Source organism: Drosophila bipectinata, chromosome 2R, assembly GCF_030179905.1.
Source record: "Drosophila bipectinata strain 14024-0381.07 chromosome 2R, DbipHiC1v2, whole genome shotgun sequence".
Taxonomy (NCBI): Eukaryota; Metazoa; Arthropoda; class Insecta; order Diptera; family Drosophilidae; genus Drosophila; species Drosophila bipectinata.
Window position 1 is genome coordinate 12,857,428 of NC_091737.1, and position 450,068 is coordinate 13,307,495.

The 450,068-nt window shown below is 42.7% G+C and overlaps 48 protein-coding genes and 2 long non-coding RNA genes across 85 annotated transcripts; 24 read left to right on the forward strand and 26 right to left on the reverse strand.

Annotated features, from left to right (window-relative positions):
- Positions 1-3,817: 3,817 nt before the first annotated feature.
- Camta (Calmodulin-binding transcription activator) lies at positions 3,818-43,082 on the reverse strand. Of its 5 annotated transcripts, none has more exons than XM_070278020.1 (20): positions 42,919-43,082; positions 39,977-40,620; positions 39,397-39,916; positions 15,982-16,073; positions 13,324-13,391; positions 13,083-13,218; positions 11,875-11,946; positions 11,666-11,810; positions 11,500-11,555; positions 10,153-11,418; positions 9,013-10,062; positions 8,339-8,949; positions 8,168-8,281; positions 8,004-8,113; positions 7,786-7,908; positions 7,013-7,080; positions 6,172-6,950; positions 6,034-6,108; positions 5,704-5,817; positions 3,818-5,639 (listed from the first exon to the last, which is right to left on the reverse strand). In XM_070278020.1, the coding sequence occupies exons 1-20, from the start codon at positions 42,968-42,970 to the stop codon at positions 5,564-5,566; spliced, it is 6,171 nt and encodes a 2,056-aa protein (XP_070134121.1). In that variant the 5' UTR covers positions 42,971-43,082; the 3' UTR covers positions 3,818-5,563. The 5 variants fall into 5 exon arrangements, with proteins under 5 accessions (XP_070134121.1, XP_017106159.2, XP_017106162.2 ...); XM_017250670.3 differs by having other exon boundaries at positions 42,647-43,079; XM_017250673.3 differs by lacking the exon at positions 7,786-7,908 and having other exon boundaries at positions 42,647-43,080.
- On the forward strand, positions 36,362-37,011 carry LOC108131409 (uncharacterized). Its single transcript, XM_017250280.2, has 3 exons — positions 36,362-36,556; positions 36,612-36,779; positions 36,841-37,011. Exons 1-3 carry the CDS (start codon positions 36,362-36,364, stop codon positions 37,009-37,011), a joined length of 534 nt encoding a protein of 177 aa, XP_017105769.2.
- A 2,828-nt stretch (positions 43,083-45,910) lies between the features above and the next one.
- On the forward strand, positions 45,911-46,563 carry LOC138925977 (uncharacterized). The gene is made up of 2 exons (XR_011442248.1): positions 45,911-46,210; positions 46,276-46,563. It is a non-coding gene; the product is annotated as an uncharacterized lncRNA (long non-coding RNA).
- Positions 46,564-46,895: 332 nt separating this feature from the next.
- ced-6 (PTB domain-containing adapter protein ced-6) lies at positions 46,896-53,286 on the forward strand. Of its 2 annotated transcripts, XM_070277905.1 has the most exons (8): positions 46,896-47,056; positions 47,116-47,411; positions 51,027-51,344; positions 51,412-51,848; positions 51,910-52,151; positions 52,213-52,626; positions 52,686-52,813; positions 52,878-53,286. In XM_070277905.1, the coding sequence occupies exons 3-8, from the start codon at positions 51,075-51,077 to the stop codon at positions 52,935-52,937; spliced, it is 1,551 nt and encodes a 516-aa protein (XP_070134006.1). In that variant the 5' UTR covers positions 46,896-47,056; positions 47,116-47,411; positions 51,027-51,074; the 3' UTR covers positions 52,938-53,286. The 2 variants fall into 2 exon arrangements, with proteins under 2 accessions (XP_070134006.1, XP_017105968.2); XM_017250479.3 differs by lacking the exons at positions 46,896-47,056; positions 47,116-47,411 and adding an exon at positions 48,119-48,298.
- A 120-nt stretch (positions 53,287-53,406) lies between these two features.
- Pdk (pyruvate dehydrogenase kinase) lies at positions 53,407-60,270 on the reverse strand. 2 transcript variants are annotated; one of them, XM_017250480.3, is made up of 6 exons: positions 59,449-60,270; positions 55,624-55,831; positions 55,377-55,567; positions 54,747-55,321; positions 54,590-54,688; positions 53,407-53,606 (listed from the first exon to the last, which is right to left on the reverse strand). In XM_017250480.3, the coding sequence occupies exons 1-6, from the start codon at positions 59,570-59,572 to the stop codon at positions 53,532-53,534; spliced, it is 1,272 nt and encodes a 423-aa protein (XP_017105969.1). In that variant the 5' UTR covers positions 59,573-60,270; the 3' UTR covers positions 53,407-53,531. The 2 variants fall into 2 exon arrangements, with proteins under 2 accessions (XP_017105969.1, XP_017105970.1); XM_017250481.3 differs by lacking the exon at positions 53,407-53,606 and adding an exon at positions 53,671-53,736 and having other exon boundaries at positions 59,449-60,269.
- Positions 60,271-60,536: 266 nt separating this feature from the next.
- prel (preli-like) lies at positions 60,537-62,628 on the reverse strand. Its single transcript, XM_017250483.3, has 3 exons — positions 62,242-62,628; positions 61,768-62,159; positions 60,537-61,360 (listed from the first exon to the last, which is right to left on the reverse strand). The coding sequence occupies exons 2-3, from the start codon at positions 62,080-62,082 to the stop codon at positions 60,962-60,964; spliced, it is 714 nt and encodes a 237-aa protein (XP_017105972.2). The 5' UTR covers positions 62,083-62,159; positions 62,242-62,628; the 3' UTR covers positions 60,537-60,961.
- A 69-nt stretch (positions 62,629-62,697) lies between these two features.
- On the forward strand, positions 62,698-63,236 carry LOC108131561 (transmembrane protein 14 homolog). Its single transcript, XM_017250484.3, has 2 exons — positions 62,698-62,856; positions 62,922-63,236. The coding sequence occupies exons 1-2, from the start codon at positions 62,781-62,783 to the stop codon at positions 63,185-63,187; spliced, it is 342 nt and encodes a 113-aa protein (XP_017105973.2). The 5' UTR covers positions 62,698-62,780; the 3' UTR covers positions 63,188-63,236.
- Positions 63,237-63,483: 247 nt separating this feature from the next.
- On the reverse strand, positions 63,484-108,781 carry sona (sol narae). 8 transcript variants are annotated; one of them, XM_043210363.2, is made up of 16 exons: positions 108,627-108,781; positions 106,938-108,537; positions 101,474-101,577; positions 96,475-96,909; positions 89,451-89,546; positions 79,535-79,664; positions 78,709-78,971; positions 77,906-78,010; positions 70,937-71,079; positions 69,824-69,879; positions 68,413-68,539; positions 67,884-68,048; positions 67,594-67,825; positions 67,450-67,529; positions 65,492-67,149; positions 63,484-64,298 (listed from the first exon to the last, which is right to left on the reverse strand). In XM_043210363.2, exons 3-15 carry the CDS (start codon positions 101,540-101,542, stop codon positions 65,742-65,744), a joined length of 3,309 nt encoding a protein of 1,102 aa, XP_043066298.1. In that variant the 5' UTR covers positions 101,543-101,577; positions 106,938-108,537; positions 108,627-108,781; the 3' UTR covers positions 63,484-64,298; positions 65,492-65,741. The 8 variants fall into 8 exon arrangements, with proteins under 8 accessions (XP_043066298.1, XP_070134100.1, XP_070134099.1 ...); XM_070277999.1 differs by having other exon boundaries at positions 63,513-64,298; positions 65,492-66,510; XM_070277998.1 differs by having other exon boundaries at positions 63,513-64,298; positions 65,492-66,513.
- Positions 108,782-109,689: 908 nt separating this feature from the next.
- Positions 109,690-112,703, forward strand: LOC108131498 (uncharacterized). 2 transcript variants are annotated; one of them, XM_070278927.1, is made up of 3 exons: positions 109,690-109,750; positions 109,819-109,956; positions 111,281-112,703. In XM_070278927.1, exons 1-3 carry the CDS (start codon positions 109,705-109,707, stop codon positions 111,904-111,906), a joined length of 810 nt encoding a protein of 269 aa, XP_070135028.1. In that variant the 5' UTR covers positions 109,690-109,704; the 3' UTR covers positions 111,907-112,703. The 2 variants fall into 2 exon arrangements, with proteins under 2 accessions (XP_070135028.1, XP_017105886.3); XM_017250397.3 differs by lacking the exons at positions 109,690-109,750; positions 109,819-109,956 and adding an exon at positions 111,069-111,190.
- A 1,283-nt stretch (positions 112,704-113,986) lies between these two features.
- LOC108131718 (uncharacterized) lies at positions 113,987-116,279 on the reverse strand. Its single transcript, XM_017250746.3, has 4 exons — positions 116,111-116,279; positions 115,901-116,056; positions 114,288-114,452; positions 113,987-114,230 (listed from the first exon to the last, which is right to left on the reverse strand). The coding sequence occupies exons 1-4, from the start codon at positions 116,267-116,269 to the stop codon at positions 114,075-114,077; spliced, it is 636 nt and encodes a 211-aa protein (XP_017106235.3). The 5' UTR covers positions 116,270-116,279; the 3' UTR covers positions 113,987-114,074.
- LOC108131716 (receptor expression-enhancing protein 2) lies at positions 114,574-115,927 on the forward strand. The gene has a single exon (XM_017250745.3). The coding sequence runs from the start codon at positions 114,759-114,761 to the stop codon at positions 115,668-115,670; it is 912 nt and encodes a 303-aa protein (XP_017106234.2). The 5' UTR covers positions 114,574-114,758; the 3' UTR covers positions 115,671-115,927.
- Positions 116,280-116,285: 6 nt separating the features above from the next.
- Ssrp (structure specific recognition protein) lies at positions 116,286-118,951 on the reverse strand. The gene is made up of 3 exons (XM_017250743.3): positions 118,759-118,951; positions 117,104-118,678; positions 116,286-117,044 (listed from the first exon to the last, which is right to left on the reverse strand). The coding sequence occupies exons 1-3, from the start codon at positions 118,810-118,812 to the stop codon at positions 116,490-116,492; spliced, it is 2,184 nt and encodes a 727-aa protein (XP_017106232.2). The 5' UTR covers positions 118,813-118,951; the 3' UTR covers positions 116,286-116,489.
- A 64-nt stretch (positions 118,952-119,015) lies between these two features.
- LOC108131715 (gastrulation defective protein 1 homolog) lies at positions 119,016-121,158 on the forward strand. The gene has a single exon (XM_017250744.3). The coding sequence runs from the start codon at positions 119,128-119,130 to the stop codon at positions 121,081-121,083; it is 1,956 nt and encodes a 651-aa protein (XP_017106233.2). The 5' UTR covers positions 119,016-119,127; the 3' UTR covers positions 121,084-121,158.
- Positions 121,117-121,855, reverse strand: Nxt1 (NTF2-related export protein 1). The gene is made up of 3 exons (XM_017250747.3): positions 121,715-121,855; positions 121,560-121,646; positions 121,117-121,497 (listed from the first exon to the last, which is right to left on the reverse strand). Exons 1-3 carry the CDS (start codon positions 121,721-121,723, stop codon positions 121,186-121,188), a joined length of 408 nt encoding a protein of 135 aa, XP_017106236.1. The 5' UTR covers positions 121,724-121,855; the 3' UTR covers positions 121,117-121,185.
- Positions 121,856-121,935: 80 nt separating this feature from the next.
- On the reverse strand, positions 121,936-128,420 carry pippin. The gene is made up of 5 exons (XM_017250338.3): positions 128,156-128,420; positions 125,374-125,536; positions 124,641-124,773; positions 124,375-124,583; positions 121,936-123,297 (listed from the first exon to the last, which is right to left on the reverse strand). The coding sequence occupies exons 1-5, from the start codon at positions 128,167-128,169 to the stop codon at positions 122,215-122,217; spliced, it is 1,602 nt and encodes a 533-aa protein (XP_017105827.2). The 5' UTR covers positions 128,170-128,420; the 3' UTR covers positions 121,936-122,214.
- Positions 128,421-132,805: 4,385 nt separating this feature from the next.
- Positions 132,806-149,513, forward strand: GlyT (Glycine transporter). Its single transcript, XM_017250847.3, has 9 exons — positions 132,806-133,063; positions 141,596-141,884; positions 141,955-142,233; positions 146,275-146,428; positions 146,491-146,758; positions 146,815-146,918; positions 146,975-147,341; positions 147,405-147,614; positions 147,675-149,513. The coding sequence occupies exons 2-9, from the start codon at positions 141,617-141,619 to the stop codon at positions 149,511-149,513; spliced, it is 3,489 nt and encodes a 1,162-aa protein (XP_017106336.2). The 5' UTR covers positions 132,806-133,063; positions 141,596-141,616.
- LOC108131790 (uncharacterized) lies at positions 135,385-137,564 on the reverse strand. The gene is made up of 5 exons (XM_017250848.3): positions 137,080-137,564; positions 136,772-137,003; positions 136,409-136,485; positions 135,999-136,316; positions 135,385-135,934 (listed from the first exon to the last, which is right to left on the reverse strand). The coding sequence occupies exons 1-5, from the start codon at positions 137,372-137,374 to the stop codon at positions 135,723-135,725; spliced, it is 1,134 nt and encodes a 377-aa protein (XP_017106337.2). The 5' UTR covers positions 137,375-137,564; the 3' UTR covers positions 135,385-135,722.
- A 3,270-nt stretch (positions 149,514-152,783) lies between the features above and the next one.
- LOC108131515 (dynein light chain roadblock-type 1) lies at positions 152,784-153,672 on the forward strand. Its single transcript, XM_070278837.1, has 3 exons — positions 152,784-152,908; positions 152,979-153,104; positions 153,159-153,672. The coding sequence occupies exons 2-3, from the start codon at positions 153,084-153,086 to the stop codon at positions 153,498-153,500; spliced, it is 363 nt and encodes a 120-aa protein (XP_070134938.1). The 5' UTR covers positions 152,784-152,908; positions 152,979-153,083; the 3' UTR covers positions 153,501-153,672.
- Positions 153,672-154,155, forward strand: LOC108131418 (uncharacterized). The gene is made up of 2 exons (XM_017250289.3): positions 153,672-153,873; positions 153,924-154,155. The coding sequence occupies exons 1-2, from the start codon at positions 153,672-153,674 to the stop codon at positions 154,103-154,105; spliced, it is 384 nt and encodes a 127-aa protein (XP_017105778.3). The 3' UTR covers positions 154,106-154,155.
- A 28-nt stretch (positions 154,156-154,183) lies between these two features.
- On the reverse strand, positions 154,184-156,032 carry shu (shutdown). Its single transcript, XM_017250779.3, has 3 exons — positions 155,824-156,032; positions 155,004-155,757; positions 154,184-154,948 (listed from the first exon to the last, which is right to left on the reverse strand). Exons 1-3 carry the CDS (start codon positions 155,880-155,882, stop codon positions 154,403-154,405), a joined length of 1,359 nt encoding a protein of 452 aa, XP_017106268.1. The 5' UTR covers positions 155,883-156,032; the 3' UTR covers positions 154,184-154,402.
- Positions 156,033-156,115: 83 nt separating this feature from the next.
- Snap29 (Synaptosomal-associated protein 29kDa) lies at positions 156,116-157,586 on the reverse strand. Its single transcript, XM_017250780.3, has 2 exons — positions 157,213-157,586; positions 156,116-157,143 (listed from the first exon to the last, which is right to left on the reverse strand). The coding sequence occupies exons 1-2, from the start codon at positions 157,469-157,471 to the stop codon at positions 156,557-156,559; spliced, it is 846 nt and encodes a 281-aa protein (XP_017106269.2). The 5' UTR covers positions 157,472-157,586; the 3' UTR covers positions 156,116-156,556.
- A 44-nt stretch (positions 157,587-157,630) lies between these two features.
- Positions 157,631-159,678, forward strand: LOC108131740 (thioredoxin-related transmembrane protein 1). 2 transcript variants are annotated; one of them, XM_017250781.3, is made up of 4 exons: positions 157,631-157,963; positions 158,158-158,319; positions 158,380-158,554; positions 158,734-159,678. In XM_017250781.3, exons 1-4 carry the CDS (start codon positions 157,791-157,793, stop codon positions 159,211-159,213), a joined length of 990 nt encoding a protein of 329 aa, XP_017106270.1. In that variant the 5' UTR covers positions 157,631-157,790; the 3' UTR covers positions 159,214-159,678. The 2 variants fall into 2 exon arrangements, with proteins under 2 accessions (XP_017106270.1, XP_017106271.1); XM_017250782.3 differs by having other exon boundaries at positions 157,635-157,963; positions 158,755-159,678.
- Positions 159,679-159,723: 45 nt separating this feature from the next.
- On the reverse strand, positions 159,724-163,325 carry ytr (U4/U6.U5 small nuclear ribonucleoprotein 27 kDa protein yantar). Its single transcript, XM_017250867.3, has 3 exons — positions 163,161-163,325; positions 162,830-163,100; positions 159,724-161,244 (listed from the first exon to the last, which is right to left on the reverse strand). Exons 2-3 carry the CDS (start codon positions 163,048-163,050, stop codon positions 160,929-160,931), a joined length of 537 nt encoding a protein of 178 aa, XP_017106356.1. The 5' UTR covers positions 163,051-163,100; positions 163,161-163,325; the 3' UTR covers positions 159,724-160,928.
- eIF6 (eukaryotic translation initiation factor 6) lies at positions 161,622-162,678 on the reverse strand. Its single transcript, XM_017250865.3, has one exon. The coding sequence runs from the start codon at positions 162,468-162,470 to the stop codon at positions 161,733-161,735; it is 738 nt and encodes a 245-aa protein (XP_017106354.1). The 5' UTR covers positions 162,471-162,678; the 3' UTR covers positions 161,622-161,732.
- Positions 163,326-163,571: 246 nt separating the features above from the next.
- On the forward strand, positions 163,572-165,425 carry gbb (glass bottom boat). Its single transcript, XM_017250771.3, has one exon. The coding sequence runs from the start codon at positions 163,772-163,774 to the stop codon at positions 165,134-165,136; it is 1,365 nt and encodes a 454-aa protein (XP_017106260.2). The 5' UTR covers positions 163,572-163,771; the 3' UTR covers positions 165,137-165,425.
- A 34-nt stretch (positions 165,426-165,459) lies between these two features.
- bgcn (benign gonial cell neoplasm) lies at positions 165,460-170,754 on the reverse strand. 2 transcript variants are annotated; one of them, XM_017250770.3, is made up of 5 exons: positions 169,179-170,754; positions 167,632-167,985; positions 166,607-167,572; positions 165,870-166,557; positions 165,460-165,804 (listed from the first exon to the last, which is right to left on the reverse strand). In XM_017250770.3, exons 1-5 carry the CDS (start codon positions 170,674-170,676, stop codon positions 165,669-165,671), a joined length of 3,642 nt encoding a protein of 1,213 aa, XP_017106259.2. In that variant the 5' UTR covers positions 170,677-170,754; the 3' UTR covers positions 165,460-165,668. The 2 variants fall into 2 exon arrangements, with proteins under 2 accessions (XP_017106259.2, XP_070134191.1); XM_070278090.1 differs by lacking the exon at positions 169,179-170,754 and adding an exon at positions 168,101-168,216.
- Positions 168,033-169,039, reverse strand: Pym (partner of Y14 and mago). Its single transcript, XM_017250772.3, has one exon. It carries the CDS (start codon positions 168,983-168,985, stop codon positions 168,380-168,382), a length of 606 nt encoding a protein of 201 aa, XP_017106261.2. The 5' UTR covers positions 168,986-169,039; the 3' UTR covers positions 168,033-168,379.
- Positions 170,755-170,898: 144 nt separating the features above from the next.
- On the reverse strand, positions 170,899-174,055 carry TBPH (TAR DNA-binding protein-43 homolog). 4 transcript variants are annotated; one of them, XM_017250881.3, is made up of 7 exons: positions 173,972-174,055; positions 172,814-173,089; positions 172,440-172,750; positions 172,181-172,385; positions 171,500-172,125; positions 171,312-171,440; positions 170,899-171,251 (listed from the first exon to the last, which is right to left on the reverse strand). In XM_017250881.3, exons 2-7 carry the CDS (start codon positions 173,052-173,054, stop codon positions 171,180-171,182), a joined length of 1,584 nt encoding a protein of 527 aa, XP_017106370.1. In that variant the 5' UTR covers positions 173,055-173,089; positions 173,972-174,055; the 3' UTR covers positions 170,899-171,179. The 4 variants fall into 4 exon arrangements, with proteins under 4 accessions (XP_017106370.1, XP_017106369.1, XP_070134193.1 ...); XM_017250880.3 differs by having other exon boundaries at positions 173,811-174,043; XM_070278092.1 differs by having other exon boundaries at positions 173,702-174,043.
- A 174-nt stretch (positions 174,056-174,229) lies between these two features.
- DUBAI (Deubiquitinating apoptotic inhibitor) lies at positions 174,230-178,546 on the reverse strand. The gene is made up of 4 exons (XM_017250791.3): positions 177,033-178,546; positions 176,632-176,963; positions 175,780-176,572; positions 174,230-175,719 (listed from the first exon to the last, which is right to left on the reverse strand). Exons 1-4 carry the CDS (start codon positions 177,828-177,830, stop codon positions 175,141-175,143), a joined length of 2,502 nt encoding a protein of 833 aa, XP_017106280.2. The 5' UTR covers positions 177,831-178,546; the 3' UTR covers positions 174,230-175,140.
- Positions 178,547-178,617: 71 nt separating this feature from the next.
- Positions 178,618-179,624, forward strand: Tmem18 (transmembrane protein 18). 2 transcript variants are annotated; one of them, XR_011442286.1, is made up of 5 exons: positions 178,618-178,822; positions 178,880-178,997; positions 179,075-179,223; positions 179,281-179,466; positions 179,521-179,624. XR_011442286.1 is itself a non-coding variant. In XM_017250792.3 (4 exons), the coding sequence occupies exons 1-4, from the start codon at positions 178,763-178,765 to the stop codon at positions 179,410-179,412; spliced, it is 459 nt and encodes a 152-aa protein (XP_017106281.1). In that variant the 5' UTR covers positions 178,618-178,762; the 3' UTR covers positions 179,413-179,510. The 2 variants fall into 2 exon arrangements, 1 of the variants encoding a protein (XP_017106281.1); XM_017250792.3 differs by lacking the exon at positions 179,521-179,624 and having other exon boundaries at positions 179,281-179,510.
- Positions 179,625-179,792: 168 nt separating this feature from the next.
- Dyb (Dystrobrevin) lies at positions 179,793-194,765 on the forward strand. Of its 5 annotated transcripts, none has more exons than XM_017250691.3 (8): positions 179,793-180,563; positions 189,636-189,983; positions 190,042-190,127; positions 190,184-190,989; positions 191,047-191,653; positions 191,938-192,156; positions 192,406-192,480; positions 192,804-193,222. In XM_017250691.3, the coding sequence occupies exons 2-8, from the start codon at positions 189,649-189,651 to the stop codon at positions 193,163-193,165; spliced, it is 2,490 nt and encodes an 829-aa protein (XP_017106180.2). In that variant the 5' UTR covers positions 179,793-180,563; positions 189,636-189,648; the 3' UTR covers positions 193,166-193,222. The 5 variants fall into 5 exon arrangements, with proteins under 5 accessions (XP_017106180.2, XP_070134192.1, XP_017106176.2 ...); XM_070278091.1 differs by lacking the exons at positions 191,938-192,156; positions 192,406-192,480; positions 192,804-193,222 and adding exons at positions 180,624-180,802; positions 193,549-193,592; positions 193,872-194,765 and having other exon boundaries at positions 179,796-180,563; XM_017250687.3 differs by lacking the exons at positions 191,938-192,156; positions 192,406-192,480; positions 192,804-193,222 and adding exons at positions 193,549-193,592; positions 193,872-194,765 and having other exon boundaries at positions 179,797-180,563.
- A 377-nt stretch (positions 194,766-195,142) lies between these two features.
- Lac (septate junction protein lachesin) lies at positions 195,143-206,269 on the forward strand. Its single transcript, XM_017250722.3, has 2 exons — positions 195,143-196,091; positions 204,963-206,269. The coding sequence occupies exons 1-2, from the start codon at positions 195,554-195,556 to the stop codon at positions 205,502-205,504; spliced, it is 1,080 nt and encodes a 359-aa protein (XP_017106211.2). The 5' UTR covers positions 195,143-195,553; the 3' UTR covers positions 205,505-206,269.
- dgt5 (dim gamma-tubulin 5) lies at positions 206,263-208,780 on the reverse strand. The gene is made up of 5 exons (XM_017250720.3): positions 208,595-208,780; positions 208,263-208,540; positions 206,981-208,205; positions 206,723-206,910; positions 206,263-206,655 (listed from the first exon to the last, which is right to left on the reverse strand). The coding sequence occupies exons 1-5, from the start codon at positions 208,687-208,689 to the stop codon at positions 206,357-206,359; spliced, it is 2,085 nt and encodes a 694-aa protein (XP_017106209.2). The 5' UTR covers positions 208,690-208,780; the 3' UTR covers positions 206,263-206,356.
- A 223-nt stretch (positions 208,781-209,003) lies between these two features.
- Positions 209,004-212,124, forward strand: LOC108131764 (uncharacterized). Its single transcript, XM_017250813.3, has 3 exons — positions 209,004-209,200; positions 209,257-210,251; positions 210,314-212,124. Exons 1-3 carry the CDS (start codon positions 209,104-209,106, stop codon positions 211,988-211,990), a joined length of 2,769 nt encoding a protein of 922 aa, XP_017106302.2. The 5' UTR covers positions 209,004-209,103; the 3' UTR covers positions 211,991-212,124.
- A 353-nt stretch (positions 212,125-212,477) lies between these two features.
- Nepl10 (Neprilysin-like 10) lies at positions 212,478-214,485 on the forward strand. Its single transcript, XM_017250815.3, has one exon. The coding sequence runs from the start codon at positions 212,539-212,541 to the stop codon at positions 214,366-214,368; it is 1,830 nt and encodes a 609-aa protein (XP_017106304.2). The 5' UTR covers positions 212,478-212,538; the 3' UTR covers positions 214,369-214,485.
- Positions 214,486-214,968: 483 nt separating this feature from the next.
- On the forward strand, positions 214,969-230,522 carry Dh44-R2 (Diuretic hormone 44 receptor 2). 3 transcript variants are annotated; one of them, XM_070278155.1, is made up of 12 exons: positions 214,969-215,427; positions 220,721-221,178; positions 222,684-222,801; positions 228,281-228,482; positions 228,546-228,642; positions 228,704-228,797; positions 228,863-229,023; positions 229,081-229,191; positions 229,261-229,446; positions 229,514-229,638; positions 229,866-229,916; positions 230,407-230,503. In XM_070278155.1, exons 2-12 carry the CDS (start codon positions 220,942-220,944, stop codon positions 230,501-230,503), a joined length of 1,479 nt encoding a protein of 492 aa, XP_070134256.1. In that variant the 5' UTR covers positions 214,969-215,427; positions 220,721-220,941. The 3 variants fall into 3 exon arrangements, with proteins under 3 accessions (XP_070134256.1, XP_017106142.2, XP_017106141.2); XM_017250653.3 differs by lacking the exon at positions 230,407-230,503 and adding an exon at positions 230,171-230,331 and having other exon boundaries at positions 214,970-215,427; XM_017250652.3 differs by lacking the exon at positions 229,866-229,916 and having other exon boundaries at positions 214,970-215,427; positions 230,407-230,522.
- On the reverse strand, positions 230,493-231,002 carry LOC108131659 (uncharacterized). Its single transcript, XM_017250655.3, has 2 exons — positions 230,881-231,002; positions 230,493-230,824 (listed from the first exon to the last, which is right to left on the reverse strand). The coding sequence occupies exons 1-2, from the start codon at positions 230,923-230,925 to the stop codon at positions 230,534-230,536; spliced, it is 336 nt and encodes a 111-aa protein (XP_017106144.2). The 5' UTR covers positions 230,926-231,002; the 3' UTR covers positions 230,493-230,533.
- Positions 231,003-247,338, reverse strand: fdl (fused lobes). Of its 2 annotated transcripts, none has more exons than XM_017250650.3 (6): positions 246,764-247,338; positions 234,152-234,334; positions 233,574-234,091; positions 232,772-233,507; positions 232,394-232,712; positions 231,003-232,332 (listed from the first exon to the last, which is right to left on the reverse strand). In XM_017250650.3, the coding sequence occupies exons 2-6, from the start codon at positions 234,313-234,315 to the stop codon at positions 232,078-232,080; spliced, it is 1,992 nt and encodes a 663-aa protein (XP_017106139.1). In that variant the 5' UTR covers positions 234,316-234,334; positions 246,764-247,338; the 3' UTR covers positions 231,003-232,077. The 2 variants fall into 2 exon arrangements, with proteins under 2 accessions (XP_017106139.1, XP_017106138.1); XM_017250649.3 differs by lacking the exon at positions 246,764-247,338 and adding an exon at positions 234,753-234,971.
- On the forward strand, positions 238,729-239,103 carry LOC138926036 (uncharacterized). Its single transcript, XM_070278328.1, has one exon. It carries the CDS (start codon positions 238,729-238,731, stop codon positions 239,101-239,103), a length of 375 nt encoding a protein of 124 aa, XP_070134429.1.
- s-cup (stanley-cup) lies at positions 239,014-243,757 on the forward strand. Its single transcript, XM_017250651.3, has 3 exons — positions 239,014-239,099; positions 241,043-241,193; positions 242,230-243,757. Exons 2-3 carry the CDS (start codon positions 241,047-241,049, stop codon positions 243,361-243,363), a joined length of 1,281 nt encoding a protein of 426 aa, XP_017106140.3. The 5' UTR covers positions 239,014-239,099; positions 241,043-241,046; the 3' UTR covers positions 243,364-243,757.
- A 130-nt stretch (positions 247,339-247,468) lies between the features above and the next one.
- On the reverse strand, positions 247,469-250,805 carry achi (achintya). 5 transcript variants are annotated; one of them, XM_017250873.3, is made up of 9 exons: positions 250,550-250,805; positions 249,931-250,081; positions 249,327-249,865; positions 249,122-249,270; positions 248,627-249,025; positions 248,436-248,537; positions 248,249-248,376; positions 248,019-248,189; positions 247,469-247,960 (listed from the first exon to the last, which is right to left on the reverse strand). In XM_017250873.3, exons 2-9 carry the CDS (start codon positions 250,043-250,045, stop codon positions 247,845-247,847), a joined length of 1,719 nt encoding a protein of 572 aa, XP_017106362.2. In that variant the 5' UTR covers positions 250,046-250,081; positions 250,550-250,805; the 3' UTR covers positions 247,469-247,844. The 5 variants fall into 5 exon arrangements, with proteins under 5 accessions (XP_017106362.2, XP_017106363.2, XP_070134790.1 ...); XM_017250874.3 differs by lacking the exon at positions 250,550-250,805 and adding an exon at positions 250,138-250,275; XM_070278689.1 differs by lacking the exon at positions 250,550-250,805 and having other exon boundaries at positions 248,249-248,270; positions 248,331-248,376; positions 249,931-250,229.
- Positions 250,806-252,719: 1,914 nt separating this feature from the next.
- On the forward strand, positions 252,720-254,573 carry LOC108131778 (uncharacterized). Its single transcript, XM_017250831.3, has one exon. The coding sequence runs from the start codon at positions 252,770-252,772 to the stop codon at positions 254,561-254,563; it is 1,794 nt and encodes a 597-aa protein (XP_017106320.2). The 5' UTR covers positions 252,720-252,769; the 3' UTR covers positions 254,564-254,573.
- A 15-nt stretch (positions 254,574-254,588) lies between these two features.
- Positions 254,589-256,207, reverse strand: LOC108131779 (uncharacterized). The gene is made up of 3 exons (XM_017250832.3): positions 255,154-256,207; positions 254,955-255,088; positions 254,589-254,902 (listed from the first exon to the last, which is right to left on the reverse strand). The coding sequence occupies exons 1-3, from the start codon at positions 256,122-256,124 to the stop codon at positions 254,709-254,711; spliced, it is 1,299 nt and encodes a 432-aa protein (XP_017106321.2). The 5' UTR covers positions 256,125-256,207; the 3' UTR covers positions 254,589-254,708.
- Positions 256,208-256,320: 113 nt separating this feature from the next.
- Positions 256,321-257,141, reverse strand: Polr2E (DNA-directed RNA polymerases I, II, and III subunit Rpb5). Its single transcript, XM_017250391.3, has one exon. It carries the CDS (start codon positions 257,056-257,058, stop codon positions 256,426-256,428), a length of 633 nt encoding a protein of 210 aa, XP_017105880.1. The 5' UTR covers positions 257,059-257,141; the 3' UTR covers positions 256,321-256,425.
- Positions 257,142-258,489: 1,348 nt separating this feature from the next.
- On the reverse strand, positions 258,490-259,406 carry LOC108131535 (uncharacterized). Its single transcript, XR_011442418.1, has 2 exons — positions 258,813-259,406; positions 258,490-258,761 (listed from the first exon to the last, which is right to left on the reverse strand). It is a non-coding gene; the product is annotated as an uncharacterized lncRNA (long non-coding RNA).
- Positions 259,407-263,168: 3,762 nt separating this feature from the next.
- polyph (polyphemus) lies at positions 263,169-264,950 on the forward strand. 4 transcript variants are annotated; one of them, XM_017250424.3, is made up of 6 exons: positions 263,169-263,320; positions 263,376-263,441; positions 263,496-263,646; positions 263,711-264,190; positions 264,247-264,425; positions 264,478-264,950. In XM_017250424.3, the coding sequence occupies exons 1-6, from the start codon at positions 263,256-263,258 to the stop codon at positions 264,911-264,913; spliced, it is 1,377 nt and encodes a 458-aa protein (XP_017105913.2). In that variant the 5' UTR covers positions 263,169-263,255; the 3' UTR covers positions 264,914-264,950. The 4 variants fall into 4 exon arrangements, with proteins under 4 accessions (XP_017105913.2, XP_070134656.1, XP_070134657.1 ...); XM_070278555.1 differs by having other exon boundaries at positions 264,488-264,656; XM_070278556.1 differs by having other exon boundaries at positions 264,247-264,429; positions 264,488-264,626.
- A 4,306-nt stretch (positions 264,951-269,256) lies between these two features.
- On the forward strand, positions 269,257-269,791 carry Obp47a (Odorant-binding protein 47a). Its single transcript, XM_017250437.2, has 2 exons — positions 269,257-269,310; positions 269,369-269,791. The coding sequence occupies exons 1-2, from the start codon at positions 269,257-269,259 to the stop codon at positions 269,789-269,791; spliced, it is 477 nt and encodes a 158-aa protein (XP_017105926.2).
- A 27,011-nt stretch (positions 269,792-296,802) lies between these two features.
- On the reverse strand, positions 296,803-298,351 carry Spn47C (Serpin 47C). Its single transcript, XM_070278785.1, has 3 exons — positions 297,327-298,351; positions 297,132-297,276; positions 296,803-297,077 (listed from the first exon to the last, which is right to left on the reverse strand). The coding sequence occupies exons 1-3, from the start codon at positions 298,206-298,208 to the stop codon at positions 296,953-296,955; spliced, it is 1,152 nt and encodes a 383-aa protein (XP_070134886.1). The 5' UTR covers positions 298,209-298,351; the 3' UTR covers positions 296,803-296,952.
- A 30,994-nt stretch (positions 298,352-329,345) lies between these two features.
- Positions 329,346-442,544, reverse strand: luna. 2 transcript variants are annotated; one of them, XM_070279196.1, is made up of 5 exons: positions 441,971-442,544; positions 435,091-435,701; positions 336,890-338,129; positions 336,686-336,832; positions 329,346-330,880 (listed from the first exon to the last, which is right to left on the reverse strand). In XM_070279196.1, exons 2-5 carry the CDS (start codon positions 435,238-435,240, stop codon positions 330,705-330,707), a joined length of 1,713 nt encoding a protein of 570 aa, XP_070135297.1. In that variant the 5' UTR covers positions 435,241-435,701; positions 441,971-442,544; the 3' UTR covers positions 329,346-330,704. The 2 variants fall into 2 exon arrangements, with proteins under 2 accessions (XP_070135297.1, XP_017105930.2); XM_017250441.3 differs by having other exon boundaries at positions 441,455-442,544.
- On the forward strand, positions 421,410-421,790 carry LOC108131544 (uncharacterized). Its single transcript, XM_070279084.1, has one exon. The coding sequence runs from the start codon at positions 421,499-421,501 to the stop codon at positions 421,640-421,642; it is 144 nt and encodes a 47-aa protein (XP_070135185.1). The 5' UTR covers positions 421,410-421,498; the 3' UTR covers positions 421,643-421,790.
- Positions 442,545-450,068: the final 7,524 nt, after the last annotated feature.

Sequence of the window (450,068 nt, forward strand, 5' to 3'; positions counted from 1 at the left end):
ATGATTTAAGCCGTTTAAACGGCCGAAACGGTCTCCTCTTTGGATGAAACTGATCAAATCTTTCAGCTTCATGGCTGCATTCGGTGATTTGTCAGTGTGTCGAACAAAACACAAATCATGTTCATCAAAGTGTGGCCACAAATGTTATTTATATTTTTTTGTTAGTGGCGTTTGGGTTGTTGTGGTTTGTGGTGTTTATTCCGCAAATTTATAACTCGTTGTGTTGACTTCAACTTCAACTACGATTGCTGCAGTTTGCAGTTTTCGCTTTTACAAATTGTTTTTGAACATTTGTTCAAAGTGATTTATTGTCGGTTATTTACAGTCCGCCTCTTGACCAGTTGGGAAATTTGTTCATTTTTTATTTTCCACGCGCCTAGTGCTGCTTAGTGCCCAGTGCCATGCGCCTCCTCAATGCCAACACCACTACTGCCGGTAAACGGTAGCCAAATGCCTCGCGAAAGAAGGAGGAACCGGGTGCAAGGCAGGGTACAAGTTTGGGCCAGCATCTAATGCATTTCTCGGATACGAGTGTCGTCTTAATTGATATGTCATTTATGCTAATTCCTGCCCAGGCACCCGCCTCCGGCTCTTTACCCTACTGCCTGGATCCAACCGGGCCAAAAGAATTCGCTATCTGGTAAACGGGCTACAAGATGTGTTTAGTGCAGTTGGAGTAGTAACAGTCGATGGCAGCCTATTAAATGCAATTAAGTTAATTTAAACAGTTTTGTGTGGAAAGCGCTGACAGCTAACAATACACACAGGTGCCCGCGGCTCAGGCTTGAAAACAATTGAACATCTATTGTTGTTTACTGGATTTTAGTCAGCCTCTGACAAGAGTCTCTGACTCACATGGATGATGCGCTAGTTGTTAATCCCAATAATGGTTGACGTCAATTATCGACACAATCGATACAGCAAGGTAGAAACCTCAATCCGCCACTAGTGTGACCCAGATTGCAGACGGAACAGACTTTGGCCCAAGTACCGATTAAATGGTTTATTGTGTGCCAAGACTTTTAAATTTTCAGATAATTGTTTTATGGCCGATCTGAAGTCTCTTTATGGCAGCCAATCGATTGTTGATTAGCACCGGCAACAGCGTCAATAGTAGAAACAACCGTGTCGGTGGCAACATTGTTGTGCCACCACGCTCTGGAGGATTAGTGGGTGTCGCAGCGGGAGGGGATGTAACTTATAGACACTAATCTGCCATTAAAGGCTATATTAAGAATCCAAAAACTATTAAATACAGGTGTTTTTTTAATAGTAAGATTTTACTTAAAAAAATTCTTAAAATTATAAAAAAGTAGTATTTTTTAACTTTTTTTATAATAAAAAAAAATATATTCAAAATTTAAGCGCTTTGATAGAACAAGTTTTAAGTTACACAAAGATTTTAAAGTCAAAAACTCCTTTTGTATTTTTCAAGTTTTTTGCCTAAGTCTTTTGTTTTACTTCTAATTTTATTGTTTTTTGTAATTGAAATATATATCACATAACGGTAGCCTAATTAGGTGAAATGGGATTAGAAACCGAAAAATAACAGCCCATTGAAAAATTTATTGAATGAGTTGATACGCGGCTTACGCCACTCCAATGGCAGGCACACTCAATGGCCATAAAATAACATATAAAACAGCCAAAAATAAATAAAAACAAATAGAAAACAAAGCACTGGCATATAGTAATCATGAATAGCCCCCAAAATTCCAACTAAACAACGAGTTTACTTTACCGAAATACCCAAAATACAATAAAAATGGGGAGAACTGCCTTCGGTTTACTATAGATTTTATTGTTGTGGCTGGATGGCTGGCTGGCTGGCTTGTTGGAAAGCACCCGGAGGCAACAGAGAGGGGCAACGCTTGGTTTCACATTTCCACCAAAGGGGGCAGAATCAGCTTCCGCTGAATGTCAAGCAACGCCAGTGAAGCGATGTGGCCCGAGGAGTGAGAAAATCATTCGTATTCGGAAAGTATGTTTTGTTTTTTTTTTTTGTTGTGTTTTTTGGACTAAACTGTGATTGGCCATAAACAAGTGTAAATTGAGCTGGAAAAGCGGAAAGGCTCTGGCAACGCATCCGATTTCATCTGTTGCTTTGCAAAAGGTCGAGTGCAAGCCGATTTATTAACAAGACACTGGCGAATGGTCTGGCATTTTGCATTGTGCTCGTAATTACGAAACAACGCAACAACCGAGAGATACAGATGTAGTATCTACGCCCCATTAGCTCATCCTCGAGCCCCTCACACCCTTGGTGGCAAGTGTTAATTGAGCTGCACCAGCTTCTTTCCCAAAAAAAAAAAAACAAGAGAAATGGGAAAAAGGAAAAGAAAACTCTGTTAAAAAGGAAATGCCCAATGACCCAAACCAGCTGCCAGAGTGCCAGTAACTAAGAGCCGTTTTCATTTTCTCCTTACCTGCAGATACGCAGATACTTTCTTCGGGGCTAGATAGGGTTAGGCCGGCAATAAGGACAATCCATTGATAATGAGTGGCGCCAGCTGGTCGTCTGTGTCGGCTTACTTAGACAAATTGATTACTAATTGGTTTGTCAGGTCGGCAGGAGCAAAGGAACCAAGGACTCCATGACCCAAGGATAAAGCGATCCACTTAAAGTGTTGAATTAAACTTTATTGGATTTAATTACAATTTTACAGAAACTGGAAAGTCGTTTTACAATATATATATATATATTCTATTCCCTCTTTGTGTTTATGTGTGAGTGTATCTGTGTCTGTACATATATAATACGATTTATTTTGTTATTTTTTTAACACTTTTTTAGTTGCGGATATATGTAGGTGTGTATAGTTCATGCTAAGTATCTCATACAAGTAAGGTATAATGTTTAAAAAGATTACACTCTAGTTATTCTTGGCTTAAACGTTTAGTTAACAGTTTTTTTTTATTCATATCCATTCCTATTTGCTCGTCTACTAAGCTGAAATTTCGGAAAACAAACCATCCAGATACCAGTTTGGATTTGTTGGGAAATACATAGTTAATTGATTGGTTAGCTAGTTGAATTCGAGGAATAAGAATATAAGAATAGTTTGCTCGGTACATGCGCCGCACTTTAGAAGTTTTGATTAGGACGAAGATACATAGGTGTAAATTATCTAACAGATATGTGAGTACCAAATATCCAATTATTTTTAGCTACATTAGATTGTGTGTCGTATAAAGTTTCATCGTAAAGTTAGATATCAACAATTTTGGTGTTAGATTTTAGGTTCGGTTCAGAAAAGAAAAGACCGTTCGAACAAAACTAGGCCCGGGGTAAATGCCCTACTATATAGCATTCGATATTGATACTTTAATAGTTTTAGTTGTTTTTGTTGTTACTGCTTGGTATATATTTATATAATTTTTGTTTAGATTTAAGTTTAGTTTTAGTGCCAATTGGCTTAAGGTACTTAAGTTTTCATTGCCTTCTGGCCTCCCCACTATCTAAAAAGACTTTTTTTTATATTTTATTTACTCTTCAAAACACACTCAGGTTTGCTTCTACATATTGAGGTTTACAAATGGTGTGAGTGTGTGTGTGTTTGGTCTGGCGAGCCAGAGTGTCTGGTGTGTTTGTGTTTGATAAGTGCAAATATTGCATTTAATTGGATTTAGTTCTCGGCTAAGACCCTGCCTAAACAGTTATTATTAATTTCGTTTTCTAACAAAATTGATTGCAATTCATTAAGTCAGTTGAGTAGTGAGTTCGTATTAAGTCTTCATTTCGAATCAGTTGATCAGATTTATACATACATATAGTTAAGTTAAGAGCAAAATGCAATCAAAGTAGTTTCGTAGAGTAATAATAGTGCGAATTAAGTATAATAGTTCGTAGTTAAATAGTTAACAATGTGATAGATCCTAAATCTCACCCATCACCATCCTCAACAGCTGCGATACTGCGATTCTCATTGCGGCAAACACTCGTCGAGTAAAAATCAACTCACAGCCCATTTGCACATCGAACTTCCGCAGCAATTCGCAGTTTTCACACACTCGCACTTGAACTTTGCACTTGGGATTTTTTTTGTGAGTTTTTGTTTGGTTGTGGTTGTTTTTCTTATTTTTTTTTTTTATTAAATATTATACTTGTTAGGGCCTGCTGGAGGTAAGTGTTCGATTTGGTGTATGTACATGCGTAGTCCAACTCGGTCATCTGTGTAGTTTGCTAATTCGAACTTGAACGCTTCTTTAAAAATGGATTTCTATCAGTATCAGTTATCAGTATCGGCTCTTTCTATATATTATATATTTATTGCATTCTCTTTTTGTAAGTATATATGTTCTTGTTGGTATGTTATGAAAGCTAACAATGTGGACGGACAAAAATAATTTACAAAAATTCATTTATTGTTACATTTAGTTTAAAAACTTTTCTCTCATGTTTTGGCTGTGTCTTCAAGCAGTTAAGATCAGAATATTTGGAAAAATGCTGACAGAATTCCAAAGCAGATCTTGGCAAGTTTTGTTATGGTTTCTGGTTTATTGATCTTTGTTATTCTCCCAAAGAACGTGAAAAGGCTTCTTTTGATTTCTTCTATCGCTTTAGCTAGGCTTACACTAGGTAGTCGTCAGATAAGGTTACACTTAGTATACATAAATAGCATTAAGTACTTGCATTAGGGAAATTAGAATAGAGTTTTCTTTGTTTGAAACATGATATATATGTATGCTTTTAGATTGGTAGCTGCTGCGCACTCCCCACGAATCTGATTTTAGAAATCAACAACAACATTTTGGACTTTAAGTGGAGTCTTATAGCTTAAACCTAGTTACAGAGCAGTTAGCAACTATTTAGGATTAGGATTTAGGATAATGCTTTTAGGGTGTTTCTTTTTTTCCGCTTTTGTTACTTTTCGTCATTTACTTTAAAGACAAGCTTAGTCGCATCGCAGAGCTTGGGCTAATACGTTAAAATAGACTAGAATTTAGTTAGTTATCATCGAGTTAGGCAATATTTATATACAAATGTAACTATATAGAGGCATACACATGCTTAATATTGGTTTAAATTTTATATATACATATATATATATAATATGTATATATTGCAGGCTACATTTTTTCACTACAATTGGAGTTAAAAAGTTCTTTTTTTTTGCGAAGGCTTCAGTAATAAGTTCTTTCGAGTTGACAAATGGAAAAATTGTGTTCTCTCCCTGGAGTCTGATCTTCAGTTAAGATTAGGTTTTAAGTAGTACCTTATTCAAAAATCCACTAACCTAAGCTACATATGTTCGAAAACAGTGTGTGTTGTTTTTTTTGTATTTCTATCCATAGTTTTTGTAAAATTCGTTAGGAAAATGAATCGAAAGTGCAGGTAGTAACTACTAAAAAATTCATTATATACTTAGTATGTGTACGTGTGTGTGTTTTTTTTAGAGAGTTTTTTGAAACAAAGTTTCACTACGGAGGTGCTGGGGATTGTTTTTTCCAAAGCGGAACAAATACGAAAGTAGAAAGTTTCACTCGGTTGTTTAAAGCTATTTATAAATTCTTATGGAACAGTGCAGCTCGTTCCTATGTTAAAAGTTCACTCAGTTGACCCTCACTGATTGGATTGCATTTGGTGTAGATTGTTGATGGTGTTTGCATTGGTATTGCCGCTGCCCGGAGCAGTAATGCTGAAAAAATATTAATTTTTAATATATTTTTTAAATAAAGAAAGATGTGTATGTTTAAAGTTACCTATTTTCTTGGCAAACCAACATTTCCTGTTGCCCTTGAAACTGCAAGTTTTGAAGGTATTCCGCCCTGCGTTGGTGCACCAGCTTCTCTTTTTCGGCTCGTTCTTTCTGCAGTCTAAGATTTAAAAATTATTGTTATTTAATTGGAATCTTTAGCTTCAAGAAACTTAAAAGTGAACTGAAAAAAAACTAAATCCTTATAAGGCCTTACCAAAGTCGTCAAATTGCCATCCCAAATGCTTGCGTGCAATTACACATTACCCATGAGTTAGCTTATATTCAACCTTAGCCTAGTTTAGTTTTTATTTTTATTTCATTTTTTGATACTTACTTGATGCGTGATTGTCTCATGAACTGTTGGATTTTTCTGGCAGCTTGATTCTGGGTAGACTGTGAATAGGTTCGCCTGAAAAATATTTAAAATCAAACATTTAAAGAAAGCTAATAATCATCAGAGTTAGAAACTTACTTCAAAGGACCCGAAGGACTCGTTTCCTTGGGCGTGCTGGGCTGGGAGCCCATCTCGTGCTGTTGCTGCTGATCCTGCTTGTAGTGATCGTAAAAGCTGGACAGGCACTGCGAGTTGCTGCTCACACTGCCATGGTCACTGCCCTCGCCCATGCCCAATCCCTGGCTGCTCTTCTTGAAGCGCTTGTTCCGACGATAGGAGCGGTAGCCGTGCTGGATGACCAGGGCGGCGTTGGTCATTTGGCGATAGTAGGCGTACTGCTTGTACCGCCTGTAGTAGTTCTGGATCACAATGGCGGCTGTGCGCTCCTTGTTCTGCTCCTCGAGCTTCTGGCGACCCTTGTACGAGCGGTACGCCTTTTGGATGCACTTGGCCGCCTCGTACAGCTCCCGCTGCTCTGTGTCCGTTAGCGTAAGCTTGGAGAAATCCGCCTCGAAGGGGTACTGCGAGATGCTGGAGGCGTGGAGGAACTCCGTTAGTTGCTTGGTGGAAGGCGGCGGACTGGGAGAGCTAACTGAGGGGTCAGTGCCCAGAATGGAGTAACTGGCCGGCGACTGCAGAGGTCCAGAGCTAGCCGGACTCAGGCTGGAACAGGGTGTGCTGACGTCGTGATAACGATAGCTATGGTCATGGAAGTCGAAGCTAAAGTCGCTGTCGAAATGGGTATTGGGCAAGGAGTCCAGCAAAGGATCCATAAAGCTGTCCGTCAAAGCCGAAGACTCGGAAGTCAGAGGTTCTGTCAAAGGACTGCCCAGGACCATCATTTCATCGGCTTCGTTCTAGAAGATAATGGAGAGAATATTAATTAATTTTTATTTAATGTTTTAGATTAAATACAAACCTTAATGTGCTCTGGCATGGCTGCTATTATATGCTCAGCTAAAGTCAAAACTTTGGCATCCGAATCCCCTGAAATAGCCAGCAAGGACACTCAGTTAAACATTAGTTTCAAAAGGGTATGATTTTAGACAAATACATGACAAACAAGGCTACGTAATTAAGTTGGACACTTTACAGTTTTGTATAAAAAGTTGATGGGTTTGTTCCTTAAAGTTCAACTAGCCTTAGGATCTGATTGAACTGAAAGTCACAAGACTAAGTTGTGTGAATGCAACGCCACAGAACCATTTAATATTATTTTGTTTGTATTATACACCGACAAGCATTAGTGTTTCATCTAGCTATGTACATCGTTAATATATTTACATTCCTGGTTAATTATGCGGCGAGTGTTTGTTAGTTTAAACTTTAAAGTTAGTACGAGTAATTGGTTAAATGTAGACACCGAAAATGGCGCACATTTTCTGGGCGCCAAACAACCAGCAACTATTATTAATATAATACATTGATTAAACGAGCTTCCCCACCATCCCAATCCCCCCCAACCCGTCATAAAACCAATCACATGAGTACGCATTACAACAACAAACAGAAATTAGCAACAACAACATCAACAACATCGATAGCCAGCCGTATGGGTTAGTTAGTAGTAGTACTTATGTTTTTGTTTTTGTATATTATTTTATCTACAGTACAGTTTACGGGTGAGGATTTTGTTTTTGGGTTTCATGATATTCAATAGGCGGCCGGTTGTGGTTGGCCTTCGTCACTGACCTACAACGGCATCGGGCAGGACCAAATCATTGCCAATGGTCACATCGGTGGCGCTCGTCGAGTTGTCATCGCAATCGATGTCTTTGTCGTGCACGGGACTCGATTCGCCCGTGGATACCTCGCCTAGGTTTGAATTTACCGAGAATATTTTTGAGCATATTGCTGGGAACTAATTGGCAAAGATAGGGTACATGCACGGGATGGATACCCAGACTTACAGAGAGCAAAGTCCATTTTGCGGAGCGGCGACAGGAGGCAGTTGGTCCCAGTTAGCGAGTCTAGAGGTGAGTCCACGCCCAGGGCATATGTGTCATGGCTTTCAAAGTTGCTTCAAGGTTGAAAAGATTAAAATATAATAAAAATAATTAATAATAGCTTATACCTATGCAATCTGGCTAAAGGTTTTCCCGACTTGGTGCGTATATCCATATTGATTCCACTGTCAATCGAGGAGCGCTTGGAGTAGCGACTGCTATTGTTGGGAGGACTCTGGTTGCTGTGATTAAAACATATATTTATTTATGGATATTAGTCTATAAGGTTTAAGACCCACCTATGAACAGCTACAGGTCTTAGGAAAACTCCATCATGTTTTCGCTGCAGTTCCAAATCAAAGCTACTGAAACTGGAGGGAGGTTGCTCCTCCACCGTCACCCCTTCAGTTTCCACACCCATGTTCATGGAGAGGTTTGCCAAACCACCTCGAAGTGGTGTCTTGCGACAGCGTTCCTTCTCCAGACGATACATCTGGGCCAGCAGGTGTTTGTGACCCCGCATACTGGCCAAATCCAAAGGCGTCTGCTGGGACTGGGTCTTGATCTTCAGAGCGTTGTGGTTCCATTTGTAGAGCAGCAGAGAGCACTCCACATGCCCTCGGACACAGGCCCAGGCCAGGGGTGTGAAGCCGTAGACATCCTGGCTGAGGGCGTCTAGTTCGGTTTCCAAAATGATATGTGGATTCTCCGCCCGCCAATTGAGCATGGCTCCCACCAGTTTGGCGTAGCCCAAGGCGGCGGCCAGGTGCAGGAGACTCATGCCACGCAGGCCCACCGACCAAGATGCCCCAGTGCTGGGCAGGCTCCAGGCGTGTTTGGTCAGTTTGTGGCAATAGGCCACCAGTTTCTCCTCGAAGTTCGGCTCCAGATACAGAGCAGTGTGATCGGTCTGGATACAAGACAACTATATAAGTACAAGATTAGATTCCCATAGATTCTCTTCTCTACTTACTGTTAGGTCCTGCTCGGTCTTGACCTGCAGCTTCTCGTCAATGGTGGACAGGCGGTTCAGGAGAGTAAACTTATAGAGACAATCATTGGAGCTGCTGGCATCGAAGGGAGCATCCGCCAGCAGGGAAAGCTTATACTCGAACATCACCGAATTAGAGACTAGGAATCCCCCGCAGGCTACTTGGAGCGTCACAAAGCCCGCCTCGTGGGCAGGACAATAGCAACGCAGGACTCCCTCTTGGACCAGTTGCGTGGGCACTGGTTGGGCATCAAAGAGCACTGTGTAAGCAGCGCCATGACTACTAGACCAGGGACCTGCCACAAGGACCTTTACGCCGCCCTCTGTGTACGACCATTCCGGACTAAAGTCGCAAATGGTGAGCGCCTTGCGAGGCTGCTGGTGCGGATGATGGTGTTGCTGGGACGGCGTCGCCTCTCCCAAATAAGAGCCCTGCTCCAGGGCCGTGTTGTTCAGAGCCTGCTTGTCATCCAAGTCGAGTTCGGGAAATTCCACGAGCATGTCGAAAGCATCCAGATTGGCAAACACATCGTTCGTCTCATCTTCCTCGGCTTTGTTCGTCGACTCAGTTCTCAGGACTGCTTTGGTTTCGGTTTCTTGGTGATTGTTTTTGGCTTTGGCAACAGTGGTTGCAACTGCCACTGACGCTGCTGCTGCAACTGCTTCTCCTCCCACCGCGTTGCCCGGCATATTGGCTATCAAAGTTCGCTGAATGTCCTCGTGGGACAAATCCAAAGTCTCATTGAAGAAGCTCAGGGTCTCCGGCTGGGGTTCATCCTCGCTGCCACTGCTGCTACTGTTGCTGTTGCTGTTGCAGTTGCTATTGCTGATGTTCTGATTGTTGCCACCGAAGCTGCTGCTCTCGTCACTGGCGCTAATTTGGCTGCTATTATCACTGGAAGCACTGAAAGTTGCACAACCATTTTGGTTCAGGGTCTGACTCCTGTTGAGGGCCAGGGGATCTGCGGCCTGATTGTTGATGTTGCTGTGGCTGGAGATGATGCTGCTGCTGCTGTTGCTGCTGCCCACATCCTGCCATCGAATAAGTTTTGGAATTTAATCAACATAAACATATACAGAATAATTATTGCAGTCTATTTTGTGGTTTCCCACGACACTCACCTCAGAGAGCGCATTGGCGCTCATTAAATTATCACAAGTTGCTGCCGTCGAAGTCGTTGTTGTAAGTTGTTGCTGTTGCTGTTGCTGCTGCTGCTGATTGCCATCGATAATCGATTGTAAGGAACTCGAAGTGGATGAAGTGCCCGAAGTGGATGTGGAGGAGACTGTAAGGGAGGTGGTGGCATTGCAATTGCTATTGCCAGCGGAAGACGTTGCTGCTGGGGGCTGACTGTTGCTGCTGCTGCTGCGATGTTCGGGGGACATGCACATGGCCTCCACCTGGGGTTGGGGTAGTTGCTGCTGCTGGAGAGGCGGGGGCTGACCACTACTTGGGGTGACTGTTGTCTGTTGCAATTTATAATAATGTTGTTGCTGCTGCTGCTGGCTGCTATTGCTGCTGGAAGCATTGAGTTGCTGCTGTTGATTGTACATAAAGTTATTGTTGCCGGGGTCGTTATTATTTACGACATTTAATTCGTTGTTTGTTTGAGCTGTTAATTGCTTGCTGGCATTGCTGTTGCTGTTGCTGTTGCTGCTACTGTTATTGTTGCTGCTGGAGTTTGTGATTTTGTTTGCGGTCATGTGGCTTTGGTTTTCAATTACTTCAGTGTCCATAACATTTGAGGCTACTGCTGCTGCCGCCGCCGCTGCTGCAGGATCTCGTCCTGTCGCCGTAATTGTTGTATTGGCTATTTGTAGCCTGTGCTGCTGATTGAGATGCACGGAGCTCTGACTCTGACTGGCTACGAATCTCTGCAGGCTCAGGTGTTGCTGTTGCTGCTGATGGTATTGTTGCTGCTGCTGCTGCTGTTGCATCACCAGATTGCTCCTGGCCGCCAACATCTGACTGTTTCCCCGATACTGCTGCTGATAGCTTCCATCCTGCTGCTGCTGCTGTTGCGGCGGAATGATCTGGAACTTGATGGCCGACTCCTGTGCCAGCTGTTGCGTGGCATTGTGAAACTGTCCATGGGGATTCTCCACCAGCTGCCGGGGTCTCTCCGCCCAGCGGGAGTACAACTTGCTGGCCACCACCACGTTGGGTGCATTACCATTGCCGTTGAAGCCTTCGCCTAGACGCTTCTCCTGGACCGAGGACTTGAGCATGGCGCCGGAACGCCGCATCACAGGATGTGAGCAGGTCTTGCCATCCGCACAGCCAGCATCCCCACAGCCGCAGTCCAGTTGCTTCACGAGAGCAGCCTGTCGGGACAATCGTTGCTTCTCCATCAGCTGGCAGACAATGGATTCCACGGTCTCGGCAGTCTGGGAGGGAATTATTACAGGATTTAAGATAATAAGATAATAACCATGAAAGGCTTACTATAGTTTGTTTCATTTACTCACCGATATTTCTATATCATTGCCTGAATCGGAATCATCATCTGAATTAACAGTGGAAACTAAAAAAAAAATCAAACAATAAAATATATAGTGTAATAACTTTAAAAGTTATAAAGACTCTTAAGGACTAATAGTACCGGGTATCTACATCCGCAAACTCAAAACTTACGCATTGGTTTCAGTTGACTGACTAGCTCCTCCTTGGTCCACTCCTTCTTGTCGCCCCAGAGCGTAATGCTTGGAGCTATTACGGCCATTTTATTATCATCCGGATATGGGACATTCAGATAGTGCACCAAAACAATGTCAGGATTCTGATGGCGAACCAAGATTAGTGGGCATACAAAAAAAAATAAAATCATAATGATGGAATCTTACCTGCAACAGCCAGTAACATCTGCGATGAAATGTCGGCAATATGGCTGAGTGTACATAACAGCCGTAGATGCACTGAAAGAGTCGGAGGCGGGGTCAGATTCAGATATCGAAGGGAAATTCAATTTATCAATCGAGGGGAACACAAACAAGGGCATAAAATCGGGCTAGAACTGCTACTTTGTGGGGGTTTGGGGCACGCAGTATGCTTCCCGCCGGGACGACGGGAGAAAATCCATTTAATTGGAAAACATAAAAACGAGGAGCTATCCGTGGCGCTCAAATTAAATTACCGACCGCCCACGCTAGGGGGCGCCACTCGAGCATCGAGCAAGTGCCAAGAATCAGGACCCTCGTGCCCCCAAACTAACCATCATCCTGAAACGGAAACGGAAGAGCTAAGGAAAAGGGTTTCCCTGACTTGTAAAACATTTCGTTGCGCATTTTTCTTTCTTAAGTTGAGTTCTATCATTTCTTTTCTTTTATTGAGAATTTTTCCGCTTTTTTTTTTTCGTAGCCCGCTGATAAATTTGTTGGCTCTCTCGTTGGCCGCGATATGCCGCTGACTTTTTCTGTTTCGCCTTGGCATTTCTTGGATTTTTTTTGTGTTGTTTTTAGCTCGGAGGTCTATCTGCCTCGTTTGGGCCCAGTTATCATGTAAGAAGACGGCACCCCGCCAGCCAACTGCCAACTGCATAAATCTTAGCGCCGGCCACGTTTACTTGCGATTGTATTAAAATAAAAATTAAAATAAAAGCAAACAATCCGAGAGAGAGAGGGTAGAACCAAAAAAAAATTGGCGTGAAATTGCCAAATGTTTTTATGTTTCTGTAATGGTGGGCCGAGGGCTGAGGACTGGGATATACAGACTTCAGACATTATAAATAAGCTTAACCCTTGGCAGGGCTTATTTCATTAGCAGGCTAACGGCGACGTAGCACACATCCTTGAGCAAACAAGGACCAAAGGGGAGAACACTGTCTACTTCCGGCGGGAAATCATAATTCACCGAAACGAAAAAAAAACCCCATACGGTCAAGAGATAGATAGAAGCACGGAACCCCCAGGAAGTCATTCAATTTGAAGTTTATTTTTTTCCCCTTTTTTGAAAAAAACTTTGAGAAATGATGGCATTGGCTGGAGAACGCTTAAGGCTAATTTCCTAATTGTTTAGTTTGAAAAGGGTTATAGAAAATAAGTGCCAGACTCACCTCCGTTCCTTGGACTTTTAGTTTCATGTGATCCTCTCGAGTTGTCTTGCCATCCTTGCGCTTTTTCCAGCAATAGCCATCGCGTCGGTAGCGCACCTTCTTCCTTGAATAAAGTAATAAGGATCCACTCTTGGGTCTAAAAATATTTATCAAAAACAAAGACATAAATCACAAGTTAAGAAGATAATGGATTTAGTTAATCTGGAATATTTTTAGGCCACTTTTCAGTAAAGTGACTCACCTGGTTCGAACTTCTTTGGATTGCCATTCGCCGTGTTTATCAAAGCTGATAAGAATCGCTGCGATTTCCTGGAAGACATAAACAAAAACCTATATTAGACATACATGGTCGTCCTACTATATTTGCCAACCAAGTACATTTTATTTAGATTTTAAATAAAAGATAGCAAACGGCCTTCCCAGCTCGCGCTTATCAAAGCCGCTGCGACACAGGAAAATTTACTTTCCAAAATTCGAATAATTCTGTGCCCTGCTCACCGGCTACCGGCTCACCCGCTAACTTGGCTAACTGACCTTAACTAACGTGCTAACAATTTCCGGACTTAATGGGCAAAAATGCTTCACCGCTGCCCGGTCACGGAACTCGCGGCATTTCCTCCATGAGAGCCCAGGTCAGGGGAGGGGACTTCTGCGCCATAAAACAAAGGAAAACATTTTAGAAATTTCATTTGACCGCAAAGCGGACACTGCCACAGGATGTAGGGTTAAGGGGCAGGGAGGCCAGTGTGTTAACCACAATTTACAGGTGTCGCCGCCAGTTGACACTTAACCAGGCTGGAGGTCAAAGGCGGCACAGAGACGCATCCCCGAGTGCAATTTGTGTGCATATTTGAAATGTCCTGCCACCAAGGAGTTGCTGCCACATCCTTTGTATCCCGAATCTAACTGAAGAAGCAAATTCAAATGCAAATCACACAACAGCCAGCGAAAGTTGTGAGAGATTTTTGGCCATTTTAGACATTTCATTGCATGTTTTGCCGATAAAGTTATCAATTTGTTTGCTTCCTTGGCGCTGCATGAATAATGCAAAGTGGCCATCCATCTAGTCATCTTGCCACTCACATCACTGACATCCTCAGCTGTGCAGCCATATATGGTGTATGTGAGGACCCGGAACACGGATATCGCAGCAGCAGTTGCGAGTGTCATAAAAATTGTATGCCAAGGAATCCAAGGAATCCAAGGAAGGAGCAAATCACAGGCGCGTGTTTGTCAAGTGGCGAACGTTTGCATTTTGCCCAAAATTGCCCCTGACTTGGCCCTTTTGCCATCGCATAGCGCCAAAGACATATGGAATGATAGAAAATATATATAGAGATGGATGGCTTATTTTGCTTATTTATGCATGGCTCGAGCGGGCAACTCTTTCCACTCTTTTATGATGAATTCCGGGCACATACGCCGTAGAGCGAGGCATTAAAAATTAATGCCCACCTCAGCGTATTCCCATCTTGTGGGTATGGGCGTGGTCGCAAGACAAAATCTTCCTTCAACACTTTCACCAAATCAGTTACGAGCCGATGCATCCATCAGGATTCAAAGATTTTTCTCAAATATGTGAGAATAGCAACCCTATTCGCAGAGAACTAATTTAGTTCTTGCCACTTAATCATTTCCAGTCAAGTGGTCCTTGTAAGGTCGGAAGTCGGAGGTCACCCAGAAAACGAATGGGGCGCACAAAATAAACATAAAATTGCGACTCATTATCAATTTAACTTTTTGATTTTTAAGCTGCGCCTTTTTGTAACCACATACGGCTGGTTGGTTGGTCGTTGCTATTATTTTGCAGTTGCTTTATGAGCAGGGTCGAGAGTCCTGTTCGTCCTGGCCATACTGGGGCATCCCGCCCCAGGCCACTGTCTCTGCTTAAATGCCAAATTAAAACCATGTGGTTTAAGCGACAGTCCGAGGTTCGAGTGGGCTCTGGCCCTTTTTCTGGCCCGTTTTTCCTGTAAGCAGACTAAAATAAGCGTGCGTAATTTTATTTATGCCCCGTACACGGCTACATTTTGTAATTTTTGCATACTGGAGCTGGTCTGGCAGCAGGAGATGGGGATCTATAGGTGGTAGTCATGCCCCAGGACTCCCCGGAGTTGGAGTTGGTCATGTCCAGAGAGCTCTTTTTTCGAGGAAAACTTTATTTTAATTAACTATGAAATGCTCTTCCTGGACACTAGAGATATTTAAGGATAATATTACTTGATTTTTATTTTTTTTTAAACTTGTATGTTTACTTTTAAAGAGTTCCACTCTCAACTCTACAACTGGCCAAATGAATATTTGCGGTTGCGCTTAATTCACAAGTAAAATAACAACCAGCCAAGCTCATTGCAACGAATTGTCTCCATTCTTTAGCTTTTTTTTCTCATTTTCAGTTTGGGAAAACTTTTATTGCAATCCAAACAGAAATTGTACACCGCGGAAGCAAAGTTTTTGGCGGCGCGTGGTCAGGTTTCCCAACCAGATCCCAGGACCTACACAGCCTCGTTCTAACCGTGTTTCTGTATTATAGTTTAAGGCACAATAAAAAACGTCGCGAAGTGTTTTCTAATAGACTGGCGACCATCTCATTAATCTCCATACTGGAAAAAAAAAGTACATAGTAGTAAGTTGGACAGGGGGCAGGAAGAGCCGTCGTTGAAGGCTGTCAAAGTGTCCTGGCCCGCGAATGGCAGGCTCATCCGCCTGTGGACTGCTGTCCAAGAGCTCCAAGTCCTTTGGCCTTCGGGGTGCCGCCCTTTGGCTTTCACTTGGCCACCCCATTTCGACAATTTTATGTGCAATCAAATGCAAATAGAAACACAAATACAAATACAGGCAGTCAAAGCAAATACAAATACAAATACATAGAGAAGTAGAACTTAGAACTAAAACTGACCTCATTTGTATTCCAACGATGACGCTGTGATGGAAAACTGTCGGCTCTTGGCAGGCTCTCCAAATTGTCGGGCAGCTTGATGGGTTCGCCATCTGTAAAATCGGAAAGGAAAAAAGGTTAAAACCAAGGACCAAAGACACCAAGGAGTGCACTGAAAGCGCAAGTCGCCACTTGACTCTTTATAAATCAATTTTTGCATATCTTGCTCACAGTTTCAGGCCCACCAACAGGTGCAACTGTCGGACATTCATAAATGCGACAAAAATGTAAATCAGTTTAGAGCAGTGGCGATGATTTATAGTTGGGCCACAGAGTTAAGTGGAGACGTTACCCAGGAAAGAAATCCTATAATGTCAACATTTATAAACGAGTTTTTGCATTTATCCCATTTATCAAATTCCAAGATAGCCCGAACCACCAACTTAACTGAACTAAACTAAAAAACAGCATTAGCTGGCAGCTGACAGCTGGCAGAATGCGTGGCAAACTTTGTCGATTTTGAGTCATTGAATAATTACCCACACTTAATGGTGCTTGCAACGTAAATCGAACCAACTTTCGGTTTATTAAAATGCCACGCAACTCGCGAGGGTAAATAAACTTTGCGGCCAAAGTGTAATTTAGCAAAAATGTGTAATAAAAGCCATAGGACGACACACATCTACGCGACATCTAGCTGCCCCTGATCGTACCCTCCAAAAAGTCGTATATCAAAAGGGCCAATAGGTTGCACTCGAAGAGACATAAAAAGTATTTGTACACAATTTATATAAAGTGCTTGGAGTGGCCCGGAGCGTAGTCACTTTGTGGGTATTGCCTGCCAGTTCAGGCCGCGTAACCAAAATGTGTTGCCAAATTGCAAATGCCAGACGCTGGAGGTAGAGGGTTGTGAGGTGCAACCCTAGGAGGGACAGTGCGTTGGGTTATCCTTCTGCCACCCAGAAGAGGTGAGCACTTACCACACTTACAAAGAATTCTATCTTAAAAATTTTAAATTTTAAAATATATAAACAATTCTTTTAAGATTCAATACCTCTAGAAAAAACAAGACCTTCACGCACTGTATTTCTTGGCCAAGATAGTCCCCTTCTTGCCAGTTCTCGAACTCACAATGATGACGTTGATGTAGTTACTTTTTCAGGGCGTTGTTATACTGGCAGTTGAGGTTGTTTATGCGATTTTTATATGGCCCACGTTTTGGCAAAGGACACACTCCTGGTCTGAGGAGGTAGGGACGGCTTGGGGGCTTTGGAATCGGCGACAAATTGTTTGCTTTGATCGCACGTCTTCAGTTTTACGGCCAAACTAATTTGTCATCGCTGCCTTGAATGGAACTTTTAGCAACTTATGGGTTGTATTTTCCTCACCATCCCAGCCAAGTTGAAAAATGTTGAAGCGATAATTGTCAAAAATGTCGAAACAATCAGACTACCTGGCCCCCATCAGAGTCTCAGAGCCTTGCACCTATTTATAATGCAGTTGCTGCCATTGTTGTCAAAAGTGAGAGCGGGCTGGAGGGGCGAAGAGCATAACTCTGTTTGATTAATACAAATAAAAAGTTTTTTTAACTGCTCTTTGCATATTTTATGGCCAAGAGCTTCAAAAACTGACGTTGCCCGCCATCATAATAGACTGCCCTGCGGGAGGGTGGACGGGTTTTGGCCAAAAAAAAAAAATCCAGTCAGAGTAACAGTCACAGCAGCCGTGACTGCCAAAAAAGAAGGTGAACCGCAGGTGAGGGTCTTTTTACGAAAAACGCGAAAAGCGTTAAGGGAGTCGAGTTGTAGAGACCTCCGGGTCCCATGTCGCCAATGTCGATGGCGACGTCAACGTGGTTTTGCCGAAGTTTTTACCTTTTCTTTTCGGCGTTTTTTGTTTTTGTATTTTCAGGCATTATTTCAAGCGGTGGAAAAAACTTTAACCTGCCAGAAGGACTGGTTAACCTGCCTCATCTCACCATCATAATTTTCAGTGCCGACGCTTAATTGTGACAAATGCGCTTTGGTTACACAAGATTGTCTCATAATTCGACTGAGAATTTAAGGAGGAGACTCTTGCAAATGGCTCTAGGGATGGACAGTGGATGGGGATGAGGATGGCCATGTCCCGTGGATTGACACGGCAAATAGCACAAAAGAGTTGATATAAATAATAAATTTTCGTTTTATGATTTCGTGCAAAGGCCTGTCCAGGTGGAGGCTGGATGGAGCTGCCAATTTGTGCAGCCTGCCAAATTGTGGCTAATAAATATCTCACCAAAAAATACCATGGCTGGTACACGGCTGGTAGGCTGAAGGTTGGTTGGGAGGTTTGGGTCTGGGTCTGGGAGGTATATCCTATAAAACATACAAAAGAAAAATTGTTTTGCACTTTCGTGACCGACGTCGCCGAAAAGTCAGCGAGTGTGAAATTACTTTTGTTAAGAGTCACACACAGATAGAACTCTTGGCCACAATTAAAAGCCATTAAAGTGTCTACCAAATAGCTGAAAAATAGCAACAAACTAGAACTAGACAGAAGAGTTGGCTACGCAATTCTTTATCGCTTTATACATGGCCGGGAAACGGGAAAATAAATATCATTCTAGATGGATTTTGTAGATAAACCACGATGACGTCTCGGACATGAAAAGGCGGGGCGCAAAACAAAGGCCAATAATAAATAGATATGGTCTAGAGAGGGAGGAGGCCAGTAAAGACGTCATAGTTGGTAATACACAAGGAACCAGATAAAGTAAAAGTTTTCATGATAATAATAGTAAATATTTGTTAGATAGGCAGGGCTAGAAATAAAATTCTTTAAAAATCTATCTCTTTTAATAATTCTCAAGAACTTGTCTCAGTGAGGGGAAAAGCTTTTTGCATTTCTGTCAGTCGTATGCCAGAAGATATAAAATTCAAAACCTGCTAAGCAACTCCTCCATAACTGACAGATGTGCGGATGATTTATAATGTAAGCAAACTAAAAACAAACAAAACTCAGAGCCACACACATTGCGGTTGATAAAAATCACATTTTGGCAAAGGCAAGGCAAAGTGCCCTCCTTCCTAAAGCTGTTGGAGCTGCATTTTTTCCTCAACTGTGGCATTACAAGGAAACATTTCTCATTTCTCATCCAGTTTTGCATATTCCGGGGCCCGGCAAGAACAGCAATTAAAAGACACATAACAGCAAATATGCATGTCAGGCGCGACGGGGCCAAACAATAATTAGCCCAAAAGCAGCCCAACAAAATGCAATTTTACCTCAAATGAGGAATATTTGCAAGGAGTCATAGGAAACGGGGAAATATACAGAAAATGGAAAAACAAAACCCAGAACTGAGCACAACAGCGATTAACATAAAAATGCAACAAATGGGGCTGAAAAGCGGGGCGGCGCAAGGGCCCAAAAAGTCATAAAAGTCCTATTAATGAATGAAATCTAAACAGCAAATGGCAAAAACAAAGCGAAAGCCAAACAAAACTTTTGCGAAAATGTTATAAATTATTTACAAGTTATGACGAGGTCAGAGGGGGTCTATTCTGTCAGAGCCATAAAAGTCGAGGAAAAAATGCAATTACCTTGGGATTTCATTACTCTTCTAAGCTTTCAATGCACTTGCCAAAATGGCATTATATCATATAGGGTTATACTTGAGAAAACAAATACCCCCCAAGGTATAGACCACGAAAAAGCATAAATTTAAATCACTTGCAAGAGTTGACTCCCCGTATTTAAATGTCTGACAAGAAGGCAAAAGGATATAAAGGATAACACACACTGGCCGTTAAGCCGACTGCAAATTATATTAATACGGGGGCTCTTCATATATATATATATTTTTTTTTTTGGGGGGATTCATTCTATTTTTTCACGACTTGTTTGGCTTGCATGCAAGCCCTGTATAAGTTTCCCCTTTCAGAATATTAAAAATATTTTTTTTCTTTCTATATAGTGGAGTGGAGTGGCTAAACGAAAGCTGTAATTTATTTTAATGCCAGGTATTTATCATGATACACATACGTTTCGCAGGTAACATAAAAACCAGGAATATATTTTCGGTATTTTGTTTTTACATAAATTGTAAATTAAACATTTAAAGTGCCATGAAATTGTCTAAATAGGTAGCCTAAAAACACATGGCCAGGGCCTACGATAATGCCCGGCAATGGTTCATTAAAAATACATAAAATCGGAGCACTGTGTTATCCCACACTCCAGATCCGCTTCTGGATCCAGGGGCTCTACTAAAACTAATATTTATCTAACAAAATTAATATGGTTTGTAAGCCAAATAGAGACAGAGTCTGGGTGGGGGGGGGGGCTGGTAAAAACTGTTTGTCTAACCAAAAACAAACGACCGAATGTAGCACAATTTTCGGCAATGCAATGCATCGTTTCTACCGGCCGGAGCGATAAGCCAAATAAATAACGCAGCCTGGAGGTGGTAAGGATGGCAGGTCTAGGCTGGCAGGCAGGCAGGCCAGGTAGGCAGCATCATGCCACAACGTTGCATGCATTGTTCAATAAATCTATTTGGCCTCTAATCGAAGCACACACACGCATACACAAAGAGAGAGAGATATAGGCAAATGGCACCTGGAAAAGGCAACAAATTGCCATTGGATAGGCAAAAGACCGGAAGCAACAACAACATATTAATCCAAATTAGCATCAAAGTGATTTAATTGCTTGGAATTTCAGCGTTGGCAAACACTTTTCGACATTTCAGCCAAAGGGCATGGTAGGACATGGCAGGACACTTGTAAACAAGCCCCCAAAAAGGCTATACCAACCCACCTGGCTGCATTTTGTCAACGATTTGGCCATCGATCAGGCTAACAAACAGGATGCATATATAAACTCCATCTGCTGCAATTTAAAGTCCTTTTGCTGCCATCTTCAAATGGCTCTCTCTCTACCAAAGCCCTTGGCACGATTTATGTGGCTTTTAGTAATATGAGCAAATATATTACGTGACGGATCAGTTGAGGGCCTTTATCCTGGACGAAGGACGAGGACGAACTAATTGAATTGCCGCTGAAAACGAACAAACTCGAAATTAATAGGCGCACATCAAACGGCCAAAAAAAATGAGGCATCTGGCAGCGAAATTAAAGGCCGAAACCTATAAAGACAGGACATTAGGAAATGGAAAAAAAAAAAAAAAGGATAACCAATGTGAAGTCAACTGTATGGCAGTATGTGTGTGTGGTTTCGAAGCTTGAGCAATATTTATTGACTACGTGATCTTCTGACCAAAATCCGAATCCGAATGTGAGCGAGAGTTTTGAATTTTTTATTGCGCCCCAGAATGGCCAGCACCGGCACACCATCAAAAGTGTCCTTCTCGGCACACACATTCATGCATACATACATATATGTGTGTCCTGACAGCTGCCAACTTCTGGCTTTCTTTTGGGTGGTCCTCGTTACTTTTTTTTTGTCGTTGGTTACTCCTTTTTGGCATGCAAAAGGCGGACAGCAAAGTGGCTTATTAAAAATTTTGTCAACTTGCGAGTTTGGCCAACCAAACTCCTCCAGTAACTCCTCGTTTTACGACTTTTTCACACTCCCCAGGCTTATGCATATATATTAGCCGAAAGATGCTTAAGGATTACAGATTTTCAGGCATTTAAAACTGGAAAACTGGACTTTTAGCTGCCTCGTATCATAACTAATATTAAATGTGTTAAAGAAGTCAAGTTTTTAAGGAGCTGCTGTTTGCCATACTCCAAGCATAAAAACCACATCTAGTAGACACCCTCACTTGTTGGTTTTTCATAACCCAAAAAAGTATGCTACGAAAAAAGAAAGCGCATAATGAACCTGTTCAAAAAACAGCGTTTGTGTGCGTGTCAGTGTGTGAAATGTTTACTTGCACCCGAGTGCAGCCACGCCTCCACTCCGCCCCCAAAGGACCTATTGTTCGCCTTCGGCTTCGCACACATAAAAAACACTTAAAACGCCGTTAAGTTAAAATAATAAAGTTAAGCGGCCGCCGGGCAGCAACAAAATCTAATGTGACAATGGCAACAAGGAGCAAGAAGCAGAGCATTTGCAACAATTGCTGACATATTTCACAATGTGCAACAAAAGACAAGGAAGAGCGGACAGGGGACAGGGTACAGGACAGGTGAGGAGGTGACAAAAAACTAAGCCAGCACAAAGCACGAGGCAGTAGCAACCAGGAATGAATTCGAAAAAAAAAGACGCCAAATGTTGGGCATATTTTACATTGTTGTTCCTCACAAATACACCAACAATCACATACACACACACGCACAATAAACACACAGATACACGCAAGGCATGAGAAGGAGTGCACTATAGGAAATTTGACCACTTTTTCTGGCCAAAAACCATTTTTTGAAAGTTAAAGGATTTAAATAATTTTAACTGCATATCATTCACAATAGATTAATTTTTAATGTTGCATACCAGAAATTTTCATAGATGGCGCCACTGCGAAGAAAACAGCTGTTAAAAACAGCTGTTGATGTTAACATTTACATGAGCTTAGAATTTACGATTTTTTGGTGCGATTTTAAAAACACGAATACTTAAAATTTTATGGACAAAATAAAAAGTTTTGAAATGAATACTTTTTTAAGTGGTTTGTATTGTGTGTTTGTGTATGTGAAGTGTCCAAAAAACTTGTGTTGTCCTTTTAATAAAGTGAAAATGTAAGCAGTCTAGCATAAGAAATTTTTAGAAATAAATCACATTTTTAAAAAGAGATTTAAACCAAGTCTGGCGGAGTCGGACAATGTAATTTAGTCCATGTTGTAGATTGTTTAATTTTCTCCAAATGAGTGAAATATGAATATGCATAAAAATGCACTTTCGAAGAAATTCATAATTTAAGGAGGCAACCTCAACACCTTGAATGTGAATCTGTTAGCTGTGAGACTAGTGCAAAACCGAACAGTTAGAATGTTATTTTTAAATAGGGGGCGGTGCCACGCCCACAATTTTTTCATTTATGAGTTCTTTTGACCATATTAACTCAAATCAAAAATCAAAATTTAAATATCTTGCTTAGTTTTTGAGTTAGAATGTGTTTCTTAAAAAGTGGGCGGTGCCACGCCCACATTTTTTAAAAATATTGAATCTATTGACCATGTGAACTCAAATCAAAAATCAGAACTTAAATATCTTGTTTCGTTCTTGAGATATTATTTTTGGCCAGAAAAAGTGGTCATATTTCCTATAGTGGAGTGGAAGCCTTTCCTTTGGGCCTCCGGTCGGTCGGTGGCGGCCTCTTCAGCGGCCTTTTGTTTCAATTGTCTGTAGTTTAGGTTTTAGGCGTGTGAGCCTCGTTATAGGTGTATAACGGTAACTGGTAACGGTTGAGTGTATCAGTGTGTGTGTGTGTTTATGCGAATCCTTGGTGTCCTTTGCAAAACAATAAACGACTGTCAACATATGCGCGAGCCACCCGTGCACGCGTCTCTGGAATGGCGTGCGAATTATTGCCCAGGAAGATATGAAATAAAATTTAATGAAATGTTCAGAAAATGCTAAAATCCATGTTCTTGGTCCCCCAAGACCCTTTATTTTCGCAAAAAGGGGTTTTTAACTTACGCGAAAAACGAAAACAAAGTTTAAAGTTATGACTATTTAAAAGTCATGTCCAAAGGGACCTGCTTTAAATAAAATCTAGTTCAAGAGAAGACACAGAAACTGATTTAAGGAGTATGATATAATGGCAGATTTCCAATCTTAATTTTAAAAACACATATTTAGTTATTAAGTTTTCTAAAAAAAAGACACCAAAAACACAAGCTAGACACTTATAATTCTTATAAACACACATCGTATGAAAAGACACAACATCCATAGATCACTTGAAAAATTTTACTATTTAGACAGATCATGCAACACCAATAACAGAATAGATCAGTGGCTACTAAAATAGAAAAACTAATCCACAGTTAGTTAAACTAACTACGTTTTTAAATAAACTTCAAGTTAGTAAGTCCAACTAAAGTTTACCTAAAAGAATGTCCTTTTCCTACTTCAATAGCCACTAAGATTATAGTCTTGATACCAACTTCTTGTCGCTCCTTTATAAGGACTCCTTCTAAGAACTTGCCACGCCTCCTGTGAGGCAGGACCCTTCTCCGTAGCATACTTACTGACACTGAGCGGCATTAGGGCACTCTGCAGGTGGCTGAAGATCTGTCGGTGGTGGTGGTGGTGCGGCCCACCCAAGCTCCCACCACTGAAGTACAAGTGGTTCTGGTGCAGCGACAGCTGCTGGTGGTGGTGATGGTGATGATGATGGTGGTGCTGGGCCTGTTGCTGCTGATGGTGGTGCTGCTGGAGGTGGTGGTGCTGCTGTTGTTGCTGCTGCTGCACCACCGAGTGTTGCTGATGGGCCATCAGTTGTTGTTGCTGTTGCTGCTGGTGCTGCTGGAGGTGATGTTGCTGCTGATGGCCCAGTAGCTGCTGTTGCTGTTGCTGGGAGAGCGATTGCTGTGTCTGTTGTTGCTGCTGCTGCTGCTGTTGTTGCAAGTTGTAGCCGTTGTGCTGCTGCGTGGATGTGGCTGCTGCCGTCGGAAGTGCAACCACTGCTGCTGCCGCCGCCGCTGTAGCTGCTGCCGCTGCTGCTGTGGCCGTTGCTGCCGCCGTGGCAGTTGCTGTGGCTAGAATGTGATGATGGGTGGTGGTTGAGGATCGATGCTGGCTCTGAACGGTATTCAGGCTGTGAATGGAGGCGTGCACCGCCGACTGATAGATAATACCGTTGTTTGACATTGCCGTCATCGATTGGTGGTGCGCGTAGGCCGCCATCGTCGGCTGCACCGCCATGGAAGGTTGCACCGCTGCTGTGGCAGCCACCGGAGCCAGTGGCAGCGACCTATAGCCCGCCATTTGTGCTCTTCACTAAACTGATTACTGATCACTAATCACTGGTACTATTTTTAATTATTTTATGTCCGTAGATAGCGTCTCTTCGCTTTGGGATACGTGAGTTGACTGAGTGGAGCGCCACCGGTTCGGATTATTTCCTACAATTTTCTTTTTTTCGTTAAATTTGTAAGTTGAACATTATAATTTTTTTTCTCAGCCATAAATTAGTGCAGGGGTAGGAGTAGATTTTAGGCTTAGGTCGGGTTGATAATGTCACTCCGTGCCGCTGATAAGGTCCGATGCTTATCTTGACATCGCCATCTCCAATCTCGGGCGTGTGTCAACAAAAATCTCGAAAACGAACCGCTCATATTCGGTACAGAAATTTCACAAATTTCCTGGACAACCCCCCAACTACTAACTATTATACTAACTTGGCAAATGATTAAATATTTATACATGTAACGTTAGTGTGATTATAAGTTTTTAGTTCTCTGGGTATTACATTTGTTTGCCTAAACCTTGGACCAAGGTTCAATCCTCGCCGAGCTGCCCAGGCTAGACCGAATAACATATATATTTGTCCGAGTTATCAAGTGACAGCTGCCAGAAGTGGAACTAGAATCTGATAAGCTCTGGTCTCGTGTCCCTAAACAATGTACAAGAATTTCGTGAATCACAATTCGCCGGAGACCCAGCAGCCGACTCTTAACTTATCTCATACTTCCTTATAAAAATATTAATATTTAGATGGCATAATTATTAATGTTTATACTTAAAAAAAAACACCAATCAACAACATCAATCAACCAATAAATCACTACATAAACAACGAAATGAGTAAACACAAACAACTATGAGGGTGAAATACATTTAATAGAGTCCTGATGAAGATCGCCGGAGTCCTGAGTACACCAATTTAAAGTCACACAACATCGAGAGGAAGCACAACAACAACAACAACAACGAGTAAATGAACGACAAACAAACAACAAATAGAGTCGAAGGGGCTTGCGGAAAATGTAAACAAATTACATAAACAAATTGAGGCAAATTGCAAGAATCCGCGAATCAACAAACAGTCTCGGCGAGCTCCTCTTCCGATTTAAGTCCAGAGCTCTGGACACTCTGTGGTGACAGTTAATGTGGATGCACGGACAAATATTGGCACATATCGGCATCCCGGGCCATATCCACACGTTAACGGATCGAGGATACGTAAAACGTAACGAATATAATATCGAGAGATATATTGTTTCTATGGCGGAGGCCCAAGAGAAAGCCACGTCCGACACGCTTGGCCAAGGTCTGAAAACTGAAAGCGGAAGGCTGCCAGCGGCTGGCAAGGACTTTCGGCTCGGAAGGATTTTGCCGACAGGAAAACCGAAGCGTGCTATTCGGGCCGTGTTTATGGCATTTGGGCCCGGATTCGTCGGTTGCCAGCCGCTTTAGGCCTAAGCAAGTGCGAGCGAGACACCAAACCGGGAAGATGATGGATATGCAAGGGGGATGGTGTGGGTGGGGTGTGCCGGTAAGGAACTGGAAATAGTGGGTGCCTCTATAGATGACCATAGACTTTAAATAATGTCCATCTCATACATTTAAGAACAAGTTTTTTGCAAGAAACCTAAGCAACTAATCTCTAAAATCCGTATTCTTGGCCATAAATTATCTAGAAACTAGCCACATTAGCCCAGTTTCTAGAAAGTGGCTCTGAAGAAACTGTGTGGGTTGGTCGACAACAGCACCTACACTCACACACACTGAGCCGATTCTATTGCACAACAGCTACTAAATTTTAGGGGTTGTTCCCGACCGTTAGAGACCTGCGCAATAGATTAACCCCCTGCCACCACCCAACGCCCACCTAAGCCGGAGAGGCTCGTCATCGGCTCCACTTGGTCCTACCCCAAAAAAAGACCCGGGGACAACCAAAACAATAACAAAATCCAAGAGACCAAGGGCCGGTGCTGGTGCCAGAGCCGGAGCCGGGGGAAGGTGCCACGGAATTTGCACGTGCCTGGAAAGCCTTTGGACACCTTGCGAGCACAGTTTTTGCTGGAATTTTTAATCAAAACTAAAGCGCAGCTATGCAACATAAAAGCCGACTGCCACACATGCCATATCCATTTAATATATGTATATATTTTGAAAAATTAATAAATAAGTTAACTGAAACATATTAGGGAAAAATGTGGGTTATTGATTAGAAATTCCGCTCAAGAATTTACCCAAAAATGAAAGTGATTAATATCCTAGATTTGAGTTAATGGAATTCCTCTGCAGAATATGCATTGGCTTTAGTAGTTTACTCTTAAAAATTATTTCACATATTAAATAGATCCTAATGAGCTGATAGTGTACTAATTCAAAAGCTCATTTTTAGGAAAAATAAATTAAAATCATGCATTCTTCTTTGCTTTATTTGAGTTTTGACATCAAAAGCAGGACCATGTTATTGGTGCTTATCTTTGGACTTGTAATAGTAACCTCTGTATCTGTGGAGGCCAACTATAAAAGCCTTTTTTGTAACATATACGATAAGGAATACGGCGAATTTTTAAATTGTAAAATAAAGGCCATAAGCAGGTATAGGAAGACGATAAACGTCTACTACAAACAGTTAAAACAGGCCCATAATGTGGTGGTAAGTTATTCAAAAGAATTATAATTATTATTGGTTTAAAAATTAATTTCAATAGATTCGTATAGAATTTCTTAAAAGAGGAAATAGCTGGCAACCTTTTCTCTATAATGTCTCGGTAAATTTATGCGATTTATTGGAAAGAAACAGAAATTTAGTTGCCAGCCTCGCCTATGCCTATGTGAAGCCGTATCTTACTCTTAATATTTCCTGTCCCTTGAAGGTAAATCAGTTTCCACTGGAAAATTATTAAAATATTTACAATTTTAAATGTTCAGAAGAATGATTCGATAAAATGCAATAACTATGACGTTAGTATGGAACAAATACGTAATCGTTTTCCAGTTGAGACCGGGGAATATGCTGTGAGGGTAACATTGTCCGACAATAATGTTCCCAAGGTTTCTTTAAACGCCTCTGCGGTGTATTCCAACTACAGGGAACACTAGGTCTTTATTTCCGGATTTAAATAAATTCAATATTATATATCAAGTTAATTTTATGGAAAATGTTTACAACTGTCGTTATGGGTAATTAGAAATCTATTCAAAAGTGATTAGTAGCTAATTCCACAGATCAATTATGGGAAATAAATAAAAACCAAGCCGTGAATATCTTTGGGTTTAGTTTCACAATCTTTGGGATTACAAAGCCATGTTATTGTTTCTCATTTTTGGATTGGTTTTCATGTCCTCAGTGATCATAGAGGGAAAGTTTAGAAATCTATTTTGTACCCTTTATGACAAAGAATATGGAGAATTCATAAATTGCAGAATAAAGGCGATAAATCGGTACAGGAACTCAATTAACATATTCTACAGGCAGATATATCCCGCCGAAGATGCCGTAGTAAGTTTTTCATTATTGGGATTATAAAATATACAATTATTTTTTACAGCTTCGTTTGGAATTTTTTAAAAGAGGCAATGGCTGGCGACCTTTTCTATATAACTTTACATTTAATTTATGCGACTTGTTACAAAGGAAGACCAACTTTCTGTCCAGACTTGCCTACTCTTATGTGAAGCCATTTCTAATTCTTAATTATACCTGTCCCTTTAAGGTAAATATGTACTCTTTAAAGAATAAACATAATTTTTACAATTTAACATTTTTAGACCAATGATTGGGTAAAATGTGACAAATTCGAGCTTGATTTAGAGCAGATACGGAATCGTTTTCCCATCGACACCGGGGAATATGCCGCTCAGATTACATTTTACTACAAAAATGTTCGAAAAATTACAATTAATGGTTCGATGGAATACTCGAACTATAGAGAACCCTAAGATATTCTTTGAATCCAATATATAAGACCATGTTGTATTATAATTAAAAACCCAATTAGAATGAGCCAATTATAAACAGATTATCCAGTTCATCTAACTGGAAAGTAAACAAAATAAAGGAATAAAATGCATCTGTCATAAAAAATATAAATTATTATGAAAATGAAAAATTCTATTTCTGCCAACCTTAATTTTAATCAATTTGAATGAACTAATATATAATTAAAAAGAGATTTTGAAATATTTATGATTCTAATAATCCGATAAGTCAAGTTTATAAAATTCCAACAAGGCAAAGGCCAATGTGGACTCCAGTTTTAAAGCCAACAGCCATGAACTTAGTATTCTTTTTCGGAGTATTTCTTTTAGCTAGCCAATCGATAGTAGATGGAAAGTTCAAGAGTCTTCACTGTACTATTCTAGATGAAAACTATGGAGAATTTCGGATCTGCAAAATAAAAGCTATAAATCGCTTCAGAAACTCCATCAATGTCCTCTACCGCCATATAAAGCCCCTCAAGGAGGCCACAGTAAGTTTTTTAGTTGATTTCCAAATTAAAAGACTCATCATGACCGTCATAGGTTCGTATGGAAATATTCAAGAGAGCAAATGGCTGGCACCCTTTTCTGTATAATGTCTCGGTGAATTTGTGCGATTTGTTGCAACGAAACAAAAGCTATCTCATGAGAATAGCCTATGAATACGTTAAACCTTATTTGACTATCACCGACGCCTGCCCTTGGAAGGTAATCAATATTTCCAAATATATCATATTTTAATAAGTTTCATTCATAGCTGAATGCCACTGTAAAATGCGAGAAATTCGAGCTGGATTTGGATTTGTTGCATGCTCGTTTTCCCTTCGAATCGGGAGAATATGCTGCACAATTTACATTCTACCACAAAAAGATTCCAAGGGTGTCCGTTAATGGATCAGCAGAGTACGTCAACTATAAAGAAAACTAACTAATAATTTATTTGTTACATTTTCTTCAATATATTGATATATTTTATGGATAGTTTTCTATGCCCACAACGGTTGCTATATCTTTAGCAATAGGCATCTGATTCATAAGAGAAATACCATAATCGATTTGTAGATTAATTCTCCACAAATCTGCATCAAAATCTAAGAGCAACATTTTTTTTTTTGATATTTTGTGAAATTTTTCGGGTAGTCTCCTTCAAAAACGTGGAAAATGCAGGGAGCATTATTTGGTCCACAGCGATAGCTACATTTTTGGCACTAGGCATCCAATTCATGAGCGGAATACCTTAATAAGCGGAATAAAATTACAATTAATGGTTCGATTAAAATCTCGAACTATGAGAACCCTAAGGAGTGCCAATAATACATTTCAAATTATTTTTTATAAAAGTATATTTTTATTCTGTTCTTCGAGTCCAGTATACGAGACCATGTTGTATTATAATTGAAAACCTAATTAGTAGTAGACAAGATATTAATGAGCCAATTATAAAAAGATTATCCAGTTCATCTAACTGGAAAGTAAACAAAATAAAGGAATAAAATGCATCTGTCATGGGTATAAAATATATAAATTATTCTAAATAATCAAAAATGAAAAATTCTATTTCTGTGAACCTTAATTTTAATCAATTTGAATGATTTAATATATAATTAAAAAGAGATTTTGAAATATTTATGATTCTAATAACCCGATAAATAAAGTTAATAAAATTCAAACAAGGCAAACCCCAATATGGACTTTAGTTTTAAAGCCAAAAGCCATGAACCTAGTATTGTTTTTCGGAGTATTTCTTTTAAGCCAATCGGTAACAGAGGGAAAATTTAAGAGTCTTCACTGTACTATTCTAGAACAAAACTATGGAGATTTTCCAATCTGCAAAATAAAAGCGATAAATCGCTATCGTAACTCCATTAATGTCCTGTACCGGCAGATAAAACCCGTCATGGAGGTCACAGTAAGTTTTCACTTGACTTTCAAATTAAAAGAATGTCGTGACAGTCATAGAGTTATCCTGACAGGTTCGTATGGAAATATTCAAGAGAGCAAATGGCTGGCACCCTTTTCTATATAATGTCTCGGTGAACTTGTGCGATTTGTTGCAACGTAACAGGAGCTATCTCATGAGAATGGCCTATGAATACATTAAACCTTATTTGACTATCACCGACGCCTGCCCCTGGAAGGTAATCAATATTTCGAGATATATAATATTTTAATAAGTTTCTTTTTTAGCTGAATGCCACTGTAAAATGTGAGAAATTCGAGCTCGATTTGGATTTGTTGCACGCTCGTTTTCCCTTTGAATCGGGAGAATATGCTATACAGTTTACATTCTACCACAAAAATATTCCAAGATTGTCTGTGAATGGATCCGCAGAGTACGTCAACTATAGAGAAAACTAACTAATAGTTTATTTGTTATATTTTTTTCTATATAAAGATATATTTTATGGATTGTTCTCTGTGCCTCTGTGCCTAAAGATGGCTATATCTTTGGCATTAGTTTCTTGAAGGGAATATCAATCGATTAATCGATTTGTAGATTAATTCTCCACAAATCTGCATCAAAAACGTAGAACATAATTTTTTTTGGATATTTTGTGAAATTTTCTGGGTAGTCCCCTTTAAAAACGTGGAAAATGGATGGGGGCATTATTTGGTCCACAGCGATAGCTATATCTTTGGCAATAGGCATCCGATTCTTGAGCGGAATACCTTAATCGATTTGTAGATTAATTCTCCACAAATCTGCATCAAAATCTAAAAACATAATTTTTTTTGGATATTTTGTGAAATTTTCTGGGTAGTCCCCTTCAAAAACGTGGAAAATGGATGGGGGCATTATTTGGTCCACAGCGATAGCTATATCTTTGGCATTAGGCCTCCGATTCTTGAGCGGAATACCTTAATCGATTTGTAGATTAATTCTCCACAAATCTGCATCAAAAACGTAGAACATAATTTTTTTTTGATATTTTGTGAAATTTTCTGGGTAGTCCCCTTCAAAAACGTGGAAAATGAATGGGGGCATTATTTGGTCCACAGCGATAGCTATATCTTTGGCAATAGGCATCCGATTCCTGAGCGGAATACCTTAATCAATTTGTAGATCGATTTTCCACAAATCTGCATCAAAATCTAAGAACATAATTTTTTTTGGATATTTTGTGAAATTTTCTGAGACCCCTTCAAAAACGTTGGAAATGGATGGGGGCATTATTTGGCCCACAGCTATAGCTATATCTTTGGCAATAGGCATCCGATTGTTGAGCGGAATACCTTAATCGATTTGTAGATTGATTTTCCACAAACCTGCATCAAAATCTAAGAACATAATTTTTTTTTGATATTTTGTGAAATTTTCTGGGTGAGACCCCTTCAAAAACGTGACAAATGAATAAAGGTCCTAGTTGGCCCACAGCGATAGCTTTATCTTTGGCAATAGGCATCCGAATCTTGAGCGGAATACCTTAATCGATTTGTAGATAATTTCTCCACAAATCTGCATTAAAATCAGAGAGCATATTTTTTTATAGATTTTTTTGGGAAATTTTCTGGAACTATGGCGATCCTTGCCATCAATTATTTGATTCGAAAGCGAATTAGCTTAAATTTTAAGCCATTTTGTTGTTCGTTTCGTTATAATCTGCATTAAAAAGGTTGTTGACACAAAGCATTTTTTTGGGTTGAGTTTTTTGCTTCATTGATTTAAAATTGTTCGCGATAAACATTTAAGATTCGCTGAAGAAACATCGATTGAGCAATTTGGTGCCCACTTACCTAAACGATATAATGTTTTCATTAAAAGGTGAGTCCCATGGTGCCCGATCTATAAAAGGCACCTTTGCTTTGGTTTGCGGCTCAAATTGCAACACCGACTTGAAGCAATGTTACTGAAGATAATTTTTGAAATTTTACTAATTTCCTCAGTGGCTGTAGAGGGAAAGTTCAAGAGCCTTGTTTGTACCTCTGTGGACAAGGACTATGGTGAATTTAAAACTTGCAAAATAAAAGTGCTAAATCGATACAGGAACTCCCTCAATCTACACTACGTGCACTATCTTCCTATCGAAACTGCAATTGTAAGTATTTCATTGAATTGTGAGGTCTTTTCTATTAAATAAACTTCAACAGGTTCGAGTGGAGTTTTTCAAAAGAGCCAATGGCTGGCGACCTTTTCTGTACAACTTCACTCTCAATCTATGCGAATTTCTGAAAAAGCCAAACAACTTGGTGGCCAAAATTGCCTACTCCTACTTTAAACCATATGCTACTTTACATTATTCCTGTCCTTTCAAGGTAAATTATTTTCTATAGTAAGGAGTTATAAATAATAGAACTCAAAATTTTCAGAGAAACGATTGGGGGAGACTGGATAACTTTACTTTAAATCTGGAGGAGATACGTGATCGTTTTCCCATTGACACAGGGGAATATGCTGCCCAGGTTTCCTTTTACTACCAAAATGTTCTAAAAACTTCTGTTAATGGTTCGGCGGAATACTTGAACTACAGGGAAACCTAGTAATCAAATTTGTAAATACTTTATTATACAAATATATATATGAGCGTAATTTTTAAACAAAATGGAAAAGTCATTGAAGCACAAAAAGTTTGCCAATAATACTCTGATCCTATTTTAGGCCATCAAGCATTATTATTTTTGTCTGGGTTTATTGCACAGGTCATTTTAAATTGTTCGTAATACACATCAACATTTCCTGATAATACATGTATTTTGCAATTTATTGAGAAATTACCGAAATTATATAATATTGTCCACTAAAGGTTTATTTTGGTGAACACAAAAGTTGGCCATCTATATAAACTTTATAATATAAAGCTATTCCCCATTTAGTATTAATAGCTTCGACAACTAGTTGCAAAAATGTTATGCAAGATCATTTTTGGACTTTTACTAATATATTCAGTGGCTGTGAAGGGAAAGTTCAAGAACCTTGTTTGTACCTCATTTGACAAGGACTATGGACAATTTGTAAATTGCAGAATAAAGGCAATAAATCGATACAAGAACTCCATTAATATACACTATGTGCACCTTCTTGATACCGGAAATGCAATGGTAAGTTTTCCAATAACTTGTAAAATAATGTGAATAAAATAAATCTCAACAGGTTCGTGTGGAATTTTTCAAAAGAGCCAATGGCTGGAGACCTTTTCTATACAATTTTACAATCAATCTATGCGATTTTCTGAAAAAGCCAAATCATTTGGTGGCCAAAATTTCCTACTCCTATTTCAAACCTTTTACTACTTTTCATTTTTCTTGTCCTTTAAAGGTAAATCCGCTTCTAGAAATAGAAATAAATAATTTTAGAACTGTTACACTTTCAGAAAAACGATTGGGGAAAAATCGAAAACTTTACTTTAGATCTGGAGGAGATACGTGACCGTTTTCCCATTCCAACTGGGGAATATGCTGCTCAGGTTTCATTTTACTACAAAAATGTTCTAAAAACTTCTATTAATGGTTCGGCGGAATACCTGAACTATATGGAAACCAAGTAACCAGCTCTTAAAATTATGCCAGCGGAATATATTAATTACAGAGACCACTGACCAATAATACATGTTTCACTTACTGTTTTGAATTCGCTTCAACCATTAAACATTTTTTGCAATTATAGATGTAAATCTTGTTTATAATTTCTCAATTATTTTAAGGTTCATTTGTTTGGAAAATAAAATACACATCACATCCTCACCTTTATTTACGATTTTGATTTCAAAGCCAATGCCATGGCACCTGTGATAATTTTTGGTCTGTTGCTGGGAACGTTTGTGGGAGTGGAAGGCAAGTTTAAGAGTCTTCACTGTACTGTTCATGATAAGGACTATGCGGAAATACCAGTTTGCCAATTAAATCCAATTAATAAATTCAGAAACTCAGTAGATGTCTTGTACAAACAGAAAAAGGCCACTAATGAAGCCATGGTATGCTTTCTGTAAAAAATATTCTAAAAATCTAAAACATAATCATGAAATGTTAAAATCCTGACAGATTCGAATGGAAACATTTAAAAAAGGCAAGGTATGGCTACCATATATATACAACAGCACCCTTAAAATGTGCGATTTATTGAAAAAGAACAAAAACTTTGTCTTTACTCGGGCCTTTTCTTTTGTAAAGCCATATCTAACAATAACAAATTTTTGTCCCTGGAAGGTAACTATTTTTTATGAATTTTATATATGATTTTAATATTTTTTCCAACTAGGAAAATAGCACAATTAAGTGTACGAACTTTGAACTCGACCTGGATGGATTACGCAATCGTTTTCCCTTAGAGAAAGGAGAGTATGCCGTGGAAATCACAATTCTGTATGAAAATATTCGAAGAGTATCTATTAATGGTTCAGTCAACTACTCCGACTACAAAGATGTTTGGAAGAAAACGAAAAACTAAACCTGAGACTAAAATATATTATATGAACATGAATTATATTATTTTTAAAATTAGATTTAAATGCGCTGATAGTGCGCTGAATATTTTTTAATTTGTAAACCCTCCATAGATAAATATAACATTAAATAGTAATTTGTAACCCAGTTTAGTACATTTCTACATTCATTTTCAAATCAGCTGCCATGTTGGCCGTGTTTGTTGGCGGAATTCTATTGGTAACATCCATGGAAGTGGAGGCCAAGTTTAGTAGCTTCCATTGTGAAGTGATTGACAAAGACTTTGGAGAATTTCCCATTTGTACCATAAAGGAAATCAATCGTTTTAGGAACTCGATTAATTTCTTGTACCGACAGAAACAAGCAGCCAAGAAGGTTACGGTGGGTTGGCATTAGAACTTATTTATAGAATATTATTATTTATTTATTATTTTTGAATAAATATTTTCAGGTTCGTTTTGAAGTCTTCAAAAAGAGTGTAGGGTTCTGGCGACCTTTTATTTACAATATTACAATCGACTTGTGTGAGTTTTTGGGAAAAGAGAACAACGCTGTAATGAAACTGGCTTTCAAAAACTTGAAGCCTTACCTGACTCTCAAGAACTCTTGTCCCTTTAAGGTAAATATATATATATATACATATATTAGATACTGATTTTATACTATTTATTTATTTATATTTAGCCGAATGACACTGTAAAATGTGAAAACTTAGAGATGGATTTTCAAAAGATTACATCCCGTTTCCCCTTAGAGTCGGGGGAATACGGTCTTCAAGTTAGTTATTTCCAACAAAAGACTTTGAGGCTTTCCATCAACGGATCAGCCAAGTTTATCAAAAATGGAGATAAATAGATGCTAAATACTGAAAAAAATAATTAAATAAAGAATGTCTGGTATAATTTCAATGATTATAACTACTCTAAACTATAATTCAACCAGGGAAATAAATTAGAAACAAGTTAGTGTGTTGCCAACCAATTTATAGTATGGACTTGTTGCTTCATTGGTCAAAAATGATTCGCGATAAACATTCAATAGTCACCAAAGAAAAATCCCCCATTGTGCAATTTAACGTCCAATTACCAAAATGACCTAATGTTTTCATTATAAGGTTCATTTAAGTGGATCCGTGGTTGCCGAATTCAATAAAATCCCCATTAGTTTGACTTCTGGCTTTATAAGAACTATGGTAGCCTTTTGGATAATATTTCTAGTTCTACTATCCTCTCTAAATGTGGAGACGAAATTCAAGAGTCTTCACTGTACCAACTACGATGAATCGCTGGGGACAATATTGCAATGCCGAATCAAGGCCATCAACCGGTACAGGAACTCTATAAGTATTTGGTTCCGACAGAAACAGACCGTTAATAATATTCATGTGAGTTTATCTCTCATAAGGACATTCAGAGTCCTATAAAATATATCCTTTTCAGATGCGAGTGGAGTTTTTTAAAAGAGCCAATGGCTGGCGACCTTTTCTCTACAATATTTCCTTTAATCTTTGTGACTTTTTGTCAAAAAGGAATAATATGATTATTGGACTGGCCTATGAATATGTGAAGCCCTTTATTCCGGTAGCCAATTACACGTGTCCTTTTAAGGTTGGTGATTGAAGCTCCTAACTATGTATAATACGTATTCTAACTAATTAATTCTTTTTAGAAAAATCACCTCCTCAAGTGTACAGATCTAGAATTCGATATTGAAAAATTCCGTATTCGTTTCCCCATCGAAACAGGAGAGTATGCTGCCCAAATGAGTTGGATAGTCCGCAAGAAAGTGACTTTAACACTAAATGGATCAATGGAATATCACAATTACAGAGAACACTAAGCTCTAGTTTGATTCTAAAGGGTATTTTCACTTCAATTAAAAATCTCGCTTAAATGATTATTCGCAAAAAAAAGATGTGTGATTAGAGTTCTAAATTGAAATGCGGCATACTGACAAAAGTAAATCAGGGCATGGCAAACAAGTCCTGAAAGTAGCCAAAAAAAAAACAGGACTTTGACACAATAATCAAACGAAGTGTCCTTTGTGTGTGGATGCAACAAAAAACTGAAGGAAAAAAGCATAGCCCGATAGCTATAGCAGGTGGTGGGCGTGGCAGCGTCAAATTAGGCAGTAGTGTTATCTAATTAGCCGCCTACAAGATAACACCTTATGCCCCTGCCACAACCACTCGTTGGCTCTGGTGTGTGTGTGTGTGAAGTGGTGCCAGGCGCCGGCCATCATATTTCGCAATTTAACTCACACGAAAAGATTGTTGTTGCCCCTTTTTCTTTATCCTTTTTTTTTTGGTAAATTTTTTCACAAACTCTGGACTAGCTTTGGCACTGGATTTTTTTCCTTTTCCACTTTTTTTTAGAGGCGCTCAAGTTTCATAACAACGGAAATGCAAAAGTTTTTGTGCAAAACAAAGCACCAACTTTTTTATTTCTCTTGGCAATTATGTGCTCAAAGAAAGAGACGGGACGTGGAATGAGAAAGAGATACATAGCTGGATAGCCCAGTCAAATAATGATAATGAAGCACACGAGGCTCGGCCAAAAGGATTTTTCAAGAAAAGTCTACAAAAAAAAGTTGAAAATAAATCGTAACACGCTTTTCCAACAATTTTTTCGCGACTCAACACATGACGGGAGTTGCATGCAAAAGTATCTCATAGATAGATCCACATGTGTGGGGGTAATTTGTTTAATTTGCTTACCTTTCGGGTGGAAGAGGGGGCAAAAAAAAAAAAATACTGATAGAAGACCTCACCGAAAGGTAAATTTTCGTGGCTTTTCCAGTTTTTCTACTCAGATTTGTTTCTTTTTCTTTTTTTTTTTTTTGAAGGTTGGCCGCCTTTTAGCTAATGGCCATAAAGGATAATGGAAACAACAACAACAACTACAATAACATTAAAAGAGAAACTAAAGTCAAACTAAATTAAAATATTTTAAATTCAAAAGCTAGCAAAAGTTTTATCAATAAAATGCTAGCGAGGTAGTCTAGCTAGCTTTTTTTTTGGTTGATTTGGGTTTGGAATTTGTTTAACTGCAAATCAGATAGAGATCTCTTACAAATGTCTGCATTACCGAGTGTAAGCCCAGTTAAGGGTGTGTTGGCCGGCAATTGAAACATCAGCAATACTTGAGCAATATGCAATATGTCGAAAGGAATTCAACACCCCCATAAGGAGTCGAAGGATGTTGCCTTTTCTGGCTTAAAAATCACTTAAGACTAGTGTCTCTATCCGTTTTGGCCCGTCAGCAGAACACACGGCTGGCCAAGACGACACTCATGTATCGAGTGCAATAATCAACACGGTCTCTCCCCACCAACTTTGGTAGTCTTTTTTCTGTGGACCTCAGCAGATATTTTGGCTTTGGCCCGAGGGTGCACATTGTCAGCTTGGCTAATCTTTGCTTGGATCTCAAAAAAAAAAAAAAAGCCAACAAAAGAACGGTGTGCTTTATTTCTTAAATCTAAACCTTAAATATAAGTCAATATGTAGTCCTAGTTTAGCTTAAAATTACTTCTTAACAACGTGCTTACAAGCTAATTCCTTAATTCCCAAAGTTGCAACTCTCAATTGCCACAAATTGGCATCATTCTGGCCAAGTCTTGAGCACTTTACGCCCAAACGAACTGATTTTGTTGGCCACTTTTCTTTCTGGAAAAATCATTGAGCCATTCTGGCCACTCACGGAAACTTTACGATAACTTGTTACTCAGCACACACAACACTAATGAAGCCCCCTATACCGATTGTTTATTTTGGCCTGGCCAAAAGCAAAACACCGGCCACCAGGGAGTGTGAAAATCAATGGACGATGGGAGCAATAGCATTCACAGCTGAGTGCAGCAGCCGTGCCCTCGGGGGGCGTTGAAGACGCTTCTCGATTTAATTGAATAATTGCTAGTCATGCCACGTCCTGCCACGTCCAAGGCCTGGACGAAATCAGCGAATCTTTAGCCATCTCCATTGAAGCTGAAACGAGCCTTTCAACCTCAAAAAGTGACGGAACAAAAGCCGGGAAATCTTACGCCAGGAGACTGCGTCAGGACTTTGTTTCCAGGGCTCCGATGCAAATGCAACCTGCAACCTGCAACCTGCAACCTGCAAACTGCAACCTGCAACCTGCAGCATCAGCGATACACCTGCTGGAACTACCCTTTGGCTATTTATGCGCCGCATTTGATATTCGGGTCTACAAAATCCTCGAGACTTACCGTTCCCAAGTGGCACATTCGTTTGCGTTGTTGTCGATTGTGGCGCCTGCTGTTGTTGCTGTTGCTGCTGCTCCGTTGTCACCGCGCTGGACAATTTATTTGATGTTGTGGTGGCCGCTCCTACTGATGTGGCTGTGGTGCTGGCCGCTGCCTCGACTTTGTTGCCTCCAGCTCCGTTGATGGCCAATGTGGTGACACTCTTGCCCAACCTTAGAATCGTTGTGCCCGCTGATGACGATGGCGTGGCAGCAACCGCAGATGCCGCCGCCGCTTTAAGCTTGTGCAGCGACCCGGGTACGCCCTTGGCCGTCTTCGTGGTGCGTGTCACGCTTAGGATGCTCGCTGTGGAGAGCTGGGAGCTATTGGCCGGCGGCGAGGTGGCCATGGAAGTGCTACTTGAAGCTGTGGTCGAGTTTCGAATAACCAGTATGGATTGGGATTTCTCCAGACGTTTCAGAGTTTGCAGCACAAAGGGGGATTTGGTGTCGCCATTGCTCTCGGAACTGAGACTCCGCGTGGCCTAAAATAATTAACAAAATTAGTTTATAGTTTTTTAAGAATTAAAGTAACAGTTCCTTACATGTTTAAGCATAAAAGGCCGCTCCGCCAGCTTGGTTTGCGTGCCGCTGGCCTGCTTGGATCGCTCCTGGGCCTTCAACACGCTCTCCAGCTGGCTGGCATTGATGGGCGTCTGCAACAGGATCGTGTTGCTGCTGCTGGCCTCCTTGTTGTTACCGCTGGCCACAATGGAGATGGTAGAGTTGCTGCCGCTACCGTTGCTAATGGAGTTCGAGGTGCTGCTCTGGCCGGGATTCGAACTCTGGACAATTGTTTTGCGTGCCACAGTGGTGGTTGTGGGCAGTTGGTTAAGCGTAATGGCCGTGGACGAGTGGTTTTTGTTGTCCTGCTGTTGTTGCTGCTGCTGCTGCTGCTGCTGTTCGCTGAGCAGGCTAAGTATATCCTGCTTATTCTGGATGATAATTTGTCCATTTTCGTTGCGTGTTCCCCGCAATAGAATGATATTGCTGGCGGACTGATGTTGCTGCTGCTGCTGGAGTTGCTGCTTCTGCTGTGGCTGTTGCATGGCCCCGATCTTGAGCTTGGCCGCTCGCAGAGTCGTCGTTGTCTTGGTGTCTCTAGCTGCTGTCTTGATGGAATCAACTTCATTGCTTAGCTTGCCGCTGCTCAGTGATCTGATTAGAACATTTTTGGAATTGACTTGACCTGAAAAACAAAAAAAAAGAGTTATCAGTAATTTCCAATAAATATCCTGAAAGTCCACAAGTTTTCGAATAAAAACTGACAAGCTGACAAGCCGACAAGCCCATTGTATGCAAATTCAATGGAAAGTTCATAAGCACGACAAGATTTATGACTCCATCTCGATCGAGAGCATCGAGAACTGGCGGCATTAGAAGCGCCCCGTGCCATTGTTGGCCGGAAAAAGGGGCGGCAAGCATTACGTATCCGCCGCGTACGCCGGGACGGGTCATTCCACTGGACACCAGTGGAGGGGAGAATCCAGCGCTAAATCAAGCGAAAGACGACATGTTTATGGCAGGGACGAAGGACTACTTAGCCGAGGAGACCCCCTCAACACAAAAACGCAATAAAAGTGCAACAAACAAACAGCGAGTTACCAGCCAAGAAAGGAGGAGAAAGTACAGTGGATGGCTAAAGCAAAGGATATCCTGGAGAAGGGTTAGGGGTATCCTCTGTCCTGCATGCGTTGCCAAATATAGACTCTCAAGGCTGAAGGCGACACGGAACGTAAAGTGCGCGCCGGAAACATTTCAAAATGTAGCCTAAACACTTGTCCGGCTCTTCTGGTTGCACACCCCTTGAGGGGGGTCAAGGGGCCAACACCACCCCCAAAATGTGACTACAACTGTGTCCATGTGTCCATGTGTGTGTTTGTTTTTCGCAAAAACGTGCGGGTCATAATTAGCCGTTGACGCCGCCTTCAGCTAAAGCGGGGGGGAGGGGACAGAGGCAGCGCCACATGCGACCCATCTGACCCCAAGTGGACGAGTGTCTGTGACCCTTGGCCCTCCCCCCGTGGCCATGTCTCTGTGTGCGAAAAGGTCGCCTGCCGCCAGAATCGGACTAGGATCAGAATAGATTTGGACGGTCGGCAGTATGGCAGGATGGCCATCCATTCGGGCGCACATACTTCATTGTAATGTATGGCGGAGCAGCCACAACAACCTATGTGGGGCTCAAGAGAGGGGGGTGGGGAGAGAGGGGGGGCTGGCCCGAGAGCTGTCCGCGTAACACATAAAACACTCTTGGCCAGGGCGGGCTGAAGCTTCGCATATTTTTGCGTTCGTCGCGGCTTTTGATGTGCAACGGCCAAGGTACAGTGGGGCAAGAACGAAAATAAATGGAAATAAATTTAAATAATAGAAATATTTCAAAAATTATATCTATTATTGGCCTTAAGTTATAACTCATACTTGTGAGAAAAGATCTTAAAAAGTTCCTGCCACATATATCCTTTATTTTAGCCCACTGTATCCTACCACGTGGTCTCGACAATTGCCCACCCAGGGGGGAGGAGAAGCTGGCGGGGTTGGCGGTAAAAACTTTACGGATAGCTGTACAAATTGCAAGTCTATTGAATTTTTATTAGAAGCATAAATCAAAAAGAGCGTTAGATAGAGCGTGAGGAGTGCCGGGGAAGGAGTTCGATAAATATGTCAATAGATTCTGGACATAGATTGCCAACCAAGGGTTAAGAAAGAGGCCGAATCAACCAGGAGTCTGTGAAGGTTTAAGGAAACCACAAATAGAAAATATAAAAAAAATAACAAATAATATTTGATTAAGCTTATCAATAGACTAGAGGTACTGTCTGATTAGTTTTTAATGAGTTTCTGAGATAAGACATCTATTTTAGTTCCAATAGTGGGGTGTTTTTTTTTTTATAGCTGGGGTGGTAAACAATTGATTCAAAACAGCTGATTTTGTGTATAGGAATTTTTATGTGAAAACCCAGTGAAAACCCATGGGTTAAGGGCCCAAAGACACGTCAAAACAAAACAAGAAAACGAAACAAAACAAAACTAATTGGAAAACCAATATGCTGGGAAATCGAATCGGGCCACTCGTAATCGTTATCTATCATTGCGTTGGAATCGGGAGATACGGGGAATATGCCACAGATATTGGGGGAGGCGACAGATATTTCAAAGGAATCCCCTTTTCGAGGGGGTGGGGGGACTGGGGTGGCTCATTCTGTGACACTTACTTTGGAGTTTCTGGCTGGAAGTAGAAGAAGAAGATTGCGAAAAGCTGGAACAAACATCGGGCACATTTTCCATGTGGCGCAGCTTTTGCGACAATTTTAGAATGCACTATCCTCTGGCTGTGGCACATTTATTGAGATGCATTTCCATTTTTGCACACCAGCTCACACACACGCACACCCACGGGGGCACCGAAGACACACACACACACCAGCAGCAGAACGCAGCAGAATTCTCGGATATCGAAAAAAGGTAAACAAAACTTTTTCCACACCTTCGTGTGCAATTCCGCGTGCTATTCGTTGCCTCTGCCGCGGCTCATGCATTAAATGCAATAGAAAATCAATAATATCACCGTTTTGCACGCGAAATTATTAAAAAAAACCCATTGCGAAAATGTTTTTAGTTGTCAACAGAATCTGGAAAATAAATAGTTATCGATATATGCCCAGATAGAAATGAGAGTGTAGTGGTGGTAGAAGTCAGCTGGGAGAATGTGAGAATACAGTCCACATACTCTAATTGGTTTTATTAAAATTATACAGTTTATCTAAAAGAAATTCTGGTTTTAAACAGATTTTTAAAAAGATTATTTCTTTTTTAAATCCAGTAAAAAAAATTATTAATCTTTGAAAATAAAATATCGATATATTGCCGATATAATACAAGAAAGCACACAATCCATTTGGGGAGTAAGATTTAGGATGCAAAAGCTTGTTAAATTCTTAAAAACTCGTATTAATGGTAAAAAATCTGAAAAATATATAGTTATCGATATATAAGGAGATGAAAACAGAGTCCTCACAATCCACACTTGCGGAGCGCCACCTAGGCTCAATAAATGTTGCATACGAGACTTGCAGCACTGGTTATTTAAAATTTTCCCGCCAAAAGACAAATATTTGAAAAATATTTTAAACAGAAAACCTTATTTTTACGTTTATGTTGTATAACTATGCGACTAAAAACTGAATTTTTTCTGGCTATTCTCTAAATTGATTAAGCAAAATGTAACTTAAAAAGCTCAAATAAAAATAGACTTTTATATTCAGACTCCAAGTATAGAAAGCTTGCAAAGTTGGAGAAGATGTTATAATCCGCTTTTGAAGCCATTTTATTATCTATTTATTGTTTATATGTAAGCCCTTGTCTTTCCGTTTCCTTGATAAGTACCGAACTTTCGCCAAACTTTCCTTGAATTTACCTTCCAGTCCACACCACACCGCCCCGGCCAGGCCAGGCCGCAATTTCAGCGGAAGTCCCCGGCTCTATCAACGGTCGGTCGGTCGGCGATGGAGCGAACACCAGAATAATTGCTGTGTGCCAGTGCCAGTGCCAGTCGGTGCCAGTATGTAATCGTCAACAACAAAACTAACAACAATTGCAACAACATCAACACACACATATAGATAACTGGCTATAGCTGCTGGGTTGTTATTTTATTGTCGCTTTTGTTGCACATTGAAAATAATACACAAAATAATTGAATTACTCGAAAAGTGTGCATGTCCCGTATGCGTGTGTCTGTGTGTTTTTTATTGGGGGGCGTTCAGGGCTTGCTGATAAGCTCTGATCAACAGCTTAAACGAGATAAGCGCTGCTCATTTGCATTTACAGTGGGTACACTGGGTAACTGAAAAACAGCATCTTTATGAATACTAAAGGTCTTTTTAAAAGTCTAACTATCATACTATTTTTTAATGCTTTCTTTTAATAAATTTTCATTTTCTTTCCGTGTGTTTTGGGTTTTTTTTTGTTTTTTTTGTAACGACATGTGATAAGGAGCGTGAATTGGAAACGTGACTCGAGCCGGGCCGGGCATCAGCACGTAAATTATGCTGATGACTTGTCGTCGCACCCAGGCTCAGAAAAGCTCAGCACTGAAAACTGAAAAGCCAGCTCAATACTGTTGCGATGATTGCGCTTGAAAAATACCAGCACGTTCCTACCTGAGGAGGAAAAGCAACACCACCAACACCAACAACACCAACAACCTGCAACCAAGCAAGAAACAACAAGAATAACCAGCTACGGCTGCCATTTGATCGCAGCACACAAATATTTACAATACCATTTAATGACATTTTGCCATATAATACCAAATAACAAAAAAAAAAACATTTATTTGGTTAATTGGGCCTTTGAACTCGAATATGCGCGATTGCGATGATGAAAACGCCACAAAGATAAAGTCATGCGACGAAACTTGATTTAAGACAAAGCTCGACGTCTGCCCCCAGACCAACCCCTCCTGCCCGCCTCCTCATCGTATCCGCAGTCAACGCCCCTTGGGTCGTGATAACAATTATAAAAAAAAAAATAATAAAAACCATATACCAATCAAAATGCAATTGCGAATTTTTAAAGGCCATTATTACTTGCAAATAAGGGGGGCGGCATCAAACGCCCCCCCACAAGACATTTGGCTGCAACGCACTGGTCACCCTGTGGCCCCCAGAGTCGGGAAAAATCTCTCAATGAAATTGAATGGCCAGGCTTTCCTTTGGCCGGCGGAAAGTCAACTGGTAATCAAGTTGGAGCGGGAGAGAAACGGGCCAACTGCAGCCAACAGCGGCCTCTAACTGTAAACGGTCATTGAGCGGAGATCCAAAGGCCAGGACAACGAGCCACAGCCTCCAGAGCGGGCGATCTCAGAGAGCGGGTGTATGGGATCGGGATGTCACAGTGGGCTTGATTCGATAACCACTCCAATAAATTCTATATTTTATGGTTCAATTTTAATCCCTTGGGCTTTATTCGGAGAGGTGACTCTTACAAGAAACCTGTTTAGACTCGATTCAGACAATGCAAATTAGGGTTTTTTTTCTGAATCAGTTTATGCCAATTGGATACAATTTTTTAAAACGTAATAGGAGTCGGCAGTACAAATGGGTATACAAAAGCTGAAATATGAATTGGGGCCATTAAGTGTTATAGGTGATTGGATAACAGAAGAATTCGACTGCACTCGAATACCAGAAAGTATTTAAAGTATTTATGATTTCACGCCAATTTAATTTTCTAAGCGGATTTCTGTTCCACAGTACCTGCATCCAAACTGCAACTCTAACACACACATATACGCTCTCACCTGTACTTGAACTGCACACAACCACATCTTCGACTTAAGCCGGTTTTTGTGTAAAATGGGGGGAGGGGAGGGTCTCGGGGGGGCAACAGTCAAAATGTGGCAAAATGGTAAAGGAAAATGTGTACTGGAAAAATGCAAGGCATGCAACAAAACAATAGACCAACCAGCAAACAGCAGCAACAGCAACAACAACAAACGACATTGTCAGCAATAATCGAAATCCTGGTACATTATACGATCGACTGGAGGAACCAGTTTGATTGCAATTCAAGCCACCAAACAGCACCAGAAATTACGTATCACAAAAATAAATATATTTATCGTATCTGCTGGTGGAGCTGGTGGCCTCCTCGTCTTTTTCTGTGACCGAATGAAGCAACAACAACACTAAAATAATGTTGTCTTTCAACCAGGCTTTGTTTTAACGTCAGTCTAAGATTACAAAAACATACATATAGGCAACCCATCTGCATGGGTGAGTGAGTGAGAAATGCCCACCTGTTGCTGTAATAATTTAATTTCCTAAAACGATTTCGTTAGAATCTCGAGACAGTGCCGTATGTTCTGGCAATTGTGCAAAAATCACTTTTCTGGCAAATTGTAAAACAATTGAAAAGCAACAGGTAAACAAGCAGAAATACCCACACACTCACACACACATACATAGAGAAACAACCACAATCACACCTGAGCACTCATTCCAAGCCGAGTGAGTCCGCAGCTCCAACCGCAAAAGAGAAAACTACAGGGGATCACCTGCTTTGAAAATTGGAAGTCTTATGGGTTTAATAAAGGTGTTTTTGAGTGCATTTGCACCTGAAGATTAAATATTTATTGTTATTTGAAGTTAAGAATTCCATAATGGCTGCCTAGGCTATCCCCAGAAGTAGGCAACACTTAGTGTTCTCCAGCCTTCTCTCACAAGGACGAAGAGAGACTTATAACCCTGACTAGTTATCTGTGTAGCTCTCTCTGCAGGGTATTCAGGTAGTTCACCTGGTCGTCACCTGTTCCATAACAAGTTTTACATCTGTAGGCGACCAGGGCTGCGCAAACGCGCTTGAGAGTTAATGGCAGCCGAACTGATTACAACTGGAGCCGACTTTACAGCCCTGGAATGCAGAGCCTCTCCGGCCGAGCCGTGTTTTGGTTTCAGTCTCTTGGGGCTCTCTTGATCGTTCACTAAAGCAGCGGACCGTGAAGGTGCCGAGGATACTCCATTTGACCGCATTGTTTCTGCTGCTGCTGCTGTTGGATGTTGCTGTTGGATGTTTTTTATTTCGATTTGAAATATTTGCGCAGGTTGCCAAAATAGTGCCTAGTGCGTGAGTGAGAAGGCAAGACTGTAATAAAAACTTATCGGTTGTTTTTTTTTTAAAGCCGAGAAACGTCCGCAAAACCGCTGCCGTTGCCGCCCCCCCCTTCTTTGCTGCCATCCCAGCCCCACCTACCTACCCCAGCATCCGAGCGTTATTGTTATTGCTTTGTTCGCCTTGCGTCGCGTGTAACTAAAAAAATAAAAAAAAAAAAATAAAAAAAGCTAAAGAAAAACTAAACTGTGCCGTCGTCGCATCAATTGCACTAATTTCTTCAATCAGCGGACAAGGCAAGCGTAAAGAAAAGCGAGATTTCAGGCGGCGAGTGAAACTAGCGAAAATTGTTTAACTGGCTGCAAAGTAAGTGAGCCTATTACCAGCAACTAAATCTAAATCTAAATCTAAATCTTAAACTAAATCCGCGCTTTGAATCTTAAACGATTGTTTGTCTTACACGTCATTTTCTGCAAAGTCATTAACGAAAGGCAGGTCAAGAGAGAGAGAGAGAGCGACTGCTGAGTGGGAGGTATGTATGGAGGGGGGGCCGAGAGACCCACCGTACAGCCTCAGAGCCAGAGATCAAGACAATGTCTTTGTTTGGCTGGAAATTTGTTTAATGGCTTTTGGAAAATTAAAATTACAAATCACCAGTGCTCGGGCTCTCTTTACTCTCTCTTGGCCTAACTGGCTCTCACCCCACCGATAATCTCACAACGGCAATCTTTACAATTGCTTATCAAATAAAATCCGGTCTTTGTCAACTAAAGCAGTAGGTGACGAAGGCGCATCATAATCTTACAAGATTTTATAGTAAAAATATTAAAATTGATATATTAAATAGTTAGTACTTATATTTTTATTTACCATTGTAGGAGATTTTTAATTATATACATGGTATATATGGTGGTATTTATTCCGCCCACTCGGGAGTGTGATTCGTCCCCATCGTGGGGAGATCTCTCTCGCTCTCTGGCTCCCTTGCTCTCTTGCTCTCCGTATCGCGTGTGGGTATGAGTGTATGAGTGCGAGTGCAAGTGAATTAAACGAAAAGACTTGAAAAAGTTGGAGCTGGGCTCCAACATTTCGCTGCTGTCTCGCGTCCGCATTAGTTCGTTTTGCTTTTGGCGCCGTGGCGCTCCAGGAATAGCGGTGAATTGTGAATCGTGTTATTGTTGTTGTTGTTGGAGCCGTTGCTGCTGTAACTCCTGCCGTAACCTACCGAGCTCCAAGAGACTTTGCTTATAACGGTATGCGTGTGCGAAAAAGTCAAGAGAAAAAAAAAAATAAAAGCAAAAGTAAAAAGCAATTAAATTAATCATTGAAATTAACATTTGTGTGCCAGTGTGCCTAATGGCATCTTATAATGGTGTTTATTATTCGCATGTCCCTCTTGCTCTTGCAACACTCTCAACACACACACACGAACGGACAATACACTCGAAAAAAAAAAAACAGTCACGCACAAAAGCAAACCAGCACGCAAGGTCCGCGTGTCCCCCAGCCTCTCTCAGCTTCTGCTAATTATGAAAGTTAAAAAAAAATAAAATAAAAAACAGATACCAACAAACCCGCTCTCGGACTTGGCTTTGTTTGTTTGTTTTTGTTAGCCTTGTGCAATGGTGTTGGCCAAACACCTGTTGAATGCCGCCCGATGAAAGTGTCTGGGCCAGCAAGAAAGAAAGAAAATGCTCATAAACACATGGCAACATAGCTAGGTACCCCCCATCCCTCCCTCATAAAACCCCACCGTCAGCAAAAAGGGCATAAATGGAGAAATGAAAATGGCTCACAATAATTTCACAGTCAGTGCACACCGCAGGCCCAATTGAATTTGGGTACAAACCGCCTTCGCAGCTCCCCAGCTATCCAACTCCCCCAACTCCATCCTCCTCCTCCTCCTCCTGGAGGTGGTGGTGGGAGCAAGCATGTTCGGGCATATTCTAGTACCGCATTTACATATCTAATGTACTTTACGACGTTGTCTAATCTCAGGCTCTGGCAATCACAGTAATCAGTGCTGGCACTTTGGCTTCCTTTCAATATCTTTCTATGGGTTTTATATAGTTATAGTATTGAGGAAGTTGGGAAAGGTTATCCATAAAATTATTGATGTTTTTTCATAAAAAATGTATTCCAAGAAAGTTTAGCCTAAGAAGATTTCTTAATTTCTACATAGGTCTTTTTATAGAACCTCTTTTTTAGAACTTTTGTAAAAGATCTTTCAAAAATTTAAAACATTCTTTTAAAAATATAAATTTTAAAAGTTTTCTTTAAATTTTTGTTCTTTTTTAAGGACTTTAGATTAGAAATATCTTACCAAATACCGACACCTATTTTGTAGGGTTCTTAAGAAAGAGATAATATAATTTTAAAGGTTCTATTATCTTTCTTTTAAAGATTTTTCAATAAAAACCTCTACAAAAAATCATAAAAAATCAAGGAAATAATAGAGGCTGACCTCCTCTAGCTCCTCTAGCCTCCAATTCCCTCCAAGTGATAACCATTGTAAAATAATGTCAAGTTGCTCGGGACTACTAATTGAAGCGATTTATATATCCAGATCTGGCACGCAGTCTGCATTCCAAATGATGCGGATGCGGGAAGGACTGCGGGGGCGGTATCTCATATATGTATATGTATCTACAAGTGCGAGTACAACTTCCGCGACATCTCTATATGTGCGTAGATAAATCCCATGTACTGGGTATACATAATCATATGCATATTTGCGGTTTAGTCGCCGACATTATCTTTTGTTTGTCGTTTGGAAACAATGAGTGTACAGTTGTTTGAGTAATTGCGCACAATTGCCGCTGGAACACAGGGTGCTCTCTCAGCGTGGAACCCATCGGATTTTTTTTTTTTATTATTTTGGAGCTTAGCTTGGAAAGCTATCGTTGTGCTATTTTTTCGAATTTTTTTTTTATTTTATAACCCGACTGCGCCTTGGCTCTGGCTGGCGTCATCAGCGTCGGTTGCCGTTTTTGGCCAATTTAGCTTTCGCTTTTGTACGATTGCCTAACGATTGGCAACACGGTCGGTCTCCCCCTTTTGGCCAACACCAAAATAAATCAAAACTTAAAAAACACACACATGCGAGGTGCGGGCAAACAAACGAAAAAATTGTAAGCTTCATTAATTTTTTTGCAAGATTTTTCTTAATTATGAGACGGCACGAAATGTGAGAATTGCACTGGGAGATCCGATCAGACAAAAGATCCGATCCGATCCAAGGTGTGATCTCAGCTTGGCTTAGCGACTTTGTTCTAATTTTGGTTTCTGGCTTTTATTTCTGAGAAACTGTTGGCTTATTGTCTTGGCGGCTGGGACCCCACAATGACGTTGTTTCAGTGCAATTTTATTACAGCCATACAGTGCGTTTCGCAATTGTATAGGCCTAGATTTAAATCTATATATACATAGCTCACTTGTTTTTAAAATGAATTCTCTTTATTTTATAATGAAGGTCGTGTGGGTTAATAATAAATCGAGAGATCATTCAAAAGAGATAAAATCGAAACCGTAAAGAGACGATCACGAGAAGATAATAATTCAAGGCTATAAATAATCGTCAAAAACTTCCTGGAATTGATTTTAATTTTAATAGAAAAAAAAAAGAATATAATGTCCAAGTCCAAGTGCACTGGAACGACAGCTGATAGAGGCAACAGGTTTGTCAGTGACGCAGATGTCTATGGGATTGGCTTTCATGGATCACACTAGCCCCCCCAACCCCATACCATCCCATCGCAGCCTCCCTTCTCTGAACACGATTTGCAATTAGCCAAAAGAATACATTCAGATTCAGGTGGTTGTATAACGATAATTAGCAGTACGGGCAGTATAGCAGCCAGTGCAAATAGCGTATGCGCATTATATTTATAGTCGGGGGATTGAAGATTGAAGAGGAAAGCCCCGACGACAGCCAAAGTTCAATTCGCATCTCATTTATCAATTTTTGTCGTTATTTTCCAGCTGACGCAGTACACCCACTAAAGCTCTAAAACGGCGCCGACCACGACAATGCCTTATCAGCCAGCCAACAACGGCGGAGGGAGCATCGGCGGCAGCAAGACGGCGGCCAAGATGGCCCAGCTTAAGTTCTGGAACAAGCAGAACAGCAACAAGCAGCAGCAGGACAAGGACAAGGACACGGCCGACGGTGGAGCCAACAATAGCAACACCAGCGGCAACAGCAACGGCGATGCCAAGAGTGACACCAAGAACGGCAAGCGGAATTGGTTGCATACGCCGGAGCAGCTCATCAACGGCCACGCGGTCTATCTAGTCAAGGTGAGTGGAGTGGATGCCACCTGTGACGGCCTCAAAATATGCTAATGATTCGGTTTCCTCGTTGCAGTTCTTTGGTAACCTGAGTGTGGACCAGCCCAAGGGCATTGAGGTGGTCAAGGAGGCCATTCGAAAGCTGCAGTTTGCCCAGCAAATGAAGAAGGCGGAGACGGGCACCCAGGAGAAGTTCAAGAAGCTCGAGATCACCATCAGCATCAAGGGTGTGGCCATTCAGGAGCCGCGTACCCACAAGATTCTCCACCAGTTTCCGCTGTACAACATCTCGTATTGTGCGGACGAGAAGGGTGTGAAGAAGTTCTTCAGTTTCATTGCCAAGTCGGTCAAGTCCAAAGACGGTAGTGATTCCCTAACAAATGGTCATGCGAACGGAAACGGAGATGGTAGCCCCAAAACGGAGGAAAGCCACGAGTGTTTTGTGTTCATTTCCAACAAACTAGCCTCCGATATAACGCTGACCATTGGTCAAGCCTTTGATTTGGCCTACAGGTGAGGGATACTTCCATCATAATGGAGTTTATATAACTAATGGGTTTTGTTTTTTTTTTAGGAAATATATGGAAAGCACTGAGAAGACAAATCTAAACAAGGCGCAACAGCAAATCAGTCTACTGCAGCAGACTGTGAATGCCTACAAGGAGCGATTGCGCGAAGTATCCAACAAATTGCCAAAGTCCGAGCTGGATGCCCTGCTCATTAATCTGGGCATCAAGGACATCCTGGAAGCGCCCAGAACTGAGCTACCAAATGGTGTCGAGCCGGCCAGTGAGGCCCTGAGCAATGGCAAGCTGGGTAGGATTCAAAAACCATACTCCAGATGAGGATGAAACTAATCCAACTATTCCCTTTTTAGATGATGACAAGTTGCTTATTGATACCAACTCCACTACGGCATCCACCCACTCCTCGTCGCCCAGTTCCTTCTTGCCAATAGTCCCGCCGAGGAACAATCTTTCCAGCCAGATCAGCATTGGCGGCAAGGGCCAGAAGATGGATGAGCTGCTGCTGAACTCCGATTCGGATAGTGATTTTGATCCACGGGCCGATGAGATCCAGGATAATGTTAGCAATGGCCGGAATGCGATCAGTAACGATCTGTTTGGCTTCGAGCCGGCCAAGAGCTTTGGCCAGCAGCTATTCTTCAACAACAACGACAACAAGTTGCAGAACAACAACACGAACAACACCAGCTTACTGATCAACAGCAACAACAGTAGCATCAATAGCAGTGGCTTCTCCAACGAGATAAACATTACCCCGCCATTGTGTAGGTTTTTATTATTTAAAATTAAAAGTTTCTTAAATTAATAATATTTATAATTTTAGTGGCCCCACCGCCGAAGATAGCTGCTCCCAGGCGCCTGACCCCAGCAACGGGCAATGGCTTGAATGGCAACACGGATCTATTCGGATCAGATCCTTTTGATATGAACAATGGACCCACTATTTTTAAGGTGTGCTCCTTAAAACCATAAACTATAACCTTTAACTAATCCTAATATTTATTTTTTTTTTTAGCAAAATCAGCTAAACCTTGATGATTTCTCGCTGGAGAGTCTGGATCCTCTGCGCAAGTAGAGGAGAGGTGCTACCAACGCCATTTTCATGTTTAATTCTCGAATGAATCTTTCCGAAAATCCCGGATACCGGATCCCGGATGAATGTCTCTCCTCCGATTATCCTTCTCCAAAATCTAATTGCAATTTGATTTATTTAATGTGTATTATTGTTTATATATTGTATTGTATTGTATTTATTATTGAATTTCGTCGATTTTATATTGCATATTATAATGAAATGAATCGATTACTGTATAGAGCCGATACTGGAGGAGAATCAAAGCATAATGAACAATATTTAATGTTATCGATGCAATATAGAAAAATATTATTATTGTGTATGTAATAAATAAAATGTAGTATCTAAAGAAATATCCCCTTATACATATATTTATTCTTAACAATTTGTTTTTTATTTCATTTTTCTATCAATTTTTTTTTCTTTAAATAACAAGATAACTAGACATTACTGCCATGAATACACATTTTGAGTTGCTTCTGTTGCTGCTGTTGCACTTTGGGAATGTTTGCCTAGAGCTAGTGATATATATAGATAGGTATATCCAACGGTCCTGTTTCATTAACCTGAGTTGCATTTTCGAGATGGCTTCCTTTAGGCGTCCTGGACAAAATCGCTATATCGTTTCGGAGTGGTGGCCGACAGCTGCCGCGCATTCATATCCGAGCTCTAGAAGATCAAAGATTTTTGTAAGCATTATGGTTATAGCCTAGTGAGTGAAAGGAAACCCAACATCTGACTTGGAGTCTTATAAATTCTTTAAATAACCATATAAATAACGCCAACGATTGGAAAAATTCTGAAAGAAATCATCAGTTTAGAGAATAAATAAGAAAGAGTAAAGAAATAGAAAATAAAGCCAACGGATCACAGAGTGTTACCATAAAATGAACTATTAGTTGGGATAGATTAGATGTGTTATACATACATATAATAAAAGAACTAAGGATCTAAGGATCAAGGCAGGTTGTGGTAAAGCAAACTATCTGAAGTCCTAAAAAGTATTCTTTAATGTTTGATTTATAAAATAAAAACAGTGTATATTGGTGTGTATAATTTCAACAGTTTATTTGTTTAAAAACTTTCATCACTTAACCAATAAAATTAAATAGTGCGTTTAAAAAAGATAAAATGTATACAGACATTGCATGGAGTTCCACATAACGCTAATTTCGTAAATCTTTCTCAAGAGTATGTATCTGTATCTGTATCTGTATTGTATATATGTTTATATAAATATGTATTTATGTTTCGCAACTATGTTCTAAAAACGTAATTTTAAAGCCAAGGGCTCTGCGCCACTCGCTTCCCGCAAAAAAAAAACAGAACTTAAGCCCGCTCCGATTTTCAGCGAAAATGTTTTCTGGAATGTCACATGTTAAATGACCATTTGCTTTGAAGGATAACAGGATTTTGTGGGGATATTTAACATTAACATTACAATAAAACATTAAACAATAAATAAACACTTTTCACTTGACTGGGTTGCGGGTGCGGGATGTGGGTTTCTTGCTGGGATTGGATTGAATTGAATTGAATTTGGTGGTGCAGGGTGGCGCAAACTCTTTACACAGCCAGGCGGATTGATGTTTGGCATTTTCGCACGTTTACTGGCTGACGGCGCTCGTCTTCTTTTTTTTAGCGTATTTTACCTGATTGGACCAGTCGCCCGTGGGCACGGTGGCGCGATAGAACTTTGAGCTTGTCTTGTTGAAAATGGGCAACAGTTCGTTGGCCTCATCGGACAGTGCCTACAATTGGAGCAAGAGATTTGATTAATCTTTTAAAAGCTATGCTGTAAAATCTTACCTTCAGGTAAATGATGGCATCTGTTCCGAATCCCTCGCAGGAAAGCAGCACAATATCACCGTGGAAATAGCGCGCATATAGCCGAGAGATCGGCAGTCCATAGCCATAGCCCGCCAAAGGAACCGTGTGCAGATCCGACTTCGAGGGCTGGGGCGCTGTGCTGTACATGTACTTGAAGAGTTGGTCCGTCTGGGAGCGGGGAATGCCGCCGCCCTGGTCTGAGATCTTGACACAAATGTCCTCCTTGCCCTTGCAAATGGCCACCTTCAACGGCGGCAGCGTGTCATTATTGTCATGGCCGTGGTGCTCCACCACCGCTCGCATCGAGTTCTTGAAGAGTTCGAAGAGCATGTAGTATAGATGCGAGGGCACGTAAACTGTGCGGATAGGAAGGTTGTCGGCTGGCTCGCTGCTGTGCTGCTGGATCTCCAGCGCCGGACTGCTCAAGTAGTACTGATCGCACAGGAATCGAGCATTCTCATACGCATCTCTCACCACATCCGACAGATCGCAGGCGGGGTCCAGGCAGCCAATGTGACGTCCACCAGAATGGGGATTACCGCCAAAGAGTAGGGCTATCAATAGACTATGGTTAGTAAAGCCTTTCTAAGGACCTTTGTCCCCACATACTGTGCTGGTTGATCAGCATTCGAATGCTGATGCGTGACATGTAGAGGCGGTCGAGAAAGTACTGAATGGAGCTCTCGGTGGGTGCATCCACCTGGCCGCCCTCGTTCTCCTTCATTTCGATGACACCCTGGGCCATGGTCTGCACCACATCGTTGTGCCGATTCCTGATGAGATCCAAGTCTTGCACAAACCTAGTTAGGGGAGGAGACGATTAGAATATGATATAGTTTATAGTTAAGAGACTTACTTTTGGAGATTGTCGTGTGTGGGTTCAGCTTTTTCGTACTCCAGAACATCCTCGAAACTTTTCACATACCAGCCACTGACTTCCGTCACCGATCTTGTGTGGAGGAGGTTGTCGGGCAGGAGGGCGATCTCCTTCATGATATTCGCCAGTCGAACGGGTAGCTCTTTTCGCAGAAATATAAAAGATTTCTTTTCGCAGGCATTTTGACCTGAAAATAGATGAAAAACAAACTATTAAATCAAAGTTTAGATTATTCAAAAGTTATTTTTCTTTAGTCAAGCTTATCAATGCCCTTAAACATTCAACGATCATGAGCTCACGAGTGAACAACTCATGGCAAAAAAAAAATAAACAAAGTTTGGGGGACAAAAGAAAACAATTCTAAAACCCACATAAATTCAATTGGATTAATTATCAAGAGTACCACCGAGAAGTACACAGCATAGTGTACTATGTATCTTTATTTTCGAGTCATAAACAAGCTAAGTTCAAAGCTCTTTGGGCAAATGTGAAATAAATCAACCGCAGAAAACTTTGCCCCCGTCAAGCTTTACTGTATCTGTATCTGTATCTGTGCCTCTGTATTTGTATCTGTATCTGTGTTTTGTTGTTTTGTATTTGGTTTCGATTCTCTCAGTGTCGGTATTTGAGGTTTGTGTGTTTGTTTGTCGACAGCCAACACAGTTTCGTAACAAAAACACAAAAAATGAAAAGCGAGTAGCTTCACGATAGTGATAACAACAGACCCAACTGACTTATCGATGGGGCCTTGACCGGCTCCCCAAGACACGCCTCTCTTTCTCGCAATTCTGTTTTGCGAAAATTTAATGGCTATAATAATAATTAAAGGCAGGGAATTCTAATTCGAATTCCAGACACAACGCAAATAAAAGATATAGTATAGACGTGGCTATATAGCATAAATTAGAGGGGGAACCGCTTTTATTTCATCCGCTCATTTATGAGTCAATTGTAACGAATTTCAAAACAAAACAAAACAGAATCAATAAAACGAGTTATAAAAACACGAAAACAAAATTTTCGTAAACACGGAAAGAGAGGCGATAACCTGAAGACAAAGCCAAAGATTCCATTTGTTGGAAGAACCTGCCAGAAGGTGATCGAATCTGCGAGAGAGGCAGAAAGAGAGAGAGCGGCAGGTGGAAAGAATAAGTTTATACACACGCCCCACAACACCCACTTCCCCCCCTCAAGACGTCTCGCCCTAGTGGGTGACCTCAAAACAAAGCTTTTAATGCTTTGTTTTTGTTTACTTGTTTGCCATTTTGGACCCTCTCCAGACCCGCTATCTCTCTGGGGCCTCTCACTTGTTATGATTGTAGTTGGAAGAAAGCTCCAGACCCCAGTCCCCAGACCCCAGACCCGATCGGGTTGTCTACCCCCGGATCCGTCTGGCAAAAGAGCCGAGACTTTGATGCATTGCCATTTTGATAACTATCACACTCGCTTTCATCGGGCGATAAATAAAAGGCATTAACTGGATTAATCATAAGTACTATATGCGCTTAGATAGCTGGCACATGGAGGAATCGAGTGCCTCGACAGATTGAAAGCTTATGTTCTGCCAACTACTATATTTTAAATCCCAACTGTTGCGTGTTCTAACCCTCCTCTAAGTGAAAAGTTATCACGATTTCAATTCTAGACTTCAATTGTTGCCTCATTATCAGTTCGAGGGGGGCTATTTGGTCGCCAATGGCGCATTTAAATAATTTACATAAATTGGCACGCAATCGGGCGCGGAAAAGGTTCAAAGAAATGGCATTACGATGGTGCAACATATAGACCCACTAACGTCATGCCAACACCCACCCACCAAACCATGACCATCCCCTTTTTATTTATTTATATTTTGTTTCTTGAATCACAGCTGTTCCGGAGAGCTGGTCAGGAGAGCTGGTCAGGAGAACTAGTCCGGAGAGCTGGTCCGTAGTCTATGGTATGTATATTTGACTCACATTCGCCCTGTGACAAAAATACGGCGCGTGTGACTACGTCTTTATTATCGCCGGGGCCTCACTCTTTTTTCCTGAATTTCTACAAAATTCTACATTTGTTTTTTGTTTATTTTTTTCGACTAACTGCTGACGTCCGTTGATTTTTCTCCTTAAAGAGGTTCCAAAGTTCAGGCCCCAATCGTGGGTGGAATGAGGTGACAGCATCCTGGACTTTGCCCGAAATGGTCACTGCGATCTGATCCATAAGTATCTTTCCATTATAGTATATTTTTCAAAACAAAAATATACAAAATTGGCACATGATCCGCGTGGGCCAGTCGATGTGGGGCCTCTAAATAAACAATCGGAGAATACTTGACCTATAGGCCCTGTGATTCAGTCACCCAGGCGTGAATTTTAGAACCTTTTTCCAAATGAATCCGACTTTGTCTGGTCACTTAACTGACTGGTCGCTAATCGATACTTAGCCTGAATCACCAGTATACTCGGGGGCTTGATAATTCACTAACAATGGCCCCCCAAAAACTAATAACAACAACCTGGACACTATAGATATAAACATAATTACTTCAAGTTTATGGGCCACCAAAACACAATTAAGTCTTGGGGTACAGTTGGCGACAAAAACAAAATCCAAAATGTTACCTTATCTGGTACCGACATCAAAGTTCAAGTATACCCCAGGTACATATTAGTTATTTATTTGGTCACTTCGATTGGGGGGGGGGGGGCCTATAAAAGCTTGTAAACTAATTCCATTGCTGGTACTTGGTACTGGTACATCATAAAACATACACATAGTATGTATAGGGACCTGTTTAAAAATAGCCCAACAAAAGCAGCTTTTAAAGGGGGGGGGGGGGGGGGGGGGCCGGGATGTTGTTTAGTTCTAATTTTAGAAGATAATAGCTCTCAGCCTCCGGAGCGGCTGTCCTTAACCCCTCTGGTATTTTCCAGCCCAACCACTTGGCCTGACTTTTATTCCAGCTCACGTCAGTTGCCATTCTTTCAACAAAAAATGGCTAAGAAATTTTTACACTCGACTGCAAACAGAGGCGGGATTATACACAGAGAGAAAATAGGGTTTTAAAATATATATTTTTCATAAAAAACCAAACAATATTTTAGTAAATTTTTTGTAGTGCCCTAGAAGTTTCTGGCGTGTTGGCCACAATATTGAGGCAGGTTAAAGGCCTGGATTTAGGGATACAAAAGTGGGTGGTTAGCGGTGGGCTTGACATTGAAACGTCATTGAAGGCCACGTGCCGATTTCCGTCTTTATTGGATGTGTGGGCGCTAAAAACGCTATCCCATCCTCGTATTTCATTGCCACACATGTTTATGAATTCAAAAATGAGCACATCGTAAACAAGTCGAGAGTTAGTTGTTCTAACTTCCGTTTTTTTGTATTTTTTTTGTTGCAACAGTTTGCTGTCAGTGGGTGGGAAGGGACGTCGCGGCAGGCGGCAGGCGGCAGTGGAGGAAAAGCCAAGCTAAGCTGAACTTAACTGAGCATTCAATTGTTTATACTGCAACTGTATGTGTGTATCAATTTTCGTCTCATTCCAGCTCAATCAACAGTTTGCCGGACACAAAATAATATAAATGCTTAATTGGCATTTCAATGAAACGAAATTGTGTATTAGATAACGGCAATTTTGCGCAGTTTAGCATATAAAGAGATCAGGTTTAAGGTTTAAGTAAGCTTAAGCCTTAAATATATATATACTAGAATTTTTCTTTATTTTAAAAGCCAACTAACTAACCTTAGATAAGGTCTTTAGATAATATTGGATACTTTCTACAAAGACCTCTATACTAACTAATTAATTGGAGTGCTACTTACCAAAGTCCATGAACTGTTTTATCGACAAGGGCGATGGATTGAAGCCCGAGTAGAAATCGAGCATTTTGGCCAGGCTCGTCATCGATGAGGAGGCGGCCGACAGGCGTACTGGGAACAGGCGCATATTATGGCGTTTTCTGATTCGCGGGCGGTATTACTTTTGGGGGGATTTGTTGATTACGTTTGCCGGTAGGTCTTCTGGCTTATCTTAACAGCTTTGTTTGCCACTTTTTTGGGCCAACTCGGGTGTGTATGTTTGTGAGAATGCCGGTGTCCTTTTTCTCACCTTCTCTAAGACTCTCTCTCTCTTTCTCTCTGTGGTTCCTTTCGCAGGACGTTGACCGGGCGGCAGCTCTCACTTTCTTTAAGACGCGGTTGGGATGGGGGTGGGGGGTAGACAACAGCTGGAGCTCAATAAATCAATGGAGCTTTAACTTGAGGCCCGTAAAAGGCCTTACAAAATCGTCGAAAATATATAAATTTATATAAAAATCGATGTTAGCTCTGCTCCACTTGGCTAATGGTTATGCGGAGGGCGGGAGCGGGTGCGGATGCGGATGCGAGGGAGGCTGAGGTGGAGGCGGCCTGCTGCTGCTTCTGCTGTCGTAGATTCTTCTGCTGATCCGCCATAAAAGTAACTGTGTGCGGTGCCGAGATATTTGTACGGTGTATTGGGAAAACTTTTTGTGCGCCACGCGTATTTTCTATTGTTTCCAATTAGATGCAGTTTTTTTTTATTGTTGTTGTTCTCTTCTCGTTAGTCTTAATAGTAGCGCGGTCGAATGCCGACTTGCTTGTGGTTCTGAGAGAACTGGTGGAGCTCTAGTTCTCTGTGGAGCACTCTGGAACCTCCAAAACGAAACAGCTGTACGAACGCCGCCGATAGTATCGATAAAGTGCATCGATGAAAGCTTTCGATGCCTCAATGTTGGATAACTTTAGGTGTATTCCAAAAGATTGGCAGCACTGGTCGTAAGCTTAACGGCCCTGTCCACTTTATAAGTTGAAGATTGGCGCGCAATGATTTAAAAATTCACTTACATAACCATTTGTCCCTTTAACAAGTTAAAAGTTAAAACAAATTATAATCCAATTAAAACTTAAATGTATTTTTTTTAGATTATAATAATCTACGCATGAACGCTTATTTTTAGAAAAAATATACAACAGTTTACATAGAAATTCCAAAAATTTACACACGTCTTGCTTTTGGCCTAACAGAATGGTACATAATATTATAATGAAACTTACTAAAAGTGAAATGATAGACTTTTTTTTTGGATGCAGGAAATGTGTTCAGCAAATAGTGCCTCCGTTCTGACCTACAGGTTGGCTCGCGCACACACGGAATGAAATGCAGCAAAGTATTTAGTTTGTGGTTTTGGAATACATGCTAATTATGAGCGTCGATGTTCCCACCTTCGTCTCCGTTGTCGTTTTCCACAACGCTACAGAACCGCCTAACCTATGGCTGTCGTTCCATACAAAAGCATTCCATAGAGCTGGTAGTTCATCAGTTCCTAACAGAAAATAGCTGTGCAATTTTAGAAGCGTGGCACTTGAAGAACTCGTAGCCCACTTTGGCGGCGCTCTTCAACGTTCCGGAGCTGTTGTGAGTGACAGACGACGACGACGAAGTTGTGGCGACTGTTGCCCCCGCCAGTTCACTGGCCGACGATGCGATGGCGATCGATGGCTGGGGATGCGCAACAAGCTGGCTGTGTGGGAACATCCGGCGCAGCACATGGTTGAATCCGCTGGATGCCTTGTTTCCGTTGGCTTTAAATCGCTCGATTCCAAAAGCGCGGATTGCACGTGAGAAGCCAAACACCTGGGAACTGATGTAGGCCCGCCGCACGGCCAGTGTTTTACCATCCTTCTGTTCACTATAGATGACGATCTCGTCTACTTTCTGAAATAAAAAGAAGTGCGATTTATTAATAGGAAAAGTGCAAGTGAAATACTTCTCACAGAACAACCTGGTGCTTCCCATAGAACAATAAATTAAGGAAACTATCACCATATCTTATCTCTGCTTTATGGGGGGTTTGATTTTGATAAAACCTGACTAATAAACATAATACGGCAGTTGTTTTGCTCAACTTGCATACAATAACCCATATAACCTGTTTTTGCTCGATTGAATTCACGGAAACTTCAAGAACGAGCCTTCTTTTCATTATATGGATTATAAATACATATGTATATACATATTCTGCGGTTAATTAAAAAACAATTAACAAGTTCTACGAGCACCACAGATGTATATGCTATAAGCTTTCTGTTCCCCACAGTACCACTTGACCAAAGTCCACTTACCATTATCTTCTTCATGCCTAGATTACGGGTGAATGTGGTGAAGGTCTTTTTGACCGGGTCCAGCACCGAATCCTCAACAATCTTGACCGGCACATTGTTGTAGAAACGAGCACCCCACTTTGGCACAGGATTCGTCTTGGATAGAAGACGGCGGGAGTAGAGTTTACCGTCCCGTACCTCCCTCAGGATGGTGTCTTCGGTGAGAACGTGGGTACTGGAGGGATTCGGGTATCGATTCCAATAAGCAACCACCACGTTCATCCAACTGTAGTCAAACACCGTCTCCGTGCGGCAGGTGGATGAAGTCACGACCATGTTGACGGTTCTTCGCCGATAGAGAATGTGCCTCGCCGAAAATAAAAGTGAAAGCCTTAGCCCGTCGTGACCCTGAGCTGAAAAGAAGAGCGGTCGTGCCGATAATCAATTGCAATCGCATGTTCCGATTTATAAATAGCCCGCGGAGGGTTTCCCTACCAGCCGTTCGCTTTTCGCAGGCAGTTGGTCGGTCGGTGGTGCCTCAGACCTCCAGAGTGCAATGTGTGGGACCAATTCGCTGGCGCACGTTGATTCAGCTTGATATTGTTGTTGTCTCGTGCCCCTGCCCCTGATTTGGGCGCCTACTTTTCTGCACTGAGAATTTTGTAATTGCGTCACACACGACAGGGTGCTCCGGGATCTCCTGCTCGCCGGTTATCCTCCTCTTGCCAATATCCTCTTGCTTCTCATCTGAAGTCGACCGCGACAGTTAATGCCCTCGTCTCCGGCTGGCCCACAGTTTCATTGCACTATGTTTACTCAATTTAAGCCAATTTGAAATCCAATTTACGCTGGACAAAGGCCATCCGGAAACAGCTGTAGTATGGTGCTGAGTAGTGCTGCAAAACGTTGGCCGGTTGGCAGCGCCAAAAAAGTACTGCAGTACCAAAAAGTTGGCAGTACCGGGCCCCTATATCTGGCAACGCTGTTACTACCAAAACATAGGTTACAAAGTCTGCTAGCAATATATTAACAAAATGTCGGTGGATTGGTTTGGATATGTTTACGCCGCTACGGTGGCTGCCGGCGGTATTATGGGCTACGCCAAAGCAGGTAAGGGAGTTAGCAAGAATTCTGTATTTGAACCGCAACCGTTACTATTGTGCAACCAATTTTAGGCTCAATTCCGTCGTTGGCTGCTGGCTTGTCTTTTGGAGCCCTGCTGGGCTATGGAGCACATCTGAACTCCCAGGAACAACCACGACCATTGCTTCAACTCGGAACATCCCTGTTCTTGGCCGGACTGATGGGTGCCCGTTGGAATCGCTCTGGAAAGCTAATGCCCGCCGGCGTGGTCTGCATGCTCTCTATTGCAGCTCTTGTCAAGAACGTGATGACCTACAATCGCCACTTGCCGCTGCCCACAAACACAAAGGGTTCATAAACGTTCCATTTTGAAGATTAAACAATGCTGGACTTGCCAGGAGATTTTATTTCTTGTTTTTATACACGCCACTTGCTATTTTGGGCTTTTATTTAAATATTGGTTTGGGTTCTGGACCTATAGAACACTTTTAAAGCGCTGTGTCACTTCCAAGCTAGCGATAAGATATGTACTTTTGGTTGGCTGACGAATAAATTTTTATCATATACTTTATCATATATTTAAATACTTGTCATGTTAAAATAACTTCAATGAGGCATTTTATACCCCCACAATTATGAACAAATATATACTTTTTAATGTTTATTCTTAAACTTTAATTTTGTTTTTTTTTTTTTGTTTGATAAATGTACAGTTTCATTTATTATACGATGTTCAGTTAACTACAACTAAAACTTAGCTATTACATTTTTTTTTTTGTATAAAAAAGAGCATTATGCTAGGTAAACGTAGAGTAATGAATTTTTTGTTTTCGTTTAATTTAGAAATCTAACAATTTTAATACAATAATGAAATGAAAATTTAAGTTTTCTTGTAGGCAAAAGTGCGGCAAGGTTAGTTCTCGAACATGTCTCAACCTTTCTAGCAATTTTCTAACAGAAAATGATAAATATTTTGTTAAGTAAAAAGTACAAATTATTTATGTTTATCACATTGGAAAGTGGGGGGTGATTGGTAATTTTCCTTCCGATTAATTTGTGGCTCCGATAATAATTTAGGTAGTCTGCCGAAGGGGGTTTTTTTTTTAGAATGAAGTTATTACAGAATAATATGTACTATTTTACAAGAATTTGCATTAAATTAAATTACATAAAATCATTACATAATATATGCATGTACTGAACAGAACAACAAACATTCGGGATGCACTTGGGAAGGTGGCATCGCGTCCCTTTGCTGTTTGAGTTGATTTCAACAGACAATATTTTAAATTAGTTGCGGCTAGAACTAACAACAAATCAATAGGGTTTCATACAGATTATAATAGTAATAAATTCTAGCTAAAAACACTTTTTAACTGCAAACATTTGCGTTCCAATTTCGATGGCAGTGCCAGTTCCGGACGATCTCCATATTTCTCACTAGAACGGAAACAGCTTCCAGTTAACCACTGTGGAGAAAATGTGGAAAATGGGGAAAATAAAAAGAAAATTAGTTAAATTTTAAAATATGATGTGGTTTTTTGGGGCGTGCAAAAACAATGAGATAGTTCAGGGGCCAGGGCGATTATTATTTTTTTTTGAATGGAATCTAGAGGTATTTTTGCAGACGCCGGCCATTTTGAAGTGTGTGCATGAGTGTGGTATGTGCGTGTGTTCCATTCCATGCGTTCCAATTGCCAAAATACTTTGTATTTCTTTTTTCACTTATTTTCACCATTTGCTGCTTATTTTTGTTGTTTAGTATGCAGAATGCGTTTATTTCAATCCATGCCATTTCTTGTAGATCAAATGATACTTATTCGCTATAGTTTTAAATATTTCATATAGTTTCTATAATGTTTGCCTTCAAACGGTGTGTATGCATGTGTGAGAGTAGAGTGTATGGTGGTGTGTAGTTTTATGCTGGTATGTGTGTGCATGTTTCAATGCCAATTTTATTTCGATTTATTTTTGTTTTTTTTATGTGTGTGGTGGCGTGTGTTTCGATGCAATTTGGAAAAAAAGAGGAGCAAGAGATTAATCGCCTAAATATTTAGGTAATCAGCGATGAGATTTTGATCGACGATTTTTTTTTTTTTAAAGAGAGTGGAATGAGAGATATTTTTCTTAAAGCATGCTTTATGAGGTCTGCGGATGTGTGAGATGTCCTGAATGACAGAGAGAGCTAGGTATTTAATTCGGTTTACTAAAATGATATACTATAAATATTATTCTAGAATCTAGAACATGCCAAATTAATAGGGAATTAAGAATCAAAAACTACGATTCGGCTACAAAATTAAAAAAATGTGATCGATGCAATTCAATGCCATATGCCAGAATGCTTAAAATACGAGGTTGTTCCACATTAGGATTAAATGATGGCCCATTACGTATGCGTACTGTTGGCAGTAATATAAATGATGAGTAGCACTTGCATTTCACTGGACCGCAACAACCGGAGTTATATGTTTGTTGGTAATTAAAGAGGGCAGGCAGCAAAAAAAATTATAAGAATAAACTTTATTACTAAAATTAACGCGTTTCCATGCTCAAAACTACGCAAATACTTTATTTTTGTAGTATACTTTAAGGCAAAGCTTTAGATTACTTCTAGGGGAGTTAAGAACCCGATTGAATGCTGGATTTATTTGGGGCTTACCGCACGCAAGGATAACGATTTCGGTATCGATTTCGGTTTCGGTTTCGATCGGTTTGGCATTTGACAAGTGTATGGATGCGTGTTGCTTTTGTTTTGTGTGTGTGATTGGTTTTGATATTTTGTTGTTTGTTCTGTTCTGGAGAGCAGCTTTTTTTGTAATTGATCTGTATGGGGTTATCCTGGCTAGCATTATGTAGTAGCTTACGGACGTAGGGTTCTTAATCGCATCTCGCATTTTGTTTTTTTTTTTCTACATGACTCGTGTGCGGCGTATTAGTTTTTGTGTTTTGATTTTGGGTTTCTTGCTCTGCGATGTCGTTGTCGTTGTTGTCGCCTGTTCCGTGGTACTGGGCGAACTACTACTGTCCAACACCTTTGGCTGGTTGTTTGTTGTGTCGCCAATGTAGTTTGTCACGTAAGCCGGCGATACTGTTTGCCGATGTTGCTGATTACTATTGCTACTACTATTAGTTTTGTGAGCCTTAATACTACTCCGGTTTGGCGTACGTTTTAAAAAGGAGCTGCCGCCATCAGTGCTGGATCCTTGCCACTGCTGTTGCTGTTGCACATTGCTGCCTGTTGCCGTGCTAATGGACGATGAGACAGATGTTGTTGTGGTTGTGGCTGTCACCGCTCCATCATGCAGTGCTTGCAGTTTTTTAAAATACGCATCAAGAAAGGATGTAGTTGTTATCGGTTTATTGGTTGGCTTGGCACTTGGCCCGATGGTTGGTGATGCTTGTTGATGTTGTTGTTGTTGTTGTTGTGTTGCAGTTGTTTTGCCAGCAATTGTCGTTGACGGTACAATGGTCGCTATGGTGGATGGTGTGTTGAACTTACGTTTTTGCCGCTCAATTGCTTCATTGCTCTGAATGCCGGCAGTCGCCTCGTTCTCCTCATCGGGCAGCAGTTGCTGCTCCTGTTGCTCGTGTTGCTGTTGCTGCTGTCTCTGGTTCTCGTCCTTGTTGTTCTGTTGCTGTTGCTGTTTTGACCCATTGCTCGTGCTGACGCTGCTGCTGCTGCTGGTAACACTATAATTTTTAAGGCGTTTTTGTACCAAAGGTATTTCAACTATCGACTGTTGTTGTTGTGACTGCTGTTGCTGTTGTTCTGGTTGCAATTTGGTTTCATGTTGTTGTGTCTGTAGCATGTGTAGATAGTATTCGATTTGTTTGCGTAGTTCGTGTGTGTAATATTGTAAGAGGTTTGGTGTTTGTGTAGTTGTTGTAGTTGTTGATGTTGTTGTTGGTATTATTGTTGGTGTTGCGTAAGGATCACCATTGCGGCGACTGCTAACGCTGCTGCTGGTGCGCGTCTGGACCAAAACACCGTTATCCCTTTGGGCTTGCTGCTCCGCCAGGATGCGATGCAGATAGCCAAAGGACTTGGACTTAGGCCGAGCCGTAGTCGTGGTCGTGGTCGTTGTTGTTGTTGTGGTCGTCGTTGACGTCGCAGCCGCAGCAGCAGAGCTCTGATCAATCCTGTTGTCCTGACGATTGCCATCGTGCTCCTCGCTACTAGTGTTGCCCTCATCCTGCTCCTCCTCATCACTCTCGTTCTCATTCTCATTATCATCCTCCTGGGAATCGGTCTCCTCGCTACTATTCTCAACATCCTCCGTAGCCTCGGAGCTTGCATCTTTCTTGTTGTCAATTTTACTATTTTTTTTTTAATTTTTTTAATTGTGTTTTTTATTTATGGTGTGGGTATAGTTGTAGTTGTTGTTGTTGGTGGTGTTTTCGAATTGGTGTATAAAGGTGTAAAAGTTTGTATATTAAAAATTTTTATATTCTGTGTGTATATTTGTGTGTTTGGGAAACCCAATAGTTGTGTGCGTGTTTTGTTTTTGGTTTTTTTTTTTTTGTTAATATAGAACTCTTAGCTTACACAACAAAACTACTTGATAAACAGTCAATTGCTAAATAAAAAAAAAGGATTACCAAGGCTACTGTACTCACTTGTAGACTAAACGATAGTTGTGTCCATAATCAGGAATGATGTTCGAGGGCAGTGGTGTGCACCGACCATCCAGACAATGCTGATTATTGATTAGAGAAGAAGATTATAGTTTATCCATTTTAGAAAGAATTTCTTCTACTTACATAACCATTACCACAGGCCGAACCTTCTGCCGCTGGTCTGTAGGCCACACAGTATCCTGTCTGGGCATCGAAGCAGAACAGTTGGGCGCACACTCGCTCGTCCTTGAAGCAGGCATATGTTCCTCGATCTCTGCGGCACTGGGCATCCAGGGAGAGCAGAGTGCCCGGCAGTGAACGACCCAGGGCGCTGTCCTCATGCGGGGCATTGTGCAGGCAGGTGGCAGTATCTCCGCTGGAAATACCATAGTCATATAAATCACTCTATTTAATGGTAACTTTTTTAAGCTTACTTGAGGAAATGATGGAAACTCTGTACTGTACAGGCAGACCATCTAAATCCCCGCTCCGTGTGACGCAGATCGGACATTATATATCCATCCTCCCAACGGCAACGCTGGGCTCCTGGTCCGCCCAAGTAGCTGGGTGGTGGCGACCCGTCATGCACCGCTCCCAACCTGAGAAAATGCGAAATAATCAAAAAAAAAAACCAAGAGCATGAGACACATTTTGATTGAGCGGGAAAAAATGTTAATTGATTAATTGCACGCCGAATGATGTCAAACGGAAATGCAAACGAGTTTCAGTGACCAGTTTTTAGCAACGGAAATTATTCATGTTTTTTTTTCATCCAAATGAAATCCCCAATCGGGGATTTGGGCGTGAACTAGTAGAGCACTTGAAGTGGCTCACAAGAAAAAAAAAGGTTAGATGCCGGAACGGGCAATGAAAGTGCCAGTGTTTCAATAAAATATGAGTTTAGTTTATGATTGCCATTAAGGATCAATATAAATTTTAATACAGGTTTTGGTGGCTACTTACAGATGTCCCACTTCGTGAGCGGCCACAATGATGCCGCTGAAGCCACCGGTATCTTCGATGATGGCCACGCTGTTCACCTTCTCCAGTCGCTTGTTCACCACGCATGCGCCACCGACGTAAGCGAAGCCTTTTCCAAAAGAAAACACACGACCAAAAATTTGGGCAATTAGTTACTTGTTTTTCTCCGAGTTACATTTTCTTTTCATTTTTCATTATAAGTTTTTAGTTTTTTTCTTTTATTTTCTTTTGTTTCTTGTCCAACAGGAAGTTGACAATTTTTTTTTCCATGTCGCCATCACAGTTGCAGTTATTAGGTAAAAAACAAAAATAGTATCTGATGGTTTATTGCATCTGAGTAATTTCTTTTGTCTTTATTTTTTACATAATAACTGCAAGCTGTTGAAAGATGGGGGTCGCATTTTTTATGTGAGAGAGCCATTAGTTAGTGATGTATTTAAATGTGTATTTAGTTACAATTACCATTAGTTATTTTTTGGTTAGTCCATAGACCATACAGCACACCAAGGATTATTTATTGTTTTATTAGTAGTTATACCACAACCAGCTTATAGTAGGAATTTTGAATAATCTCTGAAAACAACTTTATAAACAGGAAGCTCACGATGTATACTTTTTTTTTGTATTTTTTTTGCATCCAACAATATGTTTATCTTATCCCAAGTGAGCAAAACATTTGCTTAAACTTCGTTATTATATACGTTTTGTATTGCTTAACCGCTGAAACTGAACAAAAGTGTTATAATAGATTCCTGATAGAGACAACACATGTTTTCGCATATTTTACATTTCGCAACAGAACGGAAATAAACATTTGATAGGGCAATGTTCACATAACCCAACATGTAAACAAAACATGCAGATGATAGCATCATTTCGTCATGGAAAGATATTTACACAAACGAAAATAGTAGAAGAAAGATGAGATACTTTTGGAGAAAAGTTCTCAGGAAGAGCAGTGAAGAAACTGTACAGTTTGAGGAGCACTGCCAAGATGGCGCATGCACAGCCGTTTCCTCTTCCGGCTGCTGTACAAAGCCACGTGTCACACACAAACACAGATATATAATATAATTATATATGTTCAGATCAGATCTTTGAAAGGAAAGAGAGAGGTGGAACAGCAGCAGCAGCATTAACAGCATAGAGAGAGATAGAAAAGAGGATAAAAATAGAGACAAAGAGACGTGCATGAAATTCAATTAAATTTGCTTAATTTTGTTGATGATGGAGCGACGCATTTTGGGTTCGGCGGTGACCGCCTTTAATGTTATTTATTTTTAACGCGTTTGCTTAACTTCTGTGTTTCGTTTTTTTTTCTGTGATTTTTTTTGCATTTATCTGTACAAATGTTGGCTAACAAATTGCCAGCCAATGGTTTTGGGGTCTTTACCTGCGGTACCGCGATTACATTCACCATAAGCGGAGGTGCGACGGCACATATCGAGTCTGCGGGCGAAAATTGTTCAAAAATGCGTAGAAATTTAGATTTTATTTGGATTTTGGGGTTTTTTTGCTTCATTTAATCAATTATCTCCTCTGGATCGAAGTTTGATCGATAGTTGGTTATTTTTGAAGCCAATTTGTTGGCCTCCCCAATTGAGCATTGGAGCAGTTTAAGATTTGAAAGTCAGAAAGGAAGGAGCTCTACCTTATAAACTACGAACCACTAAAAGATTATTCAAAGGGCGCATGTCTAAAATCATAGCTAATAAACCATTCAACTTTTAAGCTTCACTTAGACTATATTTTTCCACAAGGATCCTCCATTAGAGTAGGCTTTAAACCACAATTAAATACTAGATCTTGATGTAAGTAAATGCTTGAACCAATGAAACCTTAAAGCAGATACAAAATACTAACCAAATCAACCGGTTTTATGTTTTATGGCCACCCGATCCGCCACTCAAATTAGTTTAACGCTTTGAAATCACTTATTTTTTTGTATCTTTTTCTAAAATGTTTGTAAATCTAGTGTTTTGTGAGTTTATTTGTGTGTATGTTTGTGTCTGTGAGGCGTGTAATTGTGGTAGTAATTTATTAAGACCCACACGCAAATTTTAGTCAAAAATTTACTTGGATATTAAGGTGTTTCGCGGAGCTTGAAGGGGGAGGTGCAAAACCAAAAACTGACTAAGATAATGTTAAACACCCGCAATGACATTTGTTCTAACATAATTGTGTAACCATATGCGTACTGAGCGTGTGTGTGTGTTTTTATGGGGTATTTATGAGTCTATGTCTAGGAGATTCTTGGTATTTCTTTGAAATCTTTTTACCCGCTGTGCCCTTGGTGCAACGACCTCCTTTACGCCTGCGACACATATCATACCTAGACGCGAGTAAACATTACAATATAATTGAGAAATCTTTCAAAAGACATAGTTTGGAGATAGGTAGGATAGAGGAAGAAGAAAGTGGACTGCTCTGGAAAATCGGCTGTCGATTCTGCAAAGAGAATACAAAACACAAGGCGATAACTTGGCCAAGTCCATGGCCCACTCACTTGGTAATGGCCACGGCAATATCGTAGACGGGCAGGCGACGTTCTCGGAACAGATACTTTCCCATGTCCGTGAGGGCAGCGGCGGAATCAATGGCATCACGGCCCACACGATTGCGTTCCAAGTATGGGGTGGCATCGCGTCCCTAAAAATGAGAAAAAAGGTTAAAAGATTATTGGAGATTTTTAAATAATAAACTTTAGTATATATCAACCACCCCTCCAGACCTTTGTGGTCTGACATTTGGATTCTCGTAAAATCCATTTGAATACTTAATCGAAATTCCATTCTCCCAAAAATCAATTTTAAAATACAATTGAACCTTGTGACCCACATTAGAATTCAGTATGCCAGCAACAGGTAGTGAAAATTGCAAAATACCATCCATCCATACAACCCCCAAGGAAGCTCTCGTTGCAGCTCGATGATGATGATTTTGATGATGCAACGCTTTTGGCATTTGACTGGATGAGCCAAAGCGAATGGTAAGAGCTTCGAGTGAAATATTTATGGCCCAGTCGATGGTGAAAATGAAGTTGGAAACCAAAGCCGAAACGGAAATCAAGTGAACGTGAAAAACGTGCTGCAAATGCAACATCAACTGCAACTGCAACTGCCACTGCAACAGCAACGATAAGGCCAATGTTGTTAATGATAATTACAGGTGGAGATGATCAAACTGCTCAAGATGATGATGATGATGATGTTGCTTGACAAAGTCAAAGTCGTGTGGGTTTCCTTTGAATTTTTGGTTTCTTTTGAGTGTTAGGCTAGGCCACAGCACAAAACCAGTTGCAGTTGCAATTGTGCGTTGCATAATTGGAGCTAAAACCGAAGCTGAAGCTGCAGTGGCAATTTCATCAGCTATGTATGCCCGAACATCCGAGGGCAAGTTGCAGCAATCGTAAATTAATGTACAGGTATGTATGTATACCGACGTATGCATCGTGACTGGAGGGGCGTTTCCAGATTGGCTGAAGTGACAGTAACATAAATTAAAATAACACAATTGTCAATCACTTTGAGCCCTAGGCAAATCAATATGTTAATACGGCTCAACAACTAATCTTTGTCTGTGGCCCGAACCAGTTGCAGTTGCAGTTGCACTTCCAGTTCCCCAGTTGGATCTCGGATCTCCGGTCTCTCTGGCATCCACAGTGCAGGTGATAAAACCAAAGTTAAGTGACAAACCGCACTCGGTTGACACATTTGATTTGCAGCCATTTGCCAACTGCAAAACAATCTTGGAGATACTCCGGCACTAAGCTTGGTTGTAGCTCGGCTTTGCCAGACCGGAGTCGAAGTCTTTTGATAAATTACCAACCAGTCGGACAGACAGCAGATGTCTAGGAAATGAACATAGTCTGACAAACTGATCTATAAACACATACACCAGAGCACAGAGCAGATTTTGAAATTCGTATGAATACTTTTAGTGCCAAATGAGACGCTCGATTGGGTGTATCTTTCAGATAGTTTGAGGGGCTCTATCCAGCATTAACAGTCAGCACTCGATGTCTAATCATTTCGGTTTCGTTTCTATCTCACTATTCGACGATCTGACATATTGATCATTTGCAAGTGCGGGCACGTCTTAGAAACAAGCTACAAAAGCTCAAATTCGATTTTGTTTTTACTTGTTGGTAATTTTTGAAAGACAAAACTATCAAGAATTTTAAATGTTCCGTCTGTGGCCTTGGGTGTCGAGTGGGAAAGGCAAACGCATGACGCTCTGGCTTCAAATCGGAATTTACAAAATTACAAATAATTATTATGGAATTGCATTTTGAGTGGTTTATTAGAGCCGTTTCTGTCTCAAACTGAAGAGTCTTGGAAGACTCAAGTTGTTGGTTGAGGGGGAGATTCTCTAGGTCTAGGTTTTACGGTTTGGTAAATTTTAAAGAAAAACACCTAGAAAATTTGTAACCATTTCACAAAGACTATATAGTTGCCTTTATTGGGCCTTATAGTGGAATTTCACAAAATTTTAAAATTTTAAAGAGCGTTCCCCGTAAAATTTGAAAAAACACATAATTTGTTTTAAGATTTTTATACAGATTAGTGGACAATCAAATTACAAATCATTTGAGGTATTCCGCAAAAGAATCGGATAATTTTTGGCCAAGTTATGACCTTCTCTGTGGGCTGCATGGGGCCTCCATGCATTTTTCTACATTTTGAAAGGGATCGTCCAAAAAATTTGACAAAAAATCTAAAAAAATTATGTGTCCACAAATCTGTGGAGAATTAATCTACGATTCGTTTATTGTACTCCGCTAAAGAATCGGATAAGTTTCGGCAAAGATATGACCTTCGCTGTGGGCCGCATGGGGCCTCCATGCAGTTTCCCATATTTTGAAGGGGATCATCCAGAAAATTTGAGAAAAAAATTTGAAAAAAAATATGTTCTCACATTTTGATGTAGATTTGTGGAGAATCAAATTACAAATCATTTGAGGTATTCCGCTTAAGGATCAGATGACAGATTGAATGGATACAGCCTTTGCGGGGCCTTATAGTGGCATTTCCATACATTTTCAAAACTCTGAAGGGGACTCCAGTAACAGTTTCCAGATTTCCACATTACCCACGATGGCCTGGGAAAGACAAATTTTTGGACCACCATCCAAGACAGCCAGAAAAAAATAATGGCTCCCATACAATCTCCTCCTCGGATGCAGGCTGGAAAGTTGCTGGACCATGGATGACCTGGCACATCTTTGATTACAGATTGCGCAATTCAAGTGGTCTTTGCCGCCATAGTGGTTACCCTACGAGCGGCCAAGCATTTGTCAAATAATCGGGAAAAAAGCTATGAAAAAAATATAAAAAACTTATCTCTGAAACTGTCAGTAGGACCTAAAATGTAACCAACCAAGAAACTAGCGACAGTCACCCAAAACCGGGACCGGTTTGCCTTTCCCCCAAAAAGAGTACGAAATAAAACGAATATTAAAAAAAAAAATTACAAAATTAAAGCTTTGCGACAGTTTTGCAATTGCCTTTTGTGCGTAATTAAAAGCAAAATGTTATATTTTAATTTAATTTCCCAACCCCAACTGGGTCTCCTTTTCCCGAGCCGGGCTTATACATAAATCTTGTGGTATAAAGAAAAAAAAAATAAATAAAAACTGTCAATTGAATTGGCTGTAATTTCTAGGATTTCGCAAGGCTCACTAAACTATCTAACAGGGTGGTGGACAACTGGAGCCGCTCACACCCACTTCTACACACTCAACAAAAACAAAAAAAAATAGCCACACACACCCACTAAAAGCCACCTCCTTCCAATGACATATAGTACGTACGTTTTGACTTTCGGCGCCCACACAGCGGCTTAGTTGGGCGGCTTGGGCGACTTGGCCGACAGGCGACCGATTGTGCCACCACCCACAGAGCCGCCAAAGTTTTAGGTCAAGATATGGGGAATACTTTTTCTTTTCAAACAAATACTCTACAAAATGAAGTTGAAAGGGATATACTACTTTTACTTTAAACTACTCCTTTATTTTTGTTTAACTTTAGTATATATTTTAGTCAATAATTCAGCTCTTAAATTACTCGGCAACTCCACATCCCGTTAGGGTATACATATAAGTACTCCTTTTGATTGGTAACCACTTTTCCGGCACTTTTCCAACATGGCCCATGGCAACCATTTATTTGTTTATTTGCTTGTCTCTGTTCCCTGAGACCCGATCCCCGAGCTTTACGTTTCCATTTGCATTATTGCAATTTATTTGTTTGTCTGGCACTTGCATTTTTGGCTACCGGCACTCTATATATACCAATATCTGGCATGGATATGGATATGGATATGGGTCGAGGGGTTTTCGAGAAATGTGCCCTGGGGCCAACACCTGGCCTGCCCTATTCCGAGCTTCGTTAGTCGAGGAATTTGTTATGACAACTTGCAAATATGAGAACTGGGCAACAAAAAATCAACAAAAATATATATACATATGCCTATATATTTTTTTGTCGGTATCTTGGGTGTGCCGGTCGTGCATTATTTGGCATTTCTGTGGCACTTTAGATTAAGTTGCCAAGATAAGAGCCTTTGGAGAATGTTGCTCGGGGAATACTCAGTCTCCCGATCTGGGATATGGAAGTTGGAGTCCATTTCTTTGCTCCACCCAGGCGGATCAATTAATCAAATGGAGCTCAGCGGTGGAATTCCTTGGACTGATAGCACAATGAGTGCAGGTGATCATAACAAGCCGTAGATACAGATTTATAAAGCCAACACTATATATCAGATCGGCTGCAGATCTGATTTGGCGTGGGGGTAGCTTAAGTCGGCTACCGACTTACTGGCTGAACCTTTATCTGTGACATTTAATTAACATTTTAATTAATTGCGGGCAACTTTCCGTTAGAAGTTAAACAACCTCGGCCCCGTAATCACCACACACCGCCCCTTCCTAGTCCACATCAAGTACAAGTGTTGAACGCACTGGCGCTGCGCTTGCGCCACACACATATTTCAATGCAGCCAAATGGCGGCAACGTTGCGTATACGCAATTTATTAGGTGCGTATCGAGTGGCAGGCATCAAAGCTCGACGGGTAGTTACTCAGTTTTGGGTTTCACTGCAGGAGCTTAAGACAATTTAAGGCTTTCCATTTTTTTTTTACTAAAATAATTTAAAATATTTATTAAGGCTTTAGTTCAGACGTCTTGGTCTTCATTTAATAACAAATTATTGATTTAAGAGAAGACTTATCTTGGCCAGCTTATATACCCTTTGGTTACCCCTTTATACTAAAAAAAATCATTTAATATTCCTCTGGCAAAATGTAATTTGAGCGCCTGCCACTCGATTAGAATTTTTGATTTAGCCAAGTTTCGCTTTTAAAAGTTGGCAACTCTCGTAACTGGGTTGGCACTTGATCGGAGCTCATTGTTCTGCCTCCGGAAAGCAGAAAAACAGAAAAAAAAATGCCATTAACCAGGCTTGATTTGCAGTTGCTCTTGGCTGTTCTTAACGCCTTCGGGCCTGGCTGGCTTACGCAGTTTATGGCTTATTAATGTTGCAGCGTTTTGTTGTCATTTTGTTGCGGCTTATTTATTTATTTCGTATTTCGTATTTCGTATACCGATGGTTTTTGGTTTTTGTGGTGTCGCTTGAAGTAAGAATCAATTAATTGAACAACTCTCATAGATCTCGGGGCCCCAAAGTTGTTGCCTAAGTAATTCTCTTAGTTATTTGTCAATGGGTGATTAATTTATGTGACTTGGAAGTTTTGTGCATTTGCTGGCTTTTTGTTTTATGAAGTGGAACGATTGGCAATTGGAAAAGGCACTCGGTGTTTTGTTACTGGCATTTGGGGTCAAGTTGTTTGGCTTTTGCCTTTTTTTGAAAAGTTAACACTCATATTTTATGGGCAAAGCATGTAAATTGCTACTGTACTTGGGACCAAATCATTTATCAAACGAATCTCTTCCGATAAAGTGACGCAAAAATTCAATAAATTCGTTCGACAATCTTGTCGCAATGTTTGGCAAACCAGATCCGTTGACTTATCGGATATGTATATCCAATAATTTGTTGCCCCATTCGCATTCTGAGTAATTACCCGACTTCCATATATTTTTATTCCGTCGCATTTCGCACTTTGGTTCACTTTGGAGCCTGAATTCATTCCGACATTAATTAGCGGCACAGCAAATGTTTAGCGACGGATGCTAAGATACATTATGTATCCACCAGATACGCACTCATAGAAGAGGAAGTGGCCCGAATGTATACCTCCCTCCCTCCATGTGTGTGTGAAATTGGGCACAAAATGGAAAATAAAAACATGCAAGCCAAAAAAAAATCTGATCTGAGTCAACTTTTGGCTAGAAAGCTGAGAGCTGCAGTTAGCGTGGCCCATTAGATTATGTAACCACGGCCAACACGCAGTTGCCTCCGCTGCGGCTGTTGCATTATTTATGCGGTCTGAAAATAATTTTTTCTTTTTTTTGTTATTTTTTTTCTGCGGCAACCGTAGTTTTGGAGAGTTAAAGCCAATTGACGTACTTAGGGTAACCCGTCGACATCGCAGTTGTCTCGCTTGTTGTCGTGTGGGCAGCCGCCGCTTGATGCAACTTGTGGCAGCAACGTCTGAGTGCTGCAGGTGCCCCCCAGCTCCGGCTATGGCATCGGCATCGGTTGTGCCAATTTTCCACTTTCGTGTGCTGCACACTCACCACTCTCTCCCCCGACAAATGGCTTCCTGATCTGACGCCAAACTGATTTGTGTGAGAAAGTCTAAACGGAGGGAAATGGTAGCACAGACACGACTCTATAATATTGTCAAAGTGTTTTATGGCTTTTTGGTTATGCAATCAAATTAGTGGAATGGTAATAAGTGAGAGATGTTAACAAACATCAAAGAGTTACCTCACGACATGAAACTAAGAAAATGTAAGGCAATAATGTCTAACTTATAGACTTTAGAATCCTGGCTAGTAACCCAGTTTCCATTTCAGGATAAGCAAGCATTGCCAGAAGGTTAAAGCCAAAACTTGTGGCCAACTCGATTCGCGTGCCCATAAAATATTTTGCCTGCTAATTTCTGGAAACAAAAAAACTTGTTAAAATTTGTTTGGCCCGGCTTTGTGTTACGGCCAAGCAAATAACCAAATTGATTGTTCACATTTTTTCTAACGAATCGAAGCGCATGCGTTGCATGTTTTTCTGCCTGTTTTTCTATTTCTGATTTTTGCCATGTTTTTTTTTCTATCTTGGCCAGATTCCCAGATCGTGACAGTTCATTTCTGTTGCGAGTCGGTTTCGCTGGCGGCTAGTTGGGAGCAAAGGAGTCGTAAAGTTGGCCCAATTGGCAAGATCCATTTGCGGCCATGGGGTTAAAGTTGAGCTACCAAATGGATTACTCAATTAGCCAAATGAAAGTCCAATTGCTGTGATTGTGTAACTAGCTGGGGGCACTTTAAGCCAATAAAATGTATATTATGGTACTTACTCGGGAGATAATAATGCCGGCAATACTGATGCGTATTCTGGGTCCCTTCAGCAGACGGTATCTCAGATCAACTCCGTTCCAGAATGAAATAAAGTATCTCTTGACCTGCAAGCAAGATATAATTCAAGTTAATCGCATTGTCTCGGTTTGAAAGCACGTATTTTCGTATCTAGCAGATACATTCATCACTGACATAGACTTTCATCTAAGCCGCAGAGTGAGAATCTGAGTTCTTGGTATTCTTTGGGGCTAGAACGCACCCAGTTGGAGAATTCTTATAAATCTTCAGTGTGAGTGATGTGCATAGTAATTATACAAATAGTCTGGGGATTGGCTTTAAAAAGAAGTGAATTCTAAAAGCAAAGTAAACGAATTTAATTGCACTATCTCTCCATAGTAGAATTTATTGATTTACGCGGACTTTTAGTCCTCTGGACTATCTGTCCCCTTTGGGGATTTTTCTCTGAATTTTAAAGCCAGACCTATCTATCAATTCGAACATATGTATGACTGGCGGGTCGCATAATATCTACACATGTTGCCAGCCAGAAACCAAACAAAAAACAACTTTTACAAAATCCTCAGACTCTAAAATCCCCTCCGGGTTGGGTTGGTTTGGGTTTTCTGTATTGGATATTGGGTGCGACGGTAACGCGTTCGAAAATCGCACACACGCAGAGACAATCACAGCTGTCTGCCGTAAAATCGCCGAAACAACTTCATTTCGGGCTCTTAATTTCTTTTTTCCATTTTTTATTTGACCATTTTTAGTTTCAATTGGTCGGCATGTCACGCACACGTACCTGCAAATTATCGCCGCCATGTAACCGATAGCCATCGTAGTCGACAATAACCAAGACCTCTGGATAGATGATGTACGGGGCCTGGCGCCGGGATCGGGTCCGGGATTCGGATGGCTGCGGCTCTGACTCCAGGGCGCCCTCGTCCTCGTCGTTGAGGTCCTCGAAGTCGGGACTGTTGGGAGTGCTGCGGCGACTGCGGCGCTGGCGACGCTGCAGACGCTCCAACTTTTCACTGGCCAGCAAATCATCAGGTTCCATGAAGGCTAAAGTCAAGATAATACGAGAAAAAAAACCATGATATAACCGGAAACTACGAATTAAACTTAAATTAAGCAAAAATCGAATATCGGAATGTCTTTATTATGATATAAGAAGCTGGGCAAGCCAGGTAGCCGCACATTTAACTGTATTCGGTATAATTTTTTGGAAAGGAATACAATATTTTGGGAATACTTTGCGGGTGAGAAATACCAGGCATAAAATAAATAATTTTATAGTGATTATCCGAGGAATTTTGGCGCCACCACAAGCCCTAAAAATGCAAAAGGTAAATGCATCCGGCGAAGGGCGAATTGTTACATTGAACTCTTTGGCTTTTACGATGGTTTTGTGTTGAATTTTTGTATTTTTTTTTGCGTTCGAGCATTGAGCAGGAAATGCTATCGGCATCACGTCGATCTCGGGTATGAGATTTATGAACCATGGCTTAGACCGGGGTTTTCTATGGGGGCTAAGCTCCTCTCTGGGTCAATGCGCCCATTAAGAACGTAGCCTGCTTCTCGCAGGGGGAAGCCAAGTACTCCAAGTATCATCATCTATCACTTACCAAAGTCACTCAGTTGATCTTCGGCTGCGGATGCCTCGCGTTTGTAAATGATGTGATGCGACTCCTCGGGATTGGGACTGAGCTCGTGAGGCAAGGGCTTAATCACCAGATCGTGACCAATGCTACCCTCCTGGAAATAGAAGAATGAAACAACATATTAGAAAAGGTTAATCCCTGTAACGATTTATTGCCAACTAAAAAGGCATACGACTAACTTTAATAACATTAAATTTCCATCGACATTTGTCAAACCACTGACACCGTCAACTCCATTTCGGGCCGGACCACCGACTGCCCCACCACCGGTCACTATTAAAATAATTTATTGAATTTGTACTTAGCTCAGCATTCTTGGCCCGCTGGCCATATGAATATGAGCTGCGTTTGAATGACGCTGGCCAAGTCATAAAAATTAGCTGCAATTTGCATAGTTGCACATTTTATGCAAATAATCCAAGATCTAGATAAGAATTTGTTTCCACACTATTTTCAGTTCTCTGCGCGTTTTTATCGCCTCTGTAATTGCAATAATTAGCGGAGTATAACAGAGCCGACAGACATGGACATTAAGTTAAGACCTTGAGAAAGGTTAGCCACTAAATTGTTGGCTAAACATTTAGATATTCGTACCTAAATGCTTTCAAATCAATTTACCCAAGATTTAACGTTAGTTTTAATTGGCTTTTTGTTTTGTTTATCAATCATCGATTGGCTACCCGAACACCCACTTGCCACCAGGCGTGATCTGGACTAATTAAATCTCGGCAATAATGCTATAATTAAAACATAAACAGTGAGCAAAGGTAGTCGGACACCAGAGCTACTGGCCACCAGCTGAGATCATGCAAAGCGGAATACAAAGGAAATAAAAAGGAATTGTAATGGGTAATGGGGTTTATTTTAGACAGAAAGTGAGTCACTTGGGGCTGGGTATTGTTTTTTTTTAAATTTCAGAAACCATTCCCAGGAGCGTAAAACGAATTTCAAATCGCAAAACAAACGACTTAAACAACGAACTTGATTTTGCTCTCAATATATTTGAGTTGATATTAAGCCAGAAAAAAATAAGAAAACGCCAAAGTTCAATGTCCCTGCACACGCGACTTGGCTTAAATGTCAACACAGCCAACACAAGCCGGGCCATAAGCAAATTGCAGCCAGCAAGTAAGCCAAAAGCAAGCCAACAAATTGCCACTGATGACATGGCCCAGACGATGCCAGCCAGGCCGGCAGGCACTTGAAATGCAACTCGAATGCTATTGGAAATTTTTCGGCCTCTCGCCGGCAGCATCGCACTCGACCACTTGAATTATGATAAATATTTGAGCCGGCGACATTTAAATGACTCTCGGCACACGGTGCGTATGATGAATGTGCGCGATAAAAGTTTGGCATTCACATTGAATTAAAGTTGGCAGCCGCTGCCAAAAAGCAAAAAATCTGCCAACACCTAAGCCAACAACTTTATTAAAGTGCATATGGGATTTCTTCACTTTGGTAGTCTGTGTAGTTAGTAAAAAAAATACACTGTTTTAACTTAAAAATCGCATTAATTCTTTATTGGGCAACATGAATTTATTTTTCATGTTTGTTTCGATTCGCTATGGATTTATTTTTATTAGCCATTAGGCAGATCTATTAATTTACGCGGCTAGCTGTAATTTTTCTCGGCTTGTGCCAGTTACCAACGTAGTGCTAGTAAAAAATTTTTCATGTTGCGTTTTTCCGCATTTCCACCAAACACTACAAGAGTACAAATACTAGAGTAAGCCAACAAAACAAAAATACAAGCCAAGGCGATTTTGGGTGTGTGCTGCTTTATTTTTTCTTAGAGTTTATGTTTTTTTTTTAGCTGTTAGAGTTCTGTGGCATGTGTATGATGTAACTGCCCAGATAGGCTGTAATTTTCCAAACGCCTTGCCTTGAACGCAATTTATGTGAAAAGAGGCAATTAATAAATTAGCCAAGTACAATTTATTGGCCTGTTGAAAGTGTGGCTAAGTAATAGTCTCTTAAAGTAATATATATTTGCCTTTGATCTAATTTTCTTTAAATATTTCCTGGCAATGTTTCATCATCATTGCTGATCCTAAGAAATTAAGAGTCAAATGTTTACGATAATCATGCCCCTTATAATTTTCAGCCTGTCGACAAGAGCTGCTTCGGGCCAATTACAAGTTACAAATGAAGGAGGGGTAATGCAGTTGCGAGGTGGAAAACAGCAAATTGCTTTCAAATCACGCAGCTTACACACTAAAGATACATTTGCTCTGGCAGTATCAGCTTTCAGCTGGATGTTTGGCTCTCGCCATCGGCTTGGCCCAAAATAAAGTTGTCCGAGTTGTCTTGTTTATGTAATCACCCACAACACGATTGTTATATCCACAGGAGGAGAGCTGATTTGGAATTACGTTTACGGCTCGGTTCGGTTTCTTTCAAATAGCCAGCCAGAAAGCCAGCCGGCTAGGCAATACTAATGGAAGTCGGCAGGCAGCCTTTCACACATTTCGGACAAGTGCGAGTATCTGTCAGATACAGAAACAAAAAAAAAAAAAAGTATCGAACTGAGAGGCACCTGCAGATACGCCCAGATGAGATTGCAATCAACGGACAATGAGCTTGATTGATTTGTGATGATATTTTCTTTTTCTCTTATTCAATTAAATGTAAATCATTATTTTTTAATGTATCTCCAACAATGATCGCAGATAATCCGCCATCCGCATCAGCCATCAGTTGCATAATGTGACACGCCACAAACGAGTTCACTGAACTAAAAATTTACTTACAATCAAAATTAACACCTATTCGTATTTGTTTTTCGAATTTTTTTTTTGGGTTCAGCCCAGAGCATCAAAGCGTTCGAATGTGCAAATAGCAAAAATTGGCAGACACCTAGCCACAATACCAACAAAATAAAGCAATAAAATCTGACCAAAAAAAAATCACTTTGCGGTTTGTAATTTTGGGAAATTAGCATAATTTGTGCAAATTCATGACACGAACATGACACGGCCCGGAGTCAGCGGAAGGAGTTGCCGAGTCGCGATCATCATAATAGTCATGACTATTGCTGCTCCGGCTACTTGCCACTTGCCATTGGCCAAAAATCGAAATGACGTCAGATTGTTGGTTGTTAATTGAAATAGAAGTTGCCATCGAACAAAGGAAAATTTTCAAGTCCGATTTAAATATAAATGAAGCATAATTCAAGAGATTTATTTACGAATTTTTTTTGGTAAGATGGCATTTATTCGAAAAATCTCGCACATTCAAAAAAGCTGTTAACCTGTCGATCACAAAACCTTGATTGGTTGAAATAGTTATTGCTTGTCCGCTAGTCATCAATGAATATGCGTTAAGGTGTGTGCCTGATTTGTGTTATAAATACATATTTCTGTTTTTTTTTTTCGGTTATCATCTTGGTCAAGGTTAAATCTAATCGGCTCTTAAGATCGCTTTTCAATGCGAGTGCATGTTGTCGTAAACTACTACAGCCCGGCATCGACAATAAGAACAAGAACGGATACCCATATACCTTGTCGGAAAGAGACGGGTATGTTTCGATAGAGAGAGATGGGGAGATACCTGGCACGGCTGAGCCGTGTTAACAGTTTGTTTACATAAAGCAGCTCGTTAAAAATATTCCGAACCCACCTTCAGGCAGCCCGCTCTCGAGCTAGTCTTAGATATTTTGTCGCTGTATCTGTATCTGTGGCCATAGCTTTGGCTGGTCAATGAATATTTATAAAAGAATAAAAAATCAGCAGCAGTGGCCACCGCCCATGGTCACTCGGAGTGGCCGAAGCCAAAGAACCTGGCCCACACATAGGTTCTAGCTCCAACAGCAATCAAAAGCAATCAAAATTAATTTGCTCACAAAATGTATCTGCCACTAGAACGCACTCTCATGTGTTTTTTTGCGAGTTTCTTTATTTTGTTTTTGTTATGATGTTTTTCGTGGTTTCTGGTGCGTTGGTGCAACAAGTTCAATACGGAGTGTGCTTTCAAGTTGCCGCTCCAATAACTCCGTTCGGAAATATTGTATCTGCGAGTGGTAGGTAGCCAGGCAGGCGTATGGCCACTGGCCAGGCCTAATGAAGTTCGAGTTACATGTCAAAGTCAAGTGGAGTCGACATCAATCGGGTTTGATTGACTGATCGGAGGTTATCCTTGCACTTAGAAGTGTCTCTTAGAAGTGAAGGCCTCTCAAGGTTGTCCGACTGGGTGTGTGTGTGTGCGATGGCAGTGGGCTATTGCGGTTCTATAACAAAAATAGTTGACCATATCTTGCATAAAATCCATCATAAGATCAATCATATCTAGATTTTCTACTCGGTTGCATGATTAATGGCATACCCCTTTCATTTACCATCGTTTAATCCGCTTAATTGAAATTGAATCCCCTGTGAGAGAGATCAGCACCATGGCATAATCAAATCGAATCACCATCAACGGCTATCCACCGAATTTTCGGATAGATCTTGGCCCGTGCCGGGCTCTGCTTTAAGTCCCCATGGAGCGGTTTTTGACGTAACCGATATGGCCGTTTATTAAAATGCAATATGCTGCCTAAAAGTCGGAACGGCACCCGCCTGAAACCTTGTTGCTTGCCACACCATCAGGTTGCACCAATTAAAAAACATTTTTCTTGAGGAAATTGCAGCCACTACCCATAAAAATGCATGAAAAAAATGTGAATTTTGATTAAATAATACAGGCAGTAGGCTATAATTGAAAAACGGTATTTAATCCTTTGTATTTCGGGTTATGTGCCGTTAATAGAGCAGAGATCGTGGCTGATAACTTGGCACAGTGTACATGGGTTCGTGTCACGCTGCCATCTCTGGCAGAGGCGTTGTTCCCGATCTGCATATGAGCTGCTAACTGATCTTGTCGGCTTGGCGTCTGGCACTTATGAATATTGTGGTAACACGCTCGTTGTTATGTCGACTCGATTTAGTTTCACTTAAATTTTAAGATACAATTTTTTCTCCTACCAGCCATGTTCCTTGCGGCTATCGAATAACCATATTCAAAACTCGAAACTCGAAAGACTTAAGCAACAAACTCGTCAGTTGGGGGTTGTGTCGTCTACTCTATTTTATAAAAAATGAATGCAGATAAATATCCAGGGCGGAGCGCGGTTCCAATTTGCAAAAAACTATTTCGCTATTTTGCATTCATTGCACAATGACCATAAGCCGGATCAAGTGGCTGGCTGGAAAGTTTCGGGCTTAATCAGTTGGCCGAAATGTGGAAAACGAATATAGCCATCAAATTGTATAACATTTGTAAATGTCGCCGCCGCATAAATTGCAATTCTCTAGTTGCAGTAGTCCCCATCCACATCTTCAACGCCTGAATGTCAATTGGATAGACTTTGGCTCATAAATTGTGCAATTTAAACGCTTGAATGATGCTGCTCCGGGCCAATGCAAATGCAAAAATCAAATCAGTGGTCAGCCAGCTACTATATGCGTTGAGAACTCAAGAATCCAGCCAAGAAGAGCAACTATCGCAGACACATTGAACTCTTTGTAAATATCAAGGCTAGCAATTAGTTGGGAAGGTGAGAAGACTTTGTTGGAAGAAGCTCTCTCGGGGCGAATAAAAACTTGTTTCTTGTTCTCAGCTTTTGGCACTTTGGACATGAATGTTGCTTAATGATGATGCTGCGATTGCCGTCTAATAGAGTTGGCCAAAAAGGCAGAGAGCCGTGTCCAAATGTCGCCTTCTGCTACCTAATATTACTGTTTACTTTTTTTTTGTTTTTCTTTGCTAAATGGCAGCGCACATATTGATATTTCCAAAGTTGTCAAATGTCAAGAGGGGCTTTGAAAAAAAAGGGCAATTGCATTAACTGGCGGGTGTGACTGATAAAGTTCAACGGAAGTCGATGAACAAACCACTAAATGAGGTAAATGGAAGCTCTTAAATATGATTTATCAAACTGATGATATTTGATGACTGATGACTTTTACCTGAACAACAATCATTTTTTTATTTTTGAAAAGTCATTAATAGAGAGATGCATATCACGAGTGCTGCCTAATTGCTGGCTTACATAATTCGTGAAAGGTGGCTGGAAATGCATTTCATGACTTTCGTGGATTGGTTTTCAGGGCCAGACTTTTTGTGGCACCGTGTAATTAGCAGTTGGGAGAGGAGTCATGCATCAGATGTATTATTCATATGTGCATCAGCCTGTGCATCCAATTCATCAACGACCGCACGCATCGCTTCATCACATCGAGTGACTGACGTAGCCGGCAATTAGCATTTATCAAGCTTGGTTACACGGCCCCCGAAAAACTGGACACTTTTGTTTATTCAAGTGCACAAACAAATGACCGTAAACATTCAAGTCGGTGAAGAAAAAACGTAAACTTATCATTACAATTTATTTTGTATGTTGGCTGGCTGGCTGGTGGTTCCCTTGAGCTCGTTTCATTTTGATTAATTTCCAGGAGGTCCATCATCAAGCCCCGCATGTAATTGGCTAAAACAATTAGCCATTTATTTTGTGGAACTCCTCGCTATATAAACACACCATTTGTAGTGTAATTGACCATGAAATTAATATTCGCATGTAAATGTTTCACTTCAAATGCGGACCTATGATTCAATGTCAACATTGATTGGGTCAAAAATTGGATACATTACCTCGACTGGCAGTGGGTGGCAGACACACACACTCAATGGACACTCAAGCAGTGCTTCAAGTTCGGGTCAGTTAAGGGCATTCGATGGGGCCTTCAACTTCTGACATGTACATATTAAATCCGATTGGATTTCTGTGTTTGGTTTCCCACACAGCCATCAGCCATCAAAATGATGATTAACATTGGCTTTGGGATGCATCATTATTAATAAATATAGCTGCAGATTGTATGGGAATTGTTTCAATGGAATTTGAAAAAGAATCAGATTCAGTTTTCTAGGTTTTCTTGTTTGAAATCCCTCCCCAACGTCTTTGAATGCCATTCCCAAGAAAACTTGAATACCTGATCGAATAGTGCGTGTAACTGGGCTCTTGGGCAAGCTGTAATTAAATTAAATCACCGCCAAACACAACATGAGTTTGAAATTTCCTTTGAAAAGGTTTTGCAACTGAAAGCAAGTTCGTGTCTTAAGTCTTTCGTTTAGTGGGCTGGACAAAATGAAGTTGCAAGAAAAAATGGCTTTTATTTTAAGTAACTTCTGTAACCTGTACCGAAGTATTTAAAATATTTCTTGTTGTGCATTTTGTTGGAGGCCACAATTATGGTCGAAAACGGTTTTGGGGGGATACTAATTAAATGGCCATATTGGCGTTAAAGACAGAGGTTGTTAGAGAGGCGGGGACCTGCAACTTAATTTGTCGGCATTGTTTGAATAGTGAACCAAACAGAAACAAACTAACGATCAAAATTTATGGACAGAAATCTTACGCAACTGTCTTGGCCATCTTCTGGCGACTTCTTGTTAATTACAAGTTTTGGCAGCAGCATCTTGATAGCAGCTGGTTTAGATGTTTGAGAGCCGCGTCCGTTTAAGGTCAAGACAAAGCCGGAAGACGGCCTGGCATCGCCATCGCCTCACATCGACACACAGCTGGGCTTCCATTCAATTGCGAAACAATTCGCCGGCTTTTGCACCTCGAAATGTCAGCCAGCACAAACATTTTTCATGCTCCCATGTGTTTGGGCCACTCGGCACGGGGTACGTATGTTATTTTCTACATAATATTTATGAATTTTTCTGTTTGTCAGTCATCAGCTGCAGCTCTCGGCGCACTTGGCCATAACAAGTCGGTCAAGTCGGACCGGGCCAGACATTGCTGTTTGACCTTTTATTGGCTCTATGTAATTATTATCAAAAATACATTTTTTTCCTCTCCAACTTTTGTTTAACAAATTAAATTTAAGCAGACGTCGTTGCCAAAAAACCAAAATCCAAGGGGGCCAAAGCGACTTTTGTCTATGACCGTTGCTTATTGACCTTATTGTCTGCCAATATTTGTTGGCCATTTTATTAAATCGCCATCGCTGCTTATTTGTTTGGCTGTTCGGTTTTGGTTTGCTGATTATTAATTTATTTGAATTGTGACAGTTGGTTGTGCAATTCTCCATGCAGGCAGCTCTCAAAGGTTTCTTTCTTCTGGTTCTCATTCCCATAACTATAACTAGAGTTTTCAGATCAGAAATTTCCATTCCTCCGACACAATGGCCGGTAATTAAGGCAGAGACTTGAGAGACTTCCTTTATGCCAAAACTTGTTCCCGTATATTGAGTTCCATTTCCGCCCGGGTAATGTTAATTGCCAATTGTCTTAATATTAAACGTCATCAGAATTTATCTGATGCTAGTTAATAGCAAAAAAGATTGGATATTAAACCATAAACCAAAGAATGATTGCAACCTTCGGAATTCGCGGAGAGGAAGTACTATCTAATTGCAAAAGGGTGGGGTAAACAAAGTATTCTGTTTAAGACTGTGGTTAGGCTTTAAATTAATCCAAGCGATAAATAGTTTCCTTCTTGGTTGTGGCCTCCAGTTATCTGGAATTTTACTTAAAAACTTATCTAAGCGTTTCTGTTGTATAAACAACATGAACATTTATGGTCTAAAGCTATATATCTTGGTATTATCACCAATACGCCATCACAATTTTCACTCCTGTCAAATTGGTCCAAGGTGGTGAGAGGTAATAAGGGGATATTAGTTTTAAAAGGCTAACAAATATGAAATAATCAAAAATTACTCCAAATGTAGCACATTTTTTCTGGGGTATCCACCATTCGACCCTGGGTTTGTATGGATTTATTCTAAACTGGCAATTTACATTTACAGCTGCCGATTGCCTGAACGTTTTTGCGGCGATAAATTAAAGCTTAATCAGCAGAAATTGTCTAAATCCGCAAATTATCCGCCATCGTTCTGAATATCGCCCGAGCAACGGGCGTTTAATTGTATTGCCACAAATTGAAATGTGCGACATGGCCGGCATGTTCGACTCCAAAACTGACCATAACAATGGCCGTCTGTCATAACAAGAACTCTGGCTAAGAACCAGAACAAACAGAAAAACAAAAATAAAACAGAAATTGTTATGGAAACAGATTCTGATTCAAAATCAGTATCTGAGACAGCTAAAACTACAACTCAAAAAACAAGAAAGGAAAGCTTAGTTTGAGCGGAGCCGATGTTGATATACCCTTGCTAAATGGACAGCAATAAGATATAGTCGGATATAACAAGACAAAAAAAATTAAAAAAAAAAAAAAAAAGTTAACAAAAAAATATTAAAAACAAATATTACAACAACATATATTACAACAACATTAAAATTAAAGTTGTAACAACAAAAACAAAAAAGAAAAAAAAACATTTCCAAAAAAAATTTATTATTTTTCTGGGTTTTCGGGCCTGCTTAAGTGCAACCTATGAGAATCGAGGAGGAGGGCACTATTTTTTAATTAATTATTAAAAAAAAATTTATTAAATTTTTACCAAATAAAAGCATATTTTGGAGTGTTATTATATGCAAAATAACGGTAAAATTGTACTCTTCTTTACTATTTAGGTTGCAGGCCCCCTTATAAGTAGGCAATGGAAATATGAGTGTTTACATTTTGAACTTTAACTTTAAAACTGATGGACTAGTTTTCGTACAAACAGACATACAGAAGGTGATTCTGATCAAGAATCTATATATTTTTCAGTTTCGGAGACTTCTCCTTCACTGCGTTGCACATTTTTCGCAGAATTAAGAAAAATACTTTACCCTCTGCAAGGGTATAAGAAGCCATAATGGTTAGCGCTAATTGAAATTCTTGGGGTCCGTTCATTGATTGCTCTACTGAGGTGACCTTGTCGGCCGATTGGGGCGGTGGTGTGGGTGGGTGGGTCTAATGGATTTATAAATCACTTACCATTATCAAATCGCCGGTTTTTTCATGACGCCGCATTAAAATGGCAGCCATATTCTGCTCATCCTGAAAGACTTCGCCCACTTGGTTTTTGTGATGCTGAAAATAATACAAGAAAATGAGGTTTTAAATTATGAATTCAGTGTTTAAGATTAGTATTAGCTAAAAGCAAGTTATTATAAAATTGCATATAAAACTAAGAGTAATATTTTAAGACAGAAATTAAAAAACATATACCAATAACAGGTTAAAGAGTAACAAACAAATGTTATTCTTTTAAAATTAAGGTTTATATCTTAAAGTTGTAGAATAAATAAGAGATACCTAAGATTTGACATTATTTTATAGAATTTGCTGTATATTTTGTTTTGTTGAAAACTAATTTGTATAAAATGGCAATTAAAAACCCATTCAACATTTTTACGGGTCTAAATTCCAAACATTCCGCGAGATGTAAAACAAATACATGGCTAAAGCCGCAGCTGGCCATAACTAAAAATTTAAAGCAATTTTCGTTTGGTTTTTTTTTTGTATTTTTTGTCGTATAACAAATGTATATTTTTCGTTGGCACTGCAGCAGCCGACAGCTGAGCAAGACAAAACGCGTGGTTAGCGGCTAAATTTAATTAAATGCAGCTTTGTTTGGCTGGAAAAAAAGGGGGCTGGGGTGGCTACAGGGGGCTGGAGGACTCGGACACTTAGTGAGGAGGTAGCGTGGGGTTGCACTGGCCGACGTAGCGGTAAACTGAGCTTTGATTTATGCTCGCGGTCGGTAAATGTGACGCCTCAGCTTGCACGTCACTCATACGCCGTGTGTGCCGCGGCAGACATTAGACTGACCATGAAAACCCCACTGCTGGCCGCTGACCAGGCTTAAAGCCCAAGCTTCTGACATTTGGCCAACTGATCTAGTTTTCGTGGTAGTGCTTAATCTTTTTTTCCTCTGCTTCCAATCCTGTGACATAGACATTCGTTTTATGCGAGCTTTTCAATTCAAGGCGATTTCTTAACAAATACCCTGGGGATATTAGTCTCGAATTTGCATAAATTTTTAATTTTAGAGGCTTATCTTTGGTCCCGCTTCGGTCAAACTAATTAATTTAATTGCCCTCTGCGTAACCTGACCATTCAATTCGATTCAATTCAATTCCAATTGAGTTCTGCAATAAATATCGAAATAAATGTAATCTGACACTTGACATCAGCATCCAGTATTTGGCATTGGACCGCGTCCGTACTTCTCAAAAAGACTAGTTTGTGGCCGGCACTCTATCAAATTACAAGCATAAATCATAACTGCCCCCTCCAAAAATCGAGAATAGTATCTACAGTTACTAATCGCCGTACGCCCGATTGAAGCCATAAATGGCCGTTTGCATTTGCGATCCAAGTAAGTCAAGTGCCAAAATTCAACTTAAAATTAGAGTCAGAGCCATTGGCCTTTTGGTTTGATAGAAGCTGTCGAGAGGTTATCTAGGTATCTATCTTAATGTAAAATATATAACCATAAGTAGGATTTATGTATGAAGATTTTTGATAAGCAGGAATATAATTGATTACTATAAGAATACTTATATATAAAATTGAGAATTGAGATCAATTTCACTTTATCTGTAAAGTGCTATATTCATCGCCTTCCCTGACATTTTCAAGAACTGAGCAATTATTTATCTTTTCGATCGAATTACTGGGCTGTCCAGAATGACCACGCCCCAAGGCGTTTGCCGAGAGTGACCGCCAAAGCGTGTGGACACGCAAAGGCAACAAAAATCACAAAAAAATATAAAAAATCACAAAAATTTTCATGTGCAGCAGGCATTTATGGCTTAATTTGTTGTTGCTGTCGCTGTATGTAGTTGTAATTGTCGTTGGATTTGCCGTTGTTGCTATGATTTTTTTGTTAGCTAGTTGGACACGACGACCTTGTGGAAAAATAAGTTCAAAGCAACAAGTGGCAAGTGGCGACCCCCACGCCACCACACACAGGCTAAAGATACAGCTACACCGGGCCTCACGTATTTCGGCTGCCATGAATCCGAATCTGAATCTAAATCCAAATCCGAATTGGATTCCGAATCCAAGCCTGAGTTGTCAACGCTTAGCACCAAGACGTGGCTAAGAGTTTTGGCCATATAGTATGTATTTATGAACTGTCAGTTGGCCACTTACTGCACTCATTGCTCAGACTTGCTCTTGACTCCACTTTGCATGGACCAATTTCCTTTGTCTGTATCTGTGTTGACAATTGCTGTTCTCATTTTTTTTTTTTCATTTTTCGACTTATTTTTGTTCTTCTGGCCAAGAGTTGCAATTTTAATTAGTTGACTTGCAAATTGTAAATTGTTAGCTGTCGCGCATTTTATTTCTACTTTTTCAATACGTTTCTGCATCCATATAGGTATTTTTTTTGTTTTGTTTTTATTTATGGCGCCGTAAATTTTTTAATTACAAATGGCTACAAGACATAATGTAGATCTTTTTTGTGATTAGGCTTTGGCTGGCATTTTTTTTGTATTAGGTAAGCTGTGCCAGTTTGGTTTGATGGCTGCCCTAAAGGGCCCACCGATATTTTTTCCTTCAGAAGAAAATATTGTTCAAACTTGGCTTAAAGCGGTCTGAGATGAAAGATTGCTTTATTTTTTGGTTAGCGAAAGGTGAGAGAAAGGATAGCCTTTCTCAAAAATAGGAGTGTGGGTGTCTATCTGATAAAGAATTGACAAACTGGCTTGGTGACCAATTAATACTCTTCCGTTGCACCAAAAAAAAATTCCTCTTGTAAAAATTCCACTTCCTTTTTCAAATACTTCATTGCTCGGCCACCTAAATACGAGAAAATGAAAGTAAAAGCCAAAAAAAAGTTAACAACTTCCTGGCTGATACCTTTTTCTCGCCACTTTTCTTTGGCCGTCTTTCTTTTGGCAATTTTGTTATGCAAATTAAGCCGAAAAGTTGAAAGAAGAAAGACACAAATGACCCGGAGCAGCGAACTTGGCAAAGTGAAAATTAGCCTTTGAACTCTTTCTGTTGTTTAGTGTCGAAGCGAGAAGAAGGTTAAAGCATTAGTCTCAGGCCCTTAACCTGCCCCGAAAATGATAATTTTCCATTGTTCGAAACGAAACGAAAGTCCGTGGAAGTTAAGATTTTTCCATTTGTCTGTTTGCCAGGCCCACACTCTTCTTTTTCTTTCTTTTTTATATTTGGCTATATAGTTTTTTTTTCTTTTTCGGAGTGAGTACGCACCATAAATCCATGAGCCATTTAGCCAAAAGTTAACCTACAATTAACGCATTAGACGACGTGTGGGCGTCTTCTCACTGTGGGTTCGTTCCATTTGTTGGTTTGTTTATTCGCCGATTTGTTTGGCGTCGTTACGCATACGCCGCATTGGCCGCCGTGGCCACCGCTTTTGGGCTGCCAGCATAATAATAAGTTTGGATTTAGCGGTGCGTGTGTGTCGGTTGATTTGCTTTGGCAGTTAGCTTGTTTATTACGCACCATTATGCATTGTATATGAGAAACAAACTGGATTTCTTGTTTGCAGTTCGGCGTTTGATTTCCATACAATGCCAAGGCTATAGCTGCCCATTATTTGTCTATTATTCGGGCAATTATGTGACCCATTGAGTGGCTGGTTAGCGGAACTGAGACCCAACTGGAATATCTCTATCCATCGCAATGATCCTTTACATTTTTTTGCTGCGATTTCGTTTGATCCACCGATAAGGCAGTCGCCAGTTCCTCATTTTTTGAACCTTAATGGTGGCAGCAAAAAGGGAATGAACAAGCTCGGCTTGTTAAACATGCCACAACAATAACTGCAACATGAGCATAACAACAAAAGCAACAACTTGAGAAACTGTCAGGCCATGGCAGCCACTTGGCTATATTATGCAACCGATTTGCAGCCGCAAAGCAAAAAATGTGAGGCCGAGGGAGAGAAATGCAGCCTGAACTGCTTTCTAAGCCGCAAACTTTTCCTGCTGCCCCCTCAGTGTAGATATTTTTTTATGCGGAATTGCAACTTGCATCGCCCGCGCTTTTTTCAGAAAAGAAAAAAGATAACTCTTGAAAGAAAGAGAAAGAAATGGACACAGTGAGCTAATTTCAAATTCATTCAGCTGCCAAATCGACCAACTCATTAATCATGCTTTTCCACCAGCTCTACTAGCCGACAACACCAAGTTGGCATCGTTTTGCAATGACAAGATACAATTTTGCGTCTTGTGAAATGAGTGCAGCGGGCAGTTGTGTGGCATGCACCAAATGCTTTTTCATTACGGCAATCGAACAGCTAGTTTTTTCTTCATTTTTTAATTATGCACTTCGCGTTGGCACCCATCAAAAATGCATTTTGAAAACTTAATTAGCAGTAAGCTTTCAGTTTCAATCAATCGACGGGGAGAGAGAGAGCCATGCTCGCCTAAGTTCGTTGCCTAAGTCTTTCGTTTTGTGCTTTTTCAGGCCGGCAGGTTGCCAAGCCTTCACCGAAGGGGATTGTTCTTCTCGAGACAGTCATGATCCACGAACAATTGGTCACAGTCTACTGTCTGGAGATGTTTATCAAACAGCAATACCTTGGCTAAACAAATTAGTAATGGAAAAGTAATTTCCTAAATATACAATGTTTACCTTAAGCCAAGAGTTAAAACTAACAAACTTATACTCTTTTATTTACTTTATATAAACATGGAAAACATGATTTATTAAAAATTGTTTCGCCAACCTTTCGGCGCCGACAACTTCTGGTACATAATCCCATTTACTTGATTTAGCGCGCCCCTTTTTGGCAGTTTCCAGTTTCTAGCCAGGCGAGAGACCTGCACAACTTTTGTTTTATTTCGCTTTATTTCTGGTATATTTGCGGCTGCAGTGACCTTTGAATGGGGGCCTATCGCATTTTATCGATTGAATGCGGCAGTGGGAGTGCCGAACAACGCCTAGTGTTTGCCTTTTAATTTCTTGGTATGCCACAAGGAGTCCACAAGGTGGAAAAAAGACTGAAAGTGTTGGGTGTGCGGTGTGCTCGTGCAGCAAGGTTTCCACCTTCATTGTTCCGCAGAAAGAAAATTTCACCGCACGAATTAAATTCGCGAACAAATAATTGCACTTTATAAAGTTGCAATTATTTATTTTTCGTTTTTTAATTTAATTTTAAATTCCAATCACACGGCTCCACACAAAAGACACAATAATTTCCCGCAGTTTTTTGTTATAAAAACCAGGTCAATTCTTTGTACCAGATATCAATGGAAAATTATTTTTCGGTACTTTTGCGGTTGCCGAAACAATAAAGCACCAAAAAAAAAAAACGATCCAGAATGTCAGAAATTAGAATAAATATTTTTCTTGGCATTTTTTTTTTGTTCCTTTGACTGCCGTTGGAAGGTCTCTGACAAAGTGCCGCCATTACCAAAAAAAAAAATGAAGAAAAAGACAAAAAAAAAACGGACATAGAAAACATTGAAATTGTTGTAGTTATGTGGTCTATATCTTGAGGCCATTTGTTTGTGGCATGAGTCCAAAAAACACCGAAAACACAAAATAATTGCCAAGTCACAGAAATTCAAAGGGGGAAAATGCCTTGCGTGGGTTACTTAATCTTGAACAGAAAATACTGGAAAAATATGTATGCTACGACAGCAGCTTATTTCATTTTAATTAAAAGTAAAGCCAAATCCCCAAAGAAATGAAAGAAAAACCATTAAAATCTTTCCGCATTTCGTACTGTCGGGGCTTAAAACTTAAATTATCACACATAAATCACAGAAATAAGAAAAAAAAATCAGGTAACAGAAAAAACTTCACTGTTGGTAAAGTCCGAAGACATAAGAGTTCGAGTCAGCGGGTTCATTTCTTTTTTGGGCTGCCGTCTGACATGACATTTCACTTTCATTTCCGAAGTGCTGTGCCTTGCATTCAAAATTATGTTGTGTGTTTGCTGGTCCTCCCCCGAACAGAGCCTCCCTTTCCCATGGCTAGGCTCCAAGCCACCGGAGTAATAATCGCCGAAAATAAAACTTGTAATTTAAAGTGCGATCAATTGATTGTAGTTCATAGGAAATAACACACCCACAGCAGCAACAGCAGCGGCAAAAACCACATGAATAATAGCAAAATGGGAAAATTAAATTATATATACAAACAAGACATGAACGCCAAAAAGGTGATCGACGCCAAAAGAAAGTGAACTTTATTTTGAATTAAAAAAGAGTCACGTACCAACTTCAATGTTTTATGGACTATTTCGCAAGCTGTGGGCGTATTTATTGATATAAAGCTTCCATTTAAGTTCTTTATTTTTATTTGTAAGATTATTTCCTTACGTCCTTGACTTTCAGCTGTGCTTTGTTGATTTTCTCTCACAATTAAAAGCTCAAATAACAAACGAATGTAATTACACCTGAGTCTGTGTTTCGTATACAAATGCCAGGTCTAATCTCTTTATCATACGGCCAATTAATTTTGATTAGTTACAAATACAAGCTAAGCACAACCATGCTAACGTATTACATACCGAAACGGACACAAAAACAAAGTATATAAAAGCCTAAAACGAATTGCGGCTAAAGGCTGAAACAAAATATCAGCCTACCTCAAGCGGAAGTATGGCGAATCAACAAATCAGAAAACGTACAAAAGCCAACAAACGCAACAAAAACATCGGCGGTAATTTTTATTATTGTTTTATCAAGTTACATCATCAATGAAAGTGCAACAAACGAAAAACGTATAAGGGAAATGTCTGCATCAAATCAAACATTTAGGGCAGGAAAATAAATGATAGAAATTGGGAAAGGCCATCTATGAAATTATTGCCAAAGATGGGCTTAAAGACACTTTTGGTCTTAAGTGAAGATATTTTATAATTGAAAGTTAGGCCATCTGTTATGACACAAAATAGGTTAAAGGAGGCTAATAGTTTTTTAACTTTGGTTCAAGAGAATAGCTTAACTGTGACTATAAAATGGATTATTATTTTTAATTTTTTTTAACGTTCTAACTTGAAATATAAACTCTAGAGACTCACCTCTTCTTGGGCAATCTCCTGCAGGTCTAGGCCGTGGGTGGCATTTGGCTCGCTGCCCACGCTCCACATGCGCAGCTCATGAGGCGCTCCCTTGAAGAGTCCTTGGGTGGCGCGGAGGCTCAGATTCAGGTTCTGGCCAAAGGCACTGAAGGATACATTGTGTGACTTGATGTCACTAACAGACGGCCCATACAGGTGATTGCCACCCGAGCCCATGGCCTGGTGCTTCAGTTCGCTGTAATAGGCATTCTTGCTGAGATCCTTTTTCACGTGATGCGGCGGCAGGGTTCTCGCTGGGCTGTCGCCGATGCTGCGCCTCCGGCGATTATGGTTGTCGTGGTGCAGTAGCTGGACCAGCTCATAGTGGGGCACCGCGTCGTGGGTGTCCACGTGGAAGACTGACTGCAGCTGCTCCGGCGACATCTGTTTGTGCAACTGTAACGAGTGGGGGAAAAACACATTCAGGTTAGCAATCATTCGAGTGTGTATTGAACATGCCCTGGGCAATGGAAACAAATTGTAGCAATTGGTAGATGGATAATTGAAAAATTATCAATAATTCAATGCAATAATCAAGTGTTTGCGGGTCGCTCTCTCGCCAGCTATCTTTCTATTGAAAAGTGGGTTCGTGTTTGCATTGGACCCAGTCAAGAGCTATCTGGAGATTAACGACTAAGCCAAAGACATAGCCGGCTGGCTGGGTTTGGTTCGGCCATTGAGTTTTGAGTATCTTCGCTAACTGGGTCAGGGTCAAGACGGTGTTTGATAGATTTATTGTGTGTGTAGACATGCATGTATTTAAGTATTTCCGAAATCGAATGAAACGAATCGAGCAAGAAGCACAAACAAAAATCAAATATCGAAAAACAATCTTATCTGACTTGCGTGTAAACTTATTTTTTGTATTCGCCATAATTGCGAATTTCAATTAAAATAAAATTAAATACATAATGTTATTAATGGTCTTTTAATCTGTGTCCTATTGTCGGTGCTTATAAATAGTTGTATTCTATTAATTGGGAATTTCAAAATTAGTTTTTCATTGTGATTGGGTCATTCTCTAAATTCATTCATTAAATAAAGCTGATTTCGATTTTAAAAGTTTTTTTTTCAAATATTTTGTCATTTCAGATGACGTTCTACATCAATCAATCTTGATGTTTTTTTTGGGTTTTTCTATTACATTTCCGTTTTATTTATCCGTTTGCCAAATCTGCATCTCACTTGCAACTCCAATCAGTTAAAACTAAGATCTGTTACAAGGTCAAAACAAGAGTAGAATTTCCTTAAACAACGGCCAAGACGCAAGCGCAAAAACAAAAGACTCAGACAACGAACTTGCTGGCAAGCGCTCGACTGGCAATTTAGGCAAATTTCTTGCATTCATTTTGCCCAAAAAGGCCTAAAATGAGTCAGAAATGGTATTGCAGCAAATGACGACAAGACTGGACTAACATAAAAAAATTTACAAAAAAATAAGGAAAGAGATAACCAAGAAACCGGCAAGGTAAACAAGATTGGTGCTTTCGGCCAGCTTAAGACTTAAGATTCACATTTAACTGTAAAAACCAAGTCCGTAAGGTGCTAATAATGATGATGCCACTGCTGGGCATAGCTGTAAGCCAGCTGTAAGGCTTAATCATTCTTTTATAACCGAAGTGCAAGCGGAAAGTCGGCATGGGCAGGTGAACAAACGCAAGAAGAAAACCAGACAACGCACACCGACTCGAACGGGCACAATGCCAAAGAGTTTTTACTTTCATTTGAAACGTGTTTTGACCACAGACAACACTCGCTCACATGGCCAGGAGCCAGCCAGCTGTTTCTGTTTCTTTTTCTGTTGCTTTTGCTTTTGCTTGTGCCGTCGTTGGGGTCGCACATTGAGCAAGTTTTGCCATCGTCGCCCCATTGAAAGTGAAACTGACGCTTGAGAAAGGAAAACAGACACATAAAGCTACTCTTTCGATGAGGCGTTGAGTTTGCCACTCGAGTGCAATTGTGGCGTCGACTCGACTCGACTTGAGAGTGTGCATCGCCGGTCTGTAGGGCTCTTGGACATTTTCCAGCATTTGGAAAGTTTCTGCACCTGCACAAAATTATAAATATTCTTGTTATTCTCTATGCAAATCCCACCTAGTGGGTTAACCAGGCCACACCCAAACACCAATCAACACTTAACTCTCCGGCCCTTGTGACCAATTAAAGGCAATTAAACCCGAATGAGTGAGAGAGCGGGCTAAAAAGATCGATAAGCAAGTACAAATTATGCAAAAAGGCGGCATCCAGTGAACAAGATCAACGAAGGTGATTAGGCTACCAGGGCTGGGAAGCCTTTTAAAAAACAAGTAATCCCAATAGACTTGGCTTTAGCTAAGATTATTATAGAGTCTTACTATGTGACAGATATCAGAAGTACCTGAAAAACCAAAAATTGTCAACCAGTTTGTACTACAAGTACGTGTAGTAGGCCTGCAGTTGAAGCCATTTGTCCAAAGCTCAAGTTTGATTTTATTTTCGGTTTTCGCCGAGTGCAATGACGGATATTGTGAAATTTGCGCTTTTTGTAATTTGTATGGCTAGATGGCTGTTTCTGTTTGTTGGCTATTTGGCTGACTGGCTGCTGGTTGCTGGTGCTCGGGCAATTACTGAAATTGTGCGAGATTACTCATACGCCCGGTGTATAAAGCTATAACCGGCGTGGCGATGGCAGTGGCGATGTCGATGTCTATAGCGATGGCGATGCTTATGCCGATGCCGATGCCGACCAAGTGCAATCAGAGTCAAGTCAAAGTAAAAGGTGTAGCCGCCATATTAACGCAAAAAGTGTGCTTCAAATTGGCTCTGGTTGAGGCCAATACACTGTTTATGGCACAGAGTCAGTCAATACTAAAACAAAATTATATTATGTACTGGTGGTTGGGCAATTGTTTTCCACTCTTCTCAGCCGGTCAAAGTCAACAGCGAACGGCAGACGTTCGGAAGAGTGTCACTCGACCTTTCGCGCCGCCATACAAAGAAATTATTCACTCGAAAAGCCATGAACGCGGCAGATAGTCGCTCGAGGACCGACGATTTTGGGTCTAAAAGCATTACGGATTGTTAACTACTCGCCGGATAGTAAATTGCGAACGCTGTCGCACTTTTCCCTCCCATTTCCTTGGGTGTGTTGACCTTGTCGCCTCGGCTGACAAGCGGCGGAAATTAGCAACCGCTTCTGTCGGCATTAAATTTTCAGGTTTTTTTTCCTTTAACATTTTGGAATTTTTGTGTTTATGCCTGCGATTAGCAAAGTGTGAAAAGTTCAGGGTGTTACGACATGGGCTGTGTCTAATGCGAATGGCAATTTGGGTGATTTGTTTCTTTGGTTAGAAGCTGATTTGTGCGAAATATCAAATAGGAGTTATAACATTGAAGATTCATGATCTAAAAACAGCTCTTTGTTTCCTCATTTTAATGGTTTATGCATCGATTGCATAATCTTTTGATTATCCAACAATTACTCATGCCACTGACATTCGCTCCGATTTTTCCGAAATCCCACAACACTCACGCATTCCCCCCACACACACACAGCGGGGAGAACGTGACCCGAGAACCCGAGCTCAAAAAATGATTAAAAAACAACAAATAAAATAAAAGAAACCATGACAAAGACAACAATCGTGCCACAACGAAACTGTTCTTGATTTCACAATTAAAGGCTTAATTTATTTGGCCGGCTATTGATAGGCCAGCAAACATTTGGCCAGTCCGAGAGGAACGGGATATCTCATATTTTTTTCTCCATTTCTGACAGCACATAAAACATGAAACAAAATATAGAAAAAAAATCAACCATCGGGCTGCTGTTTCTACTGAAGCTGACTCATGCATTTGCATCGATATTCTTGGTGTACTTTTGCATGTCTGGTTTTTGTTTAAGTTTATTTTTTTACATCATTTTTTTTTTTGTTTCATGCTCGGCTGGGATTTGAAGGGCCTCGTCAAAGTTGTTACTATATCTTTTGCTGTTTCTGTTGGTTTTTGTTATTGTTATTGTTGGTGTAGCGTGTCAACTTTAATTGCAGTGGAAAACGGAGACGAAGTCGTTTATGGGGCATCATGATGCAAGCGCCATTTAAGCGAGCAAGGCAAGGCTATGTCTCCAGGTCGATGTCTCCAAACAGCACGAACTTGCTCCAAAAACTAACCAACAAAAAAAGGAGTGTATTATGCCCTAAAAATGTTTTTAACTAGACTTGCAAAATCAAAAAATATCGTTCTGTGCAGGAAGTCACAAAAAATCATCATAAAAATCAAGATAAAAATCGACATAAAAACCGCCTTGGACTAGCTTTAATTATGAAGTTTTCTTTTGATTCAAAGCCAAGTCATAACCTCCAGCTCGACGGAAAACGACGGCAATGAAAGAGAAAGACTCAAAGCGAAAGAAAGAGAGGGCAAGCTGTCCGACAAGCACAAAAGATAGAGACGGAATGAAAATTTACCTGAAATAATTACAAGAACTTTTTACGTTTGACCTTGGCCATAATTTTGCTGGCTTGAGCTTTTTCTTCAAAACAAACAAAAGCTAACGTAAGCTGGTCTGTCTTTTCAATGAGTTTCTTTGATACTGACAAGCACACATACAGATACACTGATAATACACACAGATACTCTGGTACTCTGGCTATAACAATGCCGTTTTATTTCTAACATCGACTCTCTTCGAGCTTGTGCTCTGTTTTGTAATTTAATTAATATACAAAAAATGTTTTTGTTATTTCTTGAAATGCTAATTACGCACAATGCGAATGACAATGAAACCGCTGACTGGCGGCCGTTTGTTGTTGGGTTTTTTTGTTTCATTGTTGCCTTAACGGTTAACTGTTGACTGTAAGTGCCCCCCAAAGGTTATGTATATTTATCGCATTGAATTGATTGATGAGTTCTTGGAGCTCGATCGAACGTGATCCGAGCCATTTGGCATTGACTAGCCGACTGTCTCATGGATACTTACATCTGGCAGGGCTTGGCATACTGTGCTGGCCAAGAGTAGCGCTGTAATTAGGCCCAAAGTAGAGGACATTTTAGTGTGCCAAGGGATCCTTAAAAATGATAAAACTGTAAAGAAAAGAAAAATAAAGTTATTAAAAAGAGTTATTAGAGTCTAAAGCCTAGTTCGTCATGCTCAAATGGTCTGTAATGTTGGCTACGCAAGCTACTAGCATCATCGGCTGTTAACAGTCAGTTGTTGCAACTTTATCGCTAGTTGTTGCCTCAATTAATATTTGCTTTTATTTTTGTAGAAAGAAAAACCTAGTTTTCTGGCCCGCTGGCCGAGTAATTAATTATTGCATAAGGCCAAGAAGCAGCCTCGAGTCAAAACAACAATCTTGTCCGGCCCTGCTGTTGCCTGTGTTGCAGTTGCAGTTTCAGTTGCTGTTGCACATCCGCCCCGACATCGAATGCGGCTAATTGTCAATAATGATGCAGCGATGCGTGGCAAGAGGTAAACAGCATCCATCCCATCCACCGACTAAGCCAGCAACATGGCCAAACCTTTTGACAAACCAACCAAGAAAACAAACAGAACAGACCAGCAACAACGGCTACGACAGCAATTGCAACTGCAACTGCAACAACAGCAACAACAACTAGGGAAACTTTAGCAGCTGCAATTTCATTTTGCAACATCTCAGCGGCATTTACGACAAATTGCATGACATTTTATTTCCCCGCTTGTGTCCCCGAAGGTTTTTGCACAATTTGCATGCAACATGCTGCAAGATCTGCCATGGCCCAGTTTAAGTTGAGGAAAGTCTCTCAGCTTGGAATCAATCATCATCCATCCATATGCGTTTCGGCCTTCTCCTAACGAAATGTTTACCGAGCGCGCTATCGAGCCAAAAATGGGCGTAAAATTGCCCAAGGGCATGACTCTAAATTGCATGTCTCACGTTTTCGTTTGGCAATTTCCAATCATCCGTGTGTGTGTTGAAAGTGAAATTTCCTAAACACTAAGTCTATAATGAATTGGTAAACAAATTTCAAGGAAAAAGAATTTTTTGTCCTTTATCAAACAAAAGACTTAGGAAACGAACTTGGGGAAAACAACTTCTTGGTGTAAAGTTTCTTGGCCAAAGGCCAAATGACTTAGGCCGAGTTGTAATAACCCTCATACGTTCATTAAAAACTAAAAACAAAAAGCCAAGAAAAAGAAATCCATCATGTTAACAGTGCAATTTGGCAACCTTCAAGGTAAGACTTTCACCCAAAAACGAAAACGAATTAAAAGCATTGAATGAGTGTTGAATGAAACCTCGACTGCAAGCCAAATTATCAGGAAATTCAAATGCAACAGCACAAGTTGGAGTCGTGAAGAAGCTGACCAAGTTTGAGGCTAAAACGTGATGAAAATAATGTTGTTTATATTCAGATTCATATTTTACAATAGACACTAAATAAGTCGAATGAAACAGTTATGAGGCAAGCGAGCGCGAAACTGGAAACACCATAGAAGCCAAAGACGAGAGATGGCAACGCCATTCAGTCTCGATTGAGTCGATTTGCATAATTAAGGTCGATTAGGGTCGAATCGTTTGCCATATGTGTATGTGTCTGGCTGCATAAATCTGAATCTGAGCCAGCTCAAGGTTATGGCTATGGCAAAACTGTTTTTTGATTTATATTCAAGCTTGCATAATTCCCGTTCATATTTTTATATAATTAACCCAACCAAAAAACAACATAAAAAACATTAAAAATTCAAAATAAATAAAAAAAAGATACGCATCATCAAATGTCAACCAATTTCAAACAGAAGCTGACTTTCTGGCCCACAAGTGTGGAAATGGAATTGTGCCGAAAAAAGCGGCAAAAAATCAAGCAAAAACAACGACCGCAGTGAAGACAGAAAAGCAAGTTGCATTGTCAGCTTCCGCATAATTATGCCGACTTGGACCCCAACACTTTGCCCATATATTTTACTTTTTTTGTGTTGTGTGGGGCTTTGGCTTTTTGCTTTTACCATAAAGTCAGCGTCTGTTTCGGTTTATGGGAATTTTTTGTGTGTGTTGCTGGCTGCTTTTAACTTTTGCTTTCTTAATGAATTTGCTGACACAACTATCTGAGCCGGAGTCTGTTGTAAGCCCGTTGCCTTAGCCGACTATGTACGTATTCGTATTCGATCTGTTTTTGGGGGGCGTCAGCGTTTTACATTAAATTGACATTGACAGCAGCTGCTGTCCCTACTGCCTGCTTGCTCCCTCTTCCGCCCTGTCTCTCTTGGCCCCTTTTCATGGATTTGGCCATCTCTCTACGGACTGTCAGACAGCTGTTTTTTTCAGTTTCGGCTTCCACCGCTTCTGTGCGCCGATAATCATCAAGGCAAGGTGTCAGCACCTGTGCCAGTAGCTTGATGAGCTCTGCATTTGGCTTGATAATGAACCCATTTCCCCACTTATTGCTTAGCTGTCTTGGCCGTCTGTCTGGCGATGGCATTGGCAGCAGACAGAACAGACACAGTCATCGTCTTCCTTTCCCAGTCTGTCTGTCGGTCTGTCTGGCTGATTGTCTCTCTTTTTGGCCAAATCTGGAGCACACACATAAATCGGCTCAAAGGTGACATAACAAAGTTCAACTGTGAACGTTTTGCACAAGAGATAATAAATTTTTCTTGATATTTCACCGACAATTCCAAGTTGCAAGTTGCAGACAACGATCAACTGGTGGCGGAGGCGGTGGCGGTGGAGGCGGAGATTACGTAAAATGTCTGTGACCTGAACTTTTTGCATTTGCTTAACGTTTTCAGAGACTCTTTGGCCAAATGTATGGGTGTCTGTGGAAAAGGGCGAGCGAATCTTTCGGCCATTGTTTTATCATTATAATACAATGACTGTGGTTTGGGAACTTGCACCTTGAGCCAGGCGGCTGTTGAAAACCTGCCAGCCAGCGTTGAGCAGAAGAAACAGCTGTGCAAATTTTCCATCAGTGTTAATAGAGCATCGGGTTATGAAAATAGCCAAGATTAAATAATAATAGTATTCAAGCGGTTGTCTTTTGGGCCTAATTTGAATTCTAAGTTCGCTGACATAAGCCGTCAAAGATATTAGCTTTTGGCTGGTTTCAGGGCCTCGGCTTAAGGCCCGGGTAATGTTTGCTTGAAACATCTGTTTTGTAGAAAATTATTCATTTATGTATATTAGATTGTTAGCCAAGAAACACCGACAGAACAGAAGACATGGACAACCATACCGTGCGTATACGTAATATGATTTAGAAAGATACATGCGATTTATCGAAAAAACCAGTTTGAAGACCAAACACCAAACAACCATCTTTTTTGGTTCCCATCCCCCCTCCAAAAAATATTAATTAAAATGCCATTATAAAATGCGCAAATATTGAAAAATTGCAGGCACAGAAAACGAGACACCACTGCGTATACGTAATGTGGAAGACTAATTTAAAGATGAGCTCGCAATGACAAGCAACATGTGGCTGATAGTTAAGGCAAACGCAAAACAGAGAAGGAAAATAATAGAGAAAACATAAGGTACAAGCAAAATATTTGTTTAAAGAACGGAAAAAACACAAAAAGTGAGGCTTGGCTTGATCGTGTTTTTGGAATTTGGTTTTAGCCACTGCTACTGCTATTCCTTGCAATTATTTCTGCTCTTGTTATAATTTTTCAGCTGTTGTTACAACATGCAACCAAAAACAACAACAACAACAGCTTACACTGATTGCGTGCTGCGTCGGCGTAGGAGTTGGCAGTCGCAGTCGCCGTCGACGTTGGCGTAGTTGCGGTCGAAGCCGGCGATTGTCGGAAAAGCCATAAACCGCATGAAAATGAAAGTGAAATTGTAATTGAAATTGAAGAAGACGTCGACTAAAATATTTGACTTCAACTTTGCTTCAAATTGATTTTATTTCCATTTGGCTAGCCATGATTATTTGGGATTATTGCCTGTTCAAATGCAATCTTGTGAATAAACTTAATAAATCATTTGTTTTTAGGCAGTTTTTTAATAGTATTTTAATATTAATCAGTGAGTACATTGACTGTCCCCCTTAACTATTCGATGAATGCTAAAACATATACACAAATAGAAAAAACAACTAAGTAAATTGAGTGGTTAGGCGACTGAAATAACACGAATTAAATATAAAAACAAACAGGTTACTCGAGTTTCGTCTTCGCCGATGTCAATGAAAAGGCTGAACGGGCCCGGCCAAAAGATATACTATGATATTGGAAAAAAAAATAAATAAACACACAAACAGCGACCAGACGATTTAAACATGAATTGAAACTGAAAATCTGATGAATGATGGTCGGATGTCGGAATGGCACTAGAGAGTATTTATGGGATATCCAATGAAAGGCCCCCAGAAGGGCTATAGACTGGGCTGTGTTACATGATTTCCAAAGAATATCAATAGCATAGAAAGTTGCAAATCGTTGAACAAAGGCAGATCTGATACAATCCGATTCGATACAATCCGATCCGATCCGAAAGCTTCAAAGCTCTCGCCCTGGCCCGCTCGCTCTTTCTCTAGCCCTCTCTTTCTTTTTGTTGAAATCAAAAAACTGCAATAATTGCAGTAACAATAAAAAAAAAACAGCAACAACAGGGTAAATACTGTAAGGAGAGCAAAGCGTGGCGAGCAATAATAACTGTAGCAATATTACAAAATCGCATTGGTCCGAGACTCGTAAAGCCTCAACTACACCAACAACAACAACACGTTTCAACTCAACACAACAACAATGAGATAATAAGGCCCACAAAACACCAACAACAAGTCGGCACGAAAAGTTGTTTCAACGAAACAAAATATAAAACAAAAACCAGCTCGACTCAACTTCAACAGGGAAACAAGCCCATTTTGTGGGCTCAACTCGGGCAAGACAAAAGTATTTTTTTTTCCTCCTTCTTTATAGCCAACATACCCAAGATCCTGCTCTAGAAATCTTGTTCCCAGCAGAGCCCTAGAGTTTCCATCAACTTGGCCAAAATGTCTACCAAAATCTCACATTTTCTCTTACTTGATTCACCAATTAGCAAGTTCACAACTAAAACTTGCTTATGAAGTAATAATTATAACCAAAAAATAAACAAAAAAAAACTTTAAAAAAAACTTGTCTGCAAATTAGTAAAAGCCAACTCTACAACTTTTTGTTATGTGAGGTAATAATTAAAAACCAAAGATCAAACAAAATTAAGGCTTGTAGTTGTTGTGTTTTAAGGTTTATAGCTCTCCCTGACATGTGCCACAAAAAATCTAAAGATATTCCAAAAGATTCAAGTAATCTTTTCAAAAAACTAACCAGTATTCTTCTGTCAAAAGTTGTCAAAAAATCTCAAAAAATCAAAAAAGATATTTAAAAAGATTCAAGACTTCTTTCAAAAATTAATGTCCCTATTCTTTTAATATTTCACCTTTTTTTTTTTTTTCATTTCAAAAACTCTACTTACTTTCTGCTACTATTTCAGTAGCAATTCAAAATTTTGTTGAAATTTTTTAGTTTTTTTTTGAAAAGCACTTTTTTTATGCGTTCACAAAAACACTTGTTGATCAGATTTGGAATAAATTTTAGAATTTTTTTTTCAAGAACAGTTTTATGAAAATTTCTACAATATATTTTTGTTGTTCCGTTTTTTTCAGAATTCTTTTGAGAAAACACAGGCCCTAAGATGGGGGTTTACGGATCCGGAATCGGGGAATCGTGGTCGAATCGGTGGCCGTAACTGGAGCCGTATTTCCAGAGCCGGGACACACGGAGCACGCACGAACCACGAGCGGAACAGAACGCAACGGAAAGAAAGACGAGCAGCGATTAAGCTGGAGGCGGTCAGTGAGCAAAGATTAAATACGGCGTGAAATTTGCTTGGCAGTGAATTTTTTTCTTCTTATTCGCTTATTCTTTGTTATTTTATTTTATCATTCTTATTTAATTTTTTTTCTTGACTTTTTTTTTGTAAACGAAATTTATTTTTCACTCAATTTTGTTTCATGGGGCAGCGCATTGCTTTTATTATTACTTCCCCGCCTTCTGGGTGGGCGGGATGCAGCGGGGTCGATTGGGGCGGGGGGGAGGCGAGGGCTCAGCGCTCAGAACACAAAAAAACATAAACAATAAAGAGCGCAGCAGCGACGCCGACTGCTACTGCTACTGCGACTTCGACTTTGACTGCAACGGTGACTGCGGCGACAACGTTAACAATTCGAATTGGCAAGTGGAAGCGGGATGGGCAGATCGGAGTTAACTGAAATGGCAGATTCACTTTTTTTTTTTTGAATAACTTTTTTTATTTCATTTTTTTTTTATTTTTTGCACGATTCGATTACGAAAAACGGGCTAAAGAGTGAGCGAGAGATTGCGAATTGAGCTTGTTTTCGAGCTGCCTGGGGATTTTGTTGGGGAATTGCACTTTTGAGATACTTTTGACGTCACTGCACTGGGATAGAATTATTCGCTCTTTAATGGATTTTCGACTTGATTGGAAGTTAATTTGAAGGCTTTTAGCCGAGCATTATCCGAAACGATCGTAACCGATTTTTGAATTTGATTTTGAGTCTGTGTGTGGCTAGGTCGTTGAATAATTTTTTTGTGGCCGTCTACGGAAACAGGTCGGCGCACACTAAAGTTAACGTTCGCTGGCCAGCTCGGCGGAGTCCAAAATTGATCCAAAGCTGGCGGGCTGGCGGTGGAAACGAGACGGCCAAGCCAACTGAGAGCGGAGCTTTGGGCCCCAACCGAACCCCCGATCGTTGGCTGCTAGACGATCTGAGCCAAAGCCAAAGTCAAAAGCCTTGAAAGCTCTCGGATGAAAGCGAAAACCGACAAGAAACACTTGCATTTTTCTTACCATGGCTCAAGCTTATGCTTTGAGCCAGCTTTTGTGAGCCCTCTCAGCGCTCAATTATGTGCAGCTCACTATCTCACACTCACACTCACACTCCACGTTGAATGACTTTTTGAGTCAACTACGGAATCCGGATTGATTAATGTTGTAAAAATCGGACTTAATTAATCTCTGAGCACTGGGGAATCTTCACATTGAAAGCGTAACTCTGAAACATTTGACATTGTTAAATTGGCGAATCGAATGTAAAATTAATTAAGTGCCTGCCATTTGGGCATTGACATCGCTGACACTTACAGGCAGGAAAACGAAGCTAGAACACCAGGTTCCTAGTCGTGAGGCATCTCTAACGGCAGATGCAGCTTGATAGATTGATCTAAAAAGTCAGTCATTAGTCAAGGTGAGATCCCATGTCCCAGCTTCCTCTCAAAAAAAAAACTAATCCTAAGTTCATCGACTGCTGTGATGCTGTCGATTATTTATGTTCTCATTGATAAAAATCGCATTTAACTCCCACGTGGATTTATGCTCGTAAAAAATATTAAGATCAAAATATTAAGATCGATCCGTACAAAGTGGGACAATTAAAAAGGTAATTGTCACACATTGAGAGATCGATGTGAAGATCTCAATGAGTCGAGTGGCTCACTGAACCTTCTACGTAAGCCCGGCAGCTGTCCCAGCAGGATAATCGATATTTTTTTGGGTGAAATGGCAATGAACCGATGATCACTGGATGGATGGATGAGTCACTGGGTCCACACGAGGGAGTTCGTCCGGAGACAGCCTCCCACACCGCCAAATCGAGATCATTTGCATGCTGGAATCAACCCGAAGCGAACCATGGAAGTCACACATCTCGGCTCTGGTATCTCGAGTGTAACATTTCAGGCGACATTTAACTCGGAGCTTAACTTGTCGATACCCATCTATTAATGAGCTGTGAATTCCACACCCGCCTCCCACTACCACCCTAATCAGCCGGGTCTAATCGCCAATCTTAAGCGTTGCCCAAACTGGTTTCGTTTTGGCAATTGAACTCATTACTTTTATGCGGATTTCGTGTTAATTACTTTGCATTTGTTTACATTATCTTAAATTTGCTGTGTTTATTGGCCAAGTATCTGACTTTCTCACAGCCCGCCAGGCTCGAATCCATTAAATATTATTTGACACATTTTCCTCTTGACAGCTTCGGGGTATTCTGTTCAGAATTGTTGAACCCTAAACGAGTTCTACAAAAGGATGAGTCGTCGTCGCGTGAGACACATTTTTCTTCGTCGACAAAAATAATGAATTGTCTTTGAATAATTTCTGTATTGTTTACTGTGATAAATTAAAGAAAAATTCATTTTTTAATTAACAAAAGGGTTACATGAAAAATCAACAACAGAAATTTGAACCGAGGAGGAAATCTGGAGGTCATTGGTATCACCCAAGATGTCATTTAATCAAAATATTTTTTATTGTTAACTGTTCACACAAATAGGCGTACATTTATCCATGTCAAACCAAAGGGTCAATGTCAATCTGCCCGCATCCATAACCCCTACAAAAAAACCAAAACCCAAAGAAAAAGGTGGAGGAGAGGTGGAGAAAGATGAAGAGTTGGCCAACCGCAGATTTGGTATGTATCTTCGATAAAGAGGTTAACAGATCACCGGGTGCAGCTTGTAATCCCAGCTTCTCCCACTCCTCCATTAAAAAAAACATATACCAGACCTTAACGAGGCGTCAACGAACACAAATGATACATAAAAAGCATAAAAAAACGAAACAAAACCCATTTAAAAATCCATCCCAGCTGTGTTCGATATATATTTATGGAGCTCTTCCCCCAACACAAAATTTCTACAAAAATATACAAAGAAAAGCTATAAAAACTTTGCATAATTTTCAACATTTCACGCTAGTTTGGCTCTTTGGTTTGGAAACCTCCAAATCCGCCAACGAAAACTTTACGAAATTGTCAAACAAAACGTTTGCTTTGCTATTCAAATGATGTAATAATCCCGGCAGCTAAACAAACTAATCAGGTTCACAGAATATAAAGCACTTGAATAAAATTATGAATTTCGAACAAGTGGAGCGGATAAACAGAGTCCCGATTTGAACTGAAGAAAAATGTTCATAAATTTTAGGGCAGACACGCCGAACAAGTTGAACAAAATTGCAGTTGAAATCGATTATATTATTATTTCCATTATGTCAGGTCGACAACAACTGTTGGCGACTACCAACTGCACAGTTTGTGGCCAAAAAGGCACCGCCGTTAATTCAATCTGGCCCATAAACTGGGTCTCTTTCTCCCCTCTCCTCCGGTTCATATAGGCATCTCTTTACCCCTTTTCTGGTTTATTTGGGGTTTGTTAGTCGGGCAAACAAATCTATAAATATGCATAAAGTTGGCTTAAAGACAGGCGCACACACTCGTTTAGCTATGCTATTTGGCTCCTGGTCTTGCGAAAGCCACGGGCAAAGCCCCAGGCACTTAGCCTGGTTCGAACCAGTACCATTCCGCTACTACCACTGCAACTGATGGCCAAGTGCTGGTTGCAGCTTTTGATTGCTTTCTGACTCAAGGAAGTGACAAGGAATTATTTGATTGTTTTCGCGATTTGGAATGTAAGCACAATCATAATAAACTATTTTTAATGGGAAGCCATTGAGAATTGTTTGGTTGTGTTGCCAAAACGTTTGGCCTAAAATACTTAAAACAAACAAAGTAGCTATGGATTTAAAATCAACACATCTTACAATGTGTAAGGCTTACATCGTACAGCTACTAATCATTTTAAAAAAGTCGGTATCTCCAACAAAAGATTTTTCGCTTGGTAAAATTTTATTTTCAAAAAAATAAAGTAAATAAAATTTTGAACATTTTTATTATTCAACCTTTGAAGAAACAATGCTGCGTTATGTATATATTTATTACGGTATCCTTTCTCCAGGCTGGTTTACAATGCGGGCCTGCACCCAGCGCCAAAATGACTTAATTGTCATGTGGCTCAAATATTGGATAGTGTACGCTCTGCTACAGGCCTTAATGTGTATAACAGACTCTATTTACGGCGAAAGGATTCTCTACACCATTGTGAAGCTGGTCCTATCCGTGTGCCTGTGGTTTAGCGTACCGTATAGCACCGACTATATGTACACTCAAATCGGACAGCATTTCTGGGATATACTTAGACCCATCATCATATTTGGATATCAGTTAGCAAAATTTCTACTCCGGCTTATTGCCTTCTTCTTGCAATTGACTCTCGCAAGTGCTCCTAATGATTCTGACGGAAGAGGAGATCAAAAACGCGAGCCTCTTGTGGATGGCCAACAACTCCAGCTAGAGCTTAGCAAGCTGCCGACTGGTATAGAGGGGGATGAAGCTGAGATGCGCCACAATGTAGAACCAATGGTCCGCCAGATCGTGCCCGGATCCTCAACTGACCAAGTCAATGCTTTGGAAACGCCGGACCAAGATTCAATGAAGAGCATCGTCGAGTATCTGAACAACAAACTTGAATATTCCCAATCATCGGAGCAATGCATATCTCTCACCGAAGAGATTACTAACTAATGTTAGTAATCTGGACCAAAAAACAAGACATTAAATATCTGGAATCTGATCTGGGATTAACCGATACCCCGCGGTTGATTCATTTTATGGGATTTCACACAGAAGCAGCCGTCAAACGGACAACATTAATCGTTAATTAGAAAAGTTCATTGCCAGAAAGGGGTACACGTTAATTGATTCATGAATCGGCGCCAGAAATCGATGATCACCGATTATCGGTAGCAATTTGTTGGCCAATGGCCCACATTGTTATTACAAATTGGCGGACAAAGTTGTGTGCCGATAATAAGTTAAAAACAAATCTGAACGCTTACACTTGTCCCGGTTCATCTTCCTGCCCTCGGACATCTGGAAGGTGCAACTGATTAATTACAGACGAGCGGCGACGGCAAGTAGACTGCACAAACAAAAGACTGAAGCAACGAACTCGAAAGGACGCGTGTTGTGGATTTTTCAATAATGATTTTGCACTGTTCGGAATGTTGTGCTGACTACAATCTTAATGCAATTAGCACACTATTAATCTTGATCAAAAACCGAAATTCAACAACTTTGGAATAACAACCACAATGTAAATGACGCATTCGTCACCCCGTCGTAAAACAATTTGTTTCAATTTTATATATCGATGACTTTTCGTGTTAATTTTCATCATCATCCCCACAGGGGTCGAATCAAAGTTCTAGAAACGTTAAGCCGATTTATTGTTGAGATAAATACTCTGTGAATTTCCTGTATTTTATAAGATTATGCGTTTATAAATTAAATAAAGTGTTAATTTATTGTAACAGAAGGAATTATTGCTCTTTTTTTATGAGAACGATTAAATTGTAATTTATTGAATAAAATATATAAAATAAATCTCGGATTTGGAGAAAAATTTATGGGTTAAATATAAAAAGATCCTATGGTTTCAGGATCCAATCTGACTTCTCAGGACTCGGTCCAGTTCAGTCCAAATAATTGACAGTTCCAGGTAATTTGGTCAGCTGCTTTTGCACCCACACCGTAGTGTCATTAACTTCTATCCAAAGTTCCTTCGCCTTTGGCCGGACTTTTCTCGCACTCCCCAGATTGAATGCTTGGGGCGAGCATCATTTAAATTTGGGTTAATCAGCGATAAAGCGCGCATTGCCATCGACTTGCATTGAGAACAACAACATGGCCAACAATAACAACACCAACAATGTTCAAAACAGAGTGCGAAATAAATATTTTACATTTACATATTTTGTAAAAACAAAAGAAACAAAACTTAAGAAAATAAAACAAAAAATAACAATAATAATAATGTGCAATTAATAAATCGGCTTTGTCTCGCAACGCTAATTGTTTGCCATTAATTTGCATAACAAAATTAATTGGCGGCATTTATGCAAATCCTAAAATCTTACAAAAAATCACTTCCTAGGCGATGCGCCTGCCAAAAGATGACACCCCAGTGGAGCTCAATTCGGAGCCAAAGCCACTTGAATCGAAGTTCAAGTTTTTGCAATTGACCCACAAATTAATTATGCATGCAAACTGTTGGTAATTGTGGCTTTTTGCCTTTTTTTTTGTAGCCTTTTACAATCGCCTTACGCGTCTACGTAATGTTCCCCTTGGCTCTCTATTATTTTCCGCGTTATTTCCGTCAACATTTCATTTATCAGACACAATTACAATTGATTTGGGGTTTCGGTTTCAATTGCTCAAATATTTTTGTGAATGGTATGGGAACCTTTTCTGTCTTTGAATCGAATGCTGATGGCTATTTGAATACCTATCCGAAATGTCATGAGCGTTCAGGCAACTGGGCAGGGTCATAACTATTGCCTTTTTCTGGGTCTTTGTGTGAAAGAAATTTCGGGTCGAAAATCGATCCAAATCAGAAGCCTAATGGTTCCTAACCTTGGAGCTGTCAGCAGTTGACCTCAGGTGCTTTCATTTTATTTCAATAAAGCAATTCCCACGTGTTAGAACCGTCAATTTATTAATACGAAACAATAAACATTAATAACATTACGTTTTGGAAACATTTTATTACAATTACAAAGGGTTAATCAATTCGGAAAGCTCTTTTACAGCCAGTTAACAAATTTATGGCAAATTTATTAATTGGTTTATTGCACCGCAAACGATGTTTTATTACAAATATGCGAATAATATTTAATTTGGTTATTGCTTTGTTAACGATACTCGGTTATGGAAAAGTATACCTTAACCAAGGCCCGTTCTTTTCCCTCAAAGCTAAAAGTGCTGAAGAGAGCATAGTCCCCAGAGGGTAAAGGCATCAGGTCCAGGACCTTTACTGGAAAGCGGAAGCGCTCTAGGATCATTTCTTGCTGAAATTTTAAATTATAATAATTGTTAAACTTATAAAGAGTTATTTAAAAACTTACAGGCAATGGACATCTATTGACATTGGTACGATTCGCGAAACTATTGAGGATGATGTTCACAAAAGGATGATTCCGCTTCTCCAAATACTCGCAAACATCCGACTGGCAGACATTGTAAAGGAAGGGCTTATAACCACTGGCCTTCTTCAGCAATTGTAGACGCATCTATTAAAGAAACATATAGTGGAAAATATTTCAGTTATTATATATATATATATATATTCAGTTATTCATGAACTAGGTAGGCATAGGTTTTGATGGCAAGATCTTCTCTGTTCTCTGAAGGATTTCCTTTTAGTTTGCCGTGTGTACATCGTTTGATGAGTACAAAATTTGTAATAGACATATGAAATAAATTTAGTATTAGTGTAACATCAAATCATTTCCCGTCACACAACTAGGCGACACCCGCTCTTGGTTTGAAGACTCGCTTTGTTCGTTTTTTGGCCAGGAGGAAGTTTTGCTATCTGAATGCAGATGGAGATGTGTATCTTCAGTTGTGTGACTCGTTTCCTGTTCTTTATTTACGGAACTTTGGGTCCGGCGTATCACACCTACAAGACCCTCAACACCGGGGATGATGCGTTCCTGGCCTGGGCCAAGTACTGGATAGTCTACGCTTTCCTCATCACCATCGAAGTCCTGGCGGATACTTTCTTCTCGTGGCTGCCGCTCTATACGCCCACCAAGCTGCTCCTGGTTCTGTGGATTGTCCTTTCCGCTCCGGCAGCCAATGTCTGGATGTTTGACGCAATCCTTCGCCCGGTGCTATCTACGCGACAGGACCAAATTGATAACTTCCTGAACCGCGGAAAGGATAAGATCCTGGGAGACATCGTCCATTTGATGACATTACTGGTGATGCGCGGTCGAGGCGTTGTGGTGCCATTCATCGCCCAGATGTGGAATAGGGGGAGCACAATGAAGTCCACGGAAGATGATCTGGCCGCAACAAATGGGGAGGATAACGAATCGCATGAGGGATCAGAGGAAACATCGGCCAAAAATCTATCCATCTGTTCCAGTCCCTTGGTCAGCTCGACTTTCGCCAATGATGACAGTGATGTCTTCCAGCTTTCCGTCTCTAAGGCCTCCACACATCTCCACCACCAATCTAGCCTCTCGCTCCACGACCTGCCGAGGAAAAAACTCGTTCGTCCCATACCCTGTCAGTCGCCAATGCAGCGCAGAGTCTCGCGCAAAGTGGGCAAGAGGCTCACAGAAGAAGCCCACCATCCCTCAGGATCAAACCTCGCCCTTCCGAAAGAGGAGCTCTTCGACGATGTTGAGGATCTGCTGGCCAAATCCCAGAACGAGACTCCCAGCCAGGATGTTCATGTACAGCATCAGCACTTCCATCGCCGGCGCTTGACAGCTCCATAATCCACCCACCCGCTTTGGGGACACACCCCTGGCCATCTTTTGTTCATTACTTGTTGGTCATGAAAATTCAAAATGGAGAAACGTTCTTGCTTTAGCCTCCTGACCCGTTTTAAATTCCATCATTGCACATAAATTGTTTACAAGTCGTTTGTGGTTGTGATTCATCCAGAAATACCACACTTTTGAATCCGCCATTTAAGTTAAAGAATTTTAATAAAGAGAGAACTTACCGAAACTGGTCGCTTGGGCCACCTAAATATGTTGACCCTCAAACTCATTTCGACTACATCCCTCTTTACGGCGTACAGGCGGCAGAGGGTGAAGTTTGTGAAGGTTTCGTCTATACTGAAGCATTCGACGTTCGTGAACTTGGATACCCCCTGGACCTGGAGTGAGTACTAGAGTTAGCGCTGGATTCCGCATCCGATGCCTGCTCTTACCTGCAGAAAATGCCAGAGTGCAAAGCAGAGGAGCAAACGCCCCAGCGTAGCCATAACTAGAGTTACTGAAGCCCGCTTAATGACTGGAAAATGGATCATCATTTGGACCGAGCCAGAGATCAAGTCATCCGTATAAAATAGCCGATACGAATCAATCATTATGGGCAATCATGAATTCAGTTAATTATATGCATTTTGCTTGTGTAGTATGTTTTTAATTAAACAAAATCGTATTGTTCTGTATCCAACAGGCGAGACTTAACTAAAACTAAGCAAAGATAACCTAGATTAGGGTAGTGTGTGAGTTTGTGTTTGTTTGTGAGTGGGTGGTGTAGGTGTGTTTATGGGATGTATATGGAATTATATTCTGGAGCGGATCCTAATCACTGCCCTCATCATCATCATCCTCCTCCTCATCTTCATCGCTGGCATTGCTCGCCTCCTCGCTGTCCTCCGCTTCACTTTCACTCTTCTTGGACTTGCTCTTCTCGTCGTCGCTGGACTTGCTCTTCTTCTTGGCAGGCTCTTTGTCCTTGGACTTGGCCTTGTCCTCATCGGTGCTGGAATCGTCATCGGATATGTACTCCTTGCTCTTGAAACCGCTGCCTGAGCTGTTGGCCTTTTTGGTTGGCGATGCATCCGATTTACGTTTCTTGCTGGCTTTGGCTCCCTTTTCGTTGTCACTGCCACCTCCCGAGGGTTTGTAGTTACGCATCTCCTCCTGGTACCGCAGCTTGTCCTTGGCCGCCGCCTCTTCCCACTTGGACTTGTCCTTCAGCTCCTTCCACATCTCGCCACCCTTTTTGGCGATCTCAGTCACCTTTATTCCAGGATTATCCTTTTTGATTTTTTCGCGCGTGTCGTTCAGCCACAACATGAAAGCGGTAGTGGCGCGCTTCGGCTTATCGGACTCCTTCTTCTTGGTTGCTTTTTTCTAAAAAAAAAAAATATAATTTTACAATAATGGAAAATATAAGTAGGACCTCCACTTACAGTTCGCTCCGTCTCCTTGTGCTTCTTCTCTTTCTTCTCCTTCTTCTCCGCCTTCTTTTCCTTGTGCTTCTTCTTGGCACCGTCACTATCGCCTCCACCGCCACTGGCATCGCTGTCATCCTCCGAGTCGCTCTCCACATTGCTGTCATACTCCTCCGCCACATCCGACTCATTTTCGTTGGGCTTGAAATCCTCATCGGTGGACTCTTCATCCGAGTCATCGCCATCATCGTCCTCTTCCTTCTCCCTGGCCTCCGCCTTGAGGCGAGCCAAGTAGGCATCGGGCTCGTTCTCGTTGTCCGAATCGCCAAAGTCCACGTCCTTGTAGCCACTCTTGTCCTTGCCCATGTTGCTTACATGCAACTTCTTCTGTGTAATGAAGTCGAAGAGTTTGGCGTACTCCTCCTTCTCGATGGAGGAGAAGATGTGGACGGTGCCGTTCTTGAGGGTCACCTCAAAATCGAAGGACCGCGTAGAGCCGCCGCTGCGGGCAAAGTTCACTGAGCTGATCTCCTCGAAGCGAATGTGTAGGGGCGGCTTGTGGATGTAAATGAAACCTCTTTCCAAGGGATACAGATAACCTGCGGCGGCCTTGAAGGAGCAGCCCACTGCCGCTGTACCAGAGTGCCCAATAAAGTTTCCAGGCCCTGTGATCTTCCGTCCGATTAGCACCTTCATCACCTTGCCCATCACCTCGTACACCGGGCCCGACAGTTCTTTTTCCAGTTTGCCCTCGTACTTGTCCCTCAACTCCTCTTCTGAGAATGGCAACTCGATGGTGGTTTCCTCATCCGGAGCAAAGAGCAACACCAAATAGTGATAACGCGTCTGACCCTGCTTGATGGGCGGATCCAGGGACAGCACAAAGAACATCTGGCGACTGTCTTTGTGGGGCAACATGAAGAGTCGCAGCACCGAATCCATGGGAATCTTGTAGTCGAACGTTTTGCCGTGCAACTGGAAGAATGTCGAGAAGATCTTGATGTCGTAGCGACCACGCGGTGTAAGGATCTGGATCTCCCTGAAGATGGCAATCGATTCGCCGGACGCCGAGATGACCGACGCTTTGTTCATCACGTTCTGATGGAACTTGTCCACCGGATCTTCATCCGCAGACTCCACGGCGGGAATGTGAAAGCGCATCTCAAGCAAGCCCACAGGCGCATCGTCATTCTGATGAAATTCTAAGGTCACCTCATTCTTGCCAGTGACGCACTGCGACACATGAGATAGGGGTACCTCGAAAATGGTCTTCGATTCCTTATCGAAGCTCAGGACAGAGCCCATGAAGCGGGCTGTGCCCCAGTTCCAACCCTTGACGCACATCTCCTTCTCAACCATGTCCTGCGAGTAAGCATCCTTGATGAACTTGCCCAGCTTCTCGTTCTCGCTGTCGCGGAATCCTGTGAAACGGTGCAACACTCCGCTTTTGGTGAACACGCGCAGGCCCCAAGTGCCCACAAACTTTTGCGAGTTGATTAGATCGATGTCATCGGCAGCAATCTGTTCCACCTTGCCGGTCTTTGTGTTCTTGAAGATGATGTGCTGTTCTGTCAGCTTGAGACGCCCAGAGCACTATTTCCGAGAAAGGGAGAGGGAAACACCGGAGTCAGACAAGAGTGTCCAAAATATTTAAGACGTTTGCAGCAACTTACCAAGACGCCGCGGACTTCTGAATTGATGTCGTTGTACTCCAGAGAGTCTGTCATGTTGCTGTGCGGTTTAATTCCAAATAAAACTAGTTAAATAATAAATTACAGCTCTTTGCCAAATGATATTAAATTCGCATCAAATCGAGAAATGCCAAAACGCCGACAACGAATAACAACACTGCGCGCCAATTTAAGGTTAGAAATATCGGCCTGGATCACCCTGTGGGCATTCTGTTGCTTTGCAGCTGTTCGTGGTTCCGGCGAACTAGTTCCCGGTTCGATAAATCTTTGTTTACTTCCACAGCCGCATTGGAAAATAAGTTATATTTTTGTTTATATTGAATAAAGTTACTAAGAGTAGTTTTCCTAGCCATGCAGCGTGGTAAGATCTCCTTCGGGAAGATCCAACTGAATGTCAACAAGGCGCCGGCATTACCAAAAGAAAATGCGGAAGGGGAGGCGAAGCAATCCTCTGAAGAAAGTGGCAGCAGCGGAGGATTCAAGAAAATGGACAAGCAGCAGATGATTCGCCAGATTGAGGACGTAGCTGAAGATCTTGAGAGCCAGCACTTAAAAGAAGTAATGGGCATCAGTGGATTTGGCCGGAAGGCCGCAAAAACATTTGACATCAGCGAGCAAATCGCCAAGGCGCGAGTCACACGGCCAGGACTTGAAAAGAAGGAAGAATCTGACACAAAAACAGAGGAAAAGGAGGATGATGAGGATGTTATCGGACCCTTACCACCTGCAGCAGCCGATGAGAAAGAAAAACCCACAACAGAAACCACCAAAAAGGAGAACGACTCTTCCGATGAGGATGACTCCTCTGACGAGGATTCCGATGACGAAAAAACTCTCGCCAAGCGGATACCCTACACCCACGAGGTAAAGATGCAGCACGGATCGAGAGCTGTGTTGGCACTCGCCGGAGATCCGTCGGGCGCCCGTTTGGTCTCCGGCTCCATTGACTACGACATGTGTTTCTGGGACTTTGCCGGCATGGACTCTGGTATGCGGAGCTTCAGACAACTGCAGCCCTGCGAGAATCATCCGATTCGTTCCCTCCAATACTCAGTTACTGGTGACATGATTCTGGTCATCTCAGGAAATGCTCAAGCGAAGATTCTGGATCGCGATGGATTTGAGAAACTGGAGTGCTGCAAGGGTGATCAGTATATATCGGACATGTCGCGCACAAAGGGTCATGTGGCGCAGCTAACCTCCGGCTGCTGGCATCCCTTTAATCGGGAGCAATTCCTCACGGCAGCCCTGGATGGTACTCTTCGCATCTGGGAAGGATTAAAGGCCAAGGAGCAGTTGCAAGTCATTAAGACTAGAGCCCAGGGCGGTCTGAGAACAAACGCCTCCTCTTGCAACTACAACAGGGACGCCACACTGATAGCAGCTGGTTGTGTGGATGGTTCCATACAGACGTGGGACACGCGGAAGATGTTCGTTAGCACCACCCATTGCGTTCGTGGAGCCCATCAGAAGGGCTCGGAGATCACATCCATAGTGTTCTCGTACATGGGCCAGCAACTGGCAACCAGAAGCAACGACGAGACCATGAAGCTGTGGGACCTGCGCCAGTTCAAGCAACCACTGTACACCTGGACGAATCTGTTCTCTCGCTACGACACCACAGACTGCTGCTTCAGTCCGGATGATAGGATGCTGGTCACTGGCGAATCGCTGCCCAAAGGTCAGACCGAGGCAAATCTTTATTTCTACAGCACCAAGAGCTTCGAGGAGGTTCAGCGCATCCCCGTTTCCAACTCACACATCATAAAGACCCTCTGGCATCCGAAACTCAACCAGCTCTTCGTCAGCAGCGGAAACGGAATCATTAAGTGCTACTACGACGAGCAGCGCAGCATCCGTGGCGCCAAGTTGTGCATTGTGAAGACGCATCGCAAGCGGCAGCAGATGGAAATGGTGCAGGTGTCTCAGATCATTACTCCGCATTCCCTGCATCTCTTCCGGGATGAGAAGACGCGCTCCTCGCGCAAGAAGATGGAGAAGGCTCGCATGGATCCCGTCAAATCGAAACGACCAGATTTACCCATCACCAGTGGTCAGGGTGGACGAGTCGCCAGCTCGGGTGGCACTCTCTCTTCATATGTCATCCGGAATCTGGGCTTGAGTAAGCGTGTTGATGACGACCAGGATCCCAGGGAGGCCATTCTAAAGTTTGCCAAGGACGCAGCCGAAAATCCATACTGGATAGCTCCTGCCTACAAGCAAACCCAACCGAAAGCTATCTTCTCCGAGGAGGTTGCCTCAGATGAGCCGGCCTCCAAGAAGCCCAAGTCCGAGGGGAGTAAATAAATAAACTTTGAACTGCTTAGCTATGTAAATAAATTCGGTTTGATAATCGAGCCTAGCTTAACTTTATTATAACAACGTATGGAGTGTTCTTTGGGCGGAAACTCAGACTACTGCCTCCTGTAAGCGATAGCAATCGGATGCAATCTTCCACTTGTCGTTCTCAGCGGTGACGATGAAGGACTGCTGAAAGTTGCGAATAGTCTGGTCCACGAACTTGACAGTGCCGCTGGCCATTACGAGGTAGGTCAGTTGATTAGCCACAGCAGAGTCCAGTATAGGCTGTGCGTCTAGGGTACTCATCTGGTGGCTAGAGGCTGGCAGCTCCAAGAAATAGCGCTCAATCATTTCACGTCCTGTGGCCCCATTTCCGTTCCAGCTGAAGATTGCATTGTCGATGTACAGACGCCCCATTTGCTACAAAGAAACTTCTGGTTATTTCGTATTCGGTTGAAAGTCCTCGAGAGTCTCAGACTTACGTGCCGGCGATTGTCCACGGAGGCATAGTACAGGCGGGTGAAATCCTCCGCTGTACGGGCGCAGCTCTCGATTTTGCCCTTGAGTTCCTGTTTGAGATCATAAATCATGCTTACAATGACAGTAAACTTATAAATTCATAAAACTTCATGCTTACCGCGTTCATTTTCGTCTTTAGTTGTAATTAGTATGACCGTATGACCAACACCTATCGTTTATCGAAAATATACCAAATATAAAAATATACCATTTTTCTAAATTAAGTGGTAATACTAAATTTTTCAAAAATGTAAAATATTTGAATACTTTTTAAAGGAAGAGAGAAGACATTAAACCTTTTTTTTAATAAAACCTAGAAATAAAACAACCAGTAAGCAATATATTTAACAGATTTTTATTTCTAATTATATTTCAAGTTACAAGTAGATAAATTTTAAAGCATAGTGATCACAATTTGAAAGATTTAACTTAGCACTTGAAGATTCCCTGTCGAAGTGGCCAACCTGGAGGGCACTGGAAAATCGATCGAGTTTAGAAACTACGAGGCACTGCGGCTAGATCTATGAGTACGTCTAAGACTACCTAGAAACTACAAAATCTATGGATATATCTGGAAACGTAACAGCCCGGTCTAAAAGCTAAGCATCCACCATTGGATTAGGCATCTGCAGTCGTTCCATTGGCTTTGATGGGCTGGAGAGGATGCAGTTTCACCGTCTTGTAGCCTCGGTCCCGTCGGAACCACAGCCAGTTGTCGCCGTTGAAGTAATCCTCGATGTGCTCCAGACTGCGACCCTTGGTCTCCGGCTGGAACAGGCACATAAAAATGGTCAGCAGGATGCTCGATACCCCAAAGACCAAGAACACTCCACGCATTTTGAGGCAAGCCTGCAAGGCGGGGAATTTCTTTGCGAAGATGAACAGGGCCACGTTCATGGAAGCAAACACACCTCCGGCGGTTCTGCCTCGAATCCTGGCCGGGAACAGCTCTCCGATCATGATGCCCGGCATTACCATTAGAGCGGTGTTGAAGACAATGTAACCCAAAAGGCACACACCGGCCACAAGAACATCGTAGTCCATTTTGGGCTGACCCACTCGGGCGTACATAAAGGCACTCAAGGCCAGACAAAAGACCCCAGAACCGATGCCCGAGATCATCATGATCCTGCGTCGACGGACAAAGATGAGGATAGCGCAGAATATCATACAGCAGACTACTCTGACTGCTGCTGTCCAAATCGCTGCTTTTTTGTTGTCAAAGTCCGCTCCGAATTCCGAGATTATATCGATGGCATAGAAGATCACAATGAAGGTGCCGGAGAACATCTGCAGCAGCGAGAAGACTATCACAATGACAAGGGGCTTCATAGCAACCCGTTGGCAGCAGAGGCGGAAGATGTTCTCGTTAGTCCGCGTAGTGGCCCGCTCCTTGGCCAGCCGCTGTTTCATGTCGTTGGCCTCCTTCTGGGCAGAGATCTCGCTGCCCCGCAGGAAGGTCAAGGCCTTGAGGGCTCTACTCTCGTAGCCATTGCGCAGCAGCCACGCAGGAGTTTCCGGAATGAGGTAGATGGACACAACGGCAGCCAGAGGTAGGATGTTGGCACACCACGCCACATTGCGCCAGTACATCATGGAGCCAAGGGAATAGATTAGCATAATGCCTGTGGAATATGCCACGTAAGGAGCTCCTATCAGCAAACTCCTCAAATTGGGTTCCGCTGTCTCAGCGATGTAGACCTGAAGGAGAAACGAGAATTTAAGTTAGCTATAATGTCTTTAGAAGAGTTAAACTAATTTAAACCTGATCTAAACATAATTATTCAGTTCCTAAATCAAATAGACCCTGAGTCTCACCTCAAGAACTTTCCCCAACAAAACAATTTCATTAATTTGGGGGCCACAACTACACAAACCTCTTAATTATAATCTCGAAATCTCGAATACGTGGATGATAAATAGCCTGGTGTCCCCAAAATTTCCTGGCTTTCTCAACAATAGAACGAGCCACTTCTAATCATACTAATAACATCAATAATGCCGGGGGATATCACTTTCCGATGTTTCCTAACCCTGAACCCCTGGACCAGAAGAACTTTCGCCAAAAGCAAACAATTTGATAAATTTGGGGGTCACAAAAGCATCAACATCTTAATCTGTGGGAACTCTTGGATGGTAATCATAAAATCGTAAATCATCATGCCACTGGGCTACGCAGTCAGCAAACCATTAATGAAAACGAAACTGTCCGGGAAACACGCGCAACAAGTCGACGCCCACCACCCGGTGAACGGTCACCCATTCAGTCACCCATCCAGTGCACCCATCCCGAAAATTACCGCATTATTATAGACTAAGGTCAAGAATCCGGAACTACTACGTCGAGCGTGTGTGGGCTGGCTAATGCAAATGATGCGCTGGCCATTTAAAGTCCCGGGGAAGTGATGACGCCGACGATTTGTCCGGCTATCGCTATCACTTTGGCCGCAAGATAAGTCACGGACATATCCATAAGATACATAAGTGAAAAGAATGAACAGCGCCGGCTGGAGACGCATTACTTATGTAGTATTTGTAGACACACAATGGAAGCGACCAGAGAAGCCGGGACAATAGACATGCGTCAAGTGGCCAATTGACGACCTGTCCACTGGCTGTCACAGCTCTTCCCTGGTCCCATACCGTAGTTCAAGGCTTTCCCGATTACGGTTAATGGGTCACTCGAGCAGTTTTGACTTGTGTCACGTACGGTTCCGGGTGTTGTGTGTGAACGAACCCCAAACTAACTGGCATTGGAATTCGCAGTGGGTCACTCACCTGGCCGGGTCCACCCAGAATGCCAGTGGCAAAGCCACACAGGAATCGGGCAAAGATCACGATCTTGATGTTCTTGGCCATGGCCAAAGTGCTCCAACCAAGAAAGAGGGGAACCACTGAGACCAACAGCGTTTTACGGCGTCCCAAATAGTCGGCTAAAGGCCCGGATAGCAGGGATCCAAAAGGAGTGGCCAAACTATGGACACTAGCTGTAATATAAGTATGAGTTTAGCTTAGTGTGGATATAGTTTGGTGTTTGAACCTACCGATCCATGATCCTGTTTCCACATCAATGGGAATTTCCGTGCTGTTTGTCAACTGGGGAATCAACACTGCCGAGAAGCCAATGGGCATGCCACATCCAGCGGAGAGTAATAGAACCGCACATGTTGCCAAGATCTAAGTGAAAATTAAATGAAAATGTATTCATAAATATTCGTATTCGCTACATGGTATATCTATCCTATGTGCATCTTAATATATAATCAAATATAACGATCGGTGCATCAATGTTGCCACTTGACCAGCAATTGCCGTCAATTGATGTTGCAATTGCATCATGAACAGCTATATTTTGATTTGCCCTGATCGTGATAAACGATCTGCGATGACCGCTGGCCATTGATTACCACATAGAGACTCGTGTGTTTATTTTAATTGAACCGCTATAGACACCCTGAAATTGAGTGACATTTCGTGCTATTCACAGAGTTTCCATTCGAATCAATTCGAGAGCCAGAGCCTGCGTCACATGGCCGCCACATGTAGCGCCCAAACGAAGCGTTTTCTAATCATTCCGTGAAGAAAGTTCAATTGCGTATCTTATCATTTTGTCCTTCACGGAATAATATTTAGTATCTGTCACGCATGTCGCACCCAAGTCCTAAAAGATGTTTCGTTGTTCGACAAGAAACTGACAAGATTAAACCTCCGGTTTGAAAGGTGTTAACCTGAGATATATGTACCATAGGTACTTCCTTTATTGGTCTGTGAACTCACCTGGTTTATCATTCCCTTGCGATTGGCCACATCATGATCCTGTTCATCGATGGTGGACAGTTTCCGGCAAGAGTAGCTGCTCACTTTGCATTGGAACTCCGCACCGGGCACCACATGGTAGGACATTTTGTGGGGCACAAACTTGATGTATTCCTCATCCCTACTGTATTAGAAATCAGAAAATTATATCATTAAATCACTTTATTTTAGCCAAAAAAACGTAGTAATGGTTAATGCTAACAGAGTGTAATAAAATAATAACAAATCGATTTCCATCAGACTGATTAGATAACCTCACCGAATCAATGCCCTTTGAAGTTGTGAGCTCTCTAGCGTTGAAACTAAAAATTCCGCTATTGTCAAGGTACTCCCAACACTTTTGTGGCTTAATGGGCGAATCAATTTGCAATTATTGGCAATTTCATGGCCACTTAGGGCCGAGGTAATGCAGGGCTCTCGTAATTAGAGCAGCTTTCACACGCCACTCGAAACGATCGAGTTGCACTTTGATGTTTTTTATTGCATTTTCAAAAAAAAAAAACAGGCCATTTTTTGTTGAGTCATGCTCTCGCTTTTCAAAATCGCCGGAAAGCAAAGCTTTAGCGCAAAAGAGAGAGAAAATCGCTTATTTTAGTGATAAGAAAACGCTTGCTGGTTCGATACGTCACTTTTAGAAACCAGCTGTATGTTTTAGTTTGTTTTGGCGATGAGATAATAAAAAACTTGGGCAAAAACAATAACTACTCCTCGATTGGGTGTGTATTTCGCCAGCGTTTCTCTCTCTCTCTCTCTGTCTGCCTGTTTTGCCAAAGCTTTTGTTTTGTTTATATTTCAACTGCTTTAATAATGTTAATGTATTGTTTCCAACGTCAGACAAGGTCAGCGGGGAGTCACGTTTAATGAACCGGATAATACTTTCTTTGCAAATTTTAGGCGTTATTTTTGACTTAATAACTTTGCCAAAATTAAGCTACACAAGACAATAGAATGGATTCGCGTTTGTAGGCCTAAAGTTTTTGTCACTTCCCATTGCCATTGATCTACAAAATGCAAACCTTGGACAGACTTCTAGCATTGGTCATACCATATCATGACAAAGCGTGCTAAGCATTGCCAAAATTTAAGTAAGACTACAATTTTTGGCCACAAAACTAAACCAAATATTTCCCATTGTTTTAACCGAACAATATTCATAAACAATATTGCATTATCAAGGAGGGAAATCGTCTGCGATTGATTAAGGAAGTACAAGTGATAAAGGCCGAGGTTCAATGTACCACAAACGAAACTTCAGGCCCAGACACAAAACAGGTATTTGCTTTGCAACAACAATTTGACAAAATTTGATAAGACAATCCCAAGAATTACTGTTAACAAGATGCGTACTTTTTAAAAAGCAAACTTTCCAATCACAATAAATCGGCGTGACTGAAGTCCAAGTCCGTTTGATCTGTCCCTCTGTAAACACCATACACAAGATGCTGATGTGTGAATTGACAAAGTCGCCTGCACGACTCAGCGAATTCTATAAACTGAAATGCTTACCATCTATTGACACCCCAAATTAGATAATTTAAGGCGCACACAACACAACCCTAGCGAATGAAACAATCATCTGCGAGCGTGCGGCTGCCAATCGAATAGTCGTCAAACAAATGATTTCGCTTAATTAAGGCAATCGGAGCTCTAGACTCTACAGTCTGAAGCCAACTGATGACTTAAGGGGACCCCAATCAAGGATTAATTTCACCATAGTCATTCCGGCATAAGGCCCACCCGGCGTATGCGTAATAACCGAATCGATTTTAATGGCCGAGCCTGCAAGATGCCGAGCGATAAGATAACGAAAAAAAACCACCAGCCGAGGGAATCTCGGTTAGCCGGTTAAAGGGTTATTCGAAACGAAAGGGCCATGGCAGTTATTAAGGGTAAACAAACCAATTAGTAATTTGGAAGAAGCCATTCTGCCAAAGAAATTTCATAATTTTTGGCAATATTCGGGAATGAGTAATCACCAATCAATCAACATGAAAAATAGCTTTAAAGGGAAGTACATAAAGTGACTTTATTATATAGAAAAGTCTTGAAAAAACCAATTAAACATTCATGAGCTCCAGTCATGTAATTGATTGAGGCGATAATAGGCCTAGAAATATTACACTCATCATGAAGTGCAAATAATCAATTAATTAAAAATAAAACAAATACCAAAACAAAGGTTAACTCTTGCTTTCAACCAACACGTGTTTTCTGTCTGGTAAATACCCCAATATCTAATCGGTCTGGGAACCAACATATACTATACTCTAACATCGAAGCCAATAATTTATTGTCATTAGTGAGGTATTTGAACGGAAATCTTTCCCTCGGGACCACTTCATTCATCAAAAAACAGGTGCAGAAACATATCGCAATACAAGCAATAATCATTTTTTCCTAGGGGGTACCTCGTCACAAGTCTGGCAATGAATTTTTCGAGGGTGCCTTATCGAGGTTGCCAAAAACTGGCCCTGTGGCCTAATCTAAGTCTGGAAGTACTTCAGAGGCCCGCCAACCCTCCATCTGGACCCTGGCAACACAAAATGCAGGCAAAGAAACTTGTTTGTGGTCGGTCGGCTGGGGTTTAAAGTCGAAGGGGATATTTTTAGCTAACCAGACAATATGAAAAAAAAATCACAAAAAATGCTGATGAGTGGACACAATGTTTTAGCACAGTGAACACCTTTGGTGTTTATTTATTTTTTTTTTTTGCTTTCCGCTTTGTTTGGATTCGTTTGATTACCTTTCGACACTCATTTTAGCTATCAATAATGTAGGCAAATTAGTTCAACTAGTTTCGGAATTAATTTGTGGAACTCTTCCGCTTATTTTTTTTTAGTTAATTTTATATAACTCGCACTAGACAAGTCCCGATTTAATGACTTTGATTCAGATGCATTTGTTAATCAAAACACTCGAAAGACAAGCGAAACACGCGATTGATATTTCCAAGTTCTCTGGAGAAGCTCTGGAAGGGAAGTGCGACTGCCAAGTCAGCGGAGCAACGACAAAACCATTTTCTGTCTGGCAAGTGGTTTAAAAGCGTCTTTTTATATACATACGAGCAGCGATCGCAACACGCACACATAAGCAATAATTCGCCGCTCTCTCGCCATTTTAGAGGGATAATACTCTCTCATATAAGTCTCTGAGGAAAACTTGATTGCAAAAACATTCCTGCTTGACCGCTAAATTCTACGGCAGCTGATCCAACAGCTGATCAAGCCTCAAACGGGTTTTCTGCATATATTCTCTTACTATTATATATTCTCTTTATGCCCAGAAAAACTTTTCAAAAAGCTTACTTTTTTAACTAGCCAAGACAGAAACCTGAAATTAAAAAAATATGAGATATTCATGGGGAGCCATATATGCATAGGCAAGAATCTTGATCAGGATGAAAATAAAGCCTAAAGGACTCCCTTTGGTGAACTTGAAATCGTTTGAAACGCCATATAGAATGCACTATATGGTCCCCAGCGATGTCTTTACCACAAAATGTAGAAAAATGCAGGAGGCCCCACATGACCCACAGAGAAGCCCATATCGTTGCCAAAAATTATCCGATGCTTAAGCGGAGTACCTTAAACGAATCGTGGATCGATTCTCCACAGACCTGCATCAAAATCTTGAAACATAATTTTTGTTAGATTTTTTGTCAAATTTTCTAAAGGATCCCCTTCAAAATGTCGAAAAATGCATTGAGGCCCCATATGACCCACAAGGAAGCCCATATATTTGCCGAAAATTATCCGATTCTTAAGCGGAGTACCTTAAACGAATAGTGGATCGATTCTCCACAGATCTGCATCAAAATCTTGAAACATAATTTTTTTTAGATTTTTTGTCGAATTTTCTGGAGGATCCCCTTCAAAATGTAGAAAAATGCATGGAGGCCCCATATGACCCACAGAGAAGCCCATATCTTTGCGAAACTTCTCTGTTTCTTGGGCGGAGTACCTTAAATCGTGGATCGATTCTGCACAGTTTTGCATAAAAATCGTAAAACATAATGTTTTTTTAGATTTTTTGTCAAATTTTTTTTTAATGGCCCACTTTTAAAATTTTAACAATAAATACAATACTCGAATGCATGTTATGTAAGCTTCGTTTTCCTGTGAATTTACCTTTCTATCGTATTTCTTCAGCATTTTTCTCATTCATAAGAGAAACACCGAGACCATTAAGGAAAAGAACTGACGGCAATCGTGGGAATGGCCCGAGGCCCCGACCAAAGCTGAATTGGAAAAGCTTTTCATTCATAACCTAGCACAACAACAACAGCGTAAACAGTCCCATCGGGGTGCGATTCTGTAGAGGAAATGCAACAAAATGAAAGTTCGCGGAAAAGATAAGGAGAACCAAAAAACAAACGAAAGGTATGTATATTTATAGAGGCGACTCTGCTGTGGGCCATACGCATAAAACTATGAAAACGTTACATTTCATGGAAATGGTTTAAAACTTTTCCGAGAGTTGTGAGCTTTCATAAGCGGCTTACGGTGCTCGAGATTCATTCGCCCCGTTGCACTATGGGGAATTTGGCCGATTTCATGGTATTAATTAATAACTTTTAAACTAAGTAAGATTTTTCGAAACGGTTTTTTTATTATTACTATAGACACCGATAGGAATGTTTGTAGAAAAATGGGCGTGGCTCCGCCCCTTCCCTGACGAAATGTTATATATTAACTTTTAAACTAAATACGATTTTTTGAAACGGTTTTTTTTATTAGTCTTATGAAGATTGTTGGAAATAGTTTTTGGTAAAATGGGCGTGGTTCCGCCCTCCCATTTGGATAAATTAATCAAAAACTTTTTAAACAAATAAAATTTTTCAAAACGGTTTTTTATTATTGATATGGACTCTGCTGGAAATTGTTTTATATACAAAAGTTGATAATAATAAAATAAAAGGTTTATAAAATATTTTCAGTCTCAACTTCTTCGTCATACATAAAATAAAAGTCGTCAATTTTATCTTCAATTTCCTCAATTTGATCCTGGCCTTCAAAATTGCACAATAAAAGGCTTAAAACTTCTGAAGGAAGTTCCATACTTTTATGCTTCCGAATTCGCTTCATAAGATTTTTTGAAGAAATGACAGGATCAGAAGTATCTAAGGCTCTGTTGAAAACGTCCATGAAATTATTAACACGGCTATGCTTCCGTGCGTGAAGAAGCTGCAGCTTCTTTCCTCTGTGCTTCTTCTCCTTTAACCGAATAATCCAATTTCGGGCGTCCAATTTGACGTTTCTCGATTTCATTGGATTCAGAGAAACAAAATTTTATTGCACTTTGCAGCCAATTTGCATACTTCTTCTGAAAATATTGTTTGTTTCTCTTGCATATCTTCCATTTACCACTTAAATTTAGGCAAAATAAACTGCTTTTCTTTTTTAAATAGTTTTTGTGTTTTTCAACATCAACGTTTCTACTTATTTTACTCGAAATAAAATCAAGAATTGATCTTTCTTGGTTTTGGTTCTGCGTGTCCTTACGCCATACTTCAAAAAGCTCCGCGTTCGAAAACTCGAAGACACCTGACAAAAAACGAAATTACGCAGATTGTGCGCATTTTTGCACATTGAGACAAATTGCCTTTTATTTATAATTAATGGCTCTACGACATATATTAAACTTACACTGTTGCAACGATATGTTTTTTTTGTAAGTCTATGCAAAGTTGATTTTTTTTTCCAAAAAAATTACCTCTTAGACCAGTTTTAAAATTGGCTAAATATTAGTAAGACAGGCACATATCAAAATATTAATACACACAACATAAAATACGAACCAGTATGATTGTTTTCCATCACAAATTAAATTAATATATTGTTTAACTTTTAAGTATCGCACTTTCAAAGTTGCTAACAAAAAACTGCCTATTCTCAACCACGTGCTTTTGAGCTGCAACAGCTGACTTTGACAGTTAATAGCCTTAACAGTGCAGTGTTAATTAACAATTTTGGTATGGAGTCATATGGAGCCATATGTTTTTAATATGTTTACATAAAAAAAACCCAAATATTTAAACTTTGATAAAATGACTAAATACCATGAAATCGGGCAAATTCCCCATAGTGCGTTGGCCGCTTCGTCTATTTCCGCCCACTCTGATTTCCGTTTCCTTTTTGAGCGTATTTTCTTTGTCCTTTTATTCTGATATCGTTTCCTTCTCGCTTTTTAAGCTCAAACACATGCACAAATAACAGTATCACCCCGAGCGTCGGAAAACGGCTCTCTTTCTCTCGCACTATTCTCTCCGCCACAGGCTAAGCACTAACAGTATTTCAGTGTCTAGGTCGCGGCAGCTTTTCCTCTCTAGGCGGGGACGAGTGGTGTATGAAGGTCGCATTTTCGGATGTTCGATGTGTGTGTCCTGTATTGGCTTCTACTGTTTGGCTTTGTTTGTACCCTTTATGAAGGAAAATTTAAGCCGAGCCGACCAAAGGGGGGCCACTATCGACCTAGAGGGGAATGTTTGTAAAGTAAACAGGCGGCAAATGAAGACAAACTAAGTTAGGTCCCGGCGTTATATCCCCCAGGCGGCCAAATATATTTTTATACGACCCACTTTAAATCCTTTCAAATTTCGAGCTGTTTTTAATCAAAATATAATTACATTTCCATTGACCAATTGAACAAATTAATTGCATTTTAATGAAAATTCGGTTGGCAATTTGCACATTGCTTAACGTCAACTGCTAAATGACACCCACCCACACATGCATAATTAAGTGAGTTATTGTTCAAGGACCATTTCGGTGAAAGCATTGACTGTTTTCCGGAAAACGAGCAAAAAGTATTGAAAGCTCGCATATGCACTGGGCAAATGAAGAGGGTTTATTGCCCTTTTTCGGTAATAAATCGGATTTCGGATAAAATCAAGTTTTCGGTAATAGAAACACTTATGTACCAAAATTGATTGGAAGATTAACAACAAAAATAAACTTTAATTCATAAGCGAGAATCTATCAACCCACTTGGCGTATACTTGATATTAGGTTATTGGTTAAGTTAGGTTATGTTTCCACCACAATCGACTCTATGAAAACTTTATTTAAAATAGTTTTTCCCCCAGTGCCTTTTTGCACCTCCTTTTATTTTTTGCTAGCCTAACCACCCACACCCCCATGGGACAGTAAATCAAATTGTAAATCAAAAGCAGCGCCCAGCAGCTGCCATAAACTTTTATGGCAAGTCAGCGGGGTAGAGCTTCGGTGGAAAGCTCACGCTTTCGCAAACGCTCGCTTCGCCAATCGCTCTCACTTTTCACGATTTCGCTCTCGATGTCGCACCCACACTTACAGCTGTATAGGTAATCTGACATTCCTGGCTGCTGTTCGGCTCTTCCGTTTCACTTTCAGTTGCTTTCGAATTGTCCGCCAAATTGGACGCTCCAAGTGGCCACCATCAGTTATCAGTTCCGAGACACCCACGGGCCTAAGCTAAGTCTAAGCAGCAGCAGAAATAAATAAAAACCACAAAAACAACTCAAGCTACCAAAATTCAAATCGTCAAGAGCTTACAAAACAAAATCAAAAGATCCTCGCAAGAGTTTCAGTGAATAGAAATAAAACGGAAATAAAAATCAAAGAAAAACCAGGAGCAGAAGGAGAAAAAATAGGGAAAGCAAGTTTTTAATTGTGTAAGTGGCGCGTAATGCAAAACTCTTCTATGTACGCATGTGAGTGTGCGTGTGTGAGCACTTTTGTGTGGGTGTGTTTGCTCCTGTGACGGCGGCATTGTGTTGGTGGGAGTGTCCTTCGGGCCTTGTGTGCAATTGCTCCGGCAAGTAAATATTTAAAACAATTAAAAACTGACGAGTGACACGAAAGCCAAAGCCCGCTCCAAGGTCTCGCGGCTTCCGTTGACAGGCCTAATTAAGCCGTAGATCCCGTTGCACATCCTGGAACCCCCAACGCCTTGCCTCGCGGCTAAATGCATTGTCTGGTTAATTCGACGTTAATTGAGTTTGATTATAGCCCACACTGACCCACCTCAATCCGAGTGGCGAGCTCTAAGGTCCAGAAACACAAAGTACCAGCCAGATGGTTTATGGCTGCAAATGGCCATGAAAATACATAGCATACTTTTTGGGGGAAACTATGTCTGCAGGTGAAGAGGAAATAAAATTATTTGGGGGAAGTATTTTAGACACATATGTATGTGTGCTGAATATTGATTCAATTATCTAAAGAATTTAAAAGAAATATTTCTCAAAAGCCTCATAAAGTTCTCATAAAGCTTTTAACCCTTGGATACAATCGCCAACGTAATCCAACAACTTGCCACTTAATGAAGACAACAATTTATTGATAGCTTGTTTTGAAATTGAAACCTGATTGAAACTGTAATTTTCATTATCGTACAATCCAGTCCAATAAATTTGCATGTGCATGTCAGATTGCTGCGACCCCTGCAGCGGGTCCGGGCATCAGGTGCATTCAATTCTGGGCAAAATGGATACTTTGGGCCTGAGCAAATATTTGCCACAAGTTGGCCACCGAGTCCTGGGAGCCTCTAACCTCGCTTGTACTACATCCATTTGGCCCCCCGAGTCTCCGCTCAAGCCAAGCGTGGATGAACGCAAAATTAATTCCATCTTCCAACCGTCCGTCCGTCCGTCCCTTACCCTTCGGCATCTTCTGGCATTCTCGATAACTTTTTACTACTTTTTCCTATTCTTCTTCCTAAGTTTCTCCCGGACCTTGCCCCTACTTTCTTCTCTTAGCTTTCTTGCCTCATTGTTATTGGAATGTCTATGTCGGGCTTTTCTTTTTCTTTATTTTTGTTACAAAGCTCACACAGTTGAACTTCTTGAACTGGAAATGTACTTAGGTTTTTGAAAGGATTACAAATTATTTTTCAAGTTCAACATTAATTCTAAACTTCTACATACCAGCTGTTATGAAGCTATCCCCCTCTTATAACTGAAAATTATTTTCATCTAAAAATATAGATATATGTACCTCAAGGTCCTTGTTTATCGAACATTTGGCCAAGGGGTAGGATATATTGAATATTTGGCCAACCGAAAGCCATCACGAATTATGGAGGTTTTACTGTACGTGTCATTGCTTTTGTTATAGTTATTGCTGCGACTGCTTTCGTTGTTCTGGGTTACCTTAGCATCCTTGCCTTTGGCGCGCGCTTCTCTTCCTCTTGCTCAGCACTTCCTTCCACCTTCCACCTCCGCCCATGCCTCCGCCCGCGCCCTCTGTTGTCCTGGTCGACTCGGCTCCTGCCGTTTTTTGTTCCTTTTCCTGTGTGCCTTTGCGTCTTCCTTCCTGTTCGGCATGAACGTGCGTTGTTTCCCCTGGCATACGTACAGGGCGAGTAAGGATTTGGCATTGGCCTGTCCGCGGCGTGGCAGGGTCCGTGTTTTCTGCGTGTTTGCCTGGGCTCAAGCTCCAGCTCAAGCTGCCCTTATTTTGGCGTCCTTTCTGGCCTCTTTGTTGTTTCTTATTTTCTTCATTTGGAGGCGGTTCTCCCTTCGAGCACCTCCCCCATGTATATGTATATTTAAATCGCAATCAAATAACAATAAAAACATCAGCCAGCAGACACAAAAAGTGATCGGTGACATTGTGTGTGGGATACAGTGCATTAGGTTTAAAGCCAACCACTGATGGATGGCTGGATTTGTGTCTCTATTGTGTCACCCATGACGTATACGCAATATGTGGAGGGCATGCTGTACACCACGTTACGTATACGCAACATTGTTGGAAAGTTGTTGACTTATAGTCGATGGAATCGGTTAAGAGTTTAGCTAGTAAATTAAAAAATTAGATGAAAAATTTATGTTTAATAATAAGAATACGTTTTATGAGAAATATTACCATCATCTGCTATAGTTACCCCTGCTAGGAAAAGAACCAACTCTTGCCAACAAAAGCTGGTTATGACCCCGGATGTTTAGAAACCCCGAAGAACAAAGCGAAGGCAAAATGGATTACTTGTATTTATTAATGCAAACGTGCGGAATTAACTCCCATAGAAAACGGGGGAACACAATGCACCAGCACAGACCTCCAGTAAATGCTATGAACTTTGACCTTTCGCTTTGGTCAGTGTGGGTGAAGGTGATAGTGGGTGTTACAGCTAGTTACAGCTTGTGCATGTCGCTCTACGCCCTCTGTCGCTCCGCCCTCACAGTTGTAAAAAGTCCTGGCAATGACTGTGCGATTGTGGTTGTATGTCATCCTGATTGTATTATGTGTCCATTTTAGCGTTCGCATCCTTCAAAAGATCTACGATAATCATATTTTCTAGTTTCGTATTTTATGTATCGATGTTAAAGCTTAACATTCAACCAGTTCGTGCCATTGTTGCACGATTAGGCCCTGCAACATTTCCCTGGCCATAATGCAGCCGTGGCAAGGACATTCTCCGATATTGGGCACATGCTGCGTTCGCAACCTCATTAGTTGAAGGCGTCGTCGAGCCTCTAATGACCTTCTACGTAGCTTCAGGGTCTGCATTTTGCAATAAACACAGCTGTAGATGGTAATGCCTTTAATGAAAATTTTTGAGAGATAATTTTCTTAGATAAGATTCCATTTTTTAAGAAAACATACCAGCTCCTATAAGGGCAATGTGTAGGAACAGGGCCATAATCAAAACCCGTGACATGTGGTGACTTTTTCGTGTTTCCTTCAAAAGGACTTTTTGTTCAGAGCTACTGCTGTTGTTGTTGGAGGTTTGGTTGTTGTTATTGATGTTGCTGTCGCTATTGTTGCCACTTGTGCCTGTGGCATTATTCTCAATAATAAAATTATGCAACAGCTCCGGCAAATCCTCACTAGAATCCGTGAAATTCTCAAAAGTTTCGCTCTCGTTCTCGTACTCGTACTCGTACAGCTGCAACAGCTGCGTCTCGTTCAGCCAGTCAAAGTCTTTTCCAATAATAAACAACGTTGCAAAATAAATCAGAAGAATTACTAATAATAATTCTATAAACCTCTGAGGTAATCCCCTTTATACCTACCCGTAAAGTTGTCATCGGATTTCATCAATTGGAGGCAGGTGATTGAGGTTGCCACCAAAAACAGCCACCTGGCGACACTTTCCTTGCCACTTTGCCGCATACTGCTGCTGAATGCGACTGCTGCTCTGAGGCAACTGAACAAACTTAAACGGTTCGGGCCTAAACCGGGTATTGGCCTGGGCCAGTCTTGGACAATTAAACATAAAACAGCTGTTTCCAAGCAAACATTTGTAAACGATTTGAACTGATTAATAGTAAGATTGTAAACTACCATGTTTATATATTTTTTTTGAAAATCTTTTAATAATAATATACACAGATAAGACCATAAGTATTATGTAATTGAGCTTGAACTACGCACACTGAGTGATGGCACCGCAATTTTTCATGCAGAAGGCATTTCTGTTCGAACGACAAGTGCGACAGGGACACCCGGGTGTGGGGGAATGTCGGAAGGTCATCACATCCAAAACCCTGGCGGCTTCTTGGGGCAGAGTGGGCCACACAATGCTCTGGGTGCGCGGGGCATAGACATCGAGGCCATCCGACTTGGACGAGGCGGTTGGGGACATCCGGCAGAAGCAGCAGATACATCCTGTGCGATGGATACCGGAAATCGGCGCTATTTAAACCGTTCCAAGTGTTCGGAAATATTTTCCAAACAAACTCACCCAAACAACCGAGGAACATAAGAAAGCCAATGCCCAGTAGAGTTAAAAGCAGGATTCTGATTTGACCCTCGGCCGGTGGCAGATTCTGAATATTTGCAATCCCGATCAGACCACCAAGGCCATCGCATCGATCCAATAGAATGGAAAATGCAATGCTGGCAAAAAAGCATCGAGCGTCCGTCAGGAGAGACATTTTGTTAATGGTTTGTTCCGCTTCCCAACCAACCAAATAATAAACAACCCGGAGATGTACATGAAAGCCAAAGAAAAAACAGCTGCGAACAGATGGCGACATCGCCACGGAACAATAACAAACGGCTGTCAACTCCACTGCCTTTGGCCAAATAATGAAAAAATGTTACAAATGCTAATCGGGATAAAGCCTCTTTTGGGGATTTCTTCTAAAGCTCTAGGGTTAACTTAAAAAGAAAGATTTTTGGGGAAAATGATGTTCCAAGAATTAAGTAGCGTAGCTTGCTCCAAAAAAAGTATTCCGATTGAAGTATTTATTGACCCTTAACCATTTATTTGAATTATAAATATTTGTACAAGTTTGAAGACCAATAAGCTAAATATCAGAATAACATTTACGCAACTTTTTCTCAATATATGTACCACCAAGTACCTAACCTTCGGGTTGAAAAAAAAGGACCCTCAACCCAAACCAGCGCACTTCCCTCAATCCGTCGCACTTGTCTGAAAGCATTAAATCTGTGTGCTCTGCCTGGGTGTGCAGTTGTCATAAACCAAATAAAAAGTAACCCATTTTCGCTGAGAAATTACATTTAAATTGCAAATTGAAAGTAAAAACAAAACATATGCTCCCACATACACAGTCAGCTGCACTCAAAAACATGAAAATGTATGCAAAGCTGGCACACAAAAAAGGAATACATACATGTCCTTTGCAAAAACAGAAAAAAAAGATCTGGAGAACAAGAAAAAATCATTTGCAGAAATAATATCTTTAGCAGGCAGCTGTCTTTCTCTATGGATTCATATTCTCACCTTTCATCGGCTTTCAGTTTATTAAATTCAAATATTTTATGAATTCCATTTAATGTTAATAAGGTCAGCGAAGTGTAAAAAAGCATTTTTATTGGAAATTCAATCTGAAATCTAGAAACTAATTAAGCAACAAGCTAATTCTGGCTTAGAGTTTAACCTTTATTACCTGTATTTTTAACCTTTAAAAACTAACGTAAACAATATGTAAAATCAACCAATATTAGAGAAAGTCAACCAAAATTTACGCTGGCATTTTCAACAATTTAATCAACGAAATGATTTGCAATTTGAAATTCATAAAAAAAAGGAGAATCACTTGAAATGCCACTTTACGCGCATTTTGATTGTGATTTAGCGCTGAATTTGCGATTACCAGGACGATGACAGCGAAGGACGACAGACGATGACGAAGTAGATGAATATTTAATGCGGAGAAAAGGAGCCCGAAGGGACAGGATCCTGTGAGGTGCTACAAGGCAGGATGGTTGGATGGACAGACGGGAAACTGACAAATGGGGCAATCCAGATACAGAGCGAGAGAGGAGCGATGCAATAGAACGTGAAAATCTTTTTTCCACAGGCGTTACCATGGCTTAAACAGAAAAGTAGGGAACGGTGACAACTTCGTTGCATCGAAACAAATTTATATGCGTGTCCTTTGGCCTCCATCCATGGATGCTAGATGGTCATGTGCCAGTGCTATGGGCGAACCAAATAATCAATATTTCCAGACAAGCACTTGAAATAGAACCATCGATAGTTGTAGGAGGCTTCACCTACAGCATTCGTTGCTCTTTTTGGTCTAAATATTCGACCTTCAATAAGAGATATATACGATTTTGACCTCAATATGAAAAATATTTATCATATTAATAACTTAGTATGTTCCATATCCTTTATTCACCTTGAATAAGGCTATTTTTTAGCTCGTGCTTTACATACCCTCGCTTTCAGAAGGGGTCGAGGTCGGCACTCGCTTTGTTTGCCGCTTGTGGGCAGCCTTCGTGGGTTCAAGTTCAAGTGCTTAGAGTTTGCCCCTTCATAATTGCCGTGACTTGTGCAACAACAGAAATAAAGGGCGGCAGGGCGGTGAGGCAGGCTATTAAAGGAGGAGAGGAGAGCAGATGACGAAGGTCGCTTGTCTCGCCTTGGGGGCCCGGCCGAGGGAAATTCAACTTTCGCATAAAAATGTCAAAAAAAAAGGGAAAATTATGAAATGCCAAAAGGCGGAAAACGCTGTCGGCGAAATGCTCAAAATACAACGAAAAAAAAAAGAATAAAAGAACGAACAGGAAAACTAGAATGCAGCTCATATAAGCTGTCCTAGCCCACCACCGCTCACTCTCCGCTCCCAACTTGACAGTGCACATTCCCAAGGTCGTTAAATGCAGCAGCCAGCCAGCCACCCACCCAGCGCCCACCGGGTCCGGCGCCCCTTCGCCATATCCATCAAGTGTAAACAAGCGAGCGACGGCAGAAGCTCGAAAACATTTTCACACTCGAATTGACCAAACACAAACAAGCCAAAGAGCTAGGGCCGCCAGGGGAGTGCGAACCGAGGGTCCAGCTGGAGTTACATATATCCTAGCTTTTTTATTTGGTTTTTTCATTAACACGTATTCCCCCCTCTGCACTTTAATTATTCATTTCCAGCTTAATTAAATGCTCAGAAGGGAGATTTATGGAATGTGTTTGGATAAAAACTAGTCTTTCCTTCAAAAAAAAAGTCAAAAATCAAAGGTAACAAAATATTTTATTAATCCACTTATAAAATATTTGTTCATCCTTGAATTCTTAAAGCTCTTTATTTATTCAACTGTAAAATGAAAACCATTTATTTATACAATTTCCCAAATATTCAAATTTCTCTTTTAAATGTGAGTATTTTGCAATCAACTTTCATTCATATATGGATGTATTTTAGACCAAAAAAAGTTAAAAAAGTTTTCGGTTTTTGTGCAAAACTATGTACTTCCATCCTTTCCCTAGATATCCACTGAACCGAACAGCCAACTGTTTGTGAGGATTTTGGTAGCTACGTGCCCGGAATAAGCAGAATGTTTGGGTTCTGGCTGGGGAAAGCCAAACGTTTTCAATCTCTTTCTCACCTGAAAAAGCCCGCTGGATGTAAAACGTTTTGCAGCGAAAACAAAAAATATTTATATATATTTTTCACAGTTTTCACGATTTTTTTCCGATGGAAACTTTAGCGCTTCCGCCTGCCACCTTCCATTGTCAGCTTTCAGTTCTCGGTTGTGTTTCAACTATTTCCCCAAAAAGTTCGCACAAAGCTAAATGTTTATTTGTACTGTTGTTGGTTTTTTTTTTCAATTTTTTGTTGTTTTTCTTCCGACTACCCGACTGTCGACTGTCTGTTAGTCAGTTTGTCTGTTTGTCGCCGCAAAATCGCATTCTTCGGGGTCTGCCCATGGGCATTGCTGGAATCATTAAGAACTATTTGCTAAGCAAATGCCAGAAGCAACACCAGAAGCGGGAGCAGTGGAATGCTGGACCACAGAAACGTAGAATAGCAAACCATACCAAAAGAAAAAACCGGAACCGAATACGGAATAGTAGTAGTGGTAGTAGGATCCAGGCAGTAACAACCTTGCTGCACAATGGCATTGGGAATGAGAATTGGGTTTTTGTGGTTTCAACTGTTGGGGGAATGTTTCGTTTTTCCAATTCCGAAAGGCTTGGTCCGTGTTAGATCATCATGAGCTCATTATCAGTGTTACTCGGTTAAATACTGAGTTGACTGCCTAATTACGAGCCTGTCAACAAATTGGCTTGCAAAAACAGGCAAAATGGCGCATAAAAAGTAACACCAACACACACACTAAAAAAAAAACGTGACCAGGCAAACACTCAAGTGTCTCTGCCACTGCCTCACATCACTCATCTCATCTCAACACAATCCCAGCATCAGAGCATCTCACATCTCACATCCCATATCCCATCGCCACCACATCCCACACCCATCACAAGCTGTTATGGCCACTATGGCGTATAAAGTGTGACAGTTGGACTTTCTAAGGGCGAAAGGGGAGCCTCTCACTCACAGTGAGTGTATGTGAGTGAGGGTGTCTGAGTGTGTGTCAATGTGAGTGAGTGTGAGTGCGGCCCGGCATCAAGTGCCATTGAGGGGCGTCATTTTCTTGAGTACTCATTTATCCTCGACGCAAAAAGTTGCCACCGTCTAAAGGAGCAGGCGTGACTGTGATTTTAATTAACGCCACGGAAATTACAAAATGTCGATACAAATGAATCCCATTCAATGAGGTTTTACTTTTTAAATTAGCTTAATTTAATCAAACTTTTTTAATCCATATTTTTTTCCAAAACATTACAAACTCTATAAGACCTTGACCCTATCGTGTAGAGTTGATTTAATCAAACGACCATTTTTTAACGCCATGGACAGCCGTGGAAATTGGCTTTCTGCCAAATAGTTGTCCACCGGAAAAAGGTTATAAATTAAAAGGATTTTTATTTGTATATCCAACAGCTAGTGGAAGATCGTTGCCCGATGGGGCAGAGCAGCAAGTCTGGAGGCTCGGGAGGCGGTGGTGGCGTGGTCTGCCCCTCGACGGCCATCAGTATCGGTGGCTGTGCCTCTGGCACGGCCCTAATTTCGCTAGATGCATCTGGACCTGGTGGCGGTGGAGCCGGCGATGGCGAACCGGAGCGAGGAACTTGGACGGGTCGATTCGATTTCCTGCTCTCCCTGCTGGGCTATTCCGTGGGTCTCGGAAACGTGTGGCGCTTTCCATATCTGTGCTACAATAATGGCGGAGGTGGGTTGAATTTTAAAACAGTACCTAAAAATCAATAAAAATGGCATATTTTATTTGTAATCTTTTCCAGGAGCTTTCCTTATACCCTTTACCATCATGTTAGTGATTGCTGGATTACCGCTCATGTTTATGGAACTATCGTTTGGCCAATACGCTGCCTTGGGCCCGGTGGCCGTCTACCGAAGGTTCTGTCCCCTATTCCGGGGCCTGGGCACTGGCATGATCCTCGTCTCGGCCATAGTCATGCTCTACTACAACCTGATCATCGCCTGGACCATCTTCTACATGTTTGCCTCATTTGGCACCAAGTTGCCGTGGCAGAATTGCGAACCAGCATGGAGTACCAAATGTGAGTACCTCCTTGCCTGTCTCCTGGGAGGGAAAAAGAAAGTTATATATAAAGGTTATGCCACCAATTAATTAATAGGCCAGGTCAGGCTAAGAGGGAGACAATGAGCCAAAGATTCTCATCTTTTGTTACGTTTTTCGGGTAATAAATTAAGCAAATTGCAAGCTGTCAAAAGTGGAATTTTATTTTGCTTTTATCCTGTTTTGTTTTCTGGCCATTTTGCTTATTCTCGACGGCACGTGGCCCGGTTGGGAAAACACATGGCCGGAAAGAAAAAAATAGGGACGAGAAGGGCAAATAGGACCTTGTACATATAACGAGCAGGACCCAGAGGCAATTGCTTTTGGCCAGGACTTTGGCAAAGACAAACACACTCTCACCCAATCCGGGCAAAAAGTTCAAAGTATACTAAACTTGCAAATCATTGACAGAAAATTTAAATATAAAAGGACAATATGTGTGTGTTGAAATCCTCAAAATAGTTAAATTTGGCATGATTCTATTGGGGCTGGGATCAGGAGTACATACCATATATCATTGATTCAGTTACCGGCCGAAGGACCCAGAGGAATGTTGCTGCCTTGGCACATCCTCTTCCGCCCTTCACGCACACGCAAACAATAAAAAGTATGAACAAACTTTCACTAAGAATTATAATGATAAACAAGAGGAAGCCTCTGGGAGAGGAAGAATTCAGGAACAACAATAGAGCGTAGAGCGTAGGGGAGAAATCTAGCGGCGCCTTGAAGTAGGCAATTGTTTTTGTGATTCGCCTCGTTTGACATTGTAAGGTGAGCCTTTTTGCTACCAAGGATGGGTGGATGGGTCGTCTGTATGAGTGCGAAGGAATTTTGTGAGTGCGTGTGTGGGTGGGAAGGCGTTGCCTTGTGACCGTTTAAGCCTGCATTTGATTTCTTTTCAGAAACACAAAAACAGAAACACACACACCGGCACTTTAAAATTGCCCACCACGCGAAAGACATAAATCTTTAACGAGCATCGAACGCTGACTGGGCTGTGGGAGTGGTGTAGAATATATAGTAGTAGAGTATAGTAGGAATAGGAATACAAGGATATAAAAGGATTTTCCAGACTTGCCCCGTGGGCGGAAATGTGAAGGAAACTTTCCTATGTAGGTCAGATATGCGAGCTTTCCGATGGCTTTTTTATTTTTGACTTTGATAGGCTTTTCTATTATTATTAGAAGCTAAATCTATTTGGTTTGCTTAGATTTACCTTCTGCTTCCTGATTAGAACTTTAATGAAAAGTCTTACCAAAGTAAACAAATAAATAAACTTGGCCAGAAAAGCATATTACCCATTCGTAATATTTGCACACTTTCCTCCATCCTCGAATCTTTATGTTTGGCTTATTTTATGACAACCGCCTCAGTAGCATTCAGGCAGCGTGTATAGGCCCACTTACGCATACAGATACCCTCATTCTCAAGTGGCTGGATGTGTATACGTGTATATAGACCAGGCTTCAACAACAAAAACTATGGCATTAACAGGAAACATCATAGAATTCCATTGAAAGTTAAGAAAAGGCGGAAGTGAAAGGGGTTTTTGTTTATTAAGGACTTATTCTCACCTCGTGTGAGGTTTTCTCAGATACATCAAGGTAAGAGTCCTCTTACCTTGAAAACCCCTTTGAAATCCTCGTCAACTCCGCCACTGTCATCTCTCCACATACTTACGTACAGCTATGATTTAATATGAGGAGAACGCAAAGTGAGCCACCATATCAGCCTATGGCAGCCTCAGCCTTGTTCGGAGGACCTAAGAAATCGATAGGAGATGCTATTAAGAATCTAGCCAGTCCCCCCGCAGCGTTACCTTCATCGTTTACGTGCGGGGCGGCCAGAAATTGTTAAAATGACAAACAATTATGTCTTGACTGTTTTTGACACTCAATCGTTGGCAGTGGAAGCTCCAACCTTGGGACTGACTATCTCATAAGCTCTTAAGATACAACCAAGAGAAAGTTGAGCACGTCGATGGCCGGAGAAAGTATGGGAAGAAAGGACAGAGAGAGAGAGAGAGAAGGATAGACAGAAGAGGCGGGCAGACAAGCAATTTCTTAAGGATTTTATTTATTGACACTTTTCGATTTTCCTTGGCAAGATGCTGGAGCTTCTCTGGCCTCGTCCTCGCCTTCGTCGTCTGTGTTTTAGATGACAAATGTTTACTTTTAGTGTCACGATTAAAATGTGTTTAACTTTGTTTGTCTATTGATTGAATGTCGCACTCTTTCCATCTGGTCTGATCTGGTGTTTGGCTTAGCACTTGGGTTATATGTTTATCTTTCTTTTGGTAAATATTTTTATACTGATGGATTGTTTGTGGGAGCTGTACTCCCTGGCCTCTTTATGGGGCTAATAACGTGAATGAGCTTACATGGTGTTTGGCCAAAGATTTACAATTTATTTATTAGACACGTAAACTTGGGCAAACTTTCAGGGGAACTGTCAACAACTGAAACTTGAGCAGGCATCTGCCACTCTACTTTTATACAATTTCCTTCCTTTTTTTTCTGGCCTTTCCATCGCCAGCTCCATCAACCCAATCCTGGCTCATCAAAGTTTGCCCTCAAACTTAAAGGTCACAAAATTTAAGGCCAATTTCCTGACTCGGGCGTAGCACTCGAATTGAATAAGAAACTCTGTTGGGGGATGGATGGTGTGTATGTTGGGTATCCTTTTATATGTAGGACATACCTACACATATTCCTATTCCACACAGACAACCATATGTATGTGTATAAACCGCCTGAATTTGTTAGGCAGTCCTTGTATATATACGAGATACTTTTTTTTCTCGTGGCCCTCCTCCCCTTTTAAATAAAATTTATTTTATGCGATTCACATCTACGGGTTGTGCTGTGTGTGTGTGTAATCAAATTAATTGCAATACAAACAGATGCAGACAGGCAAATTAAACGGCATGTAAACACTTTGAAGTTTTCCAACAACCAACAACAGCAACAATAACGAACAACATCCAACAACCGCCAAACCGGCAGCCACAAGGAATTGTTCTCAAATTTATTTTCATTCCATCCCGTCGAAAAATCAAGCTGATGAATTGCTCTGATAAATGTGTGTGTGGTGTGGCTGGTTCCGAAAAATTTAACCTTGTCTTTAATTACCGTCGCTTCAACGCGGCGTATGAGCAATGTTTATTGACAACCCATGATTGGGCATGTTTTGTTACATGTGTTGCCCTCAATCAGAGCCGTAATTTAGGCAGCAGCATTTCTGACCAAGAACTGGATTCTCAATCAAACTTTGGTGGCTAATTGCCAGCCATGCGGAATACTAATGTCCAGAGCTAGTTAGTCATTTTTGGTCCAGTCTGCCCACTAGCTTATTATCCTGACCACCTTGTTGGGCACTCTGGCCCACACACACACACACACACCGAATGTCAAAAACAGAAAATCAAAACACAGTTGGGAGCTGTAATTTGGTTAAAACGAATTTCAGTTTCAGGAACACAGTCAGTGTTCGTTTTCCATGGCAAGAATTTAAATCAAAAATCCTGCAAGAAAGAATTTATTATACACGTCCCCAGGAAAAAAAAAAAGAGAGAAAAATTAAAACTTCAAAACAGATTGGTCTTACATTGACCTTTTACCTCAAGGACTCAACAAATAGCTGGGCCAAGCTTTTCAACTCAAGTTACAAGCTGCCCAGAAGACGTTCTGAGCCTTTGTCCGACCTTTTGGCCCCAACTCCAGACCCTTTTTTTTATGATTTTGCGGCACATTGTTGCCGACAGAGCCATTCATTTTGGTGGAGGCTGCCCCTTTTATGCTATCCTCTGATTTGCTACTTTGTCCTTTTAATTATGTAGCCGGACACACAAACGGAAAAAAGTTTCCACGACCCAACCAGGCTGACAAATAGTTCATAAATATTAAAACGTTTTTTGGCCTTTTATGCATAATTGAGAGGGCCGACAATGGGGTGGGATTATGGCAGAGAATTGCAGTCCCTGTTCTTTTTCCAACTTGCTGACAGTATTGGTATTCTGCAGATTGCTTCTCCTATGCCCAGGCGGATCAGTGTGAGGCCACCAATGGCACCTATTACCTGCGCACCTGCCACAATGCCACATCCGCCTTGGAGAACAACATCACAGCCCTAGCCCTCACTGCCCTGAAGCGTCCACCAGCCGAGGAGTACTTCAAGTAGGTGGCCTCTAATGGAAAATGAAGAAAATATAGTACTACTATTACTGCAATCTTTCCAGCAACTTCGTTCTGGGCCTGTCCAAGGGCATCGAGGAAACAGGCAGCATTAAGTTGTCATTGGCCGCCTGCCTCTTCCTGGCCTGGGCCATTGTCTTCCTCTGCCTGTGCAAGGGCGTTCAGTCCTCCGGCAAAGTGGTCTACTTCACGGCACTGTTTCCCTACGTTGTCCTGGTCATCCTCTTCGTTCGGGGCGTCACATTGCCTGGTGCCAGCACTGGAATTCTCTTCTACCTCACGCCGGACTGGAAGCAGTTGGCCAATGCTCAGGTAAGACTTCCGAGGGAGCACTATTATTTGAAACTTTAGATTCCTCCCTCCTTTAGGTTTGGGGTGACGCTGCAGTCCAGATATTCTTCGCCTTGAGCCCAGCCTGGGGAGGTCTAATCACGCTCTCCTCCTACAACAAGTTCTCCAACAACTGCTACAAGTAATATGAGTATTATTTAATGAAGTGTTAAGTACTTTAATATACTACCTTTCTAGGGACTCGCTGATTGTGGCCTTTTGCAATATCGCCACCTCATTCTTTGCCGGCCTGGTGATCTTCTCCATCATTGGATTCCTGGCCCATGAACTCAACGTGGATGTTGAGAAAGTGGTGGATCAGGGAGCTGGTTTGGCCTTCATTGTTTACCCCGAAGTGGTCACCCGACTGCCCATCTCGCCAGTTTGGGCTGTTTTGTTCTTTGTGATGCTACTGACCCTGGGTCTGGACTCACAATTCGCTCTGATGGAGACCGTGACTACTGCCATTTTGGACAGGTTCCCCAACCTGAGGCAGTACAAGATCTGGGTGGTGCTGTCCGTGGCCATTTTTGGATACATTGGAGGACTTGGCTTCACCACTAATGTGAGTTATCCCTTCTAGTACTTCGAATGAACTCTGAACTTATAGTTCCTATATTCTTTTTAGAGCGGCATGTACTGGCTTCAGTTGATGGACAAGTACGCAGCCAATTGGTCAGTCCTACTGATTGCCATTTCGGAGTGCATCCTGATTGCCTGGATCTATGGCTCACAGCGATTCCTCAACGACATCCAGGGAATGATTGGCAAACGATCCTGGTTCTGGAACTTCTTCTGGGGCATCATGTGGCGCTACATTACCCCAGCTACCCTGTTGGTGAGTTTTTAAAGAATTATGTTTGAAAGTCTGAAGCCTAATATTCATATATTGTTTCAGTTTATCCTGTTCTTCAACTGGGTGGAATACAAACCAGCAAAATACGGGCACTATGTGTATCCTTTATGGGCCGACACTGTGGGATGGATCATTGGCTTGCTGCCTGTTTTGGTCATCTTCCTGGTGGCCTTCCAAGAGATCTGGAAGGCACCAAAGCAGCTAAGCTTCCGGGAGCGCATCAAGCTCCTGCTTCAGCCCACCGCCGAATGGGGACCTGCGGGCAGACCCTGTGTGAACCTCCACGCAGAGCGATACCAGAGCCAGAACTACGATGGAGTCACCAACACCCAAATTCTCATTGAAAAGGAGCCTACCTCCCCAAAACAAAAGGAGGCTGCCAAGAAGCCAAAGCCATTGACCCTGGATGTGGATGTGGATGTTGAGTGTCTGCCCTTGGCAACGGTGAACAAGCGGCCAGGACCTGGCATTACGAAAACTATGGGCAAACCGAGTGGGGATTTGAAGAATCAACAAGCGGCGGCCAAAAACGGAACTCACAAGTCGCCAACCACCGAAATCAGTCCCAGCAAACAGCCTCTCATACCGGTCGAAAAGGCGGAGACGGAAAAATCAGCTGCCAAAAAGGATGGGGTGGCCACCACAAAAGTCCTCGCCGCAGGAACCTTGAGCAGTGGCCGTGAATGTACCACAATGTCGACTTTTGCGGGCGGTGGGGAAAAGCACTCAACCACAGTCAATTTGGCGGCAACAACTAAGCCAACGCCAGCAGCAAGTGTTGCATGTCCTGCGACAGTGGCTGCAACAACTGCTACACCTTCTATCCAGTTGAAGGCATTGCCACCGGGACAATTAGTGACAGCCCCGTCGGGAGGAACCGTCACCACAAGTGTAAAGGTCACGTTTTCAAATGGGGCGAATGTGAAAACCACGCCAGCAGCAACTGTTGCTTTGGGATCAGCCAACGGCAAGGCTACACCTGCATCAACAGTCCCTAATGGAAGTTCAGGTGCTAAATCGAAAGCAGCAACAGTTGCCAGTGGACCCACTGCATCCAAGGCAGCGCCAGCAGCAATAGTTGCTAGTGGATCCTTGAATACCAAAGCAACTCCAGCAGCAACAGTTGCCAGTAGTTCGTCAAACAGCAAGGCAACACCAACAGCAACTAATACAGGAGGGGTGCCTTCCTCTAAAGGTACTATGCCTACAGCAACAGTTGCTAGTGGATCCTTGAATACCAAAACAACTCCAACAGCAACAGTTGCTACTTTAAACGAAAAAACACAGCTTTCAGCTCTAGGTAAAGCATCAGAGAAATCAGCTTCAATTAAACCGACAATAGCTGGCACTGCAACAGCAACTGCAGTTAAACCGACTTATAGTATAGCAGGCACAAAGGACAAGAGTGCTGCAAATATTGCGGCCGCGGTGGCTCCGGTAAAGTCAACAGCAACCACAGCGCCGGCATCATCAGTGACTGCATCAAAAGTAAACATTGATTCTGGCACAAAGCCAGCAGCTCCTCTATCAACATTTAAGCCAGAAGCCAAGCCAACAGCAACCACATCCAGCAATAAGGGCAACACACCGGCTATAAATACAAAAGCCGGAAAAACAAAAAGCAAGGATACAAGTCCAACAAAGGCGGCGGCCAAACCCATAAAAACCGGGGCAACCAGCCCCACAAAAGGAGCTACAAATATTAAGTCAATGCCAGCCACCGGCAACAAGTCAGCAGCAACAACATCACCGGCAACAGGCAGCAAGAAGGCAGCAACATCATCAGCAACAGCAGCAACCACCGGCAAGAACACAGCAACAACATCGGGCAGCCAGGCCAAAACGAAAGCCAATTCATCAGCAACTGCAACTAAAAAGTAAGAATCTCTATTCAAAAATCCAGATTAAGGTAAAAAAAAAGTGGTTGAGCCTGTAGTTCCCGATATCGAACACTATTTTTATAAGTATATATAACGTATATAAATGTGTAAGTGTGTGTTTCTATCGAGCTAGGACAGCAAAAGCTGTTGCCAACAAAAAAAAAAAACTAAACAAACCTGTTAAGCTGTAAATTCGTAGTCTAATTAGGAGACTATTTATGCAAAAGAAACAAAATATATTATTTTTAAACTTATCATTTGGATTGGCAAAGGCGACAAAGTGGCGAAGAGAAGAATGAACCTTCATGTTTCCTATACAAAAGTACCTATTTATCGAACATCAGTGTGGGGATAGCTGTTCCCCAAAACCTAATTTCGTATGGATGGACAAAGGGAAGGACGAAAGACTCGATCGTAATTACCGAACAAGTTAACGTAGACTTTAGAACAGGATCCTGTTGTTGTTGTTTATTTGATTAAAGTGAATCATTTTGTGTGTACTGTCCACCACGGATCGTAGTAGTGACCCAAGTAATTCGAGAGCAATGTTGAAAGTGCAATGGAAACGTTCAGTTTTAAAATATATATATATAAATTTATATAAAAATATACAAGGATTATAACTAATCTATTTATACAAATGAGAGATGTCATTTGATTGGTTTTTTTCTACAGTATATATATTTTTAAGAATATTTTGGAAAGAAAACAGAGCCTAACGTCGATGGGATTTTACATTTGTTTATAATGCGTAGGAGTTGTATACAGAACAGACATCACCCGGAACCCGGAACGCGGAACCCGAAACCCGGAAAATGTAGTCCTTAAAATCTGTAAATCTATATAGTGCGCTCAATCTGTAATCTATGTTTTCTATGCTAACGAGAGACTCATGTACCTAAATGTTAATCAAGTTGCAACAAATACCGATTTGTCTGCATTTGTATAGTTAAGCGACAAAAGTATTTAGAAATGTTTTATGTGTGTGGAGTAGGTCAACACTAAGTTGAAGCTAAGAAAATAAAATGCTCACGAGATACCCGATAACCGGATAAAAACAATAATTAAAAAGTACATTTCTACAATTTATATAACCATTGTTGTGTATTCATGTTGAAAATATACTAAATATATATATTGAAATATACGTGTTTGTACCTGTAGTTAGTTGATAAAATCAATATACCTTAACAAAACAATTATTTACGAGATATGTATCAGTTATCCCTAATTTAATACATTTATAAAACGTTGTTGAAATTATTATTAAATCTGTAATTCATGACACTTTTGATTTCGTCCCAAAAAATGTGTGATAAATTATTTGCTCCGGCTCAAAATAATTTTCAATTTTGTGTCAAACATACTTAAGATGTAAGTTAAGCAATTGGAAACAGGAATATAAATATATATATTAGTCGAAAAAAATGTTGTAATTTGAGTTCGTTGTTGTTGTTTGTTTAGCGCAGTAGCTGTGACACAAGCCTAATTGCATATGTACCTAGAACCTAGATCCTAGAACCGTAAACCTTAAACCAGACATATAACAACATCTATGTATGTGGAATATAATTAGGCCATCGATGTTGCATGTTTGTTAGTTTAAATGGATGTGTACCTGTCACCATGATAATGACAAACTCTCTCCTAAGCAAATTATCAAAAATATTAATTAGGAACTATTTAATGGCTGTTAAAAAAAACCAAAAAAAAAGAAATATAATTATGTATAAATTATAATTCACACAGAGTCAGAGATGAATGTTAAAAATCGTAAAGCCGCAACAGCTCAAATCGAAAATTAGCCAAGAGTAGCCAAGCAAAAAGAATAACTGTCAATTCGATAAAAAAATTGGACAAAATAATTATAATTTTAACATTTAATTGGCGAATAATAATCTAGAGTAAGAAGAGTTTACTTTAAAACCCCAAACAGAGGAGCTTCAAATTTTATATAAGATTTTGGGATAAAAACGGAATAGATAAAAAATATTTCAAAGAACCTGGAAAGCACTAGACAAGTAATTTAATAAATGTAATTCATATCCTTCTGACGACCCGAAAATATATGTATGAGAAACCTTCAACCACAAACCCACCAGTTCAGTGTACACAGAAAAATCAGATAAATCTATAATTGTGCATGATCAACAATAAATATCCATAAAAAGTGCAAACGGAATAATTTAGACTTAAGCGGAAAACGTATTCAGTTTATGCATTTTAAGAAAACATTTAGCATCCTCTAAATACAAACAGAAAAAAGGTTAAAAATAGTTATTTTAAAGTGGAAGATGATAAAATAATTTCATTTCTCATTTAAAAAATACAAACCCACAAATTGCTTAAGCCAGGGCCGGATTATGTATACAGAATATCTTATTAAAATAAATGTATAAAATCTTTGCTGTTCTGGTAATCAAAAATATATGTTATATCAAAATTAAATTATAAGTCATTACTACAACATATTCCAAAGATGCCAAACATAAAAAAGTAATCGGAAATAATTTAAATATAACTATGTTAAAATGTAACAATAAGAATGGAAAAACAATATTCATAATAAATATTTATGGGTTTTAACAAAAAAATTTAAAGAGTTTTTTTATTTAAAAAAAAAGTTGTGGTGAGAAACAAGGATGATAGTAATCCCGCGGATTTAAGAGACCGTTATGGGCACCGAAGGCGAATTCCCACCATATTCTGATCTGCCTCCTCTCGCATAATCGGCATTAACTACAATTAAATTAATCCGGCCAAAGAGAGGGGCTTTTTAAGTTTTATACCGATAGCGCGTTTTGAACCGGCAATTTCATGGAAATTATTGACTCGCCGCTCTACGCTGAGCACCACGAAAACGCCCTTTCTACATGCGGCAGAACTACATCAAGTCGTCTAAAGAAGTATAATCTATATACCTTGTCGTGTCGCCCGAACAAAACACAGACTTCTCCGCGCCCTCGACGGCCTTGTCAATGGTCGAGTGGTTAGAGTGCGCGACTAGAAAACTCAGACTGTCGCTGAGGGTTAGGGTTCGAATCGTCACTATTACTTTTATATTATATTTTTTACTTTTCTTTTTTAATTAAATTTATTCAGTTTTTTTTAAGGCTTCAAAATATTCAACTCTTTTTTTTCGAATATAATAAATATGAAAATGTTAAAACTCTTACCCCAAATACGTAAATATGTGCAAATAATGAATTGGTTACAGTTTTATTTATTTTAAAGTGTGTATAATTTGTAAACTTGCCTTAAAAAAAGATCCAAATCATTCAATTTGGAGTTTCTACCCAGTGCAATGTCTTTGAGGATCTTTGGTATACTGGTATTGTTAGTGACCCTTATGGATATTCCCATGGCTTTGGGAAAAAAAGGCGTCGAGTATAAATGGTGCACTAGGGCTGTCGATGGATTTTGTGCCAATTAAGTTGTACAATCTTTTATTTTCTTTATTTTATAGATCTTAAAAATAAAGTAACAGCCAAGTAACCCAAGAATTTTTTGATTAAGCAAATACTTTGAATAGTAATATAAATATAAAGAACTGAAAACATAATAAAACAACATGCAGGCAGTTGACAATGAGGTAAAAAGGGGTACCACTCTTAGTCCACGTTCTAATCCCTCACTAATTCCATAGCCCAAGCGGACAAAGAGATATGTCGACGAAGTGTTTAGCCAAATTCAGGCCAAGCCTGGCGTGGAGGACATACTCATCATGAATCATTCGGGCGTGCCTGTCAAAACGTCAATGGAACGTCAGGAGGGACTGCAGTATGCTTGTCTCTACGACAACTTGCGGGAAAAGTGCCAGGCATTCCTCTCCAAAATGGAACCACCTCAAACCCTAACCCTTCTGCGGGTTCGCACCAAGTTCAATGAGGTTTTAATCTCACCAGATGCCAAAATAACTGTGTTGGTTGTCCAAAACGCCAAAGATACTTTCCTCAAACTTAAAGAGAAAGGTGCTACCATGGAGTAATAATCAAACACTTGATTCGCCGAGAACCCTTCGATTAGGGCCCCACAATTGTTTATTAATCTACACCTGTTTGAAGACAAATGTATTGCAAAAATAAAGCTTAAAGTTAATAAAATAAAGCCAATGGCTAACAACAGTTGTCCAGGCACAGACTTCTGAAGAACATTGAAAATGTCTGCGTACTCTTTATGGTTTGTTCTTCAATTAGAAATTCTCAGTTTGGCGGTCGATGCTAGCCACAACATGGAAACCTTGATGCAAAAGGTCCTGGATGTATACCGAGGAAATGGAAGCCTCAGCGATGCAGAACTTTCCACAGTCAGCCATATCGTGTGCCCACTACTGCTGTTCTTTATTTGGATTATATCTATAGGTGGGTTATCATTGAAAATAAAAACAGCGCTGATGTTTTTATATCCTCAGGTATGATGGTGTGCTCCTGCTTGTACTTCAACTGCGTAAAGTCGAAAACAACCACTTACGATTCGAGTAGCTTCGAGCTGCAGGAGGTTCATGTTTTGGATCCATCATACCATGTCAAAGACTGTGCCTGCTTGGGCTGCCTACATCGGCAGCTGGCAAATGAAATGAAAAGTGAAAAATAATTAGGCTGTAACAAGTTTTCAATAATAAACAATAGTAATTTCCATTTATTTAGTGTCGATTCATTTAATACTAAGAAAACAAAAATTAGTGTTTCGTTTACAACATAGTCGATAAGGATAATTCATATTTGGTATAAGATATCATTTCAAGGAACTGAAGATACTAAAACTTTTAGTAACGTTTTCGTAATGTATAAAGTATGTTGCTAATTCTAAATTAAGTGAAATTAAGACAAAATCTTATAAGGCAATATTTGGATTTCATTCGAGATTCTTGATAATAATATAAATGGCTTTTCATTCGATGCTTAGCTTTGAGAGCGTCAAAACATCCTCCTGAATTGGTGACAAAGTCAGTTTCATATCATGATCCTTCAGCAAATGACGAAATATTTTAAACTGCTTGTCAGTATACATTGATCGTGTTAAATCGGTAGACACACTAGCCGAGTTCTTAAACTGCTCGATTATTTCTTCAATGTCCTTTACGAACGCCTTATCCTTATCATCCTGGATCAGATCGGTGTCAGTAGTCTTGGGCTGTTCCTTTCTACAAGACAAGGCACGCGTCCACAAATCGCGTGTAGCATCTTTATACTTTGTAATTCTATTTTCTAAATTGACTATCTCGTTGTTAATCTCGTGGTTGGAGGGCTGAATTTTCTGTGCCTTCAAGAAGGAGATGCGAGCCTGTTCATACTCTCCTAAGGTCAACAGGGCCCGACCCTCCTGGAATAAGGCCTTGCAAGAAGGATTGTTCTCGGTTAGTCGGCGCACTGCCTTCATTATGATGCACACGCGTTGCGGCTTGTTGATCTTGTTGTAGCAGATCATCAGATTTTGCTAAGGAATGGATTATTGGTAACAAAATATAAGAAGAATCATTATTAATACATACGTATAGAGTAATCAGCATTTGGGTCTGCTTTTCCTCCTCCTTCTCGTTGGCCAATCGGCAATAGTTCAAGGAGTTGACAGCCTTTTCGAATGAAGATGCAGCATATTGATAGCGCCCGCGCTTCACGCAATCCTTGCCGTGCAAATGTATTTCCTGGACTTTGGGATACACGACACAGAACTTGTCACGATCCTCCTTGGCGATTCCATCAGCCGCCTCGGCGTCTCCAATAAGCGAGTAGTCGATTACCTCGACCCTAAAGAGTCCATCAGCCTTTGGCTTTATGCGTGGCGGACAGCCCAGCTCCCGAAAAAGCAACTTGTACGAAATAATGAACTCTGCCTGCTCATAAGGACGCATAGTAAGCACGGCGGCCTCGAGCCCCTCAATCACCTGGCACTGGCCCGTAACGAACTCAAACTTCGTGCCGCGCAGCAGGGACGAATCGAACGGAGCGTTCTCGCCCTCCCAGTAGCCACTATAGCGCACACCTACTCGGGCTCTTTCCGGTACAACTTCACGGTCCAAGTGCCCCTGGCGTGTGACTCTTTTGTACAAGAAGTCATTTATGGGATCCATCAAGCAGCGCAATTCGTCAAAGGTCCGAGTCCAAGGGGAGATCAGTTTTTCGGTATCCACGTCAATGGCATCTTCAAAATCACTGTCGTCGCTACCATGGCCCAGGAAGTCATCTGTGGACCGTCGGCTATCCCTCAAGTCCACCTCGAATTGGCATCCTTCCTTCACAAGGTCGCTGAAAGGGATAAAGTTTCCATGTTACTGCACGTGTTTATGGATTAGCAGAAATCGTCCTACTCACGCAAAAGTCAAAGGTTTCTTAAGTAGCTGGGTGCTGGTAGGATAGTAGGGCTCGTCCATTTCGACACGCAATTTCGTATGACGCAGTTAAATAAAGTTTCTGAGAATGCGCGCAAGGTTCGTACCTGTCCAGAGATGTGTTGCGAAAGAGACAGAACTTGATATCGTGATCCTTACCAACACTGATCAATGTAATCGATATCCGATAAAGCCCAATCTTTTTGAATTACGAAACTGATTCTTTTAAGCTATGATTTTTTATGCTTTGGTTTCTAAGGTTTCTAAAATCAGAGTTTATAATATTCATTCATTTATTTTTAATACATTATTTAAATTTCAGTTTCCGGATATATGACGAACATGTGCAGATATAAAGATACAAAGGAAATGAGTCATCAGACTCTCAATTAAAATAAATAAATATTAGAAATGCTGTAGCAGCATTCTTGATAGCAGACACAAAAGTATGAGAAATTATTGCGTCTTTTTAGAAAACAGAGCTCCTTTGTTTGTAGATTTTATTTCAATTTGAACACTCTCCAACCATTGTATTTCAAGGAAAGAATATTTGGGGAATATAACAAGAAAAACTAAAAAACACAATGAGGAATGCTTTTGAAATGGCCTTGAGGGGTTTTCTGCCAGGAACAGTATATGCAGGTTATGACTATGATTTGTATATTAAAGGTGTTACTCTAAGAAAGCATTAAACAATATGATATAACGAGCCATGTTCATTTCTTGAGCAGTTTGCTCATGTCCTTGTTCTGCTTGTTCATCTTCAGGTCCACATCCTCAATTTTGTAATTCATATTATCAATCAGTTCATTCTGCGACTCGATTTCGCTGCCCAAATCAAGGGCCAATAGCTTCAGGTCCGACAGATTGCCACACATCTCCTCCAGATTGGCGTCAATTTGGGCCTGGAAGGGATTGCTTGCCTGAGCTTGAGATTGGTAGGTACTGCTTGGATCTCCTCGCAAGCGGCTAACTGGATGATTGTCGTAAGGATCCGTTGGAGAGTATGGAGCGGGAGATGCTACTCCGCCGCATGCTCCCTCATTAATGTTACTATTAGCTTCCTGCGACGACTGACTAGCGGTGGGCGAGGCAGTAGCCGATGGTGGCTGGTCCCGATTGCCTGAGAGGTAGTTTTTCAGTCCGCCAAAGACACTTTTGAGGCCATTGAGGTGACGCTGGCTGAAGCGCAAAGTGGCGTTAATCTCGTCCAGCTGATGGGAGGTCTTCTCCAACTGTTCTCGCTGCTTGGCAAGCTCAACAGCCGTCGCCTTGCCCACCTCTTGTGTTTCGTAGAGCAAACCTGTAAATTTCAGACACCTTATGAGCAACGCCCCTTTATTGTTTAGCCTATGCCCCCATCAATTATTACTCAAGCTTTTGTTGGTGGAGTCCAGAGTACGCTGCTCGATGGCTCGTCTTCTCTCTGCGTACGCCAGCTGCTCCGCTGTCATGGACGGCGAACAGGCTGCCTCTTCCTCGTCATCTTCGATCTCGAAGGGATTAGTGCTTCTCGGCTGAGGGACTTTGGGTGTTCCAGTGCGCTTGTTCTGCAGAAACAGGTCGTCGTCCACGTCATCGAATTTGTCGTCGAAATGATTGTGCACTGGCTGCAGGTAGTTATGGGCCATCTTACGCAGGAGCAAATGGAGCACCAGAAATATTCCAATTGGCAAATTTTGTTTTTGTTGTGTTGATACACTTTTGTTTCCTTTGTGGTAGTCTGGTGGTGGACGAAAATTTAATCGATTATCGAATACATCCATTCGATACTTGGCTAATATCGAGAAGAAGAAGACGAGACAATTTTCCATAAGTCGGCGTCGGAATTTTGGATTTTTTTTGAACATAAGTCAAACTTTAGTTTAATTTAGTATAGGATTGCTGAAGCAACGATCAACTCCAATATACACACGTCAGAACAGAACGACGAGAAAATACACAAGTCAAATGCAGCGAAAATCGCACCTTGTGGCCGTGTCATGTGTCATAGCGGTACTTCTGGCGCAGGCGGCGTTGGCGCAGTCCCCGACACATGCAGGAGTGCAGCCAGGTGGCAAACTAATTGAGCTGGACGAGGACAACTGGCACCGCATGTTGGAGGGCGAATGGATGATCGAGTTGTGAGTGTGAAACAATGGTCCAGAGACACTCCCCTCCTCTCCCCCTCCCTCGACGTAACGCAGACGGGGCGTGGTACGCCGGCTGCAGAAGCCCGGAAAGCTGGTTTTCTGGAATGTCGCACTATTTTTTCTCTGTTGATGACTCATCACAGATGCAGCGGTTCTGACGAAGTGCTATCTTTTTATATTTATAGCTTTGCTCCGTGGTGCCCGGCTTGCAAAAATCTTGCTCCCACCTGGGAGCGATTCGCTCGCGTTGCCAAGGATGTCCAAGTCCAAGTGGCCAAGATCGATGTCACAACCTCGCCTTCGCTAAGCGGCCGCTTCTTTGTGACGGCTCTGCCGACCATCTATCAGTGAGACCATAGAATCCTTGCATTAAGAAGGTCATTTAATCCGTTTGTAATCCTCTACAGCGTTAAGGATGGAGAGTTCAGACAGTATAGAGGCGCACGGGATGGCGATGCTCTGTTATTCTTCGTTAAGAAGAAGCAGTGGGAGAGCATTGAACCGCTTTCCGCTTGGAAGAAGCCCGACACCTTCCACATGTCCGTGCTGTCCTATTTCTTTAAGTTATCGCACACTCTGAAGGTACGTTCACCTATCCCGTTTATCACCTACATAAGTTCATTGCATGAGACAGAAGCGGAAGCTTATCAGTGGTGTCATTCGAATGACCCGCCTTTTACCGCGTATTCCCATTCGCTAATTGACTCATTACTTTTGGTCTCCGCTTTTGTTTCGTATGCTGTTATTTCATGTACTAATAGCACACGCAAAAACTCTTTAAGGACTTCAACGGGCGCCTCCAGGAAGAGTATGGACTGCCCACCTGGGGCTCTTATGCCCTCTTCGCCATTGCAACCATCTTTGTCGGCGCCGCTTTGGGGCTGATGCTTGTGTGCCTTGTGGACTTTGTGTATCCACCCAAGAAATCTCAACGTCAGAGCTTCTCCGAGTCGCAGGAACACCTTGCCGACGGCGTCGAGGACCTGGCCACGGAGGAGATTGTTGACGACGGCGAGGCGGACCAGAACGAAGAAAGCGACGAGGAGGAGCAAGATGAAGACGATGAGGAGGACAATGAAGAAGAGGACAGCGAAGAGCAGCCCGGCGATGTTGCCTCACAGGAAAAGGATGCCGATAGTGAGCCGGAGAAAGCCGAGGAGCCTGAACCCAAGCCAGTTGGAGACGCTGCGCCTGAAAAGGCGGAGCCAGTGCGAAAGCGCAAGCCCCGAAAGGGTGATTAGATTCAGCAAGATTCTTCGGGATCAGCCTTAGCGATCAGAAGCGGCAACAAAAAGACTAACACAGAATCGAGAAACAAAAACACAACCTCTTTAAAATCTTGTTTTAGCAGATTTGTCTGCATTTCGCACAAAACTGATTGTTTAACCTGTTTTGCCTGCACTTAATCCTAGCCAGAATCCGGCGTTGTCCGGCCGAGTTGGCGACTCATGTATTTCTAAAACGTCTTAAACAAAAATTATATACTATAACGCGATAAAAACGTAACAATAAATAAATTTAATTTTAGTCGTACATTTTCATATTCGTTTTGCCAAGCATCGTATTTTGTGTTCATATCGATTTTCTTCACAATAATGAATAATTTCTCAGTGTAAGCATTTCATTTGTAATTGAATTTCAATCAAATTGCAAATTGTATTAAATTTTCGTATTACAAAATAAACTATTTAAAAAAATCATACAAATATTTGTCTATTATTATTTACCCAATAAAGTAAAAACACAAAATATAGTTTCACAAATTTATTAGTACATTGTAGGAGTTTATGAAAATAAGAAAAAAATCCCTGCAATTTCGTTATATACGTAAATCTAGAAAATGGTAAGAGTGTGTGGGTGTTGGCCAAAATTTTAATTTTTGTTTTAATATGGTTTCCGAAATCAAAAAAAAGGGTAGTAACTATTGCTTAAAATAGTCTGCTTGTTGCATTATACCTGTTGTGTATATTCATATAAAAAGAGTACAAGATGATTATACATACATATATGTATTTATATCTTTATAAAACGTGATTCATCTTCAGCGTTGTCTGATCTTTGCCTGATCTGTTGGCACTTGTGATTTAAATCGAAATTAACTGGTTTAATTACAACATTTTGATTGTTAAACAAATAATATTTCTTTCAACAAATTGCTATGGCTATTGTTAGGTTCATGTTGCTGGGGTATCGGGGATAAGGTACTTGTGGTGTGTGTGTGTGTGTATATTATAATTTCTTTATATATAAAATATATATTTGATATATATTTTGGTTTGGTTGTAAAACTTGTACTATTGCAGCGTATGGAGGAAGTTTGTTGGTTCATGGTTCATGGAGGAAAAGGATTGGGACAAGGATTGTGGATTGTGGATAGGTTGAGGTTTCATTGAGTTTGTGGTGTGGTTTTCAAATACTTTAAGTAATTGTCTGTGTGTGCATTTGGAAATTTTGCTGTTGTGAATTTCGGTCTCAGGCTGGCTTCAGTTAATTCGTATTCGTACAAAATGGCGAGATGTCAACAAAAACAATTGTTAATTACTTTGAAATATTCAAAAAGCAATCGTGGTGCGTTGTAACTGCAGCTAAAAGCATACTTTTCCCTACCCAACCATTGTTCGGGTTGGTTGGTTGGACTTGCTTTCGGCCCCAGATATTTGTTGTAAAATTAACCAGGGCTAATTTTATAACAAAAAGCGCACTCGCACTTCAGGCTTAAACTACTAAATAACTAATTGAGGTATGAGTGTCGCAGACAACAGTTAGGGGCTGTCTTGCAAAAGGTCTTGCATGGTGAGTGGAAATTTTGATTGGGCCAAAAACTGGCAGAATTTCGTAAACCGGTCTATTGCATAAAATTGCAGGTCTTCGTCCGTCGCCAGGCGGCGTACGGACAAGTAAAAAAGCGTAGCAAACTAGTTGGGCTGAGGTTAAGGATTCGGCCAGGGACTGCTGGCTAGGCAACGAAGTCGAGCGGCCGGTTGAAGCCACCCTTGCGATTCATATACTGACGGTATTTTCGCTTTAAGATTACATGCACTTCTCCGACATCGTTGCCCTCGACCTTCCTGTTTTTGGTGGTGTCGAACGTGCAGAATCCCATTGTCTTCAGCATCTCAACCTCTTCCGGCGACTTGCCCTCCAAATCGGCCTCGTTGATCTTGGGCCGGTCGGCAGCTGCTGCATTGTTCCTCGTCGTTCGCCGGGATGTCGATGGTCCGCTGCTGCTACTTCCGCCGCCACCGCCACCTCCGGCGCCCCTCGAGCGCGATCTGCAAAATTCATGAATAGCCAATTGTGAGTTTTTGAATTTTGATATTCTTCTCACTGAGCGAGTGAATGAGTGAGTGACAGATTCCTGTGATGAAATGGCGGGTGAATTGCATTCAAATTGCAATGAGCCTGGGAATAACTGGGGCGACCTTCAAAATTCTGCACTCGATGGTGCAATTTGAAGTTTTAATTAAGGAAGGGCAACCGGTTGGACAGCTTCATTAGAGGTTTCATTAAAATTCGATTGTAAATGGTAATAATAAAGGTATATGTACATCTGATTTGAAACCAGAAAACTGGACCAATTTTAATTATTTATGTAGGGTATCCCAGACTAACTTATTAATAAAGTACTTCATGGCAGCAGCTCTACGCGTTCTTTGAAATTTTGTTTTGTATTTAGCTTGGCGCTCTTAGATGACATTTTATAGAAGATAACAAGTAAGCTTATATAAAGGATTGGATATGGGTGGAAAGAATCCTAGCCTTAGGACATGTCCTCGATCAGGGCCGCTCGCAATTTGGTTGTCACGGTGGCCGGCTGTGCCTGGTTTAGCTTGAAGACGCTCTCGATCACGGAAATCTCAGTGGCGGTGGTGTTCATTCCCACAAAGGAGAGCCAGTCGTTGACCACCATGCCGGCAGCGAGCACTTCACTGCCTCGGTTTACAGTTCCCGCCACGAGGGGAACTTGCAGCAGGGACGACAGTTCGTCCTGGTCCTGTATGCTTGTCTTGGGGTGCACCATGCCGCCCTGGTTGCTCAAAACCGTATAGGAGCCCACCAGCGTGTTGTCAGCAATGGTCTGACGGAACACTTCCACATTCAGAACGTCGCCGATGATCTCCTCAGTCTCTTTGTCTAGATCTGGGTGCACGAGAGCAACATAGTCGTTACAAGCTATGACGTTGCCCAAGGCTGATAGACGCTCTTCCACTCTCTGGATCTTGACGGCGTCGGGCAGACTGTTCCGCAGGTGCTGCAGCTCCTCGTCCGTGGTGGAATTGGGCACCAGCAGCCCGTTTCTGTTGCCGACAGTGAGGCGACCAATGATGCGGCAGCCGCCCACGTTGGCGTGTATCACCGGGATAGTCTCGGCCAGCTCCGCCTCAAAAGCACTGTAGAAGGTCTCGGAACCGCCAATGGCCACAAGGCAGTATGTGTTTGTAAGTTTGGTGAAGACGCCGATGTCGTCGTTGTTCTCGAATTGCACGCGGAGCGCCATTTCTCTGTGGGTACTGGTTTCTCTGGGCTTGCTTGGATTCTCTCTTTACTGGTAGCTCGGCCTGACTAAGCCTGTTCGTTTGAAGCACTGGGATTTGGTTTATAAGTCCAAGAAACTGTTTAAAATTCGTGATGAAATTCGCAATTTCACTTCACGTGGTAATTTTTAGTGGGGCAGAGCTGCTAAACCATCGATTACTGCCTATCGAAACCGGCCCTATCGATACGCGCCACGAATAAATAAACATGTTTGGAGGCTGGCCAGTGGCCACCCCCGCCCCTTAGCATAAACGATGTTCTTAGACTAGTTTTATACTTATCATGGCTTGGTGGTTTGGTACACTACACTTTGTTATTCACCTAGATCGCCGTCCCCTCGCTCGGTCCCGGTCCCGTTCTCGCTCCCGCTCCCGGCTGCGACTTCTGTCCCGCTCTCGCTCCCTTTCACGGCGACTGCTACCGCCGCCAGCTCCGATGGCTTCACGTTCCCTGGAGCGGCGTTCCCGGCGTTTCTTGCGCTCGGAGCGCTCCTTCTCGCGTCTTCTCAGTGCCGGCGAGGCGGGACTTCGGCTGCGGCCCATGTCTCTCTTGTGTTTCTTGCTGTTGCGTTTGTACTTCTTGTTGCCTTTGCCTGGAAATCCATGGAAATCACTTATTCGTTCGAGGTTAGAGTGCAGGGAAGCTGGCTCACCGTTGCTCTATTCTGTGTCTTGCATTATTTGGGCGACACACCGGCGGGGCTTGGGACGCGTAAACTTAAATCTAAAACGAGTAAACAAGGCTTATCGCGGGGGGACTCCGAAACGGAATGATAAAAATGTTTGGCGGGGATCAGGGGGTAGGAAACTTTCTCAGAAGCTAGTGGTGGTGAAACCGTGATAATAATAATCGATATATCGATATTTTAACATATATTCCAGAATTTAAATATTAAAAGAATAAATTAAAATCTTAAAAATAAAAATAGAAGATGTTTTAACTCTCATTATTTTACACTTTTTATTGTACATTTTTCATAAATTTCATAAATACTCAAAAAAAAACCTGTACAATGGCGCCTTTTATTCTTCTGCAGCCCTGAAGATCGCCCTGCCAACCTGCGAAGAACACAAAGAAAATGCATCTTCAAGATTAAGATACACACAACAATCTGTACAACACAAGTGCGTCAGAATTTTCAGAACCTGCGGTTCGCTGGAAACCGAAAAGTAAATCATTAACAACTAAATGCCATCGAAGAATAGATAGGCCTTGTAGATAGCCCAAAACACTGTGTACAGATACAATCCGTCCGGTTTAACCATGCTGTCGCATCTGCGAAATACATCCGAGGTCGTTGCGGTTCTGGCTTCCATGGGCCTTGGATTGATTCTAACCGTTTTCCTGGCTACGACACCGATTGCGATCGAAGCCACCCAGTCCGGCATTTACGTGGACAATGGCAGGGATCAAACGATCATGCAACGAGTCCTGAGTGAGGACGACAAGCTAGACGTGTCGTATGAGATACTCGAGTTCCTGGGCATCGCCGACCGGCCCACCCGCCTGAGCAGCCACCAACTGTCGCTGAGGAAGTCTGCCCCCAAGTTCTTGCTCGACGTTTACCACCGCATTACGGCAGAGGAGGGATTGGCCGGTGACCAGGACGAGGATGGGCGTAACCGTCGCTCCAAGCGCAGTCTCGATCTGGAGGAGGACAACGGCGAGGCAAAAAATCTCATTACCGATCTAGACAAGCGAGCCATCGACGAGAGTGACATCATTATGACATTCCTCAACAAGCGCAACCACAACGTAGACGAGCTCCGCCACGAGCACGGACGACGTCTTTGGTTTGACGTCTCCAACGTGCCTGTGGACGATTACCTGGTGATGGCCGAACTGCGCCTCTACCAAAACTCCAACGAGGGCAAGTGGATGACCACAAACAAAGAATTTACCATCACGGTATACGCCATTGGAACCGGAACTCTCGGACAGCGCACCATGGAGCCACTATCCTCGGTGAACACCACCGGCGACTACGTTGGATGGTTGGAGATGAACGTTACGGAGGGACTTCATGAGTGGCTTATTAAATCCAAGGAAAATCACGGCATCTACATCGGTGCCCATGCTGTGAACCGACCGGATAGGGAGGTAAAGCTGGACGATATCGGGCTGATCCACCGCAAGGCCGACGACGAGTTCCAGCCATTCATGATCGGCTTTTTCCGTGGACCGGAGTTGATCAAGACCAATGCCCACAGTAGCCACCACAGGAGTAAGCGCAGCGCCACCCACCAACCTAAGCGTAAGAAGTCGGTGTCTACGAACATGAATCCTCTGCAAAACGTTCCCATAGAGAGCACGCGCAGCTGCCAGATGCACACCCTGTATATAGACTTCAAGGACCTGCTGTGGCACGACTGGATCATCGCACCGGAAGGGTATGGAGCGTTCTATTGCAGCGGCGAGTGCAACTTTCCGCTCAACGCCCATATGAACGCCACCAACCATGCTATCGTCCAGACCCTGGTCCACCTGATGGAACCCAAGAAGGTGCCGAAGCCCTGCTGTGCACCCACCCGACTGGGTGCCCTGCCAGTGCTGTATCATTTGAACGACGAGAACGTAAACCTGAAAAAGTATAGAAACATGATTGTGAAATCGTGCGGGTGCCATTGAGTTTCGATTTACCAACCCACCTAGGCTAAGAATCAAGAAAAAATGAATCATTTCTGTGTAGATGTCCGTCTCTGTACTAATCTCGAATATTTTTTATAGAAATATACAGCGCTGTACCTAACTACCATAAATTCGGACCAGACCTTACTCGCGGGCTGTGATCCGGCATCGTCAATCTATTTTATGCGACTTGTATTGTCGCTAATGATATTAATAGTGCCTTACGGAGCGTTAACTATGTGTAACTCGAAAATTCCATACAGACGCTTAATAAACGGCCATAAACTTATGTTTTTTATTGTTTTATTCAATGAATGGATACATTTTCGCAGCGACACAATGGGTATTATGATTCTCTTAAAATACATAATTTTGAATGCTTAAAAGCATAGAAAGGAATGGTTACAAAATGATATACGATTCGATAATCAATCTTGGCTTAAAATAAAAAATATAATAATATAAAAAGGCACGATTTTTTAATTACTTAGGGAGGCATTTTGGTTTTGTCCTCAGACCTCTAAAACCCTACTTATCGCGAATGAATCCAATGATGTCGGAATGCAAACAGATGCATTATTATATTCCCGACACGTTTGTCGATGAGACACGACATTAAGCGTCCATCAAACACTGGAACATTGACTTTCAACGAAACACATGCTTCTCTGAAAGGACATTTAAACCTTTTTTTAGATATTGAAGGAATAAACCGAGTATTGTAAGTACTTACGAAATCTCATACACTGGAATGCTGTTACGAAAATACTCCTTTAGGGTGAACTCTCCCTTGATGGTCTTGGCCCGGCTAACACTGATCATTACGTCCGGATTCTTGCTGTATAAAATTACAAAAATATGCCTGTTGGGCGACTCGATGGGCCGGGCAAACTTTCCCAAAACACTGTCAAGATAGGCAGCAGAGCTGTTGGCGTAAAAGTCCTCGGATGATTCCTCCGTGTGCAGTAAAAAGAACTGCCTTTCGACGAAGTGCGAGTTGAATGGCTGTGGCTTCTGAAACAGGGGTACGCTTTCCTCGATCTCCCGGATCCAACTGAAGTGGGCATTGACACTCAGCAGATACGAACCAGGCAGCTTAATGCAGGGACGATCGTTGATGGGCGGCGGTGTGGTGAACCCAAAAGAGGAATCTTCGCTTTCAAAGACCTTCGCCAACGAGTCGGCCACCAGCGTTAAACTAACATCGTTGGCAGGATCAAGGCGCCAACGGTCATGATCGGTGCAGTATTTCAACAAGTCGTAATACAATTTAAAAAAGCTCTGACGCGTTTTCATGATCAGCTGGACGTTGGAATTGGACATGACCATCCAGATCCATTCATCTATGAAGATGTTTACGTTGCGATCGTGTGAATTGGTTTGGGTGTCCGATATTTGGGACAAGCGAAGTTTAGTTGGTCCTAGAACAATATATGTGTATATAGTTTTTATAAAAAATACTTGTCTTACCCGCAAACAGAGCTACTGCCAGAGGAACCACCACTGTGGCGTACAATATGTGACTCCTTTGTTTATTGCAAAGTATCCACGGTGAGCGAAAATTCAGAGCAGATGTATTAAATGGTTCCAGGAAATCCCTCAAAACCGTGTTGGGATGCAGGTGAACACCAGAGCACCAGACGGATTTCAAACAATTCGCTCCCACATCGACGGCACAGATATTGGGATACATGCCACCAGTCAGGGCGGCTTTGACAACGTGCCAGTTGCCCGACATCAGGTTCAGATTCTGCATGCTCAGCTGGCCCCGACCATGGACCAGATTGGCCGCCCGCAAGGAGCTAACCAGTTCGTTCCGAGTATTGCTGAGTTGCTCCATCACGCCATTCAGAACGAAATCGTACTCATCGGTTAGATGCAGTGGTGGTAGCTTGTGGTTCAAGCCGCTCTGCCACTCCTGAAATAAACGTACGAAAATGAAGTGATCGGAAAACTGATTGTCGGCTAAGCGGGCTCGCTCGTTCTTGATGCGGTTCTGAATGAAGATTGTAAATCTGTCCCACAGATGGTCAAGGTCCTCGTTGTACGGAATGCTCAATGGATCGGGTGACATGAGCGAGCTGACTATGGTGAGTATAGGATCAAGACACTGCAGAAGAATGCCAAAGACAAGCAGACGACCGAGCTGGCAGGGAACGGGGATGTCAAGAAGCCGGGCTCCCAGCCAGGTGACATCCTCATACTCGTCCAGCACGTCGATCTTTTTGAGGATCTGGACAATATGGTGAACATTTATCAGCGGTGGCGGTGAAATGGTAAAATGAAGATATTCCCCGATTATCTTATGGGGCGCCAGAAACTTAACCAACAGACAGATCCGGTCCAAGTACATAGTCTGAAGGGGTGGCAGGCTCGTCTCTGGCACGCTTTCGTAGCGCTCCTTGAAGATCAGTCGAAAGCACTGCGAACCAGGAGCTAAAGGAAGATCATATTCAAAAGGTTATATCTTCGTGAGAACTGAGTGATCTACTGACCTTCAGTGTTCAGGAGTAACTCTCTTCGCGCCAGGCAATCTTTGGCCACCCACTCGTAGCGATCTTCAATGGAATAGTTGGTGCTATCGTACATGGGTGTCACCCGGCAGGCACTGTCGATTTGGTACTTGAAGGGCACCTTCAGGGGCAAGGATTCTATTATCGCCGTTGTGAGGACCACTTTTACGGTGTTGCAGCGAGCCTTGACCAAGGCGTCTATATAGTCCATTTTCATGTTCTCGTGCAGCACAAAAATCGACATCTCCTGCAAGTTGCCGGTCAGGCAGTGGCTCAGGAGCATATAATTAAGCTTAACAATATGGTAGTAGGTGGGCAATATAATAAGGATGTTGCCTGAAACACAAAGAATTGAGAAACAATTAAGAAACTAAATATAAAACTAGATTTATAGTTCAAAAGTGTTTGCATTTAATGGGTTTAATTTATTAAATTTGATTTACAAAGTTACCTATACATAAATAAACTCGACATTCCCTCCATTCGTATAAACTAAGTTTAAACTTTAAAGACAGACGGACGTTAATAAAATATTTTTAAAATTACTAAATGGCTTTGACATCTCGGCTAAAACTAATATAACTATGTAACAGACGTATGCATTTAAGGTATTATTTGTGTAGAGGCGGCTCTCAATGTTTGATCTGTTTACAAGGTGAGTGGCAAGCATTACAAATGCTCTGGCTCTGGCTAAAAGAGTGGAAGTTGAATTCTGACTTCTGACTTAGGGCTATGATCGGTGCTGGGCAGGATGGTTCTCCAAGTCTCTAATTTGGCGCAGGATCTCCGACTTCTTTTTCACCTTGTCCAACTGATCCTTGTCGAGCTTCTTTTGCTCGCCAGCTTTGATCCTAGTCTCGATTTGCTCGATTTCGCGGATTTTTTTTCGAAGCTTTTTCAGCTGCTTGGCAGCATCTATCTCGGGAGGTGCATCTAGCTTCAGCTTTTCATCGAGAGTCTTGGATATGGCGTCGACCTCCCGGCTTTTTGAGGGTTGGTTCGGTTTTGGCGCCTGCGATGTGCTGGCTGGCGTAGTTGGAACAGCCGGCGTTGGTGCCTTGGAATTCCTCGCCACATCCTTGTCCAGCTTCTTGGCTCTGGTGCGCTCCTGCTTCTCGCGCTCCTTCTTCGCCTCGGCGGCCATAAGAGGACACATGCCAGGCGGCACCCCGGATTGCCGCTGTGCCACAATCTGCTTGCCCTTGCTCTCGTACAGTGGCACCTCCTCCTGTGGCACGTAGCCGTCTTTAACTCTGCGTGCCTTGCGCCATGTGCCGTCCGGGCGCTTGGTTGCCGGGATAAATTTTCCCTCGCTGCTCTGCAGATAGGTGCTCATTCTGGGCCGATTCTAGATTCTATAAAAAACAATGCCAAATTCCAGGCGGTGCAATCGATAGGTGCCGTACCTGGTACGCTTCTCAATGCATCCGATAGTTTCGGCGTTTTCCAACCCTAAACAACCTCGATCCAGCTACCCGCGAAACTTTGAACTACAAAAGCTAACAGTACCAGACTGGCAAATGACTTACCTGGCGAGAACTCCGGTTTCGTGAGCAACAGGAACATAATGTTTATTATGAGATCGTAGTCGACAAAGTCCGGCTTGGCATTCTTGACCACATATCCGTGCAGGCTGTAGTTGTTCAGGGCATCAATGCACTCGTTATTACCCTTGGAGGCGGCCAAGGAAATGGCATTCTGTTGCTGCTCATCCACGATGTACGGATCGGCGCCCATGAACAGCAATAAACGAAGATGATTGGCGTTGTTCAGTTGGGAGGCGATTAGAACAGCCGTTTTTCCATTCACCGAGTGGCGGTAGTTGACCGGCACCAGGTCATAGTTGATGGCATACAGAAAGGGACGAATGGCAGTATCAGTTCCCAACTCTTCATAGGCCTGAAGACACCTGTCCATCTGCTCGTTGCGCTGACTTTTGGTCCGGAATACTTCAGGCATGTCCTTGTATATATCTGGGCCCTTGTGGATGCCCGCCAAGGCGATGCAGCTGTGTATTTCCTCCAGGAATGAGATCCGAACCTCATTCTGCGATATTTCCGTTCTATTCATCTCACATCCCTCCTCAAAGAAGGCCAGGAACTTATCAGCGGTTGGCATTTGAGAGAGCAGCACTATTCTCAGATTTATGCAACAATTTAACGCGTTCTTTAGTTCGGTCAGCAAGATGTCTGTATAGGGATCGTGCAGGTGGACATCGTTCACCACAAAGTGGCTGATGTTGTGGAAGTTCTCCCCGCCGGCCAGCGATCGCAGCATGTACTGGGCCGTCGAAAATATAATGTGCGTGTTGGTGCTGACCTTACTGCAGGTCGGTAGTTGGATTCCCACCGTCTCGCCCAATTGCTCGCCGAAGTACTCCGCCATCCGGTGACTGTTGTAGGTGGCAATGATGGCCTCCCTTTCTAAGCACATTATCTTGACATTCGACTTCTTAACTTCGCAATCCTCCAGAATCAGCAGAGGCACAAACATGGACTTGTCCCACGAAAGATCAGCATTGAACACGACCACCCGATGCGCGTACGTCAGTTGGAGTATATCCTTCGAGAGTTGAAGGCCCGGGAAGCTGTTTATAAAGTTGCGCTGGGCTTCGGTTTTGAAACGAATCATCGGTGGATGGATCGCCGGCAAGGCCACGCTAAATACGGGCAAATCAGATCCGCTGATGCGATAGGGGCTGCATTCGGGAATAATTTCCTGTTCCTCCCTCGCCAAATTGGTGAGGCGACTCATTAGCGTGAATAGGTTGGTCAGGGAGGGGGATGCCAATGTCAACAGCTTGGGCTCCTCCAGATAATGGCGACATGCCTGCTTGAAGACCTTTACGCAGCTCTGGCCGTTGTGCTGGACAACCTGTGAGCGAAGCCCCAAGGCGCGCGCACAGTTCACGATCACATCGTGGTCGGTCGATCGGTAGGTGCACGCGAATTGTTGGCAGCAGCGGCGTCCGGCAATAAAGTAGAGCAGCTGCTGGGGAATGAACTTGGTCTGGATAACCTGGTTCATTTCTAGCTCAGTTAAATCAAATCTAAAGCTACTGCGTTAGCAAATTTGCAAATAATAAGAACTGACTGCGTCTTCTTTGAACTCCTTTTCCGTTGGTTTAAAAATACGTAATGGAACGTGGAATTGAAACATACCAGGGCTGGACAATTAAGGCTGGTATACACCGGAGCTTTTTTATTTATTTATCAAAGCGAGGGTTTAGCGAGGAAAAAAAGAAATTCTTTTGAGCTTTGGCGTGTATTTTATTTTGAAGAGAGTACAATAAATGGTTACACTTGTTTCCATTCTCATTTTCACTGATGTCGACCAAAATTCTCTAGTGTCACTTAAATACAAAAAGGTTTATTTAGTATGCTTAAATACATACACTTCTAATCCATTTTTAAATATAGAGTACATATATTTCATATAGTTAAGTAAGCTACATTTGTTTTGGTTAAATCAACGTTATTCGCAAAAACACTCATTCGATCGAGTGCCTAAACAAATCAGCGAAGTATCCTTCATAGAAAGTTTGACTTCTCAACTGAATTTTGGGATCCGCTGCTCTGATTTGACCATCCCGCGTTGCCGTTCTACAATGAAAACAATTATATAAGTACGACGTTATATTTCAAAGAGATTAATGCAAGTACCTGCTGGTCGGAGTTGTCTGTCTTAATCATATTGTTAGCGCCAGAGTTATTTTGGTTATTCGCTCCTTTTCGGCCACCGTAGTTGGCGTTGTGACCGTTCTGCGCCATCCACGATAAAAAATTGCCTCCCTGGAAAGTAACTAGAAGAGTTTTTTGTTTGAAACATTGATAGAGTTTGGTAGGCTTGCCTGCTGGTCCTGGTTCTGGTTTTGTAGCTGATTGCCGACAAGGCTCCACTGATTCAGGGCAGCTGCTACCAGCGCCGGGTTGATCGGCAAAGAGTTCAAATTTAATCCAACCCCCAGTGGGTTGTTCATGTTCTGACCTTGGTTCGATGAACTGGAACCCTGCGAATTGATGCCTAGCGCCTGCAAGTTCGGCATATCCAAGTGACCCCGGTTCATCCAGCCGTTACTGCCGCCCACGTTGCCGTTGTGCGGCTGGTTCATTCCATGAAATGCCTGCCTATTGTAGGAGGAGCCGCCATCCTGACGATTCTGGTTCCCGCCAGAGTGATTGCTGCCATTATTGTGATATCCCCCGCCCGAGTTGCCTCCATAATTATTGCCACCCATGCCGTAACCACCACCGCCAATATTGCTGTGACCATTGGTGATTGAGTTCTCACCTCCGTGTACGTTGTGCTGGTTATTACCTCGATGGTGTCCACTGCGGCCACCATTCATGTGGTTCCCCTGTGGGGGGTATGAGTTCATGCCGAAGCTGTTGCCTGAGTTGTAGTTGTAGTTTTGGGCCTGGCTATTTCTGTTCTGCTCGGCCTTTGGTGCAGCATTCGAGACATGCACCGAGACACCTAATCGAAGTAGAAAATTAGAGATCTTTCCCTTCTGTATTAACCATTAACTGACCTTTGATGATATGATCCTCTCCGCACAGCGATTGTGCCACGTCGGGGTCGAGAAAGGTGACAAAACTGAAAGCTCTGAAGGGCCGCGGAATGAAGACATCAGTGACTTCGCCGAACTTTGAGAAATACTCCCTCAAGTCGTCCGAGTTGATGTCCTCAGTGCAGCGTCCGACGAAGACCTTGCAGGGCACCTGATGGCCCATTCCCTAAAATAGGAAATACTATTAGTTTGTGCCTCTTGATATGGCCATGAGTCTCACCTTGGAGTTGGGCACCTTCACCTCACACCAACGACCGTCGATCAGGTGCCGATTGGAGAGCACTCGCATCTGGGCATCGTAAGATCCGAATCGCACGAATCCAAAGCCCTTGGACTGACCACTCTTGTTGTCCTTCTTGATCTGAGCCATCAGCACCTCGCCATAGCTCTCGAAGTACTCCCTTAAGCTGTCCTCGCTAGTCTTCCATGGCAAGCCGAGTACAATGAGATCGGTGCACCGCAGCCTGGTTTCGATGCGTTTGGTTTTGGCCGTTGAGTTCTCCAGGTTATCGTCGCTCTTCCGCTTGTTTTCTGATTGGATGAGGGCTAAGATTAGAGGATTACAGTCCGATTCGAGGAGAACAGCCATCTTACCCTTTGGAAACACACAGAAGTACACATATTCGCCCCACCCCGAATCAACGCTGGGCGGGAAAAACCTTCCCTCGTTGGAGCGAACCCCTCGCACCGCTTTCGTGTCGAGATTTCGGTACTTAAGACCGCATGACCCGGGAAATTGGGCCTGAAGTGTGGATAGCAATAAGGTGCCATCCTCCTCAGCTGGCAACTCGATGGGCTCGTCACCCTCCTCCTCCGAAACTTGAACGAAATCCATCACTACAACCACTTGACCCTTTGGCGGATCTGGATCTATAAACGACAGACGATTAACCAGCCGCTCGACTCACAGGATTCACACTCCGCTTTTAAATAAAACCATCATTCAATCAACTGAAGCATCCCATTCTGTCCATTCTAAGCTACATACGTAAAAAGCACGCACTCTATTTCATTCTTCTCCCAAATCAAACACAAAATGTATCTACACACAGTTTTTAAATTATATTTTTACTCTCCCATAGTTTTTACAGAACTAATACAAAATAAACAAGTTATTATGGTATTCTTTTTGGCCCGGTTTACTGGTATATGTATGGTATACACATTTTTTTTTTAATGAAACCCCTGAAAAATCGATCAATCAATGCATACAGAAAAGAGGGCAATGTCATGAAGAAAAAAATTGAAAAAAGGATTAAAGTAATCTACTGAAAACTATAGAGTTTATTCCTTGACAAGATCAATGACCAGTTGAGCCAAGACCCAAGATTCTATCGAAAGCCCGGAGATACAATGTTGTACACATGCAGTGGGCTACATGCGGCGGCACACACTTGCACGACATATGTACACCTATACAGAGGTAGGAAACAGTTTGACAGGCGACAGTCCTAAAAGGTGGTTACACAACAATTCTTACACTATTGAGGGGTTTGGACGTGGACGTTGTTAAGACGTCTGTAATATCTGATTTTGGGCAGCGCTCACACACGTTATTTTGTATATGGCTTCTACTGCTTTAAGCTCGCACCTCTCGCTCGCTCTTTCACACGAAACGCAACGCTTCACACTCAGGCAAGACCAAGAATCACTTTACACGCTTTCCACTGCACGCTCGTTATTTCGTTTCAACACACGCTCGTAGGCACATTCACTTTCAATTCGTGCGTAATATATACAAATAATATTTACAATTGAATTTTTATAGATTTAGCTAACACCATTTCCATATTTTTTCTTCTTCAGTTGTGTATTCGATTTAGAGATGGTCGATATTGCATAGAGGTGGAGAAACATCGATAACATTTGGCGCCAATGAAGTTGCCAGAGTTTTAATAAAGCAGATCCGGTACCATCGCTATTCGCGCAAAAAAAAAATACCAAAGATTTTTGGCGCCATTTTTAAATTACAGTATCTTATTAATTTTAATTTTAGAAAAAGTCCTGAAGTAGGTTCTTGGGCTTTTTTTTCTTTATTGATACACTTATAGCATAGCATAGTATAGATATTGGTTATCCATAGACATACACCATATACAAAGTTATATGAAATTATTCCAATTTAATTGCAATAATATTCAAAATAGCATTTTCTGCTCACCAGATCCAGAGATACATGCTTGTAAATATATCAATTACAAATTCGTTTTGCAGTTTTGAAATTTCACAAAAAAACAGAATAACTAATAATACAAGGGGATTAGCTCGACTTCAATCATGCTAACTATGTTACAAGTCATTGTCATTACTCAGCTTCCGGCTAGCTTGATTTAAACTCGAGATTTGGTTTCACTCCGAGTAGTTGCTTTGCTTTAAAAACTAAGTTGAAGTGCATAAATATCCAATTATTTGCTTTGGAAGTTAGTGGTCTTCTTAGATCGGCTTATTCTGATTCGAGTATTCAGCTCTCCATTCCGGCTAATTCATGTGATTTTAATCGATTTTAAATTTATATGTAAGTGTACGCATTTATGCTCGTTCTACAACTAGGTTTGTGTTAACAAAAACAAAAAAATCATAACAGTTTCGTAAATGGAAATACATTCATAGTTTTCGTATGTATCAGATGATGATTGGGATGGGATGATGCTCGGGGGGTAGGGACCGGAGGATCAGGAAACTGAAACAACAATGGGGACGAGCTAGTGAACGAGCAAACGGACAGCTTGCCATAAGCGTCGCGGCCATAATATCATACTACTCGGATATACGCAGCCTTATACATGTCGATTGGTTATGCACTGGCAATATTTGTATGGATAACATTTAGATTAGTATGCGTGTTTTTTTTGTTAAGTAGACAAATATATCTTCTAGTGGCCTCCATTGCTCGTGCTCGCTCTGTTTAAACTCCTCCTGCCTTAGTACACGAATCGGTTGTAGTTCATACCCAGCCCATTGCCACCGCATCCTCCGGTCGGTGGCGGCGCTTGGTCATCCTCATCGTCCCCGTCGTCATCGTAATTGTGCCGACTGACAAAATTGTTTCCTCCGAGGCTACCGCCGCCGCGTTTGTAGCGCTGAACTCTTAACTCCTCGTTGTAAACGCGGTTGTCCTTCTTAACGTATTCGCGCAGATTGCTTGGCAACTCCTCCAGCGTCAATGGCGGTGATGCTGGGAGCGAAACCACTTGGTGGCTCGGCCCCATCCCAGACAAAGAGCTGGTGGACGCCTCGTTGCATTCATTGGAGCGTGCGCACATTTTGTAAAACAAAATGTAGGGCGTGTTCGGCGAGGTGAGGTTGTGCATTTCCTCCGGCTTTGAATGGGTCACCTGGTTATCGTTGAACTTGTACCAACGCTTGGCTTGATCGGCCGCAAACGTGAAATAGTGCCCAGAGTCCATGCTATATCCCGCGTGTACAACTCCGGCATAAAGGTCGTAATGTACAGTGGACATTTCCTGCAGGGATTCCATGGTGCAAACCTTCACTGTGACCTATTAGAGTTCCGGGTAAAAACGGATATTTTCTCAGAAAAATAAGCTTCAGATACTCACGCTCTCATCGTGGAACACCTTATGCATGAGCTTGGTGCGGAAGTGGTACTTCTGGTCGTATTTAAACTGCTTCAGCGTAAGGATGAGGTTCCGTGGCGCTTGAGTGACCCCGATGTGGCGCTCGGCATCGCATAGCTTCTTGCAGCGCGGGCAAAAGTACTGATTATCCCCGTCAAGCTTCTCTGGCGAGCAATAGTACTCGATTAGATCCTGCACCGAGTAGTTAGTGGCTCCACAGTCGTCCTTGTCGTCGGGAAATGATAGCTGAAGCTCGCGAAAGCTGTCTTCATTCCGGCTCTCCCAGCCGCAGCTCAGACACCGATAGGTGGTGGATAGCTTTCCCGCGAACGTCTTGTCAATGGTTGATGCCGGCTTAGGTGGCGTCGATTCTGGCCCGCTCTGCTGCTGCGAGCTGCCTGGGTTTTTGGTGGGTGTTGCAGGTGGAGTGGGAGTGCCTTTGCTGCTGCCGCTTCCCAACTCCCGATCATTACTGTTATAGGGTATCACGCCACTGGTTGTAATCTCTTCGCTGCTGCTCATTGCGCGTCCTCCACTGCGTCCAGAATTTGAGAAGCTACTGATTTCGTGCTCGTGCAGCAAGTCCAGCAAATGGCCTAGGAACTCGGAGCTGTCCTGCTGCAGACCGGGCGTAAATCCGGGTGGCCGAGTGGCATTGAGAACTACCAAAGGTGTTAGCTCATAGCGGAGCGAGTGGTGCATCAGGGCGATTTGCTGCTGCACCTTTCTGAGCAACGCTGACTCGCACTCGATGAGTAGGATTTGTCGGCTGAAACTAGAAAGAAAAGGAGGGTATATAACATGACAGACAAGGGCCAGATAATCTCGACTTACTCGCTAGTCATGGCAAGGGCTTGCAGCACGCTGTTCATATAGCAGGTGTTGCCCAGATTCACAAGTCCAACTCTCGCGTTCCTCCGTCCCCAGGGCTGGGCGCTCTCCTGCATCGCTCGTGCCAAGGCCAGGCAATTGGGCGAGGGATCGTAGGTCTGCAGAGCTTTTTTCACTGGAGCATAGAGGTCATCGTGGTCGTAGAAGCGTAGCACCAGAGCGCTCGTAAGATCGACCAGTTGCTGGAGACTCTTGCGAGCCTCCAGACCGGCTTCATCGTTGGAATTCGACTGCTGCTTTAGACACTGCAGCACCAATGGGATCCTTGGCAAAATCTACATGAAAGAAGACACCCCTCATGAGTGATTTGGAAGGCACAAGTCAAATTCTAAGCAGAGTTATACCTTGTGGAAAACCTCGGGCGTTTGATTAATGGTCGACAGCATGTGAAACACCAAAGGCGAGGCTTTATACCGGAGCGCGGGGAAGATCACCAAATGGAAGAGTTTCTCGATGTTGTCCAGCGCTATCTCGTCCAGCAGCGCACGTTTGCCCTGATCCTTCAGCCCGTTAAGCAGGGCCATCACCCAAAGCGAGAGGTTGCTGCAGAAGGTGCACTCGCCTATCCAAACGCACAGCAGCCCCACTGTCTTCCGGATGCTGGCGTCCTGTACGTTTTGCTCCAGCAACGAGTGCACCGCTTCGAGAATCTGGTTGGAATCGAAGAGCTGGAATACGATTGCCAGCGCACACGAGGGTGGCGGTTCAAAGGTGGACTTGGTGATCAGGTCGTAGACGACTCGCAGGTAGAACATCTGATAGTGCTTCTCATTGCGTTTGGCCAGCAAAACACCAACCTTGGTGGCTTCCTCTTTTAGGCGGGCGATGTCCTCTGGCGTTTTCGAATGTTGCATGCGCGACAGCTCGACAATAATATGCTCGTAAAAAGTCATTAAATTGTGGGCATTCTCGGGTTGTTCTAGGCGCTGCAGCAAGCTATTAATATCCCGCTGGGCAGGCCGGTTGGTGTTCATGCCACCTTCGCCAGTGGTGGAGCCCAGGTCCGCAGCCGCACCACTTTCGTTGGAAATCTTGAGACCGTTGACGCCAGTGGGCTTAGAGTTGGGGGGCAGACCGCTGCTGTTATTGCCGGCATTCTCGTTACCGTCACCCGATTCGGTGTTGTTCTGCTTGACAGCCATGGCGCGAAGTAGTCGCCGAGCGTGGGAGTGGACGCGAGGTGCGTGGATGCTATTGGACCAAAGGGCCGACTTGATCTTCCAGCTGCCAAGTGGCAGGAGTTTCGGTTTGCGGAGTGCCCGGGCACTGCGGCTGTTGTGATTCCTGCGACGCTGCGCGCGAAGTCTACGCCGCGTGTCCTTGAACCGCACGCCGTTACGTGTCGTTGTTACGAGTTGACCTTTCAACGGCGGCAAGACCGCATCAGTGTCCGCATACAGAGTGCACCTTGTCCCTGGCAACCGAATCCTCGCAAGAAGCTTCTGCTGCACCACAACACCAACACCAGTACCACCTCTGCCTTACGCGAATGTGGTGCACTGGTTGGCTTGTGGTCCGTGCCACATCTATCCTTCCTTTTTCTGGATTATTGTTCCTTTCCTTCGCCCGATTCGCTAGTTCACTCGTTTCCCAAACAGGTCGGTAGCTCGGATTGAGTTGTTTCGCCCTAATAACTACAAATTTGAATGCTTTTCAACGAATTCTTTGTGATATTTTTCAGATTTGTTAATGTTGTGTCTACTGAGTCAGTGAAAGCGTTATCGACACGTTCAGACGGCATGACATGCACGGCGATGATACACGAACAGTCACTGTTTGGCTTCGTACCGTAGTGACTAAGCGTAATTAAATATCTGATATTTGTACTGACCAAGACTCTTACTGCATAATTTTATGATTTAAAAACAAAAAACACCTAGATTTCGTTACATGATGCAATAAACTGTCTTCTCCGCATTACCTAAAATAAATTCAATTACCCGTTTACCAACACTACCAACAGCAACACCTTACCAACACTAAGGTTTGTTGTCGAGTGATTTGTTTATTTTTTGATCTCCTGGCAAAAAAATTAAAATTTATTTTCTGTCAAATAACACTATAATACAGCACAATGCATCCTGGTCAGATCGAAGTGAACGAAGTCACCGGCTATTGGACATTTCTTCTCAGCGTGAGTTAAATCTCTGGTTTGAATAAAAAGTCATATTACAAAAAAATTTCATTACAGATTGATTGGAAGGATCCTTGGCTGATTTGCTTGGTCCTGGCCCATGTCCTGACCACCACCACTGCTCTACTGAGTCGGAACAATAGCAATTTCCAGGTTTTCCTTTTCCTGATTCTGTGTACGTGGTTTTGCCGCGTCGCCTAGTAATGTGCATTAATGGTAGCTTATTTTGGTTTTGTTTTCATGTCTTATCAGTGCTGGCTGTGTATTTTACGGAAAGCATCAACGAGTACGCGGCTCAGAACTGGAGTTCCTTCTCCAGGCAACAATACTTCGATAGCAATGGCCTGTTTATCTCAACTGTTTTTTCGATTCCCATATTACTCAACTGTATGCTGTTAATTGTGAGTTTTAGTTGATGATTCTTGTAAAAAATAACTAAAAGTTATTTAATCTTTCAGGGAACTTGGCTGTACAACTCTACTCAGCTGATGGTTTCTTTGAAAACAGCTCAACTTAAGGAGCGAGCACGTCAGGAGCGCCAAAAAACGGCGGATACAAGCGATGCAACGACACATGCTAAAGTAGAGTAGAGGGTCCATTTGTGCACCGATTAAATACTTAAGTTGAGCTGTGAAAATTAAAATGTAAATTAACAAATCATTAAATAGGTTATCCTGTTTTTAAAACATTTTTTTCAGAGGTTTGTCAATGCTCCTTATTGTTCTAAAACGGTACGTCACTGTTGGTTGATATCTGCAGAATAAGGAAAATATATCTTCCCAAACAGCTTCTTGACCATTTATTTTTAAAATTGTATTTTCTTCGCGGTTTTTTGCGATTTCCAACACTAACTACAGGCTTACCCGGTTCGCGAAAGAGAGTAAACAGATTTGGTATGTGACCAGGTTCTGGGTAAATATAATGGTTTTCCGTTTTTGACCACAAAAAAAGCTAACTTTTAGGGGAAAATAGCTAGGCTGTTATCACTGCAAATATTCTGAGACGAACGGTTGGAGCCCGGCGATAATAATTTAAAACTACCTTTTCAACAAGACGCACCTGAAAAGTCGCCGGGAAAATCGCTGCGCGAAATACGTTGCTTAATTGTAAAATATTTCCAGGATGATATTCTAATAGAGATTCCGCAAGCCCAGCTTGTGCGGGTATCCGAAAAAAAAAGGAAAAACAGTCGCGGCGCGATGTTAAATGATTTTTTGGCCAAAAGCGTTTGGTAAACAAAGTCGCTGATAAGATATTTAATAGCAAATAGCGCGAATCTGTCGTTTGCCCAGGCCCGTGTGAAAAGTGTATCTGCAGAGCGGATTAAAACTGGGCTCTATTATCGTGCGCGTGTGTGTGTGTGTTGGTGGTGACTGTGTGCGTGTATTTGCGTGGGCCCCACAAGCGTAGCCCGAAAAAAAAGAAGTTTTTCTGTTACCATATTTTTTTTATATAAAGGGCCAAAGGGCGCAGCATCTTGGCCAGAGCTCTTCCCCCCAAAACTCTCTTGCTATCTCTCTCTCTCATCTTACCCATTGTGTGGGTTTTGCAACTACAGTTATTGTGTAAACAGCAGGTGAAAATAAAAAAAAAAAAAAAAAAAAAAAAAACCAAACACGTATTAAATAGAATACAAGGAGTATAAAGAGAAAGAAGCAAGAAGAAGACACCAACAGCAGCAGCAGGCAACTCCGCGCAGCTCTAAAAAGTGACGCACAGTAAAGGTTGCTAATTACCAAAGGTAAACAACAAATTGTCATCAAAATAAAAAAAATACAAAAATAAAAAACGAACTTCCCAGCCAAGCTAGTCTCTCAGGCCCTTTCGAATGGCGTTGTAGATTTCCATCGTTGGAGTGACGCGTTAGGGGTTCCATTCATAAAAAAGCGTCAGCACCCCAGGCCACCCTCTCCCCCTCCCCCCCACTGGCTGGAATTCAGTTGGCAAATATTTTCCTTGGCAGTTGGCGATCTGTGAAAGGTAAATTGGTCTTTGCCACGCCCCAAGGCGTTATCGACATTCCTTAAAAAAAAAAAATACTCGCAAAATTAAGATTAGATCAGAGATAGTAGAGGAGTGGAGTGCCATATCGCAGGGGTGGCCTGCACTGGGCACTGTGATTAATTCAATAATTGGATTCCGGGGCTAATTAAAAGTCACACACACATCATAGATCCAAGGGTCAATTCAATTAATCGCTTATCGTTTTTTGGCCACCTTCTGGTGATAACCCTACTATGGGTGGTTATATCCCAACATGTCACCCAAAAAAAAAAAAACTAAATAAATAAATATACAAATAATAATAAAAAAAAGAAAAGAAAAAAAAAAAAACAATCAAAATAACTCGGTGACATCATTTTGACTAATCGCCAATTTTAGCTTTTTTTGAAAAACGGCGGCTGCTGCTCACCCAGTCGGCTAGTCGGCTAGCGAGAGGGCCATGTATGTAGGTGGAGGAGGGTCGCGGTGGTGGGGGGAGAGGCAAGCTTACGAAGCAGGTGCTGCTCGTGGCTACGAAGCTCCACAAGCCAGGCATTCCAACACCTACGAAATAGATCGTCGCCGATGTCGACCGATAGCCGAAAAATTTCACTTTCATGAGATACAGTATCTGTCAGATACTTGTCTATGTAGATACTTTTAATAGCCCAACAAGAAAGTGAGCTTGCAATTTCATAGATTTCATAGATATCTTCTACTAGCTCATTAGAGGAATTCCTATCCTAAGAGGCATGATCTAGTTCCGCTATTTATTTTGGTTAATTTTTGGATGCAAAACATACTTATACACACGGCATGTATTTATATAGGAATTGTGTTAAGAACCGAGAGTATTAGGAAGCACTGCTCCAGATCCCCAGATATTTCCGAGTGTGTCGCACACACACACTCGGGTGTCTAGTGCAGATGGGTGGGTGGTTGTTGGTTGGAAAATGTTGTGAAAAGCTAAATGAGGCGTGACACACAACGCATGGCCTGGCATAGATAGTGGGGACAGAAGCCACCCACAACATGACAACAAAGCCACAATAAAGAGCTGGAAAGAAAGAAGAACAACAACATACCAGCCATGGAGTAATTTTGGCCTAGAAAACATGGCTCTAGAAACAAAGAATAAAAACCGGAAAGAGAGAGGAAAAGGCTCAAAGAAAAGGCTCCAGAGGAGCAGGCAATTAACCCTTTTTTTTCCACCTCCTTTGAAGTCAGTTGGATGGCCGGAGGATGGCTAGAGGATGGTTTGTTGTCCACTGGCCTTTAATTAGTTTATGGAACAAAAAACCAGGCCAGGCCAAGCAAGAGCAACCAGAGCATCCCCACCTAAATGCAATAAAATTAATCGTTTATGCTGTAATCGCATTTAGCGGCGCCATCCCGCCATCTCGCCATTCCCCTCCCTGGATTTCCGCTTTTGATGTATACGTAGCCATAACTGAGACCCAGTCATGTATGGGAATTCCATTACAAGGGGATTGCAGGCGAGTGAAGCGTGTAAAGCATCTGGTTTATTTTTAGAGCAAGCCCAGCTCGCTAACCACCAGCTAAGCTAAGCCTTTATCCTTCATAATTATATGAATTTATTAGAGAATTTTTAAAGAATTTTGTTCAAGAAACCATTAAACCACAAACACACATTAAAGTCCAGACACCAAACCACAGAAACCTCAATGGTGGTTATCCTGCGAAGCAGACGCAGCAGGGTTTGCAACTGGGTTGGCCACAACAGCCAATACCACTGGAGCAAATCACGCAGCAGCAGCTTCCTCCACAAGAGGGGCCACAGGAGGGTCCACAAGACGGGCCACAAGACGGACCACAGCACGGGTTACAGGACGGGCCACAGCAAGGACTACAGCAGGGGCCACAGCAAGGATCGTAGCACGGACCACAGGAGCGTCCACAACAAGGTCCAAAGCTGGGCCCACAAATCGATCCTCCCCTTGGTCCGCAGCAGGGTCGCCGGGGAGCATCCCCGCAGCAAGGATCAGGAGAAGGAGACTTGCCAAAGGGACCGTTCCCGCCACACCAGCCGCATCTCGTATAGCCCGAGTATATCCCGTAAGGACAATCACCGCAGGCGCACTCTGGAAAGGGTCCAATATAAAACGGATTGAACTTCTCGCCGCAGCACATAGTGTTTAGCTATCGGATGGAGCCATCAATGGAATAAGGGCAAGGCGTATGGATCCCAGCAAGGATCAGGGAGTGGGGTGGTGGACTCACATTCTGGACTTTAATATGCGCGGGTAGCCAGCTTCTAGATTCTGTAAAATTTTGAAAATCGCATGAAACAATTGTTGCCCGAAAATTGATTTCCCTCCAAACGCCAAACGCCAACTATATATATATTGGGGATTGGGGGGAATATATATTGCCGGTGGGGGCTTATATATGGTAATCGTTTCATCTGGTGGCCCATTTGTTTGTAAACAATGTTCATGGCTAATAAATATTTTGGAATTCAACTTCCGCCTCGTAATAAGTGATATCTAATATTTTAAACAACATGTTGTGTTTATTTTTGCGTAATATTTGTGGATTATTGAGTTTATGGAGGGGGGACATCTATGCAACTGGAGAAGAAAAAGAGCATTTTTGGGATTTCTTTAAAAATTGGAATGCCCCAAAGCATGATCTCTGTATATGCTCCAATGCAAAGATATAATTCCCACCATCCCAAAAACAGTGTTTTCGAGAAAAATGCGTTTCAAGTTTTTAGTTCTTTTGGAGAGGTACAGTTCTTTAGAGGATTAAAGTATATGATTTTTAAAACCCTACAGAATCTAATTAAAGGGACTAAAGGGTATAAACCCTTGCAGAGGATATTAAATCTTAAAATTAAATTATAAAATACATATATTCCTGCTGCTATACATTTCATAATAATGCAGATATAAGCTTGTGATATTTTTATTTGGGATATTTAAATTCCTAAAAGGAACTCTATTCTATAGTTTCTACAAAAAAATCATGTTTTTTAATAATTTTTAAATCTAAAAATATAAACACTCCTATCACCATTGCCTGCTTTTAAGGGCTCTTAGAAGTCGTATTGTAAGAAAGAGTCGAATTTTACCGTTTTTTTGAGTATAATAATATTTTAAAAAATGTCTTACTTTGGTAAATATTTAATAAAATTTTTTGAAAATAATTAATTTATTAATTAATTAAAAACAGCGCCCTCCTCCTCGATTCTCATAGGTTGCACTTAAGCAGGCCCCGAAAATCGGAAAAATAGTGTTTTCTTTTTTTTAGGTTTTGTTGTTTATTTTTGTTGTTGTAGTGTTTCGTTGTTGTAGTGTTTCGTTGTTGTTTTAGTAGTTGTTGTAGTGTTTCGTTGTTGTTTTAGTAGTTGTTGTTGTTGTTTTAGTAGTTGTTGTTGTTGTAGCTGTTGTTGTTGTAGTTATTGTTGTTGTTGTAGTTTTTTGTTGTTGTAATTTTTTTGTTGTAATTTTTTTTGTTGTAATTTTTTTGTTGTAATTTTTTTTGTTGTAATTTTTTGTTGTTGTAATTTTTTTTGTTGTAATTTTTTTTTGTAATTTTTTTTTTGTAATTTTTTTTTTGTAATTTTTTTTTGTAATTTTTTTGTTGTAATTTTTTTGTTGTAATTTTTTTTGTTGTAATTTTTTTTTTTTTTTTAATATTTTTTGTTGTAATTTTTGGTATTTGCTAGAAATAATGGTATTTGCTAGAAATACCAACTTTATTGTTCTTGAAGATAGAAGTTTGGGACCATTTTAAGATTTTGTATTATAATAAATTGGGTATTTTTCACTATAATATAATTATGATATTCTCATAAGGATTCGGGCTTCGCCCAAAGTTAGTTTCCCTTTCTTGTTAAAATAAAAATCAGAAGAATAATTATTATTTACGGTCCCTGGGTTCCGTAAAATAGTTCTATAGAATAGAGACGACTCTCTATCTAGACTTGCCGGATTATATCCTTTAGTATATCATTTGAAGGACCCTATAGCATATTTTTAGCGAAAATAGATATCCCCCCTTAATGCTTAATGTTATGGTTTGTTTTTTAAGCTTTATTGATTGGCTGGCTGGACACAATGCCATCACCATTATGTGTGACAGTTGCATTTCAAATCTCATTATGGATTTATGCAAAATGCGAGCAGAACCTCGAAGACTGGCCGTCTAGTCTGGGCCCTGGCCTGCCATGATTTGTTTGGCTTTTCCCTATTTTCCATTTCCATTTCTATTCCGATTCCGATTTCCATTCCCATTGTCGTTGCAGTTGATTGACTTGCCAGCCACTGGCCCTGCCTCTGATAGCTCTTCCAGACAAGCTTCTTGCTCTGCTAAGCGGAATATATCTTATCGGCTACGGTCTGTTTGCTTTGCAGATCGTTATCAACGCTATCGAGATAGTGTCTAGTACAACATGCTCTCCAAATGGATCGTGAAATGAGAAAAACCCACACACACACCACATCAGACCAGACCCACATCACATCGAGTGTTTATTTTTGATGGCCGCCCTTCGTTTCGTAAGATATTTCGTGTTCTGGTTGTAGTTTTCTTGCAAAACCCACTTTGGCACACTTTCCGCCGACATTCTGTCTGCCGATTTTGGCCAATTAGCTTACCACCTACAATTGAATTCTAAAATCCAGAGCTTTAGCTTTCAGCACGTTCTCACAAATGCCAAAAATAGGGCGTGACTCGAGCCGATAAAGTGGAAAATATTTACTGCGAATCGTTCGCTCATCTGTGCTAATTATACGGGGGACTTGTCATCGATGGATCGGGGAGGTCTCCCTCTCATAGATATTCCACAGATCTGACTGGGCATAACCCCTAGAGATAATCCACGTCAACCGCTTGGCAATCGATTGCAAATTGGCTCGGTTGGGAATTTGCATATTTCGAGTGGAATGTGGGGGGCGTGGGCTAGTCGGAAATATTAATGTGTGGGTGGTGGGTGACGAGAGACGAGTGACGAATGCAGAGTACCGAGTGCAGGTGCAATTCATAATTAAATGCGTAACTTTGAGAGGCTAAATGTTTATTAAACAAAGCTAGATGGATGTGTTTTTTAAGAGCCTTTCTAAGCTAGTTTTAATCTTTTTTCTTTAAATCTAAATCCCCCCTCAGGTTGCCAACTGCAGGCACCTTATCTGCCAACCTGACCTTGGGCAGGTGGCTCTGGGAATAAACGATCCAGTCAGGGAGTTGGGGGCTTTTAGCTGCCTCGAGATCTTCAGGGGATTATGGCCAAAGTAAGCTCTTCAGAGTGAGCCACCACCTCCGCCTTCTCCTTGGTGGTTCAATCCCCTTTGGTGGCGACGACTAATGGCTCTATGTGGCGGCGTGGAATGCGCATTTTGTGGCAAAGCCTTTGAGTTGCACAGTAAGTGGCACAGAACTTCCACACCCGCTCCTGGCCCCTTCCCAGTGCTCCCATTCCGCCGTGGCTGTATCCATAATTACTCCGCTTGCGCATTCTGACGAGGCTGATGACAACTGGGAGGCAGTCGTCTAACTGGGACACAACTTCCTTGTTCCAATTTCCTTTGGCAGCCCAACAGAGAAAACCTATCCACCAAATTGGCCTCTAAAATGGTCTATACTTCTCATTATTTTCTCACTTTTTCCGCCCCGTGTATAAGGTTGGAGGGCAGAACCCATCAATTATGATAAATGGAGCATATGCACATCGAGTCTTGGCTCAATTTTTCAATTAACTTGGTAGTTTGAGTTCCTGGAGGTACAAAAGGTTATTGCACGGCCTGCGATTTCGGGCCGACATGCAATCTCCTTCTGGCTGTTCCACAAATCCGGAATTAACACGGAATCCAGGGAGGACATGCCCCACCTGCCTGGCCTCTGAAATGGCAAATTATGTGCCCAGTTATCATCGTTGGGAGTCGGTTGTTTCGGCTTTGATTTTCCCGGCACGCAAATGGCATAAACCCCAACCCTGCCAGCACTGCCAGGACTGCCAGGACACGGAGTACTGCAACTTGTTTAATTCCTGTTTTGCGGCAAAGGCAGGGATAGGGAGCTGGTCCTGGACACGCTATCGTCCTTGTTGCTATTCATATTTCATCCATGCGGTTCTAGTCGTTTTTTCTTGCCAGTTTTTCTCTATTTTTTTTCAGAGCATCAAGGTGAACTATCCCTGGATAGTTTCCTACGGGGTCACCCGGGGTCACTTATGCAGTTGATGGATGAATGGTTGGCTGGATGGTTGGTGGCTTGGTTGGGTATTCAGACTCCTTCCTTATTCAATTTTCTGCCATCAAAGGAACACATTATCCAATTCATCCATTGAGGGGCTAATAGAGTGTATTTATTTTGCTATTTTGTCTATACCACCTGATAGATAGTATATATACTAACGGTCTAATGGCTTTTTTGTGTTTTTTGATTAAAATGTCACTGTGTGTGGATTTAATATTTGATTTGAAAACCTCACTGCGGGAAGAATAAGAGCTAAATAAAGCCATTAAATAAATGAGTTATTTGCACTGCTAGTATGTATGATTTTAATGAATATTTGTGGGAATTTAATCTTTAAATTTTAATTAAATTTATTGGATTTCCAGTTCTCGCTCTCAACCGATTATCTAAGCGAGCTGTGGAGAGCTGTGAGAGCTGGGTGACCTCATTTGTTTATTCCACAGCTCGTACTTGCAATTTAAATACAAAATTATAGAAAATATTTCCCAGAGACCCCCCTTCTTTTCTAATGAGGTTCCAACATACTCTCCTCTGAGCCAAACTCTAATGGCTCTTCCATCAAAGTGTCTCCGGCAGGAGTTCCGATTAGAAAAGTTGGCCGGGTCATTTGAATGGAAGGACAAATACTGGCCAGTTTACACAACAAATCCAACACCAACTATGTATGCAAAATAAGTAAGATTTCATCCACAAGGATGATGGCCAGAACCACAACAAAAGCTGCCAACAATTGCGGTTTTAACCCCCCAAAAAGGACGAAAAATGGCAATTGGGGAAAATCCAAATTCCCAGGAGGACGCGTTGGAGGTGTTGGTGGCACTTGCAATGGAATTTAATATGCTGCTGACTTAAAAAAAAAAAGAGAATTTTTAGTGCAGAGATCTCTGAGTGACACAAAATGGGGGCAAACGACCCCAAGCCGCAACCCCTGCCTGCCCCTATAATCGTTGGGGGTGGGGGTGGGGGCGAGGCCACTTGGCAGAGCAGCAGGATGTCAACGCTCGGGGCAGGCAGCATCAAAACTGCAGCAGCCCCTGGCAATGCGGAATTCCCAGCATCCTCCTCCTCCTCCTCCCCCCCTTTCCCCCTCTTGGTCCTGACCAAACTCAAATTATTCAGCCAGGTTCTTGTTGCATACTTTTCAGCGCAAATGTTTGCAGAGCTCGCAGCATTCGTATAGTGCGAGTGTGTGGGTGCGTGTGAGTGTGTGTGTCTCAGTGAGTGTGTGAGTGTGTGTGTATATGTATGTCCTAACGGCCGTTGTTGCTCTATTTCGTGCTCCCAAGTGGTGGCGGAAACCCAAAGGAACGTTGAGCCTTATGAGTCATCATCCCCAGTCTTTAGAAGCACTGTCTTCTTGTTAGAGACACTGAGAGAAATGTTTAGTAATAGATTTCCAAGAGAGTTGAAGATAGTTATAGTTTCTCTCAGTGGAATACCCCTCCAAGTGTTATCATTTCATTCATCCTGTAGCTCCATTCACAGTTTCCAGTTTCGAAATTAAATTTCGGGGAGGAGGTCCTGTCGCCATAGTCCTGGCCCGACCCCCCTCCCACCCCCCTCTCCAGTTGTAATAACACTATCATTTAGCTGACAGAGAGCTGGGAAAAGGAAGCGGCATTTAAATGAGAATACTTGTTTAAATTGGCCAGCTCTACATGATGAAAGGACATGGCAGGATGCAGGACATAATAGGGCATATGTTGGCATAAATGTGGAAACCAGAAACCAGACGAGAACATTTCTCTGATTATTTTCGTATGATGACTCAGAGATGTCTTCTTTCTTTTTTTTTCAAGGACATTTCAAGTCCTTTTTTTTTGCTTCCTTTGGAAAATCAATTGCTGGGGAACTTAAGGAATGAGAAGCGTGATGTGACAGCAACTTCAGAAGTTGTCGACACCCTTCCAGCATGGAATTATGGCTCACGTAAATTATAAGGATGCTTATGGATGCCACCCGCTTCTCCGTCCTCCATCCGCAATCCTCCGGAGGGGATCCTTGTCGATTAATTGGACTGCCAAAGCGGTTTACAAAACTGCAGAAACTTTTAGCGCCTAGGCGGATTATTAAATTCGCTTTGTTTTGGCCCCCAACTAGCAATAGAGGAGGAGCAGGTTGGGTAGTCTCCTTCCTCCAGTCTCTGCGGATTGCTCACTTCCTCTTCCGGCGATTGCCGTTGGGTGCAGACACCAGACTATGTGCCTACACTGGGAAACAAAAAGGATAATACCATCCAAGCCATCAAAGTTGACTTAAGGATGTATCCTAAAGGGAATATCTCTAGAAAAAGGACTATAGTTACGTTTGGAGTTCAATATCCAACTGGTAGTTTATGGCCACCTTTTTCTTCAGTGTCCCAACATCGAGGCCTGTCGAAGCCAGACATACAGCCATACACAATGGAGGGCTAGAGGACCTGGCTGGTGGGGAAAAAAAATAGATTTCCTATGCAAAATGGCTCCTCTGTGGTGTCTGTTGAATGCTCCCACGCTCCCATAATCACCATCATCGCATTCTATTCTGACCCAGTTTGGTTGCTGGCTGGCATAACTATTTGTGCTTATGATTATCACTATTATGTACATCATGTGCCTTAATTAAATTTCAGGACACTAAACGACATGGAGCTGGAGCCGCGTGTGGCTATACTGCAGGACCTGCGCCTGCAGACCTTCGATTCCATACGATTCGCCTCCTACCGCACCGCCTCCAAGCTGCGCTACATACAGAAGTCGACGAATCTCCATCTGGTGGACATCTGGAATGTGATCGAGGCGTTCCGCGAGAACGGACTCAACACCCTGGAGCCGCAGAGTGAGGTGAGCGTGGCCAGGCTGGAGACCCTTGTCTCGTCCTTGTACCACAACCTCAACAAGAGGCTGCCCACAGCCCAGCAGGTGCCGGTGGATTCCAAGGCGGGTCTGTTGCTTAATTGGCTCCTGGCCGCCTACACAAGGTGCGTATACCTAATATTCTGGAAAGTCCAAGAGTAACCCTCTCTCCCCCCCACGCAGTGATAATTCTGGAAAGATACGGGTTTTCTCCATTAAAGTGGCTCTGGCCACCATGTGCTCTGGAAAGCTTGTGGACAAGCTTCGATGTGAGTATCTATTTCCATTTAATCTAGGAAGATATATTATCTGAACCATTCGATAGATATATTCTCACAGATCTCGGACGGCGCTGGCCAGCTGGTGGCCTGGAAACTGGGCGAGTTCCTGCGCGAGGTCCTGGCCCTGCCGGCGGCCGTGTACGAGTCACCCACATTCCACTACAAGGAGGGGCTCGAGGAGGAGATATTTCCGGCTGAGAATAAGGTGACGGTGAACGACTTCATGGCCACGCTGATGTCCGAGCCGGGTCCGTCCTGCCTCGTCTGGCTGCCGCTGGTGCACCGGCTGGCCACCGTGGAGACCATTGTGCATCCGACTGTCTGCTCTGTTTGCCACAAGGAAAACTTCACTGGGTTTCGTTATCGCTGTCAGCGGTGCCACGCCTACCAGTTGTGCCAGGAGTGCTTCTGGCACGGCAAGACATCGCTGAACCACCAAAACGATCACGAGGTCAAGGAGTACTCGAGCTACAAGTCGCCCAGCAAACAGATCGGTCACTCGCTGCGCAAGAGCTTCCGCTGTGTGCCCGAGAAGACGACGCAGGTCCTACCGCGCTTCCCCGACCAGCCGGAGAAGACGCTCAATCTGTCGCACATCGTGCCGCCCTCGCCGCTGCCCTCGCACAACGGCTTCTCGGATCCCTCGGGCCCGGGCCTCGTACCCGGCCACCATGGCCATCCGCCAGGCCTCTTCGATCGCTCCAGCACCCTCGATTCGCGGGCCACCGGCCGTAGTCTGGACAGCGCCACCGGCACCACCATGTCCCGTGTGGCGGCTGCCTCCGCCAACGATGAGGAGCACCGTCTAATTGCCCGCTATGCTGCACGCTTGGCACAGGAAAATCGAGCGGTATGTCGTTAGGATATAGGATATAGCTTCGAAAGATATAGAATTTTTATCCAACAGCCCTCCAACTTGCCCGACAATGCCACACCCATCGGCACGGATAACTCGCGAGCCCAACGCGAACTGATCGCCCAACTGGAGTCCAAGAACAAGGAGATCATGCGGGAAATAGCGCGACTGAGGCGCCAGCAGGAGACGGAGCAGATGGCCCCCGAGAATCCGGCTCTGATCAACGAGCTGCGTGCCCTGCGGCAGCGGAAGGGAGAGCTGGAGGGTCACTTGGGAGCCCTGCAGGACTCGCGCCGTCAGCTGATGGAGCAACTGGAGGGTCTGATGCGAATGCTGAAGAACCAACAGACCGCCTCGCCCCGATCCACCCCGAACTCGAGTCCCCGGTCCGGCAAGTCCCCACCCATGCCAGGTGGTGGAGGAGGAGGCGGAGGAGTTGGCATACTGGGCACCTCACCGATGAGCGCTCTCCACGCCCAGCAGATGCAGCAAATGCCGATGGGCGGCGGCGGGCCGGGTGTGCGAGTCGCCCAGCAGCAACTCCTCCAGCAACAGCAGCAGGGACATGGCCACGGATCCTTCAGCCAGAGCCAGCTGGAGCAGCTGAACCAGATCAGCAGCGACATGCGGAGCGCCTTTGCCGCCAACGGGAGTGCAAGTGAGTTGGGATAGTCGGGGACAGAGCTAGGAGGGGTTATACTTGTCGGTTAGGTTCGTCCAAAACTCAAAATTGTTAGATCTCTTGGTGGATCTCTGCAAGAAATTGGCTTTCGCGTCAGATTAGGCTTAATGGTCAGACAGATATTAACCTAATGCCCACTCTACGATGCGGTAACACAACCACTGGCACATAAACCCAACCACCCAACCACCTGACCACCCAAACACCACCACCACCCCCCTCAAAAACATACTCGTTTCTTGATCGCTTCGCCTTCGCAGCGCCACCACCACTGCGCACCACCACAGCCACTGCCAATGTCAGTGGGATTCCCAGCCTAAATCCGAACATGAATCTAAATACGATCTCGACTCAGAATCAGAATCCGAATCCGAATCCAAATCAGACTCAGAATTCGAATCCCGGTGATGCGGAACTCAATGAGGCCGCCGACCATCTAACGTCGGCCATTTCCCACATGGTCAGCGACCTGAATGCAGGTAATTCCTTGGAATCGCCCTCCTCCTCCTCCTGACACTTGCTTCTCTTGCTTTCTCTGCCACTGCAGCCGCTTGTGAATGGTGGTCAGCACTGCACCCAGAGCACCTAGATCTCGTAGTAGCACCGCTTCTAGAGCCACCTTCCCCAATCTCCACTCCCAAATGGAATGTTCTCACTCTGTGCTTATCCGTGTTTTATCCTTTCGGTGTGCGTGTATGCGTATGTTTTTGGGTCTCGCCATCAACCAGGACGGGCAAGGGCTCCGGTCCAAGGGCATCAGGCCGGAGGTTCCCTGCCGCAGGCGCGCTTCATCCTGCCACTGGGTAAGTTGTCCCCGGGCTGCACCACATCCTGCCCTCCCAGCTGGTTCTCCCATTCTGCTCTTCTAAAACAATCACTATTCTGTTTTGTTTTTATTCTTTTCCGATTTTTTAAATTTTATGATTTTAGATTACTTCCCCAATAGACGGCATAAGAAAAAATGCTGCAAATATTGAGTTCTTGCCACTTTTTCGTTCTTGTTAGTTCCCTTTATGATTTTGCGCTCGTTTCTTTGGTATATCTGTTCGGGTCTACCGTCCCACCCATCCCACAAATGAACCAGAACCAGAATCGAACCCAAAATCCAAAACCAAAACCTTTCAAGAGTACCGACACATCGAGGGCGGCGAGTCCGAGGACTCGAGTCAGTGCGAGTGCAACGACTGCGAGTGCCGGGAGTACGAGGAGATCTTCCGCACCGACGAGGATCTCGAGTGCGAGGGAGCAGCAGCTCCCTGTCGGGACTTGTGCAGCTATGCCCCCGAGGAGGACCACTTCGATTATACGTTCGGGCAGGGGGAGGAGATGTCGCAGGTGAATCGCATCCTGGGCTACAGAAACTATCCGGAACTGTTCATCGACGATGAGCAGGCCGGCTTCCCGGCCCTGCACGAGATCGGTGAGACAATCGATGAACTGCAGCTGATCATGCACGCTTATATCATGAAGTATAGTTTGAATTTGTAAATCTTCCAAATATATATACTCTCCGATCAGGTAAAATATATCAAATATTCTTGCCTCTAGATCATCTAAACTCGCTCGACTCACGACTCCACCACTATATTCCACTCTGAAAGGTAGATCTCTATAGTGTCACTCTGGGGCGTCACTCTGTTCTATCCAAAAACTATATAGTTGTCTATATATAGATCTTCATCATCATTGCTGCACCCAGAATCGTATCTCGATCTCGATCTCAGTCAGTCCATTCTAGTTAGATAGATCCTAGATTTGAATCACGTTGGCTGCTTGACTCAAAGGATTCGATTCAATTGTCTGATTTTGCTTTAATCCTGTAATCCTGTAAAGACAACCGTATGTTCACCGCTATCTTGATACAATTTCAGATTTCGACGAATCCCAATCGTATAACCAAGAGTGGAACGAAAAGGTAAAGGGTTTCGCCTCGAAATCCTTCTCAATGTTGATCTAGATTCTAGATGTTGTGTTCTGTATCTGTATCTGTATATCTTTTTCTGTATCCCCTTTGTACATGCACTCGATAAATATATTATTCTATAAATATAAACAAACTATCTATCTATGTATATCCTGTAGCTAGTGTAGTTGATTGCCTTGCATGCCACAGATTTTATTCTTCAAGTACGACTATCCTATAGCTTATATTACTCTGCCTGGAATTAAATTATAGTTTTGTGTGTACCCGCAGGCAAATGCGAATAGCCAATGGCAGGAGCAGTTTGCACAATGGAGTCTTAATTCCCAAAAGAACTAAGGAGGAGGAGGAGGAGATACCCTTGGACATCGCCGGAGGCAGCTGAACCGATGAAGACGAACTCTCGCTTAGCTTTTTTTTACCTTAACTCATACGTTGGACTTAGAGCAATTTATTTATTGATTATTTTATGGAGCCGTAGCCTACACAACCTTAATCTTTATTATTTATACTTTGAGGAATGGTATCTACACACAGAACTTATATGAAACATATATATTTTGAGGAAGAATTAGTATGAATATAGAAGACCTTGAAACCTAATCCCTGAATCTCGTTGAAGGCGTTTTAGTTTTAGGTTTATACGATTTTGTAATTGGCTTTTTTGAATTTCTGCTCAGTCGGCTCAGATATTTATTAAAATGAAACTTTACAAATCGAAAATCAAACACGTAATGCGTAATACAAATACGATTTAGACATTTAAATATGTACTTAATAACTAGCAACTTGTTGAGAACCTAAAATCAAATTCTAAATGCTAAAAATTATATACACAATATACACACATTTTATGATACGATATACGATGATAAAGCCAATAACTATTTGAACAAAAAAATAAAAAAAAAAAACAAGCAAAACCCCAAAATGTTAAAAACTAATACAAAAAACTATAAGCGAACCGTAACGTTTCGCTTCGATCCAATTTATAATTATTATTACCCATATTTATAAAGTACATTCATACAAGAGGAGTTATACCATCGTAAATGCATAGAGCACGAGATAGATGAAAATCGACATTTATATAGCGTATACATAACTACTGAATAATATTACAAAATGAGAAAAACCTAAATAAAAATGCATTTTAAACAATCACAATTGTTGTGTTTTTCAGTGTATGGGTACAAAACTTGGCTTTCAGTACATCGAATACACAAACCACAAAGTTAACAGCTGAATTCTCACTCTGTTAGCACTGTTAAGTCAGTTTAATTCAATTTAAAAGAAATAAGGCATATTTAATGGAATTCTTTTTGTATTACCTTAAAAATTATTGGTTTTCCTAATTATTTAAATAAAAAATATGAAAAATTCTAGACAAAAATGCAGAAAAATTTACTTAAAATAGACCGTTAATATAACAGTGCATATATAAGTGGCTATCGATAGTCTGATTAATTATCGATTGCTCTATTGTTTCTTTTGCCATCTCTAACCCAACAGCTCCGTCTCAAGCTTCGGAGGGCGCAAATTTTGAAACCTGAATTCATTCGTTGCGCGGCATTCAAAGTGTAAGGTTGTGTCTTCCGTGAGTCTCTCGACTGATTTTTCTGACCGATCGGGCCAATATCCAGACAGTGAGAGAGAACGTAGTTAAAAACCAGCTTAGAGCGGGCCGACAAGTGTGACTTGCAGTCAGCATCCGCGCATTGTCGTGGTAGAGAAAGAAACGACGCTATTTGTGTACTCCGTCGACGTTTTTGGAGACGTCTTTGGGGCCTCTCTCACAGCTTGTGATTTTGGAGCCACAGCAGCTCAGCCAGGTTGCCGTCTTCCCGAGAAGAATTGTGTGGCGCGCGTTATTCGTGCTCTTGTCTCTCGGCTCTCCACTCCACTTGGCTGGGTGTGGTGCTAGAAACGAAACTCAAATAAATTAATTGCACAAGATGTGGCGCCCTAATATCTTAAAGTGCGTCTGGAGCACGCTGCTCCTGGCCCTCGCCTGCCACCAGGCCAGTGGCCAGCGTACCCCCACCATTTCCTACATCACACAGGAGCAGATCAAGGACATCGGCGGCACCGTGGAGTTTGACTGTTCCGTTCAGTATGCCAAAGAGTACAATGTACTTTTCCTGAAGACAGACAGTGATCCAGTCTTCCTCTCCACTGGCTCCACGCTGGTGATCAAGGACTCGCGCTTCTCCCTGCGCTACGATCCCAGCTCCTCCACCTACAAGCTGCAGATCAAAGACATCCAGGAGACGGACGCTGGCACCTATACCTGCCAGGTTGTGATCTCTGTGGTCCACAAAGTCAGCGCCGATGTCAAGCTGTCCGTGAGGCGTCCACCCGTCATCTCCGACAACTCCACACAGTCGATCGTGGCCAGCGAGGGAACCGAAGTCCAGATGGAGTGCTATGCCAGTGGCTATCCCACACCGACCATCACATGGCGGCGCGAAAACAACGCCATCCTGCCAACGGGTAAGTTTTTCCATTGTAGCTAGCCCTTGCCTAACGTATCTAGATACATTGGCTGTTGACTTGGTTGGGGCGCTGTTCTGGGGGCTCTCTCTCTCTGGGCCCGCTGCTCTCTCCGTCAATCAGTCCATCCCGCTTTGGCCCCAGCTTAGGCGGTGGGAGTCTCTATATAGATGTATGTATGTATATGGGTATTATGGCTACACTATGGGGTTCGTGTGAGTGACCGTGACTCACTCAGGCGTCACCTTAGCTTTTGTTTATTTAGCAGGTTGTGCCACTAAACAGTGGCTAGTGTTGGCCTCTTTTGCTTTCTGCCACCCCCATTGGGCCAAAGGGCTAAAGGGCTAGGTTTTTGCATTAAAAGATTGATTTTTTTGTTGTCTACCTCGTGAGAGATAGTTTCTAGGGTTAATTAAACAATAAAGACATTTAATAGTCGTAATTTTTATGGGGTTTTTATTAAAACATGAGGTTTATAGATGCGGCTATGTCTCAGATAGATACGAGGCATCTAATCTATGTTCTAATTTAAGTAACAGGTTCCTCAAGACCACTTCTAATGTATGTTTTATTTAAAAACTTAAGTTCCTCTGAAAATTTCGCAACAAAAATACATCTACGATCTTAACTTTTCCACCATTTTTCCACCAGTTCCTTTAGTTTCCTGGGAAAATCCGAGTTCCAAGTACAAGTGCAAATGCTATCTATTAGACCTTGTTTGTCCTCCCAGAATTTTATTTTAAACAAAAACCGAGAAGAAAAGCTAATAAAACAATAAAATAATTTGGTTCTCAGGTAAAATGACGGTTAATCCCATACAGGTGCTACAGGCTTCTAGAAGGCTAGGCTCTCTACCTGACGACCTTTGACCCTTGGCCAGACATAATGGTTTCCTTTAACAAGATTGCAGCGTCATTTGAGCGGCTGCCGAAAAGCAATTAGTGTAACTAATCCGATAGTTACTTATTACCTAGAAACGTCCCATAGACACACCCTGCCAGCCAGAGGGTCGTAGATACAACGTATCCGATGGGTTGCTTATGGAACTTGTAGCTTGTGCAATCTTTAATTGGTCACCGACATTGAAGCGGCCTTTTTTGGGGAACCAGAACCAGGCGTGCCATATCTATAAGCCCAACCGCAGTGACTTTGATACGCTTCATGGCTTTTTTGCCATAACTTTAAGGGCCTGGGATCGGACTGTGGATTCGGATTCGGTCCAGGAGCTGTGGCGTGGTGTTTTCACACTTTTTCAACGCTCTAATTTAAAGCGCTTAGGCAAACAAGACCGCTTTGAGCTTTGAAATGCGCCAACGATCCGAGTCAAATGTGCTCTGGCTCTGGCAGCAGGGTTTGTTTTCTGTCTGAGGAGGAGTGGCATGCATCGAGGAGTAAGCCTTTGTGCAGCATTTTCACGTTTCACATTTCCATAGCCGAGCTACCGAGCTACCGAGCCACCAAGTCTCCGTCCCATTTGCCATTCCAGTTTCTGAGGCATTCGACAACTTCAGCACGCGCAATTGCTTCCGCAACTTGAAAACGTACCACGGACCGTTTGATGGTCTAGGGTGGACCAGTGGAGGGCTCTGGCTTCCACATCAGACACGGTCTAGGCCTTTGGTTCTACCTCCATCCAATGGGTGGGTACTGCAGCGAGAAAAAACAACAAAGTTGAAAAAAAATTTTTTAAAAACCCGGGAAGGAAGGAAGGAGTAAACAGCAAACATACGCAAACAAAGAGTGCCCGAACCGGAGACCGAGAGCCCAAGAGCCCAAGAGCATGGCAAATGGGCTGCACCCTCCTGCCCTACCCTATGGCAGGCTCAGGGGCTACATAATTCTTATTTTGATAGCCGGCAAAATACAATCGAAGTATACAAAATATATAAATTACAAGCTAAAAAGGTAACCCAAACAAAGGCCGATACCCGTGGCGAGTACTCTGCGATGTAAAGATGCAAACAAACAAGCCGCGAGCGGTTGCCCCGGCACCTTCAATCCCAAGCAACCCCTAACCCTGATCCTGGTCGGGGCTAGAGTCCAACACGCCCATAGACAACTATAGATGGTGAGGAACCCCTAATATAGCATTTCCTTTTCCGGCGTTTTTTTTGGGGTGTATGCCAATTTGTGCGTTGCCATGCAAATCGATTGGTTTTTTATTATTGAATGGCCAAAACAATGTTGCCAGCAGATAGCCATTGAGTAAACACAGACATGTGCATCGTTTGCACCTGCCACCTGGAAGCTATACCCCAGCTATCTGCTGCCCATGCAAAATAAACCTCACCTTGGCCCAGCTCACGTGAATTGGGAGGAAAAAACGAGCTTGTTTTTGCAATGAAAGCAAAAAATTGAATTCCAATTTTGCTGAATTCCAAATTTTTCAAACGCTGACAGCTGCCGACATCTGGGTTATTGTTGTGCTGCCGGAAGCGACTTATCTGCCAGATACTCGAATGTATCTCAAAGCGAGGGATCGAGGATCATGGTAAATTAACTTTAATTGTTCAATTATGTACCGAGAAGCTGGTCGAGATCAGTCTTGGGGTGTTTGCAGACTCACACTCAGAGTTTCAGACTCGAGAACTCTAATAACCTATTCACTTTCCCCATCGCGATGATTAACCTTCATGCAAATTGTGTTGGAAAATTGCGAATTAGAATCAAGTGAGCATGATTCAAGTATTCCAATTTCGCCATCAATCCAGAAGGGTGCAGAATTGTAATATATTTTTACATAAATTGTAATTTAAGCTTAAAAATTTCGATGCGCAATTGATGCTGCACTCGAGATCTCAACAAGCCGTACTGCAAATTAGTTAGTTACCCCTGGATTTTAATGGAAATTCCTCACATTCCTGCCACAGACTGGCAGCAGCTGGCTGTTTTTTTTTAAATATTTGCAAGCAATTAGGTTTTGGCACACTCGCAATTAGATGAAAGAGGGGAAAGAGTCCTGCGAAGGAGTGAGTTGAACGAGTCCTTTGATGATGGATATGTTTGTGTTTGTGTTTGTCCTGCCGTTGCCATCCGTTTCCACTTCCTGTTTGGCTGTTTGGTTGCATTGTTTATTGCTGCCTCAGTTGCCAGTTGTTTTGTGGCATGATGATGGCTTGTTGCAAAGTCAAAAGCGGCAACAGCAACCAGCCACCAGCAAAAGCAGCGAAAACCAGAACGGGAACGATGACGTACGGGACGGTGTGTGTGTTGGGAAACCTGTTTCTAAATGTTGGTTGCTGGGGCAACGACCACTTGGTCAACATGGGCCACCAACTGGCCAGCAAAAGGGCTGTTTAAGAAGCGAAACACAAAACTGGTTAAATCTGTAAACTTGGCCAACAAATCACTCTCCTAAAGTAGTGACTAAGTAATAACTTGTAAGTTACTACCCAATTCCTTACTTTCCACTCGGCTTATCACACTAGAAACCAATCCCCCGAGTTGAAGTTACATTTTCACTTCCAATTCCCTTATTTGTTTAGCACTTTTGGCTGAATGTTTCACCTTCAGACCAACCGGCTTTTTAATCCTTATCACACTCGCATTCTCACACAAAGGACACGCGGCTTTACCAACCCATATCCAGTCCCAGTACCAGACCCTGGAGTTTGTATTGTTTGCCTTGGGACTTGGCCAATATTTATTTAGGCACTCGGCTCACAAGGGATTTACGTCGGTCAGGCCTCTTTCTGGGATTCTTTTTTTGGCGTAATTGCTATTTTAATAGTTTTCTTTTCATTCCCTGATTTATGATCTCCCAAGGAGTACAGTAGAGTACAGTCTGTACGAGGATGTCGAGTGTAATCCAATAAATGGCATGCCAGGCCAGCTATAATGTACTACTCGAAGAAGAAAATCACTTTTGAAAAGTCAACAGCGCAGCGTCTGTGGCTTTGTCTGGTGGGTCGAAGTGGGTGGTGGGTGGAATCACTTCGAGGGTGGTGCTCGGTATGGGCTCGGTTTCAAGGCAATGTCTGCCCTGCGATGCGCGTTACCCCACCAAAGTGGGTGCTTTCACATGTCTCAAGAGCTTGTTATATGCTCGATATACATATGTATGTATGTTGGTATCTGTGTATATTCCATATATAGGGAGAACAAGAGAAGCCCCTGCCCACCTTCTTGATGAGTTTGGGTGACAAAACAGGAAGAGGCGACAAATTTGCAAAGGCATGCATTTTTCTCCATAAACTGAAAGGAAGCCAGGTGTTCTTGGGCAATCATGACACTCTCCGTGGGCTTAATCAACCCAAACCATAAGAGAGAGCTCTCTAAAAGGCTTAAAAGCCAACTGAAAATGATGGATATTTCCAATCCAATTCGAGAGAAACTAATGCCCGATTTGAGCTTCCATTGAAAGCAATGATGCATTCGCCAAAAAAAAAAGTGAAATCCAAATCCTGTTAAAATCCAAACACTGTGTGCACTTTTTTAATTGGATTTTGTGCCAGCCCACCCGGAGGAGTAGGAACTGAAGATACAAGCTGGGAAGAGAGTCATGACCCATCTGTGACATGCCCGGGAGCTATGATATCGGGCTCGGTCTCTGGTTCTGGCTCTGGTTCTGGCTATGGGAAGTGTGTGCAGTGTGTCGCAAATAATGCGGAGCGTCATTAAAAGCACACCCGGCTATGGCCTTTGCCTTCTGACTTTGTCAGGAGGTTGTGTTTTTGAAAATTATGATGAGTCACACACATCGGGTATGCTGACACGCTGCATTAACATTCATAATTTCCACATGGCAACCTTTGGCTGGGAATCAGTTGACATTTGAAGAGGCCAGGAGAGAGGCTTTTCCTGCATTTCCTTCTAGCTCTCCTGCCAGGAAGAGTTCCCGCCGCTTGCCAAATTGCAGGAAATTGAATAGGGGAGTTATGCTAAAAAAAAAAATCAAATATGGCCGCAGGCTCAGACTATGTAGGACTGGGAAAGTGTCCTCCGACGTTGTTTCGGTTAGTTCGTCACACGTTTTCCCGCCCGACAGAGGGGAGGGGGTGGTAGGCTGGGCGTCTGGCCCTGTGATTGGTGCGGATATATATTTTGCATTGCCACTCAATTTCCACTTTTTCCCCTAGGTGGACGTCCTGGACTGTTTTCGGTGGTTGTTTCAACAAAAAAATAACATTGCAAAATGGCGGACTGAAGCGGCTGTCGGTTTAAGTAGTTTATGAAAAATTAGAAACGGTAGCAGACCCTGAGAACCCCTTTCTTTCATCACCACCCCTCCCTCCTCTTAGTCAGCGATGTAACAAATTTTCCAAGCGAGCACCCATTTAACTGAAAGTCATCCAAGCGCCAAGACCTAGACCTGGCTTTTAGACCTAGAGCGGGTCATAGAAACGAGAAACACCTACACACCTGTCAGGCAAAACAGAGTTTCCATCCGAAAGAGATACAAAAGAAAATGCATATCCTTTCATAGTGTCCCTGGATCTCTACCTGCACTTCTCACCTTCTCACTTCCCAACTCCAGTTCTCACCTTTGTGCACTTTGCACAATTTTCCATTTTCTTGGGATCTGTTTTTCTTGCCTTTCCACCAACTGACAATTTATCTCGGGATGTGTTTGCCCAGGGGACTGGGTACGTTGCGTCAGCTACGTTGTTTTCATTTGGTCTGATGGCAGGCGGAGACAGAAGAATACCAGACATGTTCCAGGCTCGTCCCTCGAAGGAAGTGGAGGGTCTAAAACAAATGTGGAACTGCCTGGCGGCCTTTCCATTACCTTTGAGGTTCTTCTATGTATAGTATCTCTCCTCCACACCTCCGTGCACTCTGTTTTCTGTTTTCCTTTCATTAGTTGTCAGAGATTGCAGAGTCAGAGACACGGTGCATCATCATCATCATCGCCATCATCCTGCCCCAACCATACCGGAGCAAAGTGTTTTTAATTCTCTCATTAGTAACTGAAATTGCTGATGGATGATGGGTGATGCTGCCATGATACGAAGGCGAAGAGAGCTATTTCCGCTTCAGAGTCCATGTCTGGACTCCATGCGGGTCTCCAGCGCTCTCTCATTATTCTGATTGTACAGAAATTTCCTCATAATTTGTCAATATTCCTAGTTACTAGTTATATCTGTGAAATCATCCATCATAGATCTTAGGTATGCACTAACCCCTCTGCCTTGAGCTTGTTTGGGAGTGATATATGAGTCTGGTTTGTGTAATTGTAACCCCATTACAGTGTTTTCGATTCATAAACTCTTAAATATCTCAAATTCCCATTGCCAGGCCATTCATCTTCCATCCAGGGGTGTTCTATTTCAATGACTTTCTGCTCTAGTTCATGAATTTGAACCCTCCAGAGGGAGTAGCGAGTAAGGGAGTCCGGGAGTCAAGAGTCGAGAGTCTGGAGTCTCAGTTCTTTGTGCATTAATTAAAAGAACAGAATAATAAATGTGTATGCCTGCCTTTGACATTCTTGTTCCAAGTCTCTCCAGTATCCATGTTTTTGTAGCCAGCATAGCTAATTAGAAATTAAATGAAATATTTGCTACTTTCTGACACGCCCCAGTTACGCGCATGCGCGACCTCCGCATAAAAGTCTATTTTCCAGCTTTACCCGCTAACGGTACTAAACGGTTTACAGGCGACAAATGTTGAAGGTTTCTGACATTCCTTAACTCTTTCCCAACTACCTGACTTGCATATCATTTCACGGCCCAGTAACTGTGCGTCAGTCCATCAAAAAAATAAATAAAATTATTTCGAAATAGATCTACTCTTTAGGCTTTTCCTATTTGGTATTATTGAGTGGGTAGTCTGTGAACTGTGTGTGCTATTACAGTTGCATTGGATCAAGGGCTCTACCTCGATACTAGACACTGTATGTAAGTTCTGCTTCTGAACTGGCAGGGCAGGCAGTAACTGAAACTAGAGATAGAGAAAGAACCTGTTTTGGACCTGGGACGGCACAGTAAACGCTCGTAAATTATAAATGCAACAAATTTCATTTGCAGTCCCAGCTAGAAGTTCACTTTTACGACCTGTATTTTCAATGATGCGAAAAAGACTTTGTTTTGGGGATAATTGGATGGATACTTCTTGGCTTATATCTCTATATTTTATTCCTTAAAAACAACATCTTCCTATTAGAGAGCTTCTTTTATTGTCTGAATAAATGTCTGCCACTCATGAGTCTGCCTTCTGGAGGGCATCTTTCTCCATTGGACTAATTAAACAAAGCTCTTGACTGGCTCTACTCCCCCTCTGGAGTTCTGGAGCTTCCAATTGTACATTTGGAAGCGTGTTTACAGGAAATTGTTTGTATGTGTTTTTCTAATATTGAAATGAGTTTTGTTGCAATCGAGAGATGCCCGACCCGCATCACAACATTGATGCCTTAACCCATTACACTGGGATGGGGCTGTCAATCCAATTTTAATGAAATGTGTTACTTCGATTCCCAGGCGCAATTAATTTGAAATGTTTCAGTTGAACAGGCACAAGCCTCAAACGCATACTGCCACTGCCTCCCCTCTGGCTGGGACTCTGGCCCGCATTTGTGTGCAATTTCGCATAAAACACATATTTTCCGGGCATTCCGGCAGCTTTGGTCAATGCTCTTCTGCTGATGCAGCTCCTCTTTGCCATGCACTTAAAAAAATTCATTTATTTATATATTTTACTTGCCAGTTGGTAGGTTTCTCTCACTGCAATACTCCCTTCTCGGTGTATAGTAGTTTGTGCCAATTGTTTGAGCCTGAATTGTTTTGGCAAATGTTTGAAGAGCAGCCACAGACACGCACACGAGGATGAGGTAGCAGATCCCCGGGCTCAATGCACTCGTTTCCAGTGCCCACCTCCGACCCACCTCCGACCCTCCACCACCTCGTTGAGCTGAGCCAACTTCCGGTTATGAACCCGGAGCACCTTTCGCATTTCGCATTCGTACTGCAATTCCTATTCCCATTCACGTTCACGCTTCAGTGGCTGAAAGCCCCCTGCCCTTCGAACCCTTCTGCGATCCTGTCCCCTCGGCACTCATGGCACTAAGTGCAGTGGCGTACTCCGTACTCCGTTTTTCGAAAATTAGTTGGCAACCGAAACCAGGGGGCCTAACAAAATGCTTTACTTGTTAGAGGTCATTAACGTGGCCATTGTTTGTTCGCTCGGTGGCGTGGACATTTGGAAAAAGGTCACCCGCAAGTGGCAACGGATGTGCCCCGGGTTGGCTCATTAAAATTGAATTTTTGACTCTGCACCCAATGCACAAATACAATGGCTTTGAGCCCCGAAAGCGTTTAGCGTTGCTCCATTAATGGCCAGTGGTTAGGTTCTCACTTGAACGCGTTTGGATCGTTTGTGGATGAGATTAAAGCTATAATGGAAATGGTTATGCCACACGATGCCACTCTATGATGTAATTGTTTGTATTCCCAATGGGGATATTGTATGAACTTGTGGGTCATCTTGCACTCTTAATCTATGGGGTTATAGGGTGATCGGATCGGTGGCTGTTATCAGTGAGGAGAGGTGGAAAGTCAAGAGGTAGTCCCCTAAAGCAATGTGTATTATCAGTGTTTTAAAGATGATGAGGTCTTTCTATTTTGAATATTTCCTAAAGCATGAAATTTCAGATAGTTATAGCTATAGTCATCAACCAATTTCCATGAAAAACACGAACACACTTCTAAGAAAATAAATTAATCATATAGTTCGTGTCAAATGGGATTCTTTGAACTAATTGGGGTTCTATTGATAAAATAGTTCTATAAATGGAGACAAAGAACCCCTCTATCTGCCATAGAGATGGTTTTCAATCTAATATTCAAGATAATAACCTCAACCACTCAAAACTAACCATAAAGTACTCATAACCTACAACCAACTTATTCGAATATCCCCTCATTCTTGCCATTCCAGATAGCGCCACCTATGTGGGCAACATCCTGCGCATCAAGTCCGTGAAGAAGGAGGACCGCGGCACCTACTACTGTGTGGCGGACAATGGCGTCAGCAAGGGCGATCGGCGTAACATCAACGTGGAAGTGGAGTTCGCTCCCGTGATCACTGTGCCCCGGCCCCGTCTGGGACAGGCTCTGCAGTATGATATGGATCTGGAGTGCCACATTGAGGCCTATCCGCCACCGGCCATTGTCTGGACCAAGGACGACATCCAGCTGGCCAACAACCAGCACTACAGCATCTCGCACTTTGCCACCGCCGACGAGTACACCGACTCGACGCTGCGTGTCATCACGATCGAGAAGCGCCAGTACGGTGATTATGTGTGCAAGGCCACAAACCGATTCGGAGAGGCCGAGGCGCGAGTGAATCTGTTCGAGACCATCATTCCAGTGTGCCCACCGGCCTGCGGTCAGGCGTACTATGCCGGCGCCGAGGAGGTGGCCGCCACCTCGTTCGCCCTGGTGGGCATCCTCCTGGCGATGCTTTTCACCAGATAAGCCAATCCTCCGACTCCGACACCGAGCTCCAAGATTCCAATTACTCAGTCCCCCTCAGAATGCATAAACCTATAAATACAATCACATACATATGAATCTAGATATATAGACGACCATATCGTGTAACCAATCAGCAATAGTCTCAAACGATTCCCCGAAACCCCCAGTTCTATTCTCAAATCTATTCCCAACCTTGTTTTGTGTTTTCGTTTCGCCCTGTCCAATTTTCGTACGTCCAATATTGTATCTTAAGTTAAGTATGTATGCTAAGTGAAGGGCCGACGACTAGAAGAGGCGAGCAATCGATTTAATTTATTAGCACCTTAGAGCCAAACGAGATACGAAACTCTCCGATAAGTCCTAACATCCCGTCCCGTCCGCGATTCCACTGTAAATGTTTTTAAATAATTTTATTCCCGAAAAAGATACATCACACAACATTCCGCTTGGAAATATTTTATTTTTATTTAATAAACAATAAAGTATTTTCGTTCGACTAACAACATACCCCGCCCTATACCCCTATACCCATAAAGACTAACCGACTCCACTTGCATCATCATATCGAGGCAAAAAATCCAAATTGGAATATATACAACAATGTTGTGTACATCTTTAGCTCTTAAGCACTTTCGAATAATCAGAAATTTTTTACCCAAATTTTTGTGTGGGTGTGAAGTAAAATCAATTTCGACTTTGTAATAAAAAAAATATAGAAAACATAAAACAAAAAAAAATAAATAAAAATACATTTAAAAAACAAGAGGGACTTCATTATTGATTCAAAGATTTAAACAAGGACTTGGCTTAGAAAGATGAGACCATGTGGGGGATTCCTCAAAAAACAACAATTCAATGATGGCCATCGGAGTGCTTTCCAAAGGCAGTGGGCGCCCTAATGGATCCCCCGGTGGTGGCCATCCGATAATAGAGATTGAACTCGGACTCGTAATCCACATAGTTGCCGTTGTTGAAGCGCTTGCCGGGTGGGACATATCGTCGCAGTGGATTCGCAAGCAGAAACTGATAGATGCGTTCGGCCTTTTCCAGCTGCAATTGGGTCTTGACACCGATGGCTAGCAGATTGTCCAGCAATTGGTCAATTTCCTCGTGCTGACGATTCGCCTTCAGCCTCAAATCGTGCGGATCAACTGGGGATGGGAGAAGCGGGATGATTTCAGCGGATATGAGACAAAATGGTTGGATGTCGGAGCTTACCAATTAAAGGTTCGAAATTCAATTTCAAGTCAGACGTGTGTGCGGCAATTGCCGACGCCCACAAAATGCGTTTGCGGACTTCCTGCAGGGCCCCGAAGGGTGTCAGCAGATAGCCGGGCGCCAGTTGAACCGTGGAGGCCAGCTCCTGGGCCTCAACGATGAGTGGATTGGCCGCCAGTAGGAAGGCGCTGCCGGAAAGCATGAACTCGTGATTAATTGGAATTGCGTGAACTTCCGTGATTTATGTTCTCCACTTACCAGGCGCGGGGCATGCAGCTCAGCTTTTCCAGTGACATTTCGGCAAATGTGTTCAGCTCCAGGAGGTGGGACGGAACACTGGCTCCTGCTCCACTCACCAGAGTGGTGGAACCTGCTCCACCAGGCATCATGGTTTTGTTATCAAAACTGCGACGCAGCGTGGAGTTTACGATGCTCGTATTGCAGTCGAACTCGACCTTGGTGCTGGAGAAGACGCTGTCGTTGGCCAGGCAGAAGCTTTCAGCCCCCAGCATGGACATGTTGCTGACCTTTAGCTTGGTGCTGATTAGCTGTGACTTGGCGTTCTGATTCTGCGTGGCGGCCTGCATGTTGTCCAGCATATTCTTCATCATGTTGCGAGAGTAGAGGATTTTCTCCTTGATTTGCGACAACTGCACCATGTCCTGTTGAACGCGATTGATGGAGGAGTTGATGTCGCTATACACCTGCTTAACGGAGCCTAGCATAAGGTCGTGGTTTTTCAGTTGTCTCCCGCCTGCCTCCAGTTCGGAGCGCAACTGTTCGATCTGCTCGCGCAGGAACTCGTTCTGGGCACGATTAAAGTTGCGCATATTGTACTGAACCATGAAGTCGATGATAAGTTCGTCGGCGTTTTCCTCCTCCTCTTCGCTGATGCCGTTGAAGGTGTGCACTTTCTTCTGCAGTTCGTCCACGAAGGCAGAATAGACCTGGCAGAAACGGGATTCCTTTTGCTCCAACTCCTTTTGAGCACTAATGGACTTGGCCGCCAGACCCAGAAGATCGGCCTTGGTTTTCAGCAGTTTCACTTCGAAGTTGTTGAGAGGCGGTTTGGACGATGTGGAGTTACCAGTACTTTCATTTAAATGAATTATGTTCTGAAGCTGCTCCTCTTTGATTTTCATGATTACATTCAAGAGCAGGGCATTGGGAGTATCCCCGAAAATACTCCGCATCTGATCCCAGAGCTTCTGTTTGCTTTCAGCCAAAATATGAGCACTGCTGCCATCGTCACACATGCCGTAGAATTCCTCAAGCTGCTTGAGAGCCTTCTCCACCGCCTTGGCAGCCTGTTTCTCGCTGGCATTCTTGGAATTCAGCTTGACGGGGGTGGTGGCTAGGATCTGGGCTTTGTTCTTCAGCTCCTGCTCGTGGGATTTGTTCAATGACTCCAGCTTTAGATCGAGGATATTGCATTTTGATGCTAGAAGTTGGACCCTGTTCTTGGCACTGATGGTTTGAATGTCTAAGGGAGAGTAATGGGATTAGGATAAAAGCCAGCTAAGGAGAGTAACTAACTTACTCTTCGTTTTGATGCTGGCGGAGAGGATATCGTACTCCTTTCTCGCCTCTTTTAGACCTTGCTCTGCCTTCTCCTTTTGCTTTTGTAGCTCTTTCATTTGGTGATATCGCTGCAGCTCCAGTGGCAGGAAGCTCCTAGAGGCCATTGGAACCATCTTGTCCTTGTAACGAGCCACCTGGGAGATAAGGATGTTCTCTCGCACCTCCCGCACAACTTCTCGTGGCTGAATCCTTGTCTGCAGAGTATCCAAAAGCTGGCTGGACCCGGACTTATAAATGCTAAAAGGATTCATTTTATTTTTGACCAATAAGACCTTTTATTTTAAGACTTACCTTCGAAGAGCGTCATTGGAGGGCAGTGCACTTGGTGGACAACCTATGCTAGTGGCCCAGGCCTTGAATTTCTCGATTTTATCCTGGTAGGCCATAATTATTAAAAATGAAAACCCAAATGGGGAGTTGATAAAATGTTTAAATATTTCTTCTTCTTGAAGGTAGTAATCGCGGCTTGGCAGTTAGTGATGGATCGTGCTACATCTGGAGAACAAATAAGTTGGCAGTTCCGGTCAAAGCGCGCGAAATTCAAATGATTACAAAAATGCATTCAATAAGTAGGAATAATTAAAATGTAAATACGTTTTAATTTTTAATTAGTTTTTTATTGTTATAATATGTTATATGATAGATGGTTGATAGTTGGCAACACTAACCAAAGAGATTCCCAGCTGTGTAGTGTTGAAAAACACCCGGTGTCTTTTGAGCGGCGCACGTGGAGCAAAACAGAAGTGCTCACGTTTTTAGTCAATTTCAGCTCTAAAACCTTTATAAATTAAGTTAAAAGTATGGGTCGCAAAGCTGAATACAGTGAGAAACCGAAGAAGGGACCTGGGCGGAAAGCCCGAAAGCAGGGACCCCCTGTTTTTCGCAAGCAGTCCTTTGGTGAGTGAATGGATGATGTTCCTTTCGAGCAACGTTAATGTTTTTTGAATCCGTAGCCCCCATGGAGGAGGAGGAGAAGAAGCTCTCGCATAGGCAAAAACAGCGCTCTGTCAAGCGGGAGCAGAAAAAGGTAGTTCAAAAGGCGAAACTGCAGGAGAAACGCGCCAAAGGAAAGCAAACGCAACAAGTGCGAAGAAAAACGCCCTACAACAGTGACAGTGAAGCTGAGGAGGAGGAGGAAGTGCAGCCCCAGGAAGCCTCCTCCGACGAGGAGGTGCCTCAATTGGTTCCGGCGCCGAAAACCAAGAAATCGGCTGCTTCCAAAGGCTTCACGGACGACAACAGCGAGTGGCTGAAACCTAAGAAGCAAAAGAAGCAGGTGGAACCTGAATCCGAGGAGGAGGAAGAGGATGATGAGGAGGATTTGGAAGAGGAATCTGATGCTGAGCTGGAGGAAGGTTCCGAAGAGGAAAATGGTCTCGAAGAAGACGAATCCGGCGAAGAAGAAGTATCCGGTGAGGAAGATGAAGAAGAGGAATCTGATGAAGACGCAGCTCAAGTTGGCAAGCTAGATGACCTTTCCGACGATGAAGCCAATTCCGATGATGATTTTGATATCTCCGGAGATGAAGACGCCGCCGAGGCCTCCTCCGACGAAGAAGAGGACGATGAAGACGATGATGATGATGACAAGTTGCCCATCGAGCGTGCCAACAAAAAGCTGAAAAAACGTGAGGCTAAGGAAGCCCAGCTGGCCGATGACGAAATGCAAATGACTGTCGATCGCCAGGATGTGTTCCAGCTGCCAAATGAAGAGGAGGAGGCTGAGAAGGACCTAACCCTTCAGGAGGTGCAACAGCGCATCAAAGATGTGACACTGGTTCTCTCAGACTTCAAGAAGTATCGTCAGGCGGATCGGTCTCGAGGAGAGTACATCGATCTGTTGCGTAGGGACTTGTGCCTGTACTACAGCTACAATGAGTTTCTGATGGAGAAGCTGATGGACATGTTCCCGCTAACTGAGCTCATGGAGTACCTTGAGGCCTCCGAGGTAAGTTATTTAAATATCCACCAAAGATTACCGGATATCTTACATAAAGATCTGTATTTTAGGTGGCTCGTCCCTTGACCATTCGTACGAACACACTGAAAACACGTCGCCGGGATTTGGCAGGAGCTCTCATTAATCGTGGCGTGAATCTGGATCCTCTGGGAAAGTGGACTAAGGTGGGATTGGTCGTGTTCAACTCCCAAGTGCCCCTGGGTGCTACGCCAGAGTACTTGGCTGGCCACTACATGATCCAGGGCGCCTCTTCCCTACTGCCCGTAATGGCACTAGCCCCACAGGAGAACGAAAGAATTCTGGACATGTGCTCGGCTCCAGGAGGCAAGGGCTCCCACATAGCATCCATCATGAAGAATACCGGTGTTCTGTTTGCCAACGATTCCAACCGGGACCGCATCAAGGCGATCGTGGCCAACTTCCATCGCTTGGGAATCGTAAACGCTGTGGTTAGCTGCGAGGATGGTACCAAGTTCCGGAACATTATGACTGGCTTTGATCGTGTCCTTCTCGATGCTCCCTGCACGGGCACTGGCGTTGTCTCCAAGGATCCCAGTGTGAAGACCACCAAGTCGGACGTGGACGTGCAGCGTTGTTACAACCTGCAGAGGAAACTTTTACTCACTGCCATCGATTGTGTGGACGCCAAGTCGTCAAGCGGTGGCTATATCGTGTACTCCACCTGCTCGGTGCTTCCGGAGGAGAACGAGTGGGTTATCGACTATGCGCTGAAGAAACGCAACGTCAAGTTGGTGCCCACTGGTCTGGACTTTGGCGTGGAGGGCTTCACTAAGTTCCGACAGCATCGTTTCCATCCCAGCTTGAACCTGACGAAGCGATACTATCCCCACACCCACAACATGGATGGTTTCTATGTGGCCAAGCTGAAGAAGTTCTCCAACACGATACCCATCACCAAGGAGCAGCAGGAGGAGGATGAGAAGCAGCTGGACGAAGCTATCGAGGCCGATGCTGCCCCCAAAGAAGCTGAGGAGGAAACTGAGGAGTCGCCAGAGGAGAAGGCTCCTCGCAAGGTTCTGGGCAAGAGGGCCGGCAAGCCATCTCTTACGGATATCGAGCAGGATTTGAAGAAGAAAAAGCTCGAAGAGAGCAAGTCGAAGTATGTGGTGCAGGTGTTTGAGAAGCCCGTCAAGGTAGCCAAGAAGCCAAAACCAGAAGCGAACCAGCCGCAGGAAAAGAAGGGCAAGAAGCCACAGGGAACTGAAGAGAAGCAAAATGGAAACGCCACCAAAAAGTCTCAACAGAATGGAAATGAAGAAGCCTCCCAGCCCGAACGCAAGTGGCCGAAGAAGAAGACACCAATTAAGGTGTTCGGAAATGCTCCTCCCAACAAACCAGCCGGCAAGAAGCCTCCAGTGAATGGTACTCCCTCACCAGCCAAGACGGATCCCAAGAAGAAGTTCCCTGCGGAGAATAAAAACGGAAAGCCTTCTCCCAACAAACCAGCAGATAAGAAGACACCTACAGAACCCAAGGGAAAGAAGCCTCCTACAGAACCTAAGGGAAAGAAGCCTCCTACAGAACCAAAAGGCAAGTCATCCGCACTGGCCAAGGCTCCGAGAGTAGACCTCGATGATGTGCCCGTTTTGGAGGGCAAACCCATTAAGAAGCAAAACAAACTGAAGCAAAAATCCAAGCAGATCGGCCAGCTGAAGAAGTCCAAAACAGGAGCCAATGCGGGGAAGAAGCAAAAGTTCAAAAAGTGAACACCCTTAGTCCAGAATTAAGTAGATTTTAAGCCAGTGACATATAGTTGGGCTAATCCCAGAAGTTGAATTGATTGAACTACAACAGTGGTGTATTTTACAATTAGATTCAATAAATGCCAAGTCGAGTTAGACTTGAATGTTTTTTAAACTAGTTTGGTGGACTAAATTGAGGTAGTCCCACAATATCCGAGACTATAATAAAGCTATAAGTATGCTGTTTTTAATTACCCAGTTGGGATAAGGCTAATCATTTATAAACGTAGTGGCCAATCGAGTTTATCCACCTCTAGAGCCTGCTGGTATTTAAAAGATCTATTAAAATGTTATTTGTTTTTGAAAAGCTCCGAGCTGTATAACCCCTGGCTCATCTCTTCCAGCTCCCAAAGCTCATCGAAGGTGCTCAAACCCAGCCAAGCGTAGCGATAAGCTGGTCTTTGTTGAGCTGTATTAATTATTTTTTTAGTCTGAATTAAATAAACAAAATGGGAAGTCTACTTTTTCTAGGCATTTGCCTTGGACTGGCGCTAGAATCCATCAGTGGATATATGGATATATCTTCGCAAACTGCTCTTCAGATCCGTAGGAATATGAATAGATCTGCAAACCCCTGTACGGATTTTTGGAACTACGCTTGTGGTGGTTTTGGAAATACCTCCAAGTACGTGGACAACTTCGAGTGGGTCGAGGACCTGTATGCCACTTCCATGAGAGGGTTCTTTGAGAGCCATATAGAAGATACCCAATCACCGCGACTTCTGAAACAAATGCAAACGTATTACGAGGCCTGTACTACGGATTTACTTCATTGGACCTGGGATGACATCCCCGAATCTTTTAGAGATTGGTCTCCCACCCTTGACAGTTCTCGTGGCTATGGTCTTAATGGAGTGTTCTTTGATGAGCGCGTGGATGTGGCCACCAATGATTCCTTGCAGTTGGTTGTTCAGATTCAGATGCCTCAGCTTAGTACCAGATACAGTGTGCAACGGGCACTGAGGATTATTCAAAAATATCCCTGGGAGCATAAGGATCAGATGATACAACTGGCAGGAGGCATAAGAAGGCTAGAGGACAAGTATCGTTTGCTGGAACCCATTGTGCAAACATGGAGAGTTGAGGAACTCAGCCAGCAAATACCCCAAATTCCCTGGACTGCGATCATAAGAGATATTATGGGAGTAGATCCTGGCCAGCTGGAAAACTTGCTCTTCGAGGTAAGCGATGTGAACTATTTGCGAGAGATGGGTCAACTCCTGGCCAACACCGATCCTGGGACACTGAATCAGTACCTGAAAGTCCGTCAAATGGTTTTGTTGAAGGAGACGGAACCACTTAGCAAAAACCCCAAGTCCTGTATACACCATATGAGGGCTCTGTTGCCGCTGGGAATGGAGTATATTTACGATAAATTTTTGTATAAAAACCGCAAGCAGGACACTCTCAAGCTGGAGGAGATTCTGCGGAGTTTAAAAGCCACTTTTGGGAAATACTTAGACGCCAATAGGTTGGGAGTTACTTCGGATCAGATGGCCTACTTGAGGGCTAAGCTGTATGGAATGAAAATAAAAATAGGGAACCTGCCGGAGGATGAGTCCCCCGAGTTTTATGACAATCCCTACCAGAGTGCTAATTTTACGGAGTCTTCCTTTCTGAAGAATCTCATTGAGGCCTTGGCCTTAAGAACCCGTCTTCAGCACGAGGGACTTCTGCAGCCAGGATCTAGATTGGATCTGAGAAGGTACTATGTCAACGACGATGTAGTCAAGGCACGAACTTCTCCCTTCTATGAAAACGAGAGAAACACCATCACAGTGCCCATGTTGTTTCTCCAGTGGCCACTTTTCGATCATCGCCAGCATGCCATTTTCCACGGAAGCCTCCTTGAAGCAGTGCTGGCCCACGAGATGAGTCATGGCTTCGAGCAGGAGGGCATACTCTTCGATGCGGACGGAAATGAGTCCCCGATCGGATTGGAAATACGGGAATCCCCGGGCTTCCAAAACGCCATCAAGTGCGTCCAGCAGCAACCCTTCGTGTCACTCAAGGAACGCCTAGCGGATCTTAATGGCCTACAACTGGCCTATGATGCCTTCTTTGATTTGAACCATGATTCCCGAAAATTCGAATATCGTCCATATGCCTTTGAGGCGGAATTCTCGGCGCCCCAACTGTTCTTCCTGAGCTACGCCCAGTTCTTTTGCGGTCTTCTGCCTCCGGTTATTGCCCACGACCGGGATGATGAGCGTGTGAACGTGAGCGTTGGAAATTTGCGTCAATTCGCCTACGACTTCAAGTGCGAGCCATCAACCGTACAATCGCATCCCATCTGTGAGATGTGGCGTCCGCCGCCGCGGGAGGAGTACAGGTCAGGTTGATATTTCAATTGTTTGGATGGCCAACACGATAATAAAAAGTAACACAAAATATAGGTTTATCGACTTGTAAATGATGTTTATTTTGACTTTGTTATAAAATAAATAAAAAGATTTCTTCCAAATGACAAATACAAGTTCAAGAAGTCAAGGTCCCCTAATCGGGTGCTTATCAAAGGTTATACACTTGTCCTATCTCTCCACTTACTCTCTGACTATTCATACTTTGAGTGGCGGTAGAAAATAGGGTATTAAATGCCGAATTTCTGGCTAAACTAGACAAAACCCATTTGCCGGCCCATTCAGCTTGAGTGTCAATTGCAGCTGACAGGCAATAGCAAGTGCTGCAATCGCAACGTCGGCGACATCGTCAATTGAATGCAAATACCACAACCACTAAAAAAAATGCCGGTCTCAGTAAAAAGACAAAAGCTTTCTGATCTCTCCCACACTCTCCATTTTGTTTGCGAGAGCTTTCCACGGGCGCAACTTGTTGCGGTTGGCCACCTGAACTGGTGTTGTATCCTGCTCTGTAGTTGTGTGTGGCGCGGGGGTTGTGATTGTGTGGGTGTGCTTTTCCTCGAAGCTTTACTTTTCATACGCCCTGTTGGCCGCAGTTTGGCGCTGTCTTTGGCCGCCAGTGGACGCGTGTGCCGTCATCATCGTCGTCGTCGTCGCAACAACTCATTGCTATCCGTAGTCCGGCGTAATCGTAATACGGCGTACAATCTCGCGCAGCATCTCTGGCATCCAAGTCTAAAGCTAGCAGCGCCGCAGGCTTAGTTTTGTTTTCGTCACAATACCCGTTGCTATTATTGTTATTATTATTATAGTTCTTGTGGCAATTTAGGAAGTAACGTATTTGATTTCATCTAAAATTAAACGTGTTCCCAAGTCTTAAATGTGTCATTCCGCGATCGTGGGTGTGCGTGTGTTTGTGCTAAGTAATGCAAACAAATAAATGATAATGATAAAAAGGCGATAAACGTTTAAAGCGGCTACAAAACTACAAAAAAAAAAATACAAAAAAAAATACAAAATATAATAATAAGAAAACCCCATGTGAGTGAAAAAGAGAGGCGCTAATTCGAGAATTTAACAGTTAGTTGGAAGCGTGAGACCCTCAGACCCTGACCCTCAGTGTTGTGATGAAAAACAGAACGATACGATCCGAAAACTGATCCATTCCTCAGCAAGTGCATAACAAATTGGGCAAATACCGGGCTACCGGGGCCATTAAAATATTCCGTATTTTTGGCAATCTCTAAAACGCTATGGGGGGCGAAGATTCCTCTTCTTCCCCAAGTAATTCAAATCCAAGCTGGCGATGATCACTTAGCAGCTTGCTCCCATTAACAAACAATGGAGAAGTCCGCAAATAGACTTTAAATTGAAGAATAAACGTCTGATTAGGCTCAATGGGCGTCGGATTATCCGTTTCCATATTCACAAAAGGCGAAAACAAATTATTAAACTGAAGAAAAACACAAACAGGAGAACCCATAGGGGGTATAGCTATATTTACTAAATTTTTGGATTTATTTTAAATTAATTTTTGTATTTGAGAAACGTGATTAATAAAGAATTTGACTTCAAAGAGAACTAAAAATATTTAAATAAAATATTTTTAGCCAGAAATCTTATTTCCCCTTTTAAATATTCCCTTTTTTCTTAAATTTTATAAATATATCTCTGTGTGGTTTGGATTTTATTTGTTAGTTTCGCCTCGGTTGGATTTTATCTCATATATGCAAATGTTTGTGCTCCATTTGCATGTTTACGATTCGTTTCAGCCGGAGCGCCTCGAGGTGCTTGGGGACATCATGTCCTGTTGTTCGAAGCCGCCTTCCATACCCTTTGCCTTCCCACACCACACCATCTCCTTCTCCATTTTTAGTTTCCTGCATCATGCATCGAGGCAGCGAATGGGATTTTTTAATTAATTCCTTTCCGGTGGGAGGAGCATCCATTCCTCCGCCCACTTCCTCCCTGCCAAAGTACATTGCAAATCTCATGCATATTTTTGTGCTTGCGCCACGCCCTCTCCCAGACATTGTTATTATTATTGACCAAAGATAAACATTTGTAATATTCACCCCGTTCTACTCCCGAGTTCCACATTCACTGTCCGATTCATTACGCCCAGGTCGCCGAAAAGTAAATAGCGAATAAAAAGCAGACAGAGTTCGGGTCTCAACAACAAATTGTTTACGACTCTCGAATTTGAATTGTTGAGTAAATACAAAAATTTAATTATACTCGCCTTCTAAGAACCCCTAAACAAGAGGAAAATTGTACATACTACATGAGTAAGGGAAAACTTTGGGAGACTCTGACTAAAATTAGCAAATGGCTTTCAAGTGTAAGTGCGACAAGTTAGAGTGGCTATTGTTCGATTTACTTAAACTCTAAATGCAGGTTGTCAGTCTTGCTGGAACACCTTGCTCCACTAAGAGGATTCTCCCAATCTGTAAATAGGGTTAGCTGGAGGAGTACTCTATCTAATTAGTTATTGGAATATGCAGATTATTTTTTCAAGTGCCGCCAGTCAAAGTCTTTGTTTGTGCCACGTTTACCTCCCATCCGCAGTTAGCTAATTGAATTTTCTAATAAGTATCGATTGCTCCCCCAGCAGCAGCAGCTGCTCATAGTTTTCCTCCATGATGCTCCACTGTTGTTACTACTACCTCAACTAGAATATCTTTATCATCGCTTCACTTGCTCCTGCATCCAGAGCCCGGGGGCCTCCGACGTTCAGTTCTGCCACTGCCATAAAACAGATAAAACAAACTTCAGCATAAACTCATGAAATTTTAAAATTACATCATGTTTATGTATCTGAATGGTTCCGTCGGACGGGATGTGGGTGGCATTATTATGCACGTGTATGTGTATCTCCATGACTCTGACTCCGGAGCCTGACTCTCGGTTCATTCCGCCTCACCTGCCATGCAACAGGCAATAAAATGCCCGCAGCTCTGCTACCAAAACTTGTATGAAAATTGCAAATGAAAAGGAAAAATATATTTTGTTTTATTTTTACTTTATTCAACTTTTCGTTTTCGGGCACGACATTGTAAAACAACTTTTCAATTCACCCCGTATCGTCCAGGACCTGGAATCATTCTCGTCCTTCGCAACGCTCCCGCCATCTTTCAGCCCGCACAAATCCAAAGCTTCCAGCGAGTTCAAAGCATCTTGAGAATTTGTTATGCCGTTGTAACGCAATAAAATTAGTAAGCATATGAAATGAAGTCGTCTGGCAACGCGGCGTATGCTTGATATTGTTCCTGTTACTCATACGCCCCATGTGCCCAGCAGAGCTGCCAGTTTGTAGCTCTCGACCTTCTCACTCTCTTGTGCATTTGGCTCTGCTACTGACTCTGTTTGGTTTCGTTTCAATTTTCTTTTAATTTGTAAACTTTCCCCCGATATCTGGATATCTGTGGGTGTTGTTTTGTGTATTTTACTTGGCCTCAACCGGGCGGGCTATCTAACTTGGAATTCTTAGACGGGGGTGATGGTCAAGATGGTCAAGCGGCGGCTAACAATGATGAAGCAAATGACGGCACTGAAATCCATCTATTTATTTTCTTTCACCAAGCCAAAACCATAAATATCGATATCATAGCGCCTGACTGCGTCTGCCATTTACCGATCCAGTATCCAGTCGGTTCGATTTAATTCCCCTCGATTCGATGCGATTCGTTTTCGTTTTCGATTTGATTTGTCAGCCAGCTGACGCTGTTGGCTCTGACTTTTGCACGCTTCGCTGACCGCACTCGTTCATTCATAAAGCTGATGCTCTCTGCCTTCCGGTTCGCCCATAATTTTTATTGCTCTTCGATGTTTTTCATTTACGTGGTTTTTATCATGACGACGCCTTCGACAGTCGACTGTCATATGGCATTGGCTTAAGGTCTTTAATTGATAGACCGATAATGGAATTTCGCACTGAAGGAAGCTAAGAGTCTTATAAATTTCTGTCTGAATAGTTTTTCGTTTCGCAGTGCATTGCCTTCTTTATTAATCATACGATTTTGATGGCCTAACGCGCATGTTTTGGATTGCATGTCGGTCTTCGTTAACCCCAACACTGCTCTCTGCCAACAGGCCCACAGGCCCACATGCCGATTGCCAATTAATTTTCATTTGTTTTGACACTCTATAAATCATCTGCACACCCGATGAATCCAAAGAATAGCTGCAGAATCGTGCAATAGATGGAGCGTGCAATACCCTTGGTATATCAAGCATACGCCCTGTTGCACTGACTTCCCCCACGACTTCCATTTATTATTATTATTATTATTTACATTGGTCAAGCATTTGAAATGTTTATTTCCCTTGTGGCCAGGGGGCACTGGGTAGCTAATTAAGGCGCATTTAAGGCCAGATTAGTTGCCCCATCCATTGGCTTCAAATGACATGGTGATGCTGATTATCATCATAATTATGATCTCAATGATAACCACAAACACGCGCTCGTCCAAATAATGCGCTTGTTTGCCAAGCCCATAAATAAATCGCTGCCTCTTGTGGAGGGTGGGCTTAAGATTGTGGCAGTGGCATGACGACTTCTGGCCCAGATGTTTGGCCATTTCGGGATTGAAGGCAAATATTTGCTCGACTCGGGCGAGTTGGGGTGGAGGATTGCTGGAATAAAAAGGAGACAGGAGCTGTAATCTACATAATGGAACTTAAGGAAATATAAAGAGCGGCCGGCACACAGCACGTTGAATACTTTGAATTCCAAAAACGGCAACGTGTTGCGACTGCACCTGCCTCCTAGCCAGAGATCAAAGCACTCAGCGTTGGAATCTATTTTTAGAAGCATAATTAGCCGGCCAGGGGCGGCATTGCAGGCGAAACATGGCCAAGATGGCCACGATGAGTCGGTGGGGGAAGGCCTGCATATTCAAGCACTCGACGACCCGCCGACTGACATTTAACAGAAAGAGCCGCTTTCATGTAGTGGCACAATGGCCACCGTTATCTCTCAACTTGACATTGACAAAGCTCCGCATCTGGCCAACTCTCCTGGAGCAGTTAAAGCAGTTGAAGCTCCATGCGTTAGCTGATACGAGATGTGATGAGTTGGCGACCCGTAGCGCACTGGCTGCCATGGTATTTGTTCATTAATAAATAACTTGACACTCTTTGTTTTAATCACTGTGTGACAGGGGAGTCTTCTCCTCATCCTCCTGCTCCACCAGGTAAACATCACGTTGCCAGGTGAAAACGCACATGAACCGTGCTTACACATCTGTCACAGTCGCCAGCCTCCATCCTCCCAGACTCGATGCTTCCAGATAAGGTTACGGCCGTCGCACTAGTTTAATTACTTTCACTCCGGAGATCTTTTGTTACTTAATTGCTGAATGTAATGATTATACGTGACTAAAGAAATAATTAACCCATCCCGCCTGCCAGCCATCTTTTTTCAATTAAAGCCATCTCTGTCAGTTTTGGTGCAAACTATACCAAATTATCAACTTCATCAAATGCAATTACGATGCATTGTTTTGGAAATTCCACTGCCAACTAGTTTAAACTCGTGTGAATCAGCCGGGCAATCTTCCGTGCAATCTCCATTACAACAGCCTGAACAAATATTATCGAGTTGGCAAGAGTTATTGCAGTTAATGGGAAACTAATGGTTAAGGCCCGGGGTTGGGCCCAAGCCAAATATAATGACAGACGGCCCGGATCGGGTTTCGGTTGGTCGGGTGGGTGGTCATATAAAGTGTTCAATTACGGGGATATTTGCTATTGGAATCTCACCGCCTGCCAGCCCGCCCGCCTGCCCTTTTGGCAGCACACCAGAGAGCGAGTCGGCAGAGTCCATAAAGATTGTGGCATGGTTATCTTCCTTTATTTAATCTGGGAATCCAGACCCATCCACACCCACCCACAGCAGACCCCAAACGTCACGTGATTTTCTCATGTACTATTTGCACAGATTTTTTTATAATTTGTATACATTAGCATAAAAGACGAAAAATCATTTCACCACGACCTCTAAAATATTAAGAGTGTTATTCGAAAGAAAAGGCACCTATAGTATATAGTTTGTTTGGGGAAATTGAAGGAATTGAATATTTTCCGCAATAAACACACCATGAACCCTGCCATTTCGGCCTTCTGTGTTCTGTTGAGTCACGGACCATGGATGAGCCACCAAAATATTTAATCAGCAAGCAAATAAACGCTTTTTTATTTCTACAAGTGTATAATATATAGCATATCTCTATACGGTGGCTGTTCCAGTGTTTTGGGCACCGAATCTGATTGTGGTCGTCTTGTATACTTTATCAGATAAAGATATGAAGAATGTTTCGGTTTATTTGCGTAGATACGTTTAATTGCGCATCGTCCGTCGCTGGAGGAGAAAGTGCTGACGGAGTTCAGGAGAGGAGACGCCTTCGTTGACAGGTTCCTGCTGTCTACCATATTGCAACGCTGCAGCAGCCGACGTGTCTGTGCTGAGTGGGTCATCATTCATCGACGAACCTCCCGTAATTGCGGCAGCCCATCAAAGTCAATAACCAACCTACCATCCATATACCACCTCGCATGGCTGACGACGATCTGCGTGCCCTGGTGGACAGTCTGGACGACGCCTCGCCGGAGAACCTGGCCAACGTCATCGCCAACTTCTCGCTGGACATGCTGCAGCGGGCGAGCGCCCTAATTGGCGCCCAACAGCCCCACAGCGGGGAGCTCCTCGTCAACCGAACACAGCAGTGCCAGCAGCAGCAGCGGCAGGAGGAGCTGGAGGCGGCTCGGAACCTAACGGCAGGCGGCAAGCGGGTAAGTTGTGGCCTGGGTGGGGCTGGGTTTATTCCGTCTGCGATGGTTTCGATTCCCCAGACGGTAATTCCTAACGAAACAATTAATATATGTTTATAGATATGGAAAATTCTGTAGTTTTTATGGCAATTATTCAATTGGTTTAATATTTATTTTAAGGAAGAGGATCTCGATGGGAAAGATTTTAAATAAACACAAAAATTAATCACTTTTCATGGAAAAGTCAACATATTCCCCAAAAGCAATCAAACAGCCATACCATAAATATTTCTTTAATTAGCCAATTCGTGTTGAATTAATTGATCTGTTCGACTTGCAGAAACATTCTCCAATCAATCTTTCTCGCCAATGGATTCGTCTTCTTTCTCGAGTCTTCTGTCGACATCTCTCGGTTTAAAATAAAATATTGATTTTATGGCAACTGTACTGCTGATAGCTTTTCGATTAATATTTTTTGAAAATTTTGGTAGCCAACAATTTTATTTCCGGAGACTGCAACAAATATTTATTTGTGTATTCCTCTCGGGGCTGTAAACAAAAACGAAGACTCAAGGAAACCCACTTGAGGCTGCATCTATGAGATTTTTGTTTATCTCGGATGTTTGATGCCATCAGAATTGTGTCGCCCACAAGATTTCAAGGGCGTTATTCTTTTGAAATCTCCATGAAAAGTACATACATATAATAAGGCTTAATTTTGCAAGTCAAGTTAAGCGGCAAATGAATGAAAATGAAAAGTGCAAAGACAAATATTAGCGGAGTTCCCCGGGCCGACTGTTTGGCATTCTCGTTGACGGCTAATTTTGTCGCGTGGCTAAGTCCGATCGCATTAGCTGTCACAAAAGCTTAAACTTATCAGTGAAAGTCGTAAAAAATTGTCAATTTTTAAAGCATTTCTTTTGGGTATTGTGCAATCGACGGCGTCTGCGACTGTCAGCTGATAAGGTCCATAAAAAATATCAATGGAAGCTCAGTGCTTACCTGCCCGTCACCTATGCTCGGTAGAAACTAGACTAGGCAAACAAACCTCACATATATCATATATAAGATATATATACATATATTTATACTTTATTGTATATCCGTTTGTATAAAAATATTTAGCATGCCGCTGCAAATATATAAATAAAGCAATAGATATTGTGGGTAAGGCATACACTGCCCTCTAGCTATAGCTATCCATGCCTATACAAAAGTTGGAAATCCACTTGATTAAAATCCGTTCGTACTAAGCAAATGCGTCAGAACCATAAAATCCAAAAAAGACCCAAGGGAAACACATAAACATAGTGTGTCAGTTTTGTTTCATAAATCTCGTTTACTCTGATTTAATGTCTTGGGTTAGGTCAGGTCCATTTACAGATCGGAGCCAAGAAAGGCAAATTAAATCCCAACCGCAAAGACATCAGAGGCATTCTAAATATTTATCCAAGGTTGCTTTTCTTAGACCATCTTTGTTTATAACCATTTTAAAAGTTACTATATTTTTCTGTAAATCATTTTAGATTCTACAATGTCCCAGCTCATTTGATTCGGTGCTGTGTTGGCCTCGAACGAATGCCGGAAGTTTGGCAGTACTGCCCTGTTTTGAGGAATTTAAGGGTGTACACTACGACACAACAGGTGGGTATATAATAAATAATGTGAATATTTTAATACCCTGCAGAGGGTATTATAATTTCGGTTTACCAAGTGTGCCATCGAGCTAGAAATCGTTTAGGGTACTCCGCTTGAGAATCGGATAAGAATTGGGGAAGATATAGCCATTACTGTGGGCCATATAGGGGAAAACCTCATTTTAAGGGGGTCCCATCACGAAAAATGGACAAAAAATTTAAAAAATATTTTGTCTCAGGATTTCGATGTAGAATGGTGGCAAATCGATCTAGAAATCGTTTAAGGTATTCCGCTTGAGAATCGGATGAGAATTCGGGAAGATATAGCCATCACAGTGGACCCTATAGGGGAAAACTCCATTTTCAAGGAATCCTATCAAAAAAATGGACAAAAAATCTGAAAAATATTTTGTCTCAGGATTTTGATGTAGAATGGTGCCAAATCAATCTAGAAATCGTTTAAGGTATTCCGCTTGAGAATCGGATGAGAATTGGGGAAGATATAGCCATCACAGTGGACCCTATAGGGGAAAACCCCATTTTCAACGGATCCCATCAGAAAAATGGACAAAAAATCTGAAAAATATTTTGTCTCAGGATTTTGATGTAGAATGGTGGCAAATCGATCTAGAAATCGTTAAAGGTATTCCGCTTGAGAATCGAATGAGAATTGGGGAAGATATAGCCATCACAGTGGACCCTATAGGGGAAAACTCCATTTTCAAGGAATCCTATCAGAAAAATGGACAAAAAATCTGAAAAATATTTTGTCTCAGGATTTTGATGCAGAATGGTGGCAAATCGATCTAGAAATCGTTTAAGGTATTCCGCTTGAGAATCGGATGAGAATTGGGGAAGATATAGCCATCACAGTGGACCCTATAGGGGAAAACCCCATTTTCAACGGATCCCATCAGAAAAATGGACAAAAAATCTGAAAAATATTTTGTCTCAGGATTTTGATGTAGAATGGTGGCAAATCGATCTAGAAATCGTTTAAGGTATTCCGCTTGAGAATCGGATGAGAATTGGGAAAGATATAGCCATCACAGTGGACCCTATAGGGGAAAACCCCATTTTCAACGGATCCCATCAGAAAAATGGACAAAAAATCTGAAAAATATTTTGTCTCAGGATTTTGATGCAGAATGGTGGAGAATCGATCTAGAAATCGTTTAAGGTACTCCGCTTTAGAATCGGATGAGAATTGGGGAAGATATAGCCATCACAGTGGACCCTATAGGGGAAAACTCCATTTTCAAGGGATCCTATCAGAAAAATGGACAAAAAATCTGAAAAATATTTTGTCTCAGGATTTTGATGTAGAATGGTGGCAAATCGATCTAGAAATCGTTTAAGGTATTCCGCTTGAGAATCGGATGAGAATTGGGGAAGATATAGCCATCACAGTGGACCCTATAGGGGAAAACCCCATTTTCAACGGATCCCATCAGAAAAATGGACAAAAAATCTGAAAAATATTTTGTCTCAGGATTTTGATGTAGAATGGTGGCAAATCGATCTAGAAATCGTTTAAGGTATTCCGCTTGAGAATCGTATGAGAATTGGGGAAGATATAGCCATCACAGTGGACCCTATAGGGAAAAACCCCATTTTCAACGGATCCCATCAGAAAAATGGACAAAAAATCTGAAAAATATTTTGTCTCAGGATTTTGATGCAGAATGGTGGAGAATCGATCTAGAAATCGTTTAAGGTACTCCGCTTGAGAATCGGATGAGAATTGGGGAAGATATAGCCATCACAGTGGACCCTATAGGGGAAAACTCCATTTTCAAGGGATCCTATCAGAAAAATGGACAAAAAATCTGAAAAATATTTTGTCTCAGGATTTTGATGTAGAATGGTGGCAAATCGATCTAGAAATCGTTTAAGGTACTCCGCTTGAGAATCGGATGGGAAATGGGGAAAATATAGCCATCACAGTGGACCCTATAGGGTAAAACCCCATTTTCAACGGATCCCATCAGAAAAATGGACAAAAAATCTGAAAAATATTTTGTCTCAGGATTTTGATGTAGAATGGTGGCAAATCGATCTAGAAATCGTTTAAGGTATTCCGCTTGAGAATCGTATGAGAATTGGGGAAGATATAGCCATCACAGTGGACCCTATAGGGAAAAACCCCATTTTCAACGGATCCCATCAGAAAAATGGACAAAAAATCTGAAAAATATTTTGTCTCAGGATTTTGATGCAGAATGGTGGAGAATCGATCTAGAAATCGTTTAAGGTACTCCGCTTGAGAATCGGATGAGAATTGGGGAAGATATAGCCATCACAGTGGACCCTATAGGGGAAAACTCCATTTTCAAGGGATCCTATCAGAAAAATGGACAAAAAATCTGAAAAATATTTTGTCTCAGGATTTTGATGTAGAATGGTGGCAAATCGATCTAGAAATCGTTTAAGGTACTCCGCTTGAGAATCGGATGGGAAATGGGGAAAATATAGCCATCACAGTGGACCCTATAGGGAAAAACCCCATTTTCAACGGATCCCATCAGAAAAATGGACAAAAAATCTGAAAAATATTTTGTCTCAGGATTTTGATGTAGAATGGTGGCAAATCGATCTAGAAATCGTTTAAGGTATTCCGCTTGAGAATCGTATGAGAATTGGGGAAGATATAGCCATCACAGTGGACCCTATAGGGAAAAACCCCATTTTCAACGGATCCCATCAGAAAAATGGACAAAAAATCTGAAAAATATTTTGTCTCAGGATTTTGATGCAGAATGGTGGAGAATCGATCTAGAAATCGTTTAAGGTACTCCGCTTGAGAATCGGATGAGAATTGGGGAAGATATAGCCATCACAGTGGACCCTATAGGGGAAAACCCCATTTTCAACGGATCCCATCAGAAAAATGGACAAAAAATCTGAAAAATATTTTGTCTCAGGATTTTGATGTAGAATGGTGGCAAATCGATCTAGAAATCGTTTAAGGTATTCCGCTTGAGAATCGTATGAGAATTGGGGAAGATATAGCCATCACAGTGGACCCTATAGGGAAAAACCCCATTTTCAACGGATCCCATCAGAAAAATGGACAAAAAATCTGAAAAATATTTTGTCTCAGGATTTTGATGCAGAATGGTGGGCAATCGATCTAGAAACCGTTTAAGGTACTTCGCTTGAGAATCGGATGAGAATTGGGGAAGATATAGCCATCACAGTGGACCCTATAGGGGAAAACCCCATTTTCAACGGATCCCATCAGAAAAATGGACAAAAAATCTGAAAAATATTTTGTCTCAGGATTTTGATGCAGAATGGTGGGCAATCGATCTAGAAACCGTTTAAGGTACTTCGCTTGAGAATCGGATGAGAATTGGGGAAGATATAGCCATCACTGTGGGCCCTATAGGGGAAAACTCCATTTTCAACGGATCCCATCAGAAAAATGGACAAAAAATCTGAAAAATATTTTGTCTCAGGATTTTGATGTAGAATGGTGGCAAATCGATCTAGAAATCGTTTAAGGTATTCCGCTTGAGAATCGGATGAGAATTGGGGAAGATATAGCCATCACAGTGGACCCTATAGGGGAAAACCCCATTTTCAACGGATCCCATCAGAAAAATGGACAAAAAATCTGAAAAATATTTTGTCTCAGGATTTTGATGCAGAATGGTGGGCAATCGATCTAGAAACCGTTTAAGGTACTTCGCTTGAGAATCGGATGAGAATTGGGGAAGATATAGCCATCACTGTGGGCCCTATAGGGGAAAACTCCATTTTCAACGGATCCCATCAGAAAAATGGACAAAAAATCTGAAAAATATTTTGTCTCAGGATTTTGATGCAGAATGGTGGAGAATCGATCTAGAAATCGTTTAAGGTACTCCGCTTGAGAATCGGATAAGAATTGGGGAAGATATAGCCATCACAGTGGACCCTATAGGGGAAAACTCCATTTTCAAGGGATCCTATCAGAAAAATGGACAAAAAATCTGAAAAATATTTTGTCTCAGGATTTTGATGTAGAATGGTGGCAAATCGATCTAGAAATCGTTTAAGGTATTCCGCTTGAGAATCGGATGAGAATTGGGGAAGATATAGCCATCACAGTGGACCCTATAGGGGAAAACCCCATTTTCAACGGATCCCATCAGAAAAATGGACAAAAAATTTGAAAAATATTTTGTCTCAGGATTTTGATGTAGAATGGTGGCAAATCGATCTAGAAATCGTTTAAGGTATTCCGCTTGAGAATCGTATGAGAATTGGGGAAGATATAGCCATCACAGTGGACCCTATAGGGAAAAACCCCATTTTCAACGGATCCCATCAGAAAAATGGACAAAAAATCTGAAAAATATTTTGTCTCAGGATTTTGATGTAGAATGGTGGCAAATCGATCTAGAAATCGTTTAAGGTATTCCGCTTGAGAATCGTATGAGAATTGGGGAAGATATAGCCATCACAGTGGACCCTATAGGGAAAAACCCCATTTTCAACGGATCCCATCAGAAAAATGGACAAAAAATCTGAAAAATATTTTGTCTCAGGATTTTGATGTAGAATGGTGGCAAATCGATCTAGAAATCGTTTAAGGTATTCCGCTTGAGAATCGTATGAGAATTGGGGAAGATATAGCCATCACAGTGGACCCTATAGGGAAAAACCCCATTTTCAACGGATCCCATCAGAAAAATGGACAAAAAATCTGAAAAATATTTTGTCTCAGGATTTTGATGCAGAATGGTGGAGAATCGATCCAGAAATCGTTTAAGGTACTCCGCTTGAGAATCGGATGGGAAATGGGGAAAATATAGCCATCACAGTGGACCCTATAGGGAAAACCCAATTTCAAGGGATCCTATCAGAAATATGGACAAAAATTCTGAAAAATATTTTGTCTCAGGATTTTGATGCAGAATGGTGGGCAATCGATCTAGAAACCGTTTAAGGTACTTCGCTTGAGAATCGGATGAAAATTGGGGAAGATATAGCCATCACTGTGGGCCCTATAGGGGAAAACCACATTTTCAAGGGATCCCCTCATAAAAAAAGGACAAAAAATTTAAAAAAATATTTCGTTTCAGGATTTTGATGCAGAATGGTGGCGAATCGATCCAGAAATCGTTTAAGGTACTCCGCTTGAGAATCGGATGAGAATTGGGGAAGATATAGTCATCACTGTGGGCCCTATAGGGGAAAACTCGATTTTCAAGGGATCCCCTCATGAAAAAAGGACAAAAAATCTGAAAAATATTTTGTATCAGGATTTTGATGGCGATCTAGAAATCGATCGATCTAGAAATCGTTTAAGGTATTCCGCTTGAGAATCGGTTGAGAATTGGGAAAGATAGAGCCATCACAGTGCACCCTATAGGGAAAACCCCAAGGGATTCAAGGGATTCCATCACGAAAAATGGAAAAATGATTGTCCTACTATTAACTTAAGATCCGCCCGAAATTATCTTTTTTTTTTATTAACTAATTTTTGTTCTTTACAGAAAACGCCACCAGGTTCTGCTTTGAGAATGGCACATGGGACCACTATTCGGACTACGATCGCTGCCACCAGCAGTCGGGTTCTATACCAGTAGTTCCAGACTTTTCCCCCAGTGTGGACTTACCTGCAATTATCTATGCTTGTGGTTATTTTCTAAGCTTTGCCACTTTAGTAGTAGCTCTTATAATATTCCTCAGCTTCAAGTGAGTTTATCTATTGACTATTTAAAATATATTTTATTTAATGAGAGTTCCTAATTACTTTAGAGATCTACGCTGCCTGCGAAATACAATTCATGCGAATCTATTCCTTACCTACATCACCTCAGCTTTATTATGGATTCTTACCTTGTTTCTGCAAGTGGTAAAATATATAATTATCAAATATTTAATTGAACTTTACTAATATATGTTTTAATTTTTAGATAACCACAGAGTCAAGCCAGGCTGGGTGCATAACGCTGGTCATCATGTTCCAATACTTTTACCTAACCAACTTTTTCTGGATGTTTGTCGAGGGTGAGTCGAAATGAACGTAGATAATTGTATTGATTCATTATTATTATATATTAATTTGCCCAAAGGTCTTTATCTGTACACGCTGGTGGTGCAAACGTTCTCCAGCGATAATATTAGCTTTCTTATCTACGCCCTGATAGGCTGGGGCTGCCCAGCTCTTTGCATTTTGGTCTGGTCCATTGCCAAGGCATTTGCCCCGCATCTCGATAATGAGCACTTTATTGGGGTAAGTATTTATAGTTAAATTAAATAAATAAATATATATTTTTTTAAATTTGTATAGCTTGAAATCGAATGCGCTTGGATGCGTGAATCTCATATAGATTGGATTTTCAAGGGCCCTGCCTCGCTGGCTCTGCTGATTAATTTAGTTTTTCTCATTCGCATTATGTGGGTAAGTTACAGGTCCTTTTAATATTATATTCTGATAATTTTAACATTTTAAAAATGTATTTTCGTACAGGTTCTCATTACCAAACTACGTTCGGCTCACACATTAGAAACGCGGCAGTATTACAAAGCCTCCAAAGCCCTGCTGGTGTTGATTCCGCTTTTTGGCATTACCTATCTGCTGGTCCTAACCGGCCCCGAGCAGGGCATCAGCCGTAATCTCTTTGAGGCCATTAGAGCCTTTCTCATTAGCACACAGGTAGGCAATTTATCATTCAGCTTCCCTTGAGCCTCCCATTAATATATGCATTTTTTTCCCGCCCCAGGGCTTCTTTGTGGCGCTCTTCTACTGTTTCCTCAACTCGGAGGTGCGCCAGACGTTGAGGCATCGCTTCATCCGGTGGCGCGAGAGTCGGAATATCAACCGAAGCAGTTCCATCAAAAATCGCAGGTGAGATTCTTAGACTCTAGAGGATGATTGCACTCATTCGGCCTTCTAACTCATTGGTGTTGTTTGGCTATAACCCTGGCATACAGAATCTGGCTTTACACTTTGCATTAATTGTAGTAGATTTCGCTATGGCTGCCATTGTAGTTGTTAACTGCTGCTGATGTTGTTGTTGTTGTTGCCGCCATCGTCGTTGTTGTTGTCACTTAACCAATTAATTTCCATTTCAGGCATCGCGCCTCCAAAGACTACTCGCTGAGATCGCGAACCGAAAGTCTACGGTGCGTATACGCAATGTCCATGTAGAATCTTCTTTTTCCAAAATTCTCTGCCTATCTCTCTATCTTAACTCTGTTTCTTAAATATCCTTTCGCTTAAAATACTAACACAAATGCCATGCTGCAGTCCTTTTGATAGATGGTTTTATTTATAAACTTTTAATTGTATCTGCATGGTAGCTTAGATTAATGTTTCTTATAATTTCTTCCTGTTTCTGATTTTGGGCTTCCTTCTTTCTGTTTACCATTTCTTGTAGACTGACATCAACAAGTCCCGTACCCACCGGACACTACGAATGATCAACAAACACCCATAAATAATGTATACGACCGAGATTTCCCCCCCCTATACATATCCCTATTGTTCATAAGTATTGCATGCTAGTTTACACCCTAAGAACCCAGATTAAAGTATTATATTTTTTTATTATATACATAATGAAAACACCAGATCGCTTGTTATTTGTCATGTTAATCCCAAATCGACTTTCAGCACGGAGGAGTGTGTGATCTGTCTACGTCCGTCGCCCCATACGCGGCTGGGGCCTCTGCAGCGCTACCACAGCATCGACATCACAGACTTTGTTTAGAGGTTTTAGTCATTCCAACCAGACATTGTATTAGTCGACTTCGTGGCGCAGCAGGCGCTCGTAGAACTGGCCAAAAACAAACCCCTCAGTATCGTAGGTCCTGTAGAGGCGGTACCAGTCCTCGTTGACGTGCCGGTTCTGGTAAACGGGCTGGCAGTGGCTGGGAAAGTAGTCGATCGAGGCGTACCTAATCAGATCGAACTCGCAGGGTGCATGCAACAGTTTCAGATCGCCCTTGGCATCCGGCCCGGGCTCATCTTGGCGAGGCACTCTCCTCTTAGCCAGCGGCGTGGGCTGTTCCTGGGTGATCTCTACTCCGAGCTGGAGGTGGGACTTAAAGCAGACTCCAGTCTCTGAAAACACACATCGAAACTCACCATCAGGAAAAGCATGAAGACTAGATAAACTTCTCCCAACTTCATAGAGTTCCTATATCAAAATATACTTCTGGAAATCAAAGCCAAAACCCAAAGAGATGTCATTGGATTCTAAAACCTGCTTAGACTGGATTTGAAATTTATTTTCGAAAGTGACTTGGAGTTACAGCAGAAAATTGTAAATTAATGCAGATTCATGAATTCGATTTCCTCAAAGTCTTAAGTACGAGAAACAATTTGCTAACATAGGGATTTAATTAATCATTCCGAATGTAAGAAAAAATATAAATGTATTTAGAATTATTTTTTTGAATTGCAAAAATCATAAACAAAACTGTGAATACCCCAACCATTGTTCCCCCAGTTAGTGTAGATTCTAAATTAGCTACTAATTTGCTAGTCGAGTGTCAGTTATGTGCCAATGCGTGCAAAAATGTTTTCGTAACGATTATTAATTGTTAATGTTAATTCTAAGTTTTACTCGTCTCTTAGCAGTTTTTGTTCTTTCTGATTTAAGGTCACATTGTTTATATCACTGAAAATATGTAATTTAAATGTATGTATTTTGTAACTTAAGCAGACACGACAAAGTCAATGAAAAGTAAAACCAAAGAAAACTAATAAAAGATCATTTGATGTAACGTTTAACTTATCAATTAATGTTCTGCGAATAAAGCTTTTAAAAATATCAAAAAGTTTGTCATTCCTTATACGTGGTTGCTCATCTAAGTCTACATATTAATACAATTGTATATATATATATATATCATAAGCCTATGTCTGTGATTTTGATGCGTATGAAATCTACAACTAAGTCTATGAGCCCTAATCGTCAACCTCAACTTGATTCTCTACCAGTGGTCTTCCTGCTTACATCCGATCCTATCCGGTCTACGTTCTCTAATCTGTAATGTCTGTGTGCGCAATAATTCAAAATGAATTGTACTAATTTGTGGGTGTATGTATAGTGTTTGTGTTTATAGTGTATATGGTGTGTTTGTTTGTTCTATGAAAACGAAATTCGAGTCATTATGGTTTATGCCAGAAACCATTTTAAACAGTCGCCTGCTTACTTGCAAATCGAAGCCTAGGTATCCGTATAAAATAACAATTAGACTATTAACTAACTAACGCACATTTCGGGAGGGGTTGGGGGGTGTTATCGAAGGATTTTCCTTTTACTTCTTAGAGGTAATATCAAATGCATTCGCCGGGATTCTGGGCACAGTATTTGGGAAACAGGGCTTCTGCCCTAATGCCCAGCTCGACAAGGCGATTTCGGAACAATGAGATTCTGCGGAACACTTCCGGCGGCACAACATCCATGTCATGATCGTCATTGGGATCAGACCAGAGGCGTTCACCTAAGGCAGCCGATCTTGGCCACAGCCGGTTATCCAGCTGATTTTCATCCACCTGTTCGGTCCACATGCACACCTCACCGCCCAGAACCTACCAAAAAGAAGAGTTCTCAATAAATATTTCTCTATTTCCAGCTTGTAAGCCAACTTACCTGCTTCTTGCGACGCTTGTCCAATCGCATACGCTCCCACGGGCGGTGCTTGTAGACATTCTGCCAGGTGCGGTAGGGAGCACAGGCAGCTTCGCCAGTGGCCCGCCAACTGCCGAAGCCGCAGTCCAAGTACCAAGCATCCACATGCGAGAAGATCACATTATAACCGTTGTCCAGCAGGTCGTAGTTCTCCTGCCAGGTGCTGCCGCCCCACACCTGTACGGCGAATTGACTGTTTGGAAGACACTTGGTGTTGGTGAGGGCGCTCGACCAGACGGCCACTATCTTGGGCGCCACTCCATTGTTGGCCACCTTTAGCCTGTAAAGAAAATAAACCATTTATATAATTATTCCTAAGAATGTAAATATATATCCCACCTGGCCATGGCCTGGAGCATAAAATCGCACCACATGCCGCGCAGATCCGTGTCATTGAAGTACTGCGCCCAGCAATCAAGATTCACCTCGTCGCCACCCAGGTGAAAGAGGTCCGTGGGCCCCGTCTGCTGCAGCAGCTCCTCGTACAGGCGCTGCAGAATGAGGTAGGTGTGGTTGTTCTTCGGATTCAACTGGCCGCAAGGCGGCTCGCCGCAATAGAAGCTCCACGGCTGCTGGTTGATGCACATGGCCAGCTCACCCATGCCGCGTTTGGGTCCCCAATCCCAGCCGTTGCCCGCATGGGCCGGAGCATCGATCTCCGGAATCACCTGCACACCATATATCTTGGCAAACTCCGCCACTTCGCGTACATCCTGCTCTGTATATGTTTCGCTCTCCGAGTAGGCTCCGTGCTCGGCCAGCTCGGGATAGTAGCGCGAAATGTAGGGAAAGCTCTGGGCATCCGTTAGATGCCAATGGAAGCGGTTGAGCTTGGCCAGGCCCATGGCCATGATCGTTCGCTTGATGGCCTCCACCGAGAAGAAGTGCCGCGAGGTGTCCAACATCAGGCCGCGGTACCGAAACTTGGGGGCATCCTTAACCTTGGAGTTGGCATAGGTGTGCAGGAGTCTATCCTCGTCATCGAACCAGATTAGTTGCTGCAGCGTGGAGAGGCCATGACGGGCGCCAAAGTATGAGTTCGCGGTGATCTCCACCAGCAAGCGGTGTCCATCGGCTGTTCATAAGAGGGGGGTTGTTAGGATTGAAGGAAAGATGTCCAAAAATTATGGAAATTACTCACTATTCGATGTCAGATGATAGCTCTCATCGTTGTCGAGACTAAAGTTAAGGTCTCCCGACTTGTGTACGGCTATCTTGACCTGCACGATGGACAAATCCCCGGCCTGCTTGGTCCCGAAAGTGGCGCCAAAAAGCGTGGCTGCTGGTTCCGAATCCTGTTGGGTGTGTCGCCGGGATTTCGAGGAAGATGATTCACTAGCGGCGGGCTCTAAGCCACTGCCGGCATAGTCCAGCCGCTGGATCTGTCGCAGATCCTTGAGGAACCAATCGAAGACAACCTGCAGCTGCTTGCGGACCTCCCGATGCGTTGTGTCCACCTGCAGCTGCACATCGTCCACCGAGAAGCTGTGGGTGTGCGAGCTAAGGACATGCTTGTGGGTGGGATGGGGCCAGATGTTGATGTCGCCGCACGTCATGGAGCAACTGATGAACGAGACGCGCTTCCCGGACTTGCCGTGGTGGCCCACTCGCATGCATCGGTCATTCTCGCACTTGTACGTCCAGGACTTTTCGACGGGTCTGCAAATGAAGAGTGATTATGCTTGGATGAAAGGATGGAATGGCAACTCGACAACTCACATGGGAAAGGCACTGGCATCCCGATGACTGGGATGGCGTTCTAGGGCCTCATTGTAGGCCTGAGTTTTGGTGGCTCCCTGGTTCCAGTACAGCACCGTCAGGATGAATATGGCTCCGGAGAGTAGCGCCAGAAGAGCTCGACGCAACGAGACAGCCAAGGACATCTTATACAGATAACGTAGGCTGCAAAATAAATAATAATCTTTATGAAATACTATAAGAAGTTAATAATAAGTCCCAAAGTACTTATGACCTTAAATCGCCCAAAAATAAGGGATAATCCCGACCCGCCCTCAGGTTGACATCATCTGTGTTTACACCGGAGACGGTTAAGCAATAATGCACAATAGCAGGTCATGGCGGAAGACAATGGGCCGGGCCCTCCTTTACTGTTACGCTTCAGTTTGTCCTGTCAGGGGCGACACCGGGCACATCGAACTTTAATCAATGCTCGCGACTTGGGCTTGACGAGCGATAAAATCAAAGGAAAAGCGCGCAACACAGGGCCCCGCCGCATGCCATTTAGTGGCAATTGTTTGTCCTCCACGACCGCCATGTCCTAGTCCCCACACCACACCAAACGCACACATGGCCCATCTACCTTTGGCACACGCAAGGGACTTGGTGACTCCACTGGCGCCTCGATGGAAACATAATGAAAAATCGAAGAATCTTCCACATACATACTTTCGCGGCCATGGCTTTGTCTTCCTCAACTACTACCTTCCTACTGAATATATATGGTTTCTATATGGTATCTATATCTCATAATAGATTAAGTTGTTTAAAAATATAGTCCGAATGATGTGAAAGTGTGGCATGCTTTGGTGGCTTAAATATCTTTAATATTCCAGCCCCCTACTCTGAATAGACATCCCCCACATCCTCTCCATGTATCGTATTTATAAAGTAACCTATAATTTAACATTTTATGCTTCCTCATCGATTTCAAATCAAATTACTCAACAAAGAGTGGAGCAGCACCCATAAACCTAAATAAGATTTTATATATTTTTGGGGTTCGACAGTGGCAGGCGGTGGCACTTTTAAACTTTGCATAGACGCGGAACGAGGGCGAGACCTTGCCACCAGAACGTTGCTGCTACATGGTGCCAGGTACCGTGACATATGGATATAGTGTGTGTGTGTGTCGTACACACCTGTAATGCAAAAGAAAAAAAGCTGCGGGGGCATGCAACCTTTGCGTGTGATTCCCACAATCGAAGCTGGAACGGGGAGACCTTAAAATTTTCATTACGCTACATGTGAAAATATGAAATACTTTAGCAGGTCATGCAACGCAGGTGAACCTCCCATTTGATATCCTCTATATATAAAGTATGTTATGTTAGTTTCTTTTTTTTAGCTTTGGCAAGAGGTGCTTCATTGCAGTGGACGTGTTGTGGCCCGGCTTGGCCTGGCCTGGTCCCATCATTACCTTGATGGTCGTGCATAATAAATCAACAGGCATGCATAATTAATGCTGTCAATGCTTGAAATAATAAAACGAGCAAAGGGGATATGCGGGAAGGAAAAAAGGATAGCCATTCTGTGGCAGCCTCATTAGTTTCCACACAGCACAGAAGAGTCACAAAAGACAGTCGAAAATGTATAGCATACATTTCAGCGTTCGCGGTAAAGATTTTTTTTTTTGCTTTTAAGGGCATGTCCTTAATGGAAACTGTAGGTACAAATTGTTAAACTCATTCTAAGTCTTAGCCCTTCCCATTATTTGACCATTTAGTTGACTGTCACACAGGCTTTAGACATGGCTTGTTTTGGTTTCCAGGGCTTACCCGCAACGCGTGCGCAATGCGGCGCCCAAAAGTGACCAGAAGCGACCGAAACTATCCATCATCAGTGGTGGGCTTGGTGGCGGCGGGTGGCAGCCACCCCTGCATCCTCCGCCTCCAAGTGCGAGACGCCTCTAATGAGTCACGTTTGCCAGATGCCAACTGTTGAAGGGCGGCGTGACAGAAAAAACGTGGACCGCTGCCACCTCTTTTCTCCTTCTATATGGTAGTTGGTAGGTTGTCCTCCTCCTGAATTGACAAATTTTCTTTTGCACAAATCTAAAATTATGCCAGAGAGCTGGAGGAAAACTAAAATTGTGGCAACTTTTGTGTGTGCGACGTGTGTGTGTGTGTGTATGTGTGTCTCTTGTTCACGGCCGCCGCCTCACTGGGCTCTTGAGCGCGCGCGACACTCGAGGTGTAGGCAACAACTACGAATTCACGAATATATAGTACGGATATAGGGCCCAAAACTGTGGGGCTGTTAAGCCGCCGACGTCGCACGGATTTCAAGACGCCACCGACGCCGCCAACAAACAGTTGGCATGGCCAAAAACTCACAAAAGAGCGAGCAAGAGGATTTCAAATAACACTAAAAAAAATAAACAGAAAAAGATCTAACATATCTAAATACCTAACAGAATATATACCACTGCCTTTCTCTCAGTGTACCGCAGGAGGGGCGGCAAAAATGGCGTGCAACTATTTACATATGTTCTTGAACCAGTCGGGCGACTCTGCCTGCGATTGTGTGCAGCTGGCATAGGAAGGTATATGTATATATGGGTGCCCAGAAGCTGATCCACCGAGTCCACACACTACCGCCCCCGAATATTGGCCAACATGGCAGCCTATTTTAAATGTTTGTACGAGACTGGGATAGGGCCATAAATTAAACGCAAATTTGCCAAAATAATACGTGAATTTCAATTAGTCCCTAACGGTGGGCCATTATAATGATGATGGCATATGGTTGGTGCCTATAAAAGCACCAGATATGCAAATGTTCTATATTTTATTCGTTGGATAATGTTGCAAAAAATTTTAATGATTTTTAAATTTTTATAGAAGAAGTTGTGGAAGCTTTAAGGCTTGTATTAGTACCTAGACTATCGTTTTTAATAAACCATTTAAATGCAACAGTTTCTTATATGTATTGTCTTGCATTTGTGTGGCATGCACTTGCAGCATGTTGCATGCTCAATATGCGCGGCATGGACTGTTGCTTTTGAGTCGCATTATTATTTATGGCCGCATGCCGTGAAAAATTTCAGTTGGCGACAAGTGTTGTTCAAATGGCATGCACGGTTGCCACAACAACAACTATAGCTATAAACAAAAACAACAACAACAAAAAAAAAACAACAACAGTGGCAACCATAATGACAACCCATACGAGCATACAAAAGCATTTGGCGCTCAATTTGACATGAAACGTGCAGAGGAACAGAGAGTCCTGCCAGAGTGAAAGGGATATAAAAGGAAGCTCAATACAAATAGCTCAGCTTGGCCTTTGTTGTTGATTCTTCCTTTTGCTTCTCCTTACTCCCACCACCCACATCCCACACCACCCATCCGCCCCTCCAAAAATAGTATGAGAGGGAAAGCATCAAGGGAAAAATGGGCAACGCAACTTGTAACAGGCAACCAGCAACATCAGAAGGAGCAACATACCACCGAACAGCCAAAGTAAGAACTAACGGTAATAAACGAAGTGTAAAGGACCAGGCCGAAGGCTGAGTCGCTCGGTAACCACGGCAACTTCGTCGGGCGCACAACAAAAGGATAAGCCAAGCCAAGCCAAGTCCTCGGGACGGCAAACTAGTCAGCAAGTCAAGCCGGAGCTCAGTTGCAACAGCGCAACGCATTCACCCAGACGCACGCGTTCCCACTTGCCACAGCGAGGCAGTTAGGCAGCTAGGCAGTCGGGCTACCAGCTAGTGTTACCATTACTATAACCGTTATCGCAATTCGCGGCCAAAAAAAAAAAAAAAACAGAAACTAAAAGTTACGGAAATAGTCTTGCCTTGGCCATCGATCGTTACAAAAGCTAAGGCAGTGGAAAAAATTAATATAAAAAGATATAAAACATAATAAATTAAAAATAAGAAATTTTATAAAAAACGGTGTTTTAAAAAAGCATTTAAGATATCTTAGTTAGGATTTAAGAATAATATTTTAAAAGTGTAACTACAGAATCAAGTATTAAAATTTGAAATATTAAAAGAACTACAATGTATATATAAATATATTTATAATAAAAATATTTAAAATAACAAAAGAACAAGACAGTTTTAAATTTAATTTAATATTTCTCATGTTTTAAAATGGTGTTTAAAATAAACCAAAATATTCTCACTAAGAAAAACTAACAAAATGAGACTCTATTTCCAACAAAGTCTATAATTATTTAACAAAGACTTTTCTCTCCTTCTAATTTAAATTAAAAAAATATATAAATAATAAATTTAAAAAAAAATTTGTCTTTGTGTAGTGCTGTTGTTGTTGTTGTTCTTATTTTAAGTGTTAGTGTCAGTGTTAGCATTGTTAGTGGTGTTGCCTTCGGGTCGTCGCTCGCGAGGGCTAACTCCCCAACTAACAGTCGCTCTTCGTCCTTGCTGCCGTCTAGAGCCTTTTTGGTTTCTCTAAAGGCTAACCCTTAGTCCTGGCGCTGTCCTGGCCCCCAAATGTACGAGTGTGCGTGTTAATAAAAGGCTCATTGTAATGAGTGCGCCGTGCTAATCGTTATGCAATCGCCCTGCTTCGATTTCAAGCCCCTGTGAAATGTCTCTAAAGCGTTATGCAACTCTCCTGGCGGCCTTCGGTCCAAATCACACCATCCCGGCCAGCAGCACCACCTCCTCGACAACAATATCATCGCTCCTTGCAACGGTAGCAGATATTTCAACATCATCGGCCGAGGAGACGGAGCAGTCCCAGTCCCAGTCCCAGGAGCATGGCTCTAGCTCATCGGCATCTTCATCCTCGTCCATATCCACATATACCACCTACTATAGCAGCGGCCTGGGGCTGTATCATCAGCAGCGCGGCGGCTCGGGAGCTATCAGCTCGAGTGCCGGTGGCGGTGGAGGACCTGGTGGACCCCAGACATATGCAAATGTTGTCAATGGGAATGTGAATCTGCTGCTCGGCGGGTAAGTCTGACTGATGCAACTTTTGGCAACTAGCCTAGCACTCCCACATGTGATTTGGCAATTAATTAATTACGGCCTGCAAGAAAGTTTGAGTGGAAAATAAACCCGTCCAAGTTCCCTCCAACTCGGGCTCTGGCTCTGGTTAATTGTTTTCCATGTGGCGGTAGTGCATGTAGGTACTTTTTCGACAAACATATGCCCATTTTCACAAGCACTTTGGAAATGAATTCATGAGAGTCGGGCGGGGGGGAGTGAAATTATGGCTGGAAAAATACAAATAAACCAGGCATAAATCATTTAAATTTTTGTGATATTGCGGGTCGTTTCGTTCAATTTAATTCACAGTAATTGCCCTTATTTGTAGACACATTTCAGCCATTTTAGAGTAGCTCTCGTAGATCATACTGCTGGGGCTATGTTGTGGGGCTTGATTTATGAGCTGGAGCTACGAATTAATAAACATCAACATTTTATGCGCCTGGAAGCGAAGATGTCAAGCTGTCCTTCCTCCGTCCTGTCAACTGCTTTTCGGCTTTTCCGGCTCTGGTGTTGAAGGAAAATAATAATTATAATTGCGCTAAGCCATTTTTTTATTCCCATCTTCCCCCTTTTTTTTGGGACATCCTTTTTTAAAAGAAAATAAAGGAAAGTGTTGCTGTTGCGGGAGATGGTTAATAAAATTTATTATTTTCGTTTGTAAGGCGAGCTTCCTTCCAGGACTGTGGTAGGGCTCTAAAAAAAATTCTAAAAATTGTCAACACGGTTTTTATGGTGGTTGTGGCTTGATGTGTGTAAACACGACGCGTGGCCCAAAGCCAAAACTTTATTTTAACTACGTTTTTATCGATTGTTTCGGGCCAATTCATTGAAAATAGCTCTCAAATATATATAAAAAAAATGCTCTACATCGGCGTTGTGTTGTCTCTCTTTCCGACCGAGCTCGGCCCGAAAAAGAAGGTCCTTAATGAACTGTTGACATGCGAGAAATTGCGTGAGCCGGGGAAAAAAGCCACAAAAAAAAGGACGAGCCAGAAACAAACACTGGTCAGACAAGTGGAGCACAATGTTGCATTCTAAAGTGGATTAAGTGACGTCATTGAAATTCCTTGGGCAACCAAATCGACACGAAGCCCATTCCGGCCTGAAATCAACCAGTGAGTTTCAATAAACCGACATGAATTGGCCGAAAGCGCTAAAAGGAAAATATGATAACTGGCAATCAACCTGATAGGTGGGGGGCTGGGCCTTTCAGATTTATTGACAAACTTATGAAACGGATAAGGCAATGGGGGGCTCAACACTTTCAAGAAAATGATTGAAATTTTAATTTCCGTTCATAAGAGATACTAATCAAATAATTAGTAATCTTCAATCTACTTTAAACTATGACCTAAAGGTTTATTTAAATAAGAAAGTAAAGAAAACATAGCACCACATCCTCATACTTCTCCGAATGGAAAATAAATTAAAACATTGTTCCTTGGAAGTTTAAGTAACAAGTGCTTTCTGCTAATTAAAGTCAGAATTGTGCTGTAAATTAATTTCCGCTCTGGTGGTGTATCAAAGCAACCGAATAAGGACAACATTGTTTTGGGAATATATTCTACCAATAAGCAGGGCCGTAGGACAACTACAATCCAAAATAAATAAACAGACAGCATTTGCAATTTGTTTGATAGAATTAATAAATGCCAAAAACGGCATTAATACAATATTATCATGATGGCCATTTATCGAGAGGGCATTTATCCTAACCATCCTCATCAGCCAGCCACCCTTCCTCCTCTCCGCAATCATTCATTCCATGGACAAAACAAACATTTCGACAAAATACACGTGTCTGTGACTGATACTCGTGGAATAACATTGCATTCAGAATCACATTCACATCCACATATACTCTCATATATATATCCAGATATTCAATTCGATTATTGTTGCAGGGCCATGCTCACCCTGGTGACAACCATATTGTGTGTGGTCTGCTATTGTTGTCATCGGAACATCAAAAAGCGAACCGAGGCCGCCTACAGGCAGCAGCAGCACCAGTGGCTGGAAGGCGATCCCAACATGGAAATATACAGCGTCGAGCAGGTGAGTTTAGTAGCTCCATCTCCATTCCCATCTCCATTTTGGGCTTTGTTGTCGAGCTCTAATAACAACATACGGATGTCAAATACATTTCGAATAGAATAGAGACCAAAGGTTTATTCAAATCCTCGGGGATTTCATTAGTTCTAATAAAGGATTTCAAAATCGATATGAAACAAATTATATTTCGAAGAGTATTCAAGTGTCATGCAGGGCAAGGATCTAAACTGTTAAGGATAAGGGCTAATAACAAACAACTTTCACTCAATTGTGTTAACCTCAAATCCCAATTATCGGTTAAAATCACAATTAAGACCAAGTTGTATAGCCGTTTATTCCCGCGTTTTGACATCACGTCCAATTTGGACCCAACCCTAATTGTCCTTTTTCAAGTTTAAGCCAACATTTCACGAAGTCTCCGCCGAGAAGGAGGCGGCAAGTAATGGATATTTATGCGGCGCATTTAACAGGTGCGAACTAACTTGGCCAAGAAGGGGGGGACGCGACAATTGCCGGACGACAATGCAAGTGGGCCAGAAGCCGGACTCACTTGGCCATCGGCTTTATTAAGTTACTAGCCCTACTGGTGGGCCCAAACCACCCACTACTGCCTTATGCCATCACTCAGTTCATTGTTGTTTGTTGGCCCGCTGGGACGAGGCCAGGCCGGGCCGGGCCGGCAAAAGGCTCCGCGTAAATCAACGTTAGCCTGTCCAGGCACAAATGTCAACTGCGGGCAGAAAAAGGCGATACTGCTGACAGGATGGGCTGGTCTGGGGGGAGGGGGCTGGAGGTCGCAAATTGGTGGTGGCAGGTCGGCGGTTGGGTGGTTGGGTGGTGGGGCAGATTGCGCAGCGAAGACAAATAAGTTTATGATGTGTGCAATTTAAACTTTTTTATTTGATCGCGTAAATTTCATTTGTCCACCGCGTGTCCATTAAGCAAGGAAATTGCGATGCATCCAACCATAGATCCAAAAATGGTGTAGGGCCTATATACTATACTATATACCCTACTAATATTCCCCTTTTCTTCGCAGTGCTATGAAACCTCGGGCCTATTTCTAGGCGACTCCACCGATGGCCTGGCCGTTGTCCCCACCCTGCATCATGAACCGCCGCCCTCGTACGACGCCGTGGTGCTCCACGAGCAACAGCTCCACCAACAGCAGCTGGAGCAGCAGCACCAGCAGCAACAGTTGCAGCTGCAACTGCAACAGCAGCAGCTTCTGATGCAGCGCGTCTCTCCGCCGCCCGGCTACCGATCCACCCTCGACATCAGCAATCAGAATGGGGCAAGCGGCAGTAGGGGCACGCCCGATGGCAGCGTGGATGCCATGGCCAGTGGCAGCACTGGAGGATCGGGTCCTGGTCTGCTGGTTAATAAGCAGCTACAACTGGCGTTGAATGCTCAGTCCTGCTGCTCGTTGCAGCGGGCGGAAGTGGAGAGCATGTGGAATGCCGCAGCGGCGGCGGTGGCAGCTCGCAGCGGAAATTGCCTGGAAATGGAGGTGTTGCAGCCGCCACCCTCCCTTCCGCTGGCCCTGCAGGCTCGCAAGCCGGCCCAGAACTTGCGGCTAAACACCTTCGGGCGCCGATACCTGCAACAGAGCCACCAGCACAGCGCCAATCACTACCGGAGGGGCTGCCCGCTGTGCGGCAAGTTCCGCTACGAAGCCGAGGCGGAGGATGAACCGCTGACCGCCTTGTCCGTGGAGAGCGGCCTGAATATGGGCAGGAGAGAGGAGCGGCTGGAGCCCGAGGAGGAGCTGGAGGATCCAGTGGCTTTGTGTCCGTGTCCCGGCGACAGCGAAAATGGCAACAGCATTGCTCCTGACATTACCACTCTGCAGGATGCGGCCAACGGCAATGTCCAGGCCGCAATTGTGGAATCAAGCCCGCCAGAAGAGCCCATCAGTGCTGTCACCGACGAAAATGACAACGCTGCAACATCGGCCACACCAGCGGCCACGTCCAGTGGCAGGCAGGAGAATCTGGAACAAGCCACTGGCAGCCACCAGAAGCGGTTGGGGGAGGAAGAGGAGGACGAAGCCGACTTGAACACCATTAACGAGAACGGCATCATCAGCATGGACATGAGCAAAATCATTGACAGATCAGGGCTGCCCACATACGAGGGTGCCATCAAGCTCGAGTCCAGCGGTTATGTGTGAGCCTAATGAGGACTCGGACTCTCATACTCAGTAAACCACAAGTGTGCTTTAACTAAAATTAAGGATTAAGATGACTTGAGTTATATTATTTCAGACCTATGGCAAACATACTATGTAAGTTTTAAGAGTGCAATTTAATAGTAGTCTCTTCGCTATCTAAACGCAATAATTTTAATGTTTAAATGTTTAGAGCTAAGCCCCTTGCGCATATCCGCCTATGAATGTTCGGTTCGAATACTCGTACTCGTACTCAAAAATAAAAATTAAATCAAGAGTTGTAATTGAAATAAACAAGTAACCTGAATCGGGGAAGGCCTTCGCCTTAATATGCATATGCCGATTGATTTTGTATTAAATACAGAACAGTAGAGACAGAGGCATGTTGAGCGAATAACTCGAGAGGCGATAACAGAACGAAACCAGAGCAAAGAATGGCATGCGAACAAATCGTCAAAGACAGCGGCTAACAAGCGGAATAAAATGCCACCCACTAGTTCCACCCACCACCACCCACCCAGTATGCCTCTTATTTTTTTCTTTTTTTATCCTTCTGCTCCGCATTTACCTCAGACACAGCACGGCAGTTGTGTCTCTCTGTCTGGATGATTTGCATGCCGAAAGGAGGGCGAAGGTGGGGAAAAGGTGTCACCAGGTCGGCTACTTGATACTCTAGGATATATTTATTTTAATATAATATTGGCTTTTATTTTAATAATATATTTAAAAAAGTTATGTAAGTAGAAACCACGTATCAAGTATACGCACTGCCTAGCAGTACACAGCTCATCAAGTATACGCACTGTATGACCATATTAGGTACTTTATACTCTAGGATATATATATATGTATATATTTTAGGATATTTGCTTTTACTTAAATAATATAATATTTAAAAGAGATATAACAAGTAAGTAACAAGTAGAAACCACTTATCAAGTATACGCTCTGCCTATCAGTACAACACTAATCAAGTATACGCACTGTATGACCATACCATATCGGCTATATGCCATATGATAGTCTAGGATATTGTATATATTTTAAGGATAATCTTTGGTTTTATTTGGTTTATCTACATTAAGTGGAAACCACCTATCAAGTAAACGCACTGTGTATCAGTAAAAATCATATCAAGTATACGCACGGTATGGCTACAGCCATATCGGCTACTTCATACTCCTAGAATTTTGATTTATTTAGGCAGTACTGGCTTTTCCTTTCAAATTATTTAAATTTTAGATTCACCTACAAACCAAATATCAAGTATACGCACCGTATTCCCATTCAACTCTCACTTTTCAGGGCATTCGAAAAACAAATCGTTTATAACAGTTGAGTTAAGATGGGTTGGGTTGAGTTGGGTTTGTTTGTGTGGTCAAGCGATGGCAAGCCGGAGAAAGAGATCTCTTGTTTTTGTGCCTCTGCTGCCGTTCTGTTGCCCTCGTGCCACATTGAAATGGTAACAAGAAACTTGTTAGTGGCTCTCATCATTGTGCACAATTTCATTTGACAGCCGGCCACGGGGGAGAGGGACATTAAGCGTTTATGCAACCTTGAATTGCTGAAAAGGGGCTGGCAATTATGCATGGATCGGTGGCCCAAAAGCCTAATCCACATTACCAGGTAACACTATGCTTTGTTTTGTTTTGTTTTTTCAAAAACTAAATGTATGATTTCATTTAACACTCATACCGTCGTGCCAGCAACATTTAAAATTCGTTCGATGATTAAGTTTCACGTGAGTATCGGCAATAAATAGAATGAATTGAATTGCGGTTTATTTATGGCCATGCCAGCAATAATTCGGCCCGGCGAATTAACACAAATTCGATGCTCCGGCAAGGAGCGCGCGATGTTGATAATTGCAAACTGAAAGCGAGCGATGCGTCTGATGCCGATGCTTTTGGCACAACAAGTCGCATCTATAGCCAGAGCCACATAGCCGCAGCTATAGCCGAGTGGCAGCCACAGCTGAGTGGGCCAAATGTTGGGTGGCAGGGAAATTGTTGGGAAAATGATAGAAAAGAGAGCACCGCCAGACGCCAGCTAATGTGTGTGGTGGTGTGGTGTCGGCATCGTGTGTGTCGGTGTGTGGAGGCCAAACAAAATAGAGCGAACGAGAGCTGAAAATTGAAACTGAAACTGAACTGAACTCGGCTGAACTGGGTGAAAATTGATAAAGCCTGGGGTACCGCCTCACAGCCCACCGCTCACCGCTGTTCACCGCAAACTGCGCAGCACCGTTTGACCCTTTCCGTCCCCGGTTCGATTTATTAATAACGCCATGAGACACCCGAGGGTGAGCCGACCGAGCGAGCAAATGAGAGGTGTAAGATGTGAGCACCAGCACCAGTCAGCAGGCACAAGCACTTTGCCAACAGCCTCTCGTATTTTTAATTGCTGCAAATTGCCGCTTAAAAACTCGTGTTCCTGCTGGGGCATCGGGCCAAACTACTCGAGCCACTTACGCCGATGTCATCTTCATTATCATCATCATCATTATCATCATCTGGCAGCCAGCAGTAGTAGCATCATCATCATCATCCTGCAACGAGTGCCAGGCACGTGCTTAAAAATAGACTCCAATGGGTCACTAAATATAAACCATTTGGCAATTGGAACGGCTATGACCTAAAAATTCAAATAACATATTTGAGAATAGAATTTTAGGATTTAAAAAAATAAGAATTTCTAATAGAATATTTACAAAATAAAGTGCTAGATTAAATTTCAAAAAAATATATATAATCGCAAACTGGCAAGCTACTGGCAAGCCTCGAACTTAAAAATGTGGAGCGATAAGCCAGAAATCTATGGATGCCGGGTAGCAGTGTGCTCCATATCTTAATGGTACCAGCTTGCTAGACGATCCCCAGGGTATCTGCAACAGCAGCTAGCCGTCGTTCGAAAAAGTAGAGATTATGGCATCGGCAAATAAAGCATGTCATGACGCAAGTGGGCCAGTCGGTAAAGTCACAAAGAAGAGCCCCAAATCGAAAGTAAAAGTGCAAATAGTAAATAGCCAAAAAAAAAAAATGCCAGTACACGTACGGGTGTACTAACATATACAGGGTATAAACAGGGACATGGGTATTATTATTTTAAGGGGTTTTAAAAACTATAATTCTTATACAAATAATTGTTTTTATTTATACATGTAAGCTTATATTTAAAATAAAATGTATTTACATTTATAAAGTTTAGTAACTGAATTTTTAGATCCAATTAAAATTCTGAAATATTAAAATTTAAGGCTAAAAAAAGAAGAAAAAGAATAGATTTAAAAACAAACTATATATATATAGTGTTATGACCCAACCCCCCACCAAGATGACGCCTCTGCCTCCCAATCAACCAAAGACAAACACATACAGATCTATGCCCAGGGATGTAGACTTACCCACACTGCAGATGGGACTGCTCTTTGCATGTCCTGATTTCGACCGTTGCCAGGACAACTGCGGCTAGACTCCTTGCAAGCTGAGCGGTGGGAGGGGCGTGGCAGGAGGAATCTAGGGTGTTGCTGCTGGTGTGCGATAAGCGTGAGATTTTCAAGCGGTGCAGGTGTGGCCGACTTGGCCAGCACTTGGAAGCAGTAGGTGGTTCTCCAAATGACTTCTACCTTCTCAGCTATTTGCCTTTTGCGTTGCAGGCTATGCTAGCGTTACATTTTAAACCAACTTATATTTGTTTTTGTTGTTTTTTTTTTTAAATTGTAATTTACACAAAGTGAACACGACGGCAGACAGGGAGAGAAAGAGACAAAAGAAGACGGGGCGACGACTGGCTGCCAATGCGGAAAATTCACTCTAATCACCAGAAGACGTTCATTGCAATGTTCTCGAAGCAGCCGGCTACTGGAATGACGCTCATTATATATTTGAACAATTTGAAGTCCCGTGTTTGCTGTAGTTGTTAATAATTTATTTGCGGGACAAACATTTATTGCAAAAAACAAAAAACAAAATCGGTGACTGACCGTATCCCCTTAACTTAAAAATCCTACACAACCATTGCAGTAGAAAAATACCAAAAGGCCTGAAAAAATACTGAAATTTTGATCGTAATTAAATTCTAGCCCGCCAGTTTTAAAATAAAACAAATATTATTTGCCTATATGACACCAGTTAAGCGCTGGTGCCTAAAATGCACATGTATTTGGTTTTCTTGGGTACCAGAAGTTTGCATAATTAAATTAGTGTGACATAATCATATCGATTTCTTTGTAAATTGACATGGTAGATATGCGTACCTGACTGGGCGATTGGGTCTTGAAATTGATCTAATTGGTTTGTACATTTTTTTTTAGTAACCTACTGAATTAACAGATTTTTCGACGGCCCAGCAGCATAACTGTAGGCCTTAGCACAATTTTTTGATCTAAGGACATGCAGAATCTGCAGTAACTTCGAAATACTTAAGTATATATACATTGAGGTCTGGCTATACATGGGATCATCATGGTCTAGTGGTGTGTGGAACTAGTTGCCCATATAAACAAACTCATCCTCCTGGACATCGTTCTGACGCACAGCCATAGCCGTTTCCACCAGGTAGTAAAGACATTTGTACTTGTCACGTTCATCCCGACTAACATCTGATAGGTTTTAATGAGAAAAGTTATCTTTTTAATTAAGTTTCATCAGATTTCTTACTCTGTGGCTGTGGTGATGACTGAGTCTGGCCATTGTCTGCATCGGTAGCGGTATACACATCCTCCTGCTGCAAGTTTTCCTCCTGCCCGCCCTCCACTTGATTTGGGTCCTCTACAACTGTTTCCTCCACCTGATTCAGCTCATTATTGGAAACCATTACCTGTTGGTTGCCTGATATATATAATAAAACAATTAATTTCTAAACTAATGTTAAGCAGAGTTTAACATACCACTGCGCTTTGCCACAGCCGGCTGATTGGTATTCCAAAAAGAGGTGTTATTAGCTGATCGCTTTTTAGCCGCAGTACTTACATTCTCTCCACCAGTAGTAGCGACCTCTTCGGTACTGAAAACGGTCCTAAAAAGGAATCATTCGTTATGAGCTTATAAAAAAAAGGCTATATACTATTTACTCACTTCATTACGCTTTGCCAGTCGTCGGAGGTTTCGAAGCGCACTTCCTCTTCGCTGTGGTGTTCACAGGACTCGTACCCTTGGCCGCTCTCCTCGCCCTCGGATCTGTGGGTAAGAGAAAAATATTTTAAAGCGAAGAATAATTTCTTGAAAGACTTAAAATATGGGGTAATCGGTCGGTGTAGTAGCTGTACCTAGGAGCGACCACGTAGCCTCCGTATTCGTCCTCATAACAGTACACGGCCGCATCGCTCAGATTGACCTCTTGTTTAATCACTTTTTCCCGTTTTGGCTGCTTAGTCTTCCCTCCAGCACTCTTGCCGGCGGACTGACGCTTGCGACCCCGCTTGGGCGGAGGGGGCTTCTTGTCGTCATCGAACTCGGGTGGTAGCTTACCAAAGAGACTGTACGGTAATATAGACCCAGGGGAGCTTGATTTTGAGCTGCCGTCACTACTGGTGCTGGATCCGGAGCTCTTCAAGGCAGCTGCCTTGCGCATTTGATAGTTTTGGATCTTATCGATCATGGTTGCTTGTAGCGAGGAGTGGAGACTTTGGAAACCCATCGGATTGTTTGCAATGGCCTGCTGCCAACTTTGGAATGGATGCGGATGGGAGGGGAAGGTGGGAAGGTGGTACAACACTCAACCTATCAAACTAAATAATTTGGTCATAGCGACCTGTAGGTACCTGTAGATGACGCTATCATCGTACTCGGGCTCCATCTTGACTATCTGTCCGTTGGGGCCTTGAACATATTGGTCGAAATTAGTGAGAACGTTGGCTATGCCCTCGTGGATCTCCCCGGCGCCATCCACCTCTTCGGTAGCTCCAACAACCTATGAAAAACAAGCGATAGTTTAAAATGAATATATGGAAAGGTCAGCTATCTTACCACTTCGGAAGCCGGACTTCCAGTAATAGGATTCGGGGTACTGCCAGCATTCATACCCATGGACCCAGATCCAGATGAGCCCGGGCTGATCTTCTTGCCACGTCGCGAGATGGTAAAGTGGAGGGGGTCATTACCTTCGCGTCGGATCATCTCTGGCAGTATGCGACGACGTGCGTTGATGAACCAGTTGCAAACCTGCAACACGGTTAGATTCGCCTCCTGCGACAGTGTAAACTTTTCGGCATCACTAGGGTACGCGTTGTAGCGGTGCTCATAGAGCCAGCGTTTAAGGATCTTAACAGAATGCTTGGGCAGGTTGCCACGCCGTTTGCGCAGCGACCCATTGATATCGATGTGGTGATCGTTGTCCACCATCATGTCATGGTAATTCTGAATTTCGTTTGAGTCCACAGCATGAGCTCGTTCGGAGCTAAGATCCTCCTCAACGATCCCGTCTCCCGAAAGTGCCTCCATCACGGCCATCGTATCCTCGGCATGTAGCGAATCTCCACTGGAATCAGAGTGAAAGCGTTCACGTCCTAGAAATGAAAAACAGATTCTGGTTAGTTTTCTTTTTTTGGATTATTGAAAAAAATGAACTTACCCTCGCTCTCTAAGAGCCTAGCCTGAACATGAGCCTCATGCATCATATCATGGATATTCTGGCGCACCTGGCGATCCAGCACCAGATTGACCTCTTGTTGCTCTGGAGAGATCATGCCAGCCTAGATCCTTATGAACCAGGAAACCACCGACTGAAACGACAGCACAGTAATTGATTGAAAACTCGATACAAGGCGACGGGATTTACGAATTATTTTTTCAATTTTCTTAGAAAGAATATATAGTTTTGCACTATAACAGAGATCGAAATGATTTGTGTTCACAGCTCGGGCTTTGAGATTAAACTAACTTTTGACGAAAGGGCACAAAATGTCAAGACATTCGAATCATGGCCCACTCGGATGGATTTCCAAAATCGATTTCTGATGATTTTGTAATGCAATCGAGACTTGGCTCAGGCGGAATCCTTCAAATAAATTAAATGACATTATTTAAATTTTGAAATAATCTACACTACTCGACAGCAGATGTCCCTAGCCAACACACATACTCAAGCGGTGACCAACACTGAACGTCAAATTGACACTTTTCGCCCAATTTTGTTTGACAAATTCGATGCGCGCGTAAATAACGGGCATCAATGGGACTTTTGGCATCACCTGCAATATCCGATCATTTGCCACTGACATTTAATTGCACTTTCCACTTGCTTTTTCTGGAATTTCGACCCCCAGACAGGGCCGTGACGCGAGCAGATAACAACGGGCGTCACTTCTGAAGGTTTATGTCAGGACATTCGGGCTGATACTCCTTTTTGAACAGGGGCTATTCTTGACCGCAATGCTTAACGTGGTCAAAAGGGTTTTGGTTTTATCTGGTGATTCTTTGCGAATTACTCTTTTTCTTGGCCAGAAATAAAACAACAATATTGGTGATGGTATTACCGTGATACATCCCGATTGATTGTCAAGTGCGATAAACGATTACTATAGGCGGCACTTTTAAATGTGAAACAGGTGTACAAGTAGGATAAACAAATATTTTAAGAAATATATCTGAAACTTAATATTCATCTTAGTCTATGAATATTGACACTAAGATTGTAATATTTACACCTTTTACCATATTTGAACTATTTTTTAATAAGCCTACAATTTTGGATTAATATGTTTAGTGTTGCAAAGCGATTAAATGACTATAGTTGGGATCCATTTGGGAAATGGCAGCACTATTCTGGTTATAATAATAATTTTCGCTAACAGGTTTTAAAAATTTAAAATTTTTGCATGGTAGTTTCCACACTACCACAACTCTTTATTCTTTTCTGATTAACATAACTAGTATTTAAAATAATAATTGTTTACCACTTGGGTTTCACCATCATTTCAACCTTTTTTAGGCTTAAAGTATAGTCTTGAAATGTTTTCCAAACTATACCAGAGGCCCACAAATAGGTCCCGTCATGTACACCGCTTCCTAGATAGGCACCATTCAGATTGCTATAAAAATACGATTATTATAAAATGTATTTATTGAAGAATGTTTTAACTTACCTATGGTGGCAATTATTATACCACCAGGCACCGGTGAACTTTGCTGCACAATTCTCTGTGCTATTATCATTATCACTGTCGTAGGTGCTAAATTTCATGTTATTGTGTATTTTCATTGAGTCTCCGGCAGTTCCGTAATAGGTCCCTATCTGCAGCTTATACTTGGAGCTTGCATCCCCAATACTGAAGAAATCGTAGTATGCATATGCTGATTGCCCACCAAAGCTCTCCACATAAACATACAGTTCATGAGGCTTAAATTCCGTCATTAGGTTTATGTTTTTGAGTCCAATGAAAAAGTTGTTATTTATGTCGCCAAATCCATCTTCATAGGTGGTCCAGTTGCGATAAAAATTTTCCTCGGCACTGACTCTTCTCTGAATGACCAACCAGCTACTTTTCCCAACTTTACCAGTTCTGGGTGTCTCACAATACACCTTTAAGGTGTCGTTGCCAATTTTAATTGTCTGGACTCCGGATCTCTGTGGGCTAGCCTCATTGCAGGACGAATAATACTGCTCAGTAGCAGCAAAATAAGATTGGCACAGCGTGCACAACACGACCAATAAATAAATAAATTTCATTCTGAATTTCGAATTATATTCGGAAATGAACCCTTTTTATACTAAAAGGTATAAATTCTATACTATAGATCACAATCTTATCTTGCACTATATTTTCAGATTCCTTTATCATTAAATTACGGAATTGTACAACTTTTCAAATATAGAAAGATAGTTATTCCTTGTTGACCCACTTCCGTATAACGTTTCCCTCTTCAATTTTCTATTTAAGTAAACAATATATTTTTTACCAAGGCACTAAGGTACAAGTACTAAGGTAAAAGTAAACATCACAATCTTATCCGATACTTTTTAGTTTCCAGGAAAATCAAAAAATATATTTTATACGGAAATGATACTACTGTTTGTTTTAAATTTTATAGATCTTAATCTTACCTTGTACTTTGTAAAACTTACTGGGTTATTGAAGATACTAAAATATTGATTTTACAACATAATAGATTGTCTTCATAACTATTTTTAACAATACTAAATCCTCTTACAAACAAAAAAATCACGTTTAAGCTTATTTTATTGTTGAAACTCGATTTCGAAGAACTTACCCATTTGGAATATTGTTTATTTTAGTCAATAAAGCGATTTGCTTTTAAAGCACTTCCCAATTGGACCTCTTCATTTATTTTATGTTAGTTAATAAAAGAAATTATATTTAAATTTAAATTCAAATTTTTGGCGGCTTAGATGGATTTTGCAACACATTTTCCAAGTGTGGCATAAGGATGAAATGTTTTTGTAAACAAACATGGAAGGTGTTTTGGACGAGGAGTTACTGGCCAATATTAAGTGCAGCGACCAGGAAGATGCGGAAGAGGAGGAAAAGATGCCGGTGGAAGAGGAAATTCCGCCACCAGAACCCATCACAATGGATAGATCGTTCAATAGTGAAGACTCAGATCCGCTGCAGGAAACTGTAACAACCTGCAATTTTCCATGGGTATTTGAGGAAAGTGATATTCTGATGACCGATGATCAACTAGCTGCAGAGGCCATTAAGAAAGAGGTATCTTCCCGTCCGGGTCCCGCTAAAAGGGGACGTGGTCGACCGCCTGTCGCAGCTGGAAACTACACATCCCCAAATGGTCAAATCTGGACTTCAAACAGAGACATCGAGAAGGCAGTCGAAGAGCTGCCGATTTTGGGACAACAAGCCTGTGGAAAGGGTCCTGCTCGAACAATATCTAACGCAGTAGAAGCATGGATGCTTCTATTTGATGATGAAATGCTTAAATCCCTCTTGCGCCACGCCAATGATCAGATGCGTAAGCAGCGAAATCCGCAAGGTACTTGCCGCCCTTTGGATATAATCGAGTTGCGCTCCTATTTAGGGCTGAGCTACCTCTGTGGGGTGTTCCGCAATGCCGAGTATAGCGGACCTCTCGATGAGCTCTGGACATTAGAGCTGGGCAACGCCATTTTTCGTGCTTCCATGACCTTGGCCCGCTTTGAGAGCATTTCAGAGTGTCTGGGCGGTAATTTTGGCATGGCTGAAGCCCAGAAAATGTGGCAACGGCTCCTCATTAATAGCAGATCGTATTATGGCTGCAGCAGCTGGTTAACCGTTGACGAGGTTCCCTGCTCCGTAGATAACATGCGATTGACCCTTTGTTGCGATGCCAGGACTCTTTACATGACCAATGCGATGGTCAACAAGCAGCAGAAGGTACCAGTTAAGGATGTCGAAGAGCTGATCTGTGACTTTAAGACCACGGGAAGGAATGTAACAATGGGAGCACGACATTTGAACCCGGAACAATGCGAAACGATGGTTCAGCGGCAGCTCAGCTCACTGGGCATGTTAAATGATTCCTCATTCGACTGGCCACGACAGTGGCCGAACGAAAGTGCTCTCTATAGTGGCCCATCCAAACTCATACCGTTTGACACGGAAGCTGTCTACGCTTGCGGTCTCAGCTCTCAGGTGGATACACTTCAGGCCTATCACAGCACCTCCCAGGCTTGCCAGCAATTTCATGACTTATCTCAGCGGTACAGCACAGCCCATGCCACTCCGCCATCTCTCGAAAATCAGAGCAATCCTTTCCTGCAGTTGTTGCACCTGGTGCTCAACAAGGCAGCCGTGAACGCTTGGATTCTACTAAGACTGGCGCCCAAGGGGGACGTGACAATGGAGCAGCGAGACTTTCAACGGCAGCTGGGGCTCTTCCTCACGCAACAGCGTTTGCAGCGACGCCTTCAGCGAAAATCGACTACATCCCTGGTAACGAGACTGCAGATCTGCGAGATTTTGGGCCAACCGAACGAGCGCCTGCTCTTTGAAGCTGCTGGAGAGGCGAAGCGGTCTCGCAGCGTGGGTGTCCTGCACCCGGATAAAATGAATCTTCCGCCGGGGGTAAGCCTGGCGAGTCGTCACGGCGACAAGCACCGTCGCTGCAAGCCCTGCACCCAAACTAAGCGCGGCACTAAATCAAGGACACGGTGCCAACAGTGTCTTTCCCATCGCTGTGGCAAGCACCTGATCTCCCGCTGCTTTGAGTGCGTGGGAATACTGCCAGAACAAATTCCCGAGGACACTTGAACGATGGCATTAAATAACTTTTATTGAAGTGACGCTACTTTATTATTTATTTTTTTTGGTTGGTATGCATATTGCTTAATGGTGCAACTGGTTGTGCTAACACTACGGTGACAATGACCCAAACAGTGGGGAACACGAACGGGAACTAGAACTTGTACTGGAAGGACTTGGGGGCCTTGTACTTGCTGATTGCTCCTGAGCCTCCGTTGGATTCCAACGGATCGCTCTGGTCGAGGAACAAGCTAAGGAACTGCTCGTTTTGCAATTCGTTTAATGGCATCTCCAGCTCGCTGCATGATTTTACAATCTCTGCGCAGGCACGCAAGTCCTTACGCATATCTAAAATAAATAAAAGCTTGAAATAGAGTTCCTAAAAATCGAAGAGACTTACATTGATAGTTAAAGAGCAGGCTGAGACAGCTAGAGCAGGCGGAGCGCTGCTTGTGCTGCAAGAATACCTCGATCAGGCGATGCACTGCATCTACATTGTTGCGACCCAAGAATGAAGTACATAAGGGACCGGCTCTGTTTGGGATATGAAACAATAATAGATATTTTTCAAGTTTTTTTTTCAATAAAATGTATCTAACCTCCTTTCCACGAGTTCCTGTAGATCTTTGTAGTGCTCGAAGAGTTCCCCCGCTGATTTTTGGTCACAGAACCAATCGCTGACAAAGCATTGTTTCCAAACACAGGCCACTACGAAAATGTCCTTGTGTTCGCGGTGAATGGCACGGGCCACCTCCAGAAGTGACACCAGAACTGCCTCGCTCTTCTGGGCCAACGTTTCCTCCGAAATGGTACGGAACGCTGTTCGCGCCATTTTTCGTCCCTCCTCAGTGTTCATGCTGACACCATAGCCGCGATGTAGGGTCATCAGAGCCACATCTGCGTTCCCGTTGTTCCAGAGAGCGATAGCACGAAAAGGAGCCAAATCGGCGTAGGTCTGCGAGAAGGGGTGCTCCAGTTGGCGGCATGTCTCCGCCAGCGCCTCAATCTGTTGAAGCTTGCGCTGGGCACTGAGGTACTTTAAACAGGAAACGAACACCTCGTTGGAGGGAAGTAAGTTGCAGCGGATGCACTGACGGATCAGGTAGAGAAAGTCCAGCTTGTTTTTGATTTCCAGTGTAGCCATCAAGAGGTTATCCAGCTGCGGCTGCGATAGCGATCTAATATCTAAGCCAAGTTGAGGTGATCGCAGGGCCTTGAGGTCATTCATCATTCCCTTGGACATCAGGCCCACATTCTGGCTGAAACTGGTGCTGGTGGTGCCCGTTTTCCCCGTTCCAAGTGCGACATTGCTGTTGGCGTCTGTCTCCTGGGTAGCAGTCGGTCGCTTCATCAGACTGTCACGTAACTCCTCCCACTTTTGCGTCTTCCTGGTCACTAGGTCGTTGGTGAAACAGTCGATGGCGTCCAACTGGGTCGACTTCCTTCGCTGACGCTGTGTCCCAGGCCAGAGGAACGCGGCCAGGTAGTTCTGGAACCGCTGCAACCCCTTTGGCGATCCGGGGGTCACCGTGGTGGTGCCACTGCTGGTCAACCGCGTCAACATGGCCATTCCGGAGGACCACTGGATCGCCGTTTGGACGGCTGCAAACCTAGGGTTTTATAATAATAATAAAAGTGTTACTGGTGGGCGTTTTCGCGAAAATACTGCATTCGATAGTTTTAGTTCCATCTCTAGATACCGCCAGATACTGTTAAGGGGGAAAACCATAAAAAAAACCAAAATATTCTCCATGAAAAGTGAACAATTTCTAGAAAAGATTGCTGTTTATTGAAACACCTTCCTTCCTCTTAAATAAAAGATTCCTTAAGCTACATTTACAGTTCGGTTGTTACAGGATTAGGGTCGGAATTTAGCAAACTAGGCGGTACGAGATGTATCGTCCGGCCGTCTCCGATGAGCGGATAATCTTCACCACCTGCCCTCGCTTTAATCCGAAGTACCGGGCCACCGGATCGCCAGCTTGGATACGCATCAACATGTTCTCCTTGAGCTTGTAACGGCTGAGCAGCTCCTGCTTCTCCTCGGCGGTCATCACCACGTGTTCCGGCACCAATTCGTGCTCCGTGATGTTAATCAGCAACTCCGACTCAAGGAACTGCTCCAGAATGTACTTGGGAGCCATGTCAACCAACGATTGCTTGGCGGAGGGCGTCATACCTCCTTGGACAACCACAATGGCGCGGTGGATGTTCTCTTCTTGCATGCGGGTACAGTAGGTCTTGATGGTCTTAATGCCGATCTTGGGCTCCTCGGGAAAGAAGACAAACATCTGGTCCGTGGGATCGTCGTTGTGGGCCACCAAAACAATTAAATCCGAGCGGGAAGGTCTCTTTTCGCTGGGTTTGTCGCCAAACATTTCCTTGAACTGTTCCAAAGTCTGGTCCAACTCGTCTTGGGTCACCAGGTAGCCGCGGTCGTGGCTCAGCTGCATGATGGTCTTGCGAATGCGCCATAGCTTGTAAGTCTCGGCCTCATCATCCATTTTTGGTTGAGAAAATTATAAAATAACTAATCGAAAAATTGTAAATAGAGCACGCGGATAGCTGTAGTGTAACCAGAGCAAGTAGCGGCGAAAAATACCATAAAGTTTTTAGACATAACACTAAATACTAAAAAATGTACTAAAAGCCAGGTTCACAACCTAATGGTTGGCAACTCGAAATATTTGAATTAAGTATACGCAACGTGGGATTGTTTCTACTACTATTGTTAACTCTTCCATAATAATTTTAAATGCTTAAAGGTCTTGTATTAAGGGCCTTGCTCCCAGTAATGCCGGCAATTTTAAAAAGATCTAAGGATTACCCAAGTCAATATGTTTTCTGCCACTCATTGTCAATAATTTCGATACTCAAAAAGGTGCTCACGTTTTGTGACCCCATAATGAACCCAGCTCACTTTCTTTCCAATATTTTACGTGTAACATTCAATTACGGCCCAGACGTTTAAATAATATGCTGCGGTGGCATTCGCCATTCACCAATGACTCCTATTCTTATCCTTTGTCTGCGTGCCACTCACTAAAATGCCGTTAATATAGCTACCAGCGAGCCCCTTCGCCAAGGATCTTCTGAGGGGGCACCCCCTCCCCCCTGCATCTGCAATTATTTGGAACATCATCGTGTATGACTTTCGCATCCGCACGTCGTCGACGCACCAACGTCAATGACTGACAGTTTATTTAATAGAAAATTCACTGGGTAAGGCGCGGAGTCCTGTGTGTGGTGTTGCGTTGCGTTTGTTTTCCAAGTAGTTTTTCCTCAACGGCCCGCCCTCGTGACAAATTGTGTGGAAAATATGCATAATAAATGAAGCCACGAACTTCGAACGTTTTCGGTTATTAAGAGTTGGAGCGTTTTTATTTCACTAGTAAGGGAAACACAAAATACAAATAAATTTGAAGAAACTAGCCTCACTTATATAAATGTTCTTCTCTGTAAAAGTTAATCCTCTATTTCCTTTCTATGATTTTCGATATTATCATAACAAAACTCCTTTTATTTTCAATGCATTCCTTTGCTTATTGAATATTTATTGGTTTTTGTCTGACATCCTTCGTGTAGTATTGAAGTATACATATAGATCACATATTAAAATTTCAAGCTGCCCCTTGGTTCAAAAGCTGTTGGCCATTGGTCTCCTTATGGACCAAACCACATTAATGCCAGCAAAGTGCAGGCTTCACATACTAAAACATGTTTACAAAGAAACCAAGCAGTGCATCCAAGAACAAAAAATATAAATAAAATCAAAGAAAAGATAAAGGGAATCTAATAAAAATGCACTTTTGAGTCAGTACAAAAGGGAACGATGAATTGCTTTATAAATGCAAGAATAGTTTCAAGATCTTCCTAAGATAGAGCTTATCTTTGCAGTCTTTATCCTTGTATTTTAGTCATTAAAAAAGAGTAAATTTTGTTTTCAATATTTTAATTCAATTTATTTACCACGGACTATTTGTTTGACAGACGCTAAAATATGGCAATAAAGTTTTCTATGCTTTATTGTTTTCTGGTTAGTATATTTGGTGTTTAAAAGAATAGTTTTTACCACTTAGGCTTCACCATCATCTCAACCTTTTTTAAGCTTAAATTATTGTCTTGAAATGTTTTCCAAGTTATACCAGAGCCAAATAAATATTGACCATCATATATACCGCTCCCTAGATAGGCACCATTCAGATTGCTGAAAGAATAAAATTGTAATATTATTATTTCAAGGTATTTATTGACTTACTTGTGGTAGCATCTGTTGTACCACCAGGCACCTGTGTACATAGCTGCGCAATTTTCGACGACTTTATCATTATCACTGTCGTAGGTGCTAAACATCATGTTTCTGTGTTCATCCATTGAGTCTCCGGCAGTTCCGTAATAGGTTCCTAACTCCAGCTTATACTTGGAGCTTGCATCCCCTACATTGATGAAATCATAGTATGCATATCGTGTTTCCCCTTTAAAGTTCTCCAGATAAATATACAATTCATGGGGCTTTAATTGCATCATATTTGTTAAGGTTTTCAATCCAATAAAAAAGTTGTTATTTATGTCGCCAAAACCATTTTCGTAGGTGGTCCAATTGCGATAAAAGTTCTCCTCGGCACTGACTCTTCTCTGGATCACCAACCAGCCACTTTTTCCCATTCTCGGGGTCTCACAATACACATTCAAGGTGTCGTTGCCTAATTTAATTGTCTGGACTCCGCTTCTCTGTAGCTTAGCCTCTTCGCAGGACGAATAATACTGCTCGGCAGCAGCAAAACAAGTTTGCCACAGAGTGAACAGCACGACTAATAAGTAAATTGACTTCATATTGACTATCGAAATTGAAACTGAAATTAACCCCTTTTTATACTAAAAAGAATAGATCACAATCTTATCTTGTACTTTGCAATTGTCAAGAGAATAAAACTATGTGGTTTATTAAACAATTTGTTCTCATAAATATGTAATCCTTTATTAATCTTTACAACATTTAATCCTTTTTACAGACCATTTCATTTACAACTTTAGAAATCTCTTTCTAGATAACCTTATCGAAAAACCACGAGTTTGAAGCACTTACCGATTCAGCATGATAGTTATTCGTTCTCACACGCTTTTGGCCAGTGGTCTCCATATGGCCCGAACAACATTAATGCCGGCAAAGTGCAGGCTACGCATTGAAAAACAAGTTCACAAAGAAACCAAGCCGTTCTGGGTGGAACAAAAAATAAAAAGCAAAGAATAAAGGGAATCTAATAAAAATCCACTTTGTGCAAGTATGAAAAATGAACGATGAATTGCATTATAAATGCAAAAATATAGCAGAATGCGGGGATAAAAGCGATGGCAACACGACAGCATCGCTGGACAAGCGCGTCAGAAAATCTGATCAAAATTATTGAGGCGGACAGAATGAGAATTGTATACTTGGAGAAATATATGAGTTACAAACTTCATAAATATTTAAAAGATTTTAAGAAGATAATTGTATAAAATAACCTTTCAGTTTTTGTTAAATTGAAAATAAAATTCTAGTTTATATTCCATAAGTATTGATTTGTCATATATTGGCAAAATTGTTCTCAGTGTAAAGCGTCCTGTGGGCGTGGCAGCCACTGCTGTGGAACGTGGGTGCACTTTCAAAGTTTTTGCGGCGATGCTAAGCTGTTGATAACGTCGATGATGACGACGCGATAAGCGCGGCGATAATGTTCGGGGCTCGACTTGCCCGGATTGCAGGTGAGCCAGCCAAGTGAGCCAGCAATCGCCAAGGACAAAAGCCGGCACATCCTTGTCGCCCGGTGCGTGCGCTGCATTGGGAAATTTCCACCAAATGGCATTTATTTTCGGTTTAGCTGATGATGAGCCAGGGATAATGACGTTGGTTATATCCAGACCAGCCACGCCACGCATAACACCAGGAATTTGTAATTATTCGCCAGATGACTTTCTGCTCCGTCTCGGCAACGTCTGGCCATTGACATTGAGCCAGGCAAATCAGAGCCAGCTTTTAGCTTTCCATGGTGAAAATATATTCAAGATATTCTTATCCCTTGCAGAGGCGAGATAAAGTGATTCAGTCCAAAAGTATGCAAGGAAAGAAGGACTATCTACGCGAAACAGGCGAGGCTATATATTTTCCAGTATTCATGGGTTTCTTGAGCGGAATACCTTATGGCCCACAGTGATGGCTATATCTTTGCCAATAATTAACCGATTCTTAAGAGGAATACCTTAAACGAATTGTAGATCAATTCTTTAAAAATCTGCATCAAAATCTGATAACAAATTATTTTTTAGATTTTTCGTCAAATTTTTTGAGGGGTCCCCTTCAAAAAGCCCAAAAATGGATGTTGGCAGAATATGGCCCACAGTGATGGCTATATCTTTGTCAAAAATTATCAGATTCTTAAGCGAAATACCTTAAACAAATTGTAGATCAATTATCTATAAATCTACATCAAAATCTGATAACAAATTATTTTTTAGATTTTTCGTCAAATTTTCTGAGGGGTCCCCTTCAAAAAGCACAAAAATGCTTTGGGGGCTGAATATGGCCCACAATAATGGCTGAATCTTTGCCAATAATTATCCGATTCTTAAGCGGAATACCTTAAACGAATCGTTGATAAATTCTCTTGAAATCTGCATCAAAATCTGACAACAAATTATTTTTTACATTTTTCATCAAATTTTTTGGGTGGTCCCCTTCAAAAAGCACAAAAATGGATGTAGGCAGAATTTGGCCCACAGTGAGGGCTATATCATTGCCAATAATATACCGATTCTTAAGAGGAATACCTTAAACGAATTGTAGATCAATTCTCTGAAAATCTGCATCAAAATCTGATAACAAATTAATTTTTACATTTTTTGTCAAATTTTCTGGGGGGTCCCCTTCAAAAAGCACAAAAATGCATGTTGGCAGAATATGGCCCACAGTGATGGCTATATATTTGCATGAAAGGATTCCTTTATCTATTTTTAAAAGTCTAACTTGTTAAACGATTCGCATCCCTAGAGCCTTTGTTTTATGTGCTCGGCGCCTAATAGTGGCGAAGAGTCAGTCTAGTTTGGTTCAGGTTGAGTTCTTATCAAGAAGTTGCAATCTATTGTGAGCAGGCGGCAAGCAATCACAGTTGCCCCTTTCACGGAGATCCTGTGTCCCCTCGCTCGTCCTCTGGTTCTGTCTTCATGACCCACGCCAATGCCATGCAATTATTTGTATAGGAATTTAAATTGAATGTCAGTCTGTTTGTTTCCATAACATATACACGCCCGGGCACCCGTACACCCGTACACCCGCACACTCGCCCATGACACTCGCACATTGCTGACAGTTTAAGGAACATGTGGAGGCATCCTTCTGGTCCAAAACGAGGACAAGCAGCAGGACGAGAACAGCCAGAAGCCGAGGAGGGCATTGTCGCACATAAGCAGTTCTTTGGTTGCTTCTTCGATGCCTTTGCCGCCGCATGCTCCTCTGTCTGCTGTAAAATTCCAAATTTGTTTTATTTGATTTCTGCGCTGTTCCTGGTCGTTTTCTTTTGCTTTCCAGCAGTTACAGCCACTGCTTCTGCTTCTGGTTCTGGTTCTGCTGCTGCATATTTCCCTTTATGCAAAATATATGCTATAAATGCCCCGCCCACCCATGAAGGCAACTTGCCTTGCCATTCCTTGCCTTGCCTTGCCTTGGCACGCCCCCTTCTCGCAATGCGCCTTTATTTGAATATCGTGTCACATGTCGCACGCAGTTAGGTGCCTTCGTTGTTATTGTAATTGTTGTAAATGTCGCCCAGCGACAATATCGCATTTGCATATTTCTGTGCCAACACAGACACTTGTACATACAGTGGAAGGGGATTCGGCCCAAGCCCCTGCTATGCTTTGCTACCAATCTAGTCCCCACCACCACGGCAAGTTCTGTGCATTTTTACTTAATTTTATTTGTATTGGATTTGCCTTGGCGGCTGGCGCGGCGAGTCCTGTGCGCAGAATTGCGCGCTTTCGGAATTCTGCAATTTGCACAATAAATTTTAATTCAATTTACTGTTAAACTCACACGGAGGAGACACACCAACACCAGCACAGCCAAACTAACTAAATGCGGACGCGGAAGTGCGCATTCTGGCATGACAATCGTCTTCCTGCGAACGTTCCAGGATATTCTTTGCCATTAGCTATCTAAAGTCTACAGTGGAGCTTGGCCACAAAAGGATAGAGGAGGGATTTTTGTAGAGAAGGGTTCAGTTTCATGTTATCCTTACTGTGGCACCCGCTGGCAAATTGTCACCCGGACCCCCGAAACACCCATTCCCACTACCAGACTAACCTTCATCTAGTTACCAACCTCCGGTCGCAGGACCAATGCACCGTTAGTTGGCCAACTTTATGGGATACAGGGCCGCGAAGCTGGCCATAAGTTGCACTTATTATGATAATGGGCGCGCATGTGCAACCATTTTGATTGCGGTGCGGTGGCACTGCCCCCAGCTTCCAGTTGCCGTTGCAGCTGCAATCGTAGTTATCCTGTAAGTGAATTGAATGTGCGCAGCTACAGTCACAGGGGTGCTTAACGACGGGGACTAGGGGACTGGGCAGGGGGAATCGACTAAACTAATTTGAAATAGTTGTCAAAAGTGTTGGCTTTGTTTTTTAAAAATTTTAAGAAGCTCGACAACATTTCGACAAGGCAATGGAGTCCAGGCAACAGCAGGATCAGGCCCAAAAGTCCAATGATCAGGAGGCGCCCAGTATTTCGTGAGTGAGTGTGTCCCAGCTTCAGATGAGATCTTAATCTTTGGATCTATTGCAGCCAGTCCATTACATCGTTCTATATATATAATCCCTATGAAAAGCGAACCGTGGAAGTGCCATTGACGTAAGAATTAACTTTAAAAATCCTTTTGAATAACCAATTTGGATTTTTTCTCAGCAACTGTGATGCCTTCATTTCCCTGCTAAAATGTGTGATTGGAACTGGTGTCCTAGCCATGCCCTTGGCCTTTCGCTGCTCTGGTATTGTGATCGGCATTGTCATGTGCATCCTGTTGATGATTATACTGACTTACTCCATTCATTTGCTGGTCTGTAAGTGGCTACTTCACAATTATCAGAGTGGTGTTTGAATTACCTAAGCCCTATTGACAGATCCATGGAATGACCGAGTGCTGCCGGCGAAGACTGGTGCCGCAGGTCTCCATGCCGGAGGCTGTCCAAATCGCCTACGAAGAGGGTCCCACCTGCATCAGATGGCTGGGCCGCACAGCCAGCATCATGACCACTATTGTCATAGTCTTTAGCCAGTTTCTCCTGTGCACCGTTTATTTGGTTTTTGTGGCGAAGAACTTCAAGGAAATCGGTGATCACTATGCCGAGTCTTACAATGAGCGGCTGTACGTCCTGGGCGCTTGTATCCTCCTCCTGCCGATCTTCATGATCCGGCGTCTGAAGTACCTGGTGCCCTTAAACTTGATTTCCAATTTTGTCCTTTATGCCGGGTTTGCTCTCATCATGTACTATTTGTTTAGCGGCCTGCCCGATATCCGGGATCGGGAGTTGGCCAAGCCTCCAATCCAATGGATCGAGTTCTTTGGTATTGCCGCCTTCTCCCTAACAGCAGTGGGTTCGGTGAGTCGATATTTAAAAAGAAAGTTTTTGTGATGATCTTGAAGATTGCTTTTTAGATGCTAGTAGTTGAGGCGAATATGGCACATCCACAGAGCTATCTGGGCATCTTTGGGGTCCTTAACCTGGCTGTTTTTTTTATTCTGATATCCAACATTTTCTTTGGGTTCGTGGGGTATTGGCGATTTGGCGAGGAAGTACATGCCAGCATCACTCTGAATATTCCGAGGGACGAAATGTAGGTAAACCTGCGCCTTCCTCTAGTCTTCTAACCAAGTGGTCATCCTTAGTCTCTCGCAGTGCATCAAGGTCTTCATAGCCATCGGAATCTTCCTGAGTTATCCTCTAAACGGCTTTGTGGTGATCACTGTGGTATTCAGTGACTACGAAAGAAGCACCGACCGCAGCCAGGGCCACTCGGCGATGCTCGAGTACGTGGTGCGATTCATCTTTCTGCTTCTAACCGGTGTGGTGGCAGTGAGTGTTCCCAACTTGGCGGCTCTCACGGAACTGGAGGGAGCCCTCTCGCTTAGCAATCTGAACTTCCTGTGTCCGGCCTTGATCGATATTTTCCTGAATTATGGCTATGGATATGGGCGGTTGCGGTGGAAGCTATTGCGGGATTTATTGCTCATCCTGATTGGCCTTATCTTTGGGGTGGTGGGCTGCACAGCGGCCGCGATGCAGCTGGTGAAGGACTTGAAGGTTACTTTTGGCAACATATAGGTGTCTCCCCCTATTCTTTTTGTATTTTTTTGGTCTGTTGCTAATTGTTTGCAATAAAATCGGATTTCACAAGTTGTCCGCTTTTTGTTTCCTGTTGTTGCATTTAAGAAGCTAATATTTGGCTGGATTTTAGCGGTTGTTGGCTGGCTGGCTGACTGGCTGGATAGCTGGGATAGCTGGCTGGGTGGCTTTTAATTAATTGCCAGCCAAGTGTTTGCCGGCTGCTGGTTTATCCCCGATTAAGTCGGTTCGTTGTCTAAGCCCTCTGAGCGTCGCTGTTCTCCGTCGTTCGCCGCTTCCTGTTTGCTCAACGTGGCGTATACTTGACTAAGCGCACATCAAGTATACGCCACGTTTAATTAGCCTGGCAATGGTGGAAATGGGAATGGCTCCGATCGTTTTAAACGAAGCGTTCGGCACTGTAATCAAATGCAGCCAGGACTTGAAACCCACGTCGGCGGTTGGGCGATTTTAAAATTGAATTCCCTGCCTCAATGGAGCGCAAATACAAAAGGCAAAGTTGCCTAGCTGCCGCACAATAAACTAAAAGACAAATACACAAATACAAATTCCTAGCCAAGAAGAAGTACAATCTCTGTTGGTCCTTGCCCCCCTCCCCCCTCCCCGGTCTCCGCTCCCCAGCGCCTCAGCATCCGTCGTCCTGCAAATATATAAATAGGCACAGGAAAAGCAACTGCCGACGACGGCGACTGTTGACTGCGCCAGTGCAAATAGCACGGCCAGCGAAATACAATAAAAAAAATCTTTAAAAAAAATAAATAAAATAAAATACTTCTGCAGCGGCAGCAGGCAGCAGTTGGCAGGGGATTCCTCAAGGAACTGCACGAAGGACAAGGAAGACCACTACTGCAGCAAACACACACAAAACACAATTTCCATTCTTCAAATAGAAATCCAACAAAAAAAAAAACGAAATCCAAAGTAAAAAAAACAGCTGAAGACCAAGAATAAAACGTTGCGACTGCCAGCGACAGCAGTCGGGATTCCAGGGGGACGATGGGGTGGCGGCCGGGCCATTCCGGAGTATCCTGGGGCATGATTTTTGCAGACATGTTGCTTAAAACTTAATTTAGAGCGCCGCTTGCACTGGCCCCCCCAAATATACGGCCGAAACCGAAAAGCAAATCAACACACACACAAAAAAAAAAAGAATGGGATGGAAAAAAATAACAAATAAAAAGAAAAGTAACAAGAAACAGGATCAGGCTGGCAGAGCAGGAGGAAACTAAGGAAAAGCTCACATAGAAAAGTCGCCAGCGGCGGTCGCTTCAACTAATTTTCGTATATAATTTCGTGGGCCAGACAACAAATGCCTGGGATGTTAAGAAAAAGTGGGAGCACGACTGTGAGGAGTGGGAGGTGGCAGGAGTAAAGCCTCTGGCTGGAGCAAGGGCAGTGGCAGGGGCAGTAGCAACTCCGACTCCAACTCCAGCTGCAGCCGGAGCCAGTTTCTTGCCTAGTTGTCAGTGCAGCATCATGTCAGTGTCATTATCAAACAATTCGTTGCCAACTTGGGAGGCGGCAAGGCACCCGAAGGGGCGGAAGGAGTTGCTCCTGTCCCACATGGTTGGTGGCTAAAATGTCGCTGTTCCTTGCCACCCTCGCCCCCACCTCCCCACCTCCCCACCTCCTCGTCGAAGGGCTCAGACAATGCGTGCCACAACTTCATTCCCGACTGTCCCGCGCTCTGTCTCCTTCTTTTCGACGTCCCGGCTGTCACATGTCCGGGAGTGGAGTCCTGTCAGACCAAAACTCTCAAATTGAAAAAAATTCCCATTTTAATACAATTATTTGTAGGCTAAAAAGAAAAGAAAACGATGCAGCTGAAGAAAAGACATGGAATGGGTATAATGTATGGATGTTTAATGGAGGAAGAGGATATTTAAGAAGGATTTAAAGAAGCTTCTTTGATAAAATATAGTTTGTGGTTTATTTAAACTTAATTTAGCATAATAAACTCAAATAAAAGTCTAATCTAGGATTGGTATTTCCGATTTAAAATGAAGATGAGAGCCAGGCAACTGGACATCCCATCCTGAACCCTTGGAAGCTAAATCCAACTCAAGAGCTCCCCAATTCTCGGGCTGCGAAATGACTCCTCACATTTGTTTGCAAAGGATTGACAGTCCAGGGGCCTGTCGAGGAGGAGAAGGGTATACCATTTTGTGGCTTAGACCTGCAGACACATGGAGCGACCAGGTGAAGGTAACTGAGGATGGGGTGGCGACCTCGACGTGAAGCGACTTTGGCACGTTCCATTTGTGCCGCCTAACATTTATTTACTTGGCTGACTGAAATGTCATATTTGCCTTTGGCCCACGTTTACTTCATTCTGATTGTGTGTGATTTGCATGCTGACGGGATGGGAAAATTAAACCGCAAAGAGATTGGGCAAGGAGGAAAGGAAGGCTGACTGGAAAAAGAAGGGTGAATTGTCACAGCGGCATGGCAAGGGCATCTCAACTATTTACTTATTTATTTCGCATTGAATGAGAGAGTTTGCTCGAGAATTTAGCCGACTTCCTTTCGCCAGGACTATTTTCCAGCGTTCCATTCCAATTTGAAATGTGCACTGGACGGCAGTGACGTGGAATAATGCTGGTATGCCAGCAGCCATCTAACCATTTATCCCCCTAAGCATTCAGCCATCTATCCTTCCATCCATCCATCCAACCATCCATCCATCCATCCATTGGTCTATGCATCTACATATGCATCCCTACAGCTATCCACATCCTTTGGCTGGCATTTGCTTTTGTTTGTGGCATGCGATTTGTAGATTTTTCAACCCAAAAACGCTTGCCAGGACACACACAGGAGCGGCGAATAATGTAAATCGGGGGCTGGAAGGGATGGGATTTGAGATAGATTCCGGTGGAACTGGTCAACAATGTGCCAGTGCATAAGTTGGCATTATGCAACAAATATGCAACAGAGCTGGAGCTCGAAGCTCGGAGCTTCGGGTCACATGCCCACTTGCATCTTAAATTCTTTGCGAGAAAATGTGAGAATTTTTAGCCGGCCCGGGGCCAAAAGACCAAAAGAGCTCTGGCCAAATCACTCAGGCCTCGACCTCACTTTCGACCGATTTGCATACTCAAGCTGTTCGGGCCATCTTCAAGATACAAAGATACAAGATACAAGTCCTGCAATCAGTGAGAGTTCTTCCCATCCTACAGCAACTGCTAATTAAGTGTGTGGATTCCTATCGAGTGGGGCATTTGAGAGGCGGTGGTAGGAGGAGTTGTTTTTCTAATGAACCAACTAATTGCATCTAACGGCAACTGCAAAAGTAATCAAAGTGGCAAGCTGGAAGCTGCAACCTCCCAGCCACGAGCCCAAGAGTCGGCAAAATGGCAATAATAACGAAACTTTGTTCAAGAATTTTTGGAATGTTGCACAAATATGCGCAAGAATGCAGCAAAATATGCTCGGACCAATGCAAACGTGATTGTGGGAGGAGTGGGAAGCCAACTGAAGTGGCAGACAGGAGGAGCTCGTTCAAGTTGCTGTTGGCTGTTGGCTGCTGGATGCTGGCTTATATCAATAATTGCCAAAAGCAAATTGGAAAAGTTATGCGCCTGCAGTTAATGCGACCAGCGGAAATAGTCGCAGTCAAAATGGCGCAACAGCCAAACGGAAGTGCCCAACACACTTGTACAAGCACACACTTAGGTACACACACACATAAAGACCAAGTCAAGTATGAATATCCAAAGTTGTTGGCTTTACTTTGGTTATTAGTATTTAAGTTTAGAGTTAGAGCCTGTAGACTGGTCTAAAATAATATCGAGTTATTGGGAAAGTGTATTTAGGAAAGTGATTTCTAATTAAATTAACCTTAAGCATCAACTTTAAGATTTAACTCTTGTTTTTCCTGTAAGAATATAGAGTATAACCAGTATTCGTCTTTGCCACAATTGAGACTCTTTCCTTCGAGTTTCTTCTTGTTTTGTTTCAAAAAATTTGTTTTGCAACTTTTGTATTTTTTTTGGCTCCTTCCAATTCTTCAATGGCTGGAGAAGAACTTGCCCGGCAGTCAGGATTTGTTGAAGCAGCTCTCAAGATACTTTCGGTATGCCAATTGGCATTTCTGCATCGATTTGGGTTCTGGCTGGTTGGGTTTGTTACTTTTTGGCTATTGAGGAGAGTGCGCCTCAACTTTTTCGGGCCGTTGGACGCGGAAAACGCGAAATATATTCGGCTCATTGAATTGATATTCGCAATTAAAACATTTCCGGTGGACTAATGATCGAAAGGTGGTCGGTATATAAGGCTGGTAGTGGGAGGTATTTTCAACAATTTTGTTAAAAAGTTTAAGAATGAATCCAGTATTGGTGGCTCTACTAGCTTCTAGCCTGTTGGCTTTGAGCGAGGTTGGTTAAAAAATTAAAAAAAAATAGAGAGAGTCTTCAAATAATCTATTTCTTTAAGGCTCGCTTTGCCAAAGTAAACATCAATCTGGGACTAACTGTGGCCGATGAATCCCCCAAACCACTTACCGAGGACATGATCCGGCTGTGCGGCGAGGAGACCGACCTATCTCTCCGGGAACTGAACAAGTTCCAGCAGCAGGACTTTTCTAGTCCTTCCGAGTCCACCCAGTGCTTCACTCACTGTCTGTACGAGCAGATGGGTCTCATGCACGACGGTGTCTTTGTGGAGCGCGATTTCCTGGGCCTCCTGTCGGAAGCCAGTAATCCGGATCACTGGCCGGAGCGCCACTGCCACATGATTCGTGGCAATAACAAGTGCGAGACTGCCTTCAAAATCCACATGTGCCGTCAGCTCCTTAAGCAGGCCAACAAGGATGTGGAGGTCACTACCGCATCCCAGTCAGATGTCCAGTTGCCTTAGATTTTATTTTAAAGATTTATATGGTGTTGGTAATCAGGGTTTCAAATAAAACGAAGCATTATATTATATTATTAATTGCAATTGAAGCTCTAACTTGAATACTTTTAGACACTGAGATTTCCATATGCCCAAAGTGAGCCACTTGAGTCCGCTGCGACCATTAGGACCTTCAATTGGGAATTTGCCTTCGGCCTCCTCCTTGACTTCTGCGGTTACTTCGCTTTTCTATGGAAATTTTGCCACTTAGTTTGTCAGACGCCGGGGCCATTGTTAACTAAGCTCAGGTCGCGGTGCACACGATTGTGGCAATGACGCTAATGCCGGATCGAACTTCACATCAGTTGCACCACCCACTGGCACCACCCACTGCCACCACCCTATCTTAGCTCCCTTTTGGCACTTGTCTGCGATTTCGAGTGCATTTTGCTCGGCAATTATTTTTTATACCCAATAGTCGTACTCCCCCACGGGTACTTGACTTTAAATTGTCGCCAACTGCGCTCTGACCACCTGAATACTCTCGACTTGACTTGACTTTGCCGGTTTTACCATTTATTTTGTGGTGCTGCCACCACCCGGTGTCACTCTCTACCCAATCCCTACCCACTTGGCTGCCTTTTAATTTGTTGGCCCGCGCCAATTGTTAAGCAAAAGTGGCTAATTTGAAATTCTTTTGAGCGAAGTGCGCACATTTTTGAATGTCAACTTTCTGTCCTTTCGCGTCTTTTCCCCCAAATGCAGCTCTCCAGCTTTTCCGCTGGGTGTCCTCGGCTGCCACTGCCTCGCAACTTTCCCCGACCAGGAAAAGCGTCTGCCTTTGGGTTGGCTTTGGCTTTGTCTTTGTGTCACGCGGCATGAAATTGAATTTTCGGTCTGCAACGCCAGCAGAAGCGACAGGCGACAAAAGCCCAGCCAATTGCCACCCTTGACCCACCGCCTCCTGCCACCCTGCCCACCCTGCCAGGCACCTACTTCCGGGGTCACACCTACCCCAGGACCTCCTGCATCTCCTCCTATATCCTACTTCTCCAACCTTAAGCCTTCAATTATGCCAGAGGGGGTGCTGGTGTACCGCCATTTTGACACTCATACAGCGTAATTCGAAATGAATGAAAATTTCTTTTTGTCTTTTCAGTCAGTTTTTCAGCTGTTGATGCTCTTGTTATTTTCCCCCCCACTGTTGTTGTTGTTGTTGTTGTTTTTCTCTGGTTTTTCAGCTCTTGAATTTCAATTTACATAAGTCTCTGTCTCTGTCTCAGACTTCGCTTTCCCTTTGAGCTTTCTCCCGCTTTGTTCGACTCTCATCTTAACTTTTGCCCATTTTTTGTCTGTGTCTGCAGCTGCTTTCCCACCGAGTTTGGAGGAGTCACTGTTTTTGTGGTTAAATGCAAATTTTATTGAATTTAACTCTTTTTGTGCCTGCCTGTCTGAGCGTTAAGGAGGAAATTGCATAATTATGCCCAATCCTGGGGCCAATCCGCAAATGTGCAACCAAGGAAATGGTAAACCCTTTTCTTGAGAGTTTAGCTACAAAAGGAAATGGATACTGTTCTTTAGAGATGCTTTATTAAGAAAAAATATCCACCTTAAAATCAACAATTTAACAATCTATTGGAATGGAAAATATGTATATACTTTTTATTATTTTTTGACCACAATAATCGCTTTTTTTTCATCATGCCTCTGTCTTGAAAATTGGTTTCCCTCATCAGACAAACAATAAAAACTGAAGGGGAGAATTCATCGAAAAGAGCTGAGAGATCGGGGTAGCCGAAAAATACATTTATATTGCTACATTTATGCAACATTTCAATCATTAATAAATCAATTAAAATAAATTGGAATTTTGTGCGCTGATGTTGAACATGAATATTTATACTCTTTGAAAATGGGGAGTGTTAAGGTTTGATACTTGAATAATTAAATAATAATTAAATAATTTAAAAACAATTAAATGGACAAATAGACCTTAAATGGTCAGACTTTAATATGAAATTTAAGCATTCTATGAATAAATACATTTTAAAAAGAGTATTTAAACATCTGAGTATCTCTGGAGTTGAAACTTTCTTTGTTTTTGTTTACCCGGTCAGTATAGCCCGGTTCTTGTTCTGTGGTGTGATGGATTCAGTTCCATGCCATTTAATGCAATTACGCAAAGCTTACACTGGCCACTTGCCCGTCCTGCTCACCCCAAACTGTTACTGATATAAATCAGATACGAAAAAAAAAAAAATGGATAGCGAACGGCGGAAATTTTTGATGTCAGCCCTGACATTTTTAAGTGACAGACACTGGCCATGCAGAGAGCTTAAATTATTCATTTGATTTACGCAAAAACATAAATTCGCCGCACCCGAGCTGGCCTGGCGTGGAGCTTCTCCAATGAGCAGCAGTTGTATATTAAAATGCATTTATATCAAATTATGCTTTATCTGACAGACAGCTGGCAAAAAGGCACAGTGAGAAAAAGTGAAGAAATAAATATGTTAAAATTTAAAAAAGTTTAAAGTAAAGAAGTGTTGAGATACTTTAAAGCCTAGGAGTGGCTTCTTGTGCCTAATCCCTAGATCTATATAGTCTTTTAATTTTTTTAATATTTTTTCCCAGTGCTAATACACATTGAAGGGATAACTATGCACTCGCTCTCGGACATGGAACTACTCTCAGGGCCTTACAACTCGGAAGACATGTCGAAAGTTGCGCGACGTCTGTCGTTAGTCGATGTGTTAAGTAGAGAATTGTGAGCAGAGCTATATATAGTGTGTAGGAAAGATCGTGGGGAATGGGTGGTGGGAGTTCTGTGGGCTAAGACGAAGCCAAACAGACAGGCGACAAATCCACACTGAGGAAGCAGCAGCAGGGGAGTGGGATCAACGGTTAGACATGAGCGTTAAGAGCATTAGACTAAACTTTGCCTTTCCTTGCCGTTGATGTATATGCAATGTCCTAATAGAAAATCCCCCAAAAAATATGGCATTGCTGCTTGGTTAGCGACTGACAGGGAAAAACAGTCAAAATAAGCGGGGCGGAAAATGGGCAAAAAAAAAATTCGACATAACCAGATATCCTTTTGAAGTTACATTTTGCTTTAGAAATAAAGTATTTCAAGGACCCAGCCTCTAATGTTTGGCAAGTAGTTTTAGAGTTTGTGACATCATCATTATCACAAAGAAATACCTTGAAATCTACTTAGAGGCCCATAAGATATTGATAATAATCTTCTACGTGCATGCTTACTCGTTGTTTTGTTTTGTTTTATTTTTTTGAAAATTTTGTTTTCCAATACTTCTTTGCATTTTCCTAGCCGCCTGCTGTTTTGTTGGCTGAGAGAAAAGTTTTCCGCCTTCCGCCGGCTGTTGGCAGCTGTTGCGTACTTACACCCAGCCCCTGGACTTGGCCTGGCCCTTTCCTCTACTACCAAATAATAAAACGCAAAAAAAAATCACAAGGCTAAAGCAACAAGAATCCAAGGGGGCAGCAAAAAGTGACTCGAGCTTAGAGGCAGTGGCTGTTGTCTGCTTTCAGGCGTTAAGAGAGAACGAAACCACTAAACCACCAAACCAAGTCCTGGGCCATAAAGGGAGTCAAAGATTTGGCCAAAAGATCGATACGCCATAGAAGCAAAAAAAATGTAAATAGAGTTTTCCCGCCAGGCCTGGTAGGCAAAAAACGAAAATATAAATCCGCCGGAGTGGGGCCCGGGGAGATAGACCACAAAATCTCATCACGTTGAGCAAATACGGCCGCATGCCAGGCAAGCGTTCGAGTGTAGATTAAAAAATGGCCGCAAATAGCTTTGGGGCCAGAAAGTAGGGCCGCTTTTCACACTTGAAAATCGATTACGCAGCTGTGATCTGCCACGCCTTCATTGACCCACCCCTAGACCTCCTCTACACAGAATCGAGAAGCCAGGATGGGATGGGCCAGGGCGTGTGTGAAAGTTTTTGTTTTGGCAAATCACGTATTGGCAATTGCTTACACGCTGATTGAGTCCGAAGCTTAAGGCCTAATTAGGTGGCCCCCAGAGAGAGCTTCACTTTTTGCCATTTCATGGCAGTCGAATCAACGGTACTGCACAGTATTGCCAACCCATCATGGAGTTTCATTTGTCATAAAAGTGATGCACTTGAAAAAATGCCAATTTTTGAAAAGAGAAATGCATTCAAAGATATTAAGACTTACTAGACTTCTTAAAAAATCCTTTATAGACACTTTTTTTCATTCTTAAAAATGTTTTATAGTTTCCTAGTCCCTTTTCTCTCTGTGTAGTGGTAGAAGAAACCTCAATCAGCTTGATGCTCCAGCTGAGGGCCTGAGACAACTGAAGACAACAGGGCGACACGAGGAATTTCTTCATTTACAGGAGACGGTTTGCGGTGAAAGTTGCTGACATGGCAGAGACAACCGTCCACAACGGTTGGGAGAAATGGAAAGAGACAGGGAGAGAGAGAGAGAGAGAGAGAGAGAGAGCCGCTTGACGGCTTGTTGCGGTTGTGGTCGCGATGTTGGGGTTTAGATTTTTGCCAGCTGCTGGCTGTGTTGTGCCCTCTTGCATGCCATGCAAAAATAATTGCAGACATTTGTGGCCCATTCCCAGAACCAGGACCCAGGCATACCATTTACCCCACTACCGCCGACTCCCGACTGCTTATTGTATTAATTAAGAAATTTTAGTTGGGAATGCTGCTTGGTAGATTTGAGGTCTATTAAAATGAGTTGGCCACCGAAACCGGTTGCCATTAATTTGAGCGTGGCACGTGATGCAGCGCCAGACTAGAATGTGCAGTCAGGAATTCGAATCCCTGACTCAACTGGGCTCTGAGGATCTTTTTGCTGGCTGCTGGCTGGTCCTCGAGAATCATCATCGTCGTTGCATTCCTTGTGCTTTAGGTTGTGTTCGTCTCTGCTGGTTAATGAGTTATGTCAAAGGAAAACAATGTTTGTTACTTCATTTATATGCCATTATTATTTCTGTTGTGGTTGTCCTGCTGCTGCTCCCGGTTCCTGGTCTTGGTTCTGGCTCTAGCTGATGCTCCTTTTTCTTATTCTCTCCATTTTGTGCGGCCATGGTATCTTAGTTTTTCTTTCAGCTTCAGCTGGCAGCCAAGCTCTATTATGCTGCTTGTTATTTTCCCTCTCTCTCTTCTCCTCACTCCAGCTGTCTCGCTCTACCAGTTGTTTATGGCAAAAGTTTTCCTCCATTTTGCTTTTTATTCTCGTATAGTTGGCTATAGTTGTTGTTGTTGTTATGGTGGTGGTGTGGTCGCATTGTGCCATGATTATGATTGTATTTCGTCATGTCACTATTATTTGCTATTTTTCGCTTCAACTTTTGCCCCTCCAGCGTTCTCATTTGTCTTACTTCTTCTTGGCCCGGTATGGTCTGTGCAGTACTCCCGTTCCCTTTTTTGGATTTAATTTGTTGTTCGCAAATCCATTTAAAGTTGAATTTAATGCTTGGCCCGCTTTTGCCATTTCGCTCCTCCATCTTTGCTCCATCAAGCTGTGCGTTTGGCAAGTGTTTAAATTTAATTATGCTGATTTGTTCCATTTTCCAGGGCCGCTGTGCTGCTGTACTGAACATAAAATATATTACGTATACGACGTGTATGCCTCTGCCATGCCGCTGGCCAAAGAACCGACAATTGTAATTAAAACTAATTAATTGCGCAAATATTTGGCTTTGCTAATGGGTTTAATGAAATGTTATTGTTGCCTGCCACTTGTCCCTGGTCAGTTGGCCAAACAAAAGATGAATTTACTTGGTTAATTATGCCAGGAGTTGGCCCCGCCATTGAGGTTTGTCTAATCTGATTTTAATTGAAAGTAAGCCGGGGTTAATTACCCATTTTTAAAGGACTCTAATGGGCTCTGGCCTATGTTTTTTCTGAAATCCTTACTTGTTACCATAACTATTCTAATCTAGTTGGCACTACACCATATAAATATTGATTCCTTCTGCCATATGGCAAGCGAAACTAAACAAATTGTGTAATAAACAAAAGAACACTAAAACCCCAAGCACACACACATACAAAGACATAGACATTGAAAAAGAGAAAGGAATAAAGATGAGAAAGAGATAGGAATGGACACCTGGCCTGCTTCCCTTACGACTTCCTGACTGGAGCTCCTTTAATTGTGATAAAGCTATCTTCGTGAAGAAGTAAGCCAGGAGAGGCAAGAAGAGGCGGGGCAACTGCGACATGTTGTGCACAACAAATAATAAAAACAACAACAATAACAAAGCAACAACAGCAATCAGGAGCAGTTAATAGAGGGAAGCGCAGTTTATCAACTTAACATGCTGGAAATGGGGACTGTTTTCGGGGGTGCGGCACGCTGGTCGTGTAACGAGTTGTAAATGTGTGCGTGTGGGTATTCCACGGTGTACGAGTGTGTGTGTGAGTGTCTGTCTCTCAATGGCTTTGTGTGCGTGCGTGCGCTCAATGATTAATTGCAATAAAACACTCATGATCCAGCCAGAGCCCTGGCAGCCCAGGCAACTGGGGAAAGCGAAAACCCGTACGAATATGATAAATGGAACTTTGTATTGGTTACACAAATAAATATTTTGGAAATTAAAAATAAATATATTCTTAATAATAATAAGATAAAATATAAAATCTAGTATAAATTTTTATTTTATTTATCAAATTTAATGTTTGATGAAGGACTACAGCCTATAATTTTCTCTCTCTGTATTTCAAAACTTGTCTCTTCGGCTTGTTGGCACTTGGATCCGCATAACCGCGAGCGTCTTTCATCTTTTTTTTGCGTTTTTTTTTGTGTTTTTGGCCCAAAACCCATTTTTAGTTTGCTTTTCTAGACGCTGAAATTTATGCTACACTTTTGTCTGCCACCCTGGTAACTCACACCACCCAGATAGGGGCGTATGGAGGCGGGGCCAGGAAACATAGGAAAGGGTACCTAGGAGGAAATGAAGAGAAAAAAGGGGGAAAGCTTGACTTGTCTTGCCCGCTTTCCTTACAATGGAAACACGTACATTTCTCGGGCGTACGTGATGTCGAGTATTCATCAACAATATTCGTTTGTTTGCCGCCGCCAGCACCGTTACACACATACATCTTGCCGAAAATCGTACTCCCTCACACACACACTCACACTCATATATAATGAAAACATTGTCGTGGCAGTTCATAGACGAAAGGCGGAGTGGATGTTTGTTGTTGATTATTATTTCCGGTTTGTGCGTTGCCTTCTTCAAGTTTTTAACAAAAAAAAAAAAAATAGAAGGAGAAACTTGAGCCACTTGGCACGCTCATTTGCCAACTTGTAAATTAAAGTTCTTCAATGTGGAAACACAAACAGTTTGAAAAAAAATCGAATCTGATTTGGGTATGTTTGTTGTTTTTAATTAACGTTAAATATGCAAATTTGCCATCAGGGACAAGTCGGAAGTCAGGCCAGGCAAACAAATTGAAAATGTTTCTCGCCCTCCAGTCAAGTTCCTCCAATTTAGTTCGCTGATAGGTTTTAACATTTTCTTTAGACGGCAGGACCTTCAACAGAAATGTTAAGCTTAACGGTATCTGTTGGCAGGATAACTGTTATACCACCACAAATATCGTAAGTTTTATGGCACATTAGAAGAGCTTTCGTTGGGCTCTCTTAGCGTTCTCTTAGGTCTGTCTCTTATACGGCAAGTTTTGTATTTTCGCGGGGAAACTTCGTAAGACTTTCCTTTTGCTGTCGTCATCTATTAATTTTTTTTTTGCCAAATAAACCGGCAAATATGGAAACACAACGAAATCAATTCCACAATTTGTTCGATGGTATTATTTTCAATCGGATGGAGAGAGAGAGCTTAGTAGAATAAGAGAAATGCATTTCCTTTGTTTCGGATTTTCCCCCTCAGTCGCCCGATCTCCTCTACGGAGGTCCTGGCACTCGCTGGCTGCCGAACGACGCCATGTTGCCTTGGCTGCCATCGGAACAGGCGCCCAGATGTGCAAAATAGGACGAAAGCCACGGCATCGATGACGTTTGAAGTGCCTAGAAACTTAACCCAGTTCCCGATGAAGTCGTCATAGACAGAAAGAGATAGTAATATAGTGGCAATAAGAGATGGGTATATGGATTTGTGAAAGGCTTATATTCCACTGAAAAAATGTGTCTACGAGATTTAGAAATAATTAAGTTTTTAAACCTAAAATCATGGTCTAAAATAAGACAAATATTTGTAGCTTTTATTTTAACATTCCTTAGATTATCCTTTATATTTAAAGCCTTATTTTTTCCCTCTGCACTGACATGCATTGTGTGAATGCGAATTCGTTGGCATTTAATGCATTCTCTGTCGCTCATTCTACGCATTTGTCTATCTGCCATTAGCATGCACGTCCGACCGCCACATAATTCCAGAAAAGTGTCCAGCTAATGTGTCCTTAATAGCGACATCATCCGCTTCTCATGTGAGCGGGCCCGGCCCTCCTGACTCCTCTATCCCCACCACATCTCAAATGGAATTAAGTCCACTAAAAGCGAGCGGAAGCGAAAGAAATTAACGCTCTGGGATTTTCCGGAGGTCCATTACAATGTTTCGCTTGCTCTTCTATTTTTTTCACCATTTTCTATTTTTTTGCACACATACTCTCTCCTTTGTATGCAAATTTTTGGTGCATTAGACAAAAGAGCGAAAAAAATGGGTGAGAAAGCTGGACATTAAAGATTTCGGCTTAGATAAATCTTTTTTTGGGCCAACATTCCCTAATATATGCCTTGTCTATATATATCTATCAGATTTAATGGCTAAAGCGAGAGGGGGAGGAAGGACTACCGCAAGTGACTTTAGTAAAATTTACAAGCTGTCAATAATTTATAGGCAAGAGGCAAAAACTTTACGGCCAAAGTGCCGTAAATTGGCAGCTCCGAGTTGTTTCTGTGGCCGTGTCTGCATGTGTGTGTCTGACAGCTGTTGTGTGAAAGTTAGTGTGTGTGTGTCCCAGTGTGTGTGAGAGTGTATAGTTAGCGGTAACGGTAATTGTAGCGGCATCAATTTCGCCAACATAAATATTCATATGCGCCACTTTGTCAGTCGCTGGGATTTTGGCGAGGTGTCGGCTGGGAGGCACCTGATAGGATACCCAAAGCCCAACAGTCAAGTGGGCTAACACACACATACAACACACAACACACACTGACGCAAGGCATATCCTCGCTTGCGTGCGCTAATTTGACGGCACAGGATTTATTTAATTTTCGGTTTTGGCGGAGGCTCAGCCCAAAAATAATACAAGTCCTTGAGACAATCGAGCTGCCACACATTCAATCCGAGGATGAGTGGATGAGGAAGTCTGCGGCCAATTTATTAAAATTAATTAGCTGCTGTTCGGCTGCTACATGTGTGCGATTTCCCATAGCCACCAGCGATCTAATTTTTCTTCAGCTTCTGCTTTTCAGTTAATGAGTTGCCAAAATTGAGGAAATTTCAAATATTTGCGGCCGGAAGTCTTACACAGAAAAGCCACAAATACGTCAAGGAATAGAAGCTGTTTAGACTAAACGAATAATTAATATATGTAGAAGGGCAGGTTGTTATGGGGAAAATATTATTAATTGTAAGACACATAATAAACTCAAACATGTAAATAAAAATGTACCATAAAAGCTTAAAACGTTTATAAGCTCTGCAGAAATTGAGTTTCGTAATAGAATTTCCTTGAAAAACCAAAGGCAAGACACATTTTTGGGCAACCCAAAGGCTCAACTTTTGACTGCCGGAATGTTTGCCTGGCGATAGAGCCGGAGTGCCAATCCGTCCGGCAATGTACGACCTGGCCGAACGTCTCCCCCTCCTTAAAGTTTGTACAAGTAATTTGCCCAAAAATGTTGCACAAAATGCTCGGCACCAAAAGAAATAAACAAACAAATTTCAGGGCACCGGGAATGGGCTTTGGGGGGAAGAAAGGCTTAGGGAGAACCTAAGTATGGGTAGCATACTGCCCAGGGGTGTCTATTGGACACTATTCACTCTGTGTATACATGGCAGACAAGGTCCTGCAGCAGTTTGGGTGATTCTTGGAACAAGGACAAACAAGGTTCTGTATGCTGGGCCATTAGCTGCTGTTGCAGTCGCCCTTATTGGCTGTTCAAAATAATTACAATAGTTTCACTCTCAACTACAAAAAAAAAGGTAAAAACTAAATTCATGTACTGCCGAAAGTTGCTGCCTTGATGGGCAATAAGTGGCTACTGTTCTGGGTACTACATTTTTAGTTCTCATAATTTTTTAACAAATTCTAATACCAGCTTTAGCTCTCTTTAAGGACATCAGAAATCGCAATATCCTGGACTTCAAAGAGACTGGACAAATGTCCAGCACTCAGGTGTCCGATGGCAGAAGACGCATTGCTATAATTACAAAAGTTTTTTAATAAATACACAAACAGCAATGGGAGTCGAAAGAAAAATCAACACTGCGGATGGAACTTCTCCGCGCTTTTCAGTTGTTTGCCGTGCCTGCTACTTTTTGTGTTGGGTTTGTGTTCTGTTTGTGTTGTGTCATCGACAGCGACAACAATGAAAAGAAGCTTCGTTGTCATTTTGATTTGAAACTGAGACCAGTTGGGTGGTTGGGTGGTTGGGTGGCTGGGCGACCAACTGGAGAAGTTCTGAGCTGAACTGCCAGACATTGCCTGGACATTTCCGGTAATAAACAATTTGTGCGACAAGGCATTGTCAATATGGCCGATCAACTTGAGTCTTTTGTTCGCTGGCTACTGCTCTCCCTACTACTATCACTACCACTTATTACCACCCAAGTGGGCCAAGTTAATAGGAACTAGAATGGAATGGTTGTGCTGAGCTGCAGCTGCAGCTACAGCCCCACTGCATTTGCATTCTAAATGGATGGGCGTGTCTGGGACGCTCCTCGTTTGTTTTTCGCCATTTGTCAAATGTCAGTGCTCATGAGCTGTTATTATTATTAGCTGCAGCACCCCTGCAGGATGATGATGGCTTTTTCTTAGCACCCCCTCCCATCTCCTCTTTCCCTGCCGCCATGCCGGCCACGACCATTGCTGTTAGACAACCGACATAATTGCGTTTTGAGAAATGTGCATCATTTTTTATGCAGCACTTTGCATTTTCTATTACTTCATTAGAGGCAACAGCACGAAGAGAAGTTGCAGTCGCTTCCAGCTACCAAGTATTCTCTACATTATTGTATCTTTTCAAAGATAGAGAGGTTCTTTATTACAAAATATTAAACACAATTAAATATAACATTTAATTAACTCGAAAATAGTAATAAGCAGCAAGAGTATATTTTTTATTTAAGCCATTTGGACCATTTTTAGAACCATGCCATTTCCGACTCCCATAAGTAGGCAACGATTGATGTGAAAAGTCGGTGGCTTCAGGTGGGAGAGTGGGCGGTTCACTTACGCCTTGTGTGCCTGGAAATTGAAACTCGACATTTGCCGGTTAATTTCCAGCGTAAACATAAAAAAACAAACAACTAAAAAAGCTAAAAAAATTTCAGAAACAAAGTTCCTTTCCGTTGATGCTGGAAAACGTTTTAAATTTTCATAATTCATGAGTTGCTCCTTTTTCTCTCCATCCTTCATCTCTTTCCTCCAAGTCTCTGTCGGTCTTTCTCTTTATCCTTTGGCTGGTTCTGCTGCTCCTGACATTTGTACACAAAGGCGAGTAGCAAAATTGGCAAAAACGAGAAATAGGATATAAAAATCTCCGCCTCAGTCTGCGTTTCTAATACCGCAAAGAGTTTATAGTTTAGACTGGCTCCGATTCCTGGTCTCTCTCTCTTTCTATTCCCCATTCTTTCTGCCTGGGAAATGCAATGGTTATATGTATGTGTGTGTGTGGGATCGACGCTTTGTAGGCGTTAAAGTTGGGCGCTGCAGCGCTGAAAGTTGAGCAAAAACTTTTGTTTTATGGTCTTTTATATGCGCTGTCAAAACTCTACCACATAGGCGACAGAGGCGGGTGGGATTTGGCCAAAAAAAAACGAGTGCGAAAAAGAGGGCTAAGCGAGAGGGAGATAGAATTTAGCCAGGCACATTCCCACATACACTTGTCGAGATAAATAGTCGAACATGAGCGTCCAAATAGTCGCCAATGTTTTGGCTCCGAGCAATCGCCCGCCATATAAAGCGAAAGTTTTGCCACCAAAGTTATGAGTTATGTGTGAAAGTGCCAACTTTACACGCTGTCACACAATTTGCGCAATTTCTTTTTGCAATTCAACCGATGTGCCATCCTCGGATGATGTGGAAAGCGAACCAAAACCGCGAAATCGCCAAAGGACTTTAAGTGTTCAGCTTGAAGTTGGGCGAAGTCTGATCGCCGGCTGGGCTGGCTGGGCTGTTTGCTCAAAAAACTAATTGACAGGCAAAAACCGAAAGCGAACGTTTGAGCTTTCGATTTTTAAGACCCTAACAACAGCAAAAACAACGCCACAAACAACAAACGACAAAAGTGTCTGACCAACAGCGATGACATGCCGTTAAGCACTTAACACTGAGCGCAAACAGCAAACGGCGGCGGTGGCGGCACCAGAAATGGGCGCCACTGTAAGGGAATTTTATGCAAAAGCAAACAGGAGCCTGAAAATTGAAGGGATCTCCCCTAGCCCAGCCAGTCACCACTGCCCACACACATCCACACACAAAAATAGAAATACCAAGGGAGGGGAAAATGGTCAGAAATTTTAGATGGGTTTGGGATACCCTATTTAATTTATATTTTTAATTGGAAGATTTTCTTAAGAGTATTGTATATTGATACTGGTAGTAGATGGGGGAGAGAATCACTATATATAGTAGAGAATAAGTATACTAAGACTATATAGGAAAGGTTTCCTCAAAATTAAAAGATTATGTTTAAAATTTTAACTTTTTAAGATATAGTTCTCTGTCATATGTACCACTAATACTTTTAGGCCACTACTCTTAAAATTTGATTCATGGCAGGGTATCAAGGACCCATGGTAGGGTATCCTTAGTGCCACACCACACCATCTCTCCTATAGCACTCTCTCCTGTTGGCTGTTGCCACGTTGTTGGCATTTTTAATACCGCACGCTTTGTCGTGTTTGACATTTTAATCGCCTTAAATTTTATGTTGAGGTGCGCACCCTCTCACCCATCTAGCCACCCATCCACCCACTACTTTTCTCTCGGCTGGACAGATAACGGTGCCATCCTCCAACACCCAACCCCCCTTTTGGAGTAGCAAGTTTTGTGTGCAACGGTCCACGAGTAAAATTTCCGTTCGAATTACTTTCTAATTCTATAATGAATTGTTTTTCCAAGGGACCTAAGCGGAGTGTCGGCTAACGAGAGAAATTTACATTGAGCGGCATCAAAAGTTGCGTATACGCCATGCATCACCGCCAGGCTACTGCCTCTGGGGGGGCTGGAGAATGGGTGGTGGAGGCGTGGCAAAGTTCCGTAAGCGCCTCATATAATTCTGCTGCTTTGTTTTCGGCTTTCTACTTTTTTCCTCTCGCCGTTAAGGTTTTTCTGTATTTTTTTTTTAGCTGAATTTTACTGCTACTGCTGTTGGCATAATTTGGGGCATCTTTCAGCAGGCCACGTCCACGCTGGCCAGGCTGGGTAGCTCCCCCACCACCAGTTCTCTGTGTTTTGGCCACTTATTTATGATAGCCACCCAAAAACTGAGTCCGAGTCCGGGGCCCTTTGTATTTGTCGCATTCTATACCTCTATCTCTGGCTATATTCCACCCCCCACCCGATGGATTTGTGTGTTGTGGGGTGGCATGGGGCATGGGGCATGATGGGTGTGTGCGAGTTTGTAGTTTGCCCCAAGCCACTAAGTTTGTTTAAGCAGCTGTGGTCCAGCTGTCGAAATCCCTTGCATAAATTGCCGGATTAGTATTGTTAACCGAAAGTTTTGTTTTGCATTTTAAAAAGGTGGCCCTGGCATATGGCTAAAATGAAGTTGCCACAGAGTTTGCCTCTCTTCCTCGTTCAATTTTTTGCACTCCCTGTTATTATTGTTTTCTGTATGTTTTTGGTTCTTTTGCAAATCTGTTCCAGGCATTGCTGATTATAGAATGCAAAAAGACTGTTCTGCAATTTGTTTACTAGCCCGCGGGCTAGAAACCTTCTCCGTCAGAGCTTCAGTTCGATATGCAGAATTATATATCCAAAGTGTTGGGGATGTGTATTGGGGGTGTACTCTATAACTTTTTGATTGTTGCTGCCTGACAGGTGGAGGAGGGAAAATAGCTTGCAGCAATTATATTGAATGCGAGAACTATTTGCACTCTCTGCGGAGTCTGGCCTTCCAGCTGAGAGTTTTCCATTTTCCTCCTTGTATTATTGCACTTGTATTAGTGTATACAGCACATGTGTGTTTGTGTGTGTGTGTGAGGTGTATGGCAACAATGAGCCAACGGAAGTACTTAAGCGCAACGCAGAGCACTTCCTGTTTTTGTTTTGCCAATACACGAAGCACCTTCGACTACGATGTCGAGTTGAATTTGCAATGCTTCAACTTGTCGAGATACTTCTTAAAAGGGGCTATATCTAAAGAGTATATTGGGCATAAAAACAAGAGTACTTCTACCAACCAACTCTCAATGAAGCTATATCCTCCTGTATAGTCTACATTATTTTCCAGGGTATCCTTAAGTCCTTTCTCGAGACATTTCTAGAAGTAACATTTTTTACCTAGCTTGTTTTCCACATTTCTTCTTCTTTGGCTTGCATTTGTATTTCTTTATGCCAGCATCTTGGACTGCTCCTTGGTCCTTTCATCCTTTTTCCCTGGAGCTGACTGGTAGCGACTTTAATTCGCATAGCTGGAATTTCTTTGGTTTTTGGCGTTGAGAGCGGCCCATCATCCGGACTCGGATGCTGCAAGTTCAGTCCAGTGGAAACCCGATGCCAACTTGCACCGAACCGGGCCGAAAACCAAACCAAACTGACAGCCCGGACTGGCAGCCCGTTTTTTGATGGAGCTACAGATCCCAGCTCCTTCTTGTTGCCAACAAGCAAACATACAAAGCATTTTAATTTCTTTTATCCTTCATTACAGCTGTTTCCTTTTGGCTATTTCATTGCGTTCCACTTTGCCTTCCGTCGGAGTTGGTTCCTTCCCAGCGTAGTCCTCGTCGTCCTTGTCGTCCTCATCGTCGTCGTAGTCGTCGTCGTAGTCTGCTGTGTCAGATTACATACACTCCATTAACATTTTATGCGCTTGTATTATCGCAATTAAATTTTTAATGTTTTCATTTCGAGCACATTGCATTTTCATGTAGCGCCCCTCTATCCCTCTGTCGCTATCCATCTCGCTCGCACCACCTTCGTCCTGGCTATGTCCCCCGTTTTGGCCAGGACCCTAGCCAACCGCCGTTGGCATTGGCAGCAGCCAAGCAATCAGCACACGCAGCACCGCAGACAAACACCTCAGCCACACACACACCCCCTTCCGTTTCCCACCCCTCTCTGGGCATTCATTGAAACTCCAACAGTATCTACACTGAAAGAAACTAGTGCTTACTCATTAAAAAAAAAGAGGTTTAATCTTCAATATTGAAAACAAATCATCTTAATATGCATCTTATATTTTATTATTTTTCTCTTCATTTTTTCTCAGTGCTTTTATGGATATTCAGCTGACGCCTTTGGCTGGCAAACAGCAACAATGCAGGCAACGCAACGCGCCGCATGTAAATGCCAGGGGGCTGGGTGGCTGGGGGGGAGGGTGACAGGCAACCGGCAACCGGCAATGGGCAAAAAACAGGCAACCGTTATGGGTGCAACTTCAGGTTCAGCGCGAGACGAGTGGCAACAATTGCAAACAGCAAAAAGCATTTTCTGCCGTAATAATTTTAATGAAAGTGTTTGCAGTAATCACACTCTCCAGGACTCTCACCACTCCCCTCCCTCATCCTCTGTGTATCTTTCTCTCTGGGGAGCTTTTCGGGGTTTTCCGGGCTCTCGTTTTCCGGCTAGCCCCGCGCTAGTTGCCGCGCGAAAATTGCTACTGCATGCAGATGGAGCTGCAACTGGAGCTGCTAATGCGCACGTGTCGGATTGACGAGTCTTTTAATTAATTTAAATTGCATAATTTATGCGCTTTAAGAGCGTGGTAGAAGAGTTCTGGCAACCAGAAGGGCCAACACATCGGCAGGCGAGGAAAGAATTGGTTGAAAGACAATGGATGCTCATCAGTACCGATTCGGGGACGGGCCCACTCCATGGACAACGGTCGGTTACATGGATGACTGCGCCGGAAATGAAGCTTTAACGACTTTGGCCAGGCTCCCAATGTGCACAGAACTTCCGCAAGGAAACCACATTGGCCATTCTCTGCTTTTTTTTTTTTGCAGTGTAATCAGTGAAAATTCCCAAAAAAAAAAATTAAGAGAATTAAAGCTGTAGAAATGGGGGCAATTGAGTCATACATTTAAGCTTTCAACTCCTAGCTTAAGGTTTCTATAAACTTTTATCCTTTTCCCTATGCTTTCTGTAAAATTGCCAGCCAAATCAAGGATATTCGACTTCATCAGTCGCATAAATCAAAGTCAGTTGTAAATTTGACACTCGATGACCTCACTTATTAGACCTGCTCTGTGCCTCTGATAGAGAAATTGTAGTTGCAGGACCAGCAGCAGGAGCAGAAGCAGTAGCAGGACCTGCAGGAGGGGATGCTGATGTTGCTCCTTACAATCAATTCCAATGATAATAAATTCAATTTTTGCTGCGCACGCGACTCTGGCGGACTAAATTGAAACGTTCCACACGTACGCCTAAAACTATCACTAGCCAAGTGTGACTATGACTATGGATTAGCAGTCGTCAGGAGTAGGAAGTGCGATGCACTCTATCTCTATCTCTACTTGTCTCCATGTTTCTGTCTCTTTCGGCCCCTGCCGTCTGCTTCACACCATGTATGGCCTGCTAAACACAATCCTCGTTGCGGTGTCGAAGGCAAAACTTTTGCTTTTTCCGTTACAAAAAGTTTTTCTTTAGAAAATTGTTCGCCTTTGTATTGGATCAGTGGCAAGTGGAAGAGTCAGAGGCAGATTGCACTGAAAAAAACAGTGTAGAGCTATGAATTTCGTATATATTCGAGTATGTATACTTTTTCTTTCAGTACCTTCCTAGGTTTCAACTCCAGCACGTGTGGTTTGTGGTGGTTCCACCCACTGGACCACCACCCATCAACACTTGCTCTGCTCTGCTCATGAGCCCTGGAACGTGTCTGACATAGCCGAGTAGTTCTCACTCTTTTCATCTCTTTCTCTCTCTCTCTCTCTAAGACCCACTGCCCCAGCCTCGGTGGTACCGCGAATTTCCCACAGGTCAATGGCTAAACTAACCTCAATTATTTGTCATTCAATATGATTATGGCCAAGAATCTGCCGCTGACTGCGATTGCGATTACGTTGCGGCCTGCATATTGAATATGTCTTAAAAGGATACTCAGGATACAGGACTACGATGGCGATGAAAAGTGGGAAGTGGCGCAAGGACCTGGCACCGCGACGTCTTCATCGCGAAGCCCAACAATGGGTGGTCGGGCACAAAGACTAAGAAAACAAACTTGGCCATTGTGCTGGGCAAACATGCTTAATTATTCCATTAAAGTAATATTGCCTGTTACCTGGCTGTATCCCTTTTTCATTTCCATTTTTTCAGCGATGCTTCTGGTACTCCTTGCAGTCCTTGTAGGGCGGGAGCTTTGATCCTTCTTTATAATTTCCCATTTTCTTTCCTATTTTCCCCCCTTTTTTTTTTATTTCTGTCTCTGCTCGCTTGTTCATTGCTTTTGTGGCTTTGGTGTTGGGGCGAAGTTGGAGCCGGGAACTCACTAAAGTTCAATTAAAACTTAGTCAGCTGCTCGTCTGGTTCTGATACTCTCATGATGGTACTGGCACTGGTACTGCTACTGGCATACTGGCTATGATGACGCAACTCAACTCCCATACTCGTGCGGGTGCATTGACCATTAAATGAATTTTAATGTCTGCCCTTATTGGCTTCTGATGCGACTGTCTTTTCTGGTCTATTTTAGTATGCCCCCAACCGTCTTTTGAAAATCCACTGCCCCTGCCACCTTGATAAAGTTTTGTGCCCCCTTTTTGTGGCACGTGAGGATGTCAACTAGCTTCACGCGCCAAAGTGTCTTTCAGGTGCAAAATGATGTGGGCCTTCGGGGGGTAACGAGGGTCGCTTGATGGCAAACTTTAAGCACAACTTAATCAACATCAATGCGAGAAAATTATGATTCGTTGTTGTCGTGTGTGAAATTATCGTTTCCCGTCACCCCAAACTGCTCAAAAAGTTGGTCTTGCCAAATTCGAGTTATATACATAAATCTAAATATATATACAGTGCGATTCATAGGTTTAAGGGGGTTTGGTTATTTCATATTTAAAAGTATTTAAAGCTATGATAATAAACGGAGAGAAGGCCCTTTTAAGAGTGAGGGATAGGTAGGATAATATCTAATATTACCATATGTCTATTATTTTAATTCTATTCTTTATATTTTTGTACCACACTGTAAGCTTATTTGTCGCATTCGTTTGGGTTTTCTTTGACAAAGCCAAGAAAAAACCCTGGCAGATTCCCAGCCATACACATAGTGCATCCTGGAGTTGGGAGTACCAACGGTGCTATGAAAAAAAAAAATAAGTAAGAAAAAAGCTTAAGCCAAGAAACTCCATAAGTAGATTCACACAACTTTTGCAGGATCTGCGAGTCGTGTGTTTTTGTTTGGGATGCGAGTGTCTAAGTGCCGGGTAAGGAGCAACAATTTTGACAGCCATTAATGCGAAGCCGTCATTAAAACTGCAGGAGATACTTGGGTTGGCTGAGTGGGTTAGCTGAGGCTGAGGGGTTGTAGCCGAATTTGATGGTTTTTGATTCATTAGAAAATCACTTCTCGGCATTTAATATGCAAATCAGCTATAGCTTTAGCTACGAGGAGGCCAAGGGTATGGGTGTATAAGACTTAGAGTCTTAGTGTCGCTCGTCCGCATCTCTAATGCTGCTCTTTCGACTTGCGCGCATAATTTTCTAATTAAGTTTTCCTTTGCAGTTGTGCAGCTCTGCAGCTCCACTTCTTCACTTTGTGCTCGTCCTGTTGCTTTGTTGCTGTTGTTGTTGCTGCAATGACTTTTAAGTAGCTTGCCGGGATTAACTGAAAGTCAAGTGCAGGCAGAGCAGTTCCACTTCCACACCGAGTCTCAGTCGCAGTCTCCGGTCTTTGGTCTTCGGTCTCAGCACCGTGCAAATGTCGTGAATAATTTCTATAATTTTTTTTCGTCGGTGTCTGCGCCTTTTGCACTTTTAACAAGATTTTAATTTGAGCTCATTATGTTAAGCTTCGCTAAAAGAGAAGAAACTTCTCTTCTTAGACTCAAACTTAGAGTCAGGATACTCAGCTATTCTGTGTACATATCCCCCTGAATAGACAATCTCCAGCTTTACTTGCATGATCTCTCAAAAATGTGATAACTTTGCCGATGAATGGATGTTTCTGACAGCTCGAATAGTTCCAAGAGTCACGCCTCCTCCACTCTACGCACAGCTCTATAGATTTTTGCACTTTCTTTCTCCATCAGAGGTTTTTTTTTTTTGAAGAATTCTCCTCTTATTTCTTTTTTTTTGGGGGGCCGTTCGCACTCATTAATTGCAAACCGTTTGAGAAATGTTCACAGCTCTCATTGCAGCTCGTTGGCTGCGTTTTTGCGGCTCTAACGAATTCATTTCATTTCCGCTGCATTCATTTGCACGTCGTGCGAAAGAGACGAAGATGGGTGGGTGGGTGGATAGGTAGTGGGTGGTTGAGTGGGTGGTGTGGTCGCAATTTCATTGCATTGCGGCCACAAGTCCTGGCCAGAAATCCAGTGTGCCAGTATAAGGACCAGGACAGGGCCCAGATCCAGTGCCAGTGCCAGTGCCACTGCTACATTGTGCACACGAACTTGAACGTTGATGATGACATTCCCGAACGCAAAGTCCACACAGCGAAGCGTCCGATTTGGATGCCACACTGAGGAAAGTTAGGGAAAGTATTTAGTTTTAATTATTAAGATTTAAAATAAACTTAATTATTAAGATTATTAAGATAAACTAAAGATGAAAGGCAGGTGATAGCAACAGAGCTTGCAAGAAAGAGGATTATTTTGAATTATATGAACTCTTGATAAAGAAGCCTAACAGCCTTAACTCATTAAGTCTTAAATCTTAGACAATTTCTCTCAGTGCATTGCTCGTTTTATCTGCTCTGGGCATTTCCGTGTGCCGTTCCATTTCGCTGCGCGTTGTTAACCAAGCAACTTCCGAGGGTAATTAATTCGAGTACTCCAACGTTCATCCAGCTCCAGCTCCAGCTCCTCCTGCTGCTGCTGCTGCTAGTGCCCTTGTCCCGCTTCAGTATCCGTCCCTTCCTCTGGTCCTCCCTATCCCCTATCCAGACCCTCACTCCTGACCAACGGTCGTTGTCTGTTTTAAACGACTTACAACTCGGATTACAATTAGACAAGCTGTTCGTTCGCTTGTTCTGTTTGCGCAAATAGTTGCTGGTGGTGGAGGTCCTTCTTGTCAGTCCACCGCCTTCCCCTTCCTCCTCCGTTTTTTATGCAGCTTTTCACCACAAAATTTGCATGTTACATTGTCCCATACAGGACGATAAAGTAAAGAGGCTGCCCCGGGAAGGGACGGGAGTGTCGGGATTTTCGCATCTATTTGCGCTGCGGTTTCGTTCTGCAAAATTTAGCTAAAATATTCACACTCACTTTTAACATATCCTTTCTGTCCGGCGCTTTCTTCTCCAACTAATTGCCATCCCCCACCGCCTTCGCGGTTTTCTGGCCTGGAAATATGCCAACAATCAAAAGCAAATCACAACACATCAAACTTCCCGCATTATGTGAAATGAGCGTAAATAAAAAAAAAAAATGTTAGAAACAAAGAAACAGAAAAGTTGGCCCAAACCAAATCTCATCAAAAATTGTCCTGTCAAGGGGGGAGGGTGGGAGGAAATCATAAAAATATATTGCCCACTTTAAAGCTAGCCGGCACTTCATCAAGGAAGCTCCGGCCGCCTCCTCAAAAGACAAACATGTAACTAAACACCAAAAACTCGAAACTCTGCCGGTGGGCACAAAGCACACAAAATGACAAAATGGAATGGCAACTTTAAGTTCTTCACTAAAAGAAAAATTTAGTATTAAGGTTCTGGGCAGAACTTACTAGCCATTTCTATTTAATCTTATTTTTTCTCTGTGTAAAGTCCTCCGTTTCTATCTCTTTTTTTTCTGGAGGAGAGAATCCTGGACACTGGCTGTCATAAAAAATGGTCCTCAGTATTAGTTTTGTGTGTGACATTTACTCAGAGTGGCTTTCGCCCCCTCGGCAGCAACTGCACTTCTTATCTCAGTGTCCCCAAACTCGCCTGTCAGCGGCCAGCTGAGATATTTTCCTGCTCGTTGTCCTTACTGTCCTTGGCTTCCACCCCCACACCCCCCACTCACCTCTAATGACAACACAAAAATCAACAGTATTGCAAAAGGTGGACGAGCGAGCGGTGGACACTGGGAATCTAAAATGCAAATCCGCTTTTTATTTCATGCAATTATTCTTGGTCATTGTTTTTGTTGTCGTTCATCTTCCCCGCGACATAAAAAAACCCAAACAGCTAGTGGACATTTCTTAACGTAAGGGGAAATACCCTTAAAACAAACAAGATAAGGAAACTCACAAGTTTTATATCTAAAATTAAGAATAAAATAAACAAATATGAAATGGCGGTTAAAATTATAAACATTTATGAGGTATGATATATACCCTCTTTGATAGTTCCTATTATCTCTGGGATAGTGTACTATTCGTATAACAAAATAAAATATATTTCGAGGTAATTTGTCAGTTGTTTTTGGAGTTTCGTCTGTTAAATTGCCAAATGCAAAAAGGTGCGTTTTATTGTGGCTGGTGAGGATTTCCCCCTCTGTTGGGACTTAGTTTGCAGATTTGGAGCGCATTCATCATCTGGGGGCCGCTGACATTTGCCAAAATGTCAAAATGTTTTGTGTTCAGTTGTCGCCAGAACTTGCTCGCTGATTGACATCGTGAAATGTTGGCGCATATGTTGCATGGCGGCTTGACTGAAAAGCCAAGCGACTTTCCAATGTTATGTTAATGAGTCTGAAGCTGAAGCCATGACAAAAGTGCAGCAAAGTGCATTTAACTTGGCCCAAAAGTCACAATTTAGCTTCAGCTTCTCTTCTTTCCCATCGCCATAGTCTCCATAGTGTGTGTATAATGAAAAAACAATTTTGAGAATTTGCCGGCATGCTGGAAAAGCAAACAAGAAGCGACATCACTTGTCATAACATTTGCGACCCGGACATGCCATCTCCCTTTCTTGCTATAGCCCTGTCTCTCTCCCTTCTTCTAGTGCTGTCTTTGTTCCTCATTCGGTTCTTGTATTTTGTATATTTTGTATGTTTTTTAGTCATTTACCAGACACTGGCTGCATTGAGTCCTTTTCAATTACGACCCTGCACAAGGACACTGAGGGAAATTATTTAAAAAAAATATTTAAATTATGCTTCAGGGATATATACTTTAATTTTAAATGAAAGATGCTAAAAGTTTGAGTTTTGAAGGCAAAGGAAAGCCTGGTTTAATTTTTACAAAAAACGTAGCATACTTTTTTGGACCATAGGGGTATGGCCTTAAGAAACCACTTTATATTATCCTCAGTGCACTCTTGTATATTTATATTTGTCATTGTTATCAAATCGGACAGTTAATTGCTTTTGTGTGTGCTCAGACAATGGGCGAAAGCAATTTTAATTGTTGCCATATTTTTGCAACAGCTTTAAGTTAAGGACCTCGGCTCAGGAACAATATCTGTGGGGAATGTGGGAGGGAATTGGCCCATTAGCAAATCCAGTCAGGCAATTTTCGTCTTTGGCCCCATGCTGGGGCATTGTTATTAATCAATAGTCGGGCCCCTTGACTCCGTGGGGTCCTCATATGTGTGTTATGGGACTTCGAATAGTGGGTCCTGCGAAATATATAGGACATATGTAGGTTTGGGTTGATTAAATAGGCGCGTTAAGACAGCTGCCAGACACACACACCCACGCGTATTCTCAAAAGCTGGGCCTTGCATGTGTTATGTAATCAATGAATCAAATAATTTGATTTATGATTGCTTTTGATTTGCTCCACTCACAACCACAATCACATCCCCCACACACACACCCCAACTCGTTTCCCGCTGCTTAATGAATTATGTGCGGGGCTGAGGATAAGAAATGGTGCCCCCACCGGTTTTGATAAGATTTGATAAATAGTTGGAGGTACTATGCTTATGGAAATTGCATTGTATTTTAAACCTAAGAGTTCTTTATTTATTCTATAATTTGAAGCCATCAACTCGGGTAGGGAAGTGGGTCAAAGGTTACCTTCAATTCGATAATAAATGCCCTCAAATATTTATTCGTAATTGACTGGAATGATTGATGGCCTGTGAAATTAGAGGTAAGCTGATTGAAGTCCCTGATGGGTCAAGGCTGTTAAATTATGATTTCCGCTTTTCGCATCTTCCACTTCAAGGTGGGGCGGCAACAAAAAAAAAGCCAAGACGGGGCGTGCCCCCCTTTTTGGAAAGCTGTTTATTTGCCTGTCTACGTCTGGGTCTGCATTTCGGTGACATTTTTGCCATTAGCCAAATGTCAATGCTCGACTGCGAGTGGTAAGCACTTATAATAGATGGGATATCCAGTCGGTTGCCATCGGCAACAACAAATGGGGCTCATGGCTCTTGGCTCATGGCTGCTGGATGCTGGCTGTCATCTGAAGGATTCAAGGATTGCGTGGAGTGCAGACGCGAATGCGAATGCGGATGCGGATGGGCGATAAAAGAATGCCACTAAGGCCATTTGAATGCTATCCTTACCCCTGCTCCCCCTTGCAGACGTCTGCCTTAGCCTGACAGCAAAATCTTCTCAGGGATAATTTGAATAATTTCACTGACCCAAGCCAATCACCCAGACCACCAGTGAAAGTCTCTCCCCTCATAGCTGACAAATGGCTTTTAAATCACCTGTCCAGACTTGAGCTAAGAGTTCAGCGAGCTCTTTTGTTATGGTCTGCAGTGAGAGAAATATTTGATACTTTACATATATATTTGTGAATAAGATAAATATAAATATAATTAAAAATTAATGCAGATTTTTCCAGAAGTATTTCAAAAAATATTATAAATTTTTAAGGGATATCTTTGGTAGAATTTCTCTGCCTTTACCGAATTCTTTTTGCATACTTAAGACACTTGATGTTGACTTGCAACTTGCAAAGTGAAGGGAAGTGGCCTGCCATTGCCATTTTTACGCCCCCCAGAAACCATTTGCGGCACGCACGTCTGGCCGGGGCAACGCGGCGTATGCGTAACCGCAATGAAAAGCCTTACGCCGTGTCGGACGCTGAAGCTTCGGTTGCAACTCAGTTTCAGCCTCTGTTGCAGCTCATCAGGAGTTTTGCCGGGATGACGGGCTTATTATCAGCAACGGCAGCACTTTGCACGCCACACGGACCGGGCCAGGTGGCATGGGGCAGGTGGGGCACGGGCAGGAGCCCTCTACAGAGGGGAAATGCATGCACTTTTGTGATGGATTAACCGGCGCTTAAGCTGCAGTCGAGCGATAAGTGCCGCTCATGGCAGGCCATTTTGTGTGCTGCCGCTCACTCAGATGCCACACCTGCAACACCTGCCACACCTGCCGTATAGTATGTGCCGTTAAACTTGCTGCCGTATCTGCCGCATCAGCCGCGTTGCCGTTACGGTAACGGTAACTGTAACGGAAGCTGGCAATGAAAGTCGTTTTAAAATTGAAATGTAATTTCCTGCAGCATGTGGCTCGGGCAATAGACACTGGCCTCCTGAAACAGAGTCAGGCAAATGGTAATATATATCCAGACACAAGGACAGGGGACACAGGACATAGGATATAGGATTCAGAATTCAGGACTCAGGGCTCATATGAATATAATTTTCAGGGAGTGAAGCATCTCATTCGAATGGCAGGCACGTAAGTCAAAGTCAAGGATACCCATAAATAAGTTATATGCCTCTTAGGACAACTTCCATGCCCTCCATTGACATTTGAATGAGTCTTGGGTCGAAGGCGACTGGGGTCTTAACTGATTAGCTTTGGCACAGAGCTGAGAGCTTGAAGCTGAAGCCACAAAACCCATAACAGTTTAATTGGTATCTTAAGTGCAAACTTTAAATAAAATCAAATAATGATTAATTATAATATTAATATTATTGCTGAAACCAGTTTTATTAAGAATTTCTATAAACTCCACCTCTATTGTTCTCCGATTTCAATTGTTTGGGTAGTTCATCGGGGTTACCCATTGTTAATGTGTGTTTTGAACCGACTCACCCACATTTGGAGAGCCATCCTGCCAGGACCAACAAAGATGTTTAATACATTTTGTGACCGCCGGCATTTGCCGCTCGATGTTGCATGTGGATGCATTTGATTGCTTTTAAATTGCATTTCTGCATCGGGTCTAGCTCAGAGTTCACCAAATTACAATTGCAATATCTATATCTATAGAGAATAATACTAACATTTGCAGTCGAAATATGAGGTACGATATTTTTCTGAATTAGATATTCGTACTAGAGTGGATCAAATGCAAGCATATGACTGGAAATTAATTTAATTGGATTACGGTTGCATACCAACGAAATTTCAATATAAAATTCCATATTTATTGGTAATTATTCATGGCCCAAAACCGGCAATCGAATACATTTTGTTTGTACCCAATTGCGGTAATTTGATTACGGTGACATTTTACATTAGCATTTGACACAGATGCCGTCGATGGCCAAAAATAAGGACGAAACAAAAAAAAATAAAAGGACAATACAGCTACACGATACACTGTGACTCTACAGTTTTGTGTTTAAAAGTTTGTGCAGCTGCACTTCCGCTGCGATGACGGAAGACCAGGAGGACCAGGACGACCAGGACAACCAGGAGGACGACAAAATCGGTAAAAGCGGGAAAAACTCGGGCGACAGATAAACATTTGCCACACAAAATGCTAACTGCCAACTGGAATGGCCATCAATGGCAGACGGCAATGGCCATTCCCCGTTCCCCATTCCCATTGCCAGAATCAGAATCGGAATCAGGAGCAGAATCGCGTTCCAGGACAATCATCGATGAATTGGACGGGCAAAGTTTTGCAACCGGACGAGGGACTGTGTACCTCCATCTCCTTTTGCTGTTCCTGCTCGAATCCTACTGTTTGGACTTGTCTCAGCTGCTCCAGCTTCAGGTCCTGCTGTTTCTGCAACTCCCACATCCTTCCATTTCCAACCATCCGATGCCGTGAACTTCACTACAGTTGAGAAATTACTTATTTTTCAATTGTTGGCCCTTGCTGGCCGGAATGGCATTTGGCATTGTTGTAGCCGCGCCGCCATTGCCGTGCAATCTTGATTACTGTCAGTGGCAGCAGTTGTATTTAAAATTGGCTAACAAGTTGGCTTCCCTGACCGGTTGGCTTGGTAAGTAAGAAACCCGGCGATGCTCGTTTGTTGCCGCTTTTTCATACTCTCACGGGAAGCATTGTTACTTCCTTTGGTCTTCTGAAAGCTCTATGCAAGCTTGACGTAGTAAAGGATTTAAAGGACTTTTATGGAAGCTTCTTCTAAAGTTAATTTTCAGACTGGAAAGATTTAAATTCCTATTTTTTTTTAACGGCCCATAATGTTTTTATATTCAAGAGCATTCAAAAGTTCAATTATTTAGGGAAATAATTTTTGTTTCTTGTTACTTTTCATTTGGTTTCCCGGCCACCATTTCTTTGTTCTCCTCTGACCCCGTCTGACCCCCTTTTTCCGCCCCTTTTTTGCAACTCTCCTATCTGCAAAAATTTTGCAATGATCTGTCCGGCCAGCCAGCCATTTTGCCATTTGTTTCGAAACCCAAAAGACTCACTCCCTCTCGTTTGCCTGTGCCGGCTGTTCTGGTTTTTTTTTTTATTTTCTGGCCATTGTGTACATTTGTTTGGCAATAATTTGATGTTCATTGGGATATTGCCTTCTGCTGGCGCGACTGGCTCTGGGCCATCACCATAAAAATCCCACTTCAATTAGGGCTTCATGAAATGGCCCACCATGTACACGGCCTTGAAGTTGCGAATCGCAAAGACAAATGGACGATCGGCTCTGAAGATTTTGCGATCGGGATTGTTTTTCACCTTGGGAATATGGGTATCTAAAATGGATAATAATGTTATTAATTAACTAAATATTTAAGTTATTATGTTACCTGGTTCCGGGGCCGTTTCACAGCCAGCTTCATTCACCAGCAGATACAGTTTGTGTCTAGCCTCAGAGATACTTTGTGGCTTTTGGTTGGCAAACAGGCCACTCAGATCCGCTTCGTCAGGCGAAAAAACTCTCGAAATTCCCATCTAATAATAAAAATTCTAAATATTTAAATACCAAAGTCTTAGAGACCTACCTTCTTCAGGGGAACCTTGAGATCCATTTCTCCTTCTATCCTAAATTTGGGAAACGAAACTTCCACGTCCTGCATCTTGCTTCTGGCCGCCACCTCGTTCATATCCAGTTCTCCCAGTTTCTCTTCCATTTCCGCCAGACCATCGATTTCTTTCGGCAGGATGATCATCATGGTTAGATTGGAGTCTTCAAAGGGCAGCTGTAGGATCTGGGCCTTGAGTCTCTTGGACTCGCCGTAGCGAAAGTGTCCGACTTGTCGCATCATGGGCACCTCCATACGCTGGCGGAGATTTATCCAAAAGTCCTCGGTAGAAGTGTTCTCCAAGGGGAACGTTTTGGTCCACTTGGCCCGGAAGAACAGGGAGTTGACCAGGACCACACTGGTCGTCGGGCTCAAGGAAGCCGGCTTGAGCAGATTCTTGACCGTGTAAAAGGTCTGCCTCTCCAACCACTTGTTTACCTTGTTGACGGCGGCCTCGGGATGTGCCAGATCCACAGCATCGGCCTGGGCATTGAAGAACTCCATGGCGGTGGTGTTGAAATCGGGACGAAGGGCCTCCTCTTCGCCCACGTACAGACGGGTGACCAGGCGCAGGGCTACCCCCTTCTCGGCACAGGTGCACTCCTTGCTCCAGAACTCGGCATGTTGTTTGGCTATCTCTGGTTTTTTGGCCACTCCCAGGATCAGGTTGCTGCGCAACTCCTCGGCACTCTTGCCGGCGGCGCCCATGAACACCAAGGTCATGGCACTGCGGGCGGCGGCCGGGGAGACCAGCACATTAGCCTGTAGCCCTGGCTCCTCGGTGATGGCCCGAAAGAAGTTCCGGGCAAACACCACCGGACTGGCGGCGAGCGATGGAGCCGTGGTGCCCCCGGAGGCCATCGGGACCAGGAAGATGGTGAGGAAAACTGGAACGAAATGGGGGCGGCACAGGCAAATGACAAGGTGAGGTGTCAATTTTGATTATTCTCCAAAATGTTATGACATATCTATTCATGTAGTTTACCCCATTCGCCTGGCATGTTGCGACCCAACTGGGGGGCGATCTTGAAGCTTACTGAATGGCGATCGATTGTAAGTCATGGGAATGGGCTTGGAAAGGGTGAGTCAGAAACATGTTTTGGTTTGGGTACGATCTATGGGAATTATATTACCTATCAGAGATGAAACTGGTTTCCCATGGTAGGTAATTAATCAGATACAAGTGCCTTTAATAAGATACTCAAGCTTCTATTGCTTTTTGCTAGTTTTTCGATATTTTTATATGAAATAATATATCGAATAACAAACCTATTTATTTGCCATTCATTTATAAACATAAACAAATTAATAAACATCTTGATTACTTTTCCAATTTGCCTTTCTCGTATACATCTAATTGATTGGATTTGTTTTCATTGGTTTTTGAAACCGTCTCTGAATAAAATTCGATAAGTGATATTAAGCTGTTTGTGGGCTGATTGTTTTGGCTTTGCTGCTCTCGTATTATTGTTATGGAATAGTTGTCGTGGTCGTTGACGCTTTTGTTTTGCTTTTAGCCAGACAGAGGGGGCATGGCTTTTGTTTTCGTTATTGTTTAGCTCTGTTTGTTTTGCCGGCTCGCATCGCTGCCAATTTTTTTGTGTCTCGACTGGCAAATATTTTCGCAGTCCCCTCTGACTCTGACTAGGGAGCCTGACTTGACTGGGTATTGTATTATTTGCATGCCACGACAGCAAGTCAATAATGTCAATGTATTGGCAGTTGCCTTGGCGGTTCACCAATCAGTCGGCATCTCTCTCTCCGTTGCTAGTCCCTTCTCTTTCTAATGGTCCTTGTTCTGGCTCATGCCCTTACTCTTACTCTTGGCTGGGGCCTGAGAGTGACTTAAATGATGTCTACACATTCCTGGCCGTCAGCGAAACGACGTCTACTTCTTGGCCATCCTCTTCTAGAAGGTAGTACCTTCTCTTCCCCCGTATTGTAGTCCCTTCTCTTTCTTTGTTTTTTGTCTCACACAAAGACTGCAGTTATGCATATTGCTGTGCACAGATTTCGCGCTTGATTGCTCTGCTTATGCGCCTGATGCGTTTCGTATTTATATTTCAATTTCATCTCGTTCACCTTTTGACGTCACGCTTTCTACATGTGCCATTATGACTGCATTTATGTATGTCTCTCTATGTATGGGTGGATGTACCATATCAGTGAGTGCATTAGCATCTGTGTTAGTGTATAGGTGTACTGTGCACTCCATTCAATCATACATTTGTTCATGCACTTGGCTGGCGCAAATGAACAAATTTCACGTCTGATTGAGCCATTTAAGTGCGACTCGCCATTCGTCGTGCGCCTAATCGTCCCCTCATTTTCCCATTTCCATTTCAGCTTTTCCCCCACCCTATACATCCCCCTCTTTCCCATAGTATTACCCATTTTCCATTTGCATTTCCAGACAATCGACAATGGCATCCAAAACGGCAATTGCGTTGGATTTACAAATGCGTATAATTCGCAATATTTTGATCGCATTATGATGAGCTCCAACTTTCGCCTATAATGCAATTATAATTGAATTCTTTTGTCTCGAGTCACTGTACAAGTGCCAATACGCCGGGGTATCCGGGTATAAATTCAAATCGCTCGCTAATTGCATTTTCATAAAGTACCAAAGTGCCTCAAGGTAGGAAACATATTCCACGGGTGTTCTTCCCAAATTTTGTGTATTATGTGGCTTTGATAGCTTAGGCTGTGGCGGTCGTAGCCCCGTTCGGGGTCTTCAAAATGAAACAATTCGCCAAACGGCAAATGCCAGGCGATGGTTTTTCCGCCAGGAAAGGGAGAAGTTGGTGGTGGTGATGGTGGTGCTGCTGCTGCATTGGAAACTCACACAAATTTTCAATGCTTCTACTCTGGGAAGTGGTAGTGCTGCTGCTGCAGTTGCTGCCCCTTCAGGCTATCATTTTCGATTGTGAAAGTTTCTGTGTGCTGTGTTGCGGTTGCCGCGCATCGAGAAGTACTCAGCTAACTCAGCCAACTCAGCCAACTAGTTTGTGGTTCGAACTACCCGACCCAGCCTCCAGTAGTAGTAGTAGTACCCAATAGCCGAGCCCCCTTCTGGCAAAGTCTTGCCAGAGTTCCTTGAAGCCGACCGCAATAAATACGAAATTTTGCTTAAAATATTGAGCAGCAGCCAGCCACCGACAATGGCAAATTGATTGGCCCGACTGTTCAGCATCTTTTGGGAGGAATTAACCTTTTTCTTTGGCCATATGGTGATTTGATTTGACGAGTGAGGAAGAAGAAACTGTAACTGGGATTCATCGGCTAGGATGCGTGACTTTGTAGCTCTACTGTCCATTTGATTTGTGGTCCTGTGACAAAATCAAACTGGCAAACAGCAAATATCCGACTGGGCTGTAAGTGACAGAGAGTGGAGCTGCAACACGTTGTCACGCATACGCACCGTTGCACCGCACCGAGAATAGTAGAGCTGAAGACGCACATCGAACTCAATAATTAATTGTTGTGCCACACTTGGGCTGCAATTGAAATTGTGCATACGCATCGAATGGATGGAGTAGACACGTACCTGCACACACGCACACCTATTTATTTATTAATTAAATCATTCATTGTTCAATCAAACTTCTGGGAATTGCAGGCTGCCGACAAACACAGAGTCACATACGAGCAATCGAAGGATCTATTGAGGCGAGTCCTGCGAGCAGGTCCCTGAGCTCCTGTCGATGGCATTCATCATTTAATTAGATGTACAGTTAGTGCGGGAATTGTCTGATTTGCGGCAAATGATTTCAATAAATCAAGAGCAACAGTTTGTGTCTTTTGGGGGCTTCATTTCTCAGGAATCAATTGATTCTCGTCTCAGTTTTTTTTTTTGGACTCCACTTTGCTGCTGCTGATTTCTGTATTTATTTTTTCCGATTTTTGTTGAGCTTTTTACAATTTGTTGTTTGCCTCCACTACTGTTTCCGTTTTTCTACTAGCCGAGACTTTTTTGTTGAGACAAAATTGTTTGTATTTGTTTAGGCTTATGGCCAAGACGATAAAAACGTCTCGAGCGCAGACAAATGCCCAGAGAAAACAACTGACTGAGCCTGACTTGGCACAATCGAACTCTGGTTGCTCTTCGAATGAAATTCCAGTGGAGTCCTGCGACTCCTGGGGAAATATGATCAAATAAATACACAATTTGCAGAGAATTTCGGTTAATAAAGAAGGGATAACCATTGTAAGCCGCCGTGAATGTAAAACTTTTGTATTTCTTATTTAATTTTATATTCCAGCCATTTATTGGCAAGTGTGTAGGCAATAAGCTAGAGGGAAAACACAAAATAAAATACCATGTCTGATCTTGACTTGAAGTCGGAGTGGGACTAGATACCTAACTCATATAAAGAGGCACGTGTAGCCGGGCAAGGACATCCACAGATACGATGGAGAGAGTTTTGTCCTAGACAGTGGAGTGGTTCTCCAGCAGTCACTTCTATAGACATTGGCTAAATTTAAACAGCACAAACACACAAAAACACACACACCCACACTCACTCTGTCACACATCGAGAGCTGAAGTGAAAAGCGAAGAGCTACATTTCCTGTGCCTTTCTTCGATTTGATTTTTCATTTCCGCTGCAAATGGTGACAAAGTTGGAAATCTCTCAAAGGTGTGGGCTAGGTGGAGAGGAAGCCTGTGCTTGACTATTTGTATGTTGTGTTGATTTCTCGTGAAATATCAATACAATCCAAGCACCAAAGCAAACACAGAGCTGCCACCCAGCCACCCACACACACCCCGGACTTGGTCCACTTCAGATTTCAAAGTTGCAGCCGTTCAAGTGAGCTGGCGAGAATAGTCCTTGCACCGAGAATGTATGGAAAAGGTATAAAATATAAAAATAACGTAAATATTACTGAGATTCTTTGAATGGCATAATCACAAAGCCTAAACTTTTACCTTTAAAGTATGAACTACTTGAAAATGAAACCAACATTTGTAAAATTTTTTTCTCCATGTAAAAAGAAGGTCCTGTCGTTTTGGGATCTAGTGGGTTGCAGGAAATTTAAACAAAGGCAAAACTGAATTTAGCACCTTGGACGGCAGCTGTGTGGTGACCGTTCATAAAATTTGGCTTCCAGCAACCAAAGACCAAAGACCATAGACCGTAGACCGTAGAGCGTTGACCAAAGACCCGTAACCGCAAGCCCGGAACCGGAAACGGGTGCCGAATAGGGAGCGGATGGTCGAAAGTGGTGGAGAGGGGCTTAGGGCAACATGGGTTCCGCAAACAGTTCTGTCAACAGTGTCAATGACAATCATTAACACAAATCAATGGGATTAACAATATTTGGGTCTCGTACGCATACACTGAACGAGAAAAATGGGTAGGAAGTGTAGAGGAAATCGGGCCGGAGGGCCAGCGGACTGGGGCAAAGGCAAACGCCATCATTCAACTTTGTGTCCGACACCAACGCAAAATGCCAGTAGCGTTGCAACCGCAGACGTGGCTCCAGCGCATACACACACACAGACACTCACACTCCAGGACACCCAGAACACAAACACACAGACAGAAGGACGAACAAATCAACATGACAGGCGCAGGACTTAATCCGAAAATAGTGCAAAGTGAAATGAATGCATGAGGATGAAGGGAAAGCCATGTCGAAAAATGGTCAGCACTTAATTTCCTCCTTTTCCCCAGGAAACTCAACCCCCAGCAGGACGCAGGACTTTCTCATATTTTGCATGAGGTTTCGGTAGGGGATACCCCATGTGTCCGAAAAATTTAAAGACAAAACAGTTTTGGGCTCCTTGGACTTGGCCGGCAGACAATAAGCGACATGGCCGCAGTTGTGCGGCCAAAAAACAACCTCGAAACCAACGACCCTGATCTGCTTCTCAATGGCCTGTCTCGTTGTCCTTTCATATCCTGGTTCAATAACTAAGAACCCTAGCAATCACGTCCGCACCAGCTGTGACATTGAGCAAGTGTTAACCGAACTGAGAGATGGTCTCAAGGATGCTTAAAGATTATCTGAAAAGGATTCTTTTTTTGAAAAGAGAAACTCGTTGAAGACACAAGACTTTAATCATGAAACTCTATGGTATTATAGGATCCAATAAACGTGGTTTTAATTAATTTACTTGGCAGCCAGAATGTCAACAGCGAAAAACAAAAAAAAATTAAACAAAATTTTCAAATAAAGTAGCAAATAAACTCTGGCAGGAGAGAAAAGTGGTTGCGAAAGCCGTCGACTGTTTGCAGTTTCTCACCTTTGTTGGGCACGCACGAATGCTTCACTTAATTTTGTGGCCCATCCTCCGGCGCATCCACCATCCTTGTTGGATGCGAAAAACATGTCCTGTCCCTGGCCGGAGCATAATTCTCTGTCAATGGCAAACATGGGCCAAACTTTTGTGCAGAAATTTGTTAACTGTCAAAATTTGAGAGACTCTCTCTCTAAGCCGGGACTGGGAGTGTGAAGGCAAATCAGGTAAATGCCACAAAATCACATCCCCCTTGGCAAGCAGGTGTTGGCATGCTTTTAACTTTTCAACTGTAAACTGTTTATATGTGCATATATAGATATTTTTTCCTGCATCTTCGTGCAGCTGTCAAAGTTTCGGTGGTGTGAGTCGCTCGGTGGCCATTAAATAAGTTTTGGATTGTCATGGCAACTGCAATGGCAACATTGGCGTATAATTAAGAGGCATCTCTGGCCTGCCATCCCCCCTGCCTCCCTATTCATTCACTCTTCCCAAGGACTAATTGATTTGTCCAAAGGAGGCCAGGAGATTTCGTGTATTTTGGGTTTTTTGGAGAACAACGCACGTGCGCACAGCCCAGGACTTCATTAGTGCCGGACTTGGCCCGGCCAGGGCAGGACCTCTTGCTTTGGCCAGTGTCCTGGGTGCCGTGTCCAGTTTCTAGCAAGTTGATTTATTCATTAGTGAGCCGGTCTGAGCTGACTTCTTGTCCGCTCTGCCAATTGTCAGGGAGACCACGCGGCGTATGAGCAATCCGCAAGTGTTTTGCTTCAATTATTTAAAACAAAATTCGAAACTCGATGCAGTCCGAGGTCCGTGGTCCGAGCACGGAGTTGGAGTCACAATCCGGAGTGTGCATATGACAACTCGGACTTTCAACTTGTTTTGCTTAGATATCTGCAGGACGAACAGCAGCACCGCCCGCTGTGAACGGAAGTCACTGTGATGCAAAATCCGGAAATGTGGTTAACTGTAAATGCTGGACGAGGAGTAAAAAACGAAAGGATGCCAGCTAGAGAAGGGGGTGTGGAACTGCGGAAGTGTCGTTGGATTCCGTCAGAATCCTAAAAACCTGGGATTGCTTAGCGGGTGGCAGGCAGACAGACGGGTAGTTGTTGTTCTTCTTGTTGTTGAATGTTGTTGTCAACCAGTTAATGGTCCATTGTGGCTTGTTTTTATGGAGGAAAAAGAGGGTTAGGGGTAGAGTCATGCTGGCAGGCTGCAAGTTTTCGCGCTTTCAGCCAAAAACCACCGCCACTTGCGGCCAACGCGGCGTATGCTTAACGCTCCTGGCGCTGCACGGGGGATTTTTGTGTTTATTTAATTGCTGTTGATGAACCCAAACAGACAGGAGACGGAAAAAGGCAGACTGAGCTGCCAGCAATTAGCATAGAAATTAAAAGCATCTTTCATTCCCCAACCACTCAATTATATTAAACTTTTTGTAATTTTTTTTTTTGATAATCTCGTCAAGGCATATAGAAAGTTCTTTAGAAAATAATTAAATAAAAAAAATGTCAGCTCGAGACTTAGTAGTCATTTATGTGTTTAAGTAAATATTTAAGGTCAAATGGAAGTTGCTGTTAATTAACCATAAAAAATGCGAAAAGTGGGCGGAGGACACTACAGCGAAAGTATCTGGCACAAAAAGAGGTTATGACAAAGTTAAACTTTGGTAGCTGGCTGGTCATAGTTTGCTAACTTTTAAGCGGCTTGTGCCGAATTATTTGCTATTTATTTTGCATCGTTTTCATGGAGCCGCTGGATCCAGTCGACCAGGAGCAGGAGCAGCCGGAGCAACCGGAGCGTCGTGTCAGTGTAAAGTGACTCCATAATTAAGCAAGCAATAAAAATGAGACGAGACGTTGCACAAGTTGCAGAAAAAAAATATTAAAAAATAAAGTGAATAAAATGGAGCCAAGGCAAAGTTATGAATCTCATAAAACTTTCGCCATGACCGGAAATGAGTGAGCTGGCCCCGATAGAGGGACGCGGTGAGGTGAGGTGAGGGGGCGTGACTGAAATGTCGCCGCTAATGACCGGTTGGCCATGCAGATACTTATTTCATTTCTATTTTGGCTTGAAACTCTTAAAAAAACACACAAAAAAAGGCACCGGAAGTTGCACGAAACCGAAAAAATAGGGGATACCCTGCTGTATTTTTTGCTCTCTCTTTCTATATGTCTCATTCTGTCTCTTTCAGACCTAAATCTTTATGCCGTTGATTGGAGCCAATTATGCAGGCATAAAGGGGCGTGTCTTGGGGCATGCAACACTTATGAGTCAGCAAGTAAGAGGTGGTTGTTGAAGAACCTGAAAAGAGGGATTACATTTTTAAGGTTTTAATAGTTAAAATATTATTAAAATATTTAAAACATTAAATTTTAAATATAAATCTTTAATAAAAAATTATACGCATTGGTATGTATCTCAAAACCTGAACAATAAAATTGCTTTAAATCGGATAATTAAACCCGCCACCTCCCGGCCCTCTATGGGCCAGTAAATCGCCAAAACACACGCCCCTTTACGTGCCACGCCCACTACGCTGATGATGCCAACGAAATGCAACCGTGGAAGCAGAAGTTGAAGCTGAAACCAAAGCCAAAGCCCAAAATGAAGCTGGTCATGTGCCATTTGGGTGAGCAAACTTTCAATCACGTAGCATTTAATTTCCCAAAGAGAATTTGTGGATAAGTGCCACGCCCCAGCTGCCACCGCCCGGCCGCCCGGCTGCCACCTCCCACTACATCTGCATCTGCGTTTTCGGATCCGTGGCGCCGCTGTTTGTGCCATAAAATTTAAAAATTGATGAGCATTCTCTTTGCTTTTGTGTGGATAGCTGCGTTGCTGCGAAAATCTGGTCGTTATTTCGATCTGGGTCTTCGTTTAGGGCTTTCTGATTTTGGTGGACCGACTCTGGGTGGGATGCCCATGTGAATAGAAGCAGCTGGCCCAGTGCACTGGCATTCCTTCATTTGTTCAAGTAGGAGCTTGTTGACGATCCAGGACTCGAAATGCAAACATTCCCGGCATATCACACCCAAAGGCATTTACATATTGCAAGTTAATCAACAAATAAAGGATAATGTAATGAACGTAATTAAAAGCCAAGTACTGGCCTGAAATAGTTGGCATTTCTCAAGTGTTTTGTGTTTATTCAAGCATACTTGGTTTAGATGAAAAATAATTTATTGATGCTAGAATGCATTTATTTATTCAGCCAATGATTGTTGGCATTTTTGACCAGCAGCTCTAGATAATATTATATTTTATTAAAAATATTTGGTGACCGTTTCTATAGTATTTTCTTTTTTAAAATCCTAAATTCATTGCGCTTTCAAAAAAAATCCACAAAAACGTCATTCAGAATCTCGTTGAGGTATTCCATACAATCGGGACGACCGCAGGATGATTGTGCAAATGCCGAGTGTTTGAACGAGGCTTGAGTGTGGCCAGAGCACGGTTGAGTGATTTGCTGAGGGTCGGCGACTCGTGAGTGTGACCACCATTGCAATGGCAGCAAACGTTGCAGTTGCATTTTCAGTTGCAACGAGTTTGCTTTTGGCTTGGCCGGGATTGCTAACGAGCAGCTAAAGTTGTGAGTCCGTTTTTATTTTGACTCCATCCTGTTATAGCGCCATCCTGCAGGATCACTTGGCCCCAGTGGCTAGTGTTTTCTCGCTTTCGCGCGCTTTTTTTCCGAAACTGTCTCACTCTAGGGTCGCTCTGCCTGCGAAAATTGCAACTTTTGTGTCAAGCGCTAAAATTACAGCGCAAAGAATGACGCAAAGGCAACAAAGCAGAAGAAGCAGCAGTTAAGGGGTGGCACGGACCATTCCAAGCTTTTAGCTCAGCTTTAAGAGCTGTCATCCCGTGCGTTTGCTGCTTTGCTTTTGATGCTGTTGCTACTGGTGTTGCTGGTGCTGCTGCTACTGTGTGCGTGGCAGCGTTTGAAATTACACCCAAAAGGACAATTAAGCATGAAGTATTTATGTGCCGAAGCATCAGCAGCAAGAGCAACACCAACACCATCATCAGCCAGTAGCAACATCCAGTAGCAAGTGGCAACTGGCAGCAGCAGCAACAGCAACGATGCGTTGCCATCATCCTGTTGTCGTCGGAGCGGCCTGAGAAATAATTTCATTATGCTTGCAACTTAATGCCAACTTACAGTTTTACAGCCAGGCAGCCTCCGCGTTGCTTCTTCATCTTTTTCATTACTGCTGGCCGCATGACTTTGCGTTTGAGTTCTTAGCCCTTTTTAGTTGTTGCCGGGAGCAACAGGAGCGCTATAGCAATAGCAACAGCAACACCAACCAGGACAGTAGCAACACAATCCCGAGCTGGACAAGCTGCCAGACATTTCTCTCATCCACGGCCGACTTTATTATGCGAGCTCAGCACTAAATTTTATTGTCAGTTCATGTCCTCCTAAATTATGTAGCGGCGCAACAGTAACAGCCATAACACACAAGAAAAAATAAGAGATTTCAGATAAAGTTATAATAATTCAAGAAATACCAATTTAAGGATATACTTTCTAAGATAAAAGTTTAATTAAAAATTCTTTAAATTTCATTTAAAGGATAATGCACTCTACCAATTCTTTCTGTGCATTAAGCTCTCAACATTATCATTGTAATGCATTTTGCTTAGCTCTGACTTGACTTTTATGCATTCGCGAGCACTCAACAAGCCAGGAAGCAGGGCACAAGGACACAGGGGGGCTGGTGAACCTTATTAAAAGTCATCAAAGCCAGAAACAGTGGCCCTCCGTGGCTTCGTGCCGCATGGAGAACCGCGGCGGGCCAAAAGGGGCAATGCTTTAATTAACATTTGTCACTCCGGTTACAAAGCAGATTTCGCTGAGACTGATTTTGCACACAGGCGCGTAAATTGAATTGTGCATTGACCTGATTCGGAAAAGCAAGAATGGCTAGTGGGTGGAGAGTCCTACTGGGGGCTGGGTGCTGGTAATACACAAATTTAAGCATATTTAGTAAACAATTTTAATTAAACGCCAGACCACAGAGAGCAAAAAACAAAAACTATGCACATTAATTTGCGGCATTTTTCTTGGAGTTTCTGCCACTGCCACTGCCATCGCCACTTCCATTGCCACCAAGCCGCACCAACTTTTTAATTCAATCCTCAAGCAGCCGCCAAACTTGGGCCCTTCAAGGGATGCGATTCCAACTGAAGCGAATCGCCTGGCGGCCTCTCTTCTACATGAAATTTAATTTGACAAATTTGCTGAAAATAGTTTTGGCCAAAAAAAAATAAACACAACAAAACTGAAAATAGAAAACAAAAAAAAAAAACAAAGCAGAAAATAGTCGAGTCCGCAAACATTTCATACCAATCCATTCGCAGACCCTTTGGGACTTTGGCTAGCTCATTAAATTTTCCATTTTTTGTGCGCTGCTTTCTATGTTTTGAGCAGCAAAATGTTGCCCCATGGCCATCGGAATTCCCGCAGGCTTTGGCCCTGGCCAAAAAGCAATCAAAAGTCAATGGGCAACACTTAAAATGTCGATGCGGGCGCAACATTTTTTGCAGTTGATTTATTTATTACATTGAGGACCCAACCGCCAGTCCTTCTCCACCAGGGACGATTGCATTTCGGGCGGTTTGAGTCGGAAGTTGGTGGGGTTTTTGGCTGGGGCCATCTCCATCAGATGGTGGGGTGTCTTTAAGTCAATGTGTCTACCTTGGGGTTGCTTGCGTTTGCCGGTCACGATTTGAGAGAATTTTTTATATTAGGCTTTCGTTTATGTGAAAATTATGTGCAACATACGAGGCACGGGCCAATGGGCGGGTGTGAGGAGGTGCAGCTGCGAAACTGCAACATTTCAAGTGACAAACCTGGCCAGTCTTTGGGTCCTGCTGCCTCCTGGATCCAGGCTTCTGGCTTCTGGCTCCTAGCTTCAACCTCCTTGTTCTGGCTCTGTCCACGTACTCAGGCTCTCAATAACCGGCAGCCGGGAAAGGAAGCGGGCGAGAAATCCAAGCACGTAATTTTAAATGGCTTTTACTGGCGGCAGTCAACTTAAACTTTGCGCGGCACCGGCATTAGCCGACTGCCAGTGACAGTCTGTCGGTTGTCAGGCTCCGGAAACGTTGTCGATGGCAGTGTTAAATGCAGCTGCCACACACAGCTGCCTTGATGCACTTTAAAAAAAATGGTATAAGAAATCTGAAAGCTTTTAGCATTTTGAGAATCCAAGAGAGGTCATTTTCCGATCGTTTGGCTTCTCAAGAAATATCTTATAAAAACCTCATAAGCGGCCACAATCTTCAATACTTTTCTCCAAGTGCAGTGGACTTGGGTGCAAGTGGCAACTGCCAGCGGGCAATATGAGATGCCCACATGCCGCAGGCTATGCGGCAAGTGCGAAGGCAGTAACATTCAACGGCGACGTCGGCCACGTCACTAACCGCAATGTTAACGGCCATATTAATGGCACCTTTTTTGCTTCACGCCTCTCACTCATGCCCTGGCCCAGAGTCGTCCACCCCCTTCGAGGGGTGTGTGTCTGGGGTTACAGCTGCTTGACTTTGATTGCATGCCTCATCAGCGCTGCGGCGTGATTTCCGCCTTCAGTCCTCCGGCCATAATTAAATGTTTTCAAACTGCCAACGTTGCGTATGAGTGATGTGATTCGAGTGATTCGGAATTAAAACAAAAAACGTGTGAAAATTGTTGTCGAGAGATAGGGAATGCCAAGAATTAAAGGCTTAAGAAAGGAAAGGATTTTCTTTCATTTTTAATTCTTTTATTAAAGCAAAAATTTTGAGTAAAATTTAAAATTATTAAAGAGCTTTTGAAATGATTTTACGGATGATTATTTTCTGACTCATTCCAGCCCCAGGCTCTACCATCTGGAGGCATAATCTGCCATTCAAAATGATCTGAAATGGTTCAGAGTCCAGAACTCAGCCACAATTCAACATTCAATTCACCTTGGGCGAACTTTTGGCGCGCCGCCGATGTGGAGAGCATCATTTGTTATGGCCCAAACGTGGCCAGACAAGACAATGCTGCTTTAACTGCAGGATGCCGGATGCAGGCTGCAGGACGCAGGATGCAGGATGTTGGATGTTGGATGTGAGTGCCTAACCAGGAGTACGTGACGCGTCACCGCCAAAGGGGCATGCAAAGTGGCTGCCTATGAATTATGAATCGAAATCGGAATGTGAATCAGTATGTTTTTTTTTTTTTTGGGAAGAAGCGGCCAAATGCATTCCATTCAAGTTGAAGGATATTCAACAAGGATATGATAGAAGGAGTAAAGGGAAGAGTAGATCGGCTTAAACCGCAGCTGCTGCCAATAAACGAGAGGCGAGCTCACTATAATTTGCGGCAATGATAGCTGTGAGCTTGTTTTATTCCCGGCAGTCTGCTTTTTGGGTTCGTTGTTCGTCTGTGCAACATATGCTCATCAAAAAGAAGTTAATTTCTGTTTTCTCTCCGGCTGTCTGTATGGTGTGTGTGGGATGTGTGTGGCATGGGTGGGTGGGTGTAGTGCTGTGTGGGCTTGTGTTTGTCTTGTGTCGACTGACATTAAGCTGCTTGTTTGCACAACATCTCAAAGGACAACGGCAACGGCAAGCCAACAATCAGCCAGGAGCCAGTCAAGTCTTGTCCTTCTTGGTCCACATATATATATATATATTATACGTGTGTGTAAGTGAGTTTATATGTAATCCCAATGCAACTTGAGCCAAAGATGGGGACAGGCTGCCATTGGAGTTTGTCTCCTTCGCCAGGATCTGCTCCTTTTCCTTCTCCTGGTTTTTTTTCTTCTTATTTTTGGTAGTCGCCTTTGTTTTGTCCTTTTCTGATGCTGCTACTGCCACAGCTACTGCTACTGCCAGTGCACTGCTTTTATTATATGTTGCATGTATCCTTAAGGGAAGTTAATTAAATTTACTGACCATGCTATTAAGCAAACAGAGCTGCTGTTTGCAGACATGCCCTGGCCGTGTCTCCTACGGTCCCTTACCCCCACCCATCGTCCAACGTGTGCAACAGGGATAATACTCAATTAAGCATAAAGCAGTTTGGTCCGCATGTGTTTAAGTGTCACGAGCAAATACACCATCTCTCGTCACAGTTTCAGTTTCAGTTCCAGCTCCAGACTCTCCGCCAGCCCAGCGTGGCAGTTTCTGTGGCTGGATTTCCTCTCCATATGGCCATATTATATGCGGATGTATATCCCGTCCCACCCAGTCCAAGCCCTGCCTCGTCCTGGAGCTGAAGCTGAAGTTAATCGAATGAGGCTACAGCATCCAGTTGGACGCAAGTCGACGTTGGTTTAATTACGTTGGGCGGCAACTTCGTTAAATTGAATTTACTGCATCGATGGCAGTGCATAAAAATGCAATCAGCATTATGACAACAATCGTTCGACCAGAATCAGGCCAAGAAGTAACAAATTCATCCTTTTTTTTGTTTAAGTGTAGATAGTTTAAGCAACAGGACTTCCGGCAGTGAAGAGCCGTTTCCTGTCGGAAGGTTAAAGTTTAAGGAATCTGGGGATGCAAAAAATAAACTATTATAATAGAATTATAAGTCATAGTTTTAAGCTAAACAAGCAAAACTCAACCGATTTCAATCAATGGCCTACCATAACTCAGCCAAGTGGTTTATGCCTAAGCTCTCGAGTCTTAAATACAATATCTATTCATTTCTGCTATAAGCCATGTTAAATCAGCAGTCACACATCAGCAAGTGGCAACAAAGGGGGCCATGGAAATGGAAATGGCAGTAGGATTGTAGGCAATTGAATGGAGAATTGTGCAAATTCAGGTCAATACCTCGGCTGCATCCAACAGATACAAGATACTTTCGCAGACCAGATACCCAGCCCTGGCATGTGTGTGGCAGCACATCCGTTTCATTCCACTCGGTCCATTTCATTCCAATTTGTTTCACTTCCGCTCGCCCCCACCGTTGCAATCAGCATGGCGAAGGGAAAAAGTTTCCATTTTGATTTTTTCTTGGCACTTTAAACTTTGGCCATGCAACGTACTTGCACTAGTACTAGTACTATATACATATTTATTTGTGTTTTGTTTATTTTATCTATGCTTCGTTACACACCGGAGAGGGAGAGATAGGGGGTGAGAAGGCCACCACCCACATGCTCAGATGTTTACGGAATTGCACTGTTTTTAGCCCTGGAGCTCCAAAGCTCTGAAGCACTGAAGCTGGAGAACTGCAGAGCCTCGGGGTGAACTAAAACGGAACGAAACCAAACGAAACGAAGCGAACCCCGATGAAACGTAGGAAATTCTACTTACGAGCTGAATTGGCCATTTGTACAATTGCTCTGCCTGAGTGAACTTGCCTATTTTGGCATGACGATGCGATGTGCGATGGTAGTAGCGAGGACACAAAAGCACTCTTTGCCAAAAAGGGTTTCCCCAGCACCCAGTATCCAGTGTGCCAGTACCCAGCACACGGCACCCAGGACATCACATACTCGCACATTACGTATTCGCCGTGTATATAGTATGTGTGCTCTTTAAGGCCACGTTATCTTGCCCATCCCCCGTGGTCTGTCTGTGAAAGTCCTTGGCAAAAAGTTAACTCGCTGCGACTGCGACTGTGACTGCGACTGCTGTTCCTGCTCCAGCTAGTGCTACTGCCACTGCTAGTGCTGTTTATTTAAATGTATTCCCCCGCTAACAAATACAAACATACCAGCACCGAAACGAATGCGAATACACATGCGCACCTTGGGGCAGCTGCCATGAATTATTTAGTTTGCATTGCGCTCGAGTGAAAGTTACTTGAAAATTTAATTTCAAGATTTTTCCTCCTTCCATCTTGAAGTTCTTCTTGGCCCGGAGTTCTTGATTTTCCAAAAGGGCCCTATTTTAGGTAAATAAATAACAAACAGGCCAAATGAGATAAAAAGCCAGCTGCAGTTTTTGGGCAAATTTATTTAGAAAATCAATGAACATGTCATGAAGTTGTCTGCATCGACAACTTTGAGTCCAAATGGAATTACAAGTACTTTCCAAATACGAAAAAAGAGCATATTTCAGGGCAGGAACAGGTAAAGTAGGTAATCCAATAGGCAGAGTTTGGCAGGTAAATGGAATTGGGAAAATTACTGCTGCTGCGAAATGCGGAGAAAATATCGAGTATTTGGCCTGGTCGAAATGCAATTCCTTTTCGTTAATGGAGTTGCCCGAGGCCCGGGAAATGTCCTCCGCCTCGGGCAACTAAAAGCCCCCAAAACTGAGGTAATGCACTAAGCCAAATGAGTCTGTGACTCAAAGAAATGGTCGAGAAGGAGGCCCAATTGTCTAGGCATAGAGTGTGGGCATAATTTCAATGTGTGGGCGATTGCGAGGGTGTGCCAACAGATGAGCGAACCGCACATGTATAAGGACAATCCCATGACAAAACCACTCCTAAACGAAATCCCAACTCAACACACTCCCTGCCATCTAACCAGGCGAGCCAAGCCAGCTGCGGCTGCCTTTGTGTATTAAAATTCAATTTTCAAGCGGCGCATGACGTAAAGGCGTGTTTGTGTTTGCCTTGCCAACAAACTAGACAAAGCAACAAACCAACTGGCTAAAGATGGGGAAGTAAGCCAACCGAATACCCTGCCAAAATATTCTACACTTTAAAATAGAATCCTGATAGAGAGGTTAAAAGAGTTGAAAGCCTTTTCAAAACTGGTTTTCCTTTTCAAAAATGTATTTTAGTGTAGATCCTAGCACTGACATTGGTCCCGGACGGGAACAACTCGCTCGTGTGTGTCTACAGCTGGCAAATGTTGACGCTGCGGTCAATACCGGCTCACATTGCTCATACGCCACGTGGAACGGCTCATAATAAAGCGATGCGGCTGTGCGGCTGTACGGATGTGCCGCTGCGAATTGAATTAAAGGCAAAAGCGAGACACGACGACTACTACTGCACTAAGCATAATGAGTTCCACTTCGAGTTGAGTTTTTCGGCATTTTTGGTTGAGCAATACCAGGTACAAGATACAAGGTACTCTGCCGCCGGCATTTTGGAGTAACATCAAAGGCATAGTTAAACAGTTTTTGCGAGGCAGCACAGAATTCAACGATTCCCCCGTTCCAGCGTTCAGCATGCCACTAATTTGTGTTTATGTATGAGTGTGTGTGGATGGATGCCTTGAGACTCTTTGGCTCCCACAACCGATTCCAGCGATTCCAGAGCTCATATTTCATATAAGTCGGCTGCCGCTGCTGCAACCTCACGACTTTTGACATCAAAGCTGTCTCATGTTTGGGATTTTAAATAATGCTGTCTCGAAAATTGGTTTCGCATTACTCAACACTAACGTACGATGTCGACACGGGTCCCCAGCGATGCTGGGCGCATCGACAGCTGGTCTTCCACCACCACCGCCCACCTAGCCACACCATGCCCACATGGCCCGTGTCTGCCTGCCTCCCCGTTTTTGGGGCAACATCAGGCGCATACTTTGCGCAAGGTCTTCAAAGTGAATTTCACCAAAGATGTGAAAATATGTGTGTGCTAAATTATTAAAAATGTTTTTGGCAGCATATCCTGTTAGTGAGCATAGCTATTTCTCATGCAGGTCGTCAGAAAGGATAAGGCAGGTTGGTGGTAGCGGGGAGTGGGCAGCGTGTCAGGACCCAAAGCTGTAGCTCTGTCGTTACATCGTTGACTGGCAAAAATATTTTCGAATAAATTTTTCAAATCGCTTGCCAGCAGTACACTAGCCGGCCATCTTCACATATTTTTTCCGCCATCTACCGTACTTCCCATCCTTTCGCCTGATTTCAGGCTTCCTGTCCACCGGTATTTCAGGTGAAGGTCAAGCTGCATTCCTCCAGTGTCGCCAACTGTGGCAGAAGGATAATCTGCGACAGAGCACAGGAACCGCATGGAAAGTTGCACATTTTTATGCCGCTTAAACGCAAAGCGAACACTTACCAGCCATTTGGCTAATTTTCCAGCAACACTCCCACTCCCAGATAGCTTGAAAAAAATAAAAGATGCTGCAGTTTTTCATTAGTGAGGGAGGGTTGTATAAAATATTTACAAATTTTATAAAAATTATGCCTAAATGTAAGGTCTAAAAACATTTAGAAGGCTTGAAAGCCTATTCGATTCTCTTGCCATTAGTTGTGAGGACACGCTGTCATCTCTAGTTTGCTGTTAGTTAGGGCCTGCAACTTCAAGTAACAAGTTGACCTTAAAGTTTCCCAGGCCAAAGCTCAGGATACTTCAGCCCAGACCAAACCAGACCGGGTCGGGCTAGATCCCTGTTGTGAGGAAAGTTTTAGCAGCGCATAAAATTTACGTAGCAATTGCAGTGCACTCGAGGCGCACCTGGAGCCCCCCGAGGAAGTGGCGGGGAGTTCTCCTTGAGGGTCCAGGATGGGGGGCCCGTCCGGGATTGTGAAAAACCCACTCACATAGAAACACTTGCATAGTGGAATGCGTGTGTTTTATTTTTGGCTGCGCTTTTCAATTAGAGACGCCCACTTAAAGGCTCGTGTGTCGTCGTTGTTTGGCAACCGCAGGAACAATGTAACTGCCAGTTTTTGGTTTGTTTGCCCAACTTCAGTCAAAGGTAAAGGGAAAAGGATATGTTTTAGGGGATGCACAGAGAGAAATGTTAATCCTTTAAAGTAATCTACAAGGATTTAAGGTTTTTTGGTAAAAATATATCCAAATTTAATAAACAATTTTATGACTTACTCTCTAGGATGGACAATACACTTTTTGCTTTATTATTGTGCATATTTTTTTCGCAGCTTAGCATACAACTTGGCATAGCATCAAATTGTTAATTGTGTGTAACAAAGTTATGAGCTCAGCTTTTCTACCCTGGAACTCTTTGGTCCACTGTGGTCGCTGCTGCCAAAAAATAAGAAGCGAGCTGCCGAGCCTGTGCCAAGAAATTTTAAACCAGTTCAAACAAGGTTCAAAACAAGCCATAAACAAAAATAAAAAATGCCGGGGAAAAACACAAAAAGCGCATGAATTGGGGACAAGCACGGAGGGGAGTCAAAAGGATGAAGGGAGTCCTTCCAAAAAATACAAAAAAAAAAAGAAATGAAAAGCCAAAGACGTAAGAAGAGACATAAACAAGCGTCCGGCAGTCGAAGCGAAAAGAACAAAGGAGCGACAGCGGCAGGAAAAGAGAAAAATCCAAACTAGGTGTGTACTTAAATGGCAAAAGAAATGCGAGCGGAAACACATAAAGCACGCCAAGGAGTAGCCTGCTCCAAGGAGGCAGGAGGGCTCTGCCAGGATCTGCGTCCTGCAGACAAACTTCCGCTGGAGGAAATTTTATGCAGGGCACGGCAAAAGGATGCGCAGCGCTTAAATAATACATGGATGCCATGTTGATCCTGCTTGGTTAAGGTGCGGTCGGTAAATGTCTTATAAGGAAGTTTGTCTTCCAACCCCTTCCCATCCCCTCCCTGCAGTCCCGTATCGGAACAATAAAGTTAAGGCGAAACCAACCCCAAATGGCTGAGACTGAGAAGCGCAGACTGACCGTCTGGCCGGGTTAATTGTAAGGCATTGTAAGGCAAGTGGTTGGCGTGCATTGTGGTTGGCTTATGAAATACGAGGCTGCAAAGTTAATTTTATTCTTCACCAGGGGATCAAGTTATGAGTTGCAATTTATAAAGTACGAAAGCGACATTCAATGGGGAAAGTATCACGCAGAGTGGTTAATCAATCACGACTTTATTAATTTAATAATAAATTCGATAGCCGATAGCCGTCATAAAAATGAAATGAATTATAAATTAGTTGAAAACTTTAACGAGCTAAGTAAATTTGTCCTTAAATGAAAGCTTCCTGTTTCCACTTTATTTACTTTTTATACTTTTTTTGCCATTTATGAAAAATTGAAAATGTAATTCCGCTCTTTTTATAAAACACTCTGTTTATATTTTTTCAAAAATAATTCTTCAATCTCTTGAAACCTGAAATATATACTGAAAAAAGTTGTATTTCCAACCGATTAAGCTAACCTTTTTTTGCTGAAAGAGTCGATAAATTCCAATTACCTTGCTGTTTCATTTAAATTTGACCAAAATCTATTTAAAAATGCACTCGATTGTATAGAGCATTTACAAATGAAAATCACATGACCATAGGGTTTTGGTTTACAGGACCGCTGACGCGATTCCTGCTCTCGAAACCGAAATCGAAATGGATGTGGATGCGTGATTACTGGTGCATGAGGGGCATTCATGAGCCGTGTCTGGGTCAATTAGTCAGCTAACCGGGGGGGGATGATGTCGACATTGGCAGGGAAAGGGAACGGGATTGGATATAGCGATATAGGGAATACCTACCTGGGTATGGGTGGCCGGCGAAATTAACATTGGGATGCGTGTGAACTGCCGGCAGGTCATTGGGCATTCAGCCGAAGCCACAGACTCTGATTCCCTACGCATAACGATGGCTCTATGGGTCGGCGTTGATTTCGCACACTTGGCACGATTATGTAACCGTCGGGCTCAAGGACACTGGGTGTGTGGTCAAGTTCTAGCTGTTTGTTTGGCCGGCCGACAGCCTGACTGCCCGACCTACCGACCGGCATCAAATGTCAAAGGCAGTGTCTGTAAATGCCAATATCCGAATATTGCTCTCCCATCGCATCGCAGCAGCAAATCGAGATGAATCGGCCAGTTAAGTGGGCCAAAAACCACCCGACCCTGGCCAATTCCTGTGCTTCTGGACATCAATCAAATGCAGAGGATGTGCCCGTGTGTGCCAGTGTGCAAATTAAAAGACAATTTATGCCAATGTCGCCGCCGTTTAGATGTTTGTAATTAATTAGGCACACGCCTCTTGAAATATGCATGAAAAATTATACCCCTCTACATATGACAATTTCAGGGGCATCTCGCTCCTCGCAGCTCGATGCGTGTGTTTGTCCACTTTGGACTGAAATTAATGTTTATCCGTGTCCATAGAGCTTTGACCTCCATTCTGGCGACAGGTGAGTGGGCAGTGGCGGTATCCCTTTTTTTTTTTGGGTTGGTTCTTTATTCACAACTGACAGAGTAATCGACGTGGACATTACCCATTAGGCGCGTTATCTTATTACCCCCTCTAATTGTCGAGTCAGCATATGCTTGATTAGTCCCACGGTTTTCGAAACTCGTGCCTCTGGCTAATTGTCCTTCCACTTGGTCCCTTATTCCCCATTATCCTGTCACCTGAGCATTATTTAAATGAAGCCTAATTGTAGGCGCTTGTCGAAATAAAAAGTGTTTTAATTAACAGGAAGCTAAGTGATTCCTCGAATATTCTGAGAAAAATTATGTAAAATATGGTTTTCCCGAGAGACAAAAGCAAGGATATTAGTTTTTGAATAACTTTTCCTTTATGGATTTGGTCTTTAATGTTCAATATTTTTCTAATCTTAAAATCTAAAATCATTTCGGAATAAAACTCTATAAGTGAACAATAAATAATCAGCGGCCGAAAATCGGACCGGAAGTGGGCCATCAAGCGGCGCTAAAAAGCGCATTGACAAAATGGCGGCCGATGCCGACGGCCATTTTGCATGTGGGACGGCAGCGAAGAAGAAGCAGCAGCTGCAGCAGCTGAACAGGGCAAACAACAATGGGCAAAGCCAATGATGTCAACAACATTTAACAACGGAAACGGCAAACAAACAGCCAGTGGGTATCGGGAAATGTGTAGCGGGTGACGCGGGTATCATGTACTAGTGGGTGGCGGGAAACGGGTAACCGGTAAAAACGACGGCCTGTGATGGCTGCTGCATTAACATTTAAATTACCGTTAAGTTGGGCACACGTTTGGCTGCACTGCAATTCATTTGCAGTCTCCACCCCCGGTACCCCCTCCTCGTTCGATACGCAGTCTACCTTTTCGCTGCTCATTCCATTTGCTCTTTGAGAGTTCTTCGGCATCCTTCCCACTTTCTACTTTATTTTCTCTCCCATTTCTTTTTTTTTTTGCATTTTCGGTCTGCGCCTTTCTTTTTGTCGACTTTGGCTGTTTATATTTATGCCGCTTTTAGTGCAAATGAGTGTACGCCTGACTTCGGTCAGACATTGTTGTTGCAGCGGCCGTTGGTTGTTGTTGTTGTTGCTGTCGCTTGTCGCTCGCCTGTTGTTGATTTTAAATCTGTGCAGTGACAACGGCCAATAACGGGAACTGCCAAGTAGAGGAGTCTGCACCGCCACCGGCACTGTGGCCTGAAAGTGATTTTAAATGAAGCGATTTAAATATGAATTTTATAGAATTAATATTAGTAATATAATATATTGTCGTGATAAGGTACGCCATATTGTAAATACTGTTAGTGATGAGCACTATCGCCATATTAGAATTATCCCGATATATCGATAAAAGCTTTTAGGCGATGTCATCGAGATCTAATCGAAAGAGAAAAGTTCTAATAATCGTAATGGCGCGTAAAGTTAAATATATTAATTTACTAACACAGTAGTGCTTTATGAGTAATATATCCTTTTTATATCCTTATTTTTCCCACCAACTTCCACCACTGTCAACTCTTAGTGGGGGCGACTTCACTTAGGCACTTTAGCAAATTGGCTGGCCAATTGAATGCATTATCAATTACGCTTCGCCAAACAGGCATTTAGACGGAGAATTATGAGAGGGTGGGTGGGTCTGTTGAGTTATCGAGTGGTTTGGGGGCCTGCCTGGGTGGTGGCTTTTGGATGCATTTAAAGCAGAATTAGGAGTGGAGCCACGCACAAAAGAAACGGATACAACTTTAATGAGCTGGCCGCCGTGACATAAGCGATGTCAAATGGTAGAAGGGGCCGGGCTGAGTGGTTTTTAGCCTGGTTAGTCGTTGCTCCTAAAGTGGTGCGGCAATCCCAACCACTGTACATAGTGTAGCCAGCGCACTAGCCCCACATCGCCTGGGGAATCCTTCTGTAACAGACTTACGCAGGCCACAGGAGTCGTAAAAAAGTTTTATGTTATTTTTATGGTGATGACAATTGCGTTGGCGTTTGTTTGTGTGCGTGTGTTCCTGTTATTGTTGCTTACTCAACATGCATTTATGCACACACACCCGCACACTCATGCACACACTCGGAGAGAGTCACACACAGTAATACAATCTCGTGTGAGCTTCCTTGTTTATGGCGCCCTCGCGTGCCGGCAATGCCAACTTTTATTCAAGAATTCGTTCTTTCGGTTTAAGAGTCACTATTCTCCATATCCTTCTCTCGCTCTTTCTCTCATCTGGTACTTCACAGCCATATCCTTTGGTATCCTTCTGTCTCATTTTGTTCCACTTGCTGGAAATGCAAGTGTCAAATTATTGGCTGCAAGCGAAATCCATACAAATTCGATACACTTCAAGTGCACTTGCCGCCAGTTGCCAAAAAAAGTGTAAAGTATAAGTTACTCTGCGCTCCGGAAAATACTGATAGAGTGGGGCAGAGAACTCAGAAAGAGATGGCTAAGCATTTCACCTGAGGTCGTTGTCGTTTTTCTACACTGGAAACAAAAAGGATTGAGAACTAAATACCACAAAGGATAATTGAATTTCCATTTATTAAAAAGCCCATGAAAGCTTATCTTTTAATGACAAAGGTATATAAATTATCCAAATTTATGTCGTCTTTTTTTTGTAGTGTAGAATATCCGCCACTGGCTGTGAACTGGCAATTCGGGCATCGAAATCAGACAAGTCTGGTAAACGATACCATAGTCCTTTGGGTTTTGGGGCAGCTGCCAACCCGAAGCATTTAAACGTGCCACATTTGCATGACATCGCACCGCTGCACAGCGTCCCTTTCCCGAACCCGCAACTCCCCCCGTCTCTCTCCTCTAGGCTTGTCAGGCCAACTTTGCAATCAGATTTTGCGATTTTTGCTGCGCCTTCGGATTAGCACCTCTAAGCTGTTTAGTCAGCTACCGGCAACTGCAACTGCAACGGCAGCCATTGGCTTGCAACTTTTGTGGCAATTGGCAGATGTCTTCGCCCATGGAACTCTTAATCTCGCCATCGGAATTTTAAAGAGGATTTATCCCGAGCAAGTTAGGACTAGGCGCGATAAAGTCTGCCAATGGCAAACTAATTTTTAATGTTTTAAGCAAAATATTGTAACATTCGATATTTGTATCAAATAAGTAAAAACATTGTGAGCCAAAATGTAGACTTATACATAAGTAACCTTTTAAAGAATATCTTAGTATATCATTTACATCGGATTTGGAAAGTAAATATAATTTACCAACCAGGTAAAGAAACAAAATTTTTGATCCATTTTAAGCAAAAAACATGATGTAACAAAATCATGCGCACACTTTGGCTTCTTTAACTGGTTACCGCTCTGCCAATTGGTACCCGATCAGGAAATCAGGAAAGCGACTTTCCTCATTCAAAACCTTGCTGAAATATCAATTTTGAATTTTTCGAATTTTTTCCTATGGGTACCCCTACAAAATTGTGGGTTTTCGCAATTTCCCCACTTTTGCCCCTTCGGATGGCCATAGCTCTGCCAATTTGTATGCGATCAGGAAATAAAGTAACATTTAGTAATCAGCGAACCCAGAAGCGACTTTCTGCATTCAAAACCTTGCTGAAGTATCGTTTTTGAATTTTTCGAATTTTTTCCTATGGGTACCCCTACAAAATTGTGGGTTTTCGCAATTTCCCCACTTTTGCCCCTTCGGATGGCCATAGCTCTATCAATTTGTATCCGATCAGGAAATAAAGTACCATTTAGTAATCAGCGAACCCAGAAGCGGCTTTTCTCATTCAAAACCTTGCTGAAATATTGTTTTTGAATTTTTCGAATTTTTTCCTAGGGGTACCCCTACAAAATTGTGTGTTTTCGCAATTTCCCCACTTTTGCCCCTTCGGATGGCAATAGCTCTGCCAATTTGTATCCGATCAGAAAATAAAGTACCATTTAGTAATCAGCGAACCCAGAAGCGGCTTTCCTCATTCAAAACTTTGCTGAAATATCGTTTTTGAATTTTTCGAATTTTTTTCTAGGGGTACCCCTACAAAATTGTGGGTTTTCGCAATTTCCCCACTTTTGCCCCTTCGGCTGGCCATAGCTCTGCCAATTTGTATCCGATCAGGAAATAAAGTACCATTTAGTAATCAGAGAACCCAAAAGCGGCTTTTCTCATTCAAAACCTTGCTGAAATATCGTTTTTGAATTTTTCGAATTTTTTTGTAGGGGTACCCCTAGAAAATTTGGGGTTTCCCTATAAAATAAATTAGTTTTCTTAGTTCCCCTGTTTTGCTTCTTGCGATGACAATGGCTCTGGAAATTTGTATCCGAGCAGGAAATTAAGTACCATTTTGTGGGAAGGTCAACATATTTAAAGTCAGGCTTAGATGAAAAATTATGCTACTCTAAAAATGCTTTTTTGTGTTTTTTTTTTTAATAAAATACCTCTAAAAGCTAAGTTCTTGTTAGCAAGTATATAATACATAGGGAGTATGAATGCACCACATATGTACTCACACAGATAAAATAGGGTCTATCGAGTCCTGCATCTTTGTAGTTCGAGATCCTCTATGCCCTCCATTCATTTTAGCCACTCTGTTTGCCATTCTGTGGGCTTGTCTGCAGTTGATGTCATTGTCATTGGCACTCGCTGGATGTGTGTTATCTTGGGTGCCATCCACCCAACAACCAGTGAAGCACTGAAGCTCCGAACCACTGAGCCACCCCACCACCCGCTCACCCGAAACCCCAAGCAGCTCTTTATTATTATCCATTTTCGGGGGGAGTGGTGGCTAAAGCGCTCCATAATCGTTATGCTGCAAATATTATGGCAAATGACAGTCTTTGCTTGTAATCATAATTTTCGTGTTGCTACTGTTGGAATGGGCACGCCCTCTGCCCCCATCATACAACGCCCACAGCAACGCCCACCATTTGCGTATGTTGAGGATAACATATTTTCCGAGTTCGTATGTTAGTTTTTTTTTTGTTCAAGACACACACACCACGTTTTCCGCTACTTTTACTCATGTCATGTCTAATAATATTGATTTGGTGGCAATTTTGTGGCAACCAAAACTGAAAGAAATTGCATTCCAAACTAGCTGGGGTTGTCAGCGTTAAAAGTGCCCTGGGGCCTGTTCTGCTGACTTTAAGGATGCACACACTACACCACATCACACCACACATCACACAGCGCCATCAACAATTCCGACCCCCAACACGTTACACGAACTCTTTGGAAGAAAACAAAACGTATAGAGGAACACTCTTGTGCCGGGCTGAGCTGAATTTCTGCCTGTAATTTATACAAAAAGCGACTACAGAGCGCTTTGTTCCAAATGAACTTCAGTGAAATCTGAAACAATGAGCCAAAGGGGCGAATAAAAGATGCCCTAATATTGGAACTATTAAAATAAAGGATGAGTCTATAAGGAGGTTCAATCTAGGAGGTTCTAAGTATTGGATGGGATAACTTGATATTTTATATTTGAATCCCCAAAAGGGATAACCTTCGTAGGTAAAGGTACAGGGTAGCAGAGTGGGCAGCCAGCTAGCTATGTGTTTACCTTGCATGTTGGCCATGTCCTGGCCCCCAAGCCCCTCGTTTCCCAGCTGGCTCAGTGCTCGTAGTTAGCTGCTGGAAGTTAGCCGAGGCAGGAAAAGCAGCAAAATAAGTTAACATGCCGGGCGTGTTGAGCCACTTTGACAAGCTACAAATGTTGTGCACAGCATAACAGCTACGGCTCCACATATCAGCCGCAACGGCAGTAGCATCAGTGGAGGCACCACACACAGCATGTCGGCCGTGAGGCTACGGAGGGGGCTAGCAGGAACCCAAGGAGGGTTGCATGGGGGAGGGGCGAGACGGGTAAAAACTTTTTAAAAGTCATATTCCCTGCGCACCGCTCGCAAAGTGGTTTGAACTTTGGAAACAATTTTGATAAAGATGCAGCGGGCAAACTTGCAGCCAAAGGAAAGGAAAAGGTATGAGGCCCTGGCCCAGACTGAGGCAAATTCCCCAAGCCGGCAGTAAGGGATGCGCTCGGAGATTTCTCGCAGTGCATTGCTCTCAGGCCGTGTATGTGTGCTGGTCATGTATGTAATTAGAAGTTTCGCTGCAGCAGCCCAACAAAATCAAGAAAACGAAAACTTTTTGCAACCTTCCGTCCGCTATACCTCTCCCTCAAGTTCCCGCTTCCTTTAGAAATGCATGAAAATAAAAGAGTTACGTCTGCGGGCCAAAATTAAAAGAAATGTGGAAAAAGGACTAAAAAAAAAAATACGAGAGAAAGGAACCTAGGGGGAAAACTTGCTTGCACTTTTGTCGTTGTCCATCTTTCACTGAAAGCCTTTCACATGTTGGTACACAGCATGTATACGAATGTATGTATGTGTTGCTGAATCTTCATTAGTGGACTAAAACCAAGTCTAAGCGATTTTCCATCCAAAGTTTTTCAAACGAAGTTTTGCGAAGCGAAAAATTGATTTAAATTCAAAGCAGGATAGTAGGATACTCTGGGACTAACCTGAAAATGACTGACAAGCCAATTACGCCTGCCAAATAGCGATTACCGATTTACCTCTGGCTTGTGAATAAGACTTGAGCCGGAGTGTCCTTTGGCAGATGAAATGCCAAAGGCCCGGACACTTTGTTGATGTCTGCCTGCCATCAAGTACAATTAAAAATTAATACACAAACTTGTGCCGCAGGGGCTTTAATGTCATTTAACTTGCAACCGATTCCAGGCACTATACTATCTGCCATAAACCTGTTGTTGTTATTATGACCGGGATGATGTGGTTCCTTGTTGTTATTGTTTTTGTTTTTTCTCCATCCAGTCCTGTGGGGCTAATGATGTGAATTGTTTGCCGAATGCCGCCTGCAATCACAAATGGCAAATATATTCAGACCCTTTCCGAGGCTCCTCGCCTGCCCAGTCCTCCCAAAATCAACATAATTTAAATGCAAAAACAATTTGTTTAACCCCCCCCTTTCCGGATAAATCAAATATACACGTGAGTGTTTTTTTTTATATTTTTCTATATTTCAGTTTTTTTGTTGATTTTTTATTTTTTGCTTTGTTCACAGAAATTCTCATCAAAATATCAAGTTACGTACAATAATAGTTGTCATACGTTGAAAAATGCCTTCGGTTTATACTTATACAAGAATAAAAATAACGTTTTTCTAATGTTGATGGATCTGGTTCTTCCGTTTCCGTTTATTCACTTTTAGCTGTTATTATTAGCTTCATTCTGCCGCTGTTATTCTGTTTGTATAATAAACTAAATCTAAGTACAAGAAATGTCCTTTTTTTTGGCCATTTTGCCCAATTGTTTCTGCTATATTTTTTCGTTTCTCATTCTTACTCATTTATAATATTATTTTTGGATTTTTTTTTGGATTTTTCTATACTTTCATTATAATTGGGTTTCCCTTATAAAATTATTTCCAAATGGAGATGCACAAAAGCCGCAACAAACAAGCCATAATAATAATTAATAATGTTTAATGATCAATAATTTTTTTGTTGGTTTTCCATTTTGCATTTTGCTTTTGCTATAATTATATAATCTATGCGGTTAAGGGGGCGCGGGGCGAGGCTGAAAATATGCTAATTGAATTAAATTCTATTAATAATTCTCGCAGTTAATCAACTAATAATTTATGCAAACATTTCAAGTCAGCTGCAAAATGTTTCGAAATTATTTCTCGCATTCAGTTATTTATCTCTATTTGATTTAGTTTTTAATTGTTTGGTTGATTTGCGAAGCACTAGAACCAATAATGTTATTTAAAAAATAAATCAACTGTCAAGGTAAGGACATGGAAAACAGGGGGACAGGTGGACAGGTGTTTAGGGTTCGGGGAAAGGGAAAGGGATGCTTGCTTTGCGAACTTAGCACACATCGAATGCACATCAATAATAGTAATTAAACACTGACAATTAGATTTTTTGCTATTTGCTATTAGCTAAGAATTTTTTTCTGTTTGCACAAGCATTAAATACAATTATTACTTTCTTTTTTTGTTTGCTTTTATATTTCACTTAACTCTAAAATGTATTTTTTGTTTGGGTTTTTTTGTCCTGTGCCGAAACTTGTGAATTTTCCATTTTATACGTTTTTTTTCGTTTTACTTATCTTTTGATATCAATTACACTGCCTTACGATTACAATTATAAATATGAATGCATTTCTGGGATTGCGATCATTTACAGAAATGAGGAAGTAGCTAAATCAAGTTATATCGTAAAAATTCTAAGTAATCACCACTTGCTGCCATCCCGCCCGACAAAATATTCCCCTCGAAGCTGGGAATCTAGCCCCCGAATTAGACTCTGCTAACACTATATATCCTCTATATCCTTCATCGGCCTTATTCCATCACCTTTCTTGCTTTTTTTTAGTAACCGTTCGTGCGTCTGTAGCTAAAATAAAATGCAAAATGCAATTCTTTAGTTGTAATTTATAATGCTGTGCCTTAATTTGTAGATGCTTTGCATAATCCTCCTCCAAAAACTGACATTCTTCGCGCCCGCCTCCTTATGACAGATACACATAAATTTAATTCACATACACACTGTTACACACACAACTGCCACGTAAATAGGTTCGCCATACGTTTAAGTGTACTCTTCCTTAGATACATATCCTTGTGTACATATTTAATTATATATACGCGTTTTCCTTTTTAAATGTAGTTTACTTTTGAGTTCATTTAACATTAAACTAATTCATTTCACTAAACTATACACAAAATGTTTTACGAGTTATGCCCTTATTTGTCTACATAAAACGGTTCACTCCACTCCACTCCACACATCCTTAACCCCTCGCACCCATCCCTATTCCCCTTATCCTTTTCCCCTTTTGTGTGAATGTGTGCCTCTATATCCTTTTTGCTTCTCTCGTACATTTCTGCTATACTAAGCTTGGCCCTCCGCCATTTAGTCTATCCTTAAACTAAACGCTTATGATAGAGAGGGGTGCTGCGACAGGGACTGGAACTGGGGGGTCTGGGCTGGTGGGGGCTAGGAAAATTGCTAAGCACATTTGCAAACGAAACTCTAAACGAAATTAAAATGTATTTACTCTAGTTTTAGTATACTTTATTTATTTTTATGTGTGCCTGCCTTCTGCCAAACATTTTCCTGCCCTGTGACTTCTGACTTCCGGCTTTCTGGGATCCAACATTGCCGGCTCTCTAGCCGTAAATCTGTAGAAAATGCTTATAGATTTTCCTTCTCCGGCCTGTTCGGTCTGCCCGGCCTGGCTGGTTGACTTCTTCACAAGGCAAGAGCTGACCCAAGGGAACTAGATAGCTAGCTAGCTTAGTGGCTTTGTAAAATGTTCAAGTGTAGACACTAAAATATATCCGTAGTTGCCCCGGTTAGTACTCTCTAGACTCACATTCAGCGTTACTTAAAATTCGTACTTCATTAACTTTAATTGCGGGATCGCGGCATTGCCTTCCCTCTTACGTATGCTTAGTGTTTTAATTTTCATTACATGCCGAATCTGATCGAGTGGTACTGTACTACTCTATTCCAATCTGTCTCTCATACACCTACAAACTGGAGTACAATATTTATGATTTTGTTTTTTTTCGAAAACCCATATATACATATACTTTTTAATATATATATATATATTTACTTTTTCTATTTTGCAATTGTTGCATAAACGCGGAACACCTCGTTGACCAGTCTTTCATTTTTGTTTTACCTTTTTACACAATAATTTTGTTAAATTTTTTTTTTTCATTTTTTAAAATACACTTTTTTTGTTGTAAAATACATATATATATATTTTTTTTGTTTTATATCCATATCCATAGTTACGCTCACTCTGCGCTCGTGACTATCCAATGTTCTGTATTAGGATCTAAATATTTTTACTCGTTCGGTTTTTAGTTTAAAGATTTTCTATACAAAATATTCCTTACTTTTTGGGTTTACTCTTAATCGTTTTGCATTTTTAGGGTTTGGTTTAATTCTTTCTCAAAAGTTAGACTAAACTGATTGAAGCATTTTTGACACATCGTAGACGTTTTGGATTTTTCACGTTTTTCATTAAGTATTGTTCAGTGCAATTGTTCGCTTGGAAGCCAAACGGGATATTGGAACTGGAACTGGATTTTCCATTTTGTGGCGCTCGGAATTGGATGATATATCGCTATATACAAATACGATAACATTCAAATGACACAAAGCACAAGCAACACACACGTACGTACACTTGATATCGACATCGATTACAATACGAAATCACCAACATTTTTAATCCATCGACAATCAATGAGAATAAAGCTAGAAAAAGGAGACAAACTGGATTCTTATTTACATAAACATCTATACATATACATATCAAGAGTTTAGCTAAATTCATTTTTTGCTCCTTCCTTCTTTTTATACTTGTTTTTTTTTTTTTGTTTTTTATTCAAAAGCAATCTGAAGAGAATTTCAATTCCCTACATATGCAAATTTTTTTTCGCTTTTCCGTGCATGTGTGCTGCAGTTGATTAGTCGCTTTTTGGTATTTGGTTTTTAGGTTTCTTTTTTCATTTATTTTCTTTGCCTTAGCTATTTTGTTGTTGTTGTTCTCTGGATCACAGAATTTCTCATCACACAAACCATAATGATTGACCGAAATGCACATCTATAAATGTGCATTCTGCTATCGATCAACGTTGTATACTTTGATGTCGCGTCTTATTTGCTGAGGGGTGCTGTTCGAAAAATCGAAAATAAAATAGGCCCATGGAAATATTTGCTTTTCACATATTTTTCCTTTATTTAAAAATAATTAAAAATTAAACAAATCATTATAAACAAAAATGAGGAAATGATACATTACATAAATATAATAGAAATCAGCACGCAATTACAATAAATGAAACAAAACTTGATTGATTAGCATGAAATAATTTTCTTAGCTACAAGGAATTGCTTTGATTGATTTGAATTGATTTGATTTAAAATTAAAATTAATGAGGCACATAAAGAAGAATTTGTGTGTTAAGTGAAAGAAAAATATAATTTTGCGATCGAAAATGATAATTTTTTGATTAAATTAAACGTACGTATCGAAATGGGTTCGTAATACTTTTCATCACTTAGATAATGCATAAGAAAGAGTTTAAATTTTTATTAAATAATTATGTATATGCATTAAAAACATAGCAACAAAATTGCTCTTTCATTAAACACCGAATATCAAAAAAAATTTCATTTAAATTTTGATTAATTTTATTATTAATTAATTTGAATGGTGCGGTGAACTGATACTCAGACCTAATCAACATTTAAATTACATTTAAAATTAATTTAAGAAAATAAGCATTTTCAACGATTTTTATGTTTTGTTTAAAACATATTTTGCACTTTAACATCATTTCGTGTTTTATTACTATTTTCATTTTGCTGACGTATGAACCTAATTATTTTTATTATTATTTTACAATTAAATATATATTTTTTCTAGTTTTTTTTTTTTTGTTTTTTCTCATTTTTTTTTTTATTTTTGTTTTGGCAGTGTTCACATTATGAAAACAAAAATATGTTTTTATCCTTTTTTTTGTATTACTAGGTATATTTTTAGGATTTCTGCTTGTGGGTGCTGTTTTTATGTTGCTGCTTCACTAATTAAAGAAATCTGCTTAGCTTTGGTAAATTGTACACAATTTTTGTAGTTTGTTCAGAACTTGCGGCTAAATGCTACGTACATAGGTGTGATTTGGGGGAAAATGCAATGAAGCTATTGGTATCTATAGCTTTAACTTACACCTAACAAGGCATTGAAACAAATCGGATTTGCAATTGAAACGATAACGACGATAACCATAACGAAAACAATAACGGCGACGATAATGGCAACACAAATGTCAATCAGAATCAGAGAACTTGAATTATCATCTTTGTGCTTGCTTGTGTTGTTGTGATGTTTTCCTTTTCCTTAAATTGGTTTTTAGTTTTTAGTTTTTGTGTGTTTGAATTCCCCCGTCCAAACTTGGCGAATTTTAGTGGTTTTGATTAGCGTTACGCAAGTTTTTCATCGTTCCTTGATGGCACACAGTTTCCGCTGAACTCCTTCGTCACCTTATCGACCTGCTTTTCTTAAATCTCGCCTCACATGTGACGCTTCATGTGGAGCGCCAGGTGATCGGACCGGGAGAAGCAGCGATCGCAGTTGCGGCACTTAAAGGGCTTGGCGCCGGTGTGTTTGCGGTAGTGGCGGGTCAACTCGTCGCTTCGCGCGAATCGCCACTCGCATCCCTCCCAGGAGCACTTGTACGGCTTCTCACCTGTAATGGCAGAAAATAAAAACTCTTATTAAATAAGTTGCAACTATGAAAAAGTAGCCACAAGTGCACAGTAAGAAAAATCAGTCTATTTAATATTTCACTGAATTAAATCCCTTTAAAAATAGGGTTCTTAATAAAAAATTAAGTATACGCCCCATACAACAATCAAGAAATTTAAAAGGCCCCACAAATTACGTATACGACCTGTGGAGCAGACTATGGTTAAAACCTTTTTTGGAGCTTAAAAAATAATTTACTAAGCTTCATACAATATCACGCATACGACCTGTAGGACTTAGGGCTTCTTTTCCGGAAGGCCCAAAAAAGTATGCTACAATTTTTGAAAACTGACAAAATTCAAATGAATTCCATATTTTTGCTCTCTGCAGACTCTACCGCAGTGGAAAGTTGCAGCAATTGCTCCGCCAGCTACTCCGGTGGTGCAGCACAAACAATATAGCGCATAAATATGCGTGCTCAAGGGAAAGGACTAGGGGGTGTGGAGAGGGAAATTTTTTATTTAGCACGCGCCTGCCAAATGAAAAAACTTTTTCGACGCTGGCACTCCGATGGCTGGAAAAACGGAACGGAACGGAACGGAAAAACGAGAAATATGCATAAAGTAAAACACAGAGTAAACAGTGGGAGCGAAAACGGGGTAAAGCGGGATATAAACGGGGTAAAACGAGCTGCTGGGCCAACAAACGCACAAACAGCGAGGAATTTAAGACAATTAAAAATGAAAAACTGTAAAATTAAAACCGAAAACGGAATGATGCTAACGGCGCTGTCGACGCCAAAGCCAGCGCCATCGCCAGCGCCGATGCTGACGTCAACGGTGTGGCAAGCGCCAAGCGGCAAGCGCGGTCCTTTGCCAACATTTTTCATGCGTGCCAAAAGCCTCAAAGGATACAAGCGGAGTAGCGCCAAAAGCCAACCAGAGAACCAGACCAGGAACCAGGATCCAGGAACAGAGCCAGAAACAGAAACAGAGCCATGGCGAAAACCAGCCAGCCGAAAGGAAAAGGAAATGCAGAAGTTGTAATTTCACACAAAGCAACAAACAACAAAAAAAAAATGGAGAAAAAAAAAAAGAAATGGGAACCTAAAAATACCAGAAAGTGTGCGAGAGTGCAAGTGCGAGTGAACCGGCAAGATTAAGAGAAAAAAGGACATGAATAGAGCAGAGTGTAAAGCCGGGTAATGCCAGGACACACTGAAAAAATACAGCCCATACCCAGATCCAGAAATGGAGAAAAAATAAAAATGGGAAAATTATTTCAGTTTAAAAGACAAACAGCAGCCGAGGCAGGAAATTGCCGCCGTTGCCTCCTGTTTCTCTTCCCATCTCTTTCTGTTACTCGTTCTGTCTCGCTCGGAAAAATGAAAAAAATGGAGCGAGATAACCGGCAAGTAGACGACGACAGCCAAGAAAAATGCATAAAGCTGAGTGGAAAACTTTGTAACGCACAGGCCACATACACATACATACATATAACGGTATATACTTGGCTTAAAACTTAATGCATGCGGAAATGTGTGATATTTCCGTGCTCAATTTCACATTATGCACTTGCGGTTTTCCTCCCATTTTCCGCGCCTTCCTTTTTATTCGCCATTCTCGATTCTGGCCCGAAAAGCTTTACCCTTTCCGTTGACCGGAGCTTGGACTTGCCGGCTGTCTTAATTTCCATTTGTTTACACTTGGCCATAGCTCAAGAGTTGGTAAGAGAGTATTGGTTGGATTTTGTTGGCAACTGTTGGCTGTGCGTGTGTGCGGGTGACTGCCACTTGCACTTTGGCATGTTGTCAGAACTGTTTGCGAATCGATGCATTGGCAATAAATAAACGAATTCACAAACACACACAAACACATCGTTAACGTTGCTTGTCTTTGGCACTCTTTGCCTATCTCTCCACCACCCTCCTCTATTTTTCCAACTCTTTCTTTTGGCCAGCTTTCTCCTGCAGGCTCTCCGGCTGTGTAAATCAGCGTCAAATGCACAAAGTGCAAGCCCACAGATCTAGAATGCGACCCCCAAGAGTCTCGTATTGAAGTGCATTTAAGCCCAAAAAGCAAAAGAGCAGGCAGGCAGGCAGTCAGTCAGTGGGGGGTGGAGCGCCAGGAGCGCCAGAAGCGGCAGGAAAGCTGCGATAAAGCAGCCAAAATGGCCGTGTTATCTGGCCATTGAAGGGCTCTGGCAAAATGAAATGAAACCAAAAACGAAATGAAACCGAAACGAGGCAACTACCAGGATATGAAGGATATTAAGTAATTGGATACCCTTTAAATACGGGAATATCCTTTCAAATAAAAAGGGATATTTTATCATTAATTGTTATGCTTATCATTAATTTCACTTAGAATGCTTAAAAATAAAGTCCATGCTAGGATAAGGATAAGGACTAGGAGGAGTTAGCCTTAAATCCTTTTTCCTTTCAGTGCAGTGGGCTGGCTTTTAATTAGTTTTCATGGCAAGCCATTTGAGCTGACATTGTTAGCCGGGATGGATAGCAGACCTGGCCAAAAAGCCAGCCAATTGGCAACTGGGTTAAGCGATTTTCGCCTGCTTTTATTTCCCCTCCAATCGCGACGAGACGTCGCCATGTTAATTTATTGAGCCGAACGCAGTTAAAACTTAACCTCGGCCGTTTGTCTGTATATACATTGATAGTTTCAGCTCCTCCGATTCCCAATCCGATTCCGATTCCGGAGTAGCCAGTGGCGGTGTCGGTGGCAATGGTAGTGGCAGGCCATAAAGCTTGCACTTGTAAATTGTTTAAAGGCAATAAGGAGGCGGCCACGAAGGAAGATCCGCTGGAAGAGAGAGAGAGTTGCAACCAGAAGGAGCCGCAGCAGCAGGAGCTTGCTACTGGAGCCAGTTAATATTTTATAAATTTCACTTGGCGCTGGGTTTTAATTTTAGCCGGCAATAGAAAAGAATGCACCAGCGGGACATGCAATGGACGAGGAGGGGGGGACATATCTCCTTTTGCTCCTTGGCTTTCCTTTTTATGGAGCTGCTCGATGGCAATGCCTTCTCGGCTTTTGCACTCAACACAATTTTTATGGTCTGTTTGCGTCTTTTCACTTGATTGCACTTGTAATCTTTTCTTAACGTTCTCAGCGTCTCAGCTTTTTCCTACTTACTCCCACGTCCCTAGTCCCATACTTTCTTTTCGTAAATCCAGAATCCCGGTTGCATGCCACTCTGGCATTTTTATAGCCGCCTGCGTTTAACTAATTGAAATCGTTTTGTGGCAAAAAGTTGGCGTGGAGGATTTTATTTCCAAGCAAACGTCACTTTAATTGATATTCAATTGCACCTATCTATAAACATATATCTTTTCAAAGTGTTCGATTTATATATGGCTGGCTGGCTGGGAGATGGGATATGGGAGCTGGGAGCTGTGTTCTTCGAATGTGCTTCAATGGCTTTCTAATTAAATGGCACCCGGGAAAATGCAAATGGAAATGGTCGAAAGCCACAGGAGGAAACGCAGGAAGTGCGCCCGAAAACCCAAATCAAATTAATTTCACTGTCTGATCCTCCTCCACACCCATACTGTCCTACTATCCCCATGCCAAGGACACTGTTTGGCAACTAAATAATAGCTCGTCATCAATTATTCGCATGCGTCCGCTTTCAAATGCGACAACATTTAAAGAATCCTCATTCTAGTTGGCGAGCTTGGCTCTAATGAAATTTTCCCCTGCGCTTCATTTGGCATGCAAAAAACGTAATTCATTAGGTTTTCTTTAATTTAAAAACCTCGCCTGGTCTCTATGGTATCATTAAAATAATTACGTTTTCCTTTTTCGCCCAGCTCCTTTCATAACGTTTTTTTCGGTTCCTTTTTTTTTTTGGCTTTCTGGCTTGGCTCGGTTTGGGGCCAAATCAAATGTTTCAATCTTATCGCCGGGCCAACACCTTGGCTTTTGATTTATTGGTCTCTCCAGGTTTCCTGCTTTCACCTTACTCCCTATCTGGGCGGCTGCACTTCCAGCCGTTGAACATGTGTAATTAATTAAACAGTCTCCTCCATCGAGTTCATGTTTAAAGTCAACTATGAAAGTTTTCGCCAAGGAGTCGTTCAAGTCTTAAAGCAATTTGTGTGCGGCCAACAGCTTAGCTTGGTGTTTTGCTTTTTCTTCGGCCAAGATAAACGGAAAATTATGAGCCGAAAAGTTTGACTGTTATGGATTTTTATTGAACCAAAGGCTTTTGGCTTTCTTGTGGCGAAAGCAAACAACACCGCAGGCCCAGGACCACTGCCGAATTGTGTGTTAATTAAAATGTTAAGCTCCAGAGCCGAAGGCTTAAGCAAATTTATAAATTGAGCAATAGCCTGCAGCTGTCGCAGAAAGTTCTGGTTGTTGACATTTCGGGGAAAGGGTCAGGGCAATCAGGATGCGGAGGACCAGAGCTGCACATGTATCCAACATTGTTCTCGGAACTTTGACCAGCCACACACAGTGAAGTGAGTGAGATATAACCAACGCCCGAATTTCATTTGCTGACAAAACATGCTGGGCCAGCAAATGAGACTTGGGTCGTGGGGCTGCCAACACTTGCATGCATAAGTAAACAAATCCGCAAATCTCCCAACCGAGCTGAGCCGAATGTGGGACAATATCCTTGTGGCGAAAGTCAGAGATCTCGGCCTCCTTCTCGATGAATTGCTTGGCAAAGACATTGCAAAATCATTTGCCTGGCATTTGAGTGTGTGCCAAATGATTTGTAGCCCTCAACCTCAACCTCATGCCCCTACTCTCCTTGGGTTCCAAAAACAAAGAATGCATCTTTCAAATTCATAAAGCGGGGCCTCGCTCTACAAATTTTTAACTGAATGCGCACAAATGTTGTTCGGCAAACTCTGGCTGTGTGTTTGTGGGCTTACCCACAATTTTTTGGCAGAACTTGAAATGGATTCTGGTTTTCTATTTTATGGGTTAAGTGCTCGCTGGCAAAGCTCTTGTAAGCGCACATACCAATCCCCAATCCCAATCCCTATCCAAGTCTGAATCCACATCCACATCGTACACGAGCTCAAATCAATATAGATTTGCTTTCTGCCGTTCGAATGTGGTTGAAATAAAATTACATTTCAACGCTTTCCGAGTGTGTGCGTGTGACCAATATTTCATGTTTGAATTATGCGATTTTTATTGAAATTTCAAGCATCGTCTGCTGTCATGCGATGAGGTTGTTTTTGGGTGCCCAATTGCCGGTGCCCGAGCGCCCGGATGATCCTTCTGCTCCTTCCGCTCTTCCAGCCCATTGCATGTTTTTGCCGTCGCGATTGCAAGCCTGTTGAAAAATGAACAGAGAGGACGATGGAGACAGGGAGACAGGGGGCCGGACGACAGACTACGGAGGACCTAGGACAATGGACATGGAATACATGGACATTGGACAGTGTCGGGGCAAACAATGCAACATGTCACTTCTGCCTGTCCCAAAGGACTCTGGCGGGGACATTGTTGTCGCAGCTCTCTGATTTATTGGGGCAACATCAACGGTGTGAGTGAGTTTTGTCCTGGCCGCAGGTGAGTAAAGCTCAGGTGGTGGACTATTCGGTATACACTGAAAGAATTTTGATGCCTAAATAAGAGATTCTAACCTCAGTGAGCCATAGAGGCCTAGCTTTGTCTAGTATCCTACCAAAGTTTATACCAAAAATTTTCAAAAGCAACTACTACCCTTTCATCTCACTGTGCATCCACATGCTTTTAATTGCTACAGAGATTCAGAATTCCTGAATTTCGGGAATGAGTATCTGTCAGATGCACTTCCCACTCACCTGTGTGCGTTCGCTGGTGGGCCTTCAGGTGTGAGCTCTTCGTGTAGACTTTTTTGCAGCCCAGAAATTGGCACTTGTGTATCCGACGCTTGGCGTCCGGGCTGTGATCGCTGTGATGTTGGCGCGGGTGGTGCGATTTCGAGGAGCCTGCCGGAAAAAATAAGATTCCTAACTGGGTCAGACCTTGAATAGCTGGCTACATACCGTTGGAGGACTTGTCCGGCCTTGGGGAGAGCACTTGTTGCTGCTGTGTCGCTGAGCTGCTGCCGTTGGTGTTGCTGCTGCTGCTGCTGTTGGCCGCTGCGTTGAGGACTTCGGCCACGTTGGCGTTGCCGTTGTTCTGCATCTGGATGACGTGGGCCAGACTGATGCCCAACGATCTTGGCTTGCCGTTGGCCGTGGTCAGGCGGACGATGGTGCTGCGCGGAATGTTGCTGTGCTCGCTGGAGCTGCTGCTGCTGCTACTGCTGTTGCTGCTGCTGCTGCTCAGGCTGCTGTTGCTGCTGCTGAGGCTGCTGCTACTGCTGCTGCTGCTGAGACTGCTGCTGCTCTTGGGCGAGCTGCTGGGATTGGTGTTGGCATTGCTGTTGGGGTTCTGCCCCCCTGCCAAGGCCTGTGACGATATGCTCAAGTGCTGGACGGCCAGCTGCTGTTGCTGTTGCAACAGTTGCGTCATTGTGGGATTGCTCGAGTTGTTGTTGCTGGTGAAGCGCAGGATTGCTGTAGCGGGTGTGGGATTGCTCGGTTGCTGTTGTTGCTGTTGCTGTTGCTGCTGTTGTATCAGCGCCGCCAGGTCGCTGGCCTCCAGTTGCTGGGCATAATTGTGGCTGCGCAGGCTGGATTCCGGCGACGAGGGCGGCGTGAGCGTGGGCAGCACAAAGTCCTGGACATGCCCCAGATGCAGTCTGCTGGCCTGATGACTCTTGGCCTGGACCACTCGCACCTTGATGCCCGGCGCCGAGCTATTCCGCGAACTGACCGTAATGGTGCTGCCGCTGCCCAAGCTGCTCATGGGACTGGCGCTGATGTTGGTATTGCCGCTGGTATGGCTATTGCTGCTGCTGCTGCTGCTGGTGGGCGTCATATTGCCGGCACTGCCAATACTGGGATTCGGTGAAATCGCCGAGGGCGTCGCCGCCAGCAATACACTCAGCTTGTCATCACAACCCACGACATCGTCGTCCTCTTCGTCGATCCGTTCCTGCTTGACCAGAACAGAGCAACTAAGGGCCTGGGAGCCATTGCTGTCCCAGGATATGCCCGAGCAGTTGGAGGAGACCGAGGAGGTGGTCGAGATCGTGTCCAGGTGCTGCTCCTTGATCTTCAGCTCCTCGAGCAGGCGGGCGGGCGTCGAGAAGATGTCCCAGGCCGTGTCCAGGTTGCTGTGGATCTTCTTCTGCAGCTTGGGCTCATCGCGCAGATAACGTTCCAGCTCATAGCAGGTCTGCAATGGAGAATAGAGACAAGTCGGGGTGTTAGGAATTTGAAATAAAAGTTCATAAAAGTTGGTCCATTAGAGCTGGGAGCTAAGTGGATGCTGCGACCCAATTCAATTTGGCGGGAATTTTCGAGGACATTAAGCCGATAATTTAGGGACGCCTGGCCGCGGGCATAAACATAAACATAAATTTCAAATTATTATACTTTATGTCTGGCGCAATTACAGGTAATAATTTTCCATGCCGGAATTTATGGCCAGTCGCTTACTTTCGGCCGCTTAATGGAGGCGACAATTAAGTGGACATGGGGCTGCCGGGGCGCTAGTCCTCCGGCGGAAGGTCCTTTGATCTGCTGGGGCAATTCATTTTGCAACTCGTTGCCAGCCATGTGCACACGGCAAACAGCAAACTGCAAACATGCCCCGGGCCCATGTACCGCCCCTTTGATGCAACGATTTCAATATGTGTGTAAGGTTTTGGGGCATGGAGGCGAGCAGGCGGTTAGGCGGGGCGATGTGAGATGAATCCCGTCTGTCTGCCACTTAATCGACTCTTTAAGTCACCCACAAATCGAACACATGAACGGCAATTTGCCCGGCCATTTGTGTGGCGAGTAGTAGATCCTTTCTTGGCCAACAAATCTTATTAAGGGCGATGCAAAAGCACGTCAGCCAATGAACCGGAATAAGCAGCCGCCCCACCATGACAGAAAGGGTTAAAGGGTGCGCTGACCATTTTCCCGGATCAGCTTTATTTGCCACACCCATTGAAGGACTCACACATGACCCCCTTCGCGCCGCGTAAATCACTTTAAGTGTTATTTCAAGAAAATAATTGCAACACATAAATTTGCTCAACCCTTTTTGCCAGCCAGGCAAGTCGCACAAAGCAAAACAGGGAAAACTATAATGGTTTATGAATCGGGATAATGGCCAAAAGGGGTCTGGGTTTCGGGCTTAGACTTTCGGTTCTGGCCTCAACACGTTGCCAGGATGATTAATGGGCGGCTGCTGCATTTCCCTGCTGCTGGTGCTTTTCTTTTCACTTCACAGACAGGATGCAGGATGCAAGTAGGAGGTAGCACGACCGCCATACTGGTGTGTTTGCAATCTTTGCCCAGGAATCTAAATAAAATGTAACATGCGCGCAATTTGATATATTGTTTTTTTTTTTTCTTGCTCCGGGGAGTCGGCAAGGGAAGCAGCCCAGGGAAGTACTATCAAAAATGGCGTTTTGATTTATGCGCCGCCACTGCTCCAACGATGCTGCAAACAAATCACGTGAGCCAACAGGCCAAAGATTAGACGCGACTTTCAAATTGCCGGTGGCACCAACTCGAATCCCCCAGCAAGCTCAATAAACCTTACACTCTGCACACCTGATGGATGGTCGGCGGGTGAGCAGTTCAGGTCCTGGCCAATTTATAACAGAAATGGCTTCCATGGCTTCCCATTTGGTCAAAAAAAAAAATGCAGAGAACAACGAGCATAATTATCGGGCTAATTGTGATGCGTTATCTCACGCTTAGCAATTAGTGTAATGAGATATTGTTGTGGCAACCACTGGAATAGTTTTATTTAGTCCGCCTAAACTAAATGCTAGGATTTTAATTAATTTTAAAACCGCATGCTAGACACAGACCACTTCCGAAGCACTTGCCGACCAGGATTACTGTGTGGGAGAGTATTTCCACTCGATAATCAGCATAGTGGGATTTGTGGAGTTTTGGAAATAGTTTAGAGACTAATGTTGAATAATAAACATAATTTCCGGAAAACAACGTGTATGTACATAGTATATGTACGTATAATTATGGATATTGACGGGATGCCTACTTAAGCCCCCTGGATATATGGAAGCTTTTCGAGAGCCGAGAGCCAAAAATAAGAAGAACACTTAGCAGCAGATTGAAGAGGGCAAAAGTTGCCTCTTTGTTGTAATCAACATAATTATTGTTGCCACAAAGTTCTACGAGCTGAAGGAAAACATTTTTCTGTCACTGATGTGTGGACATGAGAGTGTGTAGGGTTGGTATGGGGGTATGGGGATAAAACTTTTCTTAGAAAAACTTTTTTGTTGCTCATTTGTGTTTAATAGAAATTTATTTGCCCGTCTCAGATGTGTGTGTGTGGGAGGTATGAATGTCTCTAAGTAGTAGAAGGTTCTTGCCCCAAAAAAAACCAACCAAATACGAGTGCGAGGGTGACAACAGAACACTTTTGCGCACTTTTTCCCAACAATTTATGTTGCCCCACTTTGGGGCACATAAAAATCTTCATTTCCGTGGCGTTTATTTGCCGTTTGCCTTATGTTTCGTTTTCTATTCCGGCTTTTCTCTTGTTTCTGATCTTAAATTGTGGTTCTCCATTTCCCATTTTTTGTGGCAGGGATTGTATTTTAGCTCCGAGTGAAGCTGCACTTAGGCAATGTGGTGACAGCTGCGGTTATTAAAACCTGCAAATTGTATTTATATCCCCCGGCAAAGTGGTACCAAGATTTTGACAAGCCTGCCTGCATCCCCACATACATACTTTGGCATAAATTTATCGGCTCACAGATTACCCAGAAACAGGAGAGATATTTCGGCTAACAAACAAATTATAGAAAGCAAGAGCCACCACAATGGCAACTGAAGCAGGGACTTAGGCAAAAAAAAAAAGGAGGAATAGAAAACGATATCCTTAAATTTTTGCAATTATCTAACCACAAATTGTTTGCCCAGTCTAGAGCATTTGAGTTCTCAAGAGGGAAATGGGGAGAGGACACTCCCATTGTGTGTGGCAGGAGCAAATAAAATTTTGAGCCAAACAGGATGAAATGAAATGTTTGCCCAAGGACCAAGCGATCCAGAACCAGGACTTTGGTGGCAAATTGAATTTGGCCACAGCAAATAGAGTCTGTCATTTTGCAGGATTGCTGGGTGTGTATGAGTTTGGATGGAGGTGCTATTTTTTCTTCTCCTATCCAAGAGAGTGGGTGTGTGTCGTCCTGGCACATATGCTAATGTAAAATAAAAGCATGCGATTAAATTTAATTATCTAGCATGTTTATTAAAGTCTACAAATGCGATATGACAAGAGAAATGGAATGGAGCAAGGAATATCGCACAATTGGGAGAGATTTGGAGTATTTGCAGGGATAACACACACACACACACATACAGACAAATGGAGATATCCCTGCGGGATGCCACGCCTCCATTTTCGGGAAGTGTGGGGGTGGGCGGAACATATTTAATTATGTGTGTAATTGAAAAAGACGCAACGGCAGTTAAGAAACCCAGGCCGAAAGAAAAATCAAGCCGAGACTATTATGCGGCACATGTCTGCGAAGAGTCCTGGATGTCCCGCTGCGATTTTCATGCGTGCTTCAGAAAGTGTCAGTGTGTTAGAGTGTATCCTTGGTGCGTGTCTGTGTATTAGAAAGACATTAGCAGACGCCAGCGGGCGGCAATCGCCCTGCGGTTACAAACACTGACAGAAGCTGGAGAATCCGGGACCTCCAAGGACCAAGCAACAAGGAACAAGGACCAAGACACAAGGAGCATCTGTCGCTGCCGAAAAGCAAGCTACACAAATACAATTTCGGCATTCTCTCCTCTCCGCCGCCTGCATTATGTCATTTAATGAGCCATAATTCCACAGGGATGGGGCACGACTGGAGGCAGTGGAGGTGGAGGACAGAGCCTTAAGCTCCCACCCCCGGGGGAAATATTCTACCAACATTTTTCCGTTTCCCATTTGTGTCTTGCTGGATGCTTTCATTTTGAAAGTTTTAATGAACGAAACGTAATGAAATTATGCCGACAATTAATGCCGCCCGAAGTGGAAAAGAAACGAAGGCACAAGGACTTGAAGCCAAAATAACTTTAACTCCAGGCGTTGAAATATAATTGTAAATAATTTAAGGACAAAGCTGAATATTTAAAGTGAAAGGTATATGTATGTATATCCCTTCCATATTTATTTTCATGGACACACATGCCTGCCTGGAGATTACACACAGATTGATACGTTTCGTGTGTCGTTCGGATTGCAACTATTGTTTTCAATTTACGTCCTGCTGTGTGCAACAACGTCCTTTGGCTCCTTTGGATGCTTTGGCAGCTTTGGCTGCTCCTTGTTATCTGGCTGTCAGCTAAGTGACTTCTTAATACGAAGGGAAAGGGTGAGTGTGCGAGTAGAAAGTGGCTGCAATCTCGAAGCAACAATATCAGCCAGTCACTAGTCACTCGATTTGGCAATAACAATAAGCCAACCAAGCACAGGAGGCAGGCGACGGTGACGGTGACGGTGACAGGCGACAAAGGACAAGCGCAGCAGGATAATTGAATTATTGGCATTATCACTGCATTTGCACTTACACCCAAACACGCCTCAACATCGCCTCAACTCCTCCTTCGTCCTTCGTCCTTCGTCCTCATTGCCCATTCAGTTACATTACAAAGTGTAATGCGTTGATTTACTTGACCTGGCCCGCACTTGGTGTTGCAGTTGCAGTTCGAGTTGTTTGTCTGTTCATTCGTTTGTTTGTTTGTTTGCGTTCGGGTTGGAAAGTGCACTTAAGCAACTGAGCTGGGGACTTGGGAGTCGGGTGGCGGGAAAAGCATTGCATAATTCCAGGCATTATGCTAATTTCGGAAAGAAACTTACCAACTACTACTACGCTTCTTCGCACCCAAGTAGTTCTTGGGTTCGGCTCCTCCTTGAGAAAGGAAGCAGATCACTTTCGCCCCGGACAAAGTGAAGCGGAATTTGCTGCTTTTAAGGCAATCGAAAGACACTCTCGTCGAAAGCGTAGCCCGGAAAAGTGTCTCCCCGGAAAAGTGGGGCTGCCAGAACAAAAAAAAAAAAAAAGTAGTAGTAGCAAGTGGCAGTAGCAAGTTTCGGGGCCCCGGACAAAAGGACGATGAGCGGGGCAACTAATGCGTTGTACGCGCCGCTGAATTTAAATGAGGAATTAATGCGTACATTATTTCCAACCCTCCACCACTGGCATCCGCATCCACATCCACATCCCCAACCATCCGCAACCCCTGCTACCTATTCCCATTCCCCGTTTCTTGGTTTCGTTTCTTTTGGGGGCTCCGACTATACAAACATTTTGCCACTTTCCACTTGCCACATGCATTGTGTGCCGCCTCGTCTCGTCTCGTTTCGCTTTCGTTACAATTTCGGTTTCTTTCTTTTTTTTTTTAGCCGCCTGCTTTGGTTCGATTACGAGAGACAGTCCTTAGTCCTTGGGTCCTTGGGCCCTTCAGTGGCGCACCACCCCCCAGGAAAACCCTGCCCCAGCCATTAGCTTTGAACTTGATGTTATTTGTGCGGCAGAGGCAAATTGCGCCAGCCGGAGCTTTTCTTGTTGTTGCCGCCTGCTTCGCTTTACGCTTCGTTTTGTCATTTTGCGGCATGTTGCCACCGCGGCCCGGCTCGACACGGCCTAAATGACACTTTGCCCAAATGATGACGCTGACAATGATAATAAATAAATTTAACGCACTTCAGGCCGCTACTCTCGCGCCCTACCCGAAAGTCAATGTCATTTGCATTTTATTCCCGTCTTGTGTTCTTTTTTTTCTGAGCTCCTTTGAGTAAAATTGAACTTTATTAACAACAGTGTGTTCCATATTTTCGGCCTTAAAGAGCTTGCCAAGTTTTAAAGTTCTGGTCTAGAGCTTATCGGTAGTGTTCTGCTTGGTCTGGTTTTTGGCTAAAATCAAGAGACAGAGACTCACAGAAACAATCTGAATTTTCACATGACTGGCTGGTGTGCAATTAAAAGTTGCAATAACAGTTCAGTGCCTACTCCGGAGTGCCTAGTCCGAAGCGAGGCAATCGATTGTGTTGACCATCTTCCCCAAAAACTACATCATAGCTTCTACAATGTACATCCTATATCCACTTAGTAGGCAATTACATTTAGAGAGCAGCCCAGGACTCGTCCATCCTGATCGAAATCGAAATAGGAATCGGAATCATAAGCCATGAACCAACTACACACACGACACACACTCGCCCTGAGACAGAGGCCGATGAAATTATTTAACACATTTGGTGGCAGCCACAAAATGCGCACACATTCAATCGGGAGGACTCGGCCAGGATTCTCGGATTCCAGGAGCATGGGACAAAGGACTACAGGCTACTGATCCCTGTACTCAAACCCTGGTGTCATCAACGACACAGAGATTGTAAAACGTATAAAATAAAGACAAAAGCTTAATAACTGAGCACAGGGACTGTAGCTGCCTGCCTGCCTGCCGGCCAGCCAGTCGTCCTGCCATCCAGCCAGCCTGCCTGCTTTCTGTCCTTGTGTGACAATAAAAACTAATTTTTTGGGTCGCATTAAAAGGGATACACGTAAATGACAAAATAAGCACACACATACAGTACACACACTCTTGTGGGAAACCCACAAAACTGTCGAGACGAAAAATGCAATTTCTGTGGTTTTCATTTTTACGGAAAGCCTTATGAAAGCCATCCCCCTGTTGGAATGAAGGTGGAACATTTGCTGTGTCTATTATGGCATTGAATGGATTTTGTGCTGATTCCCCTGATCCTTTTCCCACTCTTCCCTGCCGACCCCTACTCCTTCTGCACTACCCATCTACTATCATCTTTCAGTGTCTGCTTAAGTGTTTGTCTAACATTTTGTGGCTTATAACTATCATGGCTTATGATATTGACCCAAAACATGTTTAACAACGCATTTTGTCTGTGAACAAAAACCGAAAAATGTTTCATTTTATATATACGACAAGTATTATATTTGGGCGATATATGTATGTGTGTGGGTTTACGTTTAGGAAAGGTTTTATCGGCTCAATTCATCGATTGGTGGCTGGAGGTGACCCAACATAAATAGGAAATTTGTACACAAAGCAGGTTTGCTTTTTTTTTTCTGTCAATGTCGCACGATAAATGTAATAATGTACCGAAGGGGTGGCCAGGACACATAATGGCAAAGGGTCCTGGCCAGGGGGAGGTTAGTTAGCAACATGTGTCCGATGTCCTTGTCCTCACCCTACCCCCTCTCCCAAAAAAGTTAATTGCTGTCAAAACAAATTCTGTGCTGGCTCGCTGGGAGTAGGCCAAATGAAATGAAATTACACTAAACAACAGAGTTTAAGGTCAAGTTTGTTGGACCGGGACAATCATATAATGGCAACAAGCTTAATAACATTTTGTGTGACCAACACAGCAACTAGCACTAGCTAGCATCAGCTTTGCAAAAGTTGGCCAACTAACAGAAACAGAAATACTCCGAAACTTTCCCGGAGATTACGTAACAAGAGCGGCAAGGATAAGATAGGAACATGGTCATAAAGTTCTCTGTGCTGGTCCAAGGACTCGACTCTATCCCCTCTCGCTCGCCAGAATACATTTGCATTTGGTTGGTGGGCGGAATGGGAATGGAAATGGGAATGGGTAGTCCCCGGGATCCTGTAGCCTGTTCGTTAACTAAAATACGATTGTATTTTATGCAGCGTGTCATGAAATATGCGACACTGCTTACATTTCATTTACACGCAGTGCGGGCGAGTGTATCCTGCATTTGCATAGGGGAGGTAAGTCCGAGGGGTGGCACTGGATGGTGGTGGCAGGACGAAAGGATATTCTCTGCCTGCATTTTGGCGTGCAAAATTTATGCGAGAATTGCGACAAATGCTGCAGTTGACATCGACCATCCAAAAATTGGCAAATATTTGACCGCTTTGCAGTTCGCATTTGCAATTCTATTGCCCTGGCTAAAGCCCTGGCTTGGCCGTTTTGTCTTTAAGCCGACACTTTCATAAAAGTGCCCATTATATGCAGTCCATTTAACCTAAGGATGCCACAAAAAAATATGTATAAAAAAATGGAAGAGAAGGGAAAGTAAGGCAGCACCTGAAAATGGTGTAACAAAATGCTTGAACGAAATGCTTGCCCTTCATTCCCATTCATCAGGACTCGTTTTTAATCCATTATGTGCCGGCGACATAAAGATTTAATGAATCGTAAACCTGAGTAATTGCCACACAGCAGCAGTGGCAGCAGCAACAGGTAGCCAGGTGGCAGCCATACGAAAGGGTATGGGTGGAGTGGCAAGAAGGCCGTTTCTGTTCATTGATTCCTTGAGTGCACAGGCAGTATCAGCTTGCAGTTTTCCCAGCTTTATATTTTGGTGTTGCCGGGCAAGCCAGGCCAGCTTTACTGCTAGGGCAACGTTGGCACGTTGGAGGAAATAGCCAAGAAAATGGATGAAGCCATGGAAGAGCGTGTGAGCCGATTGTCGCCATAAACTGGCAGCAACTGGTGTCCATTGAACCCCGGCAATTAACAGCTGCAAATCCAGGTCCCAGCCACATCAAAATTCAATTCCCTCGGACAACAAACGGAAGCAAAAAAAAAAAATATTAGCAACAGCTTCACAGATTTAGCCATTCTCTGGCCAGTTTTTGGGGGCCGCCACTCCCCAAGTTCCCTGCATTTTGAATGCAGTTGGCCAACAGCAACAACAAGTTGGCTAAGCCGATTAGTTGCCAACAGGGTAGTGCCAACGAAACCGAATCCGAAGCTGGAAAGCTGTTGCTGTATTGGCCATTAAAACGAAATTGCCAATACGATTGAGCCTACTTTCTGGCGCCCAAGTGACCTGAGAACAACCAAAGGGGGTGACCGGCTGTCTATCCGGCTGTTTGTTGTGGGGGGGGGGGGGGGGGGGGGGGGGGGGGTCAAAGTTTAATTAATGCACTGGCTCGCTGACACCGGACCATTCAAAATTTATTTGCCCAGCCTGGTCGGCTACGGCTAGTGCTGCTGTCAGCAAAACCAGTTGGATGCTCTGCAGCAATGCTGTTTGCTCGACACCAATACACCCCATGTCCATATTTGTACCTAGTACCCCCCTTGAAAAAAACCCTTTTTTTTTCTCGACGATTTTTTGTTGCCATTTTGTGTTTTCTAAACTCCACAAGGAGAGCCTAACCGGTGGCCGCCTTTTTGCAGGTATTTTTGCGGCAATTTTCACCTGTCTGCCTCCGTGCATCCTCAGTGTCTATTTTTTAACCACAATTGCAGGCCATCCTCCGATGCATGTAAGTTAGTCCTTTTTCTCTTGATGTTGTTGTTGTTGTTATTGTGGACCAACAGCTGCAGCCTGCCTCGAGTCCTGGGTGTTGATTATTGAACAACAAAACGCCAAGAGGAGCAGAACGAAAATTCAGACAATAAAAAAAGGATAACAAAAAAGGATACTAGAACGAGGCGCATAAAACAACCACAATGTCAGACGGCAAAAATCGAACGATTCGTGCCAATGTTTTTGTTGGGTGTCCTTATACATATAGACGGTGTATCCTAGTACCAGTGTTGTTGCAATGTTGAATTGACCCCAATCAAGCCGGTTGCGACCATTGTTTCTGTTGCTGTTTGGCTCGTTTTACACATTTTCCACTGCATACGTTTGGGTTAGGATGGGGCTGGACCTGGCCGGGTCTGGGGAGGAGGCGCGAGCCGCAGGGCAAGCAATTGATATGCTCCGTGAATCTTTATTGCCAAACGAGAATTGACCATTGGCCAGCTAGGCATCCAGTTAGCCATGTTGCCAGCTGCTATTCTCGACGTTGGCCCTCTGCTGCATGCACCATTGAATGCGGTTATTTAGATAAAAGTGCTCGAAATTACAAAAACGCCATAGATGCATGCCAATGCCGTTTCCCAGCCGACTAATTGAGGCCTCACAGTCTTAAAGGCCCCGGAATGAATCCTAAAATCTCGATTCTTTAAACTCGAAATAACTGAATAATGCAGAGAGGCTCGATTCGGAGTCAGAACAGGACTCGGGTTTTGGGTCAAAAGCGCACCCAGAACGTAATTCGGTATGCACAAAAGCCCAAAAGGCAAAGCAAACCGAAACCAAAGTCCAAGCCAAGTGAAAAAAGGGCGCCAGAAATACCCACATTTAAAATATATATTCCCTTATATATAAAAACCTATATAGATATACAGACATACATATATATATATATATTTGTGAACAAAATGGAAAAGAAACCCCAAAAGCCAGACAGAGATGGCTGGCGAGGAGAGACCACAATGCTGAAAAGGAAGTTGCTTAATTAAAAGCGGATATTAGCAATTACAGGCCACACAGCCAAAAGGGCCAAAAAGAGACAGGAATAGGGCGCAGAGAAAGAGAGAGAGCGAGTAAGGTCCGATAGAGGAGGCAGTTCCAATGAAACGGAAGTAAATGAAATGGCATTGAATGGCAGCCAGTTCTGTGGCAGCAGCGATAAACTGTGGGGAAATTAAAAACGCGTATGCCGGAGGAAATCCAAAGGAAGAACGGAGAAGGACCGGAGAATCTCTGGTTCTGCTTTTGGGTGGTCCTTTTGGGTGGGGCAAGTAGGACCTAGCCATGAAACTTTAATGCCCCAAAAAAGAAACAGGGCCATAGCCTGTTTTGTTGGCCTGGTTTTCATTTCGCCTTTTGACATTGTCGCGCTGCCTGTTTAATTTCGCTTTGTAATCACAGGCCAGCCAAGAGCTTGGGCTGGAAAAACAGTCCCTAAAAGGTGAGCCCAACTTAATTAGGTTATCATTTTGGTTTTCCCTTTTTTTTCAGAATTTTTTTTTGGTGTTTCAGAGGTTGACAACAACCAAGAACAACAACAACCACGACAAGGACTGAGAAAAATCCGACAAAACAAGACCGAAACGCAGCGCGTAATTGTTAATGGGTTTTACATCTCTGTTAGCCCGGATTTTTATATAGAATATAATTTTTGTTGTCCCCGACGAGTTTTGTGTTCTGTTCACTTTTCTTTTATGTTTCAGCTACTGCTGCTGCCGCCTTTTTCCTGTTTTTGGCCCTGATTTATGCTGCGACCCAAATGTACAAGGCAAATAAATTATGCATTAGGTGAGGGTTGCTTGTTATTTGCTCATTTACCTGACCCTGGCGCATATTCTGATTCAGGCTCAGACTCACTGCCTCTGACTCGTAATTGAATCGAAATGCTAACAATCCACAAATGAACATTCATCACAGCCCCCAAAAACCGAAAGCCAAAAAAGGAAACTCCATTGGGGGGACAACTCTCCCTTAGGAGTGCCCCACCATTCCGCCATTTATCTTTCATTTAGTGTGTCGCCTGACATTTCGCCTCGAAGCCTTTTAATACCTTAAATTTGCAACAAATCGTTGACAATAATTCGCACATGGCACTCAACAGGAATAAATTACAAGGACACATTGTACGCGCAGCTCAGCGCACACACGCAGCCATATGGAAAAAAACTGACTCTTTTTTCTCAGAAAACAAAAAATAAAATAAAAATGGAATATTGGCGCATCTGTTGGGAAAGGGTTGACCGCCCAAACATCCTCCGCCCTGGATTTCCATTACTCTGGCCCACCAAATTGATGGACGTCAGCGCTTCGCTGGTCCATCGCTGGCAAAAGAATTATTAAATTGATCGATGGCCATAAAGAATATGAGAAAAGGTAAAACTGAATGGCGCCGAAAAGGCTTTCGGCCAGGTGTCGACAACAAAAGGTGACGGCTGGCAATTGATGCAATTCCCGGGACAGCAACTCGATCAAGTGTGTCGCCGTCGCCTCCGCGATAAATATGACAAAGATGGGAATCAAGTTTTTGGCCTCGACTCTTTGGCCAGAGTTTCATGAACTATTTTCTAGAGTGGCCTGTATGGAGTGGCGGATAAAAGTTATGCACGTTTGTGGCATAAATTCAAAACATGTCGCAGTCATATATGAACCACCGCCATCCAACCATCCAACCAACCAACCAAACCATCCAGCCATTCAGCCATCCAAGAGCTACGTGATCTCGGCCAAAATGTGGGCCAAAAATTATGTGCTCGTTACTTTTGCGTGACTAGATGCAGAAGCCACCGGAACGAAGTGTGTAATTGCACATTATCCATGTCCTGGTTGTGATGTCCTGCCGCTGGCTATGGATCTGTATCTGCCACTTTCGCTGCCTGGCTTTTGTTGGCTTTAATTTCGCCCTGTTAACAAATATTACGTATACGCAACGAAAGCAATTTGGCAAAAGCAAAGTTGGATTGCACCCATACAACACCATACCACACCACACCATACCAGTGTGGGTTCGTATTCGAGTTGATGAAATTGGAATACGTCCAAAATGAAAATTAAATTCAACAATTTGCGGTTGTTTTTAGCTGTTTGTCTGACGAAACGAAATGAGAGTACTGGGGGGGTACTCTCAGGAAAAAAAATAAATAAAAAGCCAAAAACAGAAATGAGCCAGGAATAGCAGCAGGGCTGGTGGAAATGTGGGTTGTTATCTTTCCCCAAAAAGGGTGTGTGAGTGCATTTACATGCGGAAATGTGCAATTTGCCATTTCTCTGATTGTTTTTTGAAACTCAGTTCCGGCTCCGGTTCTCCAGTTCTCCGGCTCTCCGGTTCTCGGTTTCTGGCCAAAGTGAAAGTTTCAGTCAGCAATTCATGTTTTTTTTTTTTTTTCGTACTTTTGGCCATTTCTGTTTCAACATCCCTACTGTTTGGTGGCAGGACAATACAGGAAAATTGTTCACGCTTGGAAAAGTAGTGGCTGTTATTGTTTTCATTGTTTTCAACACTTTTGCCGAAAATTAATTGAGTGTATATTTTTTCACGCTGCGTTGGCTAGCTGGCTGGCTAGCTGGGCTCGTTTATGGCCCAAACTGTCAAAAACTGCCGGTAATGGAAACAGTAGTTTGGCACTTGTATTGTCCAAACCAGATGGGTCAAATCAAATCAAATGCGATTGCCGTTCCGGCAGGGTCACGTACCAAGTCACTAGCGAGAGTCACGAGCTGTGTCACCGTTTTTCATTGGTAATTTTATGGTAATTACGTTTTTAGGATGCTTATGGCATTCCGGCAAATTTCATTGTTAGCACTAAGCTGTGTGGCACGGCTGCTCCTGCAACCAAAAACCCAAGCCACCTGCCTATTTGCAACACTCCTTCTGGGTGGGTGGGCTGTGGCAGACTGTGGCACAACAAACCGCAGCGGCAATTGCCGTTGTCACTGAAAGCGTGTTCTTTTAGTGTATATGTGTGTGCCAAAAATTTGTAAAATTTGCAGTTGTTGCAGTTGGTCTTATTGTTGCTGTTGTTCGCTCCTCTGTGGCAACAGCGAATGCCATAAATTAAGTGCGGCGACAACAGCGACAGCCAGGCCAAAAGCAGCCGCATGACAGCGGTATAACGCAAAAAGGTAATTTTGCGAGTGGGAAAATTCTGCTGCAACACCACCACCACCACTACCACCAGAAACAACAACAAAGGCAACATTGCGGTCCACAAAAAGCCAAGTTAAATGCAAAACATTTTCGGCTGACAATTGCCAGAGAGTCGAAGGTACTGATATAATGAACTTGCTGCACAAAACCAAACCTATTACCAAATAAGTGGAACAAGTCCTTCCCTTTTAAAGGGTTAGATAATCCTTTGGGTAAAAAGGATTACGTGCTGAATGTAAAAACCTAAATAATTCAATTGGCCAGATACGAGATACAAATGTAAAATGCATCAAAGCATTTCAAATATTTATGGGTCAACACAGAAATATGCCAAAAATATGCAGCGACCTCAATGAACATTTTTGCAGCTCAGCTCCGTAAATCTCAGACTACGAGGCTAGTGTATGGTGCAATTTAAAATTTCGGTTCAGTTCAGTTGATGTTGTCAGTGAAAATGTATATTTACTAACTGCATATTAGACCGCAGACCGAATGCCCGATATGAAGAGCCCTCGACGAATTTGCAACAAAACGAGAATAATTCATCGGGATGATGCGCCACACCAGCACCAGGCACTAAAGCACTAAAAAATTATTAAATTGCCTTTTCACACAGAAAAGAGGCGGAGTTGGTGGGTCGGCCTGCGGCATACAGGCAATTTGTTGCATGGCATCAAATATGCAATAAATCTAACTGCTAAATCAACAAACAACTGCAACGCACCGCAGACAGATAGCTGGACGGACAAAACGGTCAAGCGGACAAACGGACAAGCGGACAGATGGACACACGGACAGGACAGGAGGTTCAGCCCAATAAAACAATGCAACATATTTTTGCAATTGAAATTGTAACTGAGCTCAGCTCAGCCCCGTGTGTGAGTGTGGGGCAGCCCTAATCTGATTTACCATAAAGTCGAAAATGCATAACATTCAGTAAGGCCACTGAGAAAAATATATTTCTCTTTCTATTTAGATAACTATTTGATTTTTACAACCACTTTCAATTGTTTCTCTCAGTGCTGTTGCAAGTGCAAACAATATGTGGCATACGGCAGGGCGCTGCATATGATTTTCAACGACCAGAGGGGCACTGTGAAGCGGCTTAACCCACTGTAAGCCCTTGGTTTCATTTTATTTGCCGAGTGTTGTATTTTTTTCTTATTTAGTTGGATTTTGCAAATACATATATAGCTCCTCGGTATGCAATTTGCTCATGTTCATCTGCTCATGTTGTTGTTGTTCATGCATAAAACATGACAAAGTGCGTTGTTGCTTTATAGCCATGTTGCACTGTTGCTGTTGCAGTTGCTGTTGCTATTCGTGTTATTGTTATGGCAAGTTTATTTAGCTTCGTTTTACAAAGCACACCAAACGTTGAGATTTTATGCAAATTCGCTTATTGCGTTATACAACAATCACAACTCGAAAAATAAAATAATCCAAATAAATGGAATGTATAGTATTGTGAGAGTGTGTCGCAAAAAAAACCCAAAACACCAAACACAGGAGCACATTTCATTCCGGAACCCGGACACGCCCGAGTCAATTGCACATAATGTCAGGCATTATTTGGGATTTGTTGTGTTATTTTTTGTTCAGGTTCCCTATCCGGATATACCGTATCAACTGCCACTCAATCGAATTTGCTGACAAATGAGCCAACCGATTTTAGCTGATAGTTGTTGGCTGATAGCTGTTAGCCCAAAAAAAAAACAATAAAAGAGGAAAAACACAACCGCTAATCGATTTTCCGGCTGCGAAAAACTGTAATTGGTCAACATTTGTGTAACAGGCTCTGGTTAGCTTCAATTAGCTTTATGGCCGTTCGAACTACAAACGGAATATCCTTTTGGCCTATCTTTCCTTTCCAACCAGGGAGTTGTCCCCTCCAAAAAGGAAGTTATGCTGTCAAGTGCCGGCTGCCAGTCACTTGAGAGATTTTCCACTTTGGTGTGAGAATTCGCAAAACTGGCAAAAGGTGCGAAGTAAAGCAGACTCCAAACAAAAGCCCACAAACATCACCACCACCATCACCTGTCTGTGCATCCTTGCCGCCATTTTGGAGGAGGATCTGCCGGTGAAAGGCATAGACCTGGATTTTACTTTTGTTTCTGCCACTGCATCTGCAGCTCCGGCAATCAATGGCAATTGCATTTGGCAATTGGCAGGCCATCAAGATTAGTGCCCGGCCAGGAGGCTCTTGTTAAATTTCCACATCCAGTGTCTATGTACTCCATTGTGCTCCAACTCTGTACAGAGAGCGAAAATATTAAAAGTCCTATAGGAGTATTATTACTCATAATGGTTATTATTTCACAAAAATATTCAAATATATGATAAGCTTTAAAGAAGTCTTAAGAAACCCTTTATAATTTTATTTTAGAACTTGTTAAATTTTCTTCAAGTGCACTGTTCCTTAAGCCTGTTCTCTGTTTCTCTTCATTTCTCTGCAAGTGCATGTGCATCCATGTGTCCTGGCTGCGAACAAAGGCAGTCCAAAAGAGTGGGTGCTTTTTGGCATAGCATGTGGCATGAGGCATGAGGCAGGCGGTAGGGGCTTTTGCCAACGACATGCAATTGTTGCGGCTCAAGTACACAGCCCACTCTCCTAGCTGCCCCCCACCAGCCAAACTCTTGCCCCATCCTGCGGCGGCAGGCGGCAACTCGTGTTTGTCTTAAGTGTTGCCGGCGATTAACAGTTTAGCCCGGGCTTTGTTTGCCTTAAGTGAGCTGCACTAATAAGCCGAGTGTGCCTGCCACGTTGCATGCAACAATTGACTGAATGACTCACCGCCCATCCAGTCCCGGCCCCGGCCCCGGCCCGGCCAGGAACACGAGGCTAATGGCCTAAGCAAACAAAAGCTTCCGCCGTCGCCTGGTCAATTATTTACCTTGTGGCCGGGACGCAAAAAAAGGCAAAAATAATTCAACCATGGGGAGGACTACAAAATACAAAAAAAAAAGTATAAGAATGGGGTAAACACTAGAGCACTACAAAAGTTAAATTGCTGCGGCGAAAAACTTGTGCAAATAGAGTCGAATTATTGCCGGCATCTTTTTACGATCCTTGGGAAAGTGAAAAAATGCAGACAGACATTTATGCATAATTAAAATGGACACCACGCATGACTGTATTTGTGTATCTGCATACTGTACAGTGTATGCTCTATATATATATATGCCAACAACTATATACATATATCTCTGGCCTGTGTAAGCCGAAATATTAATTTCCTTGTGGAAAGCAGGACGAAAAACTATAACCTATGAGGGAGAGAGAGGACAGGCAGAACGGCCAGAACGAGGACCCAGCGGCATGAAAATTTAATTTTAATTAAAAATTGAAATGAATTTTTATTAAACTTTTGTTACTGTTTATGCATAATGCATAATGCATGCGACGCTGGATCCGATTCATAATCATTACGTGGAGGGCTGGCTGGGTATGGTGGGGAGGAAGACCAGTAGGGAGGAGAAAGTAGAGAAAGCAAACTTTCAGCGCGCCAGGAGACGAAGGAGGATGCGGTCGCGGACGCCAACGAGCTTGGTTCGTGTTTATGGCTTCTTTAATGAAAATCAAAGTTAATTAAAAGTAACGGCGTGTTGGAAAATGCTTCCATTGCGCCCTTAACTGCCAGCCATTGCCATTTGGCCAGGGCCATTCAAAGCCAGCATAAAAGAGCCACTAGCCGGGAGCCAAGAGTTCCTACTACCACCACCATACCATCACAGCCAGCTAGACACTGCAGTTGGCCTGGTCAATAACCGCAAACTGCTCCACATTGCCTCAATGGCATATTGTACAGTTGCCGTTCAAGTTTTTCAAAAACTGACGACGCTACTTTCCACAGTGGTCCAGCCCGTAGGCCAAAAATAAAAAAACCAAAGTCCAAATTTTGACTTTAAATGTACCAATTCATATTTATAATTGGTCTACCTATTTGAAATAATTCATATTTTTGTTTTGATCTGTCTGTCCGCTTCAAGAATAGCATCGAAAGTGATAGCATGATATTCATTGTGAATTGCAGCGTAAGCAACGTGCAAGTGAAGCTCTCCGCAAAAAGCTTATTAAACATTTTTTAAACAAGTTTTTGTGCCATGGAAGGTTTTAATATTGTAAAGAAAGGTATTAACTTTCTTTTTTCAATAAAAAGTATATATGGTATTTGTTGTGTTTTGTGTAAATCACTGTTGTATTTAGTACATAATTGTGAACGTTCTTAGTTTGTCTTCTCTGTGTTTGGTTAGAGTTTTAGTTGTGATGGCACTCGTTGGCATTCAAAAATCTTTTTGTATAATATTCTTAAGCATTTTAAGAATATAAGAAAGTTTAGTTTAGGTGCCGTAAGGTGCCGTGCGGCTTGCAAAATACAAAAAGGTAACCTAACCTTAATTTGAAAAAACCGGATATATATCGCAAGAATCAGATTTTTTTCGCCGATCCTTATGAAAATATCGTAATATAACCAATCTATTTCAATACAAAATCTAAAAAAAGTCCCAAACTTCTATCTTCAAGAACACCGAAGTTGTTATTTCTACCAAAACCATTTCCGATCATTCAGTTATATGACAGCTATAAGATATAGTCGGCCGATCCTTATCAAATTTGGTAGGTTGGATCAACTGACCAAAAATAGAATCTGTACGAAGTTTCAACTATCTATCTTAAAAAGCACAAAAGTTGGGTCATTTCCGATCAAACATTTATATGGCAGCTATAGGATATAGTCGGCTGATCTTTATGAAATTTGGTAGGTCGTAATGTTTTGCCAAAAATAGCACTCATGTCAAATTTGAACTCTTTAACTCTAAAAACACCAAAGTTATACCATTTCCGATCAATCAGTTATATGGCAGCTATATGATATAGTTGCCCGATCTGGCTGATTTTAACATATTATTTTAGAATAAAAATATAAATATTTTGTGCCAAGTTTCCAATCCCTACCCCAACTAGAAGTATTTTTGGCCGCTCTCCCCATACAAGCCGGACCACTGTGCTTTCCCAGCTCCACCAAGTCCAGGGGAGGTCACTAAATCATTCCCAGTTTGACCTTTTTGTGGCCCGATCTTTGCCGGCCCAGTCTGGGATGGTGAACCTTTGTCAAAAATTATATGGGGCTATGATTACATAATTATTGGCTTTTCCGCGTAATCAGTTTAGCGTGTAAATTTGTGTGCGTGCTTTGATTAAATGCTTCAGCGATTCTTTTGACTGCCACTTTCGGGCAGCCGGTCCCTTGGGCAGGAGCCGCCAAAGTATATCCTCATAATGGCAACAAGAACAACAATGATATCTATATGGTGCGCGGATGCTGCTGAAAATCTGTAAAATCTGAAAATCTGAAAATCAGAAAATTTGAAAACTGGTCGGTCGTCGGCGGGTTAGAAAATGCGGCAGACTCCCGGCCATAATTGGTTTATGTTTGCATACTTTCGGGCATAATACGCTTTTGATTTTGGGGCAGACGTGACCCCAGGGGAGTCGCCGCAATAAAGGACCAGCATCACCAGCACCACCTCCTCGCTAATGATTTATGGAAAGTCAAGTGATTTATTTCTGCTCAGCGAAGTTTGTAATCCAATTTTTTGGCCGCCCTCCGACTTTGTCAATATATGTATGTAGGTTGTAGGTGGCATGTGGCATGCTGGAATTGTTCCGATTTGTTTGGAGGGTTTACCTCCGCAATGAAGGCAAAACGTTGAAAGTTAGATATCGAATGGCCGGAAAATGTTTCTATAAAATTTTCACTCTGGCCAAAGTTGAAAAGGGAAACTTTTGCCGCTTACCGCCCAGAGCTTGAAAGGGTGCTACAATAAAATGTGAATCCTTTTTTGTTTGGGGTCGTTCCATTTCATTCGACTGCCATCGATTTGGCATTTGTGCGAGGTGCTATAAAAACACTCTCAAGTACCTCGACAGACATTTGCGGCAAATTGTTGAGTTCGCTTTAAGGCGAACTAATTGGATTGTACTTTAAGGCTCAGAATGGGGAGGAAAATTACTAAAAGTTTACTCGATTATTTGCCTGACAAAGTTTAGAGAGAGGTGGTGGATGGGCTGGCAGGCAGGCAGGCAGGAGGCTTTTTGGGTTAATGATTCTGTCGCATCGGCAGAGGCCAATCTTTTCGGGTAATCACAGTAATTGGCATTAATAATTCAGGCCTTAGCCTGTCAGGTCAATAAATCAAAATCAAGCTGCCAAGTCAAGTGAATCGCAAGATGATAGGAAAAGGAAGTTGTCTCCTTCTCTTCGACTTCTTATCCTCCTAACTGGTAACTGCCACATTCATGTTTTTTAATGAAAACGATTTGAAGTTTGTTTGGTTTTCTGTGAAAAATTTATTACTTTGCCCGCTGGCTGCTTGGCTGGCAGACGACATAAATAAATCCACGCGCCACACAAACAAATATCAGCCAGTAAATAAAAGTCCTCGGAGGGAGTGGAAATGTAGGATGTCTGATGCCAAAAGCTGTCAAAAGTCCCTGATTTGATAAGAGAGCGCCCACCACGAGAACAACACGAAAGAATCGCACAGATACCCTCCAATTCAGGGCCAGATGTTCTTATTTGGCATGACAACACGGCTCGAAGCCTGAGAGTCCTTCCAGGCTCTTTAAAGCTGACGTCACATGTTTGGCTTTAACAATTAGTTGGCCAGTGCGATGTTTTACGAGGCCAAGTCTGCCGACTGCCTGATAATCGGGCCAAAATAGGAAGCGTGTGGTGAGTGGCGAGTGGGGAGCGTTTTATCGCTTCACTAAGGCCACAGTTTTTGTGGCACAATTATGTGAAAGCCAGCCAGCCAGTCATCCAGCCAGCCAGCCAGACAAGAGAGAGCTCCAGAAGACATAAACAAATACATTTCCAACGAGCAGAGGAAAGCGAAATTTAATATGGCGCCATCTTGGTTTCGCCGGCAGTCTTCTAATAGGCTTTACTTTTCGTCCTCGTCCTCCTCCTCCAGCTCTGTCCTCGTCCTTGGCGAATTCCGCAGCAGCAAATAAAACAAAAGGACCCACTCTCATGTGTGTGTGGCTGTGCATGTGTGAGGTCGAAAAGGCAGGACCTCGAAGGTATTCTGGGCTTTCAGCGCCTTGCGGCTTTTAAGCGGCTTTGGCAAATTGTTGGGACCGCATACAGTCGGAGACGAAGAGCCGGAGAGTTGCTCCTTAAATATTTTTCATATGCGGCTTTTCGCGCCTGCAAATATGCAATAAAAATTTCTTTTACAAGCCACCATGAATTTCCGTAGGTAGGCGATTAAATTTATAGACCTTGCCCAGGCCACATAATTTAGCATTTTAAGCGGCAATCCAATAGAAATTCCATAAAAAGGAGCACGCGGCGGGGTGGCGACGGCGAAGTCGACTTGACGATAATTGAATTAAATTATAGCCCCCATCCCCACTCTAGAGAAAGAATAAGCGCCCACGGTTATTGGAGATTTCAGTTTCTTCTCGGTTTTTTTTTTTATTATTTGGGTCTGGCTAATCCTGGCCGAGGGATAAAGCTACCTCAAAATCAAACTCGAAATACTTTCCGCAAACTTTTTGCAGCTCGCAAATTTACATAGCAGATAATAAAATGATGTTGGATGTCGGAGTTTGGAGTTTGGACACCCCAGCCCCTGCTCCTGTTCCTGCTCCTGCTCCAGACCTTCAGACCAAGCCAGAGCCTTTCCCCTCTATTTCTCGATTATTCCCGGGCTTCATCATCATCAGCATCCTCGGCGAGCGTCAACATTTTGAAAGCACTTAAACCGTTTGTTCGTACATGCAAAGTACGCAAAGTGTAAGCACAAAGGGATGCCCCTTGTAGAATCATACCGCCCATCCTCTCCCCAGGACATCCACCCTCCTCCACCCTTCGGGCATCAGCGACTGCATTCATGCATAGACAACATTTCATTTTTCTTCTCGGCGCTCGATGCTGGCGGCAATTTTTGCGTTGAAAGAAAACAGACAGAGGGATTTTCCGACGGGGATGGGATGAGGGGGGCTGCTTTCCCAGCAAATCTGTGCGGGAAAATTTACGCAGCTACTTAAAAACTATGCAGGCTTTAGCAGCCAAAACCCCGGCGGCTTGGAAACATGGCCCGAATCTTGCTTCATCTTGGAAGTCCAAGAACCCCGGCATAATCCAATTCATGAAGTTGAAAGTCTGACAGAGGGGAGGCAAGCGCACCAGCCAGCTGTCTGCGCAAATTTGGCGTAAATTTAATTTTCAAATAAACTGCAGTCCTCCCCAAGGCCACAGAAATTGTGAAAGAAAATCCAACAAAAAAAAATTATAGGGGGGGGGTGAAAAAAGGGGATGTCCTGGAAAGTATTATGCAGTGGGTTGTAGGAAAATATTCAATGCATTGCATTTACATCTTGTTATCGCTTGATTAATTGTCATTGTCAGTGTCAGGCAGCCTGCACTTTTTCGGAGGATGGGGGTTCTCCGAGGATTCGAGAGGATGGTCTGGGGGAGATTGCATGAGAATGACATGAAGCGAACTTCAAAGGCAAAAGTTTTCCTGATTGGCAGCTTTTGCTGCGATTGCGACTGGCGGCTGATTAATTTCCGCCTGGCTGGCTCCTAATTGAATGCCGCTTGTTTAGCCAACTTCCTTCCGTCTTTTTGGTTTCAGCCAAAAAACGAGCAAAAAAAAAAACATAAAAACACATACATATAACCGAAAAATAAAGATGAAACCGTAGAGATACATATATTTTAACACGCAATTATCGCACCAGGCAACCATAGGCCACGCACGCGTGCACAGCAAACAATCCAGGCAGCCAGGATGCCAGGATGTTAGGATGCCTGAGTAGCAAGGATCCAACAGCCATCAGCCAGAATCCAAGTGAGAGGCAAATTGGCAAACAATTTGCACCAGAACGGAAAAACACTGACGGCGGCCGAAATTTGTAACTCATTTTGTGAGCAAATTAAGTGCCACCCCATCCAAAACCAGGTGAGAAACCCGTGGCAACCAGGGGGCCAGCAGCCGTTAGCCCTTTAATGTTTTGGGCGCATAAATTTCCCCAATTTATTTTGCGGAGAACAAAGCTCAAGGTGGCAGTAAGCAGCCCCCCAAAAAAAAAAACAACAACAAACCCGGCAAGCCATTTCAAACCTCTCACCCAAATAAACGCAGTAAATTAGAATTAGACGCGGTGGGCAATTTTATTGCAGACACACCCCACTTTTGGGGCTGGTGGTGGTGGTGCTACTGGTGGTGTGGCCACCATACAACTTTTAATGACTTGAATTATGGCTAGTGGCTGGATGGCTGGCTGGCTGTATGGCTTGTGGGCCTGCCTCTTTTTATGATTTCTTTTAATATTTTAATTGTGGTGTAGATAAGATACGAGTGGTTGGAAACAACACATTTAGATATCTGCCAGATACACCGAGGGTCAAGGGACAAAATTTAACAAATTTTATATCTTTATGGGCCGACTGTCCCGTAGCCTTAATATTTTGCTCCACTTAAGGTGACTTCAAAGAAATCGATTAGGAAAATTCAATTTCCAACTAATAAAATGTAATTCCTTTTTCATTATCCTTCACGTGTTGTAGCTGCGAACTTGAGTCGTGACTTGCATTTTCCTTCAATTATTAGACAGCAGAATCTTCCATGGAATTTCAATTAAAATGCCATTCGATTCCGCTTTCATGTCCTAGAGCCCCAGCTTCCATTTCGCAAGCTCCTTGTTTTTGTCACCCAAATAGAGGAGGTCCCTGGGACTCACCTCATTTTGGGATGAGGCGGTAGGATGGGGCAACTTTTAATTGGCAACAAATTTTGCTGTTGCCAAAAAGTGCAAAATCCAAAATGGAAACTTTCGGCTGGCATGTGCGCCAGCATGAGGCTATGAAAATGAAAGTGTTGCTCTTAATTAGCTCATTAAAAGTTCATAATGACGTCGAGGCAATGAAACAATGAAACTATTTGGAATACGTATACGTATGTAATTGAAACTGCCAATTTCATTGCAGAAATCCTGATTGCCATTTATTGCCAGCCAAATGCTGAATGCTGGAATGCCGACGTATGAATGTATGAATTTCAACTGAATGCAAAGCGAAGAGCCATCAGCCATTCTGTTCCGGACAAGTTATTGTTTTCCCAACACGAAAACTGACCGACAATGGCTGGGAGGAAAAACAGCAGGAAGCCAAGTGCGAGAATCGTTTTTCTCCTGTTTTCTTTTCCTTGGCACTTTTCCTTGGCTTCGACTTGTCCTTTTCTGGCCGGGGCCGGGGCCAGGCCGGGGCTTATTGTTTTGTTCAAGTGCGAGGAAAAACGACTGGAAAAGCGACTACGACGGCTACGACGACCTGCAGTGAAAATCGATTGAACAGCAAAGTCTGGCCAAAACAAATGGGGGGAAAAAAAAGTGTGGAAATATTTTCACAGCTTGTTATGAACACATCGAGATGGCTCCCTTCAAGTATTCCAACTATAGTACTCGTAGGTAACAACAATCCTCTCATAAAGTTTCCTCCTGACAAAAGGAGAATCTTCTAGTTCTGGTGTTGGCGTGGGTCTTGGTCTTGGTCCTGCTGTCCTCCTGGCTCGTTGACATGCATATTAATGATACGAGCTTGTCCGGCCGAGGAATCCGATTCTATTTGGCCGGTACACTGGTCTGCACAAATATTTTCATTAAAATTGGAAAAGTTTCCCTCTGTCTGTTCGACTGTCAGTCAGTCAGACTAAACTTTGCCCGCGGCCAAGACGGAAAAGCGTTTTAAGTTCTTTTCTGCAGAAACTTTGGGGTTAACTTTTCCTTGGCAAATCGAACCAGTACGGCCAGTACTCGTTCTCGTCCAGAGGAGCCAAGGATAAGGACTCGGTTGGCGAGGACACTGGGAATTATCAGGCCTTAATGCGCCGGGGCAAATCTGATTAAGCTGCGCTAATTGTTTGCACTAACCAACTGTGACTTCAACAAGCCGAGAAATGCAGCCAGAAAGGACAGTTTTGCAGCTTCTCCTTTGAGTCCTTGCCATCCTCGTGTCGTCCTATCTCTTAGTTGCTCCCCTTTCAGTTTTTTTTGTCCCCCTTTATGATGAATGAGCTGAAACTGGCGGCGGAAAAAGAACAGCACGGCCAAATAAAAGAGCATCCCTTATGAGGCCTGCTGCTGCTGCTGCTGCGGCTGCTCCTCCGGCCTCCCTTCTATTCCTCCTAATGTACATAAATTCCAACATTTGCTCATTTTAATGGGCATATTTTTGTCATTTTACAAAAGTTTTCGCAAAATGCAAAGAGCAGGCAAGGCAGTCGGAGGCGGCCCAGCCCGGAACGGCCTGGATGCAATGTAGACTTTTCCTCCACCATGTGCGCACTTATAAATTTTTTAGAGCGCAGGGATTTTCCATAAGCACAAACATGCAGCGCCGCCAGTTTGCATTTGTATGCTCCATGTTGGTATCTGTATGGGCGGGAGCTTTGGGGGTGGAGTTCTAAAGCGGGTGGTGGCTGAGGATTGCCTGTCGTCGTCGGCATGCCACAGAAAACACTGGGAAAACTCTTCAAGGCAGGCTCATGCACTGAGGGAAATTATGGATGGTTCTTGGCTTCAAAAATCCTATAAACAGATGAGCCAATCCACCACTTATACCCATATCCTTTAGATAATAACTGATAATATTCAAAGAAACGAATCTTGACATTTTTTTGCTCTGTATTACCACATAGAGAGACAGGCGGCAGACAGACATAGAGTTAGATGGGTTGTATGGAAAAACTGGAAATGGCTGAAGGGATGGGGAGTCTCTGGAACAGAGAATGTGCAAAGGGTAATGGGGTCTGAGGGGAGAATCTGCCAGCAGCCAGCAGCCAGTTGTCGTGCCGCTTTGTCTGCCACTGTCTGGGGCTGTGGGTGCCGCTCTTCTCCTGGCTCTAGGACGGCTCTTCTTAGTGGCGCTGTTGGGTGAAAAGCTGCGGCAATGCCTTTATATCAAATGCGGTTTTTATTTCACTGCAGCAGCCACAACAACAGGGCAGAGCCAGCTCAGGCAGCGTGGCATTTAAGCCGCTTTCCGATACGGCTTTAATGAAACACTTTAAGGCAGCAACGGAGCGCGATTATTTGCCATATAAGACCAACTGGGCGTATGCGTAATGAGCGCAGTTTTGCCTCATTTCTAATATCCTGCGTGGAGCAAACAATGCCGCTTTTTCTGTTGCACTTTCTGAACTGAAGTTGGGTGGTTTGAGTTGCCAGTTGGCAGTTTCTGGTTGCAAGTTGCAACTTGCCAGTGGGTGCAATGAACGCTCAAACAGACAGGCGGAAAACAGAGAGTGAGCGAAGTTTATTTGAAAAGTTGGCGGAGCGGGCCCAGAGTGGCGGTGGTGGTGGCAAGTAGGCGTAATCATTGTAAAGGCATTACTACAACTTTTCATTCAGTTTGTTTCATTCGCCGCTGCCTTTTTAATATGCCAGATACATGCCAGATCCAGCACCCCAGTATCTCTATATCTGTTTGGATCCCTGGGGCGAGGGGGGTTGGTTTCACTTGGAGGTTGAGATGGTGGGTCGATGGGGAGCACAATTCCATATTAACAACTTGCCATTGCGACTCCGTATCATTTTACGCTACGAGGATACAACTCCGAGGGCGAGAGATGTTTGTGCATTTCATTCATGGCGCTGAAAAGTATGCTCGGAAAACTGCAAATGCAATGCAAACTATGAGTCTGCGGTGAAAGTGGAGAGGATAGTGGAGTGGATGCTGGAGTGGCGGTTGCAGGAAGAGAAATGCTTTGGCAGGATCTCCACCACCACCAGACACAACCACTGATTAATCCACGAAGAATGACAGGCTTACTTTAATTGCAACACGTTGCCAGATATATTTTCCAATAGACTCGCCTCGGCTCTACTCGACTCGACTCGCCGGAATTGAACGCTTACAACCGCTAGGGCTGGTGGTGGCACGCCCCCCGAACCAATTTACCGCAACGTCATCATAACCGTAAAAGTTAAATGCGCATAAAAGCGTCAGAAGCGCGCTAAAAGGATATTCATGCAACAATTTCATACCACGAAATTTTCGCATTTTTTCTGCCCTCATCCTGTTGTTGTTGTTTGCCTCTTCTGCTGTTGCATAATACATATAATAAAAATGAAACTCGCCTCATAAACTCTATGGTTGTTGAAGCTTACAGAGTCGACAGGGGTTTTCTGTTCATTCTTTTTTTTTGACAAATTACTTAAATTACTTACGAGCGAATTGTTTTATGTTAGCACCGGAATTCTCCCGAATTAAGTGAAAATTATGTTGGAAATTACCTGAAAATATGAAAATAAAAAGATTTATTAGTTAAGGGGATATGAGAAGTCAATTATAGTACATGTTTTCTGGAATGGCAAATAGAAAATGGAAAATGGCTGGGAAATTTCTTAGTTAGCTGTGGCATTTCAAAAATGTGTCCAAAACTGTTTTTATGATTTAGTGGCGGGAAGGAAAAGTAACCAAGCCGAGCAGCAACAGAACCAACAAAAAAAGGGAAACATTTTCGCATGAAACATTTTTGTTTATGGGCTCACTTGTCCCCCCATCCTGGCCCAGTTTTCCCTCTAACTCGCTGTATGGGAAAATTTATGAGCATGTGCGTTGCATTTGCTTGACAAATTCGCATTGTTTTTGCATTTCGGTTGGCGTTGAAAAGGGCTGAGCGAATATTTTTCGGACCGGACAATTTTTGAACAATTTCCCGCCGCCGCTGTTGCTGCTGCTGGTGATGGTGATGCTTTCAACGCTTTTCACACAGAACTGTGGCAAATACTTTCCATTTTCCATTTTCAAAATTCAACACTTTTTTTTTTGTATTCGCCGAGCGCCACTATCCCCATGTCGACTCCCTTTGACATGTTTTCTGTTTGTTTCGGTTGAACAATTAAACAAAGCAAAATGCAGACAATTGAAAAATGCCATCATGCAGCAGAGAAGGCCTTTCGTGTTGCTATCGCTGGCCATAAAATGCGGTCAGAATTGGGCAGCCAGGGCCATAATTAAAAGCCATTTACAAAGCGCTGCCTGCCAATAAATATGCAAAACACACACCCATCACAGCACAGTACAGCACAGCACAACGTAGCACAGACATTTCCATATCGATGCTATTCAATAATAATTCCATCAAAGAATTATTATTGAGAGGAGCAGCAAACATTCGTCAATCGATGTTTGCCGCACTGATGAATTGAAATGGAAATGCTATAGGAATGGGGTATAGGAATGGGTATAGGAATGGGAATGTTGATGCTTTGAAGTTCATTAAACTCTGATACGCACAAGACGCCTACGCATAGTTTTGCTGCGATTTTGCGGCTGGATGGGGGCTTGGTGCCACTTGACTTGCTCACGACGCACTTAGACATTCAAAACATGATTTCTGGCCCGCGGCAAGTTGTTGCTTCTCTCTGTCTCTCCGCGGCTACCCATCTCTGTTCGTTGGAGTAGCTCCATCTCGCTTCGATTCAATAGGTGTATGGTTTGGGGACGTCCAGGCACGTACTTTGACATAAGCTGCCATATCGGCGGGCCGACTTCTCCAGAACCCTCACCTCAGAAAGCCAAGCCAAGGGATATTCGATTACAATGGAGGTTAAAGTAATAATTCTTTAAGATTTGACTTTGAAATTAATTCTAGAGTTATGGAAAGTGTCATAATTCCAAAAGATAAAACAAGGTACATATATATTTGTTCTAGCTAGAATAACTAACTAAAGCTCCTATTATTTTAACCTCTGTTGTAAGTAAGAATAAACAGAGAGAGGGGGGGCTTACATTTAAATTAAACAGACAGGCCCGGCCTTCTGGCCCCCATACCCCATTCCCCCTTGGTGAACCCACCCTGTCGAGTCCCTTTGTCTCGTACACCCATTTCATTTTATTTCTATATAAGTCGCCACAGATCTTACGTTCTTACCCCTGCGAGTAGGCGTTTGGAATTTTAAAATTTCCCGATATCCAGCTTCTACTGAAAGTTAGGGCCAGGACGTGCCTCTATTTGGAGAGTGGTGGTGGCCAACAAAACATTTCATAATAATAAATCAGGAATACGAAAATAGCAATCGGATTTAAAGCAGCAACAGAAATACACAAAAGTTGAGTAATTTTTTCCCATAGCCATGCCCATGCCCATGACCAGGCACATAAACTGGTAATATTTTATTGGAATTTTTCGCCAACAATGTTATATGTGTTTATAATTTATTTACATTTCCGCTCTCATTGGCCATTATGCGAAATTGTGCTTATTAATAATGAGTGGGGCTTACAAATAGGATTACACACGCCTCCTCGCCGAATCGATGGGCGTTAATTATGCAAGGAAATAGCAACAATAACTACGAAATGAGCTTAAACAGTGCACTCTAAGCTTAAAGGTTGCAACCCGAAGGGGCGGCGGCAGAATCTATTTGAATAGATTTCAGGCTCATTGAGCCGGCGTGGGGGAGGACATCCGTCAAGGAGGAGGCCAAATCGAAAAGCATGATGCCAAACGGAGCGCTTCTTCCAGGAGCATCCACAATCAGTCAGGAACCAACCTCAACCTCACAATATATATAAACACAACACCAATAGATGGCGGAATGCTTTTGCTGGCGTCGAAGCGTTTATGGCAGCATCCCATCAAAAATACTAGTGAAAAAAAAAATGGAAAGCATTGAAAGTACACCATCACCATGCCTCCATCTGCAACTCCAAGAGCTTCAATGCCAAAGTCTCAAATGCATTCGAATGCAGCGATGTGTGTTCAATATAAGAAGTGCGTTCACCTGGCCACCCATCTGGCAGCCACCTCCTCCACCTTCCATCCTTCAAATATGTAGTTCAAAATGTGTTTGCATTCGGTTCCTTTTTCGCAGAAAGGAGAGCTCTGAGCGAACACCTGAAAACTGTTTGCGGTGTCTGCAAATATGCAAAGTATAAATACGCTGATGATGGATTTCGCCTGATGGTGGCAGGTCGAGCCAAGGCCCGGCAAATACAATTTAATACGAAAATAATGTTGCAACATTCAACCGGATAGATGATGATGAGGAGAAGTGAGAGGGAAGCAAGCAGGCGACAAGGAGAAGGACTGGGGCCACTTGCAATTTTAATAAACTTCTCAACAAGGCGGCAACATCAACAACAACGACGCCAACGATGCCAACAACTGCCAGCGAAATGAAATAAAAGGAGAATCAGTGGCAGGGCAGAGCGGCACTTGAGACATTGAAAAGGTTCCATAAATGAAAATTCACTTCGCATAATAATGCGAAATTGTAATTATTTTGTCCGCATGCCAAAGAACTCGAACTCGAAGCCAAAGGAATGCGGCACCGATTGAGCAAAAGAGCGGATATCCTTCTTAAAACGAAAGCATCGCATCCAATGGCAGCGGCACCATCAGTTTGCCAAACAGTGAGGAAAATAATGTTGAACGACCTATCATCACAAAAGAATTAAATTAAATGTATTCTTTATGAAATATTTTTTGTAAGTGCAGAGTCTGTAGGAAGACAAGAACGAGAGCAAAGGCCAGACAAGTGGGCAGTGATGAGTAGGACGACACAATGCCACAATGCAATTACAATTGGTCAGCAACAGCACCAGCATCCAGCACCAGCAGTAGCAGCAACTGCAACATCAACTGCTTCCCATTGCGTGACTCTGGCAGCCTTGAGGCATGCCACATAGGTGGACAGTCAAATTGCCTACACAATGGGCGGCCGGTCAGCCAGCCAACCAGCCAGCCAGCCAACCAGCCAGCCCATGCACCCTGGACCCCAGTCTGTATAAATATATTTTCTGCAATTATTGCTGCAATCACTCATTCCAACAGCCACCAGTCTCCCAGTCTCACGCAAAAGCGGAAATTTTAATTTCACTTGCAACTCGCGTGCTCCCGATTCGCTTCGGCTCGTAATGAGCGTGGAACACACTCGACTGCCACCGTGATGCTGTTGCATTAATGCAATTAGGTGGAGTCTCAGTTTCAGTCACAGTCTCAATTCGAATATGTTGGTGGAGTACACAAAGAAAATTATATTTCAAATTGTACTCCAAGCCTAGCCAGTATTTGCAATTAAAGTTAGGGAAAGAATTCTCTAAATGCTTCTTTTAATTCTCCAAAGTCAGTTCTAATTTTTCTCTGTGTCTGTTTCAGCAGACATGCCATTGCACTTGAAATGGGTTTGTGGGACATCTGGAAGTGCAAGTGTTGTACTCAGGGCCCCCTGTTCCGCCTACCGGAACACTTTATCCCCTCGTCTTAATCGAATCAACACACTTGACAATGTGGCGTGAAAAAATCTTGCTACAGCATCAATTTTCATTTATGAGGCATCAGGCAGCTTGCAGGTGAAGGCGGCCGCAAAATGAGCGAATACATCAGGAGTTGGTCCCAGGGGGTGGTTGGGTTCCTCCTACCACCTTTCAGCCAAGGATAAGATGTATGTTGGGGCGCCGCTGTGTCACATTATCGTGCTGTGGTAACATAAAAAATTCACCAACTAATTTGTGCGAGGCGCAAGGACAACAACAAGACGCCCCAACATGGGGCAGGCCACAAGACACACCTCTCCTTGCCAGCCTGCCTGCCCCGCCCCAATCTACCGCTAATTTTATGACAAACGACAGACAGGAGAGCAGAGGCAGGAGCCCTCCTTCATCACCTGGCACATCGTACATCAATTTGGAGGGCAGCGACAGGAACGGAGCCGAGGACATGCCTCATAATTCTTAACTAGCTGAGAGCAGTCAGTCGCCAGTTCAAAGATAAATGGCCAAGATGGTTCTACAAATGGTTTTTTTTTGGTTTCATTTCGTTTTTTTATAACGAGTAGTATTTTGGAATGGGAGGAGAATGGCATCAAAGTCTATTTTATTTATGAGTGTTTGAAACTTTTAGCTGAATTTTTATTGGAGCTTTGATTCGAATTTATGAAGTGACTTCTATAGTATTTCGAATCTGCTTATTTAAGCTTAAATAAAAAGCTTCAGAAACTATCCAAAACAATCTGGAAGTGTGCTCTACTTTAAATATCAAGTTAAATAACCCAAAGTGTTGCATCACACACACACCCGGTAGTAGTATGGCATTGCCATTCCTCCTGGCAAACATCAGACATGAGTCAAAGTGAAATAAAAAATAATTTACATTTAAATGAAATATTTTATACTTTATTTTAAGTATTTTCTCATGCATAAAATTGGCATTTTTGCACTCACCGACCCGTTCCACTCGTTTCTGGCCATTCGGAAAAGCCATGAGCAGAAAGCCCACTCCAATCCGCCGACCCTCTTCATCAAATTTCCCGCAAAACATAACCTGAGCCTGGGTCGCATCAAATACCAACAACGACTCTACCTTTACAGGATGAACAACAACAACAACAACCAGAAAAAAAGGACCAAAAAAAAAAAGAGGAAACGAAAATGAAAAGTGGAAAATGTATTTTCAACAAATAACCCACAAATTTTACAGCTGCCGTTTTCATGCGGCTTCAGCTTCAGCTTCGGCTTCGGCGCCCCAAAAAATATGTTTTATTATTTGAAAGTCAAACGGAGAAAATGGCCCCAACAACAAAGCGAAGGGTGGCAGAAAGTCAAGGACGTCCTGGCAGACAAACAAAGAACACCAACAACAACACGGGGAAAAAAAGGACAAGCCGCCATTACGGCGGATGTAATGGGAAGAGGAAGAGCAGGTCTTATCAAAAAGCCTACGCACGACCGACTGTGGGTGGGTTTCTGTGGAGTAGCTAGGGGTAGTTAAGTATATACCCCAAAAAAAAAAAAATCATTCAAAGATAGAGAGATTGGAGCGGGCTGGACAATTCCCTTTAATGATGGTTTAGTTGCTCGGCTCCTTCTGCTTCCTCTGCAATTTGCAACATTTTTGAATAGTTAATTAAGTGCGACGTGTTCTACTTAGGGCATCGAATAAAGAAACTGTTGCTGACTTGCGCATACTCTATGCGGCATCCTGAATCAGGATCAATAGTTTTTGTCTTAATTTAACTACACAACTGGGAAAATATTCATAAATATTTGAGCATCACGACACCTGCTTAAAGCGGCAATTTGGGCGCAGAAGTTTCCTGAAGGAATTACTTACAAAGTAGGGGGGACTTTCGCAATTTCGCGGGCTCACTCAGCTAAATTGCTTCGCTAAGCGTGACAACAAAGTACTGCCAATACCGCCCATGGGTTTTTGGGGGGCATGGGGCGTGGCACTTAAGTACGCACAAAGCGTCTGCTTTAAGTGCCTCGAAATTATGCACAAATTTCAATGGTATTAGTCAAAGTTTGATAATGGCTTCGACGTCGACTGGGATGGCGGCCAAAAGGTGTGCGCCATAATTGTTGGCCTGTCTGACACTTGATCCCCTCTCAGTCGGCGCTGTAAAATGTTTTAATTTTTCTATTATTTCAGCTGCCCATAAAAAGGACGACCGAGAGCCGAAGGATTTGGGGGGGCGTGGAACTCATCAAATTAGCAATTGTTGCATATTTCCCGAGCCTAAGCTCTTTGTAATTAGAGCCGCCTTCTGTTTCGACTTCCAGCCACCTGCGGGGTTTGAATTCGTATTTTGTGTTTGTACTTTGTACAACCAGAGAGAGAGAGATGGCCAGTTGTTTCAAGATTGGGTTCACAGAATCCCGGATCGGAAGGTCTAGACGCGGGACATTGAAGTTGCCATGGGGAAGTTACTTGAAGGCGGCGCACAAAAGCCCGGCTATAAATAATTTAATTGCCCTGGCCACAAAAGGCCGCCGAAGAGAGCCAGTGGAGCCCCGAGCCCCGGGGGCCCAGTGCATACTAGAGAATATGTCAATAAGCCCCCGCCCGGGCCATTGATTATTTACACAAATTATTGCGTTGCCCTGGCGAATTCGGCGAACCGTTCCTCAAGATGGCGACACGAGCTGCAAACTCAAACTCAACTCGAGAGCCAAAAAAGCAGAACGCCGGAAAGCTAGAAAGCTAAGCCAAATCAGGGCCAAGTCCTTTCTCCCACCCCATTTTGTTTTGGGTGTTGAATTTCAGATTTAACTAGCTGAAGGTGCTAGATAAAAATAACATAGCGGTCTGGCTTTAATTTTTGGTTTAAAAAGGACAGTTTTTTTTTTTACTTTGGTTAAACTGCATCAGCAATGGCAATTGTTTATTTATCCTAATATGATTTTTTATTGCATATTTCGCACTCATTGATTCGATTTATTTGCTATTTACATTGCAAGCAATCAATTTTTCAGCTCCGCTGGCTGCGCATCTGCAAATAATTGTGTGCAAATGTTAAAATGAATTCGCCTAAAGATAAGTAAACATCAGCTAAAAAAAAGAGGACAGGAAATCCAATATCGTGGCTATCAATAAGCAAAAAACTCATTTCGATAAGCGGAAGCCACCGAAAAAAAAAATAAATAAAAGTAAGCCTCAATTAAACGTCACTTTGGGTGAGTAGTGAAAAAATGTAGTTTATTTACCCAAAGGTGAGTTACGACTGAATGATGACCAGTAAATTAAAGTCAGTAACAAATAGCCCTGTAATGGTGTTAAATTCTCCACTTAACTAGCCATCAGAGAAGTAATTGCCGTTTTTTGCTCAAGTTTTTAAGCTCATCATCAATCGGGTTTGTTGGATGTTAAACCACAAGTACCGTGTACCGTGTACAGTATACTCTGTACAAAAAGGTGTTGATGCTATAAATATTATTTTTGTGGTGTCAGGTTCAAACGTTTATATATGTTTGCATTATACGCGAGAGCCCTCAGCCAAAAATAAGTTGAAACGAAATAATTCAGACAGACAGTTGCCAAATTTGCAGGTCGCTTCATCGCCCGTCAAATGTCTGTCCCAGCGCCAGAGTCCTTTTTGCTCCTGTCAGCTTGTATGGCAGTGCGATTGTTTGTGTTCCAGTGTGAGTGTCGACTGACATATCATACATCATATTACACGCACGAGCTGCCGACGGGCGTCTGATCCGGGATTTATCAAGCGGATTTTGTACGAGGACAGGGCAGGTGAGGGCAGGTTGAAATTTTCAACCTGAGAGTTTAACAATTAACCTGCCACGCCTCCCGCCACCTCCCATAGCCGCCCTCACCATCTACAATGTCAATAACCCGCTCATTAAGCGGTCTGGCCTGCATACTTCAAGGCGCTACAATATAAATTTCACTTTATTTACTTTTATTTTTATTTCCATGAGTGGTGCTGGTGGTGGTCGGTGAGTGGGTGGCCGAATGGGTGGTGGGGTGGCTGAAATCTACATAATTGCTGTCGCCGCCATAGACAACAAGCAATAAAAGTGAAGAAAGGACCGAAGAACCAAGGCGAAAGCAAGCCACATAATAATAAGACTTTGCCAACAATGAGGGAACAAGAAAAAAAAAATACCAGGGAAAGCTGGGAAATGGATGAGGGGGGGCGGGGGGAGAAAAAAGGAAAAGTAAGTAAATAAAAAACGCGTAAAGTGGGTCAGAAGTGGCATGCAGCGGGTGAAGCGAAACGTTGCATACTTCAGGGCTGATTCTGGAGCTGATTCTGAAGCTGAAGCAATAAAAGCCAACGAGCAGAAGTCCGTCCGTCGTCCGGCCAAAAGGGGGGTTGGTTATACGACAGCGATGAGAGGAGAGGGAGGAGGGTGAGTTTGCTGGCCAGAATTGAGGACGCTTCCTGGCCTAGGCCAACAAGCTGTGCGTGCGTTTGCTTTTGCTTTTGCGTTTGCACTCTTATAGTTGTTATTGTTCGGCCAGCTTTTGTTGTTAAGCAGCAACAATGGCGACACTTTTACAGTCACAAATAACAACAGTAACAACAAGAACAACAACAATGGCCGGCAAGCAATGTAACTGTAACAACAACTGTAACATCAGTGAGCCATATTTGCCCGCAACAATGGGCCAGGGCCAGTCAGCAAGCCAAAGTTGGCGCCTTAGATGACGTCCATCAACGCACTATGGGGCCAACGACCACTTTTTGTGGCCATAAGTCATTTTTTAAAAGTTTTTAAAGAAAGGATCTAATGTCGTCATTAACTTAAGATAACATCAAGCTTTAATGATGCATAACAGAAAAGTTAACAGAGATCGACACTGTTATGTTATTAGCTGTCAAAGTTCACTGTTAGTGCCGATAAAAAACACGTGGTAGATTAGCAAAATATTTTCGTTTTTTAAAAGAGTTTTTAGTGGACTAAAAGGATTTAAAACATTTATGTTTGATATGCAGTCGAACCAAAGGGGTTTGTACTAAGTGTTTGTGGGTGTCCATTGTAGGAATTGATCGTGTTGTTTTTGTAGTGTGTGTTTTTGTGTACCCCCTGAATAGGTAAAAGCTAAATTGAAGTACATTTTTCAAATGGAGTAAACAAAAAAATGTAACCTAGTTTCACCTTAATATTTGTACTGTGTTGTAGTGTCTTTCGTCCTCTTTCAAATGAATGTAGTCTTAAGCTGCATATGTTTGAACTTTTTATGGTATTTTGATTTTTAGGTCAGTGCCTGAGCAACGATAAATTGTTCGATAAATGGAAATCAGCTGCTACGAAAAGCTGAAAGAAGTCTGCTATTTTGGATTGCTTTAGGAAAAGTGTAAATGGGCCTATATCTGAAGACCAAGATACAAAATTAGTAGTCCAAAGCGAACAATTTTGCTACCGTTTATCACGAAAGTGGAATAGTTGCAAAAGAAATGTAGCATTGTTTAGAAGAAGGCATGCTGTTTGGCTATCTTCGCAAACTGTTGTGCATATGGAAACAAAGAACCGACGATCCGTGGGTCGACCTTCATTATCATACGCGGTTAGGAGTTACAGAACGATAAGAAGGGCAGCATCAGGTCTTGCTTCTCGCATGGCAGGAAATGTAGGTCTTCTAATTCAATCAGCGAGTGCAGCAGCGCAAAAAGGGGGCAAAGTTGATCTCGCCTTTGTTTTACAGCTATTAGCTAAAAGTCCTAAAAAGGCAACAAATACTCATTGTTCATAAGATGTTCAACAACTGTTCATAAGATCCTTGTTCATTCGAGTGACATAATAGAAAACACAGTAATTCCAGTGGGATGCTTCGGAGAAGAAGGAGCAGAATCAAGGAACAAAATTTACAAGTCTGATCGGCTTCACCATGCAAGAAAAACCAATAGAATAGAACATTTTACGGATGTTTTTCAAAGAGCATTTGACACATCCGATCCACTCATTTCTACCGTTAATGTATCAAGCGTATACGGACTCAGAAGCAATTAAGCCTACTTTTAATAGTTACTGAATTGCTTGATGGCGTAAGTTGTACTTCAGATACGCATTTAGAGGACCTTTCAGATGATCAATTTGAATTTTCTTTTGATATGGAACTGCAAGCCGAAGAACAAATACAATAAAAATAGAAATGAGGTACTTAAACATAATATTTGAATTATTCTACATGAATTTTAAAATCAACTATTTACAGCTCGTCAAGCCTGACATTAATGTAAATGGATATTTTAAGGAGCACTAGTGCCTTTTTATTATTCAATAAATAAATATAGACAAATAAACATATATTTTTATGATTTTTTTACGGAATTTTATGATGAAATATTATAATAGGTATATCTTTAAAAAAAAAAGGTGGTGCCACGCCCATTATCATAAAACATATTCATTTTTTTATTATAAACTCAAATCCGAAAACCAAACCGAAATATCTCGTTTCGTTTTCGAGATATTAATTTCGGCCACAAAAAGTGTTCGTTGGCCCCATAGTGCAACGTAAACACCAATACACACGCGTACACACATACGCGTACACACACACTCGCCCACTTGCACCCACACAATGGCACCTCGAAAGAAGCTTTCCATTCAGGCAACTCGATGTTTTTTAAAGCGGCTTAAAGCCAAGTCGGAGCACATTAATTACAGCAATGAGAGCGCTAAAAGCTTGCCAACAGCATCTGGCGGCTTGAGTGGCAGAAATTGTGCGAATCAGCAGGCCATAAGAGTTCCGCTTGCAATCGGGACATTAAATGGAAGCTCCACTGCAAAAATAAAGCTTAAAGGACTTCTTAAAGGACATGGAAAGGTAACTTGTATAACAAAATATTCAATTAGGAAAGTTCTCCATTAGATAGTTTCTAATATTTCCACTACAAAAAGATTCTACTTTGTGATATGCAAATTCTGATATTGGTTACCCCCCCTTTTTTTTGCTGTGTACCCTTTAGATGAGAACCCTTTCGGGAGCTACTAGTAGTAGTGGGTAGTGGAGTAGCCCTGCTGAGAGGGCCTGTCGCAAAAAAGTTGTGTAATTTTCCCATTTAAATGCATTAAGCTACGCCTAAAAAGCCGCCAGCAACAATTTGTATGCCAAACACTAACGCACACTACCATACACACCCACAACACACACACACACACTCGCACACTCGCAGTGTTTACTTTCATTTTGCATAACATTAGCGACAGGGACAGGTAGCAGACGAGTTGCCCCACCTGCCCACCTGCCCACCTGCCCACCTATTCACCTTCTCCGGCATTTTTCACTTTCATCAAACACACACACAGAAAACTGAAGGGGCAACTGTGAAAAAAAAACCGAAACCGCATAAAAATTGATGAGTTTCGTTTATGGGCTATGGGTGACACACATGGTGATGGTGTCCTTTCTTAACCCTCTACTGCCTCCCAAAACGCCTCACTTTGCTGCATGCATTAGGCACGCTCTACTTAATCGCAGCGCTCATCAATATGTAAGAGTGCCAAGTTTTCCAGAGAGAGCAAACACAAAAGCAACATCAACACAGGCAGAAGCAACAGCAGCAACATCAACCGACAGGAGCAACACCAAAGGCAAACAGAAATCCTTGTATACAAATTAGAAAAGCAAATTGACGGGCGGCAAGGGTGGGGGGCCAAAAAGGAAATGGGTTGAGTTGGGCTGGTGACAGCACATAAATATTTATTAAAGATGAAGAAGGTCTCAGCGATATCCTTGCAGTCCTGCAGCCTGCATTAATATCCTGCTGCCATGTGTGTGTATGGGTGTGGGGTTTCGATCGTCAGATAAAAACGGGAAATTACCAAAAACCAGTGACAACAACAACAACAGGAAAAAGGGAAACACAAGGTGCCGACAGCATAAACTTTCCAACTTTTCCAGTGGCTGGACCCAAAAACTAAAATCTCTCCACAGCTCCACTACCATCTCATCTTTTTTTTTTGTTAATTTTATGACGGTCCCTTTTTGGAAAGAGTGACAAAACTATTAGCATATGGAGGGGTCTCTGACTGGCCGAATAAATTCTCCACCCTCCGTCGAGCACTTAAGGATTGTAAAACAAGGCAATTTAGCATAATGCCAAGGGTTCCATGGAGCCCATGGCCGTACGACCATTTGAATAGTTGTCAAACTCGATAAAATAATGAATTGCGGTCATTTGATAGTTGTTGGGAGTTGTCGGTCGAAACTGTTTGCCTTTGAGTGCGGCCTGTAATTTGGATTAGTAGCCACTGAGCGGGAACAAGCTTTTGAATTTAATTCCATGAGCATTGAGGGCACAACTAGGACACCCAGAAACGGGTAATTAAGATACCAATTAAATGTGGATTCTAGCTCGCAGTAACCCTAAACTAGATTACTAGATTAAAGCATAAAATTCTAAGCCAGAGTGGCCCTAAAAGTTGTCAGCATGACTTTTTAAGCGCCCTGGCATTAATCATTCATCCGGCAAACATACATAGCCTACTTTACTGCACCGCGGAATAAAATCAATATTACCGCTCTGAAAAGCTCTGCCATTTTTTAAAGCCACGACGACGTGTTCACGTAAAAAATAAGCATGAAAAAACAGCGCAGAGCAGGTGGTCTGGCCGGGTGGTGAGCGGAAACTGACGGGAACTGACATTACATGCATTAGAAGCTATTAGAACCGTTCGAAAGGATGCGATGCGATGGCTGGGGCTCCTGTGCGCTCAGCAGAATCAAAAGCCGGCAAAGGGTTTTGCGCAAAAATCGCTACCGGGGAGGTACCGTGGGGCCAAAGGCATTCGATCCCCCGCTGATGGCTGCTGTAATCATCGGGCTATAGATAGCAGGACCTGCAAGGAGCAGAAACATCAGCAACAGGAGCAGTCAGGCATAACACACTTGAAAAAAATTGTTTTCAAGGACTACCTCGAAAATATTAGCCACTTTATGCTGCAAGGAAATACACTTTTATATCCTTTATTAAGAATTAGAATAGAATTTTCCTCAGTGTCGGACAGAGCCGGTAAAAAAAGGAAAAAAGTTGACACGGCGCACACTTTGCCGTGTCATTGAACGCCGTAATGGCTTCGGTATCCCGGTGCCACATATGTGTGCCACATACTGGCGCACACTTACAGCTATCTCTGGCAGAGGATGTCGGCACATCAGTGCCTGAGCGTCTGAACGGGTGTGTGTGTGTCTTGGAGTCTGTGTGGAATTTAAATAAATTAATACGCTGTATTAGACACATATTAGCAGAGGAAGAAGGAGCTGGTTCGACGAGCGCTTTCCGCACTAGAAATCAGCCAAAAGTTAAAGGTGAAAGTGCATGTGGCATGCCACACACGGTGTGTTAGTAACGGATGAGTGCTCGCCGTAATACCACAGGCACACACACTCTTACCTCCACCACCCGTGGAGGAAAAAGCCAAGATGTGGAGGCATCACAGCCAGCTGTTACGGAAATTCAATAACAAATGCATATTTAAGCGACGCTGGAAAGTATTCAAGACGCGGAAAAGAGGTAAAGGTATGTAAGTTGAAGGAATAAAAAGAGAAGGACGACGCACCTACTTGGTTGCAACAAAATTTTAATGACACCACAAATCTTCGTCCTTCGCCACACTTGAAATTCCAATGCATGCAACTTTTTGCGGGCAAACTGGAAAATTATTTAATAGAGCAATAAATCAAAGCGAGAGGTGGCAACCCTGGGCCAGACTGTCGTGATTTTACCCACAACGCCGTCGAATATATAGGTATACCTTGGAGACAAATGTCGTGCCTGGGGGCAAACTTTTAATGAAGGCCTAAGCAAGCAAATATGGCAAAGTTTCTCCTCGACGAAGGCGGCCAGGAAAATGATTTCAATAATCAACAAGAAATAGCGAAGCGCCAAAGTTTTCCCCTCCAAAAAGGGCAAAGTGGTGGGAACTTTAACGTTTTCAGTAAATTTACAAAATGGAAATTGAAAGCCAATAAGTGTGAGTAGCAGGAGTTGCTAAATCACCGCCACATCCAGGGGTTTGTTATACTTTTATTTATCCCTGAACTGGCATTAAATTTAGCAGGATGTCCCCCTGGCAGGACTGGCCAACCAAGCCAAGCCAAGGTACAATGGCAAGAGTCAGGGCATTTTATCAATGTAAGAACTTTATTATGCAATACTTTACGATCTCCATTGAAGCGACTTTATTTATATGCAAGCAAGTGCAATTATAGCCCCCCATTTCCCGGCTCCAACCGGCTAGATAAAATCTGCATTGAGATAAATATGCGCAAAGAGCAAACCAATCATCGATAAATTCTGTTTGACAACAGCACGGAACAGATGGAGGAAGATGGGTACCAGGTCCCTGGGTCTGAGATCCTGGGGCCAAACCACAAAAAGAAATCAATTTCCTGTGACTCGACTCCAAACATTCGACTCCATTTCTTGCGATTATCCTGATGTTTTTCTTATTCTTTTTTTTTTTTTGTGTTCGACGTTCTTTTTTCTTCATTCTTTTTTGTTATTGTATACGGCCGGAGAAGGACCTCTTCGTCCTGTGCCTCGGCCCCTGACTCTGCCTCCTTCGGCGGCACATTTGCCGCCCCAAAAACTTGTCGAGTCGACTAAACCACTCAAGGCTATATAGCCGAGGACATGGCCCAGGACATGCCAAAGGAATATGTTCCTTTCTGCCATATATTCAAATGTGTGTATGTGTGTGTGTGCGCGTGCGTGTGAGTGTTAGTGCTTTTCACTTCCTATTACCAAGGTAAACAAAAATTTTATTACCTTTTTATGAGCATGCCGGAGTCACAATGTCGCAACCAGTTGGCAGTCCGCAATCCGTGACAGACAAAGATTCTTAGGGCCAAAGAATACAACAGGGTGAATGGGAGGAAAGGGGGTCCTGGCCTGGTACGTTGGGTAAACTATGCATAAACCATAAAAATTGGTAGTAAAAACGCAAGAGTGCAGAAGGAGAACGTCTTCTCCGGCCGCTGCCGTCAGTTGTATAAATTCCATTTGAACTGGATAAATTGAATTTGCAAATGACATCAGAGAACCCCAGAGACAGAGATGCAGATAAGATACTTTTGAAGTTCAGTTTGGTCTCGTTTCCTCGCATCTGATAGATGCAGATTAATCAGTTTAAATCCACGATGTGTTGCCTGCCTTTCATCTTGAGCCCCAATCCCACTCTCACTTCCCCCGCCACATGCCACACGCCATGTGCCAGCCAAGCCATATAAATGGTCTCTGGTCTCTGCCCCGTGCCCCAACCGCTCATTTCTTTAATTTGGGAATTATCAAGGCTAAATAAATTTGCACATTTTGTGCCTCGCCGTCGAATATATATATATCTTTATCCGGAGATGAGCGCAAATAATTTACTTACTGTGCGAAAAAGAAGCAGCGAAATAGTGCCATTTTGTGGGCCATCAACCGAACCGAGTCTCAACTACTCGAGTTCAAAAGCCAACCAAAATTTATACACATTGATGTGGCACACACTCACTGACTATATATAGATATATCCATAAAGCTATTACCCTAGTCAAGGGTATATTGATTGTCGTATTCTAATAGACTAATGTGCTTATGATTGGGTTCAGCATTAGTGTCAATTATAAAGTTTGTTTCGATTGGCGAGGATATATGGTAGCATAGGGTATACCCTTGTCGGTTTTAACTTTAAGCACTTATTTATCCATATCTATAAGCTCTATTAGCACTCCCCAAGGTTGGCAAACAGTCGATGAAAATAAGAAAACTTCTCATTGTTTTCGGCTATTGTTTGCCTTAGTGTTTGTCGAAGAAGAGTTGGCTTTTGTCGCTGTTGCCTTAATTAGTCACTTGTTTGAAAGCATTTTTGTCTCTTGGCCAGCAAATATTTCATAAATTTTGTTTTACGAAATGCCGTAGATATCGGTCCAGTGAGCTCTGGCATTTACGCATGGCCGGCTCTCGAATTTGAATTATTTTAAGAATTAATTTATAACCAATTGGTAGTTTAGCAGTTGTTTGGCTGGCCAGTCGAGTGTGCCAAATGTTCTACTAATTGGACAGCATCAATAAACAAACTGAAACTGAACCAGCAGCACAGCTACAGAAAACGCTGTCAGGCTGAAAAATAGATAAAGTCAAGTCGAATGGCCAGAAGGAGGCTCTCGGGGAGGCAGATGCTCAAATTCAGATTTATGTTGCAATTTTTTCCAGCAACAAATGGGAGGCGGCATTGGCGATGACACCCAAATTGCAGTGGAGGAAACGCAGCGAGACCTTGAGCCACAAATCCAACGCTAAATGTGGCAGAAAAAAGTGCATTTGCCTCTCTTGTTTTCCTTATAAATAAACAGAACAGAACAGCACAGAACAGGCTCTTCTGGCATGCAACCAGAAGAGGCATGCTTCAGAGATTGAGTGGTAATGAGTGGAGAAGGCTTCTTCATTCCAAAGGGGTACAGGCACAGGCAGGGGCACGAGTTGGATGTCTCGTGGCTGTCGTGATGGGCGTTCTCTCCCCAGATTGCAGCAATTAATCAAAAACTCTTGAATTCAACAGAAAATGCAGCCGGCAGCTGAAAATGTCAGTCAGGGGCACCGAAAGGAATATCTTTCATGGGACTTTTGCCTACAAAGTACCCCTTCTCAGAGATCTGTTTATAATTTCTTTCAGTGTCGAAACAAGGTAATGGGGGAGTGGCCCGCTAGGATGAAGGGAAAATATACCATATACATATATATTTATATATTCCTGCACTTGTTTCTATCTGCAGAACATGTGTTTGCTGTTTAGCCAGCGGCTGGATGTAAAATTCTTTGTTTAAGTTTCATTTCATCGCGCCTATTAAACATTTTCTTGACGCCTCTTATTGCCATCGCTTTTATTTTTATTTTATTCCTTTTTTATCCCCCTAGCATGGGAGTGTGAGTGAGTGGGTGGGTGGTTCATAATTTGTGTTTATTTTTAATACAGCTGCTGGCATCCCCGGCTCTAAGCTGCCCGCCCCATTTTTATGTTTCTGGCTTAATTAAGGAAAATAATTAAGAAATGTTGAAATTTTGCAGATTGTGTTATTATTTATCACTTAAAATAAACAATGCCTTAATGCCACGGCCTTAATTTGCATGAGGCATACTATACTATTGTAGGGAATGTGAATTCCGAGGCGAGTGAGTCAATTGCAATTGCTCCATTCGACTGTAAATCGTAAACTTTCTTCTCAGAAGTTTTCCTACGAATTTTCCCTGACTCATGTGCAGTTGCATAGCTCCCCAACCGAGCTGTTCTCCCACATTTAGTCATCTCGGCATCATCGCCTGTTCTTGGCTCTCAATTAGTGTGTGAACCTAGCCGGAATATAAAAAAAAATAGCAATTGCTGGTACTGGAAAATGAGTCAACTTGTTTGCTGGCAGTCACATTCTCACGCAAAAACACATGTTATGCCACTTGGACGGATCGGTTCGGGGTATTATTTACTCGCACGCGTTCCTTATGCAAATTTAATTAGCGGATGGCATTCTCTTGGAACAAATGGCATTTATCAAGTATACCCCAGACCTTGGGGAGTCCAATACATACATCCAACGAAGATGTGTTTAGAGATACATCACCTACGAAAAACTCAACCAAATAATAATTGAACTTGTGCTTCTCTTCTAAAAAAGCATAATTAAACTTGGAATTTATAGTTGAGAGCTGCTAAGGTCGAATTCTTGGATCAAATGCTGAAATCATCCTCAAGTGCCTGCAATCTGTTATCTGTTCGAGGCAAAAAATCAATTAACTGAATCATTGTGTATCAGTCCGAATAAATAAATAATCCAAAGCAAAGTCAAGTGTTTCATCAGGGCAAATATTCCACTCCTGAATCTAAATGATTCATTTCAATAAACTAAAAGTAAACTAAGGGGCTTGTCCGACAAATACTCCAAGACAAGCCACCAGCCTGTTTGTCTGTTTATCTCCACAAATATGTGAATCATGTATTTAATTGAGATTTCACTTTCGGTGTGGGTTTTATGAAGTGATAGTGATCCGAGGCAATCGATCAGCTGGGAACTAATCTAAAGAATGCCAAGTTAGTGCTGCTCTTGGCATTTGCTCATCCCCCAAGGCGATGACATCAGCTCTGGACTCCAGAGTCGGTTTTTTGTCTAACAGTTAGAGCCATTCATAAACCAGTTTGTCAGTTTATCAAAAAAATAATATGCATACCAAGCCATCCAAGAGTTATATAAGCAAAACAAAAGCGCAGTCATATAATACAGATAGAAAACTAATAGGAAATATTATAATTAAAATAAGAAATTATTAGAAAAATATTAAACTATAAACTGACAAGGTATACCCTAATCAGAAAACTTGATGGCTTAAAGAACACACTTTTAAATGATTCTTTTTCTTACAGTACAGAGAGATGGGTGAGAATATAGCCATGATATCAGCCAACGGAAAAACATCACCATTATTAGCATATTTTGAAGGCAGGTAGTTGAAATTGAAATTCAATTTCGTTTTCTTTTCAAATTAAAATTTGTTTGTGCTGGAATTTGAATATCAAATTATGTCATTTGTTTGCGAAGCGTCCGACTTTCAGCCCGTTGTTGGTTTTGTTTATAAGAAAAACGAGCAGATCGTTCGACAAACTGACAGCCAGCAAAAAAATACAAAAAACACAAGAAAAACAAAAACAGAGAACCAACAAAAATCTGTTTATAAACAAAAAACTTGTTTCGGCTTCGAGAAGCGCGCCAAAACAGAAAACTGGCCACCACCAGCAATTCAACTCTTTCAGCCAACTGCTGCAACTTGTCTTCCAGCTGAATGGATTGCCATCGGCAGATATACATATACATACAAGTATCTATATCTTTATGGCTTTTGTATATATAAAATTGAATTAACTTTGCAATCGATTTACTACGAGGCGGTCACAACGCTGTTTATATTCATAAGAGTAACTGAATACCAAAAAAACAAAAATATAAGAATAACAACAGAGGGCAGATAAATCAGTTTATTCGGCCAACCAGTTTCTGGCTGAGTATGCGTTTATTTTTAGGCTCGTATACGCAATTTGCAAGCTCGTGAGAAAATCACAAGTCAAAGCTCAAGACCGCTAATTAAGCAGAGAGTACAGCTACAGTCCAGATGATGATGACAAAGAACAGGCCATCTAGGGTAGGCCTGACCCGAAAATGTGGACACATATACAAGCTGACACTGAGGGAAAAAAATGTCACACCATATCAGCTTGGTTCTAATCAGCTTGATCCAAGAAACAAAGCTTGGTTGGCCCTGATAACATGGTAATTGGTAGATTTTGTCTTAAAACGATTTATGATTTAAGTTACAATCATGAGAGGTATTTAATTTATGCATTTCCACCTGACATTTGGTACCCAGCATGGTGTTTCTTTAATGATAATTTTTTCTGTGTAACTAACAAAGCTGCAGCTGGGGCTAACTGGCTCCTCCGGCTGGGGTCGTCAATCAAAACGAATGCTGGACATGGCCATAACGACTTCACAGTGCTCGGCTCACACAGAGCCGTCTAGCGGCAAAAATGTTCTTTTTGGCCAACATTTTGCGAGGCTGGCTGATGGCTTGCGTAACCTTTTCGGCCAACCAGCCGTTTGCATGAGCATTGCACACCGAAATGCCATTAGAATAAATTACAATCATGGCTTTAATGAATTTCTGACGCCGTGCATTCACACACGACACGGTGGCCCCACAAGCCACAAGACAGAGACAGACAAACTGCGGCACATGAGTCATTAGAGCATCCGCTGTCGGCCAAGTTCCCTTCCCCCCCGGTGGTGAACAGCCATTGACTATTAACACAAATAGGCAAAAATGACTGCCAGTGCGACTGGCAGGTGTTTGGTTGGCAATGCGGCATTACCATATTTAATAAGCCGAAAAATTATGCGACTTGAATTACAATTGGCTCGATGCACTTCCATCTCTGCAGCAGTAGACGGCGGAGCCAGTCGGATAAAGCCGAAATGAGAGTCGGCCAATAAAAGCCAAATGGCTGAGAGGAAAATATTTATGCAGCTGTTACAGCATGAAAGCCCTAGAAGGACTCGCCGTCCGAAAGGAATGATAATGAGATGGCCGCCAAACCGAGAGACACCAAAAATTCACAAAAAAAAAAGAAACAAAAACAAAATGGCGAAAGGAAACGGAAAAGGCAACGAAAAGAAATTATTCAACACTAGCCGGAGGATGTTCTCCCTAACAAAGAGCAAAAAATATGGGATAATTTGCAAGACAAGCACAGAAGGCACTACAGGCCAAAAAAAAAGTTGGCATTTGTTGCCAGAAGTTGGCAAAAGGTTATAGTATTCTCTTCAAAGATAAGCAAAATTTAACAATATCTAGAACAATAATTTAAATGTCCGAAACCCCTTCGCTGATAGAGTGCTAAGCCCTTCGTTATATGCGCTCTGATTAAGTTTCCTTCCCAATTTCGTATTCAGTTTGCATAATAATTATAATTAAGGGTGAAAAGACTGCAGCTAAGCTTAAATGTGAAAGGAGCGAGGAAGGGAAGCAATTGTAGGACCTCGAAAAAGACTCCATGTGGCACATCTTGGTTGGGTTCTAATCTTTAAGCGGCTTAAAGCTTCATGCAGAAACTCTATTTGCCACAATAACCTTCAGCCGGGTGGCAACAGAAACCAAAACAGTGAGCAGCTAGGAAAAAAAAGACCAAAAATATCAAGGAAGAAGTGGCACCCTCAATCCACCCTCGGCTTTCAGGCTCTCGCCCCATGTTGCATGCAATTTCTCGTGTTAACGAAAGTTTTTTTTGCGGCCAACGAAAAATTCGCTTTTCTTTTGTTTACTTTGGCCAACACGGCTTGGCCAAAAACTAAAACAAAAAGGTAGGAAAAGCCTGCGACAACATGCAATGGCAGCACGACGGCGGGGCGGCATTGGCGGCAACAGCAACACGGAAGCAGGGCGACGACGCCAGGCCTCGAGTCCTTGCACTCCTCCCTAGCCTATTCATGCCCCTTATCCTCATATCCTTGTTCGCGTTTTTTTTTCCCCTAGTCGCGTGTTTTTGCTGATATTGCCACTAAACGCTGAGGCATACTTTCAGGCGTCTGACTGGCGCGCCTACATGACGTCGCACGTTTCCTGTGCCTGCAACAACACCACCAACAACAGCAACAACAAAAGCAACTGGGCCCAAAAATAATAATAATAACAGTAATAATAGGAGACGGGCCAACGGCCGCAGCGGCACTAAATTCGAAAATAAAAGGAAGCTCAACTATGTCCTGTGTTCGTGGGGCTCCTCCCTGTCCTGGGCAACTAGTTTATGAAAAGCACTAAACTTTTCGCCCCACTCTTCTTCTTCTTCATGTTGCACACTCTATTTTTTCGCATTTTTTTTTAGGGGGGAGGTGGGAGGAGGCTTGGGGCTGGGGTAAGTGCCACGGCAGGTGTTGCCCATGTTGTTGTTGGCTTAATGCACGTGAGCCATTTCAGCATTTCTCCAGCTTTTTAGTTGAGTTTCAAGTTTTGCATTATCCTGGAGGAGTTAACCTTGGTGGGATTGGTAAAAATTTAAGAGCCTTCAAGGACTTTAAAGGATCTTATTTAAAGTTTACTTATTAAAGTTAGTATCATATTTTCCATTGAAAAATATTAGCGGATTTTGAAATGGCCATTTGAAATCTTTTCCTGTTGGAACTGCATATGTATGTGTTATGGCTTATACCCCTCTCTCTTTCTGTCTATCCTTCTTTTTCACTCACACTCTGGGTATCTTCTGGTGTTGGGTGTTATTGTGTTTGTGCAGTCGAGCTTGACACCCCAAAACATGGCCACAAAACGCCACCACAGCAGTCACTTAAGAGTCACGTCCTCGTCCTGAGTCCTGCTCCCTGTTCCCTATTCCTATTCCTATTCGCAGCTTTCCTTTCTGGCCGTGCTCCTGGCCAACGACTCCTGCCTGATAATGATCAAGGCGACCAGCCGTTAAAGTTGGGCCATTGTTGTTGTTCAACCTCTATACGTACATACATACATATGTATGTATGATTGTGTGTGGGGGTTGGGTCCTTGCTCCGTTTGTCTTTTGTAATTGCTCTTGAATTGATGGCAAACGCCGGGTGTCGGGTGTTGGGTGTTGGGTGTCGGGTGTTGGGTGTTCGGTGTCCTGATGAAGGGTGGCGGTTGGCGGCTTTCAGGTGAGCTTTGTGGCGCCATTTTTTGGCCAGCAATTTGCAAATTGTTTTGCAGACATAGGCAGCAACAACAATAAACTAAAAACAAAAAGGATTTAGTGGCAGGCAGCTGCTGCAGCAACAGAAGCAGCAGTTGCCGCTTAAAGAGCTTCTATGCATGACTCCATTAAATGGAAGTGGCAAGGCGCAAAAGCCTGCCAACGAAGGACCCTCTTTGGCTCCATTTGCGTCGCATGAAATATGTAAAATATTCCGTTGCATGGCCGCCGGCAGGGCTTCTACGGAAGGGCTTTAAAAATAGAAAGGGGGTTGTTGCAACGCCCAGCCAGCCCGAACTGTCTGGCACTAAAGTTATACAAATTAAAATTCAATTGTCTGCAGGCGGCTTACAATGCAGCCTCAACTTCTTTCTTCACAGCAAAATGAGGTTAGGGTGTGTTGGTGCCAGGGAGTTGGTGGGTCTCGGCAGGATACTGGATTCAGAGCATATGCCCTCGGGCAGCAAAACTAATGCACTTGCCAAGGCGCAGGTTTTGCATGCAATTTGCACTTTCCCCTACCCACCTTTCGGCTTTAAGTCGCCGGCATTGCCACCTGCTCTCCCCCCACAGTCCTCAGTGCACCACCCAACGAACCACTTTCCATTTTGTAAGCAAGACAATGAACTTTCTAAGCCAACAACGCCGGAGGGCCAGAACCCCAGACTCATCCATATTCTGGAGTCACTATCATGACGTCGTCATCCCAGCAATGACAAACCACAGTATCGCGTGCTGTCCTGGGACTTCCCAACTCTATGTCCATGTGTCCGCTTGTCCGTCTGTCCGTTTCGCCCAGCCCTGCAGTTGATGACGTCGATTGTTGATTGGGGAGCGCCCCTGGGTTTGGATGGTTTTCAGATCTGGTCGGGTCACACCCCTTTTTTCCGTGAAAGGGTTCGGCTGCCGGCTGCCGGCTGACATGTGGTTTGTTGTCTTTAGTCATAGACTAGACCACCCCCAACTACCCCCCCCCCCAACCGGCCCCTGGGTAGTAGTGTTTATTTGCCGGCTTTGGCTCAGTTGCTCTTGGCCAATGTGCCTTGTGGTCCCATGAATGCATTTACCCCACGATCGTTGGATGGAGCAGCACATGCTGTTGTTTGGCCAAGAAATTTGCATTTTTGCCAGTCGCTAGGACATCAGGACACCAAACACTAACTCTCTCTCTCTCTCGAATCGTTTAAAGGACTCTTAAAAGGACATTCTAGTTGTGAATTGTGAACAAACCTGCAACGAAAAGACAAGACGTATTGATTCGATTAGTTATTATTAAAAGACAGGCCATAACATAAAGATAATGTTTTGATTAGAACTAGCATTCAATTCAATTGGAAGTCCTTCACCCCAAAACAAAAGCAATTTCATCAACGAATGTGAGAAAATATCAATAAAACAAATAGAGGATTCCTTGACTAATTGAATGCCTTGCGGGCCATTAATTTTTGCAGAAAGGAAAACAATCAGAATGTTGTGCATGCCCCTTTAGTTTCACGATTTGATTACCAAGGGGCAGCCAGGAAAAAAACATAAACAAGGAAAACAATCAAAGTAAAGCCCAAGAAAACATAACCCAAAAAAAAAAAAGGAAGAGAAAAAAAAATGAAGAGCAAACAAACGCAGGACATCGAAATGGACATCGCCAGGACTCGTCGCACATCATTGGCAATGTAATTGAGTTCGAGGGGTCGAACCCCGACTTTATTTGCAGTCGGGGCTTCATAATTTTCGTCTTTAATAAATACTGCAGCGAACTTACGAAGGATATAGCCCTCGTATCCCCACGCTACGCCTTGGCATCCCCAGCTCCCTCGTGTGCCTGTTGGCGTTTCTCATTACTTGAGCAACACAGAAAAGCCTGCAGGACACCCCCCACACACACACATACACATTGGCTTTTACACGAAAAAAGCAACAACTGTGAGCTGTAATAGAGTTTTCGTTTTCGCGCTCGTTTTCTTCGAGTTTTCCTTTTTCGCTCACAGCTGTGCTTGCTTTCCTTTTCCTTTCCCTTAGCCGCACTCCCTCCCCTAGTACCCTACTCTGTTGTGATAAAGTTTCGTCCTTCTTTCGCTTTTCTGCCGGATTCCTTGTTGCCTTTTTATTGGATTTTATTTTATTTTCTCTTCTATTATTTGTATGGTTTTTTTTTTACTTCTCGGCCACTTGTGCATTTTCCGCGGGCGGCAGGCGAAAAAATTAATTTGCAAGTTTTGCCTTTGGCACGAAAATATTTACAATAAATTGAATTTGCAGCCAAAGCGAACCGAACTCCAGAACTGAGCCAACAGACCAACCAACAGTTGAAGCAAAAGGCTAACAAAATGCTTGACAAATTGCGTATACGCCGCGTGGTCGGCGCTTGACAAATGAAAATGCTTATTGGATTTCCTTGCTGTCCCCCTTGCTGCACTCCTCCTTTCTGGTATTTTTGATTCGATTGGCCGGCTTTTCGTGTTTACCCTCAAAGCAACGCAGGGCCGCTGCAAAAAAAAAATACCCACAAAATGCATGCAACATCATAAATTGCAGCCATACGGCGTGGCACGGCTGTGCACCCTCTGGTGGCGCCGCCAGGATTCCTTCCACGAATGGACGAGGTAGGGCAAGGTGCCTGCCAGCCAATATCTGCATTATTGAAGTTTTTCGCGTGAAAAACAATTAACCGCAAGCAATTTTGCAGCTACCAGCCAGGCCATGGTCAGAAAATGGTCAGGAACTAAGCCAGGTTTTGGTGGCAGGGGAAGGGCAATAAAAACAGGACTCGCTATCGTATATCAAACGAGGCCTTAAAGTTCACTTTAATAATCATGTTTGGTAGAGACTTTATTATGACATTAATGTTGGCTAGAAAGAACAAGGATAAAATGGAATAAGCCAGAAGCAAACAAAGGGCTAGTGGCAGAGGGCTGCTCAGCTCCTTAATTTCATCCTTGATCTGCGCCTGAAGCGGGAAGCTCGAGTGTTTGCAGCTAAAGAAAAGCATTTGATGTTTTTAATTGAGTGCTTTTCGCAGCACTCGAGTGCGACACTTGCTCGTACAACGCATCTGACAGCTGCAAGGAGATAAGCAGGAGGTGGCAAACACCTCCACCAACACCCACACCCTCACCCACACACACAATGGCACTTTAGGACACTGTGTTGACACTTTAGCACGCCGCCGCTTTGTCTCGTTTTTTTTTTTCTGGCAACAGGGCTTGTGTGTGCGAAGCCAAGATGGGTTGGAAAGAGCATCATTTACCCATTTCATTGCACTTAATCATGTCTAGCAGGCAACTCTAATGAGTTGCACTTTGACGTCGCTTCGAGTGCTGCCAAAGTGTCGAAGGACTAAACGAAATAAAAACACACACACCCACACATGACACTCCCACTCCCACTACCCACATGGTAGGACATCAAAGAGGCCGGAAAATCATCCCCACAGGGTAGGGAATTTACAACTTTTTAATAAAATCACGTTTGGGCAACAAACCCAAAATGGGCGCACTAGCACTGACAGCAATATATTTATGGCCAAGACAAGAAAATTACTGAAGGCCAAAGGACTTAGTGTTTTATGGCCAAGTCAGCCAGAGCCAGAGCTGAGCACTCACTTTTGGCCTGATGTGTCTACTTTGTCGCATTGTAAGCCACAAGGGACCGCTGCCTGCCACTCACACACACACACACACATACAGTCTAAGAGATATACATGCAAATAAAATAAGGACAACTATATATCCTGAAAGTGGAAAGGGGAAGGCGGCACCGGAGGGGAACGTGCCCAGTGTAGCGTGAAAAGTGCGAGACGCCACCATAATGTGCGCTCTGATGCATGCCGCATATACACAAAAAAAATTCACACACACACACCATATATAAAGCACACACAGCAGAAAAGCAGCTAACAGGAAAAGGAAAGCGGGGAAAAAAATGAAAATATGACTAAATTAGCCTCGACCGGAGCTCGGGGCCCCGTTTATAGTGCGGCACATATAAATTAAGTCCCCGGCTGGACTTGCACATGAAAATATTCGAAATACAAATCTCTAAGGTCACGCTTTTCCCTGACCCCTACCACCTTGCCCGCCGCTTGCCCCCCTTATGTGTCGTATGTTTTTACTTAACCGTAAAATAAAAACAGAACATGCAAAAAAAATAAAAGGAAAAGAAAATGAGCAAGTTCGAGAGAGGAGGGGATGGAAGTGTAAGAATAAGTGTAACTGGGTGGGTGGGGAGGTCACGCATCGCCAACGCCCGCCCGTCCTCCCAGAGGACTCGTAACAGGCTCTGACGGGAATATGACTGCCAGCGAATATGAGTAAAAAAATAAAGTTACAAGACAGGGAATCGGACAGGAAACCGATCAGGGAGTACCCTGTAAGTAAAGTAGCATCTCTATTGATTCTCTAGCACTAAAAACTGTGTCATATCGTGTCTCCCGGCTTGTTGCTCCGGTGGGATACCCTTTAAGGCATCTCCGGGTCTTTCAATTGCAAATGTAATGAAATAAAATAACGGCCATGCCGAGGAGACAACGGACTCGGAAGAGCTACCCCCCGCCAGATGGGATCCAACCCTCTAAACTGCTGCATTTTGGGGTTGCCCCAAACCCGAACCCCAAGCCCGAGAAGCCAAAGAAGCTGAGCAAAAATGTTAAATTAAAAACGCACATCAGGAAGGGCCATAACGGCAGCCAAAAAAGCCCTCAATTGTTGGGGATATGTGAACTTTTAAGATTTGTTTGCACGGCGTTTTATTTTATTATTACAATATATATAAATTTTGCTGGATTTTTTTTCCAGAGCCTTTACCTTGGCATATAAAAATAAGACTGGGCTCAGTGGCAGCTGTCCTTATAGGTGGGTGTGCCCACCCCTTATGCTGTTGTTGTGCCACGCACCCCCAGAGATAGCGGGAAAAGGTGAGAGACACCCACACACACGCACACCTCTTAGTATCCTTTATGCTTTGCATAAATGTTGGCAGTGGAAGTGGGAGTGGGAGTGGGTGTCGGGGTCGGAGTGGGTGGAAACAACACCACACCCCGCAATAAATTTTCATTTGTTTGCCGTGTGTAATTAGAAAATTAAAACCCAGTTTATATGCCACTAACAGCAGCAAGCCGAAAGGGGGAGTCTGAAACAAAAACATGGCCATTACCGAGCACAAACAGCGGCCTACTCAATTGACCAGCTCAGGGGTGGCTCGTGGCTCCTGGTGTTGTTTATTTATGGCTCCGAAGGGTTGCTAACCTTGCCAACAAAACAAAAGTGTATATAAAACTAAGAGAGAGCACCTAAAACATTTTGCTGCAAATTTCCTTCTGCACTTTCACCACTCAGCTCCCAGCTACCAGCTCCCCTCTGGATGGCTACAATTCGCCATCTTCCTGTTAGCCGCAGAAAACGTAAATTTTACGACCTTAATGCTCTGTAGAGTCGCCCCATCCCGACCACACCAGCCACACCTCCCCTGCTCTGGAAAAAGTGAAAAAATTTTTATGCGTAAACACGTCGCTGAAATAACCGCAACGAGAATGCCAAACGCATTGCTTCGCCCCGCGACGCATGTAAAAAGCAAAAAAACTCATAAAATTGCATACAAATTTTATGAAAACACAAAACACAAAAAAAAAAGGGGATTCCAGCTCAAAACTTGACAACAGCGGAACGCATTGCATATTGAAGGCGTTGCGTCGGCAGTGTGCCACAGTCGCATGTACATATTGTTATTGTTGCTCCCCGGCAACATTGTTGCCAATTTGAATATGCCAAATGGCAGCACCAGAAAGCCAAAAACCATCACAGAGCATCATCCGGGCTAAGAAGGCAAAGGTGGATAGGGAGGTGGAGCTGGTGCTGGAGCTCGTATAATTTGTGACGGCAAACATAATTTTTTGAACTGTCACTGGGAGGGTCCTCCGGCCAGCCCGTCCTCCGGCAGTTCCAGTCTCGGTTTCAGTGTTTCGTAAACTCGGTTCTCTATACGACCCCAACAGGAATTGCCATCTTTGCCAGGCTCTTTGAACAGAATTGCCAATTTTATGGAATATTCTGTATGTGTGTGCACCTGAAAACAGGTAACAACTGAATGGGGACATGCCATATTTTTACAAAGAAAAGCTTTTATTCGCGTTTAAGACTTTGTCCGGATAAGAGGACACTTTGTGAGCATAAAATTTGTTATCTTCTTTATGCATTTTTTTTTTTGGATAAAGTTCTGAATTCCTTCCAAAGATTTCCATACAAAATGTGGACATATTTTTAATAAAAATTTTCAGGAAAAACTTAACAAGAGTAGTGAGCTTTGAAATATACATAAGATCTTTGTTGGGAGTCTTGTCAGAAAAAAATATGGTACATGGTTATCACAGTTTCTCATGCTGAGATTTTTGGTTTATCTTAAAAATAGGAATTTATTTTTCAAAGGGCATCTAATAGTCGTCTAAATATGACCATGTTTTTTGGGGAGTGATTTTAATTTTTTTATAGTTTTCTTGCGAAAATCAAACTGTGCTTCGTGCATTTCTTGTAAACTAAAAGTACGCGGCCTGAGTACGCATAATGCCAACACGAACACACACTTTGGCAGGACTCACACACCCACACACCCAAACAAACACACTCATACATATATGCACATCTTATGGACCATAAAAGAGGAGTGTGCGCCTGACAAATGGGGCGAACCTGGAACGACTCTTTAAGTTCGGCCTGCTCTAGAGGTACATACAGGTGCGGGGAAATGCCTTGGCGGGGGTGGTAACATTTGACACTAGTTACAGGCAAAAAAAAAAATAGAAGTGCCTTGGAGGGGGAGGGCATGCCGAGGCAAGACTGTGTCATAAAAGCGTTTGCATTTTGCGGTGTAACACCTTTTAGTGTGATTGTATTTGGGCCACGCCCCCGACTTCATAGTAAAGGCGGCAAGGTGCCACGGGGGAATTCCTTAAGCTTACGCACACAGACTCATGCAAGACACACACTAACACACACACACACACACACACGTGCAGGACGCAATGCGCCATTTCAATTTTCTAAATTTCCATTGCAGCCTGCACGAATGTGTTGGTGTGCGTGTGGCATGCTCTAATAAATGTTGCCTTCGGAAATTGCTCACGTGCCACAGACTGTCATTTTGAGGAAACGAGATGGCAAAGGAGCTCTAGAGAGAGAAAGAGGAGAAGGAGGGGAGACAACTGCATCTCTATTGACAAGTTTTAACGCTCAACTTGGCTGGCAACTTTCTGGATTGCGGCGGCTTGATGCTATTTTGGTAGCATTTTATTTGGCGCTTTAAATGCTCGTAAAACTTGGGCATTACCCCTGATTGGCTGCCCCCCTCCCATCACCTTCCAACATCGCACTTGGACTTGGCCGAAACAACATGAAACTGCAATTTGTCGCAGCCCCGGGGGCAGCAGAAGCCAAACGTTGATTTACTTTCAACGATTTGCTGGGCCAAATTTTCTTTTATGGCTTCCATAAAAGTGCCCTATCGGTCCTATTTATTTACATTCGCCGGCCGCTCCATTAAACACTAAATGGTCAGCATAATATCAGCACAATTAGACAACTCCTGCCATAAAAAACAATTATAGACTAAATCAAATTTCGCCGCATAGTACAATTTGTCCGGCAAATGAATTAACAACTAATTGCCGTCTGTGTGGGGTCGGCCAGCATCAATCAAATGCCAAATGCTGATTCAATTTTCAATATAAATACGATCGAATAACATATATAAACAGAAACAAATTCGTATCCCCTGATAATCGCCGGGTCCCAGAGCCAAAGTGCTGTCAATGATTCAATAATTGCAAATATTTGAATTGCAACATTTATGAGTTGGCCGGGTGAGGCCAGGAGGCGGCGTCAAAGGACTCGGATTCGATGTTTGAATTTCAATTTAAGCAAACTTAATGTATGCAAAATGCTTTTAGGGAGCGATGGCCATTTAGAAAGAAAACCTATATTCAATTAAGGGAACGAAAACACAGATTATTTGTTTACAAATTTCCATAGAAGTCTGAGAGAATCTTTGTTAAATAAGAAAATCATTTTAAATTTGATTAAAGACCACAATTTAGACACCGCCATCCTTTTCAGTGGCTGTGGCATTTCATAAATTGGCTTTGAAACCGGAGGAGGGGTTAGTTTTTTGGCGAAAAATCTATTTTAATGATTTTGAACATGGCATCGGGCGACAGGAGCGGCTGAGTGCCTGAGACCGGGAGACCCGGAGACGCCAAGGGCAAATCCAAAACCAAAGCCGTCGACAAGGAAGCCAAGTTCGCTATCATTAAGCAGCTTTGTCTGCCAACCAGCCAGTTACTATATCCATCCGAGTGGTTCGAGAGCAGGAGCAGCCAAGGACTCGTTGGCCCTTTGGTAATTTTAATCCCATCTGGCAAGCGCACTTGCCTCCAGGCCAAAGCCAACACCACTTGTTTGGGCTCCTGCACCAAAGGCAGCAACTCCGGCATCCCTTTTGTCTATCATTTGTTTGCCGGAGGGATGGTGGTGGCGGCTAAAAACCCAAAACCCCTTTGAAGTGCCCGACATACGCAATCTGAGCATCTTCAAACCAAAAACCTCGGCACACGTGATCGCACCTTGGCCTTTTCGCCTTGTTGTTTGGGGGTTGGGGCGCCAGGAAATTGGTCGCTTGCTTCGCTCAACCTTCAAGGCCTCAAAGACCCAACCCCTAACCCCACAAAGCCCAGGGTCGGTGGTGTCACATTCGCTCATATCACCTTACAGATGCTGCCCCTCCTTGTTGATTTAGAACCGACTGCCAGCCTAGCACTTTGGCCTCCGAAAGGTGTGGCGCAGTCTCAGGCTCAGGATTCCGGCGAATTAAACCCCAAATGAGATTTGCGGGGGGCCAAGCCCGTCTTAAAGCCATAGCTTATGGATACACAGATATAAATTTTATATAGCAAATGAGATAATGAGCTCACGGCTATCGGTTTGGCACGCGCCTTGGTGGCTCTTCGCTGAAAATGCAATAAAATTTATTAACCCGATTAAAGTGTCAACCGGATTGAAATGAAAACGAAAACAAATGCCAAAAGGCCAAGAGACCAAAAGACCACAACCTAAAAGGGTGGCCACTCATTCGGAATGTGGTCAAGCCCCCGAGAATGAGATATACCGAAACCGAAAACAATTCCCAAAGAATTCGCTGCCAATTAAAATTTGTGCGGCCATCAATTCCGGGGCACGCAGCTCGTATTTTACATCACACCGATCCGAGACAAGAATCAGTCATTGTCGCACATCGTAAATCCCACAAACTGTCTCATCGATGTAATAAAAAATAATAAATTCCATTCCATGGGTGGCACGTCGCTTTCAAGTAGTGTGCCGACTAACTTGCTTACTGGAGCAGAAATGTTGCAGTCGAGAGCTGAGAAACCAAAACTGTGCCAAAGGCTCAATGACATCAAAAGTCATTTGCATACATCAAACGAAAGCGAATCTCTGGGAGAAATATCCACCCATCCCCTCTAAGCAGGGGGGAGTAGCAAACGGGAAGCCAAGTTTAATTGGCTAATTATGGACCAGGACACAACATCGTCATTAAATGCTCGGCAATTTTTTGTTTCATGCTTGTGCTACTGCTGTGGCTGTTGCTTTTGATTTCGTGCCATGTCATATTAATTAAGTACCTGCCCTCCCCATGGAGCCCTCGTCTCTAATCCGAGTTCATTGTTGTCAGCGGACAGGTGGACTACGCCTACTGACTCACTCACCGACCGACTGACTGAGTGACTGACTGACTGGCAACAATCATAAATGTCAGGGAGCCGTTGCCAGGGCCAGCTTTTCCAGGCTTGGCCTATAATTAAAATGCCAGGCCGGCAGACAACAGTCGGTAGAGGATAGTAGACAGAAGACCCCACTTGAACAAAAGCCCTAGACAACAGAGACACACGTCGAATTTGAGACGGAGACCAGGAGAGATATATGTAGACTCCCATGGGGGCCAGAGTGCCACAGTACCACAGACTTTTCACGGCCAGTTTGTGGGTATTTCTTTTCGTCTGTTTTGTTTCACATTGAGGGATTTGTCCGCATTATGTCGGATGTGTGCCCATATATGTAAAGCCCATAATTCGCTTCGAAATCATTTTACAATGTGAAAATAAGCAGGAGTAGGGAAGGGTACATGGCCGACTGGGTAATGGATCAACTCAAGTGGTGGGCAAGATTGAAAAACGGTATTAAGCCGGAGCTTTTATAAAAATTCGTTTGCATATGAGCCAGAATATATATGGGATTTTGCCGACGGCAGCGTTACTACCAAACTGCCAGCAATTAGCCAAATGGACTGTGAAAATGCTAAAGTACTGAGTAAAATGCCATAAATCATGGCCAGGTTTTGCCAGGGGTCTGGTCCTCGTCTCCTTTTTATATGGCGCCTACATAAACAATCGAAAAAATTGTGTAATATGTGCAAGAGATTGGACAGTTCTTACTGAAGAGCCCGGCAAAAAAATAACAATATATATGGTGTGGTAGGTGTGCGGGCTTTTATGCTTTTTCAGTCTTTCAGTCGTTTTTTACTCCAGTGAGCCGTATTTTTTGTGCCCCAAAACCTCCTCTACTATATTCGCCGCTGGCCATAACTTGTTTAATAAAAGTTCAAAATATACAACAACACACACACACACACACAATACACAAGCCACAAAACATGAAAATTGTGTCAATGAACTGCAAAGACTGCACCGAGTTTTTCTCACAATTTGTTTTTCTCTCAACAGGCATTGTTGTTGTTAAGTCAAGGTCTATTAAATGCACGTTTTTGGTTGTACGTTGTTGTACGTTGTTTGCTATTTGTTATTTGTTGCTTGGTGTTTGTTGTTCGACGAACTGCTAAGGCAGCTGGCTATGGCAGTAGCATTTGAAAGTTGAAGGTTAATTCTATAATAAACTGTATGCGATTGCCAGAGATCTTGACTGCAGTTAGCCAAGCTACTCACTCAGTCAGTCAGTCAGTCAGTCAGTCACAGAAACTTGGCTCTCCATTAAGAACATGACACATACTTGGCACGTAGCTGTGACACACAGTCCAAGCCAGCCAGAACTTGGCCAGAACGAGCTAAGCCGAGCTGGCCGGCTGGTTAAATAAAAACCGGCACGCCCACACGAACACTCCAAACAATAAGCCATACCAATATCAGGAATGTCTATACAAACTACAAAACAAATTATAATTTTTTTTGCTCCCCCCAGCACTCGGCATGCCAAACTGGTTAGTAATTCGCAAAATACAAAAAAAAAATAGAAAAACAACAACAAATAAAGCCACAATATGAATATATTAAGTTGAAACACTTTACCGCAATAAAAAATATTACCAGTGGCTTTAAAAGAAAAGGCTATAAGCTATAAGATACCCATTACTAAAAACTCCTACTTTTAACTTTAAGTTTTTAACCTCCTAAGCCTCATATACTCCCGTTCACTCCCATACTCCAGGGTATAACAATTTTATGCATTTATTTTGCTATTTGTGGAATTCGAAATGAAATCAGCAGCACTAACAAAATAACAAAGCGTATTGTCACGAATATAAATAGATGCATTTAAAGTGGGCTTAAACGTGTGAAAAAAATGTTCAGATGACTGGATTCATTGCATTGTCGCGCCCAGATAATGAAAACCCCAATTTTGGGGAAGAGTAATAAGGGAGGCAGGGCCTATTACATATTTTCCCAGGCCTGGCCTTAAAAGCCATAGCCATAACTTAGCGGACAAACTTCAACGGCTTCGGCTTTGGCTTCCACTTCCTTTTGGACGTCTTTTGTGGACCGTTTTGTTTTCGTTTTCTTTAGAATTGGCGGTCGAGAAGAAAAGGCCCAAGACCAAGAGCAGTTATTAGCACATTCAGCGGCCAAATTTATGGCTAACAGCATTCGCCATAAGCCAGGCCTAAGACCGAAAAGTTAATTTCTGGTCAGATAAAAGTAACATCGTCATCAACAACAACAGAGACTAGAAGAGGATGTACTGGCACACTAAACAAAAGATGATTAATTTTAAGAAATACTATAATGATATTGAAATATTGCTAGAAAGAAATCTATTAAAGTTCAGTGACTTCCTAATATTCCCCTATTTATTTTAATAATTTTTAAACAACATGTTTATGACTCTTATTTGTTTTCTGTGTACTTGAGGACCTGGACCTCAGCTGAACTCATAAATTTTGCAGGCAAACTGCGTAAATCTCAGTTGATCTTTCGGTCCGGGCCGGCCAACTGACCTGGTCCTGGCTAGAAGTTTTGCCTCCAACTTGGCTAGTAGAGCTGCCCTTGCTGACGCAATTTATGAAAATTGAAAGGCTTTCATCATAAATTTTGCAAGCAAATTGGCCCGGCCAAGGGCCATTCGAAAAGTGCGTGAATGTGGCACCAAGAGTTACTCAAATATTAATTGCTGATTTTATTGCATCATCGGGGGACCGGGAGACCGGGGGACCGAAGGCCACCATCTGCTGACAAATGGTGCGAAAATGCGTGTAAATCCTTTAACAAATCTCCACGAAAAGTGAAGTGCTTAAGGGTAGGAGGGCAAAAAAAAAAGAGTAATAATATAGCAGGCACGTGTCGCGGCATGAGCATCGCGTGCCACATTATGCCAGTTCACGGTCACGTTGGCAAATATTTGTGGCCCATTGTTGCTGCTGTTGCTACTGCTTGGGCTCTTGGGCTGAATGTGGCACACTGCAACTTTTTGCATGTGTGAGTGCCACAAACAATGGTCCACTGCAGTCTGGAGTTCGGAGTTGCGAGTCCAGAGAGTTGGACTGTCGCCTCGTTTCAACCATTTACCTGTGCAATGAGCATAAAACATCTGAGACGCGTGTCTCGCCGTGTGCTCTGCGATATGCCATGCCTCCTCCTGGTCCCTGCTCCCGGGTCCCTGGTCCCTGCTCTACTGCCACTTGGTCTTCCGCATTGTGGCCATGTGGCTTTTATTACTTTTCAGATTTTTTTCAGATTTCCATCTGATGACTCAATGGACTGATGCGAATGCCGCCAAGTTAATTGGCAAGACGCAGGGCCAACACTGCGTATGCTTAATGGACAGCTACTCTCGAGCGATCTCTGTTTTCTGTTGCCTGTCTAGGCCAGATCGATACGGATTTGGCAATTCAAGAAGTATTTGGTCTGATTAGTTGGCTTTTAGCTAAAAATAAATTTCTAGATAATCCTACAGTCTAAAAAGATCCATTTAAAACTTTAAAGTTAAAATTAAATAAAACTTTAAAAATTATTCCCAGTCTACCTCTCACTCACTCTGTGATATATGATAACCCCCCTCTGGGAACCTGACTTTTTCTCGCTGCGGGCGTGCGAAAATCGCCGGGTGTTCCAAGAAAATAGAGCGGTGTAGAATGACCAAAAAGGTACTTTCTAAAATCCCGACGACTTTCTATTAGCCCAGATGCACTGGCCAGCTAGCCAGCCAGCGAACAGAATGGCTGGCATAAATTAGTTGAACTTTTTAGGAATGCGCCTGCATCCGCTCCTAAAAAAATAAAAAATAAAATAAAGCAAAGAGCTCTCATGCAAATATGCAGAAACTGAAATTGTGACTTCCGTTCGCGGGGCAGATACAATACAGTGACTGAGAGAGCGAGGCGGGAAAAGCAAATCACAAAAGCATCCGAACGAGCGTGCCAGCAAATATGCAATTATGTTGTTTATTTTTAGCCATAAAAATCCGAAATAAAAAATCAGACAAAAAATGGAGAGCAGCGACAATCATTTCGGTTAGTCAAAGAAACCAGTTTACCAGGCATTGCATAATCCAAGTCACTAAAAAAAACACGTTAACTGCAACACACATAAACATGGCGGCTAAACTAGAAACCCAAATACCAAAAAAAGCAAAAATTCGATTTGTTTATTTTCGAGCGAGTCTTTTGTCTAATTGCGAAATCTCATTAAATTGCACGAACCTGATGCTGCTGCTGCTGCAACGCTTGTCAACAAATTTTATGAATGAAACTGTGAAATGTTTTTACACCCAAGATGCGATATCTGTCTCTTTCTCCTCACGCCCGCGCCATCTCTTTCTAGACAGAGATGGGGCCATGGGGCATGGGGCCTGACAGCGAAGGCGCGAGCAAGCATTTAATGGCATTTACAACCAGCAATAACAAGCGTAGAGACACACACACAACACACACTCAGATGATGATGATGGTGATGGAGAAACGAAATGAAAATGAAAAGCTAAAAAAAAATAAGCAAAAATAAAATAGCTTGCACATGCGCTTGCTTTGCTTTTTTGCATTTTGCTTTTTTGCTTTTTGCTTTTTTGCTTTTGTGCTTTGTGCTTTTGCCACTGCCATTGCAGTTTGCCGGCAGTTCAATGAACGCTGAGCATACAGTGTTGTTTCTGCGGTTGCTATTATTATTATTATTGTTGTTGTTCTAATGAAAGTTAGATAAAATAGCAGACAACGCTCTCTGTCCCCTTGCTTTGTGTTTTACATGAAGATTTATTAACTAGCACAATACCAACTGTTAGATAAGTGCCCCCCCACACACACACCAACATCTACAAACATGTACATATCCACTTGAAATGGTTTGTTCTCTTTTCCCCTATTTTTTTATTGTTTATACTCGTTTTTTTGTGTTGTTGTTGTTTCTTTTGCATTTTTTATCTGGCGATTGTTTTTAATGAATTTATTTGCATTTTAAATTCCACGCTGTGAGAGATTTGCCGCCACCACCACCACTACTGCTGATGTTGCTGTGTTGCCTCACTTGTTCACGCTGCGTATACGTAATTTATGCCCAACTATCGCTCGCTGACTTTTAATTTGCCGGTTTTTTGATGCAATTACAATATATTTTACAGGATGATTGATTGACTTGACTCTCTTGCATTCCCCCGGGCAATTTGCAAGCTGCTAACTGCAATCTGTATTCTGGGCATGTCGGTGTGCCCCAACAAGGGCCTCAAGTGCTGGGCCAATGCTAAATTCAAGTTAATTAAACACCAAACTGACAATTTATAAACGGCAGCACTTGGCAAATAAATCGTTTGCCAACGTGTAGTTAAATTCAAGTATCAATGATGTCTTTCAAAGCCGATCAATAAACATCAAATTAAATACTTGTGAGTGTCAATAGAATATATCTGTGTCCGCCTCCCTGCCAGGTCTGGCCCGACCTCTCCCCTGTCCTGGCTCTGTCCCATAGACTTTAATTCAAGAACCCTATTCTTGGTTGACTGCCTGTGAAATTGCGGAAATGTTCGAAATTTAATATAGCTCTGTTCAAAGATTGATTCCCATGTTAACCAGACACTCGTACACACAAACGCATTTTGTCGCTGTGCTCTGGAGCAGAACATGGGGGGGTCTGGTGTGGACCCCAGGGGCGGGCGATGGGTAGCGCGGATGGGGCGCCACAGTCACGGGAAGAAAAAACTTGAGATATATTCAATAGCTGTTGGTTTGCAATTTTGAATAGATCTTAATTCCCACCTCTATAGGTCTCAGTGTATTGCTATTTCTACCTTCTGTTGGTTTGCGGTCCCCCGTTTTTTATGCATTGTTTTAGCACCATTTGCGTTCTGCCATCTTTTCTAAAGCGCACACTCTTTGTGCTGCAGCTGCTGCAGTTGCCACTGCCACTGTGCCACCGCCACTGCGCCTCCAAGTTATGGACTGCGGTTTTTGATTAAAAACATTGCCCCAGCCTCAGACTCAGACTCAGACCCCAGACTCGCTCCCCATTGTTCATTGAGCGTAACGTAAAAAAAGAGGTTTTAGGTTTTTAGGTGGGCAGGGGGTCGAGATGGAGCAGTAGCATCCAGAGATACTGTGCCACAATGGAACGTCGTCTGGATGATCGGTTCATAAATATTTTGCCAATGCCATGCCCCGACACAGAGACAGTTGTTGCAAAGAAATTTCCTTGTGCTGGCTGCTGGCCACAGTAAATTAATTGACAACTTTTATTAGAAAATAGTTGCAGTGGCAAGTGGAGAGCGTTTGCAACAAGGGTGCTAGAAGAACCGAGAAGAGACAGCTGCCAAGATGAGAAACAGCCGCTGGCCAACTCTCTACAAAGTTGCTGAAGAAATTAGCAAACAAAGCCGCAACACCAGAAAAAAGAACGAAACAAATTCGAACTCAATTGGGTAGTGGATGGTTCTGGCTCCGGCTTCCAGAACTGACCAGCTTCAGCTACCCTCGGGCAGCTCCAAGTACTTAAACTTTCGCTTTTTGCTACTCTTTTCTTTGGAGCTCTTATTATTTTTAATTAATTGCATTTTTTGCCCGCCCTCGCATGGCTGCTACATAATTATTAGTGCCCTAAGCGGAGTGTAGATAAGGATAAACACGATTAGATGAGTAGATAGGGGATCCCCCATTAAGGATAATAAAGATGAGCTTACAAAAAGGAAATTTGTTTGCTTGGAGTAGGGATAATATTTTGCCAAGTAGCCATTAATTAAAACATTAAACAGTTTTCTATTTAATGGAGAAACTACCGCTTTAGATAGCATTTTAATTTCCCACTGACTTGATGGAACTGAAATTAAGTTTCTCATTTAAATCTAAATCGAAAATCCCCTTTGTGCACATTACTTTGGAACGACTCTCCCACTCATGTGAACCTTCAGCGACTCGAGTTGACTGCCAAATTAGCACATTTTCCAGCTGCATTCCTGCCAGATCTACTCCCACTCCCAGTATTTTTTTAGTTTGTTTGTTTGTTTTTTTTTTTGTTTTATTACTTACTAATTAATGGCAGACAATTTGTTAATTAGGGGCACGCCCACCTCCCAACGCCCCCTGTAGGAATAAGTGCCAGTGGAGCGTGCCAAAGCCGGCAATGTCTGACTGGCTGACTGGCATCTCTAATTACCTGTAACGAGAACAAGAAAAAGACACAGGATGAGAATGCTGGCTGGCACAAATCATTATTTAAAGTGGCGGCGTTGGGGTTTATTTCTCTATTTTTTGGTGGCTCCAGAACCACCTCCAGAATGGGGGGCGTGGCCGCATGTCAAATGCAAATGGAATGTGGTGGGGCTGGATGGAGCGCTGGAAGTGCACCACTCACCTCTTCCTGCATTGATGATTAAGCTTGGTTCGTGACTATGGCGATGGCGATGGGGATGAGGATGAGGATGCTGATGCTGATGATGACGCAGCAACCTTTCCGTTTCGGTCTGATCCTGGCCAAGAGTACACGGTTCTGGCCTTAAGTGCTGGGCGAAGTGCCAAAGCGAAAAGGGACAGCAAATTGCATTCAGCTTGGAAATAACTTAATTCGAAATGAAACGTATTGAGAACCCAGCCCCGACTGAACTAAATTGAACCGAGCTGAGTCAAGTTGCAGTGCGTGGCGTTAAAATAAGAGCAGAACTTTTGCTTTGGAGGCCATTCGGAGCCACACTGTGAGAAATATATTATGACTATCCAAGATCGAGAATCAGATGAGTTTGCATTCACACTTAAATGCCAAGGTTCGAGTCATCGTATTAAAACTTAAAAGGTCATATGCCCATAAAAAGAGATCTACGATATTAAAGCTTACTAAGAAGCTTAGCTTGATGATTCAGTTTTAAAGCTAATTTTTATGGAGTATCTAGAAAATGTTATCTTGCCTGAATGCCTTCATAGTTTCAGTTAATTATTGTCTCGAATTTCTTAGAGTACATTGTGGTTTTGGGCAGAGCAAACACCAGTGCTGGGCTCTTAGCCCCCAGATCCCTGATCCCAGCTAGCTGTTGATTATGTGCCGCTGGGAGGGAACTAAAAAGAAAGAGGTGGCTGTGGGGCGGTGCGACATATTGATGAACTGCATTTACTCGCATCTGCGGTGCTGCCGGCATCTTCAGCTGATAATGATGCTGATGCTGATGCAGCAGGGCCGACCCCAGGCCCGGGCATCCAAACATTCAAACACACAAAGAGTTGAGCGAGTGCAGTTCAAACAAATTGTTGCAGCAGCCCGACAGCAGATGAGTGTGTTTGTGTGTGGGTATGGCCAGTAGTGGCTGAGTAGAGTCATAGTCCTGGAAAAACGCAAGAAAAGGGCACTAGAGAGCTGAAGAGAAATGAAACTGGAAAGCGCAGCGGCAGTGGAAAAACTAATAGCTTCACTCAGGCTTCTGGCATTGACAGCTAAATGTGCGCGGCAAATGCAATTTGCAGTTTTGCGGCAAATGGCAAGAGCAGCAAAAGCCGAAGACGTAGCTAAAGCACTTTCTAAGCAAATACTCTTGGCCATGGCCAACACTGAGGGGGGGCTTTAACGAAAAGCAATCGAGCCAGCCAGCTGCCAGCAGTATCTGTATCTGTGTATCCGAGCGTGTGTATCTTTATGCGCTACGCTATGTTTTCAGTCAGTCAGCCAGACAGTCAGTCAACACGTGGCCAGGCGGATGAGGATAATGATGAGCTTTGGAAGCAAAGGAAGCAATCGTGGCCCTCTCAAAAGGGCCAATTGCAAATGCGGAAATATGCGAGAGAATGCAGTGAAATAGAAAAATTAAGCAACTGTCAAATCCTATAACGCATAACGTACTTTTTGGATTGGTCTGGGGGTTAAGGGGCTTTGGGGCTTGAAGCTTGATGGGCTTGGCGGGAGGTGGCAGGGGGGAGGTTTACAAGTGCTCTGACAGCCGCAGCTTGGTCGAAATTTAATAGCCTCGGCCGAGAGAGATGGCAAATGGGAGACCGAAAGAGATGGCCGTATCTGTGTGGACTCTCCTCTGGTTAACTGGAGCAGCCATAAAAAGCAGCAGAAACACAACTGTTGACAGGCGGGTTAACTGCAGTTGGCGGGGTGTGGTGGGGGCTGGGTGGGTGACTGGCAATCGGATAGCCATTGCACAACCAATCCCACCCTCTGCACCTCTCTTCAGTGGTCCTCCACCATCTACCGCTTCTTTCTTCCTCTTTTTTTTTTTTGTGCAGCAGGGCTTTGGCTTTGTTCTACCCTTCTGGCCAAGTGGATGTTATAACTTGGTAATTCGATTTGCACAAAGTATTTTCCACCGAGGAGAGAGAAAAGGAGCTGCTGATGGTGCTACTGCTGCTGCTGTCCCTGTTCATTGCATAAGCGCATTTTACAGTACAGTTGCGCCGGCAACAGCAGCAACAGCAACAGCAGCAACTGCGACAGCAACAACATCATCATCAAGCAGCAACATTATCAAAGGAAAACGACAAATCGCTTCCCAGTAGCCGGCAGAACCGGCAATGCTTTTTGTTGCTTGTTTACCATTCCATTAGAGATACCAAGTTGGCTTCATTTCTTACCAAAAGTTAACCATTAGGGCAAGAAATCAAAAAATTTAAGAGCTTTTAAGATACAAGTTTGAGAGATTAAAAATAATAATAATATCCAGAAGTACTATATCTTAAATAAACCTTAAGATTAAAATCTTAAAGTCTTAAATTCTTTTTATCAAAAATGTCATTTCTCTTCTTGAAATATTTCCCGCCTTTTCTTGGCATTACTACCAGCAACATTACAAGGCCTGGGAGCAACATTGCGGTCTCGAGTTGCATTGTTGTTGCTGTTGCATATTCTGTGGCTGCTGCTGTTGCTGCCTGTGCTGGTGCTGGTGCTGGTGTTGCTGCCTCGGCATCATCAAGTTACGTTCTTGTCTCATTGCCGCGCTTATCGCACCGTGTTTTGTTGTTGCGCAAATCGATTTGACGCCGTCTCCTTGGCTCCCAATCGCCATCGTCATCGGTCCATCGTCTTCACTCAAGTGTCAATTTGTAGTTGTTGTTATTGTTGGTGGCATTGTTGTTGGTGTGGCAGCAACATCGCACGCATTGAGTCTTGCATATTGATGGGGCAAGCCCCAGTGCTCAATGTTAATAATCGCTGGCTGCAATCAACATAGCTTGCGATGTTGCTGCCGTGAATGCAACACAACGATTGCTTGCCTCTGTTGCTGCCGTTTCTTTCCGCAAGTATTGTAGGATGTTGGGATGGTGGGATGTCTACCAATGGGGATTCGTGCTCTGGTTTATCCCTCTGCGGCTTTGCTCCTTCATTAATTCCTACAAATTAATTGTTCCTCGTGCATTTTTTGATGCTTGCGCCGAAGGGCCATCCATTTGCGGAGTCCCCGGTCAAATTGAAAATCGTGCAGCTTCATCGCAGCATCCCACTAATGACAAATAATAATTACTGGCAATTTCTTTAATTCCACTTGAGTATAATTACTCGAAGACGGACTGGACTCAAGTCGACTGCTCTGCTATGAACTACCCCTGGCTGGCCACTGGCTGGCACATTATTAATAAATTGCTATTGGTTTCTCTTCCGACTATAAGGTTTTCCCAGGCTTCGAGTCTGAAGCTCAGTCTGTCTTTAAGTTTGTGGCACTTTAAGACTCTATTCTCTCTTCTCCCTTTAATTCCAATCCACTCTCGATCAAAGAATGTCCTGTGGTTGTGTAAACTATTTGCATTTACTGGCAAGACTTTCAGGTGGCAACAAGTGTGGACTCCCACAAGGACCTGGCAACTTAAAGCCGTAGAAAATGAATTACTTCCTTGGGTTAACTGCAAACATACAGACTTGTATTTCAATTTGGGTTTTGTCTGTTTTTTATGCCCTTTGTTTGTGTTGTGTTTTTTATACATTTGATACAATGAACGCATTGAATTACTGACTGAATGCTTGCCGACTTGAATGGATGAGCAAGCGAACAAATTAAATTATGCCATGACGCGACACACACACCCGAGCACACACACACTCCCCATCTCTTTCTCCATTTTGTGGGACCCTCTCTTTCTAGCTGGCTGGGCTGGCAAGTGTTTGGCAGAGCTCAAGCTAATTGAATTTCTCACTGTCGCTTGCAATTTTCATTATTATTAAATTTTCAACTGTCTCTGTGTGTACACTGCCCGAAAAAGTGATGGTGTGGGTGTGGGGGTGTGTGCGTGTGTGCTCTTCGAGTGTGTGTTTATATTTAGTATCTGTGTAGTATAAAGTTTTTGCTTATTCAGGCGGAAATGAGATAATGAATGGGCCATGCCAGCCATGTCGGTCTGGCGATTTATTCAGTTCAACTGACTGACCGACTGACACCGAGAGCCATAAACGGAAAGTGCGTTTGCCAAAAGCGGCTCCTCCACTTACCCATTTTGTTTTATTTAGGTTTTTGTTTAGTTGGTTGTTTTGGCCTGGGTTTAATGGATACAAATTGAAGCACTGAGCTCATAACTTAATTAAATGAACTACGCCGGAAAGTACAGTTGACATGGGGGGGCCTTCCACCTTTTGGGGGAACTTGAAATAATTAAAAACCACAAGTGCTATGCTGAAGAGATGCGACGCAGGCCAAGTCAACTTTCGGGCTCAGCCACATGCAAAACCACATGAACCGCCAAAAGAAGGAGGAGGAGGATGGTGGCAGGAAGCAAGATAAGTGGCAGCCAGGCAGATTCAGAGGTGGATTACAAAAGGGGTTAATCAACAAAAGGACGACGGCAGGATGGCAGCGTGGCTGTAAGGATGGAAGGGCAAGGAGCAAGGAGCTCTGTCGTGTTTATTTACGACAAGATGCTTCATCATAATCAGCCCCTGACACTTGTAGAGGACGACGAAAAGGGCAACGGTCTGTTTGTTGCATGTTGCATGCTGCATGCTGCACATGGCACATATTGCACGTGCAACAAGCAACACCCGAGTGCCAGAAGTGGCTTAATTGAAGTGATGCTCTCAGCAGGCGACAAAGCCCCTAGCCCAGAGCCGAGACTCGAGACCGGCGCATCCCAACATCCCCACAGCAGCCTCTACCGAATTAATTAAGAAAGTAACCGAAGGAAAGCCAATGGGAGGAGCAACATCTGCCGCTGCTTAAGCAAGCTCTAGCCAAACTTGTTTTGGGCCAACTCTCTTTGGCCGGAGACTCATCAGCATAACAATAAAGTTCTGTGAAATACGTTTATGGGCCGCCCTGCCAGAAAGCCAGCAATGCCAACCAAGCCATCCAGCCTCCACTGGAAACCCTTTTTTTTAAATGCCTCTTTACATAATTCCACCGAGTGGCCGAGCCAAGCGTTTTGGGAGTCAAGTGGGGAAACGTGGCAGCCAGATAGTTTTTGCAACTCAGAAATGTATCGAGCCAGATCTAGCCGATATGCCTTCAACCGAAAGCACTTTAAATCGAAACTCTTCCAAATTGAATTTTTATGCCCAAAAGAGTCTCAGGCTTTCGAGTACAAGCAAATAATCAATTCAAACAAATAAGTGGTGAAGGGGGGGATGGGGTTTATATTGTGTGTGGACTGGGATGAGGCATGTGGCATGGGGGAGACATCAGCAACAATATTGGAACATAAAGAACACAAATAAATCACATCGTTGGCCGGAATAACTGTTATGGAGCGAACAGTCATAAAGACAAGTATTTTCGTTCGATGGAGGTAGGAAGCTGAATCGAGCATTTTCGCGCCTTTATGGCTGAATAAATTTTTATTCATATAATTCAGTCATACACCCACACGCACGCAGTTTCAATAAATTGAGGAAAATCAAGCTGAAGCTGGAGCCTGCTCGCATGAGGACATGAGGAAAAAAAGGAAAAGTGCTGAAAAATTCCAAAAAGAAAAATCATCATCAAAATCAGTGAACATCAGCAGTAGAAGTAGCAAGGGAGGTGGTGACTTGACACGGGCACGGAGGGGATGAGGCTATGCAAATGGTGCTAATTTTTCAAAGGAACTGCTCGTAATCCTTAAAGGAACTGGATTTTTCTTTCATTCCCGCTGCCAGTGACGCTGCACGAAACTAATATGCGTAAAATTAGAGAGGGAGATGGGCTAATTTCGAGGGAGTTCCAAAATTGCGTTTGTCGCGCACTTGGCTGCCATAACTTATGTGGAAACTCAAAGGATTAGGCCCTAAGTCAGTTCAATCTCCCGCCCACACACATGCCCAGCAATGAGTGCGACATGTGGAAAAGCTTAATCAACCCTCGCATGGCCCTTTTGTAGCTCTGTCAACAGGCGGGCGATTCAAAAGAAAAATCATGCGAACCGGGAGGCATGAGAGCCGGGAGGGCAAAAGACAAAGGAGCCAGGAACCAGGAACCAGGATACGAGGCCCAGACCCAGGCTGAGGCAGGAAAATGAAAAAGACCAAAAACATGCCTTTTGACAGCTGCCGAAACTTTTGCATGACATTTATCACTGTCGCATAACAAATGAGCGACAGCAGCAGTAGCACAAGCTCAGCAAAGCAAAAGCAAAGCATCTACAAGCAAGCAAGGCATCGAAGAGTGATAAACCCCAAGCATTGGCGGCAAAGTTTTTCCCTATAAAGCCCGCCCGGCCCCGGCTGAGGGAAGCCCACCTACATATCAGAAAAAGCCAGAAGAAAGAAGAATGGGCTGCCATATCCCCGCCCCCGTAATCTCGAGCATAAACTTAAAGTTATCCTCAGACACACACAGAGAAAACAGAACCTGCCTGAATCGTTGTCGGTTGAGGATGAGGATGTGGATGAGGATGAGGCTGTTGCGGCTGAGACATACGGCTCCCCCAACCCTTGCCGCTGATACTCCGATATATACTCCTTATCCCTTGCCACTCCACCATGGCACTCCACCCCCTCAAAACACATGACACATGAGTTGTCAATGCAATATAATAAATACGATTTTTGACTTTGTTAAAGCGCTGCCAAGGCGTGTCGTTGTCCCAGCTGTCTCGGCTTCAGCATCCAGCATCTTACCCCCGCTTATCAGGAATATATATACACTATATATGTGGGTGGGGGCGAAATGCGCATTAGGCCGCAGGCGGGTCTTCGGTTTGCGTCTGGCACTCTGTCCCTGTCCCTGTCCCTGGGCCTGGGCCGCATACAATAAAGGATAATATGCATAAAATGCTCAAGTTTATACGCACCAGTTAAAATGTCATTTCGAGCTTATGCGTGCGAGTGTGTGGCAACAAGGGGAGAAAATTGAAAGAAAAAAACGATAAACGATATTAAGAGGGCCAAGAATTTAGACTTACACACGGCGAATAGGGGATATCCTTTTGTGGAACAAGTCAATGATTTAAAAACTAACCAAGTCGGATACTACCAAGTGCCAAATACATATCTTAGCCAGAACACTCTTCTATTATTCTCAAGTTTCCTTATATTTTAGTGATTAGTGGAGATACCCTTCTAAGAGAAAGGCACTGGAAAAGAAAAGCCACAGACAGAGCACAGATGAGCATGTGACAGGCAAACAATGTTGCCTTTATTGATGTGCGTCCGAGTCGGAGGAGAAGCTGAGGGGCAGCATTATGTGGTCTCCGAGACATGCAATATAAAATAGATTACCGATGGAGATGGGAGGAGCAAGAATGTGGCCAAGTCTTAAGCCAGCTTGTCCATCATTATGGTGTATAGTACTAGTATCTGTGACCGATTTCCTGCTTCTGCAATTTCCGTTTAATTATCGGTAGTTGTCATTGCAAAAAATAAAAGATAAAAAAAGAAAAAGAGTTGAGGAAAATCCCCAAATCCGCATTCCATAAGCAGAAAGCCATGCAGTTGACCCGAGTTAACATCTACTTAAAGCGGACACCGGTACTACAGCTACATCTACAGCTCCGAGAACTCGGTGTCCAAGTTGTGTGGCAAAACGACCCCATTAGGTGATAGACAAAATCGTAATCCCAAAGCAAATCAGTTGCCCTGGCCATGGCTGTTGTAAGTGCAATGCAAAAAGCTCAAGCTGACAGCACAACCTACAACCATAAAAAGCAGCACAGACGACAGCACACAGATAGCCCGAAATGGTCCGAGCTGGTTCCTCCTTGCCACCCAGCCACACGTGCTGGAAAAGCAGTAGAAAGGCGGGAAAGCACGACAGAGCTCCGAAACTGTCGAATGTCGCAATGCAAAACAGCTATCCGGGGAACTAGGGAGTTTCCCAAAAAACACACACAGCCAGCCAGGCAGAGGGCAGTCCAGATGCAGGGCAGGAAGTCAGAGGCAGACTCTGCCTTTCAAAGGCAGACCTTCACGTCATAAGTTCGAAATGGCTACAAAGCGCTGGCCAAAACTGGCAAAACGTCAACAGTTCCGCCCGTTCGCGAATAGTTTTCCCATATTTATGGCACACTCGGAGGGCAGGAAGGCAGTCCAGCCAATTCTCTTGCCGGACCATATTTGGTATCATTAAGCTGCTTTGCTTTTCTTCTCTTTCTGCTTCTAGTTGGGTAGAGGGTGCTCCATAAACTCCCAACTCCCGGTCTACAGTCTACAGCAGACAGTGAGCCATTTCTCGATACGGAGGCAGATCATTGACCTGTCGCAGTCCCGGAGTCGGATGCAATTGCCATCACATGACCTTGATAGCCCCTCGTGCCGCAGTATCTATGAAAACTGAAGATGAAGCTGAAGCTTTCAGCCACAGATGCAGATAGGAGAGCAGAGATGGAGGTCTTGGATTTTCTACTAAATTGACATCTGAAATGGCAGATTCATTTGGCGTGCTAGTGTAATGCGGAAGTGCGTGTCTCTGGCTCAACAAGCAATCTGTATCTCCCTTTTCCTGTATCTGTATCTGTATCTGTACCATCTATAGTATCAGTATGTGTTTTTGTCCATTTGCGGACGTTTCGCTTTTGCTCATCAATGCACAATTATTTATTTATACAACATGTCTAACAGCCGTCTGTTTATCTGTCTGTCTGTCCGACTGTTGCCGATGTTGCTGTTGCATGTTGCCACGAACATAGTGAGACCCCTACTGAAACTACAAACGCCCACTCTGATGTTCCTCGACACCTCGGCAAATGTACTATACCCCCCATGGCCTCAGCCTCTGGCTTCAGTCCGGCGCATCATTAAATTAAACTTGTATGAGAATTGTTGCTGTTGCTGCTGCTCTGGCGATGTTGCTCTTTCGGCCTTTTCACATTTCATTGCCATTGCCGGCAGTGGCAGAGTAAGGGGCATCGGCATCGGCATCGGCATTTGGCTTTTGCCAATCAGTAATTCTACTTTTGTATGCCACTGGCTGGTCGATTGTTTCTGCTTTTTCTTTTGTACTCCGATTTTGATGCCCATGCGAGCTATTTCCGCTGCTGACAGCCCAGCACCACCCTATATCCTATGCCGTGCCACCGATGGTGGTGCCCCCACTGTCGAAAACATTGCGCATTGCGTTGATATCTTAAATGACACTCGCCGCCAAATAAAGATTGACGTCAAATTCATTATCGCCCGCAACAAGGGACGCTTTTGATAGGGGAGGTCCGGATCCCATTCCGCCGGATTTTCGAGCTGGGGGTGGCGGGCGGTAGTCAGATGTGTCAAGTGCAAGTGTACAGATAGCCGTTGTCATAAAATTTTCCGTACTAGTACTTGTATGTGAAAATTTTAAAAGCAAACATGAACTGCACATACACCTCTAAAATAATTGTTATCGATTTTTAATTGAAGTCACCAAGGGAATAGGAATATGTGCAATTAGGAAAGCAAATACCAATATATTCTGAATGTCTCATCGATATTTGAACAGTGACTTTTAAGGTATATAAGTTTATCCATAAAAAAAGTTATTGTTTTCCAAATAAAGATAATATTTCTAGATAGAAAGTCGCAGCCAAGAAATCAACAAAAATATTAAATCAGATTCGAGAGATACGAGAAAAATAAAACAATCAAATAAAAGTGCCTGCCAATAAATTGCTCAATTTGCTGCATTCCATTGTGCTTTTAGCGAAAAAGTGTCTGCCCCAATAAGGTCATACCTCGTGCATACGGGTAGCTACCCCACACACTCCCCCTGGCCACCGCCACCACCACCACCTTCCGCTCTCCCGGCGGAATTGCAACACGAACAATCGCTGCCAGTCCGCTCCATATATGCCATGGGGACACATGGCTGCTCCGTTGCTATTTTTAATTCAATTAAATGTCATTTGCGCCACTCAACTTTAAATTTTAACTGCAGCATAATTTGGCCAGGCGACAGGCAGCCCAGCAACCCGGCAGCCCGGCAACCAGGCAACAACCAAAAGGCAACAAAAGGGAAGCTGCGATGCGTTGCGTTGCGTTGCGATGTTGCCATGTTGCGATGCTGCATGCGGTGTGGCACGCGTGGGCAGGATGTGCAGGATGCATGCAACCAGTCCGCCAACGCGACAACTGCCAAAAGGACGGGAGGAGACTCTGGAAAGAGGGCTTCTCGAAATCAGGCACCGACAACCAGCCAGAGCCAGAGCCAGAGCCAGAAATTGCGACGAACAGACAAGCCGGAGAGGCAGTTAATCTGGCGATAATGACGGCACATAAACAGCCACGACGATGACGATGATGACGGGGAGTATTGGGCCCAAAAACGGGCCAACACAATAACTGGGTTGTCTGTGTGTGGGTGGGTGGCAGGCCCACCTTTAGCTTCGAAACTGAATTGCACATAATGTGCGACACTTTTCATGACAACAACGAAATTGCCGCTGCCATCAAGGCATGCACTTTTCGTCTAATTTCCCAGGCGCTTTCACTTCGCCTCGCAAATTAAAATGTAATCATTTTAATTTGTATTGTATTAGCTTGTATTTCTTCTTCCACCAACTTCGAGTGACATAATTCCAGCAGATATTAAACACTTTGTCATTTATGTGTCAAAATCATGTCAGCGTGAAGCGGCGACACAAGCCGTGGAACAAGCCGAAGCAAAATTGTCAAGTGCAATAGAAATCAAGTGAGTGAACAGACTTGGGAAACTGACAAACTGCTGGCACGCATCGCTGGGAAAGTGGAAAAATATAGGAAAAAAAAAATGAAACGCCAGTGAGCCAGGAAGCCTGGGAAAGACCTGAATCGAAAGCTGCTAAGGAAGGCAGCAGCGAGTCCGTTTAAGTGGCGCACTCACGGCCTAATGCTCTCCGACATATTTGGGGCGTGGCTTATGCAACACAGCCCTACACTGCTCTACACAAAAACACTATACACTAGACACTATACACCATACGGAACACTATGGAGCTCGGTGGCACCTGTCAAGCTGCTGGCATAGTGGCAACTTGACGTCGCTGACAACAAAGCGGGGCAATCACCACCCAGAGGAAAGTGGAAGTGAGTACGCTCCATTTTCCATGTGGCACATCCTAAGGCACACGCACACACACATTCCCTGCCACATTGAATCTGGAATCCCGCCACAACTCTCCCCACCGGCATTGACCAACTTACCTTAATTGAATCCAAGTTCTTATCGCTGGCCAAAGTTTCTAAGCAATATCTTATCATCAGGCGAGTGCAAACTTTGTTGCCCTATCGCCCCACAGAGTTTGTTTTATTTTTTTTTTTTTGTGTTTTGTTGGGCAAACAAAACTAGAGCTGCCTAATATCAATTAATTAAAAGCGAAAGTGCTCGGCAACTTGGCAACGACAGAAATAATCCGGCTAAATGAAATGCATACTTTCGGCGACAGCATTAAATATTGACGGGGGCACCAAGTCTCTCAAACATTTATGGGAATTTCCTATACATCTCCAGGCCTGGGCCTGGGCCCAACGCAGGGCTTAGCTTCATTTGAAATGCAACCGAAAAATTGACGCAGCCGAGCCGCATTAAGTAATGGGTGGCACTTGCCACTCGCCGCTTTGGGTCTCGGAAAAGGAAGTCACGCAACAGCCACAGCATCCCGAATATTCATTTAATCAAGTGGCTGGTACTCCCCCTTTTGGTCCTTTGGCTCCTCAACCTCAAATGGGGATTTTTATGTAGCCGTAGCCGGTGCCGGGAGATCATCTTGGGTGACATTGGGGGGACTAGGTCGTAAAAGCGGGCTGAGCGCCTTTTAATCGCCAGTGTGTTAACGTGCAACGTTGCGTATGCGCAATTTTCTGCCATTTTTATTGCTGATGAACATCGCATCCTACAACAGCAACAGAAACAGCAGCAGAAAAAAAAAACAAAATTACAGCAACACTCTGGCATCACACATACACGTATTCAATGTCAATCATCATTTGAAGCAATTTATTATTATAATAATAAATGTTTTGGGGCTCTTCCCTAGGGTAATTCAACATACACACAACGCACACACTCCAGGCACTCTAGGCACTCCAGACACCTCACACACACCCACACTCTCTCTCAGCCATAATTTAAGTAATTTTTTCGACCGTGTCGTTCGTGGCAAAGGAAAATTGTGTTTTCTTTCAAGTAGTTAACATGGAAAACGCTGAACAAATCGCATTAATTGCTGTTGTTGCAGCAGAGTGGGAAACTTGAGGACTTAATGCGGGACAACTTTTGCCAGAGCCCGCATGAGAATATGGTAAGTAAGCATGTGTGCTTTTTAAGTACCGCTATGACAGGCAGTAAAAACAACTTAACTTGGCTTGCCAAGCCAAGCCAAAGCAAACCAAGAGCCCATACCCCAAACCCAGCCCCAAGCCCCAAACCCGGCCACTGCCAAGGCATTTTTGAGCTGTTAATGAAAAGTCAACTTGATTTCATGCCAGACCAGCCAGCAGTCCAAAAGCCGATCCTGAAGCTCCTTTTGGTCCTTGGTGCTTGTGTTTCTGTATGAGTGTATGTGTGTCGCATGCAAAGCCAATGTGCAACAAAGGGGCAAGAAGGCTACCAGAGCAACTGAAAAAACTTTCACTTTATCATTAAGCCTGACGGGTGAACTTTTTTGAGAGGCTTCTCTGCCGGTTGCTGGCATCGTGTGAGTGTGTGGCCAGTTTCCCAGGCTTCATCCTTCGCTTTCTGCTATATTGGAACATAAATAGAATTATAAATACTCTACAGACCCAAGGCTGGGGTCCCTCTCATGGGTGTGTATATGTGTGCGAAAAATCAGTTAAAGTTATTGCATGTCGTCGCAGCTCGACATAGACAAATGTTGCTCTTGTCACAAGTGGAGGAGGCAGCAGCAGCAGTAGCAGCAGTACCAGTGGCAGCTACTCCTGGCCCCACACCCACATCAACTGGCTGTCTTCATGTGCCTGTTGCCAACTTGACGAAAATTGAATTTCGAAACATGCTGGCTAAAAAGAAAATGTACCAAAAAAAAAAATACATGGAAAAAAAAAGGAAGAACACATACTCACGGGGGGTACAAAATAAAACAATACAAAATTTCAGGCAAATAGAGTAACATTTCAGGAGAGGAAAAAAGTGGCAATACCAACGACAACAACAACAAAAAAAAACAAGAAGAACCATGACAATGACAGCGTAAAGCCGGCAAATGCAACAAAAGCAGCCAAAACAAACGCCAACGCCAACGCCAACACCAACGCCAAAATGGCGGCTCTTAAAATGCGAAAAACGCTTCGAAAAGTGTTTGAACAACAAGGAGCGTCGGTGAAGGAATCGAGCCAACAACGCATAGTAGCAACACCAGTAGCAACATCAACAGCAATAACAACAACAACTGTATTTAGTGCCACCATCATATGTGAGCTGCGCTAAGTGCCTTTCCTTACCAACTCCTCCCAGCACCCTGGTATGGCCTTGCCTTCTCGTATATTGTCCTTGTTTGCCTGTTATGTTTTTTAGCTTTACGTAAATTGCGTAAATTGTGTGCATTTTATTACGCTACACTTCACGCTGTCACGCCCCCCATTTCCAGGCATCCAGGAGAACTTCTCCGTTCATGCCTCACCTCTTTCAGTTTTTCATTCATTTTTTTTTTTGCAAACATTTTGGCAAGTTTTCTGTTGGATGTTGTTGTTGGATGTTTCTGTCAGCACGAAGAAAATGTCTTCGTCACTTTTATTAGGTGAGAACTGTTGGGTACGTGAGAGTTTTTGTTTTGGGGATGTGATGGAGCCCAGGGATTGGATGGAGCAGGGCTTGGAACTTGAATTTCGTGTCAGTTCAAAGGGAATAATTACCCCAAACAACATGGCCCTTATTTGGGTGCTAAACTGTACCCCAATTTGGATATCCAAAAATAAGCCCGAAAGCATGATGACCCCATTTCAAGTTTAGTGTCCATCTATCAGTCGGCTAACAACCGACTCGGCCCTTCCCTGTCACTCACTCTTACCTTTAATAACACATTTTTTGGGCTAATTGTTACGCCTGACGGCATCGCGTGACCAGAACCGAACGCTAAACGACAAAGATAAACACACACGGGTGGGGAATACTTATAAACCAAAAACCGACAACCAACAAACCGACTATACCGGCAATAAGAAACAAAAAAAACACAGCCGGCACGAAAAACGAAAACCAAAATCAAAATCGCAGGGCGCCAACGCCAACTACCACGCAACGACGTTCAAGTTCATTGCCATTTAAGCCAACATTGGCGCACGCGGAACTTGTCTTTTTGGCCAAAAAAGCACGAAGGAAGCCAACAAAAATACAAAAAGAGAAAAACAGAAACCATGACAGGGACAGGGACAGAAAATGAAAACGAAAACAATCCAAATACAAAGTTGAAGAAAAACGGAAAGGCGAATGCTCTTGGCCGGCACAAGAGGGCTGGCTATTTTTGGGAACGCACGTAGCATCACAGAAATTGTTGGTGAAAACTGAGCCATTAAATTGCACACGATCGACGGATGGATCGAGAGTCCGTACCCCAAGTCCCGGCACGTTTCTCGGTCCTCTGCCCCCACCCCGCCATGCGGCATTCATCCTCTATAGTATATGCCAATTTGGATAAATGTAAAAGGCATTTAACGCATTTTGTTGCAATTAATTTCTGCCTCTTTCGAATTTTAGTGAGTGTGAAAATTTTTGGTTGCCTGCCAGCCACGAAATTCTGTTATTCTGAATCTGATTCTGAATCTGAATCTTTCGGAATGAAAATCTCACATTCCATTATCAAGTGGTTGCAAGTGTGCCTGGGAAACTCGGCTGCTACAAATGGTCGACAAGGAAAATGCACTCGAAACGCAGTTGAAAATGCATTCAACACATTTTCCAGAGGGTGGTGTTCTGTGGGGTTTGAGGGATGTAACTTTTGATTTATTTGCATGACAAACGGGTTAATTACAGCATGTTGCGGCAGCCCCACCAGGCTAGCAAAAACAGGATTTTTCATAGGCACAATTGTTGCATGTCCGTGGCACGATGATGCAACAACAAGCCGGCCTGGTCCATTGTGGGCGTTGGATGTGGCGCCACATAAAAAAAATATATATATACATAGATGGTATAAAACATTTGGGCAATTGACAAGCATGTCCCTGGATCATGAACGATGTCTGAGAGTCTGAGGCAGACCCCTTGCCACCAGGAGGTGCAACGTCATTTATTACACACACTCCCCGGGCCGGATTTCTTTGTTATTTGATTGAGCTTGAGGCTGGCATTGAGTGGCCATAATGGAATTTTTATTTATTAAATGCGAGAGTCTCTGTCCATCGTCGGGTGGTCTGTTGGTCGGTTGGTTTGGCGCGGCGTTGTGTAATTTATCACAACCCGGCCAGACCAGAAAGGAATTTTCTGCGGGATTTAATGCCATGACAATGGGTGAGAAGCGGTGGAAAAAGCACAGGGATGTGGATGCCGGGGTATGAGCGGGTTTTTGTGTGGAGTGTGGCAGTGCATAACGCATTAACAAACGGCTTTCAGCTGCATATTGGCTTTTGTGATTAACGCACACCCAGATGCAGTTGCAGCGGCGAGTGCGAAAAACATTGATACCCTTGTAGCTGCAACTGGCCATCGATATCTGGCCATTAACCCACAACGCAAATGCTTGAAAATTTAAAAAGGAAATGTATGGCACAGTAATGGGAATTTAATGCAGATAAAGAAGCTTAAGAAAGAGCTTCACTTTAACTATTTTTCAACTCATAAAACGTAAATGAAATCATAATCCCAATGGGTTAATGGTATGCTATTTTTTCCAATAATGCTACGTCTGTTAAATGCCACAAATTGTTTAATGCGTTGGCCTCCATTCTGGGTTCTGGGCTCCTCCAGCCCCTTGTGATCTCAACGGCTCTCCAGCGAGCAACCACCGAGCGATTTATGCAAATGCAACCAATGCACTTAGCGCCGTTAAATAAACAAAAGCATTATCAGCAACTGCAACCAGCCAGGCAGCCAGGCAACCAGGCAGCAGCAGCCAACCAGTGAGGCAGACTGGGAATGCAAAATGCAGAAATGCAAGACAATGCATTAAATTCCCTTTGCCATAGTGTGGGCCAAGAGGAGGGTGGAGCCACAGTAACACACATCAAAAATTCACTATGGAACTTATCTAAATGCACTAAATTACACATTAAGCAAGTATCTTAAATCAAGACTCTGGCATACACGGCCACAATCTAAGCGCATAAACAACAAGAGCAAACGATGATGTTGTAGCCCAGTCGGATACTCCCCCACACCCGATAGACCCACTCTAGACCTCCCCTCTAGAACCACTCTAGACCCCCCTTCTTGCAAAATGCAAATTTACATTTATGGAAGGAGGGAAGCAAATTGAGTTGGCATGGTCAGGGACTGACTGGAGATTGTAGACTCAAGACTTGCCCTAGCTGCTTAATTTGCGTGCGAGCTTATATTTTTTGCTCCCACTGTTTGCGATTGCTGATGCTTCGGCTGCTGCTGCTGCCCTGCATCGATTATGTAAATGCGAAAATTTCCATTAAATGCATTGAATTCCATTACGAACGCATCATCATCAGCATCATCATCACAGTCGTCGTCGCAGTTGCAGTCCGCAGTTGAAGTCGTCGTTTTGGTGAATGAACGAGCGTTGTAAACCAGATCCGGAGGCACATCCAGAAGCTGTAAGAGGGGGGTCGTGTGGATCTCAGCTCGGGGCGCCCATTGTCTTGCGGTTGCGATTTTATTGCCAGCCAGCCAGAGCCAGCTACCAGCTAACAGCACAATGAAGTCATTTGCTGTGGAATGTTCGGCGGTCGGTTGAAGCTGGGCTGGCCTGGCAAGTGAAAATGCCTCGGCCTGGCCTGCCCCCGGTCTCAGACCGAATATCGTAAATCGCTTGCCAGTTGTTGCTCGGTTCGCTGAGGTATTTTCATTAGCCAAACACAAATTGAGGCAACACGACACGATACACAAACCGTAACCAAAACTCCAACCCAAAACCCCCATCCAAATCCAAGCCGAAACCAAAAGAAAAACACTTAACATCCAAACGAAAAAGACTAAGCAAGCACCAAGGCCACAAAGCGCTGGCTTAAAATTAGCTTAGCCACTCGTTGAACGAGAAAAACCAACAGAAACTACTGGTTAAACATCTGTGGAGCATTGGATATCTACCTGGATTCACTCTACGGCTAAAATGATTGGCCAACATGGCCCAAACAGAAGCTGGTTGCCAAAGGCTTAGGGGCATTTATAACAAACAGCGGCCGGGCTCATAATTTGCCTAGTTACAGTCCGGTCCATAATGAGGCGGGCGGGAGGATGTGTGAAAATTTCCATTTCGGCCTCCAGCTGCAGCTGCAGCATGGGGCATTCAAATGGATCTTTTGTTTGCCGGCTTTCACTGCCGAGTGCGGCGGCATCACTTTGTATTTGGCTACGCATTTCACACGTCGACCGATGGAAATCTCTCCGGCTTTGCCTGAAAACTCAACAAAACAACAAAAACTGTTACCGAAATCGCAGTATCAGCAATCGGGAAAATGTCACGAAATCCTAATCCCAATCAAAGTAAGGAATGTCCTACTTATGAGTTCGAACGACCCAACAAGAATCTGGTTCTCATCATCTTTACGGTGGCCGTCATCATGAAGCTGGGCATTATTCTGGCGGAGATATTGGTTTGAATTTAAAAGAAATTACCTGGAATGATACAAGCAGAAGTAAAGGTCTTAATTAGTTGTTGTTTCGTTCAAGGTTTATATTTTATAATGTTCGAATAGAATGGAATGTAAATAAAGATCAGTGAGTGGCGATAAAATGGTTGAGTTGACTTGCAGTTAAGTGCATTTGGATATTCCCCCTCGCAGGTCTCAGGTTTCCACAGGGGTGAGTCTTGCCGGTCGGTCGGTCGAGACCCTTGTTTTTTCCTGCTTCTTCGATTACCAAAAAGGTTCTCGTTATTAGCCTTTGTTCCCATCGGCATTTGACTTTTCCCTGCCACTTTCCCTGGCAAACAAGTCGAGCAGGAAGAAACCGCAAGCAAGGACGAAAAAAAATACCATAATTTCATTTGGCCTGCTGAGTTTCTGCTGCTGTGGAGTTCAGTGAAAATAATTTGACAACTTACTTAAAAATATGTCACATGAAGAAGGTCACGGCTTTGGCCGTAAAAAGGGTTGCCAAACACGTACACCCTCCGCCCCAGCCCAAAGTCTGTCTGGAAAATCAAAATGAAAATCCAAAAGAGAGCAACTTTTATTAAAAGCTGTCAACGCGACAAAACCCCAACATATTGCAAGGGTCTGGTCTTTATTTCCTCCTCACCCGCCAACCCGCCAAAAGTTGAAACGTCATCGTGGCTTCATTACGAATTCTTGAAATGCTTCTCACCTTTCGGCCACAATCCAGGTTAGAAGTGAGCCAAAAAAAAAAAAAAAAAACCAAGATGTATAAAAATTGAGCCAAAAAAGTTTGTTGTTTGCGTGTCCTTTGATCAAGTTCCCGGCGAGGAGTAGCCACGAATCTCCACCTGTCTGGCCGACCAGCAGAGGCCCGCTTTGAAGTTCCCGGCAGCTGGCGAAGAAGGATAATTCGAGGACCCCCAGGACGAGAAAGCATCAGGCATGCATAAAGCGAACGGATCTGAAAATTCGGGGCCCAAATTAACTCAATTGACAAACTTGGCTGGCAACTCAGAGTCGGTCTCAGGCTCTCGGGGAGCGCGTGGCCAAAAGGGTTGGCTAACCGAGTTAGGGCCGAAATGGAAGGAAAAATCAAGCAACCTGACATGGATATAGCCACACACACACAATTCCTAATTAGAATCGATTTGGCTCGAGGGAGGACCTTTTCCCCACCGGCCCTCTCTCGTCCCGGCCATTCGAAAACAATTAACAATTTGAGGCACTCAATAAAATATTTAAATGCTAAAGTAAAGTGAATCTGACTGGGTGAACCCTTTTTTGTGTGTTTTTTTGGTCCTGAAGTGGAAATGGGAGTGGCAGGGCAGGGGGCAACCCATGGCGAAGGCAAACAATGATAAATTACAAATGAAATTGTAAAAAGGCGCAACAGCCAAAAGAAATTACGAACAAAGATGGCCAAGAGAGAGGTCTGGAGCTGGAGCTGGAGCTGGAACACGCTGAGCAATTAACGCCAGAACAGAAAGTGCCACGCCCCCGTTCAACTGACACTTTCGAGAGGGGGCGCATTCCATTTGGCCATGTCGACTCAATGATTACTTTCGCCTTTGATTAATTTCAGCTCATCGATATTCCCGGTGCAACCCTTTTTGCCCCATTTTTTGTTCGCCATCTTCCAGGGGGCAGTTGGCCTAATTGCTTGCCTAATTTAATTGCCACGAGAGTGTAATTTTGTGCCGGCCCACTACTGACAACTGTGACAAACGGACGACAGCCCATAAAAGTCACTGTCAGGATACAACTTTCAGATCCCTTTCTTTTCCTACAGTTTTTTTTTTGTGCCAGGGCTGCAGCTCTCTAATCAGTGCATTTGATTAATGGCAACCTAAGTCCAGCCGGGTCTACCTTACACCTCGGAGCAAACCACAAAGTCATTTCCGCACTTTTCGGCCAGCATCATTAATTACAAAAACCAATAAAAGTGTTGCCCGAGCGTTTAGGCCAAAATAAGTTGTCATCATTAGTAACAGTTACAAGTTGGTCAAGAATTTCAAGACCGAAAATGAAGAAAAAAGTATTGTACTTGAATGTTTTTGGCTAAAAGTATAGATCCTTTAACGAACACAGCCAAGGATAACAAAGTTGAATAACAGGAAATTGGGAAAGACAAGGAGCCTTTTCAAACAAATTGCCAACAATTGATGAATGTCTGGTAATGAGACGGGCTCCTTGGCCATGTCCTTAGCCATGTCGATGAAATGGAAAGAAAAAATTAAGCAAAACGCAACTAAAACTCTGTGAAAAGGAAAGGAAGTAAGGCTCAACTATGTAGGCGCCAGTCGCCAGTGGCATTCAAAGGAAAATGGCCTTTTGTATGGGCCCTATAAATAAATAGGCTTTCCAGGAACTCAAACACAAACGTACATGGATACACACACACTCTGTGGGCATTCGGAAAGCAATCTGTGTAAAAGTAACGTAGTCATTAATCATTATCATATAAACATCAATTGGTGTTTAGAGTGTTTCATAGTCGGGGGTAAACAGAACAACATCTAAGCGGGTTGGTGGGGGCGGGGGGGGCTGCATGTCTTGGCCAATGTTATTGATTGGCCATTCAGCTTGGTATCCAAGTCTTTCGGCTGTCTCAAGGAGTGCAGACAGCCGATTCAGCAAACGAATACAACAAAAAACCTCCAACAAAAATTGGGAAAAGAAATCGAAATGAAATTTACCGTAAATAAAAACATACCAGAGGCTAAAAGGAGGGGAAGGGATATGGACCGGGTCGAATGTAAGTAGAATGAAAAATTTAATTTATAACAGTATATATATTGGCCGTTTCTTCCGCAGAGACTGCCACTTCCCCAGACCACGGCCAAAGCCCGAGCCAGAGCCAGAGCCGAGCTTCTTCAAAGGTTTCCTGTTTGGCTCGATTCAATGCATTAAGGCCAAATCATCTTAACTGAAATCGAATAAAGGACGACACACACACACACTTGGGAGGGTAGAAACTATACTGCCAGAGAGATATAAATCAACAGAAATAAGACAAATTTTTGGCCAAGTCCTTTCAGCTCTGGCACCTAATCAAACGAACTGCCAGAGACACAAAATTACTTGTAATCAATTTGTCATAACAACCAACATTGGTGGGATGTGTCTCCTTGTAAGGATGCGTCTTTTGCTGAGTCATTTAGTGACAGTTAACCTTGAACCTTGCCAAAAACCCGAAAACCCCTCAAATGAGGCGCAAATCTTCAACACTCCTTCTACATGCATACATTGGCATTGGGGGAATGCCACATTTATCATCTCCCGGCCCGCCACACACACACTCATTAATATTTCATATTTATTTCAAGTTTCTGTGTTCAGAGAACCCGATAAAGAAAGCCAAGAAATGAACTTATCTTCTCCGGAAAAAGAACCAAGACCATTTTTGCATTCATCTCATCTTTTGAAATTTTATTCTACATTATATTATATGTATATATAAAAAGTCAAGCTAAAGCTGGAAAGTATTTTGTATTTTTGTGTTGTTCAGGCCTTTTTTTATCAGCTATCTGAGAGTAGGAGGAAGAACGGAATCCCCCTCGCCTGCAGAGCCATCAATCATTATCATTGGAGGCCCAGACCTCCAGAGCTCCAGAGCTCCAGCCTATAGGCCTACAGCCTCTTCATCCTGTTTGGATTCTATCTCTCCATGACTCAGACTCCGTCTTATATACACTTACATATATTTAATTTCTTTTCAATTCGACTGGCTCCATCCCATGATTAGGCTACTTGATAAATTGCTTTTGTTCGGATCAATCCATCGACTAGACGCCTAGCGGACCAGCCGACTAGATCTTTTATTTGGCTTATTAATTTCTGTATACTTTACTGGCGACCACAGATTTCAATTACAAAGTGTCACGGCCAGCTAGGAAAAATCTGGCCCGATAGAAATTCTACTTAGAGGATGGCAAGTACTTTCTCCCTCGCCACTGGGTGCTCTTGAAGCATTTTCAATTTGTTTAATGCAATTGGGGGAACTTTCCATCTGAAAAAAGCGCGTCAATTGATGCACTTAGGCGCTAAGATCTCTTACACAAAAGTTTCATAGCGGTGGCAGGGGTTGGGGGCATGTGGCACGGACACAGACAGTGGGGTGTGTAAATTGATTTCATTTTTGGGCTTGCCAGGCCGGGCTCATCACACAGTGTGAAATATAACTCAAAAGGCGACACGCTGGGGGTTGGGGAAATACCCCAGACATTCAGACACTGGATCAAGGGGTGCCACTGTATTTATTTCGGACCAGAGGCCCAGAGACCGGAGTCTTCCAAATGCATTCAACGATTCCCATGCTTGGCATACACTTTGTATACACACACCCAGCTCTCGAGAGGAGAACGCATTCTTTCGTGATGTTATATGAGCTGAAAACTGTTTGAATGGGTGATTAACATATATGGATGGGCTTGGGTTTTTTTTCTATATCTGTGTGTATTTTTTCGTATTTTTCGTAAGGGCGAACCGAAACGAAACGAAACAAAACAATATCTGTTTGTTTGCAACTGGCAGGGGCCTTCAAAGTGATATGGAGCATATGTATGACGAGCACAAAGGGTTCGCCTGATTCAACAAGCTCGACTGATTCATGAGTGACCTTATCGGCCTGATCCCCGCAGGAAACGCTGAACGCTCCTCAGAAAGTCGGATACCCTCGCCGCCGGCCAGCATTGAATTTTAGCACCCAATGCGAATGCTTCGACACGCCCCTATCATTGTCCAAACATCAACACCAGCCACAACCATATCCACATCCACATCCTCCTTCATCCATCCTCCCTATCCAAACTACTATATGGCAAAAGGCGTTTGGCCATGCAATTGCTTCAGAAACATACATACCCATAAAGGAAAAGTGTAGGAAAATATTGAGAAATAAGGGAAAACAATTTACCGCCATATGTGAGCAGGCGGGTCGGGTCGGCAAGTCCTGATCCCTTTTATGGCCAATGTGTCAGCAACCGAAAATTGCTTTTGTATAAACAGAGAACTCTGAAGAACGGAACAAAACAACAAAACACACAAATTGTTCTTATCATTGTCGCCTAGTGGCGGGGAATTAGGAAATATTCAACGGGCGGAATGGAAAGCAAAATACCCCCCGAAGACATTGGCGCCATTTGGTCTTATCACTTATCAGACATCAAGCAGACGACAGCAGCCTGTGGGCCACTGCCACTCCAAGGTCGGACTGCCTCTCTATGTTAGCTATCTTCCTGCTTCAGCTTTTGGCTGTAATTTATGTTTTTGGCCTCTTTAATTAGCCCGCTGTAGGGCAGCTGACAAATTCAGCCCACCGCCGATGGGACAACTGTCAACTGCTTTTGTATTGAGCCCAGGCCCGGGCCTAAGCCGAAGCCAACTGCTAACTGCTAACCACATCGCACAAATCACTCGCACTCGCACCACCCACGCACATCTCGCAATCCCACATTTGACATACATTTTTCGCCAGAATTTTTCACTCATCCCCGCTACCCGTCCTAACTACTAGCTGGCAAAAGGCCGGAGGGCCTGGGGTGTGGGAGGAGGCTGTGACAGAGGACCGGGACTAGGCCAAACTGCCAGACTGCCAGCCGGCAACAATGGCGTTCGTCTAGCGTCTGAATCTCTCTCCCCTGTCCCGGGCGGAACAAAACTCATCCGCCGCTTTACAAACCCAAGTACAAGGCAATCATATAGATGCCCTACCCCAGGGAATAAGAGGTTTCTAGACTGTCCTGTCATTCAGTTGATAAACTATTTGGTAATCCAGAGTCCCCAGAATCCAGAAATTAGGAGGCTTTATATAGCATTCTATATATCCGGCTAGAGTATCATAATGTTCGAATAGGTCTTCCCAAAATTATAACCGCGTGCCCCTTCTTGTGAGCCATAAATTATGTAGAACGCACACTGGCGCACACGTACGGCGAACCACCCGAAACCACCAACCCACCATGTCCATGGTCCACCGACTGAAAACTCACCCACTCGTCTCGACGTGTGCAAAATTAAACAAAACAGCAAGTGTGCAAAAAATTTAAAATACACAATTTCCAAAATAAAAATGTTCGTGCAATTTTGGGTTCTTGTTCTGTTCGGGCGGGATCTACCCTCTCAAGTCGAGTCGGTTTGGGGGTTGTTGTTGGTGGTTGGTTCTGGTCTGGTTGTTGGCCTTTTATTTCCAGTTTTCCTACATAATATTCCTCCCGTTTTCCTTCCTCATTTCTTGTTATATTTTTTGATATTTCATGTTTTTTTTTTATATTTTTTTTTGCACAAACATTTGGCCAAGACAACATTGACGATGGCGGGCGGCTTGGCTCGTTCTGCTTGTTTACCCGAAGAAATGGAAAACAATTTGTATTTGGATTCGTATTTGTATTTATTTGAAATTTACATAAGAAATAAAACAATGAGTGTGCAATTGGCTGTGGCATAATGAAATCGTCTCTCTGTGTGCGTATCTTGCGCTCAAATGAGTCGGCAATGAAAGATGATGGGTTCTACTACAGTGACGACCTACAAGGACTCCGGATGGCAGTGCAGAGTCGGTAGCTGTAGACACGTGGCAGTTGAGTGGTCTCGACCATTCGCATTATTAAAAAAGGATTAGTTGGTGCCGGTCGTAAAATTTGTCAGAGCAACTGCCTTTGCTTTTTTTTTTACGGCCAGAAATCTCCTTCTCCACGAATGGGTAACTGGAAGGGGTTCGAGTCTATAAAGATTAATTTGGGGCATAAAACGACGGAGGAAGCCATTGGCAACAAAAATAAGAGTAGCCTTTCCGTTGGCTAAATCAATCAATTGCTTAGGCTCCTCCGGTTTTTATGGGCCCAAGACCAGGCCGACCAGATCGAGCTCTTTAATGGCTAGAAGCTGCCTTATTCGGTGCTTAAATCACAAAAAAGCACAAATGCTACAAATGTGTGTATATGTCGGAGGAGGGTACGTGAAAGGAAATTAAGAGTCAACCCACACAGGAGGAGGATGATTTTTTGTGGGAATGGAAGTGGAAGTGGGTGTGGGGAGTGGGTGGCTGGTGGCTGGTGGCTGGGCAACCCACGCCGCCAGATTAGCAAGCAGACTCACAATCAGTGAGCTCCTCTCGCTAACAAGACAGGAAAGGAAAGGATGGTTGGTGGCAGCCACGAAAGGGACTGGTGGCAGGGAAAACACAACTGTAATTAATACGAAACATATCCACTCATTACTAAGAGACTTTATCAACGGCGCACATCTTCCAGCCAGAAAAGAGCAAAAGAGGACCAGCGACAGCAGCGTCAACTTCGAAAGGAGGGATAGATTGCAGCATCCTCATATGGTATATATACTACATGATGATGGAGAATAGTTAAGGGCAGGAGGACTGGGGCCTGGATAAGAGAGATCCACCGAGGGAGAGCCACAACGATGGCAACTTGATGTATGAGTCTAATAAATACAAATTTATCAGGCAGCAGCCGAAGCATACATAATTGTACAACCAATTAGGAATGGATATAATTCAAACTTGGAGCATAGAGAGCTACAAGGCACTAAGCACCAGGCCAAGACCGAATCATTGTAGGACATTCGTATCTGTTAGTTTGTCCGATCAAAGACCAAGTCTAATCAAGATTTATACTCGTGACTCACATTTCTGGATTGAGGACTCCAACAGCCGGCAACCGACAAACCGGCAACTCAATTATGCGCAATTTAGACGAGTCCTTACAAATCTAATTGTAGGCATTGCATTGCAAAAAAAAAATAAAAGCATACAAGCACGCAAAAGCAAACGCAACGAAAAGTTTGCTTTTATTCGGGGGTGGCTGTGGCAGGACTCTCAGGTGAATTCCCCTCAAATTTCCGCTTTCCTGCGAATTATGAAACGCCCCAACAGCTGTGCAGAATTTTAAACCCGGACTTCAAATCGCATGCGGGTTGTTTTGGTTTTCTTTCCAGGATACCAGAGTATCAGAGTGCCAGGATGCGGAGGATGAGGATACAATTTCTGGGTGGGTGTCACATGCCGCCGACTAATTATGGGCCAGTGGAGGCCATGCACTCGACGATTATTAAAATAATTATCAGGATGGAAGTACTACTATATACCATGTGAGTGAGTGTTTTTTTGTTTTTAGGTAACGTTGGACCATAGTAATCAGCTTAGAAATAAAAGGTTACTGCAGAAAGATAATCCCCAGGGGAACCATTACATGCTTGACCATTTTTTAATGATTTTTTACGCTCTGTTCTCCTTTCTTTTCTAAGCTCTTTGCCCCTTTTGCCTATCCCTTTTTGAAATAATAAAAAAAAACACGCTCACACACCTTTTCCAGCAGCTGGCAGCTGGAAAGACTAATCGGAGTTATGCAAGAAAATCCCCAGTACCGAGTACGGAGTTGGGAGCTTCTAGTCCCGGGCCTTGGGTCTCCAGATACTGGGAGTCTGAGTGGCCTAGCCGGCCTCAAGTTGCAGCAACTTTTCTGGTTAACTCTGCGTGTGGCACCACTGCATGGCAGTAAGCCAATGTGCCAGGGCAACCGCAAGGCAGCCAGAGACTCTTGGCCATATCATAAACTTGCACGTAACCAGTAGGAAAGAACCGAGATCGAGCAGCGAACCATAATGCAGAGGCACTGAGAGAAATTCCTAAGAAAATATCTATAAGATCAATATCAATTAAATATTTATAATCACATTTTTTGTATTCAATTTTATTTTTTTATGTTTTCTTATCTTTTATTTAGTTTACTATTACCCTTATTTTTTCTCAGTGCTACTGCTGCTGGTGTTACTGCTAGCTGTCGCATAGTTAAATGTGAGCTGTGAGCTATGTGCGGCACATACGAATACGAGCATCCATTGTGGCAGACGACGCACACTCACACTCAGTCCCAGATAAACATACACTGGCATTTCACATTATAAGCATAAATCCAGAGGGCAGCCCACAAAAACTATAAAAGGACCTACATACTACTACCACTGCTGAGGGGTGGAGTGGAGAAATGTGGCAAGGGGAGGTGGCAAGTGCGAGTGCGAAAGCGAGAGAGCGCGCATTTGATGATTAATTGCAGCCCAGATGATAAATGATTGAGGGTAATAGGAGTAGCAAACGTGGTAGCTGCTTAGTTGGATTTCCATAGGAAGGCGGGGTGGGGGGTGAACCAGGGGGTGAGAGTCCGTGCGGCATGGTGGCAAGTATTTAAGGCCCACGGATGCTTGGCCCGCACGTTTGTCTTGCCCCGCACGTCGACCATATTTTCAGCAATTGCACGTATTTCGGATTTCCACCCCACCTCCCCTCGGAAAATCTCAAACTCCCCCCCCGATCTATGTGTGACTCCATATCCCAATCTGCCACTTCCTACTTTTGGCTCTGGCCACGTTCTTTTTTTTCTGCTGGCTCGGCTAAAATAACTGTGCTTCTCTTTTTAGCCAGTCTAAGACTTGGATAGTGCACTATCAGGAACAAGTATCTAGATGGGGATATTTTTCTTAAAATTTTATTATTAAAGTTTTAATTTTTTGAAGGTCCTTTTGGGAGTAAAGCTTATGGTTTGAGCTTAATGGCTACAAGCTAGTTTCTCTCAGTGTACTCAATGAAGTGGGTGCGTGTGTGCCCTGCTACTTTTGGCTTATTAGGTGCAAGTCCATGTGTGTGTGTGTCTCTGCATCTGTATTCATGAATTTCCCAATGGCAGCTTCTTTTTTGGTATTTTTTTTGGCCCTATTCCCTCATTTTTTTGGCCATTTTTTTCGACGTGTGTGTGTGTACGTGCCATTTTGGGTTTTGTTACGTTTCTGCGTGTGCTAAATGTTAACTGCTGATTGCATATTGTCTGTGGGAGTGGCAGTGGGGTTGTCGCCGCTGATTTCGGCACTTGTGTGCCTGTTCCTGCGGGGGTGGGCTCGGGTGCTTGGTAACAAATGGAAATCAAATAATGTAATACACAAATTCATTTTTATTTTGCATATTCGCCAGGGGCCGGGGCTAAAGCAGGGGCAGAAGGGGTGTTATCGGCTTAATTTAAAATGATTTAAATACATTAAATGGCCACCGCAGAACTGTAATGGCGCAACAAAATGTGGCAAATGCGGTATTGCCGATAAAGCCACATCAATGGACTCGAATACTTTTTTTGTTTCGTTGTTTCGGTTTCGTTGTTGGCCAACTCAATGATAACTGAATACGAAAATCCAAACGAATCCGCTTAGTTGCTTGAATTAAAACCAATATTCTATAACAACACGAAAATCGCTCAAATCGGTAAATTCTATAAATGAAATTAATAGCAAATAGATTGGCAATAGAAACTCTGAAACCACCGACAGTCGTTCACACGCCGGGAAACAAAAGGAAAACTCATTTCTGGATGGTTTATACTACAGTGTGTTTATACAGAAATGAAAGAAAAACATTCAGAGCGAATTGAAATCAATCTGCAGCAGCACATGAAATGAAATAAATTAAGAGTAAAAACCAAATACAATACAATCTCGCCCCCCTTTTGAGGTTTGTATTTATTTTTGTAAGCATATTTTTGCTTTCTCTGCGCTTCCAAATTGCTTCGAGTGTGCAGCATAATTTCACAGCTTAGATAAACAGCCCAGGGAGCTCAAGGAATAGATACGGATACGGATACGGATCCGGCCACAAATACGTATGTAAATTCATAAATAATACATATGCAGATGCCGCATCGTGTTTGTTTTTTGCCACTATGGCAGGCACCCAACAATTCTGCCCCAGCAGCTGTTTAAATGAGAAGACACAAGTGTTCATGCCATCGACTGACTGACTGAGTGACTGACTGACTGGCTGGATGGCAGGCGAACCGAATTACGCATCATAACCATAACATAACAACCCCTACTCCCCCATTCGCCGGCATTCCAGTCACTTCCCTTTCATAACAATTACAATAAAACAATAAGCAACAGCCAAACGCAGCCGCCGCATCGGAAGCAGGCGGAAGTCAACGGAAATAAACAAAACATCCGCAAGTTCTAATTACAAAAAACAAAAGAAATAAGAACCAAACTGATATAGCCAGTAGGGTGGCGGTGGTGGAGAAAGTTCCAATTCAAAATCCTGTTTCTTTCTCTTCCCAAACCCCAAAGCCACCAGTCACCTGCCTGCTGTGCCGCCAAAACTTTTATTAAATGCAGCAATTTAAAGTTTTTAGCCCTGAATCAAATTTAACCAAAAGAAGTGAATTGGGAAACATGGCTAAATCGGGTATAGAGCTACACTAACAGGAAATAGGGGAATACTTAAGCAATAGATTGAAATAAAAAATATTATATTATATTTGGGATATAACATAAAATTTTAGATAACTTTCTTTACCTTTAATCTTTTCAAAATATTTAATTTTTTTCCTATAAGTTAAAGGATTTCTTTCGTTAGAGTATTTCCAAACTACTCCAACTCTGGAACCTCTTTTTAAAAAAAGCGTCCTCAACTTCGTGGACGACTATGTTGGCAATACAGAATACGAAAAGTTATGCAAAAATGTGTACTCAAGTTCAATTAAAAGTTTTTAAGTTGTGCAAATGAAACGAGTGCATTGCGTCTTCAACTGCGACTCCCAATTCAGGCTTTGAACCCAAACTTCCCGTAATTGCCGTGTGTTGTGAAAACAGCGAGTTGAATTCTGGCCAAATGGAAATTAAATGGCAAGAAGCGAAGAAAGTTCAGCCAGAAGCGGGGAAATTTCGGTGTTACTACAGCTCCAAATTTAGCTGACGATAAGATTAGTTCATTTTTTTTTTGTGATGGTGGTGGCTATGCGGTAATAATACTTAAACCAAATTTGACTTTAGATATTTTGGCGAGTTGAAGGCCAGCTAGCCGGCCAGCAAGCGAATTGCTAATTTTAGTTTAACATTTGGTTTAGTTTTTGCTTGTGTGTGTGTTGTGTTTATTGGAATACATTTGAATATTTTGATTTGGCAAATCTATTTTTTGGCAAATTTTTTTTTGGAATTTCTTTGTGGTTTCTGGAATACTTGAGATTTCAATTGAGGCATGCGGCAAATGAATAAAATAAATCAAACAGCTAAACGGCCAGAGTGTTGTTCGTGTGTGCACACTAAACAAATAAACTGGAGGTGTGAAAAATATCTTTAAATTGGTGTGAACCAAAGACGGTAGCCCAGCTTGGGGCATGAGGTCGTTGGGGGGGCGAAGCAGCAGCAGCAGCCTCCGGCGGACAGACCGCCTTCTTATCGAAGATTTTCGTTTGCTGGGTGAATTACGACTTTGAGTTTGATGGGCAAACAAAAAAAACAAAATGTATATAAAATAAGAAGAGAATAGTCAAGGAAGAAATGTAACCGAAACCGAAAGCGAAACCCAATCTTCTTATGCGTCAGGTTTTGATAAGACCAGGCCAGAACCACAACCAGAACCAGAAAGTGCCAAAGGCATTTCTTAACAATAATAAAACGAGAAACAAAACAAGAAAATAAAACGTAGACCAGCCAGGCAGCCAACAAAGCTGTCTGCAATCAGCTGGCGGGGCTTCGATTCGTTTTTATCAGAGATAGTAGAGCACCCCAAAAAAAAAGCCACCAACAAAAAATAATAAATAAAAATCCAACAACAAAAAAAAGCTCAAGAAATACCTCACAGACGAGCGAACAAACAAACAAACACTTGCGAAAAAAAAAGTCGCAAAAAATAAGTATGTATTTAGTATATATATTATGCATGCCCTCAGATGATAACCGACGCTGGTTGCTGACTACTGACTGCTGGCGAATTTCACTTATTTATGGGATGGCATCTATTTATTTGGCTTTTTGCAAACATATAACTTTATACACCACAACATATACATACAGTATATTTATTTAAATATATAGCTTGATGGGTATATGTGGGAAGATTCGCTATATGCCTTTGTGTAGGTTTAGACCGCGCACACAAATTCGCTTATCAAGAGTTTATAATTTTTAGCAATTTAATTTTAACTCACGCTCGTTCAGGTAAAAAAAAATGATGTGTAGACCTTGAAACTGTTTCTCTTCGTTTATTTTTTATTGACCGGCGAACCAAACAAAACACAAAAAGCACATATTTATAACAAAAGTATGCATTTGGTTTCGCTTAAAATACGCCAAGGAATCCACTCCTGATCGTCGATTGCGCAATAGCCCCGGCGTCAAAGGAAGTTTCGGGCTAAGTCAGTTAATTCCTCGATAAAATACCAGCAACTCGACCCTCTTAAGTAGTTCAGGCCATGATAAATGCCTAAATGCTAAATAAATAACAACTCGAACTAGGGGCTGACGTCAGCTGGAGGAATATAATATGATTCGATGGAGAAAAGTGGTTGGGGAAACTATGATTTATGAATATTGCTTTGAAAATATAATGGGGAGAATTTTTAATAGGGGTCTGTCTCAAGCTTATTTTTAGATTTCTTACAAGATCTGGAGATTAGACTAACCTGTTGCCATTGATCCTCGATCGAAGGCTGCGACGAAAAGTAGCCCGTGGTGCAGATACGCTCCAATTCGTTGAAGATATTACCGCTTGGTAGGATATCCATATCGAAATCCTCTTCCTCAATATGCCAAAACCCTAAGGACTCCGTCATGAGGCCGTTGATTAATGTTTGATGGGGCAGAAGAATATATAATTACTCAAACTGTTGATGGGTCAACAATTTGAGGTTTATTTTGATGGAATTTTGATTTGATTTACAACTCTTGTGAGAATATATATTTATATATATATATATTTTCTTTTTGATTGGCTTGATTTTGATTTAAAATTTAAGATTTATGCATCCCCGATGCTACAATGACCGATGCTGCAACGGGCAGCATTGTAACACTCGCGCTTAAATATATATATACTTTTTTTGGATTAATACACCGAATATGTATTGATCTGCACTTTGCACACGTTGGTTATTCAATTTTCAACTATTTCTCTTTAATTTCGTTTGTTATTTACTTAATATTTATTTAATTTCAGCACATTTATTGATTTAGATTGATTTTTTGTTGGCTTTCCGGTTGTTTGTTGGTTTTTCTGGCTTCTTTTTTTGTGGGCCTGTAAATATACAAAAAAAAATGCAAATATAAACATTAATCATAGTACTTTTAATAGCTGTGGGTTAACCCCAATTTCTTGCTAGGCACTTTGCTCCATTTTCAGAATCTGCCCTTTCCCAACCAATTTCGCCGCGTCATCAAGCTTAAGAATTAATAAATTCTTTATTTTTTTTATAACTATGCAAAATTCATTTTCCCAGCCCCCAGCTCACTACTCTGGAGCTATGTATCTTTCTTCTACAGTTTCGGTTCTTGTGTACATTTTCATATAAGTTTCGGATCGTTTTAGCCAAGCTCAACACTTTTTTCACTATCAAAACACAGTTTTGGGTCACTAACCCCGATTTGAAACACTCATACTCTCAAAACTACTCTCACACTCACTCATACTCGAACTCACACACTCATACAGTCGTAGTCTCATGCATTTTGTTGTTTCCAACTCGAATTTTATTATTATGATAGTCAACAGGGGCTCGGTTTTGAGCCACGGACTTGGGTTTCAGCCACAACTCAGCCTTAGCCAGTGTTTTTCTTTAATTTCTAAGCGCTATGCATGTCCCTCTACCTGCTCCCCCCTTCCCTCCGCCCTCCTCGGGCTGCATGTAAACCTGGTCTGTTGTCGATTTTTACTACCTGTTTCTTGTTGTTGTTTGAGCCGGGCTCTTTCACAACGTTTTCGTGTTAACTGAAAAAGAACCACCAAAGCCGAACCCGAATTCGTTGACCGACCGTGTGCGCTTTTGACTTCTTTTCCTCTTTTTTTTTTTTTTTACCCAGTTTGTTGTTTTTGGTACAGTTTTGTTTTTGTTGCTGCTGCCCCTGCTGCTGCTTGCTGCATGCGGCAGCGGTTTCCCTCTCTTTTTCTGGCCAAATTAGAACTTTGCAATGCAGTTCTGTTGGCCCGGGTAAAAGCAACTTTCATTATTCCGTCCGGCCCAGGGAGAAATATGTTGGGGGGACTGTCGCCGGAGATGGAGCTATCTGGCTTGCTTTTGACAACCCTACTACACAAAAGGAAAATATTAAATTCTAAACAAAGTATGCACTTTGGTGCTTAAAGGTGTCCAAATGAATACCCCCTTTAGTTTTATCTCACCTGCCACACAGTCGCCCATAAACATTTTTAATTACAAACTTCATAAAATATGTTATCTAAAGCTCTCCCAGACTCATTCACAATCCGGGGGCTTTTGTTTTCTCGAATACGGCGGAGTTCCTAATCCTTAATTTACAGCACATTTTTCTCGTTGTGTAGGCTCCCCCCTATCCCTAGATTCCTACTATATCCCTATTACAATCACAGACGATGGGCCACAGTCAATGGCATTTTTATGTTCTTGACTTCGCCCCATGTATCTGTGTGTCTGCCATATCATTTCTGTTCGCTTTGTTGGCCCTGGTCCCTGGTCTTTGACAATAAGCATGGCTTATTGATTTTCCAGCTGTATTCGAAGGCATTTTCATCCCGAACCTTTCACACACTTGTCCTGCGCTCTGAACTCTTCCTGTTTTATTGTTAGACAACCATTCCATTCCATTCCAATCCCCTCCTCGATCCCCTTGGCGGTCGTTTTCATTTTGATTATCGAACATTTTTATCGCTTGACGTTTTTACAAGTTTGTATTATATAGAAAGGAGCTCGAAAAAAAAGGCAAAGTTATGTCTGGGGTACAGTTTTTGGGTCCAGTCTAGTGTTTTGGCCATTGGCCAGGAAACTCAAACAGAAACAGAAACATAAAGGGGTTCGCCAAAAACACTAAATGACCGAATAGCAGCCAGGTTCACATTACGCTTGAAATCCAATACGATTTTCATATTGAACTTTGAGTTTTGCGTCTGGCATAGGTATAGGTTTTTGGTCTAATTAACTCTTAACCCAGTTCCGAGCCCAGCCAGTGGTTATCGCTCAAGTGAAATCTAATAAAGGAGCGTGCTCGCATACAGCTGCTCATTAAGTTTTCCCCAGACACACAACTCTCATAAAATCACCACGGCCCACACCGAAAAAACAAATAAGCCCACATATAAGCCAGACTTGCCTCCCAGAATCATAGCTTCCAGCCACAACTGCATCATTGCACCCAGCTACTCCAATTGGGCAATCTAGTCGGTCGAGGGGGGACTGCATTTATGATTACACCGCCGGCACATCCACATCCACATCCATATCCACATCCATAGCTACAGCTACACGTAAAGATACTTTACTCAAATACCCTTCAATCAACAACTTAACGCGCCACGAGGGCAGACAACGCCAACTTCCCCCGGTCCGTTCGACTTTGTTTCTTCCTTCTGCCTACGTGGGTTTTAATTTTAATTTTTTTTTCTTCCTCTTTTCGCTCTATGGTATCCACAGCTTCATGCCTCATGTTGCTGCTGCTGATGTTGCACGGAAAAAAACACCACATAATGAAGTCTCAAATGTCTCGAAATAATATTTACATAATTTACAACATGTCGCAGAGTAATAAATTGTAAAATGATATTCTGAAAAGTGGTTGCTTAATAAGAGTCTGTGTTAATTTTTAATGAGATTCCTATTAGTTGTGACAATGCCATCTCATAGGATTCAACTTCATCAAAATATCTTTTATGTCGTTCTTTTCTGGGTATTGCTTTAAAAATAAACTTGATTGTTTGGATGATTTTTTCCGAGTGTTCTGAGGTTGCTCCTCTGCCGGCTGCGTGGCCACTTCACTGCTCAAGTTGATTTGGCTGCGAGTTGGAGTTTGAAGTCGAAGCCCGGAGTGGAGCGTTTTGTTTTTGTTTTGTTTTCCATTTTCGAAACGGAATTTTAAACGCTAAGAAAGCGCGGGATCCCTTGCTACTGCTGGGGCTGCTGTTGCTGTTGCTGCTAGTGTTGCAGACATCAGCAACAGACAGACACTGGAACACAGCACATCGCGACGACCTTAACGGGCATCCAGACTTGCGACTGGGTTTTCAGAATGGGAGTCACTGAGACGACAGCCACAGCAATAGCAGCAACACCAGACACGGCAACAGCAGCAACCACAGACCCGGCAGCAGCAACATCCCCACCATCAGCAACAACAACAATAGAGGGCCGAAACGTCATCAGCAGTCCAACGGGTCTTTGCCTGCATTTGTGAGATTTTGTAGCTGCTTTTCATCTACCATTTGTACGGCTTGTGGACCGGCAACATGACATGGCAACAGTAACACAGGCACCGAAAAAAAAATGGGAGCCAATCTATATGAGTGGGTTTTCTTAGATGGTTAATTGTAAATACATATGTCTATCATTTAAAGTTTTAAATAAATCTAAAAATATTTCTTATCTTTAATTTTTAGGAAGAATCTCCCAGGTAGAATTTCTCCAGGTGGAGCAGCTGAAATGAAATGAATTTCATTCCAGAAACTTGATTTGCCTGCTCCTACGCATCACCAAAGGGGACAAGCTCTTCTCACATTGTATTATTTCCTGCTCGGTATAGTGGAACTATGTATTTCCCATTCTCGACCCAGCTATTTGGTTCACCCACAATGCTCTCGCATAGCCTAGAAACAAATCAACACTTTGTTCATTTCACACGTGAATTGCTCCAGAGCCAAACCAAACGAAATGAAAGGGGAAAATGTTCATGGATTGTGTCTATTTTTATATAGCATTTTGTTTACATTCCAATTCGAGTGGGAATTTTCCTCTAGGATGGAAAATGACAGTCGGGGCAGATGAGGGGCAGATGGGGCAGCCAGGGACTGGCAACATGCTGCAACTCACGCACACACATTCTCAATTAGAAAATCCCCGCTTTTGCCTCCGATGCTGCGGTTACACGCGGATTGACATTGAAAACATGCAACGAGCAGGCAAACGTCTAAAAACCAAAATCGACACGAGCCTCCACACATTCGTACACGTGAAAAAAATGTGGAATACAAAAAAAGGAGATTATTCACTTTTTAGTCATTCCTGATAACATGTTTGTGGAATGTGTAAAATTTTCTGATAAGCCAACAAAACAACCGAGAAATATGTCATACATTCGCTTGATCGGGTAGCTCGTTATTCATTTAAAGGGTTTTGTAATATTTTTGTGACTAATTAATATTACAAGATTTTTTCAATGTGTAACTTGGCCACAGTTTTGGGGTATTTGTATTTTTAGAATTAGTGACGGGAGGGGGGGATACAACTTTCTGCTGCGGCTCCTTTGCGGTTGCCTGCAATTAATTCATATTAGGACGAAAAATGTTGCTTGGGATTTCTACCTGTTGGCAAGGATATACCGACACACCGCAAAAAGGAAGTTCGGAAATTCTGTCAGGAAATTTCCTTCCTATTTTACACAAATTGTTCCGCCAAGGAAATCAGGAAATTAAAGGCAACTGCTGGAAGACAGAATAAAAACAAAAGAATCGAATTGAAAGAAATTCCCTTTCATTTGTGTGTTGTCCGCGTCATTTATTTTTAGTTGGCAAACTGCTTGTGTGTTTATAAACAAACTGTTATTTATGTTCTCTATTTTATTTTCGTACAGTCAAATAAATATTAATAAAGACCCCAGAGCGTATATCAAGGCGACAGTTCGACGGGGGCACTTTATTTTCAGCCTGGCCGCCTGGCACATGTGCCACATCCCCTTTAATTGGGTCTGGACCCATAAATAAGCCCAAGACCCCTCCGAATTGTCTTTTTCTTATTTTTGTTTTTGCCAAAAAGTGATTTTCAAAACCATTAACGGGCATTAACCACCCTCCTTTATTAAACACCAACCTTTGCCCCCGAAAAACTAGCAAACCCCAACACTTGGCACTGAGTAATTGGATTACAAAGTGAAGCTATCAGTAAATATTTAGTGTTCGAGGAATCGAGGAGCAACCTGCAACCGGTGTGTTCCTCCAGTTGTGTTGACATTCGACTGAAAGTGTAAGGCGAAACCAATGCAAGTCGATACGTACAAAGGCGATTCGAATTAATCGCAGAACAAGTGCAATGCCTGTTTCGATTTTCCACAATATACACAAGTATATATTTCTATATTTCTACTTTATATATGAATAGGTTTTTCTTAGTTATACGATTATTTATATTTATACGATTGTTGTTGGCGGCACTGGCGACTCAACCGCATTTCAAATTGAATATTATGGGAAGCATGATTCAACGGCACCAGACTACGTGATCTGAGATGGATGCAAAATATATTGCATGAGGGGCTAGCTAAAAAAAAAAAATCCACTGTAATAGTAGTCACAGTATGAGAATCTGGAACGGAACCGATTAGAAGTTTCGTTTTCGGTCTGACGAGAGCCTATGAGTGTTCTAATACACATTGAAAAATCGACCAGACTTATCAGAACTTGAGGTTTACAGGGGATGACTAGTGGGAAGTATATAAGATATACTAAGAATTATTTCAAAACCAAAATAAACTTGCCCTAACCTTGATATTATGCGTCATGTGAAGTACAAGTCTTTGTTTAAAAAGCGAAAATAATCAGAAATCAGAAATATTGTATAAAATACTGAAACCCAAAACTATCTTTTACTTTTTCTACCTGCAGTTCAAGCTAACTCTGATTAGTCACGAGGCAGGATAAGAGGGTGGGCATTGGGGTGGCTTGTGATTCATCATGGACGTGCTAAAAATGGCACTTGTCTGGCGGATAGCGGTAAATCAAAGCCCCACTTTGCACTCCCCGGATAATGAGCTTTCAATTTCGACTTGGCTTTTTCGACTCAGTATGCATTTTCTCATGTATCTTGGCCATCATACCTGGCTGATGAAGTTGTTGGTGGTAGTGGTGATCGGGGCGATCTGGTTGGGGGGTTTTGTTGTTGTTTTGTTTTTCTTTTTAATATCTGGTTGTTGTTGTGGCTGAGTGCAACACTTGCCACTGTAGCTGCTATTGCAAACTTGTTTTGTTTGCACACAAACACACCGACACACTAACACCGAGCCAATTGCAACGACGCCGGTATGGTTGATCACAAATCGACCGGCAACACCGATAAGAATTTTTTCTTTACACAATAATTTGTTGTTATTTTGTTGTTGCTACTACTACTACAACTACTACTATTACTATTACTATGGCTGCTGTTGCTGCTTTTGCTACCGACTGGCTGGATTTTCTTCTTAACTAATTTTATATTTCCTTCACGGCGTCAATTTTCAATTTTCGACTTAAACTGCTGGCACAAGTACGATATCGCCGACATTTGTGTTTAGATTGCAATATATATATATACTTTTATTTATTTATTATTTTTTTCAAAATAATTCACTGACTTTCAATGGTATTTACAGTAGCTGGTGGTGTATCTTTCGGATTTGGATTTCACTTTCCTTATGCCGGTTTTTCCCAATAGGCCAGGCGATATATTTTTTTTTTGGATTTCGGTTTTTACAGTTGCGCTGCTATTGGCACTTGTCGCAGCACTTGCACTTGTGTTTTCATAGCTGTTTCGATAGACCGTTGTTGGATGATGATGATTTTTATCAGATGCCAAGCTTGTCTGCTTATCAGAGCCGGAGAGCCCGCTAGTTGTTTGTTTACACACGCACACTGGTACAGCTCTTTTTCATACACAGATACGCAACGCACTCACACCCACGCACCGGCACGGGATAAACAATCGCAACCGTGTTTATCTCTCAGATACTCGTGTGTTATTTTGGCAAAAATAATTATTATCCGTCAGATGCGTTCTGAAACATTTACGGTCAACCGGCTTTTAACTCGTGTTGCAAGCAACAGCGAGGCATATGCGAACCGCTCGGAAAAGAATGATACTCGTCTGGAAATTCGAACAAAACGGCCTACAAGCCGGCGAACCGTTCACGTCGAAGTCTCAAATTTGAGTGACTCACGGTCGCTCACAGAACTCGAAAATACTGACTCATGAGTACGAACGCCGAGCCGAGCCAAGTCCGTTCGGCAGCCGATGTGAGAGGGTGACTCGCGTAACATAATGTTGCCAAGGTTCGTAGTACCTTCTCCACTTTCTCTCCTACATTTCTTTCTTTAAGGGAGAAATGATAAACCGGCCAGTTTGTTTTGGTAACTTCATGATTAATAGTTTTTAATTTTTAGTAGCTAATATTAAGTTTCAGTTCGGTTTTAAGGGCCAACTGAGGGGCATAATTACTAAAAATCTAAAACAATCATTGTCATCTCAAACTCTGTTAGTTTATTATTCTTAAAATTAAAAAAAAAATACTTGTAGATGTTTTAAAAATAAAACATAAACAAAAATATAAAATACAACATAAATTAGTTCCAAAAACATATTTAAAAAAATTCATACATTAAATCTATTTCATTAATTTTAATTCTAAAAGTAGAGACTTTACTATATTTTTCTCTAAAATTAAAATTATATAACATAACCAGGATAACTTAAAATGTAATTTATTTAAAATATTAAAGTATTAGCTTCCAAACTTTAAATTCAAAAAATATCTTTTGCTCTCCTAGTAGCCAAATTTATGTTAAGCGAACGCTGAGATACAGTATCTCAGACGCTGTTAACGAAATAGCTCTCACGATGTATCTTTTGCTCTCACAAAAACTTAACGAAACTCTGTTAAACGACCGTAGAGATACTGTTAACGAAGCCGGTTAAGAGAGGAACTCTTTAGTATTTTTTTCTCTTTTCTATAGTTTTTAAAATATTTAAATAGCATCTGGCATTTGTTTAAAGTATCTAGTAAGTAGTTGATGGAAATTTAATTGTTGGACAAATATTTGTAAATTTGTAACCAGCTGCTAAATGCACAGGTTGCTTGAATTATTTGCCAATTTCAAAACCTTAATAAGGTAACAAAAAAAATGGTTATAACACTTTTAATGCCAAGTTCTAAACATTTACGATATTTGGCGGCATGTTAAGTAACAACCAGTAAGCCAGAAACTTTAGACAAAACAATCAATTTCGATCATTTGGCTAATTAGCCAAAATTGCCCAAAACCCATGATAAAATATGTATGGACTTCCTGTGGTGTTTCGGTGGCTCCCTGGCATCCATACACCCTCAATAATTGACAATCGCATTGCGTATACGTAAGCCTGCCGTGGCAGTTGCCGTTGCCTTCCTGCCTGTCAGCCCGGTTGCAGAATTATGACAAGCGTGTAATGTGCAGGCAGCTGGCAGTTGGCATAATTGCAAATAAACTAGTAACAATTGCCGCCCCCGCATCACACTCACCTACACATATGGACTTTCTTACAGTCTAGCTTCAATAACTGGAAATTTGTAAGCCAAGTTTTCAATGAACCAATGGGATATACATATAAGCTTCTAGTTCTTTAAATCATAACATTAAAATGTTTACTTTACTCTGATGTCCCTAGCCATTTAATACCTTTTCCTTTCACAAGTTTTCCCAGAATCTTAATTGATGAAAGAAGTACTAGTATCAGGTTTAATAGCTGACATATACACCTGTTCCAGTACATGGAAGCTCCCCTGTACGCAAACACCTGTGCATAGATAACCAAAACACAGAGATTCCAGTAAAGGTGCGTTGACAATCCGACATCTTGCTCCAAGTTGCCCAAGTCCGGCCTGCCGTTGGGCGGAAGTCACACAAATCCGTAAATGGCACAGTTTATGCCGCCAAGAGCCAAGAGCTCTCCACGAAGTTTCGGCCAAGTAAGGAGGGCCAAATTGTCCATTATCGGCTGGCCAAGAGGGGTAGTAAGTTCCACCCCCCCCCTCCCCAAAACGGTTATTAATATTGATTGGAGCATAAACTGGCGACGGGATTCGAGCGGGATTCTCCGACACAACTTGGCTGGCTGGCTGGCTGGCTGGCAATGTTGTCGATTAATTGCGATTATGTAAATGTTAATGTAAAGCGCGTTACAATTTATTATGTTTGCATGAAGGTTTGCATGCAAAGTGCTTTTGCCCAAATACATTTCAAATACTCGTACATACATGTGCCCTGCCGACATACATATACATATGCATTTGTATATGTTAATGTGTATCTGTGGGACTGTGCGTATCCGTTAGGTTGCCAAGTTTGGCTTATTGATTTAGTAGACGCTGCAAATTGCGCTTTGATAGCGTCTAATGTGACATTTGTGCATTTGAAATGGAAATTTATGTTTGTCGGTTTATGTTTGCCGTTCCGCAGGACTGTGGAGCAATGCCGATGGCCGAAAGCACTTGGAGTACGCCAAAGTCCACATGGCCTTAATTACAGGTCGGCCTGTCCTGTGTCCACCTTTGGGAGGCAAACATACAAGTGCTCTCCGGAGTCTGCGAGAAACAATTATGGTGGCAGAGTCCCACCAGGAGTTTCATCGTGAGATATTAGCAGGGTAGTAATATTAAAAACATTAAGAATGCTAATTATAATGACATCTTTAAATAAACTGATATTTTTTCCCAATAAACCATCTTAAGTCAAGAAAGGCGCCTGTGCGTATCAACCGTCAATAACAGAACTTTAAGTACGTATCTCACAGATACACTCGGCTTGGAGCCACCACCACCTACTCAATTCTCGACCGAAGACCCACGACGCGACCGACTGACTGTGCCATTAAGGAAATCATAAAGTGCATAAAATCACAAAGCAAATTGCTCAAAAAACAGGCACAATATGCGCTCGCAGTCGGAATCGCCAAGCAGACGCTGGCCAAGACGACACTTTCCAGCTTAAGCCAATGGCCTAAACCGATACGAACCGAACAGAAACAAGCCAGCCAGCAGGTTGGTTGGGGGCCATGGTTAATGTTGCTTCTGCTGCTGCTGCTGCTACTACTACTGCTGCTGCCAAAGCGAAAATATTTTGATGTATTCATGGAAACATTTTATGCATGTTAAGTAACAGACAAATCGACGGAAACTTATGCTACGCGGGGGTGGCCCAGAGGGGAGGAGGGCCATTCAGCTGATTAATAATTTACGTGGTAATATTTCTGTTGCCTGTTACCGCCCCCACCGAAAATAACAAAAACAAAAGAGGGTCTAAAGAGACAGTGAAACTTCTTTGATGCAACATTTAAGGTTTGAAAATAAAAGAAAAATATTTAAACTTGAATAGAAACTATAAGTCTTCAATTAAACCTCATTAAATTTATACAAAATAACTTAAACTTATTTAAGGTTTTAATTCAAAAACTTTTTGTTTATTTTAAGGAATACCTATACTACAGAAAGATACTTTAGCAATAAATCATAAATCTTTAATAGCCCTTATAATATCACTCTATTACGACACTTGACTGTACTATTGAAGGTGGAAAAGTGGCCAAAAAGGCGAAAAAGACGTGGCTTAGTGCGTAAGCGAAAGATAGAAAGAGATGGAAGAAAGGAAAAGAAAGAGAAAGACGCCGGGCAGACGCATATGAATTGGAAACTAATCGTGGAATATGAGAATGATTATTATGCACATCACACTAATCATTATCTCTGTCAGGGACAGTCGGGGGATTCGCTACTTCTTTGGGACAGGGCCCTGCAGGGTGGAAAACCCATAGGACCATAAAGACAGAGACAGGGCTAATGTCAAGAAAGTCTGAGGACAGACTGAGAGGCATACATGTGTGTGGCTCATAAAATCTGTTGATATTCATTGCATGTCGCCGGATTCTTTTCCCTTCACTGTTTCAGGGGGAAACTTTTCCGGCTTAGCCTTGGGCTTTAAGCACACACTTTGCCCGATTTCTTTTCGGGCCCCATCCCCGGTTAATGGCCAAAACAAATGAACATTGCAGGCGGCATTCATTCATTCATTAACTGCCTTGTCATTCGGGGGATTCGCGTGGGCTTGGAAGATTTAATTTAATTTTCTGGCAAATATAAACAGCTCCTAGCCTCCACTTAGTTGCAGTTCATTTCTTTGAGCAAACAAGCTCAGTCTAAAACTTTTAACTGACAAACTTTGTCGCTATTTGTACGTCTTTGAGAGTTTAAAATTGTAAAGCATGCAAATAGGCGCTGCAAAAAATAAACCCAAGAAAATGACGCACACAAAAGACTCCCTAGCAGAGACGACTATCAAGCTAAAATTAAACCCCAAACAGCTCGTTGCGATAATGATTCTTTTGGGCCATAACTGACCAACTCAACGGGGCCTAATCAAAAAAAAAAGAAATTTTTTTCGAGATACCACAGAATGATTGATAGCTCACGATTTCACAATCAACAACAGAGAAACATGTAACGACTTTAAGGGGCACCAATATTGGTAAGAAAAATGTTTACTTTAAATATAAAATAATCCCAAATCAATCCAACGAAACCATTTACCAGCAGCCTCTTTATAATCAATAAATTTATGCTTTTTTTACGCATTTAATTATAAAAGCCAATTGATTTATATAAATATCACATTCAGCGATAATTTGTGCGATCATAATGGGTTCTGGGGAAGCCTCTCGAGTCATTGCATTATGGGACGGCTTAAAATGGATTAACTTGGCCATTAATTTTGGCGGGCGAGCAATTAACGAACAGAGTTGGCTTAGAAGAGAACAGTGTAATCCACGATTTCATGCCACGTTAGATTAATGAACTTTTTCATAAATAATGCCGAATGCAATTTAATTAAAAGCAAATATTTTTTTCATTATTCGCATACTGCATTATTTGCTTACGTTTGTGCTGCTATGTAAAACGGAAAGCTATTAAAATTGTGTCATCATGTATTTAATACATTTTGAAATAAATTCGCATAATTATCGCCGGCGGCGTAGGCTGATGGGATTTGTATGCAATTTGCACTTTCTGAATGGCCCCAAAGATATTCCAATGAAATGTTTATTAAAGTATCAAAAACAAATACCAGAAAGCTGTCACCACCATAGCCGCATGACAGCCCAGCATCATCCTACCCCCCTCTGATCTTTTGCCACAAAATTTGCATATTTGTCTCCGGCGGCGGTCGTCATTTTAATAAAAATGTTTGTATAATTTCCATGTCGTGTATTTGGGGTGATGGTTGATGGGATATTGGGTTGGTTTGCCGGTTGGCGGTTGGGAGGCCAAAGCGACGTCTGCTTGCTTATAAAATTAATTTTAAATTAAACAATTTTAATTATGATTCAATAATCAACAAACACATTGCAGGCCAGATCGGGAGCCTGGTCGGGAGCCCAGCTTCCACAATATTGTCGCAGACTTTCAACAATGCAAATATTGGTTTAAGCCAGGAACCCCAACCTCGAGCCTCGACTGTGGCAAATTATTTAATTGCTGCCTTTTCTTTCATGTTTGCAACAAATTGTTGCCTTGTAGAGCTTGTGTTGCTGTTGCAAGTGTCGCCATTGACAGTAATGTTTCAACTTAGCCATCCAAAGTTTCGAGTCAGTTCGGTTCGGTTCGTTTCGCTGCTGCTGATTCAATTAAACAAGAAATTAAGAAACATAAATTGCTTGTAAAATGTCCAAAACTTTTATACTCTCTACTATTATTTTCTTTATCGAATTTATAACAAAATCCCCAAATAAATGTTCAAAGAATTTGTAATGTATGGCGATTCGCTTGACTAATAATTGGCAACAATTTGCCATAACCAAAAATGCGGTTCATGGTAATTGAATTATCTTTTAAATCATTCCTTTATTTTCAATTGTCTGACCAGGCCCCGGGTGGTCGTAAACATTTAAAAAAAAAAGAACATTAATTCTTTAATTGAAAAAGCAGTTGCATAAATTAGTCAACAATTTGGTTGGCTCACTGAGTTGAATTTCATACTCCTAGTTGGTGTTTTAGTACGTTAATAAATGGCTCACTATAATCGCCAGAAAGTTCATGAGAACTCCATGAGAGCTCTAGTCATATGCAACTCATATTTAATTAAATTTTCGTTTGGCATGCGCCCAAGCCAAACGAAGCTTAATCACTTGCAACAAGTTAAATGTAAATTTTTCGCTCAGCCCTTGCTGATTTTATTCAATTAGCCGTTGTTGACTCGCAGCTACCCCCACTCCTCCCCTGGTGTGTTGCTTGCGGGCACATCATTACATATGCCACGCCCTCCACACCATCGCCCGCCCCAAACTTTATGCTCGGTGTACATAAAATTTATATTCACGCATAATTTAAAAACCTTTTGCGCTTTGCTTAATGGCCATTCATTTATTGCATTTGCAACGCCCACACTCACACATACACAGGTATAGGGGAGAGCGTTATTGAATCAGCCACGCCCACTAAAATGACAGGCGGCCGTGCCGGTAATGGTTTGCTGGCTGATGCCTTAAATTTTGTTAGTTCGTTGTCGTTATTCATCGTTTATTCCCAATGGATTCGCATAAGAGCTTCAATCTCTTAAAGGAATGGTTTTAAAGAAGGTTTATCTAAGGAAAGTTTGGAGATATTTTCAAAAAGGTTTGGTATTAAAGGACATATGGGAAGTTTACATTAAAGGTTTAACTATTAGAAAAAGTCAACATCACTTAGGACACAAGCTTACTGTTCATCCAACATTGTGTCTAAAGGACAGTAGCTTGATTTCCTATTTAATGCCTGAAAATTGATGCAACCTGGCCATCAGTGCTATTATGCGAATTAATTAGCATATTTTACTCAAATCCAAAATACTGAAATTCCCTCCCGCATATAGCAATTATTTGCACAATTAAATTGCTGCAGTGCAGAAGCTGCAACAGAGATTGTTGCCTGCTGTTTGCACGACAGCAATCAAGCGACAGGCAACACCTGGACAGCATTTAGCCGGCAGTCAGATGGGAAGCTTCTATCTTTTACCCCTTTCGCCAAAGTTAAACGCACTCACTCAGTCACTGGCTCGACCACCACCCACCCACCTGGCCGACAGCAGCCATTGAGCTTTAGTCGCTTGAATTTGATTTGATTTTGCCATTTACCAACCAGCCAGATCCGACCCACACATATCTCGTCGCTTTTGTAGTTGCCAGTGTGCCGTGCCTGCGGCAATGCTTCCTGTCTGCCTGATGTTGCTGCCTCTTCTCCAGATATTGCTGTTGCTGGCGATGTTGCTGTTGCATCTCGGTCTTGAAAGTTGGCAGGCCACGTTCTGGTTTTGGTTTCGGTTACGGTTTGCTGGCTGCTATGGGCTCCTGTTGACGCTTTTCATAGGTAACATCCTTATAATCCCCAACCCTTTACTTTTCAGCTTCTTACACATGAAGAAAGGATTTTCGGATGAATTTAAATGATATAAAAATATATAAATGCTTAAATAGGTATACTTTTTAAGAATGTGATTTCTTTAAAAATTTTTCTTATATACTTTTTTTTTAATAACTTTTTCAAGAAAACAAATTCTTTTTCCTTGTGTGCCCGAGAGTATTCCAGCTTACATGCACTCCAGTTTCTCATTTCATTTTATTTGTTAGCGAAATGGAATTTGCACGCATCTCCCTCGCCGATAATGATGCTCAAG

Bases quoted from the DNA above. Each gene is read 5' to 3' on its own strand.
- Spn47C (XM_070278785.1), bottom strand. From the start codon at position 298,208: ATGGCCTCCGGGGGCACCACGGCTCCATCGCTCGCCGCCAGTCCGGTG. The intron at 297,277-297,326 runs GTAGGTCTCTAA...TTTTATTATTAG, and splicing joins TCAAGGTTCCCCTGAAGAAG to ATGGGAATTTCGAGAGTTTT. The intron at 297,078-297,131 runs GTAACATAATAA...TATCCATTTTAG, and splicing joins TGAAACGGCCCCGGAACCAG to ATACCCATATTCCCAAGGTG.
- bgcn (XM_017250770.3), bottom strand. From the start codon at position 170,676: ATGAACCAGGTTATCCAGACCAAGTTCATTCCCCAGCAGCTGCTCTAC. The intron at 166,558-166,606 runs GTAAGACAAGTA...ATATTGTTCTAG, and splicing joins GGCAGTAGCTCTGTTTGCGG to GACCAACTAAACTTCGCTTG. The intron at 165,805-165,869 runs GTAAGTACTTAC...ATGTCCTTTCAG, and splicing joins ATTCCAGTGTATGAGATTTC to AGAAGCATGTGTTTCGTTGA.
- Tmem18 (XM_017250792.3), top strand. From the start codon at position 178,763: ATGCATCCTGGTCAGATCGAAGTGAACGAAGTCACCGGCTATTGGACA. The intron at 178,823-178,879 runs GTGAGTTAAATC...ATTTCATTACAG, and splicing joins ATTGGACATTTCTTCTCAGC to ATTGATTGGAAGGATCCTTG. The intron at 178,998-179,074 runs GTACGTGGTTTT...ATGTCTTATCAG, and splicing joins TTTCCTTTTCCTGATTCTGT to TGCTGGCTGTGTATTTTACG.
- achi (XM_017250873.3), bottom strand. From the start codon at position 250,045: ATGATCTCTCCAGAGCAACAAGAGGTCAATCTGGTGCTGGATCGCCAG. The intron at 249,271-249,326 runs GTAAGATAGCTG...TGTTTTTCATAG, and splicing joins GAAGTCCGGCTTCCGAAGTG to GTTGTTGGAGCTACCGAAGA. The intron at 247,961-248,018 runs GTAAGAAATCTG...AAAACCTATCAG, and splicing joins GTCATCACCACAGCCACAGA to ATGTTAGTCGGGATGAACGT.
- LOC108131716 (XM_017250745.3), top strand. From the start codon at position 114,759: ATGCAGATGGAGATGTGTATCTTCAGTTGTGTGACTCGTTTCCTGTTC.
- Dyb (XM_017250691.3), top strand. From the start codon at position 189,649: ATGGAGCTGGAGCCGCGTGTGGCTATACTGCAGGACCTGCGCCTGCAG. The intron at 189,984-190,041 runs GTGCGTATACCT...CCCCCCACGCAG, and splicing joins CTCCTGGCCGCCTACACAAG to TGATAATTCTGGAAAGATAC. The intron at 192,157-192,405 runs GTAATTCCTTGG...GCCATCAACCAG, and splicing joins GGTCAGCGACCTGAATGCAG to GACGGGCAAGGGCTCCGGTC.
- pippin (XM_017250338.3), bottom strand. The intron at 124,774-125,373 runs GTGAGTTCACAG...ATTTTCACTTAG, and splicing joins GCAAGGGAATGATAAACCAG to ATCTTGGCAACATGTGCGGT. The intron at 124,584-124,640 runs GTAGGTTCAAAC...CTTATATTACAG, and splicing joins GGAAACAGGATCATGGATCG to CTAGTGTCCATAGTTTGGCC.
- LOC108131561 (XM_017250484.3), top strand. From the start codon at position 62,781: ATGTCGGTGGATTGGTTTGGATATGTTTACGCCGCTACGGTGGCTGCC. The intron at 62,857-62,921 runs GTAAGGGAGTTA...AACCAATTTTAG, and splicing joins TATGGGCTACGCCAAAGCAG to GCTCAATTCCGTCGTTGGCT.
- Pym (XM_017250772.3), bottom strand. From the start codon at position 168,985: ATGAGCACCTATCTGCAGAGCAGCGAGGGAAAATTTATCCCGGCAACC.
- Snap29 (XM_017250780.3), bottom strand. From the start codon at position 157,471: ATGGCCCATAACTACCTGCAGCCAGTGCACAATCATTTCGACGACAAA. The intron at 157,144-157,212 runs GTAATAATTGAT...TGAAATTTACAG, and splicing joins CTCCACCAACAAAAGCTTGA to GTTTGCTCTACGAAACACAA.
- ytr (XM_017250867.3), bottom strand. From the start codon at position 163,050: ATGGGCCGCAGCCGAAGTCCCGCCTCGCCGGCACTGAGAAGACGCGAG. The intron at 161,245-162,829 runs GTGAATAACAAA...TGAATTTTGCAG, and splicing joins GCGAGGGGACGGCGATCTAG to ATCGCGCTCGAGGGGCGCCG.
- Dh44-R2 (XM_070278155.1), top strand. From the start codon at position 220,942: ATGGCTGACGACGATCTGCGTGCCCTGGTGGACAGTCTGGACGACGCC. The intron at 222,802-228,280 runs GTGGGTATATAA...TGTTCTTTACAG, and splicing joins TGTACACTACGACACAACAG to AAAACGCCACCAGGTTCTGC. The intron at 228,483-228,545 runs GTGAGTTTATCT...TAATTACTTTAG, and splicing joins ATAATATTCCTCAGCTTCAA to AGATCTACGCTGCCTGCGAA.
- fdl (XM_017250649.3), bottom strand. From the start codon at position 234,850: ATGGCCGCGAAAGTATGTATGTGGAAGATTCTTCGATTTTTCATTATG. The intron at 233,508-233,573 runs GTGAGTAATTTC...TCTTATGAACAG, and splicing joins CTATCATCTGACATCGAATA to CCGATGGACACCGCTTGCTG. The intron at 232,713-232,771 runs GTGGGATATATA...TTTTCTTTACAG, and splicing joins ATGCTCCAGGCCATGGCCAG to GCTAAAGGTGGCCAACAATG.
- shu (XM_017250779.3), bottom strand. From the start codon at position 155,882: ATGGACGAGCCCTACTATCCTACCAGCACCCAGCTACTTAAGAAACCT. The intron at 155,758-155,823 runs GTGAGTAGGACG...TATCCCTTTCAG, and splicing joins AAGAAACCTTTGACTTTTGC to CGACCTTGTGAAGGAAGGAT. The intron at 154,949-155,003 runs GTATGTATTAAT...TCCATTCCTTAG, and splicing joins AAATGCTGATTACTCTATAC to CAAAATCTGATGATCTGCTA.
- prel (XM_017250483.3), bottom strand. From the start codon at position 62,082: ATGGTCGTGACTTCATCCACCTGCCGCACGGAGACGGTGTTTGACTAC. The intron at 61,361-61,767 runs GTAAGTGGACTT...TTTTTATTTCAG, and splicing joins TAGGCATGAAGAAGATAATG to AAAGTAGACGAGATCGTCAT.
- LOC138926036 (XM_070278328.1), top strand. From the start codon at position 238,729: ATGTCTCTAAAGCGTTATGCAACTCTCCTGGCGGCCTTCGGTCCAAAT.
- DUBAI (XM_017250791.3), bottom strand. From the start codon at position 177,830: ATGGCTGTCAAGCAGAACAACACCGAATCGGGTGACGGTAACGAGAAT. The intron at 176,964-177,032 runs GTATAACTCTGC...TCTTTCATGTAG, and splicing joins CGCCCGAGGTTTTCCACAAG to ATTTTGCCAAGGATCCCATT. The intron at 176,573-176,631 runs GTAAGTCGAGAT...TTTTCTTTCTAG, and splicing joins GCCCTTGCCATGACTAGCGA to TTTCAGCCGACAAATCCTAC.
- LOC108131740 (XM_017250781.3), top strand. From the start codon at position 157,791: ATGCAGCGAAAATCGCACCTTGTGGCCGTGTCATGTGTCATAGCGGTA. The intron at 157,964-158,157 runs GTGAGTGTGAAA...TTATATTTATAG, and splicing joins GGCGAATGGATGATCGAGTT to CTTTGCTCCGTGGTGCCCGG. The intron at 158,320-158,379 runs GTGAGACCATAG...AATCCTCTACAG, and splicing joins GCTCTGCCGACCATCTATCA to CGTTAAGGATGGAGAGTTCA.
- eIF6 (XM_017250865.3), bottom strand. From the start codon at position 162,470: ATGGCGCTCCGCGTGCAATTCGAGAACAACGACGACATCGGCGTCTTC.
- LOC108131498 (XM_070278927.1), top strand. From the start codon at position 109,705: ATGAAAAATCAACAACAGAAATTTGAACCGAGGAGGAAATCTGGAG. The intron at 109,751-109,818 runs GTCATTGGTATC...TCACACAAATAG, and splicing joins ACCGAGGAGGAAATCTGGAG to GCGTACATTTATCCATGTCA. The intron at 109,957-111,280 runs GTATGTATCTTC...TCCTTTCTCCAG, and splicing joins GTTGGCCAACCGCAGATTTG to GCTGGTTTACAATGCGGGCC.
- ced-6 (XM_070277905.1), top strand. From the start codon at position 51,075: ATGCCTTATCAGCCAGCCAACAACGGCGGAGGGAGCATCGGCGGCAGC. The intron at 51,849-51,909 runs GTGAGGGATACT...TTTTTTTTTTAG, and splicing joins GCCTTTGATTTGGCCTACAG to GAAATATATGGAAAGCACTG. The intron at 52,814-52,877 runs GTGTGCTCCTTA...TTTTTTTTTTAG, and splicing joins ATGGACCCACTATTTTTAAG to CAAAATCAGCTAAACCTTGA.
- LOC108131790 (XM_017250848.3), bottom strand. From the start codon at position 137,374: ATGTCGCCATCTGTTCGCAGCTGTTTTTTCTTTGGCTTTCATGTACAT. The intron at 136,317-136,408 runs GTAGGTATAAAG...TTATTGGAAAAG, and splicing joins ATCCGATGACAACTTTACGG to ACTTTGACTGGCTGAACGAG. The intron at 135,935-135,998 runs GTATGTTTTCTT...TTTTCATTAAAG, and splicing joins CATTGCCCTTATAGGAGCTG to GCATTACCATCTACAGCTGT.
- Nepl10 (XM_017250815.3), top strand. From the start codon at position 212,539: ATGGATATATCTTCGCAAACTGCTCTTCAGATCCGTAGGAATATGAAT.
- GlyT (XM_017250847.3), top strand. From the start codon at position 141,617: ATGGGGCAGAGCAGCAAGTCTGGAGGCTCGGGAGGCGGTGGTGGCGTG. The intron at 147,342-147,404 runs GTGAGTTATCCC...TATTCTTTTTAG, and splicing joins GACTTGGCTTCACCACTAAT to AGCGGCATGTACTGGCTTCA. The intron at 147,615-147,674 runs GTGAGTTTTTAA...ATATTGTTTCAG, and splicing joins TTACCCCAGCTACCCTGTTG to TTTATCCTGTTCTTCAACTG.
- LOC108131764 (XM_017250813.3), top strand. From the start codon at position 209,104: ATGGGTCGCAAAGCTGAATACAGTGAGAAACCGAAGAAGGGACCTGGG. The intron at 209,201-209,256 runs GTGAGTGAATGG...TTGAATCCGTAG, and splicing joins TTTTCGCAAGCAGTCCTTTG to CCCCCATGGAGGAGGAGGAG. The intron at 210,252-210,313 runs GTAAGTTATTTA...TCTGTATTTTAG, and splicing joins AGTACCTTGAGGCCTCCGAG to GTGGCTCGTCCCTTGACCAT.
- LOC108131779 (XM_017250832.3), bottom strand. From the start codon at position 256,124: ATGGCCATGTTGACGCGGTTGACCAGCAGTGGCACCACCACGGTGACC. The intron at 255,089-255,153 runs GTTAGATACATT...TATCCCAAACAG, and splicing joins CAGGAACTCGTGGAAAGGAG to AGCCGGTCCCTTATGTACTT. The intron at 254,903-254,954 runs GTAAGTCTCTTC...TATTTATTTTAG, and splicing joins CCTGCTCTTTAACTATCAAT to ATATGCGTAAGGACTTGCGT.
- LOC108131778 (XM_017250831.3), top strand. From the start codon at position 252,770: ATGGAAGGTGTTTTGGACGAGGAGTTACTGGCCAATATTAAGTGCAGC.
- LOC108131544 (XM_070279084.1), top strand. From the start codon at position 421,499: ATGTCACGAAATCCTAATCCCAATCAAAGTAAGGAATGTCCTACTTAT.
- LOC108131659 (XM_017250655.3), bottom strand. From the start codon at position 230,925: ATGAAGTTGGGAGAAGTTTATCTAGTCTTCATGCTTTTCCTGATG. The intron at 230,825-230,880 runs GTGAGTTTCGAT...TCCCACCTCCAG, and splicing joins TCTTCATGCTTTTCCTGATG to CTCGGAGTAGAGATCACCCA.
- LOC108131715 (XM_017250744.3), top strand. From the start codon at position 119,128: ATGCAGCGTGGTAAGATCTCCTTCGGGAAGATCCAACTGAATGTCAAC.
- polyph (XM_017250424.3), top strand. From the start codon at position 263,256: ATGGAGTCCAGGCAACAGCAGGATCAGGCCCAAAAGTCCAATGATCAG. The intron at 263,442-263,495 runs GTAAGAATTAAC...ATTTTTTCTCAG, and splicing joins ACCGTGGAAGTGCCATTGAC to CAACTGTGATGCCTTCATTT. The intron at 264,191-264,246 runs GTGAGTCGATAT...ATTGCTTTTTAG, and splicing joins CCCTAACAGCAGTGGGTTCG to ATGCTAGTAGTTGAGGCGAA.
- LOC108131515 (XM_070278837.1), top strand. From the start codon at position 153,084: ATGCAGGCAGTTGACAATGAG. The intron at 153,105-153,158 runs GTAAAAAGGGGT...CTAATTCCATAG, and splicing joins TGCAGGCAGTTGACAATGAG to CCCAAGCGGACAAAGAGATA.
- luna (XM_070279196.1), bottom strand. From the start codon at position 435,240: ATGACGGAGTCCTTAGGGTTTTGGCATATTGAGGAAGAGGATTTCGAT. The intron at 338,130-435,090 runs GTTAGTCTAATC...TCTCCATTGCAG, and splicing joins TCGAGGATCAATGGCAACAG to ACCTGCTATGAGCTGGAACG. The intron at 336,833-336,889 runs GTATGTAGCCAG...TTTTTCCGGCAG, and splicing joins GCCGGACAAGTCCTCCAACG to GCTCCTCGAAATCGCACCAC.
- s-cup (XM_017250651.3), top strand. From the start codon at position 241,047: ATGCTCACCCTGGTGACAACCATATTGTGTGTGGTCTGCTATTGTTGT. The intron at 241,194-242,229 runs GTGAGTTTAGTA...TTTTCTTCGCAG, and splicing joins AAATATACAGCGTCGAGCAG to TGCTATGAAACCTCGGGCCT.
- Lac (XM_017250722.3), top strand. From the start codon at position 195,554: ATGTGGCGCCCTAATATCTTAAAGTGCGTCTGGAGCACGCTGCTCCTG. The intron at 196,092-204,962 runs GTAAGTTTTTCC...TTGCCATTCCAG, and splicing joins CAACGCCATCCTGCCAACGG to ATAGCGCCACCTATGTGGGC.
- Pdk (XM_017250480.3), bottom strand. From the start codon at position 59,572: ATGCGCCTGTTCCCAGTACGCCTGTCGGCCGCCTCCTCATCGATGACG. The intron at 55,322-55,376 runs GTATGTGGGGAC...GTCTATTGATAG, and splicing joins AATGCTGATCAACCAGCACA to CCCTACTCTTTGGCGGTAAT. The intron at 53,607-54,589 runs GTAAAATACGCT...TTGATCTTCTAG, and splicing joins CGGGCGACTGGTCCAATCAG to AGCTCGGATATGAATGCGCG.
- Polr2E (XM_017250391.3), bottom strand. From the start codon at position 257,058: ATGGATGATGAGGCCGAGACTTACAAGCTATGGCGCATTCGCAAGACC.
- Nxt1 (XM_017250747.3), bottom strand. The intron at 121,498-121,559 runs GTAAGTCTGAGA...GTTTCTTTGTAG, and splicing joins CCGTGGACAATCGCCGGCAC to CAAATGGGGCGTCTGTACAT.
- TBPH (XM_017250881.3), bottom strand. From the start codon at position 173,054: ATGGATTTCGTTCAAGTTTCGGAGGAGGAGGGTGACGAGCCCATCGAG. The intron at 171,441-171,499 runs GCAAGCCTACCA...GTTACTTTCCAG, and splicing joins ACCAGAACCAGGACCAGCAG to GGAGGCAATTTTTTATCGTG. The intron at 171,252-171,311 runs GTACTTGCATTA...TTTTCATTGTAG, and splicing joins CAGACAACTCCGACCAGCAG to AACGGCAACGCGGGATGGTC.
- gbb (XM_017250771.3), top strand. From the start codon at position 163,772: ATGCTGTCGCATCTGCGAAATACATCCGAGGTCGTTGCGGTTCTGGCT.
- LOC108131718 (XM_017250746.3), bottom strand. From the start codon at position 116,269: ATGATTGATTCGTATCGGCTATTTTATACGGATGACTTGATCTCTGGC. The intron at 114,453-115,900 runs GTAAGTTCTCTC...TTTCTTTAATAG, and splicing joins GGCCCAAGCGACCAGTTTCG to ATGCGTCTACAATTGCTGAA. The intron at 114,231-114,287 runs GTAAGTTTTTAA...TTAAAATTTCAG, and splicing joins TCAATAGATGTCCATTGCCT to CAAGAAATGATCCTAGAGCG.
- Obp47a (XM_017250437.2), top strand. From the start codon at position 269,257: ATGAATCCAGTATTGGTGGCTCTACTAGCTTCTAGCCTGTTGGCTTTG. The intron at 269,311-269,368 runs GTTGGTTAAAAA...TATTTCTTTAAG, and splicing joins GCCTGTTGGCTTTGAGCGAG to GCTCGCTTTGCCAAAGTAAA.
- Camta (XM_017250670.3), bottom strand. From the start codon at position 42,719: ATGGAAAATGTGCCCGATGTTTGTTCCAGCTTTTCGCAATCTTCTTCT. The intron at 11,947-13,082 runs GTGAGTCTGGCA...CGACTCTTTCAG, and splicing joins TAAAAGTCCAAGGAACGGAG to TGCATCTACGGCTGTTATGT. The intron at 6,951-7,012 runs GTTTGTATTTAA...ATTATCTTCTAG, and splicing joins CCATGCCAGAGCACATTAAG to AACGAAGCCGATGAAATGAT.
- Ssrp (XM_017250743.3), bottom strand. From the start codon at position 118,812: ATGACAGACTCTCTGGAGTACAACGACATCAATTCAGAAGTCCGCGGC. The intron at 118,679-118,758 runs GTAAGTTGCTGC...TCTCGGAAATAG, and splicing joins CAGAAGTCCGCGGCGTCTTG to TGCTCTGGGCGTCTCAAGCT. The intron at 117,045-117,103 runs GTAAGTGGAGGT...TTTTTTTTTTAG, and splicing joins ACAAGGAGACGGAGCGAACT to AAAAAAGCAACCAAGAAGAA.
- sona (XM_043210363.2), bottom strand. From the start codon at position 101,542: ATGTCCTCTACTTTGGGCCTAATTACAGCGCTACTCTTGGCCAGCACA. The intron at 79,665-89,450 runs GTAAGTGATTTA...TTCTATTTCCAG, and splicing joins AAACCGGCGATTTGATAATG to GAGGGTAGCATTGGTCACGA. The intron at 67,530-67,593 runs GTAAGTAGAAGA...ATCAATAATCAG, and splicing joins CGGCCTGTGGTAATGGTTAT to CATTGTCTGGATGGTCGGTG.
- dgt5 (XM_017250720.3), bottom strand. From the start codon at position 208,689: ATGGCCTACCAGGATAAAATCGAGAAATTCAAGGCCTGGGCCACTAGC. The intron at 208,541-208,594 runs GTAAGTCTTAAA...GAATCCTTTTAG, and splicing joins TCCAATGACGCTCTTCGAAG to CATTTATAAGTCCGGGTCCA. The intron at 206,911-206,980 runs GTAAGTGGAGAA...GCTTTCCGGCAG, and splicing joins AGCTGCATGCCCCGCGCCTG to CGCCTTCCTACTGGCGGCCA.
- LOC108131409 (XM_017250280.2), top strand. From the start codon at position 36,362: ATGGTAGCCTTTTGGATAATATTTCTAGTTCTACTATCCTCTCTAAAT. The intron at 36,557-36,611 runs GTGAGTTTATCT...TATCCTTTTCAG, and splicing joins AGACCGTTAATAATATTCAT to ATGCGAGTGGAGTTTTTTAA. The intron at 36,780-36,840 runs GTTGGTGATTGA...AATTCTTTTTAG, and splicing joins ATTACACGTGTCCTTTTAAG to AAAAATCACCTCCTCAAGTG.
- LOC108131418 (XM_017250289.3), top strand. From the start codon at position 153,672: ATGTCTGCGTACTCTTTATGGTTTGTTCTTCAATTAGAAATTCTCAGT. The intron at 153,874-153,923 runs GTGGGTTATCAT...TTATATCCTCAG, and splicing joins TATTTGGATTATATCTATAG to GTATGATGGTGTGCTCCTGC.